Here is a 494238-nt window from a genome sequence, read left to right on the forward strand (position 1 = left end):
TACCCTTGCAGCTACAATGTTGACAGAGCCAAAAATCAGACCTAAGGTGTGTTGTTGAAATTGCAAATTTATAATGTAAGATGAATTCAGAGCCTTGCTGAACTTCTCATGTGAAAGTCATGGCCCTTATTGAGAATTGCAAAAGGGACATTTTGGAGGATTTGGTTGAATCCTAGTTCTTTGGACCCCAAATCCTCCAGAGCTTTCCTTGCCAGGAGAGGTAAGCCCCTCCTTCCCTGTCTGTCTTTCCTCTCTCATTAGCAGACTGTGAGAACTCCAGCAGAGGCAATTACCAAGTAAGGGGCTGCCTAACCCAACCAGACCATTACTGACTGCGTCCAGACCATGATGATACAAAGCCCCTTTACCTTGGAAACATAAGAGCCGTTTTGTTTAGTTTCCCTGCCCTGTGCATAGAGGTTTGTTTTTGAAGGGACTTAAGACTAATGGAGAGAGGTGGAAGAAGAGATCTGCTTGTTGAATTGCACGTGAGCTCATCCCCATAAAGATGCACCTCTGTAAGACTCTGGGCTGCTGCTTTTGATAAATCGACAACATATTTTTAAATGTGGTAAATCTCTGCCATGGTGTTAACACAATTACCTAAAAGAGAAAGGATAGACATATAAAGGATTATTTGCTGATTTCATATGGGCACTGTGACTTATTTTACAAATATATAGAACACAGTGATGCAGCCATTGGGATAACACTGAACTAAAATCAACTGGCATTTTTTGCTGTTCTCTGCCACTTCCTATTAACTCAGGGAGGAGGTATTGGGGGCCCAGATGCCATGATGTATAGGAATAGGATTCTGTGTAAACTCAGAGGGTATGAAGAGTAGACAGATGAGGAGGACAGACCTTGGACTCCGTGGAGGAGGAAGTCAGGTTGCTCCCTAGACCACTGTCTCTCAGCCTGTGATGGCCCCCTGGTTATATTTTGCTGCTCTCAGAAACTGGTTCTCTAGCCCAATCAGCCTGTTGCAAAGTAGAGTCGGTAGTCCCTTTATGTGCCAACTTCAGAAACATCGAGAATAATAGTAATTATAACGATAACTATAATAATGATGCTAATTATATTGTGTTTCCTGACCACATGCCAGGCTCTGAAGTATGAAGTACTTGCCATTATTAGCTCATTTAGTCCCCAAAACAACCCTATGAGTGAGATATGCTGTTATCATCCTGATTACAGGTTTGTGAAATCTGAACTTGTGAGAGGTTAAACTACTAGCTTAAAATCACTCAGGTAGTTAATGATGGAGCTGAGACTCAAGCATAGCCCTTTCTCACTTCAAAACCCAAGACTTTAACCACTACACTATTCTGACTTCCATCTGTCACCCATGACCTTATGTCCCGTACACTTTATCTATTAAATATCCCTCAAATCCATGCACTTTTCCCATCGCCATCACTCTAATAATTAGGCCTATGATCTTTCTAAAAGATTACTGTAGCAACTTCCCAACGGGTCCACCTTTACCCATTTTGGCCCTACTTCTAATCTGTTTTCCACATTGTAGCCAAAGGGAAATTTTCAAGACATAAATGTAATCATACTGCACCACTTACTGAGAACACTGTAAAGGCTTTATGTAAAGACCCGTCTCTTCGGGCTGGTTTTTAAGACCTGCACAATCTGCCCTTTGCTTCATTTGGGGTCTCAAGGGGCCCATTTCCCGGTGTAGCTCCTGTCCCCTCCCTTGCTTTCTCTTCTGCAGCCACATTGGGCTTCACTTCCTCAAATGCACCATGTACTTTTCCTCCATTGATCCTTTGCACACTGTGCCCCATCTGGAGCGCTGCTCCAGACCCCAGCCTACCTGTCTTTCTCCTAGTCAATGTTGCCTTTCCTGCAGATCACAGTTCAAAGGTCACTTCCTTAGCAAAGTCTTTCTGACCTCTAAACTAAATTAATTCCTTTCACTGAAGGCTCTCATTTTTTTTTCCTTCTCTTGGAGGCTGAGGTTTTATAATAATTTGTGTGGCTCTTTGATGAGTGTCTCTCTTCCTGATTATACTGGAAGCTCTGCGAAGGCAGGAACCAGGTCCAGTTTTACTTACCACTGTGGCTCCAATGGTTAGGAAAATATTCAGTATATGGTAGGCCTTCAAACAATAGTTGTTGAATAAATGAAGCTACAACACACTTCCCTGGGGTTTATGGAGAAAGAAAAAGAAAAAAAAAGACAAGCCTGTTCCAAAAGTTGATGATGTGTTTAGTCCTTCTGTGGAGGATAAAACTGAGCTGAGAGTGGACATTCAGTTCATCAGGCAGCCAATGCCAGCCAGGCAGCCCTAGGCTTCTGCCTGTCTGTGCCTGGGAGAAGAGCAGCTAAGTCTAATGAGGGAGTTTCAGTTGGTGGGTTGAGTTGCTTAGATGAAAGCACAGACAGAGGGGAAGAACTCAGTCAGGTCCTCTCCTCCCGAGTGGCAGGCCTGCAGCTTGGATCTCAGTCTGGTCCCACACAGGCCGAGGGAGCTAACTGGCACCGCTAGGCTCTGGCCGGTTATCTCCACGAGGAGCTCTGTGCATCCACGGTGAGTGTCACCCTGAGGCAGAGGCAGGATAGGTTGAGAGTGACCCGAAACATCCCCTCTCCAGGCACGACTCCCTGGAACAACCAGTGCTGTACTTAGAGATTCATTCTTTGGGCTCCGAAATATGTAAACACGAGGAAAGATAACACATCAGGTGAGTTTACCAGATTCATGTCAGATATTATTTTTTTTTTGGGGGGGGGCGGTTCGCGGGCCTCTCACTGTTGTGGCCTCTCCCGTTGCGGAGCACAGGCTCCGGACGTGCAGGCTCAGCGGCCATGGCTCACGGGCCCAGCCGCTCCGCGGCATGTGGGATCTTCCCGGACCGGGGCATGAACCCGCGTCCTCTGCATCGGCAGGCGGACTCTCAACCACCGCGCCACCAGGGAAGCCCTCAGATATTATTTTGATGGAATCCAAAAGGAAGAGAACTGGAAGGAAATGCAAAATTAATCAGTGGAGTGTTGGCAGCAAGTGAGGAGGGAAAGGCAGGAGGCAAAGAAAAACTTCATCCGCTTTAAAGCCCCATCCTTCCATTCTGCAAATGGAGAGAATAGGAAAAACTATTTTCAGATAGAAGATTCGAGAAGGTAATTATTACTTTTAAGATTCTTGCCACATAGCTTCGACTATTTGAGTTGCCACAATCCTGTTGGACTTGGGCTTCGCTGTTGGTGAAGAGAGACTATGTTTGACTTTGCTTGGAAACCATAAAACCACAACAAGATACATTCTTCCGAAGGCTACTAGGCAACCCCAGACTCTCCTCTACACCATGAGAAGGACTTGTGATGAAAGCCTCAGGGAGAGCGTGAGGGAAGAACCTGAAGGTAATTCTCCAGCGTCATCTTAACGAATAAGCAAGAATAAATACGATTCAGATGTCGGGTGTCTTCTCAGGAAATCTAAGCCTTTTAAGCCACATGAACAAAAATCTATAGTCTGACCAGTCTCCCTAAAATTATATGCTACTGATTTGACAGCCAAAAGGTCAGCCGTTCGGATCTTTCTGAAAGTTGATTTAAAAGGAGCCAGAGGAATGTCATTGAACCGCACCACTTCCTTCCCGGGACCATCAGGGAACCTCCCCAGCCTTTCAGGATAGGCTCTGCTCAGAAAGGTCAGCCGGGCAGTGGGAACCCCAGGCAAAGTTAGCAAGCCGGGGCAGCGAATCCCCTTCCCAGCCCTCTCGGCCATTTCTCTCCTCCTCGACCCCCGGGAGGTGGACCCCGTGGAAAGGCTCCCGGAGAGGGAGGCTCACGGAAAGGCTTTGCCGCTGCGGGGAGACGCCGGAGGCCGTGCTTCTGCGGGAGGTAGGGAAGCGGGTTAGAGAGGCTCGGGCCCCCGCCCCTGGCTCTGCCGGGGACCAGCGCATCCTGGAGCCGGGCGCGGGGCGCGGGGAGGGGCGTGGCGGCGCACGGGTCTCGCCGGGAACCTGCCTGGGGGCTGAACCCGCCTAGCCAACCTTCCCGAAGGGAGCTTTTCGTGCGGGGGCGGGGGAGTGGGAGGAGGCCTGAACCCCCGGGGTGCACCCGGAAGGAGGACCGCTTGAAGAGGGAGGGCAGAGCCGCCGAGCAGCTGGGCGCAGGAGTGAGTGAGTGAGTGTGCGAGCGGGCCCGGGAGCGCGGCCGCGGATCCGCCGCCGGCAGGGAGCCGGCCCGGCGTGTGGTACTCGGTCACCAGGGCCGCCCGGCGCCCCGCAGCCCTGCAGCCGCGCCCCGGCTCCCGCCACCGCGGCCGGCCCGGAGCGCGCCCCGGCACCGCCGCTGCGCTCGCCGCGCTCGCTGCGCTACCTGGAACCAGAACGAGCCCGGGAGAGAGAGAAGGTAAAGGGAAGGAGAGAGGGAGAGAGGAAGGAGAGAGAGAATATGGGTGCAGGCAGCACAAATTGCAGACAAATTGTAAGCAAGTTTGTACGTGCGTGCTCGGGGTTGTGCGTGCTTAATGGGAGGGAGAGGATGGTGATGGTGGCGGTGGTGTGTGTTACGTGTGTGATACTCAAGGATGCGGAGAGACGGAGGTGGGGAGCGTCCTCCTTGCATCTCGTGCGTAGATACCCCTATTAATATCCCCCCTCTGAGTTGTCACTTCCGCTTGTGGCACTTCTTCTGGGGTCCAGTGATGCAGAAGAAAAAGGCAGCCACCCTCTTATTGCGATGGTCGAGACTGTTGCTACTATCAGATGGGCGATGTAGGGCGTTGAACAAATTCCAGGAGCCTCCCTTCCCCCACTGCCGACTATTTTAGGAAGGGCGGGGGGAGGGGAAATGGGTAGCACGGCCCGGGGCTTTCAGAACAGCGGAGGCCGGGGCTTCAGACTCGACTCCAGCTGTCGCCCTGCGATTGCTGGCAGGCGGACCCTACGCTAGAGGGCAAGATAACTTTCATCTCCTCTCCAGAAAGACACGTTTCAGACAGATTTTGCATCACTGCCGGAGGGAGTTCTGTGAAATGGTGGTTCACAGAGCGGCAGGTGTGTGGCAAAGGGCAGGAAAACATGCAAAATAAAGCAGCTATTAGCCATCAAGGAAAGAAAGCCGGCTGGGAAACGGGCTTCAGCGGGCTGCCTCGGGTAACAGAGCTTGGAGGCTGCAAGTTCAGGCCCTCTTCCACAAATAGAGTCAGGTTCAACCCTGGCGAGAAAAAGACACCAGCTGTGAAATCGGTCTTAGCATCCCAGAATGTCCATTTCTGAGCTTCTCAGTTTGGGGTAGAAAACCTGTATGCATCTGAAAATTTTCTGTAAATGTTAAGAGAGTTCAAAATGAATGTTTTTTTTTCTGTCTCTTCTTTAATGGGTATCTATTTTTGTCTTCATCTGAGAGCTACTTTTCCAAAAAGAAAGCGTTTGTATTCAGGAGCCAGACTTGTGCATGAGAAATATAATACTTTTCAATTAAGCAAAGATTATTAATATGACCCACATCTGTGTAAAATGCTGATTTAACCATGAGTCATGAGGATTGTTCTTTGAGAGGCTTGCTGTTCTCCATGATGAAAAAGATTAATAGGATGGATAAAAAGTTCCTGACATCACCAGAACAGTGTAATAAAAAACACATCTGTTTTTTTCTTGCATTTTTGAGTCTGTTTATTACTTCGTGGCAATTTTAGAACAAAATGTGCCAGATCAACACTAACTTAATAAATTTCAGGCTGAAGATAAAGGCACAGCTTCAGACTGACTCAGATAATATTGCTAGCCTTTGAAAATATTTGCTCAGTTATTACATTATAGCCTCCCTTTTATGTCTTAACTAATGATTTTTTCACAAACTGGTTTATTTCTGTCCTCGTCCCCCACATAAGAATTTTTTTCCACTTGATTCTTCTGTGCAAAGGAGTAAGGATTGAGAAAAGGTAGTTTATCGTTTAAAAATGTTCAAGAATTGCTTGTGCAAAGTGGGGAGGGTGCTACAGTAGGACCTTTTCTCTGATAATTATGCAGCCCACACAGCTACTTGGAGATGAAGAGAGGTGTCACTGAAACCGGATGTGAGAAACCCATGACTGGGCAAGGTTGGTAGCAATTTCTCCCCAGGGCAGACGGCACCAGCGCTAGATACAGCAGTCACACCCTGTGGTCTGAAGACAGGCGTGCAGGACCCAAGGCTCCCCTTTGAGGAAGTCTGCATATCTCCTTCTCTGAAATGTGTTAAATGTGTCCTTCCTTGTGGTCTAAACCAGTGAGAACTCATGTTTGGCGCGAAGTGCAATATAGACTCTAGTAAAGCACGGGAGGAAGGTAGCAGGTATCTTTGGGCAAGATTTATACTCCAGGCTTACAAAAAAATGTTCAGTCATGACATAGTATCTGTCATGCTGATCAGCTCTGTACTTCATCTTTTGAGTACTTCTACATATTTTTGTTCTTCCAGGGAAAGGACCCATTTTTATGTTACCTTGTAAAATTCATGAGTGAATAATTACCAGCACTATTCACTGATAGCCCGTACACAGGCATCAGTAACGTTTGTGTATTAACTGCAGGATGTCCCTCTTCTTCCCCACCATTTAGCCATCTTAGCATTCATTAATTAGTACCGTTACTAAAGGATGAATAGAGAAAAACAATAATTAAATGTAAAATTAGACACTTATGTGACTCGCTCCAGCAAAGGACTTAGATAGAAGGGGGGTTGAAATGTATTCATTAGCTTTTAAAATTTTTGTTTAGTAGTAGATTTTAATAGGAGTGCTATTGGACATATTTAGACATCTAATGAAGTAATACTTCATAGGGTTGTGAATCAGTTTACACTTTATGGTCTCAGTTCATCTTTTTCAGCTAGAAATGAGCCATATCATCTCTGGTTGTTGCAGGGGCTGGAACTTTCTGCTTCAGTTTCCTAATATTAAAAACCTCAGTTGCATTGCTTGAAGATGTAATCTTGTGGCTTAGCAGTGTTTCTTCTAGTGCTTTCCTACTGTATTCCTTTTTAATAGCACAAATAGGAACCTGCTTTAGCAGCCAGTTGTCCATTCTGCTTAGAGACTGGAAAAGTCAAGTTGTGATGATTCATTCCCGTGCTTTTCACAGGTGTTGGTGTTAAGAAGAGTACATTGTTCAGATAGGAGAATCCCAGATAGCAGATACTCTAAATTCCCTCTGCATCCCGCATGATAAATGCAGCAGATGGTAGTGGTTGGGTATTTTCTTTGCTCCCACAGTACCCTGGATTTCTCCATTACAATACGCAACCTACTTTGTTGTAATATTGTTTGTATCATCCCCCACTCTGGTACATAAACTCTAAGAGGGGCTTATCTGTCTTGTTCACTGCTATTTACTCAGTACCGGTGTCCTTTACATGTGGTTTCTCAATACATTTGCTGTATGACATAATAAATACAGGACTCTTACCTCTCTGCTAGGTGTGGTGGATATAATTAGCTGCTTTGTAATCTTAGTTCCTTCCCTGGAAATGATTAGAAGATGGTGCAAGGACTATTAATTGGCACACAACCCATCAGTGTCTCCCTAAGTCTCCCTTCCCATCCCTCACCCTCTCTTCCTCCCCCCCACCCCACCCAATATCCTGCACCTGATTAAAAACTCTTAATTAGCCTGGGACTAGTGAGATCATTGACGGTGCTGGACATTCCTCTCATGTCCTAGTTCTGTAGGTCATGCCCACATGGACAGGAAGAGGCAGAATTAAGACTCAGCTCCATGTCTCTTTTAGTCCAGAGTCTGTGCATTTCCCGTTACCAGGATCCCATGTCAGGTGGTTGTTGAGGACCTCCATCCACAGAACCAGCTCAAAATCATCCAGCTAGTCAGAGCAAAGCTAAGTCCTAACTCACATCTTCTAACATCCAGAACACATATCTTGTAAAAATCTCCTTTTATTATCTTTGTCTGATTAATTTGAAATTTTTATCCAATCACATGGCCCTTTACATTTAAGTATCAGTAAAAAGCAAGAATATCATCATTTCACAAAATAGGAAATATGTATGTACATGAATGGTAAAAGCAAAATATTTAATCTTATGTCTAAAAAGGGAAGGATGTTGCCTCAACATCTTTTGCAGTGGGGAGGAAGGAGTTTTCTGAGGGTGATCCTGTAGAAAACTACACGTTCATGCTTTAGTGATGAATAGAGGAAAACAATAATTAAATGTAAAATTAGACACTTATGTGACTCACTCCGGCAAAGGAGTGAGAGTGAAAGTGATTCCAGAAAACAAAAATATGTACTGGTGGCTGGGATGTGTTCGGGGTTCTAGTTAATATCAGTGGGTGGGGTGTCAAAACAGCAAGAATTATGATCTCTATGCCTGCAAAATGTTCACGGTCTGATTAGAGGGAGATAAGACTAACTGGTAAGGATTATAAGACAGGTCTTACTTCGCATAGTGTGGCTTGTTGGTGCTGGAGGAACGGAGGGAATTGCTGAAAGCATGCTGCTGTGTGAGCGGGGGCTTGGCGCAGAGTGTGGGTCCTGGGCTGGGTCCAGCGAGCCTTTGGATTTGCTCAGCTGAGCGTGTGGAGGGTTAATTGAGACGCTGTTCAGCAGGGATGTGAGGGTCTGAACTGCAGAGTTTGGGGAAATAGTGACCCGCACAGCGCCTCTACTGAGCTCAGCCTATGGCACCGTGGCCCACAGAACCTCAAGTCAGAGCCCTGGGTCATTCACGATCCCCTGCCTACCTCACCCCCCACTCCCTGTCTCCCCCCAGTCACCAAGTCCTGCACGTTTTGCCTCCTCAAGATTCGTTTGGACTGTACCCTCCGTTCACCATCCTGTTTCAGTCTCTCATCATCTTCCACCTGGGTGCCTGAGATACCTTCCTAACAGATATTCCTGGAACTTTGAGCTGTCAACCTCAAATACACCCTTAAAAAATGTACCTAGAATGGGCTTCCCTGGAGGTGCAGTGGTTAAGAATCTGCCTGTCAATGCAGAGGACACGGGTTCGAGCCCAGGTCTGGGAAGATCCCACATGCTGGGGAGAAACTAAGCCTGTGTGCCACAGCTACTGAACCTGCGCTCTAGAGCTCACGAGCCACAGCTACTGAGCCCGTGTGCCACAACTACTAAAGCCCGCACGCCTAGAGCCCGTGCTCCGCGACAGGAGAAGCCACCGCAATGAGAAGGCTGCTCACCGCAACGAAGAGTAGGCCCCGCTTGCCACAACTAGAGAAAGCCCGCGTGCAGCAATGAAGACCCAAAACAGCCAAAAATAAATAAATAAAATTAAAAGGAAAAAGAGCAATGTACTTAAAAAAAAATGTAGCTAGAATAACCTCAATCACACGTGGTCACATCCAGCTTCAAAATCCCTCAAGGCTTCCTGTTGCCTCCTGGAGACTGAGGACCAGCTTCTGGGCAGGGCACACAGGGCTCAGCCATCTGGCGGCTCCCTCCTTTGCCAGCCTCAGCCCCAGAATGTCACCTGGTAGAGTCCCTCACTGACTGTTGGCAGTTCTACATACAAATCATGCTGTTTCTTGTGTCCATGCCTTTGCTCAAGCTATCCATCCTGCCTGGCATGCATCTTGTAATTGTGGTTTTTTTTTTTTTTTTTTTTTTTTCTGTGGTACGCGGGCCTCTCACTGCTGTGGCCTCTCCCATTGTGGAGCACAGGCTCTGGACGCGCAGGCTCTGCGGCCATGGCTCATGGGCCCAGCCACTCCGCAGCATGCGGGATCCTCCCGGACCGGGGCTCGAACCCGCGTTCCCTACATCGGCAGGTGGACTCTCAACCACTGTGCCACCAGGGAAGCCCACAAATTGTATTTTTCACCTGACTACCTCTAACCCCTTTACCACGGCTCAGGTCAGGGGCTAGCTCCCTCCCAGGACAATCTCAGAACCTCCAAATTGGTTTAGTGCCCATCCTTTGTATCCTTCATTTCTGTATTTGCTTGTACCCATGGTTTTGTTATAATAGTTTTTCTATATTGTATCTTCCACTGTGTTCTAAGCTCCTCAAGCAGTAAGCTGTGTATCATATTCATCCTGTTCCCCCAAGCTTGAACTCTGACGCTCAGAATGTGTTAGTTATACTGTGGAAGTAAGACTGGGTACAGCTAAAGTTGGACACAGGCAGAGGAACTCTGAGTTTAATGCGGCATCAAAAGAAAGAGGGAGAGGGCTTCCCTGGTGGCACAGTGGTTGAGAGTCCACCTGCCGATGCAGGGGACACAGGTTCGTGCCCCGGTCCGGGAAGATCCCACATGCCGTGGAGCGGCTGGGCCCATGAGCCATGGCCGCTGAGCCTGCGCGTCCGGAGCCTGTGCTCCGCAACGGCAGAGGCCACAACAGTGAGAGGCCCGCGTACTGAAAAAATAAATAAATAAATAAATAAATAAATAAATAAATAAATAAATAAATCAGTTGTAATCTGTAATTATACTGTATTACTTAACCAATTCTTCACAAATAATACAAGTTTTATGACCACACATTCACATTATAATGTTTGATAGCACTCATAGACTCCTCTGATCTCCTTGCCGAAGTTGGACCATCCCATACATGAAGGTGGACCACACACATAGATGCGCTGTGTTTTCTTTACTGTCTTGCTTTTGCCATCCTCCCCTGCCCCCACCCTGTTTCTTTTTTCTTTTTCTTTTTTTTTTTTTTTTTTTTTGCGGTACGCGGGCCTCTCACTGTTGTGGCCTCTCCCGTTGCGGAGCACAGGCTCCAGACGTGCAGACTCAACGGCCATGGCTCACGGGCCCAGCCGCTCTGCAGCATGTGGGAACTTCCTGGACCGGGGCACGAACCCGTGTCCCCTGTATCGGCAGGCGGTCTCTCAACCACTGCGCCACCAGGGAAGCCCAAGCCCTGTTTCTTTTCTTCACCTTCATCATCATAGCCCAGAGATGAGTATGAATTGTAAAAGTATCATGCTCACATAAGCCCCCTTGGTTTGGTGTCTTCGTTAAATTTCTTTCTCTGGGTACATTTTTCACCCTCCTCTTCTTTCTGTCATCAATTGTCCTGTTCATGGCAAGACCTCCTCTTTGGCTAACCCTAGGATTAGGAAATTCATGTTCAAAGTACATGTCTCCATGTCAAGATTTCATCAACTACTCTCTTATCTCTTTTTTGCCTCCCCCGGTCCAGCATGATGAATTAAACTTGACCAAAGCAGAGAATACAGGAAGGAAAGGTGTTGGAAGGAAAATGTTCTCTCTGTTAGCCCCCCATCCCACCCCAGCCTTCCAACTTACTTTAGAATCTTTCTATGGGGAGGGAAAAGCTAGATCAAACCCATTTGTCTTCTAAAATGACAAGATTTGAAATTTGAATTTCTAGAATGAAATAGTTTTATATTTATCCTGTTTCAATTCATCAAATTTTAGGAGCTAAGATCTGATCTCATTCCTAAAAAGTGTACAAACACAATAGAGCAAAATAGGTGTGCAAAGTAGGCTAAAATAGCTCAGATAAGAGAACCTGTGAATATTAAGAAATAGAACCGGCGTTTTGAATACAGGTACTTTCACTTTCACAGATCAATGAAAAAGGTCTAGTTTAAAAAGAAAACATGGAAAAAAATGAACACTTCTCCTTTTAGTAACCAATTTTACTGTGTATGTTTTGATTATGTGTTTACCAAGTACCATGAGAATTCCTCATATTTGCCTACTACTTTGTAGTTTATAAGTATTTTTACATTAGTTATTTCACTTCAGAAATAAAAGATGAATCATCTCTTCAAGTTGAATAAGGATAGCTCTACTTTTTGCACTCGGGTGACCTATATAGGTGTTTAAAAAATATTGAACCTTTTCTGTTTGGTTTTCAGGTTCCTGAGTTCATTTAAGAGGACAGTCTTAAAGCAAAAGAAGAAAAAAGAAGTGGTTGGATTTCTGGGAGATCTCTTCGCTGACTGCTGTGAGTGCCTGGGATTCGTCCATGACTCGATAGAACTGGAGAAGTTCAAGTATGTTTTCTGGAGGGGCCTAGAGCTGTACTATGTCAGGCAAAGAGTCTCCATTCGTGGTTCCATGCCAAGGTGGGACCATGGCAGCCTCCAGGACAGCCTCGCGGGCTTCTCGGGACATCACCAATGTGATGCAAAGGCTGCAAGGTAAGGGGCAGAAACGTCAGGGGTTTTTTGTTTTGTTTTCTCATATGCTTTAAATTTTAAATGCCGACTTACCTCAGATTCTCTTCTGTTTGCTTGCATTTTTATTCAATTTTATGAAGCTGCAGCAAGGAATAGCACCATGATGGCTTTTATCCTAGTGTTTTCAAACTAGTCCATGCTATTTTAAGATGCTGTCTTCTTTAAGTAGAAAAAAGACAAAGCTCCTTTTTTGGTTTTGTGTCTGCATTAGTGTGACCTTAACAGCTATTCAGTTCAGTGTCTGGCTGAGAACTGAGTCATCGGCAAACTGTCTTTCAATAAAAAATGACGATACAGCACCATGACAAGGCCCTGATAAGGATATCACGACAATGGTGGACAAATAACTATATGCTACAGTCAAATAAGTAAACCAGTGGTTTAGTTATTCCAGTGAGAAAGCTCCTGGACATCTAGAAAGTCTTTAAGCAAAAAGAGGCCAAAAGGCCCAGAGGCATGTCATGACCTGACGAGATTAATGGCTAGTGGCCCTGTGTGGACTGGAACCCCATCCTTCACCTGTGTTCTTTCTCCAGCACCAAATGGTTTTACACAAGAGAGTTAACAGTGAAATGTTATGGCAGCTCATAGATGAATTCTTAAGTGTGAATTTTTAAATTCTTTAATATGTGTATTCCTTGAACCAGAAAAAAAATCATCATCTACACCTATATGAAAATATTGCTTCTTTTGTCACAGTCCTCATGTTACTTCTCCCAGGCTTCAACTGGCTATTATCAGGATATAAAACTGGCCATACTTAGCAGTGTTTTGCTCTAGGCTTTGTCAAGAGAGCTTGAGCATAATACTGTAGCTTGGCTTTTGAGCAGGTGGCTTTGCACCGCAGCCATCACATTTATCTGTCACAGCCCCACTTTCCTGGCTTATAATGCATTTAATATGCACACGAGCAGTCATTTCCAGTTAGGCACTTTTCACTTTCAAATACAGACCAAACTCTTACTTCTGGCTGTTCATGACCCAGAATATGCTCCGATTTATAGAAAATTAGGCTATCAGTGAGAATGGGTGTTTTTCTTTGTCTGACCGGAGACCACCAATTTGACTGAAGCTCCTGCAGTCACGTGACCCCCACCCATGTTCAACCGCCTGGGCTGATTTGTGATGCTTCAGTGCAAGCGGCGTTTGTTTCCCACTGATTGTTGAAAAATCCCACTCATCATGCTGGAAAGAACCTGGTTAGATAAAAGACCAGATCCTTGCTGAATATGCGGGCATAAACCTCCTCCATAGGCTGAAAAACCTTTGACTGGGTCTCCCCATTGTCAAGGATCTCCAATTTAAGTTGTACATCTTTACTTGGGTGGATGGAACACTGAACTCGGAGTTCTTTACTCCGTCTTGTTCGTCTTTGCCGTTTGCCTGGGTACAAATGACTGAACCATTTTGTGCCCCAGTAACCTCAGCTTCAAAATGATGGAATGGAAACTTAGGGTTCTTTGCAAAAGTGTGGGAAGATACTTAGGTAATGAAGCAGATTTTCCTTTGAATGATTAAATGTGAAAATTCTGTGGATAAGATACATATTGACAACAAAGGAAAGGTGTAGAAAGTAAGTTTGAAACACTTAACTCAGAATCAGATTATGGTTCTACCAGCACTCTACTCTTTATACTTATTTTGGTTTGAATGAAAATTCTTTTATTAAAGTAGTGGTTAGAGGTGAGAGGAGAGGGAAGGGTACTGATGCCTCAGTGTTTTATTTTATTTTATTTTTTTTGTAGTGTAGCAGCATGGATGGACTTGGAGGACATTATGCTAAGTGAAATAAGTCAGAGAGAGAAAGACAAATACTGTAGGATATTGCTTATATGTGGAATCTAAAAAATACAACAAACTAGTGAATATAACAAAAAAGAAGCAGACTCACAGATATCGAGAACAAATTAGGGGTTACCAGTGGGGAGAGGGAAATGGGGAGGGGAATATAGGGGTAGGGGAGTAAGTGGTACAAACTACTATGTATAAAGTAAATAAGCTACAAGGATATATTGTACAACACAGGGAACATAGCCAATATTTTATGATAACTATAGATGGAGTATAACCTTTAAAAACTGTGAATCACTGTATTATATACCTGTAATAACTTATATAATATTGCATAGCAACTATACATCAATAAAATTTTTTTTATTAAGGTGATGGTTAGGGGTGAGAGGAGAGAGCAGGGTACTGATGGCTCAGTGCTTTGTTCATTTGTTTGTTTTTGTGGATGTACAGATGGTTTTGCTTGAGAGGTGGGTGGAGTGGGGGAAAGCCCTGGAGTCCCACCCTCCCCGCACCCTAGGCCTGGGACGGTAAATGTCCTAATTAGCGTCTATGTGTTTAGGGACCCCACTTGCAAAACATGGACTGTTTTCACCCTGCTCAGCCCTCTCAAGATTGTTGTCAAGCTCGGTGACGTAATAGACAAAAGGTGCTTTAATAACTATAAATACTGTCATATGGTCAGCTGTTCCGATTGTCATGGAAGAAAATTGGATGAGAAGGCACAGACCTGACAGTTTGTTGCAAACTGGGCTAGTCATGCGGATTTGGGGAGGAATGTTAACCGTTTTTATATATTCTGTATTGTATAAAGCAAGTAACTTTATTACACAATGAAGGGACTATACTTACTGTATAATTTTTTTTTCTTTCTAGTATAAGAAAGAGTTATAACATGTCCTAAGGGTACTTGACAAATTTAGAACAATAAACCTTACAATTCAGAAGGAGAGAAAATTCCTGAGCCCTAGATACTTATCATTAACTTTTAGCATCAATTATGTCATAAAATAGGTAATTGGTGACAACAAAATGTAAGGTCTGTACAAGATGCAACACATCTAGCCTGCAACAGTGAAAGCCAAATGACAGGGCTGGAAGGAAAGGTGATCTGCGGATTTGTCTGTTAACATATTGCTCTGCTGGGTTAATTTTGCCGATTCAGCTGGCAAGGCCTCCTCTTCGTCTCAGCTCTCACTGTGCATCCTACTGATGCTTTGAACCCAAACAAGAGTCAGCCGGCCAGAGGAGACCTGTCTTCTGCCAAGGGTATTGAGTAACTTTTCTTGCCTGCTAGAACCTCCAAACCAGGGGCCAAGATCCTAGTAAACGGAGGGCTGGCATTATTACCCAGATAATTAAGACAAGTGAGGGAATTTATTTGAGGAACAGGAAATTTTTATTAACTGAAATAGAACCAGAGTTGCTATTTTCAAAGTTCAAATATATAAGAACATTCTTCTAGAATCCTCTTCCCTTTGCCTGGATAGATAATCCACGTAACTAATGTTTTTCTCCCCCCTTGGGTTTTATTGTCATATCAGCTCCATGTATAACTAATAAAAAGCATGTAACATTGAATAATGGTAACTTGGCTTTCTTCTCTTGCTTATTTAGTTTACAACCATAATTGTTGACTGTTTTTCTGCTTTTAGTTTTTACTTCCAGTGCTACTAAATTAAGGCATACACGTAGATTGCTACATAATTTAGCTGCTACTGTAGCAGTTCAATATTTCACCTTTGCCAATATTTGTACTTGTTTGGGCATAATGTTTTAGGCTGGGATCCTGAATTATGGATGAGCAGACAGACTGCAATGCAGAGTTTTGTTTGCTCTTAAGAACTATGAATGTTTCTGTAACTTTCATCCATTTAAATCTTAGCAATTTAATATTTAAATATTTAAATAAAAGCAAATATTAGACACTGGCATAATACAGGGCATTTTTAAATCTTAAATTAACATAATTAGTATATACATTTTCTGCTTTTAAAGGCTTACTAAAGGAATCTAGTTAACAGGTGGCTTGTGGAGTCACTTTAGTTTAAAATCACATCTAAAAAAATAAATGTTGAACTGTTCAGATTTAAGATAGTGACAAGAGGTTAAGGATTTTGTCATTTTTCATAGTGCTTCTACATAACGTTTGCTTAAAAAGGATTTGTTAACTCACTTTTATCAATTACATTTTTTTCATTTGAAGATCGTCTACTAGAATTTTTAAATTAAAGTATCAGTGTTGATTATTTCAAGGAAGGGTGGCATCCATGCAACCTTACAGAGCAAGTGGTAAATGCCAGAGAAGACTCAAATGGGCAGGGTAGTGTGTCACATAGAGATCAATTTAATAAAAAAAAAAAGGATTGTTGACTGCAAGGTTAAACTTTAATTTTTAAACCTTGTGAATGAAATCAAAGAGAAACAAATGAGGAAAGGAGTAAACATTTACTCTTGGAGATATATCTATGAAATTTGCTAACTGTACAAAAAAAATAATCATGGCCTTCCCCTAAAATTGTTTTTATGATCAACATTGAACTTTTTTGGTTAAATATAGTATTTCCTATAAATCCATTTTACTGTAAAAAAAAAATCCTCAGACTAACAAAAAAGCTTACTGAAAAGTAGAATAAACAACTATAACTAATGAAGACTTAATTTTCTTTTAGCTTAACATCAAATAAGCATTGGTAGGAAAAATTTGCCATCTTGTGAAGATTCTGATTTTTTATAGTGCTTTAAAGATTAAGTTTTGTTGCTTTGACTTAATGAATCTTCTTATTAAACTACAAAGTAGTGTCAAAGATCCATTTATCATATTTAGGCTGAAATTCTCCTTTTGGTTTAATCTCTTTCTTCCTATAAGAAAGGACATTATATGACAGCATCTCAAATTTAAATATAACACAAAACTCAACACAAAACAATGATATTTTGGAACATCATAGTTCAATAAATATTTGATGAACAAGTAGATAAATCATGATCCCTAAATTAAGGAATCAAAGATGAGATTAGTCAAAACATACGTTAAAACAAAGGAAGAAACCAGTTAAATTGGCTCCTACTTTATTTGCTTTCTTTAAAAAAAATCTTGAACTGAATTTTAATCAAAATTGGATTTTGACCATAAAATCATTTTAAGGACACCTGTCCAGTCTGAATGGGTGACTGTATTGACCCCTCAGATGTGTGTGTTGTTTTTGTAACTGTCGTGCCTTAAACACATTTTTCCTTCCTAAAGATATATTACACGTTCATATTACTATTAAATGTATTAAAGCATTTACATTTGTATAATGCCCTATGCTCCAAGCCTTTCCTTCTGCAGAGCCTTTTATGCATTATGGAGAAAGTGCCTGAAGCCTTCAGGATTTTTAAAGGCCTGTAAAAATATTGGCTCTCAAATAGAAAAAGAAAACTGCTAAATCAAAATTCACAAAAGTTTACAAGTGCTAAAATTATGTCAACTACTTTGAAGGTAGAAATTGGGTCAGATGCATGTCAGTGCCCTATACATTGACTAGCACAGTGCATTTCCTAATATGGACAATTCATAAGTATTGTTGAGTGAATATAATATAAATACTGAATATCAGACTGATTTTCAGCGGTGGAAGCAGGGAGACTAGGAGGGTCAACTTTGATAACTCAGAAGAGAGATAAGAGTGGCTTTGACTAGATATTAAACAGTGGATAGAGACAGAAGTGGTAAAAATCTAGATATATTTCGAAAGTAAAGCCAAAAGATTTTGCTGATGGATTGGCTGTGGTGTGTGAGAGAGAGGAGTGAAAGTTGGCCCCTTCATTTTTCATTTGGAAATGAGGAAATATATAAGACTGTTGGGAATAAGGTTGAGAAGGGAAATCAAGAGCTCTGGGGGAACATGTTACATTTTAGATGCCTGGTGGACATCCAAGATAGTCATTGAGTGTCTGGGACTGTAGAGATCAAGGGAGAAGACACAGCTGGAAAAAACATTTGGAAATCATAAGCACACAGAGAGTATTTAAAGCTGTGGGATGGGCTGACACCACCCAGGGAATAAGAATAGATAGAAAAGAGGTTTGAGAACTAGAACATCCAACATCAGGGGCGGGAGGATGAGGAGAGCCCCACATATGAGACAGAGCTGCAGCCTCTGTGGTCAGAAGAAAGAAGACAGAAGGCTTCCCTGGCAGCCAAAGGAGAAAGTTCAAGGACGGAGTGAGTGATCAATTGTGTTGATGCCGTTAATGTTCTTTACATGTGCAGGTTTCAATGTTTATAGCACATAAAAAAATTATGTGGTTTTTATATATAAATATCAGGCCTGAGTTGATGCATATAGTTTCAAAATCATTTCTGGAAGAATAAAAGAATGGTCCTGTGCGTTGCCCGTAAAGAGTTGCAAGGTTCTTGGAAGTTAATTGGATAAGAGCAATTCCTTAAGAATTAGTTATATAAATAAAATTCTGTATTGATGTTGAGCCCAATCAATAATGCCTCCTAAGAATAAAATAGCTCTCACTCAGGCCCTAATCAGTTCTCCATCCTTGTGGAGTTGGGGGCCCTGCTGTGAACTGAAGGATTGTCCTCGTGAGAATGGTGCGTCCACTGATGCCATTTTGGACACCTGTGTGTGACTCTTGCATCTTAGTGCACCTCCTTTCTTCATAAATCTCCATTTGCACCCCTTGACTTTATCTTTCTAGACTCGTTCCACATAACAAAACTAAGAGCATTCTTCTCCTGTTTTGGAGAAAGTCTTTATGGAGTCGGCGACATCTCTTTTCACTGCTTTGGTCATTGTTGAGTTAGCTGCTCTAGGACATAATGAAAGTATGACATTCAAGGTGTTTGGATTATCTGAATCATTGTAATGACTTTGGGATTGCCCCTCCATCGAGACTGGGGTGGTAGGTACCATTCCCCAAAATGCTGTAACTGAATTTGGGAAAACGACGTTTGCATTTGGGAGAACTCTTTCAGTCATTGTGCTGGTAGCTATTTAACTCCGTCTGTGTTGAGTCAAACCTGGGGCCGTGGACTGGCCTCTGTAAGAAAATGAAGGCCACACAGGTGCCTGTGAACTTTAGGGTTTCATGAATGTATAAGTTAGGTAATAGATACCGATAAAGGGAAAAAGTGCTAGACTTTAAATATCATGTGATATATTCCTGATATATCTTAAAAGCCTTATAGAAACAATTCACACCCCAGGTTATTATTTTTCTCTTATATTTTCCTTCTAATTGGAGCTAATGAGAATATTGACACATTTTTAATGTGGTATTCACACCTAAATACATAGTTCCTGATCTTTGCATGACATTTTGTAATTAAGCAATTATCAGTCATAGGATTCAGTTAATCATGTACTCATTTAGCTAGAAGTTATCGTGTAAGAATATGTGCCACTTTGCCATAATTCTGAGGACAGGCAAATGATAATTTTCTGTTTGTTTTACTCAAATAAATGAATGAAAATGGGAGAAGGAGGAATTGACAACTGCCTCAAACAGAGTCAAGGTGAAATGGTTTATGTAAGATTTTAAATTCCTTGGCAGTAGTCAAGTTTGCTTTAGTATTTTTAAATGGTTTCTATGGTAACCTATGTTCTTTTTGTTTCCTCATTGTTCACAATGACCTCTTGGATTAAAAACAAACAATTCCTTCCTCTGCTGATATTAATCTTTCATGTTTAGTAAACACTGGTCCCCACCCATGTTTTAAAAAGATTATTTACCTTGAATTATGAGAACAGCTGTTCTCCATTCTTTTGCCTCCTTTCTCCTCACGTGTCACCAACATTGTTCACGTGGCATTTTGAATCCCTTTTATCTATTTATTCTTTATTATACTGATGACTTGTTTACTGATTTGGGAAGAATTTTGAAATTTCCAGGACTTATCTTGTGGGTTTTTTTGTTATTGTTGCTGATGTTCTTATTATTTTATGGGCCATAGTGTTCATGTTGCCAAGAATTATACTAATTAATACTCACGGTCACATTTTTCAGCTCCTTTACTTTTCTGAGAGTTCTCACAGATTTTTATCCACTTGTGGTTGAAATGAGCATTCATTGCTCTAATATTGAAGAGAAAAATGTAGAATTCTTACCCAGAAACCTGGGAGCTAAACTAAACAGTACCCTTGATATTATAGTGAAAGAGATTGTTCAAAATACAACTCCAGTTGGGTCTTTCCCCCTGTTTCAAAGCCTACAATGACTCATCATAACCTTTTAAGATAAATTCGTTATTCGAAATGGATCTTCCTATGTGGCTCCTTTTAACTTCCTATCTTTGTTTCTGATCACCCTCCATAAATGTTGTTTCCACCACCCTGAACCACTTCTGGTTTTCCTCAAGCTAATTTCCATCTCACGTCCATGTGTTTGCATGTTCTCTCTCTCTCTGTCTCTCTTTCCCCTTTTTCTTTTTCTTTACCCAGACTTGACTGAGGCTTTAAGACTCAGATAACACATTGTCTCCACTCTCCCAATGCCACCAGCCAAAGTGAAATGACTCCTCCTTTGTCCTCTACTTTCAGTATGCTTCTGTTAAAGTATTGATTATATCAGTCTGTCATGGTTTGTTTCTTTCTCTCTGTGTCCCATTAGAATATTCGAACCTTGAGGGTAGAAGTCTTGTCTTAGTCAGCTTTGGATATCCAGTACTGAGCACAAAACTTGACATGTAGTAGGTACTCAGTTCATCCAATTGTGCATGCCTGCATTTAACAAATATTTTTTGAGCATCTGCTGTGTCCAAGTCCTCTGACTACAGATGTGAATATGATATATGGGGTTTCTCTCCTTGTGGGGCTGAAGTCTACTGGATTGACATGATAATTAACAAGGAATTTATAAACTGGGTGATAGATATGATGTGTAAGTATATGTTTGATGAATAAATGAATGAATAAATGAAATTTCCACAAAACACGCAGATGTAATTAAGTAAATTGACCAGACTAGCAGACCATTTAATGGTCTAAATTATTTTCATGTAATCTTTTACTTTGCCTGAGTTGAAAACACCTTATTCTTAAAAGCCCAGGTCCCAGTTTTATAGAACTGGTGTGGTTGTTTAGATTGGAAGTGACTTATCTTTTATAATTTGAAGTTCTTATTTTGAAGATGAAGTGACAGAGTTCTTGAGCAGTGAAATGATAAGCCAAGGTCATAAGTAGATATATGAGGAACTCCAACCTCAGAGAAAATTGAGGAGTAACTTGCTTTTCATACATTAGTGCATATTCCTTCAAGATTATTCTTTTGCATAGTTGCTAATGATCAACTGGATCATTATGGATAGGAGACAAGACTAGCTATGTAATTTTTTATTTTGGCTTAGTACAAATAAAAGTGTGGGCCCTTGTTCAACAGTTATTAAGAACAGTTAATATGCAGCAGAACACTGAGCCATATGTAGGGCCAATCTGGGTATAGGACCCACCTGGGTGCAGGGTCCCATACAGTACCCAAGTCACACACCCATTTCATCAAAAGGAAAGATCATTTTGATTATTAATTATTTTAATATCCAGTTTTCTATCAAAAACATTTAGGTTGTACTGAATAATCATGATGAGAAACTAGGAATTATTTTCTTATTTCTAGATGTATTCACGTTAATTATATCCCTTTAATATCTCTGTTCTACGATTAGTAGCACTACAGTCAAATTTGTAAGAAACGTGATACAGGCCATATAAAAAGATTTGGTGGAAATTTCTTGTGTCTTGACTTCATCTTATTCAGTAAAGTTGTGAAAAATCCCTAAAGAGTGCATGGCTTTTGTGTTTATAAGTCAAAATCATGAAAACATTTAGTTGTGAAAGCATTGCCAAGTTCATGGGTCTCATACAGTGAGTGTCAAATATTCTGAGATCATTTCATGTTCTAATGTTATGATAATTTTCTATTTTCATAATTATGCTAGGTAGACACCTATGCATAATTAATGAATTTAATGAACTAATATAAAGCATAGTTAAATCAGACTGGAAACATGTGTATATAAATAGCACTCTTTTTTAATTCTTTTTCATATTATTTTCCATTATGGTTAATTATAGGATATCTAATTTAGTTCCCTGTGCTATATAGTAGGACCTTGTTGTTTATCCATTCTGTATATAATAGTGTGCATCTGGTAATCCCAGACTCCCAATCCATCCCTCCCCACCACGCCTTGGCAACCACAAGTCTCTTCTCTATATCTGTAAGTCAGTTTCGCTTTCGTAGATAAGTTCATTTGTGTCAGAGTTTAGATTCCACATATAAGTGATATCGTATGGTATTTGTCTTTCTCTGACTTACTTCACTTAGTATGATAATCTCTCGGTGCATCCATGTTGCTGCAAATGGCATTATTTCATTCTTTTTTATGGCTAGGTTGTATTCCATTATATATATATATACACACACACACACACACACACACACACACTCACCCCCCACATGTTCTTTATCCATTCATCTGTTGATGGACATTTAGGTTGTTTCCATGTCTTGGCTATTGTAAATAGTGCTGCTATGAATATAGGGATGCATGTATCTTTTCATATTATAGCTTTGTCCAGATATATGCCCAAGAGTGGGATTGCTGGATCATATGGTAGCTCTAGTTTTAGTTTTTTGAGGAGCCTCCATCCTGTTTTCCATAGTGGCTGTACCAATTCATTCCCACCAACAGTGTAGGAGGGTTCCTTTTTCTCCACACTTCTCCAGCATTTATTTATTTGTAGACTTTCTGATGATGGCCATTCTGACTGGTGTGAGGTGGTACCTCATTTTAGTTTTGATTTGCATTTCTCTAATAATAGTGATGATGAGCATCTTTTCATTTGCCAACTGGCCATCTGTATGTCTCCTTTGGAGAAGTGTCTATTTAGGTCTTCTGCCCATTTACAAATAGAACTCTTTAACATTTTCTGTTTGGTTTTATAATGTCTGTTTTCTATGAAATACATGTCTCACCTTTGTGATAAAATGGCACCTTTTCAAAATAATAGCTCACCACCACAATAATCAGACAAAGAAGGAGTGGTAGTTCTGATATATTTTAAAGCCTTGTATATTTTTTTCTTTTGATACTTTGTACTTTTAAAAAGAACAGTTTCATGACACCATCGAGTCTTGGACATACTTTTTGAGTTTAATATGATGATAGCAGTGGTCACATAAAACTCCATCAAGTATCTATAAATATTTGGAAGATGGCCATTTATATTAAAAATATCACATTGTCTGTTTAACATTACCCATAAAAATCTGCATTTTTTAGATTCCCTAGGTAACACTCAGTGATTGAAATCTAAGTGTCCTGAAAGGCTTATAGAATCTTATCATTTTTGAGGGAAAACTCATAAAAGATCTTGTCTAACTCTGATTTTTAAAGATGAGCAATTGAGATTCCTGAAGATTAAACAACTTGTATAAAGTTATGCATTTAGTTAAGGCAAAATCAGACTAGGACCTTAGATTATCTGAGTTTCTCCAGAATTATGGAATTTTCTCCTCATGATAAAATTATATGGCTCATTAATAAGCATTGCCTTTTCGGCTTTGTTCTGAGTTGAAAAGCAAGGTTGATATTTAGTGTGTGCTTAGTTCACATAAAAACTTACACTTTGTATTTACCTCTAATTAGAGCACTTTTTACAAATAGCTGGAGCTGTTGAGGGGCATAGCCAACGTCTGTCTCAACTTTGCAAAATATGGTAAATGTTCACTGAACAGTTGTTGAATGTATATTAGGTTAGTAAAGTCACCTCCTCTGCAATGTGCCTTTGAAGAAAGAGAGAGAGAGAGAGAGAGAGAGAGAGAGAGAGAGAGAGAGGGAGGAAGAGAGGGAGATGGGGGAGAGAGAGAGCTCATCACTTGACTTTTTAACTGTTGCTTCAATAGGGCTATTGCAAAAATTTCTCTGTAGAGACTACTTACTTGCTGTCGTCACTTGAACTAGAAATTATTAACTATAGGCTGTAGCTTAAAAAATAATGTTATTCTCAAGGACGCTTTTTCTTCTGAAAGCTTTGCCATGCAATTGACTAGTTTCTTTGCATTTGTGTGATCTTTTGTTTGTGAAATACAGTAACGAGTGGCCATTCAGCAGATATTCCATTCCTACAACAAATATAAATTGAACACCTCCTATGTTCCAGATACTGTGTTAAGCATAGAGGATCTTACTCTGAAACTGACAGTCGTGTCCTGTTCCTGTAAAAGCTAGTAACCAGTTTGTAACCACAATTGAAGAATTTTGCCATGGGTCACTCTGGACTGGGGGCAGAGGATGCTTTGGAAGTAGGTTGACATTCCTCCTGGTCTGACGCCAGACATGGCCCCAGGAGCCTCCCTGGCTACCACTGTGCTGATGCTCCGCCTCGGGCACTGGCCCCTCCTCGTGTTAATTCTCATGCCAGCTTTTGGGAACTAGGCCACAGTCTGACAGAATTGCCAATGAGCCCCCCTTCTCGCCTCACTCCAGATGGGCCTTTGGGTTGTGGACAGCAAACTGTGGCTCCTTTTCTCTAAGCACTGCCAAGCCACGGCCTGGGAGGACGGAGGGATGAAAGACGCTCGCTTCCTTCCCCATGGTGCATCCGCGGTGCATTTATGCCACAGATTTTTTTTTGAGGGGGGGTACGCGGGCCTCTCACTGCTGTGGCCTCTCCTGTTGCAGAGCACAGGCTCCGGACGCGCAGGCTCAGCGGCCATGGCTCACGGGCCCAGCTGCTCCGCGGCATGCGGGATCTTCCCGGACCGGGGCACGAACCCATGTCCCCTGCATCGGCAGGCGGACTCTCAACCACTGCGCCACCAGGGAAGCCCTGCCACAGATTTTTTTTTTTTTTTTTTTTTTTTCTGTACGCGGGCCTCTCACTGCTGTGGCCTCTCCCGTTGCGGAGCACAGGCTCCGGACACACAGGCTCCGCGGCCATGGCTCGCGGGCCCAGCCGCTCCGCGGCATGTGGGATCTTCCGGGATCGGGGCACGAACCCATGTCCCCTGCATCGGCAGGCGGACTCTCAACCACTGCGCCACCAGGGAAGCCCCTGCCACAGATTTTTTAATGTTAACCTACTGTTCATTATACCAGGAAAAGTTGGCTTTTGTTCTGTGTCCAAGACTTTTAGGAATAGTAATTGTTAATCATTACTTTCCTGAACTTCGTGTTTTAACTTTGGTTTGGGGAAGGTATGAACTAGTTGAATGGCATACTCTGCCCATTTTATTTAAAACCAAGCATTACTCTAATGAACACATATAGCTGCAAGAGTCATTTAAAATAATTTTTAAATTACTAAAACCTCAATCCTTGATCACAACTATAAAAATATCTTTAAACATCTGTGTTTAGAAAAACAAAATTGTTCCTATGCTCCAAACTATAAAGAAAGCCTTTCTACCCAGAAAGCTATGTGCAGTTCCAACCTGACATTGGTTTTAATTGGCTCAGTTATTGATGCTTCAGAAAGGGAGTTTTATAAGGGAAAAGTTGAATCAGGCTTAAGTGCAAACCACTGGACTCAAGTGCTGTAATGCATTTCTTCCTGGCAGAGTTGCTTCATAGCCAGCTATACATTAATGACAGCTTTTATGTGTTTGATAAAGATAACTATTTCCTGTTATCCAAAATAGCTTCTATGTAGGTCAGATTATCAATGCAGAACATTAGACACTCCCTTTACATTTCAAGAACAATCAGTGCTTTGAAATACCAGGTGGATTTTGTTTCTGGTTTGAGAGAGGAAACATGAGTCCATTTTTCAAAAACATCTCCATTGCTAGTTGGCTATTTAATAATTTAAGATAGATGTCTAGAAAATACAGAGATTTTTATCATTACTTTTTTAGCCACATGGGCTGAAAGAAATAAGCCCAAATGGAAAGCTAGTAAGATTGCTATACTTTAAGCAAAAATATTCTTCATAAACTATAGTAATCGTTTTTAGCATTTTATCAGTGAGATTAACCAAAAAATGTATTAGGTTTCTAAATTTTTTCCCAAAATTTAGATAGCTTAATTTTCTCAGATTATACAAATAGTATGTTTCTTAAAATTCAACCAGTATAGAAAAGTATAAACAACAAAGTGATAATGTCTCCAATTCACTGAGGTAGATGAATAGATGACAGATAGATAGATGACAGACAGATGTATCTAAGTATTTTGGTGGATATCCTTCTACATGTTTTCAGTGCACACACCTATAGAGGAGAAAAGGTAGCTATATACTATATAGTGAATACTCTTTCATTCTCTGTAGTTATTTTTTAATGGAGCAATATATAGTGCACTTCTTCACACGTCAATAAATATAAATCTACATTGACATTGAATGGCTAAATTATTCCATTTTAGATATGCACCATAGTTGGTTTAACTAATCCTCTTTTGGGTCTCACTTTTCACTATTATAAGTAAGATTAATAATCTTTTGATGTAGGATGCTCTTCTTTCTGTATTGGATTTTACAGTAAGAAACAGACTAAATGTGATATACTATATGCTTTTTAAGAATCAGTTGTATAATCATTTTAGTGAGCAAGTTTTCAAAAGAATAAGATGGTGAAAATCTAATTATCATTATCAGTGACTTAAAAGTTTGAATATAAGTTGGTATGTTCCCCATTATTATGGAATATTTTCGCATGAAGTTCCCAAACATTTTCTCCAGATATAGTCAAACTACCTAATCCAGAAGGAGAGTAGCTCTCCTGGTATCTGCATCTGACTTAAATGGGAACTTCTGAAAGGAGATTTATGTCAGGAACTGATGCTTCCTTTCCTATGAACGGACTGATTCCCATTCAGCAAAGGGCAGCACCATCAATAGCATTTTATTCAAAATGACACAAACATTTTTGCAAAACAATACGACCTGTGTTATAATTACACTGAATTTAGTCCTTACATTGCAGAATATAATCTTGAAATCAAGAATGCAGGGCAAACAATAATCTCCAACCCTGATGTAATAATATGTAGGCAGTTGAAGTACTGGAGTTTTATTTTCCTTTTCCTTGAATCACCCAGACCACTGGCTCAGCTCTCAGGTTGATGCTGTGAGTGGGAGGGAGAAGTTGCGAGAAGTCAGGAAAATAATAGGGGCCAAGACGCTACCATCTTGCCTTGTATTCCTGCCAGTGATTATTTCACCTGCAGAGCAGTTCCTTTAGTGTGAAATACACAGATGCTCTTCCCTGGCTGGCCCCTGCTCCTGCTTCTACATTCTGCCCTGTCTCACAGTTACTCCTATGTTGTTCCTCAGCTCAAAGTTAGTGGCCACAGAGCGGGTGCCTCTCCCCCCAGGTTAACTCTTTTGGTAGGACTCACTCAATCTCTTAGTCTCTCCCTCCCTGCCTCTCCGTCTTCTCTCTGTCTCTGTCTCTCTCTCTCTGAATAGTAACTACTTAAAACTCGACAGGTATTAACCAAAAAATAAAGCAACTCTGGGTCTGGTTTCAGATCATGAGAAATTTTTATTTACATTCTACTTGTTCCAGAAAGGATTGAAAATAACAAAAATACACACAACCCAATGCAATTTGTTTTCAAATGAGGAAGCGAGTAAGTGATACCCAATGGAAAGTACTAATTAACATCGCCTTCCTTCTTCACTTCGTGCAATGTCCAAGTTTGTCTCCAGCTGAGGGATGAAGAGGTCAGGATGGTGGAGGAGTGGAGGGTGGAGAAGATGCACAGTGTCTTATCTCCAGGTTGCTGAGCGCCAGACTTTGGCATCAATTGAAGGAGCATAAAGTGAGTGGACATCAAGGGACAAGACAACCCAGGACAAGGAACATCTGGATAAACAAACAAAGTGACTGGGGGACACTGGGGATGAATTTCGAAAGCCTGTGTAGCCTTCTACATGCAGCCTGTGACTGATTGTAAAGGACTCAGGATGGAATCCGTAGGGAACACATACCCCTCACCCTCACTCTTTGTTTAAACAGTCTCACATTGCCCAATGCTTAGACCTCATCTTATGAACCATTTGTCTCAGTGCTGTTTAGATTTCATTCCTGTTGGAACTGTTCCTAGTCTAGTGACTCTCAAATCATTTCAGATCATGATTTGTAACCTTGTCTACGGGTGTCCAAGGTGCCCTCTGCCCATGGCCTGAACTTCAGTTTTACACTTTAGCTATTCAGCAGGGCTGTATCCTGCCAGGATCCTTTGTCCTTCAGGAAAGGAAAGCATTTACATCCTTATCATGCTGTGGTTTTCTCATCTGACTTAGGCTGGTATCGTTCATCTGCTTCATTTACTCCTACCATTTGCTTCTCAGTGGCATTGGTGGTTGACAGTTGACCTTAACCTATTGATGCCTCTTCTTTGGTTTGTCTCAAATGTATTGATTAGCCCAAGTTAAGGATGAATACCCAATTAGGTGAGCCTCAGTTTCTTCCATTAAGTTAACCCTGTGCCCAGCTAGTTCTACTATTTTTCATGGTCTTTTTAATTTTTTGAATTAAATTAAATTTATTTATTTATTAAAGGGAAAAATTTTTTTGAATTTTATAATTTTCTTTACTTTTTTATACAGCAAGTTCTTATTAGTTATCCGTTTTATACACATTAGTGTATATATGTCAATCCCAATCTCCCAATTCACCACAGCACACCTCCCACCACTTTCCCCTGTGGTGTCCATAAGTTTGTTCTCTACATCTGTGTATCTATTTCTGCCCTGCAAACCGGTTCAACTGTACCATTTTTCTGGATTCCTCATATATGTGTTAATATATTATATTTGTTTTCTCTTTCTGACTTACTTCACTCTGGATGACAGTCTCTAGGTCCATCCACATCTCTACAGATCACCCAACTTCGTTCCTTTTTATGGCTGCGTAATATTCCGTTGTATATATGTACCACAACTTCTTTATCCATTTGTATGCCATTGGGCATTTAGGTTGCTTCCATGACCTGGCTATTGTAAATAGTGCTGCAAATGAACATTGGGGTGCATGTGTCTTTTTGAATTATGGTTTTCTCTGGGTATATACCCAGTAGTGGGATTGCTGGATCATATGGTAATTCTATTTTTAGTTCTTTAAGGAACCTCCATACTGTTCTCCATAGTGGTTGTATCAATTTACATTCCCACCAACAGTGCAAGCATGTTCCCTTTTCTCCACACCCTCTCCAGCATCTGTTGTTCGTAGATTTTCTTTTTTTTAATTTAATTTAATTTATTTTTTTATACTGAAGATTCTTATTAGTTATCCATTTTATACATATTAGAGTATATATGTCAATCCCAATCTCCCAATTTGTTGTTTGTAGATTTTCTGATGATGCCCATTCTGACCAGTGTGAGGTGATACCTCATTGTAGTTTTGATTTGCACTTCTCTAACAGTTAGTGATGTTGAGCAGGTTTTCATGTGCCTCTTGGCCATCTGTATGTCTTCTTTGGAGAAATCTCTTTTTAGGTCTTCTGCCCATTTTTTGATTGGGTTGTTTGTTTTTTTTTAATATTGAGCTGCTCTTTATATATTTTGGAGATTAATCCTTTGTCCATTGATTCATTTGCAAATGTTTTCTCCCATTCTGAGGGTTGTCTTTTTGTCTTGTTTATAGTTTCCTTTGCTTTAAGTTTCATTAGGTTCCATTTGTTTACTTTTGTTTTTATTTCCATTACTGTAGGAAGTGGGTCAAAAAAGATCTTGCTGTGATTTATGTCAAAGAGTGTTCTTCCTATGTTTACTTCTAAAAGTTTTATAGTGTCTGGTCTTACATTAAGGTTTTTAATACATTCTGAGTTTATTTTTGTGTATGGTGTTAGGGAGTGTTCTAATTTCATTCTTTTACATGTATCTGTCCAGTTTTCCCAGCACCACTTATCAAAGAGACTGTCTTTTCTCCAGTGTATATCCTCGTCTCCTTTGTCATAGATTAGTTGACCATAGGTGTGTGGGTTTATCTCTGGGCTTTCTACCTCTGTTCCATTGAGCTATATTTCTGTTTTTGTGACAGTACCATATTGTCTTGATTACTGTAGCTTTGTAATATAGTCTGAAGGTAGGGAGTCTGATTCCTCCAGCTCCGTGTTTTTCCCTCAAGATTGCTTTGGCTATTCAGGGTCTTTTGTGTCTCCATACAAATTTTAAGCTTTTTTGTTCTAGTTCTGTAAAAGATGCTGTTAGTAGTTTGAGAGGGATTGCATTGAATCTGTAGGTTGCTTTGGGTAGTATAGTCATTTTCACAATATTGATTCTTCCAATCCAAGGACATGGTACATCTCTCCATCTGTTTGTTACATCTTTGATTTCTTTCATCAGTGTCTTATATTTTTCTGAATACAGGTCTTTTGCCTCCTTAGGTAGGTTTATGCCTAGGTATTTTATTCTTTTTGTTGCAGTGGTGAATGGGATTGTTTCCTTAATTTCTCTTTCTGACCTTTCATTGTTGGTGTATAGGAATGCAAGAGATTTCTGTGCATTAATTTTGTATCCTGCAACTTTACCAAATTCATTGATTAGCTCTAACAGTTTTCTGGTGGCCTCTTTAGGATTCTTTATGTATAGTATCATGTCATCTGCAAACAGTGACAGTTTTACTTCTTCTTTTCCAATTTATATTCCTTTTATTTCTTTTTCTTCTCTGATTGCCATGGCTAGGACATCCAAAACTGTGTTGAATAATAGTGGTGAGAGTGGACATCCTTGTCTTGTTCCTGTTCCTAGAGGAAATGCTTTCATTTTTTCACCATTGAGAATGATGTTTGCTGTGGGTTTGTCGTATATGGCCTTTATTATGTTGAGGTAGTTTCCCTCTATGCCCACGTTCTGGAGAGTTTTTATCATAAATGGGTGTTGAATATTGTCAAAAGCTTTTCCTGTATCAATTGAGATGATCATATGGTTTTTCTCCTTCAGTTTGTTAATATGGTATATCACATTGATTGATTTGCATATATTGAAGAATCCTTGCATCCCTAGGATAAATCCCACGTGATCATGGTATATGATCCTTTTAATATGTTGTTGGATTCTGTTTGCTAGTATTTTGTTGAGGATTTTTGCATCTATATTCATCAGTGATATTGGTCTTTAATTTTCTTATTTTGTAGTATCTTTGTTTGGTTTTGGTATTAGGGTGATGCTGGCCTCATAGAATGAGTTTGGGTGTGTTCCTTCCTCTGCAATGTTTTGGAAGAGTTTGAGAAGGATGGGTGTTAGCTCTTCTCTAAATGTTGGATAGAATTCGCCTGTGAAACCATCTGGTCCTGGACTTTTATTTGTTGGAAGATTTTTAATCACAGTTTCAATTTCATTACTTGTGATTGTTCTTTTCATATTTTCTATTTCTAACTGGTTCAGTCTTGGAAGGTTATACCTCTCTAAGAATTTGTCCATTTCTTCCAGGTTGTCCATTTTATTGGCATAGAGTTGCTTGTAGTAGTCTCTTAGGATGCTTTGTATTTCTGCGGTGTCTGTTGTAACTTCTCCTTTTTCATTTCTAATTTTATTGATTTGAGTCCTCTCCCTCTTTTTCTTGATGAGTCTGGCTAAAAGGTTTATCAGTTTTGTTTGTCTCCTCCAAGAACCAGCTTTTAGTTTTATTGATCTGCTATTGTTCTCTTTGTTTCTATTTCATTTATTTCTGCTCTGATCTTTATGATTTCTTTCCTTCTGCTAACTTTGGGTTTTAATTGTTCTTTCTCTAGTTCCTTTAGAGGTAAGGATAGATTGTTTATTTGAGGTTTTTCTTATTTCTTGAGGTAGGTTTGTATTGCTCTAAACTTCCTTCTTAGACTGCTTTTGCTGCATCCCAAAGGTTTTGGATCGTTGTGTTCTCGTAATCATTTGTCTCTAGGTAATTTTTGATTTCCGGTTTGATTTCTTCAGTGATCTCTTGGTTATTGAGTACGTATAGTTTAGCCTCCATGTGTTTGTGCTTTTTATGATTTTTTCCCCTAATTCATTTCTAATCTCATAGTGTTGTGGTCGGAAAAGGTGCTTGATATGATTTCAGTTTTCTTAAATTTACCAAGGCTTCATTTATGACCCAAGATGTGATCTACCCTGGAGAATGTTCCGTGCGCACTTGAGAAGAAAGTGTAATCGGCTGTTTTTGGATGGAATGTCCTATAAATATCAATTAAATCTATCTGGTCTATTGTGTCATTTAAAGCTTGTGTTTCTTTATTAATTTTCTGTCTGGATGATCTGTCCATTGATGTAATTGAGGTGTCAAAGTCCCTCACTATTATTGTGTTACTGTCAATTTCCTCTTTTATACCTGTTAGCATTTGCCTTATGTATTGAGGTGATCTATGTTGGGTGTATATATATATATAATCATTATTATCTTCTTCTTGGTTTGATCCCTTGATCATTATATAGTGTCCTTCCTTGTCTCTTGTAACATTCTTTATTTTAAAGTCTATTTTATCTGATATGAGTATTGCTACTCCAGCTTTCTTTTGATTTCCATTTTCATGGAATATATTTTTCCATCCCCTTACTTTCAGTCTGTATGTGTTCCTAGGTCTGAAGTGGGTCTCTTGTAGACAGCACATATATGGATCTTGTTCTTGTATCTATTCTTTGAGCCTGTGTATTTTGGTTGGAGCATTTAATCCATTCACATTTAAGGTGATTATTGATATGTATGTTCCTAGTACCATTTTCTTAATTGTTTTGGGTTTGGTTTTGTAGGTCCTTTTCTTCTCTTGTGTTTCCCACTTACAGAAGTTCCTTTAGCATTTGTTGTAGAGCTGGTTTGGTGGTGCTGAATTGTCTTAGCTTTTGCTTGTCTGGAAAGCTTTTGATTTCTCCATCGAATCTGAATGAGATCCTTGATGGGTAGAGTAATCTTGTTTGTAGGTTCTTCCCTTTCATCACTTTAAATATATCATGGCACTCCCTTCTGGCTTGTAGAGTTTCTGCTGAGAAATCAGCTGTTAAACCCTATGGGAGTTCCCTTGTATGTTATTTGTTGTTTTTCCCTTTCTGCTTTCAATAATTTTTCTTTGTCTTTAATTTTTGACAATTTGATTACTATGTGTCTCGGCATGTTTCTCCTTGGGTTTATCCTGTATGAGACTGTCTGCACTTCCTGGAGTTGAGTGGCTATTTTCTTTCCCATATTAGGGAATTTTTCGACTCTAATCTCTTCAGATATTTTCTCTGGTTCTTTCTCTCTCTCTTCTCCTTCTGGGACCCCTATAATGAGAATGTTGGTGCATTTCATGTTGTCCCAGAGGTGTCTTAGGCTGTCTTCATTTCTTTTCATTCTTTTTTCTTTATTCTGTTCTTTAGCAGTGAATCCCACCATTCTGTCTTCCAGGTCACTTATCCATTCTTCTGCCTCAGTTATTCTGCTATTGATTCCTTCTAGTGTATTTTTCATTTCAGTTATTGTATTGTTCATCTCTGTTTGTTTGTTCTTTAATTCTGCTAGATCTTTATTAAACATTTCTTGCATCTTCTTGACCTTTGCCTCCATTCTTTTTCCGTGGTCCAGGATCACCTTCACTATCATTATTCTGAATTCTTTTTCAGGAAGGTTGCCTATCTCCACTTCATTTAGTTGTTTTTCTGGGGTTTTATCTTTTTCCTTCATTTGGTACATAGTCCTCTGCCTTTTCATTTTGTCTGTCTTCCTGTGAATGTGGTTTTCATTCTACTGGCTACAGGATTGTAGTTCTTCATGCTTCTGCTGTCTGCCCTCTGATGGATGAGGCTATCTAAGAGGCTTGTGCATGTTTTCTTATGGGAGGGACTGGTGGTGGCTAGACCTGGGTGTTACTCTAGTGGGCAGAGCTCAGTAAAACTATAATCTGCTTGTCTGCTGATGGGTGGATGTGAGTTCCCTCCCTGTTGGTTGTTTGGCCTGAGGTGACCCAGCACTGGGCCCTTCAGGCTCTTTGATGGGGCTAATGGTGGACTCCAGGATGGCTTACTCTAAGGAGTACTTCCCAGAACTTCTGCTGGCAGTGTCCTTGTCCCTGCAATGAGCTGCAGCCCCCCCGCCCCCCCCCCACATCTGCTGGAAACCCTCCGACAGTAGCAGGCAGGTCTGGTTCAGTCTCCTATGGTGTCACTGCTCCTTGCCCCGGGGTCCTGATATGCACAGTACTTTGTGTGTGCCCTCCAAGAGTGGAGTCTCTGTTTCCCGTAGTCTTGTAGAAGTCCTGCAGTGAAATTCTGCTAGCTTTCAAAGTCTGATTCTCTAGTAATTCCTCCTCCCATTGCTGGACCCCCAGCTTGGGAAGCCGGACGTGGGGCTCAGAACCTTTACTCCAGTGGTGGACTTCTGTGGTATAATTGTTCTCCAGTTTGTAAGTCACCCACTCAGCAGTTATGGGATTTGATTTTATTGTGATTGAGCCCCTCCTACCGTCTCATTGTGGCTTCTCCTTTGTCTTTGGATGTGGGGTGTCTTTTTTGGTGAGTTCCAGTGTCTTCCTGTCAATGATCGTTCAGCAGTTAGTTGTGATTCTGTCACTCTCGCAAGATGGAATGAGTCCTTCTACTCCACCATCTTGAACCAATCAGAGTGTTCAGAGATCTCTGTTGTTCATGCTCTTGACAACTAGCACCATCATCCATAAATTCCGTCTCTTGACTGTCAGCAAATTCTTCTCTTCTTCCTATTTTTAAGCCTTTAACTCCCTGTTGAACATCTACCAACATTCCTGCTTTTGGTATAAATAAGTTCTCCCTAGCTTAGTGGGGAAGGAGGCTTCCTCACCTCACACCAACAGTGTTTTTCTCATTCCCAAGTTCTCTTTGGTGCCTTCTTAGATTTGGAAGGTGATCTTCCCAAATTATCTAATTTTAGGTTTTCAACTTTAGGACAGTATAAATACATTGGAAAATGAAAGCATGGTTTCCATCAAGAAAAGAGGAAAATTATTTTTTCCTACCCTCACTGGAAATTTAGTTCCTTATTGAAATATTGTTGTTAGCATAGCTACATTTAAGTAAGAGCTTTTTAATTTCATGGTACATAGATTCATATCCAGAATGTCCAAAAACTTCATGGATTACGTTTTTCCCTCATGAAATAAAGAGCCATCTAGAGGAAAACTTTCCTCCAGTGATTCCAAGTCCATCCCATCTCCCAATTTCTCTGAACATCAAGGAGAATTGAGACTGCCTGAGGTCTAAGCCAAGAAGAAAGAGGAGACTGATCACAGAAGATGGAACTAAAAGTTTGTCAGTAGTCAGAAGGAAAATATGGAGGCAGATTTTCACAGATCCATTTGCTTCTTTTTTTTTTTTTTTTTTAACTATTTGCCAGGTCACAAACACTTCTACCACAAGGGAGAAAAGTTACCATAGCTTCTACCTGCTCATGACCAATCCTAAAATTCTGCCTCTTATTTTCCATAGAAGATAGAGAAGAGGACACCTAAAAGAGGTTTCTGTTTTGGGTGTTTTTTGTTTGTTTTTTAAATTAGGAAACTTAAAAAAAAGCACAATTATTACAATTTACTAGCCACTTAAATAAAAATCTTGTTTGGATGATACATTTTACTGTCCTGTGTCTAAAAGAAAGCTATGCAAAGGTGAGATTCCTTTGGACTGTCAGTCCCTTGTCACCTGCGTGGTAGCATCTGCTCCTTGTAGCCTCTCACCATCTGTTGTCTTGCTTTGTCACCTCTTCTAAGGTTTTGCCACATCAGAGCTGTCCTCTTATTGTTCACCTGTTCATCTTTGTTACTATACGTCAAGTTTCAGGGCTTGTCAACTGCTACTACACTTAATGTATTGGTCAGTCCAACTAATATTAATGGGCTTTACTGGCTCTTGTTGCTACGAAAAGAGAGACATTTCAAATAACTGACTGAATCTTTTCAAGTCCCACATTATTTTGAGGTTCAACTCAAGTAGTGCTCTTCATCATCCAGGTAGTTCTTGTGTCTCCACTTATCTTATCTTTCACTTTTAACCTACCAGATATCATTCCAGCTATTAATACTCATCTGCTGACTTGTAGCATCTGATTAGAGTTCTTGTGTCTAACCTTCAAGGCTAGAGGGCAAATATACAATTTAATGTTTGCCATTGCTTTCTTAGGATAAGTAAGCAATAGAAGACCTAGTGGTATAAATAAAATGATGTCCCTGAATACACTTGACTCAAGTGAACCCAACCAATGAATTTTAATTCTTTCTATAGACCAGCAGTAGAAATTTAGTGATGTAAATGATCAATTTTTTAATCAGTAGATTCTTACCAAAGGAATTGACCATGCCTCAGCAACTTTTCTGTAGTTTATTCATCTTTATCTGTAAAGTAATTGAAAAACACTGATGAATCTGGTCGTGGTGGATAATGTCTAGAGCACTAATTCCAAGATGCATGTCTACTTGATACTTAAAAATAGGTTTACCTCCATATGCTTAATGGGAAAACATGTTCAAAACTCAAATGTCTGTTGGTTTACTAACATATCTAGAGCCTCCCAGAGGGGTGCATTTAAACGAGAGCCACCATTTCATATTCGATGTAATAAAAGTCCTTCATGACATTTCTTTAGGAACCACAGTTTTCTTAGTGCATTGATCTGAAAGTGTCACTTATGTGGGATTGCTCAGCATGTCAATAGAGGGAAGTTGGAGGAGTTCTGGAAAGATGTGGGTGTGTGATAACCTATTGCCATCAGATGAGAAGATACAGATAGGATGGCAAAAAAAAAAAATCCTTCCTCTGTATTCCCAGCACTTATTAGAGAGCCACAGTGATGTTTTCCTTGGCAGGCTTGTAGAGCTTTTATCAGCCAGTGGGGTCTCCAGTCTAAAATTTATGATGATTTGAGAGACTCACAGGAGCCTGTACTTAGTGCTTTAAATAAATTCAAAATGATAGTTTTTCTCTCCTGTGAATTTTCATTATTGAAATTATTAAAGGGACAGTAAACTTTCCTGGACCGTGTTGCTTATTTATCTCCTATGAAGGTTGAAAATCAAATTCCTATGTTTGTTCTCATTTTGTTTTTTGAATATTGTGGAAGACATAGAAAAGGCCTCTGATCTCTTGCAAAAGAGAATGACATCACTTGAATTTACTTCTGCTTCTCTCTGTCACACACATGAACAGCAACAAAACATCTGGGTTAGCAAGGAAGAGCAGCTAGATGAAAAATAACACATGTCATAAAATGCTCTCTTTGATCAGTGATCTTTATCTGTCAGATATAGATCAAATACTGCATGTATGTGTATATATTACTGATGCTCCGTCTACCTGATTCTTTTTCTGCATAAAAAGAGCAGATTTATCCAGACTCTTAGAGGCTGGATTACTCAATTACTGGATTACTCAATTACTCAACAGTCATGAGTAATTGCCACGTTGCCCCTTCCTCTTGTGTTCTGCAAATGGTAAGCTTTCTTTTAATCTTGAAAATTAAGAGTATACTATGTCCACGTGATGTTATTTTGAAAATCCTGTAGCTGAAACCATATTTATTTTGGGAGATATTGCTAAGAGACCATGGGGACTTGTGAAAAAAAAATTGGCAAATGTGAGTTAATTTAATTCCTTAAAAAAGAATGATTTTAATATTCTAATGTGTATATTCAATTCCTGAATTTGAGCTTCTAAGCCTAAGCTCTTTTCTCCCTAAACCCCAGGAGATATTTTCTCTCTCTTACCTTGTTTAAGTGTAATAAAAGGGAAGTGTGTTTGCTCCACTTCCTCAACTCAGTGATTCTGCTACTAAATTAGACGGAGTTCACGGATCAATTCCTAGTCTCAGAAAAAAAAGAATAAATAAATATACGTATAAAATAATCATCATCATATACAAAGTAAATGATACTCAATACCATAGTTGCCATGGGGACTATGAAAGAAAAAGGGAGTTTTTCTAAAGGAGAAAAACTTTTCATTTGACTGTAATGTGTACTACATATTCAAGCATGTATTATGATTTTTTTTCTTATGAATATATTCATAATATTTACAACCAAAGAAAGAATTCGTCACCTGTGGCTATTTTCTCATTAGACATGCACTCTGCAATTGGATGATAGTCAGTAATATGGTCTTTAGAGTAACAGGTATCTGGGCTGGTGAACCAAATCCAGTTCAGCAGGTATTTATCTTGCACTTGCTAAACCACATACATTTCATAAGGTGGTAAGTTTGAGGCAAAGAGGAAAACGCTTTAGGGAGTTTTAGTTACTGTAAGATGCTCGTCTATTTAATATATAAGGACACATTTGCCGACAGATGCTTAATGGGAGAACATCAGGTTGCAAAAAACTCAAATGTCTGTTGGTTTACTAAAATAGCACCCAGAACAATGCATGAAAACAAAGATCCACCATTTCGCATTCAATTTAAGAAAAAACATTCATGTCATTAAATAAATATCTGTGATTTAAGAAGTTGGTAAGAATGGTTTTATTGGACTTTATTTTATCTACCAACTTGACATCCACATTTTCCCCGGACGTATGAAAGCACTCACGCTCCTGGCACAGAGATTGTACAGTTTTTGCTGTGCCTTTCTCTGTGCATTTATAGAGAACCAGTCCTTTATGAAATAAACCAGTGCTCCAGTAAGTTAATCTATAATGCCAACTTTACTTAAGGTTGTTAACTTCAATAGGAAGGGAAGATAATAGGAATGAAGATCTCTTTTCCAATTAACCTTTAAAAGCTTTGTTTTATGCAGCCCATAGTTCAGATGATATAAGTGAAACAGTCCTATAAAAATAATGCTTCCAGTACCCTTTTCTTCCACTCTGCTTCCATATAACATTTGTCTTGAGTTGAGCTAAACAGTTAATACTTCCAGTCACCATATATAGTGGAAGGCTTAAAGAAATAAGTATTATAGAAGGAGGATCAAGTTAAAACAATACTGTAAGATTTTTTAAATGAGAAAATAATTGAAAAATATCTCATCATGCCAAGTTGGCCTTTAGGTATATACAGACAATTCATTCTTCTCTAGGGAAGTTCTAGCGAACTTTCCCCACAGATCAGAGCGTCCATCTTTTCTGTCTTTTTATTTTTTAAGATCATCGTTTGCTCCGGATACACCCTTTTGAGAAAGAGGTGCGAGGAGAAGTAAAGAAGGTCAACCTCAGCCCTCCACCTTCAATGGTTTTGATTCAAGCCGTCAGCTCAGACTTCATCTTATTCCTATGCACAAGTATAAGGCCAACATCCCCAATTAGTTACTTAGGACATAGTGTGTTTGAAACAACTGGTGAGATTGTAACCAGCATAGACCCTACAGTGGCATCTTATAGGTGAGGCAACTGTGGCCTGGAAGTCTCAGGCTTTGTCGAAGCCTGGACTCTGTGTTAGCTACTATCACACCCCCTTTATAAAGTTTCCAGAGTTCCCTCTAGGGGCAGATGTAGAGCCAAGTACATTTTCCCACAACAGCTCTGTTAACAGATTTCTGTTCCAGTATTTCCAAATTCAGAAAAGAATATAGAATTTCTGGCAAGGTAGTTTGCTATAGCTAGTGGCAGCATCTTTCAGTATTATGATAAAAAAGAGATAAAAAAAGAGATCAGTGATTGCTCATTTATTCACTCACTAACCATTTAATAAACTGCTACAACACTGCTTGAAATAGGGTTGTCAGCAAAGGCATGTGTAAGAGATAACATTTGATCAGAGACCTGAACAAGAAGGATGGAGCCTTGAAATGGGGAGGACATTCTAGGCCATGTAAACAACAAACATAAAGCACCGTGGAACAAATGTGTCCTCTATACCTGGGGTTTAGAAGATGAGGCATGGGGAATTCCCTGGTGGTCCAGTGGTTAAAACTTGGTGCTTTCACTGCCGAGGGCCGGGGTTCAATCCCTGGTCCAGGAGAAAAAAAATAAAAGAAGAAGAAGAAGAAAAGAAAGAAGAAGAAAAGAAAAGAATTGTTATATCTAAAAAAACCCCCCCAAAACTGAAAATTCTATCCTACTCTAAACATCTCCCATTGTGAAAATGGGGAGTGGGGACAGACAAAGGACAAAAGTCATCTCTATATATAGTCTGCAATAGAAGGTATTGATCTGTCAGGGCCAGGAGCATGTCAGTTTTATACATAGCAGCGAACTGGATTGGTGCACAGCAGATAGTCTTGTTCGATACTAATAAATGATAATCAGAAAAGAAAAAGAAGATGAGGCATGGAATCGAGTGCTGTGCTTTAGAACTGTTCACAGTGAGATGTTATGAGATCCAGTGGAGATGTCTGTAAAGCAGTTTCACCAAACAGGCTGAAGCTCAGGGGAGAATTCAAGGCTGGGGATAGACGTTTAATGATCCAGGAGCATATAGGTGACATTTCACTGGATGAGATCTCCTGAAGGTAGAATGTCAGTGGAGAAGGAAGTGATTACTGCTCACTTGGTTGTCTTCAATAGTTGAAGTTCAGCAAAAAGAGAGGAGACAGCAGTGGAGACTGGAAAGGAAAGTAAGGAAAAAAACAAACGAGAAGAGGATGACCTGGAATCCAAGTCTGACAGAGTTTCGAGGATAAAGGGGTACCTAGCAATGCCTGTGTGCTGAGAGGCCATGTACTCTGAAACCTGGGAATTCAGCATGGGATTTGGTAAGGCGGAGGTGTGGCACTGACAGGAGTGTTTTCATTGGATAAAAGTCTGACTGGATTAGGCTTGAGGGAGACGGAAATAAGCAAGTGGAGGTTGACATATTAGAAATTCCTTGGAAGAGTTTTTCAGTACGAGAGAGTAGGAAAATTGTTGGTAGCTGGAGGGAGACATGACATTAAAGGGAGGTATTTATTTAGTGAATGTTGTTAGAGACTTTTCAACAAATTTCCTGTAAAATTTAATAATTTAAAATAAATGACTATACATTTTTATAGTCATTTGTTGCTGGAATTTTAAAAATTTATTTTGTTGAAGTATAGTTGATTTACAATGTTGCGTACAGCAGAGTGATTCAGTTTTATACACACACACACATACACACACACACTCTCTTTTTCATATTCTTTTCTATTATGGTTTATCACAGGATATTGAATACAGTTCTCTGTGCTATACAGTAGGACCTTGTTGTCTGTCTATTCCATATATAATAGTTTGCATTGCTTGCTATAAATTGAATCTTGTGCACCATCAGACACAAAGAAGTTTCCTAAAGTTTTCTTAAATTTATGGGATATCAAGTTTAAAATAAATCCTAAAGATAGAATAATCTTGGATTAATCTTGGATGTCCCTGGTGCAATGCAGGGGACATGGGTTCGAGCCCTTGTCCAGGGAGATCCCACATGCCGCGGAACAACTAAGCCTGTGCACCACTACTACTAGGCCTGCACTCTAGAACCCACGAGCCACAACTACTGACGCTGCATGCCACAACTGTTGATGCTGCGTGCCACAACTACTGAAGCCTGCACACCTAGAGCCTGTGCTCCGCAACAAGAGAAGCCACTGCAGTGAGAAGCCCGCGCACCACGATGAAGACCCAAACACAGCCAAAAAAAGATAAATAAATAAATAAATTTATAAAAAAATTTAAAAAAAAAGAATCTGACCTCTTCTCAGGCCAACATCCCTGCCTGTAAGGCAGCACATTGCATCTTTGGACATACCAGAGTCAAACACAAATTCTTCGTGTGTACCGAACAGAAATCTATGTTCTTGTAACTTCATTCGGATGTCCTAGTTTTACCCATTGGGCCACGCAAAGGTTGTCTGTCTTCTGGTGCACATAAGGTGACCCTGGTATCCTTGGCACTTCTCTTTTACAGGCCAACACTCCCATCCCCCATCCATTCTTTGTATAACATGCTTTCAGATCCCTTCGCCAGTCTGACAACCATTCCTTTCCAGTGGCCCAGGTCCCACATACAATGGCATAACCGGCAGCTTTCCTCTGCGGAACTTCAGCTCTCCTAAAAATGACTCTCCTATTCAGTCACTTAAGACTATCCGGAATCCAAATGAACAGGAATTGAACAGCCTGGGCGAGGTGGGGCATGGCGGTGGGGAGGAAATGAGTGTATTTCTGATCTAAAATATTGGTAAAAGAAGTTAATGAGAAGGTGAGTGGGTGCTTCTTGGTGGAGAGTTTGGTTTAGAGGAGCCAGCACTGTTGTCCTCTCCTGACCTTCGTGATTACGGATCCCTTGTTTGTGGGACCCCATGTTATGTATGTGCTGAGAACACATCCAGATGCTCACACAGTGGTCATGTATAATTTTCACAACCCTGTAAGCAGACGTCTCTAATCTCTGCTTAGTAAATGAGGAAATAAAGACCCAGAAACTCTGGGTAAATTGTCCAAAGTCACCTGGTTTGAAAGTGGCAGCTTTGACATTAAAGTCAAAGTCTGTCTGACTTCAGAGTCTCTCTTAGACTTGACCTGGATACTTGGCAATGTACTTGGGTCACAGGCTTGGAGCACTTTGGATGTTTTCCTCTTTCTGTGATTCTTTAAGATGTGTCATTTCTTAACACATTTCATTATATTATATTTTTTATTATGGTATGTGCTTCATAGTACTATACTAGTCAGATATTTTATTATCTAAAATATTTCATTATATTCTTTTGTTGAGCACCTTCTCTGGGTCTACACTATTCAAGCCTCTGTGGAAGGTGCTAAGATGGGAAAAACTCAATCCCTGACCCAAAGAGGTTGATGGCTCTGTGGAAAAGATAACCCAAATAATTATGCAAACTCTTACATATAGAATGGATAAACAATGAGGTCCTAATGTATAGCCCAGGGAACTATATTCAATATCCTGGGATAAAGCATAATAGAAAAGAATATGAAAAAGAAGGTATATATGTGTATAACTGAGTCACTTTGCTCTACAGCAGAAAGTAACACAACATTGTAAGTCAACTATACATCAATAAAAATTTTTTTAATCACATAAAAATAATTGTATAAGGCAAAATATGATGGATGATCCTGAAGAGGGGTGAGGGGCACTAATAACTTCTCTTGTCTCTAGATCTGTATGGAGGTGGGGAGGGCATGATCAGGTGGAAGACCTTGACATTCTTGATGAACAATGTGAGATGAGTTTCAAAGGATGAGTGAGTGAGATTGTTCATGGAGGGGTGGCATATCCACATCTCGAAAACAGCATATGCAATGGGGTAGAGGTGGGAAACCTTAAGATAAGTCAGAGTATATCTAATAATTCAGTTTAGCTAGAGAGAAGGATGCATCCTGGAGGTCAATGACAAACAACTTAGGAAAGCCAGGACCATACTGACAAAGGTATGACTGTTATTTTGCAGCTGGTAACAGGAAACCATACAGGATTTTTTTTTTTTTTAAATAATGACTTCAGTACATATAGGAGGCTTATTGTTTTTTGGGTTTTGTAATTTTTTGTGGTTAAGAGAAACTACACTTGTAATTATTATAAGAATAATTAATTATTTTTGTCTTTTTTGACACTCCATGGAACTATTTAACAGGTAGGAATAGGTAATATGCTATGACCTATTTGGAATTGATGGATTTTTGCCCCATCAATTTCTTAAAAGTGTTCTTGTAATCTAAGATCTTGTTTGTTATATCTTCAGGTGATTATTTTATAAGATGAACACAATTTACAAAGTTATTGGTGATAAAAAATAAATAAAATTTATTTTATTAGTTCTGATTCCCCTGTTGAGTGAAATATACTTTTATACATTAAGACTGTAGGTTTAAACTAGCAAAAACAAACAAACTGGTGAAATATGAAAGACTGTGTATGAGAAAAAGTAATTGATTCAACTAAGATTTGCTAAATCCTTTATTTCATTTTGAATTAATATTCTAGGTGAATAACTGTATTTCATGTTTAGTTAAGAAAACCACACTAAATTATCACATGGTCCTTTGCTGTCCCCTGACATCCCTCAGGATCGGTAATATGACTCTTGCTTGACTCAAAAGTTGTCAGATATTAATGGCAGTGTGAATTGATGGATAAAATGTTGACTGCAGACTTCTCAGACAAAAGGTTCCTATTCAGTTCTATTTTTGTACCTTTCAAATTATAATTTATGCTGCACACCTCTGTCTGTTTAGATCCATTTATTACCCAAACTCATTTTTGTGATTAATTTTCTGGTAAGAGGATGAAAATTTTTCACATTCATTGGTTTTTATTTAAAGCTCACAGAAGATAAGAACTTAAAATCAAGTAGATTCATATTAAATTTCCTGATAGGAAATGGTTTTCTGAGATTACTAGTAGACTTTTTTCAGATAACCAAAACTATTACTAGACCATAGCGTTATTACATATTTCTTCAATAATCTCATGCAGTGGCTATCAGATACTCCCAATCTCTGTTAAAAAGAAGGATTGAAATCGAAACATTTAAAACTCTGGGCTTTCCCAGTTTTGCTTTTGCCGTCTACTAGCTGAGTAACTCTCTGCTTACTATGTGGCTGTAGAGGGATAAGATGGCTGTCTTGGAAGATGCTGTTAGTGCTGGGTGCCCTCCCGGGGGGCCAACTGGATGAATCTTTTCAGGACAGTACCCCCAACCCACCCCTGCCCAGGCCTGTATGGATGCAGAGTAGGGAGGGAGCTTCTTTAAAACATGCCTGCACACCTCCCCCTGATGCCCCTAAAGTTTGCCAGAACTGCAAGAGGAGGAAGCCTAGGCATGTGTGTTTTGAAAGAGCTCCGCTGGTAATCTGGTCTCTCTGCTGTAACTCACCCCTCCCTCCTCAGTCATCACCGGCATCCATAATGGCCCTCAGAGAGGATGTATCTTCCTTCCTTGTACTAGATGCTTCTTGACCTTCCTTGTACCAGAAACCGTCAACCACTGGTCAAGCCTCTTATTGGCTGTCCAATTTATATCTACTCAGGGAGTGAAGCCATAAAACAATTCGGACAAAAGAACCTGTAGAATACTTCCTGCCTTTCTGTGTGATACTGTATCACAGATCATTTCAATTTTAGAATATTTTACACATTGTAAATTGTCATCTGTATGGAAGTGATCTATTTAATCCAGTACAGTGTAAGACTCTTCGAGGCATAGATCACATCATACATTTCATTGTTTTTATTTCCTAGCACAGAGCCTCAGCATAGCAGTTATTTAAAAGTTTCTATGATTTTTGTTGTTGACACTGATGTTTGATTCTCTACTGTCTACCTTTAGCACTCAGTTTGGTTTGAGGCATCTGTATCTAATGCAGTAGATGGGTGGTTCAAGTTACAGAGTCTTGAAAGCCAAATAGATTCGTTGTCTGTAGGTTCAAAATAAAGGATAAAAGTGGAACATTTAAAAAATTCTGTGGCATTTGTCTTTAAGATAGGTGACCAATAAAATGTTGATATCAGTATTCCTAAACAAAACAGCACATACAAACCCAAGATAGGAGTTTGTACCTACTTGCCTCTTTCATTCAGGGTGACCATCCACCTAACTCTTAAGTTGATGTAATATCCTCATAATCATAATTTAAGGTAGTTGAGCTCCATGTGGCATAAAAGGAGTTACTTCCAGACAATATGTCTGACCTAAAAAACATTTCTGTGATTACTGATGGAACCCTGGTATCTTAGCATCTTACACATCGAGTGAGAGAGACATTCTAATCTCTCACAGCAATATTGCCTGTATGAGAGAGGATGTGGGAAGGAAAAAAAAGAGATGATATTAAGTAAGAGGAACTTGCCCAAGAGATTGTTCCCTTTATGCTCCTTTCTGCCTGAGTAGCTTACCCCTTAAAAGTAGCACTAGTTGGCACCCTTTTCATTATTCTACAGGCATCCTCTACTTTTCCGCAAGTAATTATTTGGTGTAACTGAACTGGATTTTCTCTAATCCTGGTTTTTTGAAATGCTCCTTCTTTTCAATGATATCTATCACAGTGAAAATTTGGAACAACCTAAATATCTAATTAAATACAGCTGTTCAATTAAATACACCTAGTTAGGTGTTCTGGTAAAAGATTGTGAGGAAGGATATTTTCATTTTATATCTCTCCCTGAGACTTACCGAAAGTAACAAAAAAGAACGTAAAAATAATGGAAAACAATTTAACTTTGGTAAACTTGAAAATACTAGTCAAAATCCAACCCCCAACTCCCCCCACGGACAAAAAAATGTCTGCCAAATAATAGTGACATTTGGATCATTGAGAAGGACATTGAGAGCCAACACACACTTATTCAGAGCTCAAGCAAGGCATGGGCTTCTCGAAAGGGAAACATTGGGCTTCCCTGGTGGCTCAGGGTTTGAGAGTCTGCCTGCCGATGCAGGGGACACGGGTTCGTGCCCCGGCCCGGGAAGATCCCACATGCTGCGGAGCGGCTGGGCCTGTGAGCCATAGCCGCTGGGCCTGCACGTCCGGAGCCTGTGCTCCACAACGGGAGAGGCCACAACATTGAGAGGCCCACGTACCACAAAAAAAAAAAAAAAAAAAAAAAAAAAAAGGAAGCATCATGGTCCTGAAATAATTCTTTACAAAGATTCCCTGGGTGTGGCAAGCCATTGTAGATGTGGAGAATGTTCTTATTCAGACCTGTTTCTTCACTGAAGCACATCAGAGAATCAGGTTAAAGAAAAAACCATAAAGATACTTTTATTCTCTTTGACCTATAATAACTAGAGCTTAGCTGTTTATTGAAATATTAATATGCCATCAAATGGGGTTTCTGTAGGAATTTAGGGATGATTCAGTATTATGAATGTTATTAATATAATTTATTATAGTAATAACTCAAAGAAGAAAAACCAAATACTCATCCAAATGCAAAATAAGTTATACAAAATTGGCACTTAATTCTGATTTTTAAAATATCTTCATAGTGTGTGTATAGCCAGCATCAGGCCTAATAAGTTTTAGTCAGCAGTCACATACCAGCCAATTCAATCAAACAAGAATTAAAAAAGATAAATATTTGAATTGTTATGGCAAACATCATAAGTTGCATTAATATGAATGGATGACTGGAAAACACAAAGGCAATTGGAAACTGTTAAAAACAGTAACAGAATTCGGTAGGCAGTAGGTTCTAAATGTGGAAGAATTGTATAAGGAAATATTTGAACACCCTTTTGAGGCATATGTAAAAGAGAATTTGACTAAACTAAATATATACCCTTTCTTGGACAGGAAAACTCAACTGTAAAGATGTCAGATCTTCTTAAATTAACCCCAAATTTCACTCTTCAGAAAGATATTAGCAATAATTTTTTAAAAATTTGAATTAATCAAAATGATATTCGTTAAAAAGTACACATTATATTAATATCCAGAAAAAAATTTGAGAAAGAATCGAGTCATGAGGGAAGACTAGTTCTACCAGATATTGAAATATATTTAACAACCACAGTAATTCAGACAGATAGATCCTGGAGCAGAATATATAGTCCAAAATAGGCTCATATATGTAAGAGATCGATATTCATTAAATCATTTGGAGACAATTGGATGACCATGGGGAACAGGGAGGGAACCAGTTGACTTATTTCCTTATGTCTTCACACCTCACACGCACAAGTGCGGGTGCACACATACACACACACACACACACGCAGACACACACACAATTTCAAGTAGACCAAAGGTTTAAATACATTTGTTTGAAATTGACACTTTGTAGGCAAACATCACTTGATTCCTGGCAACTTCACATGGCTTAACTCACATTTTAAAACATGAAACCACATAATTAAAAGATATTATAGAGGTTTAATTTTTTCTTTTATAATCTAGTCCTGGGGAAATCCTTTCTTGTCAAAAACTCAGAACCAAAAAGGGATTGATTTGTACATTTGAGTATGTAATAATATCTGCATAACAAAGTGTGTAACTATACAAAAAGCAAATGAAAAGATGGGAGAAGAATATGTCAGATATATAACAAAAGTTATATAATTTTGTAATCACAAAGGTCTTTATAAATCAGTACAAGAAAATCAGCCAGTAGAAAATGGACAGAGGCCATAAGAAAACATCTGCATTTAGGCATCCAAGTAAAGATGCATATAAACATCCAGTCAGCAATTTTGTTTCTAGGATATTATCCCTTGGCTGTATTGTACATGCACTTGTATGCAAAGCTATATTACAAAATTGTTGATTGCAGCATTTTTGGCTATATATATATCTATACCCTAATTTATATATAAATACACATATATAAACATCCATATATATGTATTTATATATATATATATATATTTATAAAAATATAAAAATTCTAATTTTCCCTATAGGGAGTTTCTTATAAATAGTAAAATATATCCATATGATGAAATATTATGCATCCATTTTTAAAATGAGGAAGATTTGTATTGGTGTAATGTGAAGATGCAGAAGCGTATGTAACACTTTGATCCCAGAAGTACTCTGCATATGTAAGAGGGTGTGAGCATATATAAATATTACATTATTATATTAATAAACATTATATTAAAAAATGTAAGGATAACCAAGAATCTGTTAATATTTATTAACATCAAGATAAATTAAGTAGAAAAAATTAGAGTATAATATGATTTTATCTGTGGTCTCATTTTCCTTCTCTCTCTCACACTATATTTATTGAAACTTATGTGAGACTGTTGTAAGTGCTTCATATGGGTTTATCTTATTTAAACCTCATGACAACCCTAAAGCAACCCCAAAGAAGGCTTTTATTAATGTGTTCCCAGTTTAGCCAGGATTTGAAACCAGGCAGTCTGGCTTTAGAGCTTATGTTCAGAACCCTTAGGCAATCATGCTCTCCTGTACCTATGTGCATAGAACTCCATCACACAAATTCACACAGAAAAACTGTTTGGAAGAATATAGCTTTATAGTCTCTGGGTAAGATCATATAAGTAGTTGTTTTTCCTTATAATTTTTCTCTATATATTGTTCTACAATGCATGTGCATTTTTTGCATGACATTTTTAATAGGGTGTTTTTATTTAAATCATACTTCTGTATGTCAGTTACACATTCTGTGGCCATGATATGACTTTACTGTATTAACTATCATTTTTGTTTGTTTGTTTGTTTTTTGCGGTACACGGGCCTCTCACTGTTGTGGCCTCTCCCGTTGCGGAGCACAGGCTCTGGACGCGCAGGCTCAGTGGCCATGGCTCACGGGCCCAGCCACTCCGTGGCATGTGGGATCTTCCCGGACTGGGGCACGAACCTGTGTCCCCTGCATCAGCAAGCAGACTCTCAACAACTGCACCACCAGGGAAGCCCGCAACAGGTTTTATTCTTTTTAAAAAATAAAAAGAATCTCATTATCCCCCATGATTGTGAATAGCCTTCCCAGCCAAAGCTTGATTTCATTTAAAGAAAAGACAAGAAAATCTCTTTTTAATGTATGAAAGATTAGGATTGACAATTGAAAGCTGGCATTTTATGTATTCCTCAATTTGTTTTTAAAAAGCCCTTCTTGTATAAAAAGATTAGTGTAAAACATATTTGCTTTGCTCACAGTCTGTTTTCCGTAGATCTTTTGCTAATGCTCAATTATTAAGTCAAATTGTATCTCCATTTCCTCTGCTTGCTTTGAGGGTTATCTACTCATCTTAACTATTATTGGACTAAATAGGAATTAGATTTGGGGAAACCCAGAGACAAAGCCGGATTTTTCCACTGATTTTTGACTGTCGGCTTCAGGAGAGTGTAAGATAATTTCCATACTTCCTCTAGCTCATTTCAGTAGGAAGGTCAAGAATATGGCCATCTATTTTTATACTGGCTGTGACCCAAAGTATCTTGTCAAGGTTTTGAAAGCCCTTTGGTCTGTGTGTCACTGTGTCACTTGGAAATACCTGTGTCTTTTGGGGAGAGCCACCATTGCGTAGTAGTGATTCTTTAGTTACCTCTGACAAATTTAGGAATGTATACCTTAGAAGTTATTTTGATGGAAAAATGACCAGGTATAGAGACGTGAACACACCAAGTTGCAAAGGATTAATCATCAAGAACCTAGCGTATAATGTACTCTTGGGAATTGATTGAAACAAACAAAAAATAACATCATATAACTATATGAGAGAGTTGTCCTGTGCATAACAGAACTCAAAAATCAAAACCCGAGTATGTGCTAATAGTTCTGCAAAAAATGCCTACTAATCAGTTATTCTGTGTCTGTGCTGTGAGCTGTGGCACCCTAACATGTTGCCTCCTCTGGATCACCTGCAAATCCTCTTATGCATGACAATTTTTATTTATTTTGGATATACCCTAAAGCTACAGAATGTGAATATATATCAAAAACTGCACACAGCAAACAGCTAATATGGATTAGATTTAACATTAGTAGAGAAGGACAGGTTGGTACATATTAAAAGAAGAAAGAAAAGAAAAGAAAAGAAAAAGAAAGAAAGAGAGAGAAAGAAAGAAAGGAAGGAAGGAAGAAAGAAAGAAAGAAAGAAAGAAAGAAAAAGAAAGAAAGAAAAGAAAGAAAGAAAAGAAAAGAAAAAAAAACACAGTAGGAACAATTAAATAGCTGACTGGTTACCAGAAAGACATGCACAGGCATGTTTGCATATTAGTCAAAGTCCACTTTGTTCTTATTTGGTGGATTATGCAAGAGTCGTTTCCCAGAACATTACTGATAATGCTGCAGGAGTTATAAGAGAAACTTTGGTTAAACTGTGTATTTTTAAAGAGTTTATATTCACATCAAGTTGCTCAGATGGAGAGTAATAATAATATTAATAAAATTTACCATAGATTAAGTACTCATTATCTTCCAGGCCCTTTGCTGTATATTTTACACAGGTGTTGACCGTTTAACTCCCCAGCAACCCTGTGAGGTAGCTGTTACTACTTTCCCCATTTTAGAGCTAAGGAAACTGGTGCCCAGATAGGTTAAGAAACTTGCGCAAGGTCACACAGCTAGTAAGTGCTAGGAAACCTAAGTTGTTCTGACTCCACAGAACATGTTTATTCCCATGACATTGAACTCTAAAAATGGAAAGACATCTTAGATGATGGCTGATCTATATTGAGATGCAATATCACTGCTCTCTTGACTGTTATCGGCAATTAACATAATGGCATTATCATACAAATATTTTAAGGGTCTAAAGCACTGGGTTTTTTTAAAAAATAAATTTATTTTATTTTTTTCCTTTTTGGCTGCATTGGGTTTTCGTTGCTGCGCATGGGCTTTCTCTAGTTGCTGCGAGCAGGGACTACTCTTCGTTGTGGTGTGCGGGCTTCTTATTGCGGTGGCTTCTCTTGTTGCGGAGCACGGGCTCTAGGCATGCAGGCTTCAGTAGTTGTGGCACATGGGCTCAGTAGTTGTGACTCATGGGTTCTAGAGCACAGGCTCAGTAGCTGTGGTGCACAGGCTTAGTTGCTCCGCGGCATGTGGGATCTTCCCGGACCAGGGCTTGAACCCGTGTCCCCTGCATTGGCAGGCAGATTCTTAACCAGTGCGCCACCAGGGAAGGCCCTAAAGAATCGGTTTTTAAACTTCGTTTGGGTAAGAGTCACATGAGGAGTGTGTCTAAGCCTTGTCTGAGAGGTTCTCAAGCAGGGTTGAGCTTGGGGACACCTTTGCCATACAAAGGTGTTGACCTATTTCTTAGACACTCTCCAAAGTCATGTGCAAATTTATAAATATATATATGTTGTGGATGTATATAGCTATGATATGTGATATATAAAAATATTATATATATATATATATATATATATATATATATATATATCAACATAGTAGATATTGTCTCTCTTCATTCTTCCCCCATTCTGTGGCTCAAGTTGTCATTACAAACTGGTGTCAGTGTCCACTTTCACAGGTCGGAATCAGGAGATTCTTGCATCTGGGCCTTCTTGTCATTTCTTACTGAGAAGCTGTAATTGGTAAAGAGATGACTTGGAGCTTGGATGAATATTGTTAAAGTTTTACCTTTTCCTTCTTTTTTTTTTTTGTAAATTTAAAATATATTCTGTGGTTCCAACAGGTGATACAGAGCTTCAGCAAGAGTCTGCTGTGTTTGAAAATGAACCCGTTCTGTTCCTTAGTCCTAGAACTCAGCCTTCTGGGATAAATGTTATTTTAGGATAGGCAGGTGCTATTATCGCAATTAGTTTGTTAATCTTAGTCCGTTTTTTTAAAAAAATGATTGACCTGATTCTCAAACATATGTATTAGAGTACTAGGGTAATGGACTTTTATAGGGAAATCCTCAGCAAATTCATACAGAAAAGTTATTATTTATGAAAGTCCCAAGGTTACATGCTTAACATTTTTTGAGGATGAGCTTTCTAAAAGCTTCCTGAACATTTATTTCCATATTCAAAATTGGAGAGTGGTAGTTCGGGGCTATCACAGGGAAGGAGAATTGTGAGAAATGGAATCCAACCTACTTTTTCATTCTTTCTCTCTAGTATAGTTTCCTAAACCACCTCTAACTCACCCTTAGAAAGTCTTCCTTTCTTTATTTCTCATTACCAGAGGCAACTGACCAAGATGTTGTCTAATTAGAGCAACTGATGATGAGGTGTGAATGACAGAAACACCTACCCTTCCCGTTAGGTGTTTACATTCCTGAAATGTTTATTAGACCAAAGATCTCACCCTGCTTCAGAATTTGTGGCTGAGATATGTTTCACTGGTGTACTTTCCCTGCCTACTCTAGGAAGCCAAATGACTAGGAAGACACACCAACACACAAAACCCATTTAACACAAAACAACAAAGAGCAAAATTCATGGAATCAGTTTTATTTTATAGTTTTTGGCATTACATTAATTGATTCTCTTTATCTCTGCTCTCTTCCCTTTTAAGTGAACTCTTCAACCTCTGGCAGTAAGTGAGCTGTCCTTAGGGAAAGACTTTTCCTTCAGCTCATCTCATAAGAAGGGAACATGCGTGCTTTCTTCTCTTGTTAGGATAAAAAGGTATATACATGTAAAAATTAAATATATTTTCCCCTTCATCCTGCAGCTCTTATTAATGTCTTTGAAGGACTGTAGGTGTGTGGCTGTAACTTCGAGGATGCTGCAGGATTCACACACACACATATATACACTTCATTTTCTAAGGAATCTCAGAGCTTTCTTGTTTCTGCGCAGTGAGTTTTCCTTTCTTGTTTTGATTTTCTTTTCTGATGTGCCATCTAAACTAGAGTTCATTGACAAGGCCGTTGTTTAAAAAGCAAGACTAGTAATGGATACTTTGTTTCCCATTCTTAAGCAATCTCAGAAGACAAGAAAACAGCCTTTGCATTAGGTATATTGGGTTAAGAGGAACCTCAGAACTGAACACATTGTAAGGTAAAGTTTGCTGGTTAAATTTATTGCAACTAGGTAGCTGAGATAAATTGTCAATTGAAAAAAATCTCTGTATTCTTACATGGGTCCCAAAAGTCCAGATTAAGAGACAGATTAAAGGAGTAATTTGATTTCTGAGCCAGACCCTTCCCTTCTCCTAGTTTTCCAACCACAGGGCTGAAAATCACCTTGTTCATCCCTTCCTGAGACTGGGCAGAGAGGTCTCACACCAGGTCGGGGCCTGATCAGGGAAAGGGTCCTGGGTAACCACTTACCTGCTGACAGTCTCCATACCGCTGTGGGGAGGAGTTGGGTTTTTTTCCTTTTCAGTGATGTGGGCAACACAGGAAAGATTTCTTTCCTTGATACTGGGGTCTAAACCTTCCGAGACAGCTCTTTATGAATTTGTAGGAGGAAATGGATCTCATCTTTTCAGTTGCCTCTGATTAGAGGAACAGTTACTAGGGTCTGTGAGTCTGACTTTCTGGTGGGAGCAGGTGGAACACACCGCCCATCCCAAATTTGCTTGAGGTGAAGGAAGAGAAAGACCCAGCACCATTCCTTGTGCTGTGAGGAGACACTAAAGATTCAAGATGGCCTCAGTGAGTCCAGCTCCTAGAGATGCTAAGTCTGGGCCTCCCCAAAAGGTCCAAGTTGACAACTTTGTTCTTCTACAACCTCTTTGTTTTCCATGGGCCTCAGTGACTTCCTCATCTACCTGATCCTAAATGCACAGGTAACTCCCTGGTTATTCTGTGCTTATGAAAGGAGCTGAAAATTATACACAGAGATGGAAGAGCACACATTTGGAATGTGACAGAGTAAATGTTATACAGATTTTGAACAATCAAATATCTATATAAAACAGGGAAAGTAATAATACTTTAACTTTTATATTATCATGTTTAGTCTTGAGCAAGAGTCGTTAAAAAGAGAGAAACTATAAGACTGTATTTTCTATTTATGTTGCTGTGACTTCATGATAATTCATTTAGTTATTGTTAATGACTAAACAATTGAAGAATTCAGTGGGGTTGTCAGACAGGGTTTAGACAACATGGAAATAATTACTAGACTTGCACTTTTTGTTTTAAAATTATTTCAGTAACAAAATTGTGAATCAGAAGAGTGACTATTAATAGACTGAAATCACTAAGAACACATCTTGATGACAGGCTAAGATCGTATTTGTATCACTTATAAATTAATGAAGGGTTGTTTATTTCATCAAAGTAGGGCCTCAAGCCATGTTTCCACAGCTGCTTTATTAGCATAGAAGGCCAAACAAACAATCTTTACCATCAGTGAGATGAGTTTTCCATTCCCAAATTGTTTTAGACTGAGCATAAGAATTTGCACTGCCAGGCTTACCTCCAAGATCCCTGAATTATGTATGGCCCTCGACTGTCACAGTATTTGAGAGTATTTGGGATGCAGCCTGTGTATATTGTTTTCTTCCTCTCTCCTGTTCTTAGCATTCCTAACACCGATTACTAACCTATGTTTCTATTACAGCTATGAAAATTAACGTCATTTTTGATAATGTAATTATTATTTAAAAAAATTTTTTAACTTGGTCTTTTCCCTTTTAAAATAAAGAGTTATTTATTTTTTAATTTTTATTCAACAATACAGCTAGACTGTATGCTAAGCACTGTTTTGTATGCTTTTTTGGGTATTATGTTATCTTCCTAGCAACCTTATGAGGCAGGCGGTATTATTATCCCCATTTTACAGATGAGGAAACTGAAAGGTGGAGAGTCTTAAGTAACCTGCCCAAGAGGTGGAGCTGGACTTAGACCAGGCATTTTGGATACATGCTGTTAACTACTGTGCCACAGAGTTTCATATAGCCTATGATCCGTGTGGTGAGTCCCACACTTGACTGTACATAAGAATCACCCAGAAGTCTTGTTAAACCAGGTTGCTGATCAAATTCTGTAGGTCTGGATTAGAGCTGGGGAATGTATATTTCTAACAAGTTCCCAGGTGATGCTGTGAAGGCACTTTGAGAACCACTGATCTATCATTGTACTGAGACCACGGGAAATAAATAGCTAATTTATTAATGTTGCTTAAGCTTCATTATAATAATTGAAAATATTAGCTTTTAGAAATAGGAGCTCTTTGCAGCTCAAAATCTTTCTGTTTAAAAATTACCCCTGGAATTCATGCTTATCTCACTATTTTAAACTCCACTTTTTTTTTTTTTTTTTTTTTTTTTTTGTGGTACGCGGGCCTCTCAGTGTTGTGGCCCCTGCCGTTGCGGAGCACAGGCTCCGGACGCGCAGGATCAGCGGCCATGGCTCATGGGCCCAGCCGCTCCGCGGCACATGGGATCCTCCTGGACCGGGGCATGAACCCGTGTCCCCCGCATTGGCAGGCAGACTCTCAACCACTGCTACACCAGGGAAGCCCTCCACTTTTTATTTAAGTAACTGCAAGCCTTATTTCACATATTTTAAAAGCCATTTTGTGAATTGCTGGTTTATATCTTTGCTTAACAATGTAATAGGATTTAAAGGTTTCTTTCATTGATTTCATTTAAAATATTTGGTATTATATTTTGGGCAAATATTTTCCCCATATGCTCTTTGCCTTTAATTATGGTTATGATTTGTTAACTGTGCATTTATTTTTATGCAATGAAATCTCTCCCTCTTCTGTTACTTTTAGGCCTAGAATATCTTTCTTCATTTAGTAAACATAGATATTGATGCATTTTTCTGGTAGTTGTTACAGTTGCTTTATTTTCTTTAATTCCCTAACCCAACTGTAATTTATTTTGGGGCAAAGTGAGGCTGTAAATGGATTTTTCTGTTTAATTTGCCTTCTCATTTTCCTTTGTCCATTCACTAAGTAATCTTTCTCATTTTTAAATAGTCTAGAGTCACTTTCAGGGCTATGTATTCCATTCCATTCTGTGGTTTGTCCCTTCTCTGTTATCACACTGTTTGAATTAATTGAGCTCTTTATTGTGTTTTAATATTCGGTAGGGTGAGACTCCAGCTCTCCTCATCAGTATGTTTATCTTTTATAACCAAGACTACCTTTGTTAAGGAGTCGGATCTCCCTCCTTTTTTTCCAGAAAACAGGTAGGAAGCTTTTTTTTTTTTTTTTTTTTTTGTGGTATGTGGGCCTCTCACTGTTGTGGCCTCTCCCGTTGCGGAGCACAGGCTCTGGATGCGCAGGCTCAGCGGCCATGGCTCACTGGCCCAGCTGCTCTGCAGCATGTGGGATCCTCCTGGACCGGGGCATGAACCCGTGTCCCCTGCATCGGCAGGCGGACTCTCAACCCCTGCACCACCAGGGAAGCCTGGAAGCTGTTTTTTTTGACAACTCAGTAAACATCACTAACTTCTTGGATTTTGGAGAAATATCTGTAGATTCAAGGCAACAGTTATAATAACTACTTGGCATTGGTACAGCAAGAGAGTTTCAGACTAAAAACATCATGAAGAAGAAAAAATATTCTTTTATCCTTCCCTGTTGCCTTTGCTTCAAGAAATGGTAAGAAGGGAGGCAAAGAATTCAGTAGAGGCGTTCAAAGTACCTGTTATATATACTTCCCCATAGGCTAGTAGAACAATCCACTAATAAAGGTCTTTGCCATTAAAGAAAACTATGAATTATGTAGGTTAGGCAAACAAAACAATGTACACTTGTATATTATTATGAGAAAGGAAAATCTATTTCATTGACAAAGAGTTAGCATGGTTTGGTTAATATTTAAAATAATGTGTAGGAAACCAAATGACACTTTATAGCACCACAAAAAACACCAAGAGATTGTTTTTCTACCACTGAGATTATAGCCTTAAATGATGAAGAGTCTCTCATAACTGCATTTGTTTGTGAAATTAATATTTGAGTCCGGCCAAGCTCTGTGTGTAGTGATGCTGTAAGGACATCTTGCTGAAAATGAGCCTGTGGTTTCTCTTCCTGCCTGATGTCCATTTGGCATCCACACTCTTTTGATAATTCCACTAAGCCTTATCCTAGAGTGCCGTGAATTGGAGGTGTACTGCCAAAAATGCTATTTTAACCACGCTTTTAATATAATTTGAAAGGTGATGAATTGGACTCAAATTGCCTCTGAATCTGTATTTTCCTGCTCTTGTGTCTTCCTGGGTCCCTTTTTCACTTCCTTCCTATCACACTTCTTTGTTGTAGCTATTTTTTAATGTGGATTTTGTTTTTTATAAGTTTATTTTCTTTATTTATTTTTGGCTGCATTGGGTCTTCGTTGCTGCACACGGGCTTCCTCTAGTTGCGGTGAGTGAGGGCTACTCTTGGTTGTGGTGTGTGGCCTTCTCACTGTGGTGCCTTCTCGTTGCGGAGCATGGGCTCTAGGCACGCAGGCTTCAGTAGTTGTGGCACGTGGGCTCAGTAGTTGTGGCTCATGGGCTCTAGAGTGCAGGCTCAGTAGTTGTGGCACATGGGCTTAGTTGCTCCGCAGCATGTAGGATCTTCCTGGACCAGGGCTCAAACTGGTGTCCCCTGCATTGGCAGGTGGATTCTTAACCACTGCGTCACCATGGAAGTCCTAACATGGATTTTTTTTTTTCTCCATGTTGGTATTGTTTCTTCCTGAAAAGAAACAATATTGCCCTTGACAGTGCAAACTGAAAATAAAAGTGAAGGTCATACTGGTTGCTTGCTCCAGCTAGAGCAGAGAGAACATGTTATTCTCAAACAAACCAGCATCTTTGTCTTGCCTACCTCTTTCCCTATTGCCCTTTCTCTCTGTTTTTTAAAAAAAAATTTAATTGAAGTATAGTTGTTGTACAATATTATATGTTACAGGTGTACAATATAGTAATTCACAATTTTTAAAGGTTATACTCCATTTATAGTTATTATACAATATTGACTATATTTTCTGTGTTGTACAATATATCCTTGTAGCTTATTTTATACCTAATAATTTATACCTCTTAATTCCCTACCCCTATACTGCCCCTCCCCCCTTTCCTCTCCTCCTGGTAATCACTAGTTTGTTCTCTATATCTGTGACTCTACTTCTTTTTTCTTATATTCACTAGTTTGTTGTACTTTTTAGATCCCACATATAAGCAATATCCTACAGTATTTGTCTTTGTCTGGCTTATTTCACTAAGCATAATGCCCTCTGAGTCCATCTGTGTTACTGCAAATGGCAAAATTTCATTCTTTTTGATAGCTGAGTAGTATTCCATTGTATATATATACCGCATCTTCTTTATCCATTCATCTGCTGATGGACCCTTGGGTTGCAGCAACTGAAGTGCCCTTTCTCTCTTATCTCAATGGGCTGGGTTGCTTAACTCTGGGTTGCCATGTGCACCACAAGTTCAAGCTTTGGGAGCAATAAAATAAAATGGAAGCTGCTATGTTTGCATGATGTTTCTTCCCCTTCCACACACACACACGTGCATGCACACACACACACACAGCCGTACTGTTGGAGGGGAAGATACTTTTCTGGGATGTGAAGGGGCTAAGTTTACAAGGCTAGGTTTAAGATCCGTGTCTTCTTCCTCTGTTCTCTTTGCCCTCCTTTGCCCCCCACGACCCCCCAAGTCATCAATATACCTAGTCAGCACCTTGCACATAATTTGTGTGCAGTAAATCTTTCTTAAAGTCAATTAAGAAACTTGGTGCTCCCTTTAGGACTACAAACCCTGTTTAACCTAACTTTTCATCCCCATAGTTCTTTGCCCTTAGTCAGCACTGAGGCACTGCTTATGGAATGGAAATAAGGTTTAAATGAGAAATTTGAAAGGATAAGACATCCTATTTGTAAATCTATTGTAAATTATTTTCATCTTATTTCTTTTCTACCATTGCTTAGAAATATATCCTTCCTTAGAGTTGTTTTATTTATTTTTTTCTTTCATCAAGGCAAGTGTCTGAATAAGAGGACATTTTGAAGTGATATAAAGTTTAGCCACCTAATTAAATCATTACAGTGATGCTGTAGGGCTCGTGTTACTATTTTCATCTCTTTTTTACATAAGAGTCAACTGAGGCATAAAACGGCTGAGTCACTTTTTTAAGGTCTCACAGTGAATGTTGATGCTGGGATTCCAAATCAGGTCTTTTTTACTCCCAGAGCCCAAAATTTACTTCTGAGAAAATTGATTATTCCATTTTTGCCTCTCCTGAACTGTAGGGATTTTTTTCTAAGTCATGGTAATAGCCAACATTCTTTATAAACAAACTTTTGGGATTAACAAATTTTATGTCACAGTAAACATTCGTTACTCTAAATGGGATAGAAAAATGAAAACAATCCCGTTGCTAATTTTGTCACTTAACAGGCATGAGTATGGCTACAACTGTTTTCTATTTTGCCTCGAAATCCCAGGTCAAGGAATTGTTTTATTCTAGCCTGCAGAGACCCACAAATCTGTAAACATTTCTTCCTTGGGGATCTAGTCTTAAATTGCCTTAGGAAGCATAACATGGAACTTTTGAAATACTCTTTGTGGATTCTTGTACGTGTATTTGTTTATTTTTTGTGTGGCTTTAATTTAAAGCCACACAAAAAATAATGTATTTAAATAATGTAAAATCTTTCCAATATTGTTTGCATATATATAATATATATATATTATATATATATATTTAAAAGCAGTGTGACTTCCTTAGCAACTTGCTATAATGTGTATTTCTAATATGGTAATTATAACTTTTAATGTGTGTTCCACAACATTAGACATTTGGAAAAGAATCCAGCAAACTCAAAGAACAAATTAGAAATAAACCAGATTATATCTTGTGTAAATATAACTATGAGAAACTAAATGCCAATGTAATATTGTTTACAAAGGATTCACTGAATTTCTTTCTCTCAGATTCTAAAATTAAAACTTTACATATATATCTAAGGTTAAAATTGGGGACTTGGAATAAATTGAATGATTTTTTTCAATTAAAAAAGCCTTTAAAGTTACTAAGATTTTAACATAATAAGAATGCCTGAATTCCTAAACGCTGACTGAAAAAGGTGTCATTTTTTCCCCCTGAAAATGCATCCGAAGCACTTTCTATAAATCGATGTGAAAACTGTCTTTGTGGAAACCTGGCATTAGGGAGCAGTGCATGTGTTCAGTAAGCAGGGGGTAAAGCTAAAAAATGAGAGAAGAAGAATATGCTTTTATAGAGGCGTTGCTGTAGGGATACTTTAAGGACAGTGCTGCAAGGAGAGTTGAAAGTTCCCTTGGTGAAAGCTGTGTTTGGTTTAGATACTGATTGAATTGGGACACCTCCCAAAAGCCACCATAAAAGGTGGAATATGATAAAAACAACCTTCAAGACTCCTGGTGCGATAAAAGGTATTATTTGTTGTTGTTGCCTTTGTGTGTGTGTGTGTATACTCCTTCTTCTGATATAATTCCAGTCTGGATCCCTGGTACAAAAAACTGATATTATGTAGAGAAGATTTTTAAATAACTCAAGTGAAATTTTTTTTTCTTCTTATTTTATCTGAACCTGAAACTGATAGAAGTGAAATGAATGCTACTGATTTATGCTCATGATTTTGGGAAACCTAAAACCATTTAGTGAAATGGTTATTCACTAAACCATTTACAGTGAAAGCCTGAATTGTGAAAGTTTGCTAGGAATGCCAAGATAAGATAAAAGCCAAATTTTAAAACAGAAATTTAGATGATTTACATTTAAGTATTTTTAAGAGATGGTTTCTAAAAGTTAAGACATCAGTGTTATAAGCATTTATGATAGAGCTAAATATCTTCAAATTAGTGACCAAAATATTCTTGAAGCCTCAATCTCAAGTCAAAAATTTGTCATAGTCTATTATGGCTTCTTTTATTTTTTTACTTCCAGTTTTATTATTTTTAAATTCTAATTTTAAAAGTACATTGACATATCTTTATGTGAATGTAATAGAATTCTTTCATCATATTTTTAATTTTGTTTTTAGACTTCTTATAAAATATGAGGATAACTCAAAATTTCTCCTCCTTACTGTTGTGTGTAGATTCTAGAGGATGGTAACTAGATGCACCCAACTTTGCTTCTGGAATCCTAACAGTTTTTCCTCAGTGGTGACCCCCCAAAACATACTTAGGTAGCTGCGCCATTTTACTTACCTGATGTAAGTAAAATGTAGATACAGTAGAAAGTCTTATGCTGGTGTTTGGCTACCTGGAATATACTGTTAATAAATTCCTCTTGATATATGTTCTGGTGATTTCCAAAGTTTTATATAAAATGTACCATGCATTTTTATAGCTGATTGAAACTTGGAATCTGGTGTTTGGTTATATATAAAAACACCAAAATCTTACATTTTTATATACATTTACCAAACATATGTTTCCTTTATCTAACAAATAACTTTTATTTAGTTCTGATTGTTCTGAGTTTCCTTGAAATAATTCAGTTGAAATAGTGCACTTCTTTAAATTTATACCAATTTAAAATATTGGGCAGTGGGGTGGAGAAAGTGAACAGAAACCTATTTGCCTTTTCCCAAGGATATAATTAAAATAACCATATCAAAAAATTACAATAGCTTCTTTTTATATTGGGAGAGTCTTTATTCTGCTTATTACCTCTTCCTGAGATTTCTCATCATATTCCCTCCTTACCTCCCTTCCCATCTGCATATATGGAAGTCAGATCTTCCTCTTTTCTAGACGTTTTAAACTCATTTACCTTCAGGTGATTTGAGATGTGGCTGGTTTAAGAAGATTGTAAGTAATGAATCTGTGGAAAACTGGGAAATGTTAAGTCACACCTAAAAACACTCAAATTAAAATGTTTCCTTAGAATGTTGCTGGTGAAAGAAAACACATTTTGGGCCCAGATTCTGCCCACATGCCACTACTTGTCAACTCTTTCTTTTTTTTTTTTTTAATTGAAGTATAGTTGATTTACAGTGTTCTGTTAGTTTCAGGTATACAGAAAACTGATTTATATATATATATATATATATATATATATATATATTCTTATATATTATATAGATCATCTTCACTTATAGCTTATTAGAAAATATTGAGTATAGTTCCCTGTGCTATATAGTAGGGCCTTGTTTGTTATCTATATTATATATATAGTGTGTAATTTTAATCCCAAACTCCTAATTTCTCCACACACCCCCTTTCCCCTTTGGTAACCATAGGTTTGTTTTCTACATCTGTGGGTCTATTTCTGTTTTGGATATAAGTTCGTTTGTATAATTTGTTTAGATTCCACATATAAGCGATATCATATAGTATTTGTCTTTGTCTGACTTACTTCACTTAGTATGATAATCACTGGGTCCTTCCATGTTGCTGCAAATGGCATTATTTCATTCTTTTTATTGGCTGAGTAATATTCCATTGTATATATGTACCACATCTTCTTTATCCATTCATCTGGCTCCTGACCAGTGGTGTTTAAGAGCTGGGAGAGAGGCATCATCTGTGGGAGAAGGACTCAGACAGGATATATGGTGACATGGAGCCAGACAGAGGGCAGGGATAGATAGTGGTTGCCAGAGTTGTCTGGTTGGAGAAGTAGAAAAGGTACCTAGGCAGGCAGGCCTAGAAGGGAGAAAGGCAGAACCTAGCTTGGTTGGTTGGCTAGAGAAAGCATGTGAATCAGTGAGCAACCATTCAATCTGGTAGAAAAACAGATGTCTGACACATTTTGGAGAACTCCATGTAATTGGTAGTCTCATGAGAGGTGTGGCCCTTTCCCTTTCTTTGCACTGTCCTCTTTGTTGCCACACTTCTAATTCAGTCCTCAGAAAAGTGCAACAGTGGACCTTGGAAACAGTGTTCATTTAGAAATAAATGGAAAAAACAACATCTCATGGTGATAAGAGGTTTGACTCTGGTGTTGAACAGATATGAAAGCAAATGTTGCCTCCCTCTGTATTCAGTATGTCATACGTGTATGTCTCACAGCTGAGCCCCTCCCCAGGATGTGTCCTCAGCCCAGGGGATTTGCCTCATCTGAGGTATGCCTCTCGATAGGGCAGCCCATATACTGCCAGTGGGTACAAGGTCCCTGCCCCTTATTTCCATTTAGGACCTCTCTGAAGGACCACCCCAGCTAATTGCATCTCAGGTCAGCATCTCTCTCTCTAAAATCCTGCTTCCCTTATGCCCTTAAAAGTGTAGGTTTTGAGAGCATATCCCCCAAAACACTTCCTACTGACAAAATTCCTTCTAGAGTCTTCTTCTCTGTTATCTTGACCTTGACAAATGATCATACCAAGGCAGATACAAATACAGAGATGGGGAAGGGGAATCATTTGTATGTGAGCCAGCTTCCACAAACTTCTGGTTGAATTCTGTTTCTGTTGAGGGTGCCACAACAGGGGCGAGGTGGGCCCAGAAGGAGGGATGGAAAAAGTTGGAGAATTGAAGACAGGAGGTCAAGGTGTCACTGGGGAGGAGAGGTCCTCATAGCTTGTAGCTCAGGAAGCTGGTGGAACATACACGACCTAGCTCAATTGTCCTCACCTTTTCTTTATCATTTGCCTTTTTATGTAACTTATTAGGAAAAATTTTAGATATAGAAGCAGAATTTTCCCATTAGTTGCCATCCTTGCAAGCTGTAGAGACTGGCTTTTATTTTTTTTCCACATTCATGTTGCCTTTAATTTCTTCCACTGTGGTCTTTTTCTTTTTTCTTTTTTCTTTTTTTAATCCTCTCACATATGCCACACCACTGTTTTTACTTTGTGCTTCATACACAGAACTTGGGCTGTGGTGTGCTTCTTTTGTTTTGTTTTGTTTTGTTTCTGTGGTACGCAGGCTTCTCACTGTTGTGGCTTCTCCCGTTGCGGAGCACAGGCTCCGGACGCGCCGGCTCAGCGGCCATGGCTCATGGGCCCAGCTGCTCCGCGGCACGTGGGATCCTCCTGGACTGGGGCACGAACCCGTGTCCCCTGCATCGGCAGGCGGACTCTCAACCACTGCGCAACCAGGGAAGCCCGATGTGCTTATTTTTGATTCCTGTCCTCCCTATTGGACTGTAAGGAACCACACCCATCCTCTCCAATTGCATCCCTAGCTGGTCAGAAGTGGGTGCTGGCATACAGGAGGGGCATAATACCATTTATTAAATACATGAATCAAACAATCAGAGAATGGATCAAAATTAGAATAGGAGTAAGACTTCCTAAATTCTGGCCATGGTTCTGTAACTTCCTAGACTTCATTTCAGTTTCTAGATTTCTGGCATATTTCTTAACCCCACCATGCTTCATTTCCTTATTTCCATCTGGGCTAATGATACCTCCTCTGTCTGCTCAGCCAGGCTACTTGTGTGAGTCAAATGAGAAGTATACATGGAAATGAGAGTAAATTCAAGTGTTGTAAAAATATAAGGTATTCTTATGAATTCACCATGTGATTATTTTCTTTTGCAATATTTATACCCACAAATAGAGAAAGAAAAAAGTGACAGAAAAAAACTACCGAAGTTCTGGAGAAACTATTCAAATTGATTGTCTTTATTTAGAGCTAGAAGATATCGCAGGAAGCCATCGTATGAATGGCCGTAATGAACTCTGCTGCTTTCACTCTCATTATATTTATGCTTATCTTCTCTTTATTATGATTATTACTCCTCTGTAGGGCACATGTCTATCATTGTTTTTCTATATTGTACACACAATCCTTTATGCAGAAGTCTAAGCTTTGTTTTCAAATTCAGGATCGTTTGGACTTTAGAAATATAATATGGTGGGCCTGCCACATAGTATGTATCACCCCCAATCAGAGACTGTGTCTTTGTAATCAGAGACATTACTATTTCTGCAAAGAAAAGTATGAATTTTAACATTAAGTGGGGTAAAGAAAGATTATAAACAGGTTCTTCTCAATTTAAGTGAGTCTTTTTTTCACCAAATGATTTTCACTAAAAATGTATGAAATTGAGGCCTATTTAAAGGTTCAAGGTTGATGTATGTATTACCTTCTCTCTCCCACACCCCCATACATACCTAATTAAAATTCCTCATGGTAAGAAAGCATTTCCTCCATCATTGTTTCCCTAGAGACTAACCCACTGCCTGGAACCTTGTCTGATCTATGTGTCCTTAGAAAACCACCCATATTTAACTGCCTCCCAAACAAATATATGAAAATTCTCTAAATATGTAAATTTTCTTGTAATTTGCTGACTGACATATGCTATTTGCTTTTCCTTGCCTAACAGTGATAAAATTAAAATGTTATAATGAATGGTTCAGACTATATTTTTAACTAACAATAGCCAACTGAAGCTGAAAGACTATCTTTGGTTTTGTTTTGTTTTATACATTTCCGAAAAAAACATTTTTTAGAAGGTTTAGAATAGTTAAGTAAACCAAACACGTTATCAGGATATACACACCCTCTCCTCTCCCACCCACTCCCTATCATGTAAGACCAAATTTTCCATATTTAAATAACAGTATCTCAGATATCATAAGATATTTTATTCATATTGGAAAAATCATGTCATCTTTCAGCAAATGTCCTTGACTTACTGCATTTTGACATTTCTTAAATAAATATATCATGAGTAAGTCTTTGTCTAAATAAATATACAAACAGTGGGAATAACCCAATATGATAGTGATGTTTTGGAGTAGTTAATTGGACAATAATAATTCAATTGAAACAGATATAAATTTTTTAAATGTTCATACCACTTCATTCCCATTGTTACACATAGATACAAAGGACATAGTTCATTCTCAACTGGAATGGTTCTTCCCCAGCAGAGTTTTGACAATGTCTGGAGACATTTTTGATAGTCATAATGACACATCTTAAAGAGCCACAGAAAGAGGAAAACATCCAAGGTGCTCCAAGCCTGTGATCCAAGTACATTGCCATGTACCCAGGTCAAGTCTAAGAGAGACTCTGAAGTCAGACAGACTTTGACTTTAATGTCAAAGCTGCCACTTTCAACCCGGCAACTCATGAGTAAAGGCAAAGGATGCTGCTAAATGTCCTATAATGCATGAGACAGCCTCTCATAACAAATAATTATCCTGCCCAAACTGTCAATAGGGTTGAGGTTGAGAAATTTCTAATTTAGGAACTGAGATAATTATATTCTTCTCATCCCTTGTGCCTTAGATTTAAAGTGAGATGGTACTAAATTTGGCAAATGTAACTTTAATGAAACTGGGCTCTTTTTATCTAGTCTCTGGTTTTACATACAAGAGAAATACATACGAAAGAACTCCACTTCCAAAAATCTTAGGAGCACTGTGTTTACTGACGTGTGCTTGAAAAAAATGGAAGCAGTGATTAGAGCACTCAATATAGGCAAAAATCCCTACAAATTCCCTTTTCTCATCTTTTTCCTCAATCTCACTCTTCCACTGGCTCTTGATCTCCCCTCCTCTCCTTCTCTGTCCTCTACAATTAGTCGATGCTGAACTTGTGCAGAGTAACTTCGGATGCCCTTGTTTCTTGCCACTTTTCTCTCCATTGCTCATCTGATCAGAACACCAAAGACCCGGAAGGTAGACCCAATCAAGCAAGCCTAGAATCTTTCTTTTATAGAAGACAGAGTGAAGGAGGTGTGTGTGTGTGTGTGTGTGTGCACATGCACATACACACGTGTGTATCTGTCACATAAGTAAATGCCTTTGTTTAGTTAGCCTTTGCTGTGTAACAAACCACTTCAAAACTTTGTAGCTAAAACAATCATAATTCATCATTTCTCATAACCTGTGGGTTGGCTGGTTAGTTCATAGTTAAACATGGATGGTTTTGTGAGGAACACATATATAAGGCAATGTTCCAAGCAATGGGTTCATTTCTTGGGATACAACGATGGGGAAAATGCTCTTTTCCTGGAGGAATTTGTAATCAGGTATGTGTGGGGATGTGGGAGGGAGGAGTAACAGATGCATCAACTCTGAAGCCTTAGATGAGTCTCAGTTTGCTGGCTTCACCTGGGTTGTGTTCATCTGCAGGGTTGGCCAAACTAGAAGGTTCAAGATGACCTCACCCATGTGTTTGGCAGTTGGTTCTGGCTATTGGATAGGGCATCTCAGTTCTTCTCCACATGGACCCTCCTCTAATATAGACTGCTTTCCTTGCTTGGTGAATTTAGGACAGGGATCCAAGACAGCTAAAATAGAAACTGTAAGAGTTCTTGAGGCCTAGAAGCAGACGATATAAAGTCATTTCTGCTGCATTATTGATCAAAGCAAATACAATGCAAGATCAAATTCAAGGAGAGGGGAAATCAATTCTGCTCTTGAGGCGAGGAAGGACAAAGTCACATTGCAAAGGAGAATGCCTGCTGGGACTGGAGGAGTTTTTGTCCATAATTTAATATCTGTCCTCTGATCACTGTGCTTTGTAATCTTTCTACATCAAAATACACTCATTCCCTCTCAAGACATCAAAAGTCTCATCCAATTATGTTATCAAGCTCCACCTCCAGTCTTGTATGACCTGCATCTGGTCCAGATACAGAGGAGGCCCCTCGGGTGTAATTTCTGTCAGTCCCCAGACCTGGAAACTAAAAAGAGAAGTTACTGCTCCCCATTCATCCAACATGCAGTGATGAGACGGGGAAGGACCACTGCAATGGATGCTTCTGTCCAAAGAAGGGAAGAATGGAAAGGAGATGGAAGTCATGTTCTGAAGTCATTCTGAAGTCCAGCCAGGCACACGTGGCCCCCTCATTTAATTCAAGGGCAAGGGTCCTTCCCTGTCTTTTTGATAAGAAGTGGCTCATGTTTGTGGCTGATGGTCCTCTTAGCCATATAAAGCTGTGGTTCCCAAGTCTTCTCTTCATTTTGAACTGTCCTGTCCCTTTAGTGCAGACCGGTGGCATTTTGGCTTAACAGGTTTGTTGGCTTCCTAAAAATCTGCTTGGAGTTCATTCTGTGGCCCCCCAAACCCAAAGTCTGAAATAAACTTTGGAGCACATGTGAGGCTGCAGTGGGCAGTGCCCTTAAGATTCTTAGAAGATGGTTTGTCTGGCTGAGAACATCAAACACTGAAAAACTAAATTAATTAATGAATAAATAAATAAATTAAAAAAAAACAAAACAAAACACTGCCTTAAATCTTTCTGAGTTCTTAACAATGGTTCTTACAGTCACAGTCTTGATTGATTGTTGTCCTGAAGCTATTTTTTACTTTGCAAATCTTCTTCCAGGATAGACTGACAATGACAAACCATTATTTCTTCTGATGCGCCATATCAAAGGTCTCCTGTGTTTCCTCTAAATTCTGTTTGCAAACTAAATAGTTCCTTCTCTGGTTCGTCTCCCTTTCTTCCAGTACCTTATAATGTGCAGCTGAAAGAAGCCGGTTGACAACTTCCTGGCAGCGAAATCTCCCTAGCCAGTTGCAAAAGTTCAAGTTACTACAGATGACAGAATATATAACGCATAAAATATGTGTAGCTCTCCTTCCAGTCCCAGCTAGCAGTTTCCTCACTGTTCTTTCAGCCTCTGCTAACAGTCTTCTTTGTGTCCTTCAGCCTCCTTCCCCATCTGATCCCAAGGCCACCTGGGTTTGTTTCTGGTCGTTACTTGAAAGTTAAAAGTGCATGTTTAATGTGCATTAGAAATAATGGCGTTCTTTAAATTTTATGGATATATCCAAATTTTCTCTAAATTTAAAGGCTTTGTTGTTTATTTTATTCATTTATTCATTCAACAGGATTTATTTGTAACATTTGTAGGCATTGGGAAAAAAGTTACTGTCCTCATGGGGTTTATATTCTAGTAGGCAGTCCAGGATTCTGAGCCAAAGCCCAGGAGAGGTCAGCTCCAGCTCTACCTCTCTAGAACTTAATATTTAGACTTTAGCCAAAAGGTCCTTTTTCAGAAAGCTGAAATTACGTTTTTTTTGAGCATGACCTTTCAAAGGGTGAGGAATTGAAATGATATCTTGTTCATCTCCGATCCTCACAACATCTAGTTTACAGCCAACAGTTGACACACAGTAGATGTTGGTGGAAAGAGCAGAATTCACCCTTTCCTTGAAAGGTGTTAACATTGGCCCCTCTCTCTGGCCTTCATCTCTTTATATCTCTGATTAAGTCCTTCGTTCCTGGAATAAACCCCACTTGATCATGGTGTATGATCCTTTTAATGTGCTCTTGGATTCTGTTTGCTAGTATTTTGTTGAGGATTTTTGCATCTATGTTCATCAGTGATATTAGCCTGTAGTTTTCTTTCTTTGTGACATCTTTGTCTAATTTTGGTATTAGGGTGATGGTGGCCTTGAAGAATGAGTTGGGGAGTGTTCCTCCCTCTGCTATATTTTGGAAGAGTTTGAGAAGGATAGGTGTTAGCTCTTCTCTAAATGTTTGATGGAATTCGCCTGTGAAGCCATCTGGTCCTGGGCTTTTGTTTGTTGGAAGATTTTTCATCACAGTCTCAATTTCAGGGCTTGTGATTGGTCTGTTCATATTTTCTATTTCTTCCTGATTCAGTCTTGGCAGGTTGTGCATTTCTAAGAATTTGTCCATTTCTTCCAGGTTGTCCATTTTATTGGCATATAGTTGCTTGTAGTAATCTCTCATGATCTTTTGTATTTCTGCAGTGTCAGTTGTTACTTCTCCTTTTTCATTTCTAATTCTATTGATTTGAGTCTTCTCCCTTTTTTTCTTGATGATTCTGGCTAATGGTTTATCAATTTTGTTTATCTTCTCAAAGAACCAGCTTTTGCTTTTATTGATCTTTGCTGTTGTTTCCTTCATTCTTTTTCATTTATTTCTGATCTGATCTTTACGATTTCTTTCCTTCTGCTAACTTTGTTGCAAAACGGTGTGTGGCAGGCAGGAGGAGGCCCTTTTCAAGTGCCAGTGGTCTGCAGAACCTGCCTGTCATTATTGTTGAGGTGGCCTGAGAACACCATGTAGCAGGGCTGTGAGCGAACTGGCAGAGGAAGTGTGTGAGGTGCGCCTGCAGATCCATCTGTTAGAGAGGGTCCTTCAGGGAATCAGGGTTGTCTTCCTCATTGTCCTTGTAGTAATGCTCTTCGTATTTACGTGTGGCAAGAATATCAGACAAGAGTTAAGCCATCCTCCTCCTCCTCATCGTCCTCCTCCTCGTCCTCCCATATGTCACTGGAGTCATCTTGGCTCCACTCTGTAGGGGCGGCCTGACGGGCAGTGTTGGCCTCCATGACGTTGGACAGCTCGTTGATGATCAGCTTCAGGGTCTTGACAAGCAGAGGAATGTTGGTCCAGCGCTCAGGGTCCTTGGCTGACTTGGAGTGGGTGCGGGTGCCCTCGTCCAGGCCGTAGATCTCCTCCCCTTCACGTGGATGTCCTGTAGCCTCTTGTCATCCGCATAGATGCCGTGCTGGAGCAGCTTACACAGCGCCACAGAGCTGACTTTGCCCTCCCAGCAACTGCCTGTTTGTTCTCTGTATCTATGACTCTGTTTCTCTTTTTTATGTTTGTTCATTTTTTTTTTGTTTTTTGGATTTCACATATAAGTGAAATCATACAGTATTTGTCTTTTTCTTTCTGACTGATTTCACTTAGCATAATACGCTCTAGGTCCATCCATGTTGTTGCAAATGGCAAACTTTCACTTGTTTTTTTAATGGCTGAGTAATATTCCATTTCATATATATATATATATATATATATATATATATATATATATATATATATACACACACACACACCACATCATGTTCTTTGTTCTTTATCCATTGATCTGTTGATGGGCACTTAGATTGCTTCCATATCTTCTTCGCTATTGTAAATAACGCTGCAGTGAACATAGGGATGCATATATCTTTTCTAATTAGTGTTTTTGTTTTCTAAATACCCTGGAGTGGAGTTGCTGGATCATATGGTAGTTCTATTTTTAAATTTTTTGAGGAATCTCTATATTGTCTTCCATAGTTGTTGCACCAGTTTACATTCCCTCCAATAGCGCATAAGGGTTTCCTTTTCTCTACAACCTTGTTATTTTCTCCCGTGCTTGTTACTTGTCTTTTTTTTTTTTTTTTTACGATACGCAGACCTCTCACTGTTGTGGCCTCTCCTATTGTGGAGCGCAGGCTCAGCGGCCATGGCTCACAGGCCCAGCCACTCCACGGCATGTGGGATCTTCCCGGACCGGGGCACAAACCCGTGTCCCCTGCATCAGCAGGTGTACTCTCAACCACTGCGCCACCAGGGAAGCCCTTACTTGTCTTTTTGATAATAGCCATCTAATAAGTGTGAGATGATATCTCATTGTGGTTTGATTTGCATTTCCCTGAAGATTAGTGATGCTGAGCATCTTTTCATATACCTATTGGCCATGTGCATGTCTTCTTTGGAAAAATATCTATTCAGATCCTCTGCCCATTTTTCAATTGGGTTGTTATTTTTTTTGATGTTGAGTCACATGAGTTCTTTGTATATTTTGGATATTAACCTCTTATCAGGTACATCTTTTGCAAATATCTACTGCCATTCAGTAGGCAGCCTTTTCATTTTGCTGATAGTTTCCTTTACTGTGCAAAAGCTTTTTAGTTTGATGTGTATTACTAAGACTGATGTCAAAGAGCGTACTGCCTATGTTGTCTTCTAGATATTTACCTTTAGATATATCATGGTAGAGACTGTGTCCTCTTCATCTCTCTGCATCCCTTTGCACCACGCATAAAACTTGGCACTTAGTTGGTCTCAAGTGAACTTTTTAAAAAACAGATTTATTGAGGTTTAACTATTCAGTGAACTTTCAATAAATGAATGAAAATAAACATAGGGCTAACATATTGCAAATTTTAAAGCATTTGCTGATAATTTTTAAATAAATAATTGACTTGCCTAATATATTTGAAGTTTTACTGGCTCTTCCTTCAAGACAATAATTGGTAAAATGAATTATAAGATAAAATAATATAATAATAATTTCCAGAGTTGTGTAACTATGAATTTTTTTCATGATACAACTTCATGACATGTTATCTAACCAGATAATTTTTTTTCTTCTAGATGAGCAAGAGATAGTACAAAAACGTACTTTTACAAAATGGATCAACTCTCATCTGGCCAAGGTAAAGGAAAGTACCCAGAGTTCTATGTTTACTTAGTTTGAGCCAATACATCATTAAACGCACAGTTTAAAGTAATGCTGCTGTGGCTATTGTCACTATAACTAGTCAGTAATGTTGGCACCTATCAGTTTAATTGTGGCATCTGCTAACATTTTTCAAAGAATATTAACAGATAACCAGAGTCAAAAGCAGTTACTTCATTTCAATTCCATGAATCTTGATGAAATATTTCATTCAGTTATTTCTTCTGTACTGATGTGTCTCATATCAGAAGGAGAATTCATGCTGGAGTTTTGTTTGTGTTTGTTTCTATTTGGAGCAGATAAAAAGCAATGAGTAGTCTTCCCTGAGCAAAGAATTTTATCTAAGGAGATCGTGTCTGGGGCCCCCTCTCAGGTGCTCTTATAGAAGAGTAATCATCGTGGCAGGACGCTACAAAGGCTAATCAGTCTGAGATTATCCATACTGACCTTAGATTGTATCAGGTGACTGGGTATCCATACATTGTAATGACTTTGAACATAAATACTAACATAAAACAAATTTCCCTGTAGCTACATTACAAAAAAATTAATCTCTTATAATGCTGATGAAAAAATATGTGAACCAAAAAACATTGCATTTGTAAAAATAAACGCAGATGACAGGACAATTGTCTGCATTCAGTTAGAAGATCTTTGCCGAGAGCAGTGCCTAAAGTGTGCAAGGCATAATCCTACGAGCAGTTTTTGACTGGGGACTCCTCCAAAGCCTCTTTTCATAGTTCAGAAGCAAACAAAGCATGGCAACTTATTTCAGTCCCATTGTACAAACTGACTGCTTATTGTGTGTCTATGATAGGCTTTGGAGACAGGAAAAAAGCTAGTAAGACACTTTCCCAGGCCTTGGGAACCTCAAAATCCAGCAAAAACAGAAGACCAGATTAATATCTAGGGCTTCCCTCGTGGCTCAGTGGTTGAGAATTTGCCTGCCAATGCAGGAGACATGGTTTGATCCCTGGTCCGGGAAAATCCCACATGCCGTGGAGCAACTAAGCCCGTGCACCACAACTACTGAGCCTGCACTCTAGAGCCCGTGTACCACAACTACTGAGCCTGCGTGCTGTCACTACTGAAGCCCACGCGCCTAGAGCCCGGGCTCCGCAACAAGAGAAGCCACCACAGTGAGAAGGCTGCGCACCGCAACGAAGAGTAGCCCCCGCTTGCTGCAACTAGAGAAAGCCCACACGCAGCAACGAAGACCCAACGCAGCCGGAAAAAAAAAAAAAAAAAAAAAAAAAAAGCTTAAAAAAAAAAGAATAATGTGTCTAGATACAGGATAAAATGGAATTGTCTTTCTTATAATCTCTCCAAAAGCCACTTGGTAAAATGGGAATTTTCTGGCCCAGTGGCTGCACCCAGAATCTGCCCTGTGACAAGGCACTGAATGCCCTTAGGGCTCATTTTCTCAAGCTTTGGCTGGTGCCATCTGGCCCCAGCCACTACTTATACTCCAGAATTGTCATCATTTGAGGACAGTATTTTTTTTTCCAAAATGGAAATAGAGTTATTGTTTTTTCATATCATAAAAGGTTACATGCTAATTGTAAATTATTTTGATAATAAACTTCTTAGAAAGTTTAATGCAAATAAAAATCACCTTAAATTCCATAAGCCTGATATCACCATCACTGACATATTGATCACCATTTTTCTACACGCTGGCATACACAATTTCACATAAGTGGTTATAGACCACTTATTCTGTATTCACTTATTCACTTATTCTGTATGCCTTTATTCACTCAGCACATCTGCACATCTTCCCATGTGACTAGATACAGAGCCACATAATCATTTTAATGGCTGAATAATACTTTGTCATTATAAATATAATAAAATTCTTTATAAATTATAAATCATAATTAGCCAGTTGTCTATCAATGGTTATATAATTAGTTTCTAGTTGGTTAATATTATATAAAATATCACAGTGAAAGTCCTTGGGCATATATATCTGTACATTTGTGTGATTATTTTTCTTAGGATAAATTTCTAGAAGTGGGTGGATAGTCCACAAGTATACATATTTATAACTTTAATATATACCAAGAGCTTATGAGAATGCCCATTTCCTTATACTATTAATCCTCTTTAACAGTACTTTCCAATCTGGTGAAAATAGTTTATAGTTATTTTTATATTTTTTAATAGGGTTGAATATCTTTGCAGAAGATTTTAAAGCAGAATTCCTGGGACACACTTATCTGTGTTCTGAATTCTTAAAAAGAAGCTAAAATTGGAATATGTGCCATGGCACACAGTATACAAAGGGCCTTTGTGGAAGGATTATATGCCAAGAATTTGTTTTCTAATCTGTTTTTATCACCATTTTATCATTGTTTCAAGTTACTTTACATATTTATGTGATAACTGGGTATTGGAAGGGGCTCTACCAGTGTGTACCCTTTTATGTTCTTTTTTTTTTTAGTTCTTTTTAGTTTCTTTTTTGTTCCTTTTTTTTCACTCCTGCTATTTCCCGTCTAAATACCTAAGTCCTACCCTTAATGTGTAGCACGTACCTCTCTCATTCATGAAGTCATTTCTGACCACATGTGAGACACTGAGCAAAGGTTCCAGAATCTTAGCAGTTTCCCCTGCACTCCCCCCAGCGCCATCCCCCTGCCTTCTCTGCTGCTCCTGCCTCAGGTTTGGTAGAATCAGAATCTCAGCACTTCTCCAGAGCCTGCAGCATAGGTGGAAAAGTTCAGCATGTCTTTTTTTTTTAATGGGCTCAGAGTATTTTAATTTAAAAATATGCTAGAGATTAGAGATTTCATGTATTTTGTGTATGTGTGGCCTGTGGGTCTATGAGTATCTGCCTATGCTAGTAGAAGATAGCTATTTTCTTTTCTTTTCTTTCTTTTTTTTTAAAGTATTTTATATATTTATTTATTTGGCTGTGTCGGGTCTTAGTTGCGGCATGCGGGATCTTTCATTGCAGTGCGCAGGCTCTTTGTTGTGGCATGTGAGCTCTTTGTTGTGGCGTGTGAGCTTAGTTGCCCCGCAGCATGTGGGATCTTAGTTTCCAGACCAGGGATTGAACCCATGTCCCCTGTATTGGAAGGTGGATTCTTAACCACTGGACCACCAGAGAAGTCCCTAGTTTTTTTATTTTTTTTTTTAATGAGAAAGAAATTTTTCTTTCTTTTTTTTTTTTTTTTTACTTTTGAGTCATTGCATTTGGATTTACCACTGCATTCTTTTTTTTTTTTTTTTTTGGAATACAGTTGATTTACAATGTTGTGTTAGTTTCTGCTGTACAGCAAAGTGAACCAGTTATACATATACATATATACACTTTTTTTTTTTTTTTTTTTTTTTTTTTGCTGTACGCGGGCCTCTCACTGCTGTGGCCTCTCCCGTTGCGGAGCACAGGCTCCGGACACACAGGCTCCGCGGCCATGGCCCGCGGGCCCAGCCGCTCCGCGGCACGCGGGATCCTCCGGGATCGGGGCACGAACCCGTGTCCCCTGCATCGGCAGGCGGACTCTCAACCACTGCGCCACCAGGGAAGCCCCCATATATACACTTTTTTGAAGATTCTTTTCCCATATAGATCATAACAGAGTATTGAGTAGAGTTCCCTGAGCTTATTAATTATCTATTCTATATATAATAGTGTGTATATGTCAATCCCAATCACCCAGTTTATCCCCACCCTCCGCCAGTATGTCTTAAATGATTTTATACTTTTTCATATCTCACCTTCCCAACAACATTGTAAAGTCTTCAAGACATGTGCTAATTCTTGGAGTTCTTTGTAAATCCTAATAGCTCTAAGCACAGCACTGAGTACCATGCAGAGGGGCTTAACGAAGCAGCAACAGCAAAGGTTCTTTATCTTTACTTATTTTGTTAGAGTAGGAAAAACATCAATCACATGGGGAAAAAAATAACGATTAATGTTACCCAACATTATCTCCCAAAGGCCCCACTTCCAAATACCATCACACTGGGGGTTAAGGCTTCAACATATAGATTTGGGTGGGGGGACACACAAACATTCTGTCCATAACAGGCCACAGGTTCATCCTGAGGTCTGGCTTGAAGCACATGAGAATTTCTTCCAACCCTTGGTCCAAGAATGATGTAAGTAATGAGCTTGTCTCCTCTTTCATATCAAATGTTTGTTTGTGTTTCAGTTCCTATTGTACATAGCACTGTGCTTTGGAATGGCTTCAGATATCTAATAACCAAATCCTTCAAAATAATTAAAATGCATTTTATTCCTTGGTTGTGTGTGTGTGTTTCCTACAATTTTCTGTTGACATCTACCAATAAAGGCAAGGAAGTGACCCATGTCAAAAATATTTTTATGCTGGTGATCAGATACTAGTCTTACTTCACCTATTACTTATGCTATATAACATGCCAAGTTATTTATCTCTGAGAACAAGAAAGGAGAAGGTGCTAAGCTGGCAGGAAAAAAAGAGTTTCAACTTTCTTCTAGAATGCAAGTTGTAAATATTTTGCAGGATCTCAATTTTCTGGGAGCTATTGCACAAGTCATGGGAATTTTTGTGGATTTAAACTAGAGTGATAAACCATCTCATCCTAAATTCTGTGATTATGTCTTGCTGCTGCAATGCCTTCTTTAAAGATTTTAAGCAAGCTAAAAAAATAAACACCTTATTTAGAAAGAAAACTTTATATGTCAATTATATCTCAATAAAACTGGAAGAAAAATTATACCTGTTTTCTCAGAAATCTTCTTTGGAAATTGACTGTTTCCAAAAATAGCTTTAATAATAAGTTGCAGCAGGTTTATAGAGCTGGGATGTTGAATTGAGAAGCAAAAAAAAATTGATCCTCTGTTCTAAGATCATTCAATGTTGGGTACATTGGGAGATGTTCAAAATATGCTTTGTGGAGATAAATTTGGGGAGGGTTTTTAATGGGAATTTTTCATTTTTGTTGTAGGCTGCTTTGCTTAGTTGCAAATAGGAAACCTATTTACTGCTAATTAAATAAAACAAACTCTTTTACTGATGACATTTTATTCTATTGTAACAATTCTTTATAAATATTTTGACAGTAGTATGAAGACATAGGGTGCAAATAAGAGAGCAATCTGTTTTCAAAAAATACGCTTTTCTTAAAACAAAAATTTATATTAAAAATAGGAAAAAACCCGAGAATTTTCTGTAGATTACTCAAATTTGTGGATATAATTATCAGGTTTTAAAAAATATTTGCTTTCTTTTCAAATTGAAGTCTTCACACTTCTGAAATTATGCAAAACATTGCAAATCATAAATTGTCAACATAATGTAATATAACATCAACAAAAATTAGTGGGTTCTGTTTATTTCATATATCTGATAATTCCTTTCAGGAAGAGGACTTCATACTGAAATGTGGACCCTATAATTTTCTTCCTTTTTAAGAAGAAACCTGCCTCTTTCTATTCTGTTTGCTTTGTCAGTGAAAGAAGGTGGAGTATTTGTTTTTTAATTAGCCCAATATTGATCCAAGTAAGAGTTTTTCAAAGTTAGGTCCTGGTTCAGTGCTGGCTGTCATCACTCATTGCTAACTAGGATTTTAAATTGCAGGGCTGCTGTTTACTGAACTCATCATGTGCCCATTGCTGTGCCTTAGCAACTTTATCTTTTATTTTATTTAAATAACACAACAATCAAATATAAGTAGTATTTTCACCATTTTATAGATTATGAAACTGAAGCTTAGAGTTAATTAATAAGCTCAAGATCATATAACAAGTACGTGGAAAACCAGATTTCAATCCCAGGACTCCAAAGTTTGGACACTAACCATTGTGTTATATACACCATGCTTCTTTCGTTTATTTATCTATTCATGTAGCAAATACTTTTCAAGCACCTATTATGCGCTAGGGGTTTTGGATACAGTGGTGAACAAAAACAGATATAGTCCGTGCCATTATGAAACTGACAGGCCAGCAGAAGAGACAGCAACTACAGAGATGTGTGTATGGTAAATTCCACAAGCAGAGAAGTACAGGGTGTCAGGGATCACAGGGCAAGCGCAGCCAACCATACAAGTAACCTGAAGGGGGGCATCAGAATAGGTTTTCAGAGGAAGAAACATTTAAGCTGGAGCCAGAGAAATGTCTTGGGATTGGGTAGGTGAAGGAACTAATGTTTTCAAAAGTTAAGAGGTAAGAAAGAGCCTAGCACAGTAAAGGAAATGAAGCTCAGAATACCTGAAAATGTGGGTTCCCAGAACGGGTTGGCAACAGACGAAACTGAGAATCGATCAAAGGTCAGCCATTAAAAGGGTTTGGATGTTGTGTTATGGGCACCGGAGACGTTAAAGAATCTCAGGAAAATGAAATGATCACTCTGGGCTAAACCCCTCTCTCAACCTCTCTCTCTCTCATCTCTCTCTCCCTCCCCCACCTCTCATTTTCCCCACACACCCCTCTCACATAAATTAGAGCAGGAACCAGTAAAATTGGAGGTGGAGTGAATTTGCAATAACTCAGATAAGAGGTGAGGATCCTTTGGACTAAAGTAGTGGTGGAGGAATGGAGAAAAGTGGATAGATTGAAAAATGGGTAGGTGTGGACCCGATACAACTGAGTCATCAGTTGGAAGCTGGAGGAGAAGGAATCAAGAATGACTTCTAGATTTCTGCCTTGAACAAATGATTAGGATCATTCACGGAGACAGAGAATACAAGAGACTTGGGGGAAAGCTAATAGGTTCAGTTACACAGAGGGAAATGACTTAGTAGAGATGAACACATTTCATTTGGCAATTAGAAGTCATTAGGCATCACTGGGAGTGGCCAAGTCGTGGCAGAAACCCGACTCTAGAAAACTGGTAAGTAAATGAGAGGTGAGGATATTAGGACCTGAGTGTATATTACATGTTAAGGAGATAGAGTATTAGCTAAAGCAGAACATGGGATCTGGTAAGAGCTGTTTCAATAAAGAGTGATCTTAAGTGTGTGTCTATGGAAGGGAATGATTAAGAACTGGTAGAGAGGGATAGGGTGAAAATGAAGGAAAACAAGCTTATTTTAAGATACAAGACTCCTCCTAAAGAGGCAGGGTGGGGAGAAAATCAAGAGGACCGGTGGAGGTTTTTTCCAGAGGAGAGACAGCTCCCAATCTCTGAGGCCAGAGGGGGAATAGAAAGGATGGGTGTGGATGTGCCTAAGTTTGGAATGGGGGGGGAGAGGAAGACAGAGTTGGGTGGACTTGAATTTGAGGGGATTCCCACCTAATGACTGCAGGTTTTTTAGGTCTATCAGAATAGTCTGCATTTCTAAGCAGAAGAATTTATGTTAGGAAGAATATTTTTCTTAAATTGGCAGTTAAAACTACATTAGATCTTTCACATTTAAAAATGTATTTATCTTAGCAAATTCCTAAATTTTATGCAAGATCCATAGGCTATTGTACAGTGTCACCTTGACCCCCAAAGGGGACAGATTAAAGACGTGTTTTCCAAAAATCTTTCCCCTAAAATTTTATTTTTAATTAGAAAAAAGATAATATAAGTAATCTTAACATTAAACATCGGTTATACTCTTATCAAATAATTGTAGTTTCACATTTTCTCTAAATTTGTCAAATGGAATAGAGTGTTATATTTAAATACCTTTGATTAAGTCTTTATGATATTTGACTTTGAAATAAATATATGATTTGGCATTAAGTCCTTTGGGAAAAAAATATGTCAGAGATAACCATCGTTTAGTGTTTCTATAAATGGAGCTTCTCTTTCAATTTGCAATAAACAGCCCTTTCTCCATCTGCCAGCCTTAGATCTAAGGGGCCATTAAGTATAGGCACTGAACATTTTAAATACCGACTTTTGGATGACCTCGGGCATAATATAAGCATCTCCTCACTTTTTAGATGAACTGAACAAAAAAGCACCGTTTAAAATTATTTATATTCTGTATTAGTTTGCTAGGGCTGCCATTACAAAGTACGATATACTGGGTGCCATAAAATGAGAAATTTATTATCTCACAGTCCTTGAGACTAGGCAGCCATGCTTCCCTCTGAGATTCTGGGCAGAATCCTTCTTTGCCTCTTCCTAGCCTCAGTTGGAGGCCTGGAGTACCTGAGGTTCCTTGGTTTGTAGCTGCATTAGTCCAATCCCTGCCTCTGCGCCTGTCTAGGACTGTGTCCAAATTTCCCCTTCATGTAAGGACACTGGTCATATTGGATTAGGACCCCCTCTCCGGCCCTCCCCCACCGTGACCTCATTTAAACTTGACTACTTCTCTAGAGACCCTGTTTCCAAATAAGTTCACATCCTGAGGTACCGGGATTAAAACTTCCATGTATCTTGGGGAAGAGCACATGATTCAACGCAAATGTGCTCTATTAAGAGCACGTTTTGTTTTAAGACCAAGTCAGATTCATATACTCCTTTAAAAGGAATACTTTTGATTTTCCATGTTTGTTTGTTTTTTTGTTTTGTTTTGCGGTACGCGGGCCTCTCACTGTTGTGGCCTCTCCCGTTGCGGAGCACAGGCTCCGGACACGCAGGCTCAGCGGCCATGGCTCACGGGCCCAGCCGCTCCGTGGCATGTGGGATCCTCCTGGACCGGGGCACGAACATGCGTCTCCTGCATCGGCAGACAGACTCTCAACCACTGCGCCACCAGGGAAGCCCTCCATGTTTGTTTTTAAATAATTCAAACTAATAATGACTTTGACATCTTCACAGTCATAAAATATCACTTGGGTGGCTGCTTTTATTCTTCTTCAGTTGTCTTTCCACCAATGGTGCTAAAAGATAACATGGAAACGCTTTCGAAATTGAAATTTGAGCCCATCTGTTTCCTTGTACACACTTTGGTGGGACTGTTCATGAACTAAGATGAGGAGATGAGGCGAAGAGGAAAAAGTAAATGTAATAATACACCCCAGAAACCATTCTTTAATTGATTTTCTAAAACTAGTTTGATAATCTCAAGCATAACGATAAATTAGTTATTTCCAAATATGCAACTAAAATATTACAAAGAAAATCATCATTTCAAAATGAATGGCATTTAGTTTATTAATAGGATGTATTAATTTATTAATAACAAAGATGTAGCTATAGCAGTGTCCATGCGGTTTAATAAAATTTTTGACAACATTTGTCAAAGTTCCTTCTTTTAGAAATGTATTTTGTCTAGTCGTACATCCATTCAATAAATATTTTTAAATGTTGTTTGTATGCTTGGCAAGATTCTAGAATGTAGCAGTGAACAGAACAGGAAAAGTAACCCCTGCATTATGGTGTTTATATCTCAATGGGGGAGATGGACAGAGGAGAAGGAAAATAAGCTGTTCTGTTGAGAATAGACTGAAGAGGGACATGTGCCAAAGGAGGAAGATAAAGTAGGAGATTGTTGAGTCATCCAGGTGCGAGATGGCCGGCTTGGACCAAGGTCATAGCGGTGGAGGTGGTGAAAAATGGCTGGATTCTAGGTGAGTTTTGACAATAAAGCCACCACGATTTGTTAACAGATCAGCTGTGGAGTATCAGCAAAACATAGGAGTAAAGGATAACCCCAGCTTTGTCCTGAATAAAACAAATAACTTGAGGAGTGTGCTTCTTTTAAACTATATAGTGAAAAAAAAAAAAATCATTACATGTGAAAGTTGTTAAGAGCAGTTTTCCAAGCAGATTTAAAGTTGGGCTGGAGGACAGTTATTGCCTTTGGGATATTTATTCCAAATTGAATTAAATAATTAAGGAAATGGAAATGGTTATGCAATTTGTCATAGGAAACAGAAAAGAATGGGAACTATCTTCTCACTTTTGCCAAGCAGAGGTGGAAAATAATCAGAACAATGCTTTTTTAAAGGGAGTGAAGGGGAAACATATCATACATAACATTTAACAAAAAAACTACTTCACCTTGTTTCTGGAAATACTGGTAATATCTAATTAGATTTTCTGGATAAGATGACAGAACCTTTTAGAAGTTGAATTAATTTTTTTCTTTTTTTTTTTTCTTTTTTTTTTTTTTTTTTGAGGCAGGGCTGGACCATACAAGGAGCTAGTTTATTTATTTATTTATTTTTGCTGTGTTGGGTCTTCGTTTCTGTATGAGGGCTTTCTCTAGTTGTGGCAAGCGGGGGCCACTCTTCGTCACGGTGTGCGGGCCTCTCACTATCACAGCCTCTCTTGTTGCGGAGCACAGGCTTCAGACGCGCAGGCTCAGTAGTTGTGGCTCACGGGCCCAGTTGCTCCGCGGCATGTGGGATCCTCCCAGACCAGGGCTCGAACCTGTGTCCCCTGCATTGGCAGGCGGACTCCCAACCATTGCGCCACCAGGGAAGCCCAGAAGTTGAATTAACTTTATCTGGCTCCTGTCAGCGGTTATGATGATGATTTTACAAACCTAGTCCAGCTGCTTTGGCATTTTTAGACAGTTTAGTGTGGCAGGCTCCTTGCCAACCATTGGGGGGTAGCTTGCTCTGCATCTGCTGGTCAACCTCTCTTCCCTTCCCACTCTCCTCTCAGTTCCTGTTGTTTAGCTTGCTGTTCCTGCCCATCAGATAACTGGAAGAGCATGCGAACACTCTAGGCTGGTCCTGGGATGGGATGTTCCCCCATACCCTGTCTCTCAGCCTGTGAAAAAGCTCCCACCTGAAACCTGGAAACCGGAGGCGGGAGTGGTTGGTCTGGCTTGAGAAATGAGGGGCCATTGTGTGCACACAGGTTTCAAGGTGCCCGGAACACACCTTGAGGTCCAGCCTCCACGTTGAGACCTCTTTATATATTGCACAGGAGGCCATCTGGGGAATATGTCAGGCCATGATATTGGATCATTTTCAGCAAGACTGACTGTGCTTGACCATGTGTATGTCTCAAATAAAGTAAAGCATTATCTGTGCCCTGGGTTCTTTCTTTAGGTCTTTTCCAGTTCAGTTTTACTGGTATCACTAGGTATCCAGCAATCACAAATTTTAAACCCGAGGATATGTATTTAGTAATTTAAAGTAAAATGCTATAATTTTCGTATTATACAATGTTTTAAGAGCTCTTTCCCCAAGAGGGAAAAGCCCTTAGTAAAAGACTGCCCAATAGTTGTGAAACTAAAAGTGATGATGGTAAGTGAGGACCTGGGTTGGTCCTGGAATGAGATGGGTGATTCAGCCCTTTCCTTTGCTGAAGACTAAACCCTTCATGCTGCAGAGCTCCTTGATAGCCGTGTAATATTTACCACTAAGGGGCTCTAAGATTCTTGCATATGTGTAGATACCTGCTGATGGAGCCATGATATGCTGGTAATGTTTCAAGGTAGCTTTGTACTTTTCCACATCACTGATTTTGTTCAAACACCCAAAGCTTCTTTCTTCTTAATTGATGTGCATGTGTTTGCCCTATTAATGCAAAGTTAAAAATGCTAAAAATAATTTTAGTACATTAACATTTTATAATTTTGGATATATAGGCATACACTTGTCCATGCAAAATGACTTTCTTTCTTTCTTTTTCTTTCTTTCTTTCTTTCTTTCTTTCTTTCTTTCTTTCTTTCTTTCTTTCTTTCTTTCTTTCATGTTTGTTTATCAATAATACTCAACTGTTCCTACCTTCTTCATTTACCACTATCAATTGATCAAAAGTTTATAAAACATCTTCTCATATTAAATACAGTCAGGTTCCCCTGAAAATGCACACTGGCATCAATAAAGAATGCATTTATTAGGACAGGAATAAAGACGCAGATGTAGAGAATGGACTTGAGGACATGGGGAGGGGGAAGGGTAACCTGGGATGAAGTGAGAGAGTGGCATGGACATATATACACTACCAAATGTAAAATAGATAGCTAGTGGGAAGCAGGTGCATAGCACAGGGAGATCAGCTTGGTGTTTTGTGTCCACCTAGAGGGGTGGGATAGGGAGGGTGGGAAGGAGAAGCAAGAAGGGAGGAGATATGGGGATATATGTATATGTATAGCTGATTCACTTTGTTATAAAGCAGAAACTAACACAACATTGTAAAGCAATTATACTCCAATAAAGATGTTTAAAAAAACCCTGCATTTATTTTTGGTGGCTTGCATGAATCTCATCATGGAGTGGGAGAGCACTGAAATAAATGTACATTGTTAAGTTCAGGACAGTGTTTACAAAGTAATAACAAAAGAGGCACACATGTCAGTTGTGCTTTATTTTGTTGCAAGTGAATGAAATTGGTTTTAAATGATTTAACTAAGAAGTGAGATCTAGTAAAAAGGTACAGAGCGCCTCAGGGCATGGAAGGAAATGCTGACTGGGCGGGAAAGTGTTAACTCAGCAGGCCTGGGTTGCTCAAACCCTGCACATTCCAAATAAAGACTTGCCTTTAAGAATGGTCCTTGACTGGCTCCTGGGAGATAACTTCTGGGCACATGGAATATTCTGCCTGATAGAGGTGTTTTGTATGCCCGAGGCCTGGGGCCATGCTATACTACTTGATAAAATCAATTGATTTTAATGAGTTGTACAGTGAACACCTGTTTTTGCTGGGGATAGGGACAGGGGAAGACAAGACTGAGTAGCTGAGGTCAGTTAGGCAGGTGCTACATGCCTACATGACAGACTCCAGATAAAAACCCGGCATCAAGGTTCAGGTATGCTCTCCTCATTGGCAACATTTTACACCATTGCTGGGGAAAGTCAGCGTGTCCCTGTGCACATCCACTAGAGGGGAACCAGTTACTCAGCACTGGAAGCTCTCATTTGGTTCCTCCTGGACTTTTTGTTCTGTGTGCCTTCTCCCTTTGCTGATTTTAATGTGTCCTTTCACTGTAATAAGCTGTAACCATGAGTATAGCATCTTTTCTATGTCCTCTGAGTCCATCTTGAGAGTCATCAAGCTAAGGAATGTCTTGGGGACCCCTGACACACTGACTAACCCAGGCAGGGAGAGTGGCTCTTGGGGTCTCAGCAGCAGGACCTTATGTCACTTGTCCTTAGGTCATTGCCATGTGACAACTTGGTTCCAGCCATCTTCTAGATCCAAGTAGAGAATGTGATGGGCCCAGCTCTGGTCACTCAGTTAACAAAAGATGAGGGTGTAGCACAGACATGACCACAGGGGGACATGGTGTGAGCTGGGATGATTCGTGTCTATTCCAATGTATATTTATATACATGTGCTTCTATTATTACCTTTTAGTCTTTCTTATATCCTACTATTATTTTTAGTCTTTCTTATATCCGTTCATATAAAAGTGGCTTTTTATTAATAAATATTTTGTTCCTAGTAGAGTGGCAGGCACCTTAGCTGATCAGTTAATACTTTTCATATTGATGTTAAATAAAAATCACATTTATAGGTTTGTGTGTTATTCAGAAAAAGATGCTAATACCTATAATTTTATACTAAGCTTTCTAACAAGGTGGCTCAAAGTATAATAAACCTGGGCTCAAACCTAGTCAGTTAGTAGGAGTGTGATCTAGGCCAATGGTTTAACCTCTCTGAGATTCAGATTCCTTGCTTTTAAAGAGGGGGTGATACCCCCATATGTGGTGGTTATGAATATCGAGTGAGGTGACATGTACAATCCCTTAGCATTGAGATGTTCACCAATGTCTCATTCATTCTTTGCTACCCTTTCCATTCTCCTTCTTTGCTTCTTCCTTTCATTTCTATTAAAACACCTACTAAATTATATATAATGTATAAATATCTAAGCCACAAACATCTAGTACATATTGGAGTTCATATATGTAGTCTATAATAGTGACTACCTTGTCATATTTACTTTATGCACCAACATTTTCATTTCTATTTAGTTTTTTCACTTTATTTGTTTATTTTCTTCCAGTTTTATAGAGACAATGGACATATAGCACTGTGTAAGTTTAAGGTGTACAGCATGATGATTTGACTTACACACATCATGAAATAATTGCCAAAGTAAGTTTAGTGAACATCCCTCATCTCCTATAACTACAAAATTAGACAAATAGAAAAAAATTTTTTCCTTGTGGTGTGAACTCTTCGGATTTACTCTCTGAACTTTCATTTATAATAAACCGCAGAGTTATTGGTATTTATCATGTTGTACATTAAATCCCTAGTACTTGTTTATCTTATAACTGGAAGTTTGTACTTTTTGACCAGCTTCATCCAATTCACCCACCCCCCACGTCTGCTGCACAGGTTGCCTCCCTCTTCCAGGCCAGCAGCTCTTCCTAGACAGCTGGACCAGAGTAGGACCCTGCCTTCTGCTGAACTGCCACAACCTCTTCCCCTGCCTGATGGCCCTGCTGGCCCATCCACAGCCCTGCCTTTAGTTGTCCTTGACCTCAGATTCTGGAGACCCACCACAGCTGTGGGCTGCCTGCACCCTCACGAGGAGCAACAATTGCTGCTGCTCCCAGGCTCCTCCAGGGCCAAGTCCCCTTGAGAAAACCAAAAAGTCTGATCTCTTTTTCTATGAGTTTGTTCATTTGTTTTTGAAGTGTCATTGACCTACAGCATTGTTAGTTCCTGATATACAACATAGTGATTCCATATTTCTATACATTTCAAAATGATCACAACAATAAGTCTAGTTACTGTCACCATGAAAAGACATTACACAGTTACTGACTATATTCCTCACACTGTACATTTCATAACTATGACTCATTTATTTTGTAACTGGAAGTTTGTAGCTCTTAATCACCCTCACCTATTTTTCTCCTGCCAACAACCCCCTTGCCTCTGGCAACTACCTGTTTTTCCTCTATATCTAGGAGTCTGTTTCTGTTTTGTTATGTGTGTTCATTTGTTTTGTTTTTTTAGATTCCACTTATAAGTTAAATCATACTGTATCTGTCTTTCTCTGACTTATTTCACTCATCATAATACCCTCTAGGTCCACCCATCATGTTGTCCTAAATGGCAAGATTTCACTCTTTTTATGGCTGAGTAATATTCCATTGTATACCACATCTTCTTTATCCATTTATCTATTGCTGGGCACAAAATATAACAATTCTAAAATCTGTATGGAAACACAAGACCCCAAATAGCCCAAACAGTCCTGAGAAAGAACAACAAAGCTGAAGGCATCATACTCCCTGATTTCAAACTATACTATGAAACTACAGTAATCAAAACAGTATGGTACTGGCACGAAAACAGACATATAGATTAATTGAAGAGAATAGAGAGCCCATAAATGAACCCACATGTATATGGGCAATTAATCTATGATAAAGGAGGTGAGGATATACAATGTGGAAAAGACAGCCACTTCAGTAAATGGTGTTGAGAAAACTGGACAACTACATGCAAAAAAAAATCAAACTGGGCTTCTTTCTCATATCATTCACAGAAATAAATCCAAAATGGATTAAAGACTTAAATGTAAGACTTGAAACCATAAAACTTCTGGAAGAAAACATAGGCAATACACTCTTTGACATCAATCTTAGTAATTTTTGTTGTTGTTTTTTGGATATGTCTCCTCAAGCAAGGGAAACAAAAACAAAAGTAAACAAATAGGACTACATCAAACTAAAAAGCTTTTGTACAGCGAAGGAAACTAACAACAAAATGAAAAGGCTGCCTACTGAATGGGAGAAGATATTTGCAAATCTGATAGTGGGTTAATGCCCAAATTATACAAAGAACTCATGCAACTCAATATCAAAAAAACAAACAAAATGCTATTGAAGAATGAGCAGAGGATCTGAATAGATATTTTCCCAAGAAAGACATACAGGTAGCCAACAGGTACATGAAAAGATGCTCGACATTGCTGATCATGGGGGAAATGCAGATCAAAACCACAATGAGATATCACCTCACACCTGTCAGAATGGCTATTATCATTTCTATATAGTTTTAAAATGTGAGAATTCCTTAAATTTTCATTTCATGCCAAATAGTTATGCCTTTTTTCATGAAAATTATCCTCATAATCCTTCTCTCCTGAGTGTTGCACTTGTTTGTAGGGACATAAAATCAGCATGTCATATAGCAAACATGGTCATCCTTATATGAATGAAAATATGAAAGTAAATGGTGGATAAGGATTAAACATGTATTGGTACTTATGAACTAGTAAAGTGACACAAGTTATTCACACACACACAATGTTAAAAAATGGATTATTTTTCCCAAATGCAGGAAATGGTCAGTAAAAATTATGCCAAAGGTATCTGTGCTTTCTTAGATTTCATAAAGTTCAAGGAGAAACATTTGATCCCATTTAAGTCCTAAGAGAGAGGGAATGAATCTCATTACATGGCGTTAAAACGACTGCAAAAATAAAGGGAGAGGAGAAAAAAACAGAAAAAAAAAAAACTCTATGAGATCTGTTCCACTCTTAAGTTAACTACCAAGGGCATTGCCAGGCATGTACATTTTCCCTGAGTTTCTAGAGACTTTAGACCAGGCAATACTCTGACAGCCAGAATTTAGAGCTTAAACCTAGTTTGAGGAGGGTTTCTAGAAGGGAGTAGCCACAGAAGCCAAGTACCTCTTTCTCTCTTCTTTTCTCCATCTTCCTCTCCCCTCACTCAGTCAGGACATTCCACTCTTTGAGCATCTCAGATTCGGCATGCGTATCTGTAGAATATCTAAATGTGATTCACAGGGCCAATAATTTAATTCTTCCAAATACTGTGCAAAAGAAAGAACGTATCATAATTTTATCTTAATAAAAAATAGATAGCTGAGGTCTTAAAAAGTGCCCAATAGATTTCTGTCTAGTGCTTGAAACTTCAAATTCTCAAGCCATCGGAACAAACCACATTATCTTTATTTTCCATTAACTCAGGCTCCAGTGAATTACCCTCATTTCTAACTCTTTCTTTTGGCCTCCAGCACCATGACCTGAATCCTGCCAAGTAATCAGATTATGTTGTGAATATGTATATATATGACAAAAGAGGCATTTTAGATGACAGGTTTTCTATTAAAACATTGTTTCAAAAAATAAATGCGGTGCTGTCACAATAGTAAAGGCCCCTTCTAGTTGATCATTTGCTATATGTAAACAGTACTTTATACAAAATGGGAAAGCAAAACTTGTCCAATAATTACTAGGACTTTTCTTATTCTGGTGTCATTTTTGATAAATAAAGTGTTTTGATAAATAAAATGGTTTACACAATATTTACATTATGTACAATTGGGTATAACTTGTAGAAAAATAAAGATCATTCTCTAGTATTCACTTTTAATTAATTAATTAATTTTTATTTATTTTTGTCTGCACTGGGTCTTTGTTGCTGCCTGCGGGCTTTCTCTAGTTGCGGCGAGCAGGGGCGACTCTTTGTTGCCGTGTGCAGGCCTCTCATTGCAGTGGTTTCTCTTGTTGTGGAGCACGGGCTCTGGGCGCACAGACTTCAGTAGTTGTGGCACGCATGCTCTAGAGTGCAGGCTTAGTAGTTGTGGTGCATGGACTTAGTTGCTCTGTGGCATGTGGGATCTTCCTGGACCAGGGCTCAAACCCATGTACCCTGCATTGACAGGAAGATTCTTAACAACTGTGCCACCAGGGAAGCCCTAGTATTCACTTTAGCTAGCTCTTTGCAGGAAAGGTGGCCAGAGGTTTATTTTCTTCCTCTTTTACTGGTTGAGGTAGTAAGTCAAGAATTTATTACATGCTAGGTTCTATAATTCAGAGTGTTGAAAATACAATAGCTGCATATTATTAATTACATAAAAATTTTTATTTTAAAGAAAAATATTTTCTCCAATCTCTACTTAGTCTGCTAATAGCCATCAGACTACATCTCTTTACTTTGTGTAGGAAGATACTGGCGAAAAATTTTTCAGAAGCAATTCATGTTTCCTATAAAAAGAGAAATTTTTGCCTCATGTCCTTATTTGTGTACATCTCTCCAAGATTCCAAAAGGTATTTGCAAATAAACATCACATATCTCTGTTGAGATATCTATGTGTTTACTACCAACTAGTGCTAAGCACTGTGCCTAGTATTATGTATTTAAAGATATATTCAACTTCCTTGTCCTCCAGAAGTCCCATGATCTGAATTCCTGGGCATACAACTTTATAAATAACTATAATGCAATGCGGTCATTATAATCGGAACAAATGCACTTAAGACAAAATAAGTAATTTAATTCTAGTTGGAAAACTTGAAAAGATTACATAAGAGCTCAGTCATAAAAACTGACCAGGAATTTGCTAAATGGGAAAAGAGGAAAGTGAGACTATTCTAGGCGTCTCTGTTCTTGGAATAAAAACTACCTATTCTTTTTTTCCCATACACAGACTAGGAACTCATTCCTTCAACAAGTTTTTAATGAGTTCCTACTGTGAACAAGACATTCAGAAGCAAGATGCTTCTATGTGTTGTGCTGTAGTCTGTGATTGCCTAGAACCTGGAGAACATTTTTCTTTACCCATCATATATATGTACTACATTTTAAGAACCATTAATATGAGCATAGGGACTGCAAAGGTAATTTTTTTATTTTTATTTTACAAAACTTCATTCATTCATTCAGTCAGTCAGCAATGTATGTTGAGTGCCTGCCATGTGCTCAACAATGTTTAGGAAAGAACACTACCTGCAAGGAAGGATTCAAGAGTCACATCTAGGGCTTCCCTGGTGGCGCAGTGGTTGAGAGTCTGCCTGCCGATGCAGGGGACATGGGTTCGTGCCCCGGTCTGGGAAGCCACATGCCGCGGAGCAGCTGGGCCCGTGAGCCATGGCCGCTGAGCCTGCGCATCCGGAGCCTGTGCTCCACGACAGGAGAGGCCACGGCAGTGAGAGGCCCACATACTGCAAAAAAAAAAAAAAAAAAAAAAAAAAGAGAGTCACATATATCCAGACAAAATTTTGTAAAGAATGGAGGAGTCAGGATTGAGTTTGGTGAATGGCTACAGTTAGGAAGAAAGGACAGAGAGAGAAGGAGAAGAAACCTGTGAACCAGGCAGGCTGATCGAAGAAGTTTGGGGAGGAACAGCTCAAGGAGAAGTTGGTAGCAACAATGTCCAGTGCAGAGGGACTGATGGGCTACTGGCTTGTTCAGCGGTCAGAGCTGACCTAGAGGCCACTTCTAGGAGTGTCTAGAGGGGCATGGAGCATGTGGAGCACAAGTAGCGATGCCAGAGGACACACATGAGGGGCAGAACGGGGTCGAGAGAGAATGTTCTGCAAAGTGGTAGAGACCTGTGTACGTTTAAAGTCAGAATGATGGATGGATGGATGCAATTTATCAGTTTTGGGGTTTTTTTTTTTTTTTTTTTTTTTTTTTTCTTTTTTTCTTTTTGCGGTATGCGGGCCTCTCACTGTTGTGGCCTCCCCCGTTGCGGAGCACAGGCTCCGGACGCGCAGGCCCAGCGGCCATGGCTCACGGGCCCAGCCGCTCCGCGGCATATGGGATCCTCCCAGACCGGGGCACGAACCCGTATCCCCTGCATCGGCAGGCGGACTCTCAACCACTTGCGCCACCAGGGAGGCCCGGGGGGTTTTTTTTTGGTGTCCAATTTCTTGGACTCTTTTATTATTTCATGAAAATTCTCTGCTTTATTTAATTTTTAAAATATATTTTCAGGTTAACACAATACAAGAAAAATTTCATTTGTAGTTTTTCACAGAATACATCACATATTTATTAACTTTTCCCCTCATTATTCCACTGTATTTGTATTATTAGGATACAAATGGACATTTTGAAAGAGAAATAGACCATATTTTTAATGATTATATATAGCTAATACCATAATTCTGATTCTTATCACATCAAATATTTTGCATTGTAAATGCTCACTTTATTCTGAATAATTTTATTTATATGCTTAGAATATAAAGTCACTATTACGTTTTTGCTGTATAAATAGTAAGCAGTGTGAATAGTGGAATTTAAAAGAGAAAGCTTGAAAATGAAAACTGTTATTTTTGAACATGTATTTTGCAGCATGAGAACAAAATGTATTCAGCTGTTCATTTTACAAAGTGAAAAAAATGCATTCACAATTAGAATTGTTTCATTCAGAGACACTAATTCATGCAGTCATAAGAGAAATATAAATGTGCCATATCAGTGGGTAGAGAAAGTCACATTTCAGTAAAACATTTGGTGATTAAATATCTCTTCAAAGAACATTCTTTCTTTCTTTCTCTCTCTCTCTCTCTCTCTCTCTCTCCCTTTCCTCCCTTCCTTCCTTTTTCTTTCTTGATAGAAAGAAAGACAATTGAAAGTCAAGTAGATAGCATTAGGCCTTTAACATGTTCAGTGAGAATTAGAAAACTACAGAGCTTGATCCAGGTTATAATTTTTTTTTTTTTTCTTTTGGTGGTACGCGGGCCTCTCACTGTTGTGGCCTCTCCCGTTGCGGAGCACAGGCTCTGCACACGCAGGCTCAGCAGCCATGGCTCACGGGCCTAGCTGCTCCGTAGCACGTGGGATCTTCCTGGACCGGGGCACGAACCCGTGTCCCCTGCATCGGCAGGCGGACTCTCAACCACTGCGCCACCAGGGAAGCCCTATAAATTTTTAAAATTCATATTCTGTGAGAAATCTGAGGTCACCTAATTACTGTTGACCATCAACTTTGACATCATCGCTTTTTTACTTTCTTATGAGGCAAGAGATACCTAATTTCAAGATTTCATGAACTCTAGTATACTAAGTATTTTCATAATCTTCATAAAAAACAGAAGACCCTCCATGAGTTGAAAATGGGCTTTGACTTATTTCTCCAGTAGTGGTGATAGATTTGCCTTGATCAGTCTGTACTCTTGTGCTTTTGATCCTTTGGGTTCAATGCCACGCTGTGAGAGAGGTTTGCTGGATTTGCCAGCTTGTGCAACAGAACGGACGTGGCCAGCTAACCCACAGGAGGTTCAGTCTGTCCCTTTGGCTGTGCTAACAGTGGTCCCACAGCAGGTCACTGAGTTATTGAGGTTACCCTGGAGAGAATCTTCAAGGAAATTTGGCACCTGCCTCAGCCCAGTAATGTGCTCACTCAGGGTGAAGGTATGGAGGTTGGTCCAGTTTATCTGGGGTACCACCTGTTCCCTGTTTACGTCCTGCTTTAACCTCTCTCTTATCTTTTATGTTTATAGTATCCTCTTTTCCTTCCCTTATTCCACACCATCCCACTCTTGTCAAAACTCCCTTTCTAGAAAGACACTGGTGTGTATGTGAAAGCCCAAGCATGAGGTTCTTGAATGTTAAGTTTACCTCCAAAGGGTCGTTTTTCTCTTTGCAGCCATCAAAAGGTAATTGCCAACCATATTCTAAATAAAGGATTTTGGCATTTAGACATTTTTCTTCAAATTTTGCCACAGTGAGTAACAAATGTCTGACAGAGAGTAAGAGAAGTATTTTTTGCATTTATTCATTTTTTTATTTTATAGCGGAAACCCCCAATGGTGGTAGATGATCTTTTTGAGGACATGAAAGATGGTGTGAAGCTGCTCGCTCTGCTGGAGGTCCTGTCTGGGCAGAAGCTGGTAAGGATGTTTTCTGTGACCAGACTTGTCAAACTTTTCCCATTTGGAATTTGGGGGCTATGGAGTTGGGAGTATAAAGGGTGCTACCCACGTAAGAGAAAGTTTTTCTCTTTTGCGGTTGGTAATACACAGGGAACACTAGTCTATCGGTCACTTCTGGGAACAAGGAATAAATTTCCTTTCTCATTCCTGCACACCTGTAGTATATTTAAAACATTATGTATAGTGATAGTAATCCTAGAAGTAAGAGTAAAGAACTTCATCGATAATCACTCCTGGTTAACTACTGCATCTGTGTGGCATCCAGGAAGATTTGTTGGAAATTAACATCTAATGCACTTTAAGTGCTTACTTTCCATTTGGAAAGGATTGTTGGTCCATATCTGTGTATTTATATAGTTGTTGAAAATTAAGCCTTGAAATCAGCGTGGCATTTTTCATCTGCTTATGGACATTCTCTGTCATCAGTCGTTTGTAATAGGAGCAGCATGTTCAGAATCATTTGTTGTTAAGCTCAATGGAACCAGCAGAGTGAAAAACAAATTTACAGTGACCTATAAAATCTATTTTTCTACATTACTCGAATAATAAGATATTTATTTCTTTCTGACATGTTTTTTCATTTCAGAGTAGTAGAGAAGTAAGTAGTTTGCAAACATAGATTATTTATGTAATGTTTACCATAATTTTTAAAAGGCTCTCAGGAAATAATCTTCAGAATGTTGTATAATGCACTAGACATGGGGCCCAAAATTGGGGGTACTAGTTTTTCTTAATCTGTTGCATCATGACAAAGAGGTACACAGTCATTATTACTTGGATAATTGATTTTTTTAAAAGTGTTTTTGCCTGATCATAAATTTCCAGTTCATTTCTTGTGGGGAGCCTTCACCATAGCTTTTGTAACAGAGTTGTTTCTGGGAAGATACAAACTGATAATAATAATTTTGTGTAAGTCATTATCTACTTGAATTCATATTATAGCAGATGCTTTTGGTGCCCCCAGCGCCATCTCAGATCACCTCTGATTCCAGCAGCTGCAGGAGTGGACATGATCCACACCCTCCATCAGCATCTCAACTCAAGCACTGGCAGCTTGTCTCTGGATTTCTGCACTCAGGGCTTTTATCAAAGCTGCAGGTTGCACAAGGCAGCCCTGAAGTGTGGGAGAGTTAATGGTCCCAAACGGGATGGGAGTCTGAATAAAAATTCCAGACTGGCATTTGTAGGAGGGATGATTCCAAGGCTTATTTCACACATGAGGTAGAGTGCCCCATTGGATCCCCAGCAGAACTGAGCCATGGTTGCCTATTGTGGAGACCCTTAATAGCACATCGTACTATTATTGATTATTATTTATTGATTTTTCCTCCTTCCCTGTCTCACTCTCCATGCATTCTCACTCCTGCTACCTGGGATCACTTCCTCGGTCACCTGCATGTACCCCTGTTCTTATCTCAGGCTCCACATTGGGAGAAATCAAAGAAGACACATATGAAAAGCCAGTTTGGAATAAACAGATATATGCATGAGCTAAATAAACTGGATTAACATTAGGATGTGGGGGTCATTGACCTGAAATATATACTCCCTTGGTGGCCTGTTGTAACTGGCTATCTTCATATACCCTCCTGAATTAAGCTATTTACTTGAAGGAACCTTCATTACAATTCAGATGGGTATTTAAGAAACCTGTCATTCTAAGTGTCATTATAATTCTGCCATTGTACTCGGCCAACAGTATACAGAAACCTCAATGGGCATTACCTGCCAAGCTAAGCGATTCTAGAAAGAGCGTATATTTTGATACAAGAATCCTACTTCTGTTTACGTGCCCTACTCATTTCGATGTGTTTACAATGATAGGATCTGGAAGCTAGAAGCAATTTCAGAAAGAATCTCAGCATTCTCATTTAACAGGTAGAAAAACTGAGACACAGAAGGACAGCTTCTGATTTAACTTTTATTATTTATTTTTACTGAACCCTTCAAGATTCTGAATTATATAAAATGAAATTATTCTGAAATTATAAATAAACCATCACAATGGTTATTTAAATTTTGTACATGTAGACATTTTGGTTCAGGACCACATTAAGATGAAAAGCATCATTTAAAGGACTGAGTATCCTAGGCATTCTTGTAGAGCTCTCAAAGAGAGAATGTGAACAAAAGCATTTCCCTCAGGAGTGTTAGCACTGTTCAGGAAATCTATAATTATCTCATACGTACAACTCTATTAAAGAGCACTATACTTTAAGATCATGATTCACATAGCCCAGGACTCTGACTTTGACCATGATCATCTGGGAAATTCAGCCAAATACCTTAGTATTCCCTTTACCACCAGCATCTCAAGGTAAGGGAGTACTCTCAGTATCTTAGTTTCTTTTAATAACCTATTGTGACTCTCTTGCCTATGATTTTATTTCAGATGCTAGGGAGTTTTAAGTTTTTATAATTATTATTCTTGGATTTCTCTGTGCCCTTTGATTATTATTTGTAGAACATTTACTCTTTGAATGGATCGGTGCTTATATGTCTTTAATCACACATAAAGATAGGAACACTAAATGTAATTTTATACTTAGGATATTTTTTAAGAATGTGAAGAATTCCATAGAAAAATTAAAAATAATAGAAGCAATATGAATAGAGCTTAAGGACTGCAGAGAAATTCATTTCTTATGTATTTTGTTAACCTTCTGTATAGTATTATTAAAGACTCCTTAACACTCTGCGTTCAAGAGGAGCTTAAAAATCCACTTAAAAGTGCACATGGGCATTCTTAGGAAATTGGGAGCATTGAAGGCCCCTGCACGTTCACCAGGTAACTTTGTTAAACATCAATCATATATTGAGAGTAGAAGTCAAGTCTGCAGCTGGGTTTGGCATTATCTTTTGACTGTTCAGCTAACATATCTGGAGTCTCTATATAGATAAGGCACTGCCTTTGCCCTCTAAGGAGAACAGAGATGAATGAGGTATGGTTGGTGCCCTCAAAGAGCTTGTAGCCTGGTAGGGAGGATCACTGTATTAATTAGGGTAGGTCAGTTGTGTTAAAATAGATGCAAATATGGGGTAGAACTATACAATAGATGTTTATACCTTGCTCTTTTAGCCAGGATACAACCAAAGAAGAAAAGCAGAGAAAAGATATTTGCTTTACTAGATATCAGGTCTTACAGAGAAGCTTTATCACATAAGATAGTGCGGTGTTAATACGGGGATGGGCATATTGACTAATGCAATAGAGTTGAGAAACAGACCAAGGCATGAATGGAAATTTAGTTTATGTCAGAGGTGGATGTCAGATCTGGGAAGGAAAGATGGTTCAATAAATGGAAGAGCAAGAAAATGGTATAGTTGGATCCTTATCTCATGGCCTCTATAGAAATCAAATATACATAGATAAAGGCCCTAATGGCAAAAATACTTAAAATTCTTAGAAAATATAGGTGAATATCTCTGAGACATCAGGACAGGGAAAAAAATAAGGCAAAATATATTAACTATAAAAGATTGTTACCTTTGACTATTTTTAAATTCAGAACATTTTTTAATCAAAAAACTTTAAAGAAAGTGACAAAAAAAGTTAAAAATTGGTCAAAGATATTCACAATACAGGTTACAAAAGGATTAAGAAAGGATTATATCAAGAATATATGAGGTACATCTTCAAAACAGTGAGTACAAACAACCCAAGAAAACTGGACAGCTACATGTAAATGAATGAAATTAGAACACTCCCTAACACCATACACAAAAATAAACTCAAAATAGATTAAAGACCTAAACATAAGGCTGGACACTATAAAACTCTTAGAGGAAAACATAGGCAGAACACTCTTTGACATAAATCTCAGCAAGAATTTTTTTAACCCACCTCCTAGAGTAATGAAAATAAAAGCAAAAATAAACAAATGGAGGAACCTCCATACTGTTCTCCATTTACATTCCCACCAACAGTACAGGAGGGTTCCCTTTTCTCCACACCCTCTCCAGCATTTACTGTTTGCAGATTTTTTGATGATGGCCATTCTGACCAGTGTGAGGTGATACCTCATTGTAGTTTTGCTTTGCATTTCTCTAATGATTAGTAATGTTGAGCATCTTTTCAGGTGTTTGTTGGCAATCTGTATGTCTTCTTTGGAGAAATGTCTATTTAGGTCTTCTGCCCATTTTGGGGTTGGGTTGTTTGTTTTTTTGATATTGAGCTGCATGAACTGCTTGTATATTTTGGAGATTAATCCTTTGTCAGTTGCTTCATTTGCAAATATTTTCTCCCATTCTGAGGGTTGTCTTTTCAGCTTGTTTATGGTTTCCTTTGCTGTGCAGAAACCCTGAGAAAACCATAATTCAAAAAGAGTCATGTACCACAATGTTCATTGCAGCACTATTTAACAACCAGGACATGGAAGCAACCTAAGTGTCCATCGACATCTGAATGGATAAAGAAGATGTGGCACATATATACAATGGAATATTACTCAGCCATAAAAAGAAATGAAATTGAGTTATTTGTAGTGAGGTGGATGAACCTAGAGTCTGTCATACAGAGTGAAGTAAGTCAGAAAGAGAAAAACAAATACCATACGCTAACACGTATATATGGAATCTAAAAAAAAAAAAAAAAAAGAAAGGTTCTGAAGCACCTAGGGGTAGGACAAGAATAAAAACACAGACTTAGAGAATGGACTTGAGGACACGGGGAGGGGGAAGGGTAAGCTGAGACGAAGTGAGAGAGTGGCATTGACATACATACACTACCAAATGTAAAATAGATAGCTAGTGAGAAGCAGTCGCATAGCACAGGGAGATCAGCTCAGTGCTTTGTGACCAAGTAGAGAAGTGGGATTGGGAGGATGGGAGGGAGATGCAAGAGGGAGGGGATATGGGGATATATGTATACGTATAGCTGATTCACTTTGTTATACAGCAGCAACTAACATAACAATGTAAAGCAATTATACTACAATAAAGATGTTTAAAAATAAATAAATAAATAAACAAATGGAACCTAATGAAACTTAAAAGCTTTTGCACAACAAAGGAAACCATAAATGAGATGAAAACACAACCCTCAGAATGGGAGAAAATATTTGCAAATGAAGCAACTGACAAAGGATTAATCTCCAAAATATACAAACAGCTCATGCAGCTCAACATCAAAAAAAATAAACAACCCAATCAAAAATTGGGCAGAAGACCTAAATAGACATTTCTCCAAAGAAGACATACAGATGGCCAACAAACGCATGAAAAGATGCTCAACATCACTAATTATTAGAGAAATGCAAAGCAAAAACTACAATGAGGTATCAGCTCACACTGGTCAGAATGACCATCATCAAAAAATCTACAAACAGTAAATGCTGGAGAGGGTGTGGAGAGAAGGGAACCCTCCTACACTCTTGGTGGGAATGTAAATTGGTACAGCCACTATGCAGAACAGTATGGAGGTTCCTTAAAAAACTGAAAATAGAACTACCATATGACCCAGCAATCCCACTCCTGGGCATATACCCAGAGAAAGCCATAATTCAAAAAGATACATGCACCCCAGTATTCATTGCAGCACTGCTTACAATAGCCAAGACATGGAAGCAACCTAAATGTCCATCAACAGAGGAATGGATAAAGAAGATGTGGCACATATATACAATGGAATATTACTCAGCCATTAAAAAGAATAAAATACTGCCATTTGCAGCAACATGGATGGTCCTAGAGATTGTCATACTGAGTGAAGTAAGTCAGACAAAGAGAAATATCATATGATATCACTTGTATGTGGAATCTAAAAAGAAATGATACAAATGAATTTATTTACGAAACGGAAACAGATTCACAGAGTTAGAGAATGAACTTATGGTTACCAGGGGGGAAGGTTGGGGGGAAGGGATAGTTAGGGAGTTTGGGATTGACATGTACACACTGCTATATTTAAAATAGATAACCAACAAGGACCTACTGTATGACACAGGGAACTCCGCTCAACGTTATGTGGCAGCCTGGATGGGAGGGGAGTTTGGGGGAGAATGGATAGTACATGTATATGTATGGCTGAGTCACTTTGCTGTGCACCTGAAACTATCACAACGTTGTTTATTGGCTATACTCCAATATAAAATAAAAAGTTAAGAAAAAAGATGTGGTACATATATACAATGGAATATTACTCAGCCATTAAAAGGAATGAAATTGTGCCATTTGCAGGGTTGTGGATGGACCTAGAAACTGTCATACAGAGTGAAGTAAGTCAGAAAGAGAAAAACAAATATCGTATAATATCACTTATATGTGGAATCTAGAAAAATGGTACAGATGAACTTATTTGCAAAGCAGAAATAGAGACACAGATGTAGAGAACAAGCATGTGGATACCAAAGCATGGGGGTTGGTGGGATGAATTGGGAGATTGGGATTGACATATATACACTACTATGTATAAAACAGATAACTAATGAGAACCTACTGTATAGCACAGGGAATTCTACTCAGTGCTCTGTGGTGACCTAAATGGGAAGGAAATCCAAAAAAGAGGGATATATGTATATGTAGAGCTGATTCACTTTGCTGTACAGCAGAAACTAACACAGCATTGTAGAGCAACTATACTCCAATAAAAATTAATAAAAGGAAAAAGAAACAGACTTGCCAAAGAACAGAGGATGAGATGTTCACACCATTGCTGAGCAGGGCAGTGCAAATGAAGACCATGTTACGTCCATTCAACTGACCACCATGAAAGACCATGTTACATCCATTCAACCGACCACCATGAAAGACCATGTTACATCCATTCAACCGACCACCATGAAAGACCATGTTACATCCATTCAACCGACCACCATGAAAGACCATGTTACATACATTCAACCGACCACCATGAAAGACCATGTTACATACATTCAACTGACCACCATGAAAGACCATATTACATACATTCAACTGGCCACCATGAAAGACCATGTTACATACATTCAACTGAAAGTAATTTTTTAAAGATAACTATCAAAATCAAGTGTTGGGGGCTTCCCTGGTGGCGCAGTGGTTGAGAGTCCGCCTGCCGATGCAGGGGACACGGGTTCGTGCCCCGGTCCGGGAGGATCCTGCATGCCGCGGAGCGGCTGGGCCCGTGAGCCATGGCCGCTGAGCCTGCGCGTCCGGAGCCTGTGCTCCGCGGCGGGAGGGGCCACAGCAGTGAGAGGCCCACACACTGCAAAAAAAAAAAAAAAAAAAAAAAATCAAGTGTTGGGGCTTCCCTGGTGGTGCAGTGGTTGAGAGTCCACCTGCCAATGCAGGGGGCACGGGTTCGTGCCCCGGTCCAGGAAGATCCCACATGCCGCGTAGCAGCTGGGCCCGTGAGCCATGGCCACTGAGCCTGCGCGTCCGGAGCCTGTGCTCCGCAACGGGAGAGGCCACAATGGTGAGAGGCCTGCGTACCGCAAAAAAAAAAAAAAAAATCAAGTGTTGGACAAAATGTGTATCCACAGGATTATTCTTGTATTGCTGATAAGAGTGAGTAGTACAAACACTTCGGAAAAGTTTGGCATTAGATTAGAAGTTCAAAAGTCACATTCCCCCTGACTCAGCAATTCCACTGTTAGATATACATCCAAGAGAAACTCCTTATACTTCTACCAAGGGTGGGATGTACAAGAATGACCTATCAGCACAGGTCACATAGGAATAACCTGGAAATAATTCAGATTCACATCAGGAGGAGAGTAAATAAATGGCACAGTATATGGCTGTCAAAATGAATGAAATACAGTGACAGGAAACAATATGGATGAATGTTAGCAATCTTATTATGTAGAAAAGTAAGTATCAAAAGATTAATACAGTGATATTCTTTATATAAGAGCTAAGAACTGAAATAACTATTCTTTTTAAGAATGCAATAAATGAAATGAATGTGTATAAAAGGGAAAACATTGGGCTGGGCTTATTGTGATGGTTGCCATGGTGTAGGAGTTCAGGGGGATGGAATGAATGGTAAAATTGAGGAATGTGGCTTTTGTGCTTAATTTCTGGGTCCTGGCTTTGTTTTAGTTGTGGGTTCCTAGGTGCTTTTTACAGTATAAAAGATAATTAATCAAATAACTGAATAAGTGGGCCATGCAAGAAAAGGATAAACATTTTTAAAGTATATTTTCTATTTAAATATTTGTTTTAAATGATGTCATAAAAAATTACCTGTTACACTTTTAACTGTAAATGAAAAGATACTTAGCTTTTGTTTGTTTGTTTGTTTGTTTTTTGTGGTACGGGGCCCTCTCACTGTTGTGGCCTCTCCTGTTGCGGAGCACAGGCTCCGGATGCACAGGCTCAGTGGCCATGGTTCACAGGCCCAGCCGCCCCGCAACATGTGGGATCTTCCTGGATGGGGGCACAAACCCATGTCCCCTGCATCAGCAGGCAGACTCTCAACCACTGTGCCACCAGGGAGGCCCTGAAAATATACTTAGTTTTGAGCTCTAATGGGAGATTGTTTAGAGTTCTAGTGCCACAGAGAAGAGACCAGTCTATCAGCTCTGCAATCATGGACCTGTTATCCTCTTAGGTCTTGTAAATGTAATGTTATCTTCTTCACTGAAATTATTTTGAGTTTTAAAATGAACAGTGTAGCACTTACTATTTTATTCTATTTATTAAATTATTTATTATATTTTGCTGAATCAAACACAAGTAACTTAGTATCCTTGTACCAGAACATACTATTTTGCAAAGAACATTTTCATTCTTGCACTCCTACTTTTTAACCTTGGCTCATATGCACCATGCTTTTTGGTCCTTCAAACAGAGAAATGCCATTAATACTGTCAACAACTTTCATGTTAGTATGACTGAAAAAAAATGTGAGTGACCAAGAGTACTTTTTTTAAGACTTTATTTTTTAGAGAAGTTTTAAGTTTATGACAAAATTGAGAGGAAAGGAGAGATTTCCCATTATCTCCTGCCCTCCACACACACCAAGAGCACTTTTCATAAAACTACTTCCTAACTTGCAGGAATAACAGTCTTAGTAAACAACATAGGAATTTTGTGAATTTCCAACCTTAAGCATACAGAAATCTTAAGGGTAAGTGCATTCGGAAGCTGAGAATGAATGTATTTATTGAGTAAATTATACACCTTCCAAGTGCTGTGGGGATAACGCTCCTCTCTGTACCTGCTAACCTTTATAGATATTGAGTATGTTGGCTGTTCTTGAACATTCTTCAAGTATATTTTGAATCCACTTAAATAGATTTTATAACCATCTTTTTAATGTGTGCATTTTTACTTATTCTTGTCCTTCCCCCTTTTATAGCCGTGTGAACAAGGACGCCGGATGAAGCGAATCCATGCTGTGGCGAACATTGGCACGGCACTCAAGTTCCTGGAAGGAAGGAAGGTAAGAGAGAAACAAAGACAAAACACTTCAAGAAGAAAGCGTGGACATACGAATATTTTCATTGTTGATTGTTGGGTAAAAACACTGCATGCAATCTATACAACATATATGTGCAATATTATTGTAAAATCGTTTTAGACTTACAGAAGAGTGGAAAAAAAAAGGCACAGAGATTTCATGTCTGTACTTCAGCCAGCTTCCTCTAATGTGAGGGACTTAGTTGTACATAGTACATATATGTAACATAGTACAACTACCAAATAAGGAAATTAAAATGGGTATGATACTGTTAAGTAAAGCATAGAAATTAATCTAATTTCATCATTTTTTCTCCAGTGTCTTATTTCTGTTCCAGGATCCAATCCAATAACATGCCTTGCATTTTAATTGTTATGGCTCCTTTGTCTTTTCCATTCTATGACCTTGTCTTTCTGTGTCTTTCATGACCTTAATGATAACTGCTAGGCAGTTATTTTTCATAATATCTCTCAGTTTGGTTTGTGTGATGTTCTCCCATGATTAGATTGAGGTTATATATTTTTGGCAAGAATTCCAAGGAAGTGACGTATTCTTCTCAGTGAATCAGTTTAGTGGATATAGATAGGATTCTGACTTGTCTTAATGCTGGTGATGCTAACCTCAACCACTTGATTAAGTCATCTGCTGAGTTTTTTTTTTTATGGTAAAACTACTATTTTTCCATTTATAATTCAGAAATAACTTAGGGGATGTAATTGAGATTATGCTAATATTCTGCTTCTTGCTCACTGATTTTAGCATCAGTTGCCTTCAATAATTACTTCTGTGCTGTTTGCCTAATGATGATTTTGTTTTTCCCACATTTCTTTTGTACTTACTAATTGGAGTTGTTATGTAAGAAAAAGATGACCTTTCTTCCCCATTTATTTATTCAATTTCTTATTTATTTCATTATGGAATAATTATTATAGAATAATATAGAACTATATTATAGAACTATAGAATATTATTTTATTCTATAGTTATAATCCAGTATGACTACGATTATTGTTATTATTGTTATTATTTTGTTGATCAGATTGTTCTAGCTTTGTCCATTAAGAGTTCCTTCAAACTGGCTCCTGTACTCTTTTGACATGGACCCATCCTTTTTCAAGCATTTCCTTATTTTCTGGAACTACAGATTTTCCAGGTTTATCTTATATTTTCCTTACCCAAGTCCTAGAATCAACCACTTCTCTAAGGAGGCTTTGTTCCTTTCATTAGTGAATGGCATTTAGAAACCAAGATTTGGGTGCTAGGTGTGCTCATGGCTACTGAGGTTTCATTGCCCTCTCAATATGCAGATCTAGATATATGTATGTTTACTAATCTGGGTATACACACATATCTATATTTCTCTCCCTTCCATCTGTCTCTCTCTCTCTCTCTTTCTTTCTATATAGCTTCTTCTATTACGTGTGCATGTAAACCTTTACTTCAAATTGATACTTCTGATTTCAGTCCAATACCACAAGGTCCATTTCATGATGATTTCTTTCTGTTTTCTCTGACAGTGAGAAACCTGGCTCTCATCTACAATATATTCTCTTCTTTTTCATCCCTAGTGTATACACATGAAATAGTTTCAGAATTGCTAACCCACACCTTTGTGAGAAACATATTGATTAACTGGAGAACAGTATTTGTGTACAGTTCTTTTGGTCTTCAACATTACAATATACTGTCAAGAGACTGTTGTCCAGATTTACCTAGGTCACTTCTGTTCTCCCATCCTTTCAGTGTGATTATGTTATTCATTTGTAATAGAGTTAAGTAATAGAGTTATATTCCATTTTGGGCAATCCCACACACATCCTAGTTGGCCTTAATTATTTTTTATTTTAGAGAATGAGACATTATTATGATTCTAGGAGTAAAAGTTACACTTAGAGAAGTGGCATTCCCTCCTCATCCTTGCTTCTCTATTACCATTATCCTTCCTTTTACTCCTTTTCTCACCTCTAGGTAACCAGTTTCTCCAATTTCTGATTTATCCTTCCTGTATTTCTTTTGCAGGAATGAGCAGGTTATTTTCATACACCACCTTCTTTCTTATACAAAGGAAGCATACTAGTGATACACCAGGTGCACTTTACCTTTTTCATTTAACAGTATATCCTGGAAATCCCTCAAATCAGTTCACAGAGATGTTCCTCATTCATTTTTACAGCTGCATAGTATTCCGTGGTCTGGATGTTCCAGAGTTTATTCAACCACTCTCTTATGAATGAGCATTTAGGTTGTTTCTAGCATTTTTCAAACAGAAATGATGATGCAATTAATAACTGTGCATAAGTATTTTTGTATTATTGGAAGTGTATCTTCTGGGTAAAATTTTAGAAGTATGATTGTTGGGTCAAAACATAAGTGTGTATTTTGTTTTGTTAGGTGTTGACATATTTCCCTCCAGAAGGGTTGTACCAATCCTTTTAGATTTTAGCCTTTTCTAATTTGTGGAAATTCAGGAAGTCTGTGTTTGGCAATACCAAAACCAGCTTTATAAATGGATATCCAGATACTTCTGGAAAATAGAATGATTCAGTTATTTACTTCTCTGTCTATATGCAATAAATTATTTCATTTATTCCACAAATGCATAATTGAATACTTTCTGTAAAATGAGAATTCTGGAAAATATTAATTCTGGAAAATTAAAGAAAACTAGATTCTGGCTCTTAAATAATTTACATTTTGATGAGTTGTTAGTATAATGAATCAGTATAAAGTTCAGTCAAGTGTGCTAACTTCACACCAAAGAGAGATTCTAGGCATTAAGATGGTGTAGAAAAACAGTCTTAGCTTCTAGTAGAATATTGGACATTGTTTCCAGGTCACTTTAACATCATTTTTAATGGAGTGTTTCTCTTCTTCCTTCTCTCACTTCATGAGTTTTTCATGGAAAGCTGAAAAAAAAAGCCTTATTTAATAGGTTATTTATAGAGTTTTCCCAGTCATTTCATCTTCCATTTTGGCTATATAACAATAGTGTCCTTCTTTGTTCTGATGTGTATTCACTGGCTAGAATATGAAAACAAAATTCTTCTTATTAATTAATGTCTTGGAGAAAAATTTAATGACTTAACCCATGAAAGGCATTGTTTGTAAAGAGAACCAAAGAGTCTTCTTTTCACAGAAGACTTGTTTGTACCAGGTCCATTTTCACAGAACAAACCTGAATAACTTTTTAAAAAGTAGAGGATTCAGATTTTAAATATTATATTTACTAAGGGCAAAAAGTAATGCATTTGAGTCTCAGGACAAAATCCAAAGTATTTCCTTTCTGTCCCCACAAATCCCTAACTACTTTGATTTTTTTTAAATCTACCTGAAATACATAGTTTTGGGCTTCTCTTTCTTGCATTTCTTCACCCCATTGGCTCACAAAATAATTGACAGTGGGGTAGAATGGTTTTTGAAGACTCTTTGGTGCCCTCCCTCTTACTGTTTATTTTTGTTCTTTATAATTTAAGAACTTAAGTCTCAAATATATTTTCAAGAATTTGTCTTTAACCTTTGTATTTACTTTGTCCTCCATTTAGATTTTTTCTTTAGATGATAGAAGATTTGTTTAGTACTCGGATAAGGAATAATGAAGGCACTTTTCAAGTTTACTGATGAAAACCCTACCATTGTGTTTATTTTCCACTTGTTTACAGGGTTACTGAATAAAGGCATACGTTAGTATTTGATAAGAATTGTATAAGTTTGGCTCTAATGAATAGATTCATCACTACTTTCCACAAGTTTTTCTCCAATGAGGTGTCAGGTGGATCATTCTAAATAGTAATACAAGGAGCCAGTCACTGACCATGTTTCCTAAAGCTTGCCATAGTGCACACAAGGACATAAATTTAGGTTCCTGTGAGGTCCAGATAGATGATGTAAATGATGAAGCAAGGTAGAAGCTGGTCATGGTAGCAGGATAACTGAGTAGTCCCACGTACTGTCTAGAAGAAGGAAGCAAATAATTCCATCTGGAGTTACCTCGCTGAAATGCAAGCACAGTTATCCCAGTTTAACAATTGAATGAGAAAAGCCAGTAGTCTGGATTTTTATTGAAATCTTATTATTTATTTAATTTATTTAAGTTATTTATTAAATAATGCAGGTATTTGGCTACCTGTATATATATAGGTAGAAAACAACTCATAAAGTGGTGATGCATCTATTAATTAGGTTTTCCAATGTATCAAGAAAAGCTGGTAGTCTGGAATTTTTATTTAATTTTTTTTGAAATTTTTCCCAAATAATTCAAATATTTTTTTTGAAATGTCTGTGGGCCTTGTATTAGTCTGCTATGGCTGCCATAACAGAATACCACAGACTGGATAGCTTAAACAACAGAAATGTATTTTCTCACAGTTCTGGAGGCTGAAAGTCCAAGATCAAGGTGTCATCAGGGTTGATTTCCTCCTTTTTTCCAGGCTTGACAACAGCTGCTTTGGCGCGGTGCCTTCATGTGACCTTTCTTGTGTGTGTGTGCAGAGAGAGAGAGAAAGTGAGAGTGAGAGTTCTGATGTTTCTTCCTCTTCTTATAAGGATACCAGTCCTATTGGATTAGGGCTCACTCTTATAACCTTGTTTCATCTTAATTGTCTCCTTAAAGATTCTATCTCCAAATGCAGTCACATTGGGGGTTAGGGCCTCAATATGTGAATTTTGAAGATAATTCAGTCCATTCGGGCCTCTGGCTTACAAAATCAAACTTCTCCAAACCTAGAGGTTTTGTTAAAACAGATTCTTAGGCAGCCTTCCTTATTTTCTGTCTCAGAAGGTCTGAGGTGAGGTCCATCTATGTGATTCATCCTTTCTGGTTTCTGGAATTCTTCAGTCTCTTTGGATGTGTCTCTATTGCCCATCCCACAATCTTAGGGCTATTAAAAGTTTATTGTATATTTCATACGATTTTGCAAGGGAGAGGAGGTAAAACAAAGAACCTGTGCTCCCCAAACCCATTATGGTTTTTAAGTTTTTAAGAAAGAAAATAATTTTGAAAAACGTTTTTTCTTCACAAATTGAGCAAAAGATCTTCAGGTTCTATAATAAGCTGAATGTATAAACTTCAAAGTGCAGTTGGAGCTTGGTTGAGGTAGGAAATTCAACTTATATATTCAATTGCATTTTTTTTTTTTTGCGGTATGCGGGCCTCTCACTGCTGTGGCCTCTCCCGTTGTGGAGCACAGGCTCCGGACGCGCAGGCTCAGTGGCCATGGCTCACAGGCCCAGCCGCTCCGCGGCATGTGGGATCTTCCCAGACCGGGGCACGAACCCGTATCCCCTGCATCGGCAGGCGGACTCTCAACCACTGCGCCAACAGGGAAGCCCTCAATTTCATTTTAAAAAAGAATGATATGTAAGGAAAGAGAAATAATTTGTCCTCTATGAAAGGCATTAATCTTGTGTTTATTAACATGTGTTATAAATTTGTGGCCCATGGATACTAAAATGGATATAGTGAAAATTCTGGAGAAATTGTAAAATGGAGCAATCAAAATGATTATAAAGATTGTAATAGGTTCTGTCATAAAAGATTAAAGAAATGTGACATTCTTTATTTTCCACCAACAAGTATTTTTATATCTTACACAGTGCTAGGTTTAAAAGAAGTAGACATATGATCTTGTGATCTGTGGAAGTTCTCAATTTTTTTCTGTCTCTGAACCTGATGAATGAACTTCAGCAGTGAGATAAAATCCCATGGGTATATCTCAAATTATTTACAATGACTTTTGTGCTAGCTTTTACTTTACTCCTCAGATGTATAACTAGTAAATTTAAACTAATTACTCAAGAGTAAGATGTTTGTGGGATGATTTTGCTTCTGATATTTTTTAAAAAGTAAGCTATTTACAAACTTCTGAACTTTATTTTAGTATCACACCTTATTAAATCTTGGCTGAGAATTATTGAGCTAGAAGTCTAAGGAGTACTTTAGTTTTTTTTCTAATTTGTCCAGGGATTATGAAGAGGAGGATGAGCAGCTAATTGTATTCTATAGAGGTTGACTGAGCTAGACCTACCATACATGTCTATTTTCCTGGGACTTTCTCATAGTTGGGAAGACATTGAAATGAATAATTGGGGATAATTGTAGACATTAATTCTGAGTGCTTTACAGTTGTCAGTGCCCCAAAGTAGGGAACTGAATCCCCCCAGTCTCTTTCTACTCTCTTAACTGTTTCTCTTAATAATTAACTATTTCTCTTAACTATTTCTTGCCTTTCCTTTATCTTTAAAATGTATTCTTCAAATCACGCTCTAAATTTACCACTTGCATTTTTATTACCTTTGAACAAATAATGTGGATTTTGAAGGACTATTTATGTATATGTATCATCTTCTCCCTTTGTTTTTCATGTCAGGCCATGTACAGAGGATCACCGGTTAGTACAAATTTTAGAATTTTTAACTCCTGACTTTTATAGGTAAAAGAGAACATAAGTTTCATGCTATTTGGTAACAAATTTCAAAGTAAGCACGCATCTTCTAAAACTTCCCCTCACAGTTTCTTTTACATTCCAGTCAACCTCTGAATGTAAAGAATAACCCTTTTTTTTCCTGTCTGGCATTTTGTTGGTAATTCTTCGCATGATGTCATATTTTTTTCAACTTTAAACCAGTTTTTGAAATTCATTCTGTAGTTGTGTTTATTGTGTGCGCCTAATGAATGCCCCTGAAATTTCCACTGAAACCATGTTTTTATGGCTCACCCTGCTTACTCTTGTGTACTGCTGCACAGGCATGACCAAATGTTATTGATGTCTAGTAAAGTGCTACTTATTGCATAATTAAATGGTCTGTAATCTTCTAGTACATTACTAGTACAGTTTTTCTTTTTAAACAGATTAAATTAGTCAACATTAACTCCACTGATATAGCTGATGGCCGACCCTCGATAGTTCTTGGATTGATGTGGACCATTATTCTGTATTTCCAGGTATTGTACTTCTTCAGCTCCCTTTTCAGTTGATATAAATGTCACAGATGGAGGTAGTGGTGGACATTTTAATGATGAATAATGACCTCATTTTCTGTACCTTTGCGGCTGAACCTCAAGTTAGCAGAGATGTGACCTTCACATGTACATTGGTTTTTGTTGGCAGAAAATGCCCTCTTTTTCTCCGCTAAGGTGTTATATATGGAACTCCCCAAAGAACTCAGCCAGGTACCCAATCCGAAAGGTGGGTAGAACACGATGGAGATGAAATATTGGTGTAAAAAGAGTTCAGGAAGTTTTTCTTTGTCCTCTGGAAGGGAGAGGTTCTATGCTCCTATTAGACATTAAGGGGAGAAATTAACTTGCTGTTCTCTCTGGGATAATTCTTCTAGCTGTAATGTTGTTTTTTAAAGAAATGGACTTTATTTTTTAGAACAGTTTGAGGTTCTGAGCAAAACTGAGCAAAGAGTACAGAAATTTCCCATGTACCTCCTGTACCCACACATGCATAGCCTCCCCTTAACCAGTATCCCCCATGGGAGAGGAACATTGGTTACAATTAATGAACCTTTACTGACACATCACCATCATTTCAAGGTTTGTAGTTTACATTAGGATTCACTCTTGGTGTGTACATTCTTTGAGTTTGGAGAACCATTAGGTTTTGTTTTCTTCATTCATGCATGTATTTAACAAGTGTTCATTACTGTGTACAAGGTCCCATTTTAGATGTGTGCAAACAGGAGTAAGACATTGGTTGTGCCCTTTAAGAGCTTATATTGTTGGGAGGTTAAGGGTGTTAAGGTCAATCAAGTTGGGAAAGTAAACCACCCGAGAAGAGAAGAACAAAGAACAAAGATAACGCTGACGTTTTGCCGACTGTTGATGCACACGCAGATTGAGGAGTTGACCAGCAACCTACCGCAGCTGCAGTCTCTATCCAGCAGCACATCCTCCGTGGACAGCATGGTCAGCTCTGAGACCACCAGCCCCCCAAGCAAACGGAAGGTGGCCACCAAGATCCAAGGAAATGCTAAGAAGGCTTTATTAAAATGGGTCCAGTACACAGTCGCCAAGTAAGTACCAAGAAGGAGTTTGTTTAAATTAGAAACCCTTGAATGATTTGAGTTATCAGTTTATGACTGAGTGCACATTCCAGTGATTGCAAAATTTGTGGAGACATATGAATGAATGGCTTTGCTTCGGCTCTCATTTCACTCTTCCCTTGAATTAAAATGTAAACAGAAAGCATCCCTGATACTCTAGAAAAATGGTGTAATAAAACTAATTCCTTCTTCACTTGTGTGATGGGACCCAATTAAGTTGTTTAATCCCTACATTTGATTAGCATGAGGACTAATTCCATTTAGGTCATTGTTTGGATTTTCTGCTGCTACTAGATAATATTTACACAAATAAATTAGAGGTTTAAACGTGATTATCTCTTCATAAGACTATTGAGTTCTATTTAATAATATTGTGGACTAAGATCCACATTCTGAAATAATCATATTTGTTTGTATACCTTGAAACTTTCTAGCAATTTTATTTTTTAATGTTTTCTTTGATCTTATCTTTTATCTGGAATGTACATTCTTTTGTCAGCTCCAGCTATATGGACTGGGAGTTTGCTTCTAAGCATAATAAACTTACATGTGTGCACATATATGTGAGGATACTGGATATAAAATTACTACTCTCAAAAAGTACTTTCTCATAGCAATTTCAATAGGCTTTTCAATTGATCATACCAATATTTTGTGGTCAGATGTGGTAAGTAATAAGATCTCTTCACCTAGAAGTTGTGTTTTTGTAAGATTCTCCTAAATGACATGTAAAATTAACTCACTTTCTATTTTGTTTCACATGCCTAGATATAACCCACATCTAATTCTCTCCTTCTGGAAAATAGTTGTAAACAAGTACTTATCATTATAAAACACTGAGGCACTAAACACAGGAAGTTCTATTTTTAAAGAGTTTGAAGAGCAAAAATAAGGAGAGAAAAAAATAAACATAGAGAAGATGTAATTAGTGTTACTAACTTATATAGTTTTGTTTAACTTGTAAAGTGTGTTGATGGTTTTCTAATTTGGGGTATATTTTTATGATTCAAGTTGCAATTAAAAATATTTCTGAAAGCAAAGCTTTGTGGCTCTTGGGACTCTCATAGGGATGAAATTAAAAGCCCTCCCCACATTGCTGGCATGCTCTTTGCATTCCATCTACAGTGGGTATTACTAATCTCTTCTGCAGCTTAACCAAGCAGGGAGAAGAAACATGTTGGGTAGGAGAGGACTGGTGACCACATGCTACAACATATATCACGATGCTATCACGATAAAACTTTGTAATAATGTCAATGTGATATTCTGTTGTCTGTTGCTCTACACAGCATTTAAATAAACAAAGTAAATAAATTTTCATTTAATATTACATAGCTTGAAATAAAATCAAATTCAGTGATGTTGGAGTTTTCCTGCATAAGTTTTGTTTCACACATGATGTGCAGGGGTCTAATAATAATCGTCATTCCTGCAACTTGTATGTTTGTAACATTGATGGAAGTTGTGTTTTCCTTACCTGTATAAATGTCCAGATTTGTGAACCCAAGGATTCTCTACCTATCAACACCTCAATGAGATCCATTTATTTAACAGCTGCATAAATTGTAGAGATTTAGGGAGATGACCGCTTTCTGCCATGAATAGTCTGGAATGAACACATGATTCTGTCATGCTACCACATTGTTGATAATTTTTCTAAAAGCTATTTTACACTATTTTTCAAGCAATTTCTTATCTGACATGGATAAAATAACTTTAGAATCTGTATCTAGTTCAGTATATGACATGTCTGTAAAATTATAATTTGTGAGACTCCGTAGTGTGAAGGTTTATCCATCTCACAAGACTGAAGATGGCGAAAAAGGATAAAACATCCAGTGAACACCAAATTGTCAGAGTATATTCAGTTTTCATATAAAATTTCAAAACACTTGATAAGTAAATCAAAAAACTGTTTCAGTAACACAAGATAGTTAATCCCCCTTCTTCTTTTTTTTTTTTTTTTTACCAATTTCATCTACTATCTGTACTGTCAGAAATGAAAGCATGTCTGACATTTGCATAGCTTCTTTTCAAATGTCTAAGAACAATTGTATTTTAGGACAAAAATCAGTAATATGACCAAACAAATGAAGACAAGTGTATACAGACCCATTCAAAATAACTTGAAGCAAATATGTATTAGCCTATAAACTGGATGTACTTCTTTAACTGATGTATCTAAGTTTCTTTCAGTTTGTATCACTTCTTTAAGTGAGGTATCTAAATTTTCTTTGATTTTGTATCTACAATTCAGAGGCTCGGACTAAAGCTTTTTAGGAATATGACCTACTAGTTTGATCTAATACAAAACATTATAGGTGTGTGTGCGTACGTGTGTGTGTGTGTGTGTGTATGTATTCAACAAATAAAGAGGAAGACCATGTAACAAACCATTGTTAATTGTTCCAACATGGTGAATATTTAGGAAAACATTTTATATATTTCTTTTTTGAAAATGTCTAAAACAATAAAGTTTAAGAAAATCAGAAAATATCTAATACATGACGAATATTTATCAGCTGTTCACTTATTTACACCCACCTTAATTTTTTTTTTAGTTTTCTTTTTTTTTTTATACAGCAGGTTCCTATTAGTCATCCATTTTATACACATCAGTGTATACATGTCAATCCTAATCTCCCAATTCATCACACCCCCACCCCCGCCCCTGGCCGCTTTCCCCCCTTGCTGTCCATACGTTGGTTCTCTACATCTGTGTCTCTTTTTTTGCCCTGCAAACCGGTTCATCTGTACCATTTTTCTAGGTTCCACATATATGCATTAATATATGATATTTGTTTTTCTCTTTCTGACTTACTTCACTCTGTATGACAGTCTCTAAATCCACCCACATCTCTACAAATGACCCAACTTCGTTCCTTTTTATGGCTGAGTAATATTCCAATGTATACATGTACCACATCTTCTTTATCCATTAGTCTGTTGATGGCTATTTAGGTTGCTTCCATGACCTGGCTATTGTAAATAGTGCTGCAATAAACATTGCGGTACATGACTCTTTTTGAGTTATGGTTTTCTCTGGGTATATGCCCAGTAGTGGGATTGCTGGATCATATGGTAATTGTATTTTTAGTTTTTTTAAGAAACCTCCATACTGTTCTCCATAGTGGCTGTAACAATTTACATTCCCACCAACAGTGCAAGAGGGTTCCTTTTTCTCCACACCCTCTCCAGCATTTGTTGTTTGTAGATTTTCTGATGATGCCCATTCTACCTGGTGTGAGGTGATACCTCATTGTAGTTTTGATTTGCAGTTCTCTAATAATTAGTGATGTTGAGCAACTTTTCATGTGCCTCTTGGCCATCTCTATGTCTTCTTTGGAGAAAAGTCTATTTAGGTCTTCTGCCGATTTTTGGATTGGGCTCTTTGTTTTTTTAATATTGAGCTGCACAAGCTGTTTATTTATGTTGGAGATTAATCCCTTGTCTGTTGATTCATTTGCAAATATTTTCTCCCATTCTGAGTGTTGTCTTTTCGCCTTGTTTATGGTTTCCTTTGCTGTGCAAAAGCTTTTAAGTTTCATTAGTTCCCATTTGTTTATTTTTGTTTTTATTTCCATTACTCTAGGAGGTGGGTCAAAAAAGATCTTGCTGTGGTTTATGTCAAAGAGTGTTCTTCCTATGTTTTCCTCTAAGAATTTTATAGTGTCTGGTTTTACATATAGGTCTCTAATCCATTTTGAGCTTCTTTTTGTGTGTGGTATTAGGGAGTGTTCTAATTTCATTCTATTACATGTAGCTGTCCAGTTTTCCCAATACCACTTATTGAAGAGACTGTCTTTTCTCCATTGTATATCCTTGCCTCCTTTGTCATAGATTAGTTGACCATAGGTGCATGGGTTTATCTCTGGGCTTTCTATCTTGTTCCATTGATCTATATTTCTGTTTCTGTGCCAGTACCATATTGTCTTGATTACTGTAGCTTTGTAGTATAGTCTGAAGTTAGGGAGTCTCATTCCTCCAACTCCGTTTTTTTTCCTCAAGACTGCTTTGGCTATTCGGGGTCTTTTGTGTCTCCATACAAATTTTAAGATTTTTTGTTCCAGTTCTGTAAAAAATGCCACTGGTAATTTGATAGAGATTGCATTGAATCTGTAGATTGCTTTGGGTAGTATGGTCATTTTCACAATATTAATTCTTCCAATCCAAGAACATGGCATATCTTTCCATCTGTTGGTATCATCTCTAATTTCTTTCATCAGTGTCTTATAGTTTTCTGCATAGGTTTATTCCTAGGTATTTTATTCATTTTGTTGCAATGCTAAATGGAATTGTTTCCTTAATTTCTCTTTCTGACCTTTCATTGTTAGTGTATAGGAATGCAAGAGGTTTCTGTGCATTAATTTTGTATCCTGCAACTTTACCAAATTCATCGACTAGCTCTAGTAGTTTTCTGGTGGCATCTTTAGGATTCTCTATGTATAGTATCATGTCATCTGCAAACGATGACAATATTACTTCTTCTTTTCCAATTTGTATTGCTTTTATTTCTTTTCTTGTCTGATTGCCATAGCTAGGACTTCAAATACTATGTTGAATAATAGTAGTGAGAGTGGACCTCCTTGTCTTGTTCCTGTTTTTAGAGGAAATGTTTCCAGTTTTTCACCGTTGAGAATGATGTTTCCTGTGGGTTTGTCATATATGGCCTTTATTATGTTGAGGTAGGTTCCCTCTATGCCCTCTTTCTGGAGAGTTTTTATCATAAATGGGTATTGAATTTTGTCAAAAGCTTGTTCTGCATCTATTGAGATGATCATATGGTTTTTATTCTTCAATTTGTTAATATGGTGTATCACATTGATTGATTTGCATATATTGAAGAATCCTTGCATCCCTGGGATAAATCCCACTTGATCATGGTGTATGATCCTTTTAATAGGTTGTTGGATTCTGTTTGCTAGTATTTTTTTGAGGATTTTTGCATCTGTATTCATCAGTGATATTGGTCTGTAATTTTCTTTTTTTGTAGTATCTTTGTCTGGTTTTGGTATCAGGGTGATGGTGGCCTTGTAGAATGAGTTTGGGTGTGTTCCTTCCTCTGCAATGTTTTGGGAGAGTTTGAGAAGGATGGGTGTTAGCTCTTCTCTAAATGTTTGATAGAATTCACCTGTGAAGCCATCTGGTCCTGGACATTTGTTTGTTAGAAGATTTTTCATCATAGTTTCAATTTCATGACTTGTGATTAGTCTGTTCATATTTTCTATTTCTTCCTGGTTCAGTCTTGGAAGGTTATAGCTTTCTAAGAATTTGTCCATTTCTTCCAGGTTGTCCATTTTATTGGCATAGAGTTGCTTGTAGTAGTCTCTTAGGATACTTTGTATTTCTGCGGTGTCTATTGTAACTTCTCCTTTTTCATTTCTAATTTTATTGATTTGAGTCCTCTCCCTCTTTTTCTTGATGAGTCTGGCTAATGGTTTATCAATTTTGTTTATCTTCTCCAAGAACCAGCTTTTAGTTTTATTGATCTTTGCTATTGTTTTCTTTGTTTCTATTTCATTTATTTCTGCTCTGATCTTTATGATTTCTTTCCTTCTGCTAACTTTGGGTTTTGTTTGTTCTTCTTTCTCTAGTTCCTTTAGGTGTAAGTTTAGATTGTTTATTTGAGATTTTTCTTGTTTCTTGAGATAGGCTTGTATACCTATAAACATCCCTCTTAGAACTGCTTTTGCTGCATCCCATAGGTTTTGGATCGTTTTGTTTTTATTGTCATTTTTCTCTAGGTTTCTTTTTTTTTTTTTTTTTTTGCGGTACACGGGCCTCTCACTGTTGTGGCTTCTCCCGTTGTGGAGCACAGGCTCCGGACGCACAGGCCCAGCAGCCATGACTCATGGGCCCAGCCACTCCACAGCATGTGGGATCTTCCCGGACCGGGGCACGAACCCGCGCCCCCTGCATCGGCAGGCGGTCCCTCAACCACTGCGCCACCAGGGAAGCCCTCTCTAGGTATTTTTTGAATTCCTCTTTGATTTCCTCAGTGATCTCTGGATTGTTTAGTAACGTATTGTTTAGCGTCCATGTGTTTGTGTTTGTTATGTTTTTTTCCCTGTAAGTGATTTCTAATCTCATAGCATTGTGGTGGGAAAAGATTTCAGTTTTCTTAAATTTACTGAGGCCTTGATTTGTGACCCAAGATGTGATCTATCCTGGAGAATGTTCCATGTGCACTTGAGAAGAAGTGTAATCTGCTGTTTTTGGATGGAATGTCCTATAAATATCAATTAAATCTATCTGCTCTATTATGTCATTTAAAACTTCTGTTTCGTTATTAATTTTCTGTTTGGATGATCTGTCCATTGGTGTAAGTGAGGTGTTAAAATCCCCCATTGTTATTGTGTTGCTGTCAATTTCCTCTTTTATAGCTGTTAGCAGTTGCCTTATGTACTGAGGTGCTCCTATGTTGGGTGCATATATATTTATAAATGTTATATCTTCTTCTTGGATTGATCCCTTGATCATTATGTAGTGTCCTTCCTTGTCTCTTGTAACATTCTTTATTTTAAAGTCTATTTTATCTGACATGAGTATGGCTACTCCAGCTTTCTTTTGATTTCCATTTGCATGGAATATATTTTTCCATTCCCTCACTTTCAGACTGTATGTGTCCCTAGTTCTGAAGTGGGTCTCTTGTAGACAGCATATATATGGGTCTTGTTTTTATATCCATTTAGCAATCCTGTGTCTTTTGATTGGAGCATTTAATCCATTCACATTTAAGGTGATTATTGATATGTATGTTCCTAGTACCATTTTCTTAATTGTTTTGGGTTTGGTTTTGTAGCTCCTTTTCTTCTCTTGTGTTTCCCACTTACAGAAGTTCCTTTAGCATTTGTTGTAGAGCTGGTTTGGTGGTGCTGAATTGTCTTAGCTTTTGCTTGTCTGGAAAGCTTTGATTTCTCCACAGAATCTGAATGAGATCCTTGCTGGGTAGAGTAATCTTGTTTGTAGGTTCTTCCCTTTCATCACTTTAAGTATATCATGGCACTCCCTTCTGGCTTGTAGAGTTTCTGCTGAGAAATCAGCTGTTAAACCTTATGGGAGTTCCCTTGTGTATTATTTGTTGTTTTTCCCTTTCTGCTTTCAATAATTTTTCTTTGTCTTTAATTTTTGACAATTTGATTACTATGTGTCTTGGCGTGTTTCTCCTTGGGTCTATCCTGTATGAGACTCTCTGTGCTTCCTGGAGTTGAGTGGCTATTTCCTTTCCCATGTTAGGGAAGTTTTCAACTCTAATCTCTTCAAATATTTTCTCTGGTCCTTTCTCTCTCTCTTCTCCTTCTGGGACCCCTATAATGCGAATATAGTGGTGCATTTCATGTTGTCCCAGAGGTCTGTTAGGCTGTCTTCATTTCTTTTCATTCTTTTTTCTTTATTCTGTTCTTTAGCAGTGAATTCCACCATTCTGTCTTCCAGGTCACTTATCCGTTCTTCTGCCTCAGTTATTTTGCTATTGATTCCTTCTAGTGTGTTTTTCATTTCAGTTATTGTATTGTTCATCTCTGTTTGTTTGTTCTTTAATTCTTCTAGATCTTTATTAAACATTTCTTGCATCTTCTTGATCTTTGCCTCCATTCTTTTTCCAAGGTCCAGGATCACCTTCACTATCATTATTCTGAATTCATTTTCAGGAAGGTTGCCTATCTCCACTTCATTTAGTTGTTTTTCTGGGGGTTTATCTTATTCCTTCATCTGGTACATGGCTCTCTGCCTTTTCATCTTGTCTGTCTTTCTGTGAATATGTTATTTTTCCACAGGCTGCAAGACTGTAGTTCTTCTTCCTTCTGCTGTCTGCCCTCTGATGGATGAGGGTATCTAAGAGGCTTGTGCAAGTTTCCTGATGGGAGGGACTGGTGGTTGGTAGAGCTGGCTATTGCTCTGGTGGGCAGAGCTCAGTAAAACTTTAATCTGCTTGTCTGATGATAGGTGGGGCTGGGTTCCCTCCCTGTTGGTTTTTTGGCCTGAGGCAACCCAACACTGGAGTCTCCCTTGGCTCTTTGTTTGGGCTAATGGTGGACTCTGGGAGGGCTCACACCAAGGGGTACTTCCCAGAGTTTCTGCTGCCAGTGTCCTTGTCTTCACAGTGAGACAGAGCCACTCCCTGCCTCTGCAGGAGACCCTCTAACACTAGCAGGTAGATCTGGTTTAGTCTCCTATGGTGTCCCTACTCCTTCCCCCGGGGTCCTGATATGCACACACTACTTTGTGTGTGCCCTCCAAGAGTGGAGTCTCTGTTTCCTGTAGTCTTGTAGAAGTCCTGCAGTGAAATCCCGCTAGCCTTCAAAGTCTGATTCTCTAGGAATTCTTCCTCCCATTGCTGGACCCCCAGCTTGGGAAGCCTGATGTGCGGCTCAGAACCTTCACTCCAGTGGTGGACTTCTGTGGTATAAGTGTTCTCCAGTTTGTGAGTCACCCATCCAGCAGTTATGGGATTTGATTTTATTGTGATTGTGCCCCTCCTACTGTCTCATTGTGGCTTTTCCTTTGTCTTTGGAGGTGGCATATCTTTTTGGTGAGTTCCAGTGTCTTCCTGTCAAAATGATTGTTCAGCAGTTATTTGTGATTCTGGTGTTCTCACAAGAGGGAGTGAGAGCACGTCCTTCTACTCTGCCATCTTGAACCAGAACTCAATTTGTTAAAATGTAATTTGATATATATACACTAATATGTATAAAATAGATAACTAATAAGAACCTCCTGTATAAAAAAATAAATTAAATAAAATTCAAAAAAAATAAAAATTAAAAAATGTAAAAAAAATTAAAAAGAATAATTTGAGGTGGCATAAAGAGACTGTGAATACAAAAACATTTTAAAACGGGGAACTGTGGGCAATGGCAAAATATAGGAAGAAAAGAAAGATGAAGCCAGAGGCAAATGTACAAATGAATAGATAAAAAGAACATGCTGCTTAACCTGGGTGGATATTTGCCAGTGTGTCAGGCATTGGCTGAAAAAATTATATCTGTACCACCAGAGACAGAAACTCTAAAAGAACTAAGAGATGTTGCTGCAATCTTACAAAATTGTTTTTAAAATATTTATTTAAGAAGCCAGTGATTAAGTCCAAGGATGTTATTTGTAGCACAATATATTTTATGCAAACTCAGTGTACATTGTTAAAACATGATTTGAAGTGAAACTTAAAGTTTGCAGAGATAAAATGTAAAGGCATTTACCAACTTTTTATATTAATCATGGTATCAGTAATATATACTGTCTCTTACAGTTTGTGGAAATTTTGAGAATATAGTAGAAAAGAAGAATTGAGTGATATTATTTCTGCTTTATTTAGAAACAACTGTAATGAGACTAATTTTCTAAAAAGAAACTACCAGAATATTTATCTACTGAATGTTACCTAATTTATTGATCACCTTTAAAGGCTCTAGACTTAATCAAAAAATGTTGTTCAAAGACATCTTTGCAACTCTTTTTGAAACTGTCTTTATGGTTGATAAGTTACATGTAGAGAAAAATTATTCATTGTGAGCTTGCCTCACTTCTGTTTTCAACACCAAAATATTGCTACCAATTTGAATCACTTCTTAGTGATCATATCTGGCTTTGAAGTAAATCCATGAGAGAGCAACGATTTGCCGCCAGCACATTGCCCTCAAGCCAATTCTAAAAAAAAGTTTAAAAAACAATTTGCTCAAACAGTTTGATGGTAGGGTAAATTAATCTTGTCTGTACTTATGTGGAGTATAGGGTTTTTTGTGACTAATTTAGAGACATGATCACAACCATTTGCATTTTGTTCATTCTACAGCATTTGATATAATTCAGCCACATTATATTTGTCTGTTATCATCTGTGCATGTACAACACAGGCTGCTTGTCATTATCATTAGAAATGTGTTAGAGACTTCTTCAAACAAATACACAATGGTGAATTATTACCAGTTCCAGTGTTTTTAAAATGTTCCCTTTTTTTATTTTGTCAGGTGTTTTTTCTCTCTATTGGTTTCCTTTAAAAATGTGCTTTCCATTGAGCCTTTCAATTACTGAAAACTCGAATTTAGAAAACTCTTTAAGTATGAAACCAGAATTTCTGCACCTTATCTTGGTACCCATTAAAAATTTTGCTTCGCTTATTTTTTCTCAAAACCAGTATACCGGTATAGCTAACTGCACATCATCCATTGCCGAGGAGGATTGGATTGAGTCTTTGAGGAAGTGTGCATTACCTGTTTAGAAAGTGACATTATCATTATTTTTTTTAAAGGCAGAGTGGAATAGAAGTAAAAGACTTCGGGCGGAGTTGGAGAAGTGGAGTGGCCTTTCATTCAGTCATCCATGCTATTCAACCGGAACTAGTGGACTTGGAGAAGGTGAAAGGAAGATCTAACCGGGAAAACCTGGAGGAGGCTTTCACTATTGCTGAAACGGAGCTGGGAATCCCGAGACTCCTGGATCCCGAAGGCATGTTGAGCGACTGCTGGCTCTTGTATCCCTCGCTCAGTAGGGTTATATGTCTTAAACCCAGATATTCCGAGAGGTCAGAAAACTTTGAAAAGTGGGAAGGAATTGTATCTTCCTGCATCAGTTTTCTTTTGGAAAAATATTTGCCACTATACACGGGAGCAAAATATAGCTGTGTTGCTCCTAACAGCCCCTGACATGGGTGGTACCAGCCAGGGGAAATGTACTTACTCAATGTACCTAAGGATGGAATGAAAGTTTTACAAGTGAGCGTACTGCGAGGAGGACGAGTGTCACAGAATCCAGAAGAGTAAAAAATTGTTAGTAATCTCAGAGCGTATCGTTAAAGTGTTAGTCATTAGAAACTTAGAAATGTTGATAACTATCCAGTATTTAGGTGTCAATCAGTCAAACTACCCAAGTGATTGACCTAATATCTTTCACTAGAATTTCTTGGCAACTTTTTGGTAAGGCTGTGAATTTTAAGACTTTCTGGAAATGGAGTTAACTCTGTCAAGCCTTCAAAAGGCAATTTTGATGCCTTTAATAAACTTCTAGTTGTTTGTTAAATTGAAATAAAAGGGTCAAAGTGAATTTTCCAAAAGTGCCAGATAATTTATTATTTGGCTTGGTAATTATGGAAATTTCCATTAATGAATGCAAAAATGTAAATACAGTGAAAGCAAGTTTTTTTAAAATATTTTATTTATTTTATTTTTTTATTTTTTGGCTGCATCGGGTCTTCATTGTGGCACGTGGGCTTCTCTCTAGTTGTGGCGCAAGGGCTTCAGGGCGTGCGAGCTCAGTAGCTGCGGCACAGGCTTAGTTGCCCTGCCGCATGTGGGATTTTAGTTCCCCAACCGGGGATCAAACCTGCGTCCCCAGCATTGGAAGGTGGATTCTTTACCACTGAACCACCAGGGAAGTTCTGCAAGTTATTTTTAAAGATGAGATTTCAGAATGAACATTTCTAGCTCTAAAACAGTGTCTACCTGCTTGGCTCCCTCTGAGATGACAGCCAGCATGGAGATCCCTTGACATTTTAGGGACCTGTGGTGCCTGCCCCCCCTCCAGTCTCACTAGGGGAGCCAAGGACTTTCCACCTTGTGTCTTCACACACACACACAAAAAGCCAATAGTATCCAGGACACTACTCAGCTCAAGGGCAAAGACACACAAATATCACAGCCCTCACTTCAGAGAATGCATCAGAGCTGAAATTTCTTCCTAGAGTAGGATAGGAGGAGGATATGAATGGTTCTTTCATATCCACCAGACTAGAGGATCTTAATATTTTCTTTGATCATCAGAAATTGAGTTTGCCCAAATGCAACGCTATCCCACATATAAAGTGATTATTTTCGTAATGAGAACTTCCACTTCCCAAAAGTTTTTAGCCAACATGAACATATAAACTCTTAGGAATACAGATTAAATAGACCAATATCTATTATAACAATTGTTTTATGATTTAGTCCCACGTGTATTTAAAAACATATACTATATTAAGTCATGTATTAAATGTTTTTCTTTCCACTTTCACTCTTCATGAAAGTTTTACTCTTCACATGCATTCTCCACATCAGTGATCTTATCATTTCTAAAATCACCTCTGAGTCATCTCGTGAACTCCAGAATACATTATCTTTAAGTCTTTTAAGAGTTGTCCACTTCTTAAATCCTACATTGATGGTCGCTAGAAATTATATTTCAAATCACAAGAAACAATGCAAAATATTAGGGCAGTTTTATATTTTGATTTTCATGGTTTTTGTTTGTTCTGTTTTTTTTTTTTTCTCTATTGGTGCAGATGTTGTATTTCTAATCTCCAAATGTAACCCCTTATTCCATTGCCTTTAAATGGGATATTTAAGACTTGTTGAAAACATTCAACAGTTTTTATGTATCCAGTCTTACCCTGATTCTATAATTACTAAATTCATATAAATATCTTTGCTTGATTTTTACTGATTTAATTAGGTAAACGTCTATATACTTTAAAATGACAGTGGTTGAGATCTTTTCAGGCTCTGTTTCTCTCAAAGAGTACTTGATTTTTCAAAGTACAGTGACTTAGACGGAAGGCTCCACAATGGAGAAGCTGCGTAAGGACTTGGACATAAGTCATCTCTCTATTTTCTAAAATAAATTGATATTTGGCCATATGTAGTATACAGACTATGTAGTCACTTGTCATTCAGTGCCACATCTGTTAGCATGTTTTACTACTCATCTACCCCAATTCTGAAATGTACATATTATTTGTATTTTAGTAACTAGACAGAATGTAGGAATAACTATATATATCTCATATTTCTGATGAGTGTAGAGATTATTTAAATGACACGTACTATTTTCCTAAAGGCTCTGGGTTAAAATATGTCATCTTTCTGAGTAATAAAATTGCCCCCATGGATTATCCAGACTAAACTGGGTTTTCCTCTCACCATGTCTAAATAGTATTCTATTTTTCTTTTGCATTTAGGACAGTGTCTTTTGGTATATTCTCTAGATTTCAAAGTTTGTATTATTAAAATCTTTTTAATGCTAATTAATTTATTCACATTTGGGTTTGATTTTTCCAGATGTTGATGTGGATAAACCAGATGAGAAGTCTATTATGACCTACGTAGCCCAGTTTCTGACACATTATCCCGACGTTCACAGTACAGGCACTGATGGGCAAGAGAATGATGTGAGTGTTTGTTTTTCTTTGAGTGCTGATAATACACTCAATGGTAGTGACTTGGATTTTTAATATGCTGTTTTCAAAAAATTAAACTGGAATGCATTTTAATATGAGAGCAACTGAGTAAAGACTGATATCACCAATTGGGGAGGAGATTAGAGGGAAAGATTTCTCTGATTTTTATGTTGGATATAGCAGAGAAAGCATTATTAATAATAAATACTGAACATATAATAGTGAGGGATTAATATCTAGGAAAGATAGGGAATTCCCTGGTGGTGCAGTTGTTGGGACTCCACACTTTCATTGCCGAGGGCACAGGTTCAATTTCTGGTCGGGGAACCAAGATCTCCCAAACAGCACGGCATGGCAAATAAAATGAAATGAAATGAAATGAAATAAAATAGTAGAGTAGAATAAAGTAAAGATAGCAGTGTCAGGAAACTTTATTGTAGCAATTTGACAATTGAATTAATTTTATATCCATCATATTATTTATGCATTTAGATCCTGAGTTCCCTTCTCCTGTTCAGTCTGATAAAATATAATTTTGACTTTTAGATTTATAAGTTGCTATTCATTGCAAACATATGTAAGTAAGGCAAACTTATGAAAGTTCTAATTATTCACTGTGTTTAGATTCTCAGCCTCTCAGTAGTTTAAATAACATTTACATTTTTCATACTGCTCAAGTGATATATATTTGTTGTCATAAATAAACAAAAACAAAAGTTGGGAAAAAAAGAAAAAGAAAATTACCTGTACTTGACCTTCTGCAGAGAACCTATTCTAAAATAATTAATACTTTGGTGTGTTCCATGTGTGTAGACACATAAAATATTTTAACAAAAATATTGATAGAATTGTAGTATACATACAATTTTATAATTTTCTGTTTTCTGTTAACATCATACAAAACCCTTCTCATGCCATTCTTTCTAGAACATCGTATAGATGTACAGTAATTTATTTACCCAATATTAATTGTTGAAAATTTCTTATTTTTTGCTGTTATAAAAAAATACTTCTATGAACAATTTTGTAATAAGCATTGTTTTACAGTTCTTTCTTAGAAGAGAAATTCCTAGACTAAAGGGCATATGGATTTTTAATGCTTTTGAAATGATTTTTTCAAATCCTCCTGTAGAAAGATCTCCCATTTTACAGTCCAGCCAGCACACCAGAATGCCTACGTTCTGTTTTGAACAACAATGGATATTATTCTCCTATTTTTTAAAAGTACTATAGTATTGTTTAGTTTTGATTTAGTTTTGTGTTGTTGTTGTTTTGGTTTGGGTTTTTTTGGGTGGGTTTGGGGTTTTTTTTTTTAGAGGGACATGGATTTACTACTGAATTTAAAATTAATTATTAGGCAGAATGACATCAGGGAAAAATTATAAATGGAATTTTCAGGACATGTTCAAAACAATCTCTCTGTCTTTACTGTTGAGGTCTCAACTAGAGTTTTCAGAGAGGTTTGAGATTATAATGAAGAGAAACAAGAAAAACAAAGTGTACTGTGTGTCTTAGAAATGGATCTAAGGAAGGAAAAGGTCAGGGGAACATAAACCAAAGTTTTCAAGTAGGAAAAGATTTTGCACTAATAGAAATCTTCGTAAAAGAATTAAGCAAAACAGCGGTAACTGGTGTTTCCTAGGTCACTTGATGAAGTTAAGGTGGCATTTGATAGAACTGTGTTAGTTATTTAAAAAACTATGGTTTCAAAAAAAAAAAAACTATGGTTTCAAGAAACCTTTTTTTGGTTGTTCCTTGCCAGGCTTCAGGCACAAATGTTGATCACCAGAGTGACTTATTCTATAGTTAGAAAAATAATGTTCCTAAGGAGCACCGCTGAAAGCGAAAGACTGCAAATTCCAGTGTGGACTGAGTCATGTGCTTGGGATTCATTTGGGGTTTTCTGGGTTTTGAGAATATAATTGGGCATGGACAGTGCTCTGTGAATAAGAAACTCTGTAAGGAGGTGTATTAGACTTACTTCATATGGCATAGAGAATATCAGCTTTCCACCTGATTATCATATCTCAAGATCTTATGTTACCCAATTGGATTTACTTCTGAGCTGATTTCTAAGCTTGTACTCTTAATTTCTCTGACATTAGTCATCTCTCCAGATGAGTAAACATGGTGGCTGGTAAGGTCTGAGAAATAAAAGGAGATACTTACATTAATGCTCAAGAGCAAGGATTTAATGCAAAAATCCTCAGAGATTTGAAGCACACTCCTGCTTTAAACTTGCTAATATACTGTACTAAAGAACTTTATTATTAAGAAACTAATCTCATTCTCTAGAAGATAAATTCTGATTTTTCTTTTAGAAAATAAGGTTTACCCTTTTTTTAATGAGACGTTTGTAATGTAGGGTATGAGCATCTAAAAATGAATATTTTGAGCAGAATAAAAAGAATTTTTTAGTTTTTTTATGATGTAGGGCTTATGTTTTTTTAATGCAGCTAAATGACCATCTAATTCTGTCTAATGAACCTTTAAGATTTTATACACTACATATTAGGGTTGGTGTCATCACCTAGAAATCCTCATTATTTGTCTACTCAGTTTTTATTAAATGGTTCTTTTAATTCATTTTTTTAAAAATATTGGCATCAACATGTCTATCAGGCTTTCATTTTTTGGTGTATTTGATTTTCATTTCTGTTTTATGAATTTATTTAAATTAGATATTACATAGATACTATTTTAAATCGAATTTTATTGGAAATAGACATTGCTATGCCTTTCTTACTTCATCCATTAAAACTGATAAAGGAACTTTTTCCCTAAAGGTAGTCCTTGGATAATTAGCACACAATTGTAAATAAATAAAATAGGCATGTTGGCTTATCTCTCTCATCTATTAAACGTTCAGTTATTTGTTCACTCATTTCTTCCCCCACTGCAACAAATTTTACTGACTGCTTTCAGAAGCACAGCACAGTCTTAATTGTATAGGAATACAGAGATGCATATTATGACAGTATTTATAGAGAAAACTATGAATCCATATACCTTTTTTTACATTGTTCTCCTTTCAAAATGTTTACTACTTCAAGACGTATGTATAATGTATATATATAGCCACATATGACTATTACAAATTAAAACAAAAACATCAAATGCTACAATACTACACTGCCTTATTTGATTCAAATATTTTGATACTTTCAAAAGTTGTGAAAACATCTTAAAATAATTATACCCTTAAAATTATTGTCTATTTATTTATAGACAGATGCCTCGGCATATTTCTTGTTCCCTATATAATTTTTTCCATGATTTATATGATTTTTCTATATATTATTTTTTCATATTGTTAGGAAATACTTCCAGGTTTCCCATCTTTTGCAAATTCTATCCAAATTCTTAAGGTAAGATTTAAGTAATCTTGAATTAGTGACCTCTTTCAAACATTCTGCATTCTGTAGCTTGTCAGCCATTCTTTTGCATGTATTTGTCTTTATGTACACATTTATTTTAACACCTTAATTCTGTTATTTCCTTTTCCTTTCTAGTAGAACAAATGACATATGTGTTATTAAAAGTTACAGTCTAAGCCACTCCCATGGACTTCCTCACTAATCTTTAATTATAAGATGACATTAATTTCTTTTTAATAATACTTAATAACACTAATAAAAGGAAAAACTAAAATAACTACAATTTCTTTATATGTGACGTGGAAAATTAAAATAAAGTTAAAGATTTATTTTTGTACTTTAAAATATTAAGCAGGAAATAATTGAAAAAGGTAAGTGTTCAATTAGTTTGTAATCCTGAGTTTCATCACATCTCTTCTGTGCAATGTTGAGTTGTATGGTTTAGTAAAGTTCATGGCACATGTTGAGTGCTCAAAAAAATATTTGTGGAATTAATGATTAAGAATTTTTTCCCATATCCAAGTTATCCTCTACTTCAGTTGTTTCATCTTTCTTTATATTCCATCTAGGCCTGAAGTTAAGGCTCTAACAACACAATAGACTTTATGCCAACATGGGAATAAAAAGTTAGAAGTAATTAATTTCATATCAAATGTTGAGTTAAATTTTGTCTCATGTTTCATGAAGCATGAGTTTATGTATATATAAATATGCTATAAAACGTATAATGTGTATGTTTGAGTGAGCGTGAGAGAGAGAAAGAAAGAGAAGTAGTGAGAATGCTGACACTTTAGCTGCTTGGCATTCAGATAGTCTCTGTAGGCAAATAGTCGCCTATGTCTTTCAATACATGTGAAAGTTACCAATTGAAGAAAAGCCACTACACTAAATGGGTTTTGGGAACTTAAATACTATTTTGTACTTCACTTTCCTCTTAAAAAGGAGAATGTTGAGTGTGTAAATAGCTACATCCTTTTTAATCTTATTGCACTTCCCCACCACTAGAAAAATCATTTACTGAATGTACTCTAATAAAGCTATTTTTAAGAACATAATCCTTTTCTCTCAGATGACTCTGTGAAATAATTTCAATTGGTGAAGAAAAGGTGATGATGAGCCTGTCTTCGGAGGTTCACAGTGAAGTCCCATACTCACTTCGGTGGGCCTCACTTAGTGATCACATTGACCTCAGGTCCCTTGGAGGTAGACCAAGAGCATTGAGTTCCTCTGAGCTTATATGTCATTAGTGCTTCAACCGATAATAAAACATGTGCCATGACCCCGTTCACCTCTTCATTCAAAAGAGACATCATGGGAAGAGCTGAGGCTTTGGAGTCTTGGGCTTCTGTTCCATATCTTTCTCTAATTAACTATGTTACCAATCAATCAGACATTCACAATTATTTGTTGATACCAGGTTCCAGACACTGTGTTAGGCTGGAGAAGGGAAGATACATAAGGGGTTTGGAATGCAGGGGGGAAAAAGAGACAAATAGTGGACAATAAAATACAGCGCGGGGGCGGGCTCGTGCGCGGGAGTCCATGTGGACGCCGGTGCGGGATGGAGCAGTACGGGGTCGCCCTGGTGCAGCACAGCAGCTCCGGGTACAGGAGGCGGTGGACTAAATGATGTGGAGTGTGGAGAGAGACAATATCTGGAAGATGCAGGGCCTCATGTTCCGGTGCAGCGCCGGCTGTTGTGAGGACAGCCAGGCGTCCATGCAGCAAGTGCACCAGTGCATTGGGCACTGCCATGCCCCTCTGGCTCACCACCTTTGGTGCGACCCAAAGTGGTTGCACCACTTTCGCGACATGCATTGTTCTTGCCATAGTTCTGGCACCTTATCATTTTATTAAGGACCTTGCTGTGTTTTTACCAACTTATTACTTGAAATGATAATACAGCCTGTTTGCTGTTTCAAGACTGTGATATATTTTCCTAGTGGTTTGGTTTTAAAAATAAATAAGACTTAATTTTTCCTCCAAAAAAAAATACAGTGCATTTTGGGGGAATATTTGAATATTTGAATATTACTGGGGGAATATCAGGTTGTTACAAGATTATAGAAAAAAATGTTATCAAAATGTGGTCCCTAGACCAGCAGGCAGCATCAGATTCACCTGAAAACTTGTTAGAAATACACATTCTCAGCCTCCACTAGATAGACTGAGCCAGAAAGCCTGAGGGTGGTGCCCAATAATCTTTTTCATGAGCCCTCCAGGTGATTCTAGTGTCCACTAACTTTTGAGGACCACTGGTGGAAGAGAAACTCACAACTGAGACTTGTGAGTCAGAAAAAGCTTTCCGGAGAAGAGTGTGCCTGAGCTGAGATCTGAGCAAGACATTATCCAGGGGAAATTGTTCCAGGCAGAAAAGGGTTGTCTTTGTAACACCAAGAAGTGAGAGAGGACACAGATCATGATAGCATGTGTGCCAACCTCTGCACTGGGCTTTTTTTCAATTGGTGACTTTCACATGCACTCAAAGGCACAGGCGACTATTTGCCTATAGAGACCATCTAAATGTCAAGCAGCTGAACTGTCAGCCTTCTCACTACTTTTCTTTCTTTCTTTCTCTCATGCTCACTCAAACATACACATTATACATTTTATAGCATATTTATATATACATAAACTCATGCTTCATGAAGCATGAGATAAAAATTAACTCAACATTTGATATGAAATTAGTTACTTCTAATTTTTTATTCCAGTATTGGCATAAAGTCTATTGTGTTGATAGATCCTTAACTTCAGGCCTAGATGGAGTATAAAGAAAGATGAAAAAACTGAAGTACAGGATTCAAAAAAGAAAAAAAATATTGTGCCCAAACTCACAGAGCTAACACATGTCAGAACAAGAATTTGAAACCAGCTTTACCTGCCTCCATAGCCAGAATTCTTTCTTCTGTGCCACTTCACCTGTCAGCAGACAGTCATTTCATCTGGGCCACAGGGCTGTGACCATCAGATGAGATGCTGTAGTGGAAAGCTATTTGTAAGTGCCAAAAACTCATGTTAAATATGTTTGTGATTACTTTGGCCTTCTTACCAGATAAGAAGTCTCGATGAAAATTTAGGATATGTTCACTAAATCAATGCTAGAATGACTCCTATTATTTGTGGAAGCAAGTATGTAACTGTCCAACTTTTTTTTCATTTTTGAGATGTGAGTGGTAGCTTGTATGCATTCATTCAGCAGATAATTTGATAAATTATCTGATAGGTTCCATGTTGCTGGATTCTGGGAATACCATACTGAACAAGATAAATGTGCTTTCTGTCCTCATGGAGTTTATGTTACACTAGTGGATAAGGTTTTTAAAAATAGTATATACTAGTAATCCAATATTACTGTGACTGTAGTTCCTCGAGTTCAGTCAAAATTAATCTGATCCAGAACAGTCCTCTGTTACCAATGGCCTTGGGTTAAGAAGCAGCCACAGGCCTGTTTCTACTCCCATTCCAGCCATTCCTTTTTCTGAGTATTTTTGTACTTTCATATTTCTTCTTAAGCACATTTTCTTAATTAAATAAATGTGTCTTGAGAAGAACAATGGAGGTAGGTAATTTCAGTATTCAGCACAATAATTAAGATTTTATTTTAGAATTAATTTTTGTTTCTTATTCTCCAAAAGAGGTGAGGGCAGGGAGAAAGAAAATTTTTCAGAGACATTTAGAACTTATTAAATATTCAGTGTATTCTAGGATCAGTCAAGTATTAATCAGCAATTACGTAAATGCACAGATACTAATACAATTGTAATGTCTGCTGGTTTCTAGAGAGAGGACGGGCTAATTTTGAAGGAAACAAAAGCTTGGATAGAACAATTTGAAAGAGATTTGACAAGGGCACAGATGACAGAATCAAATTTGCAGGATAAATATCAGGTAATGTATGGAAAACAGATTTCAATTTTTTTAAAAGCCTTTCATGAGTAAGATTCATATTTGTCATTTAATCTGTTTAATCTTTCAAATGATATTAATGAGAAATGTCTTTAAAGAAATAATATACATTATTTTGTTTACATATAATTTAATAATTGTATTTCTATATATATAGGTAGTTTTTAAAATTTAATACATTTATATATTGTGATGTGATTGCCATTGTAGCAGTAATTAGCACCTCTATCATGTTACATAATTATCTTTTCTTTTTAGTGGTTGAGATGCTTAAGTTCTACTGTCTTAGCAAGTTTGATGATTATAATACAGTATTGTTGTCTATATTCACTGTACTGTGGATTTGACATCTAGGACTTATTTACTTATATATACTTAAATATCCGTCCTATTCCCCTCTACCCCCAGTCCCCTGATAACCACCATTTTGCACTCTGTTTTTATGAGTTTGACTTTTTTAGATTCCATGTATAAGTGATATTATATAGTGTTTCTATTTCTCTGTCTGCTTTATCTCACTTAGTATAATGTCCTCAAGTTTCATCCACATTGTCACAAATGGCAGGAGGTCCTTCTTCCTCGTGGCTGAATAACATTCTGTGTATATATACACCACATCATCTTTACCCATTCATCCACTAATGGGCACTTAGGTTGTTTCCATATCTTGGCTATTGTGATAATGCTGCAATAAACATGGAGTGCATATATCTCTTCAATATCCTGTTTTCATTTCCTTTGGGTGTACACCCAGAGATGGAGTTGGTAGTTTTAAATTGTACGTATCTGCACTATATAGAGTTCTGAGGCTTCATGACTTTCTGAGAACTCAGAGTCTTGTAGATGACCCAAAACACACACATTTAATCGCTGTTTTTGTACAACTCATGATCTTACAGATGTTACCTAATAAAAAAATTCCACCAAAAAATGACTTCAGTGCCATGTTGAAAATTACTATAGAATAAACGGAATCAAATAAAAAATTGCAACATGACTATTTGGAGTGGGCCCATTAATGAAATCAGTTTCTCCTGCCACCTGCCTCCTTCAACACTATTGCATTCACATTGCGGCCAGTGTTATTGCTGTGGTGGTTCTTCTTTCTTCCAGTCTCATTACACTATCATTAATTGTATTTCAGCTTCCAATTTCCACTTCAAGAGATTTTTCCATTAAATTGTGACTTAACTCTGTGTAGCATTGACATTTCTCCTACTTAAAATATCGTTGCATTTTAGTGGCAAAACTACAGTATATTCTAATCTACATTATGTTTTGATCATTTTTGCTACAAAAAAAGGTGTGCGTGATATAAGAGATGCGAAGTGGCAGATGATAAAAGATTTAGCCGTTAGAGTTAGTGTGTGATTTTATATAATCCTCTCTGTAAAGCGTGCCTGAATTCAGATTGATGATGCCATCAGTATTATATTTGATGGACTTGGCAATGCAATACATTCCGTATGTGATTATATGTTTGTACTTTTTGCTGTGAAACACAATGTAATTTTTTCCCCAAAAAAGATAATTTTCTGGGAGGAGCTCCATTAAAATGATTAACTCAGTTAATTGAGACTATAATGCAAGAACAGAGTGAATGTACTTATTTAGTCCATTAGCGAGTTTTAGTCTTAGCATAAATTATCAAAAATAAATTCCAGGGGCTTCCCTGGTGGCGCAGTGGTTGAGAGTCCACCTGCCGATGCAGGGGACACGGGTTCGTGCCCCGGTCCGGGAAGATCTCACATGCCGCGGAGCGGCTGGGCCCGTGAGCCATGGCCGCTGAGCTTGTGCATCCGGAGCCTGTGCTCCGCAACAGGAGAGGCCACAACAGTGAGAGGCCCGCGTACCGCAAAAAAATAAATAAATAAATTCCAAGTTATAAAGTTACCGGTTATACAGATGTTAATTTATAAGATGAAAACTAAGGATTAGAAAAGTATAAATCAGAAACATTCCTTTCAGGCCAAAGATGATCACAAGTCTCTTAAAATAGGGTTAGACAGCAGAGGGAATGTTTTCTTTCATTTATGTGTTTATTATGTAATCAAAATCTTCTGTTTCTACTTATCAATTAATAGTGTATTTTCCAGTTTTTCCATATATAGAATTCTGTAGAACAAAATTGAAGACTGATTTTATGTTTTGGCATTTTAAAATTACATTAAGTTAGAGGGAATGGAAGGTAAAGTTTGTGGGAAAATATTTATTCACCATCTCCCCCAAGTGTTCGTTATGTGAATTTACATGTTTGTTTACTCAGTGACTTAAGAAATTCTTTCAAATGTTATCTGTTAGATTCTGCAGGGCTATTCTCATGTTCTTTAATATAATTGCACATTGAGTGGCATTTTCAATTCATATTTGGACTTTGAGACATATTTTAGGATGTGTTAATTGAACATAAAATGTAGGACTTTCATTAAAATCACTACTTTCTGAGGTTAGTATTAGACTTACAGTTAAGTCTACATATTACAAATTTATGTTAACCATACTGTGACAAAAGAAAGATATACTACTTAATATTTTAACACCATAAAATTAAAGCAAAGGATTATTACCTAAGTGATGTCCCCTAAAGTAAACCTCTTTATACACTTAACTTAAACACAAATTAAGATATTGTTAATTCTGTACTATTTTGATATGTGCAATTTCTATTTGTTAATTATTTGGTGCTTTAAAGGAACACAACTATTTTGATTATTAATATAGATTTATACTCCTGTTGATTATTATTTCCTGATGAGCAGGGAGTGGCTTGTAGTTTACTTAACTAGGAATGAGAAATCCTAGGCTTTAGTCCTAACTCTACTACTTGTCTTTGCCAGGTCACCTCTGGGCTTGGTAGTAATAACAGGGCTTGTCTAGACTGTAGGGTGATGGGGAGCCAGAGAAGATAATATGTACAAAGCACTTAGCATGGAACCAGGCTCATCATCCGGGCTTGATGAATGCTAGCTGCTGTTAGCATCATGACTGTCATTATTATTGTCAACAACATATATTGAATGTTATCCAAATATAAAGGATTGTTATTTAGGAAATGTGGTTTCCTTTGCTTTTGCCTTTTTTGACTAACTGCCATGTTGTTGCTGTTTTTCCTCTTTTAGTCATTTAAGCACTTCAGAGTTCAATATGAAATGAAAAGGAAACAGATTGAACACTTGATACAACCAATACACAGAGGTGGTAAATTGTCACTTGACCAAGCATTGGTAAAACAGTCCTGGGATAGAGTGTCCTCTAGGGTAAGTTCTCCAACGATTCATTTCATTAGACTCATATAATTTAGTCAAAAATATTTTCTGTCATCTCTTTCTTCAAAACGATGTTACATCAGGTCCTCCTATCTCTGTCTGAGGTGGGAAGGTTTACCTGTGGGATAGACTTTGTCCACTTGTCAAGTTTTCCTTTCAGTTAGTGGAAGTGCTTGTTTAACAACTCTTTCCTGCTTTGCCTGCCCTAAGTGTGATATCACCATTGACCAGATGACACACTGAAATCCTGAAAGACCACCTAGGTTACTTCTCACTTTGCACAGTTTAATCCTGCATTGTTTAGAAGAGGTGACTCCCCGGGAATGGAGCCTCAACAGCTTCTCCAAATTCCATCATCAGATTTCATCAACAGTTAATCATCTTCCTATATTCACATTTATTTTTATATTCTTTAGTTTAAGCTTATCTTCTTATCTGGTCATGAACTTGAAGGAAAATTACTCTGTAACTTTCATATTAATATCTTGCAGACTTAAAGACCAAGATTTCAAAACCTCTGAAACTTCTGTCACTCATGGGAATATTTGCCTTGTACTCACCCTATTTCCTTCATTTTCATAATCTAACTTTTCCCATTAAACTCTATCATAGAATAGATTAGATCTCAGGCACCCCAACCCATCCCACCTCTCATTGCAATAAGCTAGGAAACAGTACTTGAGAATTGGATGAAGTGGAAGAAATGACAAGATGGTTAGAGAATTATATTATTATAGTAAGAATTGTGAATACTCATTTTCCTCCAGAGATGTCTAGATGACCCTGATTTTTCTGGACCTGTTTTCATCATAGAGAAGGTTTTAAAGGATACACATCAGCAAGTGTATAATTGCTGCATCTTTGAGCGTGTCAGCAAAGCCAGTCCATTCCCTTTCAGCAAAAGCCAGTCTGAAAATCAGTGGGCACTTTATGCTATTCCTTATAAGAAGAAAATTGCCTGATCTCCCAATAATATCCTTCCATGTCTAAGATGTATTTTAAGTTTCCTCAAAACTTGCTTCTAAGTGTCATTTTCTCCCCATTTAAGTTAATAATTTTGGGTTAATTTAATAAATGTCAAATAGGAAAATATCTGTGTTCTGAACTTCTCAAAGCATCAGATTCAGAATACAGATACTTTCTTACTTGATATTTATTACATTAACCCAAAATTATTAACCTCAAGCATTTTGTAGGCTTTAAAGTCATTTGGGGGAATTTTAGGAATTGTCTTCTGTGTTAAGATACTGTCTTTCTACTTTTGTATTTCAGCTGTTTGATTGGCATATACAACTTGATAAGTCTCTTCCTGCACCTCTGGGCACCATAGGGGCCTGGTTATATAGAGCAGAGGTGGCCCTGAGAGAGGAAATAACCATTCAGCAGGTTCATGAGGAAACAGCCAACACAATACAACGGAAACGTGAACAACACAAGGTAAACATTCTGGCTGGAAAACCTTCCAGCATAACAGTTCTAGTGTGTTACCGAATCAGGTTTGTTTGCCTGTTGCTCAGCAAGCCAAAGGCTGAAAACACTGAGGTTTGCAGGAGAGAAAGGGTTTATTCACAGGGCAGTCCAGTGAGGAGATGGGAGAACAAATCTCAGACCCACCTCCCTGAAGGTGAGGGGATCTCATTATTTATGAGAAAAGGCTGAGGCATGGGGAGCTGAGGGAAAGGTAATGAGAGATAAGAAAAAGGTGAGGTGATATTCATTCTGTGCAGATGCAGCTAAGCCACAGGCTTCTTCATGGGATGTATGTTCAGAAAATGGTGGCATTCGCGTGACCATAGGGTGAAGTTTTGGGCCCTCTGATGTCAATAGGCCACCACTCAATGCATGCCCAGATGGAGGGTCAGTGGACCTAGCCAGTCTTAACTGGCTGGAGCTCAAACTGGACACAGCTGACTCCAAGCTCCTAAATTCACCTTGGCCAACATCTTATTTTTTAGGCTGTGTGACCCTTAGAGAACATGCAAGCTTTTATTAAAGCAAGCCTGATCAGTGGAGACAGGTTACAGTTTATTATTTATTAATGGCTAACTGATAACTATCCTCCTTTCACTAGTATGGTCTGGAACTTGCCCTGAATCAGGCCTCCCAGACATCCATTCATACTGGTTCATAGATGTTGCACCCTCTTAGAAGTTCTCTGATCTGCACTTCCCTTTTCTGTACTTGTTAACGACAATTCCAGTAGACTCATTACCTGAGGTATTTTCTAATAGCTCTGTGATGTTCTTTTATCTGCAGTCACCTTTGTTATTTCTCTTGCTATTTGTTATCTTTGAAAAGATAAGGCAAAAGACAGTGTGAATTTACATAATAACGTGATTGGCCATAGGCTCCAGCCCTCATTCCTGCCTCCATTCTCAAAGGAAGGCAAACCAACTCACTGGTTGTCGTGTCCTGATGCTAAAGGAGTGGGGTCCGGGTGGGGGTTAATAGTAGCCTTAGAAAGGGGTGGGATTAGGCCTGGCTGGTCTCTTAGTCATTTGTGACTCTGTTTAGCTCATTGCATGGTTTGTTGTGCCCAGCGTAAGTTCTAATACACTTCCTCTGCGTTTTGTGATAGTACAGACCTAGCTCAAAATGCTGTTCTTCGTTGTCTCATTGATGCAACCCTGCACTTTGTGCAGTTGAATTTGTGCACCTCATTTATTGTGTCATGAAGGGGATTTACTCTGTATGTGGAAAATAAACAGACAACCAGGTCTCACTTTGTCCTGCACTCCTGGTTGAACATAACCCTGGTTAAAGCCAATTCTCTGCCTGGCTCCTGCCCACACTCAGGCAGTTGACTGTGGCTGGAGAAGAACACACCCCCAGGCACGATGACTAACCCAAGTGGGTCCTTAATGCTTCCTGGCACTCCAAAGGCATTTTTGGACTCTATTCCCTCTGCATTTCTGGGGCAACTATTTTATAACTTGTCTCCTTAAACCTTCCACACCTCCTCCCTCATCCTTACTCTTAGCTGATGACACTGCTTCCTATTTCTCTGAGAAAATAGAAGCAATCAAAAAAGAATTTCCGCAAGCTCCCACGACCACATCAACCCACCTACAAGCATTTGTGCCTGAATACTCCGTCTCCTCTTCTGTTACTATGGATGAACCATCTGTGCTTTGAGCTAAGGCCAGCCCCTCCACATGGGCACTGGATCCCATCCTCCCTGCTCTTTTCCAAAAGATAATTCCCGTAGTTCTTTGCTTCTTTATTTTTTTTTCTCTCTCTCTCTGCTGGATTTTTCCCACCCACATAAAATATACCATTATTATTCTCATCTTTAAAAAGCCTCTTTCTTAACCCTACCTCCCTTTTCAGCTACTGTCCTTTTTTTTTTTTTCTTCCTTTTACAGTGAAGCTCTTTGAAAGAATTGTCTTAGATCTTATTTTAGCTTCATAGTTCTCTTCTCCCATTCTTTCTAGAACCCATTCCAATCACGTTTTTCCTTGCCCTGCTATCCATGTCAGGTTCAGGAGGTTCTTTTTGTTCCTCAGTCAATGGCCAATTCTCAGTCCTCATTTTACCTCACTTATTAGAAGCATTTTAGATAGTTATTCATCTTTGAAATACTTTCTTCATTTGGTTCCCTAATTTTCTTTCTATTCCCCTGGCTATGCCTTTCCAGTCTTTCCAGTTAGCCGACATTTGGTCCAAAATGTCCATGAGCATATTTGGTCCATGCCAAATGGTTTTGGACAGGGCCAATGTCAAGAACCTTTTGCTATAGACCAAATATCTCCGTGGACATTTCAGACAGAGCCAAACATGACCAATTATCAAGGACCTTTTGGCATGAGCCAGATGTTTTATGGTCATTTTGGACAGGACCAAATGGTCCTAAAAGGATCTTTCTTTCTCTTTCAACAAATATTTATTGAGCTCTTTCTATGTGTAAAGTGGCATTACAGGCATTTGTGATAAACCCATAAGCAAAATAGACAAAATCCCTACCCTAATGTAACTTGCCTTCTCATAGGAGGAGGCAGTTAAGAAATAATAAACATAATAAATAAATAAATTTTATATTAGAAGGTAAAAGGACAGGGAGTATTAGGTGGTGTTGCAATTTTAAGTAGGGAGGTCAGTGAAACCTCACTGAAAAGATAATCTCAAACATGCAAGCACATTCCCACCTGAAGGCCTTTGCCCTTGCCATCATTCTGGAATTTTCTTGTCCCTTGGCCTGAAACATTCTCCAGTGATATTCCCAATATATTCTTCCTCATCTCCTTTGGGCCTTTATTGAAAGGTCAGCTGTTAGTCAATCCTTTCTTGGCCACCCCTTTGAAAGTACAACTTCCCTTTCCCCTTGCCTATTCAATTTTTCTCTTTAGCATTTATCTTCATCTCAACTGCTAATTTAATTATTTACCTTATTTATTGCTTGATTTCCTACACTGTAATGTCACCTCCATAAGGCCAAGGAATTATTGTTTGTTTTTCACTCTTGTGTCCCCAGCCTCTAAAAATGATTTTAGAAATATTCAGACTTTCAAATTTTAATCAGGTCAATCATGCTGATCATACTTTCTGAGAATTTGTTCATTTGACTACATTTTCAAAATTATTGTCACAAAATTATTCAAAATGCTCTTCTATATATTTTCTTATAATCTTTTCTGTGCCTATATTTAAGCCTCCATTTGTCCCCACTATTGTTTCTTTGCACCTTCTCACTTTCCTTAATTACACTTTTGACATTGTTCATTTTCTCTGCTGTATCCTAATAATCTTTTTTCCATCTACTTTCTTACCAGAGGAATGGCAGTATCACTCTTTTAACAGCATCACTCTGGCTGCTGTGTGAGGATAAGGCTGGATTGGTGATAGAGGGTAGGAGCCAGAGAACCAATTTCAATGATCCAGGTAGAGTGGCTTGAGCAAAGGTCGTAGCTGTAGAGATGTTGAGAAGTGGTCAGATTCTGAGTATATTTTGAGAGCAGAGCAAAGAGAGTTTTTAGCATTAGATATGGATTGTGAAGGAAGGGGAGTCATAAATGACACTGTGATTTTTCAACCAAGCAATTGGGAAAATGGAGTTTCCATCAGTTGAGATGGAGAGACAATGAAACAGGTTTGGGAAGAAAGATGGAGGTCAGTCAGGGGCAGGGTAAGTATGAGACTTTTTCACATCCAAGTGGATGTGTGGAGTGGGCAGTAGGAGCTAAGAGGCAGGAGGGGGATAAATATTGAGTCATTGAGGATGACTCTGAATATATAAAGGGATGTTTAAAGCTCTGAGACTGAAATTAAAGAAGGACGTGTAGACAGAGAAAGCATCAAGCACTGAGCCCTGAGGGAATCCAGTATTAACAGATCAGAGAGTAGAAGATGAACCAGCAAAAAAAAAAAAAAAAAAAAAGAAAGAAAAGATAAACCAGAGTGAGAAAAAGCAATCAGCGAGGTAGGAGGGGATCCAGCTACTGTGTTTTCTTAAAAGCCAAGGGAAGTAGTGTATCAAGGAGAGAGTATTTTCAGTAGCATGGCCATAATGATCCTTTTAATATGCAATTCAGTTCATTTTACCCCTCTGTTCACAACTCCCCACTGGCTTCCATCTACTCAAAAGAAACACCAAAAAATTCTTTGAAAGGCCTATGAGTCCCACAGATCTGCAGCCCTTTCCCTCCTCTGCCCTCCCTCACCCCCAATCTGCTGTTCCAATGGCTTCCTTTGCTTTCTCTCAATCACTGGGAAAGGTATGTTGATAACTCCCACAGCCATGTGGGTTTCTCAGTTTATCCCCCTGGTTCTATGAGCTTTGTCTTTATATATTTTGAGGCTTACTACATATGTACAAGTTCAGAATTAATGTGTCTTCTAGTAAATTGAAAATTTCATCACTAAGCAATTACTAACTTCTAATGACCTCTGTTCAGGAATCTATTTTGCCTGGTACTGAGGCACTCATACAAGCCTTCTTTGATTAGTATTTGCCTGGCATGTTGTTTTCCATTCCATTAATTTCAACCTATCCTTGTTCTTAATGTTTAGGAGTATCTCTTTTAAAAAGCAGATGGTTCTGTTAGATTTGTCTGATCTGACAATCTCTGCCTATTGATGAGTAAATATATATTCCATTTGGATTTATTTATAATTATTAATATACTTGAATTTGTTTCTACCATTTGACTCTGTTTCTATTTGCCCTACTTTTTCTTTTTTCTTTTTTCTACATTCTTCCTATTTATAAGTTGATTGAGGGGTTTTTGTTTGTTTATTCACTTGCTCATTTTTCTTACTCCATGTTTTCCCTCGAACTGGTTTGAAGTTATAAACTCTAGCTGTGTAGTGCGATTGTCCTTGAAATTATACCATATAGATACTTAACGAAATTGAAAGTTAATCAATGTCTTAACCTCCTCTTGATCAATATAAGGAATTAAGAACACTTTAACCAGGTCATACTCTTCTAACCTGCAAACTGTTGTTGTCAAGTATTAAATTACTTACATTTTTCTAACACCATGAATGTGTTGTTTCTGCTGATTCTCACTCATGATAGCTTGTCTCCTGTGTTTGGTGACCTTTGCTTTCCTCCTTTTTCATTTGCTGTCTACCAGGCCCACATCAGCCCTCTTTGAAGGTTCTGGCTAAATGTAAGGGGTCTCAGTTTCAGTGTTTCTCACCTTATTCAAGTTGCAAGACTCCATCTCCTGCCACAGTGGTTTAGATGTTTGCCCAGGACAATCAGCTTTTTCAATCTGTTTTTGCTCACAGGACCATGATCCAGTTTTGGGTCATGTTATACCAAGAGTGGGAGCCCTAAAAGGTTTCACTTACTTCCTGTGAGCTCACCAGTGAATTAAAGTCATATGCTCTGCTCAGCATCCAGCTATTTTGTAGTGAGACAGCCTTTCAGAGGACCCAGTGACATCACGCCAGTTGTAGTTCTTTTGTCATATGTGTGAAAATGTTTTTGTTGGTTTTGATTTCTTGTCAAGATTTTTTTGATTAACTAGATACAGAAAACTACAATAGGGAAAGCTTCTTGGGAGGCACCTGGACATTTGGGTATCCCAGTATAGTCACAGACCCCCACCGATACATTAACATACGGTCACACATAACAAATCAGAGCTGGGAGTGGTGGTGGCTCTCAGTTTGCCCTGCAGTCATTTGGGGGAGTTTCGGTCAAGATAAAAGCCACAGAAATGTGTCTGGATGTTAAGGAGGAGGCAGAGAATGACTCAAATACTCACAGGCAGTAGATGCTCTAGGAGAGTCCTCTGGCCTCTGTAATCAGCTCTGAGATGCCTGTAGTTCCCTCCCTCTGGGAGCAGGGGACTTGTGAATTTCTGTGCGGTTACCTACAGACTCAAAGCAGGTCAAAAGGTGGCAATAGCAAATATATATCAGGATAGAAATAGTTTGGTCCTGTATTTTTTTCTACAATGTAAAAACTAATGTCCCCGAATTAAACAAACACATATGACTTTCACATCTTAATTTATGTATGAAAGCCTTCATGTGTACCCTTCCATCAAGTGTATCTCTTACGATTTAGGCTGGTTTTTGCTTCTGTTTTCTCCAATTAATCTACTAAATCTTAGTGTGAGAGAAACTGTTAGTTTTAATGTGTCATTCTGGTGGGCTAATATATCTTATTTTTCAGTGAGTGACAAACTGTTGGCTATTTACTCTGCTATTGAGAAACAACCTAAGCTCTAGAAAATATGGCATGAATCTACTTTCACCTTTCTCTTTCTTTGCTTCTGTGTGAGAAATTGGGTAGGAATTGTGAAGTGCATGTAAGTCTTTGTATAAATATGTCTTTTGACAGTGAAAAACCCAGAAAACAAATCTAAATAAATTATTAGAATTTGTGGAGTTCTATACAATCTGAAAAGAATCTTTATAAAACATCACATTTACTCTTCCCACTGTGGTATCTATGGGACATTCCCTGTGCTTGATTGAAATCTCCTAACCACAAGGGTATTTTCATAATATGTTGTAATGTAATTGACTTACTTTAAGATGGCAAGCAAACATCACTTTATGGTACCCTGCATGCACTCAAAATAGAATAACCGTAGAGAATTTAATATTTTTATTTTGACCATTAAAGGGTTAAACTAGTTGTGCTTAGTTTTAAGCTTTGAAAAATCAATAGATTCAAAATCAGGGAAAGAGAAAAACACTAACAATCATTGTTTATAACACTGACTACATTTCCCTTTGGACCATGTGCCTTTAAAATGTCTGAATGCATTGCTGTGCAAGTGTCATGTGTGTTTAAAAGATGCCATAATTATTAGCTACGGCTCTAGCACAGGGCCTATGGACAAGCACCCAGGCTCCTGTACAATGTAAAAGCCTGTGACCGGCACCAAGCCGCGTGTGGCTATGGAAGCATCATCAAGTTGTTGAATACACTGCCTCATCCGTGCAAGCTGAAAATTATGCTTCTTAGCCTCCTGTGAACATGTTTCCTCATTTTTTTTTTTAAACTGTATCTTAGGATCTGCTTCAAAACACAGATGCCCACAAAAGAGCATTCCATGAAATCTACCGAACCAGGTCTGTTAACGGGATCCCAGTACCACCTGATCAATTAGAGGACATGGCTGAGAGGTAAGAGAACGTCCGGTTTTAAATGAAGTGTCTTTAAAAGGCTCGGTGGATGCTTTTTTTCCCATTTCTTTTCTTTCAAGGAATTGACTTTTTTTTTTTTAATGAGGTGCTTACATTTGGTACATAAAAATTGAGTTCCCGTAATGTATGTTAAGAATGCCAATATTCTAGTATATTATTAGTTGAAAAGAGTAAACCTGCGTGTACCCACAGCCTGGAAATCACAGAAATGGTTTCTTCAGAGGCTGTATTTTTATTCAGTACTGTAAGGAACATTATGTAATATTGCAAAAACAGCTTATAAAAGAAACAGACGAGAGCTCTCTTGGCAGGGGAAAGAACTAAATCAAAGACTTCCATCAATTGTGATTTGCCTTTAAACCCAGAGCTAGAAACAGAACCAGATCTCCTGAGTGATTGATCAGCCAGAGTTTAGAAGACCTTGTGCCTGCATTTTATTTAATACTCACATGTAACAGGTTAAGTAAGCCCCGTTCTGTTACTATTAGTTACATCCTATAAATTCTCTGTGTTTTGTTTCTAGGTTTCATTTTGTTTCCTCCACATCAGAGCTACACTTAATGAAAATGGAATTTCTAGAATTAAAGTACCGTCTGCTCTCACTGCTGGTTCTTGCAGAGTCAAAGCTGAAGTCTTGGATCATCAAGTATGGGAGGAGAGGCTCAGTGGAGCTGCTTCTGCAGAACTACATGGTAAGTCTCCCTGGCGCTGACGGAGAGGTCAGAGGACACCTGGCTTTAGTATCTAATATCTTCTAGTTTATTGGGCACTGTGATTTTTATCTTGAATTTAAACATTAAGGTACCAGTGTGTTAAATGGGTTTGATGTAAGTTTGTGAGCTTTTCACAACAATCTGAAATATATACCTATATTCTTTGGAGATATGAAAGGTTTTGCTGCAGTAATCATATTGAACCATTGTGACTGGCTTTATTGCTTTAAAAAAGCAAGTTTTTTCATTGCATACAACTGACTGTGAACTCACTACTGAACCGGAATTAAAATACTTAAAGATTATTTCATGTTTCTAAAATCCAATCATGAGTAGTTTAGAACAATCCTCAATTGTTCATGTGGGGACTATCTTTTTTTTTTTTTTAATTAGGTCAAGCATGCCGTTTGTACAGTCATTCTGTGAGCTTCACTGCTTCCTGTGTGCACCCAGGAAAAGTAAAATTTTGTCTGCGAATCTCTGTACCAACTTAATTTTTGAAGAGTTTCTCATATTTTGGGCTATCAGCATAGATAATCCTATATTTACATAGAGTAGTAGCCCTGCATTAAGGAGGAAAGTAGGTTATTCTGTAACTAGCAGTTTCCATTTACATATAATCAGAGAATTATAATTATTAATGACCGTTTATTTCTCTTAGTTAAACATGCCCCCCCCAATTTATTAACAGTACAAATTTGCTCACAAAATTAATGTCAATAGGGCATCTCAGTCCTGTAACTGTTCCATTTATATTGAATCACAAGTTCTAAATGATAAATTGATGAATTTAAAATATAAGCCAATTTCTAACCTGACTAATCTCAGTGGCTCTGTAACTGGCATGACTGAATATTTATTGAAACCATATCTTTACTGAAGCATCCTAGAACCATAATATATTTTGCTACATTTTAATTTTATTTTCTAAGCGCTAAATAAACAACATGAATTTGAAAAAAAAAAGGTTTAATAGGTTAACAATAAAATATTTCTTTAGATTTACTACAATTTTCTAGGAAACATTTGTCCAAAAATGTGAAATCTGTGACGCTATGTTCCCTTATTCATTTTGAATGATTTTGGAAAGTAATGAGAAATCTGATTTTTTTTAAGTTTCAGCAATTGCATTAGTCCCCAAAATATTAAATACAGATATGCATTTATATTTTCGGGTTTAATCATGTCAAATGATACACTCTGAGCTCAGAGGTAATTATTCAAGATGCGTCTTTGTTCTCGCTATTTAAGGAGCGCCAATTAGGTTGACATACCTAATGGGACTGTTCCACCAGGTTCATGTTCCAACACAAAGATGTTAATAACTCTCTTTGAACTTCTCAACTAAAGCATATGTAAGTAAAGAATTATTACTAATGAATAAAAAAAATCAGTACTTTCTGCCTACTTCATAGACATTCACTGAGCTGCTAATTTTAAACTGCTAGGTAACGTAACTCTCAAAATTATTTGTAAAATTGCTAATAACTCTACAAATATATCGGGTTTTAATAAATATTTCCTAATATTTTATCACCTGATAAAAAATACATATTTATCGCCTAAGCTTCTATTTGAAAAAGGGGTTTAAGGTATTTATAGTTTAATAGTTTTAATAATTGTAGGATATTGATATTTTCTATGTGCCGAGTGTTTTACATGTGTCATCTTCCTTCTCAGTGATGACCCTATGGGCTGGGCATTTTCACATTGTTTCACTGAGGAAATCGAGCCTTTGAACGCTCAAGTCACATGCTCCAGGTGGCAGAGTTAGTAAGAAGTGGAATCTGGATTTGAATCCACATCTTTCCGAATCAGAAACCTTTGTGCTTAAGTACTGAACTTTACTCTCTAACAAAATTGGCTGGGAAAAAAAGGTTTTTGTTGTGTTTTTTTTTAAACTGAAAAGACCAAATAATTAAAATGATCTCTTGCAGCTCAGTGAACTAAAGAATGTAGTTCACATAAGTATCAGTTCCATTTAATGCTGGTCCGTAATTGACAGTATTTTACACTTCCATCCTGCAACCTGCTAGTTACTATTATGTCAGTTATGGGCAGCATGTTATTGGGGCAGGGTGGGGTGAGGTGGGAGAGATTATTGAAGCCTGGACACCAGTCACATAGAAATGTGTTGAATCATGGCTCAACTACTCGCTACCCATGTGACCTTATAAATAACTTAATCTTTCCCAAATTTTTAATAACCACAACAACAAAAATAATAATAATAGAATATTAGGGATTTTTTTTTTTTTTTTTTTTTGCGGTACACGGGCCTCTCACTGTTGTGGCCTCTCCCGTTGCGGAACACAGGCTCCGGACACGCAGGCTAGCGGCCATGGCTTATGGGCCCAGCCGCCCTGCAGCATGTGGGATCTTCCCGGACCAGGGCACGAACCCGTGTCCCCTGCATCGGCAGGCGGACTCTCAACCACTGCGCCACCAGGGAAGCCCACCCCCTGGATTTTTTAAGGAAAAAAGACTGACTCATGATTGTTTTCCTTCTGTCTCGTACCCCACAGAGCTTCTCTCATTCTTTTGAAGTTTTGGGGAAAATCATTCTCTTTAGAACAGACTATTTCAAGGTGCATGAAGACTTTCAAATAAAATCATAAAATCAGTTTCTTAAATATAATCCTTTACTTGGTTTCTAAAAGAAATGATTGTAATGAGCCATATGCTGCTACATCAATAAGCAAAGTAATATTTGGGATGTAAGGGTTCCATAATTATCTTTTCCTTAGTCTGAATTCTCAATTCAATTTTATTCATCTGTAAAAAAAAAGATACTTTTTATAAGAGTTAGGGAATTAGAGAACTACATAGGGGCTACGTAAGGTACGTAACCCCTAAGCACTCAAGGAATTCTTGGAAAATACTTCACAAATGCTTGTTGATTAAATTAGGCCACATGATCCTGGTGAGAGATTACATACTGTAATGTAAATCAGAAGATGATTGGTTTGAATTGTTCATGACATAACCATGTTAGTTAACACATGCTCCAATTTTACAATGGAAGAAATGAGACAACGTTTCATTCTTTCACATAAAAGAAGAGCTCTTGGAAGCGTAGACTATGTGAATGCAACAAGTAATGTGAACATATGGTCTATTATTTGTAATGATTTTATTAAAGTAAATAGGCAGTTCTAATGAAACTATTCTCAAAGTTGATTTTTAAAATCTTAAATTGTCTGGTTTACCTCCCTTTGAGTGAAATTGATGAGCTTTTTGTTTATTATATCTATATTTATCTTTTGAGAGTAGAAAATTAGTCCCTTCCACCAATACTTTGCATTTTGTAGCATAAAGAGATATCTTATTTTTCTTGAAGTGCCACCAACTTTAAAAGTCCCTTGACCAACATGTCTTATTTGTTGAACTTGATATCCAAATGTAAGCCATATTTTGAAAGAAATAAACTAATCCTGTCACTGTTATTTTAAACATAACATTTGTGCTTAATTTTGCATTCTTCTGAGAGACTTTATCTAGATAGCTCACAGCAAAAAGGAGATTGAGCAGTCCTCCTGCTAAAGTGATTCTAATAGACAAAATAATTTTGTTACTAAATGGAGTTACTCGGGACTCAGAAAAAAAGGGCAAAAATAAATGAAACAAAAATTAAAATAACAAGTAAATTTTCTTCCTTCAAAAATTAATTACCTAGTTTTCCTCATAGGAAAGCTCAAAAACACTTAAATGAATGTCTACGACATTTATAATATTCTAAAAGCATTCTCCCCCCCTCCTACCCTAGACCAAAAATGAAACTGGAAATAACTTTTCTCTTATTCAGTTATAATGAATTTGTAAACCACTCTAGCAAAAGCATGTGTAAGTCTTAATGTCCAGTATAGGCACTATTTCCCATTTATTTGACACTTCGAACAATTTTTTTTTCCATTAGCTTCTTGGAATTTGTGTCCAAACTGAATGGAGACTATTTTTTTAAACTTTGCCAAATACATTTATCTCTTCAGTTTCTTACAGTGTCCTGAACATTAGGTGTAATCTTCCATTTTTGATCGAACCAGGACCTCCCTATTTGTTAAATTATTCAAAGTTTAAATTCCACTAAATTACTCTTTCCCCACTTGGGGAGCAGGCAGAGGTTAAGGGAGTAGGACATAAGGCTAAATAATGAACTAACCAATTCTCATGCAAAAATGGGAACCCCATCCCAGGTAATTCACAGCTTTCTCTATTCATTATATCTTTGAAGAATAGTTACTATATAAGTAAGTGCAAACATAAAATGATATGAAATGTATTATATGTATTTTTAATTTAATCTTGAAACTATAAACTTCTATCAATAAAATCTAAGGTTGTCTATGAAATTGCTGTATGAATAGTTTTGCCTCTGCACACAAACATTTTGCATCTCCATATTAAGCATTCATCAACATCCTATTCAGGACTTCAGCTGGTTTTTGAAGGCTAATTTTGTATTTTATAATAGTGACACAACGTATTTTACTGAGTTTACATCATAGGAACTAATTATGCTATTAAAAGAAATTAAGAAGCCTTTGGTAGTATGTTGTTATTTATAATTACATTAACTTTCTACTTTACAGAAGTAGGAATAATCTTTGAAATAAGAAGTATTTCATATTTCCTGGAGCTAACAATAATAAAACTCACCTAAGGATTTTTTGTATATTCTCCATTTTATAGTATCCATTTGCTTATAGTAACTCTAATACATATGTAAGTTTTATACAGACATAGATATAGACATATCTTACCTTTAATTTTTATACTAGGTAATAGAAATATGACAGCATATGGATAACGTGGATGGAATGTGTGATTATTTAACGTTTTTCTACTTGTAAATATTTTTGTATTTACTTTTTATTTTAAGAAAGTGTGCATTGCATTGTGCCAGTTATTTATAACCTGAAGTTCCTCAGAGCCATGATTCACCAGAATTATTGTTCAAAAAGTAACAGAATCCCACAGCTAAAACACAGTGGGACACTTTACAACATTGTTCCAAATTTAGTGCTTTTTAAATGTTAGCCCCAGGCTCTCTGGAGAAAGTTCTGTCTTTTCTAAAAGCAAACCCTTGGGTGGAGGAGAAATATAATATTTTCTCAAAGTAGGAGTGAATTAGAATTAAAAGTGTAGAATCAAGTTATATTCTCAGAAATAATCAGGTTATTTATGGCAGTTGAATTAATTTGATATTTTTCAGAAGAATGAGGTTGGTAGATTTGGGTAACATATCCACATATCTATACTGAAGAAAATTGACTTTGGCATGTCTACATAAGCCAGTATTGGTTATCGTTTAACCATTCTCTTTTTTTCTAGTCTTTTATAGAAAATAGCAAGTTCTTTGAACAATATGAAGTGACATACCAGATCTTGAAACAGACAGCTGAGATGTATGTCAAAGCTGATGGTTCAGGTAAAACACAAGACAGAATTTGTTGCAGTATTGAATACAGTAGAATTTAGAACCTACAGGTTTCAGTATGATCAAATCATTTTTTTCTCTGCAGAATCTCTGTGTGACCATGCCATTGGCCTGGAAAGCACATACTGGATTCAGTCCCCTTGACTTTGTGCAATGCCTATCCTGTATAATCATATGCCTGTGTGTGTGTATGTCTGTGTGTGTGACCTTCTAAGAGAGAGGAAAATAAGCATTCGTTTTCTAAATTGTAATGTTCAAACCTATTTTAAATTCCAATGGTTAAAGGCAAAAAGTGGACTGACTTGAATATTATGAAAACTTAAGTTAGTGCAGAGACACAACTGTAAAATACGTCTGTTTCAATTTGCAGATATATCTGCCATATTTGCTGAAAATGAACTATAGCATTTGTGATTATACTATATATGTGTCTGAGTGCATATAAAATGCAAACAAATATATGTCATTTATTGCATCCCATTTATCAGGAATTTAAAATATATCATTGCCTTTAATCTTTATAAATACCTATGAGTAAGGTATAACATGTCCCTAACATTAGCTGAATATAATTCTAATGTTATATCTGTTGAATTTAAAATCCTAGGAAGAATTAGGAATGCACACCAGTGTATAGACTGTAGAAAAAAGGTGTGGTGCATTTAAAATATAAAATAAGGATTATAATTTGTTCTATCCATTTCAGTGGAAGAGGCTGAGAATGTGATGAAATTCATGAATGAAACCACTGTCCAGTGGAGGAACCTCTCAGTGGAAGTCAGAAGCGTGCGGAGCATGCTGGAAGAAGTCATTGCTAACTGGGACCGATATGACAATACCGTGGCTAGTCTTCAGGCTTGGCTAGAGGATGCTGAGAAAATGCTAAATCAGTCAGAACATGCCAAAAAGGTAAGACTCTTTCTTATAAAAGGAAACAAGCACAGGTGAATTTAGAAATAGGAGATTTTCACAGCAAAGTTGTCTAGGGAGTGTTATATGTCTGCAAACGTGTTACAAACATCTTGACTTTGCCTGAAAAGCTGCATTTTCAGGTTATTAAATTATTTTAGACCAAGAAACATGCTGCTTTATAAAAGTTATGTTAAAGCAGTGTTTGACTTTTGCGTTCAGAACAACAGTAACCCATGGAGCAGTGGCCAAACCCAATAGGCAGCAGAGGGTGCTAGACACACAGTAAGGTCTGGGCTTGAAGGGGTGGGTCCAGTGCACAGCCTCTGAGAATTTCCTAATTTAAGAGAAGATGAAAACAACTTTGGCTAAAGTAGTACCAAATCTGTGTGATGGCATACACTGGTTCAACAGATGGGTCACTACATTTTTGTCTCTTTGGCTATTCTTTTGGGGATTTTTATCAGCCCTCAGTCAACGGTCTTATTCTCGGTAGGAGTGATTTTTTTTCCCTCCGGTTACAGGAGTGTGTGTTTTTTTGCAAGAGTTAACTGTTTTACTTTAATATCATTTACATTAAAAGATCACATGGAATGGACTGATTTCTGCATATACACTTCTTAATGGGAGCTTGATATTTTTCTCATGGAAAAACTATTTATATGTATGTAAAAGATTAAAATGCCAGATTCCCATTAAGAAGTATAGTACTTACATTAGAATTACTGCTTGTCATGCAAGATTGGTTCTTCTGTTATTGTGTTGTACAAGTAGATGTATAATTTTTATGTTTTCCCATTCTATATTTCATATAGATTAAGTATTTTTGTGTATCTGAGCAACTGTAACCCACACAGATTTTGGCTTTTCTGATTAGACTGGCAGTGCCCTAGTAGATGTCATGTGTTAATTTCATCCAAGGGAATATAACCGCCAGAAACAGAATTGTTCTCATCGATTTATCTAAGAAGTCCTCCTGCACATGGCTTAGGAAATCGATTTTGAATTATCTTTGGTGTCCTTGGTTTTTACCATGGTGTATATGTGTATGTATGCACATGCACATATGCATTTAATTCGAAATCAAGTGGAAGCTGTTCCATAGCCAAGTGTGTAACCTTAAATAAGGAAGGATGTCATTGTATTGTGTTCTTGGCCCAGATAATTTAATTTTTTCCTTCAAGGGTTTATCTCTGTGATTGTTAATTATCTTCATATACAGTATTCAGATTTTAAAATCAAAAGTTGGGAATTCCCTGGCTATCCAGTGGTTAGGACTCTGTGCTTTCACCGCTGAGGCATGAGAGGGCACATGTTTGATCCCTAGTTAGGGAACTAAGATCCCACAAGCCACATGGTGCAGCCAAAAAATAAAATAAAATAGAATAAAATCAAAAGTAACAGGTCAAACGATTTTTAAACGATATATTTCCCTAAAATATTATGCCTTTTATATGACTTTGGCACTGGTATTTACTAGCCTAAAGACTATAGGCACGAGTCCCTTACACTCACAGAAATTCAGCTTTTTCCTCTCTAAAATAGGAATAACAAAATGGTCATCATGTTTTGTTTTGTCTTTAGCAAAAGATATTGCATATATTCTTATAAAAAGACATTCAGCATTTCTAGTTCATATTTTTGACCTTCCTTATTAAAAATTTCCCTTTTGAAAGAGATTTAGGATTCACCTTAAAATTTGCACAGATTTTAGAGCAAAGATATTTCTCTTAGTCTGGTTACTTTCATATCATTTATTAACTTTTGGTTTATGGTTTACAGTAGTGTGCATTGTCTCTTGTATAGGACTTTTTTCGAAATTTGCCTCATTGGATACAGCAGCACACTGCCATGAACGATGCTGGCAATTTTCTGATTGAAACATGTGATGAGATGGTTTCCCGTGATCTCAAACAGCAGTTACTGTTGCTAAATGGACGATGGAGAGAGTTGTTTATGGAAGTCAAGCAAGTATGTTTTTCATATCTATTTATGCCTAGAACATGGGTGCATCATAAATGTTGTGATAAACAGTCTGTTTAAGACTCTTTTATTGTTATAGCATGGGCTTATTAAGGCAGAGTACAGATGTGTTTAGAACTGTTATGTTTATATTTGGTCCTTTATTCTTTCCCATTTGTAATGGAGGAACATAACAGAAATGTAAAGCTTGATTAAGGATTATGTTGACATATGGAGCCTACTTATATGGAATGATTCATGCATCAAATCATAATTCGTTGCTTCTCTGCTAGTTCCTTTCTTCTTTTCACAGTAATTAGACTAACTTCAAGTGTATCTAAAATAAGAATCAGGAATTAGAGTCTTTCCTACCACCTAACCATTCCAGAGAGTATGTAGAAGTGAAAGTTACAAGCTTCCAGAGTCTTGGCTTAATGGCTTTCGATGTTGCCCCCCTCCCTTTTCTTAACAGTATGCTCGAGCTGATGAGTTGGACAGAATGAAGAAAGAATACACAGATTGTGTTACTACCCTGTCTGACTTTGCAACTGAAGCCCTTAGGAAACTTTCAGAGCCCTTAGAAGTCTCTTTCATTAATGTCAAATTATTAATTCAAGACGTAGAGGTGAGCTGATTTTCTAGAACATGAAGTGAAAAACCAATTCTATTGTGAATAGAAAGATCAGTGAAGTTACTTAGGCCATTGCAAAAGCTGTTTCTGTGTCTCCTTGACATCATTTGACATGTGTACATATCCTGATTTGCACCTCTCATAAAAAAATCTATTTGAATTTTTTGAAGAAGTTTATTGACCATAGAGTAACTTCAAAATAGTTTTTAATTGAGATTTTTTATTTTCTACAATCAAATTATAAAGTACTAGGAAAAAAACAGACATCTGGAGTTAACACCTCTACATAAATGCCTCCAATGATAAAGGATTTGCTAAATGAATTGTGCTGTTTACATATTTTGAATACCCTGCCGCTCTCAAAAATGAAGTAATGGAAGAATATTAATGACATAGAAAGGCTTTTCTAATATACTATTAAGTAACGAAAGCAAAAATAGTATCATCTTTTTTTGTAAAAATAAAAAATGGGTGTAAACACACAGGAAAAATACTAATTTTGTTCAGTAATTTTAGCAGAGCCTTGTGGTGGTAAGGATGTTGGCTCTGGTGTGAGAAGACTGTATTAAATTTTCTTTAACTTATTATCTCTAATTTATAAATTTCTACAATGACAATGTATTACTTTTTTTAAAGAAAAAGTTGTTTAATTTTTAAAATCAGGGAATTGCCCCAAATTGTTAACATGCATTTACCTGATATAATGTTTACATCCTACATTAACATATGTATTTTGAAAGTGTAAAGATTACCTCAGTTTATCTTTAGGTTAGCTTAAGGATTATGGTGACTTTTAAAGGAAACATTTATTTGTATGATATTATTAGTATATCATATATTAGTAATGAAGGAAAGTAGTCACTGGGATCTCCAAAAGATGATGACAGGTCTAGAGTTTTATTCAGTGCATACTGATTTGTGTCCAGTTGTCAAATCTTGAAATTAAGAGAAAATGTATCATGTGGTAATGTAGCTGTTTCAATGATTCATGTAGGATATTGAGCAGAGGGTGCCTGTGATGGATGCTCAGTATAAGATGATTACAAAGACAGCACACCTCATTAGCAAAGAGATCTCCCAAGAAGAAGCTAATGAAATGTTTGCAACCATGTCTGGGCTCAAAGAGCAGCTAACCAAGGTGGGAAAATATTTTAAAGAATGACACTCTGTGCGGGGCCAACACTGCCTCCAGCTCACCTTACTCGTTCTCTGTCACCGTGGGCAAATCATTTACTTGTTAGCAGATCGTGTTTTTATTTCTTATTGGGATTCTTCATCTAGTAACTTTGTCATGAGTTTTAAAAATGAAACTATGGAGTTGATACCAAGCATTACCTTTATTAATTTAGAAGTACTAGTAGCTGTATTTTAATAGAAAGATGGGCCTCCTCGGTGAGGACAGAGGACCAGTTGAAAGTGATAAAACAAAGAGAGAAGCAAGGGGAGAAGAATAGGAGGAAGAAGGGGGAGGAAGACATCATATATTTAAATGAGAAAGAATTCCCAGATACCTTTTATTGAGATGTATTTGACATACGTCCACTCTAAGATTATTTATGCTATTTTTCACTTACACAGCCACAATGCAGTGAAAATTCTCCCTCTTCATCTCACAGAGCTACCTTGGACTTAAGATACATTCATTTATGCCACTTCTGTGCAGGAAGCTCAGTGAATATCAAGCACTAGCCATAAGCCTTTTCTGTTCTATTGAGGGATTTTCCTTAAGAGCTTGGAAGTTTCACTGGGATTTTTTATCTATCTAAAGTTGAATTTTATGAAGGTGATACTGCTGGCAAAGTCCACTTAGATTGTGCAATTAATATCTGGTAAAAGAAAGGAGTGATTATATAAGTGAATAGAAAAATTTCATAATGAAGAATTGGACAATAAAGGAAATAACAGCAGAAAACCCTGTTAATTAGGAGAGGAAAAGTAGAAAGAGAATAGCCAATATGAAACCAGCTGTGGAGAATTAATGAAAGAGAGGAATAAGTGAGATGGATGAAAATAAGAAGAATCATGGCCATGAAAGATAAGAAAATTTTGTCAAACTGGTATATAGTAGAATGCTAATTTTAAATTCTTTCAAACAATCAAGTTAAGATTATTTATAAAGATTGGGTACAATTTGGAGTCAACAACTTGTAACCTTCAAGCAGCCTTCAGAGCCCTGTCTTGGGCTGGCTCATCTTAGCCTAGGTCAGGTTTAGTGATTTACGGAAACTTCTGAGAAAGCAAAGAACTCTTTTAGACACATGTAAGTCATCATGATTTCTTAATTGCTGCATTAGATGTAGCATCTTGGTAAGTTTCCTGTTGTATCCAGGGAAGACTTCTAAAGCACACTGATTTTTATACATGTCAGCAGATTCTCTTTATTTTGTTCAGTAATTTTAGCTGAGCCTTGTGGCAATAGGACAGTAGCGTTCTTTAGATGATTTTCTCCTTCAGGCAGTGCGTACAAGAGCATGAGAATAATTATAATGTAAGGAAAAAAACAAATGGTCTACTAATGAGTACTTAATTTCCTTTCTTGGTTTCCAAAAGTAATGCTTTGGGAGAAACTCTAAATAAAATGAGGGGGACGGGAAGTTCTTGCAGGATTGTATGAGGTGCTGGATTCTGACATAAATGTGACAAGGCAACACTTTATGGAGATCTTCATCTCCAGGAGCTCATCATGAAGATAAAGACAATGCAGGTGTATAAACTAACAGCATTTTTTTAGAAGACAAGTAACAGATGACGGCTGGGCCAGTTCAGACTAGAGAGACATGTTCTTGCGTGAGAAACTTTGTGAATAAGTTTGTATATGACATGAGCGGTTGTTGTGAGTGGGATGTTGATAGGGGAAGAGTAGCAAAGTGTGGAGCTGGGAGGAGGTTAGGAAAACACAGGGCCTCTCTGGGAAGAATGAGTCAACACGTTTGTAAGTTTGTCTACGGCTAAGGGATCAAGTAGTAGAGTTCTTGAAAATAAAGTTGGAAGGTACAAGTTGGTCTAGATAATGTAATTCATGACTGTCTTAGGTCAGCTTCTGAGGCCAAAGGGAAGATGGGTTTCAGAGTTTATGAAGTGGAATTTGATGCCATCTGGCTCACTAACATTTAGATGAGCAAGTGCTATCCAGATGGATGATTTAGATGAATTTTCATGAGAAAACTCCATAGCATTTACTTGTCTCAGTGATATAGCAGTAGTGCTTTTTTTTACATCAAAATTTAATAATACACAGGAAATATTAAAGAATGTCACTGGAGCTCTGTAAGCCCAAAATGACCCTATCCTGAAGAAAACATTCCTGAGAGCTATGGTCCTTAATGGTCTTTAATGGAATTTTTGTCTTTGCATTTTTAAAGGTCAAAGACTGTTACTCTCCACTCATTTATGAGTCTCAGCAGCTGCTGTTACCGTTGGAAGAATTAGAAAAGCAGATGACGGTCTTTTATGACTCACTTGGGAAAATCGATGAAATTATGACAGTTCTTGAGCACGAGGCACAATCAAGTGCTCTTTTTAAACAGAAACATCAGGTAAGGAAAAGTCCCCTTCAGGAGATGGAGTTAATTTAATGCATGTGTGATAAGATTGAGGTTCATATAATGATAGAAATTCAGTGACAGGACAAGAAACCTTTTTCTAAACTAGTACTGGCAACTCAAAACAAAAACACATGTCTAAAGATGAAAACCCTATCCACCATAGATAAAATAAAAATTTTGTCTCTCTCGATACTTATATATAGGCATATTTATATAGATAAAAATTTTACAGATAAATTTTAAATTGTATATATTTAACTATATAAAAAATAAATAATTGCATTCCATTTCTAGCCAGTATCTATCATTTGTGTCTTATGAGATTTTTTCTTGCCTCTAGGACTAGGGCTGTTTACATGACCATAACATTCTGGAAATATATTTGGAGTACTAATCATTTTTCTTTGTCTTATTTTTAGTAACAGATCTGTATGCAGAACAGCCTCCTACTGAGTGTGGCAGTTAATTCACTTATTTAGTTGGTTTATTATAAATCAACTTATGCATCAGAGGAGGGTGAAACTGATGGGTAAAAGGTTTGCCACTGTTATCATCGAAATAGATTCATGGAAGGAAGGCAGTGTCACTTAGCAGAAAGAGCAGAGAGTATCTGACGTGAGTCAGACAGGTATTCAGATCTGATATAGCAAATTACAAAGCCTTGATTAGCTTTATTTCCTCACCTTAAAATGGGGGTGGTAGTACCTAAGTCAAGAACTTCTCGTGGAGATTACATTAGATATTCTATAATGTGACTAACCCATTAGAGCACATACTCTATAACTGGTGGCAACTAATATTTATTATTATTATTATTAATGGCAAGCCAAAATGATTATACCACCAAGCCCTGTTTTAATGGGTTCTCATTATATTGGTTAAAAATTGTTTTTCATTTTGAAGTCACAGTGCCATTTCTTACGTTCCCAAATTGCTATAAGTTGCCATCAAAGAATCCTTCCATGATTAAAATTGTATTTAATATATTAATAATAATAAATATAATACTTAATAAGAGTTTTCTAACATATGTTACTCTTTTATCTCCTAAATCTTCAAAAGGAAAAAGTGTGTCCTAACTCTGTTTTCCCAAAACAAAACAGAAACCTTGCTCTTAATATTTGCATCTAAGTTACCCAAACTGGTATCCAAATAACCAGTTTGAAATATTTTTTCAAAGCAATTAAGGATGTTGAAGTGCAGATGGTGTGGATTCAAGTCAAAAAATGACTGCTTTCCTCGGGCTGAGCTGAATAGCTTCCATGCTGTCTAGCACAGAAATCGCCAGGATGCTACATTACAATCAGAGATGGAAGGGCCTGTGAGTCACCATTGCTTCTCGTCTGCAAATGTGTGACAATTTCCAAGTCTTCCCAGGCCCTTTGGTCTGCTGCCTTTTTTGTTAGGATCTGGGGTCCACCATTTTATTAATGAGGTTGATAGCTTTTGAACCTTAGGAATTCAAATGTTGTGTATTTTAGGATACAGAATGATATATAATCTGCTGCGTCTGACTTTCAGTATAGTAATTATAATGTGCATTGGTATTAAATTTATTGAGTCAGATTATAACCTGTTATGTAGATTGATTTCATTATTGTCCTTTCAATAAATTATGGGCGTATTAGTTGGTTGGAGGAATGCAGGTACTAGGCAGGTAGCAATTTTGATGCTCTGTCATCCTCTGGATGTTATTAAGATGGGCATGAAATGTAAAAAAAATTCAGAAAACTCAATGTGACATTTAAATGCCTCATGTAAAAAGCACTGACTTCAGTGATTGCTTAAAATTGTGCTCTTCTGAAAAGCAATGCTTCTCTGTACTTTCGACTTTACTTATTGCTTATTAAAAGCCTAAAAGCTATATAATACTGTTCTTATTGTTTTGTAATGGTTACTCGCTTTCTTTCTTGCCCTTTTAAATACTATTATTGTGGGTTTCCTTTCCCTGTAGGAACTGTTAGCTTGTCAAGAAAGCTGTAAGAAAGCCATGACTCAAATTGAGAAAGGCAGTCATAGTGTTCAAAAGTTTGTGACTTTGAGCAACGTGCTAAAGCATTTTGATCAGACAAAGCTACAGAGAAAGATTGCAGATGGGCATGTTGCTTTTCAGGTAAGTTCTCTGCCTGCTTTAGAGATGTGAACTAGGGAAAATTCCAAGGAGGACATGTAATCATCGCGTTTCATGTCTTCACTTTTGGTAAATGCTTCATCTACTGGTGTTTGGAAACCAATAATTTTACTTCATCTTTCTCTAATATTAATTAATATTTAAGAGGGTTGATTACTCTCATCATAATGAAATGTATTCTTTCCAAGTGTTTTTTGAAAGAAAGAACACTCGTTAACAAAATGATATTTTCAATAATGAGAGATCAGTATCCCATTATGATTATTTTTTAAATCAAGAATATGGTAAAGAAAACTGGAGATTGGAAGAAACATGTGGAAACCAACAGCCGCTTGATGAAGAAGTTTGAGGAGTCTCGGGCAGAGTTGGAGAAGGTGCTGAGGACCGCTCAGGAGGGCATGGAGGAAAAGGGGAATCCAGAAGACCTCCTGAGGAGACACACCGTGAGTACATCCCGTGTGGGTCCTTGACCTGGAGGCATGGGCAGACCATCTTGGAGGAAAAATAAAAAGAGCATAAAGATCTAATACAGAGAAGGAGAGAGAGGGAGAGAGAAAGAGAGAGACAGAGAAAGAGAGAGTGGGAAGAAGAAGACGGAGGATGAGGAAGGGGCAGGGGGGAAAGAGGAGGGGGGAGGGGAGGGGGAGAAATGAGTTAGGAAGGCAGAAACTTTTTACATATGAGACCCACAGAAATGGCAGCAAAAAGAACCTCAAGAGCAGTTGATGAGCTGCCTTACAATTGGCCATTTTTAAGCCCCTGGAGTAGTAGAGAATCACGGGATAAATAATTCAGGCTCTCCAAACTACTAATTCATTATTTAGCTGAAAAACTCTTTCATAACTAACGTATTCTTTTTAAGAGATAACTTTAGGTGGATGGCTATGTCTTTGTGCTCATTTCATAAATCTACCATATCACAGTATAGATACCATGTCACTTGAAATTCAGTAGCTGATCTACAACTTGACCCAGTGTTGTGAAGCCATCTCCTTGTTAATCATACTCATTTAAATCATGTCAGTATTGCAAATATGAGTAATCTATTAAATGGTGTATGGAGATGATGGGCCCTCTGAGAACATATATTTTGAGTTACGTTTCCTGAAATTCCAGTGGATATTTGTATAAAACACACTCTCAAAGGACGAATGCAATGTATTTGCGATGTGGCTGACTAGATTTAGGATTAAGATCTGTGACCATCCAACATCTCATTCAAATTTATACACCTCTACTGTGCGGTACTTTATTTTGAATCACGGTTGTTTCAAAATATCTCTGCATACATAATCCTGAGACTTTGTGAGACTTAGTCATGTGACTTTGTGAGACTTAGTCATGTGTATTTGTGCACATGTTGTATTTGTCTGCTTGGGCTACCATAAAAAATACACAGGCTGGGTGGCTTAAGCAACAGGGATTTATTTTCTCAGTTCTGGAAACTAGAAGTCTATGATTAGGGTGCTAGCCTGGCTGTGTTCTGGTGAGGACTCTTCCTTATGTGCAGATGGTCACCTTCTCACTGTGTCCTCACATGGCAGAGAGTAAGATCTTTAATGCCTCTCCTTATAAGGGCACTAATTCCTTCATGAGAGACCCACCTTCATGACCTCATCTAAACCTAATCACCTCCGCAAGGTCCCACCTTCAAATATCATTACCTTGCAGGTTAGGGCTTTGACATGTGAATTTGGTGGGACAGAATGGTGGCGGGGGGCAACACAATTCAGTCCACAGCATGTGTGCTCATGTGTGTGCTTGGCGTGAACACAGAAATGGCTCATAATGAACCAGCAAGGTCTGGAACACATTGCCATTAGGGAGTGAGGAGGGATTGTGAGGGTTAGTCCTGGCTTCTACTCAGCTCTTCTTTTACCAGAGAGGAATGAAAACTCTATCACTGTGAGATCAAGGTTTTAGGATCTCTCATTGGCTTTCTAGAATATTCTACCAAATGTGAAAACTGCAAAGATTTTTTTCTAAAACATAAAAAAAACCCTAGTTGAATCAGATATGGTGATTTCTGACTCATAACTGTAGGTAATTATAGTTAGTTCCTGAACGAAAAGTGGTAGTTGCCCAGAAGGTTTGAAGAGGGCAGCAGCTAGCTAAGAGGCTTGTTTAGCAGTGTGACTCCTTCATTGTCTCGTGTCTCACACTGCCTTTATCTGCCCCACACCCTTGACCACTTTCCCCCTCTCCACACCAGGAGTTTTTCAGTCAGCTGGATCAGAGGGTGCTCAATGCTTTCCTGAAAGCTTGTGACGAACTCACCGACATTCTCCCTGAGCAGGAACAGCAGGGCCTACAGGAAGCCGTTAGAAAGCTCCACAAACAGTGGAAGGTGAGTCAGGACAACATGGGAGTGTCGTGTGTCTTGGATGATGGGAGAGAGCGTGAGGGTGTGAAGGTTCAACTGTCAGAGAAATTTAGAAATCAGGGAAAGTTGTCATAGTTACTTTTCCCATTGAAAAAGCTGAACTTGTATAAAACAGGGTAAAATATGATAGAATTTTGTTATTCCTATTTTTAAGTAGCATCAGTTTTATCATAGTACTTACAACTACTCTTTTTCTTTTCCTGATTATTTTTGGGAGCAGGAACATCAAGGTGTTTAACTTTTTCAGCAACATTTCTTAAACTCTTCCCATCCTAGTTATGTTAGGTATGCTACTGAAGTTACAAGAAATATTTCTCATTTCAGTAGCATACCTAACATAATATCTACATTATATATATATAAGTATATGTAATTATGTATTATATATATCCATATATATTTGAAGTTTTCAAGGATTTTGCCATCTGGTTTAGCTTGTTATGATTTGAAACATATAAATAAAAACACTGATGCTAAGGATTCAATGATGAACAAAGCATATTCCTTTTCCCCCATAGAGCTTAGATTCCAGTAAGGGAGATGATTAGTTGCAAAATAATAAAAGTAGAATATATAATAAGTCCCCAAAAATATATTGTGTAGGCAATATATTGATGAAAGCTTTGAAAGAGAGAAGTGGGCCCACTTGGAGAGCGGAAAACAATGAAGCAGATAATTAGTTTTGAGCTAGGACCTTAAAGAAGCAGCAGATCTGGGGGTGATGGGGACAAAGAAAGAAAGCCAGAGGGTGTGCCAGCGGGGACGCAGGGATCCACGGGGTTCAGCCTGACTGGAGTGTCTTGCGTGGGGCCTGTCCCATGGAAGCTGACTTGAGAATCTGCATGTCAGGGGAAGCAGCTGCAGGAGAACAGAGACCCTTTGAAGGTGTCATCTTTGAGGTGGACTGGAGGAAGCTGCTCAAGCAGCACATTCACAGTGCTGCTCTGAGGGAATATTGAGTGGTGAATTTCATATGTACTAGAGGAAGGAGTCCCGGGGTCCAGAAGATAGGCAGCTGGAACACTCTCTATCAGGTCGTGTTATTGATACTTTCTGGATTTTTTTTTAACTTTTTTTTTTTTGGCTGCGTTGTGTCTTCATTGTTGCGTGCAGGCTTTCTCTAGTTGCGGCGAGTGGGGGCTACTCTTGGTTGTGGTGCGCGGGCTTCTTATTGCGGTGGCTTCTTTTGTTGCGGAGCACAGGCTCTAGAGTGCAGGCTCAGTAGTTGTGGTGCACGGGCTTAGTTGCTCCGCGGCATGTGAGATCTTCCGGGACCAGGGATCGAACCCCTGTCCCCTGCATTGGCAGGCGGATTCTTAACCACTGCACCACCAGGGAAGTCCCCAGATTTTTTTTTTTAATCTCATTAATGTAGACTAAAAAATCAGCCCTTTGCATAAGAAAAACACAGTTAAAGAAATTCTTTTTTAAAAAACAACAAAGACCTACTGTATAGCACAGGGAACTATAATCAATATTTTATAATAAACTATAAAGTAAAAAAATCTGAAAAAATAGATATATATGTATATATAACTGAATTACTTTGCTGTATACCCGAAACTAACACAATGTTGTAAATCAACTCTGCTTCAATAAAAATTAAAAGAAAGAAATACCTTTTTGCTTGCTCAATTTGAAAATTAAAAAAAATAAGATGCTTAAAGAAATCCAGGTTTTTTAAGATGTCTTTGCAGCTTAATATTATCATATATGTACTATGGAGTAGAGACTATAATTGAAGGCTGTATTTTATTTTACATACACACACACTTTTAAACTCTCTAGGATATAATCTGTCCTATTCTTTCCAAAGCCCTAACTCATTTTTCTCATCAGTTATCTCAGTGTTTTATTTTAAAGATAATCTTTTAAATCCATAGGAGACAGGTTGGCTAAAATTAAATTGTAGGACTAAAGGTAATGATGTAGCTTATGTTTGTATCAAAGAAGAATGTAAAAAGTTTCACGTTGTTTGCGTGCTGGCTTGCTCGTTTTCTCAGTGTATGCTCTGAGGAAAAGAAGACATGGCAGGTGGTCAGAGCTGTGGGCTGTTTAATCCTGGCTTTTTCACTGATAATGTTTCCTTGAGTTCCTTCCCTTGTGTAGTGAGTATAGTATCTGTCCTTCCTACCTCACAGGGCTGTTGACAAAATTTAAAGGGACACATGCTAGGAAGAGGGTATGTGGAATCAGTGTGTGATGTAAATTTAGATTCAAATCTAGTTTTTCTGCTTAACCCTGAGCCTCAGTGGTCTAATCTTTAAAGCAGGAACATTAATACTGTGTGGGGCTATTGTAAAAATTAGGCAGAATAATCACTGTGGAAACACACAACTAACAGCAGGCTGAAAAGATTTTCTGTGGTCCTGGTACTTGGAAAAATACAAAGCACAGCAGCCCAATGAAGACAATAAGGATTAAATCATATTGGTCCTCAAGGGACTCTTTCAGGTTTTCTGCCACTTCAGTTGGAAATGTACAGAAATGGTATCTTATTTTTCGGAATCGTCCCATGGCATGTAGGATCTTCAAGGAGAAGCTCCATATCATTTGCTTCACCTGAAGATCGAGGTGGAGAAGAACATGTTCTTAGCTTCTGTAGAAGAATGCACAGCTGAGCTGGACCGAGAGACCAAGCTGGTGCCCCAGGAAGGCAGCGAAAAGATCATCAAAGAGCACAGGGTACGTCGCACACACCCTGAGTGCAGGGCCTCAAAGTCACAATGTTCCTTCAAGCATAGAGCTGATCCTTTCATGTGGGTCTGAAAACACTCAATAGCTTAATTACTTTATACTGCTAGACTAGATGAGTATCTGCTATGAAAATTTGAAAGTCTTGCATGGATTCTCACAGGGATTATAAAAACGTTTATTGCTCATTAGATCTTCTTCAGTGACAAGGGTGCTCATCATCTCTGTGAGAAAAGGTTACAGCTTATTGAAGAACTCTGTCTGAAACTCCCAGTCCGGGACGCTGTACGGAACACACCTGAGAGCTGTCACGTGACCCTCAAGGAGCTCAGAGCTGCCATTGACAGCACCTACACGAAGCTGGTGGAAGACCCAGACAAGTGGAAGGACTACACCAGCAGGTAGTCTTGGGGTTGTTCCCAGAGAAGGATGTAGTCTTTCCTAATTCTGTTAATTCAGGCATCTTTGCAAAACAAGCCATGATGTATGTTTCATCTCACGCAAGAAAGATAATCAGATGGTATGGTCGTGTTCATGCTCTAGAAATGCCTCATTTAATTTAAAGAATGAGTTTCAGTCAGAAACAGGGTGAAGCACTTTACTTCCAAGTGACCCAGATGTTGTCTCTTTGAAGCAGAATTAGGCAATCCCTTTCTCCCCGATTTCCTCACATCCCCCAAAAGGGACATCTGCCTCTTTGGGTTTCTGTCTCACTCAGGTGGAGACACGTAAGGCCAGACTTCAGGTGGTACCTTCCTCAGTCACAGGTGCCCAGGCTCTAGGACACATCCTCCTCCGCCGCCGAGCCCCATCCGCTCTGCCTTCTCTTTCCTTCAAGTGCCTGAGCACAGGGGCAGCCATTCCTGTGGAAGGAACCATTGCCAGGAAATTTGTTAATCAGTTTGCTAATCAGTCGAATGAAATCTGTTAACCAATTTTCTAATCAGTTGATTGTTAAATTTCCATAAATAAATTCAAAATAGAAAATGTATTCTAACCATGGGGATATTTTCTCCCTTTAATAAGTCAATACCTGTGTTATTTCAGAATCTCTGAGTTCTCTTCTTGGATATCTGCAAAGGTGACCCAGTTGAAGGGGATTAAGAACAAGGCCATTGATACTGCCAACAGTGGAGAGGTTAAATGTGCTGTAGAGGTAAGTTCTGGGCCATTTTTTGTTATTAGAAAATATCCATGAATAAAAAAATAATGATAACTGTCTAACTGATGTTTTCTTTCTATAAAAAAATTAACTTCCTGAAAATTGTCTTAAAATAAGTTTTCTCCTGGTACTGTGGAGAACTGCAGGGTTTTTTTTTTTTTTCTATGGAATCATGTTAGCTTTGAGATTTAGTCATGCTCAGTGGTGCCTCTAATGCATCTTTAGCTAATGGGGAATCCTGAGAGGAAAATTACATGAATGGGTGTACAACACAGCAGAGATTTAAGAACTGTCATAGAAAACAAGAACCCTATAGGTTTTTATACATTTTCAGCTACTCAAAAGCCAGGTATGGAAAATGAGGGAATTGGGCAAGGTCTCTAAGCATCATTTCTATGTCACTTTCAGCCTGGATTGGATCAGCCTCTGTGAGCATGAGTACTGCCTGATAAGCCCAGCCAGGGCAACAGAACCTCAGACCTGAACCCAATTTGCATTCTATGGATGGCACACAGCAATCCTCTCCCTCTTGGCTTGGCTCTTAATTTTGTAGACACATGCTATGGTGAACATTCTTTATCTTTCAGCATTTTACACCCTTGCAAGTCACAGAGTTGCTGTTAATGAGAATTTTTTTCCTTTCTATTCCTATCCTCCGATTTCCATTTTTTTCCTGTTAAATTTATAATCCCTTTAAATGCTAAAGGTACTCAATGATATCATCCTACACCTGTAGGAGCATATTTATATTTGCTATTGGTTGCTGTTATAGTACCAAAAAAATTCACATCTTAGAATGAAGAAATCACTTGCTTCTAAAACCAACCATTTTCCTCCATATGCCTTTGCCCTGTAAGACCCTCTTGTAGCACTTGGAGGCCCACAGCTCTCATCTACCCAGAGCTGGTGTAGGAGGGAGAGGCTGCCCCAGTCACCATTGCCCTGGTCCCTAGACCTACGAGGGCTGCGGTCCGGAGTCTTTCTGGCATCGTCTTGGCCAGTCAACTCTCCCTTCCTGGATTACAGCTGAGTTCCTGTTTGTGCTTCTTACAGTCTGGGGTATTGACTTCCAGAAACTAAACAAAATGAGGCATAAAATATGAGTTAATGAAGTTAAAATAAATCTTTAGGGCATCTATTATAATATTCAACAAGTAAATTCTTCAACAAGAGAAATCCACTAATTCAAAAAAGGACTCTTTCTTTTTTTTTTTCCTTCAAAAAAATACTACGTTCCTTCCAGCTCACAGAAAATAAGGTGACAAAGTATATAATTCCCAATTTCACGTATTCTTCTACAGTACTTTTAGAAGCATCTTTGTTGTGATCAAGGAAATATATAGACATCTAATTATGGAGGTAATTTTTTGGCACAGAGAGTACTGATTTTACACATTGGGTATTGGAGTTGGTGAAACATTTCTTTCTACCACTTGTAGACTTTGTTAAAGATGTGAACAAAAAGTGAAATAAGCAGGCATTCTCTTGGTGAATGAATGCCTGGCTCTCCTACCTCCACCTTACAAACCTTCTTAGGTTGAGTACTTTCTTGCTGGAAAGTTATGATTCGCAGTTGTATTTTGTTCATCAAAGGTGTTCTTTCATTCCAGGAGATCAGAAATGGTGTTACCAAAAAAGGTGAGACTCTCAGCTGGCTGAAATCCAGGCTTAAAGTTTTGATTGAAGTTTCTTCTGAGAATGAAGCCCAAAAGCAAGGAGATGAGCTGGCAAAATTATCTAGTTCCTTCAAGGCTCTTGGGACTTTGTTGTCAGAGGTAAAGCATTTACTCATCCTCTAAATGGACAACTCGGGGTGAAGAATCTGGAAGGTTCCTTTGGGTTGCAGTTTAACAAGTAATTTTATAAAGAATGTGTAGTTTAAACAGAATAGCTCAGATACTTATGTATATGAAGATTGGTGGGGAAGATGAGCAGGATGTTTGCTTTATGGTCTGTGACGTTATTGGATGTTAGTTCAGGTTAACTATCTATATTTAAAGTACGAAGCTTATAGATCCACACTTTGACTCTTACTAAAAGCATTCTTTCATGGTCAGTTTAAGGTTAACAAACCAGGCTTGAGAGTCAAACGAGCCCAGTTCTAGAGCTTAACTCTGATACCCCATTTCCTACGTAACCATGAGCTTGTCATTTAACATCTCTGGACCTTGATTTATGTACTTGTAAAACAGGGATAAAAATACTTACCCCAAAAGGTGATGTCAAGAATTGAATGCAATGATGTATGTAAAGCACTTAGTACAGTGCCTGGAACAGAGTAAATAACTGATAGCTAGTAATAATAAAATATTCATGTTGAGTCAGCAGGCCAGTAAAGTCTCTTTCAGGCAAGATCTACTCATTTTAAACTTGATATACATTTCAATGTTTATAGTCCTTTGTAGATTATACAAACCCATCTACTCCATTTCTAGTAGGGCCACGTCTACCCTTGAAAGAATACTTTTACTGACCAGGTTGTCTTACGAATCTGATGAGTTTGTACATGGGAAGATAATGTAAGAATGTAAAGTATAATAAATAGTTATCAGGATTTCTTGAAATCATTTATAAACTAGCATGGAAAAATGATCACTTGGATGACAAAGTTCCCTGATTCTGAAAGATCTGAAATTCTCTATAGAAAAATTAGATGTCCCTAATCTAACAGTTTGATCGATTGATTTTTCATGAAAATCTAGGTTGAAAAGATGTTAAGCAACTTTGGAGACTGTGTCCAGTACAAAGAAATAGTCAAAAGTTCCCTTGAAGAGTTAATGACTGGCTCTAAGGAAGTCCAGGAAGAAGCTGAGAAGATCTTGGACACTGAAAATTTGTTTGAAGCACAGCAACTACTCTTTCATCACCAGGTAGAATGCCTGTTTACTTCAGTGCATTTATGCAAAGTTGTTTAGTTACTGAGAGCCAGAGAGATGGAGAGTAAGTCTATCCACTGACTGGAGGGGGGAAGATGGGGAGCTTGGGAGGCAACTCAGATGAATAGTTAAAAAAAACTTGGCACTTCTGTTCGTTCTATTAAACATTAAATATTTTAGAACATCTTGCAAGATAAATTCTCAGCCAGAGCGATTTGATGGCACCAAAAAGTTTGAGGAACATTGTGGAAGAAAAGTTGATTTTGCTATGAAAACCTTCATAAAATTGTCCTTTGCTAAATTGCTAAATGGTCCTTTTCATAACAGAGAAGGAAAGCATAAACAAACTACTTCATATTTGAGATCGCTATTCTTTTATTATGTTGCAATCTTTGCTCTTCAATTTACAAGTTTGAATACACCCTGGTTTGGGAAATTATAAATTAACATGAAGTACCAGTCTTTTCTGAAGAGTGTGCTCCTACAAAGGATTAGAACCAGAACTAAAGAAATTCTGGTACATATATTGATAATTAACAATTTTAATCAGCTTTACTTGTCAAACTCAACATAAGTGGAAGTATGACTTTCAAATTAATCTAATGACAGAATTTTAGCTAACTTAATATATAAGAAAATGTTAGCTAATTTTATATGTAATCATATATCAAAATGGAAGTTGCATTAAAAGTATATGTAGGGGGTTTCCCTGGTGGCGCAATGGTTGGAAGTCCGCCTGCCGAGGCAGGGGACGCGGGTTCGTGCCCTGGTCCGGGAAGCTCCCACATGCCGCGGAGCGGCTGGGCCCGTGAGCCATGGCCGCTGAGCCGGCGCGTCCGGAGCCTGTGCTCCACAAAGGGAGAGGCCTCAGCGGTGAGAAGCCCGCGTACCACACACACACAAAAAAAGTATATGTAAAAGAGCAGCCTTTAGGCTTTATAGATTTACTTAATAATTATAGAAAGGCTGTGAGTCCAAAAGAAAATAACGCTTAGTGTTATATTGTTCTCAATCACTGTAAAAGTTTGTTTGGATTTCAGTTTACTTTAAATCAGAGAAATATGAGATTATAGATATTGACATTAATATTTAAAAACTCTTCACATTTCTTGGACCAGGTGCTTGGCTATATGGGTGTGTTTACTTTGTGAAAATTCATAAGCTGTATTTTGAGATTTGTGTACCATTCTGTTTGTACATTATACTTCAATAAAAAGTTTACTTTAAAACATAACTTTCCCCAAATATCTCAGACTATTAATCGTTCTGAATATACCCTGGAATTAAATCTCTTCATATTAGCATTTTTACAGCCTGGATAATTTTAAAAAATTGGAGTTGGGACTTTGTGTTTTTAGGCAGAATATAGTTCTTTAAGGAGAATTATGTCAAATGAATAGTTCTGCCAAATTCCATCTATAGTATTGCACGAAATAGTAAATGTTATCTAAATTAGCACACAATTAAAACACTCTGGCCAAATTAATTATGCTGTTTCCCATTAAAAACCATAAACTATTTATAAATAATGCCCATCTTTGATTACTATAGAGCCTTCATTACCATCTTAATTACTCATCCTAAGTTTAAAATACAGTTTGGCCCCCTGCTGCGGGAGATTGTACCTTTCCGTAACTATTAAAGTGTGGGTGTTTATGTCCCTGCCTGGGTGCTTAGAGAGTTAACATTTCTATCCATCTGTTGAACAAACGCTTCCAGCAAAAGACAAAGAGGATCAATGCAAAGAAGAGGGACGTGCAGCAGCAGATCGCACAGGCTCGGCAGGGAGAAGGTGGGCTGCCTGGCCGAGTCCCAGAGGAGCTGCAGAAGCTAGAGAGCACCCTGGACAACATGGAGCACAACCGGGAGAAGCAGGAGCGCCGCATCCAGGTAGGAGACTGGAAGTTATGTCATGGGCTATATTAACTTCCGGGTCACAGGTTACACGTCTCCTACTAGCGGGAGCAAAGGTTTATTGTTCCCGCCTCTGAGGCGCCCGCATTCCATTAAACACTTACACGAGTTATCTCTTTTAATCACAGCATCAGCCTTGTGAGATAGGTACTGTAATTAGCACATTTTCCAAGTGTGGATGCTTAAAAACAAAGAGTTAGAGGATTTTCCCTGAAATCACAGAGCAGTGATCAATTGTAAACCCAGGATTTTAATCCACACTTGTCTGAATCCAGAAATTTATGTTGGATTATTTCACTTTTCTGGACAGTCCAGCAGTCACACCTTTATGGTTTATTGTGTCCTTAACACATTAACTTAAAAAAGTTCTTGGATATTTTTTCCCCCTGCTCACTGCCTGCTGCACTTCCTTCTCTCTCTTTCATCCTTTCTTTTTTTTTTTGAGAGACATTGGGAGGGTTTCTTTCTTTTGTCCCTTATCTATAGTTAAGTAATATCCTAAGATTCATAGGACTTTATAGCAGATTAAAAAAACTCAGACTCTTAGGCCATACATCCTCTTTTGGTAGATGAATTGAGACTCAAAAGGGGAATTCTTATAGAAGACATTAAAATCATTTTTATTCTGTGTAATTGTTTGACATTTGAACTGAGAGTTAACTGGAAGTTAATAGCCTGACAAATGAATGGAAATGTGACAATATTTTGTGATACATTCTGGTAATTCATAACATCATATGTTATTTATTTTTTCTAATTTAGGTCACATTAAGAAAATGGGAGAGATTTGAAACAAACAAAGAGACAGTGGTCAGATACCTTTTTCAAACAGGTTCCAGCCACGAGCGCTTCTTGAGTTTTAGCAGTTTGGAAAGCTTATCTTCAGAATTGGAACAAACAAAGGTATATTGGCAAGACCACATAGTCCCTTGGTACCCATTATTCCCAAGAAAAACTGTGTTTCATTTCATTACTTATTATAATTATTTAATCAATTTTTATTGTTTACTTATGATTCACTCTTCAACACATTGGTCAAGTTGCTCTGGGGAATGAAAATATAAATAAGATTGAAACATCAAGATGTTTTCATTAAAGTGGGAAATAGTTTCCTAATAGATGGATAAATTTCTAAAACATCTTTCTGAAGTCAGTGATATTTTGAACTGAAACTTGAAGGGCAGGTAAGACATAGAAAAGCAGAGTTTGGGGCAGAAAACCAGCATTCCTGTAATGGGAAACGCCATGAAGTATAAAAGTGTGAGAAATGGGGATTCTCTGCTATAAAGCAGAAAAGGGGAGTGAAGTTGTAAAGGAAAGTTGGGCCGCATCACAAAGACTCTTGAAGGCCTAAAGCGTTACTCTCTAGGCTACGTGGAACCATTAGAGGTTTGTAAGAAGGAGAGTCACATGAGCAGAGCTGTCCTTTAGGGAGATGAGTTTTTAAGCAGGTGTAGAACATTGGAAGCATAGAAGTCTGGAGTCATGGGTTCTAGTTGTAAAGTTATTGCATGCATACATGAATTAGGGTAATGGGGATGGCAATGGAGATATTGGGACAGATGTAAAAGAGACAAAGTGAAGGAAAAAAGCATGATACCCAAGGTTCTGAGCCTGACGGAGACAATGGGAGCGAGACAAGAAATTGGAGTAGCTGTTAGTGGGGGAAGGTGAGCGACTGCGTTTTGAACATATTGAGTTCGATGTCCAGTGGGACATCCAAGAGATAATATTTAGTAGATGTGCTTGTTAAGCTCAACCCTGTAAGCTCAAACACCTTGGACACTCAGAGCAGACCAGTAAATTTGTGCGACTCATTTAGAGGAGTTGTACAGGCCCCTTTGGTTCCTATTGCATGCGTTTTGGGTTTATAGAAAGACTGAATTAGTGTAGAAATGTGTTTGTCAATGTATAAGAAAGAACATTCTTACATCCATCCTTTCATAACCTTTAGCGAGGAAACCCCTGTGCTTCTGTTTTCTCACCAGTAAAAGGCTTCTGTGTCTCTTGTACTGTAAATTTGTCACTATTTCTCCTGTTATTAACTCACTGAGGAGTTTGAAGTTTTATAAGGCCACAGAATCTTTCAATTCTGTATGATTTTCATCAGCCACTTAAAGAGAAAATTATTTTTTATTTTAATTATTTTACCTATTAATATATATCAGGTGTCTTTTATAAATACAAACACATATATTGTGTGAATTATCACATGGGTGTTCCTCCTGGGTTCCATCCAGAGTTTCTGATACCCTGCGGCTCTAACTCCTTTGAATTGGTTTGCCAGCTATAGATGAAACAAATGTGATCTTTTTGTCTTATTTCTAACATTCTCCTCAGCCAATAAATAACCTTGCATACTTTGGGATTGATTTAATGATGTGAACTAACAATTATTGAACATACACTATTTGCTGATCTAATCATTTGATGTTTATCATCTTCTTTAATCACCAAAATAATCCTTAGAGATAGGTACCATTATTAATCATGTGGTATAAATGAGGAAATATAAGGTACAAAGTTGTTACTGAATTTATCCAAGATCTCAGGATTACTAACTGGTGAGGTTGGGATGCAAACCCAAGAGGTCTGAGTCTAGAGCTCATAACCTCAGCCACCATATTATATTTTCTTTTTTTTTTTTTTTTTTTTTTTTTTGTGGTACGCGGGCCTCTCACTGTTGTGGCCCCTCCCATTGCGGAGCACAGGCTCCGGACGCACAGGCTCAGCGGCCATGGCTCACGGGCCCAGCCGCTCCGCGGCATGTGGGATCTTCCCAGACCGGGGCATGAACCCGTGTCCCCTGCATCGGCAGGTGGACTCTCAACCACTGTAGCCACCAGGGGAGCCCACCATATTATATTTTCATTAAAAAACTGAGTTACTTTACTAATTGTTGATATACACTGCTGCACACGCATATGTCATCTGGAATAATTGTTCTCTGTTTCTCTGCTTACTTGACATTGTTAATAGCCTTCACGTCTGCTGTAACCCTTGAGTGCTTGTGCTGAGGAACTTGAGGGCTTTCTGACTGCCAGTGTGTGTTTATAGCAATATCATGTTTAATCTTCACAGGATGGCTTTACTGATGAGATGAAAATTCAATGAGTGGTGTGACTCAAGGTCCCACAGCTAGTTTGTGTGTGAAGGTCAGAGCCAAGTTTCAACTCTAGACCTATCTGATGCCAGAGTCCATTCTTTCCTGCTGCACCCTGCTGCCACTCATATGTCTTCTTAGGCCATAGAGATAAAGCCTTACAACATTATTCTAGTTTTGTTTAATTCTGTTTTTATCAACGTCATTCTGTTCTTCGGATTCCTCTGCATTGCCCTTTCCCCATACGTAGCTCCCACAAAAGGCTCTTAGATTGAATGTATATAAGCATTTCAAACATAACTCTGCTTTCTCCGTGTGTTTTCCTGGGTTCAGGGAAACACTAGGGGGAAAAAACACTTTTATGCTTCTTATTTTATTCATGGGGTTCTGTGGTGATTCACAGATTTCACAATTGAATCTACAATGGCAGTAAGTTCACATATAGTGATAGTAGATGCTTCTAACCACAGAATTTAATGTTGTGACATTAGTACATACTGTATTTTAGGATATTATAAATCTCTCTACCATAAGGAAGATGTACTTACTCATTTTTATTCTTTCAAATTGCAGGGTACTTCTCTGAAGTAATGTTGATCTTTCTATGAGGACGTTAAATATTTCAAATATGAAGATGAAATAGTATTATGTAGTAACTATCTTATATGGTGTTATGTAATGATTTTGAGAGATGCTCTGTAGGAAAAGGTGGCTATCAGGAGTATGACTTTAAAAAATTATTTACATTACTTATTTAGGAGAGAGCAGTTTATGATCAAAATTTGAAGCTCCTCTGATATAATCCAGGAGAAGAAATGAGACCCTAAGTTACTTTTTTTCCACTCAGGATTGTCTCTGGGTTTACCTTTTCTAATTCAGTACTCAATATATTTACCTGACAAAGTTGAGATAACTAAAATTTACCAAGTGCCTCAAATATATGAAATTAATTTTTGAATTAAGGTGATTCACTATTATTGAAAATCAGTGTGTGAAATTTATAAACCATTTTATCCTCAATTTTATGTGAAGGTAGTAAAAAAAAAAAGTGATAATAGGTATGCCAGAGTGCTGGGCACTTAACAATGAAATTGCTAATGAAATGTTAACAGTAATCTTTTGAGAAAAGTGTTACTATCTGTGTTTTATGTGAAAGAGCCTGAAAAGTAATTTGCCAAAGACGAACAACTAGTAATTAGCAAATCCAGAACCCTAGTCCAGGTCTGAGTAGTTCAAAACTTATCTTCTTTCCCTCGTGTAGTATATGGATATATAGTAAACAAGATTTAACAGCATTAAGATCAGTTTATAGCTCTTTTCAGAGAATTAGTTAACAAAATGTTTTTTTAAAGATCAGTGATACTCTGTGTTGACTAAGATATCCTTCAATTAAATAAACAAGTATTTATATTCACTGGCCTAGAAATCTGTTATCTTTATGACTGAAAAAAAAATCACTAATGATTATTGCCCAACTAGCCTGTAATAAACTAACATATGTGTAGACAAGTTAATTACTATAATGTGGCTCAGAATTCTAAACAAAAAACCCAAACCGGGAGACAATGGAGTACACATTTTCTTGAGAATTGTTGGATAACTATGAAAGTAGTTCTCCAACTATGAAGGTCTGGTTGTGGTTTCACTTATGTAAAATGAAAATAATTCAACAAAGTGTCTATTTTGGCCATAATGAAAAAATGTCTGTTTTATTGCTAAGAATATTATATGCCAATATTCTTATATGCTTGAATCTATCTATTTATCTATCCATCTATTCTGGGGGAGACGACAGTATGTGCAGTTTATTTGAGGGCAGAGTTTAATAGAAGATGCTGTTCTAACAATTATAATATCTTTTTTAGGAGTTTTCTAAACGAACAGAAGGTATTGCAGTCCAGGCTGAGAATCTTGTGAAGGAAGCTTCAGAGATCCCACTTGGGCCCAAGAATAAGCAGCTGCTTCAGCGGCAGGCCAAGTCAATCAAAGAGCAAGTCAAAAAATTAGAAGACACACTTGAAGAAGAGTATGTGCTTGACAAGTCCTAAACTTTCTTCTCTGAGATAAAGTTTCATACACTCTTTCCTGTATATTGTATTCAAAACATTCTTTTAAAATCTCCAAGTGTCTGTGTATTTCAGCATGTTTTGAGGAAGCAACTTACAATTCAAAAGAAAATATCACCAATAGAGAATCCAACATCTGTAACAGAGCAGAAAAATATAAGTGATGTGGGTTTTGCATCGTAAACTGATTCTGTTCACGAGAAAGCCATATCTATAAAATTTAAGTGGCCTTTGTACACTGGAGAAGGGAATCTAAAAAAAGAACCAATATTTAAGATAATTTTTTTACTGTATTATTCTGCTGTCACCAGTTAGAGGGAAGGGTAGATTTTTGGTTGTGTAGATTATAGGCCTAAATACATATGGCATAGACCAAGCATCTTCAACTCCAAGAAGCTCACAGAGCTTGCTTACAGTGCCTCAATATTCAAATTGTCACTGATTGTACACTATTTCCAAAAATTAATTTCAAAAATATATTTTATTTTTAAACATCTAGTGTTTAAATATCTAAAAAGAAAGAAAATAGTTTGGCCTATGGTATCCTGTTATGTACAAGATAGACACACACAAAAATTTGGAGGGGATAAACATATGACCAATGTTCCTCAAAATAATATGGCTGAACGGTTCTATTTTAAAGATTATTTAGTGGCAAATCACCAACATGTATTGTTTTTAAGGTATAGGACATAATTTCTAGATGGGTTTTAAAATGTAAAATTCATTTTTAATACTATTAACACCTTATAATTAATGTTGTACCTTTGTCTAAACTTTAAAATTTATTAAATAATTTATTTAAAGTAAATTGTGACTTAAACCTTTAAATATTATCTATCAAGGTAGAAATAGTAAAACTTAGAGTTTATTAGAAAGGAAGTTACTTCCATTAGAAATATCCACTTGAATCTTTATTTCATTTAAAAAATTGAAATATAATATAGCGTGAATTAACTGTACTGATGAGAGCATAGAGTCATCCAGGGTATACATTTGAGGCTGCAGTATTATTGAATTTGACAATCAGTGATGCCATTGTATTTTCCTTGATGTCTTCAAGTGCCTTTTGGTAAACAGGGAAATTCCTTCTTTTTTTTTTTTTTTTAACCCAAGGACTTAACAGTTCAATGATATACTCTTAGTTTCCCAGTCTTTTTCTAAACTGAAAGCCATAATCACCTGGTTGTATATGCATAACTATCACATGGTTATATGTGCATAACTAATACAAACTGGGAACCTATAATTGAAATTTTATTCACTAGATTTATTACAAATAAAGCCCAAGTTGTCTAAAAGCAGTTAGGGTGCTCATGTACAAGAATTTATAAAGTCTTTTAGAATCAAGGTCATACAGACATCTAAGAATATCTGAAATTGTTATAGATAATAGATTGCAGGTTCCATTCTAATAACAGAAACAGTTCCTGCGCGACAGCATGGGATTCAGATTACAGGCTTTATCTTGATTCATAAAGATGTATTTTATAAAGATCTCTGAGTATAAAGCATCACTGCAGTATCTCTCCTCTAAGAGCAAAAGGGCCATGCTGACAAAAGTAGGACTGTTAAAAAAAAAACTGTGTGCACTGGAATCAAGGTGAGAAGTTTACTAAAATAAGTTCTGGCAACTACTGTTCACGGGCACAGTTTAACAAGGTTATGCCTGGATTCAAACTCTTTGGACCCAGCAATATTTTGTTCAAAGCACAGTTCCATCCATAACATAGCTTAGTGCTACCTCATTCTCAGAGGAGACAGGAATACTTGAGGACTGACTAACTCAGATCAAATCTGCATTTTTTCCCCCTGTTCTAATAGTTTCAGCTTTGATGTGGTCACAAATGTCTTCACTATCTTTTCACCTGGTGATTTAAAGGAAAATGTATTGTTTTTCTCTATTAAGATACTGCATTTTATTTACTTAATTTGGTTAATTTTAGTATTAAAACCATGGAAATGGTGAAAAACAAGTGGAATCATTTTGGCACTAATTTTGAGACCCTGTCCGTCTGGATAACTGAGAAAGAAAAAGAACTCAGTGACTTGGAAACTTCGTCATCTGCCATGGACACACAAATCAACCAAATTAAGGTGACCTGCTCACAAGTTACATTTATAATCCATGTCTAGACTTTTTTTTTTTTTTTTTTTTCAGTATGTGGGCCTCTCACTGTTGTGGCCTCTCCCATTGTGGAGCACAGGCTCCGGACGCGCAGGCTCAGCGGCCATGGCTCACGGGCCCAGCCACTCGGTGGCATGTGGGATCTTCCCGGACCGGGGCACGAACCCGTGTCCCCTGCATCGGCAGGTGGACTCTCAACTACTGCGCCACCAGGGAAGCCCCATGTCTAGATTTTAAGAGAGCCTTTCTTACATTTCATCAAATGCTATTTGTCCCCAGAACAAGTCTATCATTGCTATGTGACTCTATTAAAATTAAATTCACACAAAATGCTGAGCTAAAAGGTCTTGATTGATACTGGGCAACACTTAATAGATGGAATTATGTATTAATATTGTCTGGCTTATGCATTCAAAGTCGTTATTGTGTGCAATATCATTAAAATGTTTTTATGGTTACATTATTCTTTTCCTTGATTTTGAATTAACCCCATTAGAGTGCCCTGTTGATGGATTTGTACACCATGAAATGTGTTCGTCATCTACAACCTTATTTTTAAGAACTATTCTAAATGTCTAGCTCAAGTATTGGTGGCATTTACCCTCACCAACCACAAGGAGGGTTTCAAGAAATTACTTTCTTCAGGTGAAGTAATCAGATTCCATCAATCTAATTGCTGGCATTTATGATGCCCTTGGGGGCATGGACTGAGATGCTCTGATATGTTATCCTCCAGTTCTAAAATAACCAAGTACATAGACTATCATCGTCCATTTCATTCAAGTAGCTTAAGGGAAAAAATGGGCTGAAAGAAATGAATTCTGAATGTTCATTTGTCTTTCTGTTATGCTATTTTTACACAACACATTTTCACAATTCAACCGCTTCTTTTTCTAACTCAGCTCATTTTTTTGGAGTGGGAAAACCCTTTGCCATTTCATTCGACTAAATATAGTAAAATAAATACCAAGGTGAGGGAATGTTTCACATTATGACTCAGAACAAGGCATTGCCATGTGCACAGTGGGAGGATGCAATATTGTTTAGCTAAGATTACAAGCCGTGCAGATTGCTTATCACACATCTTCTGCAGTCAAGGATACATGGAGTCTGGTGTATGCAGTCTAGCTTATGTCTTGTGTGATATACTAGGCAAAACAGATGCCCAGCCATTAAAGAATGAAATATGTTTAATCTTTAAAACTGTTTTTAAAAGTTGCCATTTAATTCTAAGAAAACAAAGAATAACGCATTTAAATAGTTTTGTCTCAACATTCTTCCTTCAAAAATTTTTGACGTACACAATTTAACTTGTTTATCCTTTCTCTAATTCATTTTTCTATTTTCTTAAACCTTAATTCCAAAACTTCTGAAATATGTCAGTGATCAACTGTCATCACATTGCTTTTAAGAAACAAAATGATTAAGTATTTTATTTTTAAGTATATAAACATTCAGTTGTGGATTTCCATGCCATCAGGCTGAAATACATTTTAATATTCCAATATGGCACTTTGAAAACTATCTAAAAATGAATATGAGTATCAGGAAAAATATATTTGCTAGAAATAAGCAAAGATAGAGTTGAATACACTGTACTGTGGAGTTGGGGCTCATAGGTTCACTTTCTATTTCCAAACAGAAGACTACATTATAGGAAATATTCAAAATATGTTAATACTTGTCATAGTATTTTCACTTCAAACTCTTAGGATTAAAATTAATGAAGCATTTGAGTGTTGTTGTGAAGATATTTACCTATAAGCCCATTTTTGTTCTTTATTACATGCTATTCCAAATTGACTAATTTCTTATTCCTAATTGATAACTCACAAATGATAAGAACATACACTGGGTTCATCTTCCATCTTCTGTTCATGGATTGGAAATTTCTTCTGCCACAATCCAACAATATAATTATATAGTTTGCATCTATGAATTTGTTAATGCCATATATTACTCTAAGAACTAAGAACTTTCATCTTAACTAAGATGGTTTCACTGAGGTGTTGGAAGCACCTAGAACAACTATTAGCACATAAAAAACTCAAAATACATTTGTTGAATTTATGAGTAATTTTTCCAAAAAAATCATCTTAAAAAACAGCAAAACAAAGAAAGATTGTATTAATGCTCAAACAACAAATATCTATCAGATATACCACTATAGTCATGAATATGAAAAATAAAAACAACTGATGTGTACCTGGCACTAATCTGATGCCAGCTATTTCCAAGAGTCTTATCTAAACAGAAGTTATTTCTGACTCTGTTGTCTCATCTAGACAGAAGTCACACATTTATTTTTTCTAGGGTAACAGTATTTTCTATTTAAATTATTTGAAACTGAGACTTGTCTGGATTTTTGGCTTTATTTTAATTGAATGATTTGGCTCTTTTTCTCAGAGATAGTTTTTCTTCTCTTATAAATAAATAAACCTCTGTTTATAAGAGGCCCCCCCAACACATGCACATGCACGTGCATGTGCCCACTTTCAGTACTTTTCTTGTGTTGGCTAATAGGTAAAATGTCCTCCTGCCCCAAATGGAAATCATAATCTGTAGGCTCCTTACTGTAGAGTCTGCAGCTAGTGAATAAAGCAGTGGTTCCCCAAGTGGATTTTCTGGGTCAGCAGCAGTGCATCACCTGGGAAGTTGTCAGAGCTGTGAAGTGGGCCCTGCCTGAGACCTAGTGAGTCTGACTCCCTGAGGTTGCAGCCAGGTGACCCTAATGTATTCCAAATTTTGAAACCATTGGCATAAAGTATAGGTGATAAATATGAAAAGACTGGGTTTAGGTAGGAGCAGAGTCAGAAAAGCTTTTAGTTTGGTAAAAATGAAATACTCAGCTTCATTTTAGGAAAATTAAATGAATGCCAATATTAGCATTCCTATGAGTTTGGGAACATACTACTTCCCAGACCAGTTGGTCAAAACTCTTGACTCACAGGATAAGCAGAGAATTCTCTGTACCTTAAGAGAGACTGTAAGAGTTCCAGGGACATGTTCTTGCTTCACTGTGAGCAGGGGTGGCCTTTTCTCCTTATTCTCCATCCAGCGAGCATGCCCACCACCAGTTTGTATTTTTCAGACATTGTCTGCATACCTGTCCTCCCCAAACGAGGTCAGGAAACGCGTGGTGTTTGTTTGTAGCTAGCTGCTTTCTAATGGTGCAAGTACGTTGAAATGTCAGTTAAGGAAAAATTCTGCTGATTTTCTCTCTCTGCAGATGATTATATCATTTCTGGAAGGCAGGCTTGCTCAGCCTCCATTGTCATTTTTCTTGTTTTAAATATTAGGTCATGATTCAGGAAATAGAAAGTAAGATGAGCAGCATTACAGGACTAGAAGAAGCAGCTCAGTCTTTTGCTCAATTTATTACCACTGGAGAATCTGCTCGAATCAAAGCCAAGTTAACACAGGTAATAAGATACTGGGAAGAACTCCGAGAACAAGCACAGAGTCTGGAAGGAACAATCCTGGGACATTTATCTCAGCAGCAAAAGTTTGAAGAGAATCTTAAAAAGGTAACAATTGGTCCTTGTATGCTCAAGTTACCTATTTCACATTGCATTTTATAAATTGTCCAGAAATAATGGAATAAGGAAAAGACACAATATGCCAATTATTTACCAAGTTGTCAGTGATGACTGAGTTTGTAATTTATATGTAACCTTTTTTCAGAGAATATAAAAATGCCATTATATATTGTGTTCAGATAGGTATTAAGTCTTAATTATATTCCTTTCAAAGAGTGGAACACATTGATTTGGGGTTTTTAAAAATATATATTTTATCATCACACTGAACGTTTTCCAAAAAAGATAGGAATGCTGTTTCCCCAATAACCTTCTCTGCCTTGATGTATGTTTTCCCCATCATCATTTTTATATATTACCAATGTTTTAGATCCAGCAGACGGTGTCTGAATTTGAAGATAAACTTGCTGATCCAATTAAAATATGTTCTTCAGCTACAGAAACATACAAAGTTCTCCAAGAACATATGGTAAGAGCATGTTTCAACGTTTCTTCTTATTTATCTACTCAGAAGTGTGATAATTCCTGCTTGAAAGGAAAACAGTAAATATTTTTATTAGAGTTAAAATTGAAAAAAAATGTATGTTACTTGAGGAATAATATAGATCAAACATATTCACTTCATATAACACAAGAAATATAACTGTGCAAATAAGTTTTCATTAAAAATGTATTTTAAAGAATAGTCATTTAAGATATATTTCTCTCTCATAATTAGAACATATAACTTTTTCAGATTATAGCTTTAATAAACCCTGTTACCTCTTGCCAACATTATAAAAAATTAAATGTGAAGAAAAATATGTATATATTTGCATAGCAGATTTCAGACTCTAACCCACTACACTCAGATGTGCAAAGACTATGTCCTCACTGATCTTTTCCCCAGTGACTAGCTTTTTTGATCTGGTCCCTGAACTGGTAACCACTGTGAGATATTTTGCAAAGCAATAGATGCCTCTGGCAGAATTCAGAGGAAGCAGCAAAGCAAGAGAATCATGCACAAAGAAATACTCAAAAGGAGTGTGTTAATTAATAAACCAGAAAAATATATATATATATATATATAATCCCTATTATGTGTGCATGCATACACAAATACAGAGAAAGGGGCCACAGTAATAGCAAACAGTTGACAAAAGCACAAGTGGAAGAGGAAGTGGAATTTATATTGTTTGAATATTTATCATAAGAATGCATTATTGTGTTACTTATGTAATTTTTAAAAGAATAACCCCCAAATGAGGAAAAGTAGGACAATTAGATTTGATAGAATTATTTTAATAGACAACTAAGTTAACAATTGAGTGCCAGAGAGGATAATATTGTATGTTTCTAATATTTGGATTTCCTAAAGCAAGTTATTTTTCTCTATCTTGATTTTCTGATCTGTAAAATGGGGGCAAATGAAAGAACATACCTCTTCCGGTTCTTATGAAGATTAAATGAGATAATATATGTAATGTACATAACACAGTGCCTGCCACATTCTCAGTTTCCCTAATTGTTCTTATCATAGATTCCTGATGGCAACTATGTCAGCCATAACTTCCCATATATTTTTTAAATAAAATTACAGCATGTTGCATGTAGCTCTTATAAATTAGGAGTAGGGTTTTTTTTTTTAATACATTTGGTATAACATGAATGACAGTTTTCACCAATTATCTAAATCCTTAAGGGAAAGTTGTAATTATTCAGATAAACAGCAACAAATTCTTATTTGGGGAATGGTCTCTCCATTCTCACCTCTGACTTCTGCATTCATGAAGTAACTTGCTTGTCACTTTCACTATGTCTTGCTGAAAATCATGGGCAGAGATTTTTTTTTGCTGAAAATCATGGGCAGAGACATTTTTTAGTACCATTGTTGTTTATTATGCCTTTGGGAAAACGTTTGGTGATAAAGGGTCTCAAAGAAAAACTTAGGTCTCCTTTCTTGATGCTGTGCATTCATGGAACTCTTTTGCTCTCACATCAGGATCTCTGTCAGGCCCTGGAATCACTGACCAGCACGGTGGCTGCCCTGTCAGCCAGCGCCCACAAGGTGTCTCACAGAGACTCCTCCATCCAGGAGGCTGCAGCCCTGAAGCAGAGCTATGAGCGTTTGCTGAGTCAGACTAAGGAGAGACAGACTGTGCTCGAGAAGCTGCTGGCCCACTGGCAGAGGTGAGCAGCCTTCCTTCTCCAGTTGGCAGCCAGGGTTTCAATAGCTACTCCTAAATAGGAAATTCTGGGCTTTAAGTGATGGGAAATGATCATCTCACATGTAAAACTCATCAACTCATGTGCCTACCATGGGAAGACATTGATCTTCATTATAAGATGAAGATCCCTGATTGTGGAGGGGATGTATGAGTATCTTTACACATTGCACACATCTAAACACATGTGCAAGTTCATACACAAACATGAAAGGAGTGGTTTTTTCACCTTCACGTCTAGAAAAATACAACAAACACTGTGGTATTTATAATGGTTACTGTTGAACCCCTCAACTTCAGAAAAGTTTTCAAGTATGATAATTTTGCATGAATTTGTTTCTTATCTCTGCTTTGTGTAGGCTAGAGAAAGAACTGTCTACCTTTTTGACTTGGTTAGAGCGATGTGAAGCTATAGCCAGTTCCCCAGAAGCCAACATTTCTGCAGACAGAGTCAAGGTGGAGAATGAACTTCAATTAGTACAGGCAAGTTCAAGGAAGTGAGAGGAAAATGAAATGCTCTTTGTTATGGTTGCATCGTAAAACAAAATCAAGTACGAAATCTTTTCTGCAACTTAACTTCTTGTTTTCGTTTCATGATCCTGCAAAGAAGAGCAGCCCTGACCTGAAAGACAAAGTCATGGTGAACTTTGTGATGATCAGTTTCCATGATGTATTAGAAAATCCTGTAACATAATGTCTGGCACTTTAATGCAAATTATCTGGCAGGGGAGTTGAAGGAGAAATGGGTAGAAACATAGATGAAACAAGGTTGACCATCAGTGAATAATTTTTGAAGTTGGGTAATAGCTGTATTCCTTCTACTTTTGCATTTGTATGAATTTTTGGTAATAAAAAAGTCACAGTAATGATTATTTTCAGGCAAGACAGCAAAAAATGAATAAGCACAAATGCAGAAGATAGAAAGACAAAGAATACTTGCTTATTACATTCTTGAAGAAGCCAACTTTTTATACTTAAAATAATCTTTAAGTATTACTGAAACTACAGATAATGTTACTGATTTCTGGAGATTAATGACTTGCTTTAAGCGACGCGATCTGTGCCAGAAAATTCAACAGGCAGTATTGCTTCACAAAAGATATTTATTGTGTAACAGATTTACACCCCAACTTTCTCCCATCACCTTTTACAAAATGTTTAAGAGGAAACTAGTTCTTTTAGTTTTCATAATTGCTTCTCTAAAAACTCCATCAGAGCATGTCTGTAGCATCTGATCCTATTCCCCCATCTTCAGATGTTCTCCTACCTTGACTTTGAGGGTTTCTCACACTCTTGGTTCTCCTGCCTTTCTAGTTTATTAAGCACCAATGTTCTGCATTAATCTCCCAAAAAGTCCCTGCTCAGAAACCTCCAGTGACTGTCCTGCCTGAGGATAAAGGGCAATCCTCAGTCCACAATCCAGTGTTTATCTTCTTATAAATGCAATGTGAGTTGTTCTAAGAAGGGAAGTCATAGCTCCTTTTCTTAAATATGATACAAAGATATCTGCCCATATAAAACTGTATTCCTGGACTTCCCTGGTGGCACAGTGGTTAAGAATCTGCCTGCCAATGCAGGGGAGACGGGTTCGAGCCCTGGTCCAGGAAGATCCCACATGCCGCGGAACAACTAAGCCCGTTGCCACAACTACTGAGCCTGTGCTCTAGAGCCCGTGAGCCACAACTGTGGAAGCTCCCGTACCTAGAGCCCATGCTCTGCAACAAGAGAAGCCATCGCGATGAGAAGCCCGCACACCGCAACGAAGAGTAGCCCCCGCTCGCCACAACTAGAGAAAGCTCACACGCAGCAACAAAGACTCAAAGCAGCCATAAATAAATAAGTAAAGCAGTAAATAAATAAATAAACAAAATACATCTGTATTCCTACATGTCTCTGTGTGGAAAACAGTGCTATACAAATTAGAAGACCAAGATTGGCCCCCATCCAGGCACTGTGTCAGCCAAGCTGCCTCCCTACCATGGTCTGAACATTCCTTGTACATTCCCACCTCCTGGCCTGTGTCTTCATCCTGCTCAGCGTAAGTCCTGGTTCTGCTTTGAGGTCTTTCCTGTTGTCCATAGGCTGTGTACTCCTTCCTCTGATACCTGTAGCAATTTTGCTTGTATCACACATGTGGCCTCACTAGGGAGGGGAAAGAAAACATTTTGACAAGCATCAACTATGTGCCGTGCTACAACTATCTATATAGTGCTTATCTTTTATCTCTTATTAGGTAGGAACCACAGCTTTTATGCACCACTCACATCACCTAAGAGATTCATTGCCTGATTTAAAAATAAGTAGTTCTGTTGCAAGAAAGTAAAATGCAGACCCTTTAAGTTCCCTGGTTTGGCCTAATGTAGTCCCTAAACAGAGAGACACACTGTGTTCCCAGTACCTAGAATTGTACCTCTGTCATTGTTAGATATGCTGTGTTTTTCTTCAGCAACAGTTTTTCTTTGATTCTTTTCACCTACTCAGTTTCTTTATTCTGAAAGAAATTCTACAGCTTCTAAATTTGCCTAACTTAATATAACCCAGGCACTGGGAAACTAATTCAGGTTTCAGAAGCAATTTTTTTTGGGGGGGGGCGGCACGGGGGCCTCTCACTGTTGTGGCCTCTCCCGTTGCGGAACACAGGCTCCGGACGCGCAGACTCAGTGGCCATGGCTCATGGGCCCAGCCGCTCCGCGGCATGTGGGATCCTCCCAGACCAGGGCACGAACCCGTGTCCCCTGCATCGGCAGGCGGACTCTCAACCACTGCACCACCAGGGAAGCCCCAGAAGTATTTTTAATGTTGCATTAGAGGTTAAGTGGATCCTTTTCTAAATCAAGGGATAAAAACCCTTTTTAGCCTGGTCTCAATGACCTCCGTTTTGCAAGAACACAAAGCCTTTGGATAGCAACCACCTGTGTCACATGGTCCTTCCTGGTCAGTCTTATTGGGATGAGATCTGTAATCCATTCTGTTTTTTCTCAGGGGCTGCAAAATGAAATTGTATCCCAGGCCTCAAACTACAGCAACCTATTGCAACTAAAGGAATCCCTATTCTCAGTGGCCTCCAAAGATGATGTGAAAATGATGAAACTACATTTGGAGCATCTGGATGAGAGATGGAGAGATCTGCCTCAGATAATTAGCAAAAGGTTTGGTTTCAAAAAAAAGCTTCTAGTATTGTTCATTTTTTTAAATGGTGAGCATATAAATTAAGAAAGCCTAACTTTGTTTACTTTTATTTAACCCAATTATTCAGGGCATAATTATAGAAGGGAAGAAAACTACTTCATTCATCATTTTAAAAATCAAAGTGATTAATAGTTAGTATTTCTAATGAACCTCAATTCAAAATTTTAGTCTTGCAATCAGGGCAAATGATCAAATTAGCTGAACAATATTGAAGAGCATAGGATTACTCGGGTTTGTATTATTACTGCCCAAGCTGTTTATGTACAGGAGAAAAAAGGTAATTAAAATTTTGCCCCACAGGATATTTCTCAAGAGGATATGTATTTTTTTTCCATTTCATTCCTATATAGATCTTTGTAGAGAGCAGGGAAATTATTATTATATTAAAAGGAGACAAAAATGGATTAAATGTTAATTGACTAGATGATTAACAATTGACATTTATTCCTTTCTAAGATGCCAGAAAACAAATTTTTGACTTAAATTGGTATTGATTGCCCATGTAATCTTGAATAAGGCATTTAACCTTTCTAGTCAATTTTTAATTTATTTATTCAGCAAATATTTACTGAGTTTCTACAATAAGTAGTGCACTCTTCTGAGTGCTGGGGTTAGCAACAGTGAGCAGAGTTCTGCTCTTTACCTCTGTGGAACTTGTATTTGTTCCATTGTCTATTCATTCATTTATTCAATTAGCAAATGTTCATTGGGTACCTGTTGAGTACAAGGCACCATATCAGAAACTGAAACCATAAAAATAAATAAAACCTGACTTCAACTATTTTAGAGATCAGCATGGGAATAACAAGAAATCCAATGAGAGGTGAGCATAGGATATTATGGGAACAAAAAGAAAGGACATTTGAATGGGTTCATGAAAGGCTGACAAAAGGTTTTCATGCCAAACTCTTGAAAGATGAGTAATTTTTTTGTAAAATAGAGGAGGATCTGCCTTCTGCCTGTCTCCCAGAGGGAAAGTAAAGGGTTTTAAAATGATGCAAATTTATAAAAGCATTAAAAATATAGTATATGCTTGTAAAGATAATGTGTAGAAGGTTTTGTAAGGATTAAAACATGAAAGTCTATTTAAAAAGTTGAACTCTGGATAGGAGCCATTGTAACAAATATTAATATTTGGTTAAGGTATTATTCTTAATGCCAGCTTTGGACTCTGACCTTAGATCACCTATTGTTTATCCATCTAATTTATTACACAAGCAGTGATTGATCCCTGACCATATCCCAGGCACCTTTCTTGGTACTAAGGATATAGCAGTAATCAAAGCAAGTAAAGTCCAATCTTTTATTCAGTGAGGAAGAGGATAAATGTATCATTAATCAAATGAATGAACAAGACTGTTTCCAGTGGTGTTCAGTAATATGAAAACAACAAAATAGGGTTATATGTCAGGGACCGTAGATTGGGAGGCCAAGCCACATCTCAGGGGACGTGACATCTATTAATATCCGGATGCTGTGTAGGAAGCAGATTCATGGTACTTTGGGGGCAAAGGATACAGGCAGAGGGAGTCAAAAGTCTCTAAGACCGTAGTGAGCTGGGATATTGGGGAAACAGAGATGAGTGGCAGTGTGAGGCCTCGCTGTATCAGATTTTGCCTTCCTATGTGCAGCAGGAAATTACCCCTGTGTCTAAGCTTGGCAGAGAATGTTCTGATTACATTAAGGTCATTTCTGGCTTTTACCTACAACGTGGATTGAAGGGAGGCCACGGTGGCAGGAAGGAGACCAGTGTGGCAGCAGTTGGAGGCAAGGCGACAGATGAAGAGAGTTAGACCAGAATGTAGAAGCGGAGAGAAGAGCACAGAACGTACCGTGATGGGGGTGCTAACGGGATCAACGTAGAGCAGATGTGGTGGTAAAGAAATGGAGGAATGAAGGGTGACTCGTAGGACCATCTGGGTGGATGGTGGGCACATGAACGGAGACAGGAAAAGTGGGAGAGAAACGGGGTTTGAGAAGTAGAAAACATCAAGAGTCCCGGTCTGTGTATGACAACACTGCTTTTGCCCTTGGTTAAGCTTATTCCAAAAAACGTATCATCATTCTGTCCAGCTGTGGGGCATTTTAACTTCAACACCTTTCTGTACATAGGATTCACTTTCTTCAGTCTGTGGTCGCTGAACACCAGCAATTTGATGAACTGCTGCTTTCCTTTTCTGTCTGGATTAAGCTGTTCCTCAGTGAATTACAGATGACTTCTGAGATAAGCATAATGGACCATCAAGCAGCTCGTACTCGACACAAGGTAAAGTGCACTCTTTTAAGATTGAAGAATTTATTTATAAGAGAGAGCTCTTGAATTATAATGGGATGCAACATTAAAAAAAAACACTTGACAGCAATTTAACTTCTTATTAATATGCAAATGTTTTAATAATTGAGCATATGGGTCCAGGCGATGTGTTATACAGACAAATTAAACAGATAAAGCTACTTCAGATAAAACAGGCAACCACCTTAAGACACTGTTCATTCAAAGTGGAGCAAATGATTTGTAGGGTGAAGTGTTAAAACTGTTCCTTTTTTTAGCTTCGTTTGCTTTGTTCAATGCTGAAAACTACTACTGAATTCCAATGCTTTAATGATAGAGTTTTTCTGAATTACTCTTTAGCCTGAAAGTTATTTAAAATTTATGATTTATTTTCCTTATTTATAATTTATACATAATATCTATCCAGGCATCAAAAAATAAAACATTTAAAAAATCAGATACTGACCATCAAGCATTGGGATAGTCGGAGATAAGCTACATAGTAAGTTTATAACAATATTTAATAATAAAACACTTAATATTTATTGAGTGCTAACTCTGTGCTGGGTTTGCTAATTAGTTTTACCCAAAGAAAAAGTACTTTCTCACATATTTCTGTTATGAGTCAGGGATGCTGTCTTACTTAATGACTTACATTTCAAATGGATGGCTCCTCCATCCTTGAGAAAGATTTTCTGAGTTGTAAAGCTGGCCAGAGATTTTTAAAAATTTACATCGCAAGGGGCAGACAGTGGATTTGTAAATTTTCTAATATAAATGCTCAAAGAAGCCCTCAAAAGTTTAGTAGTCAAGCTGAGGAGAATATTTAGGCCACTGTGGTCAAGATCAAGACAGATGATGATTTGTCTTTAATGGGAACCATGCTGAAATCGTTGGCAAATCTCTGCTGGATTTTAAGCCAGATTTATTGAGAGCTAGCCAAATTTCCTATACAACAGGCTCACCCTGGTTAATCTACATCTGTTTAAAAAGAAGGCAGCTAGACTTCCGGGTAAGATGGCGGAAGAGTAAGACGCGGAGATCACCGTCCTCCCCACGGATACACCAGAAATACAGCTACACGTGGAACAGCTCCTACAGAACACCTACTGAACGCTGGCAGAAGACCCCAGACCTCCCAAAAGGCAAGAAACTCCCCACATACCTGGGTAGGGCAAAGCGGAGAGATTCCCGCACAGAGGATCGGTGCCGAGCAGCACTCACCAGCCCGAGGGGCTTGTCTGCTTGCGCGCCGGGGCGGGCGGCGCTGGAAGCTGAGGCTCGGGCTTCGGTCAGAGCGCAGGGAGAGGACTGGGGCTGGCGGCGAGAACTCAGCCTGAAGGGGGCTAATGAGCCACAGCTAGCCGGCAGGGAGTCCGGGAAAACTCTGGAGCTGCCGAAGAGGCAAGAGACTTTTTCTTCCCTCTTGGTTTCCTGGTGCGCGAGGAGAGGGGATTAAGAGCGCTGCTTAAAGGGGCTCGATAGACGGGCGCGAGTCACGACTGAAAGCGCAGAGCCCAGAGACGGGCGTGGGACGCTGGGGCTGCTGCTGCCGCCGCCGGGAGGCCTGTGTGCGAGCGCAGGTCACTGTCCACACCGCCCTTCCGGGAGCCTGTGCAGCCCGCCACTGCCAGGGTCCCGGGATCCAGGGGCGGCTTCCCTGGGAGAACGCACGGCGCGCCTCGGGCTGGTGCAACGTCACGCCGACCTCTGCCGCTGCAGGCTCGCCCCGCACTCCGTGCCCCTCCCTCCCGCCCGGCCTGAGTGAGCCAGAGTCCCCGAAGAGGCTGCTCCTTTAACCCTGTCCTGTCTGAGCGAAGAACAGACGCCCTCCGGCGACCTACACGCAGAGGCGGGGCCAAATCCAAAGCTGAGACCCAGGAGCTGTGAGAACAAAGAAGAGAAAGGGAAACCTCTCCCAGGAGCCTCAGAAGCAGCGGATTAAAGCTCCACAATCAACTTGATGTACCCTGCATCTGTGGAATACATGAATGGACAACAAATCATCCCAAATTGAGGAGCCAGGAGTCAGTGCTGTGCCTCTGAGGTGGGAGAGCCAACTTCAGGACACTGGTCCACAAGAGACCTCCCAGCTCCACATAATATCAAACGGCGAAAATCTTCCAGAGATCTCCAACTCAACAGCAGCACCCAGCTTCACTCAACGACCAGCAAGCTACAGTGCTGGACACCCTATGCCAAACAACTAGCAAGACAGGAACACAACGCCACCCATTAGCAGAGAGGTGGCCTAAAATCATAAAAAGTCCGCAGACACCCCAAAACACACCACCAGACGTGGACCTGCCCACCAGAAAGACAAGATCCAGCCTCACCCACCAGAACACAGGCACTAGTCCCCTCCACCAGGAAGCCTACACAACCCACTAAACCAACCTTAGCCACTGGGGACAGACACCAAAAACAACGGGAACTACGAACCTGCAGCCTGCAAAAAGGAGACCCCAAACACAGTAACATAAGCAAAATGAGAAGACAGAAAAACACACAGCAGGAGAAGGAGCAAGATAAAAACCCACCAGACCTAACAAATGAAGAGGTAATAGGCAGTCTACCTGAAAAAGAATTCAGAATAATGATGGTAAAGATGATCCAAGATTCTATTTCCCAGATCCAAAATCTTGGAAATAGAATAGACAAAATGCAAGAAACAGTTAACAAGGACCTAGAAGAACTAAAGATGAATCAAGCATCGATTAAAAACACAATACATGAAATAAAAAATACTCTAGATGGGATCAATAGCAGAATAACTGAGGCAGAAGAACGGATAAGTGAGGTGAAAGATAAAATAGTGGAAATAACTGCTGCAGAGCAAAATAAAGAAAAAAGAATGAAAAGAACAGAGGACAGTCTCAGAGACCTCTGGGACAACATTAAACGCACCAACATTCGAATTATAGGGGTTCCAGAAGAAGAAGAGAAAAAGAAAGGGACTGAGAAAATATTTGAAGAGATTATAGTTGAAAACTTCCCTAATATGGGAAAGGAAATAGTTAATCAAGTCCAGGAGGCACAGAGAGTCCCATACAGAATAAATCCAAGGAGAAATACGCCAAGACACATATTAATCAAACTGTCAAAAATTAAACACAAAGAAATCATATTAAAAGCGGCAAGGCAAAAACAACAAATAACACACAAGGGAATCCCCATCAGGATAACAGCTGATCTCTCAGCAGAAACTCTACAAGCCAGAAGGGAGTGGCAGGACATAATTAAAGTGATGAAGGAGAAAAACCTGCAACCAAGATTACTCTACACAGCAAGAATCTCATTCAGATTTGATGGAGAAATTAAAACGTTTACAGACAAGCAAAAGCTGAGAGAGTTCAGCACCACCAAACCAGCTTTACAACAAATGCTAAAGGAACTTCTCTAGGCAAGAAACACAACAGAAGGAAAAGACCTACAATAACAAACCCAAACCAATTAAGAAAATGGGAATAGGAACATACATATCGATAATTACCTTAAATGTAAATGGACTAAATGCTCCCACCAAAAGACACAGATTGGCTGAATGGATACAAAAACAAGACCCATATATATGCTGTCGACAAGAGACCCACTTCAGACCTAGAGACACATACAGACTGAAAGTAAGGGGATGGAAAAAGATATTCCATGCAAATGGAAACCAAAAGAAAGCTGGAGTAGCAATTCTCATATCAGACAAAATAGACTTTAAAATAAAGACTACTAGAAGAGACAAAGAAGGACACTACATAATGATCAAGGGATCGATCCAAGAAGAAGATATAACAATTGTAAATATTTATGCACCCAACATAGGAGCACCTCAATACATAAGGCAAATACTAACAGCCATAAAAGGAGAAATCAACAGTAACACAATCATAGTAGGGGACTTTAACACCCCACTTTCACCAGTGGACAGATCATCCAAAATGAAAATAAATAAGGAAACACAAGCTTTAAATGATACATTAAACAAGATGGACTTAATTGATATTTATAGGACATTCCATCCAAAAACAACAGAATACACATTTTTCTCAAGTGCTCATGGAACATTCTCCAGGATAGATCATATTTTGGGTCACAAATCAAGCCTTGGTAAATTTAAGAAAATTGAAATTGTATCAAGTATCTTTTCCGACCACAATGCTATGAGACTAGATATCAATTACAGGAAAAGAGCTGTAAAAAATACAAACACATGGAGGCTAAACAATACACTACCTAATAACAAAGTGATCACTGAAGAAATCAAAGGGGAAATTAAAAAATACCTAGAAACAAATGACAATGGAGACACGACGACCCAAAACCTATGGGATGCAGCAAAAGCAGTTCTAAGAGGGAAGTTTATAGCAATACAATCCCACCTTAAGAAACAGGAAACATCTCGAATAAACAACCTAACCTTGCACCTAAAGCAATTAGAGAAAGAAGAACAAAAACATCCCAAGGTTAGCAGAAGGAAAGAAATCATAAAACTCAGATCAGAAATAAATGAAAAAGAAATGAAGGAAACGATAGCAAAGATCACTAAAACTAAAAGCTGGTTCTTTGAGAAGATGAACAAAATTGATAAACCATTAGCCAGACTCATCAAGAAAAAAAGGGAGAAGACTCAAATCAATAGAATTAGAAATGAAAAAGGAGAAGTAACAACTGACACTGCAGAAATACAAAAGATCATGAGAGATTACTACAAGCAACTCTATGCCAGTAAAATGGACAACCTGGAAGAAATGGACAAATTCTTAGAAATGCACAACCTGCCAAGACTGAATCAGGAAGAAATAGAAAATATGAACAGACCAATCACAAGCACTGAAATTGAAACTGTGATAAAAAATCTTCCAACAAACAAAAGCCCAGGACCAGATGGCTTCACAGGTGAATTCTATCAAGCATTTAGAGAAGAGCTAACACCTATCCTTCTCAAACTCTTCCAAAATATAGCAGAGGGAGGAACACTCCCAAACTCATTCTACGAGGCCACCATCACCTTGATACCAAAACCAGACAAGGATGTCACAAAGAAAGAAAACTACCGGCCAATATCACTGATGAACATAGATGCAAAAATCCTCAACAAAATACTAGCAAACAGAATCCAACAGCACATTAAAAGGATCATACACTATGATCAAGTGGAGTTTATTCCAGGAATGCAAGGATTCTTCAATATACACAAATCAATCAACGTGATACACCATATTAACAAATTGAAGGAGAAAAACCATATGATCATCTCAATAGATGCAGAGAAAGCTTTCGACAAAATTCAACACCCATTTATGATAAAAACCCTGCAGAAAGTAGGCATAGAGGGAACTTTCCTCAACATAATAAAGGCCATATATGACAAACCCACAGCCAGCATCGTCCTCAATGGTGAAAAACTGAAACCATTTCCACTAAGATCAGGAACAAGACAAGGTTGCCCACTCTCACCACTCTTATTCAACCTAGTTTTGGAAGTTTTAGCCACAGCAATCAGAGAAGAAAAGGAAATAAAAGGAATCCAAATTGGAAAAGAAGAAGTAAAGCTGTCACTGTTTGCAGATGACATGATACTATACATAGAGAATCCTAAAGATGCTACCAGAAAACTAATAGAGCTAATCAATGAATTTGGTAAAGTTGCAGGATACAAAATTAATGCACAGAAATCTCTGGCATTCCTATATACTAATGATGAAAAATCTGAAAGTGAAATCAAGAAAACACTCCCATTTACCTTTGCAACAAAAAGAATAAAATATCTAGGAATAAACCTACCTAAGGAGACAAAAGACCTGTATGCAGAAAACTATAAGACACTGATGAAAGAAATTAAAGATGATACAAATAGATGGAGAGATGTACCATGTTTTTGGATTGGAAGAATCAACATTGTGAAAATGACTATACTACCCAAAGCAATCTACAGATTCAATGCAATCCCTATCAAACTACCCCTGGCATTTTTCACAGAACTAGAGCAAAAAATTTCACAATTTGTATGGAAACACAAAAGACCCCGAATAGCCAAAGCAATCTTGAGAACGAAAAATGGAGCTGGAGGAATCAGGCTCCCTGACTTCAGACTATACTGCAAAGCTACAGTGATCAAGACAGTATGGTACTGGCACAAAAACAGAAAGATAGATCAATGGAACAGGATAGAAAGCCCAGAGATAAACCCACGGACATATGGTCACCTTATCTTTGATAAAGGAGGCAGGAGTGTACAATGGAGAAAGGACAGTCTCTTCAATAAGTGGTGCTGGGAAAACTGGATAGGGACATGTAAAAGTATGAGATTAGATCACTCCCTAACACCATACACAAAAATAAGCTCAAAATGGATTAAAGACCTAAATGTAAGGCCAGACACTATCAAACTCTTAGAGGAAAACATAGGCAGAACACTCTATGACATAAATCACAGCAAGATCCTTTTTGACCCACCTCCTAGAGAAATGGAAATAAAGACAAAAATAAACACATGGGACCTAATGAAACTTAAAAGCTTTTGCACAGCAAAGGAAACCATAAACAAGACCAAAAGACAACCCTCAGAATGGGAGAAAATATTTGTAAATGAAGCAACTGACAAAGGATTAATCTCCAAAATTTATAAGCAGCTCATGCAGCTCAATAACAAAACAACAAACAACCCAATCCAAAAATGGCCAGAAGACCTAGACATTTCTCCACAGAAGATATACAGACTGCCAACAAACACATGAAAGGATGCTCAACATCTTTGCTCATTAGAGAAATGCAAATCAAAACTACAATGAGATATCATCTCACACCAGTCAGAATGGCCATCATCAAAAAATCTAGAAACAATAAATGCTGGAGAGGGTGTGGAGAAGAAGGAACACTCTTGCACTGCTGGTGGGAATGTGAATTGGTACAGCCACTATGGAGAACGGTATGGAGGTTCCTTAAAACTACAAATAGAGCTACCATATGACCCAGCAATCCCACTACTGGGCATATACCCTGAGAAAACCATAATTCAAAAAGAGACATGTACCAAAATGTTCATAGCAGCCCTATTTACAATAGCCCGGAGATGGAAACAACCCAAGTGTCCATCATCAGATGAATGGGTAAAGAAGATGTGGCACATATATACAATGGAATATTACTCAGCCATAAAAAGAAATGAAATTGAGCTATTTGTAATGAGGTGGATAGGCCTAGAGTCTGTCATACAGAGTGAAGTAAGTCAGAAAGAGAAAGGCAAATACTGTATGCTGACATATGTGGAATTTAAGAAAAAAAATGTCATGAAGAACATAGGGGTAAGACAGGAATAAAGACACAGACCTACTAGAGAATGGACTTGAGGATATGGGGAGGGGGCAGGGTAAGCTGTGACAAAATGAAAGAGCGGCATGGACATATATACACTACCAAACGTAAGATAGATAGCTAGTGGGAAGCAGCTGCATAGCACAGGGAGATCAGCTCGGTGCTTTGTGACCGCCTGGAGGGGTGGGATAGGGAGGGTGGGAGGGAGATGCAAAAGGGAGGGGATATGGGAACATATGTATATGTATAACTGATTAAATTTGTTATAAAGCAAAAAATAAAAAATAAATTAAAAAAATAAAAAAAAAGAAGGCAGCTAAAACTTGTGCAGGTTTCTACCTGCCTTATTCACTACCTCTGAACAGGTGTTAATGTTCATCTGTTGCTTACACTCCTTCCCTACAAACTGTTAAAATTAGCTCTAATAGGGCTTCCCTGGTGGCGCCTTGGTTGAGAATCCACCTGCCAATGCAGGGGACACGGGTTCGTGCCCCGGTTCGGGAGGATCCCACATGCTGTGGAGCGGCTGGGCCTGTGCTGCTGAGCCTGTGCGTCTGGAGCCTGTGCTCCGCAACGGGAGAGGACACAACAGTGAGAGGCCCACATACCACAGAAAAAAAAAAGCTCTAATATATACATAAATACTGTAATTTGTATATAAATAAAGTATTATAATATGTAAAATATAAATATATGTATTATCTATAATAGAGCTTAGCTCTAATATATAAATACTATAATTTGTATATAAATATATTATTATAATATTTACAATGTAAATATATAACATGCATTATATGTAATAGAGCTAATTCCATATATTAATTCTAAGTTAAAATTAATTCTAAAATAGAACTAATTCTATATATATTTTAGTTATATTGTAGGCATATGTATAGTTAAAAGAAATTGAATATTTGGAAGATTTTAAAAGATATATACATATATATGTATGATGTATGTATACACCCATATGTATATAATTATATATATCTATAATTTCTTTTAACTTTCTATCCACAAAGAAATTATTTTCCATGGAATGATTTAGTTCCAAATGAGAGTTATGCTTTATGTGAAATGCGTAGATAAACAAAGCAAAACAAAAGAAATTTAAAAAATGTTTCTGCAAGATTTGCCATAGTTGACCTTTATGCCGTCCATTGCATTTAAAATGTATCTTGACATCCCAAATCCTGACGGTATCTGTGTCGGTAAAACAGTGTATCTGGGGAAGCAATAACTAACTCTCTCCTCTTCCAGGACCATGCAGCAGAAGTAGAGAGCAAAAAGGGAGAATTGCAGAGTCTGCAGGGTCACCTAGTGAAGCTGGGTGCTCTGGGCCGTGCTGAGGACCTTCACCTCCTCCAGGGCAAAGCGGAGGACTGCTACCAGCTGTTTGAGGAGGCCAGCCAGGTCGTGGAGAGGCGGCAGCTTGCCCTCTCCCACTTGGCCGAATTCCTGCAGGGCCATGCCTCTCTGTCAGGGGTTCTCCGGCGGCTGAGGCAAACAGTGGAAGCAACCCACAGTATGAATAAGAAACAGTCTGACTTACTAGAAAGGGACCTCCAGGATGCTATCCGAGACGTGAAAACATTAGAAGCTGCTGCTATCAGTCTTGATGGCCTGCTTACCAAAGCCCAATACCATCTCAAAAGTGGAAGTTCTGAGCAGAGGACTTCCTGCAGAACTACAGCTGATCATCTCTGCTCTGAATTAGAGAGGATCCAGAACCTTCTGGGAACCAAGCAGAGTGAGGCAGACGCCCTGGCGGTATTGAAGAAAGCCTTCCAAGAGCAGAAAGAGGAGTTGCTGAAAAGCATCGAGGACATCGAAGAAAGGACTGACAGAGAGCGGCTGAAAGAACTAACCCGCCAAGCGCTTCAACAGAGGTGAATGGAAGTTGCGTAGAAGCCGGTTGTCTCGTGTACTTTTTCTTTGGTCTGGAATGAACTCTTGTGCAAAACTATAATAGTACCGGATTTAGCTACTTATTTAAAAAATATTTTGAGGGGACTTCCCTGGAGGTCCAGTGATTAGGACTCTGTACTTCCACTGCAGGGGCATGGGTTCGATCCCTGGTCGGGGAACTGAAATCTCGCATGCCTCGTGGCCAAAAAAAAATATTTTGAGGATAAAATTAGTGACTATATATATATATATATATATATATTTTTGCGGCACACGGGCCTCTCACTGCTGTGGCCTCTCCCATTGCGGAGCACAGGCTCTGGACGCGCAGGCCCAGTGGCCATGGCTCACGGGCCCAGCCGCTCCATGGCATGTGGGGTCTTCCCGGACCGGGGCACGAACCCGTGTCCCCTGCATCGGCAGGCGGACTCCCAACCACTGCACCACCAGGGAAGCCCCGAGTGACTATTTTAACACTTAAGAAGTACTAAAATTTCCTTGTTTTCCTTAAGGACCTTCCTAAGACGTATATATAAGCCACTCTATTTACCATAGAGTATATTGATCATATCATCTATTTTAAAGCAATTTTTAACTGATAGAAGAAGGGACTCGTCTTCTGTAGCAAGAATGAAAGGCAGAGGAGAAAGAAAGTGAAGTAGATTTGTATTTCTGGTGATAAAATATGAGGTAATTTTTCCCGGTGGCTTCTAGCCTCTCAGAAAGGACTGGAGTGAGGTCCTCAGTTGAGAGTGAGTGACAAGAAGTTGTGGGGAGAAAACGTAGGGAAAAATGGGAATGAAGCCTCTGGTGCTTGGTAAGTGATAAGCTGCCATTTGAGATTTGTATTCATTCACTTGAAGTGGAACCAAACAGCCTGGCAAAGTGGTTCTCCCCCACTACTTTTACCTGTTTGCTTAGAGGTGTGGAGAATGCAGAGAAGTGGGTTTAAGCAAAGTCGGGGTTTTGTCAGGTGAGATTAACAGAGAAGCTAGGGGGTCAAAGTTATTTTTGTGCAGTAAATTTGAGAAGTAATTTTTTACTATAGCGGTCTTTTCAACCTTCTTTTTCCTTCTCAGTAGAACTTCTCCCCACTCATCTTCTCAGCATCACTTTCTCTTGCATTTTTCAGGGGGCAAAGAAACAACAGAAATGCGTTCATGCTAAGGCTCCCGTAATTGATAAAGATTATATTGACCCTGCCACAGTCATTGCCATTTGCTTCCTTTTAACCAGAATCAAACATCAAGCTAAGGCTTTGGTTAGGTGATAATGACTCCTGAGGTTGTATGCCTCATGGGCAATAAGCTATTTGACTAGCTTAGCAATAAATTTACAAAAGGGAATAAAATTTGGGAAGGAAAAATGGCCTCCAGAGTAAGGGTGGAAGGATGAGCGAAGTGTGGCCAAGGAGCAAATGGCTCAGCCAGGAAATGAGGGGTAGGGTTGGTGCTGCACGGCCCTTCCTCGCAGGTTGGGTTCTAGCAGACCAGGAGATCCTAAAATTGCTGGAGGAGACCTGGGTTGGGCTCAAGAGCCACGTCAGTACCCACAGCACTAAACTCACCAAGGTTGCACAGAGGCTACGGAAAATGTTGCCTGGAATCGATTGATCATTAAATCCCAGTCATACCATACTCATGTGTTACTGGGTGACCTTGAGCAAAGCACCTCTCTTCTTATAAAATGGAGATATTTTGATAATGCCTGCTCCTAGCTGCTTTGCTTTGGGAATTAAATGGGATAATGCATATAGTCAGCACTATACCCAAATGCAAGAACTAAAAGAGTCAGTGGCTGCCTCTCTGTGACCACTTTTTTTACAAATACTCAAATATTAATCTATTAAGGACCCAAAAAACCCATGCCCATTTTCCAGTGGTAATCTGTTCAAAAAGTAGGTAAAGTTTTATTTTTAAATATTACTATTAATGAGTCGAACTTCATGGCACAGAAGAATTTCTTTTATTTTTTTAATTTCTTTTCTATTTATTTTTATTTTGGGCTGTGTTGGGTCTTCGTTGCTGTGTGCGGGTTTTCTCTGGTTTCGGGGAGTGGGGGCTACTCTTCGTGGTGGTGCGCGGGCTTCTCATTGCGGTGGCTTATCTTGTTGCGGAGCACGGGCTCTAGGCACGCGGGCTTCAGTAGTTGTGGTTCGTGGGTTCTAGAGCGCAGGCTCAGTAGTTGTGGTGCACGGGCTTAGTTGCTCCGTGGCATGTGGGATCTTCCCAGACCAGGGCTTGAACCCATGTCCCCTGCATTGGCAAGCAGATTCTTAACCACTTTGCCACCAGGGAAGTCCCCAGAAGAATTTCTTACCAATGACCTTTCAATAAGTACTCACCTACTTTACCTCCAATATCGGCCCTGGTCAAAATTCTTATACCACCAAAGCAAAATAGAAAGATAATACAAACTTAATAGCAGTTTGAAGGTGAATAGTAAGAATGACTTAAAATGTTTTCTAAGGTACCGTCTAAATTATGCAAAGTTAACTTTAAAAACATCTTTATCCATTGATATACATTAATTGCTGTGTTAAAAGCTTTTCTAGCTACCAATATGCATGCTTTATGGAAAGGAAACACTAGTTCACTACCTTTAGTAAATTAATGATAAAATAACATTTTAACTTGCAGGTTGAGAGTTTTCAATCAGTTAGAAGATGAATTGAATTCTCATGAGCATGAACTATGTTGGTTGAAAGACAAAGCTAAGCAAATTGCTCAGAAAGACGTAGTCTTTGCACCTGAAGTCGACAAGGAGATAAACCGCTTAGAGGTTACTTGGGATGACACCAAAAAACTAATTCATGAAAAGTAAGTAAAAAACTTCTCAGTTTTTGTTTTTAACTTTCTACTTAATTTATGACATTGGGCCATTGCCTGTTGATTTGCGTTGGTGTGATCAAGAGTTTAATATCTTTTGCCAACTTAGGTATTCTCTGTCTATTTAGTAACATTAAAAATTTAGTCCTACAGAACTTTGTTGAGGAAGTTGTCTTGAGATAACAATTACATACAAAATTTTATGCTTAAAATCCAGAGTTGTCAACAGTTACAAAGTGCCACCAGGAGAGTCTTAACCCCTGATTTTCTTTTTCATTTTGTTATATTTGTTTGTATTTGAGGTATGTTTTACATATGGTAAAATTCACCCTTTTAAATGTATACCCTTAAACTGTAGAAGTTTAACAAACTCATGCAGTTGTGTAAATATCACAACTATCAAATTTCACAGTAACAGTTCTACCATCTGAAAAAATTCCCTTATGTCTCATTGTCATCAACCCCCCCCCCACTCCCAATCCCTGGCAACCATTGATCATTTTTCTGTCTCTGTAGTATCATCTTTTTCAGAATCACACATAAATGGATTCTTTCTGGTCTGGACAATTGTAAATAAAGCATATCTAAACACTCATGTTCATTTTTTGGTGTATACATAAGTTTTTACTACACTTGGTTAAATACTTCCTTTTACTTAGCTCAATGCACATTGTGATATGTATCCACAGAGTCCAATCTAGTTTTATAGCTGAATGACATTCCACTTACTAGGTGTACCACAGTTGATCCATTCACCAACTGATGGATATTTGGGATCTTTCCAGTTTGGGCGACTACAAATAAAGCATCTGTAACATTCATATTTAATTTTTTATGTATATATAAGCTTTTTATTATATACTGTAGACTATTAACATAGGCTTTTAAAAATTAACCATATTGCACAAACTTATTCCATGTTATTAAATATTCTCCTAAATTGTGATTTGTTATAGGTTGCACAGTATTCAATCATAAGAATGTATCACAATGTACTCACTTATTGGCCTATTTGGGTTATTTCTAAGTTTCCCCCTATTACAAATAATGGTGTGAAGGATATAATTTTACCCAAATCTTAGTGCACACCTCTTTCTTTTGAAAAATTCCTGGATGAAGAATTGTTTGCTCAAAAGCATTTTACTCTTATGAACAAAAACTATCTTATATTTTGACAATTCTTGGGGGATTCATATTTAATGAAAATTTGTGTTCTTAAAATGGAAAAGAAAATCTCATATGTACTTTAATTTTTTTAAAAAATAAATTTATTTATTTATTTTTGGCTGCATTGGGTCTTTGTTGCTGTGCGCGGGCTTTCTCTAGTTGTGGTGAGCAGGGGCTATCCTTCGCTGTGGTGCGCGGGCTTCTCATTGCAGTGGCTTCTCCTGTTGCGGAGCACAGGCTCTAGGTGCGTGGGCTTCAGTAGTTGTGGCACGTGGGCTTCAATAGTCGTGGCACATGGGCTCAGTAGTTGTGGCTTGTGGGCTTAGTTATTCCGCAGCATGTGGGATCTTCTCGGACCAGGGCTCGAACCCGTGTCCCCTGCATTGGCAGGCAGATTCTTAATCACTGCACCACCAGGGAAGTCCCTGTACTTTAATTATTGAGCAGTAGTTTTTGTTTGGTTTGGTTTTGGGGTTTTTTGGGGAGGAGTGGGTCTCCTTCCCCTCAACTCACATACTATGAAGTAATTAAATCACAGATAATTTTTTAAAAAATTTAACAGATTTTGTTTTAATGACTAGGTGGATTCTTCATTCATGGAGAACATTTTGGACATTAGGGTTAAGTCAGATTTGCCAGAATGCTTTTGACATCAGTAGGTGGAAATAGGTTTTCCCTTGATTCCAGCATTTATCAGAGTACACTTATGTAGTTATGTATCAGGTCCAACCATGGGGGAACTCTTCCCTATTCTGATATGTGACAATAAATGATGTATTTTCTTAATCATTACAGCCAGGGTCTATGCTGTGGACTTATTGACTTAATGAGAGAGTATCAGAATTTGAAGTCAGCTGTAACTAAAGTCCTAGAAAATGCCAACAATGTGATTGTAACCAGAACTACTGTAAAAGATCAGGAGGACCTTAAGTGGGCTTTATCAAAGGTAATAATACAAGATGTATTTATTTTATTAGACTTTGTTAGTAGATTTGTTTTTACTCATAATGCATTCTCTATAAAACTCCTGTCAGTATATTTAGGTACAGCTAATTCATGCTGACAAGCTCAACCTTTTTTTTTAGGAATGCTTATATTCTGGGATTCTAGCAATTTGAGAAAATTATATATATCTGTATAGTTCATTATTACCAGTGGTTTCTGCATAAGGTCAACCATGAATTAAATTTCTTAGAGGCAAATGGTTATAAATTCTTGACATATCTTTGGTTGTTTTATTAATTAAGGAAACATTTATGTCCATAGCATGCAACTGCCAAGAATGAAATGTGTAATAAACAGAAAGAATTGGATGATTTTACCAGTAAAGGAAAACAGTTGTTGTCTGAGCTGAAAAAAATTCACAGTGGTGATTTCATCTTGGTGAAAACAGACATGGAAAGCACTGTGGACAAATGGCTGGATGTAAGCTCATCACCTGGGATTCTATGAATAGTTTATATATTCACATTTCTCAGTCACATTTTTGGGCAAGGATTATTCAGGAATGTGACTTCCTTTTTTAACTTTTAATGCTAAATTCAAAATGATACTCTAAAAAAATAGTGTTCACATACAATTTAGAAATAGTTAAAAATTATTTGCTTTATTTTGTTAAATTGGCAGATTATCTAGAATTTCATTTGATAGCTTCAGTCATAACATATTTATAACTCTAAATGTTTTTCTTTTCCAAACCTTGAGATCATGGATAAAATAGGAGAATAATTTATAAACATCTTCCAGAATATTAAACAATAATGGATAATAATTTAAAGTAATAAGACTATAATTGTGCATTGAAAAGCATTGGACTTGCAGTTTACATCCTTGGCTTTTAGTTCTTGCTCTGTCATTTGCTAGCTATGTGCCCATACAACAAGTCACTCCATCTCTCTGGAACTCTACATCTCAATCCATACATATTTTACGTTGTTTTCCAGCTCATAATTCCTGTGATTCTGTCGCTCCCCTATTATCAATATTTAGGTTCAGAAGTTTAACCTACAGTGGATTCCCTTACTTAAGCTAAATTACTGAAGTTAGATATTGATGTTTGCATATTATAATCAAATAATTTGGGGACTTCAGAAAACCTTATCTGCCTCCACTTTTAAAATGGTATTCTTATTATGGGAAGATTGTTAAACAGTAATACTAATAATACTTTAACCATGCAGAGTAGGTTGTTCTGTGCATTTACTTATTCTATAAATATGTGCAAGTCTAATTATGCACATTTTTATATCTCAGCATTACAAATAAAAGGGCTTATTGTGTCATTTTCAAAAATAAATACAGTACTGCCCTAGCTAGACTCCTATCCTGTAAAATTAAACCTTAGAGTGAATTATATTATAGTAGACTGCAATAGACCTGTTATTGTTTTCCAATTTACAGATGAAAATCAAAATTCAATCAACTCTCCTAATGACAGAAATACTTGTAATGTGCATTGAAATGTAATGGTTAGCATTTACTTGAGCCAGGAACACTAATTAGATTATAATAATTTTTGTAAAACTTTGTTTTTCAGTCAGAATATGAAGGAAGCATTGACATATTTAATACTTTGGTGGGCAAAGAGCATATGAAAGCCTCAGATTTAATGATATGGTCTCTCTTTTCTATCCCAGATATCAGAGCAAATTGAGGAAAACATGGACAGGCTGAGAGTAGGCCTGTCCATTTGGGATGATGTACTTACAAGTAAAGATGAGATCGACGGATGGGCAAACAATTCTGTTCCACAGCTGACCAAAAGCATCAGCAACCTGAATAACAGCCTCAAAGCAGAAGAATTCCTGAAAGAATTTGAGGTAAAATGCCTTTACCTTCATATGTGAGTTTGTGGTATATCATTGACCAGAGTATAAAAAATTGTCTTTTTTTTAAAGCTTATTCTTCCTTTCAAGACACATACTATACTCAATATTCTGTAATAACCTATAAGGGAAAAGAATCTGGAAAAAAATAGATATATATTTGTGTATAACAGAATCACTTTGCTGTACACTTGAAACTAACACAATGTTATAAATCAACTATACTTCAATTTAAAAAAAGGAAAGAAAGAAAACAAACCACTGGAAAAAAAAAGTAAAGTCCATTCTTCCTTTCAAGATACATAATAAGTGTAATAAAACTCTTTACTGTCTTTTGCTGTTTACTTGAAAGTTGATTAGGCTATGGATAAGAGGGATGTTTTCTTTTTTGCATTCTTATCATTTCTTAGTTGGGGCTCTTAAAGTATTAGTAGAAAAGTAAAGATTCATAAAATCTACAATTTGTCCCATTCATCTGAGATTATGGCACCTTCCTATCGGAAAACCAAATTGAAAATGTTTGTAATCTAATGATATTTAGTATCTACTTTTTCTTCATTCAAACAAAATGTTTACTGAGTACTTACCATGGGTCCTAAACACTTAAGTTAGGTGCTGGATTCTTCCACTGCCTTTGTAGAAGTGGAAGAAAACTGGAGATTGGAGGGTCACAGATTTCCACGGAAAGTGGGCTTTTAGTGGCCAATTTATTTTAAATTCCTCTTTTAAACTCCCATTTCTTGCATTCATTTATTCATCTGCTCATCAGATTCCCAATGAGCACCTAAAATGTGGCAGGCACTGTTTTGGGCACTGAGAATTTAATAGTAAAACAGACAAAGTCACTACCCTTATGATATTTACATTATTTACATTACAATATATATCATATGTAAAATGTCAAGCGGTAACTGGGCTATGATGAAAAATGAAGTAGGGTAAGGGGAAATAGAGTGCCCAGAGGTAACCTGTTTCACAAAGCAGGGGACTGACTGTGCCCTTGGTGGGGGAAGAGACTGTTCACATTCTGTGCTCCAAGGCCCAGTGCTGGGTCTGGCACACATATGGGACATGACAGACACATGAAAGAATGCAGTCTGAATAAAATGTTGTTGAATCATCTGTATTGCCTAAGTTATCAGCTGTATTTACCCAAAGAACATCCTATAGGTTGTTCCTATTTCTAAGAGCAAACATAAGTAGAGGGAATTATCCAGACCAAAAGTACAGTCAGGAGAGGGATCCCACAGTCTCTTTAGTTGCTACCTTTGATGTTAAATTAACATAACAGCTCAAACAGTGGTGTGTACTGGAGTACAGCTTGTACCAGCTCACAAAAGTCACAACGTTTTCAGGAATTTTGTGAGCCAGTGATAAACACAACCATTATTAAAAATTATTAAAAATTAAATTGTAAATAACTGTACCATTAATTTGTATTAAAAATGAAAATAATGAATTCCCCAAACTTATCACTTCCTAATTATTATTTGACAATTACTGTTATCTGGCTCTTGAGTTATTGACACATTATATCCATATGATGGAAATACGATAGAACGTGTACACCTGAATGGTGCTTCCAACTCCATGTTCTGTGACATCATGCTGTAGCTCAAAAGGGTGGTAAATGCTACAGATCAGGGCCAGGTGTTCAACCAGCCTGGAGGATACTCCTACTACTGACCTCTGGGATCCAGGGAGCCAGTGGGCCTCAGTCACATTCATTATGTCCAGGTTCACTCACTCACAGAGCTGTTTTTTTTTTTTTTTTTTTTTTTTTTGCGGTATGCAGGCCTCTCAGTGCTGTGGCCTCTCCTGTTGCGGAGCACAGGCTCCGGACGCGCAGGCTCAGCGGCCATGGCTCACGGGCCCAGTTGCTCCGCGGCATGTGGGATCTTCCCAGACTGGGGCACAAACCTGTGTCCCCTGCATCGGCAGGTGGACTCTCAACCACTCTGCCACCAGGGAAGCCCAGAGATGGTTTTTTTATGCTATGCTCTGTGATGCACCAGCTAATAAAATCAGTGAGCTGGATTCAGCCTGGTGCCCAACAGTGCCGTGGCTGCTGCAGTGCAGGAAATGAAGTTTAGGTGCATAGGGGTGATGCCTTAATTTCCCAGGCTGCTTCTGGGGAAGGCCAATGGGCCTGGCAGGCAATTCATTAATTCTTACTGGGCAAGTAAATCACTTTCTAGATTGAAGGCATCAGGAGGTTTGTTAGTGTCTACAAAGCACCAAAATACCACATTTAAGTTGAGAGGGAAACTTTATTAAAATGTTCCTTCGTGGAGCAGCCGCAGAGCACAGGGAGATCAGCTCGGTGCTCTGTGACCACCTGGAGGGGTGGGATAGGGAGGGTGGGAGGGAGACAGAAGAGGGAGGGGATATGGGGTATGTGTATATGTGTAGCAGATTCACTTTGTTATACAGCAGCAACTAACACACCATTGTAAAGCAATTGTATTCCAATAAAGATGTTAAAAAAAAAAAGTTCCTTCATGGGCCCAGATAACTAATGACGTTTCCAAGCATCTAATTTGTTCCATAATGATTCTTTGATTATTCTTTCTTCTCCTTTTGTGTTAGTGTTGGTGCCAAAAAAAAAAAAAAAAAAAAAGAAGACAAAAGTCAAAATGTTAGATGTCAATTTCCTAATTGACCTGTTTCTATTTAACTACCCTTTAAATTTCTATTTGAAATATTTCTTCTATATTACATATAGTCTACAGTAATTAAGAGGCACTCCTGATGTGTATTTGTTTTGAAATACTTTCTCAAGACTTTAATGCTGCCATAGTAGCCAATGATATTAATGCTAATAAATAAATGACAGTTAGTCTGTTGAAAATCCCCGCTGACTCAAGACTTTCGGTTAATGTTTAATTTTTTCCGGGAGCATTTTTTTCCCATAAAAGAGAAGAAAGAAAGTTCTGCCTACTCCCTCACATTCCCAGTGAAAGTTAATGGTGACATTTTTCCACGTTCACAAATAATGAGAGTCCTCAGAAAATGAAGCAGAGTTTTGGTTTTAGTTTTTTGGTTTTTGTTTTGTTTTTTTTACCCTGGGTTAAAGTTGGGGCTTTTTGACAGAGTTAATGCTTGAAATTATTAAATGCCAAGTATAACACGTCAGTGTTTTGATTAGTTATGTTTTTCCCCTTTGTCTTTTATTTTGCAGTCTGAAGTTAAAAAGAGAGCATTGAGATTAGAAGAACTTCATTCCAAAGTTGATGATCTTAAAGAATTAACTAAAAATCCAGAAACACCACCAGACCTTCAGGTAAGCACTCAGTCAAGTTTGTAATAACTCTATATACTATACATTCTCAAAAAAGTGTATATATATGTCCACATATATATACACACACACTTTAAGTATTTATTTACAAAGTATATGTTTATGTATATGTGCATGTATATTCTTATTGTTATCATTGTCATAATTCCAAGCAAGCACATAGATGTTATCAGATATGGGGGTTAAAATATTAACATTTTTAGAATTCCTTGTGCTAGTATTAATAGCATATTTCCAACTCAAATATTATAATAAGATTAGTTCCTTTTTTCCTTACTAAATTTTGGAAGTGGTAGCATCCAACTTGCCTCATGGACCATTTTAAGCCTACACAGAAACAGAAACCACATTTATGAATACTGATATTCTTATTGACATTTTTCTAATCCATTTACTGAATAATGGCGTTTGAGCGATCACAGTCACAAATCCCCCTTCAAGGCCCTTTAGATGGCGCACGTCCACAGGTACCAGGAGACAGGCCAGGCAGACCAGTTCTGACCAGGCAAACTGGGCTGCTTCAGTGAGGGAGCCTGGGAGCAGCCAGCACCGGGCTTGGGGCCAAGGATTCTAACTCATTATTAAGCTCTCTATTTGTTGCTGCCTTCATTTTCTCTCTTCCTATTTCTCCTTTATCTACTGTTTCTTGCTGACAAGTCAATTTTGTTTGTTCACCTATACTTTTCCTCTGACCCAAGGCTGTGTATCTATCAGTTAGTATCATTGGTGGATGATATACTTGTACCAGAAGGTTAGAAATTTCACCTGAAGCAAGAATAGGCAGAAGGGATGCTGATCATCCACAGAACTGAAAAGGAGAGCTTGTACATATCAGGGGCATAAACGGGTAACAGTTGGACTTTGCCAGAGTGAAGATGGAGGCAGGGTTTTGAGAGAGAGCTTCTGTTGTTCTCTGGTTTCTCTCTTACACACACACCCCTACCTATACTCAGGGAGGAAGTATGGGGGTGCCTGCATCTTACCTCAAAATGAGAAGGATTTTGACAGTACCATCTAGAGAGCATGGCATATGCCCCCTGCAGTTGGCAGACACAGGAGTCTAGTGTCTAACTCCCACCACGTAAGACCTTAAGTGTGAGAGACAGGCTGGCTGACTGCTGATGTATTTGCCAAAGGAGAAATGATTGTTTTGAGTGGCCTGCATCCCAGACGCATCTGGGATGAAATACCAGCATGTGACCTCAGGCCCAGAAATGAATTATGTTTCTTTTTTTTTTTTTTTTGCGGTACACAGGCCTCTCACTGTTGTGGCCTCTCCCGTTGTGGAGCACAGGCTCCGGACGCGCAGGCTCAGCGGCCATGGCTCACGGGCCCAGCCGCTCCATGGCATGTGGGATCTTCCCGGACTGGGACACGAACCCATGTCCCCTGCATCGGCAGGCAGACTCCCAACCACTGCGCCACCAGGGAAACCCCAGAAATGAATTATGAAAGGAAAGGAGGAGGAGACCATTACCTGTGTGCATCTCAGGGTACCTAAGAAGGCTTTCTGGGGGAGGAACAGGCCTTGGCCGCTAGGAGTTAAAGAGATACCCACAGGCTGCACAAGGAGAAAGTGAAGAGCCAGACAGGACTGTATCGCCTGCATCTAGGGGACGTCAGCGGGAGGTGGCAGCAGTGAGGGAAGTCTCAGAAAACCCCACACACGAGGCCTGTGAGGGAAGTGAGTGTAAACTGTCACCCGGCCCGGAGAGCAGAGATGCCAGCGCCCAGCAGTTGTCACCCACCTCCTGCCTGTCCAAGCCTGCAGGGGTCAGAGGCTGTACACAAAGTCAGGGAGTAGAAAGAATGTGAAGAAAGACCAAAAAAGGCACTTGGCCTCTTTCTCCACTGGAGGTTTCCTGTTTGCAGCTGGTCTGAGCTGAGGATAGGAAAAAACATCTTAGCTTTCAGTTCAAAGTTTTGATTATTCAATGGGACTAGAAGTTCTAACTGAGGAATTGAAACTGCTTTGCAGTTGATCAGGATTATAAGTCCTTTTATTATTATGCATGGGGCTAGAGGAGTCCAGGGCCCTCCCCAAATCAATCACCCAGGGAGAAGAGAAATAGCCTCACTGAATATTTTAAATAGGAGACAAAAATGGCATTGCTCCATTATAAAATCCCCAAGTGGTGTTTGTTCAAAGTAGCGACTACTTCAGGGCGAAAAATGTGTATTTCCAGGGAGAATGAAGAGCAGGTTTTTGGTGCCCAGCTTGGTTACTCCGTGTAAGTCTAGCTCTGCTTTGGAAAGGGGATCTCGTGGATTCCCTGGCACCTCCGTCAAAGCCTCCACTTTAAGAAGTCCAGTGTTAACGGTAATCCTCACTCTTTCCATTTTCCCATTGCTTAAGATATTTGGCAACTTGTACCCACTGATTTTCCTTCTTAGAAAAGTTGAATTAGCATCCATGGTTAGGCTTCTGCGATTTTTACAGTTAAGCTGCACGTGAACGGAATCCTACTGAACTAGTGCTCTGGTCTTCACAGATTTTAATGAAATCTTACTTCATGTTTAGTTTATAGAAGCCGACTTAAGGCAGAAACTGGAGCATGCCAAAGAAATTGCTGAAGAGGCAAAAGGAACCTTGAAAGAGTTCACCTCTCAGAGTGCACAAGTGGAGAAATTTATTAATGACATTGCAACCTGGCTGACAAAACTAGAAGAATCGTTGATGAACTGTGCCCAAACTGAGACTTGTGAAGGACTGAAAAAAGTGAAGGTAGGTCATAAACTATCACTAAGTGTTTACACTTCAATACTAATATTAATTCTCCTGTATTTGGTGACTATAATAAAAATGGAACCTCTGTTCTCAATTACCCATTGTTAACACCAAACCAACGAATTCATGATATAGGAGACAGCAAAGCAAATAACAGATGGAGAACTGAATGCAGGTGGTAAGAAACCAAAGACAAATATTCTAAAAACAGAAAGCATGCATTGCTATAGGACCTACTCATAGGTTGTACTTGTTACGTTTTTTTTAATAAAAAGGTGGGAGCCTATAGAAGAACTGTTTGAATTTCTACACATTTTCAAACTTGAATGCCTAGTAGTTTTTCATCACTTAATTACTTTTATTGATCAGCATGACTGCTTTCATCCTGAGAGGGATATATATATATATATATATATATATGTATATATATATTTTTTTTTTTTTTGCGGTACACGGGCCTCTCACTGTTGTGGCCTCTCCCATTGCAGAGCACAGGCTCTGGACGTGCAGGCTCAGCGGCCATGGCTCACAGGCCCAGCCGCTCCACAGCATGTGGGATCTTCCCAGACCAGGGCACCAACCCGTGTCCCCTGCATCGGCAGGTGGACTCTCAACCACTGCGCCACCAGGGAAGCCCCAAGGGATATATATTTTTTAAATGGTTGAGAAAGCAACATATGTGTTCTGTGGTCTTTTAGCATATTTTCTTACTGTACTTGAGACTAAGGACATATGCTTTTAAAATTAACTACCGGTGTTTTTGATGTGGCCTGTGATCCTGAAACAAAGCCCAAGTAGCCCATGGAAGATGTGAACATAGGAGGGTGACTCCATTAATATAATAGCTTCTAATTGACTAACTAAACCCAAGATCCTGGGCTGGAATCCACAAAGACCCTTTCAATTTGCTTGAAATCCTAAACTATAACCCAAATCATAGCTACCTCTCAACAGTGTTTGCAGTTGTTCCCAAGGAGAACTGGGCATAATTCTGAAAGAATCAACACAAATCTATCACAAATATTCAAAAAAAAAAAAGTCCAACAAACATATATACATTATTGAGTGGATTTCAACAACATCACTTTCCAAAAAAACATTCCAGAGTGGAGTATATGGAATATTTCTCTTGAATGTGATGAATATCCTTCATGGCATATTTTTATTCTGTAGGAAATACAAAAAGAACTTCAAAGTCAGAAAAGCAACATCAGTTCCACCCAAGAAAATCTCAATAGCTTGTGCCGCAAGTACCATTCAGTGGAGCTGGAGAGCCTGGGCAGTGCGGTGACGGGGCTGATGAAGAGACATGAGGCTGTGAGCCAGTCCTGCTGCAAGGCACAGGCCAGCCTTCAGGATTCTCTGGAACAACACTTCAATGGTGAGCTCTGACAGGTCTTAGCTTGAATAGTTTGTTTACAAGACACGGTCCAAACCAAATGCTGCCTAGAAACTGCCAGAAAACTTTCCACAAGAGTAGCGTTTTAAATTTGTGTGTGTGGTGAGATTTGAGCAATCAAATTGTTGTGGTTGGGTTCTTACCACATGCGGAATTCTTCCTTTTTCTCCTTAAGAGAGTAGGAGTCCGCCATCATGAGGAATCTGAACTTCATCTGGATTTTCTGTGTAGAGCTCATTTATGTGGAAAATGAGTCCCACTGCTATGATGAAGTTACATGGTAAACTTGGATCTTAGGAGAGGCTGTGAAACAGCAGCCATGTAATTCAGGAAATTGCTGGACATATGTCCCTGACTCGGCCTCCCACACAGCTGTGCCTCTGCTGTGGTGTGAATGTAAGATGCTCTAAGTCAGCATGGTGGGCAGAGGAGATGGTTCTTCTCTTTGCCATAGGAATGGCTTTAACGCCTCTAGAGCATTGCTCAATCTGACATAATCAGGCAATTATCTTTCTTTACTGAAAGAAACACAATGAGAAATCAAACATGTCAGGGATACGAATTTCTTTTCAGTCTTATATCTGAGGTAATTTCTCAATTCTACCATGAACAGTCATGATTATAGATCATACTGTATTATAGTCTATATTATTATCATTTTTGTTTTCTTTCTGGAATGTTTGTTGTAAGGCAAGATGCAATGGGCTGAAGGCCAGAATTAATTCATTGTGGTCATCCTGGAAGCTCTTTCAATGTTTTGAATGTATTTCTTATTTTCGTTACTTTCCAAAGAGTCTATGCAGGAATTTCAAGAGTGGTTTTCTGGAATAAAGACAGCAGCAAAGGAATCATCAGATAGAACTGGGGACAGCAAAGTTCTGGAGGCAAAGCTCCATGATCTTCAGGTATGCAAGCTGGCACTGCTTTTCCTTCTTCCCTAAACTGCACTCAAGTGCCTTCAAGTCAGACCTAAATCATCTATTTCCCCAAACCTTATTTTCTTCAAATTTTTTCTTCTTCCCTAACAGAATGAGTTTTCTTGACTTGAAAGGAGATAGTTAATATATGAAAAGTAAGTTGAGAAAATGTTAGAATTTCAGAATTTCTAGATCCCTTTCCTCTCTTTTTTAGCCTGTTGATCATTCTTTGGAATTCATTCAGAACTAAACCTAATTTCAGTTCTTATAGCAGTAAAAGCATAAATAATTGTATCTATTTTACATCATTATCATGAAGGAGTTTTAAGAAAGAAGACCTGGCTTGTGTATTTTAATAACCTATCATCTAAATTTGGAGCTACGATATATTCAAATAAAAGCAATAGATATTATAGATTTTATAGGTGTTACAGACAATGAAAAATGTATAAATTCTGGTAAGGGAAGGCCATTGTGATGCAGAGGTAAGAATGACTGACAGGAGCCTAGGTTCAAATTGAGTTTTGGCCATTTTTCAAGCGACTAATCTGAGCAAAGCACTGTGTTGTCTTATAAAAATAATTTTATAAAATTAATGAGGGACATGAGGATTTTGTGGCCTTATGGGTGATGACAATTATGTAGATAACTCATTAGCAGTCAGGGTAGGAAGAGCATTATAATACAGGAAGCGGTTTTGCAGGAGGTTTGGTGAATTCAGATGTGGAGTTGTCCCCTTTGAGGCTTGAGATGCAGTGGAATTCCACGAAGAAAAGTCTGAGTGACGATCACAAATGCCACCGTGGAGCTCAGTGGAGAGGCAGGGCTAGCACAGCAGTCCTGGGCTTCTTTTGCTCTGTTGAAGCCATGCCCATGCATATGATCTTCCAAGGAAGAGGTGCATACCAAGAAAAGAAGGGATCTGAAGACAGGGTTTTGTGCACAGGGGGTCAGACAAGGAGGAGGGGTGGAGACAGGTATCCAGTTAAAATATGTCACACTAACCATGTGAGGAGGTGGAGCCTGGACCAGATTGGGATAGTGGGAATGGGGAGAGACTGAGAACAGACCTTGATGAGAGCATCATCCTTTCCAGTTCGATGTTGCTCGCAGTTGGTCCTCAGTGGTTCCAGTGACTGGCTGGCACCATCCTCCATTCTGAGTCTTGATTATATACAATCATATACATCAGTCTCACTCCAGCCTTGTTAAAGGCCTCTTCCTTTGGGCTCTGTTTTTCTTCTCTTGCTCCACTTTCTCAGGTCAGAACTGTAATTATTGCTCCCATGCAGCAGGGTCTTTGAATAATAACAAATATTTTCTATTACCTTTATTTCCTGAAACAGAACCTTTTGGACTCTGTCAGTGATGGGCAGAGCAAGCTTGATGCGGTGACTCGAGAAGGGCAAACTTTGTATGCACATTTGTCTAAACAAATTGTCAGTAGCATTCAGGAACAAATTACAAAGGCTAATGAAGAGTTTCAAGCATTTCTGAAACAATGCCTTAAAGACAAACAGGCTCTTCAAGACTGTGCTTTGGAACTTGGGAGGTAGGTTGTTTTGACAAGTGTAGATTTCATCATACACAGAATATATTTTCAGGATTTAAAGACCCATTGGGAATAAACAAAAAATATTTGAGACTGTGAGTTTAAGTTATAATAAGTTTTGACCTTAAGTACATGTTCATACTAGGACAATAATTGATTGCTCAAACTCTGATGGCATCATTTGGCTTTATTTTCTATATAGAAAAAGAAAGGAATTATATTCACTAATAACTGTTAATGTCATAAATGCATATATTTTTTGTCTGTTTGGCTAAATCAAGATGTTAGAGTTTTGATACCCAGGTTTTAGATTGCCCAAGTCCTTTCCTGTGTCTCCTTCTTCTGGGTTGGAATTATGGCAGCAAACACCTATTGTATTTCTCTGAATCAATATTCCAGTCAGGAAGCTATGTCAACAGGGGTGAATATAAAATTAGAAAGAAAAAAAATTTTCTATTGCTAGGAAAAGAAAGATGTCAGTATAATCAAAATGCCTTTTTGGTTGGAGAGTAATGTGCCTGACTCTTGTCAAGGTTTCTTAGAGAATTTATGTTGTTTTCAAAACTTAAGAGCCCTAGAGCTCTTGTGCCACATTCAAATCCCCATAAGGTACAAAGACACAGAGATGACTTTCCCTTCTTCTCCCAGGGCTTCCACTGCCCCATTTATCCACTGGCCCCAATTCAGGGTCTTTGTAGTAAGACACAAACTTGAGTGCCCACTGACATGGGAATGTTATCTTGTTGGTAATTATCAGCTATAATTACCAAGGAAATCAACTCAGCAAGATAAGGTGCTTCTTTTTTTTTTTTTTTTTTTTTGCTTGTATCTCAAGAGAAATGTCCAGAATTTGCCATTTTGTTACTGAAATAAGGGATAATTTAATTCGCTTATTGTCGAGTTTTCTTCTCTACTTGAAAATTCATGAGATCTTAATTGCCATAGACATTGTGACCTCAGATATTGGAATTTATTTACTATAATGAGGATATTAAAATTTCTCTAAGGTGTGTTTGTTTTCTTTAGCTTTGAAGATCAACACAGAAAACTGAATGTTTGGATCCATGAAATGGATGAAAGATTAAGTACAGAAGACTTAGGAGAGAGTAAGCAACATATTCCTGAGAAGAAAAACGAAGTCCATAAAATTAAAATGTTTCTGGGAGAACTTCTGGCTGCAAGGTAGGGTGAAGAAGTGGAATAGATTCTTTCCCTACTAGCAAGTGTTTTTGTCTGGTTGGTTGGGTATTTGGGTTGGTTGTTGGCTGGTTAGTTGGTTAGTTGGTGGTGGTTATGTTTCTATCCCTGAATGTCTGGCATACAAATGATTGTGCAGTGTTTCTGTGGCAGTGTGGTGATCTGGAGAGAGCATCGGGTTGGAGGTAAGGAGCTGGTCTCCATCCCAGTGACATCTCCCTTTGCTCAACAAATTGGACAGGCCACTCATTTCCTATATTTTTTGATATTAGCTTTTAAGCATTGTGATAGTAATAATAATAAAAACTATAGTTTCCTCTCAGGGGTTATTATAAGGTTATAATGTGATTATAAAGATACCCTTCATTTACAGAAATAAATGAGACCCCAATTTCCATATATTCTTCACACACATCAGCCTCCAACACCATCTCCAATCCACCCCATCCTCGTAATAAGCAAAAGGTGTATGGTCATGAAGTCTGGCTGTCCTAGAGGTTCGTTTTCTCCACTGCAATATTTGTCTCCTTATTGCTTGCCAACTGAGCAAATGTTTCTCACTCCTTCTCGGGCAGAGTTCTCTGGCCTATGCTTTGGACTCCACCACTTTCATGGCTTTGCTCCCTCAATTTACACTCCACCCCTGGCATTTTCAATTGCTTCATTGGAACTCTTGCATTGGAAGATAGAACACTTTCCACTAGGGGAGGGCAGCTTGAGCCAAAATTCTTTAACTGTCTCACTGTCGTCTTACAGAGCAGATACACTTTGAACAGCAGAAGGCTGGTATCCAGCCTGCTTGATCAACAAAATCAGCAACCATGATCAACTGAGCAAAATTTGCCTAATTCAGATCATACTCATTCCATTTCCTCTGAATCCTCTTTTTGGTCAAACATGCTAAGTATTCCTTGTCTTGAAAATAACAAACATACAAACAGGTATACAAACAGAACCCATACTGACAGCTGTTGTTGGTGTGCTAGTTTGATAACTATTAGAAAATTTCCCTGGAATGTTTTGGTCCCAATTCTGTGAACCTTTACCATGGGGTAAACACTTTGTTGATTTTATTACTGAACTCAGGTTAGGCTTCTCATCACTCAAGAATCCAATACTGAGAGACAAGTGTTGGGTAAAAGGAAAGATGGCTTGATTGAGGAAGCTGGCAATCCTGGGGAGAAGGTGAACTCATGTCCCAAAGAACCAAATCCCCATTGCCAATCAGAGGGCAAGAGCTTTTAAAAGAAAGCTTCAAGGGTGCACAAACAGAGATTATGTGCAAAACAGTACAGTTAGCTTCTAGAATCATCTTGAAACTGATCATGCAGTAAGTAGTCTGGTCAGTGTCATATTGATTACTTTAAGCACAGTTAATTTTCAAGTCCAGGGTCAGTTTGTTACAATTTCCTTGTGGCCACCGTCTAGAATTGTGCAAGCCACATATTCAGTACTGTTCAAGATGGAGGAGCTTATGTCATGGCTACAGTCTGGTCATCATGCAGTTAGTTTTTTCCCTCTGATGGAGCTTTTAGTATCTGCAAAACAGCTCAGGAATGTGCATCAGACACTTATCTATCTTCAGGGAGGAACAAAAGATTCTGTGACTCTACTGTCCTAATCGTTAACTGTTTGAGCCTGCTCTTTTGTGACTCAAGGAGGCCTGGGAGACTACACTTTCCTATGAACAAAGAGGGGACACAGAAGGTCTTTTTTACCTGGGAGGGCCCCACAAGGTCCTGCTCAGTTTCAATTTTATAAACCCCAACTCAGTGGTGAGTATCTCAAGGCCAGAGACCATCAGGTCTTTATCATCTTTATCTAGTATAGTGCCAACAATAGAAAATATTTGCTGATTAACAGAATAATAGCATTATTCTAACTATATAACTTTCTGAAAATTACACTGCACTTTAATTACTTTTTAAATCTTGACTCTTGTTTAGGTACAGTATTACATGGCCAGACCTACTTCTCTCCTCCTTTCAAACATTTGAAATGACTTTACATATTCTTCTTGAGCTATTACTCTCTGATATTCCAAGACCAGATGCTAAGAGTCCTTAGGTGTATTTGCTCCCAGCTTCTTTAGACCTGACTGCTTCTCCGGACGATCCTAATGTGCTCTGCCGGTCTCCCAGCTTCTCCAGCTGAGTCATCTGACTTCTTTCACTTGCTTGCCACTTGCTCCCCCCAGTCCTTTGGATTTTTTTTGTCATAATATTTTCCAGTACTTTGCATATCTTGGGGGAATGTCCTGTATTTTTCAAAAGAACACCAAACTTGAGAATCATTGAACTTTTATCATCCATTAAGCAATTCTCCTCATGGTAACAAGTGATATCTGTCATCTTGAATTATTATTTAACTCACATCTTTGCTTAAGCCACCTTCATGTCTCACCTTCATGTCTCAAGCAGATTACAAGTAAAAGAGATGTATTTTAAAGAATATGTAATGTTGTATAAGTGTTATGTATCTCACAGAGGCCCATAGGATGCTCTTTACATAGTAGGAAAAAAAAGAGAGAGAGACAGTGTAGGAGATGGGCTTCCTATTCTTTTTCTAGCATTCACAACAGTTTGTGTTATGTCATCTGTACTCTCCCTTCTGGTATCCCAGGCATTTCCTGATAGATGTGCTGATTGGAATTCAGACATCCATGAAACAAGATGAAGCCTACCCAGCCACATATGATCATGTTTTCCCTTGACCTAATTAACATAACCCCAAACTGAGATGAGAAAAGTTCCCAAGATACAACAAAGGAACCCATAAGTATTCATAAGATGGCCTTTTGAAAGAAACTTTTTTTTTTTTGGCATTTTATCTCTGCCGAACATCGTGCTGGGTCCTGGGATATGAGATGAATGTAACAGCCTTGGCTTCTAGAAGGTGAAAGCCCTGTGGATTGAGACAGACAGAGTGTATGAGGTGACAGAGAAAGAGAGGCAGAGGGAACCCAGAAGAGGAGTCATCATGTTGCTTCCCGGGGATGTGATAACTGCACTGAGATTTGAAGGGCCAATTAGAGAAGAAGCAGAGAGCAGAAGAGTTTTCCTGAAGGAGGAGTCTCCGTGTGTCTGCAACAGAGCAGAGTGTTTGGGGAATTTCAGGGAGCTGTTTATGGTTAGAGCATTAGCTAGGAATGGAGAAAAGTTAGAGATCGGCTTGAAGAGACAGACCTGGGCCATTTCCTGAAGTGAAGCCCTAACAGTACAGTGGGCTGGCATCTAGGCATAGCACAGAGTGAATCAAAGCCCCCATGTGAATTGACTGCATTCAGAGAAACCATAGGGAACGAGGTAGCCAGCCCTCTGAGGGTCCCCAGCATCCTCACCGAAAGGCATGTCAGCTGTGAGCTCCTGTCTGGTCACTGCTCTAATGTCAACACTCAATTGTCACTCCCCTGCGCTCCAGAATGTCAGAATTAAATTTTTGTTTGTTTGTTTTCTTTAGAGAGTCTCTTGACAAGCTTTCCCAGAGAGGGCAGCTTCTCAGTGAAGAAGGCCATGGCGCTGGGAAAGAAGCCCGCCTGTGCTCCCAGCTTCTCACTAACTATCAGAACTTACTCCGAAGGACCAAGGAGAAACTCCGGAGCTGCCAGATGGCCTTGCAGGAGCACGAGGCCCTGGAGGAAGCGCTGCAGAGCATGTGGTCCTGCGTGAAAGACATGCAAGACAGACTGGCCTGTGCAGAGAGCACCGTGGGGGGCAGAGACGCCTTGGAGAGACAGCTGTCACAAGTGCAGGTGCGCGGGGCGCTGGCCCGACACGGCTGCCTTCGGAAGACTTTGAGTAGATTCACAAATGTTTTAGTTCGGTCCTCATTGTTCTGTGAGCCTCCACGTGAGGATTATGTAGGCCAAATGGAGAAACTGGGCAAAAAGGATTTGGAGGCATCAGTTTTCTCTTTTGTAAAGGAGTATTTGTGTTCAAATAGCTTTAAAATAATTTTTGAGGGTTTTTAGTAAACATGTAGCAAACATTATGGAAAAGCTACTCTAAGCACTATGCAAATTGGTAGGAATATAGAAGCAAAAATTAGTCCTTGCCTTCCAGGAGTTCACAGTTAGTGGGAGACTCCAACCTGTAAATTGTTACTTGCAGTGCAGCCTGTATGTAGGGGCCATGACTGAAGTACAAAAGAGGCTACCCACCCAGCCTGCAGTCAGCGAAGGTGACCTTGAAAAGCAGAAATGAGCCAGGCAATGAAAACAGGACTGTTAAGTTTTTTGACAGGTGTGTCTTCATTTTCAAAATGACTTCTTTTTTCTCTGATGCAAAATTCAGTAAAGTTCCATTCCTAGGCTAGTGGCCCAAAGTTTTCCGAGAACTTAAATCGGAGTTCATCTCTGACTCTCAGACTCCCGGACATCTAATATTTAAGTAAGGTGTTCCAGTGCAATAGGGCACAGAGTTTGACGTTGTTGTTGTTTTTTCATTTTAAGATGAGTAAGGTGTGCCCTACCTTGATTCTCATGGGAAACAAACATTTTTCAAAACATCAGAAGGTTTTAGTAATCGTGCTGACAAGTGTTCACTCTTCCTTCATAGGATATTCTCCTGATGAAAGGTGAAGGGGAAGTTAAATTGAATATGGCCATTGGCAAAGGGGAACAGGCCTTGAGAAGTAGCAACAAGGAAGGTCAGAAGGTAATCCAGACTCAGCTACAGACGCTTAAAGATGTGTGGGCTGACATCATGAGCTCCTCCATCCGTGCTCAGAGGTACAGAGCCTATTTTTAGTGTTTCTTTGCCTGACTCAAACCCAGTGGCTTATTAAAATGATGGCGCAGTGCTGAGGGTATCCTGCAGGAGAGTTTCCAAGCATATTATTAGAGCTAGTTGTATGCATGTCTGTCTTTGCCTTGATGGTATTTTCTGTAACTGCAAAGGCCAGTTTTGTTTGTTTGTTTACTTGCTTACTTTGTGTGTGTGTGTTTGTGTGTGTGTGTGTGTGTGTGTGTGTGTGTGTAATATTTGCATCTCCCATAATACCTCTCATGGAATCGTACCTCCTTTCAATTCATCAAAGCAAGTATATGTGGTCTTTAACAACTTTAATAACTTTTTGCTTTTTAAGGGAAATTAAGTCATTGGCAACTGTTAGACTTACATATAAATCTTTTTCTCAACCGAAGTAATATCACTGACACTGGGGATATGGAGATATGGGGAGAGTATTTGACCACCCCGGCGATGGGGTATCCTGGCATTTAGCATGAGGCCAAGAGAGCCAACCTCCTGCAATGCGTGGACATCCTCACACAAACATCCTCCAGCTCGCCCAAACCCCCTGTGCTAGACGCTGATGAGAAAGTAGAGAAGATACGGATTGTTATACCAGGAGTTGTTGTTGTTGTGTTATATTTGTGAGTGGAAGACTCTCTTCCTCCCTCTTCTCCAAGTATCAACAAATAATCTGGCTGGCTTGTTGGACAAATGACTTTCAAAAGTCATACCAAAATACCAAAACCCATTCCAGGAGCCACATTCTAAAGGTTATATGTTTGATCACTGAAGAAGTGTGTGCTCAATATGATCTTAATAAATAGATGAATAAAAGATTAAAGTTCATCAGAAAACAAAACAACACTGCATTTACTCACTGAAGTGTAAACAGTGAACCATGGTTACAACTAAAATTTAGGGAATTGTACTTTGTTTTGTTTCCTTTAAATATGGAGCATAGGTGGTGACTCCCAATGTCAGCAGGACCTGAATCTTCATCACAACTCATAATGGGCAGCAAAGAAAAAAATCAGATCCCATGATTCTGTTATTCTGTAGAGCAGACCGCTGGAGCATGAACTAAACTTCCCAATGCTTGGCAATAGGCCAGCTTCATAAAAGAGAATAGGAATACAGGTGAATATTTTCCTGATGCTAGAATAAAATGTTAAACACAAGAACAGATTCAAATCCTTGATTTCCCTCTTTCAGCAAGAAATTACATTTGGCAACTGCATTCTGAGCAGTAGCAGGGCTCAAATTATTGTGCTAAAATAATGAAACTGAACAAAGTAGGTTTTGCCCTCTAAGTGCTCAGAGGCTAGGGTAGGATACTTTCCAAAAATAAAAATGAAAAACTGACTCATTGTGTTACTGAAATGCTATGAGACTGTGGAAGAAAGCAGGGCTTGGGGTAGCTTCTGGAGAAGTGAGATTGATTTGCACTTTCTAGAAAATTCTTTGAGGAAAGAATAGGACTCTAGGGCATGTATGATGAGGTTTCTATTGATGTAAAAGGAACAATTTGAGCAAAAGGAACAATTTGGAAGTACATTCATCACAGATGTAACTCCAGGATCATAGGGTTATACGCAAGGGAGGGTGGGAGGGGTCACTGAAAGTGAGTTTTGAATAGTTTATAAAGCTAAATGTTGGAGGTGTTTTAAAAATGCCAGTCTGGAGAGCCTTTTACTTGACTATCTGGAGAGCTATTTACTTGACTCTTACTTACGTGACTTTAGTGACTAAATTTCTTATATTATTAATGCACTGAACCTTCATTCCTTCACACATTCAACACAGGAGCCCTAAACATTGTGCATTATATCCTTAAGTGAAAAATCAATCTAATTATATTATTTACCCAGAAAGAATACCTTACATTTTTAACTCCTGTCACTAAATAATCATCTGACTTTAATAAGATAAACTGAGTCCAAGAAAATAAAGAATTGATGTATATTAAATAAAATTTAACTGATGCCCCACAGCTGATGTTTTATCAATGTAACACACATATGTGTCTGTTCATTTAGACAATTAACATTTGGAAGACAAATCCCCAGATGCATATGTGACTACAACATCTTCAAGTTTGACATAGATTTATTTTCATTGGAAGAAACTCTGTTGTGGGTCAGAGGAGTAATGTTTCTCCCTGCACTTAAAAGCAGTGTTTTCATCACTTAAATAGCATTCAGTAAAACAGCTTACATGGCTGCAATGCCCTCGTGATTGGTTTTTAGTCGAGATGTTAAGATAACTTATTTTTATAACATGTGACATTAATTCTAGCACTTTAGAGTCTGTGATTAGCCAATGGAATGACTATCTAGAGAGGAAAAACCAGTTGGAGCAGTGGATGGAATCAGTGGATCAAAAGGTAGAACATCCCTTGCAACTGCAGCCTGGTCTGAAAGAGAAGTTTTCCCTTCTGGACCACTTTCAGTCCGTCGTATCTGAGGCGGAAGATCAGGCCGGAGTTCTGCAGCAACTCACTGCCAAGGCCAGGGAGCTCTACCAGAAGACTGAGGATGAGTCTTTCAAGGAAACGGCTCAAGAGGAACTGAAAACACAGTTTAATGATATAATGACCATTTCCAAGGTTAGTGCTTTATAGTGAAGAAAAAAACTTCAAGGTTCAGGTAAAGAATACACTATGGGTTGAATTATAGGAGAACTGGCTGCTCTGAAACTATGTGTACCTTTAGTGAACAGGGTTACATAAAGGGTCATTTCTCACCAATGAATGCTCATGAATTTTTCTCTTTCTGCAATTTTGGGATGATTTTTTATTCTTTGGTTTTTCATCTCTCTCCACTTAGAATGTTAATCAACCCATTTCTTTTCTTTGTAAGATTGCCTGAGACTCAATTGTCAGTGTTTAGAATTCTTTTTCTTTTGCTGCCACTTACATCTGCTGTATTAAAGCAAGTCTAGTTACCTCCCAGATTTCAATCATGTACCAAGTATTTTGTTTATTTCTCATTTTAGTAAAAATTGCATTTTCCTGTTCTCTAAGAAATAGACTCCTTCATGTAATATCAAGGTTTTCTCTCAGTTCTATCTCTGAATCATTACTTTCTTCCATGAGTTTTCTTTTGTATATTTGTGAGAACGTTAAAGGAAATAAGGGAGAAGTCCCCCCCCACACTCTTGGTTTTCCTTTTGGGACCTATCTTTGTGTTATTCATACTACAATTTTTAACATATGTGTTAGTTTATCTTAATTTTTATTTTCGTAGTGAATAAGAGCTATGACTTTTGAGTCAAAAAGACCTACATTTGAAATCTGGCTTTGACCCTCTTTTGGATATATGACTTTGGGCGTGTTACTTAACCTCTGTAATCTCTGGAGGTCCCTTCCTATAATATAGTGTTAATAATAGTATCTACATCATATGGCTGTTGTGAGGATTAAATGTGCAAATGCATTTAAAGTGCTGAGCAGAATACTGTACACAAAGGCAACACAAATAATTGCCTGAATAACAAAAATAGTTATAATAATAATAATTAAGTGGATTATTAGTGAGGGATGTTAGTCAACATTCATTAAGCACAGATTTTTATTCTAAGCTAAACTAAAAGAATACCTAGAGGAAGACAGTTGCTTCTTCAATGTCTTTCAGTCTAATTAAAATTTGATCTTTTCATATAAAGATATTAAACATAGAGAAAATTCAGGAATAAGAAAGAAATCTTCTCAGATGATTAAGAGACCTGTTACCTTGTCTGATTTCAGATTCTCAATAATTACTATTGTTAAAGTACTCTTTTCTTTGTCTACTAGGAGAAAATGAGGAAAGTAGAAGAGATTGTGAAAGATCATCTCATGTATTTAGATGCAGTCCAGGAATTCACTGATTGGCTGCATTCAGCAAAGGAAGACCTTCATCGGTGGTCAGATATGTCTGGAGATTCATCAGCCACCCAGAAAAAATTATCTAAAATTAAGGTCAGAAAATGGACAGATTTTTATTACTTCATTCTTTCATCTGTTCTTGAGTATCACACACCTGTGATAAAGGTTCTGTAGATAAGATTTTTTATTTAAGATGTTTTCTTCCTATTTTCCATTTGTTGGTATTTATTACCTTGCCCTTAAGCAAGAGAAAAAAGGGAATTTAAAACACTTTACACTTGTGAGGAAAATAGAACATTGTCTGTAGATGCTTCTGTATGCAAATGTGCTGATTGCTATAGCATCAAAGCCTAAGAAATATGCACCAGACTAGTGGGCTGACAAAACCAGATACTATTTTCTAGCACAGTGGAAGAAAAGTTTATGAAGTAAGTTGGTTAAGCGCATTTGAATAATAACTGGGAAATGCCATTCACTTGTTTTATTCTGCCTTCCTAGCCAATAGCACAACAACATAATGGAAGACAGTACTTTAAAGGGCATTAAAACGATCACCTAGTTACTGCTTATAAGGGCAACTTAAAAAACCGAAATTCATATATATGAGGGAGCTGGAACAAGTATATTTCTAGTTACTTGAATATTAAATTGCAATAATTTCCCCTCTGTGGAAATAATAGATTTTAATATGAAAACTAGGCAGTGATGAAATCCTCAGTTGTTTAGTTATAGATGAGGAAATGCTGGAATGCGTAGTATAATTGTGATCAGGAATGTGATAGCTGGAAATCAGAACATAAAAATAATAGTTGATGATAACAATAATAACTATATTTTGAGGATTTACTTTTAAATGTCCGGAGAGTATTATCTTACTTAAATCTTACAATGACCACATAGGTTTTAAATGAGATAATCACATAAAGCCACTTCTTAAATTACCTGTGTGATTCCCTAGAATACTTTAATTTATTCCTCACTAATATTTTGATTTATCCATCCATTCATTCATCCATCCATCCATCCATTTATTCAGCCAGGGTTGTGCAGTCCTCAAGGCACCTGCAGTGTAGGAGGGAATGATGATGCACAAACTGATGTTTACAAAATAATACCTCAAATGTAATGATAGCTCACAAGACTTTTCAAGTTCAAGCTCTAGAATCAGACCCTGATGCTGCATCTTGTCTCTGCTGCTTTTCTAGCTGTGTCTTTGGGCAAGCCACTTGATGTCCTTAAGCCTCTTTCTTAGTTGGCAAAATAATAATAACAGTAGTACCTGCTTTACAGAGTAGTTCTGAGGACTAATTTAGGTCATGCGCATAAAGCATTTAGCAACATAGAACACGATAAGAAAAGTGGATTTCGTAAATGAGTGATTTAATTGGCTATAGAGTGACAATGTGAGAAAAGTCAAAGGTGATGGTCAGGACTTTACTTAGAGTCAGCAGAGTTGTCTCCACCTGAGGAAAACAAGTTCATGCAGAGGAGACGGGTTACAGAGGAGATGGCTTACAGAGGAAGGATGAGGTGTTCAGTGTGAACAGGTGGATTTGAACTGCCAGCTGGTGACGTCCGGGAGGTAGTTGAATGTTCAAGTCTGAATTTTAGATTAGGAAGCTGGATTGAAGACACAAGTTGGAATGATCAGCACACAGTTTGTAGTTGAAGCCACCAGAGTGAATGAAACCAAGACCTACGTATAAAGCAAACAGAATGATGCGCACAGGACCAAAATCCAGGCATTATCAATATTTAAGGGGCCTCAGAGGAGAATTTGAAAGGGAGAGGGAGAAAAGAGAGAAGAACTAATCATGAGAGGGGAAAGGATAGTGTGGTGCCACCAGGGCCCCTGGTGGAGGAGGTGGTCACCATCACAGAAACATCATGAAGTGGCCATTAAGAGGAGGACTAATGACAGGACTTCCCTGGTGGTCCAGTGGTTAAGACTCCATGCTTCCACTTCAGGGGGCGTGGGTTCGATCCCTGGTTGGGGAACTAAGATCCCACATGCCACACTGCCAAAAAAATTAAAAAATAAAACATAAATAAAATTAAATTAAAATAAAAGAGGAGGACTAACGAATGCCCCCTGAACTGGGCAGTTAGGCTGCTTGGCTACCACCAAGAGCCATTTCCACAGTCAGGTCAGGAGAGAAACTGGATGACATGGATTGGGGAGTGAAGAGTAGCGTAGAAAACCAGATAGCAAGGATGAACTCATGTTCTGAGATGTCGATATAAGAAAAGCAAGGAAATTCTTTTACAAAGGCTGCTTTCTGGGTTGCCAGATGCTCTTTTTCTGAAATGCTTTTATACAATACTTCAAAAAATATAGAAAATGTGGGAGGAGCTGGCAGGAAGAAATTGCAGTTTGGGAAGGAGAATATACAGCCTGATGGAGGTTGTCTATCAATGTCCAGGTCAGGCCTGAGTGTAGGCTGGTGTGTGTGTGAGGAGGGACCTTGGAGAAAGTCAGGTAGCACCTCCTCTGTCCTTCAGTGTCAACCCTCCTCACCCCCAGCAGCAACCAAGAATAGGCAACTTCAAAGCCAAACGTGTGTGTGTATGAGGGTGTGTTATGTGCATATAATATGCTTTTACAGTTTAAATACAAGATGGGGAAATACATGAAAAAGTCATTTCAGACCACTTTTAAATGATGATATCCTTCTTCAAAATCTGGATGAGTGGAATTAGTGATTGCAAATATTGAAGTATCCCAAGGTCATGCAAAGAAAACTGGGATAATGCCTTAGAGAGTATTTTGGGAAACTGATTTTTCATAGTAGATACCCTCCGAACTCACAGAGGAAATTCGAAATCACTCACAGAGGAAAATTATAAGTATTTAAATCCAATAGTTATACCTAGCTCTTTTCAAAAAGTTATTTTCTTCATCAAATCACTACTTACCGCATGCATTGATAAACAAAAAAGACTTTTAGCGTCCTACTGCCGAGAAAAGGGTGATGAATGTGTATATAAATGCTAAATGTGTATAAGGATTTCATAAGATTGTACTTTGGACTACTATATAAATACTTTCAAATGATCTATACTAAAATGTGGCTCTCGTATATACTTGTGAGAAGTTATATCTATTTCAAGCTAATCTAATGAAATGTGAACTATATTATATAGATTAGCTAAGATATAGTTGTGTTCAACATAATTTGTTAAACATGCTTCATACTTAATACCTCTATTTTTCCTATACTTGTTAATTTGTAATTGATTTTCTTCTGGAAGTTTTTTTTTTCCCCTAATAATCATCTTTTCCTTCTATTTAATCCAGGAGCAAAGTCATAATTTTGTATTAATACTAACAAAATCCTGGCTTTGGCAATAAATATGTAAATATATAAACATCCGCATAGATTCTGTAAAAGAATCTATTCTCAGAAAGAAATGCCACTATTTTACCTAATCAACAATTCATATTTTAATTTTATCTTGTTATCTTTTAGAATATTTGTGTGCTTTAAGCCTAAAAGTTACAGTTAAACTGTTAAATTTCTAGTGAGGTTTTTAAAAGTAAAAATAATAGTAATTAATGAATGCTGTCTAAAGGTTACTTTGAACTTTTGATTAAGTATGTCTGTGAATTATTTATTTTAGTTACTATAAAAATGTTTACTTAACGTACTGAAGTATTTGAAATCGAGTAGGGCTTATTCTTTTTTTGTGATGGGTTAGCTTGATTCCTAGTGGAACGGAAGTGTGGTTTAAGCCACCATCTCGGGGAAGAAAATGGAAATGGGGTAGAGACATGAGCAGAGCACAGTTCTTCTGCAATCCTTGTTCACTTGTCTTGACGTCAACTTAGGGGAAAAATAGGATTCACACATTTACAGGAGCAATACACCACAGGCGAATATTTAAATCACTAACAAAATAGTTTCACATATTCAAACAATGCCTGATTTCAGGGCCCCTCTTTAGTCTGTTTCAGGATGTTGTGGCTTCCTCAACTCATTTGGCCACAAACCTGGGCACTCACAATGATAATTCTCTGCTATTATGACTTAGGAGAAGGGGGATGAATTGATGCCGGTTCCTTGTAGAGCACTTGCTAAAACTTCCTAGCAGGACAGGGTCCCCCTCTGTACACATTTGGAAACTTGCAGCCCAAGTGACTCAGAGCCTTCTCGGTTGCCGTGGTGATATTCCATTACAGGAGCTGTTGGATTCCAGAGAGATTGGTGCAAGCCGCCTAAGCAGAGTCGAGTGGCTGGCCCCTGCAGTGAAACAGAACACAACTGCCAGTGGCTGTGAGCTCTTGGACACGGAGATGCAGGCCCTGCGTGCAGACTGGAAGCAGTGGGAAGACAGCGTTTTCCAAACTCAGACTAGCTTGGAGAACCTGGTTAGCCAAATGGCCCTTTCGGAGCAGGAGTTCTCAGGCCAAGTGGCTCAGCTGGAGGAGGCCCTGGGACAGTTCGGTGCCCTCCTGACAAGCTGGGCTCAGCAGTTAGCCCTCCTGGAAGGCAGGAACACAGATCAGGAGCTGGTGGAATGCTGGCAGAAGGGCCGGGTAAGTTGGCTTCCTGTTTTCTGCTTGTGGTTCTGCTCAAATGTTTGTTTGCCGCTCCTTGTTGCTAAAAAATCCTTGCTAACTAAGAACATGCAACATTCAGACTTGGAAAAATAAGTGTTTACCTAACTAAATTTGTGAAGCTGATCTGTTTCCTTTTCTCGTAAATCAAACCATTGTAAAAATACAGACATAAGGGAGAGGGAGTTTTTAGCTACCGTAAGAAGCATTTACTGTAAGTGGAAATATTTTACTTTCCTTCGTATGGTGTAAGAGTTTGTAATATTGTGTTCAGCCATTCAGTCTGAAAAAAATGGCCTGTGGGCACAGGCATAAATAGACCGAGAGTCATAGCTGTTTTCCTGCCAGGGAATTATCTCTAACAATTAAATGATTGAATTTATAGCTTTGAAAGAAACGTTTGGTAATCTCCTAAAGCACAACTCATAGTTTTCCCCCATTAGCTCTCCTGTGTGTGGATTTGACAGCTGTGCTTGAATTAACCCGTTAACAGAACTCCTAGCCATGCTCACCAGTTGCCTTGTGGACTTTTTCTGTTTTAAACTAATTGCTGCTCTTTCAGAATGTGAGGAAGGGAAACATAAAAGGAAGAGTGAAGAATGGGCAGAAGCCTGAAGTCTTCTTTCTTTTGCTGTTAAATAGTATCACGGAAAGCCTTTCGATATCTGCAGTTTTATAGTGCTCTGAATCGTGGATGTCCTTAAAAGGAAGTTTAGTATAAACTTCTCTGTTTCTATTTATGTTATAATCTTTTCAAAATAGCTTCAGCCAGTATTGTAGTAAGTCATGTAGTATTTCCAACATTGTCTTGTTTTAAATCAAGTATTTGAACTATAGCACACCACAAAATAAAACTTTATAATCATCTCTTTATACTATTTTATTTATAATGTTTCTAGGTTTTTTGTTTGTTTCTTTGTTTTTTTTTTTTTTTCTGATCCCTTTCCTATGCTTTAGGTTTAAGCCCTAGAATAAAGCACAGAAAGCAGTTCTGTGAAACAGGGACAAGGAAGTTGGGAATTGTCCCATGTGGTCAGTATTATTCACTCTGATATCAAAAAAATCATTTATAATGTTTTTAGTTCTTTTTTGCTTCCCTCCCTTTCTCTTCCACTAGTATGAATGAAATTTTTAGAAAAGAAAGATTTGGGTGTGTTTAGATTACATTACTGTTCTACCATGTTTTCAGTGATACTATTAGTGAAAATAATAGGTGAATCCTATAAAAAATGCACAGGATAATGCAAAAGTGAATATGGACTTTTAATTGTACTAGTAATTCAAAGCTGACAGCCCTCTGCTTAAATCTACTTCCAGATTTGGCTCCAACGTTCATACTTTTGATGACAGTACTACATTGCCTCCCAATATTCAGATTTTCTTTTCTTTCTAATAACGCTATTTTGGAGATAACATTATGCTGTACATCTTAAACTTATACAGTGCTGTGTGTCAATTATATCTCAATAAAATGGGGAGAAAAAATAAATGAAAAATAAAAAATAAAAACGGAGATAATAAATGTTCTTACCACAAAAAAGGAAATGGTAATTATGTGATGGGATGGAAGTCTGAGCTAATGCTCTGGTGGCAATCATTTTGCAATGTATACATGTATCACATCGACACATTATACACCTTAAATTTATCTACAACGTTGTATGTCAATTATATTTCAATAAAGCTAGGAAGACATTTTAATTAAAAAAAGAGAGATAATACTTCCATTACTATGAATACATAGGAAAAGTTTTACAAAATAATGGATTTGCCAGGGTTCTTTGGCATTGTTTTGCTGTAAGGGAGGGCTTGTCATTGTTGAAAATCATAATAGTCACAAGCCTTCACAAGTGTTTACTTTCTCTTCTGCAATTAAGTGATGAGCCTCAAGAAATCCTTTAAAAAACAAAAATGGACCATCATCTATAAACTATATTAAATCATGTTGCAAAATATCTTGTTCACTCTGTTTGCAAAACTCATATTTTTTAATATCCACTAGGTTATTAGTGTTAGAAATTTAGCAATTTTATTAACCGGTATAACCTCAAGGAAAAAAGACGCATTCTAGGACTTAACTGAAACAGAAGTATATGAGCTGATATTTATAAAATGAAAGACTCTGCTACAATGCTTTAATCTATCATGAAGTTTAGAAAAAATGTTTAGTATAAAGATTTGGTCAAAAGCTTTTCACTTTTCATATCATCTAATTTATAAATGACCACTTTGAATCTCTGGTTCTTTTTACTTTTTGGTATATGGTAAATTTCTTTAATTGTTATAATGTTCTTCCTTAAATAAATGGTTCAGTGTGGTGTAAAATAGTAGTTAGTATTTTAGTGTTTGGAGTTTTGGAGAGAAACTTTCTAGTTACTATTTGTGAATTTTATAAATAAAAATATTTTAGACTCCTCTATGGCCCAGCCACTAAGCTAAGTAATGGATTTTAAAACGAAGAACAGCATCCCTCCTCTCAGAGTCACAGTGTAGGTGGAAAGGCCAACAAACTCAAGACCATTGGGGACTGTGGATTGCGATGAGTGCCAACAAAGTGTTGTGTGTCCTCGAAATAAGCCCCTAAGAGGTGGGACAGAGGGCAGAGAATCCTTAGAAGAGCTGTGATTTGAGCTGAGCCTTGAGGTGTGATTACATATTGACCAGATGCGTGAGGTGGAGGAACAGCATCAAGATCCAAAATTACTGAGGAATGAGAAAACACAGAAGAGACAACTAGAGAACAGGATTCACATTAAGAGAACACTGTGCCATTCTAGAGAGTAAATGGGGTCTATGAGAGTTGAGAAGCAGAAGAAAAGAGATAACTGAACTGCTTAAAAGAGTTGAGACATAGAATAGACTAGCCCTCGTTTCTCTTGTATGGAGTGAGAAGGGAAATGGGCAAGGCCAAGATGATGCTTAGTTTTCTGATTCAGATCAGTGGGAGAACAGTGGTGCCATTTTCTAGGATGAGGGATACCACACAGACCTACTTTGTTGAGAGGCATGGTTTTCCTACAAATCTAGGCCAGGTCTTGATAAATATCTCTGAGAATAATAATAGTAACAGCAACAGCTATCTGAGTAGTTACTCAACTTCTTGCCCCTCCTCCTTAATTTTTTTTTTTTTTTTACCTTGGCGATACTATTATCCACATAGTCCCACTTAAATAACCTGCTGTCTTTACTAATTAGGCACCTGGTGTGCCAGGAATTGTACTAAGTATTTGACACTGGTGATCTCATTTGCTTCTTGTGACAAGCTATAAGAAGAAAGCTCTGATTGCAAAGCACCTTGTGTAACTCAGTAGACCATGGCCTTGATTTCAGAGGTGCACTTGTCAAATCTCAACACTTTATTTTGGATTAAGTATTCACAGTACTGTGATTATTCACGTCTCTCTCTCTCGTTTGTTAAACTGTGAGCTCTTCAAGTACAAAAATTATACCATTTTGGGAGTGCCAGAATCCAGCAAAATGACTGGCACATGCCAGACATTTAGCAAATATTTGATGACTGTATGAATGAAACTATGAACTGAATAAATTGCTAGTTAAATTAGGCCTCTGGAATGTAATAAATTCTTAATATGAAAGTTAACCATACAAACTACATAAAACCAGTTGCCTTATGTATTTTTTAATCCCAAATAAGTATTGCTTTGCTTTGAAATGATTTCTCTTCACCTTCACCTCACACCAACAATATTCATACACATCTTCCAATGGCCTAGGTAGACTGGGGTTTTTTGCTTTTTTTTTCTAAACAATTTAGGCTATTTTTGCTTTTCTTTTTCTTGTCCCACTTTAAGTTACTTGACCACTTGATCAGTTGACTACCCAGTAACATTGGATGCTCAAGTGACTATCCATGCCTTGAAAAGGATGCAGATTAACCAAGTGCTATTATATGCCTTGGGGAGTCCTGAAAATAGGTCTCATTTCTTTACTGAATCTACTGTGTTGGTTTTTCCCTCACTAATAATTTATTATGTGATTTATGCATGTATACTATGAGGATGTGGAAATTACCCAGTTTAAATGCTTGTTCCTCTGTCTTGTTATTTCCTAATAGGAGATACTGGATGCTCTACAAAAAGCAGAGCCTCAGACAGAGGATCTCAAGTCTCAGCTGAATGAACTTTGTCGTTTTTCCAGAGACCTGAGTACATACAGCAGAAAAGTTTCTGGCTTGATTAAAGAATATAATTGGTGAGCGTGAACCTTACTGGTATTCAAAATATTTTCACACAAATAAGAAGCCAGAGGTTTGTTTATTTTAAGTTGTGAGTTCAGTAATAATATAAATTAATTAATCTTAAATACATTACCAAATGGCGTGAGGGCATACTCAGGACTGTTGACTCTGTTGAACATTATTTTAATCTACTTTATCATTTTTTTCCTCCCATTAAATGTTTCAAATCATGGTTTTAGTCTTTGTTTGCAAGCATCCAAGGGCTGTCAGAATAAAGAACAGATTTTACAGCAGAGATTTCAAAGAGCCTTCAAGGATTTCCAGCAGTGGTTGGTTCATGCAAAGATCACTACAGCTAAATGTTTTGATATACCTCAAAGTATTAGTGAAGTTTCAGCAAGTCTTCAGAAAATACAGGTAAGAGTGTGATCAATTAATTCTAATAATGGTGATGGGAATTCCCTGGCTGTCCAGTGGTTAGGACTCCGCGCTTCCATTGGAGGGGGCACGGGTTCAATCCCTGGTCGGGGAGCTAAGATCCCACAAGCCTTGCAGCCAAAAAAACCTATCCAATAATGGTGCTTAAGTGGTTTTAAAATGTGCCTCTAGATCTTTATAAGCATATTAAAGTTTGGCTTTCATTTCAGGTAAATCCCTGCTTGAAACAATTGATGTGTATGTGAAAAGAAACTAGTCCATTGATCTAAATGCATGCTATTTTTATATATTAATAGGGATTTAGGAAATAATAAAAGCTCTCTGTATGTGACAAGCACCGTGCCTGAGCACTCTAGGCAGATTTTCTCAGTAATTTTCACAATAACCATATCAGTTACATAAGATTATTATTAGATGTTATACATACATAATACAATAATACATAAAGTATTATTGTACAAATAGGGTAAGAGAACCTTAGTCATTTAATATATACAATAAAAATTGTTTATTTCTTTTCTTTGATTATATTGAGAAATAAGTAGTAAATTCAATGGATAAAGCATTTTATTATGCCTAATCTCTTACCCTTTTCTTTATAGGAATTTTTGTCAGAAAGTGAGAATGGACAGCACAAGCTAAACATGATGCTTTCTAAAGGAGAATTTTTGAGTACTCTATTGACCAAAGAGAAAGCTAGTGGCATCCAGGCTAAAATTGCAACTGCAAAAGAAGATTGGAAAAATTTTCATTCAAATCTCCACCAAAAAGAATCTGCCCTAGAGGTATATTATAGCCAACGACGTGGATATGTTCTGTGCTGTTTGTTGCTGTTGCTGTCATTGTAGTTACAATACAGTGTATTGTATTCAATACCTCCAAATACCCTTGTTAATTATTTTGGTCATCCCTCTCTGAATATTAATAGATAACTGGATGACTCTAAGAAACAGCTCAGTGTTGAAGTGTGAACCTCACTGAGGAATTTGATAGCTTCTTGCACGGTAGGGGCAGTTATCACAGGCTTGCCCATGCACCATCCCACCAGGAACAACTGATTTTACTTTTAGGCAATATCACTTAATTTTTCATTTGAAATCCCTCAATTTAAGAAGTTGTCCTAAGAGAATTGAACAGAAATATCCATGTAAGGCAATGCTATGGCTGAGATGGTATACCTAATGCACATATCAGGTAGTAGGTTTTTGGAGCTCAGTATGCAAAGAGACAATGGTTATTTTATTTTATCCAGAGACAGCATAAATTGAATTTATTATAATCATAACATAATTTCTGCCACAGTGCAATTATATTGTTCTTGTGATCATCTGTTTTGTGTGCCAACTCTTCTCTGAGAGTAAAATTGTGAGGCACGGAGAGTATTCTTTTCCCTTTTAAAACAACACTTCCTAGCAGAATAGAGCCTTGATTTAATTATGGCCATAATTAATGCAGGATGGAAATAACAATAAAAGAGAATTAATATCTGGAAAGAGAAAATGCGTGTTTCTTCAATTCTTCCCTAACCAGAGATCATTGTAATTCTCCTTTGTAATGGTGGCTATTCTTTCATGGTAGGCATCCTCCATTTAATAGAGAGTCATAACCATTGTGCAGGGATCATTAATGCAGTGTGGCCTGAGCTGTGAAGCATCTGCTGTGGAGGGTAGTACTGTACATCTAGCACAGATAGTGAGGTTACCTAGCTCAAGAGATGTCCAGGAGTAGATGGGTAAGTCAGAAATCGCCTGACTTCCTACTTTTCTTATTTTTCTTCCTTCCCTCCTCCCTTTCTTTTCCTTCCTTCCTTCCTTCCTCCCTTCCTTTTCCTCCCTTCCTTCCTCCCTTCCATTTCCTTCCTTCCTTCCTTCCTTCCTGTCTTCTCTCCATGCTTCCTTCCTTTCTATTAGGAATACACACATATTAACACCTATTGTGTTCCAGGCACTATGTTACGAATACAAAAGGATTAGTCTTTTCTCATTCCTCAGGGAATTCATTTTCTGAAGAGGGAAACAGTATATAAAGAGATGGTTGCAATATAATATAGGTATGCTCAGGAGATGGTAATCCCTCAAAGAAGGATGCAACTAACTCTATTTGGAGAAGTCAAGGAAGGTATCCAGAAAGGCGACATTCTAACTGAACCTTGAAGGCTAAACATTCTTCGAATTGGCCGAAGCCGATGTGCATTTCAGGTAGAAGGAACTGAGTGTGCAGGGCCAGGGTGTCATGAGTGTCAACTCTGAATGGGGGACTTTGAGGGGTTTGACATTCACGTAAGATTTTTGTGGGAAAAGCAACAAAGATAAGACCGGAGATGACACTTAGGGCCAGATAGTGAAATGTCTTGCATACTAAGCAATTTGACCTTGACTCTTGGCCAGAATTCCTTATCTGAACCCCAGAACAGGATTTATTTTCTCAATTTTCACAAGGATGGAACATAACCCATACCATTCTAGGTACATAGAAGAGAGATTAATTCATTACATACAATGGATACTTTAGGATACTAGGGCTTAATTCTAGGGTTGAGAAAGGCTGAGTGAGGAACCTACTGATCTTTAAGCTGGAGATAAACATGTCAACTCTCTGGCTCCAGTGTAGACCAGAATGGCGAATAATAAGTAGCTGGAAGACCAGGGAAAGCTTTTCATAATGGTCCAGATGAGAGAGACAAGAGCCTGAATTAAAGAAATGATAAGGGATAGAGCTTTATCTCTAAAAGAAAACATAACAGGATTTGGTAAAGAATTCAATGAGGGACCCCGGGAAGGAGAAGTTAGGTTTAAGTCTTTGGTTTCTAGTTCAGAAGATGGCATGAATGGTGATGCCATTAACTGAGACATGAATATGACAGAAAAAGTAGTTTGGGAAGGGATAGAAAAATTAATTCAATGTAATATATGTTAAATTTTATGGGCCTGCAATATACTCAGCAGGTAATGGCCAGGAAAGTAGCAGTGAAGGTGAGTGCAAAGTTCAAGAGAGAGGGTAGAGCTGTCAAAGCAGTGAGAGTGAATATTTACCAGTCACTGTTGAAGACACTTAACATATATTAATGTGTTTAATCCTCATAACCATTCTCTGAGGTAGAGACTCTTATTTCTATTTTATGGATGAGGAAATTAAGGCAAAAGGTGCTTAAATAATCTACCAAGTTCTCACAGCTAGTAAGTGTTGAAGACAAGGTGTAGACCCAGGCACTCTGACTTGAAGTGCTGTATGAATACAGTTCTGTAAATGGAAGGCTTTAAGGCTTTGTAGGTGGTCACTGAAGCCATTGGAGAAATAACAGGAAAATTATGCAGAGTGAACATTTGGTGGGAGGCCTGTACAACCCCAAGGACAGGAAGCGTATGAGGAACATTAGGAATTGTTCGACTTAGTATCAAGCTGTCTTTATTCCTGTGCCCCAGGCCCCTTGCTCAGGCCCTCTGACTTTACTACTTGGATGAGGAACCCAAACTTTTTACATGAGATCTCTGAGCCCCTACTGCTCAGTCCCCTGTCTTTGTAGCACTAATTCCTGATCATGGTCCCCAGTTTTTCCTTTAGTGGCCCCATGAGACTCCAGTGGCAGGAAAATGGAAACACCTTGAATTTATAAATTGATTTAATTATTCAACAAATATTTGTTGAACGTCTTCCATTTGCCAAGGACTATTTTAAGCTCTGGAGATACAGCAAAGAATAAAACAGAATAGAACTCCTGCCCTCATGAAGCTTACATTTTAGTAGAATACTCCAGGAGTTATCCTGGTATCTTACATTTGTGAAGCACTTTTAATTTTCCAAAGCATTCCCAGCTACCATCTCCCTAAGAGGTGACTATGGCAGCATGACTGTCCCCACATTGTAGACACCAGATCGGATACATATGGAACCTTGAGCCATTCTCCCAGGCTCCTGCAGTTCTTGCCACATAGATTTTTAAGCTAACCTTTGTGGATTTGCTCTTTGACAGTTCTACGCAAAGCTCTGATTTAAATTTAAATTTAAAATCCTTTAGTGCTGGGCTTCCCTGGTGGTGCAGTGGTTGAGAGTCCTCCTGCCGATGCAGGGGGCGCGGGTTCATGCCCCGGTCCAGGAAGATCCCACATGCCGCGGGGTGGCTGGGCCCCTGAGCCATGGCCGCTGAGCCTGCGCGTCTGGAGCCTGTGCTCCGCAACGGGAGAGGCCACAACAGTGAGAGGCCCGCGTACCGCAAAAAAAAAGAAAAAAAAAAAGTAGAACTTAAAAACCTCTAAAAGGTTGTTTACAAATTAGCCTGGTGCCAAGGTGAAGGATAGAAATTTCCAGACACTGGGGACAGGAAAAGAAGGGGAGATGGGTGGGGAGGTCAGGTTGTGGTGAGTTTTGAATGCCAAGTGAAGACTCTGGACTTGTTATTAACATTTGTTTTTCTTTTTTTTTTTTTTGGTCCCTAACACTATTTAAAACCTCATAGAATCTAAAGATCCAAATGAAGGACTTTGAAGTAAGTGCTGAGCCTGTACAGGACTGGCTGAGTAAAACCGAGATGATGGTGCGTGAAAGCAGCAATCGCCTGTATGATCTGCCAGCCAAGAGGCGGGAACAGCAGAAGCTGCAGGTGATCAGCCCCTCAGCCCGTCTGGCCATCCCCCATCTACCATGCATTCAGATCACAGGCGTGCAAGCACCCTGGAGTTAGATTTTGCTGTCCTGAGATAGAGTGCACCCGTCCCCAATTTCAGATGTCCTGTTTTCCAGCTTTCCTTTGAGGTGTGATTTGTCCGGTCCTGTAGTCCACACTGTGTGTAGCTTGGAAATAATAACGCGCCTTCGGGGCACACCTATTACTCGCCTGTGTTTGTTTCCTTGGTCTTGGGGCCGAAGCTTTGTCTGCGATGTGCTCTTCCCCAGCCTCTTAATAGTGACTTGCTTGTGCTTTTCAGTCAGTCCTTGAGGAAATAAACTGCTACGAGCCTCAGCTCCACAGGCTGAAAGAGAAAGCTCAACAGCTGTGGGAGGGCCAAGCGGCCAGCAGGAGCTTTATGCACCGAGTGTCACAGCTGTCTTCTCAGTATCTAGCTCTAAGCAATTTAACAAAGGTAACGCCTGCCATGTGCTGTGTGTGAGTGTGGGCCCCAGCTCGCAGAGCTGGGGTCCGGGAGCCTGGGGCCCCGGGACAGGGCTGAGGCGTGTAGGTGCTCTCCCTAGCCTTGCAAGCCCAGCCAAACATTTGTTCTGCCTCATCTCAACATGCTTGTCTGAAAAGAGCAAAGGAGGTTTCAAACACTAAGAGACTTCCCATCTCTATGATTGCACAGAATATTCCCTTTAATTCTGAAGAGGTATGTTCTCCAGAGCTTTTGTCTTGAAGACTCAAAGCATAAACATAAGGCAGCATTCAGAGTATCGTGTCTAAAGATACGCAGATTAAATTACTTTAGAAAAACAGGAATTCAAAGCAGTTTACATTTACTTAGTGGACTACATAGAGTGAGTGGGGGATCATTTTTTCCATTTGTCTCAATTCTTTATATTCATTACATAGTAGTCAAAGATGTGTTGATTGAGAGTTTCAGCTCAGATTCTAGAGCAGAGCTCAAAATTGGCAATGATTCCTATAACTCATTAAAGCGCTTTTCTAACAGCTTAGAAAAAAAGTAAATGGGATCCCACAGTGACCTCACTTAGAGCATTCAGCAGACCCATCTTGAACTTTGTAGGGCCAGCCTACCTTGAGCTTTATGGCCTTGTAACATTTGTTCCCTATATTTCCCTTTTGTATTTCAGACCTGAGAATGTAGGGAACCTGCTGTAACTTGGCTTTGCCTGTTTTAGTGTGGGCTTACTCCTGACCTGCTGTTTGCATCCCCAATAGAACATCATTGAGACAGCCAAATAGTATAGGTGCTGGAGTAAAAGAGTCTGTGTTTACACCAATGTTTTTTACTTTTTTTGTCTTTAGAAAATCTGGCACATATCTGAAATTAGAATAAATGAAAGCCTTCTTTCTATTCCTTTGTATTTATTTAGATACCAAAAAATCAATAGATACTCAAATGCTTTAAGAGCTGACAATTATATTCATAAAATCTTCACTGTTGGATATAAGCTTTTTTTTTTGCGGTACGCAGGCCTCTCACTGTTGTGGCCTCTCCCGTTGCGGAGCACAGGCTCCGGATGGGCAGGCTCAGAGACCATGGCTCACGGGCCCAGCCGCTCCGCGGCATGTGGGATCTTCCCTGACTGGGGCACGAACCCGAGTCCCCTGCATCGGCAGGCGGACTCTCAACCACTGTGCCACCAGGGAAGCCCAGATATAAGCTTTAATAAATAAAACCACATTTACGGTCCCAATTTAGGGATATTACAGAATCTCAGATAATTGTTTTTTTAGAACTGGCTACAATGTAGGTCATGTGGGTATGTGGTATCAGCTGAGCCACATGTGATCGTGTAAGAGCAGAAACTACCTCAGTGGGCTTCCCAGACAAGGTGTGAGGAAGACATTAATGAAATTTCTAGAAAATATCCTAATTGTCGTAAAGAAGAGTAGCGAGTAAGCCGAGGGACACTAAATTGTCATTGTAATTTTTCTGCTTCTTGACCCAATTATTCTCATATTTGTACTCTTTAGAAAGCTATTTCACATCTCATAGATTCATCCAGCCTTGCATCGTATCTGTGAGCACATGGACCTATGGCTGATTGCAGTTATTTGGAGCAAAGGGTTAGCTTTACAATCTGAGTAGCTTCAGGATGTGAAGTCTCTGTGGAAGGGACAACCGGAAAATGATTTCTGTCATTTCCAGGAGAAAGTGTCAAGACTGGACAGAATTGTTGCAGAACACAATCAGTTCTCCCTCGGGATTAAAGACCTGCAAGACTGGATGACAGATGCGGTCCACATGCTGGATTCTTACTGCCACCCGACCTCTGACAAGAGCGTGCTGGACAGCAGGATGCTCAAGCTTGAGGTGTGCCTTCTACGAGAAATGTCTCTAATTTACAGAATTTGTTTTTCTCAAAAGTTCTCGAGTTTCTGTCTGTCTGGTATGATAATGTCACACCCTGTCCATGAGAAATCCAAGAATGCTCCGTGGATATGATCCTGTTTGCATAGGGAGGCTTTGCCTAAGCACTCCTGAATCGATTGAGCTCAGATATACTCAGTCATAAATACTTTACAAAAATTAAAATAAAATAAGGAAATTTTCTGGCAGTCCAGTGGTTAGGACTCTGTGCTTTCATTGCTGAGGGCATGGGTTCAATCCCTGGTTAGGGGAATAAGGTCCTGCAAGCCGCATGGCATGGCCAAAAATATAAAAAAATTTTAAAAAAATTAAAAAATAACAACCCCAAAATGGTTACTTGCTTGATATAGCCAGTTAAGAGGCTAGTTTCAAATTATATCACAGGCACATTTCTTCTGAGAAATACTTGTTTGAAACATTTTATCGGGCAAAACCTTTCCCATCTTGTTCAACTCACTTGCCTGCCTGTATCAGTTAGTCTGTTCTTCTCCCATCACAAGATATTAGTTCTGTGTTAGTTTACGTTTGTGATAAAACAATCATTCTGCATTCATTCACCTGTCATTTATACACTGGGTGTCTTCTGGGAGACTGGCATTGTGCCTTGATACCAAAGATTCAAAAAATGAGTAAAATATGGTCATTGTCCTCAAGGATTTCATTGTCTGAGGCTAGAGGCTGAAACACAGAAGACAGTAATAATAATTACGGTGCTATGGACACACAGAGGAGTGGAGCTGGGCAAGGGGCATCGGGTTAGAGTTGAGGCAGCTTTCTCAGAAAGCCTGATACCTCAGCAGAGATTTCAGAGTGGGACCAAAAGAGCAAAAGCTGAAGAAAGCCAACAGCATGGTGTGTGAGACGTTACTGGCAGTTCTTTCCTGCTGCAGCAAAAGCCGATGGCCATGACTGGCTGAAACTGAATCTGTAGAGGTTGGCAAGGTCCAGATGAGAGAGAGAGATGAAACTTTACCTTTTAGGTGATAAACACCAGTTTTATAACTTTGAATTCAAAGATCCTTCTTATATAGAAAAAGAAGAGTGCTTGTGAAGAACTTGAAATATATAAATTAATATATAATATGAATTAAGCTATTTCTTTCAATTTGTTGTATGAGAGACCTTAACCTTTATAGAGCTCTTCATCCAGTGACCTTTGAGAATTCAGGAATCCTATTGTCATCTATTTTTCTCTTATTAAAAAACAGTAAAATTAAACTTCAGTGGAAATTAGGGATTATTCAGAGAATAATAATGACCTGAAAGGCCAAGGCCACTCAGGCTGGTGACTGGTTACTGGCACCACCAGCAAGTGACTCTCGTGTCCTCCACCTGATAAGCCTGAGAGACCCGGGGCTCAACCCAACTGCAGATCATCTGCTATCCACAGGGACTCTGAAATATTTAAAGCTAGAAATGTTAAATAAGCAAATGACAAAGGACTTCTGTATGTGCTTTTACAGGCTCTATTATCAGTGAAACAGGAAAAGGAGATCCAGATGAAAATGATAGTGACCAGAGGGGAATCTGTCCTCCAGAATACCTCTCCGGAAGGCATTCCTGCCATTCAGCAGCAGCTGCAGAGTGTGAAGGATATGTGGGCGTCCCTTTTGTCTGCAGCGATTCGTTGTAAAAGGTTAGTGAAGCCGAAGGGCTGCTGTGAAGTCATGGCTAAAAGATCTACAGGATAGCTCAGTAATAGACTGTTCCGGGGTTCTCCCTTTCTCTCTCTCCGCCCCTCGGCCCCAATCTCTTTCTCTCTCTCTATTGCCCTGCTCCGTTATTTTTCCCTCCCTTTCTTCCTTCCTTCCTTTTCTTTTTTCTTCTTGGAACAAAAGAAACTGGCAGGTGCGATCTTTCATTTAGGTTGACCTGCAGTCCTATGTCTGTGTTTTCATAAAACTACATGTTTCTTTGTGTTGATGTTCACTGCTTAAAAAGTCAAAAGATAAATACATGTTTAATCATGTGAAGATATATTAGTTAAAACCAATCAGTTTACTTGGGAAGTAGCCCCAGAAAACACCAGTAGGTGGTGGGAACAACACGTGAGAAAGGGAGGGCATCCAGTAACATGGGCAGCTGGAGCTTATTCCCAGCAGGCGTTGCTGGGAGCCAGTGTAGATAGAGCGTGTCTGGGAATTACCCACAGAGAGCAGGGGAGCTGGAATGTTTGTAAACAAACTGCCATGAGTCAGGCAGGCAGTCGAGGATTGCCTCCAGGGGATGACAATCCCTGGCATTTCTTGCCTACAGTGCCCTCAAGCTGAGAGGGCACCAGGGACCAAAGGATGCCCTCGGGCCAAGAGGGCAAGGAGTTGGCCTTGGACCGGTTGGCAGTGTAGTGCAGGGGTCTGGTCGGAGGGTGGAGCACAGAGTGTCTGCTACAGAAGGGTTCAAGCCTGTTAGTAAAATTAGACACAAATGATTAATGGAGTTAAACATGTAACATCTATATTGAGAGAAGGAAGTGCTTAATTTATCAGTCAGAGAAATCATCAGGTTTTAATAATTAGACCAATTCAGGAAATGTTAGCCTATATCATTTGTGATTTTCTGATATTTAAATCTCATGCAAGATAGTGACTATGCTTGTTCTTGTTCGGTTCTTCCTTCCTTCTTTTATTACTTTTTTTCTCTCCTCTGGATGTTCAACTCAACTCGCTCAGGGCATCTCTCCTGGTTTTGTCTTCAGGCCTCTCCCAGTATCTCGTGTGACCTGGTTACTGACTCCAGGTTTTCTATCCAGTCCCTCTTCTCCACCCGTTGGCCTGGACTTCACTGACCCTTGCTTCTCAAGGCTGTGCTTGCCAGGGACCCAGACTCAGATTTGATAAGCCACAGCCATTCAGCCCCTCTCAAGCCTGCCCCATCCTGATCTATGAACTTCCTGCTGGGGGAGTAGACGGAACCAACACAGTGATAGAGATCAGACAGATTGAATGTACATGGCTTCTCAGTGTAGATTACTGTCCTTTCAATTACCTTTCAGTCAACTTGAAGGAGCTCTTTCTAAGTGGACAAGTTATCAGGACGACGTCCGACAGTTTTCCAGCTGGATGGACAGCGTGGAGGCCAGCCTAAAAGAATCCGAAAGGCAGTACGCAGAAGTGCGGGACAAAACAGCCGCTCTCGGCAAAGTCAAGGTGGGACCTGGATTTCAGATTCCATTTGTTTTCTGACAGGTGCTTCAGAATTGCCATAGTTGTACAGAAATGTGCTCACCTGAATCCTAGGGCTGTCCACATAGGCAAACTCTATTTGAGGGGTTTACTATAATGTCTAATGGCTTCTCAACCCAAACTTTTGTTTGTGGCTATTTTGTTAGTGAGTGAAAATGTCCTCTTCCAGGAAAACCTCATGGACGCGTGTTTTATGATATATTTAAAATTTGGCAACTTGTAATAGCTTTTCATATCTTCAGCCTGCTCATCATTCGGAAGTAAAAGTACTTTCTTTTCTATCACATCCTTTTATATTTCAACTTTTGTATATTTTTCATAATGCTTATATTAGTACAGTACTACATGTAAAGATTAAGAGATGGATGGATAGATTGATGGTAGATAGATAGATAGATAGGTAGGTACTGGAGGTATGTTCTTAAACCTCTTTTTTGCTGATATTAGTATTCACACATAACATTTTGGAAAGCTTTGATTTATTCAATCCAGGGCATATTCATTGGATGGCCTGTTCTACCTAAAACTTATTGTGTCCTAAACAGTACTTATTATCTTCTACCCCAAATCCTTCACACTCCTATATTCTCAGTGTCAGTTCTTTTGTGTCACCCCACACTGAATACCCGAAACTGGGAACCTCGTTTCCCCACACCCTTCTTTCTTACCCCCACTTTGAATTAGGCAGTAGGTCTTGCTGATTGCAGTTCAGAAATGTCTCCTGACTCTAATCCATCCTTTTCCTAAATTGCAACAGCTCACCTCGTCTCTTGTCTCCATCTCCCGTTATCTTCATATAAAGGTGAATGTCTCTCTTTCCTGCCTGAGAGTTCCGTTGCTTTCCACTGTTTACAGTATCATACCAATCTCCCTCCTCTGGTTTGTAAGAATTTTAATAATCTCTTTGCCAGCCTCATTTTGCTCACTCTCCCACCCTCCTTCCACCCTTGTGCCAGTCTTACTGTATTTCTCACTATTTCCTGAATGTGCCACATTAAATGGAATTAAACAATTCCATGCCTTTGCAGAATCTCTTCCCTTTTTCACAAAATACTTTAGCTGTGTCCCGGCATCTGGCAACCTTCTACTTACCTTTCTGAATTAGTTCAGAAGCTATCTTTTCTATGATACCACCACCACCCGAGGCTTAATTAGTTCTTCTGTCCTCTGTTGTTCATATCTCTTTATCAGTTTTATAGAATATGTGCTTACATACCTCTCTCCCTCAGTGGATAAAGATGCTTAATTTTCTTTTTATCCTATGCATTTGGCTCTCTGTGTGACACAGAGCAAATGCTGAGTAAAAGTTATTTGAATGACTAAATGACCTTACGTGACCTATGCCAAATCACTTAACATTTCTGGGTTTGCATGAGTGTTTGCATCTGAAAATTAATCTACTCATAATTATCTACCCATCGTATTGTTATAATGATCTATTGCTTTATTAATTATTCATCTATTCAATAAATATTTACTGAGAACTTGCTACATGCAGGCATTGTGCTCGATTCCAGGTAAATAAAACAGACAAAGGTTGTATTCTGGAGAGGACACCTATACTCATCCGAGAATGCATGAATAAACAAATAATTATAACTGGTGATAAGTGTCCTGAAGAAAAAACTGCATGTTATGAGAGAGAGTCACTGGGACAGGGCAATTATGGACTGCTTGGAGTCAGGGGAGGGGGAGGAGAGACTGGAAAGGCGTCTCTGAAATAGTAGACAGAAGTGATGCCCTAAGGAATTTAGTGCAGAGAAATCAGTCTGGGGAGGAGGTGGGAAAAGAGCATTTCAGATGGAATAATCAGCATGTCCCTGAGGAGGAAGAGAACCTGGCTCAGATAAAAGGGATCTAGAAGAAAGGCTGGGTGTTGCTGGAGCCGAGAATAAATGGATGGGTGCTGCCAGGTGATCTGGCAGAGGGGCCAGGGACCAGATCCTGCACTGCCATGAGTATGCTAGCCTGTGGATTTTCTACTTGATCCTGATGGCCTTGGGAAAATAATCAATGTTTTAAGCTGGGGAGTGACACAATTCCCTTTAGAATCTTACAATCTTTTATCACTCAAGCTGCTGTGTGGAGTGTGGTGGACAAAGGGACTGGGCAGGAACTGGGGGTAGGGAATCTGCCTAGCAGGATATTGCAGAAGTCCAAGTAAAAGGTGATAGCAGCAGGAGCTGGGGGTTTGCAGGAGACAAGAGAACACATTTCAGGATACAGTGAAGAGATAGAACTAACAGGATTTCATCATGGATGGAGGGAGGAAGGGTGACTCCAGTGGTCTGAATTGACCAGCTGGGTGGGAATGGTAGCATTTACTGTTTGAAAAAAGACTGAAGGGGAAGGAGGTTTATTGGTGGCTGGGGAAGGATGGGAATGGAATAGAGCTCAAGAGCCCATTTTTGGACAAATTAAGTTTGAGGTTTCCAAGTCAACTGGAATCAGTATCTCAGAGACAGTTCTGGGCCAGATATCAAATACACCCTCCGACTCATATAGATAGATATAGATATAGATATAGATGGATGGATAGAGTGATCTATCTATCTGTCTACAGATAGATAACCTGAGATCACTTGCCAAGTATGCAGTTAAAATATCCTAATTTTAGTAGTACCATTGATATGATTATATATGCACCAATTCCTTTATTTTTTTTAAATGTTCTCTAGTTATTAAATGAAGAAGTGCTGAGCCACAGCAGCTTGCTGGAGACCATTGAAGTCAAAGGAGCTGGCATGACAGAGCACTATGTCACCCAGTTAGAATTCCAGGACCTTCAAGAACGATACAGAGATATCAGAGAGCGGACCAAGGTGTGGCTCACCGTGTTCCACGCAAACCCACTGAAAAGGCAGCGTTTGGAGCTGTGGTTATTTAAAGACTCATTTATTTGGGGCAATGACAGCCTTGTGAAAGCAGATAGAACAAAAAAAAAGCAAAATGAATTTTAATACTTTGAATACCCCACTGGCAAAACCAATCAAAAACCCTCAACTATTGTTAGGATATGAAAGTTACTGAAGGAAAATAATTCTCAATTTAAAAGTCCTAGCAATGTACCTATTGTAGACAAATTGGGGGCAGGTTCATAAGGAAGACTCATAAATTCTTTAACATGTCTGTTGATGAAAATTTTCTAAAGCAGGAAATAATCACCAATAATATTTATAATACTGTGCTTTATTTCTTTGTGAACTTTCAGCACACCTTACTTTATTAGACAAAGTACATGAAAAATTAAATCCACAGTGAGTCCAAATCCTCACTGAAGGCACAATATAAGAACTTCAGTTTTCTTCATTAGCAAAAATGTATTTTTATGACAAATAAAGTTAATTCATTTTTTGGAATATCCATGTTACATTTCATAAGGAATTCAGAGATCAGGAAGTTAATTCAAGAAAGTGATCTTTAAGACCCCTTTTATACCTAATATTACATTTTTTATATTTTTTGCCTAGATCTTAATGTTTTACTTTTCTAGGAAATATTCATATTTTAATGACTTAATAATCATGCTTTTCTAAAATTCCAAAAGTGAATTCTCACAGTACGTTGAAACTGCATGTAGAAATGTATTCCCGTCTTAATCATCTTACATGCTAATAATAGGAAGCAGTAACCAAGTCTGAAAAACTAGTTCGCCTGCACCAGGAGTATCAGAGAGACTTGAAGGCGTTTGAAGTTTGGCTGGAACAAGAGCAAGAAAAGCTTGACAGATATTCAATTCTTGAAGGTGATGCCCACACTCACGAGACAACGTTACGGGATCTTCAGGTAAAGTCGGCTTAATCATAAAGCAAAGGAATTTTCATTCTGAATATGGAATCATTATTTTAAGCAGTGGGAAGTTACTGTGACCTTAAATCCTATAAATAGCTGATATATATTAAGTGAAACCCTAGTAAGGTCTGATCTATAGTGTTCTGGGACCTCAGTAGTGTATGCTAGTCGAGATCATTTGATAGGCAGTTTAGACTGAGCAGGACTGGAACTTGAGGAATTGGTTGAGTTACTAAGGTGGCCTCCGACAGGAATGGCTAGTGGTCTTATTTATGGTGTTGGCTGGTCCACCTGCCTGTTCCTCCCTAAAGGGTTGAATTAGATGTGGAACACAGCTGCAGGAGTCAATAGCATGTGACACTTCTCAGAGTCAAATTGGTGGCACCATCTTAGGCCATCTGGTTTTAACCCAAATCTCCCACATTTCTGAGGATAGAGGCCCAGGGACAGAGACCTAGAAGAAGGAATTCGAGGAGCTAGAAAAAGCACTGGTGCTCAGGTAAGCAATCTGAGATTCAGGGCGAGATGGCAAACCTCATGGGGAAGGTGGTCCTAACCCACTTATTCATTGACTCATTTAACATTTACTGAACACCTAATGCAGTACAGACACTGTACTTGGCTAGCTACTGCAGGTAAAGATGATTAAAATATTATTCTTGCCTGCAAGGAGCTTGCATTCTAAAGAAATGTGGACCCGTTGATAGGTCATAATGATCTATCTAACAATGTGAAAAGGACAATAATAGAACTACTCTATTTTTAGGGATCTTATGGGAGCATCAAAGAGAGACAGATAGGGGTCAGGGGGTTCCCAAGAAGGGGAAACCAGGCACACAGAGCAGAGAACAGAGAAAGGCCAGCAAGACAACTCCATGTCCCACCAGCTCTGTGTTGGAACTTACTGAACACTGGTCAGCTCTTATTGGAATTGGTTCAGGATTTGGCAAGATGTACCTACAGCTCACACAAGGTGGAAAAGCAGGACTGAGATGGTCATCACTGGCTTATAACATTTCTGGCTATTTCAGCGGGTCTCAGGAAGTGTTTGCTGTTTAATGGCAGGAGTGCACGGTTGGGATTAGGAAGTTTGGACTCTGACTTATGGTGAGAACTGACCCTGGGTGACTTTGGCAGAGGTAAATGTCTCTGACTCAGTTTTCTCCACAGAGTTGCTCTGAGGAAGGATTAAATGAGATGGGACAAAAATCTTATTTAAATAATAGTCCATTCATGAAATAAATATACAGCAGAAGTTGAAGAGTCATCGTTTCTTTAGCTTATTTAAGGATCTCATCCATTTTATTCTTAATAGTAGCATACCCTGGTCTGCTAGGTTTAGCTGTTGTAATTTATCTTAATGGAATGGACTTGGTTTTCCGGCTATAACCCCTCCCAGCCCTTCACTCCAGACATTCTTGGCAAGCAAAGGTCAAGCTCTCCAAGTTCTGTGTAGGAACTGGGCCAAGAAGTCACTTGTCACCAGCAGATGTTTCTCCTGTTCCAGAAGAAAATGTTGCACTTTGGTCAGTATTAATGTAGCCCAAACTCAAACCTAACTCCAACCTCTCAGTTCACTGTGTATTCATTCTTATTGACACTGTCTTATTTTGAGTCACCACAAATGTTAAAAAGGGAGGGGAGACGCTAAGGCAGAAATTGGTGGTGGAGACGTGACATTCCAACTGCACAGCGGAACTACTTCAGGGTCCTGATGTCCTACAGCTCGCTTAGTCATCTGGGGGTCTGCCAGCAGTGTGAAACATGTTCACAAATTATTTTGCATTTACTGAAAGCTTAATTTGAGTCTTAGAACATATAGATTTTTAAAATATTTAACTATATTTTTCCCTCAGAATAAATACTTGAAATGTAGTATATATATAAGAATTTATCTAATGCAGTGATTTGTAGAATAGTGAAAACTGCCATAAAATAGGGAAATGGTGATATATTAAGAAGAATAGGGGCTTCCTTGGTGGCTCAGTGGTTAAGAATCCGCCTGCCAATGCAGGGGACACGGATTCAAGCCCTGGTCCGGGAAGATCCCACATGCCACGGAACAGCTAAGTCCGTGTGTCACAACTACTGAGACTGTGCTTTAGAGCCCGTGAGCCACAACTACTGAGCCCACGTGCCTAGAGCCCGTGCTCCACAACAAGAGAAGCCACTGCAATGAGAAGCCCACACACCACAACGAAGAGTAGCCACTGCTCGCCGCCACTAGAGAAAGCTCACGCACAGCAATGAAGACCCAACCTAGCCAAAAATTAATTAATTAATTAATTAATTTTTAAAAAGGAGATTAATTAGGGCAAGGATCAGTAGACTGTAGCCCAGAACCCGTATTTTAAATAAGATTTTATTGGAACACAGCCACACCTGTTCATATATGTAGCGTCTATGGCTGCTTTGGTACCACAATGGCAAGGTTAGGCAGTTAAGTACTTGCAGCAGAGATTGTGTGGCTCACAAAGCCTAAAATATTTACTGACCAACCCTTTATGGAAAAAGTTTGCCAAACCCTGAATTAAGGAAAGAGATTGTACAAAATTACCTTTAAAAAATTTTAGGAATTTTGGAATAAAATTTCTGTTTGTCATCATTTTGATTAATACTTTACCATATAAATTGTTCTTCTTTTCCATTTACAATACATTCACATTACAACATTCTTGGAGTGATATCATAGCTGAGGACAAATGTATTCAATAGTCTGAACCATATAAGATTGCTATTTCTATGGGTAAAAGTGGTCAGTGGTGAGCAATTTCGTTGGTATTAAAGATTTTTTAATAATATTGTATTCTGACTAACTATGTTGGCACTTTTAACATTCTTGGTAGGATATGACTTGGCCCCTTTCAACTTTAGATGATCAGATCAAGTAACACAAGTGTATAATACCGTTTTGCCAACAACTTTAAGGATGTGAGTTTTTCTTTCTATAAAAAAAGTAGTTTATGCTCTTCGAGACTTGGTTCATACTAAATTTATAGGGTAAATTTCTGGGACTTATGCTTTGGTGGAGGGAAATGTATTTGTACCTAGGAATACCTGATGGGCAGGTGTGATAATTCAGCCTTCCAGGTTTGTATGCCCTGTACCCTCCAGGACCGACTTCTCTTTGCCAACGCATTCCCTAGAACATCTTTGGCAAAGGCTCCCTCCTTCGCAAAAACAAGGTCCATTGTTCCCTTCTCAACCACACATGTAGCACTGATCCCATTCAATGTCAAAGCAAGAAACCTTAGGCTCTTTAAACAGATTAGGAGCCAAAAAAAGCCTAGGTTATTATATTAAACAATAATCGCAGTGTTTTTTGCCTGTAGGCTGAAAAGCCAAATTTCAGACACTGCTTCTAAGATGACTGAGAAAAATATTTCTCTCGGTGTGTGTATTTGTGTGTATATGTGTGCATTCTGATTAATTTAACTGGAAATATTTCAGAATGTTTTTCCTGACTTGGGAAACAGTATTCAGTTTCCGGTACATATTTTTTTGTGTAAATCGGAATCAAAGCATTCTTTCCTAACGTGAAGTTTTCTTGAAGCCAGCGTGAAGGGCACAGTTGGCTTGAGTGAGACATGATCACCTACATGGATGTAAAATATGAGTGAGGTGTGGCACCCATGCCTTTCCCCTACAGGAGCTCCAGGTGCACTGTGCAGAGGGGCAGGCCCTGTTGTATTCAGTGCTGCACGCCAGAGAGGAAGTGATACCATCGGGCATCCCCCAGACGGAGGACCGGGCATTAGAGTCTCTCCGGCAGGACTGGCAGGCTTACCAGCAGAGGCTGTCCGAGACCCGAACTCAGTTCAATAATGTAGTCAACAAATTGAGACTGATGGAACAAAAGTTTCAGCAAGTAGACGAGTGGCTAAAAGCAATGGGGGACAAAGTGAGTCTCAGAAGTGGACGTCAGTCTAACCGGGCAGCCAAGGAGATACAATTACATCAGATGAAGGTACAACAAATGTAAATTCCTCATCTTTGTCAAAGTAGCAGTTGCCTTGCATAATTTGTTTCCTTAAAATATTTAGTAACTTTTGGTCCAAGGTTTAGCTTTTGCAAAATCTCTTTCTACTTGCAATGAGATTTGATGTACATTATAATGGAGCATTCTTCTATCAGCAATTATTCGTTAGAATCCTAAGGCAGTCTAGTTTAATGAAGTATTTTATATTTTCTTCCCAAGCTTTGTTACCTTGCTTGGTCAATGCTAGTGTTGCAATAATTTCTTTATGGCTCTGATTTGAAATTGCTCTAATATACTACATTGACATAACACTTGAAAATTAATTTTATTCAAATTTTTTTTCAGCTTTCAAACTACTATTAATTTAATCATGTGTTCATTCCACAGATAATTTTTAAAGTGTCTACTATGTACTAATTGCAAGTTAGGTCCCAGGATTACAGCAGTGAGTTAAACAGATAAAATCCCCTGACCTTATGGAACTTAAAGCCCAGTGGGTGACTCGGTCAATAATCCACTTCATAGATAACTACGTAGTTATAATACAGGGTACAGTGAGAGGGCTAACAAAGGGCTCTAATTTAGGCTGGAGTTCAGAGAGGTTCCCCATGAAGAAATGATAGTTTACTTCTCAGGTGCTTAATAAACAAAAGTGGTAAAATTAAATGGAAGTGTTTAAATGAACAGAGTTAGGCACCACTTTTAATTACATACATACATATACACACACATAAAATAGATCCCAACTTTCTAAATAAATTATAAGTAAATTGAACGCAAAATTTGTTAATAATGATAAAGTAGTACATATTCCAGAAATAAAGTCATGATGAGTAGCAAAAAAATCTAGGTACTGTTAATGTTATCACATTAATACATGTTTTAATGGTGATTTCAATGGCTATAGAAAAGGCATCTATGAAAAAAAACTGCTTAGTAAATTAGTAAAATAAGGAAATTCCTTAACCTAACGAGAGAAGGATATTTTTAAAGATCCTTTAGCAAATATATTTAATGATAAAACTTTAAAGTTAAAGTTTGGAGACCACAACTATTGCACATTGTTCTATAAGTCCTAGTCAATAGAATAAGAAAAGAATAAGCAGTGTAAGAATTAGAGAATGTGTTATTCAAATTTTTATGTAGAGTCCGTGCACATGATCAAAATAATCCTTAGGCCTCTGGAACTTCTTTTCCTTATTCATCTATTTTAAAATTTATCTGAGTACAACAAAAGATATAAAAATATATGTAATATAGACAGAAAAGCACTCAAACTCATTAAGTGTACAGTTTTTATCGTGTTACTGGAATTACATTTTCCTGAAGGTTTTATGTGAAGTATTTTCAAAATTACATCACAGAATAAGTATATTGTAACAATACACTGAAATCGTTTTCTAGTAAGAAGATATATTTATTTGTCTTACTCAAGAATCTGTAAGATTGAACCTTTCCCTCCAATATTGTGTCATTTCAGAAGTGGCATGAAGAAGTCACTGCGTACAGAGATGAAGTTGAGGAAGTGGGAGCCAGAGCCCAGGAGATCCTGGATGAGAGCCACGTGAGCAGCCGAATGGGCTGCCAGGCCACCCAGCTGACGTCCAGATACCAAGCCCTTCTCCTCCAGGTGCTGGTGAGTGGGCCACCCCTGCTCATCATAGGCCAGCAAACTTCACAAGCCAGATGTTCTTCCTTTCGCTAACTTCCAGTGAAGATAATACGCGTTTATCAAGAAAGGCACTGGCACAGGTCTTTAATCACTGTTCAATTGTGTTTCTTCTTTCAAAGGAACAAATAAAATTCCTGGAGGAAGAGATCCAGAGTTTGGAGGAATCAGAATTATCTTTAAGTTCCTATTTGGATTGGTACAGCTCTACTCACAAAAACTTCAAGAATGTGGCTGCCAAAATTGATAAAGTAGATAAAGTGATGATGGGGAAAAAAATGAAGACATTGGAGGTAGGCATGCAAATATCAGGCTTGTCTCCCAACCCTTCTTTTTTCATGAGCTGTTCCTGTCTCTGGCGCAGAATTGGGAGTGTGTGTGTTTATCCCCGCCCAGTATGATTGGTGATCCTTGGCTCATCATTTCACTCTAAATTCCAAGTTATAATCTCTTAAGCCAAAACTGGCTTTCATTTATTTGTGTTGTGAAGTTATTTCAATGTCTTACACATGGCTGCGCACGAAATTCTTAACTAAGTTCCAGTTTGACACTAACTATCAAAGAAAAAAAATATCTCAAATTCATGGCACTGTGCGTTAATAGAGTTTTAACTCAGATCTATAGGAGCACTGTTAAGGACAAGAGAAACATCAAGTTCTTCCTTAAGTCTCTGATTTGGAAATGATATGCTGATCAAGACTTTAAAAGACCTATACTGAAGTAAAGAAGATTCCTGATTGCTGACGTGCCAAATCTGGTTATAAACTTCAAAAAACATATTTTAAGGAGAAATCAGTGGACTCAAGAATGGGACTTCAAAGGCTGTTCTTTAAAAGGAAAGAAATAATGCTAAGTTATTTGCATTTATTTGTTTGTTTATTCATTTGTTTGTTTGTATTTGCCTCCCACTTTTTCTCAGGGTTTGCTAAAAGACATGGAGAAAGGCCAGAGTTTGCTCAAATCAGCCCGAGAGAAAGGAGAGAGGGCTCTTACCTACTTGGAAGATGGTGAGGCAGAGACGTTAAGACAAGAGATCCATGACCACGTGGAACAGTTGAAGGAACTGACCAGCACTGTCCGGAAGGAGCACATGACTCTGGAAAAAGGCCTCCATTTAACGAAGGAATTCTCAGATAAATACAAAGCACTAACTCAGTGGATAGCAGAATACCAAGAAATCCTACACATTCCTGGAGAACCCAAAATGGAATTATATGAGAAAAAAGCTCAACTATCTAAATACAAGGTAGTGTGTTGTTACTAAGTGACAGATGCACGAGGACGTCACGTGGGACTGAGCTGGTGGGATGTGATTCCTGGTTTGTGTCACCCTTAGTGAGTGCTAGAAAAAGTCCTTAACGTGCCTATTCTGCTGGCGGGGAGTGGTATAGATTTATTTGGCTGGAAACACTACATCAGACTTATTTTTCCATTCAGGAATTGTATTTGTCTGATATTCAAAGGTTGTATCAGTAAATGGAGATCTATTCTGGCAGTGTGATCCAGGTATGTGGATTCTCCAGAAAAACCTTCTTGGCATTAGGATCTCACACCTACAGATTTTATCTTTCATGTAGAGTCTTTCCTTCATCTTTTGGTACAGAAGGCCTATAAACTGACCTGTGGTAAATTCAAAATGAGACATCATACTTCTAAGAAAATGAATTCTAATTAACCAACTGTAGTTAAACATCTTAGAAATTAATTTTTGAAAGAATAAATGGTGATGTGGATATCACTATACATGCTGTAGATATAAATATTTCACATGCTCAAATCTGTGAAACAGTTATTGAAGCTTATACATGGAATAGTCTGTTTTCTAAATTTGACCCAAATTATTTAGCGATATTCTTTAAGAATTACAGTGTGATGGCTTGCCTCAAAGCTTTTCCTGTTGGAAGCTTTTTCCTACTCCAGCCAGTATGTCTATTCCTGTCCTTGGTTCTTCTGCCTAGCCTGACAGTGTGTCTTTGAAGGTGTTATATAAGAATCACACTACTTCTTCTTTTTTAGTTCCCTCTGAGTTCTTTATATATTTTTTTTCTTTTTTTTTTTTAGTTCTTGATATATTTAGATAGCACTTTTAGGCCATCATAGCAACATTGCAACTGGAATTTGTCTCCCAGTCTTCACATCCAGCTCAAGCTGCTATTGATTTCACGAGTCAAAATAAAAAGATAGCACCTCGCTCCCTTCATAGAGAATTAAGGTTTATTTCTCTGCCGAAAGGAATGAGCTAGAAGCCAGCAATATGAACCATGTTAAATTTAGCTGAATGTAATTCTTTTCCATACTTCTCTCTGCGCATGTGAAGGGCTATTTGATGTCTTACTTTTACTCTGTATTGAAAAACTGTATTAGCCATAAAAAGGCATTCTCTCTTTATTGCTTTATACTTATTAATTTTTAAAGTATATGACAGGCCTTTATGTGAAGTAGATAAACTTATACATGCCAACGTATATGTATATATTCACCTTGATCACACAGATGAGCTGGCTCTTGTTGTTTTTTCTTTGTAATTCAAGTCACTTCAACAAACGGTGTTGTCCTATGAACCATCAGTAAAATCAGTGAGAGAAAAAGGCAAAGCCCTCCTGGAGCTGGTGCAGGATGTTACTTTAAAGGACAAAATAGATCAACTTCAAAGTGATTACCAGAACCTCTGCAGTGCAGGAAAAGTAAGGAGTGATCAGAAATTCAATACAAATATGTGTATTTGCCACAAAGGGGGTCCTGACTCCTTTTTATCTGTCAGAAAATTTTAAGGCCTGGTATGGGTCAATATTTTTCCTTTTATTCAGATGGGCATTTTAAATGGCGAAATGACTTTGTGGGTTGTGTTGTATCTTTTTTTTTCCGTTCCTAGTAAGTTTCTGATGTGTGTAACTCTACCTACCCTATGAGTTGTCCTGGGCTTTTAAAAATATGAAAGTTTTGAGTAGATTTTTGGCTTGAAAATCACTTCTAACGGCCACCTGGCTTCACAGGAGCATGTTTGCTGTCTCGAGGTGAAAGTCAGAGACCACGAAGATTACAACGGTGAGCTCCAAGAAGTGGAAAAGTGGCTGCTGCAGATGTCAGGAAGGTTAGTGGCACCCGACCTCATGGAGACAAGCAGTCTAGAGACGGTTACCCAGCAACTGGCCCACCACAAGGTATGCCTGAGCTTTAAAGAGCTGAAGAATACAGGGTGGCTTCAGCAGGTGTGCCGTGTGTATGTGCGTGTGTGTGTGTGTGAGCGCACGCATGCACCTCTCTGGGTCGTAATGACTGCACCTAAAGAATCAGGTCTGAGTCTCAAGAATGACTGATAATTGAGAACAGTTCAATTTAATATTTAAGTGACTAACAACGGCTGAATCTTGGCATTCACCTTCTGAACATATTGTAGCGTTTTTCCCAGCCAATAGTTTTTCATTGCAGAATACAATCTTTAGGGAGTAATTTATCAAAGAGAAATTATCTTTATTTTAGAAAAGCATAGCCAAAGATAGGGTACAAAAATAATAGTCAAAGAGTCTGGGTTCTAGCCAGACTGTCTTCTTCCTAACTGGGGGGACTTAGCCTCTCTGCGCCTCCTTTTTCTCCTCTGTTAAGGGTGATAATGACACCAGCCCCATCACATAGCTGTTGTGGTCATCACGGGAGATAATGTATGTGAAAGTATCTTGTAAACCATAAAGTACAGTACTGATATGTGGTGTTAGTATATTTATTAATATGTATTTTTAGTAATTATATGTGCCAGATGACAGATGTCATATAGTCACAATTTTATGGAGCAATTTTGGTGAGTTTAATGGGAAACTGATTTTTAATTGTGACGTGGTAAATATCTAGTAGTGTGTCTTAGGAAGACCAGTTAACCATTCTGGGCTTCAGGATTCCTATAGGAGAAAATTTTATTTAGCAAATACCAACAGAAAATTAACTACATGATATAGTCTATTTAGCACTGAGAAAATACCCTCAGTAACCTCATGACGTAGTGGTTCCATTCCAGCTCGAAGACAAAATGTTTCTTTTCAATATGGCATATATAATAACTGTTAACCCAGCACCACTGGAAAAAAAGTGGTGGACCCTGGGCTACTGAAGGACCACCTGGTTTCCCTTAGATGTATTGATGTGTCAACCCAGGAAACTTTGTGTTGGAATGTCCCTTGTCATCAGCATTGTAAGGAAATTAGAACCTGATTTGAAAAAGTTGGTTCCTGCTCTCTAAGTGATCTTGTGAGAACGCTCACTAGAGAACACAGGTGGGCATAGTGGTGTGTGTGAACTGGAATCGGGCAGAGACGGGCCCAAAGCTGGGGACTGTGCCATTTACTACTTGTGAAACCTTGAACATGGTTTTTCTTTTCTTTTCGGCTGCATTGGGTCTTCATTGCTGTGCACAGGCTTTTTCTAGTTGTGGCGAGCAGGGGCTATTCTTCATTGCGGTGCGCGGGCTTCTCATTGCAGTGGCTTCTCTTGTTGCGGAGCACAGGCTCTAGGTGCACAGGCTTCAGTAGTTGTGGCTCACGGGCTATAGAGCGCAGGCTCAGTAGTTGTGGCACACGGGCTTAGTTACTCCACGACATTTGGGATCTTCCCTGACCAGGGCTCGAACCTGTGTCCCCTGCATTGACAGGCGGATTCTTAACCACTGTGCCACCAGGGAAGTCCCTTGAACATGTTTTATAACATCTCTGTGCTTCAATCTCCTCAACTGTAAAACAATAGTAATAATGCACATTTATCCGGGCTTATATATAGTCCCTGCACTATACCAGGTGCTTAATAAATGGTAAGTGATAATGGTTGTTTTTATTTTTATCAATATAAGTATTATTAGATGTAACTTAGATATTACATAATTTAGACATTCGATTATTACATAAATCAGATATCATATTAGATAAATTAGACATTAGTAAATTGTAATTAGATTATTTTAGATATAAATTATACCAGAATTATAACTTATAGAGTTGAAAAATGTATTAACATCCTTCTTGCTGCTAATAATACCATGGAGCAGATCTCTAACTGAGATCAGCCTCATGAAATCACTTAAAGATTAGTTCATTATTCGTATGTAACTCAATCCATTAAATTCATTAACTTTTCCCACTGGAGTATCTCTGAAAATATACCTTTTTTTTCATTTGTTGATATGGTAACCAAGGCAAATTGCAAAACTCTTTTAAAAACATTTTAAACAGTGAAATGATTGATCTTTAACTTTCTGTTTGATGAATAGATTATTTAAAGACTAAAAATGGAATGAGAACTCAGTACTTGTTCCGTTTTTTTTTGTAGGCAATGATGGAAGAAATTGCTGGTTTTGAAGACCGTTTGAACAACCTTAAAATTAAAGGCGACAATTTGATCAGCCAGTGTGCAGACCACCTCCAAGCGAAACTTAAACAAAATGTACACGCTCATCTGCAGGGCACAAAGGATAGTTACTCAGCCATCTGCAGTACAGCCCAGAGGGTGAGTACCACTGGAACATTCTAGAATGATGAAGAATTAAGGAGAAAAACTGTGCAAACTGGAGGTTTTTAAAAATAGTTTTTGTGCTTCAGTCTTTGGGATCGTTTTGGTGTTTTTCCAGACAGAAAATAAGAGGATAGATTTCATAGTCTCTATGTGAACATAGAACTAACATATCATATATTTGATTGATGTGATGAAGTGGCGAATTTCAGACATGTGGTTTTACGCAATCCCTTTATTCCATGAACTGATTATGAAAAAATTTTTAATTTTGTTTGTTTTTATTTGCACACCATCAATAATGCTTCTTTCTAATTTGCCGTTTATTCTATGACATCAAAATAAGTTTATTCTGTAAGTCACACAATAATTATTTCTTTTTAACTCTATGCAGCCCAGGTTCTACTCTAATTCAGTATTTTTATGTATTCATATAGAAATTGAGAAGAGAAGTAAGCACCAATTTCGAGGTATACTTCAGTGGGTATCCCTCCAATAAAATGGAATCCTTAATGTTATAGATATAAGTCTAAGATAAATAAGAATTGCCCTTTTAACAATTAAGTAAAATTAGTGGATTACTCTTTATTATTCTGGAATTTATAAATGACACTGAGAAGAGTCCATCTATTTTTGTTACTGGGCTATTTAGTAAGAACTGGAGAAATACAAGTGACATGGGGAGAATTATCTGTGTTCATCACGCTAGTAAAAAAAATGCTGGGTGACATTAGTTGATCCCTAGACTTGGAAAATCCACCTTCAAAAAGTTAATTAAAAAGAGGGATAAAAGAATCTAACAAATAATTGCAGATGATGACAAAGGGGAAAAGGGGGTGAGACAAGAAAAACAGCAGCATGGAGCTTTCTGGTGAGCTCATTTGTTCACTCACTCAACAGAGATTTCTTAGCACTGTCTTTGTAGCAGGCTTTTTCTGTGCATTAGGGACACAGCTTTTTTTTTTTTTAATTAGTAAATGTTTGAAAGACAAGCATATTTTAAAAATAAACTTTTAAAAAGTAGATGAAATTCTAAGAACAGAGTCAGAATCTTATAATTAAACTTTGCAAAAATGTTAAAGAAAGCAAAATACCTTTTTTCTTTTTAGTTCTGCTTGGAATAAAAATAAATAAGGGATAGTTCTAATATCAGATAAAAATGAGTAATTTAATAGATGACAGAGAAAAGCAGAATTCAATTACTGCTTCTGTTGTCTCAATAAGGAAAGAAAAGCCAGTCTAACCTCATAGTCTTTTTTCTTTCTTTTGTTTTTGATGAAGAGTTTGCTCAGAAAACATCATAGGTATATTTTACCTTGATTTCAAGGAAACACATAATAGTTTCTCAACATGTCTTTGTGGATAAAATGGAAATTGCTTGGCTGGTTGAGGATTAAGTAATTGAATAGATGCATTAGAAAATGTCTGGGTTATTCTAGATTAGTGTTGTCCTGGAATGTAACTTCTAAGATGAAATGAGGGCATCAAACTCTCCCCTCCCCTGTGTTATAATTTAGTTCCAATTTACCCTACCCCTAAAACAGAAGCTTTTCAGTTAGAGAAATATTGGTTATCTTTTCATGAGCTGGCATTTTATTTTTACTTTTAGTTTCTAGTTTAAATGAAAAGGACAGTATTTATACTATGGGGGAAAGCTGCAAAAACTTTTGATTTATGTTTGACCAATTTACTTCAAAGATTTTATGTATTCTAACACATTTCTAGCGTTACATAACCCTGCCCACCTTGTCTTTCCTTGAACAGGATATTATGTTGTAATGTGTGGGTTGAGAAGTTATAAACTGGGAACATATGCAGACTCCGTAGATATGTGTCTGGTTTTGGGGGGCATGGTGGGGAGAGGGATCCATTTAAAGTGGACTTGTTTAATTTGCTTCCAGTGATCTTTTTAGAGATATAAAACAGCTCTCACAACCACAGCATGATTGTTCTGTCTCAGGTGTACCAGAGTCTGGAACATGAACTTCAGAAGCAGGTTAGTCGACAAGACACCCTGCAGCAGTGCCAGGCCTGGCTTTCTGCAGTCCAGCCCGATTTAAAGCCAAGCGCACATCCCCCTCTCAGCAGGGCAGAAGCCGTTAAGCAGGTAGTTTGTGATTCCTGAAAGCTTATGTTATGCTGTGATTCATTCATTTGATGAAAACATGTTAAGTACCTCTTATGTGCCAAATTGTGCTGGTTGCTGGAGATACAAAAGTATAAATAAGGTCTGAGCTTGATTCCAGTCAAGTCCACATTCTAACCAGGAAGACGGACGCACAACTGAGGTCAATCTGGTAGAATAAATAGGGCATGGGCACTGTAGCCAAAAGATCGATTCCAGTACCTGCTCAACAGGGTGACCATGGGTAAATCACTGAATTTCTCTGAGCCTCAGTGTTCTAATAGGTAAAGTGATTATAAGTATGCTTGCTTCTGAAAGTTATGAAGAAATTCAAGTGTTGTACCGCAGTGTACATGATTTGTAAACAGAAAAGCAAAATTAGCCTCTCCTGCATTTTTTGGCACAAAATGAGGTGCTTATTAAATAATTATTGAATGAATGCTGAATGAATTATTAATTGTTATCATGTGAAAGGAACCTATGGCATATTAATTTGACATCTACATGCTTAAAATGTTGCTGCTGAGACTTCATCAGAATATTTGAGGGATGTTTTTAAATTTTTTGTACTAAGCAACTTTTCTATGTAGTGCAAAGAATATATTTTAAAGGAATTTAGTTGTAAAGGTTGCCGCCAGGTAGGAAGTAATGCAAAAATTCAATTTTTTTGACTCAAACTGATATTAAAATAATATGCTTGTTCATTTAGTCCGCTTAGAGAATATGTGCAGTTAATACGTCCCCCAAAGTATACTTTCTGGTGTAAATGACTTACATTATTTAAGTCATGAAATGGCTCACAGAAGTGCATGTATTACACCTTATAAAAAATAGAATATGGGGCTTCCCTGGTGCTGCAGTGGTTGAGAGTCCGCCTGCTGATGCAGGGGACATGGGGTCGTGCCCCGGTCCGGGAAGATCCCACATGCCGCAGAGCAGCTGGGCCCGTGAGCCATGGCCGCTGAGCCGGCGCGTCCGGAGCCTGTGCTCTGCAATGGGAGAGGCTGCAACAGTGAGAGGCCCGCGTACCACAAAAAAAAAAAAAAAAAAAAATAGAATATAGACAAATCAAACATGGCTCTCCTTGAATCAAGAAATGAAATAAAGATTGTCTGTATTCTGCTTTTTCATTAGACTGTGAGCTTTCTTGGGTCATTCATTGTCTTGTGGCTGTTTGTTTCCAATGTACTTTATTCAGAACAATCCAGACCAAAGTTTGATTCTTCTCCTTTGTTCCCAAAAAAAGAAGTAAAAGGGAGGGAGAAAATAACATTAATCCCAATGACCTTCCGCTAGAACAGGAAATTTCCTCCAGCTACCCGCATTAGCTGTGGTTGCAGGAGGATGCTGATCCTTCCTGGGGCCCAGATTCAGTGACTGTATGGTTCATTGTTTTGCTTTCTGCCCCCTCCACACTGCTTCTCAAAATGGGCTGCCCCCTTTTGGAAGCAACAGAGAAAGGAATTAGAGGTATTGGAAACACCTGGACCTCAGTTCTGATGGGGAAGAGGTTTTTTGTTGTTTCTTTTTGTTTTTGTTTTGCTTTGTTTTGATCAGTCTTTCCTTTGGCAAGTACTGCTTTCATGTAAAGTCGAGCAGGTCCTGGGTCATTAGTTAGCTTGGATGTGTCACTGGAGAATTCCACTACTGACAGGGTGTCAGACTCTGGTCAGGCTTTGATTGGCTGCAGTTGAATTTGGTTAGGGTCCCAGGGTGCGTCATGGATCCCCAGTGCCTCCCACATGGTAAACGCTCAATACATATGTAATGATAATATGGTCCTCACTACCATTAGTCAATGACAGACTGATTTGATTCCATTAAGAATGTCATTTGTTTCCATAAGGCATGATGTGAATTTGGGGGAATGAGAAAAAGTACTATCAGATTTGCCCTTGAAATTGATTTTTAGCAAAAATCTTTCATAACTGTTTTGTCATTGACAATCAACAAGCTGCTCCCAATGCTTTTGGAATCAGGCCAACTGTATACATTTTAAAATAAATCATTATTTTTTTAAAGTTAAAATATTTATAAAATAAAAATTCGGATATCTCATTCTCTTCTCATTTCCAAAGGCTGTTTGGGACAGATAACTTTCTCTGAGCCATGGGTACCTGATGGGATGGTTTTGGTTAATGGCTAATGATACTAATTGGAAGTGAAACACCAGTCAGTTTGTGCAGCGGATAAAAGTTTAGGTGCTACTTTCTACTTAATGGGAAATTGATCCGTATTTGTTACATTTATGTGAGAATGATGTGTCTAGGCAACCCACACAGCTTAGAGGAAATATACTGAGATGAGTCAAAAAGTTAGGCTCCATTATTAGCTATGATTTTGGAAGATCACCTGCTGTTTCTGTAGATCAACTTTCTCCCATACAACTTGCAGTCAATACCTCCTTCCCCATTAATCACAAAGACGGAGTAAGCGAAAGCCACTTCTCACCACCTCTACCACCCATCGCCCTGCATCAGGCCATCATCACTTCTCATCCTGCAGTAGCCTGACAACTGGGGATGCCAGTTCCGTCCCTGGTTGGTGAACTAGGATCCCACATGCCACGTGGCAACTAAGCCCATGCACCACAACTAGAGAGCCTGCGTGCTTCAACTACAGGCTCTGGAGCCCACACACCACACCTACAGAAGCCCACGCTCTCTGGAATCCGTGTGCCACAACTACTGAGCCCGTACACCACAGCTAGAGAGAAGCCCGTGCACCGCAATAAAAGATCCCACATGCCGCAAAGAAGACCCGATGCAGCCAAAAATAAATAAATAAATATTTTTAAAAAAGAAAAGAAAACAAGCTAGAATGTGAACAGAGAATCTGGGAAAACTGTGGAAGTTTCTTGGTTGTTCCCCTTTCCCAGACCATACAGGCTAATTAGAGTAAGAAACAGCTGGTGGACGACTGGCTCCCTGCCAGTGTGTTTGGAAAGCTTTCTTTTGAGTAACTAATATGTCATTTACAACAATGGTGAAAATACTGAGCATAGCAAGTTTATTTTTGAAATGTCAACAAAATACCACAAATGGTACAAATATTTGCTATCCAAATATAGCATGCGTCTCTTTCACTCTGACAAGTTTTTTTTTTTTTTCTTTTTTTGTTTTTTCAGGTCAAGCACTTCAGAGCTTTGCAGGAACAGGCAAGGACCTACTTGGATCTCCTTTGCACCATGTGTGACTTGTCAAACTCTTCAGTGAAAACCACAGCAAAAGACATTCAACAAACAGAACAAATGGTAAAAGTTAAAAAAGGACATTGGATATATCTGACTATATTCTCTTGCTTGAATGTTAGATGTGAAAAAAGTTTTCTCTTTGAGGTATTCTTGCTATAATGCTCCTACAAGCATTATACTAAATATGTATTGAATTTCAACTAAGTCACAGAGAAGTACACTCTAATACTGATGCCACTGAATTGGAAGTGAAATATTTAGTCCCTTTGAACTGCTAAACATTCGCACCTCTTTCCTCTTCTCTTTTCTCCTCAATTACCATTCTCTCTTCCTCTTTTCCTATTTTTTCACTCATTTTTTTTCTTTTCTCCTTTTCCATTGTTTTCTTTCGGTCATATTTAGTGTGAAAGGGCCTCCTGACCCTTCCTATTAGGATGGCAAACATCTGTCATGACCCTTCTAATTCATTGGCAGTGCCTGAGTGTGGTGTTGAGAAGAATTGTGAAGCTGTATCTGGGCCCTTTGGACCGGGTTGTGATGAGTTAGCAGTACCTGTCTGCAGCAGACAGATGGCGCCACAGAGCCCGTGTGTTTGCTGCTGCTGCCTTAAACTCTGGAACACAACATGTTTGGATTAAAAAAAAAAAAAAAAAGACTTGGTTTTGTTATTTAACTGATTAATATTCCAGAATAGTAAAATGATCTAAAGGAAAAAATAATGAAGAAATTAAGATAATTAAATAATTATAGATATTAAAATAATTAAACTAACATATGTTTTTTTACTTTTATGTTTTATTACATTACCAAAGCAAGTCTGTATTTAAATCCTTAAGAAAGATGATATAGCTCCTATATTTTTTTACAGAAATGATTTATCGAAATAAGTTATATGATTTCAAAAACCAGTGAAGCAGATCTAAACATATATCTAAAATGTTAATAACTCAGTGTTCTATAAGAAGTATCAGCAACTGTGCACTAGAGGACAATATAAGTCTTCTCTAGTTAACCCCAAGACCAAATTGATGACTCAGTCAAACAGATGTATCCACTGAAATGCCCAATGTGAAAAACCATTAGGGCAGCTTCTGACCTAATAAATTGTTAAAACTTCTAGACCTTCACAGTATTGATTGGAATCATATGGCATAAGTCTCAGACATGTGAAGTCTTTAGAAAACCTAAATATAAAATCTGTTCTTCTTGAAGCAAATAAAGAATTCTTTTTGGATTTATCACTCATGTGTGTGTATGTGTGTGTGTGTGTGTGTGCGTGCGTGCACGTGTGTTGGCCTGTGTACATGGACAGGCTGATTCATTGAACATAAATGTTTCTGTCCATTGCTAACTTTTGCCTCTGTGTTTTCTCCAGATTGAACAAAGGCTTGCCCAGGCACAGAACTTAACTCAGGGCTGGGAAGAGATCAAGCACATGAAGGCTGAGCTTTGGATTTACCTCCAGGATGCCAATCAGCAGCTGCAGAATATGAAGAGGAGGCACTCAGAACTGGAGCTAAATATTGCACAGAACATGGTGTCTCAAGTAAAGGTAGGAATTAACGTGCCTCCAGGGGAGCTAGAGGAGACCAGGACGGGTGTATGTCAATCAATCCTTACACATAGTTATTTAAGGAATGAGATAGAACAACTTTCATTTGGTGCCAGAAAAATATAGCTCAGAAAGTGAACATTCAGATATTTTCTTGGAGCTCCAGTTGGCCACTTGCATTGAAGGACATTCACTCTGTACCTTATTTCTGAATAAAGAACTGTGGTTTAGCTAGCAGAACCAGAAGACTCTGCCATTAAACAAACATGAAGCCTTATTATTCATTAACTTTTCATCACAATATTGCTAAAGCTGTTGGATTCATCAATTTATTAAATATATATTTAATATATACAACATATTAACATACAACTGATTTAAAAACCAATAAAATATTTATATAATTTAAAATATAATAGAAAACTATTATAAGTATATTAACTTGATTGGAAGTTGTACCAGATTATTTTTTTTAAGAATTCTTTTTTTTTAATTAATTTATTTTATTTTTGGCTGCATTGGGTTTTTGTTGCTGTGTGTGGGCTTTCTCTAGTTGCAGCGAGTGGGGGCTACTCTTCGTTGCAGTGCGCAGGCTTCTCACTGAGGTGGCTTCTCTTGTTGCGGAGCACGCGCTTTAGGCACGTGGGCTTCAGTAGTTGTGGCATGCGGGCTCAGTAGTTGTGGTTCACGGGCTCTAGAGCGCAGTCTCAGTAGTTGTGGCACACGGGCTTAGTTGCTCCGCGGCATGTGGGATCTTCCCCAACCAGGGCTCGAACCCGTGTCCCCTGCACTGGCAGGCGGATTCTTAACCACTGTGCCACCAGGGAAGCCCTGTACCAGATTTTTAACAAACCTTAACATTTATTTTTTCTCTGTGACAATCAGCCACTTTTATTTTCTACTGGGATATTGTTTGCATATGCAGAAAGAAGAATGGAAAGGATGTAAATTAGATTTTGTTCTCAAAAGCATGAACTTTAAAAATTTTTAGAAAACTAAGGATGCACTTTAAGATAAAATATTAACTTTTTTCCTTAGTGGCTATGATACTGTTTCACATTTATCAGTTTTTCTTTATATTTTTCAAAGTAACACAAGAAAATACCACAGTACCCTCTGATTCTTAAACACTTGGAAATTTGTTCATAAGGAAGTATGATGATTTTAGATTTTCTCTTTGTCCCTCACTATACATTCTTCAATTACATAAAGTATTCAGAGGTATTGTATCTATGTCTCAATCTGTATTTATTTGGGGGGGGTTATTCAACATTATTTTATTGTTGTTATCCTTCAGGATTTTGTTAAGAAACTACAGTGCAAACAGTCATCAGTGACCACTATTACAGAGAAGGTGGATGAGTTAACCAAGAAGCAGGAGTCTCCTGAACACAAGGAAATAAGTCATTTAAACGACCAGTGGTTGGATCTGTGCCTTCAGTCCAAAAATCTGTGCTTGCAAAGGGAAGAGGATTTCCAGAGAACACGAGATTACCACAACTGTATGAATGTCGTCGAAGTGTTCTTAGAAAAATTTACTACAGAATGGGATAACTTAGCCAGGTAACAGCAATTCTCCAGTAGGTCACCAAAATGCTAAGCCAGAAATTTCTTAATTTCCATAAAAATCAAAAATGTCTTTCTTACATTTTAAACATTCATTTTCTATCATTATAAATACTGATAAAACATTATTAAGAATCTGGTGTCATCTGTATCCATAATCATGATTTTCCTTGCTCAGTATTAATTTAAGCAGTGAGTAAAAGGAAAATATTTGAAAATGGCACCATTTCTACCTGTGACCTCAGGAATATTTCAAAGCTGTTACACTGTGAGTTCAAAGAATATCCCAAGAATATTTCTAGTTTTCATTACCAGTTATGGGACTATCATCTATGATTTCAGGACATGAATCCTTCTTGAATCTATAGTTCCATGGGTTTCTTGTCAATTCTGTAAAGTAACACATTCTATGTAATTCAGTCTAGTTTTGTCTTGTACTTGTGGTATTCTAGAACTTAGTGAACAATCTAAATTCAATTAATGTGTGTCTTATTTGATTTTATAGCAACTGAACCCCTCTTAACTTTTTCTTTGAAAAGGATTCCCTCTCCCCCACATACACTGAGTCATCATAGGGAAATCTTTCTATGCTCTGATCACTATAATTATTAAAACCTGTACTTCTTCTGCCCAGATTTATCAAGTTGTAGCAATTAAAACTGAAAACATTATTCTAGCTGTAGTTAAATTGTTAAATCATGGGTTTTTTTGTTTGGGGGTGTTTCTTTTTTGGAGGAGGTACACTACTTTCTGATTTGTTTACTTTTTCTTGATGCTCATCATTTTACTAATCTTTGAGATAAATCCAATATCAGCAAAAAACCATATTTCAGACAGACCATAGGCACCTCCATCTGGTTAACCCACAAACACCTCAGATCTAATACGTCCCGAACAGAACTCATCATATGGCCTCCCAACACTCTTCCTCATACTTGAGAACTAATCGTTTTGTAAGTGAAAAAGGCTCTAAGATTGAATTTTCTCATATGTGTTTTGTAGTCAAAGGGATGACAATTCTTTGCATTTCACAGTTATTTCTAAAGGTTTCTAATGGTAAACAGAAAATATCTAAGTTCCACACATGAGCAGCTGTTAGAGCCACTGGTTATCTCTTACACATGGTATACCATCTAGCACTGGATTGTTTACTGGAGCTTCTTCTCACAGGAAAGCACATCAATCACAGATCACTTAATTTCTCTGAGTGCCTTTCAAGAATGCAGTAGATCAGTGTTTCTCAATATTTAGTGTTTCCACAAATCATCAAGGGAACTTGTTAATATGCAGATCCTGCTCAGTCGCTGAGAGTCAGAGGAAGAAGCTAAAGTACACCTCAGATGTGATGAGAGGGCAGCCTTAGCTACAAGAAGTATCTGGGCAACCTATCTTGGTTCAACTTCTGCTATGGAAATATATGGGTCTTACATTCCATAATAATTATAGCATCTCTATCGATAAGCCCTGAATTGAACCACTCTAAGCTAAGAAAGAAGATGGTGATATGCACTTTAACGTGATATGAACAAACACAGGTGTTAACTAAAGTTAACTTGATTTTATGTCTTTTAATATATACATATAGATCTGATGCAGAGAGTACAGCCATCCACCTGGAAGCCTTGAAGAAGTTGGCACTGGCATTGCAGGAGAGAAAGCAGGCTATTGACGATCTGAAAGAGCAAAAGCAGAATATGATAGACCATCTGAATGTAGATGACAAAGAACTAGTCAAAGAACAGACGAGTCACCTTGAGCAACGCTGGTTTCAGCTTGAGGACCTCGTTGAAAGGAAAATCCAAGTGTCTGTCACCAACCTGGAGGAGTTAGGTGTGGTCCGGTCCAGATTTCAGGAGCTGATGGACTGGGCGGAAGAGCAGCGACCCAACATTGCTGAGGCTCTTAAGCAGAGCCCCCCGCCTGACATGACCCAGAACCTTCTCATGGATCACCTTGCCATTTGCAGTGAACTGGAGGTCAAACAGATGCTCCTGAAATCACTCATGAAGGATGCTGATAGGGTGATGGCTGATCTTGGCCTCAATGAGAGGCAGATAATCCAGAAGGTACTCTCTGATGCCCAAAGGCATATGAATAGTCTCAGCGACTTAGTGGGCCAGAGACGAAAGTACTTAAACAAGGCTTTGTCCGAGAAAACCCAGTTTCTCATGGCAGTGTTCCAGGCAACCAGCCAAATTCAGCAACATGAGCGCAAGATAATGTTCCGTGAACATATCTGCCTGTTACCGGATGACGTGAGCAAACAAGTGAAAACATGTAAGAGCGCACAAGCCAGCCTCAAGACTTACCAAAATGAAGTCACTGGACTTTGGGCCCAGGGTCGCGAATTAATGAAAGGAGTCACAGAGCAGGAAAAGAGTGAGGTACTGGGGAAGCTTCAGGAATTGCAGAGTGTCTATGACACCGTTTTACAAAAGTGCAGCCATCGGCTACAAGAACTAGAGAAAAATTTGGTTTCTAGGAAGCATTTTAAGGAAGATTTTGATAAGGCTTGTCACTGGCTAAAACAAGCAGATATTGTTACCTTTCCTGAAATCAACCTAATGAATGAGAGTGCTGAGCTGCAGACACAACTGGCCAAATACCAACACATCCTTGAACAATCTCCAGAATATGAAAATCTCCTACTTACGCTACAGAGAACTGGACAGGCCATACTGCCGACGCTGAATGAAGTCGATCATTCCTACCTCAACGAAAAGCTAAATACACTGCCCCTGCAGTTCAATGTAATTGTCGACTTGGCTAAAGACAAGTTCTATAAAGTCCAGGAAGCAATTCTGGCCCGGAAAGAATATGATTCCTTGATCGAGTTGACAACCCAGTCTCTGTGTCATCTTGAAGACCAGTTCTCCAAGGTGAGCCAAGTCCCCAGCGACCTGAGTGTTGAAGAGGCTCTGTGTCTTCAGGATGGTTGTCGAGCTCTTGGGGGAGAGGTGGCAGCCCTTGCAGGAGCAGTGGGTGAACTGAACCAGAAGAAAGAAAGTTTTCGCAGCACAGGGCAGCCATGGCAACCAGACCAGATGCTGCATCTCGTCACCCTGTACCACAGGCTGAAGCGACAGACAGAACAAAGGGTGAGCTTATTAGAAGACACCACCTGTGCTTATCAAGAGCATGAAAAGATGTGCCACCAGCTAGAGAAACAACTAGAGGTTGTGAGAACAGAGCAGGCCAAGGTGAACGAGGAGACGCTTCCTGCAGAGGAGAAGCTCAAAGTGTATCACTCCCTGGTGGGAAGCCTCCAGGATTCAGGAATTCTTCTAAAACGAGTGGCTGTGCATCTTGAAGATCTTGTTCCGCATCTTGACCCCTCAGCTTATGAGAAAGCCAAGCATCAGATCCAAGCCTGGCAAGAGGAGTTAAAACTGCTGACTTCCACCATTGGCGTGACGGTGACGGAGTGTGAGAGCCGCATGGTGCAGAGCAGAGACTTCCAGACGGAGCTGAGCCGCTCCCTGGACCGGCTGCGGAGCGTGGAGACAGCGCTGAGTGAGCCACTGTGCCTGGACCTGAACCTGCGGGACGTCCAGGAGGAGATCAGAAAGGTCCAAATCCATCAGGAAGAGGTGCAGTCCAGCCTGAGGATAATGAAAGCACTGAGTAACAGGGAGAAGGAGAAATTCACGAGAGCCAAGGAGCTGATCTCTGCCGACCTACAGCACACGCTGGCTGAGCTCTCCGAGCTGGACGGGGCCCTGCAGGAAGCTCTCCACACCAGACAGGTCGGTACCACAGGGCTTCCCCTTTCTTTCTTCCACTTTGCTTCTTTGTAAATAGGTGTGAGAAATTTCTTTGGTTTTGATTTTTTGTTTAGAGTTGCTTCCTTAAATATTTCCTTTTTTGACTACTACATGGAATCATCTTCAATTGTGACTTAAAAAGGTGCTTTTATTGTTTATGCTCATGGTATTCATTTCATGTGATTTTCATATTGACTTGACTTTAGTTTTAATACAGGAACATCTCAGTTATCCCTCTCCTTTAGGAGAGATAATAAATGATAGCACTAGTATAATTAATACCATATGTGAGGAATTAATCATAAAGTTCATTCATTAGCAATGAATAAGTAGTGATGCTTTTTAAAAAACAATGTGAAACCTGGCATTTCTAAGCTTAGTACTGGATGAAGAGTCTCCAGATGGAGAGAGGCAGATGGATGATGCAGTCCTGACTTGATGCTGAGCCAGGCTTTCTTGCGGGGTCTCCCATCAGTTGCCCCATCTCTCCACCCCTTCCTTGGGGAGGAGTGCTTCCTCTTCTCTGGCTTCCCTGAAGCACAAGAGAAGCAAGACTAGAATATCCATCATGACTTGACTTGAAGATAACAAAGAAATGAGAGCATGCTCAGAACTTCCCAGGTTAGCCTCCTAATTGTGACTTGTTCTGGGGCTCTGTGCATTCAAAAATAAGAGAGATACAACAGTGCCCAGAGGTGTACTTACTTTAATCCCTTGACCCTTTTTCTCCACATCTGCCCCTCTGATTCTATGGGATTTCAACCAGCCGTTTAAGTTAAGGACAGCCTTCCTTAGGATAATATAGTCACTAGAGCTTTGGAGTAAAGCACACATGGATTTTAATCTCAGTTATTTGATCTTGAACAAATTACTTACATCCTGTAAGTCTCAGTTTTCTCTGTGGAAGAGGGATAATAATATCTCCCTCTTCAGATTTATATTCTTAGTGCAGGGTCTGATGTAGAGGTAGCCCCCGATGACTCTTAACTATCATTTAACTTTATTTTTCACATAGATTAAGGTTAACACTAAATAATACAATTTAAAAAAAAATCTTAACATGTGGTTAAAATCTTAGTAAACTTCATCATGTAAAATTCTGACTTCTTAAACTAGTCTATTTAGTACATTTTTACCTTTTCATGTTGGTTCAGGCCACTGTTAAATTTTTTTCAGAAAACTATGTCCCCATTCTGAGGGTTGTCTTTTGGTCTTGTTTATGGTTTCCTTTGCTGTGCAAAAGCTTTGAAGTTTCATTAGGTCCCATTTGTTTATCTTTGTTTTTATTTCCATTTCTCTAGGAGTCCAAAAGGATCTTGCTGTGATTTATGTCATAGAGTGTTCTGCCTATGTTTTTCTCTAAGAGTTTGATAGTTTCTGGCCTTACACTTAGGTCTTTAATCCATTTTGAGCTTATTTTTGTGTATGGTGTCGGGGAATGATCTCCTAGGGGTAAAACAGGCATAAAGACACAGACCTACTTGAGAATGGACTTGAGGATATGGGGAGGGGGAAGGGTAAGCTGTGACAAAGCGAAAGAGAGGCATGGACATATATACACTACCAAACGTAAGGTAGATAGATAGTGGGAAGCAGCCGCAGAGCACAGGGAGATCGGCTCGGTGCTTTGTGACCGCCTGGAGGGGTGGGATAGGGAGGGTGGGAGGGAGGGAGACGCAGGAGGGAAGGGATATGGGAACAGATGTATATGTATGACTGATTCAGTTTGTTATAAAGCAGAAACTAATAATAATAAAAAAAAAAACTATGTCCCTATAGCTGTAGAGATAGAGATGCAGTATTTAACCCAGAGTGAAGAATCAAAACAGAAATTACCTGGAATTTTCATTCTTGAAAAACATCTGTCATGTAAGCTTGCTTCTGTTGATTTGGTGATTTTTGAACCAAACTCTTGAATCTGCTAAGGTGGCCCTACTTCTGCCATTTGTGATTGGTAGTCTTATTGATTGTCTTGGCCCAAATGACTAAAGGTCACGGTTCTGGTGGCATTTCTAACCTCCACCGCTGATTCTTTGCTTTGCCATCCTCACTCTTTCCTCATTAAGTGCTAATCTTACATGTACTTTCTCTCTGCATCTTTGCTTGACAGTAATGGCTTGTCTTGTCCAGCCACTGATGGCCAATTAGAGTGTTTCCTTTCCTTCTGGATTTGAATGGACTTCGTTGCACAGGGCTCAGCTTTCCAATCTTCAACTTTTCTATCGTAGTCTCTATGCAAGACTTATAGGCTACTATTTCACTACCAGAAATGACTATTTAGTCTGGTAAATGCCGTTTTGGAAGTTTGGTGTTATTACACTCCCTTTTTTCCCCTCCAGCTTTATTGAGGGATAATTGACACAGAAAATGGTGAGATATTTAAAGTGGACAGTGTAATGGTTTGATATATGTATACATTGTGAAAGAATTCCTTCTTCAAGTCAATTAACAAGTTAACACATCCATCACATCACGTATTTATCTTTATCTTTTTTTTTTGGTGAAAACATTTAATTGCTACTTGTTAAGCAAATTTCAATTATACGTTACACTGTTATCAGCTACAGTCACCATGTTACACATTAGATCCTCAGACCTTATTCAACTTAAAACTAAAAGTTTGCACCATTTTCTTTTTTTTTTGGCTGCACCACACAGCTTGTGGGATTTTAGTTCCCCAACCAGGGATTGAACCTGGGCCCTCAGCAGTGAGATCATGGAATCTTAACCCTTGGACCACCAGGAATTCCCAAAAAGTTTGCACCATTTTACCAACCTCTCTATTTTGTTCACCCTGCAGCCCCTGGCAACCAGTTTTCTACTCTAAGTTTCTCTGATTTCAGCTTTTGCTTTTTTTTTTTTAGAGTCCATATGATATTTGTGAGGCCATGTGATATTTATCTTTTTCTGTCTGGCTTATTTCACTTAGAGTAATATCCTCCAGGTTTGTCCGTGTTTTTGGAAATGACAGGACTTCCTTCTTTTTTAAGGCTGAATAATATTCCAAGGTGTGTATTTTTTTTAAATTCATCCATCTGTGGATGGACACTTAGGTTGTCTCCATACCTTGACTATTGTGAATAGCATGGCTATGAACATGAGAGTACAGATATCTCTTCGAGATAATGATTTCATTTTCTTTGGATAAATACCCAGAAGTGAGATTGCTGGATCATATTGGCAGTTAATTTCTTGAGGAACTTCCATGCTGCTTTCGATAGTGGCTATACCAGTTTACATTCCTACTGGTATTATTATACTCCTACCTAAATGAGTCATTATTTCACTTTGGTGAATATTCATTCTGCCACATATTAGTAAGCATTATATTTTTTCTTTAAAGAGAGGACATTTCAGAACCATCATAAATTTCTATTCCATCTGTGTCCTTGTTTATTTATTTTAACTGCAATAATAAAATTATAACAAGAAGAACAGAAGGGAAAGTAAAGGATAATAATGGATTGCACCCAAAAAATGTTACCAGCTTATCAATTCATTTATACACATACATCCATGTGACTGAAGACTGGAAAAGAAATGGAAAGCATAAATTATTTTTGGCAAACACGTTGCAAAAGAGAGTTGATTATGTTTGCAATTGCTGTTTTTCAGGCTACCTTGACTCAGATGTACAGTCAGTGTCAAAGGTACTATCAAGTGTTTCAAGCAGCTAATGACTGGCTTGACGATGCTCACGAAATGTTACAGCTGACAGGCAACGGCCTAGATGTGGAGAGTGCAGAGGAAAGTCTCAAAAACCACATGGAGTTTTTTAGTACAGAGGATCAGTTCCACAGCAATCTGGAGGAACTCCAAGGCCTGGTAGCCAAGCTGGGCCCACTCATCAAGCCAACTGGAAAAGAGGACTTAGCACAGAAAATGGCCTCCCTGGAAGAGAAAAGCCAGGGGACAATACAGGAGTCACACGTCCAATTAGATCTCTTGCAGAGGTATTGGAGTTGTTTTGCTCTTTATATTCTAGTGAAATGGATTTTCACATGGAAAATGGAATATACTAATGATATACATTATCGTTCATTCTTTTCTCTTAAGTATCACTAGACATATTGACATCAGAACTCTGCATAGAGATGTGTGATTTTAAGTTGCTTATTGATGTGTGTTGGATTTTTTCAAGATGTGCAGCTGAATGGCAGGATTACCAGAAAGCAAGGGAAGAGGTTATTGAACTGATGAATGATGCAGAAAAGAAACTGTCTGAGTTTTCTTTATTGAAGACTTCTTCCAGTCATGAAGCAGAAGAAAAATTGTCAGGACACAAGGTTAGTTTTTTTTTTTTTAATATTCTTTCATTGTAACTGTAATGGGTCTTTGCAATATGATAGTTCCAGAAACAAGTCAATAAATCTTCATTTCCACCTGGGCTTTTTCAACACAAAAAGGGTACATTTAACCACATTTCATAGCAGTTTTAACTTAATTAAATGCTGTCATCTTTTCAGGATCCCCTTTAGAAATACATAGCTAGGTTTAAAAAGACACATTCAGATCAATTTGCTTCTGATAAGATGTGATACAGTAGATTTCAGTAAATACTTTCTGGTGTAACTTAGATTAATTCAATTAAAATTCAAAAATTAATAACTGAGTCTCACTCATATCACAGCAATATAAGGTAGAATGTGACATACTTAAATATCAAATTCCATTCACTTATATTTTTGCTAGTTTTTAAAAATGGGAGAATGTCATCTCAAGCAGCATGTAAATGTTTGTTTGTAATAAATACGTATTCACCTTACCTCTTTAAAAAAGCCAAGCCTAACTCAATTACAAATTAATTGTAAAAGTAAGAATTACCAGAGGAAAATAAATATATGTAGGAACATTTCCTTTTGCGGATAATTTTAAGCTTTACCAAAATCCATGGAGCTTTTGAAAACAACCATCTCTCCCCTCAACCTCTGTTCCTCTACCCACCCAGGCTTTAGTGTCAGTAGTTAACTCTTTTCATGAGAAAACTGTGGCCTTAGAGGGTAAAGCTTCAGAACTGGAGAGAACCGGAAATGGCGCCAGCAAAGCAACCATAAGCAGGTCGATGACGGCTGTCTGGCAGCGCTGGACACGGCTCCGCGCTGTGGCCCAGGACCAGGAGAAGATACTGGAAGATGCAGTGGATGAGTGGAAGAGCTTTAACAATAAGGTAATCTCCATTACTGATGGGCTCAAAGTATTGTTTCTTTGCTGATGAGAATGTATTTTGAAAAGTGGTATTTTGCTCCTTTTTTCAAATCGGCCTTATGAAAGTAAAAAGCCTTTTTTAAAAAATCTCTATTTACATTGATGTGAAAACCAAAATATGAAATAAAATACATATGCAATGTGCAATTTAGTCCCAAGTCTGGGTCCAGTTATTTTAATAGGAAATAAGCCAAGTAATCACATTTTGAAAGGAGGACAAGCCCATTTTGCCCCATTTGTGAGGCTCTTAGTGACACTTTCTTTCCTGGCCCTGAAAAAGTACAAAACACTTTGTCGTTGCCATGAAATAAGCAGGAATTTAACTCATTTTCCAAATCCTGTTTAATTTAATATCTTCCCTTTTAAGTAGGGTTCAAGTTTTAAGCCACATGTTCCTTTATGACTCAAAGGCACTTATTCATGTTAGCGTAAGTATTGAAAAGAGTTTTTCTTTTTTCTGTTTAGTAAAAGAGAATCTTTTTAAAAACCTTTTTCTATGTTATGAAATGTCTGATTGCCCTATTATTATTATATTATTATTTTTATTTATTTATTTATTTTTGGCCACGCCATGCGGCATGTGGGATCTTAGTTCCCTAACCAGGGATCGAACCCGTGCCCCCTGCATTGGGAGCACAGAGTCTTAAACATTGGACTGCCAGGGAAGTCCCTGCCCTGATGTTATTCTGAGATTAAATCTTAAAACCCAGGATAATAGTAGTGGTCTTTCCTTCCATGTTAAGGAGATTGTTCACATTTTAGTCTCCTAAGATTTAGAGTTGACACCATCATCTTTAACGTGCTCCAGTGCATTAGTGTCAGATTTGGCATTTATGGGAATCGCCCTCTTTTTTTTCAGTTTATTTACTTTGAACTTCATAGTATGTACATTTGTCATCAGGTTAAAAAAGCCACTGAAATGATTAATAAGCTGCAAGATAAATTACCGGGAAGTTCAGCAGAGAAAGCCTCAAAAGCAGAACTCTTAACTCTTCTTGAATATCATGACACATTCATTCTGGAGCTGGAACAGCAACAGTCGGGCTTACGGATGCTAGAGCAGCAAGCACTGAGCATGCTCCAGGATGGGGCCACGCTGTACCCTGGAGGAGAGCCACCCACTGTGCAGGAAATCACGACAATGCAGGACCAGTGCCTGAAGTAATTATACACCTGCTCTCATTCTCTGCTTCTAAACTTGGCCATGACCCAAAGGGCCAAATGTGGTATTAAGAGTCTGGGGGTGCTCCCCCCACACCACCTTAAAAATGTGGGACTCTGTTCCTGTCATCCTTGCTATCTAGTACATATCTAGTCGTACTTAGAAATATAGTAATGAACCAGATGCAATCTCTGCCTTCAGGTAGTTTACAGTCAAGCAGCAGAGGTAGACAACTAAAGATGCAAGGATGGTGGGGGTGGGGCACTAAGGGAAATCAAAACAGAGGCAACTAATCTAGGAGAGGAGTCAAGGAAGGCTTCTCTTCAGAAGGGTATTGAAGCTAAAGACTAAGCAGGCTTAAGCCAGCCAGTGAGGTGGGAGGAGAGTTCTGCAAACAGGGGAATAGCAAGTAAGAAAGCGCGGAAGGAAGCATGTCACCTCAGGAGAACTCTTGGGTGATGGGGCGATTCATGAGACATAAAGCTTAAAAGGTAAACAGTTGGGAGCTATTGAGTACTTGGTTTTGATAAATCTTGATAACTCATTGGCTAAATTGGATGACACATAGATTAGAGCAAGGATGATACCAAAGTCCAGGTAAATAATAGTCATTTACTGATAGTGAACTTAGAGAAAGTTAATCTTTTATTTATTTGTTTGTTTGCTTATTTATTTATTTATTTATTTATGGCTGTGGTGGGTCTTCATTGCTACACACAGGTTTTCTCTAGTTGTGGAGAGTGGGGGGCCACTCTTCGTTGCAGTGTGTGGGCTTCTCTTGTTGTGGCGCACGGGCTCAGTAGTTGTGGCACATGGGCTCAGTAGTTGTGGCGCACAGGCTTAGTTTTTCTGCGGCATGTGGGATCTTCCCGGACCAGGGTTTGAACCTGTGTCCCCTGTGTTGGCAGGGGGATTCTTAACCACTGTGCCACCAGGGAAGTCCTGAAAGTTAATCTTAATGATATGTAACCAGCCTGATTCACTTATGGGGCCAGAGAGGAAACATCACTATGTAATTTAACTCCTGTATTAACTACTATTACTCATACATGTCCTACATTCACCCCTTCACTTATAGATGAGTTCAGGATAATCTGACTCCACGTGTTTAAATCTTTTTAACCAAATTTATGTCAATTCAAATAAAGACTTACAATTTGGATGTTGAACATTATTAATCATAAAATTTCCAAAGTTTGAGTCTTTATTTAAAGACTAGTTTCTAATAGGCACAAATATTCCAGTTACACATTACTTTTAAAGGCTGATGATTCTGCACCATGAGTAGATTTTCAAAGAGGAAATAAATAAACAATCTTCAGGTTACTCTCGACAAGAAAATGAATTGCAGTTTAGTGTCATGGGAGTATGTCAGCTCCCAATTTTCCAGGGATAAATCATTCACTTCACATGATGTATTTTTTTCTGTTATACTTGAAGTAAACTTAAATGTTTCTGAAAATTATCTGGCAGTTTGGGGGAAGTGTCTTTACTTGGAAAAAAGATAGGTGGCTTCACTTTTTTAATGTCTGTTTTTGACAATTTGATGTCATATATTGGGGGGGTTCCTTTCATTTCAATCCACATCTGCTTTCTCCCTTTATTGTTTCTAAAGCATACGGGAGAAAGTGAAGAAGAGCGGAAAGGTGGTAAGGCAGGAGCTGAAGGAGCGAGAAGTGGTGGAGACCCTAATCAATTCAGTAAAATCTTGGGTTCAGGAAACGAAGGAGTATTTGGGGAATCCAACAATAGAAATAGATGCTCAACTTGAAGAACTTAAGGTACAAAACTCATTCCCTAGACCCATCATGTTAAAAAATTGTCCTGCTTTTAATCAAATGTATCTGTTTATATTCAATGAAATAATTGAATTAAAAAATTTTAGAAATGTTTTCCATAAAAGACTTTTAGTATTATTTCAGTGGGCTTTTTTTTTGTTCTGTATAAAGTGGACATGCTTCTTATTGAGACTAAAGAAAATTTTGCTTTTTGTAACTGTGTTTCTCTAATTCCACACTTAATCATATTTTGAGGAACAATACATAGCCTTGTCTCTGTATCCATAAAAATTAATTTCCTTATCAGGCTCCCAGAACTTTCTTATGTTGATCTTTTCTTCAGATTCTCCTAACAGAAGCCACAAATCACCGACAGAACATTGAGAAAATGGCTGAAGAACAGAAGAATAAGTATCTTGGTCTTTATACTATATTACCTTCTGAACTCTCTCTTCAGCTAGCTGAAGCAGCCTTGGACCTAGGAACTATCCATGATCAGGTAAACCTATGGTCAAGAAAGAGTACTTTTCCACTCTTTTATAGGCTCAGTACTCTTGTATGAGAGTTCGTGATTTTCACAATCCTGTCTTCATGGAAACAGAGTTAAAAAAAAAGAGATGAGTATAAAATAATAATATTAAATTAGAAGTCTTATTCATAGGCAAGAAGCATATGAGAAGATATTAGATGTTAACAATACTGTCAAACATTAAAGATAATTTATCTGCTTCCAAAAGGAAATTACTCAAAGAAACAAAGATACATTTCATGTATTCAACAAATATTTATTGAGTATCCAGAGTCTGCCAGGCACTCTTCTTTGGTTGTTTCAGTTCAGCAAGATGTAGTAGGTGAAGATATTTGAAAAAAGGGAAAATCAGAGTTAAAAAAAATAAGGTAAAACCTTATTATTACCTTATTATAAGGTAAACTTATTAGAATGAGTTTTCTACCCCGAATGCATGCTATAGGGTCCCGTATTGTGTCTAGAGGAAGTCCTATCAGTCTAACTCTAACTTCCAAATAACTAAGGAAAGGAATGTGTATAAATTTTAAAACAAATCTTTTTTTTTTTAATTTAACAAATTGCTACATAGCCATTCATAGTACTGAGATCAGAGAGATATTTCTATCTTAACTCCTCGTAAAGAACATACACTTTCACATTGGGAAAATAGCTTCGGTAGCATTAGTATGGAAACATAATGGGTTTTAGGACCTTCTTGGTGGCCTAACACTAAAGCAGTTTAGTTAAAACTGGTCTACAGAAGATAAAGGGAGGATAATTCTAAACTATTACATGAAATGGAAAGTAGTATTGCATTGTAGAAACTATAAAACTATAAAATTCATGTAAGTGTGCTGTACCTTTTAGACTCTCCAGTGTATGATACAAAGTGTTTAAAAATTTTCATCAAAGTCTAATTCTACTGCATCCTACTATTGACCTCAACTAAAATATTATTTTCTATTTTAAGTGTTAAAATGTTAATTTTAATACTAATATTTTACAGTATTATTTATTTGGTTTTTCTTCTTGGACATTGGAAGGTCTTTTGGGAAGGATGATTTGGCGAGTTCAGATCTTAAAAAAAGAAGTTCAAATTTCAGGGTTTTTTCCCTCTGGATAAATTTCCCTATAATAGAGTTATTCACATGCATTCCATTTACGTTAGTGCTCAACTCAAAATAATGAAGTCAAAAAAAGTACTCTTTTTTTTTTTTTTTTTTATGTGGTACGCGGGCCTCTCACTGTTGTGGCCTTTCCCGTTGCGGAGCACAGGCTCCGGACGCGCAGGCTCAGCGACCATGGCTCATGCTCCGCGGCATGTGGGATCTTCCCGGACCGGGGCACGAACCCGTGCCCCTGCATCGGCAGGCGGACTCTCAACCACTGTGCCACCAGGGAAACCCCAAAAAGTACTCTTTTAATGGTGTATTTCCTCACTACTAAGGAGATTTGATTTGCTATTTTTATATATTACAAAATGATCAGCACAATAAATCTAATTAGCATTCAAACCATACACAGTTATAAAACTTTTTTTTCTTGTGATGAAAACTTTTAAGAAGTACTCTGTTAGCAACCTTCAAGTATTCAATATAAGATTGTTAACTATAGTCACCATGCCATACATTACATCTTCATCACTTAAAGAGATTTTTTTAAGGCCTTTCATTTATACAAAGAACATATTTCTTTACCATCTTCCCTTCAACATTTTATTATATGCAAAATATGAATGTTTGTTATCATATCAAATCAAAGCCATTAGAAACTTGTAAATATTAACTGAGATTTTTCATTTTCCTTTCCATTGGACATGTTCTGTGCTTTTTTGTCATACTATACAGAGGTAATTGGAAGTTAGAAAAAGAGTTAACAGATCATTAACAGCTACTTATGAAAAGGTGCATGGACACAAATCTGTGTGCCTCCAATTATCTGGAATCGTCTTCCATTTTATGAAGAAAAAGGCTTAGAAGAGTTTGTGTGTTTAGGGTCACAGAGTTAGTAAGTGGAGAAGATAGAATTCAAAGTCAGCTATCTGCACTGCTTCCTGTAAACATCTGATGAGTGAATCACTGTACATGCATTGCTTGTTCCTTTGCTGAAATAGCAGCAGAAAGAGGTGCAGTTAATACGTAAAATGGTGGGAAGTAAGGCTGCAGGGAAAACCATGAGAGCTTGTAATTGCACGTGGCTGGCTTGTTGAGGCACTTTGATGCCAAAGCGGTGTTGATGACCTAAAGTGCCTCTTGGCAATATCTGAAGATGGAGATATATGTTAGTATTAATTATCCAATTTTTACCATGGTTGATTTTGCTGTTCTCATTGATTATTTAGATCCAGGACAAAATAAAAGAAGTTGAACAGAGCAAGGCCATGAGTCAGGAATTCAGCCAGCAAATTCAGAAGATAGCCAAAGATCTCACAACTATTCTAACCAAGCTGAGAGCAAAGACAGATAATTTAGTTCAAGCTAAAACTGACCAAAAGGTAAGGAAGGAGAAGTGGAAATATAAGGGGTGCTCTTGAATGAATTAAATATTTTGAGTGCATTCGTTTATTTTGAAGATACAGGGAAAAAAAAAAAAGCTTCCTTGATTAGCAGGCTTCATGAAAACCAGAGAGTAAAGGCAGGCAGTAAAAAAAAATTGTAAATACAATAATATAGAGCTACTTATATCATACAATTTATTATCACAGTTAAACTGTATTCATAAATATACATGCATATATAGTGTCAAAGGACTAAATGATGGTTTAGGATTACAAGTATATAAATTTCAAAATGAAGGATGTTCTTTTTTTTTTTTTTTTTTTTTGTGGTATGCTGGTCTCTCAGTGTTGTGGCCTTTCCCGCTGCGGAGCTACAGGCTCCAGACGCGCAGGCTCAGTGGCCATGGCTCACGGGCCCAGCCGCTCCGTGGCATGTGGGATCTTCCTGGACCGGGGCACGAACCCGTGTCCCCTGCATCGGCAGGTGGACTCTCAACCACTGAGCCACCAGGGAAGCCCATGAAGGATGTTCTTGGTAGTTAAATCCCTGTTCTCATTTTGCCAATGAGTAAAGTGACTAATCCTTTTTGGGTGGGACAGAAGGAAAATTTTAGCTCTCTCAGCCTCATGGGAAATAAACACCAGGGTTACAAAACATCCTGCTCTGCCTTTTCAACTGAAGAAACAGAAATGAACTGATCATAGTTGAATTATTCTTATATATTTGGCTTCTACAAAAATCATCTAAAATGTACTCCTTCTGATTCTGGAAAATCTGGAGAAATTTATTATCTACAGTCTAACGTTCTTTCCTTTTGATGACCATCCAGGTGCTAGGAAAGGAATTAGATGTCTGTAACTTAAAATTAATGGACCTGGATGAAGCAGTACAAAAATTCTCGGAACAGAATGGCCAACTGGGTAAACCACTGGCCAAGAAGATAGGAAAACTGACTGAACTTCGCCAGCAGGCCATTAGACAGGCCGATAACCGGCTCTCTAGGCTCAGCCAGGTATGTTTTCCCAGCTGGTAATCAACATTCTCTGAAGCCAAAATTCAATTTTCTATTTTTTGCTTTTAAAAATAAGTGAAAAGATAATATGGACAATGATGAGAGTAATTTAAGTGTAGCTTATTTCATACCATGCCTGTATTCCTAAGATTTACATGTAAACCTGACTTTATTTTATATCAAACCATATTATAAATTTATTGACAAAGGTGTTCATATAAATGGACATTTTATAAATAAGTAAATATATATATATATATATATATATGTATATGTTTGCCTTTACTTAATTGGTTCAGGTCACACATCATCATAATTGTTGAGCATAGACTGAATTTTTGCAAATTGATTATGTTTCTTTCTGCAATCAGGGATGAGTTAAATCAGAATTTGCAACCAATAAATTATAATATTGAAACCTATAATCCCCACCTACCACCTCCTTACTCAGTGAGGGTAGAGTAGGAAAGGAGAGAGAGAGAAGAGCTAGGTAGAGGAATAAGAGATAAGAATGGAGAATTTTTTTAAAAGATTATTCAACCATAGTAAGAACTTGGACTTTATCCTAAAGTCACTGGGAAGTCCTTAATAGATGTTCAATAAGCAAATAATTTTTCATGATACCTTTAGATATCACAGATATCATAATGATCAATTCCTAGGATTATTATATCCAAAGAGAGATCGAAGACTGATTTCTAGCTCAGGAAGCAGAGTTTACATTTGTTATCTGAATGTTAATGATTTTTCAGGCAGCATCCCATTTAGAAGAATACAATGAAATGCTGGAGTCAATTCTGAAGTGGATTGAGAAAGCTAAAGTCTCAGTACATGGAAAGATTGCATGGAATTCTGCAAGCCAACTTCGGGAACAATACATTTCACATCAGGTAACTTTGGGAAAATAGTTTTCAAAGAGTAACTAAGAGAGTGCTTTGATTTAACTGGCTAGGCTGACAGAAAATTTAGAGGACCATGATGTAAAATTATTTTAGGTGCCAGGAAAAAAGAAAGGTAAGGTAGCCCTAACAACTTGTCCAGGGGATTGAAAGAAAGTAGCTACCCATGAGATTTCATAAGACCATATATATAAATAAACATCCTCCTCTGTCTCCCCTAGACTTTCCATTTCCCAAGACCAAAAATAATCATCCAGATAGGACTTTTTTTTTTTTTTGCACCTTCTTTGAAATAATTATATGCAGGGATATGGTGGGAAATTCTTCCCCAGGAAGAGCTGTAGGGACAGGTGGAAAGATTATAGCCTCCAGACTCAGACTGATGTGGAAACCAAGTTCTGACATTTAGAGCTGTGTAATTTGGAGGAAACTACTTTGTCTCTCAGAATTCAATCTTATCATCAACAAGATGGAGATGTAAATGATATTCATAATGCAGAGTTATCATGAAGATCAAATGGTTTAACGTATGTGCCATCATCAAGCACAGTCCCTGGCACATGGATCCTCAGTCAGAGCCTCAATCCCATGCCTCTTCCTTCCAGCCCTTCTGCCTGGTCACAGTGGGCTGACCTCCCGCAGGAAGTAGGGGTCAGTTGGGAATGAGTCCACACCACATGGGGGCCGCATTACTTCATTTCCTCTGAAGTTTTCTCTCGACCATATCATCCAGGAAATTATTTCATCCCCTTATAATTTAGGCTTGAATTAGATACAGATATCTAATAGCCAGTTATCTTGCAATCAAATACAAAATGGTCTTTATTTAAGTTACATGAGTATCCTCAAGTATTTTAGATTTTCTCTCTTTTATTCTGATTTATGTATATTCATGTCTTTTAAATGCATCCCCTTTTCCATTCCAGTTGACAGGGTTCTAGATCAAAGCTTCATTTTCTCCTTCTTGGAATGCTTTAACAGGTTCCTAATTGGTTTCCCTGTATTTATCTTTCTTCTCTAATCAATCCTGCACACTCCTCTCAAGAAATCTTTCTTAAACAACTACAGAGTTGTTCTGCCTGACGTTATGCATTATACATTAACAGACAAGACTTAAGTTACCATTGGTTGTAAACAATGAAAAAATATTCATTAGAAATCTAGAAATGTAAATTTACAAGAGAGAGCATTTTAATGATCAAGTTAACAGTATTTTTAAAAGTTCATATTTAAAGAAGTGAGAGCTGTCAAACACTGCTGGTAACTTGGTTAAATCTCTTTGAAAAACAATTGGAAAATGTATCGTGATCATGAGAACATTACTACTCTGTAATCCGAAATGTAGGAAATATTTTATATGAGTATTAATGACTATACTGGAATTTTAAAGAAAACTTAAATGTCAAATAAGTTTTCTGAGTAAATTTTTGGATTTCATAAAATATAATGTAGTCTTTAAAATAACCAAGAAGGTAGTTTTTTGTTTTGGTATGGTTTTTGTTTTTTTAAAATAGCTCCAGCTCTCATTCATTTATGTATTCAATAATCACTTATGGAGTGCCTTCCAAAGCTAGGAATTTTGTTAGGCATTTGAAACACAAAGGATATCCCATGCCTCTGCCCCAGGGAGTTGATAATTAAAGAGAGAAAGGAGATAGAAAGACAGATCTAGACAATTACAATACAGTGTGATAAGTGCAGGGATTGAGAGCCCAAGATGCTGAAGGAGCTCATGGGAGGTACCCAAGCCAGACTGCCCAGGATTTGAGAAGAATAAGGAAGGAAAAGGTGATTCTGAAAGACACGCAGCCTACTTGTCGTGGAGTTTTAGACAAAACCGCGTGTTGAAATCCCGGCAGTAGGAGTGAGGGGTGCTCTAGCTGGTGCACTGGCGAGGAGGTCTGCAGAGAGCTGGAAAGAGGGAGAAGACAAAGACAGATCATGGAAGCCTGTTAAGAACTTGGCCTTTCTCCTGAAGTCACTCTAAGCCTTGGACAGATATTCTGCAGGCAAGTGACAAGCTCAGACTTACAGTTTAAGAAAGATGACTTAGAAGCCTGTGGAAAACAGATGGATGAAGGTAAGACAACTAGAAGGTGGTTTCAGTATTCCAGTAGACAATGACAAGGCCTCTCTTTGGAGGCTGAGAGAGGACAAAAATCAAGGGGTATTACCCAGCAAGAACTCTGGACTTGGAGGCTGTTGGGTGTGGCTGAGAGAGAGGGAGGATCCAAGCATGGTTCCCAGGTGTTTCTGACTTGGGCAGTTCAGCGGGCTGAGCGCGTTGAGGGGCACAGGAGGACAGATGTCAGGTGTTGGTGGTGACCTCACACAGATGTTCAGGAGGAAACTCAGCCTGTCACACACCGTTCTGGGGAGTTCTCCCATGCCTGAAAACTGCCTGACTTTATCCAAAAACAATGCAGAGAGAGAAAATGCATGGGTTCTAATATCAGGTGAAGAAGGTGGAAAATTGTAGGTATGTTATAATCTCAATTACCTAAAATTATACCCAAACTGAACAGCAGTTATTGCTTAAAGTTATCTCTGAGATATGGGATTATGGACTATTTTATCTTCTTTATTTTTCAATATTTTCTAAGCTTTATAATATATATTATAATATATATAATATATAATATGGTATAGAATATATATAATATGTTATATAATATATATATATGTTATATAATATATATATATATATAATATATGTATTTGACATTTATTGTGAGAAAAAAGATGTACTTTATTTTTTAAAATAAGAATCTATTGCCTAAGAGTAATGTCCCATCTCCCATTTCTCCTCTTTACACATCACACACCCCAGGAACCGCACATTTTGTGCTCACTCACTTATGTGCCTTTGCTTATTATGCTGTCCCCTCAGCATAAAATGTCTTTCCTTTTCCTCCCCGTCTATCAGTACAAACATTCTTCTGACTCAGCTCAGATGTGACTCTTCCAGGAAGCCTTCTCTCAACCCTCCTGCAAGTAGTAGCACATCTCATTTCTGGCATCCTTAACCCTTTCTTCTTTCACTCTGCTCATAAAATGCATATTATATGCTTATTATTCTGTTTATGCTGTTATTAGTCCCAAGAGATGATACTATCTTGAATAACAAGGGCTTTGTTTTATGCCAAGTTGTTTCTACCCCTTTGTCTCACTTAAAGCAAGTGTTTGTGATGCTCTTGTCTTATTTTCATTTCTTAGATCCATATATGATTAGGTCTTAGATACAGAATATGAGACCTGAAAAGCATCGCTTTAGTTTGAATATGAGAAAAGGGGGGCCAGTGACCTGATGAAGATACCCAATGCGTCAGAGCATCACCACTGCTGGAAATACTCACGTCCTGACCCTCACCAGGGAGCCGCTTGGGGTGGCAGATGGAGCACTAGCCTTATGGTCCAGCACAGGTGGCCTCAACAAATTGTTTACAGCTCCTGAAATTTGATTTCTTTTTGAAAAGGGGGTAACAGGAAGTGGGGAGCAGGCACAGGGCTGTGAAGGTTAAACACAGTAAGACACACGACCTAAACAATGTGCATGGAAAATGTGAATTACGTCTCCTTACTCCCTCCCCAGTCTGATGGTCTTTAAACCACACCGTATTGATTACCCATACCTCTCTGCCTACCTGTCAATGTCATGAACATTGATAATTCGCTCTAGACCATGCTAGAAGAATCTGAAGAGATTTACAACAACCTGGAAGTGATGACTGAGAAATTACAGTACCTTGATAGCGTGTACCATACGGAAAAAATGTCTCGGCAAGTAGCCGACCTGGGACGGGAGACTGAGGGGCTGCGGCAGATGATCAGAATTCATTTGCAGAATCTCCATGATGCTGCCAAGGTAAAACATAAAACTTTTTTTTTTTAAGTAATTTAAATGGAAAAGTCTATCATTAAAAAAACAATCGTGGTTGTATAGCAAACGTAGAGCGCTTACCTCTGATGAGCCTTCTTGACTGTGATGGTTATGGTTGTGTGTCTGACTCACAGTGATGCCAAACAACACCTAAACAGCGGAGTTTGGAGCAGAGAAAGATTTGGGCCATGCAAGGAGAAGGGTGGCTCATGCCCCGCAAAACCCCAAACCCTTTACAGGGTTTCAGCAAAGCAGTTTTAAAGGCCGGGAGAGGGAGAGGGGCTTCACAGCATATGTGATCAGCTTCTGCACAGTTCTCTGGCTGGTTGAGGTAACAGGGAGATGTCACAGGGCTTAACAGTATCAGTCCTTAAGCTCCAGGAGGCCTGGGGCTGTGACCTCATGGTCATCAAGCAGTTAACATCTTCCGTCTGGTGGGGGCTTTTCAGCTCCGTTAAACAGCTCAGGAAATGTGCATGAGATACTGTTACCTGGGTACTTCAGAGAGGACCTCAAGCAGAGGGTATTGGGGAGGGGGTCTGCCCCAGAGGCTCTATAGGGTCCTGCCTGGCCCTATAGGGTCCTGCCTGGTTACATGATGCTATTCTCCACCTATGACTTTGGACTTCAAGTGCTTATATATCGACATTCACATGGCTCTTACTCTGCAGGATATGAAAAAATTTGAAACAGAGCTCAGAAACTTACAAGTTGCTTTGGAGCAAGCCCAGACAACACTGACTTCTCCAGAAGTGGGACGTCTTAGTCTCAAGGAGCAACTCTCTCACCGACAGGCAAGCAAAAATAATTCAGGGGAAATGGGTAGGAAGCTATAGTTTTGAAAAAGAAAGGATAGTTAGGAAAAGTAATTTCTAAACTCTGTTATAGTCTGAGCACTGTAGGCATGATTTAAAACAATTCCTGGGAAAATTTGTATAACTTGGGACAGAGCTGTAATTTAGTAAATGTCTCTTGCTTATGAAAGAAACCATTAAAACATAAAATATTTCAGACTATACATTTTAAATGGAAATGTATATTTTATGTGTACATATATTTTATGTAAATAAATTATCAAATTTGTATAAGGTATAAAATTTAGAAGATGAAATATGAACTCGCACTTTCAGCATTTGCTCTCTGAGATGGAGTCACTCAAGCCAAAAGTCCACGCAGTGCAGATGAGCCAGAGCGCGCTCCGGATCCCCGAGGATGTTGTCACCAGCTTGCCGCTGTGCCACGCAGCTCTGCGCCTGCAGGAGGGGGCCAGTCGGCTCCAGCACACGGCCATCCAGCAGTGCAACATCGTGCAGGCACGTGCAGCGGGGCCAGCCGGCGTCTGCAGGCGGTCCCCACGCCACCCGCAGAGCAGCAGCAGATGAGTCATGGGCTGCTTTTCTTAGCATTTGCGTGGGCTCAGCCATCAAAACACATCCAGAGTGTTAACTCTGACAGCTTGTTGTGGTTATATAAAATAAGGACATGAGATGCTATCATTTGGATCATCCACAAAAGCCTGGGGAAAGCTCTATTAAAAATATCCTTTGGGGGCCTCCCTGGTGGCGCAGTGGTTGAGAGTCCGCCTGCCGATGCAGGGGATACGGGTTCGTGCCCCGGTCTGGGAGGATCCCATATGCCGCGGAGCGGCTGGGCCCGTGAGCCATGGCCGCTGGGCCTGCGCATCCGGAGCCTGTGCTCCGCAACGGGGGAGGCCACAACAGTGAGAGGCCCGCATACCGCAAAAAGAAAAAAAAAAAAAAAAAATATCCTTTGGTGAAAACTATCTTTTAGCAATTATTTTTTTTATAAAGAACAACTTATGAAGGTTAATTTTTATATTCAGTCATAGATTTTTATCTCATTATTCATCTGAAAATCATCTAGAACTTTGTAATAAGACTTTACTGCTAGGGTATATAACAGATTTTTAAAAAATATTTCAGCTTATTTCAGCATTTTGTTGCCTGAGAAGTACATCCAACTATAACTCTTAGTCTCTTCCCCTAATAAGAGAACAATTATTTACTCAGAAGAAATGACACTATTTCTTATCTACTTTCAACTAATATTTCACCTACTTTATCCAAAAATTGTATACATGTCCTCTCATTAAACCACTAATTGTCTATTTCGTCAACTCTACTTGCATTAGCTTGTAATTTTTTAGACAGTAAATTCCTGAGGGTAGAAGTCATGCTTCATTCATTTTTATGTCTCCTATTCCAGCACTTAGCTGAGTGCCTTACATATATATTTAGTATTTCTTTGATGGAAAAATGAAGTAATCATGCTTTTCATACTGCTTTCTACCATGTTCTAGACCATGATATTGCCGTCTTTAGGACAATATGGAGGAGAAAGAAGATCTAGCCACTTAACTATTTTCAGTCCATCAATAATCTTGCCAAAATGTTTTAGAGAGAAGGCTCTGAAATATCTGACCAGAGCTGAGGATTTGAATCATCTAGGAATTTTCCCCATCATTTCTTTGTTCCCTTGACACATGGGTAAATAGGAGTTAGCACCAGAGTTTGGCAGATAGCAGCACAGAAGCACTTACACAGTTATTGACATAGACAGATAATTGTCTTTTTTTTTTCTTTCTTTCAAAGGAGGCTGTGGTGCAATATGAACAATATGAGCAAGAAATGCATCACCTCCAGGAGCTCATAGAAGGAGCTCACAGAGAGATTGAGGATAAGCCTGTGGCCACCAGCAACATCCAGGAGCTGCAAGCCCAGATTTCCCGGCACGAGGTATGACAAGCCAAGTTCAAGGGCAGGACACTGGCTTGGTAAGGATATGTGATTGGTTTCCAGCGGATGAAAGAGAAAGGTCTTCCCTGTCCAGGGCATAATGTGTTGAGTTCTTGGAGAGCCTCTTTGACTCTCTTTACATTTTGAGGGCTATTTTTGCTGATACTTTCCAAGACCCAGTAGCATGAGTCTTCCCCTTGATTCCAAAACCTCTTGACCCAGCATTCATGACATATCTCCAGCACGACCCACTGACTGCCTCCTGCAGAATTCTCACAGTTCAAACACCAAAACACACTGTACTCCCTGTCTTTACAGACTGCAAGGAACAGCAGTGCTCTAAGCCTTGCTGCTTTGATGGTCCTCTTTTAAAAGAAGGGGTATTTCTTGTTAAAAAGAAAAGCATTTGCTCTTTCACATATAGGTCAATTCACCTCCTTTTACCAGAATCAGAGAACGACTCATGTTGTTTGTTTTGTGGGTTTCCAGATTAAGCCTGTTAGCATCTTCCCCACTTTCAAATGTACCTCCTTCTTTGTACCTTTGGAATCATTATGACCTCAGGACTTGGACACCCCTTGTGCAGACCTGGTCTCAGAGATCATACAAGGAGCTTGAGTGTTCCAGCTCCTTGACGGTTAGCAGTGAATTTCCTTTCCTGACCTGTCAAACCCTATATAGATCACATTTACTCTTTCCTTGGGGGCTGGCTCCCAGCATCATGAATTTTGGAAAGTGACTGGGGGGTGGGGTGGGGTGTGTCTTATTTCTCTGTGCCAAAGATAGACATTCAGTTTTTCCTTCCATCTGCTCTATTTTAACTTCATTGTCATAAGAAACAACAATTTTTCCAAACCAAATATCATAGTAAGATTCCCAAAATATTCAACTGTCGCTTTTTTTTAAAATTTTTAATTTTATATTGGAGCATAGTTGATTAACAATGTCGTGTTAGTGTCAGGTGTAAGGTTGGAAAATCTTACTTCCCCCCTTTCCAAATGCAGTTCTCTAGTTTCTTGTCACAGCCAGTGAGTGCATCCAACACTTAACATTTGTATATGATTTACAAGTAATGTAAATAAATATCCCACCTACATTTACTTCTACACCGTAGATAATCATCTGTGTTAACTATTCATTTCTCTTCTGCCACTAAAGCAGTTAAATGAAAAGTTGTTTCGCAACTATTTGAAACACTGTTTTTATATCAACATTAGACTGTATAATACAAATTTATTTTGAAACTAATTTTAATCCCATTTTGTAAGACCCAGAATTTTGTTGTAACAACTCTTCAGTCACAGCACAGAAAATATGTTTTAAAAAATCTATCTGGAATAACAATAATTATCATTGCTGCTGTGGCTTGTTTTTTTTTTTAAACAATTCACAAAGTTTTTAGAGTATCTTTTACAACAACCCTATGAGGTAAGAATTTTTTTGTGTGTATCATCTCCATGTTACCGGTAAGAAAACAAAAACTGATTTTTTAGAATGACCTCCTGATCTTCCAGATCTAGTAACTGATAGAAACCAGATTCTAATCTACTACCTTTGGGAACTTCTCTGGCGGTTCAGTGGTTAAGACTCCGAGCTTCCACTGCAGGGGGCATGGGTTCGATCCCTGGACAGGGAACTAAGATCGCACATAAAAGAAAGGACTGATGGTCCAGGAGAATAAACGACTTGCCCAAGATCGTTACAGAGCCGGCTCTCAGCAGAGTCAGCCGTAGACTGTCCTCTGGCTGCTGTCCGGTGCTCCGTTCATTTTGTCACATTTTCTCCTCCCACTTCTAAACATTAGTGTAGATGTGTTAGTTTTGTCATGTGATTTAGATTCCATTTTCTTTTCTTTTTTTTTTTTTTTTTTTGCGTTACGCGGGCCTCTCCACTGCTGTGGCCTCTCCCGTTGTGGAGCACAGGCTCAGGACGCGCAGGCTTAGCAGCCGTGGCTCACGGGCCCAGCTGCTCCATGGCATGTGAGATCTTCCCGGACTGGGGCACGAACCCATGTCCCCTGCATCGGCAGGCGGACTCTCAATCAGTGCACCACCAGGGAAGCCCTCCATTTTCATATTTAAAATGAAGTAGTCCTGTGTGAGGCTCATTGTATGTGTAAAACAAACACAGGAAGGAAAGTGCTGCATGGGGAAGGCCAGATGCATAACATAGAATTTTGGAAGAATGATTTTTCCTGTATTTTCTGTCTGCTTTTAATAGAATTTAATCTTGAGGTGAGGCTACTTTCCATATGGATAACTTAAACTCATAAAGATAATGGGTCATTTGTTCATTTCTAAGGAATTCGCATTTTTTTCCTGTAATTTTTCAAATGTTGCATTTAATTCGAAAAAACCTTATCCTGTCGCTTTTAAATGATAGGAGAGAATACTCAGAGCTCTTCGCTTTCCACATGATGCAGAAGGCCTGCTCCTGTACCTGAAATTCCCACCTGTACACTCATCCTTTGTAATCATTTTCGGAAATACTCAGTAAAAACTAAAAACACGTATGCTTCCTGAGACTGGGGAACACATTAACCCCCTTAGTGCTCCATTTTGATTTAGCAAATTTGACCACTAAGCCACAAAGTTCATGGGATATAGGCAGGTTTATTCTTACAGAAGAAAGTTCTCGAGAGATGTTTCTCCAAGGGAATCACATGAACTAACCATAAAATGCAGATTCTCATAAGCCTAGTACATCGAAAACTTTTGAAGCCTAGACCAGTATTGCATTTCTAACAAACAACTCAGATGAGTTGTTGTGTTTTTTTTTTTAATATTGCTACTAGTGTTTTATTTATTTAAAAAATTTTTTGGCTGTGCCGAGTGACATGTGGGATCTTAGTTCCCCGACCAGGGATTGAACCTGTGTCCCCTGCATTGGAAGCACGAAGTCTTAACCACTGGACCGCCAGGGAAGTCCCCTAGATGAGCTTTATATACAATAACTTGAGAACATCGATTTAGGAAATGGGCGTTTGCTGTCAGCGTGCTGAGCAGGATACTGCAGTAGGGGCCATGACCATCCACGTAGGCACAAAGTATGGGAGGACTAAGACTAATTCCATTCACACAGAGTCTTCAAATCTACCAGATGGTGCAAGCCATGGTAAGGAGGCTTAGTGATTTGTCCTATGAAAACATAGAATTCAAGGAGTCCGGTGCGCTGGTAGATGACTTCCATGTGTACACGTTTACCAATTATTATAGAGTACTCATGTGTTAGGCACTAGACCATATGTGGTGAATAGCTATTTAATCACTATTATAAAAATCCTATTAGGTTTAACTAAGTATCTGTAAACCTGAAAGGTAAAGAAGTGATGATTTCTACTTTTTAAATCCTTGCTTAAAAAATTCCTGTACTTCTGTACTAGAAAGAAGACAGGATGCTGGCTGAGTTCTGCTGGACGGCTTTCCCTTCCACCCACCCAGTCAGTTTTGGTTGGGAGGGGAGAAACAAAATGACAACAATAGCAAAATGGTATGTGTGTACATATACACATACACATGTACATATACATACATGAATCATTTTGCTCTTGTCCTTTTGTTTGTTTCTGAACTTCAGCTTCAAAGCTCTAGTTTGAGTGTGTATACACACACTATCATTTTAAAGACTCACAAAATGTGTTCTGTACAAACACTAATTGACAGCTTTTCAGGTGAAGGAGCCAAATAAAAGGAATAGAAAAAAATAGTGGTTTTGTACTTTTAGGGTTAATGTTTTACATGAATGTAATAAAAAAGAATGAATGTTTAAATCTTCATTTTTTAACTTATGTATGCATCTTTTAAGCAAGAAAGTATAAATTTAACATTTTAGAGTTACCATTTTAGATTATTCTTTTAGGATTTTAATATTTTAATATATTAGATTTTTTAAGAGCTATGTGCTATTGAGAATATATTTTCAATTAGCTCTTTGTAAAAGTTTTAAAACTTCTATCTCTCAAAACAATTTTTTTTCAACAACAAAAAAATTTTAAAGCCATTAAAATTGAACCAAACGTCAAGTTCAAAGCTCTAGTTTGAGGCATCAGAAACATTGGAGGCATGATGGCGTACATGAGGGAAAATTTCATGAATGTACAGAATTTTATTTGGGGTGTAATCTGAATAAAAAAATAAGGGTTTCCTAAGTGATATTCACCTTATCTGCAAAAAGGCGACTCCCCAGGTCACAGGAATTAGGAGCAGTTTACTTTGTGATGCGTCTGTCACAAATGACTGCTCTGTTTGACATTCCGGAGGGTAAGAGCTGAGCATTGCGTTTTTGGCAGTGTTAGTCATCACATGACCTAATTTGCCTGGCATGAACCATCTGGCAATTTCAGATTCCTTAGGCATTTTCAAGAAGTTGCCAGGGCTGAACTTCCCATAAATTCCGATCCGGCCCGGAGCGCCTCTCGGGATTAGAATCCCCAGCCGCCTGGCGTTGTCTCTGCCGCCGCGCGCGCCGCAGCACCCCTTCCGGCCCCGCCGCGCTGTGGTCTGGCTCGGGGAGCGCGGCAAGCAGGCTCCGCTCTAGCACCGTCCACATCCTGCCTCCCCGCCGCTCCGTCTGGCGCAGCCCTGAGATTTCATTGGCCAGCCCCGGAGGAAGATGAACGCTACTAGTTCTGTTTCCTTCGGATGCTGCTGTGACACCCGGGGCGCGGGGGGGCGGGAATGTTTTCTCAGGAGCTGGCTCAGAAAATCAAGGGCTACCAGGAGCAGATCGCTTCTTTGAACTCCAAGTGCAAGATGCTGACCGTGAAAGCCAAGCACGCCACCATGCTGCTGACGGTGACCGATGTGGAGCGGCTGGCGGAGGGGATGGAGGACCTGGACGGGGAGCTCCTCCCCGCGACCTCGGCCCACCCCTCTGTGGTCATGGTAAGTAAGGGTCAAGGCCAGTTTGCTGGGTGCCAGCTCGCTCTCTTCTGTCTCCTGCCTAGTGGCTCTGGGCTCTTCTCCGTGGCTTGGTTTAGGGATCAGTGCTAGGTCTTGCAGATTAGAACTCAGGAACAGTCCCCTTGACTCTCTGACTACCTTTGGGCCAAGGCCAATCTTTGACGCTGTAAACAGTGACAGTTGAAATGAAGCTATTTGTTTGAGACTCCTGAATTACTTAACGTGCTGAAGGTTGGATTTGCATTTGTTTATAATTTAGCAATAATACTCAGAAGCTCTGAGCTTCAAAACAATTCCTTTGCACAGTTTTCTAGTTTTCTGGGGGATGGGAGAATCATGCTACATATATGTTTTGTGTGTTTTTCCAGCTGAAGCACTGGCTGACTAGGTATGTTTGTGTATTCTGTTGTGTAAATGTTTAATAAATTATGGAAGGAAAGCTATTATTAGACAAATAAGAAAATAGAAAATCCAAAGTTTACCTTTGGATTAAAATAAGTTCCATTAATTTCTCTCTGCAACATTATTTCCTCATAACTTTGCATCTAAACTGCGTTAATTAGTTTGATAACTCAGTGTTTTTCAGTGCTGTATATTTTCCACACATAATGTGCTGTGCTTTGGGTAGTGTATAGCCATACCTGGACTCTTTTGGCAATATATTACTCTGGGTGCATTTATCTTGCTAGAATATTTGGAATTTGAAATATCCACAAAAGACCAAGCTTTATTTCATAGACCCTTCTCTCATTTGTATGATTCATGATTTTAATTTATAAAGATACAATCAATCAAGAAAAGGAAAATAAATGAAAGAGATAATTCATCAGCAAGAACACTCTATAATGTGACGTGCATCCCTTATCCCTGTTTGTCTTACAAATGGTCCCTAGGAGCATATTCACGTGAGGACAAAATTTTCAAATAGTAACACAGAATTTGTATGTAAATTTGGGTCTCAGTGATTCTAACTTTTGTTGTATAGTTATCTCTGTTTTGGCCTGTGCGTGCCTGACCAGGTTATCATAGCTAACCAATTTTCATGTCCTTTGGGCAACATTTTATGTGACAGATGACTGCAGGTCGCTGTCACACTTTGCTGTCACCGGTCACTGAGGAGTCTGGGGAGGAGGGAACCAACAGTGAGATTTCCTCTCCACCTGCCTGTCGCTCTCCTTCACCTGTGGCTAATACAGATGCTTCCATTAACCAGGTACCGCCCACTTGGCATTCCTCCAGCTAAGATCTCTGAACGGATGCAGGGCTCCATTCTCTGTTCTTACAAGATTATGGGTATGAATCGTAGACTTTGAGAAACACACCGTTAGGTGTGATAGTTGCACAAACTGTGATTGTCATGTGAGGCCAATACTGGCTTAACCCACCATCTCCTCTCCCAGGCTACTGAAATGAGATGAGCAAAAATTAGGTCACAGAAATGATAGCTGGAGAAGGGCCTGTTTTAAGGCATTATGGCTTTGGTTTCTGACAGCTGTCTGTAATGGAGTACTGCATCCTAACAGAAAATGAAATGTTCATGTCACTGTTGTAAAATAACATGATTCTACTGCTGTTTTAACATTTTCACTGAACATAGTTTTGACGCTTACCAGCTCAGATTTTGAAGATGGAAAATTTATGTTCACCGTATCAGACTTTTTCTTTATTTGCTAATTGCCAACAAATATAAAGCTGTCAGTGTATATTTTGGAGTGCCTAAGTAGATTTGCATTTTTGAGTTTTCTTACTTGTCTTTCAATAATCTTAAATTTTATTTTTTATAAAATGGGGACCATAGCTTGCTGTTATGAGGTGTCTTTTCTGTGTACACTATATTAAATATAGATTATATTTAATAGGCCAATAATTTGTAATTTGTTTAATTTGTTTAATATACTATTTCATTAGTTACCAGGATGAATTAAAATATTTTCCTCCAAAGTAAGAATTGAAGCACACTACACAAGACCTAAATGAAAAAGATTAAAGTAAAAAGTTTGTGAGAAACAAAACAAAACAGAACAAAAAAATTAAATATGTCAAAAATTTTCATGAAAAATATAGGATAGAAATCAAAAAGATGTCAAATATGTCAAAAATTTTCATGAAAAATATTGGATAGAGATCAAAAAGATGCTTTTACAATAACCAAAATTGTTTTAATACGTGTTGAATAATACTTTCTTTTTTTTCCTTTAGCCAAAAAACTAAAAACAATTTTAATTGCCTTATGAAATTACTAGTGTTCAAAGAAGTTAAAATTTATTATCAAGGGAGAAGCATTGAACATTGCAAGTGTTCTATAAGCTATATTACAAATCAATCATATTATTTTTATTTTAAAGCAAAAGCATTCAAAATAGGATTTCTGTGATAAAAAGAACCTACCTCCCCCTAAAAAGGGAAAATGAAACGATGAAACCTTTAGATAAGACAGTTCTCTTGGAGTGAATTCCCTGGTCAGGCAACTAAGATCCTGCAAGCTGTGTGGCATGGCCAAAAAAAAAAAAAAAATCTCTTGGTAAAAATATGTGTAGCTTTAGGGAACATATCAATTCATGCATTCATCAGATACACTGTGAGCACCTGCTGGGCATAAAACCTTGTGCTGGGTCCCAGAGATGTAACAAAGGCGGAGACAGCAGTGGCCCTTGCCCTCAAGCACCTTGTAATCTAGAGAAAAAGTGGCCATACGATGAATAATAACAAAAGTGATGAGAGGAAATTAAAAAAAAATAAGTTCACAGTGTTCTGGAGGATTTGGAAAACAGTTCTCCAAATTCTGATTTTAAAATATGAATCACTCATTCTTTGATGATGTGTTCTTCCCTGTGGTCACAGATGTTGTTAGAATCATAGAAACATAGCTAGAGTCAGCTTTTTATTGTGTAAGAAAAATATATCCTATACAATGTGCTTAATGTTCTTAACATCTTCAAATCGAACAATGAACACGGACCTTTGGACTAACACTTGGGAAGAGTATCCCTTTCCTAAAATTATAAGTCTCAGTGCTGCATCTGCTGCATCTTGTGAAGTGTCTTTCCATGTACATGTGAAAGTATTCTGTAAACGGTAAAATATGCAAACATTTTTATTATGATTAGTTTAACTGTCCAGCTCAATCAAATCCCAAAATTATGAGCAAAATTGTGCTTTGTCTTAATCCCGTTTTGACACTCTGCCCATATCAACATCAATTTAAATCACATTATTAACCTAACATACTTACATATGGAACTGCAAATGAGGGGGAAAAAATCTTCATTTAGTTCATGTCAGGCAGCTGTACTTGCAGGAAGCTGTTGGAAAGCAAAAATATAATGGTTGGTGTTAGACAAATCGACCCCATCGTTCCAGCCACATGTCATGTTGTCCAGTGATGTAAGACAGAGGAAAATGAACAAATACTGCAACATGGCAGTGATGCCTGGATCTACACAATTTTCTCTTGAAACTGAGAACATTTAGAATTCCCATAAGTTCCAGTTTGCAGCCTCAAAACACTGTACAGAATGTGCACAGCTGTTCCAAGGAGCAGCCAAATATAACGGCTTTATAAAGTCACAGCTGTTAAAAAAAGGCTGTGTGCTTGCTGCTTCTGTAAGTAGATCTCCGTTATATAACTAACTGATCCCCTGCAGTCAGTGTGTTCTCTCTCTGACAGTAGTTATTAGCTGAAATGTGATAACAGTTTAGTTTACTTGAGGGTAGAAATAACAAGGCAGCCGCAGAACTTGCTGCAGGCTTCTCGATCTTATTAAAAGCAAGCCAAGACTTGGGCTCCTCCTCGGAAGAGCTGAGGGCAGTAGAAGTTTGCAAAGAGCGGTAGTGTAATGGGTAGAACCCCCGGTTCTGGGTTAAAAAGCTCAGAATGGGTCCCAGCTCTTCCTCTAAGCTGAATGTACCCAGAAAGTCCCTCATTTGTAATGGGAAGCAAAGCTACTTAATTCACAAAATGGTGAAAGTTAAATGTGAGGTTAATTTTGAAAGTACATTTTAGACTGGAAAATGCTAATCAAATTGTAGCAGTGGTTTTCCAAATTTAATTCCCTAGGAATCTGATAGATAATAACTCCCATAACATAGACACATAACCAACAAGAGACATATTTCTAAGGGTGATTTGTCACTATGCCAAATATTGCCCTTATTTAGTAGTTACTTATAGGACTGATTGATTTATTTTATTGATTCTATGTATTCCTCAAATAGATGCAAATTATTAATCTACAAAAGGTGATATATTTTCAAATGATTTTAGGAAACCAAGGGTTGTCTTTCCTGTCTAATAGACCTGAGACACACACACACACACACACAAGCCAGAAAACAGATTTTTTTGTGACAAATTTATTTTATTCTTTGGGGGAACCTTTATTTATTATAGAGTATTTAATTTAAATTTTTTACTTTAAAGGACGTTTTGCTTTTCCTCGTAAACAGTAATGGTACTACCTTCCATGTATACAAAACAATAGAGTTTACAAAAGTGCTTTTACGTATACCATTTTCTTTTCTTTTCTTTTCTTTTTTTTTTTGCGGGTACAGGGGCCTCTCACTGTTGTGGCCTCTCCCGTTGTGGAGCACAGGCTCCAGACGCGCAGGCTCAGCGGCCATGGCTCACGGGCCCAGCCGCTCCATGGCATGTGGGATCTTCCCGGACTGGGGCACGAGCCCGTGTCCCCTGCATTGGCAGGCGGATTCTCAATCAACCACTGCGCCATGAGGGAAGCCCTACATATACCATTTTTTATGACTGTATATACTTGCCTGTTATTTGCCAAATACTCCATGATATGCTTAGGATCAAAGACACTTCCCCAGATTTTAAGGAACTCATAGTCTGTGTGAGAGTGGGCAAATGATGACCGTGGAGTGGGAGAAGTGCTATGAAAGTGGGGAGCACAGTGTTAAGGAAGGACGCAGAGTAAGTACCTAAACAAGGCTGGGGTTCAGCGGGTCAGGGATGTCCCCCTTTTGTTTTAAGGCCGGGGAAGGTAGGTACACTTGGAGTGCACTAGAGTGATGTGAAGTTTTTCAGGCAGAAGGAAGTACACGTAGGAAGTTTTTCAGGCAGCAGGAAGGAACATGGTCCATCAAGGCAACTGTAAATAATATCAGTATGATTGGAGAAACATAGATTTGGAGAAAGAGGCGGGAGGAGAAATGAAACTGAGAAGGTTACAGGAAACACACCCTGATGGACCTTGAATGCCACACAGAGGAATTTGAACTTTGTCCAGAAGCTAATCCTTAACCACTGGAGGAATTTAACTAGAAGCTTTGCCCAGAAGTGACTTTTAGAACAGGTCATTCTGGATCAATGTGGACAGGAGAATGGAGATAGACAAATCCAGAGCCCAGGAAGCTAGTGAGGGACAGAGGTTGCACACTCTGATGTCTGGTCCAGACTGGTGATGTAAATGAGAGAAACAGCACAGGGACTGTGGGCACCTGGACAGCACCTCCCCACATGAACGAGGCAGCCTCTCCTCCGTTAGGATTACTGTAGCTGTTTGGACACAGAGTCCTGTCTTACCTCCCTTCTGGTTTGCAAGAGAAGCCATGAATTGGGATTCTTATGAAAGCTCCCTCTCTGGATGAAGAGAAATTTTACACAATTTAAAACACTGTATAAACCAAGCTAAATATATGCAGGCTAGAGGCAACCTGAAGGCTGTCAGTTTGCAACCTGAGAATTAGGAAGTTGTTGGTGTAACGTGAGATTGAACCAGTGTTTTGACAAGGGTATAGACCTTCATCCTTACATAAGCAGGGGTGGTAAGGGAAAGAAGAAATAGAGAATAAATCCCAAGTAAGGTGATTAGAAGTTCCATTCACTGAAAGATGGATAATACTTCCTCATTTTTCCTAAATCCATTTTTCATCCTAGATGTCGTTTTTTTTTTTTTTTGAAGTATTGAGTTTGAAGAGACTGTGGGATAAACTTGTACAACAAGATATGGAGCTTAAAAATACAGCAATATTTAAGAATGAGGGCAAAAAACAAACTACAGAAGAGAAAGATTGAATGACTAGAGAGCTGGGAGGAGAACAGAGATGAAAAGGAAAGTGTTTCCAAAAAGGGATGGTCAGTGGTATTGAATGCTAGTGAGAGACCAAGCAAGAGAAGATCCGAAAAATAATCATTTTATATCATGGAAAACAGCCACTGCTGACTGCGGCCAGAGCATTTTCAGTGGAGTCGCTAGATTCGAAGCCCAGTTGGCTACTTATAAGTGGACTGAGGGTGAGAAAGTGAACATATTAAGTGTAAACTACCATTTTCAGAAACTGGATTATGAAGGCAAAGGGAGAGGGAAGAAATGATGATTCCAAATGTATTTGTGTATGATAAGCCATCACATATTGATCTGTAGAGCTTTCCAATATGTGATATCCTGCAAGAAAAAAAATCAGAAAAGAGTATGTGTAGGTGTTTTCAGATGGAAAAAATTTGGCTTTATTTACATGCTGAGGAGAAAGACAGTGAAGAGGGAGTAGGTATTAATGGACCAAGACCCTTGCAAAAGCGAAGGTGGATGAGGGTGTGGGAGTAGGTAGGAGGGTCCTCTTTAATCAAGAGGACCAGGAGGAGAGAGATAGAGGTGAGTCTGAATATAGACAGCCTTGAAAATTTGAGAACTTGCAGGAGTATCTCCTCAAGGACTTTGATCGTGTGTGTGCGTACTGGAAAGAAAAGTTGCATAGAGTCATGGTTGGGGTTTTCCAAGTGGCTGAAGCAGAGGTTCAAGGGGCAAAGGAAACACAGCAGTTGGCAAGAGAAGGGTTTACATAACTTAACCACAGTCAGAAATACACTTGGGGTGAATCCATTCAGTGATGACAGCCTATCATGTTCAAGAAGTGGAAGTGGGTGAGGATGAATGGATATAAGCCTGTCAAGGACTTGAAAATACCAAGATAATCTACTCAAGATGAGTGACAGGGTTAGGAATGAAAAGGAACCAGTCTCCATGCTTCAACGTCATCAGTAAATGCTGGGGACTTACCTAGAAGCCTCAGCAACAGCAACAAAATGGGTAGAAGGTCTCATGGCCACTCAAACATCACTGTATGTAATCTCAAAACCACCCAGTGTTATGCAGATGAGGGAACCCATGCATGAGATGTGAGTGACTTGCTCCAATTCTGCAGCTACTTGGGAGGAGGATTTAACCTGGGGTCTCAGGTGTCCTGACACCTCCAGTGGCAGACTCCTGTCTGAACTCATTCTGTTGTATTCCACCACCCTGCTCCTGCCCTGGTACAGACTCACAAGACACCAGGCTCCTTCCTGCTGTTTCCTTGGTTTCCCAGGTGTCTGGGGCTTTCGTCAATACTTTTTACCAAGACATGATTATCAATAAGCCTCAGGTTTTTGATCTTAACTGCGAAAGTAGTGAACTTTTTTTTTTTTTTTTTTTTTTTTTTTTTTTTTTGCGGTACACGGGCCTCTCACTGTTGTGGCCTCTCCCGTTGCGGAGCACAGGCTCCAGACGTGCAGGCTCAGCGGCCATGGCTCACGGGCCCAACTGCTCCGCGGCATGTGGGATCTTCCCGGACCGGGGCACGAACCCGCGTGCCCTGCATCGGCAGGCGGACTCAACCACTGCGCCACCAGGGAAGCCCAAAAGTAGTGAACTTTATTATAGCAATTTCCAGAATATAAACATTACGTCCCAGTTCAATTTCTATAAATATACAGATAAACAACCATAAAAACAATTAAAAACACATGAATTATGTATCTTGAGATAGTAATGCCATTATCAATACTAATAAAATATGTAATATTACTTATTATCCAAGAAATAAGAAAATTCAAAAGCTTCATTTTTCAGCATTCACTTTATTTCTTGTGTACTTCCGGGAATCGAATAGGAGAAAACCTCTCTATTATTTGTTTCTTAGAGTAGTTTTAACCTCCCCATTACATTTTCCCTTATTAATATTAACATATTTAAATTAATTACTTTGAATAATGAACTCACAAATATTAAAGATCTGGCTATATCTGAAAAAAGACTTTCTATAGACTTAAATATATTTAAATCAAGGGTTTTAAAAAATTATTCAAAACCTTGATCCACACATTAAGCAACATTTTAGGCAGTAGATCATTTAGGTTCTCCTTTTTTGCTGGTTAATCAGTCTTTAAATATGTATACCACTTAAACATGTATTCCACGTTGTGGAAAAACCCAAACGAACTTTTTGGCCAACCCACTATTTCCATTTTACCAAATATAAAATAGGAATGAGTTTGGGCAACTTGAAATATTGGTAAATTTTTTTTTACCAATTCTAAAAAATTCTAAAGCAACTACAGTGTGCTTTGATATGACCTTCTTGTGACAGGCATTTACTGACTTTGATAGTTAGTAGCCCCCGGGGATGGGTGTGAATCCTAAACCTTCCCTCCACACGACAAGCAGTACCCAGAGCATCATGACCTAAACCTCATTTTCCTCTTGAATCCAACACCGTGCTTTGCACCCATAGGACATCGCTTATTACCAAGCCTTGTCTGCTGAGTCATTGCAGACGGATGCCTCCAGGATTCCCCCCAGCCCTCTGCCACCCCAAGAGCTCTGTGAACCAAGACTGGAGCCTTCTGCTACTGCTAAGCTGGATGATTTACAGCGTTCTTGGGAAACCTTAAAGAATGTGGTAAGTCTTCGAAGTGTGGAATTGTTTAGCCCACCAAACACCGATTACCTTAGCGATTGTCTTATGAAATAAATGCATAATGTTTACACATCCCATATACAGTTGAACACCCTTTGTTGTGTCACAGAGGTAAAGCGGTGAGGAAAGAAATGTCATAATCTAGAAGATAAGGGGCTGGGGAATATTTGGTAATATCCCTTTTCTTCTTTAGATCAGCGAAAAGCAGCGCACACTCTACGAAGCGTTGGAACGCCAACAGAAGTACCAGGACTGCCTCCAGTCCATCTCCACGAAAATGGAGGCCATAGAGATGAAACTCAGTGAAAGTCCGGAGCATGGTAGGAGTACCGAGAGCCAGATGGCCGAACACCAGGTAAGAATAGCGATGACTTCAGTTTCCTGCATGATCAAATAGGTGCACTCTTACTTATGACCAGCTGGCGAAGCATGTGTATAAGACAGCAGGCTGACACGTTTTACTGTATCACCTGTTACAGAGTAAACAAGATCCCAAGTGGTGGTTGTTTCCATCACTGCTTCAGGGAGGGGTCTAAGAGGGAAAGAAGGAAATTCAGACCTTGATGTTGCTTTTTTACTTTTATTACACAAACTGCATTTCCTTATAGTTGCCACATTATTTTTATTTTGTTTTGAACCATTGTTGTAAGAATAAAGTGTACCCCAAGTCTACCTTCTTGGGGTATTGTTGTTTGAAGAAACCTAGCCAGTGTGTGCCCAGCACCTCCCCGTTATCACTGAAGAGAATAACTCTCAGACTCCAGTAGGCAAAGAAGCAGCTGAAGAATAAGGGGTTCCAAGTTGTAATCTTGTGGTTTTCCCAGACTTGAATCATTTTTTAAAAGGGACACTGGACAGTGCTTCAGCTTTAGGTGAGAAACCGAGATGATTACATTAACCTAACTCAGACAGATATTGTTAAAAATGCATCAACTTAAAATGCACGCTAAGAAAGTGCATAGCTTAAATCTGGTTACTGCTTTAGCAACGTTATCAGGTGTACTCGTAACACATAATCAGGTGTAACTGGGTCTGGGTACTGAGGTGTGCAGTCACCTAAATGTTCAGTCACCGTGGTACAGGAAAACGCTGCTACGGCCAGAACTCAGGAGCATGTGACAACCCTATCAAAGACAGAGGAAAAGAAAGATATTTTTAAATGCAAATTAAGAGCTATGAAAGCATGATGCAATTATGTAGTTATCAAATACTGGGTAATTTACCAGCTTTAAGAGTGAAACTCTGTACTTTACCTTTCTTCTACTTAACATCTCTGTAGTTTGGAACACAGGATAACCTTGGAATACATTGCTTGTTCGTTCGTATGTGTAGTCTAAGATAAAATTGTACTATTTTACAATAAAGGACCTTGCAGTATAACACAAAAATGAGAACATTTCATCTAGAGACAGCATGTTGAGAAACAGTGGTTTCAGGTTTTTGACACTCTTGTAGCTTCTTAAGATAGAAATCAGAGTGTATAGCATCCATTTGTAGGCCTTATTTTGGTAAAATGACCTTCTGTGGGTCTTTCTGCTATCCTAAAGTCACCCATAGTCCATCCGGTTTGGGGAGGGTGCAGTGAAAATATAAAGTTAAAATTAACCTTTGTTGGGCTTCCCTGGTGGTGCAGTGGTTGAGAGTCCGCCTGCCGATGCAGAGGACACGGGTTCGTGCCCCGGTCCGGGAAGATCCCACATGCCATGGAGCAGCTGGGCCCGTGAGCCATGGCCGCTGAGCCTAAGCGTCCGGAGCCTGTGCTCCGCAACGGGAGAGGCCACAACAGTGAGAGGCCCATGTACTGCAAAAAAAAAAAAAAAAAAAAAAAAAAAAAATTAACCTTTGTTTACTTGGATTAAGACAATCATGAAGACAGTCAGGGACTTAGGTCTCTACTACCATGCAGTGTCCCTGGAGCACCACAGTCCTCTCTAACTGGTACTCCAGTTTTCTAGCTGTCAACAGCCACCTCCCTGTCACCTGAAGGGGCCGTCCGGATAGCCCCAGTGTGCCTCCTGGGGCACTGTCTGCCTGACACCCTCCCCAACTCTTCACTGTACCTGGAGGGGCAGGAGAACGTCCATACATTTGACTACAGCTTCTTTTAAGCAACCAAAAAGGATTTGGCATAAATTATCCAAAGGCTGGATTAAAATGAATTAGAGTGTCACAGACTTAGATTATCAGAAGCCAGCCTTCCAGGAGAGGGTTTACAGAATCTGACTCTCTCTGCTTTTGGGTACTTTCGGGTCCTTTCCAGTCGCCTCTGCTTTTGTTCAAGGCTGATCCTTCTTGTGTCCCAGGTGACAGACCACAGCTCCCAAAGACCCTTCAGCAGGTCCCACAGGATTTAGGAACTGTATGAAAGCAGGATCCTGGCGGTCTGCCTTGACCTTCCAGAGTTCCTAATTAAAATGCAAATTAGCTCCTAATCACCAGCATCACCCTGCCTCTTAGGTATTAGTATGAAAACACAAACTGAAGGTAGAGCAAAAGTATTATTTTATTCAAGGGATTTAACAGAGAAAGCTCAAAATTGCACATTAACGCTAAGTATTATGAATTAGAAATGAACCTGTGACTTTTCTTGTAATTAAGCCCAACCACATGACTTTTGTCCCATTCTAAATTGAGAGTGGGAGTGCCAACAATTATAGCAATGAAGGGGTATAGCTAATTCAATGATTACCCATCATTGGAGCTTTTAACAACTATATTAATGCTCTAATGAGAGGGAAAGAAATATAAATAATGTATAATTTCTTGTATCATCACAAATCTAACATTTTCCATCTGACCTACTTTTGCTGTCTGTACCTAAATTCTGTGAATTCTGGGACTGCGCTGCCCACATGGAAGGCTAACGATATCACAATATCTAAATTTGTTCTTGGCTTCTGGAATGATACTTTAAAAATTTCAAGCAATACGATAGAATTACCCTTTCTAAATTCCAGTGGAACGTGGGTGAGAAAGTCCAGTATGCTTTTAGTATTTTCTAAAAATTAATAAAAAATACTTCAATTGCTAATTTTTTCCCAACACTCTCTTGGAAGTACTAATGTTTCTTTAGAGAGCTACTCTAATTCCTACATTTTTCCTCCGAACACTTGTCTAAATCTGCTGAATTTGGGTGGAGTGCTGTGCCTTTCCTGTTACCCTCTTTAAATTGAACAATAAGTTTAATTTTAAGACATCAATGCAGTTTATAAGCTGACTTGTGGCTGTTGTTCTGGGTGGTGAGCCCTCTGATCAGGACCTTCATTATCACGGGCAGCTAATGCTTCCTGGGCATGTGTTGTCTTTGCCACAGCAACTCAGTGATGGTTAGTAGGCAGAGCTCTGAGGTTATTTCGGTTCTGTTTCTTTAATATAAATAACAGCTCAAAGTTTGAGATGAACTCTGATGTAGATAGTTCTGAAAGTCACAATGAAATTCATGTTCACCTTTGGTGTTGAACCAGACATGAGCTCCATGTTCTCCCCAGAGTGAGTCATTTTAGAAAAGTTCAAGGAACTTCTCTAAACCACAAACTGGTCATACACATGCCCTCCTTGTAAACACAAGTCAGAAACGCAAAGAGGAACAACATTTCATCTCCTCTCCTTAGTTTTGAGTCAGATGTTGGAGGGAAGCATCTGGCCACCAGCTGAGACAGTTATTGGTCAAAGACGTACTTAACTGCTGGATCATTTTGTTTTTTTAGATGGAAGTGAAATTCGCATCCCATGAAATTAACCATTTTAAAGTGTACAGTTCAGTGGCTTTTAGTACTTACACAATGTCATACAATCACCCTCCCAATCTGGTTTCAAAACATTTACATCACCACAAAAGAAAACCCCATCCCCCAGTAAGTTTGGCTGCTGGATCTTGAAGTTAAAAACTATAGCAACCTTCCAAAAATATCCACTCTCCCCTGAGAGTAAACTGAAGCATGAATAGGGAGGCTTGACTCTAACAGAATGGAAACTAACAGTTCTAGGATTCCTAATTGCATCATCACTTACTGCAGAACATTCAGAGAGCTGTTTTAGGCATTGTGAGTCTGAAATGGAAGTTGTTCACTTCACTGTATGCCTGGTTGGTCAAATCCACTGAGATTAAATGAATGAGGAAGCTTTTTTTTTTTTCCTAGTTGCTTCATGATTAAGGTAACTGTTTTGTCTATTATGAATTAGAATGAATTCGACTAGATGTGTTGAGCACCTACTATGTGCACAACTGAAATAGAAACTTATTCTTTAACATATGATTTAGGAGTAGATGAATTACCAACACATTATACAAAACCCAGCAATGTGATTATGGGTTACAGTGGTGCGAAGATCAGAGACTCTAACAGGTCTTTTGGGAGACATGGATTTTGAAAATTTGGAATGGTAACAGGAGTGGATGGGAGACACTGTAAATGTAAATGTGTGAGGAAAGGCACAGAGGAGAGAATGAGAATGAACGTGGTGTGAAGTAGTGAGGGGCTCTTCTTGCTTGTACAGAGAATCAGTGCAAAAAAAGACATAATAAAGTCAGTCTAGTTATGGAGAAGCCCTCAAAACAGACCACATAATATGAATTTTATATTTTTGGCAATCAAGTACCAAAAATGATTATAAAGTAGGAGAAAATACTTTACTGGACCAAAAATATTTTGAATGTATAACAAACAATAATGGTCTGTACATTTGTTATAATTACATTAAAATATCCCAGCAGGTTCTTTGGTAGAGATTGATAAGATAATTCTAAAACATATTGCAAATGTACTAAAAAATATGTATTGAAAATGGAAAGACTCAAGAATAGCCAAGACAACCTTGAAGAAGGTGAATAAAATTGAAGGATATGTATCCTTTCAGAGAGTGAGACTTATAAAGCTAAAGCAATTATGAGACTGTGGTATTGGCACAGACACCAAATGGGTCAATGGTGCAGAATGCAAAGCCAGAAGCGCCCTCCCACCTACATGGACACTTGGCTTATGTCAAAAACTGTACTGCACAACAGTGGATGAAAAATCATCTTTTCACTAAATAATACAGGGTCAATACGAAGAAAAAAAAAAGAATTTTGACCCCTACTTACACTGGACACGGTAATTAAGTTTAGGTGGATTATAGATCTAAATGTGAAGATTAAAAAAAAATGTTTTGAAACAGTGCTTCTCAAAGTATCTGTAGTGTATAACCTTTTTTAAAATTTTTAAATTTCTAACTCAACATTTTAGTAAAATAAAATAAAATACTGGTTGGATATCATGTCAACGTCAAGTTGCTGTAAAATTTCTTAATGTTTACTTGCAATATCTTTCTCTTGTCATGAACTAGAGACAAACCAGTACATGATGCCATTGAATGGACCACACTTTGAATAGCATTCTTCTAGAAGGTAACATGTGAGAATATATTCATGACATTATGGTAGGCAAAGATCTCTTAAATAGGACAACAAAGGCCCTAACTTTTCCAATGAAGCAAAATACTGATATATTAGAATACAATAAAATGAAGAGCTTCTGTTTATCAAAAGACATCATAAGGAAGCTCTTACCCATTAAGGGACAGACACATCACAAAATGGGAGCAGATATTTGCAATACACAGAACTAAAAGAAACACAGGCACTCCTGAATATATACACAACTCCAATAAGAAAAGGAATAAGAAAAGGAAAGACTGCTCAATAAGATAATAAGAAAAGGAAAGACTCCAATAGAAAATGGGCTAAAGATTTTTAGCAGGCAGTCACAAAAGACAATCTCCAGGTGGCCAAAAAGCATAGGGAAAAGTGCTCAGTCTAATTAACCATCAGGGAAATGCAAATTAAAGCTGCAGTGAGATACCACTATGAACCCACTAGAAAGGCTTAAATGGACAAGACCCACAAACCAGGTGACAGTGGAATACAATGCAGCGATAAAAAGGGTCAGCTCTTTTTACATGCAACAGTCACAGTCTTTGAGGGAGTGAAAGAAGCCAGACACAGAACAGTACATCAGGAATGATTCCATTTCTGTAGAGCTCAAAAACAGGCAGCAGCGATCTATGACATTTGCAAGCCAGCACCATGGTGATCTCTGGAAAGGAAGGGATGCGGTCCAGGGGGGGCTTGTGGAGTCCTGGGAATGTTCTGTTTCTCGATCTGGGTGTCAGGAGTACAGGTATGTGCGGTTTGTGAAAATTCATAGAACTGTCCACTTATAGTCTGCACTTTTCTAGATGTATATAATAATTTCAATGTAATAGTTTACTTAAACAGCAGTTGGACAGGATGACAACTGATATTAGGGAAAGAAGAGCGTTTTTGTTGTTTTGTTTTTTATATCTATTGAGAGCCCACTCTGAGGAGGCACTGGGCTTACAGCGAAGCCTACAGTCCTACGGAATAGGTGGGAATTATGCAAGTAGGTGTATATTGGAAACTGTGAAATATTGGCAACTATAAAAGCAATGATTCTTTACTTGGAGTCATGATCGCCCCTCCTGTAGGGGTAGGGCCTGTTTTTCTAACATGTCATTCAAATCCCAAAAAAGAATTCCTCTGTCAAGATTCCAGCTAAAGAGCAAATCATAAAATACAAAAAAATGAGAAATACCAACAGTGTATAATTGTGATAGCTGTTAAGCAGGAAGTAGGGTGCTGTTAAAAGAGAACAGTAGAGATTTTTTTTTAGAGTCAGTGGTCAGGAAAGTCCTCTCTGAAGATGTGACAATTAACCTAAGGCTCCAAGGATGAAGAGAACCATCTCACAGAGAGGAAGAAGAGCATTCCAGAGCTTGAGGGAACACCATGTGCAAATGGCCTGAGGCAGAAAGTGCTGAGGGTCCTGGAGTAACTGAAGAAGGCTGGAATGTAGTAAGCCAGAAGGGAGTGTGGTACAAGAGGCAGGCGGGGGTGAGACCGCACGAGTACAGGAAGGAGTTTGGATTTTATTTTACAGGCAAGAAACCACTAAGTATTTTAACGTAGGGGACTGAGAGGATCTGATTTACCATTTTAAAAGGTCACTCTACTTACTCTGTGAAGAGAGGTTTGGAGAGACAAGAGTGTAGACCATGAGAGCAATTCAGATAAGGAGTTTGCATGACTTAGGTGGGAGCAGAGGAGATATACAAGATACGTTTTGGGGTGAAAGCAGTTGGATTTGATGCTAGATATGGTGACAGAAGGTGTGAATGACTCCTAGGTCTCAAGCTTAAGCAATGAGAAGGGTGTTACCTTTTACTGAGATGGGGACAACAGAGGAAGAAGTGGACTTTTACATGATAAGATGGAGACACCCGTGAAATATGTAGGTTGAATATACAAGCCTGAAACTTAAGACAGATATCTGGGTTAGAGATATACCTTTATAAGTGTCAGGGAGGCAGAAATTTTCCTCTACTCTTCTAGGTTCTTCTGGCTGGTCTAAGAATTCAATTGACATGAGACAGATTAACCAGAGAAAATCAAATAAAAGTTTAATAACATGTATACGTGGGAGAGACCCAGGAAAACTGAATAACTTGCCAAAATGGTTGAAACTCTCGCCTTCAATACTATCTTCAGCTAAAGACAAAGGAGGATGTTGGGGGTAGTGGTTTGAGACTTAAAAGAGGAGGAAGGCAACTCACATAAAGATGGAAAAGCAAATGTTTGGTAAACAAATATTAATTGGGCCAGAGACAGTGGGACACAGAGTGTACTCTGATCTCTTAAGAGTTTCCCTCACCACACCCAGCCCTATTCTTTGCAGATATCTCGATGATACCTCTATTCCTGTAATAGGTCCCCTTTCTAGATTCTTTAGGTAGTTAGAGGGAAGGTCAGAGTTTTTTCTTGAGTCTTTTGGACGTTGGTTATTTTCAGCTCAAAATAATCAGCATGCCAGAGACCTTTTGGGGTGGCAAGTTTTATTCTCCTACTAAGTGTTCCACATTAGGAAGGGTTTAAAGCCTTGGCAATGGACATCGCCTGGGAGAGCTTGTGAAGAGAGAAAAGGGGTCTGGAAATTAGCCCTGAGAAACTTCAAATTTTAGAGTTGGGGAGAGGAGAAAAATAAGGAGAGGGTAACAGGATAGAAACAGGTGACAAATTTTTCCTGTCTTGTGTAATGTGAGTTTGTGATTAAAACGCAGTGCTGTTTCAGACTCGGGGAAGTTTAGAGTGGGAAGAATCACGTTGAGGAAAAAAGTGATGAATTTTATTTTCAACATAGAATTGTAGACTCAAACATATTTGAGCATACCCCCGTTGGATTACAGATGTGCCTGTTGAAAACCAGAAAGATTAATGAACTAGTTCAAATTCATTTAAGTTACCAATACAAATGGTCTTAAAATCAGAAATTTCCTGACATTCAGTCTGGTACTGTCCTTTAGAAACTTAGGTTAGTAGGTCCCCTGTTTGTTGATTAAACGACTTCCAAGTGAAGTGTCTTCACTAATATCAAACCACATGGGATCAGCTAGTGCCACGATTCCTCAGTGCGAAAAAGTACATACACGAGTATGATTCCACAGTCTTCCCCACAGGCACTGATGGATGAGATTCTCATGCTTCAAGAGGAAATCAGTGAGCTGCAGTCAGCGCTCGCAGAGGAGCTGGTGTCTGACCCCCCAGAGTCCGACCCTTCGGAGCAGCTGCCCTTGCAGTCCACGCTCGCTGTCTTAGCAGAGCGAATATCCACCATCAAGATGAAGGCATCAGGGAAACGACAGCTTTTGGAGGTAACAAGCCATTCTGAAGGTGCCCCTCAGGTCCAGATTAACTCTTAGGGTTATGCTGATAAGTATGTTGGGCTACTTACGTGATCGACGCGTTTATTGTTTCCCACTCAGCAGAAGCTGGTATTGTGTGTCCAGGAGGGCCTCGTGCATAGAGCCCTGAGTCAGTGTGGAGCTATGAATGTGTCTTTTCACCCCTTTCTGAGTCATTTCAAGCATGCAAAACTGAGACTATGGAAAGCTGATACTTGGTAGACATGAGTCTTGTGAGGAATAATTATAGAAGGTTTGCATGATAGTTTGCTGTGTTTAAATAAGAGCATTTTTATGAATAGTATTACCAATACTGTGAAGAATAAATCCTTAGTTAGCCAATTCAAGCACATTAATTCATGAAAATATTCTTGCAGTTCTGGTTCTCATGTTACTTAACTTTAATATTATTTAATAGAGAGATAGATTTTAGTCACGGTAGCAGATGTGTTAAAAATAAGTTATCTTCCTTTTTTGTTGTTGTTTTTCTCTTATTATTCCTGGCCCTAAACGTATACAATCATATATTATATCGTTGATCCTATAATTTAAAGTGTCTGTGTCCTTGTATCTCTAGGGTCTAGCAGCTTCTCTGGCAAATAATCTTTATTATATACACTTATTTTATTTAGCTGCTGATTATACCATAATTCAATTAACCATCCCCCTATTGTTGGGTATGTAGGCTGTTTCTAGTTTTACCTGTTATAAAATTAGTCAGACTAGGTATTCATATATTTTCTGGTTTTGGAGAAATTTTATATCAACATGTCTGCTCTATTTAATCTCTCTTTTAAACAATTTAATAAAAATTTTAATTGAAAACATAATAATAGATTATTAATAACATAATTTTAAACATAAAGTACTTAGAGTATCTTAAGGATTAACTTTTTAATTCATTAATACTGTCCCCAGTCACTCTATGAAACCCTCGTGGAATTCTGAAATAAAGTGATTGGCCTGGATTTTTTTTAAAATATGAATTATTTGCCATCATTAAAACATCCTCAGAGATCTAACCAAAAGTTCTGAATTTTTGACTTTGCTCAAGAAACTAATAACACTGGACCACCCTTTCCTGTAGGGGATTAGTTGCCTCAGACTACATGGTGCTGCCCTTTTATGTGGACCAGATATGTTCTTCAGTTTTCCATAGACCCCACTACTCCCTACAGTTTCCCAGACATTGAAGCCAAGTTACCTACTGTCTTATGCCATTGCTTTGTTCTAATCCTTGACCAGTTTCTATCATTCATATTATGTGCCTTGTCCAATAGATGTACTATTTAAGAACGTTTAACTCTAGATACACGTTAGAATCATTGTAGGAGTTTTTAGGGACTTCACTGGTGGTGCAGTGGTTAAGAATCCACCTGCCAATGCTGGGGACGTGGGTTCGAGTCCTGGTCCAGGAAGATCCCACATGCCGCGGAGCAACTAAGCCTGTGCGCCACAACTACTGAGCCAGAGCTCTAGAGCCCGTGAGCCACAACTACTGAGCCCACGTGCCACAACTACGGAAGCCCGTGTGCCTAGAGCCCGTGCTCCACAACAAAGGGAAGCCACCACAATGAGAAGCCCATGCACCACAATGAAGAGTAGCCCCTGCTCGCTGCAACTAGAGAAAGCCCACGCGCAGCAACGTGGACCCAGTGCAGCCAAAAATATAAATAAATTAATTAATTTTAAAAAAAAGAATCATTGTAGGAGTTTTTATAAAATACTAATCTTGAGGCTCACCTCCCCAAATTCTCATTTACTAGTCTGTGATGTGCCCTAAACATGGGTTGTTTTTTTTTAAGTGTCACAGGTGATTCTGATGTGCACTCAGGCCTGAGAACCGTTGCTGTTGAATCCTAATGATTTTACCTTAGAGTGATTTAGGTTCCATTCTGCTTAATTCATTAGGAGAAGTTAAATGATCAGCTGGAGGAACAGAAACAGGAACAGGCCCTGCAGAGGTATCGCTGTGAAGCCGCTGAGCTGGACCATTGGCTCTTGAGCACTAAGGCCACTCTGGACATTGCACTGGGGTCACCCAAGGAGCCCATGGACATGGAGGCCCAGCTGGTGGACTGCCAGGTACAAAAATGTTCTTGAAGGAATACACCAACATCACAAGTCACATTTTTTAACTACAGAAAACATAATGGTAACAAAGCTTGGTATGGTTGTATGATTTTTCACAACCTGTATACTTTATATATTTAGAGAGTAGAAAAACAATACCTTATAAAAGCGTAAATGAAATCCAGGCTTGGACTTAGTCTTTTGAAAAATTTTACCAAGTGTATCTATTCTTTAGAACATTTTCAGCTTCCTGAAGGACCATTCTTAAAGACTGTAAATGTCAAAACACTTATGGTATCTATTTTGGTGGCTAATAAGGAATATATGTACCCAACGAGAAGAATTAGTATCAGTGAATCGGACTGTGGATAAACACAACAGGAGATGTCTCTAGGTGGCCTGCTGCAATTTTGGTTCTAATTCAGAAATATTATGTGGAAAACTTGGCAAAATTGTCAGTTATAAGCAGACAGATTGAACATAGGAAGGTTGTCTTCTGGAGGAGAGAATTTCCTTCCTCGATGTGAGGTCTCTAGAAATTAAGGTAAGGGGTAATGGCATCAAGGTTTTTATTTTAAGATTATTTTCTTGCCTCTTTATTATGGAAACTTTCAAGCACACATATAAGCATAGAGGATAGATGATAAACTCCCATGTACCAATCATAGAATTTCAAAGATTATCAGCATAGTAGAATTTACACATGGGTAAAGTATGTTTTAAAAGTGCTTTCATCTAACTAACTAGCAAGTCTCTAGAAAACCCGGCCTAATCTGCAAGGTTAAATATCCATATGCACAACTTCATATTTCTCCCATTTGGAATCGGAGGAAATATGCACAAGCCACTAATTATGAATGCCACTTCTTAATACTTCATATGTCATTCTGGTCATCCCTTTTATGATTTGAGATTTTTTTGTCATATTAATTATTATAATTTGGATTTTTAAATTCTTTGGACAACTTATTTCAGTGTATTTGAAGCATCTCTGCCTGATGGTAGAGAGTAGAGAGCCATGTGCAAGTGTTTTCTATTCTTTCTATCATTTTTTCTGAAGTTCCTTTTCGAAGAGACATGTATTTTTAGCATTCCCTTCTAGCACTCAAAATTACCCATGCACTAGCATTTCAAAATTATGTTTCGTCATTACTCCCATCTCTCTCCCTTTTGGATGTCTCTCTTTTTATAGTTATGCATAAAGTCCATGGTTGAGATAATATATTTCAGGACTTTTCCAAAGTATTGAAATGGTATTTTTTAAAACTCGAAGAATGTGGAATCACACAGGTACACAACAGTTCCTCAGTCAATTGATTCAAGCCTTTAAGCCAGTTGTATAATTACAAGTGTGGCTATCATGTGGAATTAGGACCCCATTATGACTTTTGGAGCCCTAGGTACTTTGCTTCCTTGGGCCTCTTCTTCTATAAAAATACTAAAAATTATATTTGATTTTACAATTGCTTTGGTATAGAGACTAATATAACCTGGGGTGGTATCATTATATATTAATTGTTATTATCTTCATTTTTTTCTTCTGATTTTAAAAGAACATAAAATTAAGACATTTTCTTGTGTTCCCAGAAGTGTTATGGGCTCTCAGCACTGTGTCAGCTGTGCCTAATGGAAAAGACAGTCCTGCACAGAATGATATTAGCTCCATAAAAGTAATCCTCAGGAAATCATCCTTTAAGCCCCACTTCATGAAATATTTCACTTTCCCACTTAGTTCTAGGTTTTAGGATCCTAGAAGTTGATGGTAGTAATTCTGATTTTGTGCAGGGAAATAAAATATCTTTTCTTATTAATGTATAATTGAGTATAAATTAGAAAGTACATTTCAAAGAGTTCAGAGTTAAGGAATATAAAAGCAGAACAGTTTTTGTAGAAAATAATATGGTTATTTGTTTTGCTTGATATTTTTAGTTGTTTTTCTTTTTTGGTTTTTGTTTTAAATCGTACTTTGGAAGAGGGGAGACTATTTTTGCTTCTTTTCTGGATTTAGCCTCCATTTTAGAAGAAAACCTTGCAGCACTAGAGAGTTGCCACAGAAAGTGAAAGTAAAATTCTTAGGAAAACTTTCAGAAATGTGAGGTTATGTTATATAAAAGACAAAAATAATAAAAATCAAGTAAAAAAAGCATCAATCTGGGAAAAAAGTCAACCCAAAGAAAAATGTTTTGAGAGAGTCCTCTTTAAATTGACACAAAAAGGGCTCATCTTGTGTTGTCTTTACTATTATTAGCCACATGCATAACAGTCTAACACTAAAATAGTAAAATAATCATAATAATGGGATAACACTAAGGAATGGTTTTTTCTACTTATCTGTTGGCTATATAAAATGTGCTTTCCATATGTTTTTCATTATATAATATCTAATCTTAAATAAGAGAAAAATTAGGAAGCTCAAAGAAGTTTTAGAATCTACGTACCACTCTTGAAGGTTGTAAGAAAACTAGGTTAAAAAAAAAAACCTGGAGGCATGATCTTTTGGTGAAAGACTAGTAAAGTGTTGGGTTTCGCTGTGAGACACGGTCTTGCAGAGACTGGCAGGGTTTGTGAATTTCAGCCTTATTTCTGTTGTTCCAGAACATGCTGGTGGAAATAGAACAGAAGGTGGTGGCCTTATCGGAGCTCTCAGTCCACAATGAAAACCTGCTGCTGGAGGGCAAGGCTCACACAAAGGACGAGGCAGAGCAGCTGTCCGTGAAGCTGAGAACCCTCAAGGGGAGCCTCCTGGAGCTGCAGAGAGCGCTGCACGACAAGCAGCTCCACATCCAGGTGAGGCTGCAGCCATGGATGCTGCATCTCTGCACGTGGCTGGTCTGGCCTCTGAGCACGGGACACATAAAGGGGACAGCTGGGGAATGATACGTACTTATGTACACACCTGCTTTGCACAGTCTGGCATAGGTTTTCAAATAGGTTTTGTAAGAACTATTTGAATGCAGACACCTGAAAACTGCAGCATAGGAAAAGAAAAGAAAATGAAAATAATTACCACAATCTATCAAGTACATCATTTTAAAAAATATTTAAACATAGGTCATGGATTAAGATATCCTATGACACTCTTATATTTCTCCTTTATTTCTCCTATATTCTACTTTTCAGAGAGACTCTTTTATTTAGCGCCCACAACTTCAGACTTGTCATATATTCCAGGTGAATTGAACCTTTTTACTATTGTGTAATGACCTAATGTTCCCTAATAGTGATCTTTGTTTTAGATGACTAGAGCTATTTTTGGGTAATATTTGCCTCACATGTCTTTTAACTTTCCTTTGATTTCACCCTTTCTGGGTCCTTATATTTTAGATTTGTTTCTTATAAAGAACATTTAGCTATATTTTGTTGGTTTTAAACATATGTAGTCAGAAAACCTCTGACTTTTGAAGGGCAGGTTTAGTCCATTTAAATTTATTGTGATTATTGATATGTTTGAACTTTTATTCTTATTTTTTGTTTTCTGTTTTTGTCCTGTTCTTTCTATTCTTCTTTCTCCTTTTCAACCTTAGTTTATAAGTGGTTGAATGCTTTTCTTTGTTTTTTTCCTCTACTTTTTAAATCATAAATACCTAATAAATTCTAAGTTAATATCTTAATCTGCTTCCAGATCAATACAAGAAACTTAGAACACATCCACTCAGATTTCTTCCCATGCACCTTGCATACTATTATTGTCTAATATTTTGATTTTGTTCTTTTTTAATCTATACAAATTAGAATTATTATTATCTTACACAAAAATTAAGCAACTGTGCAGGAATTCTCTGGTGGTCCAGTAGTTAGGACTCTGTGCTTTCACTGCTGAGTGCCTGGGTTCAATCCCTGGTCAGGAAACTAAGATCCCAGGAGCTGTGCAGTCCAGCCAAAAAAAAAAAATTAAGCAAAAGTTTATTGAGAAACTACTATGTGCCAGCCACTATTCTATGTGATAGAGTGAAAGAGCATGGGCAACATCTATCTGTATCTGTATATCTATATATTCCATCTTCAAGGGATTATGTTTGGGAGAGACAGATAGTAATATAAAATTAAGGTGCATTATTATATGCTAAGTTAGAAGATGATAAGAGCTATAGGTGAAATACCCATAAGGCAGGTAGATAAAGGCAAGGCTGGACGGATTTGCAGTTTTAAACAGGGTGGCCAAGGAAGCCTTCCTCAGGTTACGTTTGAAGGAGTGAGCCATGTGGACATGGAAGGATAGAGTTCCAGGCTCAGGGGGAGGCAAGGGCAAAGGCTCCCAGGTGGGCTCCTACCTGGTCTGTTCAGTAAGCCCAATGGCTGGAGTGGAGTGACCAAGACGAGAGAGGTCAGACAGGTAACAGGGGCCCAGTGCAAAGGACCTTGTAGGCATCGTATGGGCTTTGGCTTTTTATGCTGGGGGAATTGAGAAGCCATTGGAGTGTTGGGGGACAAAGGAGTGACAAGATCAAATTATAACTGCTGTAGGGGACCAGGGTGGAAGCTGAGAGACCAGTTAGGAGGTTAGAAGTGATGAGGACTTATTAGATTGTGGATAATTGGGAAAGTGAAGACTCTGAGGAACAGAACTGGGGGAAGGAGGACGAGTTAGGTCAATGGTTTCATTAGGGATAGGTTAGGTTTGAGATGCGTACTCAACGTTAAGCAGTGGTTGGAATTCAAGAGACAGACCTAGACCAAATCATCAGCCTCTAGATGGTCCTCAAAGGCTTGAGGCTCCATGAGTTCACCAAGGGTGTGAGGAGAGATAAAAAGCACCAAGTGCTGGGATGCTCCAGTGTGAAAAGTGTGGAAAATGTGGAGGAGCCCACCAAAAAGAGTAAGAAGGAAACACCAGTGAGGTGGGAAGAAAACTGAGATTTGGGTTCCTGGGAGACACTTGAGGGTAAGTGAGTTAAAATGAGGACTGAGAACTGACCACTGGATTTAGCAATGTGCAGGTCTTCTGTGACCCCAACCACAGCTTTTTCAGTGAAATAGTGGAGGCAAAAAACCCTCTGAAATGAAAGTGAGAATGGAGAAGGAAGTTGGAGAGGAAGCGTGCAGGAAACTCAGGAGTTGCACTATAAAGAGGAACAGAGGAATGGAATAAACTATAAGAAGTAAGTTAGGAGAAATTTGTTCCATTTTAAGATCAAAGAATAATGACATGTTTACAGGGAGATGGAAACAACTCAGTAGAGGAAAAATTGATGAAAAAGAAGTGAGATTACCACAACAATCTTTTTGTTAGAAGGGAGAAGATGGGATCAAAGGGGAGGGAGTGGTCTTGGAACCAGTATCAGGAGGGTGGGAAACATCTGTATTTGAGTACAGATGCTGGCAGGGGATATGGCACAAATATTGAAGTGGGAGCTTAATGAACATTCACTACGATTGCTTCTGCTTTCTCAGTGTAATAAATTTTTTTGGACTAAACTACGTATTTTCAGTTCTTTGCTAGTCATATGATTATATGATCTGGAACATCAAGCCTAGTCAACAGAAAACTATTAGAAGCAATGGAAGAATTTAGTAAGAAGACTGGCTTATTAAAAAGATGAAATAGAGAATCCATAACTTTCCTGTATAAATAAAAAGTTAGTGAAATAATATACAATAACTTTCCATCTATAACATGAACAAAATATAAAGTATTTGAAATCTCGACATTTTCAAACCCGAGTGATACCAAAAAAACCTGAAAAAATAGAGAGAAACTTTATTTTTAGATAGGAATACAGTATCTTAAAGATGTCAAATTTTCCTCTACTAAAACATAAATTTAAGTCATTCACAACTAAAATACTAACTGTATATTTTTGAAATGTGACAAAATGATACCAGGTTTACCTAGAATAAAATAAACCTGAAAAAAACTGTAAAATTCTGACAGTAAAGAGTTATGAGGGGTTAATTATTCTTATATATTAAAATACAATTTACAATAATTAGTATTGGCACAATAAATGGATGAACGAAAAATTAGAATAATTATTCCCAAAAGAGATCCCAGTATACAAGGGCATTAGATAAGTGTTTAAGGTGGCATTTCAAGTCACTGTTTAAAATATGATTCACTGTGTAAATAATAATAAAGTAATAGGGGACTTCCCTGGTAGCACAGTGTTTAAGAAACCACCTGCCAATGCAGGGGACACGGGTTCAAGCCCTGGCCTGGGAAGATCCCACATGCCGCAGAGCAATTAAGCCCGTGCACTGCAACTAATGAAGCCTGTGTGCCTAGAGCCCATGCTCCGCAACAAGAGAAGCCACTGCAATGAGAAGCCTGCACACCGCAACGAAGAGTAGCCCCCGCTCGCCACAACTAGAGAAAGCCCGCGCGTAGCAACGAAGACCCAACACAGCCAAAAATAAATGAATAAAATTAAAATGAATAAATAAATAAAGTAATAGGCAAACCACTTGAAATATGATAAACTAGATTCCCTATCCCACTCTTTACAGAAAAAAGTGCATCACAGGTGGATCAAATATTTAATGTAAAAACTAAATCTAAAACGTTCTGGATGTATGGCTATTTAAAAAAAAAAAAAAATCTTAGGATGGGAAGGACCTTTGCCAGTATGCCCCAAACCCAGAATTTTAGTTTCTTTAAAATTACTACATAGAAGTGAGAAAGTCCTGTATGACCAAGAAAATATTAACCAAATTAAATGACATGGACAAATATGGAAGAAACTATGCAAGTCACATGACCAGGAATTAATTCCCTTAATTTCCAGAAATCTTATTGTAAATCAATAAAAAAATAAGAAAGGGTCACCTGATAGAAATATAGACAAAAAATACAAAGAGGTGATTCAAAGGAAAAGAAATACAAATGGCCAATGAACATATGAAAAAATACTTGAACTCACTGTTAGATAAATAAATGCCAATAAAGACAAAATGCAACTTTTCACGTTAAATTCACATACTTTAAAATGCACACGCCCGGGCTTCCCTGGTGGCGCAGTGGTTGAGAGTCCACCTGCCGATGCAGGGGACACGGGTTTGTGCCCCAGTCCGGGAAGATCCCACATGCCTGGGAGCGGCTGGGCCCGTGAGCCATGGCTGCTGAGCCTGCGCGTCCGGAGCCTGTGCTCCTCAACGGGAGAGGCCACAGCAGTGAGAGGCCCGCGTACCGCAAAAAAAAAAAAAAAAAAAAAATGCGCATGCAATCTGACTTTATGAATTAAAGCAAAAAGTAAAATGTTAAAAGTATTAAAGTTGAACAAAACTAGAAGGATTTTCTAACTGGGAGAGAATACCACAGTTCACTTAGTTTTATAAAAGATATTGTCAATCTAACACGTAATGCTTTTTTTTCCCCCTCATTTTTCCCCCATTGTTGGTGTGTGAATGAACTTTAGGAAACCAAAACAAAGGGAAGGACTTCAAGGTTTCATGTCTGGGATAGTTATCGTTTATCAATCTCCAGTTGTGCCCTATGCCTAGAGGCAGGTAGGAACGGAAGGGCCAGCCTAATACACCGGCACATGTAGAGGTTAAAGAGGGGAAGGATGCTGGCACAGTTGCAAGGCCTCAGGGCCTGGGAAGGGAATATAAATGAGTGAAGCTGACCCAGTCAGGACCTCGGCAAGCTGGTCACCTGTCAAAGAAGCAGTTGTTACTCAGCTCCAGAATTTACAGGCAGCATTGCTAGGTTTTCCAGAGAAAGCATATTTATATCTAAACGTTTCCAATTTTAAAACATTGACATTTTATTCTAAAATTTTAAAATAATTTGTGTGCCAAACAAAGCATATCCAGAAGCCAGGCTTGGATCTCGAGCCGTCACTTTAGAACTGCTGCTCTGAAGTCTCCCCAGCCTGGCGCCCCCAGTTACTGAGTAGGTGGCTCTGAGGCAAGATTCTTTTTTTTTTTTTTTTTAATTTTATTTTTTTTTATTTTTTGCTTTATAACAAATTTAATCAGTTATACATATACATATGTTCCCATATCCCCTCCCTTTTGCGTCTCCCTCCCATCCTCCCTATCCCACCCCTCCAGGCGGTCACAAAGCACCGAGCTGATCTCCCTGTGCTATGCGGCTGCTTCCCACTAGCTATCTACCTTACGTTTGGTAGTGTATATATGTCCATGCCGCTCTTTCACTTTGTCACAGCTTACCCTCCCCCCTCCCCATATCCTCAAGTCCATTCTCTAGTAGGTCTGTGTCTGTATTCCTGTCTTACCCCTATGTTCTTCATGACATTTTTTTTTCTTAAATTCCATATATATGTGTCAGCATAGAGTATTTGTCTTTCTCTTTCTGACTTACTTCACTCTGTATGACAGACTCTAGGTCCATCCACCTCATTACAAATAGCTCAATTTCATTTCTTTTTATGGCTGAGTAATATTCCATTGTATATATGTGCCACATCTTCTTTACCCATTCATCTGATGATGGACACTTAGGTTGTTTCCATCTCCGGGCTATTGTAAATAGGGCTGCTATGAACATTTTGGTACATGTCTCTTTTTGAATTATGGTTTTCTCAGGGTATATGCCCAGTAGTGGGATTGCTGGGTCATATGGTAGTTCTACTTGTAGTTTTTTAAGGAACCTCCATACCGTTCTCCATAGTGGCTGTACCAATTCACATTCCCACCAGCAGTGCAAGAGTGTTCCTTCTTCTCCACACCCTCTCCAGCATTTATTGTTTCTAGATTTTTTGATGATGGCCTTTCTGACTGGTGTGAGATGATATCTCATTGTAGTTTTGATTTGCATTTCTCTAATGAGCAAAGATGTTGAGCATCCTTTCATGTGTTTGTTGGCAGTCTGTATATCTTCTGTGGAGAAATGTCTATTTAGGTCTTCTGCCCATTTTTGGATTGGGTTGTTTGTTTTTTTGTTATTGAGCTGCATGAGCTGCTTATAAATTTTGGAGATTAATCCTTTGTCAGTTGCTTCATTTACAAATATTTTCTCCCATTCTGAGGGTTGTCTTTTGGTCTTGTTTATGGTTTCCTTTGCTGTGCAAAAGCTTTTAAGTTTCATTAGGTCCCATGTGTTTATTTTTGTCTTTATTTCCATTTCTCTAGGAGGTGGGTCAAAAAGGATCTTGCTGTGATTTATGTCATAGAGTGTTCTGCCTATGTTTTCCTCTAAGAGTTTGATAGTGTCTGGCCTTACATTTAGGTCTTTAATCCATTTTGAGCTTATTTTTGTGTATGGTGTTAGGGAGTGATCTAATCTCATACTTTTACATGTCCCTATCCAGTTTTCCCAGCACCACTTATTGAAGAGACTGTCCTTTCTCCACTGTACATTCCTGCCTCCTTTATCAAAGATAAGGTGACCATATGTCCGTGGGTTTATCTCTGGGCTTTCTATCCTGTTCCATTGATCTATCTTTCTGTTTTTGTGCCAGTACCATACTGTCTTGATCACTGTAGCTTTGTAGTATAGTCTGAAGTCAGGGATTCCTGACTGATTCCAGCTGATTCCTCCAGCTCCATTTTTCATTCTCAAGATTGCTTTGGCTATTCGGGGTCTTTTGTGTTTCCATACAAATTGTGAAATTTTTTGCTCTAGTTCTTTGAAAAATGCCAGTGGTAGTTTGATAGGGATTGCATTGAATCTGTAGATTGCTTTGGGTAGTAGAGTCATTTTCACAATGTTGATTCTTCCAATCCAAGAACATGGTACATCTCTCCATCTATTTGTATCATCTTTAATTTCTTTCATCAGTGTCTTATAATTTTCTGCATACAGGTCTTTTGTCTCCTTAGGTAGGTTTATTCCTAGATATTTTATTCTTTTGGTTGCAATGGTAAATGGGAGTGTTTTCTTGATTTCACTTTCAGATTTTTCATCATTAGTATATAGGAATGCCAGAGATTTCTGTGCATTAATTTTGTATCCTGCAACTTTACCAAATTCATTGATTAGCTCTATTAGTTTTCTGGTAGCATCTTTAGGATTCTCTATGTATAGTATCATGTCATCTGAAAACAGTGACAGCTTTCCTTCTTCTTTTCCGATTTGGATTCCTTTTATTTCCTTTTCTTCTCTGATTGCTGTGGCTAAAACTTCCAAAACGATGTTGAATAAGAGTGGTGAGAGTGGGCAGCCTTGTCTTGTTCCTGATCTTAGTGGAAATGGTTTCAGTTTTTCACCATTGAGGACGATGCTGGCCGTGGGTTTGTCATATATGGCCTTTATTATGTTGAGGAAAGTTCCCTCTATGCCTACTTTCTGCAGGGTTTTTATCATAAATGGGTGTTGAATTTTGTCGAAAGCTTTCTCTGCATCTATTGAGATGATCATATGGTTTTTCTCCTTCAATTTGTTAATATGGTGTATCACGTTGATTGATTTGCGTATATTGAAGAATCCTTGCATTCCTGGAATAAACCCCACTTGATCATGGTGTATGATCCTTCTAATGTGCTGTTGGATTCTGTTTGCTAGTATTTTGTTGAGGATTCTTGCATCTATGTTCATCAGTGATATCGGCCTATAGTTTTCTTTCTTTGTGACATCCTTGTCTGGTTTTGGTATCAAGGTGATGGTGACCTCGTAGAATGAGTTTGGGAGTGTTCCTCCCTCTGCTGTATTTTGGAAGAGTTTGAGAAGGATAGGTGTTAGCTCTTCTCTAAATGCTTGATAGAATTCACCTGTGAAGCCATCTGGTCCTGGGCTTTTGTTTGTTGGAAGATTTTTTATCACAGTTTCAATTTCAGTGCTTGTGATTGGTCTGTTCATATTTTCTATTTCTTCCTGATTCAGTCTTGGCAGGTTGTGCATTTCTAAGAATTTGTCCATTTCTTCCAGGTTGTCCATTTTACTGGCATAGAGTTGCTTGTAGTAATCTCTCATGATCTTTTGTATTTCTGCAGTGTCAGTTGTTACTTCTCCTTTTTCATTTCTAATTCTATTGATTTGAGTCTTCTCCCTTTTTTTCTTGATGAGTCTGGCTAATGGTTTATCAATTTTGTTTATCTTCTCAAAGAACCAGCTTTTAGTTTTATTGATTTTTGCTATCATTTCCTTCATTTCTTTTTCATTTATTTCTGATCTGATCTTTATGATTTCTTTCCTTCTGCTAACTTTGGGGTTTTTTTGTTCTTCTTTCTCTAATTGCTTTAGGTGTAGGGTCAGGTTGTTTACTCGAGATGTTTCCTGTTTCTTAAGGTGGGATTGTATTGCTATAAACTTCCCCCTTAGAACTGCTTTTGCTGCGTCCCATAGGTTTTGGGTCGTCGTGTCTCCATTGTCATTTGTTTCTAGGTATTTTTTAATTTCCCCTTTGATTTCTTCAGTGATCACTTTGTTATTAAGTAGTGTATTGTTTAGCCTCCATGTGTTTGTATTTTTTTTTTTTTTTTTTTTTTTTTTTTTTTTTTTTTGCGGTATGCGGGCCTCTCACTGTTGTGGCCTCTCCCGTTGCGGAGCACAGGCTCCGGACGCGCAGGCCCAGCGGCCATGGCTCACGGGCCCAGCCGCTCCGCGGCATATGGGATCCTCCCAGACCGGGGCACGTACCCGTATCCCCTGCATCGGCAGGCGGACTCTCAACCACTGCGCCACCAGGGAGGCCCGTGTTTGTATTTTTTACAGCTCTTTTCCTTTAATTGATATCTAGTCTCATAGCATTGTGGTCGGAAAAGATACTTGATACAATTTCAATTTTCTTAAATTTACCAAGGCTTGATTTGTGACCCAAAATATGATCTATCCTGGAGAATGTTCCATGAGCAGTTGAGAAAAATGTGTATTCTGTTGTTTTTGGATGGAATGTCCTATAAATATCAATTAAGTCCATCTTGTTTAATGTATCATTTAAAGCTTGTGTTTCCTTATTTATTTTCATTTTGGATGATCTGTCCACTGGTGAAAGTGGGGTGTTAAAGTCCCCTACTATGATTGTGTTACTGTTGATTTCTCCTTTTATGGCTGTTAGTATTTGCCTTATGTATTGAGGTGCTCCTATGTTGGGTGCATAAATATTTACAATTGTTATATCTTCTTCTTGGATCGATCCCTTGATCATTATGTAGTGTCCTTCTTTGTCTCTTCTAGTAGTCTTTATTTTAAAGTCTATTTTGTCTGATATGAGAATTGCTACTCCAGCTTTCTTTTGGTTTCCATTTGCATGGAATATCTTTTTCCATCCCCTTACTTTCAGTCTGTATGTGTCTCTAGGTCTGAAGTGGGTCTCTTGTAGACAGCATATATATGGGTCTTGTTTTTGTATCCATTCAGCCAATCTGTGTCTTTTGGTGGGAGCATTTAGTCCATTTACATTTAAGGTAATTATCGATATGTATGTTCCTATTCCCATTTTCTTAATTGGTTTGGGTTTGTTATTGTAGGTCTTTTCCTTCTGTTGTGTTTCTTGCCTAGAGAAGTTCCTTTAGCATTTGTTGTAAAGCTGGTTTGGTGGTGCTGAACTCTCTCAGCTTTTGCTTGTCTGTAAACGTTTTAATTTCTCCATCAAATCTGAATGAGATCCTTGCTGTGTAGAGTAATCTTGGTTGCAGGTTTTTCTCCTTCATCACTTTAATTATGTCCTGCCACTCCCTTCTGGCTTGTAGAGTTTCTGCTGAGAGATCAGCTGTTATCCTGATGGGGATTCCCTTGTGTGTTATTTGTTGTTTTTGCCTTGCTGCTTTTAATATGATTTCTTTGTGTTTAATTTTTGACAGTTTGATTAATATGTGTCTTGGCATATTTCTCCTTGGATTTATTCTGTATGGGACTCTCTGTGCCTCGTGGACTTGATTAACTATTTCCTTTCCCATATTAGGGAAGTTTTCAACTATAATCTCTTCAAATATTTTCTCAGTCCCTTTCTTTTTCTCTTCTTCTTCTGGAACCCCTATAATTCAAATGTTGGTGTGTTTAATGTTGTCCCAGAGGTCTCTGAGACTGTCCTCTGTTCTTTTCATTCTTTTTTCTTTATTTTGCTCTGCAGCAGTTATTTCCACTATTTTATCTTCCACCTCACTTATCCGTTCTTCTGCCTCAGTTATTCTGCTATTGATCCCATCTAGAGTATTTTTTATTTCATTTATTGTGTTTTTAATCGATGCTTGATTCATCTTTAGTTCTTCTAGGTCCTTGTTAACTGTTTCTTGCATTTTGTCTATTCTATTTCCCAGATTTTGGATCTGGGAAATAGAATCTTGGATCATCTTTACCATCATTATTCTGAATTCTTTTTCAGGTAGACTGCCTATTACCTCTTCATTTGTTAGGTCTGGTGGGTTTTTATCTTGCTCCTTCTCCTGCTGTGTGTTTTTCTGTCTTCTCATTTTGCTTATGTTACTGTGTTTGGTGTCTCCTTTTTGCAGGCTGCAGGTTCATAGTTCCCGTTGTTTTTGGTGTCTGTCCCCAGTGGCTAAGGTTGGTTTAGTGGGTTGTGTAGGCTTCCTGGTGGAGGGGACTAGTGCCCGTGTTCTGGTGGATGAGGCTGGATCTTGTCTTTCTGGTGGGCAGGTCCACGTCTGGTGGGGTGTTTTGGGGTGTCTGCGGACTTTTTATGATTTTAGGCCACCTCTCTGCTAATGGGTGGCGTTGTGTTCCTGTCTTGCTAGTTGTTTGGCATAGGGTGTCCAGCACTGTAGCTTGCTGGTCGTTGAGTGAAGCTGGGTGCTGCTGTTGAGATGGAGATCTCTGGAAGATTTTCGCCGTTTGATATTATGTGGAGCTGGGAGGTCTCTTGTGGACCAGTGTCCTGAAGTTGGCTCTCCCACCTCAGAGGCACAGCACTGACTCCTGGCTCCTCAATTTGGGATGATTTGTTGTCTATTCATGTATTCCACAGATGCAGGGTACATCAAGTTGATTGTGGAGCTTTAATCCGCTGCTTCTGAGGCTGCTGGGAGAGGTTTCCCTTTCTCTTCTTTGTTCTCACAGCTCCTGGGTCTCAGCTTTGGATTTGGCCCCGCCTCTGCGTCTAGGTCGCCGGAGGGCGTCTGTTCTTCGCTCAGACAGGACAGGGTTAAAGGAGCAGCCTCTTCGGGGACTCTGGCTCACTCAGGCCGGGCGGGAGGGAGGGGCACGGAGTGCGGGGCGAGCCTGCAGCGGCAGAGGTCGGCGTGACGTTGCACCAGCCCGAGGCGCGCCGTGCGTTCTCCCAGGGAAGCCGCCCCTGGATCCCGGGACCCCGGCTGTGGCGGGCTGGACAGGCTCCCGAAAGGGCGGTGTGGACAGTGACCTGCGCTCGCACACAGGCTTCTTGGCGGCGGCAGCAGCAGCCCCAGCGTCCCACGCCCGTCTCTGGGCTCCGCGCTTTCAGTCGTGACTCGCGCCCGTCTGTGGAGCCCCTTTAAGCAGCGCTCTTAATCCCCTCTCCTCGCGCACCAGGAAACCAAGAGGGAAGAAAAAGTCTCTTGCCTCTTCGGCAGCTCCAGAGTTTTCCCGGACTCCCTGCCGGCTAGCTGTGGCACATTAGCCCCCTTCAGGCTGAGTTCTCGCCACCAGCCCCAGTCCTCTCCCTGCGCTCTGACCGAAGCCCGAGCCTCAGCTTCCAGCGCCGCCCGCCCCGGCGGGCGAGCAGACAAGCCCCTCGGGCTGGTGAGTGCCGGTCGGCACCGATCCTCTGTGCGGGAATCTCTCCGCTTTGCCCTACCCAGGTATGTGGGGAGTTTCTTGCCTTTTGGGAGGTCTGGGGTCTTCTGCCAGCGTTCAGTAGGTGTTCTGTAGGAGCTGTTCCACGTGTAGCTGTATTTCTGGTGTATCCGTGGGGAGGAAGGTGATCTCCGCGTCTTACTCTTCCGCCATCTTACCCGGAAGTCCTGAGGCAAGATTCTTGAACTTCCCAAAATTTGTCTCACTGATGTTTTCTGATCTGTAAAATAGGGATCATAGTAGTGTTTAACTTTTCCAAAAAATCCTGAGGATTTTCATTCAAGTAGTGCTTACAGGAAGTGCTTCAGTCTCAGTATAATAAATAACAGCAACTGTTTGCAGACCGCATTCTTTGGGAGGAAAAACTCCTGACATGCTCCAAGGCCTGGTCTGAGACTGGTAGGGCTGGTGCCCACACCCAGCAGATCCTGGCCGCAGGGATTCTTCACATTGACTAAAGTTCTGACTCTGCCCACAAGTGTAAGCTTCCCTGGGGATACTGCTGTGTGAAGTGTAAATACAGAAAAATGTGGCAGTGTTTGCACTGAAATTGGTCGTTGTTTATTTTAAAGTATCTATAAATACCATCATCTTTTCATCTCATGAGTTCCCAGGATATAAAATATTGATTTTCTAAATACAATCAGAGCTGTTGAGGAGATTATTTTTCCAACTGCAGGAATAAAAAAAGTCCTGTTTACATTATTATTGCCGGGAAAAGGATTATTTGCCCCGGTGTAAAGAATTCAGAGTTGATCTAAAATTAACTAACGTTAACTGGGGGAAAAAAAAAACTTCCACTGAGTGTGGACGTCAGTGAAGTTGAGTTTGCGTAATTCAGGAGAGCTGGAGTACCTTCCTAAATCATGTGTGACCATACTCACATAATTCCTCAGTGCTAGTTATCTGTAAAATGGTCATATGTCTTATGGCCATTCTTTTTAACTAATTGGACTTCTAGGCAGGTCAGTGAATAATCCATTAGTTCTCCCCACCCTACCCCCAAATAGTTTCCTTCTCTATATGACACAGGCATATAATAACATCTCTTGAGTTACATGATGTCTTTCTTTGTAATAAGTTTAAATCATTTTCACACATTATCATTCATCTAAGGAACAGAGTTCACCCTATATAAATAGTGAAATGCTTTATAAACAAGTGTTTTATTTAATGTTTAGCATCGTCCAGTCCTCGCTAATGTTCCAAGGAATGTTCCTGGCAAAAATGGTTACTCTTCTAGTATTTCCAGAATAAACAGCTCACATAGCCCCACCCAGATGGGACCCCTCTGGGTCCCACCTGGGTGGGGCTATGTAATCCACCTTATTTCCTATTCCCTAGATAGGTCAGAAAACTGTTATCAGACCTCAGATACTGTAATTACCATTCTTTTATTCCTTCTGTCAATGCCTTCGTATCCCCAAGGGGAAAGGAAAAGAAATTTGAACGGATTCTTAATCATTTTTTGCTTCCTGTGGTCCAAGACTGATGTTTCAAAATGATGAAATCAGCCAGAGAAAAATTGGCTAACTGAAAAACCAAACCTGACCACAGAGAAAATGCATACTAGGCATCTGTTTCTGATGCTGCATAATTTCCTTTTTTCTAAAGCTGTGGATTCAATTAATCAAATATGAGTCCCCTTCTTAGATTTTGTCTTAGAATCTGAGATGTGTCTGTGCATGTAAAAGTGGTTAAGTTGTCCTTAAGACCTAAGATTTCAATTGCTGTTTTTCCAGGTACAATTGGCATTTTTCCCCAGTGTGAGAAATTTGAAATCAGAGCTCTCAGTCAGACTATAGTTACCTGCAGAGAAGGGTGAGCTGGGGCCCTGAGGAGTTTCCACGGGAGTCTTCAGGCTGGGCTCTGAAAACAAACCTTTACCGAAGGGCAAAGCAGAGAGGAAGTGGCTGGAGCCCACAAAAGAGAGTTCGCAGGTCAGGGCCATGGCCACTGTTTTGTCACTGGGGCTTTGACTAGGGACAGCTTTCAGCCTGTTACACTGACTTCTTGGGGGTCATTCTCTACAGGTCCTTTTTGATTTTTTTTGTTGTTGTTGTTGCGGTACGCGGGCCTCTCACTGCTGTGGCCCCTCCCGCTGCGGAGCACAGGCTCTGGACGCGCAGGCTCAGCGGCCATGGCTCACGGGTCCAGCCGCTCCGCAGCATGTGGGATCTTCCCGGACCGGGGCACGAACCCGCGTCCCCTGCATCGGCAGGCGGACTCTCAACCACTGCGCCACCAGGGAAGCCCTACAGGTCCGTTTTGACCTGCTGTTTCCTCCTTGCCTGGAAAAGCCAGGATCTCTCAGAGCTTATTCTGGATAGATGGAGCGTTCTCAGATGGGGGAGACTGCTTTCTGAAGAAATGTGTGGCCTTCAGTCCTGGAGGAATGTCAGACCACCCCAAAGCTCCCACCTTCAGGAAGATCATTGCTTCTCTGGAAGAGGCACTCCTGGGAGGGCAGGGAACATACGACCTGGGTGTCACTAGTCACCTGAAGGTCCTGTGGAATGCACATAACATGTTTTAGGCCAGTGGCACGCCAGTTATTCTACCTAAACCACATTCTTTTCCTGGGGAGCTGGATCGTCTTAAAGGAAAGCAAGTACCTGTGAGCTAAGGTGGCTCAGAATCTGGAAAGGATGAAATATAAATAGTACCTGTAGGTTTCACTGTTTCCTTCACTGCACTTCAAGCACGGATACCGGTGTTGCCAGGTTGACGATCTGGAACATTTCAGTTTCATTATGAGATTCTGTTGGGTAAGACAGAGGGGAAACAGCCCCCATCTATTTCTCTGTAAGAGTTAGTGTACAATTCTGAAAATAAGAGGAAGAGAAGGGTCTTTGTGGGCAGTCAGGCGGGCTGAGCTGAGGTGGCTGTACCGCATTCCGTGGTCAGAGTCCACAGAGAAGAGCCAGGGGCCAGGGGAGCAGCATCTCCGCAGGACGACTCCTCTATGGAAGCACCCTAAAGAATGTTCCCTTTCTCTGTGCCTGCCCCCGGCCCCTCCCCTTGTTCCAGCCATGCTTGCCCTGTCTCTGCTCTCTCTGAGATGCTAAGTTTCTTTCCCCTACGTCCATCCTTTGCTCCAGTGGTTCCCTAGGCCTGGAGGCCCCTCCCCCAATCTTTGCCAGCACTCCACACACGTTGTCAGCTCTGAAGACGCCTTCCTGCCCAGCCTAAGAAACCCTTCCCCTTCACTTTCCAACCCATTATTTAGTTTCACATTCCTTGTAGCTCTCAACACCATCCCAGTGTATCTTTTTTTTTTACATCTTTATTGGAGTATCATTGCTTTACAAAGGTGTGTTAGTTTCTGCTTTATAACAAAGTGAATCAGTTATACATATACATATGTTCCCATATCTCTTCCCTCTTGCGTCTCCCTCCCTCCTACCCTCCCTATCCCACCTCTCCAAGCGGTCACAAAGCACCGAGCTGATCTCCCTGTGCTATGTGGCTGCTTCCCACTATCTATCTACCTTATGTTTGGTAGTGTATATATGTCCATGCCTCTCTCTCGCTTTGTCACAGCTTACCCTTCCCCCTCCCCATTTCCTCAAGTCCATTCTCTAGTAGGTCTGTGTCTTCTTGTTTGTTTATTGTCTGTCTCCCCAGCAGGGCCCTTGTCTGGCTTCTGGGCTGAATACCACCCAATGCCCAAAACATTGCCTGACACACAGTGGGTGCTGATCCGTATTTAGTAAATGAATCATACCAAAATGGTGTAATTTATCCTTTGATGTATAAATATATGGGAGTAGAAAGGCACTCATTCAGAACTAGTTCCATTCTGACACACCGTATTTTAGGGCCTGTTAAATTCCGTCAGGATAGTCTGGCAGGAAGAATGAACTCCTTCCTGCCCGGGTAATAAGTAATTACATTGGCTTTTTCCTTTAGCCATACTTTGTCAAAGCCAGAGTGGCAACAGATGGCAGTGGAGTCTAGTCCTGGTGGTGATAGTAAAGGAAATAAGATCTAGAGTTATATTCTCATGGAAAAAATTCCAGAATAATATGTGGTGACCACGTCAGTCAGCTAAAAATCCTAGCCTCTCAAGGACAGTTTTTTCCCCTCAAGTGTTTCTGAGTATAATCATCTATTTATTGTTCTCCCTCCTGCAAATGCCATAAATTCGGTGGGTTTTGTGTTACCATTTTTTTTAATGTGGTCTCATGTCTAAATGGAGCCACTTTGGTATCATTATTCAGACCACGCTAAAAAGGAGCCGTCACTCTGTTTTGGTTAAGGTCTTCCAGTCAGTGGTATGACTCTTGATTTCTGCCTCGTTTAAAGCAGGGGACAGCCCAGGAGAAGGAGGAGAGCGATGCTGACCTGGCTGCCACTCAGAGCCCCGGCGTTCAGGAATGGCTGGCTCAAGCTCGAACCGCGTGGACCCAACAGCGACAGAGCAGCCTCCAGCAACAAAAAGTAACGCACTTCCTGACCTTCCCGCCTGCAGATAGACCAAACAAACACCTTGAGAGAAATGTTTTAGAAGGACAAGTTCCTTCTGTACTAAAGATAGAATGCCCCTTTATCTTCTCTTTGGACAGAAGCAAGACCTGGCTGTTTCCTTTCCATGTACTTACTTGTGACCACTGGAATGATTGGTCATTTTAAAGTCAGTTCTCTAAGAAAAGCTTGTGCTTAGTTTTAAAACAGTGTAACTCAGTTATAATCTGCCCTCTGTTTCTAGTCTGGCCTCTGTTATAAATAATAAAAACCTCAGAAAGGCCTCTGAGAATTGGTAAATGTCTGAGTTCCATGTTTTTAAAAGAAATGAAATTTGCTTTCAGCTCTCAAGTAGATACCATCACAAAATAGGATTGCAAGTTACTGCCAGGTGAGACAAATGAGCTTTGATGACTGAGAAGGATTGCTCACTGATATCTTAACTTTATGGAGAGGGCATATTAAAATATTTTATCAAAGAGTAGAGACATTTATTATAAATAATGAAAAAGTAAAACTGAGTCCATTGATGATCCAGTTTATCAAGTGAGCGGGAAATTGAAGAGAGCTGTTGCTCTCAAGGATCTCTTTCAGTTAGAACAAGGCAGTACCGATTTTTGAAAAGTGAAAGTGCATTTTGTACCACTTGGGGGCACCATTGCCCAGCAAAAGTTTCTTTTCTCATTGATTTTTTTTTTTTTCAAGATTATTCAGAGATTATCTTTTATCAAAGCCAAAGAAAGCTACAGAAGACTTGGAGACATGTCTGAACAGTTACCTAAACCACACCTTTTGTGTAATGTGCAAACTTAAAAACTTACTACCAAAGTTCTCTGAGAATTTTCTAGCCATAGAGCTGTGATTATAGACAATAATCATAAAGTAACAAAGATGTTTTTATTTGTCCTTTTCCTTGAGCAGGAGTTGGAACAGGAATTAGCAGAGCAGAAGAGCCTCCTCCAGTCAGTAGCCAGTCTTGGAGAGGAAATTCTAACCCAACACTCAGCTGCAGAGACCTCTGGTGGTGTTGGGTAGGTTTCTTTCGTTCTTTTTTTTCTTTTAATTCACTAGTTTGTTTTGTTTTTTTAGATTCCATGTTTAAATGATATCATACAGTATTTGTCTTTCTCTGTCTGACTTATTTCAATAAGCATAACACCCTCCAAGTCTATCCATGTTGTTGCAAGTGGAAAATTTTTCATTCTTTTTTATGGCTGAGTAATATTCCATTGTATATATGTACCACATCTTCTTTATCCATTCATCTGTTGATGGACACTTAGGTTGCTTCCATATCTTGGCTACTGTGAATAATGCTGCCATGAACATTGGGGTGCATGTATCTTTTCGAATTAGAGTTTTTATTTTCTTCAAATATATACCCAGGAATGGAATTGCTGGAACTTATGGCAGTTTTATTTTTAGTTTTTTGAGGAACCTCCATACTGTTTTCCACAGTGACTGCACCAATTTACATTCCCACCAACAGTGTACAACAGTTCCCTTTTCTTCACATCCTTGCCAACATTTGTTATTTGTGGTCTTTTTGATAGCCATTCTGACAGGTGTGAGGTGATACCTAATTGTGGTTTTGATTTACATTTCTCTGATGACAGCTTACCGTTCTCTTCTTGTCGCTGTTTTCCTAACATTTGAAGAAATGTAAACATCTCACTCAAAATTTTATTTTGAACATCTGCAAAAATTTAATCATTTTGTTTTCACTTTATGATGTTAAATTTACTTGCATTTTGAACATTTTGTTGTGCAGCATGAGTATAGCTAGTAATTATAATGGCTAACTTGCTTGCCCTCTTTCCACTATGCTTAGCATTTCTGTCTATAGAAGATGCTAAGTTCATTTTTAAAATCAAATAAGAAATGCATTATAAAATTAGATTCATGATGTTTCTAACTGAATAATTATATCTAACTGCAAAACATTTTCCCTACCAGAGCTAATCTTCCCCTAATATCATTCTGAAAAATAAATGTATGTGCCTTCTAAGTATCTTGAGTTTTCTTGATGATCTGTTTCTACAGTTTCTGTATATAAAGTCATTGAGCTTTGAGTCCTGGTTTGGAGTAGAGACTGAAAGTCTTTTACACAGGAAAGTAAAGTGTTGAAGAAAAATTAAGGAAAGTGGAGAATTTTCAGGTTGAAGATTCTGGTTTAAAAGGTAGGAAGGAAAATAAACTGAAGAAGAGTGGAAGTGTCCCTGTATCTTGAGGCAGGCCTGGGTTTTATTCCAGTTCTGTATTTGTCACCATGGAAAAGTAACTCAACTCTGAGACTTTGTTTGCTTATCAATAGAATTAGAGTAACAATTGACTACCATCATCACAGAAGGGCTGTGCTGTGAACATTGTGAATGTCAACTGAAAGGATATATAGGAGAAGTATCTTTAAAATCTAAAACATTGGGCCTCCCTGGTGGCGCAGTGGTTGAGAGTCCGCCTGCCGATGCAGGGGATACGGGTTCGTGCCCCGGTCTGGGAGGATCCCATATGCCGCGGAGCGGCTGGGCCCGTGAGCCATGGCCGCTGAGCCTGCGCGTCCGGAGCCTGTGCTCCGCAACGGGAGAGGCCACAACAGTGAGAGGCCCGCGTACAGCAAAAAAAAAAAAAAAAAAAAAAAAATCTAAAACATTAAAAAAAAACCTTCAGTGAAACCTCTGTGTTCATGCAATGCTAACGGTTGAAATTTAGCAGCATCCTTTGACACATGACACCATCATGTGTCAAAGAGCTTTAACTCCATGGCCTCCAATGTTTTCATTTCTGAACATTTGTTTGGAGGAAATACATGGTATAAAGATGACTTTTGAAATATTATTTATAATACCAAATAATTAAAAAGACAGAAATGCCTATTAGTAAAAAAAAAAAGGCCTAAGAAAAATTTTATGCCTATATAATCTTAACAAAAAATTATGTAACAATATCAGAAAATGTATATGTGGTCCTAAGTAAAAAATGTGATATAAAATTGAATGTATAGTACATGTATGAGTAAGAAATAGAGTAGATGTGGATGATCAAAAGTAACTTTGGCGAGGGTAGATTTGGATATTTTTCTTTCCTTTTTTTTTTTAAGTTTATTCAGTTTGACATAAAGTTGCTGACATGTGACACGCGTGTTGACTGTATATGTATATACATATAAGAAATAGGAAGATATTCAAGGAAAGAAAAACAAAACAAAAAGCAGTAAAAACTAATAAATATCAATTTAAAAGAATAGGAATGAATACATACAATAGGAATGAATAAAATCTACGGTCAGGAATTCCATTAAAATAACCCTAATACGGTACAAATTGTGTTAAAATATAATGGGGTTTTAAAAGTCTCTGTTGTCCTCAGGCTTAAAAATGCTGATAAGGCCATAAACATGTGTCTATATAAATCTAAAACGAGGAACGCTCTTTCGACTCTGAGACTTGCCTTCACCTTGAATTTTCTTTTCTGTTTCCAGTTCTTCTAAGATGTTTATTCATCCCTCATAGTTTTCTGAATATTTTTGACAAACTCTGTTTTTACAAAGAACCCATCCACACATTGCCTCCTCATTGTATGTAGAGTCACGAAAAGCAGCGGTAGGAATATTCTGCAACTTTCTTGCCATGATTTTCTTTTCTTTCCTTGGCCTTTAGCTTTGGAAAGGAGCCAAATGAAAGACAAACAGCTATAAATTGCTCGTTCAAATATAAAAATATTTTAAAGAGAAATTTGCAGTGCAGTACTCGCTTTCTGTAGAACATTTACTCCAAATACTTATAAATTCTTTAATTTTTATACAAAATCTTTAGAAAAATCTCCTTTAAATCTAGTTGATGACAGAACAGCCATACCTTTCAAGCCTTTAGGTAAATACACCAAGCAAACAAACAACCATAAATTAAACACTATCCAGAAGTCAAAAGAAAAATATATGTATATATTTTTAAAAGAACAGAATAACATTGCTAGGGAAAAACTTTATATATTCAGCCTTCAACATATTAGCTGATTTTCTAAGACTATCAAGTGTGAATTGGTTTATGTCAGAAAATCCCTGTGGGATGGGCATGGTTTGCTTCATGGCTATAAATTTAATAAATAAAGAATAAGTACTATGTGATGTACGGGAGAATTGATGGAGGAGTCCTTCCAAGATCACTAAGGAAACTCAATTGGAAATTAATTGATATAAATATCAAAGGAAAAGAAGAATATTTTCTATGGGAAACGAAAAGTTGTGTTCTTATTTAAGACTAATTTGCTGGTGGCATTATATATGTGTCAATGCTTAAACATAAGAATATATACATATTAAATATGCCCAGGAGGTTTTTTTTTTTTTTTTTTTCCTTTTTTGGCCACACGGCTTGTGGGATCTTAGTTCCCCTCCCAGGGATTGCACCCAAGCCCTTTGCACTGAAAGCGGAGTCCTAACCACTGGACCGCCAGGGAATTCCCAAATATCCCTAGGTTTTATACTAAATTGTTATGCAAATATGAATGAATTAAAAGTGATGCACTGCAGTCCACCACCCCAAAAAACAGCACAATAAAGAAATTTAATTTCAGAAGAATTTTAAAACTTGTTTTTTATTTAAAATGCTTTTTAAAAAGCAGAAAAATTCTTAGGGAATTCCTTGGCAGTCCAGTGGTTAGGACTCCGTACTCTCACTGCCGAGGGCCCAGATTTGATCCCTGGTCGGGGAACTAAGATCCCACAAGCCGTGGGATGAGGCCAAAGGGGGGGAAAAAAAAGGCAGAAAAATCCAGAGACTAATATAACAAACAGAATTAGAGGTATCAATTTTATTTTGATATTTTTTCACTCAGCATTACCTTTTTAGATCAATCCATGTTGATACATATAGATCTAGTTTTTTCATTTTAACTGCTTAACAGTATTTTAACTTGTAACAATAACAACTTACCTATTTTCTTATTGATGGGCCTTTATATTGTTGCAATTTTTTTAATTTTTGGTTTTTTGCTATTACTAGCATTGTTGAACTTAACCTCTTACATGTCTTTAAGTGTGCAGGTGAGAAAGATTCTCTTATATCCTAGAAGTAGAAGTCCGGCATCATAGCCTTATAGATAATTTTTTAAGGTTTACTTCAACAGACCTACCTAAAGAAACTATTCTATTCAATACTTATTCTGAAAATAATTGGCTTTGGGGTAGTATATAGTATTATTCTGCCAATGAACTGGCTATTTTTTTTCTTCACTTGTGCAAAAGTTTCCATCAAAATAATAGTAATGGCTATCTAGTATGTCTTTCGGCTGACATGGTTCTAGTTAGGACTTCAAAACCCCTGACAAACTAGGACCTATTGGAACTTGGGTCCTCCAGACTCTTATCATTGCCATTACCATTATCATTAGGCCCCAATGACTGAGTGGCTGTTTTTGACCAGATAGGGTCATAGGCATTACGCACATCTTCTCTAAATTTAGTTCTCATACTTCTGCAAGATAGGTACTGTCTTCATTTTAAAGATGAGAAGATTGGACTTCCCTGGCGGTCCAGTGGTTAAGACTCCGCGCTTCCAATGCAGGGGGCGGGGGTTCGATCCCTGGTCGGTGAACTAAGATCCCACATGCCGCACGGCACAGCCAAAAGGATAAAAAATTTAAAAAATAAAGATGAGGAAATTGAGGCTCTGAGAAGTGAAGTGACTTACTCAAAGTCACAAATCTAATGTGCTGGAACAGGGAACCCAGATCTGTCTCACCCCCAGAGCCATAGTCTCAGATGCTACCTTATGCCTCTCTTTAAGGATGACCCTTCCGCATTCTGTACTCCTATTGCATGTCCTGAAACCTGTTCTGTAGTATTTTACTTGGACTCAGGGTGAAAACTCTCAATAGACTAGGCAGCATTTTTAGGGCTTTTGAATTAGTTTGTGGGCTATTTGTCAAAGGATACAAGTCTTATCGTCTACTTTCTGGTTCTAAAAGTTACGATTCTTTTTATCTTTAATGCTGAGATATTTTCAGTGTATTTTTTAATTATTGTGCTCATGGTTCAATTATATGAGTAAGAATATACTTGCTTTACTATTAGTCTCAAGTTTTCTATTTTAATTTATATCTTTAAAGTATAAACTAATGACTGAAATAATCTGGTTCCAATTTTAGAAACCAGATCTAGTACACATAATAAATTACCTAGAACTTATTGCCTTTTTACACACATTGTAAACTTAGATTATTTATTCTTCTAATAGCGAAAAACCTGATGTGTTATCCCAGGAGTTGGGGATGGAAGGGCAGAAATCACCTGCTGAAGACCAGATGAGAATGAAATGGGAAAGCCTACAACAAGAATTTAGTACCAAGCAGAAACTGCTTCAGAATGTTCTGCAACAGGAACAAGAGCAAGTGGTATCGAACATTTTGCTTTTACATATTAACTAATATAGCAGATGTACAGCTGATGCTATGGGAATGAATATAACTGTGCAGCAACCTATATTTCATTATCAATTCCAAAATAAGACATAAAAAATTACTCATCCTACACTCTTCTTAACAAGCCTGTTTCACATATCCCTTTATAATGATATATTTATATGTGGAAATTTATTTGACTTCTAGATACTGTTTTCCTCAGAGAAGATTAATATCTGATGACTCATTAGCATAAACCATTAAATTTCAAATGGGCCCCCCCCTTTTTTCCCACAACTTTGAAAATTAAGGATGCAAATTAAGGATATACACATCCAGGCCAAAAAAAAAAAAAAAAAGCTACAAATTTGTCAGTAAGTTATCAAGTTATCTTATTTTCTATTGCTACTTCCGGTATTTAATCATTTCAGAAGATCTTACTGGGAAACACACTGGGACCTCAGTGGAGCTAAAGGGAGGGGGATTCAGGGGTCAGTTACAGTGGTCACTGGCCCATCTGTAGGCTGGTTCCCAAGATGGGTGGGTACTCGTGATGTTGGACTTGGTTCCAACAAGCAAGCCAAATCCACTGGAATTAAATATAGCAACAGAAGGTTCCAGATAGATAATAGCTATGAGTTCACCCTAAGCAGAAGCCTGAGAACAACAGAGAGTCAGAGAGATTCACCCCTTAAGAGCTAGTCAGGGAAGCCTGTGATGCTCACCACAGCTGTGGCCCGGCAGGATGCTGGAGATAGAAGCCTATCCCAGGTCCTGGGTCAGCCCTGCTCTGGCCGTCCCACCACGGTGGTATCATCAGAGCAAGTTCTAAGACCTTCACTGTGGATCTGGGGAAGCTGCTGTTTTCACTGCTGTGCTCCGGACTAGCTTGGGAGCTGGGAGAGGCTGACCCCGGAAGAGAAAGGGTATAAATAATTACAGAGCATCTGAGGAGGGAAAGGCAGGAGCTGACAAAGCGGGCACTGTAGGGCAGGTACACCTTGCCAGGATCACCTGAAAGGGGGGTGTCTAAAGGTCCCCCATCTGCTGAGAGCCGTGTGTAAGTCATGCAGAGCCATTCATCTCTGTCTCCCTTTGCAGCATCTTGGGGCATTCACACCTTCTCACTCCCTGGCCAGGGCCTTCTTTGCCAGTGTCCACAGGAACATCACCAGCTCTGGCCCTGGAGAATAGAAAGCCCTCCCTTTCCAGAGGCAGTTGTCTCGAAATCATACTCCACCCTGGCACACAGGGCCCTTATACCTTTTGCATGGACCTCCTACCTGTGTTTGAATGAATCCTTCTTCACACCCCTGATCAAACATTCCTCAGACTCATGGCTTGAGTTCTTGATTTCTGATGTAGATCTCCTGGACTTCAGAACAGCACTCTTCATGTTATAGGATTTCCCCATTCCTTTGTCTATAAGTGATACTTACAGTCCTAAATGGTGGACTGCAGCCTTTTCTGACTATCCTAAGTCAGATAAATCTGGGATATTTCTAGTCACATTCCATGCTTACTTACTATTCTTTTTTTTTTTTTTGCGGTACGGGGGCCTCTCACTGCTGTGGCCTCTCCCATTGCGGAGCACAGGCTCCGGATGCACAGGCTCAGCGGCCATGGCTCACGGGCCCAGCCGCTCCGCGGCATGTGGAATCTTCCCAGATCGGGGCACAAACCCGTGTCCCCTGCATCGGCGGGCAGACTCTCAACCACTGCGCCACCAGGGAAGCCCTACTTACTATTCTTCATTCGTGAAATGCCCGACCCCTGATTCTGCCTCTTGTCCATTCAACTTAAACACTTACATGAGTCACCCATCCAGCACTGTTGACCTGGACGTCTCCTCCATACCTACTTTCATCTTGGAGAGCTGCTTTTTCTCTCAGGGCCCTGTCAGCACTTTCTTCTCTTTGGTGTGAAGAGGTGAGAGAAAAGTACAGGAAGAAGTAGTCCGGCTATGAGTTTCCAAAAAGAAGGGGAATGATCTATTAGGAACATATTTTGTGTTCTAGGTGTTTACATAACAGTGCTGTGCTGAGGTTGACATTACCTCTCTTCGTAGATCAGCCAGCTAAGGCTTGGAGAGATTAGATAATTTCTCAGGGTCTTGTGACTAAGACGAGGCCAAACTGGGATGGGGATGCAGGTCCGTTTAACTCCGAAGTCCCTCCTTTTTCATGTTGCCTTACTGACAATTTTGTACACTGGATGTTATACTTAACTAATCTCAAGTGTAAAAACGGGCACTTTTGCCTCAAGTTCATTAGGTCAAAAGGCATCCGTCTTTCGGAGCAATGTTTCTTTGTTCATTTCCACTGTATGTAGCATCTCTGCAGAACACTTGGCCTCAGGATGAGATATGGCTTCTGCTCCTAGGAACCTGTAACCCAACTAAGGAAATACTTGAGACATTTCTGAAAAATTAAGCAGCTGGGGAGGCTTCATTAGCAGGAATTAAAAAGGAAACAAAAGTAAAAAAAAAATGGAAAGTGGCTAGAAGAGGTGTGGAATTTAAGGCAGTGGATTATAAAGAGATGCTGGGTGGTGAACAGTCCAGCCACAGTGGGGAATGAGCCTGGCATGTTTAGAGGATAATGAGTTAATCAGCCTGAGAAGTAAGGACAAGATGAGGTGTTCTAAAAAATTACAGGGGCTTCACTGGTGGCACAGTGGTTGAGAGTCTGCCTGCCGACTCAGGGGATATGGGTTCGTGCTCCGGTCCGGGAAGATCCCACATGCCGTGAAGTGGCTAGGCCCGTGAACCATGGCCGCTGAGCCTGCGCCTCCAGAGCCTGTGCTCCACAACGCGAGAGGCCACAACAGTGAGAGGCCTGCGTACCACAAAAAAAAAAAAAAAAAAATTACAGGACACTGAGTTTGATCAGAAACATCATTAAAATGTTTGAGTGCTAGGCCATATCATGGTCCTTACTGGGGAGACATTGTGTTTGCCTAAAAGAGTTTAGGGGGGAAGTAAAGGAATCATGAAAGCAAAGGGATCAGTCTAGTTCTGGTATTTCGGCTGAATTATTTCATCATGGGTTGTGCTAAAACCAAGATTAAGTTGAGAGGAAGGCTGTGATGAGAATTCAGGCATTTTTTTCTACTCTTTTCTTCTCTCTCTTTCTTTTTTTCTTGGTCCATCAGGGAAACATTGCCATTGCTGAATCTGGTCATCATGTTTAGTGGACATGGATGGTGTGTTGTAAGGTTGTTTTTCTCCAGCAGAGGTTTCCATAAACACAGTTTTTCCAGCATCTGCTTCAGTGTTCATTTCTAAATGAGAACACCTGGATAGAGTACAACTGGTCCTGAATAAGCTCTCCTGTCTGCCTGCAGCTTTACAGCAGGCCAAATCGGCTCCTGTCTGGCATGCCACTGTACAAAGGAGACGGACAGGCCCAGGATAAATCCGCAGTGACGTCTTTGCTGGATGGATTGAACCAGGCCTTCGAGGAGGTTTCAGCCCAGGTAGGGCGGTGCACTTGGTCTGCTTGTGGATCTGGGATCCCAGGGGGTTGCTCCACCCCTGGGCATGAACTGTTGAGACCCAGCGCTAGTGATTAGCCCGGAAAGGCAGAGCCACTGGACCCCAGCATCTCATCCTGGTATTTTTCTTTGATTCCTCAAAACACTGTAATTAATCCTTTGTTCCTTACTTTTTTTCTCAGAGTGGAGGGACAAAGAGGCAGAACGCTGACTTGGAACAGAAGTTATACAATGGGGTCTCGGCTACCTCTACTTGGCTGGATGATGTGGAGGAACGTTTATTTGCTGCCACAGCACTTTTACCAGCAGAGGCAGAAACTTGCCTCTTTAACCAAGAGGTAAGGTTGGCAGCCCGTGTCTGTGAGTGTATGACATTACACGGCACTTGAAATGCTGACATTGGATAATTAACATTACGTATAAAGAAGGTCAAGCATAAAACAGTTCTAATAAGGGACAAATGAGGTGTATTTCCAAGCAGCATAATGCAGAAAAGAATTGCCTAAATATTAAAAGCTGTCAAAGATATTTATGTTTTGTATTTTTATTCTTTGTCTTGTGTATGTAGGAGGTGGAAAAAACTGAGTTCTCTGTAGGAACCCTGTTGTATATTGCAAAGCTTCCACATATGAAACACAGACTAAAAATACTAATTATGAATTTCTAAATGGCACTTTAGAAAACTCATCTTTTCACCAAATATTATATATTAATATTAGAAAATGATGTAAAGTTTCTGAGAAAATAACAGTAACTTGCCTAATATTTATAGAAGTGTATGAAGTGGTCCAACTTGCCTTAGATGTAATTATCACGGAGCAGTATGAGAGACATAGTGGACTTCCTATGAGGAAATGACTCGATTTGTATATAAATTCATAGATCTAAACATTGAAATGCACTTTCTTATCAACCCCAGACTCTTGCCAAAGACATTAAGGAAATGTCTGAAGAAATGGATAAGAACAAGAACTTGTTTTCCCAAGCCTTTCCAGAGAATGGTGATAACCGAGATGTTATTGAAGACACTTTGGGTTGTCTTGTGGGCAGGTTATCTTTGCTAGACTCAGTAGTAAATCAGCGATGTCATCAGATGAAGGAAAGACTTCAGCAAATACTAAATTTCCAGGTAAGACATTATCAAGAGATGTTTCCCCATCTTCCAGCTACCTTCAACAATAAACAGGATCTTATCGAGGTATGATATAGACCTACCTTTTTTTTCAAAGGTACAAAGAGCAAGAACATTACAGAAAAACAAGGGGGTTGAACTCAAGGAATAGAAAACAAAGTTTTATGCTCCTAGAAGTGGAAGGTTGAGAAAGTCAGCCAACCAAACTTAGGGCTGAATAGAACTTTAAATTCAACCAGTGAAGCTCATATATATGGCATATTATAATGATAATTTCCAGTTGATAAAACTGGAGTTTAAAACATAAGACCAAAGAAACATGCAGGAAGTAATAAGTAGCATCCTTTGGGAATACTTACATTCTAATTGAATTTTATTTGTAGTGAACACAGAAGATTTATAAAATAGATTCATGTAATACATGTAATTAGGGCCAAGGGGTTGATGTAAAATTTTGATTTCCAAAAAAATACTGTAAAGTGTCAAATAAACGTACCACTAGCCAGGAAATGTGGAATTTTCTAGATATTCATCTAGAGGGACAAATTATCATTGCCTTCCAGTAGTTTACATTCTTAAAACTATAAACTAAAATTATCACAAACATTTGTGTATCATTGCTCTATTCACAAGAAATCTTCACATGTATTATTGACATAATAATATTATGATTTTTATCACCTACTGCTGCATAACCTTAGCTGCTTCTCTGACCTAAGTATCCTCAACTATTAAATCATGCCCATAGTAACTACCTTTTAAGGTTTTGTGAGGATAAAGTGAGTTAAAATGTGTAAAATACTTTAAACAGTGTCTGAAACGTAGTAAGCACCCAGCAAGTTTTGTTACTGTTGCTGCAATTAATAGTAGTATTTATGATAATAGATATAGGATCTAAAACCAATGGAACAGTTAAATTATTTTTCCAAGGTTATTTAACCATCAAGAACTAGAGCCAGGATTTGACCCAAAGAATGTTTGTATATTTTATATTGTTAGGATGATGGTGGGGGAGTTGGAGAAAAGTAGACCTATTCAAGATATATTTGGAAGGCAGAATCAATAGGGGAGCATCTGTTTGGGTCTGGGCAACAAGAGAAAGAGGCACTGCTGAGGAACTCTAGGGACTCTGACGTGAGCATCTGGGGGGCAGTGGCTGACAGAAAAGACAGGTGGGAGCAGTGCCACGGACCAAGGGACAAGACTGGGTCGCTAGCAGTACCACTGGCTAGGCAAGGATATCGGGTAGAATTAAAATACTCAGGTGAATAGTCACAAGTCTGTGGCTTAGAAAAATTACCTGCATTGGATATTTGCATTTGTATCTGTTATGCTGGGTAGTACACAGAGAGGAAAGAGCATTTCCCTTTCAGTTAGAAAACCTGGGGTTGATTATTTGGGTATTTTGTCTTGAATGCAAGATCTGATTGCATGTACATCTGTACATAGTATGTCTAAAATCAGCTAAACTGTTGTGCAACTTATGGAAACTTGTTTCATTACTCTAAAATTCCTCTGGCATAAAATAACACACTGAGTTTTAATAGCATTCCAGTCAATTGGCCATGAATGAGGTGGGTTAGAAGTGCAAATGGGTGTGTCACTAGGAGGTGTGTTTCCCTTTTTCAAATTGCGTTCTCTGTGCTAGTGTCTTTGGTACTTTTAAATTGTTATTGGTAATCATAGCCAGTCAGAGTAAAAACTGAACTAAGCATGAATACCCTGGAACTTATTTTGGGTAGAGGATCAAGAGAAGAACAAGTAATCTTGAAATTCTCTTTCAATCATGTTCTCTATTTTTCTTCTGCCAACAAGTTTCTACTTGCTGGTGGCCAGCTCACAAACAAAAACTGACATTTCAAAATGTCTGTGCTCCAATTTAATTGAGAGAAGGAGTTCCAATGTTAATATAATTAAAAGTCAAGTCACAAACCATTTTATTCTACTTTGCACTGAGCACCTGGTATACTCTCAGTGCTCAGTGCTTATTGGAATGGTAGCCTTCATTTTCCAGTTAACTTTTTTTTTTTTTTTTTTGATGGTACGCGGGCCTCTCACTGTTGTGGCCTCTCCCATTGCGGAGCACAGGCTCCGGATGCACAGGCTCAGCGGCCATGGCTCACGGGCCCAGCCGCTCCGCGGCATGTGGGATCTTCCCGGACCGGGGCACAAACCCGTGTCCCCTGCATCGGCAGGCAGACTCTCAACCATTGTGCCACCTGGGAAATCCCCAGTTAACTTTTGAGTATTAGCTTTTGCCAGACGCTAACGTTATCCCATACCCAACAGACAATCTGGAAAATGGGTAGATGTTATGTAGAAGTATGTTATCTACACGGAATCGCAAGTTAATTATCACCTATTCTGTATTTTTAAAACTTTTATTCATAGACTTAAACCCAAACAAATTTCCTAGACATTTTTATAGTTGAATATTTTACTTAAAAAGTAAAAAATGAAAGAATTTCTTATTGAATGAGCAAGGCAACACAAATGATTTTAAAACTTGAAACTTTCTGTTTCTCAAACAGCTAGAAGCCCACCTCTTTATGCCCTTCAAGTAATTCCAGTAACTGTAAGAAAAAAATTGTAATGTCTGTTATGTGTGTAGTATATAGATACCATAAATACCCTGCTGTAACACAAGTGTGGTATTAAGAAATGGTTAAAGCCTTTGGATTTTCATTCTTAAGAAAATATCAACATCCATATGGTTATAAGCATGTCTTAAAGTCTTTTATTTAGTAATTTTTAAATCAGTCATATTCTCTTCTTTACTTTCTTCTTGGCTAGTCTCTTCTAGTAATTAGTGCAGCTTCTAGAAATGTGAACTCTGTTCTCTATTACCTGGAGTAGAATATGATTAATATAGAAAATGTGCTATTAAAAATGTAAAGATGATATACAGAAAATACATATACCCTCTTCATTTCTAACCCATGTTATTTATACTTATCTACTCGTTTAGATGAACGGAACTAATGTTTTTCTAAATACATGTAGGTAATAAGGACTTTATTTCTTTTGAATCTGTTCAAACGAATGAGAACATCTTTTCTTATGCATATAAACAGATAAATGTATCATGGTTCTAATGGCCCACGTGGCCTTACACTGAACACAGCTGAATGACACAAGCATTATCATAACTCATAAGCAGAACCCTTGTTTCTGGCATCGTTTTCCCAGTGCTGTTCTTATAATTTCTCATGTAGTCTGCTGCTAGGCTTGCAGATTGGTTTGGGTTTTGGTTAGTGACAGTTATTGCCTCTTAGGATCGTATGCTTTTCTCTAAATCTCATGTTCAGTTCTATTTCTTCTTTTCTTTTTAAACTGCATAATACACCTACTTTTTTGCTTTAGCCTTGTATTTTGTGTTATAATGCTGCCATATATCCTTAAAGACTTTTTTTCTTCTTTGGTGTGATTATCCTTCTACCTATGAGACAGTCAGAACTTTTGCATCTTGGTACCATACACACATGCGATCAGCGTCCACTGAAGAGAATGTGATAAGTCAGACTTCAGCCTATGATGAGCAACCAGCCCATCATAGAAGTTTCTAACTAATAAGAAATAGAGCTTACTTGTTGATATTTCAGGAGAAAAATTAAAAATGTTATAATTCAAGTTCTGTTCTAGTTCATTATTCCTTTTAGAATTGAATATCAAAATTCTGATAGTTATCTCCTTTCTGTACAAAGTTAACTCAATATAAGTATATTTGGATGTTTAAATGAGTAATGTTTATGAATAGGCTTAGCTAAGATCTTTTTGTGTTGTCTTTTCATGTGTCTTTGGTCATTGTGAATAATGTTGATCTTCTAAACTTCTGGATGGCTTTTTATAAGCTTGTGCAAATTCTTTGAAAATAAGAGAAAGAAGGAAGTGAGGGAGAGAGGGAAGAAGAGGAGAGAGGAAAAAAAGGATCATAATTATTCTTAAGAATAATACTTTTCCCCCAAACACAACACCACCTACAGGTGGTTTTACTAGCTAGAAGTCCTTAGTGTAATATTTCTGCTGCAATGTTTAAATGTGCTCATTTATTACAGAAATAACAAGAACATTCGGGTGACCAATATTGCTTTTTATCTGTGTACTTCGTCTCCATCTCTGTTGTGTTGGAAATGCTTTGTATAATAAATTTTAGCACTTGTGTAAATTTTTTAGCACTTGTATAAATTGTTACCAGTTCCTTTTATTTTCCCATAAGATAATATTGTTTCTTCTGGAAACTATTAAATTCCTACCCCAGTATATTATTTCTAAGAATGTGTGTTATATTTACAACTATTTTGAATTTCCTGTTACACATGTTAAGCCTTCCTGTTGCTTTCCTCCTTAGAATGATCTGAAGGTGCTGTTTACATCGCTGGCTGACCACAAGTACATCATTCTGCAGAAACTGGCAAATGTGTTTGAACAGCCTGTGGCAGAGCAAATAGAGGTATTTACAGCTGCCTTTTTCCATAAGAGCAAGTGCAATGAGTAGATCTGATTCACTATGAAATTCCAAATATCCTTTGGAATATTAATGGCTTACTGTAGCATTTTTGTTTGTCATCTATTTTGTTTTTAAGTACCAGGTTTACATCAGATTACATTGACTCTGCCACTTACTTCTGTGTGTAGCCAGGAAATGTGAGAGAGGAAAAGGTGTTAGTGACAGATGCTGACCTGAAGGTGTTTGCCACCTAACAATGAGATTAGACATGAACCTCAATGACACTTGACGGGGAGTCAGACCGTCCTGGTAGCATTACACATACAGCACTATGGATGTTTAGAAGCTGGGAGATTACCTTCAGCAGAGGTAGGATTAGGGGAAAATTTTGTAAAGGGAAATTCGAGCTGGACTTAGAAGTTTGGACACACAGAGACTGGGAAGAAAGGTGTTCTAGTAAAGAGGGCAGCAAGAACAAAAGCCTAAACGTTAGACCATTCAGGGCACTTGGGGAGAAAAGCAAATAATCCTGTTTGGCTGAACTTAACAATGAACAAAGGTGATTGAGGGGAAGTAGGGTTCAAAGAGAAAATTGGAAGCAACTTATAGAGCCTATTGAATGTCAGAGAATTTGGACTTTGTTCTACAAATGAGCGGTCAACTTTATTGCTTGCGCACTTCATTGGTTAAAACAATAAGCACACACCACAAATATATGTGTATTTACTTATTTATAAATTATAAGCAGGCACTGTGTTATAAAGCATACACACAACTGAAAATTAAAAATGCATGTGGTTGTATATAAAGGAAAGACATAGCGTTTCATTCTCATCGATCATCTTATACACTTTTGGGTACTTATACTCACCTTGGAGACCCCTGGCAGTGGAAAGTCACTAGGGATGTGTGGGGGTGAGGATAAGTGTCAGTGACAACTCCTGCATCTGGTGCTTGACATGACAGCTCAGGAGGAGGGAGGAAATGGGAAGGATGTTACACAGAACATCCCATTTCATAAACTAAGTAATTATGAAAATGTGTGCTTTAATAGAATTGCATACCCTAGTTTCAGTAGACCTCTAATGGTTCTGTGGGTAGAGGCCATAGGGAATCACCTGAAATACAGACCACCTCAAATACTTCCCTATAGGACGAGATATCTAGATCTCTCTCCCTCTCTGACCATCTAAAACAGTTCGCAAAATTATATGTGAACATGTATCTTTCTGCACCCTAATTTCATCGGTTTTTTAACAGAGATCCCTCATTCTTCCCAAATTGAAAATCATTCGTCCGTGTCATAACTTCTACTTGAAAGGACCCTTTTTTATTATTATTATTTTTGGGGGGCTTATAATGTACCCAATCCCAAACAGAATTTGAGCAGCCATAAGAGTGCTTTGCCTTTAATTTCTAATGTGAAATTTAGGATATGTATGATCACAAGTAACACTTCTACTGACTATTGACCAATACAACCAATGTAAATTCCAGAGATAAAAATAAATTACTCATTATTTCACTGAATAAATGGAAAGCAACTAAAAAAGTGCTAATTCCATCCCTACCCTCCTTGGGTTAAAGAGGTAACAGTAGCAGAAGCATGGGGATATATTCATCTTTTGAGTCATGTCATTCTGACCTAGAACAGACCAGTTGCCCCATAAGCCTGTTGCACAGCTGTCTTCTTCAATCTCCCTTTACTACCATTCTGAGAATTTCCTTCACTTCTCCCTTCTGCTGGGTCTTCTCTTTCCTGAGTTTCAAGTCTTTCTCTTTACTGTATTGCTTCCTTGCTTTCTTAGTGCACATCCTTACTAAGAAAGGATGCATGCTACATATATTTTTCAATATTTTGCATGTCTGAAAATGTTCTAGTCATATGCTCACATACTACTCATACTGATAGCTTGGCTCTTTTTAGAATTCTTGGTCAGTTCTTTATAGAGTTTTGAGGCTTTTCCTCCATTGTTTTCTAGCTTCCAGTGTTGGCTTGAGGAATTGAAAATTGTTCTAATTCCCAGAGGTCTCAGTCTTCTGAAATTTCACACTGACATGCTTGGGGATAGTCTGTTTCATCCACTGGGCTGGGGGCTCAATGGGCTCTTTTGATCTGGCAGCTCTCATCTTTCTATTCTGGAACATTTTCTAAGAGTTATTTAAATATTTTTCATCCCTCTATTTTATCTGTCTCCCTTTCTGAAACTCCTTTTAGGCAGATGTTGGATGTTCTGGTCCAATCCTCTAACTTTCTTATCAAGGGACATTTCTCTCTTTGTCTTTTTGCTCTGCTTTCTGGAGACTTCCTCAGTTTCAACTCTAAACTTTTCTATTGACTTCTGCATTTCTACTCTCATGCATTTAATCTTCTCAGAGCTCTTTTTGGTTCTCCAAATGATCCATTTTTGGTAGTATCCTGTTCTTTTTAAAATAGATGCATTGTCTTTTATAATCTCTCTGGTATATTAGTGATTTGGGGGTTGAAAGGGTTTTGGGGGGACTTTGGGGGAGTTTTTTATTTGTTGTTTTTTCCTGTATAGTCTATTTCCCTCCAGGTTGCTTTTAATTTGTTTGCTTATTTTGGTCTCTGTCTTTCATGTTAGAGGCTTTTCTCAGATATATGGAAATGCTTTGTTGTCTATTCACATTTAGCATGAGAGACTGAATGGGAACTTCATGAATGGATGGGGCTTGACAATTTTGAGATTTATTGAAGGATGATCTGTGTGGTCTATTGGAGAACCCTTGTGTCAAATTTTTTAGGTATTTTCTGTTGGTCTTTTCTTATTCTCCCGCCCACCCCCTTCTGTCTGGAGAGTAGAAACAAGGCTTCAGCACTCTAGGAGATGTAGGGGCTCCATATCCAGCATTCAGTGGGTGTTGTCACTTTATCCCCTTGTTTTCAGTCAAGGACTCAAGCCCACAACTGTGCCTGGTGCCCCTCAGTCCAGAGACATCTGTTTTACCTTCTCCAGAAAATGAACTTTCAGTCTTTCACCAAGGAAGGGAAGAGCCAGTGTGGAATGAGGAGGGGGGTCTGGGAATCCAAGTGCTCTTTAAGCAGCTTTCCACCAACCCTCCTTATTTAGCACCCGCCCCATGTTGCCCAGGGTTCCAGAGGTTCCTGTTGCTTTAATTTGGTGATAAAGCAACCCTGCTAGCTTAGGATTCAGCTTTCTCAGATTTCCTAAGTCAATTCCCATGTATCCTTCTGATTTTCAGCTTGCAAAATTTTGTTGGTATTCCCCTCTTCCCTGTTTCCTTGCCCTTGTAGATTTATGAAGGAAAAACACACCAGAAAACAAGCAAACAGAATATTGGCAGTGGTTGTAGTGGGGACTCAGGAAAGAAAATAAGACACATGTGTTTCATCTGCCATTTGGAGTCCATGTTCTTTTCATCCTTCAAGGGCAGCTGAGGTTGCTTTTCTTCCAGAAGCTTTCCTCGACTGCTCCAGGATTCACTGGTATCTCCCTGCTCCAAAGTCCTCTAACAGGGATGAGCTGCAGCAAGCTTAGTACATAACTGTATTCAGCCTTGTTTCCTTTTCTTCTGTTTACTCAGGCTTCCTAAGTAGACTGGAAGCTCCTTGAAGGCCAGGTTGATGTCTTGTCCTGCTTCTGTAGACCTCACCCTGGGAAGACAAGGCCCAGCGCTAGCTGTCACTTTCATACTTGATTGCTTGCCCTCCCATTTCACAATGGAGTACGCTCTCTCTGACCATGCTGTAGCGTAGTTTCCTCTTTCCTCACTGCACCTCTCGTCAAAGATGCTCAAAACTGCATTTCAGAAAACCAGAACATGATCCCCTAGAACATCTTAGGCATCTTTTTCTAAAGACGTCCTAAAATCATGCTGCTTTTTCAGGGTGCTATTCACCATTTCCCTTATTTGTTCAAGGAAGCCATTGTTCTCCCAGCCCTCCATGCTAAGCCCCTCCAACCTCCTTACCTTTAAATATCTGATCTGTAGTATAATAAAGGGCCTTCTTCACTTTTCTGTTTAATAGAGGACCATCATTTTTATGTTGCATGGAAAATGTTTTAGGTGGAGAAGAGAGGAACAAATAAGGAGACACGATAATCATACTTTGCATGGCAAATTGTTCATGGGAGTTTTAATAAAATGTCATAAATCTTATATAGGCAATACAGCAGGCTGAAGATGGGCTAAAGGAATTGGATGCGGGAATCACTGAGTTGAAAAGGCGTGGTGACAAGCTGCAGATTGAGCAGCCTTGGGTGCAAGAACTCTCCAAACTCCAGGTACAGTTTTCTACCAATGGCATTCAGCTTCAATGGTACATCCTAACTGGAAGTCAAGAAAAAGTTATTTTCTCTATTTTTTCAGGCTTTCTCTATAAAATTCATGTCATTTAGGCCCAATGTTTCTTCGAAGTAACTCTTAGAACATTTTCTGAAACTTTTATCATATTTAGTACAACAAAATAAATTGACATATTTTGAGATTTACTGCAGGGCAGTCTGTGTGCATTTGTTGGAGGACCCTTGTGTCAAATTTTTTAACTCTTTTCTTGTATTTTCTTGTATTCTCATGCTTTGAGGATTTTTTTGACATTATTATTATTCCAATGGCTAAGCATTATAGCATAGTTTAGTTGTGGCATATTATTTTCTACTGTAGAAAATTTAATAACTGGCAATCCTACCTAGAAAAGTTAAAAAAAAGGCTATCTACCCTGTATTGTACTACACCCAAAAAAATTTTAAGGAAAAAACACTTAAGCTAATACTTTTAGAAAGTGTATTTTCTCAAGTTCAAAAGTATAGTTTCTATTTCATACATGTTTGAATGGAAAAGAGACATTGTTTCAATTCCAGAACAGCAACAAAAAATTAAAGGTAGCTGAAATCCAAACAGACTTCCTGGCATCTTTCAGGAGTAGAGAATTAACACTTCGGATTAGTGTTTTTCTAAATCTGGCACTTAGGCAAGAATCTGATCTCAGGTTGGTAGGAAGATACTGGGATAGTAAACCAGCAAAGTGTAGCATCTGAAAGGCAACACAGTTAAGTTATATTGAGAAAAAATATGTGCACGTGTCAGATTTTCTCTGCACACACGCCGTATTACAGAACCATTGAGGGATTAATAGTATGAGTCCAATACAGGGTCACAAGTTCTTACTTTTGAGAAAATAAAATACCTCTTATTTTAAAAAGAACATTTTTATTTCAACTATCTCATTCCATTATCTAACATTTCATCATGTGATGAGCCCATGGCCCTGACTCTGTCCTTCTTAGACAGTTTTCCGACAGTCCTTAAATGTCAGGTGTAAGAGTCAAGCGTCATAGCTGTAAATACGCATTAAAGTTGAACTTTTCCAGATTGAGGCATTTTGGCCTGCTAAACCTTAATATGATACATTAATCAGGTCCATATGGCTCAAATAAATTTTGTATTTGGTGTATCATCGTCCGCTAAAATGTCTTTCCAGCTTAAATAGTTATTTATTTACCCCACCGCATTTGGCAAAAACATTGCCTTTTTAAGTTTTAAAGTCTTTCTGCTCACATTAAACTCCTCTGTTTCTGTAGCTCTTTATTTAAGGAATAGTCCCAAATCTGATTATTACTTAGCAGACCAAATGTTGAGGATGCTCTATTCAGTTACTCTAAAATTAGAAAATCTGAGAGCATGATAAAAATTAAAACTACATTTTCTATGACATTTCCCTCAGCCACAAGAACAATTTTTCAGCATTTTAACCCCATGGAAACTATTGACCTCCTGTGAGCACAGGTGTTAAACGTACCTCATGAAGAGGTAGGTTTGAATTGAGCATGAGTATCTGTCTGTTTCTCAGGACATGTACGATGAGCTGATGATGACCATTGGCTCCCGGCGGGGCGGTCTGAACCAGAATCTTGCACTGAAAGGTCAGTATGAAAGGGCCCTGCAAGATCTGGCTGACCTGCTGGAGACAGGACGCGAGAAGATGGCAGGAGACCAGAAAATTATCGTGTCTTCCAAAGAAGAAATCCAACAACTACTTGACAAACACAAGGTAAAAAAAAAAATCAGAGAGAAAGAAAATGTAGTTTTGAAAGCACATTCTCACTCACTGACATATATTTAGTAAAACCTAACATTATCAATCGTTTATGAGTTTCTACTCATATAAGTTACTCTTTAAAATGGTCAACAAATGTATATTCAAGCCCACTGGCACTCAATAGCACAGAAAAATTAGAGAGTATATATTCCTATAATTTTGTAAGTGAACAAAGAATACCAACCATACCAGTAATTTTAATGATCAGTATCAGCCAGGCTTTCTCTTTCGTAAACTTCAGTGGACAGGAAACCCAGGGACTCTCTTCAAAGGAGCCCAGCTTCATTCTTAACTCTGCCCTTTTCCTTTGCATCCCTCACGCCCACATGTTCATCTAGTCCTAGGTGTTCTCTCTGCTTTCCCTTGTCCTGGCCGAGAACTCCCCACTCTGCTCTGGGAATGCAGAGCTGCCCACTCAGCTCTGGACTGGCTTTATGTCTGTTACATGCATCACTTGGCTCTTCTGGTCCTTAAGCCCCTGCTCCTCTGGTTACCGCGGGCCTCAGGAGTTTCTTCCTGGGGACGGCAAGTGCTTTTACTATATAACCAAACTTGGGAACCCTGAGAGTGTTCCATCAGTGTGTACCGTAACCAGGTTCAGGGTAGACACTGCTCCTTAGTGGAGGAATGCCTGTTTAATGCACACACACATACAAATTGCATTATTAGTAATATTACAAAAATAACAGTTTTGCCAGTTCAGAGACCCAACCTCCCAGGTAGTGGAAATTTCTTATGAGGAAACTTAAAAAATTCCCTAAGATTACAGATGATTAACATTCTACCATCACGTAGCTCTTTGGTGGCTTATAAAGGTAGATTTGGGGGGAGGGGGGCAGCGTGGAGAATTGTACTTGTTGCTATTTTTCCCAGAGGTTTTTGTCCAAAACTTTGTGATTTATTAAAGCCTTATCATTTGGCTTTGAAAACATTGCTTTAAAGTTCACAGCTGGTTTTTCTCAAATCTTTGACCATAGCAATAAAATATCATCCTGAGTTATTCCAGAGGGGAAACTGGGATCAATGAGTATAAATAACAGAGAAATAAAGCTCAGTAGATGAAGAACTCTGAAAGGAGTAGGCTGCTATTGAACAGACCCCCTCCTGGCCATGAGAAGTCCATCCAAGGCTGTCAGGGGGAGACGGGGTTGTAATAGGAATATCAGCTTTCTGCGAACGTTGGGCTAAATGACTTCCAAGTTCTCTTCCAGCTTTAAGATTCTATGATATAATAATTGTCAGTTGAAAATAATGGTTCTAGCTTCTCCTGACCAGACCATTTTCTGAGGGAGAGCTCTGTGTGACCTTGGGCATGTTGCATTAGACTGAGTAGCGCAGAGTCTGTAAGGTGGGAAATAAAACTACCTATCTTATGGGGTTGTTATGAGGATTCAACGGGTTAGTTGCTGAAGCATTTATAGGGCATCTGGCACGTAGTACACACTCAGTGTTAGCTGATGTTAACGATGCCTGGTCCTTTAGTTTCATCCGTGGTGCTGGGAACAGGAAATGGGATAACCTTCTCCCCATCTTCTGGGGATTTTTATGTATAGAAAGTAATATTTTAAAACACATTTGTAGGGTTGTGCAAGGCCTGCAATTCTGCTGTGTGTAGGTAAGTTCTGAGGGAAATTTAAAAATATTAATGCCAGTTGGTGTGTGTCCAGCTGTGCTTGGCCATGAGTATTAAGTACAAAAGAGTAGAACTCAAGCCCAGCCCTGGAGGAAGAAAAATTGTGAATGTGTCAAGTGAGGACATTGCAGGAAGTAGAGTGCAGGCAGAAGCTGAAGGTGGGGAGTGGGCGCTCATGTGTCCCAGGGACAAAGGAGGCCAGTATCTGTGGTGGAGGAAGCAAGTGTCCACCCAGATGGTACCAAGATGAGGAGTGGAGAGGGCGGATGAGTGTTTCAGCAGCTGCTCGCTTCTGAAAGGCTCTGTTTTGGGGACAGGGTATCTGCAGCACAGCACAGTGTAGGTGCTTTGAGTGGGGGGCCAGGAGAGGCCAGTTAGGAGGCTGGACCCCCATCCCAACCCACCCCACTCCCGTCTCTGCAGGAAGCGGTGAGTGCCTGGGTAAGTGGAGGCCAGCAGGGGAGGACCAGTGTCACTCATATATTAGCCAAGTTCCATCAGCTTCCAGGTTTGAAGCAATTTTTATTGTAAGGTAGTAAATGAATGAGTTGCTCACCTCTTTCTATCTGAAAAAATGCAGGAGTACTTTCAGGGCCTGGAATCTCATATGATCTTGACTGAAACACTCTTCAGGAAGGTTATCAGCTTTGCAGTCCTACGGGAAACTCAGTTCCATACAGACCTGATGGCGCAGGCTTCGGCTGTGCTCAAAGGGGCTCACAAGAGGGGTGTGGAGTTGGAGTACATTCTCGAGGTGAGCCCCTGATGCCGCCCCTCCCCTACAGCACACTCCCTACTGCACAGCAGATCCTTCAGGCAAGACACCTTCGTTCCTGCGATTTGCCTCCTATGACCTCGGAGGTGTCTCAGACTCAGCATCATGTGTTGCCTGTGCCCCTGGTGTTTCCTATCCACATTTAGGTAAAGGCTGTGGTGCCTTACTGTGAGTTCAGCTAGATGAATACCAGTTTCAGACTGGGCATGACGATATTTGGGGTCTCAATAGTCAGACTGAAAAACTGCTGACTTTTGCTATACATTATTGAAAAAGACTTCACATGATTAAAAAAAGATGTTCTGATTTTAAATAGAATAAAAATCATAATTTTCTTTTATTTTTTTTGGCCGTGCTGTGCAGCTTGTGGGATCTTAGTTCCCCGACCAGGGATTGAACCTGTGCCCCCTGCAGTGGAAGCACAGAGTCCTAACCACTGGTCCACCAGGGAATTCCCTAAAAATTATAATTTTAGAATAAGTGATCTGGGATTTCTCCTTAGTAGAATGTCTATACTATATATTCATATTTCTTAAATGTCTGTGTGGGTTTTTTAAATTTACAAATGTAATGTATTTAGTTCACTTACTTTGGAAAGTAAACACACCCGTCCCTTTCAATTAAGTCATTCGTTCATCATCACTGCGGTAAAGGATGAGACTGTGAATATCAGCTGCCTGCTGTGTTCCAGGTGTGCTGCATACATTATTCTATTTAATCCTCACAATGGACATGATATTATTATCCCCATTTTTTTTTAATGTTGAAAATGAGGGAGGTCAGAGAAGCGTAGTAACTTGCCCCGGTCATACAGCTAGTTAGTTGCAGAAGTGAAAGCCCGTTCACAGTGCTTTTCAAGGTCACCATCTGATGACTTGCTTCAAAGCTATCTTTCGCTTCCCAAAGCAAACCCCCAATGCAGGCATCTCCGACATGTCTTTAAAGAGACTGTCAGGTGCATATTTGCACACGAAGAGGACTACTCTCCCTTAATGAGGATGTTTAGCTCACAGACTGATGCTGTGTTTCTAGACATGGTCCCACCTGGATGAGGACCAGCGGGAGCTTAGCAGGCAGCTGGAGGTGGTGGAGACCAGCATCCCGAGTGTGGGTTTGGTGGAGGAGAGCGAAGACAGGCTTATCGACCGGATAACACTCTACCAGGTCAGCGTCTAAATGACAACTTGGTGTAAAAAGTTGCCACATTTCCTTTGGAAGCTTTCCCATGGTTTTAACAGGATCTAAACAAACTTGCAATCAAATATCTTATTAAGTACTTTAAGTATTTGTTTCGTAATAGAACATAGAAAGGTCTTTTTTTTTTTTTTAATGAAAGCCCCTTTTGAAACTTTAGCCTCCACCAAGCGTTTTCCGCTTGTTATGCTGAAGTCACACTATCCTGAAATAATTACAGTTTGTTGTTTTTTACTAGAGCACTAAAAAGCCTTTTTTTTTTTTTTTTTTTCCGGTACGCGGGCCTCTCACTGTTGTGGCCTCTCCTGCTGTGGAGCACAGGCTCCGGACACGCAGGCTCAGTGGCCATGGCTCACGGGCCCAGCCGCATCCGCGGCATGTGGGATCTTCCTGGACCGGGGCACGAACCCGTGTCCCCTGTATCGGCAGGCAGACTCTCAACCACTGCGCCACCAGGGAAGCCCCTAAAAACCTTCTTTTTTCTTATTTTTGAGAGAGCTCTTTTTGAAAATTTAGCCTCCACCAAGCATTATTTTGTACTTTGTGTTGGTGTCACACTATTCTTGAAATATTTATACTTTGACGGTTTTAAGTGCACCTAAAGTTATATTCTTAGATATAGATGAAAAGTCTCGAAACTTCTAATGAAACTTGGGTGCAAATAGTTGAAATTTGACTAAAAGGTAATGGGAACATTATGGAGAACTTATCAACTTCAGGGGAGAAAACTTGCATTATCTCAACTTCTGACCCAGTATTTTCAATCATTTTAGCATTTGAAATCCAGCCTTAATGAATACCAGCCAAAATTATATCAGGTACTAGATGATGGGAAACGACTTCTGATATCTGTTAGCTGCTCAGATCTAGAAAGCCAGCTAAATCAACTTGGAGAACACTGGTTAAATGACACCAACAAAGTGTCTAAGGAACTTCACAGATTGGAAACAATATTGAAACACTGGACCAGGTAATACAGTGACTCTTTCGCAGATTTTTACATTAGTGCTGCAGGATATTTATAAGGCTTTTGGGTACCTGAGTTAATGAAGATGTGGTCCCTCTAGGAACTTATCACAGAGTTTGGAAAATAGAGACAAGCACAAAGCTTCCAGTTGGATTCTTGTATAATTGTATAAACATGTACTTAAAAATTGGCGGGGAGGCAGACATGATGCAATACCTCTTACCTTTGAGCTGTTGTCTCCTCTGCCTACTGACTGTACATGGGTGGTCAAGTAAATCTTAGAAGGAGAGAAAGAAGAGAAAGTTTGTTTTGAGAAGGTAAAGGTTTTCTTGAGGGCAATGGGAGGTATTCAAGAGAGGTGGGGGGTTGATTTTACATAGTGAAATCCTTATTTTTATGCCACCTTTATTTCTAAGAACTTTGAATAACAATCATGTAATAATTTTCTTTTTAAAAATATTTATTTATTTTATTTTGTTTATTTATTTTTGGCTGCATTGGGTCTTTGTTGCTGTGCACGGGCTTTCTCTAATTGTGGTGAGCGGGGACTACTCTTCATTGTGGTGTGCAGGCTTCTCACTGTGGTGGCTTCCCTTGTTGCAGAACATGGGCTCTAGGGCTCACAGGCTTCAGTAATTGTGGCATGTGGGCTCAGTAGTTGTGGCTCGCGGGCTCTAGAGCACAGGCTCAGTAGTTGTGGCACACAGGCTTAGTTGCTCTGCAGCACATGGGGTCTTCCCGGACTAGGACTCGAACCCGTGTCCCCTGCATTGACAAGCAGATTCTTGACCACTGTTCCACCTGGGAAGCCCAATCATGAAATATTTTCTAAATAGCTTCAATGTGAAGGAGTAGGAGAAAGGTATTTTTATTTGCAACTTAGAGATGGGAAAGCTGAAACTCAGAGAGACTGACTTGCTTAAGGTATGAATATTAAGAGAAGGGAATTTGACAGTGTCAACCCAGGGCATTATTCTCCCAAATCTGTTGTGTCTCCTTTTTTTTTTTTTTTTTTTCGGTACGTGGGCCTCACTGTTGTGGCCTCTCCCGTTGTGGAGCACAGGCTCCGGACGCACAGGCTCAGCGGCCATGGCTCACGGGCCCAACCGCTCCGCGGCATATGGGATCTTCCCGGACCGGGGCACGAACCCGTGTCCCTTGCATTGGCAGGCGGACTCTCAACCACCGCGCCACCAGGGAAGCCCTGTGTCTCCTTTTAAAATTAGCATTGGTGACTAACACGGGTTAGTACAAAGTCGGAATTGGATGTTTACTTAATAGGCTTATTACTGTCCTTACAGCTATCAAAGTGAATCTGCCGATCTCATCCACTGGTTACAGTCTGCAAAAGACAGGCTAGAATTTTGGACTCAACAATCTGTGACAGTTCCTCAAGAACTGGAAATGGTCCGTGATCATCTGAACGCTTTTCTGGTAAGCTCAAGAATCTAAAGCATTTGATTCAGTTTTATCGTTTTCAGGCCTGACTTACAGGTGAAAAGGACATCAGTTGTCAATGGATCTACTTAGTAAATCAAGCTATAGAGAATTAGTCAGCGTTCACTCTGTGTGTTGAATAATTATGCAAAATAGTAGGGTTCAACATTGCCTCTTTAAAGTAGTGTTTAAGTAATGTTGGCTTTCATTTGGGGCAAGGGTGCGTTGTTTTTGTTTTCCTCCAGAGTGTTTAATGTCACCACTCCCCTTTAAGATGTAAAGAAAACTTGTTTATGTAATAAATTAGTCTCTTTTCTTAAATGAAGGGTCTGGCTACTCAATCCTGATTAGAACATTGCTGTTTCTTTTAGGAGTTTTCCAAAGAGGTGGATGCCAAATCTACCTTGAAATCGTCTGTTCTGAGCACTGGAAATCAGCTTCTTAGACTAAAGAAAGTGGACACAGCTGCCCTGCGTTCTGAGCTGTCACACATTGATGGCCAGTGGACTGACCTGCTGACAAATATTCCAACCGTACAGGAAAAGCTGCACCAGGTACAGAAATAATCATCAGTTTAATTGGCCATAATTGGTGTAAGCAGTATTAGATGGAAAAGTACATTGATCTGCTTTTGCTCACAAATTTAAATCAGCTTTGTCTTGGACATCTCGTCTTTTATGTCTTCCATTGTATTGCATATTAACACTATTATATATAAAATAGATAACTAATAAGGACCTACTGTATAGCACAGGAAACTCTACTCAGTACTCTGTAGTGACCTATATGGGAAAAGAATCTAAAAAAGAGTGGATATATGAATATGTATAACTGAGTCACTTTGCTGTACAGCAGAAACTAACACAACATTGTAAATCAACTATACTCCAATTAAAAAAAAAATAATGAACGGTTCTACAAATGCCCTATCTATAAATTCCCTGTCTTCCAAGGGCTTCTTTATCATGTGTGTGTGTGTGTGTGTGTTTTAGAATTCTTGTCTGCCCATGTTTAAATTCTTTGTTTTCTCATAAATAAAATATGTGTAACTATACCTGTCTCATAAAGTGAGTAGTTATGAAGATTTAATAATAATAATATATGTAAAAAACCTATAACCTTACCTACAATAGAGCTGACATTCAACAAGTGAAGAGAACTAGGGGAAGAGAAGTAAGTAGCTCTCTTATCTGGAAATTATGCTTCTCTCCCCTGAACTCCCAGATATTTTATCTTTATCTCTCATGGGCATTCATCACTGTGTACAAGGTGTAAAGATGTGTTTCATATAAATGTCTTATCCCTTCTAATCAGCAGCTGGACATTTCTAGAGGGCAGGAAACATCTCACATTAACCTGTATATCTTTCTGCCCACATAGAAGTCCATAAATATTTTAAATGATTGCTTTTGTTCCTCTCAGTCATTACAAGCATTTGCATAAATGTATGATATGTTAAGGAAGATTCAGGATTCTAAGTATGTTTTAGTGAAAGACTGAGGAAATTGGCTATGCTCTTTGGAATAAATATGAGAGCGCCAAAAATCTAGAAAATGATAGTTTGTAGTGTGGTGGTAACATTCCTGAGTCATAATACACAGAGATTTTACAAGATAATTAATAAAATACATCTGTTGAATGTTTTGTAGTTACGTTTTTTTATACTCATAAAACTAGCTATAAAATAAGAATAATATTTTCTTCCTGCTGGTGTTTTGATTAATTAGGTAGTGTTTATGCAATGTTTATAGTATTCGATGTCAAGTGAACATAAGAGGACTATTATTGTTCAATGTTTGCCTGATGTTTAATTTCAAGCTTCTAACAAGGTTAATATCCAAAAATGTCATTAAGAAGTGTTATCTCTGTTGGTACTTTAGTAGGAATTAGTAGAGTTTTAGGTTAACAGAAATCGAGTTTGAATTTTAACACTTGCGACTTCTTCTGTCTCTGACATGGGCAGCTCCAAATGGATAAGCTGCCTTCTCGCCATGCCATTTCTGAAGTCATGGCTTGGATTTCTCTCATGGAAAATGTTATTCAAATGGATGAAGAGAGTATTAAAAACTCCATCGGTTACAAGGCAATTCATGAATACCTTCAGAAATATAAGGTAATTAAACATTTTTGTTTGTTTTTAGCTTTGCATATTTTAGGACTGTTTCATTTGAAGAAACTCAAAAACTCAAGTTATGGAAATGAGGTCTGAAAGTATATGTTTCATATATAGTGACCAGGTAGGTCTACTCTAGGAGGAAAACTGCTTCCCTAGTTATAGGCATAGGAAAGTTGTCCAGTATTAGGAATAATTTTGAATAAGATTTTGTGTCATTTTAAGAAATCATAAAAATAAATACTATAATTTGTAAATATTTTATAGTGAGATTATACAATTTGCCCAATTCTACTTTCCTACCTAAAAAACATTTATATTCAATATATCTATAAATTCAAATCTTTACAAACTCAAATTCAATATGTTTATACATTCAAAATGTATAAATTCAATTTATATTCAGTATATTCATATACTATATATATTCAACTTCTGAAGATAATGGGTTAAATTTTTTTTATAAATTCATATATTTGATTAAGAGGCATCGCATCTGTGTTTTTTTGTTTTTTTTTAGATGTTGGGGGTAGGAGTTTATTAATTAATTTATTTATTTTTGCTGTGTTGGGTCTTCGTTACTGTGTGAGGGCTTTCTCTATTTGTGGCAAACGGCGGCCACTTTTCATCGTGGTGCGCAGGCCTCTCACTATCGCGGCCTCTCTTGTTGCGGAGCACAGGCTCCAGACGCGCAGGCTCAGTAATTGTGGCTCACGGGCCCAGTTGCTCCGTGGCATGTGGGATCCTCCCAGACCAGGGCTCGAACCCGCGTCCCCTGCATTAGCAGGCAGACTCTCAACCACTGCGCCACCTGGGAAGCCCGCAATGGGTTATATTAATACATACCGATTGTGCCATTTGGACTAAATCACACAAGTGATAATATTAATCTTAAGGTTACTGAAGGCTTTCCAATTCCTGGTAAAATATAAGACATTTAAACATATAAGCTTGTTTTCTTATTTTCGCCTTTCCCTTTTTAGGGTTTTAAGATCGACATTAACTGTAAACAGCTGACCGTCGATTTTGTGAACCAGTCTGTGCTACAAATCAGCAGTCAGGACGTGGAAAGTAAACGCAGTGATAAGACTGATTTTGCTGAGCAACTTGGAGCCATGAATAAAAGCTGGCAAATCCTGCAGGGTCTCGTCACTGAGAAGGTGAGCCAAGTGCTCTCTGCTGTCCATGTTTCATGAAAACGCCACAAACAGGTACACTCTGTTAAGAAAACTCATTCCACAAATAGTATGGCTACACTGGGCACACAACTGCTTCTGAAGAGACTGGCCCCTGAAGGTTCTAACAGTTCTTCAGCCCTGTTCATTATTTTGTCTGTGTACCCACTGCTCTTTGGATATTTCATATTATTTTAGTTTATTAAAGGTGCTTCTTAATATCTTTTTCCTTTGCCTCAAGTTGACTTAAGTTCTTTACTTATTTACCAGTAATGGTCATGGCTTTATACTTTTTAACATTCATTTTTAATATACAGTGGACTGTCTTTTAAGAATTCTTAATCTGGAGGAAATAGTGACCTGCCAGTAATTTGATTCAAAAATAAAATTGCAAATTTCATTTCATTATGTTTGTTCAGATTCAGCTGTTGGAAGGCTTATTGGAATCTTGGTCAGAATATGAAAATAACGTACAATGTCTGAAAACTTGGTTTGAAACCCAGGAAAAGAGACTAAAGCAACAACAGCGAATTGGAGATCAGGCTGCAGTTCAGAACGCACTGAAAGACTGTCAGGTAACTTGTCCAGGTGGCTGACAGGCGCCACTACAAAATTTCATTGTGTACACAGAAGAAATTTGTGGGTCCTGAGAATTGAGGATTCAGTATGGAAAAATGCTGCATTTGGTAACAAATTTCTCTGATTGTGTGATTTATAGAGTTTTTCTAACTATTAGGTTTTTTTCACCTGTTTTTATAAATTTGAATTTATGAGTTTTCAGATACACTTGTAAGTAGAGAATCCTGCTATACTGATCATCAGATTTAATAATTATCAAAATTTTGACATACTTCCCTGCATTATTTCTTTTCTTTGTAAAGATTTTACAGTGAATCCCAGAAATCATGTCATTTTTTATTTTTAAATGGCTGTAAATGCATGAGTTTATTTCTGGAAGCTAAGTTCCATTCCATTGATCTATATGTCTATCATTATGCCAGTACCATACTGTGTTTGTTGTTGTTTTTAAATAGATCTTTACTGAACTATAATTGCTTCACAATACTGTGTTAGTATCTGTTGTACAACAAAGTGAATCAGCCATATGCATACACATGTCCCCATATCCCCTCTCTCTTGAGCCTCCCTCCCACCCTCCCTATCCCACCCCTCTAGGTAGACACAAAGCACCGAGCTGATCTCCCTGTGCTATGCGGCTGCTTCCCACTAGCTAACTATTTTACATTCGGTAGTGTATATATGTCGATGCTATTGTCACTTCGCCCCAGCCTCCCCCTCCCACCCCGTGTCCTCAAGTCCATTCTCTATGTCTCCCTCTTTATTCCTGCTGTGCAACTAGGTTCATCAGTACCACTTATTTTTTAGATTCCATATATATGCGTTAGCATATGGTATTTGTTTTTCTCTTTCTGACTTACTTCTAGGTCAGGTGTTACTGAGGTGTCACTACAAATAACTCAATTTATGGCTGAGTAATATTCCATGGTATATATGTGCCACATCTTCTTTATCATTCATCTGTTGATGGACATTTAGGTTGGTTCCATGTCTTGTCTCTTGTCAATAGTGCTGCAATGAACATTTTGGTACATGACTCTTTTTGAATTATGGTTTTCTCAGGGTATATGCCCAGGAGTGGGATTGCTGGATCATATAATTCTATTTTTAGTTTTTTAGGGAACCTCCATACTGTTCTCCATAGTGGCTGTATCAGTTTACATTCCCACCAACAGTGCAAGAGTGTTCCCTTTCCACCACACCCTTTCCAGCATTTATTGTTTCTAGATTATTTGATAATGGCCATTCTGACTGGTGTGAGGTGATACCTCATTGTAGTTTTGATTTTCATTTCTCTAATAATTACTGATGTTGAGCGTATTCTCATGTGCCTCTTGGCCATCTGTATGTCTTCTTTGGGGAAATGTCTATTTAGGTCTTCTGCCCATTTTTTAATTGGATTTTTTTTATATGATAGCTCCATGAACTATTTGTGTATTTTGGAGGTTAATCCTTTGTCTGTTGTTTCATTTGCAAATATTTTCTCCCATTCTGAGGGTTGTCTTTTTGTCTTCTTTATGGTTTCCTTTGCTGTGCAAAAGCCTTTAAGTTTAATTATGCCCCATTTGTTTATTTTTGTTTTTATTTCCATTTCTCTAGGAGGTGGGTCAAAAAAGATCTTGCTGTGGTTTATGTCAAAGAGTGTTTTTCCTATGTTTTCCTCTAAGAGTTTTATAGTGTCTGGCCTTACGTTTAAGTCTTTAATCCTTTTGGAGTTTATTTTTGTGTGTGGTGTTAGGTAGTGTCCTATTTTCATTCTTTTTTTTTTTTTTTTTTTTTTGTGGTACGCGGGCCTCTCACTGTTGTGGCCTCTCCCGTTGTGGAGCACAGGCTCCAGATGCGCAGGCTCAGCGGCCATTGCTCACGGGCCCAGCCGCTCCGCGGCATGTGGGATCTTCCCAGACCGGGGCACGAACCCGTGTCCCCTGCATCGGCAGGCGGACTCTCAACCACTGCGCCACCAGGGAAGCCCTATTTTCATTCTTTTACATGTAGCTGTCCAGTTTTCCCAGAACCACTTATTGAAGAGGCTGTCTTTTCTCCATTGTATGTTCTTGCCTCCTTTGTCATAAATTAGGTGCCCATATGTGCGTGGGTTTATCTCTGGGCATTCTATCCTGTACCATTGATCTATATTTCTGTTTTTGTGCCAGTACCATACTGTCTTGATTACTGTAGTTTTGTGGTATAGTATGAAGTTGGGGAGCCTGATTGCTCCAACTCTGTTTTTCTTTCTCAAGATTGCTTTGGCTATTTGGGGTCTTTTGTGTTTCCATACGAGTCGTAAAATTTTTTGTTCTAATTCTGTGAAGAATGCCATATGTAGTTTGATAGGGATTGCACTGAATCTGTAGATTGCTTTGGTTACTATAGTCATTTTCACAATATTGATTCTTCCAATCGAAGAACATGGTATATTTCTCCATCTGTTTATGTCATCTCTGGTTTCCTTCATTAGTGTTTTATAGTTTTCTGAGTACAAGTCTTTTGCCTCCTTAGGCAGGTTTATTCCTAGGTGTTGTATTCTTTTTGTTGCAATAGTAAATGAGAGGGTTTCCTTAATTTCTCTTTCTGATTTTTCATTGTTGGTGTATATGAATGCCAGAGATTTCTGTGCATTAATTTTGTATCCTGAAACTTTACCAAATTCATTGATTAGTTCTACTAGTTTTCTGGTGGCATCTTTAGGATCTTCGATGTATAGTATCATGTCATGTGCAAAGAATGACAGTTTTACTTCTTTTTTTACAATTTGTATTCCATTTATTTCTTTTTCTTCTCTGATTGCCATGGCTAGGACTTCCAAAACTATGTTGAATAGGAGTGGCGAGAGTGGACATCCTTGTCTTGTTTCTGATCTTAGTGGAAATGTCTTTAGTTTTTCACCATTGAGAATGATGCTTGCTGTGGGTTTGTCATATATGACCTTTATTATGTTGAGGTAGTTTCCCTCTATGCCCATTTTCTGGAGAGTCTTTATCATAAATAGGTATTGAATTTTGTCAAATGCTTTTTCTGCATCTATTGAGATGATCATGTGGGTTTTATTCCTTAATTGGTTAATGTGGTGTATCACATTGATTGATTTGCATATATTGAAGAATCCTTGAATCCCTGGGATAAATCCCACTTGTTCATGGTGTATGATCCTTTTAATGTGCTGTTGGATTCTGTTTGCTAGTATTTTGTTGAGGATTTTTGCATCTATGTTCATCAGTGATATTGGTCTATAATTTTCTTTTTTGTGATATATTTTTCTGGTTTTGGTATCAGGGTGATGGTGGCCTCGTAGAATGAATTTGGGAGTGTTTCTCCCTCTGCAATTTTTTGGAAGAGTTTGAAAAGGATCGGTGTTAGCTCTTCTCTGAATGTTTGATAGAATTTGCCTGTGAAGCCATCTGGTCCTGGACTTTTTTTGTTGGAAGATTTTTAATCACAGTTTCAATTTCATTGCTTGTGATAGGTCTGTTTATATTTTCTAATTCTTCCTTGTTCAGTCTTGGAAAATTGTACCTTTCCAAGAATTTGTCCATTTCTTCATGGTTGTGCATTTTATTGGCATATGGTTGTTTGTAGTAGTCTCTTATAATCCTTTGTATTTCTGCAGTGTCGGTTGTGATTTCTCCTTTGTCATTTCTAATTTTATTGATTTTCATCCTCTCCCTTTTTTTTTTGATGAGTCTGGCTAAGGGTTTATCAATTTTGTTTATCTTTGTTTATCTTCTCAAAGTACCAGCTTTTAGTTTTATTGATCTTTGCTACTGTTTTCCTCATTTCAATTTCATTTATTTCTGCTCTGATCTTTGTGATTTCTTTCCTTGACTTTGGGTTTTCTTTGTTCTTCTTTCTCTAGTTGTTTTAAATGTAGGGTTAGATTGTTTATTTGAGATTTTTCTTGTTTCTTGAGGTGAGATTGAACTGCTATAAACTTCCCTCTTAGAACTGCTTTTCTGCGTCCTATAGGTTTTGGGTCATCATGTTTTCATTGTCATTTGTCTCTAGGTATTTTTTTTATTTCATCTTTGATTTCTTCAGTGATCTCTTGGTTATTTAATAGCACACTGTTTAGTCTCCATGTATTTGTGTTTTTTACAGTTTTTTCCTGTAATTGGTTTCCAATCTCATAGCACTGTGGTCAGAAAAGATGCTTGATACAATTTCAATTTTCTTAAATTTTCCAAGGCTTGATTTGTGACCCAAGATGTGATCTGTCCTGGAGATTGTTCCATGTGCACTTGAGAAGAAAATGTATTCTGCCACTTTTGGGTGGATTGTTCTATAAATATCTATTAAATCTATCTGGTCTATTGTGTCATTTAAAGCTTGTGTTTCCTTATTTATTTTCTGTTTGGATGATCTGTCCATTGGTGTAAGTGGGGTGTTAAAGTCACCTACTCTTGTTGTGTTACTGTCGATTTCTCCTTTAATGGTTGTTAGCATTTTCCTTATGTATTGAGGTGCTCCTATGTTGGGTACATAAACATTTATAATTGTTATATCTTCTTGTATTGATCCTTTGATCATTATGTAGTGTTCCTCCTTATCTCTTGTAACAGTCCTTATTTTAAAGTCTAGTTTATCTGATATGAGTATTGCTACTCCAGCTTGCTTTTGATTTCCATTTGCATAGAATATCTTTTTTCCATCCTTTCACTTTCGGTCTGTATGTGTCCCTAGGTCTGACGTGGGTATCTTGTAGACAGCATATATATGGGTCTTGTTTTTGTATCCTTTCAGGTCTTGTTTTTATGTCTTTTGGTTGGGGCATTTAATCCATTTACATTCAAGGTTTGTTTTTTTTTTTTTGTGGTACGCGGGCCTCTCACTGTTGTGGCCTCTCCCGTTATGGAGCACAGGCTCCAGACGCACAGTCTCAGCGGCCATGGCTCAAGGGCCCAGCTGCTCCGCGGCACGTGGTATCTTCCCGGACCGGGGCACAAACCCACGTCCCCTGCATCGGCAGATGGACTCTCAACCACTGCGCCACCAGGGAAGCCCCGAGGTTATTATTGATATGTATGTTCCTATTACCATTTTCTTAATTGTTTTGGGTCTGTTTTTGTGAGTCTTTTTCTTCTCTTGTGTTTCCCACCTAGAGAAGTTTCTTTAGCATTTGTTGTAAAGCTGGTTTGGTGGTGCTGAATTCTCTTAGCTTTTGCTTGTCTGAAAAGCTTTTGATTTCTCCATCAAATCTGAATGAAATCCTTGCTGGATAGAGTAATCTTGGTTTTAGATTTTTCTCTTTCATCACTTTATGTATTCTGCCACTCGCTTCTGGCCTGTAGAGTTTTTGGTGAAAAATCAGCTGATAAACTTATGAGGATTCCTTTGCATGTTATTTTTTGTTTTTTCCCTTGCTGCTTTTAATATTTTTTCTTTGAATTTAATTTTTTTTAGTTTGATTAATATGTGTCTTGGTGTGTTTTTCCTAGGGTTTATCCTGTATGGGACTGTCTGTGCTTCCTTGACTTGGGTGACTATTTCCTTTCCCATGTTATGGAAGTTTTCAACTATAATCTCTTCAGATATTTTCTCAGACCCTTTCTTTTTCTCTTATTCTTCTGGGACCCCTATAATTTGAATGTTGGTGCATTTAGTGTTGTCCCAGAGGGTCTCTGAGATTGTCTTCAATTCTTTTCATTCTTTTTTCTCTATTCTGCTCCTTGGCAGTTATTTCCACCATTTTGTCTTACAGCTCACTTATTTGTTCTTCTGCCTCAGTTATTCTATTATTGATAACCTTCTAGTATATTTTTCATTTCAGTTATTGGGTTGTTCTTCTCTGTTTGTTTATTCTTTAGTTCTTCTAGATATTTGTTAAACATTTATTTTCTCAATTGTGCACCTCCATTCTATTTCTGAGATTCTGGATCATCTTTACTATCATTACTCTGAATTCTTTTTCAGGTAGATTGCCTATTTCCTCTTCATTTATTTGGTCTTCATTTATTTATAGGCTTTTACCTTGCTCCTTCATCTGTGACATATTTTTTTGCTGTCTCATTTTTTAATTTTTTTTATGAGTGGGATTGTGTTCCTGTCTTAGTGGTTGTTTGCCCTGAGGCTTCCAACACTGGAGTTTGTAGGCTGTTGGGTAGAGCTGAGATGAGGACCTCCATGAGACCTCACTCCAATGAATATTCCCTGGGGTCTGAGGTTCTCTGTCAGTCCAGTGCTTTGGACTCAGAGCTCCCACCGCAGGAGCTTCGCCCAACTGCCGGCTCATGAACCACGATCCCCCAATCTGCATGGCGTGGCAGAAAAAAAAAAAAAAAAAGGAAAGAAAGAAGAAAAGAAAAGAAAGTAAAAAAATGGGGGAGAAGGCCTTGGCTGTGGAGGGCGGGGCCTAAACAAGGGCAAGGTTTGGGTGGTTGGCGAGGCCAATGCTCAGGACCCACAGGGCTGGAAAAGGCCCTGGGTTCTGTAGGGGGTGGGGCTTAGGTTCAAGGAACAGAAGGCGCCCAGGCGTGCCCCCCACCCCTGGTCTCAGAGGGTTGTGGGGACCTCACCTGGGAGCTCAGTGGGGCTCCTGGGCCCGAGTGGACAGGGCAAACACCCTCCACTCCTCTCCTGCTCCTCCTGGAGGGCCCTTCTCACCTGACTCTCCTGTTCTCCCCTCAGCCTCCTTCCTGTGCCCCCAGGACCAATGTGGCCGGGGGGAGAAGGGGGCCCTGTAGGGCAGGGGATCAGCCTGGGAACTCAGCAGGCTCCCCGGGCCCAAGTGGGCGGGGCAAATGCCCTCTGCTCCTCTCCCGCTCCTCCCACCTGCCTCTCCTTATCTCCCTGGCCCCAGGGGTGCCGATCCTTTCTGGCCTCCACTTCTCCTCCCCCCTCAGTCCCCCACGTCCTACCAGTTCACTTGGGGGTTCCTCTTGTCTCCTTAGGCATCAGGGTCCCCCACCAGCAGCCGGCAGGCATCCTAATTATGGGGAGATGCTAACTCGGCATCTTCCCACACTGCCATCTTGACTCCACCTCCCCAGACATCGTGTCATTTTATTCCTGCATGCTACAGTGTGCCTCTCTAAAAGAAATGGACCTTTTTATTATATAACCATAATATCATTATCCCCACAAAAAAATTCACAGTAACCCCTGAATACTATTTAATGCCCAACTCATAACACTATTTCCTCAATTGTCTTTAAAATATCTTTTTTAAAGTTAATTTACTTAAACAAAGATGTCACAGTGTCCACATCTTCCATTTCTTCTTAGATCTTTTAAGTCTCTTTAAGTTTTTTTTTTGACACTATTAACTTGTTGCAAAAACTGTAGACTGGACTCAGGTTCAGGATTAGCCTGTGTAGTTCCTTGAGATGCTCTCCTCTCCCCTGTATTTCCTATAAATGGAAGTCAGCACTAGAGGCTTGATTGGATTCCGGTCCAACTCCAATGAGCCAGCGCTTCCCAGGGGACAGTGTTACCTCCTACTGTGTCCCATTGGGAAGACCGAGCAGCGCCTGCTTGTTCTCCTGTTGGTGATAAGGATCTTGGTGCATGTGGAGTGGGCAGACTCTAAATGTTTTCCAGTGACTTAGAACCACTTAATATTGCCTCAGGGATTCTTGTTTATACAAAAGAAATGTAAGCTGTTACAGCAAATGCTGTAATTTTAAAAAAATAATTCAATAAGTTGTAGTGTGTTACAGATTAGCTGTGATAGTTCTCTGTAGTGTTTCCTAAGGACAACTGAAGGTTAAACTGTGAAGCAATTCTACAGAAATGCTTATTTCCCCAAATTTTGTTTTTATATTTCAGCTTTCAAAAAGAAAGGCCTTTGGTAATGATCTTCCTTCCAACCAGCAGTTTTTCTTTAGGGGCATATGTAAAGAGATGTATATTTAAGCTCTCAGTCAAAGCTTTTTGTTTCCAAAAGGAAGAGCACATGCTCTTGTGCTGGGCTGACAAGCTCATGGATTACAATTTTGAGGGTGCATGAAAATGGTAAAGAAAAGTATCATACAGGGAACTACCTTGAAATTAAAAAAAAAATAAAAACCTTCACATCAGAAGATTGGTGTGTAAAAGATGGAAGACCAAAAACATGCATCAGCTAGTCTTACTGCCTTTTCAATTTTCCAGGAGCCAGTAGGATTTCAAGTAGTAAGCTATGAATTCTAAAATGTACAAGTAAGCCAGAATTTCAAAATTTTACTTCAAAGGATGACTTCGTAAGTTAAAATGTTTTCATTAAAATTAAAACATAATTTCAGCATTAACATTAGCAAGATTAGTGCTTCCTTGTTACACTGTTATAATAATAAACTTGACTATTAAAAGACTGAAATATAGGTTAATTTAACTTTTCTTTTCCTTTATTTTTCTTCTGCCTTCTTTCCTTTTATTTTTCTCTTTCTTACTATTTTTTCTTCTCTTTAATGTATACTTTTTTCTGCCATTTTCCATTTTCCTTTTATGTACATGTCTTCTATTTAACACAGAGGGAGAGATTGCTAGCTGGAAAATGTAGCAGAAACTTGACCAAGTTTCACTCCTTTTCAGACCCAAATTTTTAACCTCCCAGAGGGTCACACCAGGCAGTGTCAGGAGGAAAAGCTTCAAGTATGGTTGAAAGAACTTAACTCCAATGCCAATTTGTGATGTCAAATGAAAAGTCAGTGTTTTTGAAACAAAGAACAGAATGAAAGTAGACCATATAGTTATTTGGGGGCATCACATATAAATCACAGTAGCCTAACTGGCAGGTTCCATTTGGCAGTACCACAAACCTTGATAAAAATTTATTGTCATTTTTGAGAAATAGTTCTTCTGGACCAGAGTGTAGAATTCAAGCCAGCATACTTACATTGGTGACTGGATTCAAGCTTTCTTTTGTTTAAAAAATCTTGGATATTTTCCCACTCTTTCAGAAGTGATTTATGAATTTGAACCAACATAAAAACTGATATTTATGAATTAACCCAAGTTAAGAATGATTTATGATAGCAAAAAAATATTAGGTTTGGCTTTTCCCTTCATTGATCAGAAACAGAATCATCTTTTAATTATTATTGGAGGGAAAGGAAAACACCTTGGTTTTGCACAAAATATATATTTCATTCCTGTTTCCCTCCTGGGTTTTGCTTTTATGCCAACATAAATGTGCAGGACACTTTTGAGATGTGTTTCTAAGCAATGGGTCATTCATTTAATATTGCTCACTTAAAAAGTTAACATCTATGGATAAATGAGGATAAATTCAATTCCAGTGGTTGAGTTTTAGGATCATATTAAAGACAATGTTGGAAGGATTATTTATGATTATGTAATCTTTTAGAGAAGCAGAGAGAAAAATCCTTAAATGGTAAAGTTCATTATGTTTTCTTTACTGTATAAAGGACCTGTAACACTGGTAATCACTATATTTATTTTCAGGTTAATTATCAGAGCTGTCAAAATACTGACAAAATTATAAAGTGAAAATGAAAGAACAGTTATTCAAAACAAAAATGATCTCTTTAGGCTACTAATTACATGAACTTCTAATTAATATATCAAGGCAAAAATAGCTTCATAATAGTTAAGGAGAGAAAAATAAATAAATTTGCAGTGAAGTGGTGCAGATTACCAAATGGCTGAATAAAATAAACTCTTACATTTGCCTAGTTTTTAACAGCTTAAAAGGGATTTCATAGATTTATTTATCTAATGTTATCCCTTTGAGATAAGCAAATGTATTATTATTCCTATTTTATACATAAGGTAGGGAGTGATTAAAAGATTGGACCACATGAAGCAAAAATTAAAAGAGGTACATTTGTAACTAAAACAGCAGAGACCAGGACTTCTCACTAGTATCCTATCCATAGCACTACCCAAGCCCAAGGGAGTTATCCATATGTGGATCATGACAGGAAGCTGGAAATCTTTTTCACAGAATTGAGACATTATCCAAACTTAAAATATTTTGCAATTTTCTTCACTCTAACCTCCAAGGCCTACAATCTGCATATCTAGTTCTGGGGGGTGTACTTTTGACTATGAGCATGTAACCAGGATCAATATACAGCTTCTCACATCACCCCGACATGGATTTACCTCTTCTCCACAATTCCCATCTGCCTCCAGCACTGGGCTGGGAGTCAGTGGGCTCAGAAGTCTTGGATTCTAATTCTACTTCTGGCCTTTTTGTGACTGGAGACAGGTTGCGTGACATAATCTCCCACTGTTCATCCATAAAATGTTGATAGCAGTCTCAGCCTGGCTCACTGAGCTTTCCAGAGTTTCAGATGGCTTTAAAATATCGGTGAAGATTATGGTTAAGTATGACCTCCAGATCATTGCCTCATTTTCTTTTTTGAACATTTCATCCTGACCATTATAAATGCAAATTCTAAAGAAAATGAGGATTCAATTCATGAAAAAAAACTTGTACAACTTTTCATACTCACTTAGAATCAGAGTATTTTAGGGAGAAAGACAGGTTAATAGAGACTCTGATTTTTCATCTGAAGAAACTGAGACCCTGTGGAAGTTTCTCACTTGCTCAAAGTGGCACAGCTTGATAGTCACAGAAATGTAACTAAATCTCAGATACTGGGGTCCAGAATACCATTCTAACACATTTCATCCCATGAGCTAGGACTGTGTAACTTTTCCAACAGCAAGATAAATGAATGTGAGAATATAAATCATGTTACCATTTCCAACATATATTTCTTTCCTTGTAGCTTCTTGAAAAAACTTATCTAGTGCCATTTAAATTTTGCGTGGTTTTTTGTTATGCTAATTTCTCATGGAATGAAAAGAGAATTTTAAAAATTTAAATGTAAGAAGAAGTATCACTCTGGCAACCCTATCCTGAGAATGATAAGCTTTTCAGATTAATAAAAGATTTTTCGGCTGTGAGACTATAATGGCTCAATTTCAGTGTACCCCAGAGTTCCATAATAGAATAATTTAAAATGACTGTTTCTTCATCTTTCAGGATCTGGAAGATTTGATTAAAGCAAAAGAAAAAGAGGTAGAGAAAATTGAGCAGAATGGACTTGCTTTGATTCAGAACAAGAAAGAAGAAGTCTCTGGCTTTGTCATGAGCACGCTTCAGGATCTCAACCACACCTGGGCAAATTTAGACCACATGGTAAGGTTTCTTGTGGAGAGCTGCCTCCAAGACTGTGGTTGCCATCTCATGTCCAAATGTGACATAGGTTTTGGTTTTCCTAAAATAAATAAATAAATAATCACAGAATCTACACAGCATCTATTGGTAGTGTTAAGTCCACTTTATTATCCTTCTTTTAAAGAGCCTAGCTTCGGATGTTTCCTGTAATTAACATTACTATGAAGATGACTTTCTTAATAATCTTAGCCATTCCCATGTCCATAGATACCATCTAGGCACAGATGGTTCTCAGATGTGTATCCTCAGACTGGATTTCTCGCCTAAACTATAGACAGAGACAGACACAGAGGGAAGTCCTCTGTAGACATCTCCGCTTGCATGACCATTAGACATCTCAAACTTCCTGCCCAAACCAACTCCCATTCTTTTTTTTTTTTTTAATTTTATTTATTTATTTATTTATTTTTGCTGTGTTGGGTCTTTGTTTCTGTGCACAGGCTTTCTCTAGTTGTTGCAAGCGGGGGCCACTCTTCATCGCGGTGCGCGAGCCTCTCACTGTCGCAACCTCTCTTGTTGCGGAGCACAGGCTCCAGACGCGCAGGCTCAGTAGTTGTGACTCACGGGCCCAGTTGCTCCGCGGCATGTGGGATCTTCCCGGACCAGGGCTCGAACCCGTGTCCCCTGCATTGGCAGGCAGATTCTCAACCACTGCACCACCAGGGAAGCCCCCAACTCCCATTCTTCCCCCACAAACCTACACTTTCTGCCACCTCAGTTCATGGCAGCTCTACCTGTCCAGTTGCATGGGCTGAAACCTATGGGTCATTCTTCACTCCTCTCTTTCCCTCAGACCCACACAGAGTCCATCAACAATCTTGTCAGCTCTATTTTCAGGATAGATCTAGAATCCAGCCTCTGCCCCACTCTGTGCAGCTAGCACCTAGGTCTAAGTCACCGTCACTGCTTGCTTTGATTATTTCAGTGGCCTCCTAAATAGTCTCCGTGCCAGAGAAGTCCTGGTAAAATGGAAGTCAGATCACACCAGTCCTCTGCTCACAACCCTGCAATATCTTCCTGTCTCATTCAGAATGAGGCCAAAACCATGCGGTTCCCACTGCTAGCCCACAGGTTTCTTGTGCTTCTGGTCTCCCCCTAGTCTGGAACCCAGTGGTGTGCTCCACACTCGGGGACTTTGTCCTGGCTCTTCCCTCTGCCTGGAGCCCCCCTCGCTAATATCCCCATGGCCGTTCCCTCTCCTCAAAGCCCTTGTTTAAATTCACCATCTCAGGGAGGGCTTTCCTGACCACCTTGTTTTAAATGACAGCCTTTGCACCCTCCCCTTACATTCTCTGACTCTCTTCTCCACTTTGCTTTTATCTGTGTTATTTATCAACTTCTAACATATGATATGGTCTGCTCGTTTATTTAAATTCTCTCACTAAAACGTAAGCTCTGTGAAGATGTTTGACATTATGTGCTGAATAGAGGGTTGAATCCTCCAGTAAGAATACATGTAACAACTCCTGCTCTGCACACACCTGTGCCAGTGGTTCCTGCCCACACTTTCCAGAGGTGAGGGCTGAGGCACCAACAGATTGACACCTTGACAGGGACCAAGGTGTCCAGCAAACCGCTTCTCACAGTCCACGTGATGGTCTCTGAGGGCAGCTTTCTAATTACCTTATCTTTAACCCGATTTTAAATCTAGTTCGTTTTATTTTATGCACTTTTATAAATCATCACAATTCTTTGGAAGCAATTTACCATCTAAATAAATTGAGTGGTTCTTTCACAGAAACATCTTCTCATGAAAAACAACCAAAAATAATACAAGGAAGAAATAGACGATTTAGAAATTCTCATTGATCTCTTGGCTTTACATTCATGTTTGTTCCTGACTTTCCTAGGACAGGCCCTGACACCTGCCTGTACGTGGGAGTGTTGCCTCGTTTTCTTAGGCCTTTGGCCCATGTGATAGTACCTCGATTGGTTTCAACATTTTTGGTTATGCTAAGAAAAAGAGCAGAGAATTCAGGTGCAAGTTAATTTATATGATCTCTTTTCTTAATCATGGCCATACTTACTCCATATTCAAAAGATTAGAAGTGAAATCCAGGAAGTCCAAAGCAGATATGATACAGATCAAACTAAAACCTTTTCTGTTGCAGATAAGTACAGGAAAGAATGTTCTTGGATGTTTTATCTTAAGATATTCATTTGAGTGTGGGTGTGTGTGTGTGTGTGAGAGAGAGAGAGAGAGAGAGAGCTTGCACATACCTGGGATGGATCGATAGGTAAATAGTTAGATAGATAAATAGATAGGTAGGTAAGTAGATGGACAGATGATAGATAGGTTTCATTTCTTGGGACCAGTCTGCCTAGATTTACATCTAGATCTTTCACACTCTAACAGTATGATCTCAGGTGATTTTTATAACCTCTTTGTCCCTCAGTTTCCTTAATATAAGATGAGCATAACGATCCCATCTACCTCATAAGGTTGTTATGAGGATAAAATGGGTTAATGCATTTAAAACACTCATTTAATATGTTTCCTAAACTGTGGTATTAAATATACTGACCTTTTATCACTTTTATATTATAATACATATAAATAATATGTACTATAGGTAAAGGTTATATATATATATATAACCTTTTTAAGCATTTTAATTTAGACTGCGTGATCAAAAGTATGAAAGGCTTAAATTTCAACATTGCTGCATTTTACTTTTCAAATCTTTTTTTTTAATTTGAGTTTATTTATAATGGCTGAAATCCCAATGAAATTCTTAAATGTTAATATTTTTCCCATCAATGCAATATATATTTATATATTTTATCACTTAAAATATTATGCAATTATAAGAAGCCTCTGTCTCTTTCAAAAGGTTGGGCAATTAAAGATCCTGCTGAAGTCTGTGCTTGACCAGTGGAGCCACCACAAAGTGGCCTTTGATGAGATAAACAGTTACCTCATGGAGGCCAGATACTCTCTCTCCCGATTCCGTCTGCTGACCGGATCTTTAGAAGCTGTGCAGGTTCAGGTAGACAATCTTCAGGTAAGGGATGAATTGAACCCATCCTTAACATCCTTTTTAATTTGAGAAAAAAATTTTTTTTAAATGAGCAAATGCGAACATTATCCTGGAATAATTAGTGTATATTGTTTACATTTAATTATTTTAAAAATATTTAAAATTAATTTTACCTGCTTTATTTGTTACATAACCAAACTTGCCTGTGGATACCAAATTCTGGAATAACTGGTATATAACTAAATGATTTTTTAATTATATAAATATCCACATGAGGGCTTCTCTGGTGGCGCAGTGGTTGAGAGTCCGCCTGTCGATGCAGGGGACACGGGTTCGTGCCCCGGTCCGGGAAGATCCCACATGCCGTGGAGCGGCTGGGCCCGTGAGCCATGGCCGCTGGACCTGCGCGTCCGGAGCCTGTTCTCCACAATGGGAGAGGCCACAACAGTGAGAGGCCTGCGTACCACAAAAAAAAAAAAAAAAAAAAAAAATCCACATGAATGTATTTTATAAAATGATTTTATACCCAAATCAATCTCCTGGATCCATTATTGCTGCCTTTTATGTCTTCCCCTTCTCTTTTTTATCCTGCTTCTCTAAACACATTCTACAGGATTAAAAAGAAAACAAAAAGAAAAATAACAAAAGTCATAAGCTTTTAAACCATTAAGTTGTTTTCTTTGCGTTCAGCAGAATGTCAATGGTGTGTACACGTAATCCTCCTTTTCTAGCACTTACTGCTTGGTTTCCTGTGTGTCCATCATCACTGTATTCATCCAGGAGGACATTGCTGCTGTTTGACTTAAACAGCACACTGTCCTCTCTTAGGTCACTGCTCTCAATCAGCTGCTGCCCTCACTCGCCTGCACACCTGGGCGCTGGGTGCTCTCACCTGCCATTGCCCTTTCTCCCTGGCTAAATAATGCAGCCTATGGGATGAGCAAGTCAGGCCCTAAGGGGTGGGGTGATAGCCTCGCATGTCCCTCCTTACATCGGTCCACGTCCCTGGCTTGGCAATCAAAGTTTATATGTTGCTGACATGATATGCATACTTTCTGAAGGGAATGCCCTTTTTTTGGGTGAGGCAGGAGGGAGGAAGGATAAAATGAGCATATACAGTTTCCTTCTTTTGTGTGTGTGCGTGTGCATGTGCGTGTGTCTGCGCCACACGGCATGTGGGATCTTAGTTCCCCACCAGGGTTCGAATCTGTGCCCCCTTCATTGGAAGTGTGGAGTCTTAACCACTGGACCGCCAGGGAAGTCAAAGTACATACAAAGTATGTACTTTGTAACCTTGTACATACAAAGTACAAGGTTAAATTTCTTTAAACCTTAAAATAGTTGTTGCAGATACTAAGAATCATTAAAACTTATTTTGAGAATAGTAAGCTTAAAAAGACATTTTATAACTTTGAGGAGGTTAGAAGTACTTTTTAATTGAGCTTACTCTGTGTTTCTCATCTTCTGTCTTAAGATATGAAAGGATTCAGGGTCTATCCCTTATATATTTTGATTTGATGGCAACCATATATCAGTGGTAAGTGGGACTGGATTTTTGCAGCCTGCTTCACCTATGGAGTTTTACTAAGAACTGAGTCTATCACTTCAGCAACATTTCCAGGGAAATATCTTTCTTCACTGGTTCTTGGTAGACAACTCCACCAAGCCTATAGCCTGCCTAATAAATATTCTTTGCAAGGAAGAACATCAGAGATAGAACTTAGAGCTGGTACTCAGAAAAGCTATGACTTCTTAAAGTCTCACTATCAGGAATCTCTGGTAGAGCAACTTTGGGTAAGTAATAAAGCAGAGATCTGGACTTTGACCCTGAGCAGCAAAGAGAGCCGCAGTATAATGGATTGCACACCCAGCAACCCCACACCTTCCTCCTCGATGGTGGACAGGGGCTCCCCGTGTGAGCTTTCCCAGCAGAACTCCAGCTCCCACTCCAAGAAGTCTCAATTGTTAAAAGCCCTCCTCACACCCATAAGAACAAACTCATAAAAAAGAAAAAATGGTTATCTAAAGAAAGCTCATAAAGCATTGGGGCAAAGGCATGGTTTTTGTATTTGTATGTTTGTATTTATGAAAACAGCTATAAGTTACTCTTAAACTTGATCATTAGAATTTTTAGATCCTGTTATGTCATCTGTGGCACTTTTCCTTTGGGCAGAGTCTTCAAGATGATCTAGAGAAACAGGAAAAGAGCTTACAGAAATTTGGCTCTGTCACCAACCAACTGTTAAAAGAGAGTCACCCGCCTGTGACAGAAACTCTTACCAATACACTAAAAGAAGTCAATATGAGGTATGGAACATGCCGGTTTTACACTGTTGCTCATTATTCATATCACGATCTTATTATAAATAACAATACAATTAATACACTGGCATTCTGAATTTGAGCTTTATAGGTTCTATTCTATTAATGTTTTCAGTTTCACAAAATGAACTTAAGGATAAGTAAATGTAGTGAAGATATTCAGAAAGGAATTAGAACTGCGGTATACCCCAAGATTGACCTACCTACCCTTGAAATATGAGAGTGAAATGTTACTTTTTATTACATTCAATAGAAATGAGACATCTGCATTATTTCCATATTCACATGAACCAGGATCATGAAAAATAAAATAGTAAATAACAGCATTTGGTGAGAGGTGGGAATCAGCCCATGAGTGTTGGCTATCTCTTCCAGATGGAATCACTTGCTGGAAGAGATTGCAGAGCAGCTGCACGCCAGCAAGGCCCTACTTCAGCTTTGGCAGAGATACAAGGACTACTCCAAACAGTGTGCTGCTACAGTTCAACAGCAGGAGGGTCGAACCAATGAGCTCTTGAAGGCAGCCACTGACAAGGACATCGCGGACGACGAAGTTGCCACATGGATTCAAGATTGCAACGTATGTTCAAGAACTATTGCGTGTTACCAACTTCTCAAGCTTAGACTTGTCAAGTTTAGCAGGGCTGGTGCTGCTGTGTTTAAGCTTTTGTTTTGTCTCTATGTGAGACAACTATCCAAAAATAATTGTTTCAAGTATCAGAGAGGCTGCTAGGTTTTCAGAACACAGTTGCACATGTAACAGATTTAAGAGGCCCCCTCCCGTTGTTTTATTTTTAAAGAGTTGTTTTCCCATTTTTCCTAATGGAATACAGTCCATGTGAAAGACTTAGGCTATCTGTTTTTACAGAGATGGTCAATATAAGAAATGACCATATGAAGAGTAATGTTACAACTTTTAAAATTCCACTGTTCCAAAGTATTGTCCAGTGAGGTCCATTATCTCTTATGTAAGCATCAACATAATAATTTCTTCTAAGAACTTAATGGTAGGAAGAGGTCTTTCTTTCCTGATTTATGGGTATACTTCTTTTTAATAGCTTTTTAATATTTCTCTTTTTCACTGGAGCTGCCAATAACCTACTTAAGGTTTTCAAGAGCAATTCTTCTCTCGTTTCACCTATCACATGCCTCTTACTATTTGTCCTTATTTGTCTCTATTTTAATGAATTTATTTCAAAGACCTTCTTATAAACTTTCCCAAATCAGTTATTAGAATTAGGCAAGTTATAAAAAGCACATAAATAAAAGTTTAACCCATTCTAAGACCTTCACATGAAAAATGAATAATCACTTTAAGTTTAAGATTTACAGTAAATTCTGTGCTTTTTTTCTCTTTCCACATAGTTTATCTTTATGAAATTTGTCATTTTCAATTTTCAGTCCTCCTTCGTTGAGATATGCCTGTTCTAGAGTCTAGTGCTCGAGATGATTGCTGTGAATTTTCTGATCTCTCTGTCAGGGTTAAAGTTGCCCTTTGTTTTTCCCCTTCTCACTGTAGCCCGTGCACGGGTGTAGCAGGCTCTGCTCTCTCTGTATCTGGTGGGGCACCAGCAACAGGTGGAAGAATCAGTCAGTTGTCATCCCTCAGAGGTAGATGGAAACCAGAAACAGGGAATTTCCACCAGCTTATTAATTTGGAGCATATAAAAGGGTTCCACAAAAAATGGAGGCAAGAGATATCACAGAAAAGAACAGAGATAGAGTCTACCCTTCCTCCTGCTCACCAGAGCCATAGCTAGGCTTCTGCACCCACCAAGAGGGGAGGGTGTGCTGTAACCACTAAAATGTGACCGCACATATAGTTCCTCTCTTGTGTGTATAATATTAAGTCAAAAAAGGTAAAATGTAGCACTGGGTTTTCAATTTGATATCAATTACAGGAAGAGGCAGGAAAAAACTGCCAAAATGTTTTCAGTTATTGGCTCTACTTGTAGATAATGTTTTTTCTTGTTTATATACGTTTTTCTGCATTTTCCCAATGTCCTACAATGAACCTATGTAGCTTTTATAATCAGAATAGTACATTTTTTAAATGTTAATACACACACGTGTTTTTAAAAATAGAATTCAGTTCTTGATTTTTTTCCCTGAAGGTGAAGGTTATTTAATGTAATAATTTGACAAATAAGAATTGAGTGTTTCTGGGCTTCCCTGGTGGCTCAGTGGTTGAGAGTCCACCTGCCGATGCAAGGGACACGGGTTCGTGCCCCGATCCGGGAAGATCCCACATGCCACGGAGCAGCTGGGCCCGTGAGCCGTGGCCGCTGAGCCTGCACATCCAGAGCCTGTGCTCTGCAATGGGAGAGGCCACAACAGCGAGAGGCCTGTGTACCGCAAAAAAAAAAAAAAAAAAGAATTGAGTGTTCCTAATTGTTTATAATAAGGAGTACACTTAACATGTTGTTTCATGATGGGCATGCTTTCATCTTCTGTAGGACCTCCTCAAAGGACTGGGGACAGTTAAGGATTCCCTTTTCGTTCTCCACGAGCTGGGAGAGCAACTCAAGCAACAAGTAGATGCCTCGGCAGCATCGGCCATTCAGTCTGATCAACTCTGTTTGAGTCAACACTTATGTGCCCTAGAACAGGCTCTTTGCAAACAGCAGACTATGTTACAGGTACAGAGCTCACATTCAGCAGGTGTTATAAATTGGGCATTCTATAAAACCTGGGCATAAACACAGGAAAGAAAAATTTTTCATCATCGAAACAATGCCTCCTTCAAGACCAGAAGTTAAAAAATAAACAAATTTGGAAGTTCCAATGGGGTCAAGGGAACATGGGAGTCTTGCACTTTTCTCAACAATGTACTTTTGCACCCAAATCATTGCTTCTCTCCACGGTAAAATATGTTCAATTAATAGACATTAAGTGGCTTTAACATTAACAGTCATGTTTACCTGACAAGTTTTTGCAAGAATCAGAATATATTTCTGTTTGATAATGTATGTAAAAAATAACTTTAATTGGTTAACTAATGGCACGTAGAAGTAATTCTAAGTGTTAAGCAAACTATATAAATAAAAAGAAGAAAATTTAAATTATGGTAGCCTTGTCTTTTTAGAAATGGCATCTTGAGCATGGCAATTTGGCACAAGAATATGAAAAATAATTTTAATATCCACTTGCCCTTTCACTAGATTTCTAAATACCAATTTTCTTTTGTGTAAAAAAGGCTGGAGTTCTTGACTATGAAACCTTTACCAAGAGTTTAGAAGCTTTGGAAGCCTGGATAGTAGAAGCTGAAGAAATACTACAAGGGCAGGACCCTAACCACTCGTCTGACCTCTCAACCATCCAGGAAAGGATGGAGGAACTTAAGGTAAGTGTGTTCAAATCCTCGTTCCAGATCTTCTATCTTCAAAATCCTAAAGAAAACTCAAAACTCCTGACATATGCCTACTTTCTGTTCCCAAGGACACTCTTGCCAGCTCTGCTTTCCTGTTCTCTTGAGAGGAGTGGTGGCACGGAGCTCAAGCTGATCTCGTGGTCCGTGATGGGAGGCCCCCAGGAGCAGAGCTCGGGTCCACCTCAGTCCTCCTCCTGCCTCTGGGCCCTCCCTGCACCCAATCCATCACCTCCTTCATAGCTCTTGAACCTCCCATCTCCATCACTACCATCATCCACTCCTACTTTACGCTGTCTGATCTTGCTCAGGGGCCAAGGCCACAGCCTCAGCCTCTGTGGACCTCTTTGCAGCGACCTCTCTCCCTCCAACCTATAGCTGCCAGAATGATCTTTTTCTTTTTTCTTTTCTTTTTTTTTTTTTTTTGCGCGGGCCTCTCACCATCGCGGCCTCTCCCGTTTCGGAGCACAGGCTCCGCACGCGCAGGCTCAGCGGCCATGGCTCACGGGCCCAGCTGCTCCGTGGCATATGGGATCTTCCCGGACCGGGGCACGAACCCGTGTCCCCTGCATTGGCAGGCGGACTCTCTACCACTGCGCCACCAGGGAAGCCCGATCTTTTTCTTTTAAAAGATTTTACTTAATCATGAATGACTTTACAGTAAATAAAATAATACAATAGACATGCACATTTTATTACTATTATTCCTCTGCTTAAAACCCTCCATGGCTTCCCACTGCTCTCAGGATAAAGATCTGTGCAAAGTATCAAGACCAGCAATAGCCGGCTTCCACCTCCCTAAGGGTCTCGCCTTCACCACCTTCTGTCTCCTTCTCCAGGCACTTGGGAGCTGCAGTGCTTCCCGGCGTCTGTGTGTAAGATGCCCATCCCCCGCTTTCTTGAATCCGTTCCTTGTCCCCAAAAGGCATCAACTCCTGGTCATTTTATTCAGGGTCACTCTCAGAAAGCCTCCCCTTCTGTCCATGGCCAGGCCCCCCAGCGACACAGTTTCATAGCCCACTGTTATTTTTCTTCAGACTTTCATCGTACCATCCAAGGAGTTCATGTGATAGGTGACTGCTGTTCTCTCTGCTATTGGAATAGTGTCTTACTCTTTTTGAGCACCATGAGAGGGACCATGGCATGTCAGTTTTGTTCACTGCTGATGTCCACCTGTGGAAATTCTGCCATCTAATAGTTTGCTTTTGGCTTCAACAGTTGGCAAGATTTATTCTCTCTTCAGGGTTATGAGCCTTTTGCAGAGCACACAGAGTGGACACACACACAGCCAAAGGTGTCCTGACCTTTTCTCCTGCCTGTAGCTGATTTCCTAGATGGAGTTACGAACACCCACAGGAAAACCAGGACAGGCAGCTTTGTCCTGTGTGTGAAGGGAGGAAAGCGATCTGAAAGCATAGACTGCTTTCTCAGTTGAGTCTCACCAACTTTGGGGTTGGGGTCAAGGACCTAAAACTGAAGCTCTTAAGATAACGGGTGGTGATTTGGGAGCTCAGGTGGGATTGTGTTCCATCCAAGGAGAACCCAACAAGTCGTGTTTACCTGGCTCTACCACTTACTAGCTGGGTGGCCTTGAGCAATTTACTTAGTGTCTGTGCCTCTTCTTCCTCATTGTAAATTGGGAATAGTAGTGGTTCTTACCTTATGGGATTGTTTTGAGGATAAAATGAGTTATTACCTGTAAAGCTCTTATAACAATGCTTGGTTCATATGTGCTCAATAAATGGGAGTTAGCTATTACTATTATAACGAATATTATTATTAAATAATAAAGGAGCAGATTAACATGGATAAATGAAATACAAAGGGTAAGAAATGAGTCCTTTCAGTCATCAGCACAATTTTCATCCTTTATCAGTTCAAGCAAGAATTCCTTATGAGTAAATAAATCAAGTCAGTAATACACATAAACTATTAAATGTTCAATCAGGGATAATGAGTAGCTATAGCAGCCGCAGCAGCAGGAGCAGTGGAAGCTGATGAGGAGATCCAGCTTTGCTCTCTTTGCAGCACTGGAGGTTGCAAGGGGGTGGCCTAGAACTGCAGAGGAGACCAAAGACCAGCTTCTTCCTGAAATCAGAAGATCGCTGTGCACTTTTGAAAGAACTCTGCCTTTTCTGACCATGGTGCTAAATCTAGTTTTGCATCTTGCTTTCAGGGACAGATGCTAAAATTCAGCAGCATGGTCCCAGATTTAGACCGGCTAAATGAGCTTGGATACAGGTTACCCCTAAATGATAAAGAAATCAAAAGGATGCAGAATCTGAACCGGCACTGGTCTCTGATCTCCTCCCAGACTACAGAAAGATTCAGGTAGAGTAACCCAGAGATGTTTTGGCCACTCTGAAATATCAGTAGAAATAAGTTCATGATTTGTATATATTTATAAATTCTAGATCTTTCCAATGTTATTCACACAATTTGAACTAAAAGTGAGAAACTCAAAATATGAAGTGATTTCCCATGTTTAATGTACTGAATATTGTTTTAATCAAAAAATAAAACTTTTATATAAGAATATATTAAATATATATAATTTTGTCATTTAAATTTCTTTTCTTCAATTTTCTTTTGATTTTTCACAAAATTTTACACCTAACATGAGCTTTGTGGAGGTCAAATTAGAACTGGAACAGAGAATATTTAATCTAGTTTTATATGCTGAAGGTATAAGAAAAAAAGCAACAGCATCACCATTATTCATTTTCCTTCTGTCAGTAAGTTACAGTCATTTTTGCTACAACATCAAACTTTCTTGGAAAAATGTGAAACATGGATGGAATTCCTAGTTCAAACAGAACAGAAGTTAGCAGTAGAGATTTCAGGCAATTATCAGCATCTTTTGGAGCAGCAAAGAGCACATGAGGTAAGTTATGCCAGTACATTTTTGGGTGATAAAATTGTTTTAGGCCTTTGCAAGATGCTGCAAAATGCCATGTGGAAGAATGAAAGTCCTATAATGTGTGCTGAATCTGCTCAAATGCATGCGATGTTTTTGCCTTCTTCCTTAAGCTTGAAGTTTCGATATCTTAATCACAAAAATGCAGTCCAGTCTTGGTTATAAGCATGGGGCAGGCTTCAGTACCCTGCAAGGTATGGTGCCAGAACTGTGGTAAGATAATTTCCCAGTTGAATTACAGACTACACTAATATTGTCAAGGCTAGTTGCTTAGGAGATTATGCTTTGATCAAAAGTCTTTGATAAATAAAAATTGTGAGTTCTTTAAAAAACATATACATATTTTATACTAGGAAATCAAACTACCAAATATCTCCAGGTGTGCCTCTTGATCAAATTGCATTATAATCATTTCTCAAGACACATCAAGAAAGAATTAGATACAAAAAGCAAATTAATCAATTTGCAATTAGTCTCTATTTTGCTGTTTACTGCTGTAACTAATTTGCTCCCGTGTTTATGAAATATACACAAATGGAGAGATAGGATGCAGCTAAAACAGAGAAAAGCTTAATGCTGGACTTTAAAGAGATGAAATTAATTTTAAGGCATTTTGCTTAAATTTTTAAAAATAGAAAAGTTAAATATGTGTAAGGGATTTTTAAGTCCAGTTTTATAGAGTTGACCAACAATGAAGTAATCTACAATGAATCAAAACTAAAATGAGATAGTACTTCACACACACTAGGATGGCTACAATGAAAAAGAAAACAAGTGTTGATGAGGGAATAGAGAAATTGGAATCGTCATACATTGCTGGTGGGAATGTAAAATGGTGAAGCTACTTTGGAAAACAATTTGGCAGTTCCTTAAAGTGTTAAACATAGAATTACCATGTGACCCAGTGATTCCACTCCTAAGTATACACCCAAGAGAAAGGAAAATATATGTCCTTACAAAAGCTTGTACCAGAATTTTGTTCATTGCAGCATTATTCATAATATCCCAAAAGTGGAGGTGACCCAGATATCCACTAACTGATGATGAATACAATAAAATGTGGTATATCCATTTAATGGAATACTATCCAGCAATAAAAAGGAACACAGTACTCATACATACTGCAGCATGGATCAACCTTGAAAACATTATGCTAAGAGGAAAGAAGCCAGTCACAAAAGACAGTAAATTACCTGATCTCATTTATATGAAACATCCAGAGTAGGTAAATCCATAGAGACAGAAAACAGATCAGTGGCTACCTAGGGCTGGGGGGATTGAAAGGAGATGGGGAGTGATTGCTAATGAGTATGGAGCTTTTGGGGGGAGTTATGGCAATAGTCTAAAATTGATTGTGGTGATAGTTGTATAACTCTGGAAATATAATAAAAATCATTAAATTGTAAATAGGTGAATTGTATGATATAGAATTCTATCTCAATAAAGCTGTTTAAAAAACAGTGAAAACCTGAAAGACTTTCTCTTGAGCTTTTTTAGTAGTGAAACAATTTTATTAACTGAGTTAAATTGAAAAACAGTGAGTTTATAAAAAGGGTGGATTTTTTTCCATTCTTCAACTTTTTAAAAGGTCTTAAGTGACCTGTCTGAAAATGGACCATATTCTGCATATTAAAAAAAACAATACAAATTATGTGTTAACTAACTTTATTAGGTGATTTTGAAAGGAAGAAGGGAAACATAATTCTACTTTTAGTCATTTAGTTTTAGTAAACAAAAACGAAACTGTATCTTTAAATTTATCTTAATTGATGGTTTAAAAATATTCTTACATTGCAGGTTTTCATATACAACCTGATTCAGCTGGAAATATTTTTCATAGTCTTGCTTGAACCAGCATTTTTGGAAAGTTATTGGAGAACTGGTCACTAAAATTAGGAACTCTAAATTATGTTTTTCTTTTTTAAAAATAACAGTTGTTTCAAGCAGAGATGTTCAGTCGTCAGCAGATTTTACACTCGATCATTGTTGATGGACAGCATCTTCTAGAACAAGGTCAAGTTGATGACAGGTAGGATCTTTGATATATTATTATGAAGAAAGGTTCCAGTAAATTAACGATTTTCTTTTGAATGAGCAGGTTAGAGGGCATAGAGCCAATCTTCCTAAGGCAATTGTACTGGAGAGGAGCCTCAGAAATTGGAGGAAAGACTTGTCTGAATCTCTGAAATGACTAAGTATTGAAACTTTTTAAAGAAGTGCTATTATATTACATGCAGGACATAGAGTAATTGGAAACACCTAGCCAACCTTCGCTAGGCATCTGTAGGGGACTAGAATTAATGAATAGACCAGAATGAATTGTGTCAGTGATGTATCAGTGGTTTGTCAACAGATGCTTCTAATATTCTCATATGATTACAGAAATTTTATTCCTCAGAGGAACATAGAGATCACTAGACCATCTCTCTTGTTTACAAATGAAAATTTGAGACCCAGAAATGTGAACTGATTTGACCGAGGTCACATAACTAAGTAGCAATAGAATCAAGCCTACCACTCATGTACCTTGCCTTTAGTCAGGACCAGCCAGGCTTCCTATACCATGATAACACCTCCACATTTGAAAATGGTGGGTTAACTTAAGTCAGATTACACTCAACGTGAAACCCTGCTTCCTCTTTATTACTTAGCAGATTATCTCTGTATTCAAAATGCAGAGGTAAAATCTAGCTCCTCTTTAGATTTATGGCATATGAATTGGCAATTTCGTCCTATATTTACATTTCTTAGTAACAGTGTTTACTCTACCCCATTACTTTCTGTGGTAATATTTGGTGTACAAACCTCATTTATTTTATCACATATGTATGTCTTTTCCATATTTAGAACAGTAGTTGTGATTATAATTAACTTAGTTTTTTTCAAAAAAAATAGAAAATAAGTCATTATTTTTATTAAGAGTTTTTTTTTTAAGTTTTGGACGCAATTTCAGTTTTAAGTGGATATTTCTTTGGAAGTACATGAAAGATTTTCATGATTAAGCTTGGAACAGCAAAATGTGATGCCATATTTATTCTATTCTAAGGAAGCCAAACTTAAATGTGAGCTTTACTGAGAATTTAAGGCCTTCAAAATAAGACACATTCAAGTGCAATTAACTTATCTTTTGCTTTATCCTCCCTACTCTGTAACAATATTATAAAAGCTTGAGTCATTAAGTAAAATAAAATTTAAAATTCATGCTCAAGCCAACATCTATTAAATTTTAAATGTTAGCAGGGAAAAACACCAAAGAGATGAAAAAGGGAGGATGGGACCCAAGGATAATTTTGAAAGTTGCGAGTGAAAAAAATTACAGATGAGAGCCTGTTGACAAATAGCAAGGTCCTAGACTACAAATGTATTGCGTTTTAAAAGTTCGTTTATACGTTTTGTTTTTGAGAGTTCAAGTTCAGCGTTGAGCCCAGTATCGTGTTTTGAGTAGTTCCTCATGCTGACAGATAGCTCAGAGCAGCTTGGTTCTACAAAGTGAGGACGGAGGCTCCAAAGAGACCCTGGATGGCTAGCTGATAGTGAAGCAAATTTAGGGTACTCTTCTCCAAGCCCTGGAGTTAGATGTTTTCAGAGATGATGGATGCTTGTAACTTTTAGGGAAGTCTCATGAACCTAATTCATCATATTTGGTTCTGCTGAAATTAGATTATAAATATCACAATTTCCTCTCAAAACCAGAAGCACTTAATAACACATTTGGTTACAAAATCAAAGTTTATAGTGGCCCTCGATAATAAGAGGTATCAAGAATATAGGAGCCCAGGACAGTAAATCCAACTCAGAGCAGAAGCCCCCCCACAGGAGGGAAGAAAAGCAACACTAGTAACATAGAGAATGAGCAAGTAATGTTACACTTTAGTACTAAAATGTGTGAATAACACTGTAATCTATAAAGAAACTCATTCTATTTGATACTGGACAAAACAGTTCTAAAGCCACAGTTGGATGTTAAGGAAAACATAATAAAAAACTACCAACATTTTTAAAGGTAGTAAACAGAGGTAGGAAGAACCAACTACAAGATCTGAGATGAGTTAGCCTGAAATTGAGAAAGCGTAAATAAAATTTAACATCTCTAAGTATAGGCACAACCTTTATTCAGAAAATGATAACTAGATACTTTTCATTTTGCTAAGAACAAGTGAAGAGGGCTTAAAACGTTAGAAGGGATGATTTAGATTAGTATGTGAAATCATCTGCTAAAGATTAGGACTGTCTACTGTGAGGGAATACTGAGAGTTTATGGAGTACAGTTTTTAAAAATATTTTTATGTAACATAATTTTAGTTAAATGGTTTCTGATTCTAGCTAAAGTAACCCAGTGTTGTTCATCCAAAGTGACTTATAATTGTAGCTGAAGACAGAGGTTGTAGATAAGCTGGGCCCCTCCTTTCCTGCTGTTACATGCACAGGATGCTGCCCCGTGCTGCACACATGGCTACAGGCATGTCCAGGGAGCCGTTCGCACTGTAGCTGCTGCCCTACACCCTGTCCCCTCTCATGCACTCTGAGAGAGGGTAAATGACAGTTGACCCTACAGATATGTCTTCCACCTGTGCTAAGATGTGAACACACTCACCATTTGCAAACACTGATAGCTTAACTGTTATTAATTTTTTTAATTACTTTCAGTAGACCTGATAACAGATCATGGCATGATATATGAAAACCTCTGCCCTAGGTCACCTCTTAGGGCGTACGGTCATCAAGTATGTATGTATGTATCGGTTGATTATGTAACTACATCCAGGATAACGGTGGTTTTCCTTATGTAATTATTTCTTCACCAGGGATGAGTTCAACCTCAAATTGACCCTTCTCAGTAATCAGTGGCAGGGGGTGATACGCAGGGCCCAGCAGAGGCGGGGCATCATTGACAGCCAGATCCGCCAGTGGCAGCGCTATCAGGAGATGGCAGAAAAGCTTCGTAAATGGTTGGTTGAAGTGTCCTATCTACCCGTGAGTGGTCTCGGAAGTGTCCCAATACCACTGCAGCAAGCAAGGACCCTCTTTGATGAAGTGCAGGTAAGGTGCAAAACAGGCGGTTTTTAAACCTCTTCTGCATTTCTGCTGCACACTTTACCCTGGCCTCGGTTCTTGAGAAGGATATTAGAGACACTGGAATGAGGACAAGCATTGTTCTCAAATGTCAACAGAAATATATAAAATGATGGCATTACAAAGTCCATATTTAACAATGAAAGTAGGGCGAGTCCCAGCCTCTCACAAAGACTGACTCCACTTCACCCACCAAGGCCTCCCAGCAGCTCAGTGAATCCCAGCGTGGATGGAAAGGCAATGGCAAGGAAAGGAAAACTTTGCACTGATTATACATATTTTACTCATGAGCAGTTTAACTGAAGTATCCAGAAAAGATGAAAGACTCAGTCCTGTGGGAGCTCTTTGTCCATTCCCCTTACTTTCCCCAGCCTGGGAGTTTAGGGGTCCAGCCTCTTAGATGGAGACCTCCACACCCTCTCATCAGTCCTTCCCAGTATATTTCATAGGCTCCTCTTGTTTTGAAGGTCACTGTTCTCTGCTTCCTTTCTCCTCCTTGCTTCTCTGGGAAACCTCATCTATACACATGGCTTCCACTAATCCTTACCAGCAGAGAAGGGTCAAGTTGGTATCTTCTGGTCACATTCACCTCCTGAGCTTCCAACTCATGTATTCAACCCCCTTTTAGCTTTATATCTATGTGTATCACAGACATAATATACTCCATGGTTCCAATAGAGCCTGTGATCTCTGGATCAACCATCTCCACCAGCCCATTCCATGTGCCCAAACCGAGGAAATATCACCGGCTATCTGGTCTATCCGTCAGCAACCCAGAGTCATTCTAGAGCTATACTCTTCATTTTATCTCCCTCCCCATATCTTATATCCCTCAAGTCTCCATTCCTACTGCCACTACCTTAGATTAGGTGCTCGTGATTTCTTGCCTAGATAGACAGTAGCTTCCTAACCTGTCTTAAAGGATCCAATATATGGCCTTCCATTCCATTTTCTACCCAACCGCTTAATACTCTTCCATGAATCTCAGTCACTTTCACTATAAAAACCAAATTCCTGTGCAAGGTGTGGTCTGGCGTCATCTTCTACCACTCTTTTACGGGAATCCTATATTCCAGCCACTGAAAACTAAGTCCAGTGTCCTGAATTCATCATATTTATCCCATATAGCAATTTTGCCCATCCAATTTCTATGTGTGGAAGATGTCTTCTCCCTGACTCCTGGCTCTCATCACAGCAGGTCCTTCTTAATCTGGTTGTGTTCCTGTGTCTTTCAAGACTCACGAAGGCTTCACCATTTGAAGAAGCCTCCCTGTGCACCCAGCGTGGGTCAGATGTCCCTCTGTGCCCCTGTGCATCAGCCTCATAGAGCAATTTTCCTATTGCATCGTGATTGCGATTAACTTGGGAGCAGAAACTAAGCTTTCTGTGTGGAATTCTCATTTATTTATACATTGCTTCACTCAGGCCCAAAGTACTGGGTCAGTAAAGCTTTTTGGAAACAAGAGGGCATGTTATGTATGCAAAAATTTAGGATTATTTAAAAATACTTATAATGGGGAAATGGTAAAGAGAAAAATGAGAAAGTAAAAATCTACGGTTTCTTTCAGTTCAAAGAAAAAGTGTTCCTGCGACAGCAAGGCAGCTACATCCTCACCGTGGAGGCTGGCAAGCAGCTCCTGCTTTCTGCTGACGGTGCAGCTGAGGCTGCCTTGCAGGCTGAACTCGCTGAAATCCAAGAGAGATGGAGATCAGCCAGTGTGCATCTGGAGGAGCAGAAGAAAAAACTGGCCTTCTTGTTGCAGGTAAGTTCGGCTCTTTCCTCCTGTAGGCCTAATGCAGTTTAAAAAGCCCTTTATTACTCAGCCATAAAAAGAAACGAAATTGAGTTATTTGCAGTGAGGTGGATGGACCTAGAGTCTGTCATACAGAGTGAAATAAGTCAGAAAGAGAAAAACAAATACATTATGCTAACACATATATATGGAATCTAAAAAAAAAATGGTCTGAAGAACCTATGGTCAGGACAGGAATAAAGACACAGACGTAGAGAATGGACTTGAGGACACGGGGAGGGGGAAGGGTAAGGTGGACAAGTGAGAGAGAGGTATGGACATATGTACGCTACCAAACGTAAAATGGGAAGCAGCCATGTAGCACAGGGAGATCAGCTTGGTGCTTTGTGACCACCTAGAGGGGTGGGATAGGGAGGGTGGGAGGGAGACACAAGAGGGAGGAGATATGGGGATATATGTATACATATAGCTGATTCACTTTGTTATAAAACAGAAACTAACACACCATTGTAAAGCAATTATATTCCAATAAAGACATTTTTTTAAAAAAGCCCTTTTAATAGTTGTGCTGCTTCCTCAACGTTGTTATCCTGTGAATCAAATAATGCAGATTGTTATGTCAGACCCCGCAGTGTTTTGATCCTCTGTGTCCTGTTTAGGACATTGTCCTGTCTTGCATGAACTAGAAAAGTTTCACAATTTTCAGCAGGTGGTCTTTCAGGAAAATCCCCCAACAAAGTAGTTTTAAGTCTAGTAAGACCATCCAAGCAATGAATTCTGATTCATGGCCGGTGCTAAGCCAGAAACCATGAGATGACTTTATAAATCTAGACAAGAATGCAAAGAGTAGATTTCACTCCCTAATCTAAGACTCTAAAGTGGTTTTCAAGATTGATGTCTTTTCTTTTATAGCAGGGAAAAAACCTATCCAAGAAGATACTCTTGATTTGATCTTAGCTTATCCAAGCAAGTTGCTATGAGATAAAATCTCCAGGAGGTATATTAAACCTTTAGTTGGATACAGATAGCAGGCTGATCACACAGCAAGTTTAGGGAAATGTAGATTTAGTAGACCTCCCACAGTATGCTTTTCTCCCTCACTTTCCAATTCCTTGCATAAGACACGATTAAAGCAGCAGTTGAATTAAGGCATAGACTCTAAACTCAGATAAACCCAAGTTAAAACCATTAAGAAACCAAGTAACCTGGTTAACTAAACCTATCAAAGCCTCCAGTTTCCTCATCTGTAGAGTGGGTATGACTACATCTCTTTCATAGGGCATTGTGAGGGTTTAATGAAATAATGGAATAAATCATGTATCAGAGTACCTGGTACATACTGAGTACTCAATAAATGATGGTAATTATTATTGTTTATATTATTATCATTTTGAAATTGAACATGACTAAATACTGAAGTTTTATATATGTTGATAATCACCAACACTTCAATAAGATTATCTATTAAATTTGGACTGTCACTTTTTGGATCAAAGGTAATAACTAAAGCTAATGAAACACATTTTGCTTTTTTTAATGCTTAAAGTATGCACATTCATTGGGTTTATTCTACTGAATTTTATTTAATATATGGGGATATATGTATACATGTGGCTGATTCACTTTGTTGTATGGTGGAAACTAGCACAGCATTGTAAGGCAATCATGCTCCAATAAAGATGTTAAAAAAAATAAAATAAAATGCTGAAAAAAATATAATATATCACCTTCTATGTAGGAAGCAATCAATCAAAAATGCCACCCAACATATGTTAGAGAACCATTTTTTTGCACACAGCACAATTCATCAGTAATATGATATGCCTGATTTTTTTTCTTCTTTTTTTGCTTTCAGGAAAGGATTAAAAACATTGTAAATCATTCTGCAGAGAACATGTTAATCATATCTTTTTCTTTATTTGTGATTGATTTTTGGACACATTTCTAAGACTTAATAAGGCGAGATGGATGAGTCACTACATTTGCTTTTCTTGTTAGTCTATTTGTTGGTGTATAAAACATCCACTTTGATAGATGTTTGCAGACCATAACATTTAGTTATTTCCTTATAATTCATGTAGTAAAAACGACTTGGTTATAGCTTCAGAATCTAAGCCATCCTTGGAAAGGGGAATCCCTATCCTCTTGTTAAAGTTTTATTTTCTTTTGGATCATACACTAGATCCTGTTTACCTAAAAAGGAATTTATGGAGCTAAATTCTAATGTTTATACAGCCTCGTTTTACTGTATCTTTTCACCGTAGCTATAAAGCTAACATATTTTTAGCTTTTAATTAAATGCTGAGTAAATAGGCCAAAAATAATCATTATAATTCTATGCCTTGCATGTTTACCCGCTTCACTATTGCCTCTTACTTTCGTTAGGAAGAATAAAAAGCGGACCTTTTCTCTTTTAGATCAATGAACATTTCTTGCCTGTGTGTTCAGAGATTTCAGTGTGTGATGATTTAATTGAGAATGTTGTTCAGTTTAAGCAAAAGAGAATCTTTTGTTTGCCGCCACTATGCTTAGCGTTCATGAACTAAGTGTAGCCTGAGAACACCGAGATCTTTCACTAAAGCGGAATTGGAACAAATCTGTCCAAAATAGACATTTGGGGCTTTTGTTTTTGGGGGTCTTGTTTTTGTTCTTTCTGGTGAATGGGAAGAGGGAATGAGGTTATATACTCTAGGAAGTTCCTCGAAGGAATTTTAAAGAGAAATGAGAACTTTGGGCCAAACTCTCAGTTTATTTAGAAACCAAAAGACATCACGAGCAGGGAGGCACTGTAGCCAATACTTCTTAAGGAAGACAGTTGTAATAGCATCGTGTGTTGCTGTGCTGAAAATAAGGCATCCGGAGAGAAGATAGAAAGAACCTAGACAGGAAAAGGCCGGTGACGAAAGATGATGAAAGGGATAATGTGAAGGGAAATGCAGCAGGATTTGGCTCCAGGCTAACCACTAAAAGCAACTCAGGTTGTCTCTCTTTGGAGCTCAGTAATTTAAGTTGAGGGGAGGGTTACTGGGGAGGGGGAGGCCAGGAATGGGAGGTATTGGACAAAATGAAGGAGATTTGTTTAGTTGAATTTCATTGGCACTGAGACACCAGATGTGGGCTAATTTGTAGATAGGGTGCTGTAAAGAATAAAGTCTCCATCATGGTTCCTCTCATTTTTTCTTTCCTTTTTTAATTACATAAGAAATACATGTGTCTGAAAAAAAATGTAGATAATAATAGAAGCATAGAGAGTAAAAAATGAAATTTCCCCTACACCACCATCCAAATCCTAGTATCTTCCCCAGAGGGAACTCTTGTTACCTTTGGTGTGTAATCTTCCAAAACACAAGCACATCATGTATGTTTTCTTTTGTCAGTACATAGGGATCTCCACATTCCACACCACCATTCTATCCTTCAGAACACTTATCAGTAGCTGGCATATAAGGTGTACATTTTAAAAATTGTGCATTATTTTTCTTCCTCTACTTTTTTTCTTTGGATAGGTTTTTTTAATGTTTTACACATTTAGCCCTTTGTTACATATGTTTCAGTACTATCAAGAGAAAGCCAGTCAAATGCCATGCTTTTTAGAGTTACATGTTTCTACTTCTGTAACAATTCAAATCTAAGTGGCTCATACTATTTATATATTGAATTGAATCAGAGTCAGGGTTATATTATTTTTACATTTCATGTCACTTCTCTTACCTATGTGTATTTTCACCCTGAAAGAGATTTCATATCCTCTTTTCTATCCTTTATAGTGCCTTGAGATAGTGTAGACATTAGTACCATTATGGGTGGAGTTAGGAAAGAGGCAAAGTACTGTGTTCATACTCTCACCTCTGCAGATAGATTTGGATTCATGTAACATTTCTGAGTACCCATAATATTCTGGGTGTCTTGTACTTGGTGTCTTGACACCCATCGTTTCCTTTAATCCTTTAATACAATTATAGAGAGTTTGTATCATTTCAGTTTTCATAAGCAACACGTAGTGCATTACCTGCTTGCGGTCACCCCGATGATGGGAACCGTCCAGTTTAGAACTCAGCTCTTCCCATGCTCCCCCCCATAGCGTGGGTGTGGGCGCTTTCACAGTATTCATCAGTGTAACTTTAATTCTTTCTCTGGGAATTGAGAAGAGAGTTTTTCTTGTTTTCCAACTTCCTGCTCCTTAAAAATCCATGAAATTTCTTTTGCTTCCCATTATAGGACTGGGAAAAATGTGAGAACGGAATAGCTGATTCTCTGGAGAAACTACGAACCTTCAAAAAGAGGCTTTCCCCACCTCTGCCGGATCACCACGAAGAGCTCCACGCGGAGCAGATGCGTGGCAAGGTAAGTTGCTGGAGTGAGCTTTTAACCGTCAGCTACTTGTGCTTCCAGTGTAATAACGCCTTTGAAAGCATAATTCAGTCAAGTTCCTATGAATGTCTGCATGTAGGTGCAAGTTTCTGGTATTTTGCATTAGGGCAGACAACTCCGGTGAAACATGGTTGTTGATTTATTGCAGTCGATGAAATTATAGACTAGTTTATGGATTACCTTAAGTAAGTAAATGAAAATGTAACACACAACATTAAAAGATATTTAAAAACTAGGTTAAGAGCAATAAAGACAATCTTTTTAAAGTGTCCACGCTGGAGAACCATTCTAGAAGAGTCTAGTTCACAGAAAGAAGAGTGAGGCTCAGCAGCCTGGAAATTCTGCAGACGATGGCCCTTGGAGAAATACACGCTGCCCTCCAGGCTCTTTCCTGTAAGAAAAATAGGAACTATAAGTAGCTGCTTTCAGTTACTGCATGAGGACACACAATCCTTCAGATACTCAGGGCCCTAACTATTTAAAGTTTAGGATCAACACTTCAAATGGCACTTGGAAGCAAATCAGAAGCTAATACAGACCCCTCCGTGCATGGGGAGCTCCCTGAGACCAACCTGATTTAGTGTCTGTAGGATTTGTTCCATTCACTCCTGTGTAGGCAAGTGGAGTGCCTGAATAGCAGTTCTCTGCTGAGCAGTATGCAGACAAAATCACAGCTACCCTTAAAAATGCTTTTTTTCCCCCAAATGACATGTCCTTGTGTTCTCCAAGTCATTTGCAAATTACTGCACTGGAGTAATTCTGTTTAAAACTTCACACAGACTTAAATGATTTGGATTTTGATCAGAAGTTCTCTGCTTCTTTTTGGCTAAGAAGCTGTAAGCCTTTAAGAGAGATTAATTTTTAAAGAAGTCTGGAAATCATGAAAAGGTGGATATAAGAAATTTTCTTCAGTATTAAAATGTAAGGATGATCTTTGAAATTTGAAAGAAGCAGATTTAGGAAAATGAAAAGGTAGTATACTTTATGTCATGGATGGCAAGAGAGAGAAATACTATCTTGAGGTGTAAGTTCAGTAGTATGCAAAGATTAAAAAGAATTTGTTTTAAGTCTGTGCCTGTGAATGTATGACAAATGATTAAAGAAAACTTTCAACAAGCAAGAATGGGAATTTACTGGGCTCCTCCTATACGCCAGTGACTAACCAGTGTTACCTTAGTTGTCATGAACGCAAGCTCATGAGGACAGTCTGCTATTTCCCTTCTACAGATGTGAAAAGTGAGGCAGCTAGAAGTTCAGTAACTTTTCAAACTTAGTAAATACCAGGGTTTCCTGAACCCAAAGGCTATATTTTTACCACACAGATTCATCTAAAATAGAGTCTGTGAGTCTGAAACAGTTGGTTTCTGAAGGTGGTGTTTCTCTTTTAACCCATACACCAAATCTGATGTTTGAGTTGGGGGGGTGGGAGTTGAAAATTGGTATAAAAAGAGGAAAATCTTTACATTGATATGACAATTTAATATGTCTATGGATATAAGCAGAAATGCTGCATATTTAATACACCAGGATAGTTTGGTCTTTCAGCCAAATACTGTTACCATGGGACCTCATTTCCCAAAATACACAACAGTTACAAACACACCTGCTATTAAGTTTGGAGATTAGAAGGATGCATTTTGGTCCAGCTCTCTGCTACTCTTCCGCAAACCACCTTAGCAGCAAAACAAAGCAATTACCTAGAAAATTCAGGCTATAACCTAGTTTTGCTTAAATTGCCTGAGAAGTTAGCCTCAGACAGTACCATTAATTGCCTTTGCCTTTGGAAACTTGTCTCCTGTATGAAGAGACAAAAACAGAGGGAAAAAGCCATGTGAACTACTCTATTCATGTACAAAATTAGCTGGAATCTAAAAACATCAACAGCTGGCGAAAAGCAAGAGCTGTACAAATTGTAAAACTAGTCATCTGTTCAAAGCATTGCAAAAACTATTGTCAACTCATTCAAATATTGGATTTTTTCCTTAAACTGTTCCCCAAAAGGAGAAAATACATATTTTTCCAGTAACTTAAAGAAATCTCTTCTCCTGCAGGAAACATATACAGTCCATTATTTTAAATTGAGTAATAACAGCAACTGATCCTTTCAGCTACTACATTGTAAATCTGTATCACAGAATGTAGCAACCGATAGTCTTTGAACATGAAAGTTAAATCTAGTAGTTTGGGTTTTTTTTATATTTTATTAACATGATCAGTCACTTGGGACAAAGGTAATGTTGGTTTAAAACTAAGGAAGATCAATGCAGTGATGAAACTTGAACTAGAAAAGATGATCAGAAAAGATCAATGAAATGGGAAATAGATTTCCATTTCCCATTAGGAAAGATTCTGCAAGCAACCTGGTATTATATAAGAAGAACTTGGCAAATTATCAGATTATGTAGGAAGCAAATAAAGTAGCTACCAAGTTGGATGTTCAAATAGAATGGGATGGAAATGTAATGACATCAAGAGGGGATTCCAAATACACTTCAGAAACTGTTGATGATAGATGCCCATGGGTATTCAAGTTTTGTGCTTTTTTTTTAAATCTAGGAATTGGAAAATGCAGTTGGGAGCTGGACAGATGACTTGGCACGGCTGACGGTGCTGAAGGATGCTGTCTCTACCTACATCAGTGCAGACGATATCTCCATCCTTAACGAACGCATGGAGCTTCTGCAAAGGCAGTGGGAAGAATTATGCCACCAGGTGAGACAAACTCTGGACTCAGCATCCGCTCAGAAAGGCAGAGAACTGGAAGATGATTCGGAATGTCTGTGGCTATGTCCACATTTGGATAGAGGAAGACACTGTACTTATTATAAGAATGCTTCAGATTAAGACAATTATATCTTAACACTATATTTTAAATGCATCCAAACTGGATTTTCTTGCCCTTTCTTTTACTGGCTGTCAAAATATTTTAAAGAGGAAATACAGTTTTGTGGTTCATAGATGTGGTTTTGCTAGGTAGATATTGGTGGTCTCTTTCTTACTTTAAATGTGAAAAAACAAGGTTTTATTTGCAGTCGTAGCTAATGCTGTGAGTGGTTTTGTACATTTAACATTTATTATTGCTGTTGATCTACCATAGTTGTTTCTTCATAATTCATGGGTGTATGGCATTTTTAGCCATACTTTATTTATCTAGTAAGTACATTCTGTGTGCACAATACCTTAAAAGAGATCCCAGATTGGGTTTTGATTTGGAAATGAAAGGGAAAGATTGCTGGAGTAGCAAGGAGAGGACATTTGAGGCAAAGAGGAATAACAGACCCGCAAGTGAAGAATAGCTCCGACTCATAGCCTTGAGATCATACCCTCCAGGAAGCAGGAACCGTGTTTCTGCTGTCATGTTCCTTCCTATACCTCGATTGCCTTGCCTGGCACAAAATAGGTTATGATGCATATTTGTTAAGTGAATCATTCACATTAATTATTGTGAATTTCACAAGCTACAATAGATGTCCCTACAAACTAAGGGCGGTGTGGATTGCAGAGAATAAAGGAAATACTTGTTGAACTGGATAAATCTTGAATCGAGTGCTGAGATCAGAGTGGAAGGGACAGCTTGGTGTAGAGGGAGAAAGTGGATGTGTTAGACAAGGTTGCAGCTTGAAAAAGGCAGAGGAACAGAGCAGAGAGAGGACCTGGCTGGGGAAAAGCAGGTGCTGGAAGGATGAACTAGAGAAAAACTCTGGAGCACACTTGGTAAATGTGTGAACAGTTTCGTGTGTGTGTGTGTGTGTGTGTGTGTGCTTTTTAAAAAAATAATTGTAAGAGATGATTTTCATAAATATGTTAATGATTTGCATTCAAAATTAACTTAGCCACTTTCCCAGAGTTCTATATTCTCAATGAACACAGTGAGAAACTTACATGGAATGTGATGATGTTCATCACACTTTATTCTTTTCTGCGTTCTTCAATCCAGAATCAATACTATCCAGTAAATTAGTGTATGCTTTTTGATGTAAAGATTTTATCATAGCATATATAAATGAAGGATATTTGGTGGGTACATATATTGGAAAATGCCCACAGCAATGTTCAGTTACCCTTGTGAGCCTTATTCATCTGTTTTTCTTAAAATTGGGAAAAGTCTAGCACTACGTGCTGACTCAGTACTTTTTAGCATAGTATGTGAAATGAATTAGACTAGATCCATTTCTCTAGCTAATTGATGTCTGTAAAGCTTTCAGAGAGATAACACTTTAGATATTGGCTTCCATCTCCTTCCCAAACCTACCATGAACTTCTCTACGCCAAGACCTTGCTCAGGCCATTGTTCCTCTCTAGACTTCCTGCCTAGACTATTCCTTCCTTTCTGATTTTCTAAACTATCCTCTTCTGTTGAATTCCAGTACTCTTGTGATGCCATTGTTTGAAATGCTCAGTCCTCTGTTCTTCTGAACGCCCATTTCCCTTTTGGTCTATGCCATCATGTGACAGTGCTTTGTTCCTTTTTTCCTCTTCCTCTTCCTCTTCTCCTTCTCCTTCTTCTTCTTTTTCTTCTTCTTTTTTAATGCCTGTGACTTGAGTTCAAGACCATGAAGCCCTTGAGGACAAACCCTTTCTTTGCATCTCCAGTGCCTAAAAGAGCTGAGTGTTTCTACTGTTGATTATTAAGACAAGACTTTAGGATATTATTTTATATCTTATGTTCCTCTAAATGTAAAATAATGACAAGGTTTCTGAATATTTAGGAGGGTAAGAAGATTATAATTTTGTAATACTTTTTGATTTAGGGAAACTGGTACTATGTAAGAATGCCACCAGGTACAAAGGATACAAACTTCCAGTTACAAGATGAATAAGTTCCAGAGATCTAATGTACAGCATGGGGACTATTGTTAACAGACTGGATTATATATTTGAAAGTTGCTAAGAGAGTAGATCTTAAATGTTCTCACCACACAACATATAATGGGAATTATGTGAGGTAATAGAGATGTTATTTAACCTTGTGGTAATCATTTCACAATATATATGAATATCAAATCATCGTGTTGTACATCTTAAACTTACACAGTGTTATACGTCACTTATATCTCACTAAAGCTAGAAAAGGAGAAAAGCAAAAAAAGTTTATATGTTGTAAAATTGCTTACCAGACTTAAACATATCTAGGCAACAGTCTGTTTAGAAATACATTTTGAAAGCTTCTGTTGATTATATGACATGCTGTAAAGAGATTAATACCTTGCACCTATGAGTAGACTAGACAAGTAAAAAAATAGAGGAAGCAGAAACAGTGTTTCTAGAAACTTTCTATATTGAGTGTGTTAAGGCATGAAGCTAAAGCATACTTGTCTCACATTACTTCAGTCTAAACAGCATTATTTAAACCAGTGAGAGTTCAGTCATGTGTATTCATACCAAAGGTGTCAGGGTTAATTGTAAGGAGAAATATAGACCAGTTACTACTTCTTGAGTTAGTGTTTCCGGAGAACTTCTGTCAAGTATGAAACCGCAAAAGGAAACGAGCTTGTGCCTATGTCTCATTTTCAAAGTTAAAAACTTTAGAGAAACATGGCATAATCCCTCTGTTAAAGACCAAGTAGTGCGTTCATATTCCAATAGAAGCAATTGGTCAGAGGTCCGGATTGATTGGGGCTGCAGGCAAGGAGGAGGAGGCCGTGCTGTTCATAAGCATCACAGAGTAGAGGTAATGGAGAAAAGCATCCTGTCTTCAAATAGACTCACCAAATGGTTTGTTGTGCCTGTGTACAGCCATGGCTTGCATTTGCTTTTATTCCTGTTTTGGTTTGCAGAGCTGTGTGTAATTCCAGTTGAGATATAAATATATCATCATTGTAATTGCTCGGTGTTCTTTCAAATTGTCATGGTAAAAATATTTGAAGCAGAAGAGGATGTGTTTCCTGTTCAGCTGCCTCACGCTCTGGAGGTTTTAACTGGTGTTTGTCAGCTGTTGGCAGTGCAGCCTGTTATACCCTTGAGAAAACGTAAATATGTGCTAAACTGATAAGTAATTTAAGGGTTTCCACTGAACTCAAAGACAGTGATGGTAAAGTTCACTTATCGTACAGCCTAAATATTAGTTTTACAAACCAAAAGGAAAATTCGGTCCCCATTATTAATTTAAATCTCTTGAAACGCTTTGGGCGCCAGTTTGTAACCAGAACTTGTGGCCTACCTGTTTCTTCTTTCAACTGTTGCTCTACATAAGCAAATGAAATGAAAGCAACACTTGCATGGTATGTGAGAAAGACTAGAAATATATATTTAAGCTGCTTATTGAATACATGAGTGTCAGGAGAAAAAAATTTTAAAAACTCAAATGATGCCCTGTTGTCATATATAGTTAAGTAGACTGAACTCTTGTTAAGTCTTTAGGATATACTGGTCACTTTCTAAAATTATTTTCTTATTTGAAGAATATATTCTATTATGAGCTTACAGTATTCCAGTGCATAAGACAGTGCATGGCACATAGTAGACACATGTTTACTGCAAACCATAAACATTTGCTTAATGAATTTTGGAACAAATGAAAGATTAATTTACAAATGACAAAAGTAAAGCTTAAGAAAGATAAGTAACCTTGCCCTGGTCATATCATTAGTAAGTGATGGAGATTGTTTTTGAACCTCATCTGCCTCTGGATATTTGATCATAATGTTATATTGCAACCTGTATCAAAGATTCAAGCTTTGCTGGTGCTGGTCATTTTTTTTTTTTTTTTTTTTTTTTTTTTTGGCCATGCCGTGCAGTTTGCAGGATCTTAGTTCCCCAACCAGGGATTGAACCCCAGCCCTCGGCATTGAAAGCGTGGCGTCTTTCCAGTCTAACCACTGGACCACCAGGGAATCCCTTTGCTGGTTCTATTTTGTATTGATATAAACAAATGCCTCAAATTTGTCTGACCTCCTCTATCCCTGTCTCTGAAATCAGAGTAATACCTACCCCTCAAAGTAATAATGTTTTTCTGTTATGTAGTCATCTTCCCTGCAGATGTTGTTGAGAAAAGCCCTAGAATTTATTCTTGCTGATGGCCAAGATTTGGGGGAAGAGGCAGAGAGGCGATGCACATAGCAAGACTTGTTAGTCTGAAGTCTGAAAGGCAGGGGTTTCTAACCTTTGTATGGAAAATAGTTGCTTCAGGCAGTTTCAACTATGAAAATATAGTTTCAGCTTGGACATTAATCAAAGCAGAATTTTAATACCAGCCTGACTCTGCTGCTCTGTGAATGAAAAAGAAAGTCATATCCACGAGAAAGTTCAAAATCTTAGCAGATCAGATGACACTCTGCTGTCAGAGATTGAGAGGAAAATGGTGCTGGACGAATTGTGCTCTTCAGTGCTGTCTTGGTAAAGCTTCACGTAGGTGAAATTTGTCTCCAAAACTTTTAATCTTGTTTTCTTGGTTTTTCTCATTCCTATCAATACCCACACCAAGTAAATGCACTGTTGTTCTGTATTTTTCTGCCTCAAAGAAAAATTCATGGTAAACTGAATTATACTAATGGCGAAATACTTAATGGATTAATCAGTGTCACTCTACCCAGAGAAATTTTTATTTTAAAAGATCATATTAACTCAAAAGAGTGAATTTCTAATAGTGGCATTTCAAAAATTATGGCAGGTTATGGGGTTTGCCATCTAGGCAGCTCACTAAGCTTGGCCCTGGTATAGGTATCCCGGGCTCATAGTCTAATTCCCAACATTTTTTTTTTTTTTTGAGAGAACTTCTTCAGTATTTTTTTAACCATTTTTTTAATTGAAAATTTACAATGTTGTGTTAGTTTCAGGTGTACAGCAAAGTGATTCAGAATATATATGTATTCTTTTTCAGGTTCTTTTCCATTATTGGTTATTGCAAGATATTGATTGTAGTTCTTTGTGCTATACAGTAGGTCCTTGTTGGTTATCTATTTTATATATAGTAGTGTGTATATGTTAATCCCAACCTCCTAATTTATCCCCCCCCCACCCGCTGTCCCCTTTGGTAACCATAAGTTTGTTTTCTATGTCTGTGAGTCTATTTCTGTTTTGTAAATAAGTTCATTTGTATCATTTTTTTAGATTCCACATATAAGTGATATCATATGATATTTGTCTTTGTCTGACTTCACTTAATATGATCATCTCTAGATCCATCCATGTTGCTGCAGATGGCATTATTTCATTATTTTTTATGGCTGAGTAATATTCCATTGTGTTTGTGTGTGTGTGTGTGTGTGTGTGTGTGTGTGTATATACACACAGACACACACACACCACATCTTCTTTATTCATTCATCTGTTGATGGACACTTAGGTTGCTTCCATGTCTTAGCTATTGTAAATAGTGCTGCTATGAACATAGGGGTGCATTTATCTTTTCAAATTAGAGGTTTCTCCAGATATATGCCCATGAGTGGGGTTGCGGGATCATATAGTAACTACATTTTTAGTTTTTTAAGGAACCTCCGTACTGTTCTCCATAGTGGCTGCACCAATTTACATTCCCACCAACAGTGTAGGAGGGTTCTTTTTTCTCTACACCCTCTCAAGCACTTATTATTTATAGACTTTTTGAAGATGGCCGTTCTGACCAGTGTCAGGTGATACCTCATTGTAGCTTTGATTTGCCTTTCTCTAATAATTAGTGATGTTGAGCATTTCTTCATTGCCTGTTAGCCATCTGTATGTCTTCTTTGGAGAAGTGTCTATTTAGATCTTCTGCCCATTTTTTGATTGGGTTGTTTGTTTGTTTCATATTGAGCTGTATGAGCTATTTGTATATTTTGGAAACTAATCCCTTGTCGATCACATCATTAGCAAATATTTTCTCCCATTCTGTAGGTTGTCTTTTCATTTTGTTTATGGTTTCCTTTGCCATACAAAAGCTTTTAAGTTTAATTAGGTCCCATCTGTTTATTTTTGTTTTTATTTCCATTACTCCAGGATATGGATCCAAAAAGATATTGCTGTGATTTATGTCAAAAAGTGTTCTGCCTATGTTTTCCTCTAGGTGTTTTTTAGTATCCAGTCTTATCTTTAGGTCTTTAATCCATTTTGAGTTTATTTTTGTGTATGGTGTTAGAGAATGTTCTAATTTCATTCTTTTACATGTAGCTGTCCAGTTTTCCCAGCATCATTTATTGAAGAGACTGTCTTTTCTCCATTATATATTCTTGCCTTCTTTGTTGCAGATTAGTTGACCATAGGTGCATGGGTTTATTTCTGGGCTTTCTATCCTGTTCCATTGATCTATGTGTCTGTTTTTTGTGCTAGTACCATACTGTTTTGGTTACTGTGGCTTCGTAGTATAGTCTGAAGTCAGGGATCCTGATTCCTCCAGCTCCCTTTTTCTTTTTCAAGATGGCTTTGGCTATTCAGAGTCTTTTGTGTTTCCATACACATTAAAAATTATTTTATCCTAGTTCTCTGAAAAATGCCATTGGTAATTTGATAGAGATTGCATTGAATCTGTAGATTGCCTTGGGTAGTATGGTCATTTTATCAATATAGATTCTTCCAATCCAAGACCATGGTATTTCTTTTCATCTGTTTGTGTGGTCTTCAGTTTCTTTCATCAGCACCTTATAGTTTTCAGAGTATAGATCTTTTGCCTGCTTAGGTAGGTTTATTCCTAGGTATTTCATTCTCTTTCATGTGATTAATTCCCACTCTTTTCTAGGATATAGAATCACAGACATTTGGGGCTGTGAGGGACCTTGAATATTATTTACCTAATCATTAACAGAGCCAACCCTAGGCAGAATTGCTAACTAGGAAGTGTTTAACACCTTAGAAATATTCTCATTTTCATTTAAAAAAAGGAAATTTATTCAAAATGCATTGAAGAGTAAAATAGATCCATGGATAAAGGAATATATGTGTTAAAGCAAAATGTAGCAAAATGTTAACAATTTTAGAGTCTAGGGAGTATATCATAGCTGTTTACCATACAATTCCTTCAACTTTTCTGTATGTCTGATTTTTTTTTTTTAATAAAGTATTGCCGGAAAAAGGAAAATTGAAAGGTAGGTGTTTAATGTGGTGGGATGAATGGCAGAAAGTCTAGCATTATCAACATGACTGTTTAGAATGTCTGCAAAAGTGGATTATCTTCTTACCACTAAAATCGCATTTTATTTTGCTAACATGCAGTTTAGCTCAACTAGAAACATTCCTTAGTATCTCAACCAGCACTGCAAAGACAAGAGTATTATGACGTCAGAAAGTTTTAGAATTCTGGAAAGGATTGTTCTAGACCTAGAGATAAGAAAACAGGCGTATTGTATCTATATTGTATAAAGAACTATTAAAACTCAATAATAAAAAACAGTCCAATTAAGAAATGGGCAAGAAATTTGACCAGATAGTTCTCCAAAGAGGACATACAAATGGCCAAGAATATGAGAAGATTCTCAACATCATTAGCCATCAGGGAAATGCAAATCAAAACCACAATGAGATAGCACTTTATATCCAGTAGGATGACTGCAATCCAAAAGACAGATAATAACAGGTGTTGGTGAGTATGTGGAGAAATTGGAACCCTACTACTGGTGGGAATGTAAAATGTTGCAGGCACTTTACAAAACAATCTGTAGTGTTGCCATATAACCCAGCAAGTCTACTCCTGGGAATATGCCCCAAGAGAAATGAAACATATGTCCACTTGTACTCAAATGTTCATAGCAGGATTATTCATAATAGCTAAAAAGTGGACACAACTCAAATGTCCATCAATAGATTAATTGATAAATAAAATGTGGTATATCTATATGGAAACATATGTTCAGCAATAAAAAGGAATGAAGTACTGATGCATGCTCCAACATGGATGAACCTTAAAAACATTATGCTAAGTGAAAGGAGTCCATCACAAAAGATAACACATCAAATGATTCCCTTTATGTGAAATGTCCAGAATAGACAAATCCACAGAGATAGAGAGTAGGTTAAGGCTGGGAGGAGGGTGCAGGGGTAGGTAAAGGAGTGAGTACTGATGGGTACAGGGGATTTGGGTTTTTTTTTTATATTTATGAACATGTTATAGCATTGATGGTGGTAGTGGCTTTGAAACTGTGAACATGCTGAAAACAGCTGAGTCACACACTTTAAACAGGAAATGGTGTGGAAACTACATCTCAGCAAAGCTGTTACAGGGAAAAGAAAAGAAACAAAGATACAAAAATCAAAATAGAAAGCAGGCAGGGAAATAAAATAACTTGCTCAAAGTAAAGTGATCACGATAGAGCTGATCAGGGATTGTGCCTCTTCCACTGACACTCCACTCTCTCCTGACACCTGACGCTCAATTAATTCTTCCCTCCTTCCCTATTTTTCTTTCATTTTTTCTTTCTTTCCTTTTTCCCTTTTCCTTCCTTCCTTCTTTTCTTTTTTCTACCCTTTACCTTCCTCCTTTTCTTATTCCTTCTTTTCTTTCCTATTTCTTTCCTTCTTAGTAAAAGTACATTCCATGATCCTGTATCATAGCTGCACAGAACCAACTGTAGCGAGAAGCTAGATTTTTTTTTTTTAATAAATTTATTTATTTATTTATTTTTGGCTGCATTGGGTCTTCATTGCCGTGCACGGGCTTCCTCTAGTTGGAGAGAGCAAGGGCTACTCTTCGTTGCGGTGCGCGGGCTTCTCATTGTGGTGGCTTCTCTGGTTTTGGAAAATGGGCTCTAGGAGTGTGGGCTTCAGTAGTTGTGGCTTGTGGGCTCAGTAGTTGTGGCTCACGGGCTCTAGGCATGTGGGCTTCAGTAGCTGTGGCACGTGGGCTCAGTTGCTCCGTGGCATGTGGGATCTTCCAGGACCAGGGTTCAAACCCATGTCCCCTGCACTGGCAGGTGGATTCTTAACAACTGTACCACCAGGGAAGTCCCGAGAAGCTAGACTGTTCAGAACCTTTAGTAAGTGAATGTGCATGTGGCTCTTTGGGAGGGAAGTAGAGGCTTCTGTGTCTCCCACTTGTGAAACTTGCTAGGCTAGAGCGGAGCTCCTGGGACTGGGCCTCAGGGAACAGTGGCCTAAAGAGATGCACAACTACTGCTCATCTTAGTCGACCCAACAGAGTTTATTTGCTCTTTTCCTCAGGGTATGAGTTCCACTCTGATTATCCTTTTGCATTTTCTCCCATTTTAAACTTTTCAGCTCTCCTTAAGGCAGCAGCAAGTAAGTGAGAGACTGAATGAATGGGCCGTCTTCAGTGAAAAGAACAAGGAGCTTTGCGAATGGTTGACTCAGATGGAAAGCAAAATTTCTCAGAATGGAGACATTCTCATTGAAGAAATGATTGAGAAGCTCAGGAAGGTATGAGATGTGTGGCTACATGTGCTTAGATGCTCTTTTAATGAGTACAGAAGACAACCTTACTCCTAGTTACTTTCCTGAGAAAGGAGCACTCTATTATAAACATTTTATCTTTTTAAATATAAAATAAACTTGACTGAAAAGACCTCCTTTACATACAGAATATATAGAATATTTTCAATTTGCGATGAAATAGATTATCTGCTGATAGATAATGTTCAGTATTTTTAGATTTTATCTACCTGTTCAGCAGGAATTATTTATGTGTGTTGGTTGTCTTTGTTTTTAATTGAAGTATAGTTGATTTATTGTTTGTTTTTAAAGAGGTAAAATCACCAGAGAGGAACTAAAAGAAAAAATTCCTAAGATCAATTAAACTGTCATTTTCTCTGTAAGTCATGATTTATAGACAGTTACAGGAATGAGGACTTACCTGAGAATTTTAGCTTCATATTAATTTCAAGTTATGTATGATTATTAAGCTATTTTATATGCTCAAATAGATCTAGATCATTTTTCATGTCTATACAGGACTGGTCAAATTTACTAGCATTTAAAAATGTTTTTGGTGGTTTCAGCAGTGTTTCCACACTGTTTTTGAACAGCTAATCATTTAAATTTCGTATCTCTTCTAAGTACATATCACCATCTGAAGTACAATGCATTTTCCCAATTTACTTGTTTATTATCTGTCTACAGTGAAGCCCCACTGGACTGTAAGCCTCACGGGAACAGGGACTTTGTCTGTTTTGTTCATTGCTGTATCTCCTGCAACCAGAGCAATGCCTGACTTTTCATAAGTACTCAGTCATTACTTACTGAATAAATGAATTATAGCTTCATTCATTATGAAAAGAAATATAAATAATTATTAGGAAAAATATCTTTACCTACAAAGTTATTAATATTACATCTTGGCTTTGGAGTTTATTTTTCTCTCATGTATGTGCTTGGGCATATACACAGAAAAACAAAAACTCCAGAGCCAGTATGTGATATGAATAACTCTATAGGTTTACTTAAAATTGCAAGTTCTAAGCATCAGCATTTGTATATTTGTTATTGTAAACCTTTAAAATGTGGGCTGAGATGATACAGATTTCATTTCAGCATCGCTAAAAGCTCTGCCCTTTGCTGGTTTCTGGGTGTCAGATAATGTTCTACCAGACATGATTAATGTATAATAGGTATTATAGTGAAGTTTGCTATAGAATAAATTTTAATTAAATGTATTTATACTCTGATTTTTATCATGAAATTTAAGATGCATATTTTGGGGGCTTGACACACAGATAATTTTTTTATACTATTTGGTAACATTTGAAATAATTTTTAAAATATCAACTCTACCATTCTGTATATATAATAAGTTATGGACTTTAAAATAAAGTCTTTATGAGCTTACCCCATGTGGTATCTCTTTTGTAAAGAAGAATAACATGGAGGCTTGGTAATTTTGACAACTTAGAAAAAAGAAATTAATAAACAGACTGTAACCATGGTATGGGTACCTACTGACATTAACACTCAACATTGTACTTTAAAAGACAACCTAAGATGGGCCTCCCTGGTGGCGCAGTGGTTGAGAGTCCGCCTGCCGATGCAGGGGATACGGGTTCGTGCCCCGGTCTGGGAGGATCCCATATGCCGCGGAGCGGCTGGGCCCGTGAGCCATGGCCGCTGAGCCTGCGCGTCCGGAGCCTGTGCTCCGCAACGGGAGAGGCCACAACAGTGAGAGGCCCGCATACCGCAAAAAGAAAAAAAAAATAAATAAATAAAATAAAAGACAACCTAAGAGTATTATTTTACTATAACTACTAGTTTAAGCTTGGCATAATTCCTTTGAAATAAACATTTCTCAGTAATATCATCTCAAATTTGTAAAAACACATTATAGCTATTAAGAAATGCAACTGGTATATTGGTCTTTGACTCCCATGGTCTTGAAGTAACATAGAAAGGAGAGTAGGTGGAGGTGCTGGGCCTGAAGAGGCACTCACAACTGCAGCAGAATAAAATTTCCCCAGCTCCATCCATTCTTTGGGGCCCTTTTTACTTAGATAACTGATTTGAGAGGGTAGCCCTGTTACCAAGGTAACTTGAGAGCAATAGAAGGTGAAGATATCCATATTCCTATCATATCTGTCTTGGTATATTATTTTGCTGAGAAAATATTTGCTGCCTAACAGGAACTTAAGCCAGAAATGAAAAACATGATTCTAAAGTTTGGATGCTGTCACTGTGACAAGAAAGTAAGAGGATCAGTCGGTCCAGAGCCTGGGGGGAGGGTGGGGGGGACAGGTAGGGGTCAAGGGGGGATTCCTTTCATCATCACTTAAATCATGCTGTTCAGTGGCCTTTCTGTTACTATAGACCACATTGAGAGCCTGTCCTTCTTACCTAAAGCAATCCTTAAGAGGAGCTACTACAGAAACTGGATAGATGAGGAAGGTTTGAGACCCACTGATCCTCTAAGACCAATGGTTATTGTTCTTGAGAGTTAATTTGCCAATGATTTATGTGCTGTAAAATATTGACACTGTATAGAGGGCAGCTCTTTAAAATGAAAGTAGGCTTTTAAATCATTCTGCACAAGTAATAGTTGACATACACATACATATATACATTTACATATTCACACACAGTCACACATCTTATTAGCGTCTTGTCAGCTCTTTGTATGAGGATTGATTCTAAGTATAACATGTGGTTGGTGATTACAGCAACAAGGTATAACTTCCCAGCATTGAAATCCTTCAAGCTTTGTCTTTTGTTTCTGTGTACATACTTTTATTGCTTTTTTTAATGCCCATTTGAAGTAAATGGAAAGCACCCCCACTTCCTTTAAGAACATCTATATAAAAATTCAATCTGGACTTTGCCTACTTACCGAAAATAACAGGTACCACTAATTCTTGTGTACTGGGACTCATATTCACACAGTGTTCCTTATGCCCGAACTATTTCCAAGCAGTAGAAAACTGTAATTATCATGTTTCTAGTAGAGCCAGACTGAATGCATCACGAATATGCTTCTGACCTCTGTGATTGCCATTTATTACACAGGATTATCAAGAGGAAATTGCTATTGCCCAAGAGAACAAAATACAGCTCCAGCAAATGGGAGAACGACTTGCCCGAGCCAGCCATGAAAGCAAAGCCTCTGAGATTGAATACAAGCTCGGGAAGATCAATGACCGGTGGCAGCACCTCCTGGACCTCATGGCAGCCAGGTAGAAAGGACCTTCATCAATAGGACACACATGCAGAATCTCAAAGCATTCAGGCCGCCTTCCATTTCAGCTAAAGATCGTCCAATAAATCTCTGTGTTCTTTATCCCAGCATTTCAGTTCATGCTTGTCTCATAAATGTCACTTTTCGTTAACTTTAAAATTCTCCTTCTTATTTCATAAATTCAGTGGTGTTTGCATTTAACTGAAAGAGGGAAAGTCATATCCAAACAAAATCCATTCCCAAGAGAAAATTCTGTATTCTGGGGCTTCATAGTACTCAACTTCCTATAAGGAAGAAAGTGAAACTGCTGACGGTGGAGGGTGTGTTTGTCTGAAGTGGCAAATTATATCTATATAATTATATAAATATAGTATATTTAATTAATATATACATATATATATAATCACATTCTTACTGTCTTTTTGATTAGCAAGGTGTGGGAATAAATCTAATTATTGCCATTCTGCTTAGACGTAAAACTAATCTGCTGCATTACTGTAATTTTGTACTTAGCTCTAGTGATAACTATAAGTGTCTACCTCATATCTGAGAGGAATGTTACATTCAGTTTCTGTTGCGGAAGGGCAGGGTGAGTGAAAGGGATAAAAGTAAAAAGAAAAAGTATCTAAGGATCTTTACTGCAATATAGAAATCTGATATGATTGAATGCAGCACTGTGTTATTTGACAGAAGGGTTATTTTTTAAAGGGAAGAGCTAGGTAGATGCTCTATTTGAGGTGAACTTTGCTTCTTGTTGGAACGTAGCCTCCATGAGGGCAGGCATCTTTGCCCATTCTATTCACTGTGTATCACAAGCACCAAGAACAGTACCTGAATGCAGTTGGGGCTCAATAAATATTTGAATGAATGTATGAATGAATACTTGAATATTTGAATGGATAGTCTTCTTTATGGCAGTTAGGAGAGTTGGAATGTTACACATGCTTCTGATTCACAGCCATTTGGGAGCTATCCCAAAATACACTTTTTTAAAAATCCAGATTATTTTCCTTAGCCATGCTGCATGAAGGTGGACATGAAATAGTGCCTTTTGAATACTGTGTGCCCACAAAGACTTCATATGGGCATGGCAAGTCCATGTGTTGATTTTAAAAAACATTTAGTATATTTCTTTTTCTATAAGGGAGTTATCAAAGAGGGTCTCATTTAAGAAGGTGAGATTATAATTTGTTTTAGCGAGAATGAAACAAAAATGGAATAAATGTTTACCAGTTTTTAAAATGTTTAATGATAGTATTATAATAGCTAACATTTACTAAACCCTTAGTTTGTAGCAATGACCATGCTAAAGACTTCATGTACATCTTCTCATGTGCTGTTCACAGCATTCTTTGAGGTGGGTATTATTATTATACCCATTTTCCAGATGCAGAATGCTGAGGCTCAGGTTTGCCCCTGGTCATGCACGTGCTGAGTGGCAGGGTCTGTATTCTCTGACTCTACAGCCCATGCCCTAGAATACTACACGCTCCTACCTGCCAAGCTTATCACTTCTTTGTCCCTGTTCTAGAGAATGCAATTAAAGGGAAGTTAGATTCTGTTGTTTATTTCTACAATCTAATTTCCCAGTCCTTTGTGAAGTACTGACAGCGACTATGAGAGATATAGGAGGTACAAAGACTGAAGCCCTTTCTTCAAGGAGTTCATAGTGGGAATTTAGACATGTGAAGAAATCAAGTAAAATGATGTGCTAAATGCCTTAGTAAAAGTACCATAAAGAGATGGAAACTTAACGGTGCAGCTTAAACTACTGTAAGTATTTAGGCATTGGTAGATTTTAGAATCCCAGTGCTGTGTTTAGCCTCACTCCTCAGTCACTGATAACCAAATCTTATTTCAGAGGGAGGAACCGAAGCCCTTTGTGCTATAAATACCCTTCTTAGGGAAGCTGCCCACTTGGTAAACATCCCTGGATTTTTTTCAGTCAGATTATGACTCATGGATTGGCTTTCATTTCCATGTAATCCAGTTAAACTAGTTAATATTCTTTTCTAATTTTTAGTTTGTTCAGTGGTGTGGAATATGGGGTTGCACTAAGTCAAAATGTTTTAAATTTAATTTAATCATAAGCAGCTAGTTTGGTGTATGCCCAGCTGGTAGCCAGCATTACATACAATGAGTTAGGTGTTTACTCCTCAAAGCCATGTTTATTTGTAACTTTTCTATCTAGTTTTTCAATCAAGAATTTTCTAGGTGTTATTTAGTTAATTTTTCCAAAGACATGCTCATATGTTCCTACTTTTGTAGAATCTCATCATACACAGATGTAATATATATATTGTCCATTTCTAATTATCTCCTTCCAACATAGACCAGATGACATTTTGACCATTCATTTGTCCTGAAGTTTAATGCCACACTGGATTCATAGTTCCTTGAAGCCTCTCCTAAATGACACTCAGCCATCACATTTGCTTTCCACTTTTTGGTTTATTGCCTGTGCTTGTGCACAGGCAAGATGACTGTCTTCCATACCCATCTTCAACTATGACCTGCCAGCTGAAATACTAAGTTTCTATGATTCAGTCTCATTCACTACTCTTCCCTCTTCCAAATTTTTTTTAACATTGATTAATTGAAGCAGAACGTAACTTATGCCTTTGGATATTTTTATGTTGTTTTGATTCTGTTGGGAATGGAGAGGTTATTTTTGAAGATGATCATATTTTCAGGTGAACAGCTTCCCAGCTACCAGAAAGATGGAAAAAAGAAAGAAGATTCACTGATAATAACCTGTTATATACAAATAGAATGCATAACTTTGAGTCAGATTCCTATTACTAGTGGATTAGCTTAGACCATTCTAAGTACAAAGTAGATACGTTTTGCTTTGAATTTTTAAACTGACTGTCACCAAGCATTGTCAGCTTTTTAGGATAATAAAAAAATTTGTTCAGTTATTTTTAGGGCTCAATGGATAATATTATCGTATACTTTCTAGACCTACTCAGTTCAATATAGCAGTCACTAGCTACATGTGGCAATTTAAATGAGTTGAAATGGAGTACAATTAAATTAGAATTTTTTTTAAACAATCTGATTTTATTTTTATTTTATCTTATTTATTTAGTTTTGGCTGTGTTGGGTTTCGTTGCTGTGCGCCGGCTTTCTCTAGTTGCGGCGAGCAGGGGCTACTCTTCATTGTGGTGCGTGGGCTTCTCATTGCGGTGGCTTCTCTTGTTGCGGAGCACGGGCTCTAGGCATGTGGGCTTCAGTAGTTGTGGCACATGTGCTCAGTAGTTGTGACTCTAAGAGTGCACACTCAGTAGTTGTGGCCTACGGGCTTAGTTGCTCTGCAGCATGTGGGATCTTCTTGGACCAGGGATCGAACGGGTGTCCCCTGCATTGGCAGGCGGATTCTTAACCACTGAGCCACCACGGAAGCCCCCAATTAAATTAGAATTTAATTTTAATTACAGTCAGTTGCACTAGGCACATTTCCAGTGCTCAGTAACCGCACGAGGATACTGTCTACCTTATTGGATACTGCAGACACAGAACATTTTCGTTATCTCAGAAAGTTCTGTTGATCAGTGCTGGCCTAGATACTTAAAAGCATTTCTGAGCCTTTAGCTTTCATTAAGAGTCAACATAATTTGACTCTAACTGTAATTTCTGTAAAAAAAAAAAATTGGTGTAACTGTAATTTCTGTAAAACTGTCTTCAAGGACTCTAGCTCTCATTTTATCAGTGGACCTCATTTATCATTGGACCTTATGCAAAAACCCACATGGCAATTTTTCCAGCGCCTAGCACTAACAGAAAATGTCTTTTAGCATCAGTAGTTCAGAGCTTCTAATAATAGAGAACACATTATTAAACATTTCCCATCTTGGTATCTAGGAACGTCAGACTCAAGTTGTTTGCCCTGCTGTAATGACTTTTTTTTTAGTTAACTGGACTCTCTAATATAAGGATATTCTTCTTTCCTCTACCAAACCTAACTACCCATCACCAAAGACAAAGCACACATTAGTTATTTGGTTCTTTTTTTTTTAATAATAGTTTTATTGAGATACAATTCACATACCATACAACTCATATATCAAAAGTATACAATTCAGCGATTTTTAGTATATTTACAGAGCTGTGCATCCATCACCATAATCAATTTTAAAACATTTTCCTCACCCCCAAATAAAAACTTTAACCCCTTTTTTCCTTTCTGCCCTCCCTCCTTTTCCTCCAGTCCCAGGCAACTACTAATCCACTTCCTGCCTATTTAGATTTGCCTATTCTGGACCGTTCATATACACGATATCCTACAATATGTGGTCCCTTATGACTGGTTGTTTTTAACTGTGTTTTAATTATAATTCCCTTAAACATTGTATAGAAGTAAAAACAAATATAATTTTTAAAAACTATGGAATGCCTCCTGTTTATGAAGTACTTCCTCTGCATGTTGCTACAGGGCAGAAGCTGGCAAACTCTCTGCTTGGGGCCATAGGGTAAATAATCTAGGCTGTGTGGGCTGAACAGTCCCTGACAAAGCCCTCTTCCATTGAATCACAAAAGCAGCCTTAGACAGTGTGTAGAGAAGCCAAACAGGTTCCAGTAACATTTTATTACCAAAATAGGTGACCAGACATAGTTTGCAGACACCCCTGTGGGATGTAAAGATGACAAAGAAAATGGTTCCCAACCAAATAAGGGTAAAAGGTGAAGTGAGGATACGCGTGGTTCCTCACCTCAAGGCCTTCCCCTTTCTGTTACTTCTTCCTGCTCTCTCTCCTCTGTCTGGCCAGGCCAGCCCCTAATTCTTCTTCATGCTCCTCCTTTTCTCTAGATTAGATTAGATTCTTCTCATCTGCTCAGTAGGCTTTCTGTACAGAGTCCATAGCATTTCTCTTGATTATAATAAATATCTTGTGTGATAGATTGTTTAAAGTTTCTTTCCTCCATTGAAATGTAAGTATCTGACTTGATCACCACAGTAATCCCAGAACCTAACATAGTTCTTTGCATATAACTGTCACTCCAGTATTTGTTGAGTTTCTCAATCTGAGACATAGTGTTTGAAATGTGCCCTGCATACAGATAAGAATATAGCAGAGCCTGGGCTTAGGGCTTTTGCCTGAATTATAAGGTGTTTCTGCTTCACCTACACTGTGATGTTCGGCAAATTACTTATCTTCTCAGTGCTTCAATTACACGGTGTAAAAGGTTATCAGGGGGATTAAATGAGGTGGTACCTGTAAACCACTTAGCACAGTGAAGTGCTCAGTCAACAAATGTCCTCTGTCATCCCAGAGGGAGTTTAGAGGCTTGTGCAGTACAAGGAAGGCTTTGCAAAGTTGTAGCAGCTGACCTCAGAAGGGTTTTCAGTCTAATGGGAGTTCTGCCCAAACAAGAGGAAAAAGAAAACTTAATTCTTGGAATTTGTGGCTGGTATTACCTCATGGCGATCCATTCAGAAAAGTCAAGCCAGGATCAGGAATTCTTTGATGCAGCAAGTAAGGAAATGACCAAGAACTAACCAAGATTCCTAGGTTTAGTTCACCTTGTTCCAGCTGTGTGACCTAGGGCTTAACTGTATAACCTCTCTGAGCCCTATAGTCCTCATTTTCAAAGTGTTCATTAAAACAACTGCCACATCTCCAATGAGACAACATAGGGGAAAGGACCATGTATACTATAAAATGCTATATGTGCCAGTCTTATTCTTTTTTTTTTTTTTTTTTTTTTTTGCGGTACGCGGGCCTCTCACCATTGTGGCCTCTCCCGTTGCGGAGCACAGGTTCCGGACGCGCAGGCCCAGCAGCCATGGCTCACAGGCCCAGCCGCTCCGCGGCATGTGGGATCTTCCCGGACCGGGGCACGAACCCGTGTCCCCTGCATCAGCAGGCGGACTCTCAACCACTGCGCCACCAGGGAAGCCCCAGTCTTATTCTTTTAGATGGCTGCAGAGCATTCCACAGTTCATTCCACAGAACATTCCACATTCCATTTATACAACGTGATTTATCCAGTATTTTCCCTATTGATGGAAATTGATATTATTGCCATTTTTTTGGTACTACAATAATTGTGTCTTTAAAGCCTAGCCTTATGTTTAATTCATTAGAATAAATATATTGTGCTAAGGATAATGAACATGGGGAAAAAAATTAACCCATGGGAAAAACTATATAAAGTAAAAGGGAATTAAACTAAGGAAATTATGGCAATAAAAATTTTTAAAGATCTAAGTTTTTTAAATGTTAATGATAATCAAGAAAAACCAAATTTGTCTACTGTTATGGAATTATGACCAATATATTCCTTTAACCAAATTTACATATGTACATTCCTGATAAAAATAATATATCAGTGGAGTGATTGTTTTATAAAGAATTCACAATAGTATATCTTTAAGTAGCAGGATTTTTAAAATAATTTTACTTATGACCAAGTTTTCTGGAATTTTTAAAATGTAAAATGCAGGTTTGTTTCTTTTATAAAGAAAATGTATTACTATTTTAAAAGCAATCAACTCACACAACCAGAACCAAATGCTTTGTTTTATTTTAGTTGCAATTCATCATATTGGCCTTTAAAAAAAATTAGCAAATGTTCATTATCTATTTATTTATTTGTAATTTATTTGTGTGTATGTATGTTAAAATCCAAAAATGATTTAAAGCAGACAGCATTAGTCATTTTTTATTAAATTACCAGTAATGAGTAATTTGGGAGCTTATTTTCTTTAAGAACTTAAATTATGAAATTTATATAGAGTCAGTGCAGAAAATTTAGAAACTCTTGAAATTCACAAAAGAAAAAAAAGTTATCTGAGATTCCACCAAGCTAATGAACCGATCCTTTTTAAAATTACCTTAAAATGAACATGTTATTTTTGTCACTTTATATCATTATTTTTAAAAGGACAAAGGTTTATGTAAGAGGAGAACAGTATTTCTTCATTACTTTTCATGTTCAAATAGTCTATTTAAAGGTGAAGAGCAAGCGCTTTCCCACAGAATATCTTGTCCATCCCATCTTCCCAAACAGCCCCTAAAACTCCTACTTAACACCACTTAACTGGCAAATCAGACTGAAGAAAAAAAGCAGTTGCTCCTTTTTGCTGCTACAGTTTGCCGCCGTACTCGTAGAGGTTTTGCTTGTTTGCATTTGGTACATTTATCTTTGCAACTATCTTTTCCAACTTAAACTGCCTGCAAGAAAAGTCGAAGGTCCTTCCAGAATGGCAGAGTGTCTGCAGCCGGTCTTATTTTTGATACCCTTCTTTCTTTAGACCTGGAGCCTCCCCCTCCTAGCAGATTACCCTGAGCCTTTTCCCTTCTTACACTCGTGGCCTACATTCCAGGAGATCAAGCCTGGCACATGTTAATGAATGTAGGTTTTATTTAGAAACATGACCACTTGTCACTCACTGCTCAGTGTCATATTGTCAGGCAGAGACTTACCAACATTTGTCTGGAGTGAGCATTTTCATACTTTCATACACAGACTGGGGAAACTTTCATCCCCACGCAGGATTTAGCCTTTTGCTCTGCAAACCTGACTTTTGCAAGTGGAAACTTCATGGTGGTGGCGGAAGATCCATGTGCCCTGAGGATGGCAGAGGACGGCTGTGTGGACGCAGACCTCCCCGATTGTAACTGCAGTATCACAAGGCAGGCATCTCCTTGAGTTTCTTCCCTTGGGCATAGCTTTCATGTTACATGGGGGTTATAGGATGGATGCTGGAGCTTTAATCCATAATTGTGTTGGCCAGTGTTACGTGGAGATGACTGGTGTGAGGAGATCGTTGGCTGTGGACTCCTCAGGCTTATTTGTCAGTTTGTTTTCTTGTCTCCTACTGGGCCTGCGGAGCTGGATGAAAAGGTTAATGGACTTTGTTATGGTTCAGTATCTACTTGTCTTGGGACTGGATGCATCATACGAGGAGTATGGTTACAGTAGAGAGCCTGAGACACAGGAAAGAGATTCAGAAAAAGATTCAGTGGAAAGGTCCTGTTAGTCCATCATCTGCTATTTAAAGGATGGGCTCCTGCTGAAACTGAAATTCAGTCATGGCCAGTCACAGCTTTGTAGCTGAAAGCGTTCCCTTTAATAAATAAAAATCTACTCATGTTTCAGGGGCCGGGAGGGTTTTGTGTGTGAGAGAAAGTTGTTTCTGTTTTATGTATGTCAGTAGGTTTTGGTCACTGACTAGTATAAAGGTTTTCAATAGTATGTGCAAAATATAGAAGGTTATGTCTAAAATGGCAATTTAGTGCATTATACAAATGTTTACTTCATGATTTTTTTTCAGTTAGAATACTATTACATCAGGAATTTTCATTTTGTTTTTAAAAAATATTTTTCTTATACCATAACATCCCCCAAACAAATCCCTACTGATGAATAAAATTTATTAATGGTACTTTTGGTTCTTTTATATTGAGAATATGATTTTTTTTGTTTTGGTTTATGGATCTACTAAATTTGTTTGAAGGAAAGTAGTGAGGTATATATATGAAATAAGTAGATATATATGTGTATATGTATGTATGCATATGACAATATTAAGAAGCTGGACAACTGGATTTCGTAGTAGAATCCTTCTCAAGAAAGGTCAAGTGTGCAGGAGACACACTGGACTCTGAAGGGGAACCAGAGTGAAGGGACTTACAGATTCACTGGGCTTACTAAACTTACACAGACATGTGACACCTATAAACACCTATTTTGAATTATAACCCTGTATGCTACCAAAAGGAGTGTTGCTCAAACTTCTTAGTGATAAATAAAACTATTGTGATGCTTCACCCAAGGATTTCCTTTAAAGAAATGATGAAAAAAAATGTGGGACATTTCTCTTAAAAAAGAGTGATCCTCGTCCTGCAAATACCAAGTTTAATAGCTCAAGGATGATGTATGGGGGCCTTATCCCACACCTTCTCGCAGTTCACATCCGCTCCCCTCAACACACACACAATGTATTTTGCTATTTGTAGTCAACTACATTTTTTTTAAAATGAGAAAGGAGCACCACTTAAGCGTTCACCCTCCCTGACTACTACGATTTACACGTTCATTTGAAAGAGGAACTTGCCCCTAATAGACTGTATGAACAAGCATTTCCACATCACGATGCCCTTGACATATTGCACTAACTGCTCTGACTATTGGAATTCCTTCAATGTTATACAAGATTACTAATCCAGTAAAATATTTGGCTACTGTAGACAATATCCAATGGAACAGTGTTTACTTATACCCCTTTGTGCTTTGGATCTTTTGATCATTTTTGTCAGTGAATTTTGAACCAAGAAAATGAATGAATTTTAGTCCTTAGCAAATAGATCATTTGCAAATGTTGGACCTAGAGGAAAATTTAAGTATACATTTAATATCAAATAAATTAAAATATGTTAACAAAATAAGCAATATTTTAGTTAGAACACTAATTATTAATGTTTAGCAGACATTTAAATAGTACCCAACTTTGTGCAAGGCAACAAGCTTAGTCTGGCAGCCAAAAGTGGAAAGGGAAAACCCAAAGTGGAAATTCACAGTTCCAGCTTTCCAGGGAACTTCCCATGAGGAGGAGGAAGGTGAGCATAAATAATACCAGGAAGTTCGAACAAGGGTAAGAAGGAAGCAGGTACTGAGTGAAGTACCCTCCCAGCCTCTAGGTCCACACAAAACCCTGATGATGTTATGAATTTTCTTTAAAACCCCATCCCAAAGCATAGTCAGCATTCAGATCCTATCAGACCTGAAGACAGGAAGCTGATCAAGTGGGAGAGTTTCCTGAGAGGACATTCTTATTGGGATAAAGCCAAGATGGACATCAGTGCAGTGAGCCATTCTTCAGTCCTATTCCAGTGGGTTTATTGATTGTAGACTGTCCTTTCCATCTGGGACACTAAAGCAGGATGGCCAAGGTCATGTTAAATCCTAAGCCCGTACCATGGTCGTTGGTAGAATATGTACCCTGAACTTTATACCCAGTAGCTGCTCAAAAACTGTCATTCACTGACTGACGCTCAAGTGAATTTTGTCTGACATATGAGAGAAATGTGAGTGGGTTGTATGTAACAGTTCTTGGAATTATTTTTCAAGGCTAATGCCTTGAAATGCCCTAGAGACAGAGTACAAATTGTACTTATAAAGCTAATTAGAAAAGTATTATCTTGAATGGAATTATGAATTATGATAAACATATTGCAATGCATGTTTTCTGTACCCTATCAATCTTATATACTGTGAACATGAACATAATTTTTTAAATACACATTTTTTAACACAATATAAGGTAATGCATCTCAGCATGCCTTTATACACTGATCAAATATAGGGAATTTTATTATAATTAATGAAATACAGATATTATTATCAAGAACCGACCATCGTGAAAATACTTTTAAGCATTTGTATGACAGAGGAAAAGTGATGGTGTCATAACTAGATTTTCATTTGAGAGAGAAACATTGATTTACAGAAACTGTAATAGAAGTGATGATATCCATTTTAAGCAATTAAAAATGAATAAAAATTCTCAAAATACTTTGGTTATGAGACAGGTTCTTCAGAGAGGTGGCTCCTGACCAGAGAAGCCTATCATAGTCATCTGGGGAGGCACGGAGGGCGGGGAGAAGGTGGGAAGAGAGTTAGCAGTGGCACGTGTGGATGGAAAGCACCCCTAAGTGATCCAGGACCGGTCCTAGCTTGAGAATCACTTCTTTACTATCTGGAAGTAATAGAGTGGAGAAATAGCAGGTGATTCTGAGTGCAAGTTGTCTGTCTTTGAGAACATTCTATTGCAGATCCCTGCCTTGAAATATATCACATCCTAAGAGTTTTGGGGGTTTTGTTTTGTTTTGTTTTGTTTCTTGGCTGCACTGCGCAGCATGCGGGATCTTAGTTCCCCAACCAGGGGTCCAACCTGTGTCCCCTGTAATGGAAGCTCAGAGTTTAACCACTGGACTGCCAGGGAAGTCGCTATCACATCCCTAGATTTTTTTTTCTTACAATTTCATTTTATTTTATACTTTTTTCTTAACATTTGTATTGGAGTATAATTGCTTTACAATGGTGTGTTAGTTTCTGCTTTAGAACAAAGTGAATCAGTTATACATATGCATATATCCCCATATCTCTTCCCTCTTGCGTCTCCCTCCCTCCCACCTTCCCTATCCCACCTTTCTAGCTGGTCAGGAAGCACCGAGCTGATCTCCCTGTGCTATGCGACCGCTTCCCACTAGCTATCTATTTTACATTTGGTACTGTATGTATGTCCATATATACACTACCACTCTCTCACTTTGTCCCAGCTTACCCTTCCCCCTTCCCGTGTCCTCAGGTCCATTCTCTAGTAGGTCTGTGTCTTTATTTCCATCTTGCCCCTAGGTTCTTCATGACCTTTTTTTTTTTTTTTTTTTTAGATTCCATATATATGTGTTAGCATTACGGTATTTGTTTTTCTCTTTCTGACTTACTTCACTCTGTATGACAGACTATATGTCCATCCACCTCAATACAAATAACTCAGTTTCGTTTCTTTTTATGGCTGAGTAATATTCCATTGTATATATTGCCACATCTTCTTTATCCATTCATCTATCAATGGACACTTAGGTTGCTTCCATATCCTGGCTATTGTAAATAGAGCTGCAATGAACATTGTGGTACATGATTCCTTTTGAATTATGGTTTTCTAAGGGTATATGCCCAGTACTAGGATTGCTGGGTCGTATGGTAGTTCTCTTTTTAGTTTTTTAAGGAACCTCCATACTGTTCGCCAGAGTGGCTATATCAATTTACATTCCCACCAACAGTGTGTGAGGGTTCCCTTGTCTCCACACCCTCTCCAACATTTATTGTTTGTAGATTTTTTGATGATGGCCATTCTGACTGGTGTGAGATGATATTGCATTGTAGTTTTGATTTGCATCTCTCTAACGATTAATGATTTTGAGCATTCTTTCAGGTGTTTGTTGGCAATCTGTATATCTTCTTTGGAGAAATGTCTATGTAGGTCCTCTGCCCATTTTTGGATTGGGTTGTTTGTTTTTTTGATATTGAACTGCATGAGCTGCTTGTAAATTTTGGAGATTAACCCTTTGTCAGTTGCTTCATTTGCAAATATTTTCTCCTATTCTGAGGGTTGTCTTGTGGTCTTGTTTATGGTTTCCTTTGCTGTGCAAAAGCTTTTAAGTTTCATTAGGTCCCATTTGTTTATTTTTGTTTTTATTTCCATTTCCCTAGGAGGTGAGTCAAAAAGGATCTTGCTAGGGCTTCCCTGGTGGTGCAGTGGTTGAGAGTCTGCCTGCTGATTCAGGGGACACGGGTTCGTGCCCCAGTCCGGGAGGATCCCGCATGCCGCGGAGCGGCTGGGCCCGTGAGCCATGGCCGCTGAGCCTGCGCGTCCGGAGCCTGTGCTCTGCAACGGGAGAGGCCACAACAGTGAGAGGCCTGCATACCACACAAAAAAGGATCTTCCTGTGCTTTATGTCATAGAGTGTTCTGCCTATGTTTTCCTCTAAGAATTTGATAGTGTTTAGCCTTACATTTAGGTCTTTAATCCATTTTGAGTTTATTTTTGTGTATGGTGTTAGGGAGTGTTCTAATTTCATTCTTTTCCATGTACCTGTCCAGTTTTTCCAGCACTACTTATTGAAGAGGCTGTCTTTTCTCCATTGTATATTCTTGCCTCCTGTATTAAAAATAAGGTGACCATATGTGCGTGGGTTTATCTCTGGGCTTTCTATCCTGTTCCACTGATCTATATATTTATTTTGTGCCAGTACAATACTGTCTTGATTACTGTAGCTTTGTAGTATAGTCTGAAGTCAGGGAGCCTGATTCCTCCAGCTCCGTTTTTCTTTCTCAAGATTGCTTTGGCTATTCAGGGTCTTTTGTGTTTCCATACAAATTGTAAAATTTTTTGTTCTAGTTCTGTGAAAAATGCCAGTGGTAGTTTGATAGGGATTGCATTAAATCTGTAGATTGCTTTGGGTAGTAGAGTCATTTTCACCATGTTGATTCTTCCAATCCAAGAACATGGTATATCTCTCCATCTATTTGTATCATCTTTAATTTCTTTCATCAGTGTCTTATAATTTTCTGCATACAGGTCTTTTGTCTCCTTAGGTAGGTTTATTCCTAGGTGTTTTATTCTTTTTGTTGCAATGATAAATGGGAGTGTTTTCTTAATTTCACTTTCAGATTTTTCATCATTAGTGTAATAGGAATGCCAGAGATTTCTGTGCATTAATTTTGTATCCTGCTACTTTACCAAATTCATTGATTAACTCTAGTAGTTTTCTGGTAGCATCTTTAGGATTCTCTGTGTATAGTATCAAGTCATCTGCAAACAGTGACAGCTTTACTTCTTCTTTTCCAATTTGGATTCCTTTTATTTCTTTTTCTTCTCTGATTGCTGTGGCTAAAACTTCCAAAACTGTGTTGAATAATAGTGGTGTGAGTGGGCAACCTTATCTTGTTCCTGATCTTAGTGGAAATGGTTTCAGTTTTTCACCATTGGGGACGATGTTGGCTGTGGGATTGTCATATATGGCCTTTATTCTGTTGAGGCAAGTTCCCTTCATGCCTACTTTCTGGAGGATTTTTATCATAAATGGCTGTTGAAATCTGTCGAAAGCTTTCTCTGCATCTATTGAGATGATCATATGGTTTTTCTCCTTCAGTTTGTTAATATGGTATATCACATTGATTGATTTGCATATATTGAAGAATCCTTGCATTCCTGGAATAAACCCCACTTGATCATGGTGTATGATCCTTTTAATGTGCTGTTGGATTCTGTTTGCTAGTATTTTGTTGAGGATTTTTGCATCTATGTTCATCAGTGATATTGGTCTGTAGTTTTCTTGTGACATCTTTGTCTGGTTTTGGTATCAGGGTGATGGTGGCCTCGTAGAATGAGTCTGGGAGTGTTCCTCCCTCTGCTATATTTTGGAAGAGTTTGAGAAGGATAGGTGTTAGCTCTTCTCTAAATGTTTGATAGAGTTCGCCTGTGAAGCCATCTGGTCCTGGGCTTTTGTTTGTTGGAAGATTTTTAATCACAGTTTCAATTTCAGTGCTTGTGATTGGTCTGTTCATATTTTCTATTTCTTCCTGGTTCATTCTTGGAAGATCCCTAGAGCAAAAGACATGTTGCTCTTGACCTTTTTTCCAAGCAGATACCTCTTTAGTTGAACCAAGTTGACACCTCGGAGATGGAGACATTTTGCTTATTTGCCATTCATTTCTATTAGGAGCAGTTTCAGCAAGGTGACCACATGTCCTGAACCAAAAGGTGGAAAGTATAAAAAAAACTTACAGTCCATAAGCAGAATTGAATTTTAAGTAAGGGTGGTACCAGAAATCTTTGATCATGTGCTCCTCCTCCACATCGCCTTTCATTTTAGAGCCATCTATATACATACATCCAGTCAGCCATGTCAGGCCCTCAACAGGGACTCAGTAGTCGATTTTTGCTACTATTACTTGGTAACAATAGAGTTGAGAAGTACTATCTGTGTCCCTCCCAAATTCCTGCTGACACCCTGCCCTCACTGGGAAATAACTTTTCAAATCTAATTTATCTATCCCTGCTCTATGCCCTTGATCTTGCCTCCTGTGCATCCTTGCTCCGTCATCTGTATTCATCTGTAATTTCTCTCCTTTTTCTTCTGTCTTTGGCTCCTTCCTCATGAGTTCCTTTTTCTCTGCCTAAAAACATTCTAAAGTGATTCCAAAACATTAAACTGCATTAAACAAAACAAACAAACAAAAAATCAATTTTTTCTTGTAGCCAGATCATTCTACAGGATTCATACCGTATTTACCTACCTTTGCTGCCTACTTTTTAAAAATAATTAACAATCCTCTTTCATCATAAGTTTATTTCTCTCAAATGCATCCTGTTTTCTGTTTCCATAGCCCTTGCTGAGCTATTCACTTAGGGTCAGCAGACCTCTTCTAATGAATGGCTCTTTTTAGGCCTCATCAAATACCTTGCTCTGCCTTTGACAAAGTAGACCCATGATTCCAACCTTAAGCATGCCTAGGGCTTACTTGGAGTGCTTGTTACGTGTAAGTTCCCTGGCCACACCCCCTGAGGTTCTGACTCAATAGGACTGGGTTGGGGTCTAAGAATCTGCATTTATGTGAGGCAAACCAGGTGAAATCTAATGAAGAAGGCATTCAAATCACACTGTGACCAACACTTCCTTCTTTTTTTAAATTATTTTTAATTGAATGTATTTGACACACAACATTGTGTAAATTTAAGGTGTACAGCTTGTTACTTTGATACACTGATATAATGTAATATGATTGCCATTGTGGCGATATTTATCACATTACAAAATTAGAGTACAATATTGTTGTTTATATTCATTTTACTGTGCATTAGATCTCTAGGGCTTATTTACTACTCGTTGCAAGTTTGTACCCTAAAATACCATCAGTCTTATCCCCCGCCCACCACCAATTCTTTCTTGAAACATTTCCTGCCTTTAGTTTTATGCTACACTTCCCTGCTTCACCTCCTTCCTTTCTGATTATTTTTTTCTTCAACTGTGATTCCTCCTTCTTTAACCTTTTAAAACTCATTCTTTTTAGTCCAACCCCTTTCAGGATGAAACACATCCTTTCATAGGGCTTCAACTCTATGCCAGCAGTATGTAAACCAATGCAATAAACTTCATCGTCTCTTCTGGACCTGAGAACTATATTTCCATACATGTCTAGCTGATCCCACAGACTCATCATACCCCAAACTTAATGCACCATTAATCCCAAGAACTTGCTCCTCATTCCTGTATCCTTTGAGGCAGCAGCATCTATCTAGTCACCCAACTGGAAAAGACATCATTTCTTAACTCCTCCTGCCTCACGTCATGTCGGTTCGTGAATTTAGCAATCCACTCCTCACCTCTATCCCCACTGTTTCCAAGTGTAGGCTTTTTTTTTTGCGGTACGCAGGCCTCTCACTGTTGTGGCCTCTCTCATTGCAGAGCACAGGCTCCGGACGCACAGGCTCAGCAGCCATGGCTCACGGGCCCAGCCGCTCCACGGCATGTGGGATCTTCCCGGACCGGAGCACGAACCCGTGTCCCCTGCATCGGCAGGTGGACTCTCAACCACTGTGCCACCAGGGAAGCCCCAAGTGTAGGCTTTTGATGCAAACTGCTTGGACTATTCTGTGTACTTCCTGAATGAGCTCTTACCACAGCCTTGCCTCAGAGTTATGCACTCAGAATCAAAACTGATCTTAACATTCCTGTGCTAATAGATCTTGGGAAAGTTCTTATTTATCTTTGAAACTACATACAAATCCATTGTCATGTCACTGCGGGAGTTTTATAATCTTGCTCCCATCCACCCATCAGTCTTACCTCTTCCTCTAACCACTTCTTCTCTCTTTCCTGTTTCTCTTCCCCGTCTGTCCACCACTGATCTCCTTGGCATTGTGACACTATTTACCTTCACAATCTTGCTCTTCTTCATTATGTTTCCTAGACCAGAAATGTTCTGCTTGGCTTGTAGCCACCTCTCAAGATGCAGCTCACATGTCATTTCTTCACTTTCCTTCCTTTCTCAAAGTCTAAGCTCCTCAAAGGCAAGGATGAAACTTTAGTCATCTCTGTTTATCTGTCACCTAGCACCATACATGTTGGTGGGAGGACTAAAGAAATGAACAAATGGTAAATGAATGAATAATTACTGAACATGGCCAGACAGAATTGATCACTCTTTATTTATTAGCCAGAGACTTCGTTTACTTCTTTAGTTTAGTTCTTACCACACTTTGTTATATTTCATTCTTTCCATGTTCAGATTTCTGGTCAGGTTGTACATTTCATTAAGAAAATATTCACATCTTATTTCTTTTGTCTTTCTGGCATCTTATATATAAAGTGTCCACAGATGATTGTTAGAGAAATGACAATTCTTAAAGGAATGAGTTTTTACTCCTTCCTGGCGAGAATGGGAGAATAGTTATTTGTCGTTATTTTCTAAGCATGCTATGTAGCAAATACTATACTGAATTAGGCTCTGCAGGTGGAAGATTGGGTACCTGCCCTCTGCCACTTACAATCCAACAGGTCCTTAGTTACCTTTAACGTGATATGGCATCATTAAAGCTCAAATCGTGTAAGTGCATGTGATAACTCACCGATAGTTTTATCTTCAGTATGCTTTCTTCTTTTGACTGAGTTTCTGCCACAATATTGCTGGAATACATCCCACAGGGGGTGAAATGATTAGAATCATGGATGTGTAATCTGTTTGGTGGCAATCCATTGGAAAGGTTAACTTTTTCCTCCCAGTTATTCTTCATAGTAGTATAAATTATATTATTTGCAAAAGTCAGGCAGTACAGATTATATTATTTGTGAAAGTAATAATTTATGTGACAACCATGAGGTTTCTATCACTGTTATATTAGTATAGCTGTGCTGAGTATAACCAGGGTTGATATTTTTTTGATGTTGCCCATGTACTGGCACCCTCTGTCATTCACCTCATTTAAATCTCACAAGTACTCTTACTTCATTTCCATTTTATGGACAAAGAAACAGAGGCACAGGAGGGGTGTACAACTGCCCACAGTCACACAGCCAGTAGGTGGCTGAACCAGGCTGGACTCTGGCTTTAGACCCAGTGCTGGCTTCTGCTCATGAGGGAAACATGAGTGAAGCCTCTCACTGAAGTTGATGTCTCTCCTTCTCTGCCCACAGGGTAAAGAAGCTGAAGGAGACTCTGGTCGCCGTACAGCAGCTGGATAAAAACATGAGCAGCCTGAGAACGTGGCTGGCCCACATAGAGTCAGAGCTGGCCAAGCCGATCGTCTACGATTCCTGTGACTCAGAAGAAATACAGAAAAAGCTTAACAAGCAGCAGGTAAAATGTAAAACAATGGAAGGAAAGTTAATAGGTTCTTGAAAATCTGTTCTTCTGGCCAGAATAGAGACATGATTGTGAGATGGTGAATTGGGATGGAAAATCTGGAAGAAGCTGGGCAGGACTGGTGAGAAAGGGAAGGCATTGGCTAGAGAGGTGTTTGGGGCAAATAAGTTCCATCTCCTCACAAAGTTGACTCTTAAGAAGGTCTGCCATCATAGGGTTAATGTCACTGGTCTGCCAAGAAGCCATCCTAAGATGGTAGGTTAGGTTGAGCTGCAATAATGTATCCAGAACAGTGCTGACAGTTTTGTTTATTTATTTGTGGGTCGCTAACTCACAACCATGGACTTAGAAATGAGCCTTTTTTCTTTTTTCTGCATACAGCCTTTGGAGAAAGATCACAATGCATACTTAGAGTTTTTAGAGTCTAACATAATTTTATTTTGCAAGGAGGATTGCATGACCTGCAGACCCCATACTGTAATGTCATCTTCATGTGTGTAGCAAATACAGCACAATACACAACCCAGCAAAGCAAAAGAGGGTGACCCTGAAAAATACATACAGAAGGGATTTTCACTTCCCACTCCCCTTGCTTATTCTTACTCAGCACAGTAGACTCCAGCTGTCAGTAATAAATCCCCCATAAGAAGTATTGCTACTTCATGCTTTTAGATTGTCCTTGAAAATTCTGCCTGCACTCTGGTTATTTCCATTACATTAAGCCATTATATTCAAGTTGCTTAACTTTAAAAAAATGTATAAACAGACCTATGTCTTCAGTCCTATGAAGTAGTTTATGTATTTTATTTTACAAAGAGAACAGTTATTAAAATACAGTTTTTAGGTGTTGGATGTTTAAATTAGCATTTATTTTTCAAGAAATTGTTAGCAGGACATTTTTCAATTTTCTGTAAGATTAAAACCCTCTGATGGACTCTCTGATGTTTGAAATTCTGATGACTAACTCTGGGGGTTGTGGTTGGCCTCCAGCTTCCCACATTCTCCTGGAGAACATGGTAATGATATCTACATGTGACAAGAGTTAAAATGCTAATGACCAGTACTGTAATTTAGCAAATGTAAGAAAATCAAAACAGTATCTAGTTAAGTATGGGAAATTGATTATACGCATCTGTAGTTGCAGCCACTACTAAAACCCTAATAAAATAAAAGGTCAAAACCCACAATGACAAAAAGAACAGAAGAGAAGATGATAGAGCTGCCAGACATCCGAGAGAATTTGGAAGGTGGAAAGTAGACAGATGAACAGCGATGGTATTAGCAGAGTGGAGGATGGAGAAAGCTGATTCATGCCGCAGAGTTCCCAAAACGCTCACCCAGGAAGTGGAGCTATCAAGTCTGTGGGGCTTTAAAGGGAAAATGGCGTGAAAGTCTGAGAAAGGAATGGTGAGATGAGCAGATTTCCCCTAAGCCCAGCTAGTCAGGCAGCTCTGCTTTGTTGACTCTCTGGAGAAGGCCATCCTGAGGGACTCGGAATTCGATGACACAGGATGCCATCTGTGCTGGAGCCACTCTGTTAAAAACAGAGGGATTAAGTGAAAGACTCTGTGCCAAACCCCACAGTATCACCTCTCACGAGGTCACTAGCCAGGCTTGCGCTGCAGCCAGGATTTACACAAGAGTTTCAAAATCCAATTCAGTTATTCTGTAAAAGTCCCCCTGCCCCCAAAATAAAGTGGAAAGGAAGAAATTACCAAAGTAGTAATGCAGAAAAAGAATTCCCAAATTGAAAATTTACACACTTCTAGAACACAAACCCTACAGGTGCCCAGGAAAATTAAAAACAAAGCTATTATGAAATTTTAGAACATGGGGGATAAAAGAAGATTTTAAGCCTTCCAAGATGAAAAAGTTGGATTTCTCCAAAACAATGATGGAAGCTAGTATACAATGGCGGAATGCCTTCAAAAAGCTGAGAAAAATTTTTTATGATTTAGAATATTATATCTGCCATTTAATATATAAAATATTTACCTTCTATGCACACATTCACAAGAAGCTAATGAAAGATATGCTCCATATACTGAAATGAGAGGAAAAATAATATTCAACCCAGGAGAAGGAAGTCCCCAGGATGATGGTAAAGGAAAGTCCCAAATGACAGTGGTACTGAAACCTAGGAAGAGCCTGTCCAGACAGGAGTAGGGAGTCTGGGTGCTCTAAGAGGAACATCTCCAAGGAAGAAAATAGTTGAACCAGATGACCTGATGGGCTTAACCATATCAGAAGGAGCTTTATTAGCACCATAAGAGAAAGAACAGCAGTTAGCAATATAAATTTTTTTATTGGAGTATAGTTGCTTTACAATATTCGGTTAGTTTCTACTGTACAGCAAAAGAATCAGCTATATGTATACAATCTATCCCCTCCTTTTTGGATTTCCTTCTCATTTAGGTCACCACAGAGCATAGAATAAAGTTCCCTGAGCTATACAGTATATTCTCATTAGTTATCTATTCTATACATAGTATCAGTAGAGTATATATGTCAATCTCAATCTCCCAATTCATCCCCACACACCCCTTTTCCACCCTGGTATCCATATGTTTTTGTTCTCTACATCTGTGTCTCTATTTCTGCTTTGTAAATAAGATCATCCATACCCATATTTTCAGATTCCACATATATGCATTAATATACAATATTTGTTTTTCTCTTCTGACTTACTTCACTCTGTATGACCGTCTCTAGGTCCATCCATGTCTCTACAAATGACCCAATTTCATTCTTTTTTATGGCTGAGTAATATTCCATTGTATATATGTACCACATCTTCTTTATCCATTTCTCTATTGATGGGCATTTAGGTTGCTTCCATGTCCTGACTGTTGTAAATAGTGCTGCAGTGAACATTAGGGTGCATGTGTCTTTTTGAAACATGGTTTTCTCTGGGTATATGCCCAGTAGTGGGATTGCTGGGTCATATTTTAAAGAGAAAAAGAGAGCGAGGGAAGGAGAGAGAGAGAGAACTATTGATTTTAGAAAAACAAAAAGTTATGTAAGAGAAGAAATATAACCATAGCATATTTTGTTGCTTAAATGTGAAAAGTATTAAAACACCATAATCATGCAAAGAAGTGATATTGCTCTAGCTATAAGAGGTGCTAAAATAGTCATTGGAGCCCTGTGAGTCATGTAGAAGTTTATTCCTTCTCTTCTGTAGAAGCACTGATAATGTCTAACATTTAAAAATCAAGAAATAACAATATAAATATGTTACTTAGAAAAACAGAAGTAAAAACCAGAAGACAGGGCTACAGGAGATGGAAATGGTTGTTTCTGGAGAAGAATCAGGAGTGAAATGAAAAGGGTACTACTTCATTGGAAGCCTAGTAGTAGTTTTTGACTTTTTAATATATTAATAAATGTTCATATAGCCTTTTAATTAAAATTTAAAGGTAAAAAAAACCCTGTACACCAGTAGTTAAAATTTAAGACTTTCTGCATTCCAATCCTGGCCTCACCACTTTTCTGTGTGAACCAGAGCAAAGTAATGAACTCTTAACCCTCAGCTACCTTACATATAGGTTGCTGATAATGAGTACACGGCTCCCTGTGTTATTGTAAAAGGGTAACAAGAAAAGCACTTAGCACAGTGCCCAGCATAAAGTGGGCGCTTAGCAAATTTTATTTTAATCATATCATATTTACTAGTTTCCTTTATGGAAATTGTTTGACCATGATTTTGTAAAAATTGTAGCATTTGGGGATCCATGTTTTAAAAGACAGATAAATAGTAATCTGTCTCCAAAAGGGAAAAATTCTGACAAATATTTAAATGGACAGATTAAATTGGTAAAAAATGCATTGTCTTCTATTTCCCTATATGGAGTTCCTGTATGTCTCTCTTGCCAATGTACTTAATTTTTATAGATTTAATTGGGCAGAAATATATATAGTCTTGAGATGGCTTCAGAGAATGTTTTGTCAGATTTCTCTGTGTTATAAATGAAAAAGAATGAATCCAGTGACACTATGTGACAATTTGAGACCATCACCAATGGAAGTTAAAGCTGAGACTAAAATTGTGATCTGTATTTGGGTACTTATCTAATTATAAGACCCCCTCAAACCTTATTTTATATATTGATCTGAACAAAAACTTCTGAGCAGAAGCACCAGGGGATTTTCTCCAGTGTTTACTGTATTAACCTGTTCAAGCTCCTGAAGGTAAATCTCACCAATTGGGGGCCCCCCATGACTGGGTCGGTCAGAGGTTTCCCCACTGAGCCTCCAACAGTCCGTTGATTAGAGTTCTGGGTTTCACACGCCAGCGCTGGTTCCCACAGTGGTTTCGCCTTAAGATCCTCCCCTCTGAGAGAGATTCAAAAGTATATGGAGGAGTGATGTCACCAAGACGGTGGCATAAGCCATTCCTGACTTAAGTCCCCATCACAAGAAAACCAACAAGCAACTATCCATAGACAGGACACCATTGTGAAAATCCCAGAACCCAGGGTGAGGCTGCAGCAGCCCTTGGACAACAGAGACCGGGAAGGACCACGTTAGAAGGTGAGAGGAGTGGCTGCACGCTGCCCACATCGCCTGCCCCAGGCTGGCACAGCACCGCACCAGAGCACCCCAGCCTGTGGTTTTTCCAGTTGGAAAAGAAAGGCCAAGGTGGGGAATTCCCTGGCCGTCCAGTGGTTAGGACTCCATGCTCTCACTGCCAGGGACCCAGGTTCAATCCCTAGTCAGGGAACTAAGATCCTGCAAGCCATGGGACGCGGCCGAAAATAAAAAAAAAAAGAGAGAAACCAAAGTGGGCAACCAGCTCCCCCAGTATTGTATGACACTTCCCAGGAAGCCTGCTTGGGTCTCTCTTCATGGGGATCACTAAGAAAATCTATGAGGCTCAGTCACGGGGGATCAGATAGAGATGGAGAAGGGGTGTGGGGCTTACAGCACCTGCACTCAGATCTTGGTGGATTGCATTCCTGCTTGCAGCTGCACCCAAGCAGAGATGCCAGCCAGCATCTCTGCTCATCAGCAGAGACCAGCGAGTGGCCCCGTCTAGCCTGCAAACTCAGCAGCTCTCCTTGATTTGGGTCCCCTGACAACTGGCATTACAGGCCTTGGAGCTCTTTCTACCCCCCGGCCTGGGAAGGGAGGCAGATTCCCAGCCCCACCCAACAGCTGAGCAGTCTCCATACCCCCCACCAGGAAGCCTAGCCAAAGAATCCAGGCAGCCATGGAGCCCACCCAACAGCCCTGCTTGGGCAGGGAGCCAAGCCAGAAGCCCTACCAACTGCTGAGCATAGCCTCTGGCCTTGCATAACAAAGGAGCCTGAACAGTGACCGTAGGCATCCTCAGAGCCCAACCTACAACCACACCCAGCCATGGAGCCCAGACTACCACTCTACTCAGTGGTGGAGTCCAACCAAGGGCCTTGTCTGATTGCTGAACACAGCCTGCAACCTTGCCTGGTCAGGAAGCCCAGCCAGTGACCCCGTCCAATTACCAAGCATAGCCTGCGACCCCACCCAAGAAGAAAGCTTAGACAACAACCCAGCTAGACCATGGAGCACAGTCTCTAGGCCCACTCACTGTGGGATTCAGCTGGCAGGCTCTCCTAACCAGAGAGACTGACCAGTAATCTTGCCCAACAGGGGAGCACAGCCAGCGATCTACCTGATGGCAAAGCCTAGACTGTGGCCCTGCCCAACTCCAGGGCACAGCCTGCAGCCCTGCATGATCACAGAGCACAGCCTGAGGCCTCACCTGAACACAGAGTCCAGCCAGCAGCACCTTCTGGTCTGGGAGCACAGCCTGAGACCCCATCAAGAGCAATTGCAGTGAGACTTCCCTGGTGGTCCAGTGGTAAAGCATCCGCCTTACAATGCAGGGGATGTGGGTTCAATCCCTGGTCAGGGAACTAAGATCCCACATGCCACGGGGCAACTAAGCCCACGCACCTCAGCTAGGGAGCCCACGTGCCACAAACTACAGAGCCCACGTGCCCTGGATCCTGTGCGCCACAACTAGAGAGAAGCCCACACACCACAATGAAAGATCCCACGTGCCACAGCTGAGACCCGACACAGCCAAAAAGAAATTAAATAAATAATAAATAAATAAATCTTTAAAAAAAGGCCAATTGCAGAGACCAGCTTGTAGCCCTGCCCAATCACAGGGTCCAACCAGTGGCACTGCCCTGCCAGGGGACGTACCCTGTGACCTCACCCAGTCAGAGGTGACTGTAGGGCCCAGCCAGCAGCACCCCCAGGCCCACCCCAACCTCAGAGCACGGAACGTTTTCCAGGAAAGATTATATGTTAGATCACAAAACTAGTCTTAATAAATTCAAGAAAATGGGCATTACATCAAGTATCTTTTCCAGCCACAATGATGTGAGACTAGAAATCAATAACAGGAAGAAAGCTGGAAAATTAACAAATACATGGAAATTAAACAACACACTCCTGAACAACCAGTGGATCCAAGAAGAAATCAAAAGAGAAATGAAAAAAATATCTGGAGATAAACAAAAAAAGGAACCCAACATACCAAAACATGGGATGCAGCAAAAGCAGTTCTAGGAGAAAAGTTTATAGTGATAAATGCTGCCATTAAGAAAAAATAAGGGGCTTCCCTGGTGGCGCAGTGGTTGAGAGTCCGCCTGCCAATGCAGGGGACACGGGTTCGTGCCCCGGTCCGGGAAGATCCCACATGCCACGGAGTGGTTGGGCCCGTGAGCCATGGCTGTTGAGCCTGTGAGTCCGGAGCCTGTGCTCTGCAACACTCGGAGAGGCCACAACAGTGAGAGGCCCACATACCACAAAAAAAATAAATAAAGAAAGAAAGAAAAAATAAGGATCTCAAATAAACAACCTAACTTTATACCTCAAGGAACTAGAAAAAAATGAAAAAACTAAGCCCAAAGTTGGCAAAAGGAAGGAAATCATAAAGAGTAGAGCAGAGATAATGAAATAGAGAATAGGAAAACAACAGAAAAGATGAACGAAACTGAGTTGGTTGTTTGAAATTATAAACAAAATTGACAAACTTTTAGCTAGAGTAATCAATTAAAAAAGAGAGAGGACCAAAATAAATAAAAATTATAAATGAAAATGGGCACATTACAAGAAATACCAAGGATCATAAGCGACTGCTCTGAACAATTATAAGCCAGCAATTTGGACAACCCAGCAGAAGTGGATAATTCCTAGAAGCATACAACCTACCAATATTGAATCATGAAGAAATAGAAAATCTGAGCATATCAATAATGAAAGGCAGTGGAATCAATAATTAAAAACCTCCCAACAAAGAAAAGTCCAAGACCAGATGGTTTCATAGGTGAACTCTACCAAACATTTACAGCCAATTCATCTCACTCTTCCAACAAATTGAAGGGAAAAGAACATTCTCAAACTCGTTTTATGAGGCCAGCATTACCCTGATACTGAAGCCAGATAAGGACACCATAGGAAAAGAAAACTATCAACCAATATGCCTGATGAATATCGATGCAAAAATTCTCAACAAAGTACTGGCAAACCAAATTCATCAGCACATTAAAAGGATTATACACTGTGATTAAGTTGGATTCGTTCTGGAATGCAAGAATGATTCAACATATGCAAATCAGTGAATGTAATACATTACATTACTAAAATGAAAGATAAAAATTATATGATCATCACAATAGATGCAGAGAAAGCATTTGACAAAATTCAAATGACAGTAACTCTCAACAAATTGGGTACAGAAGGAATGGACCCCAACATAATAAAGGACATATATGACATCAGCTAACATCATACTCAGTGGTGAAAGATTGAAAGCTTTTCCTCTAAGATCAGAAATAAGACAAGGGTACCCACTCTCACCAATTCTATTCAACATAGCACTAGAAGGCCTAGCCAGAGAACTCAGACAAGAAAAAGAAATAAAAGACATCCAGCTCAGAAAGGAAGATGTAAAAATTGTCTCTGTTTGCAGGTGACATGGTCTTATATATAGAAAAATCCTAAAGACTCCACCAGAAGACTTTTATAACTAATAAATTCAGGAAAGTTGTAGCATACAAATTCAACATACAAACATCACTGTGTTTCCATACACTAACAGTGAAGTATCTGGAAAATAAACAAAGAAAACAATCCTATTTACAATAACATTAAAAACAGTAAAATACTTAGGAATAAATTCAACCAAGGAGGTGAAAAATCTGTACTCTGACACTATAAGACATTGATGAAAGACATTTAATAAAACACAAATAAATGGAGGTATTCCATGTATTGGAAGAATTAATATTGTTAAAATGTGCATACAACAAAAGCAATGTATAGATTCAATGCAATCCCTGTCAAGATTCCAATGGCACTTTTTACAGAAATAGAAAAAAATCCTAAAAGTCATATGGAACCAAAAAAGACCCCTAATAGCCAAAGCAGTCCTGAGAAAGAAGAACAAAGCTGGAGGCATCATACTTTATGCTTTCAAATTATATTTCAAAACTGTAGTAATCAAAACAATATGGTACTGGCATAAAAACAGACACATAGACCAGTGGAACAGAATAGAGAGCCCAGAAATAAACCCACACATACACAGTCAACTAATATTTGACTAATAAGAATACTCGCTGGGGAAAAGGTAGCTTTTTCAAAAACTTGTGTTGGAAAAACTGGATATTCACATGCAAAGAGTTAAACTAGACCTCTATTTAACACAGCTTAGAAAAATTAACTTGAAATGGATTAAAGACTTAAATTTAAGACCTGAAACCTAGAGCAAAACATAGGGAAAAGGCTTCTTGACATTGGTCTTGGCAGTGACTTTTGAAAGCACAACCAACAAAAACAAAAATGAATAGGTGGGACTAAATCAAACTATAAAGCTTCTGCACAGCAAAAGTAATGATCAACCAAATGCAAAGGCAACCTAGGAATGAGAGAAAATGTTTGCAAACCACATATCTGATCAGGGATTAATATCTAAAATATACAAAGAATTCCTACAAATGAATAGCAAAAAATAAATTATCCAATTTAAAAATGGGCAAACGACCTGAATAGACATTTTTACAAAGAAGATAGTCAAATTGCCAACAGGTACATGAAAAGACGCTCAGCATCACTAATCATCATGGAAATGCCAATAAAAACCACAATGATATATTACCTCACACCTGTTAAAATGCATATTATCAAAAGGCAAGAGATAAAAAGTACTGACAGGGATTTGGAGAAAATGGAACCCTTGTACACTGTTGTTGGGAATGTAAGTTGGTGCAGCCACTATGGAAAAGAGTATGGACATTCTTCAAAAAACTAAAAATAGAACTACCATATTTTCCAGCAATCCACTTTTGTATGTATCTGAGGGAAATGAAATCACTATCTTGAAGGAGATATCTCCACCCCCATGTTCATTGCAGCATTATTTACAAGTGAATACATGTAAACAACCTAAGTATTCATCAACAGGTGAATGATAAACAAGGCATTGAATTTGCCCAGAGTTCTACCATGTGAAATCTTCATATTAACCACATAGAATGTAAATGCAAAATGTGCATTATTTTTTCTGTTGAGCTTTTAACTCAATTTACTCAAAGTATTCCATTATTAAAAAGGAGGCCTGTTGATGCCATGTTTTGCTTGCCCTATTCATCAAGGTCCTCAATGTATTTTCCTTTTCTTTTATACAGTTCTCGAATTTGCCTAGTTTTTCTCTTGATAATCCCTCAACTTACTCAGGTAGCTGGGATTTATATTCTTGTATGTATATTCTTCTTCCTGTTTTTCTCCTTAACACCATGTTCTAATGTCTTCTATACAAACTCAAGCTTATTGTTGAATGCAAGAACAGTGCCTTTGATGAATTTTGGAGATTTCATAAACTCCATAGACACAAGAAAATAAATTCTGTACAATATTTGTATTTCACTAAACTGTCGTTTCAAATCTCTTGCATAACCTCTCAGTTATATGGAAGTTATCATAGGAATTGCTGGTCTAAAAATATAAGATAAAAATATTACAAAAATTGAACTTTATTATCATATTTCATATCTTCCTATTTCTGTCCTACATTTAAATTTGCTCACTGAGGAAGCTGCTGATGATAACGATGCCATACATGACAGAAAACCTAGGTCCCTTAAACCATGGTACCTTTTAATGGTGGGGGCATTAACTGTTTAAAACAGTTTGTAGATCTTTGGAGATCAAATCCCAGTTTTTGAGTGCCAGCTCTTAACAGGAGCACATGTATTCCTTTGACTGATTGATCTATGGATTGGAATGGAAGGGATATATCTGTGAAGTAGAGACTGGGGCAAGATTCATGTTTCAATCACTAAAGAAGCTCATTTTACTCAATACAGTTGATGTAGTCTCTTTTATTTGTTCAGTTGATATTTTGGCTTTGCTCACATAGCTAAAATATTTCTAGATTCATTTTCTCATACTTTTGAGGTTGTGGTATTTTATAAAGGAACTTGAAGAAACTTCATGTGTTCAAAGAAATGAAATATTTGTCAAGGTTTTGCCTAACCATTTCTGAGTCAGTGAATACTGCTGCAGTGTCTCCCATCTGTACACAAGCGTTTGAATGAAGCATGTCTCCTTCCCTGCAGGAGCTTCAGAGAGACATAGAGAAACACAGCACGGGTGTGGCCTCTGTCCTCAACCTGTGCGAGGTTCTCCTGCATGACTGTGATGCCTGTGCCACAGATGCCGAGTGCGGTTCCATCCAGCAGGCTACGCGCAACCTGGACCGGCGGTGGAGGAATATCTGTGCTGTGTCCATGGAAAGAAGGCTAAAGTAAGCTGGGCTGTGCAAACAGTTGCGAAAGAGGAAGGACCAAAAAAACAAAAAATTTACCCAGAGTGTCTACGGTTCACTATTTGCTTTTGGCTGCAATGTCCAAAAATAGCCTTGGTTTCCCAAAGTTGCCGTCATCTACATTTACTTGGGAAAATAAGTACGTATAAAGGTCATATATAAATATAACAAGCCAAGTTACACCTGACCTAACAGTTTAAATATAATTCAGAGAAATTAAAATACTCCCTTGCTGAACAAATATAATGTTACAGAATTGGTGCTCTGGAAAAGTAACATTCTTTCTTGAAAAAGGAAATAATAAAACAAAGGACATATCTTTAAGCCCTTTGAAATTCAAGGTGGTAAAAAAACAGTGATATGTTAGAAAATTATCACAGTGACTTAAGGCACATAATCTTTGTGCTCTCTGGGGAACTCTTGAAAGGATAATGTTTATCTTGCCATCATCGGTAGATTTTGATAAGGGTAAATTTGACATTGAACTTAAATGGATTTTCAAACCTTAGTATAAGTTCAGCAGAAGCTTGGTATGAGTGTGCACTGCAGGCACGGTGTTGCACTTTTAAACTTCCTTGCGCATACCCAGAACAGTTCACACCATGTGCTTGTCTTACTCAGTTTGACTACTTCCAAATCCAGAGCTGCAGGACGTGTGTTTAAACACATACACACACACACATACACACACACGCATGCACACACGCACAGCTGTTTCGTCTTAGCTCAAACAGTTGTTTCTTTTTCAGTCTGGGCAAATTTGGCTCAAGGAACGGTTATCTTTTGGCACCCGGTTGCTTGTTTTGGGCACTCTTAGTCCTGTTGCAGGTATCAGACAGGGTTCTGGAGCACAAACAGTCTCAGGCAATCAGATTCTGTTCTTTCATTTCTGTCTTAGAATTGAAGAGACGTGGCGATTGTGGCAGAAGTTTCTGGATGACTTTTCTCGTTTTGAAGATTGGCTGAAATGCTCGGAAAGGGTAGCTGCCTTCCCCAGCTCTTCTGGGGTGCTCTATACAGTTGCCAAGGACGAACTAAAGAAATTTGAGGTGATTTTCAAATATTTCATCTTTATTTTGCTACGAGAGTAGCCAGCTGGTAGTTGGTGTCCCAAGACCTAAACAAGCTGTTCACCCACATATTATTTGTTCAAACAGCTAGGTGATAACTTTCTGGCCATCTTTATTATTACCTCATAAGTAGGCAAAGAAGAAGAGAAAGGAAGTTTTTACTTTAAGATTGTCAAGAATTACAAATAAAGTAGTAATGCTCTTCATTACGTTATAGAATTATTCAATTCTGTTAGAAAACACGAATCATGATTCTCCCCAAAAGATCTTGGCATTCTTTTGATTTCATAATTTTTTACAGTCAACCTTCTAAGATTCAGATATGATGGTTTTCCATACCAAAAAAAAAAAATGGTCATGAAGAACCTAGGGGCAAGACAGGAACAAAGACACAGACCTACTAGAGAATGGACTTGAGGACACGGGGAGGGGGAAGGGTAAGCTGGGACAAACTGAGAGAGTGGCATGGACATATATACACTACCAAACGTAAAACAGATAGCTAGTGGGAAGCAGCCGCATAGCACAGGGAGATCAGCTCAGTGCTTTGTGACCACCGAGAGGGGTGGGATAGGGAGGGTGGGAGGGAGGGAGACGCAAGAGGGAAGAGATATGGGGACATATGTATATGTATAACTGATTCACTTTGTTATAAAGCAGAAACTAACACACCATTGTAAAGCAATTATACTCCAATAAAGATGTTTAGAAAAACAAAAACAAAAATATCTGTCTTTCAATGTATTTTCTTGATTTTTTTTTACCTAACTGGAGCATAGATATATATGTATTTTTTAATCATTGATAAAATAGAATTGGCTCCAGAATTGATCAAATATTTTAAATCATAAACCATCTCTAATTATAAATGAAGAGCAGTGCCATTCTTGAGTCACCAAGATTTTTCAATTTTATAGAGACAAAAACAGCAGCAGTATAATCATTTTCATAAACAAAGGAATCATTCAGTAACAGATTATAGTTCCTTGCCATTCTGGGCAGTCTCGAGGCTTGCTCTGTCACTGTGATAGAATGAAATCCCAACTTCTCAGCCTCTCGTTTTCACAGAGGACCTAAAGTAGCCTTAAGCTGACCATTTTTTAATTTGAAGTTTCTTTTCCCATCAATGCCCACTGATCGGCAGTTGTGTTCTCAGATACAATGACAGAGAGCAGTTCTGATGCATGAATCTTACAAAAATCATTCTTGGTTGCTAAGTCTGCCCCAAGCTCCCTGAGATATTTTAAACTAAGACTAAAAAAATCCAACCAAATTCAGCTGGATTTATTTTTACCTTGTGCCGCCAATTAACCAGGCATTTTTTGAGGCCTGTTATGAAGTTTATGAACTAAACATGAAGTTTAGTTTTTGTTCTTGTGGAGTTTAAAATCTACGAGTCGTAGATGGGCAAGTCATGAATCTATAAAAGTGTTCAAATACTATGTGAAATAAATAAAAGTTATTCTGATGTCTGAATATGCACTTATATGTAACTATACCACTAAATTCCAGGGGAAAAAATCCTATCTAAAAGGTTTTCCCTTAGAAAAGTTCTAGTAAAAAGCCACAATAAATTCTGCAGTAGATTTCAGATCATCCCAGTGTGAACCAATGCTAGTGGAAATATTCTTATACTGCATCTTATTACACTCAGCTTCATAAAGGTTAAACCTTCTATAGTTGGCTTACACTACAAAGCAGATTAAGTAAGATCCTTGTTGATGCTATTTTAGACCCTCAGATTTTATGGCAAAGGTTAGCCATGTAGTTAAGCTTATAATGCTATATAGTTATATAGCTAGTTATAATGAATGATTTTATTACTTATCTTTGTAGTTAATTTTCTTAAGAGACAGAAATAAATTACAAAAACAAAATTTTGTTTGAGGGCAGTCTTTACCTGTTCAATTGCACAAATATTGGGGACAGATCTGGGTGTGCTGGGGTACCCAACCATGGTGCCCGCCTTCACGCCAGTGAGAAAACATATTCTGTGACTTCCAGTAATGGCAAAAGCTGAACTTTCCTTACCACTTCCTTTCCTGGGGAAATAATTTAAAGTTTGTAGAATACAAGGTTGGATTTACTCGGATAAAGGCTCTTAAAGCAACTCTCAGAAGGAAAACCATTTCAGAGGCACAAGTGTGGTGGCATGTAAATAGTGTGACGAGCCAAAGGAAGCAAAACTTGGGGATTTAGATGAGTATAGTCCAATCAGTTATATAACTTTCTGTCCAATGCCAGGATGAAAATCAGTCATAAATCATACACATAAGTTTGAAATAAAAAAGCTTCATTTTATTTTGACCAAATGATTCTTATGCTAGGGTTATGCTACATTACAGAGAAAAAGAAGAGAGAGTATTTTACCTGCGGAAACTCTAAGCTGTGCATGGGGTAACCTCCGAAGTAAATAGCGACTACTATGTAAGGTGTCACATCAGCTCTAAAACGCTTTATGAAAACTGAGTCATTCAGGAGGGCAACAGAAAAGAAATAGAGCATGTTCCACACTTTTTTTACTAAGCTGTTTTTCTTAAAAGTTAATAATAGCTTGCATTTAGAAGACCTTCTGCAAAAGGTAGTTTTTTTTTTTAATGGACACCAGAATTGAGGCAATTTCTGGATTTCTTAGGAAATAACATTTTACAAATTAAAGAGACAGTTCTATGATATCTTTTCTCAGTATGGACATCAGAAATTTTGAACATTTGAAACTCACATTTCAGCATACATACATATTTATGTAATCAGTTGGCTTTATGGGAAAGTTTTTTTCAGGCTGTTAATTATTTTAAAAGCTATATTATATATGTGTATGTGTATGTTGTAATGTATATATTATATACATATATGTGTACATGTTATATGTATATGTGTGTATTCTATATATATGTATATATCATGTGTATGTGTGTATGTTCTCTATGTATGTGTATATATTATATATTTATATTGTATATGTATTTGTGTATATACATATATTTATTACTGTTTACCATTTTCTTTCATATTTTTGTTTGATCGACTCCCTTTCCTTAAGCCACACTGATTATATTACTTTACTTTAACAAGTGGAAGTATATGCTGGTTAGAAATTGTCTTTTCCCATTTTGTGGGCAGAGTTGACTTCCTGTTCTGCCTGACATCACAATGTGAAGCCCAGACACCCTTGCTGAGAGCCCTCTGCTGATCTCCCTGTCTGATGTGCCTCTTTGTGGTCTTAGGGTTTCCAGCGACAGGTCCATGAGACCCTGACCCAGCTGGAACTGATTAACAAGCAGTACCGCCGCCTGGCCAGAGAGAACCGCACCGACTCGGCCTGCAGCCTGAAACATATGATCCACGAAGGCAACCAGAGATGGGACAACCTGCAGAAGCGCGTCACCTCCATCTTGCGCAGACTCAAGGTCTATACTATGCCTCCTCTGTAGCCTAGAGGCCCGGAGGACAGGATTGGGCCATTTGTACACCATATTAGGACATAGTCTCAGTGACTTTGTAAGACTGGGATGGCAAGAGATTGAGGTATCCAGCATGAATTTATATGGTAAAAAATTGCAGGGTTCTGGTTGCTCGTTGAGAAAATGACTTTCTAGGAGAACGTTGGAATTGGCAGTTCCATCTCAGCACGTGTTTGTGGACTTTTTCACTTTTATTCTTTTCTTTTCACATCCAGCATTTCATTGGCCAGCGGGAGGAGTTTGAGACTGCACGGGACAGCATCCTGGTGTGGCTGACAGAGATGGATTTGCAACTCACTAACATTGAGCATTTTTCCGAGTGTGATGTTCAAGCTAAAATAAAGCAACTCAAGGTGATAAATTAGGGTTTTTTTTTCAAATTATCAGTGCTAAGAGAGTCTGAAGAGGAAAGGATTTTTTAGATACTTTTGTGAAGAACATACTAAAGAACTGTTCTTTGTTTGTTTTATAAATTTATTTATTTATTTATTTATATTTTTTTATTTTGGGCTGCATCAGATCTTTGTTGCTGCGAGCGGGTTTTCTCTAGTTGCAGCGAGCGGGGGCTACTCTTCATTGCAGTGCACAGGCTCTAGGCACGCAGGCTTCAGTAGTTGTGGCACGTGGGCTCAGTAGTTGTGGTGCATGGGCTTAGCCACTCCATGATCTTCCCAGACCAGGGCTTGAACCCATGTCTCCTGCATTGGCAGGTGAACTCCCAACCACTGCGCCACCAGGGAAGTCCAAAAAATTAGTTCTTCTTGATTGAAAACAAATTCAGAAAATAAGAAAGATATTAAAAATGAAATGAAGAGCATTACCCAGAGATACAACTCCCATTAACATATACACTTTAATTATTAACTTGATCGCCAGGATTGTTGTTTTTAGTTCTTGTTGTTTTTTTCTGATTTGTTTCTAGCACCTTCAAATTGTTTGACTCACATGATCCAGAGCAGTTCAACTTTCTCGTGTTGGGATTTCATTCCACATAGTCTACATTCTTAGGTGCCAAGTTAGTTTTTAAGCATGTTTGGTATGTTTCAGTATGTAACTCAAACACAGTGGCTAGTTAAACATTTTAAATAGGGAGGGATATATATTAGATATAAGGATTCCCTGAAAGGAAGAGTTTAACATCTTGAATAATATGCAATGCAGCTTGTGAAATTTTCCTCCCAAGATAAGATAGGTTTTTTTTAAAGAATAATCCTGGTGCCCATAACTTTAAGGTTGTTATAATAAAACAAGGAAGTTACTTTTAATCAGTGATTCTCAGGATAAAAAAATCATAAAATAGCCCTGGTATTCTGCCCAGCCTCTCTCTCTCCATCCCTCCCTTCGCCTCAATTCTTGCAAGTCATTTTACAGGTAAATCAATATTTAAAAGCTTCATTTTCTACCAAGTGGTAGTTGAATCTTTTCTTTTTGGACTCTGACAGGGTCGTAGCATTTATTAACACCCTCCTTCTCCCTTGGCAGTCTTTTTATTATTGTGCAATTTCAACTATCCCAGAGTTTATTTTTTTTTGGGGGGGGGGGTTGCGTAGGGTCTTAGTTGCAACAGGTGGTCTCCTTGGTTGCGGCTCGCCAGCTCCTTAGTTTTGGCATGCGAACCCTTCGTTGCAGCACGCATGTGGGATCTAGTTCCCTGACCAGGGATCGAACCCAGGTCCCCTGCATTGGGAGCACGGAGTCTTAACCACTGCACCACCAGGGATGTTTCTCCAGAGTTTATTCTTGTGTTGAATTAAAATTTATCCCCTGAAACTTGTCCCCTGTAGCTGAACTGTTTTGAATCATATAGAATGAGTCTAAATAATCCTCCAGAATTACCTGTTTTTCAAATAATTATAATCCTTCCTGCTTATGTCCTGAAACAATTTAAAAAAATCATCTGAGAAGAATTTGTGACATTGTCATTCGGATGGCTTTCCTTCGTCATGTTTGACATGTCAGGAACTCTAAAATTGAAATATCCAGTATAAATCTTTAAAATGCTAAATGTATTTCGGTGGCACTGTATTGCTTACCATTGCTTTTCATCAGGGGCCACTAGTGCTCTCAACTTTATGATGGGTTTGAATGTTTGTTCCTATGGTTCTCTTACCCGCACTGTCTGTGGTGGTAAATTTTATTAGCAAAAGGCACCTCTCTGGTCATGGAATTCTAACAATGCCATTTCTGCCTCCTCTTCTGATTTAAAATTTTTATGTTTTTTGTTTGTTTGTTTGTTTGCGGTACTTGGGCCTCTCACTGTCATGGCCTCTCCTGTTGCGGAGCACAGGCTCCAGATGCGCAGGCTCAGCGGCCGTGGCTCACCGGCCCAGCCGCTCCGTGGCATGTGGGATCTTCCCGGACCGGGGCACAAACCCGTGTCCCCTGCGTCAACAGGCGGACTCTCAACCACTGCGCCACCAGGGAAGCCCAAAATTTTTAAGTTTTACTTTAGAAAGTCATAGCCTCTTGGCTTGTCATTGTCTATGGTAAATTTAATATCCCCTACATGGCTTTTCTAAATATGTATTTTAGAATTACTTCATGTCCAAGTGAGCAATAAAAAATTACATGCAATATGTGCTCCCTAGGCCTTCCAGCAGGAAATCTCATTGAACCACAATAAGATTGAGCAGATAATTGCCCAAGGAGAACAGCTGATAGAAAAGAGTGAACCCCTGGATGCCACGTTCATTGAAGAAGAGCTGGATGAACTCCGACGCTACTGTCAGGAGGTCTTTGGGCGCGTGGAAAGATACCATAAGAAACTGATTCGCCTGCCTGTATGTGACATTGTTTTTTCATTATCATGAAATCTAAAGAGAATTAATAATGTGGACTTAGGTAACATCGTTGAGTGGGCAAGAGCCCGGACTCTGGAGCCAGAGTGCCTGGGTTCCAGCCCCAGCTCTGGCTACGTCACCTTGGGCAAGTTACTTCACGTCACTTGCCTTGGTTTCCTCAGTTGTAAAGCTGATTTAATAACAGTACCTAGCTTGTAGAAAGGACTGCTTTGGGCATGAAATGAGTTAACATATATACATACAAAGAGCTTAGAAGCATACTTGGTACACATCTTCCATGGAAGATAAAGAAGCTTCTGGAAGAAACAAGGGAATGAAAGTGAGCATTGTAAACAGTGGCTCAATTGATTAAGTTGTTTAGTTGAATTTCTTTTTTTTCTTCCATTTCCCTAGTTGCTACCATAATCACATCTCATTGTCAAGATGCTATTATTAGAATATTTGGAATCTTCTGTGATAAAATATATTTTGTATCTGCAATATAAGGTATAAAAGGACCAGCTAAGGTTTTATTAGTAATTCCCTTTTGTTCCTGATATGTGCCATTCTGTACTTACTGTGTTGCAGATTAGGTACTAGGTTGCCTTTATTTACATTATCTTATTTAATCTTATATCAATTCTTTGAAGTAGGTCAATATTATTTCCCTTTTTCCATGATAAAACTGAGAATTTACTAGATTAATGTATAAGACATTTTAAAAAGTTATCAGAAGATACTTATTTATTTGATGATAGGAAGTTTAAAATTACCCCCAGCAAGGTAGGAGTGTGGTCCCGATAAGCTTGAGTGCTGAGATTTGGTGAAAGGCAGAGCACAGAGTGGGAAGGGGGTCAGCTGAGCGCTGCTGTAACAGGGCTGGCTTGACTGCGTTTCCAGCTCCCAGATGACGAGCACGACCTCTCTGACCGGGAGCTGGAGCTGGAGGAGACTGCAGCTCTGTCGGACCTCCACTGGCGCGACACCTCCGCGGACAGCGCGCCCTCCCCCCAGCCCGCCTCCAACCCCTCCCTCTCACTCGCCCAGCCCCTCCAGGGCGAGAGGTCCGGGCGAGACACCCCCGCCAGTGTGGACTCCATCCCTCTGGAGTGGGACCATGACTATGACCTCAGTCGTGACCTAGAGTCTGCTGTGTCCAGAACTCTGCCCTCTGAGGACGAAGAGGGTCAGGAAGATAAAGATTTCTACCTCAGGGGAGCTGTTGGTCTGTCAGGTAAGAAAGAGCTCCTCCTATGTGCTAGCTTGAAAGAAAATGAAAAAGAGTGGATACTGTACCAGAAATCCGTTCGCTGAGCAGAATCATCTGCCTTCTCCCATTAGGGGAACTTATACACAAACGAATAATTGGATATTAACATGATTCGCAAATATAAAATTGGCGTTGTGGCCACTGATGTATCCCACATATACCTATGTTCTTACTACACGACAAGCACTTTATAAGTACTGGAAATACACAGTTCCTTTTCTTCTCAAAGAGCTCACACTCTAGTGTGGAACACAGACAAGAAACGGCTGTGTGAAATGTTTGGTACTAGGATAGCAGCGTACACATGGTGGTGTAGAAGCACAGCCCAGGGATGACTAAGCTGGCGCTTTGAGGAGAGGCTTCAGGGAAGAGACTTGAGCTGAGACCTGAAGGATGCATAGGAGTTGGTCAGGAGGACACAGCAATGTTCAGAGCAAGAAAGGAAAGCATGCCCATCTCGGATTTATGATTAGCCTCAGCGCTTTTGGTCACCTGGAGTTTGTCCAGAATGACAAGGCTGTATGTAGACTGGGAGGAATGGAATGAACAAAGAGGAGGTGGAAAGGCAAACCAGGACCTGGTCATAAAGCAACCTGTTCATCATGGAAAGGAGTTTGGTTTTTGTCATGAAGGCCATGGAGAGCCACAGCAGGGCTCTAAGGAGGGAGGCAATGTGGTCAAATGCATATTTTCTTTTTTTTTGGTTAATAAATTTATTTATTTTATTTATTTATTTTTGGCTGTGTTGGGTCTTCGTGGCTATGTGCGGGCTTTCTCTAGTTGCAGAGAGCAGGGGCTACTCTTCGTCGTGGTGCACGGGCTTCTCATTGCAGTGGCTTCTCTTGTTGCAGAGCATGGGCTCTAGGCGCATGGGCTTCAGTAGTTGTGGCACGCCACCTTAGCAGTTGTGGCGCACGGGCTTAGTTGCTCCGCGGCATGTGGGATCTTCCCTGGCCAGGGATCGAACCTATGTCCCCTGCATTGGCAGGTGGATTCTTAACCACTGCGCCACCAGGAAAGTCCCGATGCATATTTTCAAAGAACTTGTCTCAATACTATCTAGAGAAGGGCACATTGAAAGAGAGTCCAAAAGGAATTGTTTTACAATCCAGGACACAGATATGATGGTGGCCTGAACTAAGGAAGCAGCACTGGGAATAGAAAGAATGGAAGAGCTATGAGAAATCATAAGACAGCTACTCCGTGACTGATGGTTGATTGAATTGGGATTGAAGTGACTTTCTGGCTTGGGCATCTTGGTGAAAGATGCAGGTGGTCCTAGGCTCTGAGGACCATGAGCAGGAGAGAATGTTCTGGGTGTCTGTGGAGCCACGGGGGCAGGGCAGTGAAAAAGGGGGAGGTGATGAGTTCCTCTGTGCACATCCTGAACTTGAGATGCTGTAGACTATCCCAAGGGGAAAAGCCAGCAGTCGATGGATGCATGGATCTGAATTTCAGGAACCGGAAATGCCAATTAGGTAGTTTTCCACATAGTGGTCACCAAGGGAAGGAAGGAGATCGCACAGGAAGAGTGTATGAAGGGATACAAGAAGTATGAGACTTCAGGAAACACATATAGTGAAGGGATGGACGGAGGAAGAGGAGCATTGTAAGGAAGGTGAGTCAAAATAGAATAAATAATCAAGAGGCCAATTTGTAGCACCTGTAAACGCATCTCACACATTCTCTAAAAGAGAATTTCTGCTTGTTTCTGATGGCTTACATTTGGATTCCCAAGGGTATGACACTGTCTAAAAGGAAAACGATTTCTCTCGTTTCTATTTTGTTTTTATGGTACAACCTCATAGTTAGGCATTTTGCATCTAAAGCAGAACTGTCCAATATGTAGCCCTCAGCCACATGTGACAGCTGATCACTGAAATGTGACCGTGCAGACTGAGATTTGCTGTGTCAAATGAACTTAACGAATACACAAAATTCAAAAACTTAGCACAAAGGCAAGCATGTAAAATATGCATAATACTATTTATGTTGATTACATGTTAGAATTAGGGTATATTGGTTTAGTAAAATTAAGTATTAAAATTATTTTCATCCTTTTCTCATTACTTTTTCATTGTGGCCCTTAGACTCTTTAAAATAATATACGTGGCTCATGTTATTTCTATTGGACAGCGCTGCTCTAGAACCTGACTGTCTTGGTTGAAATCCCAGTTATGCCACTACTAGCTGTTGAAACTTGGATGAGTAACTTCATTCCCCTGAACCTCAGTTTTCTCATCAATAAAATGAGAATAACACTTCCATGCACCCTGCAGGGTTTCTGTGAGGATAAATGAGTGCTTAGAACAGCACCTGGCTCATAAAACACTCAATCCACGTGAGCCCTTATAATGATTTGTCTCAGGAACCCTTTGGTGATCGTACTCAGACTTCTCTATATGTTCAAGAGTTATCTGCCGAGGATGACTAACTTCCTCTTTTTCTCCCTAAGAAAGTTATTTTCCTGCCATCAGGGAATCAAGGTTTCCAGACCTTAGCTGTCAACTTAGACTGTGCTCTTTTTGCAGATGTAACGATTCCTGCAAGTCCCGAGGCCTATGTTAAACTCACAGAAAGTGCAATCAGAAATCCCTCTGGTAGGCACCAAAAGCCAAAGTGCACCTCTCTCCCTCACCTGTAACAAGCCTCCTCCTCTCCCAGCACATCTACTGTACCTCTCACAGCTCTGTGCCCAAAGCATGTTAAGGCAGAACTTCCTCTCTGACTGCCGTCTCAGAAACGAAACCCAAAACACTTGGTGGATCAACACCAAGAATAAGATTCCAATAATCAAGGGCAATAAAGCAACTGCTCAACTTGCTAAATGGTAATCACTCAGTAAGTGTGGACCTATGATGCCCATTAATGGCAGAAAATAGGAGATGGAAACACTAGTCTTAGCACTGGTGCTTTAGTGCCCTGCTTGGTTGTAGCAGGTCTGGCCGCGTGACTTCGAGGAGGGCTTACAGACCCACCTCTGGCTGAGGAATCAGGGCTCAAGGATCTGGTCCCCAGTCCACCAGCCTATACATGGGACCTCAGGCCCACCATTCATCCTCCTGGTCTCAGGGGTCCCATATAAGACAAGGGGTAAAATCAGATATTCAGCTCTAAAAAATTATACTTTTTTTTTTTTTTTTTTTTGCGGTACGCAGGCCTCTCACTGTTGTGGCCTCTCCCATTGCGGAGCACAGGCTCCGGACGTGCAGGCTCAGCGGCCATGGCTCACGGGCCCAGCCGCTCCATGGCATGTGGGATCTTCCCGGACCGGAGCACGAACACGCGTCCCCTGCATCAGCAGGTGGACTCTCAACCACTGCGCCACCAGGGCAGCCCAAAAATTATACTTTTAGTTTAATAAGTCTTACTTCCCCATAAAGCAATTTGACATGAGAATGTATTCCACAGTATCTTAAAGACTTCGATTTTCAAAAAAAAAAAAAAAAAAAAAAGAATTAGATTTTCCTTTCAGGACAGAGCTACTCCTGAAACAAGAAGGCTTAAAGAAAGGAAAATGGAACTCGTTTTGCTTAATGTTGCTCTAGACAAACTGTAGCTCAGGGTCAGTAATTTGGAGGACATTGGAGCGAATAGGGTTTGACCACAGTGATAGGATATTGAATCGTGAGTTTATGAGTTTACACTTTGGTTTTTGCAGAAAAGCAAAAGGACAGGAAGTAAGGTAGCATTACTGAAATGGTTACTGCCTGAGTGATTCCCAGTGAGAAACCTCTTCCAGGTGTATTTAGAAGGTCTTTTTTCCAAAAAAGAATTAATAAAGCTTACTAATATTTATTCTGCTTTCACCCTGTGCTAGCTTCACTCTGATGATCAATGTTCTTGTTGAATTCAAAGACTGTAATACACACACACACAATAATTTTGCAAAAGGATGTCACATCTCTCAAAGGAGATGAGCTAGAAGTTCTAAGCTGTGAGTGAGAACATACCTGGATGGAAATGTAAAATCTTAGCTTTCTCCTGATTTTGTTTCAGGTTTGAAACAAAAGCAAGCCATTGCTAGTTTGGTACCTCCACACATAACCCATCCTGAGCTAGTCTTTTCTTGGTTCACTTGAAGTCCCACCTTAAGTGAATGATGCAGCCACCTGGGACTTCAGAGGCACTGTCTTCTACTGAGATGCAGAAAGGAAGATTAGAGGGTGTGTCTTTTTCTGTTTGATAAGTGACTGCAGAGGGAGCCTGAGATGTAACTGCCTCCTAGTTACTGGGGAGCGGAAGCCACCACCTGAGGTCTTTAGAAAGCTTACAACACGCAATTTTCAGGGGATGAGCCGGAAGAGGGAGCGGAAGCGCAGGCTGTTAGAACCCACCACAGGCCCCTTTTGCAACACCCAGTCTGCTTGGACCTTGGTCAAGCACATTCATTGGTCTGGTAATTCAAACTCCTAACCCAACAACATGTCGGTACTAAATGTGCTTTATGGTTACCCGCACACGTACCATCTCTCTACTGCCTTAGCTGTAGAATTTCTTAACCATCTCCTTGAATGTCAAGCTTGTAAAGATTCTTACGGTCGTCACTGCAGGGGATCCTAGCACCTTGGAGTCACAGATCCAACAACTGGGCAAAGCCCTGGATGACAGCCACTTTCAGATGCAGCAAATGGAGAATATCATCCACAGCAAAACTCCCACAGGACCAGAGCTAGACTCCAGCTACAGAGGCTATGTGAGTATCTGGACCCTCGTGATCCTGACACATACCTGGTAATCACAAGCGTGTGACAAAGAACAGTCCATCTGTGGCACAAGGGTTGTGTCAGCTCTCCATGTACCAAGCTGCCCTTGAAGTCATGTGTGTGCAAAACAAAGCCCTGTTAGTCGATTACCTTTTGAGCAAAACTGGTCTGTGCTCAGACCCACTGATCTACCCTAATGACCAGGCTGGTCCTTTACACTGAGAACTGAGTGAAATCCATTTCATTGAAAGCAACAAAATGCTTTGGCTCTGGAAAGTGATTAGGCATTTTTCCAAATTCAGCTAATGATTTTCTGACCAAGGATATCCTTGGAGCAGCAGATTTTAGCTGGTAGATTACTAACACGGAATTGTTTTAGTTCTTTTCCTAGGTGTCTTGATTCACTTGATGATCTTGGGACTTTTTTAATGCTCTGTTATTTGTATGTTCATTCTGGAGAAAACAGTTCTGACTAACAAGAGAGATTTGGGGAAAAGATGGCAAGAGATTGTGTGTATTACCAGTTCCATTTTCGAAGCTTTTTGTAAAGTAATAACTTCATTTGCTCTGCCTAGGTTACTGAACGAATAACTTTTCCCAGAGAATTACCTGTTTTCCTACACATACTTAGGCAAGAGGATTTGAAAGTAAATCTCTTCTATGCCTCATGTCATTTCTTTTCATACCCAAAAGACCGCTTCGTAAAAGGAAAGAAAAATTAATTTCCCTAAGCCTAATGACAACACCCACGTACTGCTTTTTTGAAACCAGGAGAGAGAACCGTTCTAGTTATATATGCTAACATTAATATCCTCACAATCACAGAAGACTAATTAATCATGAGCTTACTTCCTGTCCAGTTTGGCCTATTATACTGACTTCTATCATAGTGAAACCTCTTTTTTAAAAATATAATTTCACAATGAGCATGCTGACATCACTGAGGTTATACTTAACACCAATCAAAAGCAATCAAAGTAACTTAATAGCAATGTAATTTGTTAAAGGCTTTGAAAGAAAACGTTCTGATCAGTATAGCAGGAGCGTTTTGAAATGATTTGTTCTTTTAAGCTTTGAATACTGTGCATGATATTAAACACGGAGTTGGAAGCTTTCCTTTTGAAGTTAGAATTTATTCCTTTAGTATCTATTAACCATTGCTTAAATTTTCTCATGAAACAGCTGGCTTTAATATTGTTTTATTCTTGTAAGTATTTTAATTATTTAATACAAATAAATGTCCCTTTGAGATTTGTGGTAATATTACTCTTCCCATCCTTCAGTTGAAGAAACAGGGAGCAGCTTGCCAAAAACTATATATTGTATTGCCAGCTGAGGGCTCTGAGTGTTAAATCCCAGATCGGTTTAGTCTGTTTTGATTCATAAATTTTAAAAGAAATTTTGAAGACTTATGCAAAACCACGTGTGCCAAGTATATCTTCAAGGCATTGCTTTATGTAAATATGAATGTGTCACGTGTTTAAGAAGCATGTTTTTGAACTTGACTTTTTTGTTTTCAGCAGAGCGGCTTACTCTTTATAGAGAAGTAGCACACAGCTACTGCCCTTTTTGAGGAACTCCAAGATATTTTCTCCGGGAGTTCTTGCACTCATGACAATTTGAGTATTTCGTGACGGGGGGCCTCTTTTCTGTATCTAAACAGATGAAACTGCTGGGTGAATGCAGCGGCAGTATAGACTCAGTGAAAAGACTGGAACACAAACTGACAGAGGAAGAGGAGCATTTTCCTGGCTTTGTCAACCTGAATAGCACCGAAACCCAAACAGCTGGTGAGTGGGTTGTTCTCAGTTCAAGACAGAGTGAAATAGAAGATCTCGAAGCACCTCGTTGCCCCCGAGTTCCACTGTGCCGCTGACCTCATTCTTCACTGGTCTATCCTGAGAACTTTCCTCCATGTTACAGTGATCTCTGGGGACAGAGGGGGAGGTGAAAATAATCACAGTGGGTTTTTTCCCATGTCCCATGTATTTTAAGGCACCGTCTCTAACCACTAGTCAGGAACCTTCTGTGTGTGCTCTGTACACACTCTCAGAGCTTTCCTGCAGAAGGAAACCAAGAGTTGAACGTTACCTTCACCCACTTTCATGCTTATTACTTCATAAAGCTCCTTACGATGTTAAATCTTATGTAGTTAATATCTTTTCTCCATTATCATTAAAAATGCAGATAGGAAAAACACATAGCCACCATACTGTTATTTACAGCTGACAACAACAGAAATGCCCAGAGGCATTACTTTCTTTCTGTTGCTGTTTTAAAGTTAGCCACCCATGTAGGTTTCAAACATTTCCTAAACGTTCTCGGTGGAGGACGATCCCTCGCTATCCTGCGCGTGTGCTGTCTTGCCAGGTGTGATTGACCGCTGGGAGCTCCTCCAGGCGCAGGCCCTGAGCAAGGAGCTGAGGATGAAACAGAATCCCCAGAGGCGGCAGCAGTTTCACTCGGACCTGAACCGCGTTCTGACCTGGCTGCAGGAGACGGAGGAGGACCTGGAACAGCTTCAGCGCCTGCAGCGCAGCACCGATATCCAGCCCATCGCGCTCCAGATCAAAAAGCTCAAGGTAGCTACCCTTGGCCTTTCCTGCAGCGCCAGACAGAAAGCTGCCACGTGGCATGGCCGGTCAGATGAAACCACTAGCCCTGGCCTGTTGTGCAGTCACACAGCAGCGGGGGGAATGGTCAGCACAAACGGACACGAATGCTTCCCCAGCCACCCCAGATCAGAGTGTTTATAGGAAGGCTTGGAAGGGTGGAGAGCTGGACTGCGTTGCAGAACCAGCCCCATGACAATAATCATGATTTAATGAATTGGTGGCTAAGAAATGCCCAATTAAAGTTTCATGAAACATCCAGGTACCTCTGGGATCTAACTGACCTCTTTTAAAGGAAATACAGCTATGTCCAGGGTCCTACAAGTCTGTATCTAGAGCTGGAGAGGAGTCCTCTCCCAGATCCTATACGTGTGAGTTTATGGAGACCTAAGGAAGTCACTTGACATTCTGGAATCAGCAGAACTTCTGAAATAGATTATAATAGTGGCAGAAGCAATTTTCAGTGACATGAATCCAAGCAAACAAAACCCGTGGAGTAATTGCAGTGAAACACCTGACGTTTACATTTGATTTTGACCTGGATGGGTGTAGTGCACAAGATAACCTCTTTTAACTCCCTCTCTAGATCTTAAAAATCCTTCTCAGCCCAGCTATTGAAGTGCATTGATATGTGGAGACTTCTGTAAGCATACTGTGGATGGAGAGCTCAGTTTCTTCTTAATAGCTCTCTTGGTCCTGCCTTTTTGTTTGGAGAACGTCAAGCTGTGCTCTTCCTCAGAAGAGGAGGGCTACTGGGCCGTCCAGGCTCAAGGATTAACTGCCTTTGTTTCTCCCTGGTTTCTCTGTATGCTGTTTCTTTTGGGGTGCTGTATTTCTGGCTAGTTTTAGTTGTTTTGTTTTAAATTTTCAAACAGTGAAATGAGTCTTCCCCACAGATGCTCAAACTTCTTATAGAGTAGCCTCTGCACCAGCTCCATCAATTTCAGGATGAAGGATGCAATTTACATGATCTGGATTGCAAAATGCTCTTTTCTCTAGAGGACTTCCATTACTTTAGTTTCTCTCCAGGAAAATGTAAGGCAGTGTTGCATTATAACCAATTCCAAATAAGTTGATGAAACAAACACTGGCCAGAGTCTGAGACCTAAGTGAGATGAGAGTGGAAAAACGAGACCTTGAAAGTCAGCCTGTGTGATAAGAAAAAGCCACCCTCCTCGGCACCGCTTCTCCATCTTTCCTGTCTGTTTTCTGAGAATAAATCTGTGGAATAACCTAGTACTTTCTACAACATTTCCTGATTTTATACTGTCCTTGTGGTTGAATCTACATTATGGGATGTTAAGAACCCATTGAAAAGTGCAAATTTAAGACAAGTTGGAAACATAACAGAAATGGTGAGAAATTATAAGAACATGTTGCCTGAGTAGATGTGATTTGTAGGATCACTGACCCTACCTTGATCTGGGAATATTTAAACAGTACCCCGATATTCAATTATTAATACATACACTTGTACTTAAATTCTTGAAATTTAGTTCTAGATTTTGGGGAAATGCACACAGTAAAAAAATCAGTCACCTGTTTTTTTGTGAAACTAAACGAAATTGCTTAGCTGATGAAATACAATTCATTCTCTTTACCATCACAAAAATCTGGCCTCTGACAGAGGCAATGTTCTCAGCCTGTGGGCCACTAACCCTCGGTGGCCTGTGGAGTCAGAACAGCTGGAGGCCAGGGCCTGGGAATCTGCTTTCTTATCAAGCTTCCCATTTCATGCCTATGCACACAACGTTGAGACCAGTTTGGGTTGGGCTTGGTTTGGTTTGGTCTGTTGTTGAGCTCCCATGCTGGGAATATGGGTGTTAATCATACTCCTTAGTTCACTCCCCAGGGTCATCATTGCTTCCTGCAAAGCTCCCCTTAATTTTATTTATCTATCCTTTTTCCCCCACTGTTTCTTAATCCCAATTCCTCAAACCCATGGCAACCATTCTGAAATTTTAACACATATTCTTTTTTCATATATATTCATGAGAAATGTGGCTTTGTGTGTGTGCACATGTATTTTAAATTATATCAATGCTGTTCTGTCACCCATATAAATCTGTTTCTCTTTCCCTTTATACCATATTTTCTGAAGATTGATTCGCATCGTCAAGTATACATCTGATCCATCCCTTTTAACTACAGTGTGGTTCCCAATGGTGTGCACCCACTGTATCTCATCTAGCCATCCTGCTAAGGCCAGTGTTAATTAATGGATCTTTGAATTTGGGTGAAGCATTTCCAAAGGTCTTAGACTATTTTTCTTTAGTATTTTATTGTGATTTTCCTTGTTTGATTGTTCTCCTTTCTCTTTGCAGGAGCTCCAGAAAGCTGTGGACCACCACAAGGCCATCATCCTCTCCATCAATCTGTGCAGCTCCGAGTTCACTCAGACGAGCAGTGAGGAGAGCCAGGATCTGCAGGGTCGCTTGTCCCAGATGAATGGCCGCTGGGACCGCGTGTGCTCCCTGCTGGAGGAATGGCGGGGCCTTCTCCAGGACGCACTGATGCAGTGTCAGGTCTGTGGGGCTTTGGGCCGGCCATGCTCTGAAGTCAAACATTTCCAGTGTAGCTGAGTCTGTGACTTGATTTATCAAGATCACTAGGGGGGATGCAGTTACCCTCCAAAGTCAGTAGTTGAGTGAGATCACTTTGTGCCCAAAGTTTTCATTTTACTGGAGAATTTGTACATGTGACCAGGAGTTCAAAGACCCCACTTCTTTACAGCTAACAAGAGACTATTCCCACACATTTATCTCAGCCTCACCATTCCTCCTTCGACTCATTCTTTATTCATTCCACAGGTATTTTCTGAGCACATAGAAAGACATTTCTTGGACATCCAAGTGAGCGTTACAAATATTTACTCATCCATTCAGACCACAATTATTTGCCAGGTGTTTACAGTCTGACAGATACTGCACTAAGCAGGCAGGATACAGCCCAGCCTCTGCTTTTGTTGGGGAAGACAGACAATGAAAATGCAAATAAATGTTTAACCAAGCTACTTACAGATGTTGATGATAAGAGTAACCGAAAAAAGCACTTTGGGAAGGTGATTGGGGAAGTTCTGTGCATGTTTGAGCTGATTCTTGGAAAGATGTTGCCATGAAGGAGGTCAAGCAGATGGCAAGTCCCAGAAGCAGGCAAGGGCTTAGTGTCTTCAAAGACAGAGAAAGGCCAGTGTGATCAGAGAGTAGTCAGAGAGGAAGGAAGGGATGAGAAAGATCTGGGAGGTGGTCAGGAAGCAGATTATGCAGGGCTTTGTGAGTCCTGGCCAGGAGTTTTGGGTTATAATCTGAGCAGGATGGGAAGCCTGTTTCCCAGGATTATAGGTGCCCCAGGAGTGATAATAGCAACTTGAAAGCAGGTACCCAAGCTGTGGTTTCACCCCTGCACTGCCTCCCAGTACAGCGCCTCCCACGTTGGAGATCTTCTGTAACTATACCTTGAATAAATGAACACATGGACGCATGGAGAGATGGGATTGAATTTAGGCCTTCAAAGATGGGAAGATTGTTTTTTTTTTTTTGGCAGTACGCGGGCCTCTCACTGTTGTGGCCTCTCCCGTTGCGGAGCACAGGCTCCGGACGCGCAGGCTCAGCGGCCATGGCTCACGGGCCCAGCCGCTCCGTGGCATGTGGGATCTTCCCGGACCGGGGCACGAACCTGTGTCCCCTGCATCGGCAGGCGGACTCCCAACCACTGCGCCACCAGGGAAGCCCAAAGATGGGAAGATTTTAATACAGGAGGAAGATACAAGAGCAGAGCTGCTTCCCTCTACATAATATTATAGCCCTAGACATTAAACATTTTGATGCCAATTTTCCTTATGTCTAATTTTTCCCTCGAGTAATAAATTAGATGCTTTTGGTAAGAACATGAACTCAGATAATTACGACAGCTCTAGCGCCTTCCTTAGAAAGGAGTTGTGTATAAGATCTTAAAACCAACGGTAGGAATTGTAAAGCATGGATATTTAAGCTCTGAGGGAAAGAAAAATATCTCATTCAAAATGATTTTATACTCCATGTTTTTTTTAGGATTTCCATGAAATGAGTCACGGTTTGCTTCTTATGCTTGAGAACATTGACAGAAGGAAAAATGAAATTGTGCCGGTTGATTCTAACCTTGATGCAGAGATACTTCAGGACCATCTCAAACAGCTTACGGTAAGATGTGTGGACTTGGACGGCGTCTGGTTATGTTATAGTTGGTACTACTTATTTACTTTTTACATTATAATCTCTTAGTCCTTCTTTACCCCTCACGATTTCCCATCTCTGTGAAGCAAACATGTACATAGAAGATGATATCTATTAGCTTTAGAATCTGGTTCTAAAGCCATTCCTCATCTAAAAATCTCGGACGGTCTTCATCTTAATTAGCTTGTTTTTATCAAGGCAGCTCTTTGGCACCTTACATTTGTTTTTAATTTAAACTGTATGTGTTGAATCTACGTCCCAAGAATATATTGGGTGGCTGATAATTAAAGGAATTAGAGACCGTTAAGACTTCTTAAGAAGAATTAAGTATACGGATTCAACACTGACCTTAGCACCAAGTTTTCTGAAAGCTAAGACAACAAGGGAAACATGATAAGTTAAATGATTTTTATTACCTGACAAAAAGGAAACAAACCAATTCTCAAGGAGCAAGAAACTTTTTCTAGTATTAAATTCGAAAGGAAATTTACAGGATTTCTGTACAGATTCTTATAAAAAGAACTTTGGACAATATAATGTACAGTGTACTTAAGTGATTTTATAGAAGATAAAGAAGCATATTTGAGTTCCATTAGGAGAAAATGATTTGCATTTTGTCACTTTCTGTATTTTTAAAATGCTGTTTCTTAACATTTAGCACTCGCACAAACCTAACAGAATTGTCAGCTTTTAGTTCAGTATCATAAAGGTCTTAGAAACCAGGAGGAAATAGCTATGCAGCTGCATTTTTACTAGACGTTTGACCTCAGACCTTAAGTTGTGAGTGATGAATCACCCATATATCTTTTAAAAAATCTTGAATAGATATCTGAGTATACCTCCGCATACTTGAGTTTTTCTATATTTATATGTTAATGTTTTACTTCTCTTTTTAAAAGAATAGTTTATGTCTCATTTGCATAACACTTTATATTTTAAATACTTTAACATACATTCACCAGTTTGAACCTTCCAGTAATACTTACTGTGGACCCGGCAGGAATTAACATCATCATTTTACCAAATGAGAAAACTGAGATCAGAAAGATTCAGGGGTCTTATAGGATACATTTTGGCAGAGGCAGGATTAGAACAGAGGTCCCTGATTCCCAAATGTCATGGGTTGCTGTATCTGTCCTTTTGTGAGCACAGCATTCTGATGCTCAGGTCTAATTGTCCACTAAGTTAAAGTGATGTCATTGTGCACCTTTAGAACTTTCTCGAATTATTGAAAATTCTTAGAAAAATATTTCTTATGATATTCATAGCAAATAAGGCATGAGCTGTTGGAATCCCAACTCAAAGTGGCCTCACTGCAAGACATGTCTCGCCAACTACTGGTGAATGCTGAGGGCACAGACTGTTTAGAAGCCAAAGAAAAAGTGCATGTGATTGGAAATCGGCTCAAACTTCTCTTGAAGGAGGTCAGTCATCATATCAAGGAGCTGGAGAAGTTATTAGACATGTCAAGCAGTCAGCAGGTAAGCTCTCAACAGACATCATTGTGTAGCATGTCCTACAGGAGACCAAGCAAGCATCATCTTTATCCATTTTAGAGACTCTGAATGTAGTACTTGTGAGACTAGAGTGTCCCCTCTCAATCACTGCTCTTATAAGTCTGGCTCAAAATAAAAAAGTAACTCAAAAACTTTTATAATAGGACACTACTTTTGATTCTGTTACATCCAAAAAACCTCTTGTAATTGTTACTGCTAACCCTATTACCACCACTACTGTGGCATTTTATTCTACCCAGTTTATTTAAGAATTCATGTGCTTTCAGTAACACTGCGAGAGTAGGTCACAACCAATTGTTGCACATGAGTTTCATATTCAAACCTTAGAAGGTATGAACTCTCCTTAGCTGGCAGTTAAATCATACAAAATGTTCAATGTTCACTTTTATTTGTTTATTATTTATTTTTAAAGTTACTGCATCGTGGTAATATTGTTGGTTTTAAGAAATGCATTTGCAGGTAAGACTTCAAACATTCAATTGTGAAATCCTATTGTGAACCCACAAACATGTTGCAGGCAAAAGAACCACCTACTCACAATAATAGCGGTGCCAGCAACAATACAGTTTCTCTGATGCTAAAAGGCACGCTCCTGGGTGACTGACAATCTTTTGTTTCTAACCCAAATGATTTGGTTTCTCTCTGGCCTGAGCACCCTGCAGCTGTAAGGCAGATTCCTTTACCCCCTTCACTTCAACCCATTCTCCCGTCCATGTCACTAAGAAATAATAAAGCTCCAAGCGGCCCAGTAATAACAAAGCTCCACCTGTATTTTCCAGAAGGCCCAAACTCACAACCAGGAAAGCCCAACACACTAGAAGCATTAGGTTCTGTTCTTCCTGCGGTCATCTGATTCTGTTTTTCCCAGGAAATGGGTTGAGGGATAGATAGGGATGGGGTGGGAAGTACTTGCAGATCACAAAGCCATCGTGGCTCTGGGACATGGAATCATTAAGAGAATCTATTTCCCACGTAGGATTTGTCTTCCTGGTCTTCTGCTGATGAACTGGACACCTCAGGATCTGTGAGTCCTACATCAGGACGAAGTAGCCCAAACAGGCAGAAAACGGTAACTTTCCACTGGTCATTTTCAGTTGGCCCATGGGAGGGACCAGTGGAGCGTGACAGTCTTGGTACCTCACGCAGGGTCCACGGGCTCTCCCCTTGCAAAGCAGGAGTCCCCGTACAACGTGGGGTTGTCACACAGTGACGCAGAGAAGCTCTGTTTCCTCAGCCCTGCCTCAAACCCTCCCCACATGCACTCAGGAATGGAAAGAGCAGTTCTGTTTTTCAAAAGAATCAGGTCAACGTTTGGTTGGTATGCAGGGAGGCAGATTATTTTTCTTGCTCACAGGACCATCTCTAGAGCAGTGCTCCCTTGTCCCTTTAGGGGCCCCTCCCTTCAAACCACCTCCGCCACAGTCCACTCAAAAAAAAGTAGGCTCCACTTAAAAGGGTGCCTCAGCCAGAGGTGGACAAAACTGTGAGCATCTCATGAGAGCATTGAGTTTATAAGACAAATGGAGGTTCTGTTGACCCTCAAGCAAAGAAGTTCCTGAAGGTGGTCTTGAAGGTTTTCGGTGATCATATTGCCCCCAGAGTGGCAACAACTCCAGCTGACTCACCCACAAGGCCTGTCGGGGGGCTGTCTCACTGGCACACAATGAGGAGAAAAAGACCAACTTGACCCCTGCTACCCTCTCTACCTTGATTTCTCTGTGTAATTAGAAGCTTGTTTTTTGTTTTGTTACTTTTTTTGGTCTGGCTTTATGATTATATTCATTTTTATTATCATTCCATTTTCCTTAGTTTTTAGAAGTATTGGTTTCATTTGTACTTTTTTTGTTATAAACACTTAAGTTCTATGCTGATAAATGTTATTATCTTTTTAGGATTGTTTTTTACTACATTCGCTAGTTTCCTATAGATCCTAGTTTAAGAATGTGAAGGAATACTGGCTTTTCGAGTCAAATTTTAGGCTTTATTTAACTTGAGTACTTAACTTGTTGGGTCTTCATCACTCTACACAGAATAATCTCACTCTGCCATTATTTTTAATCTACCAAGAATTTTAATATTGTTCTAGAAGATGAAAAATATGTAAGGTATATTTGAAATACATGGCACGGCGTATTGAATTTTAGATTTATTATAAGTAAATATACAGAGATCTTTGGCTAGTGTGGAGTCATTTGTGTTTCTACCATGAAAAGTGAGGGAAATATACCCATTGTGGTGTGAATGCCCAAACCGCCATGTTTCTTCAATGATGAATAATATAGATGTAAATTGATTTCACTTCTTCAACAAAAGAAAAGCCAGTTTCCTTGATTCATGGGTACTGATCATTTCATTTGATTTGTATTTCCTTTGCTGAACTTTTAGTTTAATTTTCATCAGTAGCTTGTCTTTATTTGCCTGGACTGAACATTCTTCTTTCTTTACCCCTGTTCATTGCAAACAGCCACGAGGCAAATGTAGTCTCTCACAGCCTGGACCCTCTGTCAACAGTCCACATAGCAGGTACCTTATTCTCCTGGTTTCCACACTGTTCTAGAACTCCAAGAGGATGATGAAAATTGTCCAGAATTTACGTAGACCTGTATCTGGTCTTCCTCAGGGTAGTTGAGAAACTACTCATTTCAGTCCACACCCTTGCCTAATAAATTGGAAGAGACTTTTCTAAGTGGGAAGTACAAGAAAAATCTCGGAGCGTAAAATATTTGGATCCCATCAAAATTTTGTTTAACTATACCTAGGCCATCTGGTACTCTTCATCCAATGATTTTTTATTCTGTGTGCTCGTAAAGATTCGATATCACTGATGTCACAGCGCAATTTGATTCATGGCAGAATTTTATCATCCTCTTTATTTCTAGATTTTACAATAAGTCAGGTAATAGATCAGTGAATTATTTTTACCATTCCCAGAACCCACAAATCTGAATAAAATATACTAACATCCCCAGCTTTTTATTTTATTTTTGTGTTTTATCCAGATTGTGGGTTTTGGATTCTCAAAATGCCAAGTCCTAATTTGGTATTACTTAACATTTATAAGCCCCTTCTCTCTTCTGCTGATCCTAAAATTTCTCTCCGGCCAGCACACTCAATCACTCACCTTCCTGACACTTGGCGAGCTCTTTCACTCTGAAAACAAGAGCAGTCAGTGCCCCCGCCCGGGGACCTCCAGAGAGCCTCACAGCTGCCACTCTGCTTTATGCCTGGCTTCCAACAGTCCCTGTCTCTGCAGTTAGCAGTGCTTTGCCTTCTTCGTTGTCGGTGTGATATCTGTGCTCCCTGGCCCTTCCACTAATCAGTTCATGTTTCCCCAGACAACTTTCTAAAAATGGAAATACTGTCCTTGGAAGCAGCTTCCTCACTCCAATCATGAGCAGTTCACTGTTAACATAGTTTGCCCCTCTGGAAACTTATCACCACTGAGCTGGAATCCCAATTCCTGGAAGGAGGGTGGGGCATGAGGAAGTGTAAACAAGCCCTGAGTAATAGTTTTAGCTTTCCAGCTGTGTGAGGAAGGGGCTGGCCTTTGCATCTGGTTTCCACTCAGCTGAAGTAATGCAGAACGGATTTCGATGTGCTTTCTGGTTTTAAGCTTCCCTCCACTATGTTTTGCCTATTTTTTTTCTTTCCCTTTGGTTTGGTTTGATGACAATTTTGTGGGGCTTTTTTTGTCCATAACAAAATATCAATCATGAAACATGAATGGAGAAAAACTCACAGGGATTTTTGAAGATAACAATGGGCTTCTCCAGATGCTCTGATTTTTTCTTAGCCCCCTACAAGAAAAGACATCATGCACTATAGACAGATCACTGTTTTATGTAGTCCATCTGCTTCCCACAAATTGCTGATGTGCCATGAACAGAGACGGGGCATGTCCCCACAGCATTCCTTTAAGGACACCAGAGAGCCATTCTGTGGTTGACATAAATGATGGTGATGAGAAGGGAGAAAGCTCTTATGTTATTATGCGATGTCAGTAGCAACCACAGCTCGGTTCCCGGATTTCCCCAGTTCTTTCAGACAGTCACACGGCCTTCTGAAATGTCAAAGGCCTCGTTTCTCAGGGCAGCAACTGCTTCAATATTGTCTCTTAATGGGGCTTTGCAGCTGGGACAGCCACGTTCTCACTGTGACATCCGCAAGGCGCCTTTCAGCTCTGCTCTGTCCAGCACTGGTTATTAACATCTTTCTGAGCACACAGCATGATGTTCACTTTGCTGCTTACAAGACCTGGAATACAAACGATCTTCACCTGAATGGCCAACTTCGGCAAACAGCTTGGCAGACGGGTTGTGGTTGAACATTCTTGGACTTCTTAACTCCTTGGTACCTCTGTTTGGGGTGCACCCACGTGGGCAATGACACGGAGAGTCTGCTGGGAAAGAATTAACTTCACTCACAATCCAGGCTGTCACGGTGTTCCTTTACATTGAGACTTGAGATTACCTTGCGTTTGATCTTGCACTGGTCCAGCAAAATGAAAGGTTGTTGCAAAAGCACAAAGAGTTTAGAATGTTGACCCCAGCGATCTGCAATGGGAACATTTTAGGCATATATTCTTCCTGAGAGGAAAGAGGCTGAGTTGAAAGAAACTGGATATTAGTTTGAAGGGAGGGTTCTTATATTATTTTTGTGGTTTAAAGTCAAATATTAATAATATCAGTTGCTTGCCTGCTGTATATTTCATATTGATTCTACAGCTGCTATTCTGTGTTCTCTTACATAATATTCTAAGCCTACATATGGATTGATGCCAGTGTTTACAGAACACCAACTATGTTTAGACCCTGGGCCCACAAAACTAATACAATATGGTTCCTGTCATAAAAAACACAATATGTCATAATCTAGAGACCCCCTAAATCAATTACAAGGAGCTTCCCAAGAGTCCTTAAAATTCTAAACATTTGGAAAACATCTGAAAGTATATGTTCATAATAACTATCCACAATTTTTTTTTTTTTTTTTTTTTTTTTTTTTGCGGTACGCGGGCCTCTCACTGTTGTGGCCTCTCCCGTTGTGGAGCACAGGCTCCAGACACGCAGGCTCAGTGGCCATGGCTCACGGGCCCAGCCACTCCGCGGCATGTGGGATCTTCCCGGACCGAGGCACGAACCCATGTCTCCTGCATCGGCAGGCGGACTCTCAACCACTGTGCCACCAGGGAAGCCCCTATCCACAATTTTTGAGATTAAACCTATTTAAGATGCATGCTTTTTGAAGCAATGTTTATGATGGCCCAGCTGATACTTTTTCTCTACTTTTGACTTAAAATTGGCTAACCTGATAGCCAATAACTCTTCAAAATTCTACTGTAGATTAGTTGAAGTTCACAAATGGGAAGATTTTACTCCAATTTCCAGCAAAGCAAAGGAATAACTGCTCTGTAGTCTGAAGAGAGGGAATTGATAACTTCATTCCAAAGCTGAGAATTGTAAAATGCAAAACTTCCCTGGGCATCTTTAGTCTTTGGTACCTTCTGCACAAAGAACTGAGACAGAATAAGAAGTGGCCAATGACTGGCTGAAACACTGAAAGGGAGGGAAAAAAGACCTCATTTAAAAATGTGTTCAAGGGAGCCAGATACATCTAAGCAGGCACAGTGGGGGTTTTGCATGTACACCGGGGCCTAACTCTAAACACCATTCAGTTTCTTGTGGAATTTTTTTTTCTAAGTCTTTTCTGTCAAACTCCACCCTGGGGATTTATTTATTCAAAGCTCTCAAAGCACCTCAGCCTAAAACAGCCTTGCCCCTGGGGCAGGCTGGACACCTGGGCTGAGGACAGTTATAGGGTAAGGCTCCACTATGTTTCTTTTATATTTTGAGGTCTGCACTCCCAGTGTTTCCCGGGACCAAGTCAGACACTTTAGAAAATGCATCGCCTCTTTGAAAGCACTGCTATAAATCAGGAATATTTCCTCGGAAGGAAAGGCTGAATCCAGCAAAATCCCTAAGGTTATGAGTCATCACACCCTTGCTTTAATAATACAGATAAATAAGAATGATAAGTTGCTGACATTTATTTAGCACTTAGCGTGTTCTAAGCACCATGCTAAGCGTCGTACATCTGTTACCTCATTTAACCCTCCCAACGTGTTCATTCCCAAGTTTACAGACAAGGCCACCAGGGATTAGAGGCATGAAGATGTAGAATTTTTTCTTTAATTTTATTTATTTTTTTATACAGCAGGTTCTTATTAGTCATCCATTTTATACACATCAGTGTGTACATGTCAATCCCAATCTCTCAGTTCATCTCACCACCACCACCAACTGCCGCCGCTTTCCCCCCTTGGTGTCCATACGTTTGTTCTCTACATCTGTGTGAAGATGTAGAATTGGAACCCAGGTCTCTCTGACTCTGGATCCTAGCTTGTTAACCACTCCTCCCAACCTAAGGGCTCCTAATGGGTGGGGTACTTTAAACAACAGTTCCAGGGCTTGGGCTACCATGGGTTGCCTGAGATAGCTTAGGACCAGCCAGAATGTTCATCTTGGAATAAAGAGAGGCATATCCTAAGTTGATCCTGGGAATTTGCCTTCTGAACCACATATCCAGAGAATAAAGACCATTCACACAGGAACAGGCTACACGATCGTGGACAACCTGATATTTCCTGACAAAAAATTTCTTTTCCTCTACTGCCAGTGTTTGCTAACAAGTAGAAGAATGAATTGAAAGTGTCTCTTCATTGTATAAATGATGTATGCACAGAATGAACTCATTTTATTTCCTTGATGATGTAAAATTTTTGAGATGAGTCACACTCCACGTGCACACTCTTCAGGCTTCTCATAACCCTTGGCCAGACTTTCTTTCCTGTGGTGTGTTCGTATGTGTGGCCCCCTCCCCTATAGCCTCCTTCTCCCACAACTATACATATTTTAGGAAAGAGATGAAACAACACCTGGGCAATTATTTACCCCACATTTGAATGAGTGAGGGGAGTGAGAGAGATAATAAAATAAATATTCACTTGTAGAGAATAAGCATGTTTTGGCTGGACAGGATTATCTGAAATATCTCCATTGATTAAGTTCCTTAAGTAAGTTCACACATTTAGTTTTTCTCTATCAACACCATCCCTACTGCATCTATTTGTGGAATAAGGCCATTGGAAAGTGATGAGTGATGGCTCAGTGAGATGTCTTTGTTCTTCCCCTTGTCACATTTCCCAAGACTTGAAACTTATGTGATTTTAGGTCAATAGATTAAATATTAAAAGTACCCTTTTACTTGGTATCATTAACCTGTTAGTACTAGAAACTCTAGAACAGATTTACCCTAAGCGGAAGCAACTTTGGGCTTATTGAAACCTTGGTAATTGCCCCAAGTGGGTGGCATTTTTTTCAGTAGAACAGTTGGACATTTCTAAGAGCAGTCAACTGCATGGAAGCCCACTAAGAACTGTGTGTTCTCTTTGTCTCTCTTTCAGCCCATTATTTCTCCCCAGGTTGGCATTCTTCAACATTAGAAAGCACACACTAATTAAATTTTAATACGGAATGCTCTGATGCTGTTAAATGTGCCATGTCCTTCAACAGACTCTGCAGCATCTGAGCCCGTATTCCAAAGATGGTGACCTTTCTAGCTTTTCTCAGGAGTGGACTGGTCAGTGTGTAGCCCTTGTTTTGATCTTGATCTTTGGCTTTATTGTTCAAAGAAGCTAATAATTGACAAAGAGGGGCTATTCAGCCCTGTCAGCCAGACTGTTACTATCAATTATAGGCATAAATCTGCCCATCACTAATGTCCTTACGTGTCTCCTAAAGAAAAAGAGTCAGTTAGAAATCTCCCTTATTTTATTTAAACACCAAATAATAAAGAAACGTGGAGCTCTCTTTTGTGTTTCTGTTATAACTCAGACAGGTGACAGGTGGAGAGTATTGTTTTCCAGGGCATATATTCAGGTCAAGGAAAAGATGTATTGAAGGAAGATTCAATCCAGAGCTCATGGGTAACTATCCCTTCCTTCTCCAGACACTTAAACTGCTGAATTCATAAATTGTCAGAACCAAAAAGATTTTATGATGTTAATGCACCTTCATCTTTTCAAAGGAGAAAACTGAAGGCCAGAGAGACTAATTACTTTCCCACGATCAAAACAAAATGCCCTCGTATCCATATTCTGACTTGATGATCTGTGTCATACTGCGAAGCTTTATGAGTAGAGGCCTTTATTTTAGACATGAGGAAACCACTCACCTCCAAGTATTTTAGGATACAAGTATTGCCTTCTTTGCTTCTATATGTGAGATACGTGTGACGTAAATATGACCTGGGTGCCCTTCATTTATGTCACCAAACAACAAAACATAACAGAGAGCACAGTAGGCAGGGACTTTGGAACCCTGAGTTCCTGCTAGAGCTCTTCCTTTAGTGGTGGATTTGGGGCAGGCGATTTACTCTATTTATAAAGCTCAAGTTCTGGGAGTTAAAATACCAGAGTTGAAATCTTAATTCTGCCGCTTGCTAGCTGTATAACCTTGAGCTGGTTCCCTTACTTTTCTGTACCTCATTTACATCGGCTCTAAAATGAAGGTGACAAGCACGCTGAGGACTGTTGTGGGAATTAAGTGAGAGAACCCAAGACAAATGCTTTTGTCACCCAGCAGGTAGAGGATCAAATGTGAACTCTCCTTAGCTATTTACCTACAGAAGTAAAGATGGATTAGATACTCTCTAAGGCCTTATCTCAACACAAATATTTTACAATTAGGTAAACTAGACAAGTTTCTATTTCACAGGTATGTGACATAGCTTCTTTTATGCTTTAGTATATCATCACAAAATATACAGTTTGCCCTGTTCAGCCCTTTGGGAATAACTCATTTGTCTTAGCATAGGGCAGTTAATCAGTTTGACCACTAGATGGTGATTGAACTCTTGTGGCCTTCCAGTTGGCAGACTCTCTACACTGACCAATCAGTAGAAGACGTAAAATGTATAAACAGAACTTGCAAGTTGGAAGACCGTTTAGTCTAATTTGAAGGATTTGAAGAAGAGCTTGTAGTATAGAGGTGAAGTGAGCTGTTCAAGGTTTGTAGACCAGAAAAACACAGTCCCAGCTCAGGCCAGGGATTTGTTTTTTCATCACACTTCGAGCTGCAGTAGAAATAGTATGTAGTATGGTACGCGGCTGCTCAGGGCTTCTCGGGGCCAGTCTAGTCTGTTCGTCTCACATATTTCTTGGTAGTTTAATGAAGGAGTTTTGAGCAGTCCCTCTGTTGCCTTTTAAGGGGATTATGTCTGTTTTTTATTTTAACATTTATTTTCTTTGGTGTCACTCCTTATCCCTCACTGATACCAGTGTAATCTGTCTTCAGAAATTAATGAATAATAACGTAGCTGGAGACATAGTGTTTTCTTATGAGATAAACGTACAGAGTAACCAGTACAGTTTTCACACCTTCATATTTCTCCAGTGGCCTCACGTTCAATGTTCTTACCATTAAACCATTAGAGAATTCCTACTAGGTGTGGGGCAATGGGTCTCACTTGTACATGTATTCTTTTTGCTTCTGCAGTGTTGTGTGTGTGTGTGTATGTGTACAAAATTCCTCCTGTAAATAACATTTCTTTCCTCATCTTTTCCACTAGTAGCAAAACATTCATGGATGCTCACAAAGAGAAAGCAGTGCCCCCTGCTCAGAACCTACTTCCATTTTCAACATTTCACAGGCAGTCTTTCTTATGAATTCTGAAATTCACAGTTCATCTCTAAGGCACTGTTTCAATGTAGATGTGGAAATTAAAGTGGATAGGAAAACTTGGAACTTCCCAAATTCACAGAGCTAGGGATAGAAGGATCAGCCTGGAATGGGTGTCATGCAGCACCAGTGATCTGTAGACTGGCTCCACTGTCATCCTTGTTCTTACAGCTTTGGAACCCACTAATGTCAGGGCCAGCTGCTGATTCAGTGCAAGATGAAACCAGGGTATACTCTAAGAATAATTCAACTCTGTGGGTCTGTGCAAAATGACTGCAGCTGTTCTTGTCCTTGCTGCATGGACTTTGGCACATCCAGGACGGCTAGATGGGAGGGATACCTTGTATCATCCTGACAGCAACTAATTTTGCCTGATATCCTTAAACCAAAAATGTACTGCATCAAACGTCCACATTTTAGTTATCCCGGATCTACTTAATTTATGCTGGTAGAGTGTGTGTGAAGCAGTTTTCTTTGTTGATGGAAAATGTTTTACCAAATTAAGGGGTGGAATTTGAACCCAGTTAGTTACCTTTAGTTGACTAAATGTCTATGTTCCATCAGTGCATTTTCCAGACAGCGCTTCATTAGGTGGTGGGGAGATTACCTGGGTTTACTGCAGAAGGCTGGCAACTAATTGCCAGGTTGGGTTGTGTTCAGCCTGACCCTTTAGCTTCCAGGAAGGTGAGGAAGCAAAAAGCAGCATCCATCCAACATTTGAGATATTTGAGTCATTGATGTCGCTTCTTCTCTCAGGTCCATAAAAGGTGGCTCCGATTCCTCCCTTTCTGAGCCTCGGCCAGCCCGGTCCGGCCGAGCCTTCCTGTTCAGAGTCCTCCGAGCGGCTCTTCCTCTTCAGCTTCTCCTGCTGTTCCTCATCGGGCTTGCCTGCCTAGTACCAATGTCACAGGAAGACTACAGTTGCGCCCTCTCCAACAATTTTGCCCGATCATTCCACCCCATGCTCAGATACACAAATGGCCCTCCTCCACTCTGAACCAGGCAATGCCATCTGCAGCAGTGCTGGTGGCATGAGGAGGATTCGGCCAAGGGCAATCCCAAACTAGCAAAGAGAGGACCTGAATCTTGGCGGATGCCCTCGGTGCGGCAGCTGTAGCTCGCCTCTGTATCCCCTGTGTGCAAATCGTGGCTTCGGAGGTGATGATAAACAATGATGACAGGAGGAGAGCAAATAGATGCAGAAGGTTTGGAAGATATTCTGTTTGAAACTGAGCCTCAGCACTAAAGAGATTCAGGACCTCCACTGTTCCCTCGACAAGTGAACTCTGGGCCTTTGGTCCATCCTGTGCACACCCAGGGACTTCCAGAGACCATCTGGGCAGCTTTCCCACAGTGCTGCTCCGTCCTCTCAATAAATGATGCTAACTGAGCACCATGTCGGCATCCAACAATCTACCCGCCAACCAGTGCTGAAGAGCTTTGAGAACCTTGTAACATACAGTTTTTAAGAGCTTATGTGACAGCTTCTTTTTTACCTTGTTTTTCTTTGGGGCATGATGTTCTAATCTCGCTTTAGAAGCACATGCTGTAAATCTAAAAGGCACTTTTTTTAAAGGTATAAAGAAAAAATGGATGTAATAAAATCATAGGAGGCTTTATGTGGAAAAAAAAGTCGAATGTTATAGTCAAAAAATGATATTTATGTATGTACAGTTTGCTAAGCCACATTTTGTTTGTATCAATTTCTTTGCATTTATTATAGAGATTATGAAATATTTTGTCTGTGCTTTTCTTCTCCCTAAAGAAATGATTCTAAATTTCCCTATTAAGCAGGCACTTATCAGAACGCAACCTAAATGATCATTTTTGGTGGAATAGATGAAGCGGAAACATAAGTGTATATTAAAGAAAAAGGATGAATAGAGGTCGTGTATATTTAGACACAGAGGACTCCGGATGATTCCTTCTTCCTTCTCCTTCCACAGCTAGTCACATCTCACAGACTCTTGCTTCCCAGCATCTTCCGTACTCTCCTTTCTTTTCTGTTCTCATTGTACAATTGGAAGAACCTCCTATAATCTCCTGACTGAGGCCCCTTCTCCACTCCATCCCAAGGGTACCAAAAAGCCATGTGAATATCCCTGAAGCATTCTTCTGGTCAGGTCCCTTCTTTGCTCCAAAATCTTCTGTTTTTGTTGTCTAGCAGAAGAAATACAATTGTAGTCCATCATTCAAGTCCAACTACAATCAGATTTTATTCTGTCCCTCCGATCTGCCCACTAGTGCCCCTCATGGAATGGTTTGGCGCTCGTGGCATTTTTTTTTTTTTTTTTTTGCGGTATGCGGGCCTCTCACTGTTGTGGCCTCTCCCGTTGCGGAGCACAGGCTCCGGACGCGCAGGCTCAGCGGCCATGGCTCACGGGCCCAGCCGCTCCGCGGCATATGGGATCCTCCCGGACCGGGGCACGAACCCGTATCCCCTGCATCGGCAGGCGGACTCTCAACCACTGCGCCACCAGGGAGGCCCCCGCTCGTGGCATTTTAATCCACCATTTAATAATTGGAGGGAGAGGATTTATATAAAATCCACGTTTCAGGCTTCTCTTAAGAATGGAAAGCTCATGTGTCCTGGACACACCTTCCCACATGACAGTCATTGCTGGAGTGACATGGCTGCTGTCCCTTGAAGACTAGGAGACAGTTACTACATGGGCATGACTATCCTATCAGCCTCTCTCATTGCCTGTCCCAGCCTAACTCCCGAAGGTACTTAGTTTACAAATCCTGCTCTAAATTGAGAATTTAAACCAAACTGGGGTACTCAGAATTACCTGGAACTGCCTTCCATAGTTTCCATGATGTTCATAGCCTGAGTGCCTTCTCAACCAAACGTCTCGAGGTTTTTTAGGCTTTCTGATTTCTGGACTCACTGCAGACCTTCTAATTCAATCTGCTCAGGGAAGATCAGAGTTGAGATGTTCTTTTCTTTTTTTTTTTTAAGTATTTTTTTAATTAATTAATTTATTTATTTTTATTTTTGGCTGTGTTGGGTCTTCATTTCTGTGCAAGGGCTTTCTCCAGTTGTGGCAAGTGGGGGCCACTCTTCATGGTGGTGTGCGGGCCTCTCACTGTCGTGGCCTCTCTTATTGCAGAGCACAGGCTCCAGACGCGCAGGCTCAGTAGTTGTGGCTCACAGGCCTAGTTGCTCTGCGGCATGTGGGATCTTCCCAGACCAGGGCTTGAACCCATGTCCCCTGCATTAGCAGGCAGACTCTCAGCCTATTTGCTCTGCGGCATGTGGGAGCTTCCCAGACCAGGGCTTGAACCCGTGTCGCCTGCATTAGCAGGCAGACTCTCAACCACTGCGCCACCAGGGAAGCCTGAGATGTTCTTTTCTAAAGGCGACAAACCTGTGTGTGACGTTTCCTGTCTTCCTGCTTCCGGAAGGGCTGTGAGCAGTGGTGGAGACGGGAGTTGAAGGACGCCCTGCACCCTCGTCTGAGACGGTCCCTCCTCAGGCCTGGCTCTTCCCTCACTCCCCTGTCACCCCGGCCCCAAATACCTGGAGGTCCTGGTCTTGCTTCTAGAGCAATCCAGCCCTTCAAGAGACACACATTGCCATGTTACGGAAATCACCACACAATGAGACATCGGTCATGGTGGAGGCCAGCACAAGGAGACTTCAGAGCCACTTCTTCTCCATATGGCAATTAACGGACTATGCATTTCCCATCACTGGAAAATTAAATGTGGCTGAGAAAATAATGTGGCTTTGATTAGGAAAAACTCTTAGGGTCCCATTTGTGCCTTTCTAAAACCCCTGTGAGACACTCAACGGAAGGCATCACGTGCATTTCTATTAAATTTTTTGAAGACTTAAAAGAACATTGGAACAGGACATAAGTAGGAAGCCCTGGTGAGTGTAAGCATTAAAGCCATGAGATACTGGCTTTCCCCGCATAACACACCAGTCTAGCAAGGACCGAGCCAGCCACAGAAGAGACTAGGATTTCTGTCTAGAGCTCACACAATCTCCTGTGCCTAATGAGGGAGGGGACACGGTACCATTAGGAGCCTCCTCGCCTGTGCCCGCAGCTTCCCAGGCAACAGAGAGAGATTGTGATCAACAGAGGCTTTGTGGACGAGCAGGGGGGTTTGAAAGAATAATCGGGGGCTAAAAGGACACTGATGGCTGTTCAAAAGGCCCTCACTTCCTGGGTAAGGGCTGTCCGGAGCCCTGCTGTGGCCTGGAGATAGGGAGTGATGTCCTCAGAGAGTGGTGGGTGAGGAAGGGTGAAGAGACGAAGGGTAGGATTAATAATACCCTGGTAGTGAGATTTGCACAAGCAAACAGAAAACATTAGAAAAGCTGAGGAAGGAGAAAATCCATAAAGCTAGGATGGAGAGAAAAAAAAAAGAGTTGGAAACTAAAAGTTGTGATTTACTAAAGAGTCCAGGGAGGAGTGAAAGGTTTTTGTGGAAACTATGCCTGGAGAGCAGGAATGTTGCCTCCTGGAAAATGGCGCGGCGGCAGCTTCCCTTGTTTTTGTAAGAAGTGAGAAGAGATGCTTTCAAAAGGCTTGGATGGGTAGTTCAGCAAGCCGAGAGCTGAGATTTACTGTCAAAAGGCAAGTTGGGGTAGGCAGATTTACAGCCCATGCCCTGGGGCCAAATATTAAGAAATTAGAGCTACAAAATTTTATTGGCAAGCCACTTAAGAGATCATAAAGCAAAGAAACGTGGAGCGTACTGATTTATGAGAGCCAATCATGGCTAGAAAAGCAGGGTCTCCAGCTGGTCTGGATGGACCTGAAAGCAGTCCCAATAGCTGGGTTCTCTGCCCCCGCCCACCTGTCAACCATCCCCATCCCCAAATGTACCCATAGGGAATTATACGGAAATAAAATATTCTCAGAGGATATGCTGAATAGGACCAGAAATGCCCAGGAAGTGCGGCATCCACTCAGATCACAAGAATGTATTGAATGCCCACCATGGTGGGGCAGGAACTGCTCCAAACTCTTCTGGAGTCAAATTTCAGCTGGGATCTCATCCCTTCCCGTTTCATTACCCATTAAAACGTCATCACTGGGCCTTTGATGTACATAACAGGAGCCTCTGTATTTTCCTCCACCGATTACATCCTGAAACTTGGGGTGAAGGATAATGAGGACACTTGAAGGGAACAAACTGAAACAATCTCTAATTTAGAGAAGAAAAGGGAGATTAAACCTGCTAAGGCTCTTCATTTTCTGTCAGCAAATTTCCCCTCCTTTTAACTTCTTTGTCACCTGGCTGACGTTATAGAGGGATGCGTTTTTGAAGAGTCTGTGGAAATGGGGGCAGGTGGAGTGGTCTGCACTTTCTGGCTTAGGCACATGCAGCACGAAGATGTTAATTCGGGTGATGAGAGGATGTGTTTCACCAAGAGTGGTCATTTCAATTTCAGATTTAATAATATATGGGGTAACCATGGCCCATTGTTGTACCTAAAGTAAGCCAGAGATGATGAAACTTAAAAGGAGTGACTTTTATTCTTCGGTTCCTGGCTTCTCACTAACCTCTCCCTCAGAGTTTTAAAATATCCACCAGGAATGGACTTCCCTGCTGGCGCAGTGGCTGAGAGTCCGTCTGCCAATGCAGGGGACACGGGTTCGTGCCCCAGTCCGGGAAGATCCCACATGCCGCAGAGCGGCTGGGCCCGTGAGCCATGGCCGCTGAGCCTGCGTGTCCGGAGCCTGTGCTCCGCAACGGGAGAGGCCACAGCAGTGACAGGTCTGCGTACCACAAAATAAATAAATAAATAAATAAATAAATAAATAAATAAATAAAATATCCACCAGGAATCCACTGGGGACTACCACAGAGGGACCTCAACCAGGGGAGGAGAACCCTCATTCAGGTGAGTAAGTGAAGGAGCTGGGTGAATTGGGGGCACTTCTGGCAGCCTCTGCAAAGCAGCCTTCTCTGCAGAGCAGTGGAGCACTCCTCGGATGGGGGAGGATTTCTGCTGGTTTTCAGGCAGAAGGTCGGAACCAGAGGAACTCACTTGAACTCTGTGGTCAGTCAGGAGCATCTTGGAAGGCTAAGGAAGTTGGAAAGTTGAAAATGGCTAATAAAAACCAGGGCGATACACGGTAACCCAGGCTGAACAACGAGGAACATTTAATCTGGAAGCTGAGGAAGCCAGTGGGACTTGGATATAATCTTTCTAAAATATGAAGGTCACAGCAACATGAATCAGACTTGCAATTTTTTTTTAACCTGTTACCTAATACAGAAGCAGGATCGTAACCGAATGTGAAAAGCCCAATTGTATCAGGAGAAGAAAGTCCTTTGTCAGCTGCGCAGCAGATGACTGCATCTGCTGCCACAGGTGGTCGAGAAGAAATCCAGAATCTCCCAGAGGAAGTCACGTCAGGGGCTCACAGATGTGCGTTCCCAGCCCAGGCCTACATCCCGCAGGAGACGTTCTTGAGGCAGTTGCTGGACTCAGAAGGTGAAGCTGCCAAACAGCTGCCAACATCGAGGACAGTTCAGGCAGCTACCCCAACCGCAAGCCACCTGCACAGCTCACGTCCCACCTCCACACCACGCCTCCCCGTGGGATTTACAGGTTGACCAGAAGCTGTAGGCATGATGCGTCATGCTACAAAGCAGTCCGTCCAGGCCAGTGGTTCCCAGTGTGGTCCAGAGTCACCTGGAAACTTGTTAAGGACGCGCCACTTTGGGCTCTAGGGCTGGGCTTCTGAGCCACCACCTGCCCTGGGTTTCCCCGTCTTGGGACCATTTAACTCTCCCCAGCTGCCACAGTGGCATGTTATGTAAACAGTCTTCCCCACCGACTTGTAATGTCAGCTTCACTGAATAATATGTTTCTGTATAAAACTGGATTTTCATTCTGGACTCTATCTTGTGTTCTTGATCTATCTTTCCATTGCTGTCTTAATTATAGCAGTATACAGTATAACTGAGTTTAGTAATGATGGATATATGCAATTATATATAAATATAAGCTATATAATAAATAATATTAATAGATGGTATACATAACTATTAATTTGCTATAAAGTATAGTAGAGTATATTAGTTACTTTGTTATAAGTTTTCATTCATCTTAGGAAAAATCCCATTTCTCTTTTTTATATGTGTCTATTTTAAAGGCTAATTATTAAAAAAATCAACTATTTGAATTACAAAAGATTCTCTTTTCTAAAGAAAAATGAACCGTTTCCTATGTCCCTCTCAATTATCTCCCAATTTGATGTTACTGTTCTATGTCTTTTGATTTTCTTATTCAAACAGTGTACACGTGTTTTTAAAAACTGGATCTATTCTTATTATTCTGTGACTTGCATTTTTCACTGAACAATATTCCACAGACATATCTATACATATGTGTCTATCTCCTCTGCATTGGACATCTCAGTATCTTTTTTTCAACAGTTGTTTCCTTCCAGATTTTTGCTGTTTAAACAATGCTGCATTAATCATGCTTGCAGGTATATGCATGCATGTCTTTGTGTAGTGCTGCTTTTATTTCCCCAAGTTGCATTGTTCAAGGTGGAGTTACTGAACCAAAAAGGTATGTATATTCTAAACTTTAATAAATTTTAATAAATCCTGCCAGATTATTTTCTAAAAGGTGGTAATGATTTACAGTCCCACCCATAATGGAGAAGAGAACCCTTTTCCTCAGACCCTCCCTAAATATAGAGCAGTGGCTTCCAAATTATGGGAATTCATCCCAAATTATTAATGTTCAAATTCTGTACATTAAAATCTTTCAGGAGGTATTTAAAAATGTAGAGCCCCGGGCCTTACCCCAAACCAATTAAATCATTGGTCTCTGGGTATCAGTATCTGTTTGAAGCTCTCTGGGTGATTCCCTTGTGCCAAAGGTCTGGAAGAGATGTTATCCATTTTCTAAAATGTTGCCCAGTTGAGGCAACATTAGCTCATTGTTTTTAAAATGTGCATTTCCATGACCAGTTTATATGACAGGATTGTTCCAGTTGTGTTATCTGTATGTGAAGCCTGTTTTATTCTCTATTTTTCTACTGTTTTTTCTTTTTTACTTTTTTATGCTATTTCTAAGGAACTCTGCGTATTAGAAAATTAACTCTGTACATCATATCATTTGTCTTGACTTTAGTCACAGAAGTTTTTATTTTTAATTTTTTAAATTTTAATTTTTTTAATTTATTTTATTTATTTATTTTTTTTTGGCTGTGTTGGGTCTTCGTTTCTGTGTGAGGGCTTTCTCTAGTTGCGGCGAGTGGGGACCACTCTTCATCGCGGTGCGTGGCCCTCTCACTATCGCGGCCTCTCTTATTGCGAAGCACAGGCTCCAGACGCGCAAGCTCAGTAGTTGTGGCTCACGGGCCTAGTTGCTCCATGGCATGTGGGATCTTCCCAGACCAGGGCTCGAACCTGTGTCCCCTGCATTGGCAGGCAGATTCTCAACCACTGCGCCACCAGGGAAGCCCAAGAAGCTTTAATTTTTATGTCATCAGATCTGACAGGTTCTTTTTCCTTTATAGATTCTGGATAGGGTATATTAAGATGGCCTTTTCCACTCCAAGATTATGCAAATGTTTGCTTGTACTTTCTGCGAGTAGGTCTATAATCTATCTGGAATTATTTTTGTAGTTGCTGTGAAGCAGGGAACTACTTTGTCATTTTCCAAATAAATAGATAATTGTCTCAATGCCAGTCAGGAACAAGACAAGGATACCGCCTGTTATCACTAGATTTTAGCAACCAAATGTCTGTCAGCACAGGGCTTGTTGAATAAATTATAGTGCATACATAAAGTGTTTACTATAATGCAACTGTTTTTAAAAAGTGAGACCAATCTATATTTATTGAGGAAGATGTCTACCATATATTCTTTAAAAAAAAAAGATGTAGAATGGTTTCTGTTATACGCCCCCATTTTTAAAAAATTTTATTTTATATTGGAGTATAGTTGATTAACAACGTTGTGTTAGTTTCAGGTATACAGCAAATTGATTCAGTTATACATACATTATACATGTATCTATTCTTTTTCAAATTCTTTCCCCATTTAGGTTATTAGAATGTTGAGCAAGAGTTCCCTGTGCTGGTACAGTAGGTCCTTGTTGGTTATCTATTTTAAATATAGCAGTGTGTACATGTCAATCCCAAACTCCCTAACTATCTCTCCCCCCAACCCTTGCCCCCTGGTATCCATAAATTTGTTCTCTAAATCTGTGGGTCTGTTTCTGTTTTGTAAATAAGTTCATTTGTATCATTTTTTTTTAGATTCCACATATAAGTTGTATCATATGATGTTTGTCTTTCTCTGTCTGACTTAACTTCCCTTAGTACAATAATCTCCAGGTCCATCATGTTACTGCAAATGGATATGCCCCTCCTTTTGTAGAAAGAAAACTAGTAATTGTTTAAGAAAGGAAAAAGTTTAGAAAGATATATATGAAATTCAAAGCTTAGCATTGTGAATAGAGTCACAGGGGGAGAAACAATTTTAAAACATTATTTAATTGTGACAAGGAGCGTGATTTGTTTTTGAGATCCAAATTGCTGCACTAATAATAATAATTTTAAAAGACAAGAAAAAAGTACTTCTGTTCTTTCATGAGGAGACACTTGATTTGCTTTTTAATTAAAAACATTTTTTTGATATGCCCAAAATAAATGGTGACAGGTCATCTATTGAAAGTGGCAGAATCCTGATGGCTGAGTCCACTCCAAGTGGTCATCCTGGATTGATTGCTGGTTCCAGGACCTAAGAGCAAAGTGGTGAAAGCCCCCGATTTGGGATGAGGAGGCCACTGGACCCAGGGACTTGCCGAATCCCTGGAGAAGAGCCTTACCGGGAGAGCTGTCCTCCAAATGGGACTCATTTGTTCAGGAAAAAACTCCACTTCCTAAATGACCTCCCACCTCCAGAAGTCACTCTGCTGGCAGGTGAACCCAGTCCATCAGGGACAGCCTGATGGCAGGAAGTGATGGGGGCGGGGACACCAGAAGTCACGGGCAGCTTCTTCTAGTGCCTTCCCTCTCTGGTACAGGCGCCACAGATTAACCCTGCTTTACTTTTTTTTTTTTTTTTTTTTTTTTTTTTTTTTTTTGCGGTACGCGGGCCTCTCACTGCTGCGGCCCCTCCCGTTGCGGAGCACAGGCTCCGGACGCGCAGGCTCAGCGGCCATGGCTCACGGGCCCATCCGCTCCGCGGCACGTGGGATCCCCCCAGACCGGGGCACGAACACACGTCCCCTGCATCGGCAGGCGGACTCTCAACCACTGCGCCACCAGGGAAGCCCGGGTTTCATATTTTTTTAAGGGTTGTAAAACAAAAACAGACCAATGAGAAATTATTGCCAGCCACATTACGTAAGATACTTACTCTCTGGTCCTCTACAGAAAAAGTTAGCTGCCTCAAGAGGTACAGTCGCCCAAGACAAACACCGTTAGTGGAGTTGTTCGTGGGAGAGCTGCACTAAGTATGACCTTGAGCCTTTCAGACTCCCTTCTCCTGACAGGACTTCTCAGAACGACATCCCCACCGGCTCAGTTCAGCACTCGATCTACAATCCCTCACCTCAGTCTGGCTGCCACTGGGGAATTCTTCCCCTGAGAACACTTCTGGGGCAGCCATGAAGAATTCTTTCTTTCTTTTATCCCCCCAGGTTTTTGTTGGATTTTGTGGGGTGAGGTGAGGCCAGAGCTGTCAGGTTTGTCTTTGGAATGGAAATGGCATCTTCTTCCATGAGTACTAGGCATAGAGGGTCCTGTAAATCCTTTGGCCTCTCAGCAGTTGCGTGTGCAGAGCCCCAGTTGGCGCACCTGCCAGGTCAACGGTACTCGTTCCCTCAGCTGTGAATGCCGCCATTAGAAAAGTGAAGCTCTGGCCCCTCCGCAGAGCTGCTTTCTCAGGGCTGGGGACTTCCCGGTGGCAGAGCGAGTGTACATGTGGCTTCCCAGAGCTCGGCAGGAATGGGAAGTATGGGACCAGGATGGTGACATAATTTGGCAGGTGATAAACCTTGTTCGTTCAGAGTTTGGGCTCCTGTTTATTGGCTTGGTGAGGTCCTGGCACCATTCCCCTGGGGCCTTCATCAAGCAGTGTCTTCTGTTGGTGGTCTTTGTGGTCCCCAGAGGTCTACACAGCCCTGGCAGCTGCTGCAGGCTTGTGTCTCCAAGGTCACAGAGAGGTGGGCGCTGGGGAATGGGAACACTCACCTGTCAGAACACTTTAGTGGAAACGGGGCCCAGGACGTTTGAAAGGGCATCTCTTTTATCTTCCTGCCTCTATGAAATCATAGAAAAGAAATGAAAATATCCCTAGGGTGCTTTAAGCTCTCTGATACAGGCTTTCCTTTACTTTCTCAAACCAAGGCCAAAGCTCAGCAGCTTTTCCTACAGGAATAAGCCTAGAGCCACCTGGGGTTCTATCTTTTCAGGATCCGGGTCTTTCTACTTCCTGGACTCAGGTTCTCGTGATCCCGGGCTAGAAGCAGTTGGTACCAATACTGCCAAGTACTGGAAACCAGCTTCTCTATCCAAACCTCCTGTCTTTTCATAAACTTGCTAATGCTTTCCCTTATATACATTTTTTGCATTCAAGAATACATTGGCTTGTAAGGATTGTTAATGGGTGTTTCTGAATATTTAATAATAAAGTCCAAGATGAATGAATGGGTTCTTAGCTCTAGCTCTTAAAAAGCTCTAGCTTTTTAATCCAGTCTTAGTGAAGCATCTAGCAGCCCCAGTTTGGCCCCTTCAGCCCTTCCCCTCATTTTGAAGGAAATGCCTTCTTTGCCGTTGTTGAGCCCCAGATTCCATCTGCGCCTGGTGTCCTTAAGGGACTGGGAGGACACGCAGAGCAGCTCCCAGAGGCGGTGGCAGGATCTCCCGCTGCTGACTGTGCTGTTCCCTTGTCCCTGCCGCCCCTCCAGCCTGTGGTCTGGTGCCCTGGGTATTGACACGTGCTCTTTCTGGTTAAAAAATCTGGAAGTACTGAGGAATCTTTGCAGCTTACACCCCATTGAGCCTGAATTCATGCAGCCGGTGAAATGTTTACCAGCTCACAGAACTTTCTCTGGCCTTTCCCACAATTTCTGATTTCTCAGTGAAAAGACATCTGACGACAGGTTGCACAGCTGCAGAAGGGGCTAGTGGAACACTGAGTCTGGGAAGGCACCCAGAGCACTGTCTATTCCAGGGCCTTCTGGGGGACTGGCTCTTGGCAAAGGGTCTGGAGCTGGATGCTTTGGAGTCCCTTCCTCTGCTCCTAGCTGGCCTGGACTCTGACATTATCCCACCCCGTTTTGAAATCACTTTTAAAAATGTTTGCCTCCAGTGCTTCCTTGCTGCAGTATTTTTTGTGGGTTTTTTTTGTGGTTTTTTTGGTTGTTGTTGTTGTTTTCACCTTCATCTAGTTAGGATGAAAGCTCCTATTTTGTCAGTTCTACACAGATGCCAAGTGCCTGAGACGTGGGCCATGGTCCTGTTCATGGGCTGTGAGCTAGGAGCTGGTCTTGGGGCAAGGGAAGGGGGTGAGCCTGGCCCAGGTACTGTCACACTGAAACAGGACCTGCTGCCAGGGAGGGTGCCACTGCCTCTGACTTTAGTGTCTCAGGTCAGCAGCTAGAAATAGAGCTTCTCCTGGTGCCAAGGGACAGACAAAAATCACTCTTCAGCTCACCCACTGTTCCTGGCAGAAACCAGGGACAGGAAGGGTGCCTGGGTGACCTCAGAAACCAGGAACACTGGCACCAAGTTCCAGGGGCGTTAGCAGAAGAAATGTTTCTCAAACTTTCCTAACCAAGGTCCACCCACTAGTGAGAGAGGGGGACACATTTCTCCAGAAGTCGAAGGGCATGCCATGAAGCATCCTGCCCAAGTGCCGTATTTCTAAGAGTCCCATTTTGCCTTAAAAGTTCGTGGGAATTTTTCTTTCTACTCATAAAATGTGAAAGCTTGTTTAAATACAAAAATTAACACTTTCTCTGATCTTGAGTACAATTTCATATGTACCCTGTGACTTTTAAGTAACCCCTAGGAAGCCCAAACCCCAGTTTAGAAAGTGCCAAGCATGTTTCAGGTCAGGAGGACTGATCCACTGTCCGCCATTCACAAGATGTCTGATCTTGGGAAACTTAACGTAACTGTATTAATGCTCAGTTTCCTCATCTGTAAAGTAAAAATAATAACATATCTACCCTCATATCATAGCTGTAAGGATGACCTGCAAAACTGTGTATGAAGGGCTTCCCTGGTGGCGCAGTGGTTGAGAGTCCGCCTGCTGATGCAGGGGACACGGGTTCGTGCCCCAGTCCGGGAAGATACCACATGCCGCGGAGTGGCTGGGCCCGTGAGCCATGGCCGCTGAGCCTGCGCGTCTGGAGCCTGTGCTCTGCAATGGGAGAGGCCACAGCAGTGAGAGGCCCATGTACAGCAAAAAAAAAAAAAAAAAAAATGTGTATGAAGCGGTTATCTGGCATAGTGAAGTACCCAAAAAATGGTACTTTTGTGTGTGTGACCCTGCATGTGTTGTGACTCAGGGTTGAAAGGAAAATCAAAGATCATTCCATCTGTTGCAAGAATCTCTTCAACATTTGGCTTGGAGGTTATCCAGTCCATGCAGAGATGTTTCCGCTGTAAGGAATTCACCCCACCCGTACCTTCAAGCAGGTGTCCCAGATTATCTGTAGACAGTTCTGTTAGAAAATGTATCTCTCTCTTGAATGAACGTCTCTCCCCTGGCCTTAGTGCTAGTCTTTCGGTGGTAGCTACAAATATTGCACTCTTAAGCAACCATGAATGTGAACATAAAACTAGCTTTGTGGGCTTCCCTGGTGGCGCAGTGGTTGGGAGTCCGCCTGCCGCTGCAGGGGACACGGGTTCGTGCCCCGGTCCGGGAGGATCCCACATGCCGTACCGTAGAGTGGCTGCGCCCGTGAGCCATGGCCGCTGGGCCTGCGCGTGCGGAGCCTGTGCTCCGAAACGGGAGAGGCCACAGCGGTGAGAGGCCCGTGTACCGCAAAAAAAGAAAAAAAAAACAACTAGCTTTGTAATGCACATAGTCCAAACAATAAAAGTTATGAAAATTTGCTGCCCCCAGGCATCCATCTGTATTTTTTGAGAAGCAAATCTAAATATGGCAGTTCGTGGGAATTCTCTGAGGGTCCAGTGGTTAGGACTCTGCGCTTCCACTGCAGGGGGCCTGGGTTCCATCCCTGGTTGGGGAACTAAGATCCCACTAGCTGCGTGGTGTGGCCAAAATAAATAAATAAAATTAATTAATTAATTCAATATGGCAATTCTGAATGCAAATGTCCCCAAAGGCTTAAGAATATGTCACACTGAAGAGTGTGATCTGGAGCCAGTGTGTGAATGGATCTACTCCCAGTCAGGCATTCCAACTTGGACCAACTCCAACAGATAGATTTAAAAGTTCCACAGATTGCTAAACATTCTCCCAAAGCTGGCTGAGTCCTGGAAATAAACACATGGCACCTCTAGACAGCTCTGTTCCTTAGTAGCCCCAGAAGGATAATAAGACAATGGACAGGGTATGTGGAGAGGGGGGCTTCCAGGGATGGCCCAGTGAGGAGACTGGTAAATCCTTGCTCCAAAAAGCAACTATAAAGCTGAACAAAACTGACGAACACAACCATTTCAGCACTCTGCGAAGTGGCCAAAGGCATACAACAATATGAGAGATGTTTACTCTTTAAAAAGTGCTGAGCATTGGTTGAGTGCAGGGGCTTCTCCCATCCCCCACCCATGGTCTCAGGTGGCTCACTTGATTTGGTGGATGAGCAGGGAAGACCAAGGCTCTAATTGCCCCAGGTTGTTGCTGTGGTTATAGCAGGTGCCTTCCTGGCTGAGGCTGCAGAACTGTGTAGCAGAGGCTGGAAAGTGCCCAGCTTCCCCCCGTGCTCCGGTCTAACCCTGCAGGCAAAAAGCTGGGTCAGACTTGAAAACAGCCTGAAAACCAAATGTGCTCCCCAGTCCACATGCAGGTTCATCAGCCAAGGATAAAAGTCCTCCTGGCTCCAGGTGCCGGGAAAGGTCTGTTCAGTCATTAGATAATCATGAAGCTATACAGACACAGGGGCAGCTCCTCGGAAGTCAGACTCAAAAACCAAAATGAGAAGGATAATCTAAGAACCTAGCAGAAATATCCGAGGCCAAATACTGCTGGAGAGACAAATTTCACCATTTTAAATCGGGTGAGTTACTAAACACAGAAACAAGCAACAGTGGAACACAGCACCAATACCAAACCACTTTAAGGGGATCTGAACCCAGAGTTGCAATGACATAGTGTCTAAAGCATTCATCTTTCAATAAAAAAAATTATGAGTTATGCAAAGGAACTGGAAAATGTGACCTATACTCAGGGACTAAAGAGGTCAAAAGAAACTGTTTATGTGTCTCCCCCAATGCTGGATTTAGCTGACAGTGACTCCAAGCAGCTATTATGAATGCATTAATATATCTAACAGAAATCATGTTTAAAGAGTTAAGGTATGACAACAGTGAATCAACAAATAGGGGTTCTCAATAAAAGATAGAATTTATAAGAAAAAAGAACTCAAGTTTTATGCTGGAGCTGAAATGGACAATAACTGAAATTCACTGAAAGAACTCAACCTCAGAGACAAGATGGCAGACGAAAAAAATCAATTCCCCTGAAGATGGGTAAATAGAAATTGCCCAATTTGAAGAGCAGAGAGAGGAAAAAGGGATTAGAGAAAAATGAACAGAGCCTCAGAAACTTGTGGAACAACATCAAATGTACTGACCTGTATTTAAGGAGAGTCACAGAGGAGAGGGGAGAGATGAAGAGGGAGAAAAATTATTTGAAAAAATAACGGCTGAAAAGTTCCCAAACCTGATGAAAAACATCAATCTATACATCCAAAAAGCTCAGTGAATCCTAAGTAGGATACACACAGAAAGATCTACACTTAAATACATCATAGTCACACTGTTCAATGAAGACAAAGAGAAAATCTTGAAAGCAGCAAAGAAGAGCTGACTCATCAGATACAGGTGAGCATCTAAAGGTTTGAAGCAATGGAGGCCAGAAGGCAGTGGGATGATACGTGCTCAAACATGCTCAAAACAAAACAAAGCAAAACTGATGACCAAGAATTCCACATCCAGAAAAATGTTTCAAAAATGAAAGTGAAATAAATACATTACCAGAGAAAAACAGAGAATTCATTGCTAGTAGACTTGCCCTACAAGAAACACTCTAAGAATTTCTTCAGACTGAAAAAAAAATGACACCAGACATGTGAATAAAATCCACAGGAAGAAACGAAGAGCCCTGAAAATGGTAAATATGTTGATTAATATTAAAAAGTCTATAAATATATATATTTTCTCACTTCTTGTCTTAACTTCTTTAAAAGATATAAAGTTGTATAAGCCAACAAATATAACATATTATTGTTGGGTTTATAACATATATAGATATATATGACAATAATAATAATATGAAGGAGAAGTGAGAGAATGGAGCTATATTGGAGCAAAGAGTTTTATTTTATTGTATCAAATTTAAGTTAGTATTAATCTAAAATAGACTGTGATAGGTTAAGATGCATAGTATAAGAGTAACCACTAAGAAAATAATTGTAAAATAGTAAAAAAAAAATCAACAAAATTAAAATATTACCCTAAAGGTGGGGTTGGAGGGGAGCCTGGCATCAGAGTGATCATCTGAATTCACTGTGCTCTACAGATGCATGTCACCACCTTGATCCTTGATCTTGGGCAGCCAGTGCTGAACCACCAGCAAGAAGAGAGCTGACAAAAAAAACCAAACGTCTTTCATTTATTTCTTTATTTGAACACCAAATAGGTAGAGAAAATTGTTTAAGGTGCTTGAGCATCCCACTGGATTCTTTACTTTCTTTAAGGTGCAAAAGAGGTTTACAAGTGTGTTTCATTAAACAAAGCAAAGCTGCAACAAAACAGAATCACATCAATAATAGTATGCATCGGCAAAAGGGCATATTAATCCATCAAACACAATTTGGCATTTGAGCTTTTCCCCGTAAAACAAGAGCTCTACACTGAAGAATTTGTAGTGCACAGAAAGCATTGTTTATAAGCTGTGAGAGAACATAAACTGGCATAATGTCACTTATTAATTCAAGTCTCTATGACCAATGACCTCTCTGTGAATGCAAAGGGGTCCGTGCCTCAGGCACCTGCTCATGGGGCTGTATGTGGTTTCCAGGGTACACAGCTCTGCAAAAACACACTGAAGATGGGTTTGAAACATGGCAGCATTTACATATTTAAAAAGTTCAGGCACATTTGGATGCAAAAAAAAAAAAAAAGAATAGAAATTTTTCTTGAATCTCTGAAAGACAGTGCAAATTGAAGTGCCATAATAGAGGCAGCAGGTACTTAGAAAACAATTTTAAGTGACTTAGAAAGAGGCCACACTCACTTTAATCCAAACGGAAAGGAACTGCAGTTAGAAACAGAGATGACACTAATGAAAAGGTGGATATTTGGGACCACAGTTAGAGTCATTTGCTCCAGTTGAGAGTAAGTGTTCAGGGAGTTCATCCTAGAGGTGTGCAGTGTCATCTGAATCATCCTCCCAAGACTTGCACCAAAGAGAATCACGGTTGTCTCAGAAGCTATGTATGACTCTGTTTGTCTTTCCAATAACCAGCTTCCTGAAGCAAATTTGCCTGTGAATATCAGACATTTCTATGGTCCTAGTGATCACTCCCAGTATCCACAGTCCAACTCAGAGTTGGGAAGTATGAATAGGAAGGGATTTGGAATTGGTTTCATGAACCAGTGGCCTAAATCAATGGCCATTTCAGTGTATAAGATTTTAACGCAAGAACATCTTAATGGGATCAGAAGTAAATTATCAGTAAGTCCCTTATTTGTTCAGCCCCCAAAAGGCATAGGATATGGCATGGTTGGTTAAACATAGTTGTAAGGTTAATAGGGAAATCTAATCAACGACTACACTTCCTTAGGGGCTGGATTTTGCAACCTACGTAGGGTCTTCTCTTTGGATGAACTAGCCTCTCTGACTGTTGCATGACAGCATTGCAGAATCATTACCGCAAGCCTGGAGCTAGGCAATGGCTAAAAGAAACACAGACCACTAGCTATTCCTTGGACTGTACTGCAGATGTCACTAGTTTTTCCCTAGAACTCAAGCTGCCATTATATCTGAATGGCTGTCAGATACAGCTACTTATTTGTGGTTAACAGGGCACAAGTGAAATACTGAACCCTGGTGCATACCCCAGGCGCCAGTATTGATCTGCTTCAAAATACTTTCAAGACTCTTATTATGATATTTCCCATTCTTCAAATTCCTAAACCCACTTCCCCACCCTACCCTCACCCACCCACCCCACCCCGATCCACCATGGCTTTCAAACTTTAAATTGTCTCAGAGTGGGGGAAAAAAATACAGCATGTTCCCTACACCCAAGAGTCATGTCAGCGGCAAAGTATCAGCTGTCCATTAGTGGCACTTCAAATAAGAAGAGATTTTTTAAATTACTTGAAACTCCCGGGCTAACATACCAACCATCTGGTGTTCTCTGCCCCATTTCAAATGTAGTAGTATCTTAACATGAATACAAACAGCTCAGATGAATAATGTAAAACCCTCCACTGGATTATTGTTTGGATTTAGCTGGTATTACATCACCTATAGTCCTAGAATTTTTTTTTTGTTTTTATTTTTTTTAAAAGAAAATCTAAGTATAAACATTAAAAAGAACCCACTGACCCATTCACTACTGTCCAAAAATATTACTACTTATATTTTGGTAAAGCAAAATTAGCTGCCCTGAATAATTTTCCTTTTCAGGCATAATCTCTGCTACATATGATTGTCTATCATTCAGTATCCAACAATAGGCATCTGGATTAGTGCTATTTTGTCTACTGTGGATATAAAAGTTGATATGAAATGTGATCTTCATTTAAATGAATAATCACCAGGCCTTAGGCATCAATGACTACATCACAAGGTAGTAATACAAAAAAAGTAAACATTTTTCCTTGGTTTTGAATGTTAACCCAGTCAAATTAAATCCAGAACAGAATTACTACATTCAATTGTCTGACAAACAAGCATTGCAATTTCAAAAAAATATATATTATACTATATAAGGTGCTTCTTAAACAAAAACAACAAAAGAATTATGTTCTAAACATTCTTACTGCAGATATTGATACATAAAATTGCCCCCAAATTTAGATGCACTTGTGAAAAAAACATTTTTTCCTTGGCCCTCCCAGGTTCCCAGTCCTTTGGTGATCACTGATTGGGTCATTGGAAATGGATGCAATCCACTTTTGAAACAGGCATCCCAAGAGAAGCCCTAGAAGCTTGGCTGGGTTGTTGGTTGACACATTGCCTATCACTGGGGTTTGAGTTAACAGACAATGCGGTCACCAGAGGAAACCAAACTTTCTTCTTAGCTGAAAAGGGGAAATAATCCATAATTGCTTTAGAGAAGCAAAGACCCAGGGAAATCTGCCCTGTGGCTGGAGTAGGCCTCTCTTGTTTAGCCTATAGGTTTAAGAATTCCTATGGCCCAATTCTAGTCTTGCTCTCTTGGCTTATGAAGGTTAATGAAATAGACTCTAGGGAAGTTTGTTTGTTTGTTTGTTTGTTTTTCCCTCAAGGCCAAACCCTGATTTTTGGATGAGCTCTAAACAACCAAGGGCAGGTGTGGTCTGACCAGGCCCCAGGCAGCCTGAGTATGGAGTGCTCCAGTCCTGGCCCTCCTCCCCCGCCCAGAGCGT

The 494238-nt window shown here is 39.0% G+C and overlaps 1 protein-coding gene across 19 annotated transcripts; it reads left to right on the top strand.

Moving 5' to 3' along the window:
• The first annotated feature begins 3257 nt into the window (after positions 1 to 3257).
• Positions 3258 to 476201, top strand: SYNE1 (spectrin repeat containing nuclear envelope protein 1). 19 transcript variants are annotated; one of them, XM_082633720.1, is made up of 146 exons: positions 3258 to 3379; positions 11820 to 12104; positions 72055 to 72116; positions 93432 to 93527; positions 102850 to 102933; positions 109799 to 109891; positions 110789 to 110967; positions 121244 to 121440; positions 124026 to 124135; positions 127462 to 127512; positions 131305 to 131412; positions 134550 to 134687; positions 135969 to 136133; positions 143174 to 143286; positions 143831 to 143999; positions 149352 to 149448; positions 150164 to 150366; positions 152173 to 152337; positions 152801 to 152953; positions 153954 to 154097; positions 156322 to 156495; positions 158459 to 158617; positions 158914 to 159078; positions 160848 to 160982; positions 163545 to 163703; positions 163905 to 164113; positions 164760 to 164868; positions 166485 to 166649; positions 167577 to 167744; positions 169470 to 169640; positions 170427 to 170567; positions 174633 to 174793; positions 176780 to 176930; positions 180261 to 180488; positions 180871 to 180969; positions 182482 to 182669; positions 183064 to 183187; positions 185687 to 185853; positions 188006 to 188159; positions 196737 to 197365; positions 200024 to 200203; positions 202175 to 202325; positions 202646 to 202804; positions 204016 to 204198; positions 207386 to 207487; positions 210027 to 210230; positions 211407 to 211614; positions 212425 to 212537; positions 213896 to 214101; positions 215128 to 215283; positions 218758 to 219049; positions 219855 to 220027; positions 222327 to 222636; positions 223825 to 223989; positions 228077 to 228433; positions 232530 to 232666; positions 232892 to 233069; positions 233693 to 233875; positions 237544 to 237687; positions 238013 to 238168; positions 239879 to 240043; positions 241564 to 241736; positions 243093 to 243246; positions 245961 to 246104; positions 246904 to 247068; positions 250724 to 251041; positions 252534 to 252689; positions 252845 to 253015; positions 253642 to 253968; positions 255254 to 255406; positions 255716 to 255883; positions 258033 to 258209; positions 260173 to 260319; positions 263465 to 263590; positions 264906 to 265082; positions 266380 to 266645; positions 268234 to 270394; positions 274028 to 274365; positions 274554 to 274698; positions 275361 to 275579; positions 276519 to 276778; positions 278395 to 278560; positions 278901 to 279056; positions 281407 to 281559; positions 282393 to 282575; positions 283328 to 283465; positions 287154 to 287339; positions 288026 to 288148; positions 288485 to 288667; positions 289967 to 290110; positions 294799 to 294993; positions 296084 to 296224; positions 303520 to 303687; positions 303899 to 304060; positions 312205 to 312411; positions 314353 to 314526; positions 317110 to 317301; positions 333392 to 333526; positions 334472 to 334581; positions 339784 to 339940; positions 343292 to 343423; positions 343624 to 343779; positions 344361 to 344570; positions 348922 to 349023; positions 353169 to 353288; positions 354854 to 355054; positions 357316 to 357489; positions 358543 to 358674; positions 359478 to 359674; positions 360973 to 361105; positions 361480 to 361662; positions 363072 to 363221; positions 364205 to 364381; positions 364816 to 364971; positions 375906 to 376061; positions 378935 to 379105; positions 381255 to 381388; positions 381779 to 381983; positions 383860 to 384042; positions 384600 to 384746; positions 386947 to 387101; positions 387507 to 387654; positions 389622 to 389716; positions 392493 to 392727; positions 394329 to 394523; positions 398733 to 398858; positions 401442 to 401597; positions 411006 to 411164; positions 414231 to 414397; positions 432108 to 432270; positions 442890 to 443077; positions 443997 to 444147; positions 447396 to 447578; positions 447848 to 447985; positions 450221 to 450412; positions 451313 to 451646; positions 454214 to 454282; positions 456236 to 456378; positions 458052 to 458178; positions 458759 to 458970; positions 461325 to 461525; positions 463050 to 463178; positions 464480 to 464692; positions 465705 to 465797; positions 467193 to 467251; positions 475222 to 476201. In XM_082633720.1, the coding sequence occupies exons 2-146, from the start codon at positions 11990 to 11992 to the stop codon at positions 475460 to 475462; spliced, it is 26529 nt and encodes an 8842-aa protein (XP_082489846.1). In that variant the 5' UTR covers positions 3258 to 3379; positions 11820 to 11989; the 3' UTR covers positions 475463 to 476201. The 19 variants fall into 19 exon arrangements, with proteins under 19 accessions (XP_082489846.1, XP_082489861.1, XP_082489862.1 ...); XM_082633735.1 differs by having other exon boundaries at positions 333395 to 333526; XM_082633736.1 differs by having other exon boundaries at positions 312217 to 312411.
• Positions 476202 to 494238: the final 18037 nt, after the last annotated feature.

Source organism: Mesoplodon mirus (genome assembly GCF_964341445.2).
Source record: "Mesoplodon mirus genome assembly, chromosome: 10".
Taxonomy (NCBI): domain Eukaryota; kingdom Metazoa; phylum Chordata; class Mammalia; order Artiodactyla; family Ziphiidae; genus Mesoplodon; species Mesoplodon mirus.

Coding starts and splice junctions, on each gene's coding strand:
- SYNE1 (XM_082633720.1), top strand. CDS start 11,990: ATGTCAGGCAAAGAGTCTCCATTCGTGGTTCCATGCCAAGGTGGGACC. Junction 228,434..232,529: donor AATGCTGGCAGAAGGGCCGG/GTAAGTTGGCTT, acceptor ATTTCCTAATAG/GAGATACTGGATGCTCTACA. Junction 343,424..343,623: donor TCGAGGAGGTTTCAGCCCAG/GTAGGGCGGTGC, acceptor TTTTTTTCTCAG/AGTGGAGGGACAAAGAGGCA.